Source organism: Arvicola amphibius, chromosome 15 (assembly GCF_903992535.2).
Source record: "Arvicola amphibius chromosome 15, mArvAmp1.2, whole genome shotgun sequence".
Lineage (NCBI taxonomy): Eukaryota > Metazoa > Chordata > Mammalia > Rodentia > Cricetidae > Arvicola > Arvicola amphibius.
The window spans coordinates 36,852,893-37,429,608 of NC_052061.1; the positions used below are offsets into that span (position 1 = coordinate 36,852,893).

Consider the following 576,716-nt stretch of genomic DNA (forward strand, 5'->3'; position numbering starts at 1 on the left):
TCTGTCCTGGAACTATAAAACTAGCTCTGTATACCAGGCTGGCCTCGAACTCACAGAGGTCCATCTGCTTCTGCCTCCCAAGTGCTGGGATTAAAGGCATGTGCCACCACCTCCCGGCTATCTTTTATTTTTAAACTAGCACATAAAATATTTGGTTTCATTCTGTGTGTGTGTGTGTGTGTGTGTGTGTGTGTGTGTGTGAGTGTCTAGGCATGTATGTGCACTGTGCACATATTTGGAGATCAGAGAACACCCTAGAGTATTAGTCATTGCCTTCTACCCTGTTTCTGACAGGGTCTTTCTTCTCTTGTTCTCCATGTAAGGTCGGAGAGAAGAAATGACAGACAAGGAAGTGAATGGCTTAGCAGTCGTACAGGCTTTATTCAGGAAAAAACTGTTTAAGGGGCGTTTCTAGTCTAAGAACCAGGGGGCCTGGCATCCACTACAGGCAGGGTAGTTATAGAGCAGAAAAGGCAAAGGTTGGGAAGGGGACCAAAATGTCTCCCTTTTATGTCCTGTGGTCATTGCTAGGGGGGTAGCTGGCAAAGTAGGGTGTGTGGTGAGATAAAGAATGTCAGGTGCCTGCTAACCATGTCTCATGGCCAGCTGTTCCTGGGGGGTCAATAGGGCACAGTGGGCAAGAATGTAGAACATGAAGTTATTTTAGTTACAGGAATTGTCATTGTTTGACCAAAATGGAGGAACTTTACAAAATGATGTCATTGTGGCTAACACATCTCTGCGCAGGAGATTAGCTGTCTCATGATTTCTGGGTATCCTTCTGTCTCCGCCACCCGTCTCGCCTAGGGATGCTGAGATTACAGATGCGTGCTCTAGGAACCAGTTTTCAGGCTCTCAGTAGTGTTGTAATACCTCCCCTGAGACTGCATGTCATAGAGTATGGAAGCAGAAAACAGGCATGCCACCTAAACCGGGGCCCAAACTACATCACCAGTAGTGGTTAGGTTAATACCAAACCCTTCCAGAATGGGGCAGTGAAAAGGCGGTTGTGCCTTAGTGGTACTTTTTTCCCATAATTCTTGTGCTGATTTAGGGCCCAGGCATGATAAGCTCAATAGAGGCCTGAGTTTCAGAGTACCTGGTTCCAGAAAAGACCACAAACTGAAACTACCCTGGAAGGGGCCATCCAAAGGGAGAGTACCTCACGTTCCAAAGGGAATTCCTAACGTTTCAACCGTTATAGATAGGATCATCTGATGTCCCTTAGCACAGCCCCTTTTACTAGGGCACCCCTAGACAAATGTCAGCCAATCAGGGGTCCTGAACCTTAGAAATCCCTCACCCCAACCTCTGCTATTATAAAAACCCAACCCCAACTGAGCTCGGGGCTCTCTGATCTTGCCAATGCGTTGGCCACGCAGAGAGTCTAAGCTCAAACGAATGAAAGCTCTTTGCTTTTACATGCGGAACTCAGTCTCCATGGTGGTCCTTTGGGGGGGTCCCTGCGATCTGGGCATAACACTATGTGTAAGCATGGACAAAGCTACTAGCGTTCTTCAGAACCATCAAGGTCATTGCATTTTGGTCTTTCAGGGCTGCCACACAATATGTACAATACCATGTAGTGGGTGGCTCATAAACACTTATTTCTTTGTGGTTCTTGGGGTGGGAAGTGCATAGTCAAGGCCCGGCAGACTCAGCATCTGATGCTTGCCTCTTTCCTGGATCTTTGGCTTTTCTTGCCATGACCTCATTTGACTGGCGGGGTAAAGGGGTTTTCTGCGGTCTCTTTAAGAAGGGTGCCGATCCTATTCATGAAGGCTATCCTTGTTACATCATCTACTCTCGGAAGCTCTACATCCATATACTACTGGGATTAGACTCCAACATACAGATTTTGAGGGGAGCAGAAGAAATCAATCTATAGCAGTAATAAGAGGGGGAAACTGAGAAAGTGTCTAAGATCATTGGAAACTAGGCAGATGTTAGGAGCAGTGAGACCCCAGATCCCAAATTTCTTGTAATCCCCAGATCTGAGTGCCTACAGCTGCTCTGAGCACGAGACCTTCAGGAGTTCCTGATGGCAGGAGAGTGGTTTCTGGTGGGTTTGGCTGGGGCGTGGCTATCTCTATACACAATAAAGGGAGCATTCTTGGGGAATTCAAGGATGACCCCTGTCTCTGTGTATTTCAACATCCAGCCCCTTTCCCAAAGCTCACGAACTGGGTTCAAGCGCACCAAGCGCAGACACGGGGGCGTGGTGCGCGGCAATTGGAGGTCTCCACGGAGATATAGGCAATTGGAGGTTCCAGCCGAGATATCGGGAAAGGGAACGCTGATAGACTGCCCTTGGAAGCCCCTCCAAGAGAGGTAAGGAGACGGCGTCGTTCCTGGCCGACGGAGACATATTGAGGAGTAAAATGGGAGGTATCTTTTCTTGGTTCAGAAAAGAGTTGGACGATAGGGAAGAGTTTGATTTAGAACTAGTGGAGGATAGTGAGGAGGATTCGTCAGAAGAAGAAGAGGAGATTATACGTAAGGAATTAATAAATCTCTTTAAAAAGCTGAGAAAACGTAGAGAAAAAAAAAGACTCGCAAACTCCCTCTGCCCCACCAGCTTATAATAATGAAGGTTGGTGGTCTTATTTGAGTAGGGGCTCTGGCACTGAACAAAACAAGGGAGTTTGTTTCCGTCCTGTACACATGGTTGCACCGGTGATGGAGGTGCCAGACACCAGCAACCCAGGGCAAATAATTCGCCAACATTTTCAAATAAAATTTAAAGAAATGAAACAACTAAAGGAAGCTGTAGCTGTATATGGGGCTCAAGCACCCTTCACGTTGGCCATGGTAGCATCTTTCTCTGCTATGAATTTAACACCATGTGATTGGCAGCAATTATGGCGTGCTGTCTTATGTGGGGGAGATTATCTCCTATGGCAAGGGGAATATCAAGAAAATTGTAAGCAAACGGCCCAGTTAAATGCTCTAGCGGGTCAAGCTCAACGTAATCTAGATATGTTAACTGGAGCTGGGGCTTATGCCAATTTGCAGCAACAAATTCTTTATGATCCAGGAGTATTCGCCCAAATAGCTGCAGCTGCCACTAAAGCTTGGAAGGCCCTACCTAACAAAGCAGTTGGAGATCAATTATCAAAAGTTTTACAAGGACCATCTGAACCATTCCAAGATTATGTAGATAGTTACAAGTAGCAGGTAGATTGTTTGGAGATGAGACAACACCCATGCCTATGATAAAACAACCTGTATTTGAAAATTCCAATAGATATTGTAAGGAAGCATTACGCCCTCACAAAACAAAGAGTTTAAATGAATATATCAGGATAATCAGATATAGATGGGAATTTCATTCAATGCTTGGTTATAGCAGCGGCTATTCAACCTCGGAGAAACAGAGGACTGGGAGAGAGGGCCGGAGGCTGTAATTGTTTTAATTGCGGAACTTCTGGTCATTTTCTAAAGGAATGCCCAGAGCTGATAATGAAGGGAAGGAGGAAACCTGGTTTGTGCCCTAAATGCAGAAAGGGAGCACATTGGGCTAAAGATTGTTTCTCTAAAGCAGATATAGATGGGAAACCTCTGCCACATACCATTAATCAACAGCAAGGAAACTGGCAGAGGGTCCTGCTCCAGGGCCCAAAAAACCTCAGTGTATGGAGCAATGACCGCGGGACTGCAGGGACGGTACTCCAGCAGAGGCCATGTCCAATTCCTTCCACAGAGAAATCCTTTCGCATTGCAGACCTTGTCAGAGCCACACCAGGGAGCTCAGGGATTGAATCTCTGTGTCTCTGCCAGAGCAGTCTTAACTCCACAAATGGGAGTGCAAGCACTCCCTACAGGAGTATATGGGCCCTTACCACCGGGTACCATGGACTTATATTAGGCAGAAGCAGGATCAGCTGGGCTGCTAGGGAAGCCAAAAAGGTGCACGAGTGAGGTGTCTTCCATGCACTCAGCTTACAAGAATGAATGTGCCACGGGGGTAAGGCAGCTGGGGTATGTTATTTAGGGGACTGCTGAAGGAGCAGTGGTTTCTGACTGCTCCTGGGGTCATGGCAAAGCCACTCCTTAAAGTCCCGAGTCTGATATGGTCACACACCTCTGTTCACTTGAGGGGAAGAGGGTGTGTGGGAAATAGTATGAGGAACCAACAGTCTCTGGGATACTTGAATCTACCTGTCTTACAGGCTTAAGTTGCTCTTGTGATCCCTAAAAAACAGTATTCTCCTGAGGAGATGCTGTCACTCTCTCCTGAGAACAGGTTCAATCAAAGTGACCAAAAGGCTGTGTGGTCAGGAGGGTCTTCTGTTTTATAAAAAATTTAGGGGGGAGATGTTGGGAGCAGTGAGACCCCAGATCCCGAATTTCTTGTAATCCCCTGATCTGAGTGCTTACAGCTCAGCACGAGACCTTCAGGAGTTCCTGATGGCAGGAGAGTGGTTTCTGGTGGGTTTTTGGCTGGGGCGTGGCTATCTCTATATAATTTGCCCCTGAACACAATAAAGGGGGCATGCTTGGGAAATTCAAGGATGACCCCGTCTCTGTCTCTCTGTCTGTGTATTTTAACCTCCAGCCCCTTTCCCGAAGCTCGAGAACTGGGTTCAAGTGCACCAAGCGCAGACATGGGGGCACAGTGCGCGGCAGGCAGACAAGGCCACTATATGTGATGGCACAGAAAAAAAAAAGTTGAAGGGAAATGGGAGCAGGAAGAAGTCTCTATTAATGGCAGACTACTATTATTCTGTTGACGCCTTGATTCCCATGAACTTATACTGGTTTTGTAAGATTCTCGAGGGGATGGGAGAAAGGAATGAGAAAGCTCTGCTCTTTGTAACTTTCTGCTAATCTAAATTACAAAGTTAAAAAGTTGTTTCCTCAGTAAATGCTTGTCATGCAAGCATGATGAGAACCTGAGTTCAATTTCTAGCACCCGTGTGAAAGAGCCAGGCACTGGGGAAGCAGAGACAGGCAGAATCCTGACACTCCCTGGCCAGCCAGCCTAGCCTAATTGGCAAACCCCAGGCCTCAGCCAAAACCCCTGTCTCAAAAACCAAGGTGGATATCTCCTGAGGAATGAAGCTCAAGGCATCCTCTGGCCTATACATGAGCGTGTGTATATGTGCAAGTGTGCACGGGCATGCACGCATGTACAACAAGAAATACAGAAAGCATTTTATTTGTATTCATGAGAAAATAATGGCACAGATATTAACAGATAAGTACATATACAGAAGTGGCTAGAATTATAAAAATCTGAAATTGTAAGATATTTAGATACAATTAATACCCACAAACCCAAAACTATGGTAGGTATAGTGTTGCTCAAACTCAGCAAAGCATTTGATGCAGTGCCTCTTGACATCTGTGCACAATTAATTCAAATTATCCTGGTTATAAGCAGAGGCACATGGACTCAAAACTGGCTAAAGAACCATAAAAAATATTGATAAACGATAAATGGCAATGTATCAAGTAGGGGAATGTATCTAGGTGCTGCCAGGACCAGTGTTACGTCCTGTCTTATATGGCTGCTGCATTAATGATGGAGAAAACGGAGTAAAAAGCGTGTTAATGAAACTCACAGGTGCTATTAAATTAGGAGGTGATGCAAGTAGCAAGGGGCATTAAAGCAATGAAGAGGTAGCAGGAGCGCGGAGGAAGATGGATGGAAATAGCCGGGTGAGGGTCCTCTGAAAGCTGCTGCACTGGGAGGAAAACAATAAAAGAAAATGGGAATGCAAAGGGAATGGGAGCTGAAAGTCATCACATGGTCAGAAAGACCTAAGGGTGCAAATGAATAACAAAGTAGAGAGGAATTTATGAGATGGTGATTCGGGGGACTATGGCTACATCCTCTGCCTGTCACAGAAAGAATATTCTGTTCCTCAAACCTCTGGCAAAAAGGACATCTGGAAGACAGAGCTCCTTTTATGTCAGCCTGGCACCTAAGCACTGTCGACAAAATAGGAGGAGTAATAAAAGTGATTAAGCCCCAGAACACTGCCGACAAGTATATTCATCTTCAGCAAATTATACTGAGCGGTTTTACACGTCTTTCCATTCATAACTGCTGGTGTAGGTGACCCTTCCTTCCTCAGACACAAACTCTTTTAGAGCCCTGGAGCACCTTGCCAACCGCGTTTACCCTCCCCATTGTTTCTCAACTCTGATTATAAACTGATTCTTAATGTTCTTTTATTTTTATTTACATGACTTACAAGCTTGCTTAATTTCTAAAGCTGTCATGGCTTCACTCGTATCTATATGCCAGTGCTGCAGACATGGGCTCTCACCAGCAGCTATGTAACAAAGAGCGTAAACAAGAATAACGTTGGAGAAGTATGATGGAATTGAGGCTTAAATGAATGACAACTGAAAGAAATTAACTACAGGTAGGAATTTATAACACCATATTCCGGTGGCCATAGCCTAAATCACTATCCCAAGTATAGGTGACCAGGATACTGATTAAATGTTAAATAATAGATTTTCTTAAATGTTGCCTCAACATGAAAAAGGCCTATATGAATCTTTTATGGTTTAAGAATGTTTCTTTTCTAATTTTTTCACAAGAAAACAAAAAACTAAATCTGAGGCAAATTTACTGATGATTAAGCTCAGTAAGTTTTAACTAGAAGACATAGGAACATTGTTAAAGTGGCAGGAGCACTGGTGATGCCTTGGCCTCAGTCGTGTGTGCACAAGGTGATGGGGCACACCGACGAAGGGGAACCTCCACATGGTTGGGAAAAGGATGCTGAAAATGCATTCATCTTTTATTTAAGAAGTGAGATCTCTGTATTAGATGGAGGATTTGATCACGTCATTTCTTTCTTGTGTGGGGAGGAGAAGGACATGTGTGTGCCCATGTTTATGCAGGTACACATCTATGGGCAGTCCGGAGGTCAGTGTTGATAACGTCCTCTATTGCTCTCTATCGTATGTTTTGACATAGCGTCTCTCTGAGTCTCTCTGAACCAAGAGCTCACTGATAAACTGGGCGAGCTGGCCAGCAAGCTCTGGAGACCCGCCTATCTCTTCACCATTCCAAGCTTCCCCGGTGCTGGGTTTACAGCTGTCACAGCATCCAGCATTTACTTGGATGCATGGGATTAAACACTAGGTCCTCATGATTGCACAGCAAATGCTATTATCTACTGAGCTGTCTATTCAGCCCTGACCAGGTCTTTTCTGAGGTCCTTTGAATGCTTTGAGGATATTTGCTGTTAATCATTTGGTTATCGCACGCCTCTACAACCCATAGATAATTTGATTGCATCAGAATTGCAAAAGAAAATTGATCAGCAACCATCCATTTTTTTAAATAGATATGTCTGTCTTCTATAAAATGTAACAAATTTTATATAATATGCAACAAGTCAACAAAACTGTCACTTCATGCTCTATTTCCCTGGATTGTGTGCTTGGTTTTCAAATCATTTATTCCTAGAGAGCCTGGTATCCACTTCTCTAGAATGCTGAACTGTTCGCATAAGAAGGGTAGAAAGACTAAAGAGTGATACATGTTGGTCATTAATTCTTTGCAGAACTTTGTGATGGGCAGTAAAAGGGGCGTGATGTTCCTCTGTCTGCAATAGCTCAGAATGTTCATATTCTTAGACATCTTTATAGCAACCCCAAGAGGCTGCCTTCTTTATATTCCTGAGGTAACCCTGTCATAATTTGATCTTCACCCATATTTCAGAATCGTAACTGCCATTTATACAGCTACTTCAGTAATAGATAGCAAACTATTCCTGTCCACTGACTAAAATTCATGGGAAAATCCAGTTTAGAACTGACATTAAACACTGAATTTTGATCACCTAGAACTTAATTTGTTTGGAAAGCCGTCTCTTCCTTAGCCATCATTGTAGATATCATGAATTGCCATTTCGTGGTTTTTATTCAAGTTTTGAACATCTGTACCTATTTGTTAGGATCCAGTACTTTTTATTTGACCTTGAGCCCTTTGAAGCCTAACATTCTTTTTTTTTTTTTTAAGACAATTTCTCACGTAAGCCAGAATGTCCTTGAACTCACTGTCTGCTGAAGCTAACCTTGAACTTCTGATCTTCCTGCTTCGAGCTACAGTGTTCTGGGCTTACAAATGTGCACCACTGTGAATGGTTCATGTGGACCTCAGGATCAAAGTCAAGGCTTCAAGTATGCTACATAAACGTTCTACCATCCGAGACACCTCCATCTCTGAAGCTTAGCGTTTAAAATTTCCACACGTTATATCCAAAACGTTGAATAATTCTGATCATTTGTAGCACAGGAAGGCTCCTGATTTGAGGTGTACAATCGTCTTTCACTTTGATTCCTAGATACTCTTTATGAAAATGGGACCCATGAACTCTGACCTTTACTGCCTGCCTGCATTGCCTCCAAATGGTTTTAATTTTTGTAAGAGATCTTAAAGCAATAAACAACCTGAGCAACAAAATACTTGTCACCAGACAACACAAGCTTGAGGGGCTGGTGATGTTCCTTAGTGGTAGAACGCTTGCCTAGTGTACACGAGGCCTAGGTTTGATCCCCAGCACTGGAAAACAAAAGCAATACTGATAATATATTAATGAAATCACATTACTTTTGACTTCATAATATCACTATTTTGTTAAGTCATTTCCTCCTGCAAAATTGTTGACGTAGACCTTAATCTTTATATTGTGGTAAGTGAGGTGAAAACTGAATCTTGGAGTTTAAATACTGTGGAGACTCGGCTGTGATTTCCCTGCCAGGTGCGGTGCTTTAGGCCGGTCGCTCTCACTGGTTAAGCTGAAGTCCTCTACAACAGTTTCCAGGTTTTCCCTGTGTGTTTCATTCATCTGACACGTGGCTCTCGAGGTCCCTTTTCATCATCCTCTTTGGTTTCCCCCCCGCTGTCATCACTTGTGATGTGTTGCTTTTTGCAAAGGTGTGAACTGAAAATCCTTTTATATAATTCGTGAGCATCACGTGAGTTTGTGATTAAATGTGGTGTGTGTGTATTTCCGACATATCTGCTACCATAGGGAAGAGCTCTGGATTCTGTATGATGTGCCTGAGGAAGAGGAACATTTTCTTTAGCTACTATCATGATGAAAATGGCCAGCAAAATCATTAAACTTTGATCCTGACCATAGTAAACACACACACATGTGCACACATACACACCCATATACCACCTCTCTCTTTCTGTTTCTCGCATGCTTGCACACACAGACACCCATACACCACCACCTCTCTCTTATTTGCTTGCTCTTCTCACACCTCTGTCTCTCTCTGTCTCTGTCTCTCTCTCTCACACACACACAATGAGATTTAGAAGTTAAAATCTAAGAAATGGTTAGTATGATTTAGTTCAAGAAGTTTTTCAATATACTTGGACTTTTTAGATTTTAGTTTTGATTTTTGATATTGACTTTGGTATAATATATTTCATTCTGAGTATAACAAATGATCTTATCTAAGAATTATTATTATTATTTGTGATAAAAATAAAACACACACACACAAATACTACCATACTTGTCATACTTGGGACTCAACAAACATGGTATTTAATTTTCACAAGTAACAGTAAAATTGGTTGGAGAGAGTAAATGTCTGCTCTGCTCAAAATTCCAAGAGGTTTGAGACTTAGAGTGGGTTATAGTTCACTGGCAGGGGGCTCACTTAGCACTTGTGATAGCTGTGGCTCAATCTGCAGTGCCCTTCCCCAAAGTTAGAGATTTCTAAGATCTATAAATATGAACCTGATGTTCCTGGTATGTGTGAATTGCTTCTCTATCAGCTTTCCTTATCACTGCTTTGGGGCAGTAATGAATTACACGGTTTATCAGGAACCGTTGGCCATTACCTGAATTTATACAATTCTCACATGTGAATTATCCATGGATTCTGAAAAGTATTATTAAGGACTGCTTGGCAGATAACTGAGGATATTTTCTTGCTATTCCTGTGAAAATTAAGGTTAGAATTATTGATTGCCTCCTTTGTCTGCTTATTTCAGGAATTTATCATTTTAAAGATATTACTGTTTCATTTTAATAAATGGGTAATTTATTCTGATTCTGGCTGCTCTATTGCTGCCTCCCTTTTCAGCTACTCAATTATGCTGTCTCTTCAGAGTTTCTTTTTTTTTTTTTTTTTTTTTTTTTTTTTTTTTATGAGTATAGAATTTATTCAATATGTTATGGAAAGGAAGGAAAAGGGGGAGAGGGAGAAGAAGAGAGAGATGGGAAGAGAGAGAGACCAGAAGTTACCTTTTCAGGAAAGAGAGGAAAAGAAAGAGATCTTCAGAGTTTCTTAAGTTTTTCCCAAGCTCAGCTTATTGGCCATTTTCATACTTTGAATTAAACTAGCCAAATATTAAAGTAATTATAGAATTATCCTAACTGTGGCATTAGATTTTCATGCTTTATTGTTGTCATTCACATACCCTAATTGTGGAAAGGGAATTATATTCTCTTGTTTTGCAATTTGCTTCCTATACTGTGTCGAAGAAAGCACGTATGCTAAAAATGTAAAACCACCTAGATATTTGGACAGCCTCGTCTAGAGATAACTCTTTCATGGTAATGTACATTCACTGGATTCTTACCCCTTTGGTTTTGTTTTTGGCTTCTTTTTTAATTTTTGTTATTTTCTTTAAATGAGGTCTCACTCTGTAGTTCCATGCTGGCCTGGATCTCACTGCGTAGCCTAGTCTAGCTTCATGACAATCCTCCTGCCTCAGTATCCAAAGTGCTGGCATTGTGGGATGAGCCACCAAGCCAGGTGTTTGTTCACTTCCTACATTTGATGTTGACATTGCAGAGGTATGCATAGTAGAGCCTATCACTTCTTACTGTGATGTTGACATTGTAGAGGTTTGCAGAGTAGAGTCTGTGATGTTGACAGTTGCAGAGGTACGCAGAGCAGAGTCTGCAGTATCTTTTAAATTAGTCTTCATAGGTTGTTTTCCAAAGTGCCTCCAAGTCCTGCAGATGTCTCCCAGTGCCAATCTTAGATGTTTCCTTTGTGCCTCCTGCTCATCTCCCCCAAGGCTGCTCTATCCTCCTCATCAGCTGCTCTATCCATCATCCATAGAATCTGAGTAAGACATTTCAAAGGGTCAAGTCTTTCCTTTGTTCATGTTACTGTTCTATTGCTGCGAAGAGACACCACAACCAAGTCAATTCTTCTATTGGACTTTGGGAGCTCAGCCCAGTGCTCCACTGTGGATCTCTGCCTCTGCTTCCATCAATTGCTGGATGAAGGTTCTATGATGATGTTTAAATAGTCATCAATCTGACTACAGGGCAAGGCCAGTTCAGGCACCCTCTCTCCTATTGCTTATGGTTTTTGCTGAAGTCATCCTTGTGGATTCCTGGGAATTTCTCTAGTGCCAGGTTTCTTGCTAGTCCCATAATGGCTCCCTTAATCAAGATATCTCTTTACTTGCTCTCTATCTCTGTCCTTCCCCCATCTCTACCACCTCATTCTTTCAAGTTCTCCTCCCTCCTGCCCTTCTCTCCTCCTCCTCCCCTTCCAACCTCCCTTCTTCCCCCACCTCCATGCTCCCAATTTTCTCAGGAGATCTTGTCTATTTCCCCTTCCCAGGGGGAATCTATATATGTTTTCTTAGGGTTCTTATCAGTGAGTACATACCATGTTTATCTTTTTGGGTCTGGGTTACCTCACTCAGGATTTTTTTCTAGTTCCATTCATGTGCATGCAAATTTAAAGATGTCATTGTTTTTTACTGCTGAGTAGTACTCCACTGTGTAAATGTGCCACATTTTCCTTATCCATTCTTCAGTTGAGGGTCATGTAGGTTGTTTCTAGGTTCTGTCTATTACAAATAATGCCACTATGATCATAGTTGAACAAATGTCCTTGTAGTATGTTGAGCATCCTTTGGATATATGCCTAATAGTAGTATTCCTGGGTCTTGAGGTAGGTTGATTCCCAATTTTCTGAGTAACCACCATACTGATTTCCAAAGTGAATGAACAAATTTGCATTCCCACCAGCAGTGGAAGAGTGTTCCCCTTATTCTGCATCCTCTCCAGCATAAGCTATCATTGGTGTTTTTGATCTTAGCCATTCAGACTGGTATAAGATGGAATCTCAGAGTTGTTTTGATTTGCATTACCCTGATGGCTAAGGATGTTGAATATTTCCTTAAGTATCTTTCAGCCATTTGAGATTCCTTTGTTGATAATTCTGTTTAGATCTGTACCCCATTTTTAAATTAGATTATTTGGTAGTTTGATGTCTTGTTAATTGAGTTCTTTTTATATTTTGGAGATCAATCCTCTGTCTGATGGGTTGGTGAAGATCTTTTCCCATTCAATAGGCTGCCTTTTTGTCTTATTGACTGTGTCCTTTCCTTCTCAGTTTCAGGAGGTCCCATTTATTAAGTGTTGCTCTCAGCATTTGTAGTACTGGTATTATATTTAGGACGTGGTTTCATGTGCCCATTCATGCATTGAAGGCTATGTCCCACTTTCTCTTCTATCAGGTTCAGTGTGGTCGGATTTATATTGAGGTCATTAAACCATTTGGACTTGAGTTTTGTACATGGGAATAAATATGGATCTATTTGCATTTTTCTACAGTGTGACATCCAGTTATGCCAGCACCAATTGTTGAAGATTCTTTCTTTTTTCCATTGTATAATTTTAGCTTCTTTGTCAAAAATCAGGTGTTCACAGGTATATGGATTAATATCCAGGTCTTCGACTTAATTCCTTTGGTCAACCTGTCTATTTTTATGCCAATATCAAGCTGTTTTTATTACTGTAGCTCTATGATAAAGCTTGATATCAGGGATGGGGATGTCTCTGGAAGTTCCTTTATTGTACAGGATTGTTTTGGCTACCTGGGTTTTTTGTTTTTCCATATGAAGTTGAGTATAGTTCTTTTGAGGTCTGTGAAGAATTGTGTTGGAATTTTGAGGATTGCATTGAATCTGTAGATTACTTTTGTTAGGATTGCCATTTTTGTTATGTTGATGTTACCTGTTCAAGAGCATGGGAGATCTTTCCATTTTTTTTTTTTGATATCCTCTTCAATTTCTTTCTTCAAAGACTTAAAATTCTTGTTAAACAGGTCTTTCACTTCTTTGGTTAGTGTTACCCCAAGCTATTTTATGTTATTTGTGGCTATTGTGAATGGTGATGTTTCTCTGATTTCTTTCTCAGCTTCTTTATTATTTGTATATAGGAGGGCTACTGACTTTTTTTTAGTTGATCTTGTATTCTGCCACATTACTGAAGATAATAGGTAATAGGAGTTCTCTGGTAGGGTTTTTGGGGTCACTTATATATACTTTCATATCATCTGCAAATAGTGAAAGTTTGACTTCCTTTCCAATTTGTATCCCCTTGGTCTCCTTTTGTTGTCTTATTGCTCCAGCTAGAACTTTATGTTTAATAAATATGGAGAGAGCGGACAACCTTGTCTTGTTCCTAATTTTAGTGGAATCACTTTAGGATTCTCTCCATTTAATTTGATGTTGGCTGTCAGCTTGCTGTATATTTTTTTATTATGTTTAGATATGTTCCTTGTATCCATGATCTCTCCAAAAACTTTATCACAAAGGGGTTTAGGATTTTGTTGAATGCTTTTTCAGCATTTAATGAGATGATCATATGCTTTTTTCTTTTAGTTTATTTATATGGTGGATTACATTGATATTTTCATATGTTGAACCATCCCTGCAAACTCTGTTGGGAGAAGGGACGTCGTCCTCCAAGATTGCTTCCAGCTGACATGGGGACGGTGTTCTTCTTAGGGGAGTCCTGTGAAAGCAAATCTTCATACTGTATGTTATGCTCTTTGAATTGTTTAAATGCTGAGGAAGGAGCAACAGCTGCTAAAAGATATTTGTTTATAAATGCTGCTGAACTAATCCAAGATAGATATTTTGAAAATACCTTGACTTCAAAATTTGGATCTAAGGTTATGATGCTTTGGAAAAGTCCTCCTTTTGTTTTCACAAACAAAAATCACAGGATGAGACCTTGTGGATTGCTTCTATCCCAATATGGCATGATAGACCACACCCTCCTGAAAGGTTGCTGTGAACACCCTCTAAAAATTACTTCGCTCAACTGCTGACTGAGATGACCCTGGCACACAGGTTATACCATGAAAGACCTAATTAAGGGCGCCCCTATACAGCAGGAAGAAGTTTGGAGAGAAATAACTACATCCATATTCCCAGGTATTGTTTATAAATGTTCTTTTACATTTAAAGGGGGATATGATATAGATATGAATAATTTACATTGATATAAATTTTGCTTCATTGATATAAATTTAAGGTCAATTTTGTTATATGTATTTCTAATCTTGATTAAGGTACTGTGATTTTTAAATGTGATTCATTTAAAAATGTATAATTAGGAAATATAGGTTGTTAATGGATAATCATCAATAATAGTCAAGCTTGTAGTCATGTTAGATTTTCTAGATGTGCATAGATATATTTCAGATAGGCATTCTTCATATCTTTCAAAGACTACAGAATATGGCATTTAATGTTTTAATAACTTAGGGCTTTTCATGACAATGAGACATGTCTGCTCCTGACAGCACTAATCTACTTCAAGAAGAAGATGAGCATCAAAGAGGCTCCTTATGGAGTTTGATAACCATTTGGGCAAGAAACTGCATTTGCCTGAACTGTTGCATAAACTGAAGAACCCACAGAGAGAGGACTGCTAAACTTGTCTAAAGGTAAGATGGTCTTTTGGGGTTCCTGACTCATGAAAGAGTCTGCAAGACATTCTGCAGGACACAGCAGAAAGTGACTGAACTGTCTTTGAAATTTCCTGCTTCATGGAAATGTCTGCTGGATACTATTGGGCCTGTAGGCTGAAGATGGATGCCCCAACGGTACAAAAGAACTTTGGGTGACTGTACAGGCAGTGAGATGTCTCTGTCATTTCTAGAGTTTGGAAGTTGCTTATTTCTTGTTTGCTTAGGTAATCTTATATCCTTCTGGAGTCTTTGATGGAGTTGAAGAATGGTTAGTTATAGTTATAGTTTTCCTTAGTTATGATAAAAGATAAAATAGATATAAATATTGTAACTGTAATTCTTGCTTGATAACTGTTTTGTTATATGTAATTTTACTATGTTAAAGTGAAAGCCTTTTTGTTTAAATAGAAAAAGGGGAAATGATGGAGGAGGGTCATCTGTCTATGTGTTACTTTCATTGGTTAATAAACTGCCTTGGCCCTTTAATAGGACAGAAAATTAGGTAGGCAGAGTGGACAGAACAGAATTGTGGGAGAAAGAAAGAGTCAGGCAGACGCCTCAGGCAGTCGCCATGACTCTCTTCTCCAAGACAGACTCAGGTTAAGATCTCTGCTGGTAAGCGACCACCTCGTGGTGCTACACAGATTACTAAATATGGGTTAAAGCAAGATGTGAGAATTAGCCAATAAGAGGCTGAAACTAATGGGCCAAGCAGTGTTTAAATGAATACAATTTGTGTGTTATTTCGGGTGTAAAGCTAGCCGTGCGGGATCCAGGTGTCGAGACGCAGCCTGCCGCTCACTATTACACATTTCTTATGGGTTAAGATGACCAGGTCTTCCTGTTGTATGATCACTGGGTTCTGATGTTACCATGTTGCTTTTTAGGTTGTTGAATAAATTCTTGCATTGGTGTCTACCCACCTCTTTCTCCAATTGGTGCTGGCAGTGTCTTTGCCTCTTGGTCCAATCTTTGTAGTTGTTGTCTGTGTCTTAGGGAACTGCTCTTGGTTTGCTCTGTGAAGTTGCCGTCTCTGTCTCAGGGAGCCACTGAGGTCTCTCTTGGTCTGCTCTCTTGTTCTGCTGTGTAATGACAGTCTGTGCTTTAGAGTTCCTCAGGTCGCAGGGAATGGGTGGGTTTGGGGGTGGAGTGTGACATGTAGTTTATAGGGTCTGATCGATGGGGGAGGTGTTGGAATAGCCTACCCGCAGGAAGCTTGTCTGCTGACTAGCTAGTGAAGCTAGTGGGGGCACCCCGGGGTTTTGCCCTCCTACCAAGGGTTTAGAGAGTGGGATGTCCATCTGGGTGGCTGATCACTCACCTCTTGGTCCACTCTGTCCTAACATTTACTTTTTAGAATATAATTTCTGTGTCCAGTTGTTAATGAAGACTGTGCTTACAATACAAATTTGACTCACTTGTGCCTTTAAAATAGACTTTCCTTTTTCTGTATAGGTTAAAAATATGAGATGAAAGACAACTTTCATAATTGGAAATGTTGCTAATTTGGGAATGGCAGATATTGAAATATTTTTATGTGCTCCTGCTGTAGCTGCTTGGATGATTTTATAAAAAACTAAAGAGGTATTCAGTTCTTTACCTAATCCGGTACTTAAAGCTAGCTATTAGTGCCTTTTATTGTAGCCCCTGCTCTTAAAACAGTTGCTTTGGTTACATAAGCGCACCTCTCCTCTCCTACTGCTGAAGAGGAGGAAGAAGTGGAGGAGTGGTAGTCATGGCCATCGGTTCAGATCTGAAAGGTACACATAATTCAAAATGCTTCATTACCTTTCTGAAACATGTTCACGATCTCATTTGATGTGGTTTTATTGAAGCAAAACTGCTTAGGTTTGCATCTTGTTTATTGTTTAAGGCTCATACACAGGCTTGCTATCCCATTATCTGTATTTTGTCCTTGAACCAGAGTGATTCTACTCCAGAATCACCTAGTGATATGCCTGGCTTCTTACTTTACTCGAGCATCCTCTTGTCCTGCAATTAACTCTGGATGGGCTGTGTCATTTAGCAATTCTTGTTTGTCCCGACTCCAAAGATTCACTTTAAGGTCTATTCTGAGAAAAGCCTTTGCTTCTATATTCTAATCATGTGCTGACTGAGGCTTTACTTTGTTCCAGAGCACAGGATTCTTAAGTAAAATTTGGAGATGGTGTGAAAAGGGAAATTCTATAATTCTGTCTGCTATAATACCCCTCTCAGGACAGGGAGGAGGCAAAGAAGGGGGTGAAAAGACATAGAAACAGCTTTTAGAAAAGTAAACACCAAAAGTGAGTAAAAAAAAAAAAAAAGCCCAGAAAACAAAACAAAAAAGGCAAAACCCCAGAAATCAAGAACATTAATCTCTACCATAGTTCTAGTGATAGATTAGAAGAATAAAACCAGAAATACTTTAGAGTAGGATTAATTCACTTGAAAAATACCTAGTGCTTGTAGAAAGTGGAAAAGGAAATGAAGAAAAAAAGGCTTAGAGAAAAACTGTAAATTATCTTTTAGCATTTAAAATTATTTCTGCAGGTCTTATCATGGGGCTGGGCAGGAGCGGAACAAATAGTAAGAATGCCTGTATCTCACTGTCCACTGTCACCTAAGGAGAGGCAAGGAAAGAGCCCTGTCTGTCCGTTCAGCACCGTGGCGGCCTCAGCCGTGGCATCCAGGTGTAGGCGTTGTGCGGCCCGCTGTAGCGCTCAAACTCCTGAACATTTACATAAAGTCCTGATTTCAGGTCTTTCCACACTGCCGTTTTGAAAATTATGCAAGACTCTCCTCTCTGATTTCTGAAGGAAAGAGTCATCTGATCCATTTTAGCTTAGGTGACTTCTCAAAAGTGTCGGTGACTTATGTTCTCCCACCAGAGTTAATTCTGAATTTATGGTAAGATGGGAAAGGCAGCAGCTACTCTCCTGTGTCTTTGCACTCCTCGCCTTCAAAAGGATCTATGTCTTGGATGAGGATTTAAACTACCCTTCATTTCTTCTTAGGTTTTTATTTGGCTTAATGTTTGCTCCTTTGTTTTCCTGGATAGAATACAAATTGATGAGATGACAGAATCCAAAAGTGTGTGTGTGTGTGTCTGTCTGAGAGAGAGAGAGACAGAGAGACAGAGAGACAGAGACGGAGATAGAGACAGAGACAGACAATCAACCTTATTGAATCAGATGTGTCACACTTCCACACTTGAATAAAAATCTCATGCTAAGGATTGGGCCTGGAGCTCAGTGGAACAATACTTGCTTACCATGCATACAGCCCTGCATTTGATCCCAGAGCCACGCAACACACACACACACACACACACACACACACACACACACACGGTGGGGGGGGGGAGAAACAAACTAAACTCTACTAAAATAATGAAGGTAGTGAATGTTTTAGAATAGCTTTTTAAATGAGGGTAGAAATATCTTTGTGCCACTTTTTAATTCCGTTTCAGTAATCTTGCCTACACACTTTGAAAAATAACATATGGAGTAACATTTTTTTTTTTTGCTAAGTGAATCACTTTCTTGTATTTGAAAAAAGAGATCAGAAAAAAACCCACTCATCACATGGACAAAGCGCCAGTAACATTGTCATTCTTTCAAAAATGATCTTTTCCAAAAGATTCACTTACTGTACAATCTATTTACAAAAACTGAAGTACAAATGTAACAGAGAACAGAGGAAACATGTCAGGCATATGCACAGCCAGTGTGGATAAAACTTATCCAGAGTCTCCTTCTGCTTATAGCACTGGGTAGTCAAAATCATTTATGACCTCAGGAAGTTTTAGAAAGTTCACTCCTATATGACTAAAACTATGACTATCTTAATGAAAAAAATATTCTTTTTTTTGCTCACTGAAAATCTCCAAGTTGCTGAAGGCTAAATAAACCATATCACACCAACTCACACAATTCAAGGGAGCTTGAGTAGGAAAATCACGGCCGCTCATGTTCCATTTCCAGTAGCATTCACATTAAGGGGGAAATCTACATGCCCAACTCTCTTCAGTAGCCAGTTAACTGCCAGATCTTCCAAAACCAGGGACAAGCATTCTTAAATACCTTCCTCAGGTTGGCCCAAACAGGTCCCAAGATATGGCTGAAACACCCTCACAGAGGTTGTGAATCTCTGGAAGGCAGTGAAGGATACCACAGCGCATTTCTGGATCTGTCCTTCCAACTGTAGGCATAGCTTTCATCTCTGATCCCTTGGATAGCTGCTTTTAGAGTATCAGTTCTTCCCTTAGGTCCTTGACTTTCCTTTGAGGGAATGTGACATCAAAACCTTGACATTTCTGGACTAGCAAATGGAGAGTATGCCCACCATCTATTTTCTTTGTCAAAAAAATCATCTTGAAATGCAAACTTTTGCTTGTGTGCATTAGATGTTAAAGACACTGGATCTCACTGCAAACTCTGTCTTTTTTGAATGGGTCTACCACCTGGCGCTTCCAGTAAGTCAAAGTTTGACCTTATTCATGTCCTTTAGAGCATCCAACATGTTTGGATCATCATTAGCCCTCCGGCTTTTTGAACGATGGCCGCCATTCATCTTGCTAACACCCAAGGGCTGCCTTTTCATTTTACTTGCCCCATTATTCATGTTGTGTGCAGATTTAGGTTGCACGGGAAAAAAAAAAAACATAGAGGCTGGAGAGAAGACTGAGGAAGAAGAGGAGGAAGTACCACACCTGGAAAGTGATCCGGTTCTGCACTCAGCCCAGAAGTTGCTGATATTAACATTTCTTCCACGCTGGGGTCCTTCCTGCAATGTGAGCTAAAAAACAAGTTAGTTCGTCTTCGAGGACAGCTGCCTTTCTCACTGTTGAGATCTTACTTGCAGATCAGTTTCTCATTGGCGTGCTCTGTCTTAGAGCAGGTGATGTATTTCAAGTCAGCTTTGAAGGATGGGAAAGATCACTTTCCCTTCCTCCTCCTTTTTCCATATATTATGTGGGAATCTGAGATAACTGGCTTCTTCATCATGGATGGCAAAAGATGAAATCGTAGGTTCGTAGTCATCAGAATACTCAGAGTTCAAGTGTGGAATCAACTCACAATTAGGTATTCGACAAGGTTCTATAAAAGCGTTTTCCCAATATGAATGGTACTCCTAGTATCATTCATTGTCTTGCAAATCAGCAAATCCTGGTCTATGGGAACACCAAAATGTGCCCGCATTGTTTTTTAATATATCCCGTATGAGAGACATTGGTGAATTAAGTTCAAGGCCAGGCTGGCTGTGGGGCTGGCCAGCCAGCTCAGTGCTGGGATGTGTGGAGCATTTTGCATGTGTCTTGGGGAACAAGGTCCAGGTCCTTATGTGTACATAACAAGCACTTAGCAGAGTATGCTATCTCTCGAGCCACCCCCAAGCTACAGTGCTTAATTCTACCTCCCATCACTTCGTTTCCATTGTATTTTGGTTAGGCCATTACTAGTCGCTAGCTCTAGCAGATTTAGGATCTGAGGTGGGAATGTGAGACTCGCAGAAGGGTGATATATTAATTGTATTTATTGGTTGTTGATCGAGTCTTATGGAAAAACAAATGTTTAAATGGACGTATATTTCTGACATATATTTGAGGCCATTGAATGTATCACTTCCTATATGTGTAACAATATATGTGAAATATCTTTGAAAATACCATAATGAAGAAAATACTTATTGTATTATGAATTTGGTGAAATTACAGTTTATATAAAACTGGCTGCTTAGAACACTGACTGTGTTTCTGGGGTTTTGTGTGCTTGTTTGTTTGTGGCTAGGATTCCATTCTGTGTTAGGCTGGCCTCAAGCCCACAGTCCTCCCACTGCAGCCTCCTGAGTGCTAGGATTGCAGGCACACAACCAAATCATGGCTATTCAGACAGCCATTGCAGAGCGTGACTTTAATGTCTGAGAACTAAACGTACTGAATCTTAGCAAATCCCAAGTCAGAATGCCATGCGTTAGTTACACCCAGTGTCCTCATCAAAATAAACCACACAACACCGGTGCTGATCCTGTTAGATTAAGACAAATTAAAAATCTAATACACAGTTTTGCTGTTGGGTCCTTGGGGTCAGAGGTCAGTATAGTATATTGCAATAAGGCTATAGGTTACTTATGCCACAATATTTTATTATAACAAACCAAATGGGGATGAAACACCCAACAGTAGCCCATAAATCTATTAGCAGTGAACTGTCAATGTCCCCGATACTGGGGTAATTTGTTAATTCGGAGCCTAGTCTCTTTTTTCACTAGACCTTGTAAACTCCTTTCTGAAACATCAATAAACCATCTGCTTTGACTTGTTAATCAAATGACTTTATTCAGTCCGAAGCAATTTTTTCCTAATAAAAACAGAGTATTTATCTCCATGGCTATAAAAGAGGACTGTTCTCAACTGTTCACTTATAGTTAAGAAGCACATTTAGTTTGGATTGATTTCCAATGCCTCGGTCATATCTTGTCACTTTCCATTTCTTAGATACAGCATCTCAGTTTAGCTGTTTAGGAAGGGGAAAACAGCCGAATTCTGGATGTGGTATGGAGAAAGAACACAAAATCTAAAGTTCGGAGAGGAAAGTAACTCACCAAAAATAACTACAGATACACATTTCCTATTGCAATGTCCCCATTTGGAAATTTTCGGGTCACTCCAGAGTGCTCATGCTAGCCGCTGTTTCTCCCTCAGCCCTGGCTCCAGGTGTTTGTCTCTTCAGTGTCTGGCTGCGCTCTGAGCCACATGGTAGATAATGTTTATCTCCGATAGTAACTTCTTATCCGCTCTCCGGCTTCAGCCTCTGAGCTGGGATCATTGCTTGCGAAACTCTAGACCACAGAGGAAAACTGACCCCTTTTCTCCAACCTACCAGGCTGAGTTAAAATGGGTATTTTTGAGGCATCTGTGGGGATACTGTCCCTGCTCCATGAATGAGCATCTCGAATCGTCACACTCTGTGCACCCTCCATCCTTGGAGCTAACTGCCAGCTGGCAAATGGAGCACAGCCTCTGACCTTTGGTCTTGAATCAGCTCCTCTTGGACTGTTAGAAAAATGATGTCTGGGGAGAGGTCCAGGCATGTAAGTTATTACTGCATTCTGCCTTCTTAAAAAACAAAGAGGAAAGGCATGGGTATCCTTAATGAGCAGAGGACACAGATGTAGCACAGCCCATAGTGCATTATGGGAATTGTCGCTCAGCAGCGCAGCTTCCTTTCCCACTGCAAATATTTGAACAAAGGAAGAAGTAGGCAGCTAGCGGAAAATGTACTGTAAGTGCCCCAAGTGTTTCACGTGGTTGTTTGGACTCTTTTTATTCATATATCACTCAGTGAGCTTCTACTTGGATTTTTTTTTTTTTTTTTTTTTTTGGTGTTTGAGATGGCATCACAGAGAGAAGCCCAGATGGTTCTGTTCCTCTCATGCTCCTTTCTCCTCTCACACTTATAGAAAAAAGAAAAACTTTCTAAGCCCTTAAGTCAAATCTTAAATTGTTCTCTAGTATTTTTTAAAGGAGAAATGCCTGAGATTTGTGGTTAGAGCCATGGATTTCTAAGTTTCCCCCAAAGTTTTACTTTCATTAATTTTAACATTATTTTACATGAAGCCTTGGGGCTTCACACAGTGGCCTTGTGACCCTAGCACTTGAGAGATGGAAGTAGGAGATCATCCTTGGCTATATGTTTGATATCAGCCTGGGTTACATGAAGTTTTCTCTCTCTCTCTCTCTCTCTCTCTCTCTCTCTCTCTCTCTCTCTCTCTCTCTCTCTCTCTCTCTCTCTCTCTCTCTCTCTAATATATATCAAATACATAAACATTAACTGCCCATATGGCATGAAGTTTTACCAAATGACTTTTTCACTTAGTTAATAGTAATGGTATTATTTCCTGAGCCCTATCCTTTACCTCTGCATTATGTCTTCTTGTGTGTCTCAAAGCATGATGAGAAGACAGGGATTGACAGTCCCAGTCCCAGTTACTAGTCTCCACACTTTGGGTTATCTTCATCAAGAAAAGCAGAGCTTATTCCTGGAAATAGTGGTTAAGGTAGAAACAAAGAAATGGCACCTTTAGGAGAGGGAATAACAGGCAGAGTCCCTTACTTGATATTAGTAAGAGAGAGGTGGGCAGGAGCTGTGTGGGTATTGGCAAGTACCAATGTGTGAACGCAATCATAGTTTTACATAGCACTAACTCAGTAGTGTAGGTGCCCAGGAATGAAGAGTTCATCTCCAAACCCGAGAGAGAAAGCAGAGTATGATCCAGCTATGGCTGTCACTCAGAGCCGAATAGCCAGTTCATGCTACAGTACAATATTGTTTTGACCTGAGTAATAGGATTGACAATCAGTGTGGTCCCCAGATCCCTGCTTCATAGGGCTTCTTTTAAGTTCTCTGATTAGCCTGCTTGGTTTGTTTTTCCCAGGTAATGTGAGTTTGGGTTTTACTTCTTTGTTTTTGTTTGATTTGCTTTTTTTTTTTTTAAAAAAAAATGTTTCATGGAAACTTTTAGAAAGCAGGCTATAGAGCAGAGAGAGAGAGAGAGAGAGAGAGAGAGAGAGAGAGAGAGAGAGAGAGAGAGAGAGAGAGAGAGAGAACACCACCTTGAAGAGACAGACTGAGCATATGACTGAAAATCTCCAGAGGACAGGTAAATGAAGCGAGAACCACCTTCCTACCAGAGCTTAAGGTTCTAGATGGGAGAACAGAGTTCTGGGCTTGCTGTGGTTAGAGTAGGTTACAGGGTTAAGGACAATGTAAACATTTATGGAAATGGGTAAGCAATAGGAAGAGACAAGTGATGTCAGCAAAAGCTGATTAAAGTGTTTCTACCTGCGAGACAATGACCACAGGAAAGAATACAATTGGAGATGTGTGTGTGTGTGTGTGTGTGTAAGAGTGTGTGTGCACACATGTAGAGATATAAGGGTGTGTGTGCATATATGTAGGTGTATAAGGGTGTATGTGTGCATGTAGATGTATAAGTGTATGCACACATGTACATGCATGTAGGCATGTGTGTGCACATGCTTTCCAGCATGACTACAAAATATGGTGTTGCATATTGGAGATCACATTCAAGGAAATTAGTAATTTTTCATGTGCTGCTTGCATGTGCAAGGCCCTGGGGTTTGACTTGTAGCATCATTTTATATACACAAACAAACTTAGTAAAATTAAGGGATTAAAAGTAACTAAAGCCTAATTTGAACTTAACAAAAGCTACTATATATGTCTTGGCTAAAGTAAACCTAAGGAAGAACTGACTGCAAACCTTTAACTGCCAAGAAGAAATAGAAAGCAAGTTATATAAGATAATATATTTATTCACATTTTTTCCTAAACTTGAAATTTTCATTTCAATGGGAAATTTTAATTTTAATAGGAAATGTAGCTGAGTCATGATCAAGTTTAAATATATTCTGTAGTATTCATCTTTATCATTTATCTTGATCTTAAAATCTTTGATCTGATAAATTGTGAAATAAGAATCCCAAGTTAGTAGAGAAATGATACAATGGTGTCTGTTGTTGAAGTTTCTCATTAAGATCTGTTATCTTATTAATGAGAGAAAATTTTCTTTTGTCTCTTTCTATTGGAATTTTTTTTACATTTATAGATATAAGTCTCTTGTTTCAGGCTAATGGTTTATGTTTAAGTAAAAGTGTAGAATATGATGATTTGGTTATGAAGATGTGCAGTATGAGCTAGGTGATGATGGCACATGTTTTCAATCCTAGTACCCTGGAAGGCAGAGACAGGCAGATCTCTGTGAGTTCGAGGCCAGCCTGGTCTACAAAATGTGGTCCAGGTCAGGCTCCCAAGCTACAGAGAAACTCTGTCTCAAGAAAACAAAACGAAAATGAAAAGAGCAGCAGCAACAACAATAAAAAACAACCTTCCCCCCCCCCCCAAAAAAAGAGAAGACTGTTGTATAAATGCAGAATCCTATTCTACTTGGTCTTTCCTGGACTTAATTACATTTTAAAGATGCAGATTAAACAGGAGCTTTTCTTTAAAGGGCAGATATTTCCATTAATTCATATATAAAATGGTAGTTTATTTACAACTAGTCAAGTGTTATTATAAATTAAAATACCTTTTCCATACACAAGACAATAACTATGAAAATGTTCTACCTGCCAAAGCAACCCCCTCTGTCAGAAAACTGGGACTTTGGTGTGAAATGCAACCCTGAGTCAGCTGTATTGGAGATATAATTCAAGAATTTACATTTTATTTAGTATTTGTTGTTATCGCTGATGTGAGTTCATACACTCTAGCCTGGACTTAACTCTTGATATGCCTGCCTTCGCCTCATATGTACTGGTACTACAAGCAAGTCTCACCATGCCCAGCTAGAAATTTGCATTTTAAACCAACATCTTAGATGATTTTGCTGTAAATGGTCTCCTGACTTTTTTGGTGAAATTTTAAAAAAATAATAGTTAACTATTAATTTTTTTAAGTATTATCTATGGCTTGGGGGATGGCTCAGATGGTAAGTACTGGCCTCATAAGCACAAGGTTCACACTCCAATCCTCAGAACCCAGGTAAAATTGCCAGGCATAGTGGTGTGTCTGCCTTCCCAGTACTAGGGAGGCAGAGACAGGAGGATTCCAGGGCTGCACTGGCTTGCCAGCTTAGCTTAATTAGTGAGGTCCAGACCAATAAGAGACTGCCATCTCAAAGGAAATGGATGGTACCTGAGGATGACACAAAAGGCTATCTCTTGCCTTCTGCACACATGTACTCTGACATACCTTTACACCTGCACCCACATATATGTACCTACCCTTCCATAATGCATGCCCACATGCACAAGCACACATACAAACACAGGATTTTATCATCTTTTTTGAATAACTTGCAGAGTTTGACTCTTACATTAAGTGATTGGGATTATCCCGCCTACTGAAAACAATTGGGTAAAGTGTATAAAATACAAGAATCTGAGGCTTAGTCATATTAAAATACTAGAAAATTGTGAAGTCAACTTGGGAAGCATCTGAGAGAGATGAACCTGGCATTTAGAGGCCCATCTACTTGTAGAAGTGTCTATCAGTTCCTACAGGATCTCCGTTTAAAGACTGCTCAGAGGCTTTGAAGTTTCAAAAAAATTAGAAAAATCATGATACATAGCGGTGATGTTGGCATGCAAAGCCACTAAGAAGAATAGGATATTTGACGATGTCTACAAGACAGGGTGAACTTGAAACAGACCAGTCAAGGACAGATAACTAGCTTCAGTTGATCCTGGTGTGCTTTAGCTGTTGGGGAGGTGTTTGTGCTCTTGGCCACTCCAGAGATTGTTGTTTTTTTATCTAAATTTATATCTTACAATTTTAACCAATAAAGACTCTGGAGTCTGAGCCTGGGGTGAAAACCTGCTAGTTCAGAGAGGCTGAGGAACAACTGGCTGAACTTGTTCCTTTGCTGGCATCTCAAAAGGAAAGCATCCTTCCGCTGCGGGAAACCAAAAAGTCCATCTCTACTACTTCCTGTCCATTCCTATCCATCTTCTGGACTCTCTCTGACTCTCTATAATACTTCCTGTCCACCCCTTGTCCATCTTCCGGACTCACTCTGACTCTCTATAACTACTTCCTGTCAACTGGTTGCTGGCTCTGCCTCCTGACCCCAGGTTGTTTTTATTCAGTTAACAGTCTCGGGATTCACAGTGTGACTGAATATCCTGCAACAAGAGACAAACTTGAATAGGTCTAATGGGCAGGTAAATTGTTCTCACCCATCAGTTGCCTCATTAGAATTCTTTAAATAAACACTGGTCCTCAGTTAAAGCTAAAAGTGGATTCAAGAACATATGTTAGACAGAACCAAGAGAGCCAACACCCAATAGAAACAGACTCCCATGGACAATTCAGATGATGGAATTGTTGGCCACGGCTTTGTGTGGGAAGTGGCTAGGCTGAGTGTGGGACACCTTGATACATTTGGATTTCAAACTCTTGGTTTGAAGAGTTTTCACTCTTCATCTGTGGTGTGCAAGTATTTTCCCCACTTTGTTGGTTCCTTTTTTAACTTTTACTGATAATGTTCTCAGATGCCCAAAAAAAGCTTATAGTTTTCATGAAAATTTTAAGAAAAAGAGGTTATGAATTGGAAAGAGAATAAGAGAGGGTATGTTGGGGATTTAGAGAGAGGAAAATGATGGTGCGTGGTTGATCGGCAGTTATGATTCACCAGACAAGCTTTAATATATATAAGTCAGTTTTAATAAAGGAAAGGAAAGGGAACTTACAAATCCAAGGTTCCAGCGAGGAGGGCAGGAAAACAAAGAGCAGGCAGGCCACAGGCCCGCAAGATTTTATAAGTCAATATTAGCCTAAGGGGGACACGCCTAAGAGGGACACGCCTAAGAGGGACACGCCTTTAGACCAAGGGGGACACGCCTTTAGACCAAGGGGGACACGCCTTACAAAACAAGGTTTTGGGCTAGGCTTCCCCTTCATCTCCCCCTTTTGTCTAAATAAGACAGAACCAAACCAAATACAACTATATTCAATAGGAACAAATAATAAATATAAAATTACAAACAATATTAAGAAGAAACATATAACAAAAGTTTTACTAAGCATTCTATTTCAAGGAGTCTAAATAATGTAGAGGGTAACTACAATTATCTAATCTTCAACCCCATCAAAGATCTGAGAAGGGAAGTAATATTACTTAAGCAACCAGGAAGTACAAACAAGAAACTTCCAAAATGTGCAACAAATGACAGAGACAACTAACTACCTGGGCAGTCACCCAAAGTTTCGTTTTGCAATGTTGAGGCAACCAACTTTGGCTAAGGCCTAACACAACTGACATAACATTTTTCAAAGGCAAGGAACTTTTTGTAGAACTGTCCAACCCTGTCTTGGCAAGATAAGACAATCCTGTTTTTATCCATTTACGGATACTCTGAAACTCTGTCAGTGGTCGAGGTATGGGCTTTTTCTTTGCCTAAAGGCCACTTCTGCCAAGAAGACAAGCTCCCAGTGGAGTGTCTTTGGTGCTCAACATTCTCTCGGGAGTAGAGTGGTGTTGCCAGGAGTGATTGTGTCTCATAAGTACCAAACTCTAGGTTAGATTAAAGGCCATGTTCTACAGCTCTTCAAAGAGGTCGAAGATTATACTATCTATACTAAATATAATTTCTATGTATCTAAAAAACCTGAAAAACAACTGTGCAATAAATGAGGACAATATCCCCAAACGTAAACAATGTCATTATACAAATAATATCAGAGGTAGAAATGTACATTGCAATATGATAAATATCTCGATATAACAATTGTTTTAAACAGAGGTAGAAGCATACTCTCATACAATAGAGGTAGAAGCATACTCACATACAATGTTCAATATACAAGAATAAACACCAATGCAATTTTCTAATAACAATAATTCACAAATACTAATCATCCCATCAAACCAGGTAATCCCCCCCCCTTTTTTTTTCATAAACACCCCTGAGTCCATATAACACCTCCCCCATCCCCTCAACCCTATACCATCTACTAAATGATGTCCCTGAACCAGAGGGCAAACTCTGTTGGGAGAGGGGGCGTCGTCCTCTAAGATTGCTTCTAGCTGACATGGGGGCGACGTTCTTCTCAGGGGGTTCCATGAAAGCAAATGATGGTAAAATTCCCAGAATAACATTTTGTCGAGGAAATTGTAACTAGCCTCTGAGTGTTTTGAGGAGGTCCGGCCAGAGTGTTGTCAAAATTGTACACCATTTGAAACTGTCTTGTGTAGTTGGTACAAAAAAAAAAAAAAACCAAAAAAAAAAGGTCTAATTTTAGCGCTATTAAAAACATGACGTCATAGTAACCAGGTGAAATTGATGTTGTGGGGCCCCATCTTCATCCTGGAAACTTCAAAGATTACTGAAGGAAAATTTGTTGTTTGTTACAGGAAAGGTAAACATTATCTACAAAGACATATACAGACAAATATATTCGATGGAAGGTATAATAAAGACAGACAGATATGAGGAAAGGCAAAGAAAGTTTATCAAGTATCATCATCATCATCATCATCATCATCATCATTATTATTATTATTATTATTATTATTATTACTATTATTATTCTGTCCCATTTCATGGCTCCTGACCTGAGACAGAAACTCTGAGATATCTCTTATAAACAGGCTTGGAATTGAAGAAGGACTGAGCCATAGTCCAACTCCAAAACCAGCTCTATATACATATAAATAAAGGCACAGTATATATGTAAAAAAATGTTTTATACTTACTAAACATATTCGGGTTCTGTGTTGATCCATATTAGGTTGTAACTAGTGTCCATGCATCAGTATTTAAATATCCAGGGTCCCTTAAGTTCTTTGAAGATGAGTGGTTTCCTGTGGAGATAAGAAAAGAACCCTGCCCCCAACCTATATGCTTTTCTTACCATCAGTATGATCATCATCCTTGTGAATGAATTATTTTTCTTTTCCAAGGGGCTTCTTCTCTTCAAAACGAACCTTTATTAATTTTGACGGTATCCACAATTTTTCCTCTCCTGTGGAGACAAGAGCAAAACCCCTTCCCCAACGCAGCACATCTCCTGGCTTCCATTGCGAGGTCAGCACATCCTTGAAATAAACTGGTTGATTTAATTCAGCAGACTTTTCCATTATCCAGTGTCTTTCTGCAGCCGTTGTCCCCTTCTCATTAGCGTTGAGAAAATTCAAGGTTAATAAAGCACTATGTAACCTATTTCTAGGGGTATTTTCCACCCCTTTCTGTTTGTTTAACATATCCTTTATAGTTCTATTTGATCTATGACTGCTTGACCTGTAGGATTGTATGGTATACCTGTAACATGCTTAATATTGTAATAAGCAAAAAACTGTTTCATTTTCCTAGAGACATAAGCTGGACCATTATCTGTCTTTATTTGTGTAGGTATACCCATGATGGCCATAACTTCTAATAAATGAGTGATTACTGAATCAGCTTTTTCTGAGCTTAAAGCAGTTGCCCATTGAAAACCTGAATAAGTGTCAATGGTGTGGTGTACATATTTTAATTTGCCAAATTCTGCAAAGTGAAACACATCCATCTGCCAGATTTCATTCCTTTGAGTGCCCTTTGGATTAGCCCCTGCAGGCAGTGGTGTTTGGTTATAAAAAGAGCAAGTAGGGCATTTCTTTACAATTTCCTTAGCTTGTTGCCATGTAATAGAAAATTCTTTCTTCAAGCCTTTGCTATTGACATGATGTTTTTTATGAAATTCAGAGGCCTGTAGCACACTACCAATCAACAATTGATCAATTTCTGCATTACCTTTTGCTAGAGGACCTGGCAGACCCGTATGGGATCTGATGTGTGTTATATACATAGGGCAAAGCCTGTTCCTGATCATGTCTTGTACCTGGATAAACAATGAGGTTAGTTCTGTATCATCAGGTATAAATTCAGCAGTTTCAATATGTAAGATTACTCTTTCTGCATATTGTGAATCAGTAACTATATTAAGCGGTTCTTTAAAATCCCTTACCACCATAAGAATGGCATATAATTCTGCCTTCTGGACAGAATCATAAGGGCTTTGTTCCACCTTACTCAAATCTTCTGATTTGTAACCTGCTTTCCCTGATTTATTAGCATCAGTATAAAATGTACGTGCTCCAGTTATTGGAGCATCACGGATGATTCGGGGGAGAATCCAAGAAGTTCTCTTTATAAAGTTAAGCCTCTTGCTTTTCGGATAGTTGTTATTGATTTCTCCCAAAAAATTAGCGCAAGCTCTTTGCCATGGTTCGTTATCTTCCCACAATTTTTTTAGTTCATCAGCAGTGAAAGGAACTATAATTTCTGCTGGGTCTATGCCTGCTAGTTGACGAAGTATCAATTTGCCTTTTATAATTAATTCAGAGACTTTTTCCACATAAGTTTTTATTTTCTTACTTGGTTTATGTGGTAAAAAGATCCATTCTAAGATAATATCATCTCTCTGCATTAAAATTCCTGTAGGAGAAATTTTGGAAGGCAATATGACGAGAATACAACTGAGCTCTGGATTCACCCTGTCCACATGTGTCTCTTGTAATTTCTCTTCAATCATTCTCAGCTCCTTTTCTGCTTCAGCTGTTAATTCTCTGGGACTGTTTAAGTCTTTTTCACCATCCAAGGTTTTATTTAAATGAATTATCATATCAGGTGTTATGCCAACAGCTGGTCGTAAGCTGGAAATGTCTCCTAACAACCTTTGAAAGTCATTGAGAGTCCGTAACCGATCTCTCCTAATTTGTGCTTTTTGTGTCTTAATTTTTTGTAAACCTATTTTATAACCTAGATAATTAACAGAATCTCCTCTCTGAATTTTTTCAGGAGCAATCTGCAATCCCCATTTAGGTAAAAGTATTTTTACTTCTTCAAACAGTCTTTCTAAAGTAGCCATGTTTGAATCAGATAACAGAATATCATCCATGTAATGATAAATTATCGACTTGGGAAATTGCTTGCGTATTATTTGCAATGGTTGATTTACAAAATATTGGCACAGGGTAGGAGAGTTCAACATGCCCTGTGGGAGGACGGTCCACTGGTATCTCCTTGTAGGTTGAGAGTTATTATAAGTAGGCACTGTGAAGGCAAACTTTTCTCTGTCTTTTTCTTGTAAAGGTATAGTGAAGAAACAATCCTTTAAATCAATTACTATGAGAGGCCATCCTTTTGGTAATAAAGATGGCAGAGGAATTCCAGATTGCAGAGAGCCCATAGGTTGAATAACCTTATTGATAGCCCTGAGATCTGTCACCATTCTCCACTTACCAGATTTTTTCTTAACAACAAATACAGGAGAATTCCAAGGGCTGGTAGATTCTTCTATATGTCGAGCATCTAATTGCTCTTGTACCAGCTGTTCTAAAGCCTGCAACTTTTCCTCAGCTAAAGGCCATTGCTTTGACCATATTGGTTTCTCAGTCAACCATTTTAGAGGCAGTGCTGTTCGTATCTCTGAAGGGCCATCAATTGCTTTGCATTCTTGTACAGCCCGAACAGCCGGTTTCCGCCTTCTGTAATATCTTTTAATATTTCCCTCGGTGATATAGGCTCTAGAAGCAGCAGGAATGTTAATTTGGGTATTCCATTGCTGCAACAGGTCACGGCCCCATAAATTCACTGCAATATTGGCTACATATGGCCTTAATTTTCCTATTTGTCCTTCTGGCCCTATGCATTCAACCCATCTCGTGCTCTGCTTTACTTGAGATAGGGTTCCAATTCCCAGGAACTGAACATTTACATCCTGAAGAGGCCAATACGGATGCCAAGATTCTGGAGTAATGATACTTACATCCGCACCTGTGTCCAGTAGGCCAGTAATAAAAATGCCATTTACACACACTCTTAACTTTGGTCTTTGTTCATTTATAAAAGTCTGCCAAAATACACGTAACTCATCTTTCAGGCCATTTTTGCTTTTAACAGCAGGCATGGGGCTTTCTAATTTTCTTGACGAGGCATGTTCTCGGCAGTAACTGGAAATGACTGGACCACATTCGCCATGGGGGCCTGCGAGAGGCCCCCCATTGAGTTTCCCAGTGGCAACAGGTTGCCTTGTCTATCTCTTGTTGACCTGCACTCATTTGTCCAGTGTCTGCCTTTTCCACATCTCCTACATATACCTGAAGGCTGAGTCCTCCTACGTCTGTTATTTCTAGAAGAGGCATTATTATTATTATTATTATTATTATTATTATTATTGTTATTATTATTATTGTTATTATTATTATTATTTCTGAAAATCCGTTGTCTGCAATTCCTTTTAATATGTCCCATCTTGCCACAGTTAAAACATTTGGTAACTTGATGCCTCCTTTTTGCATTAGAAATTGCTTCTTCGACCCATGCTTCAGTGCCATAGTCAAATGATTCAACATTCATTGTATGTAAGACCCATTCGTCCAAGGGCGCTGATCTCATCTTTAAAGGCCCCAGGATCCTTTTACACTCCACATTGGCATTCTCATAAGCCAAAGATTCAATTATTATACGTCTTGCTTCTGGGTCAGATATCCCTATCTGTACAGCTTTAGTTAGCCTTTGTAAAAAATCACTAAAGGGTTCTCTCTGACCCTGTTTAACTCTGATATATGATTCCAGTCTCTGTCCTGGGTCTTGAACCCTGTCCCAAGCCTTTAAGGCTGCTGAAGTACATATGGATAAGGTGTGTTCATCATAATTCGCTTGTTCCAGAGGATCGGAGAAAAGTCCTTCACCTAGAATTTGATCTAGGGAGATCTCAATTCCCTTTGCTCTTTCCTGCTGTTCTAAAAGTTTAGCCTCTTGTCTGAACATGCATTTCCAATTTAATTGTGACCCACTCTCTAGAACAGCTGATACTAATTGTACCCAATCATGGGGCGTTGCCTTATTGCTTATAGACCAAGTTTTGAGCATCTCTCTAACAAAGGACGAATGTAGCCCAAAGTTCATAATGGCTTGTTTAATTTCTTTGAGATCATTCATACGGACGGGTTCCCATGTATATTCCTTGATGACTTTAGGGTTTTTGGAACCAGTCACCTTTTCTGACGTTACTATTGGAAAGGCAGGTAGAACTTTATGGAAATTATCCCGGAGAGTTTTACTCATTGACGGAGTTAAATTTCGCCTTTGTACCGTTTGCTCCTGTTCTATAATTTCCTCAATCTTTTCTAATCTGCTTACTATTGCCTTCTGTAAGGCCTGGATCTCCTGTCCAGAATTATGCTCCAAGGCCTTCATGGAGGATTCCAAAACATGAAGTTTGTCCAGTAGAGTTAGTGTCTCATCCTTGGATAGAATTTTCATGGCATGAATTGTGCCTTCTTGTATTGACAATCTGTCAGCCAATCTGTCATATCCTTTAGACAAAGTCCGATTTTCACATTCAGCAGTTTTAATTCTCTCTGATAATGTTTCAGACAGGGACTGAAGTTTACGATCCAAATCAGCTGTTCTCTCCTCCGCAGCAATGAGTCTCTCCTTAATATCAGACTGTAGTTTTTCTAAATTTTGCTCATTTGACCGAGTCATATCAGACAAAGCCCTATTCCCTTCCTTGAGACCTTCAAACTCTTTCTTGGTGTCAGTCTGAATTGTTTTTGCAAATACCTCGACCGACTTAAAGTTGTCACTCAAAACAGTTGTGCCCTTTCTTAAGCATTCAACCTCTGTCCTAAGAATCCTGGTTTCATTCTGTAAGGACTTTATCATTTTTCTATTTTCAAACCATGTAAGGGAGAAACCAAATACGAGAAAAATTGCAAGCCCTATAAACATCCAAGTTATGGGAATATCATATGTGTCCTGTAATATTTCTACCATAGTATAATTAAATAGATTGCAGAAGCTTTCAACGGTGATATGGTCAGACATTTTTTTTTTTTAATCAAAAGAAATTTTACCTGAAATGACCGTTCCCTGCCAGTAGGTCGCTAGGGCAATAACCGCTCCGCCAAACCGAGTCTGCAGTACCAGCGGAGCTCGAATGTTGGGACTCCGGCAGTAACCACTAGTCTCCGGCAGGTCAGGGCCCAGGCCGAACTCAGCCGGGACTGGTGCTGCCTGAGGGGTTAGCGAGCTCGGACTGAGTCACCCGCGCGCACACACACACACACACACACACACACACACACGTCCTTTGCTCCGTACAAGCGGGGCTGGGACAGGCTAGTCTGGGAAACTGCTCTGAAGCAATCAAGAGCCCAAGGCCGAATCCCTGCCATGCAGTGTGGGAACTGGAGCTAAAGGCTCCGAAATGCCCGAGTTGGACGCCAAATGATGGTGCGTGGTTGATCGGCAGTTATGATTCACCAGACAAGCTTTAATATATATAAGTCAGTTTTAATAAAGGAAAGGAAAGGGAACTTACAAATCCAAGGTTCCAGCGAGGAGGGCAGGAAAACAAAGAGCAGGCAGGCCACAGGCCCGCAAGATTTTATAAGTCAATATTAGCCTAAGGGGGACACGCCTAAGAGGGACACGCCTAAGAGGGACACGCCTTTAGACCAAGGGGGACACGCCTTTAGACCAAGGGGGACACGCCTTACAAAACAAGGTTTTGGGCTAGGCTTCCCCTTCAGGAAAAGAGTAGGGGAAATCGTGTAATTATAAGTATGTTAGGTTTAATGGTTGTATGACACAAGAGGCATTGGGTTTACCTCAGCACCACAAAATGTACAAAGAAATAATAATAATAACTGGTGCCTTTTGAACTAATTTTTATGTGGAGCATGAGAAAATGGTCCAGTTTAACTCTTGTACATGTGGATATCTGGTTTTTCCAGCACCAGTCATTGATGAGATTGTCATTTTTCACTGCATGTGTAGTTCTGGACTCTTTCTCCTGTTCCATTGATCGATATGTCTGTTTTTATGGCAAGACTGTGCTGATCTGGTTACTGTGGCTTTGCTCTTCTACTCAAGACTGCTTTGGATATTGAGGGATTTTGTGGTTTCATATGAGTTTTAGGAATCTCTTTATTCTTCTGTGAAATGTAACATTGGAATTTTGATGAAGATAATGTTGAATCCATAACTTCAGATAACATAAACATATTATCAGAATTAATTCTTCAAATCCAATGACACAGGGTATATTTCCATTTACTTATGCTGTTCTATTTCCTTTCATTGTTGCTTTGGGTGTATAGATGTTTCTCCTCCTTGGTAAAGTTTATTCGTAATTTTTTTTGTTGGTTGTGTAAATGGTAGCAATTTCCTAATTTCTTTTTCTGATAGTTCCTATTGTTATTATAAAGAGCTACTACTGAATGTTTGCCTTGGTTTTTAACCCTATTTTTTTTTACTGAATTAATGTGTCAGTTCTAATAATTTTCAGCTAGAGTTTTATATATCTACAACCAGGCATCTGTGAACAATTTTACTTCATCCCTTCCTTTTAGATAACTTCTGTTTTCGTCTTTCCTGTGTAATTTATGTTTGGCTTGAATTTCCTGGGCTCTGTTGACTGAAAGAGGGGAGAGTGGCCATCTTTATCTTATTCCTGGTCTTTGTGGGAATGCTTTCAACTTTTCAGTATTGTCATGGCTAATCTTGTGTTAACTTGACCATACCTGGAATCAAGGGGAACCTAAGCAGCTGAGCACACCTGTGAAGGATTTTCTTGATTGGATCATTTGAGGTGGGAAGGCCCGCTCTAAATCTGGGCCATACTTTCTGATGAGAGCCTCCACAAAAGGGCACTTTGTGTTTGCCTGCTACCCTCACTCTTGCTGGCAGGTTCATCTTTCCTGCGGCTGAGGTATTCCTTCACTGGTTTTAGAACCTACTTCTTTGGAATTCCAGTGCAGACTGAAGGCCAGCTAAAACATCCAGCTTCGTGAACTAAATAGTTACCAGATTCTTTGCCTTTTTGGCTGGAAGTCAGCCATCGTTGGACTAGTGGACCATAGCCTGTAAACTACTCTAATAAATCCCCTCTTAATATGTATATATTCATTATGTCAGTACTGTGCCTCTAGAGAACACTGACTAACACAAATATTGAGTATGATGCTAATTATGGGTATTTCATTTGTTTTTCTGTATCTGAAGATAATTAATTTTATTCTTAGTATGTTGAATGTTTTTATCACTAAAGGATGATTTTTGTTGATGCTTTTTCTGTGTTAGTCCAGAGGATCATACTGGGTTTTTTCCCCATACATCTGTTAATATGGTATATCATATTGATTGATTTTTGTTGAGCAATCCTTACAGTCCATAAATAAATCTCTCTTGATCATGACAAATGATGCTTTTAATGTACTATTGGATTTGGTTTGCTAGCATTTTGTTGTTGAAGAATTTTGCATGTGTGTTTGCCTGTAATCTTCTTTTATTGTAGTGACATTGTCCTTTAGTATTGAGGTGATTCTAGCTTTATAAAATGAGTAAGAGCTTTACCCCTCCTCTTTAGTTTTCTAGAAGAGTTTGAGAAAGAGTGGTGTGATTTGAATAATAGATGTCCCCCATAGTCTAAGGCATTTGGATACATGGTCCTCACTTGCTGGCACTGTTTGGATTTGTTTAGGCATGACCTTGGAATAAGTATGTCACTGGAGGCAGGCTTTGAGAGTTTAAGGACCATTTAAGAGTTTAGAGCCATTTCTAGTTCACTCCCTATCTCCTTTGTGCTTTCAGTGTAAGATGTGAGTCTCAGCTTGTTACTCCTGCTACCATGCCTGCTGCTCCCCTTCCATGATGGGCTCAGCCCTCTGGAGTCACAAACCTAAATAAACTCTTTCTTCTGTAGGTTACCATGGTCATAGTGTCTTATGACAGCAGCAGAAAAGTTACCAATACAATTGGTATTCTTTAATTGTCCCATAGAAGCCCACTGTGAAGCCATGCTGCTCTAGACTTTTATTTGATGGAAGTTCAATTGATTTTATCTCCCTACTCATTACTGGTACATTCTAGCTCTTCTTTATTCAGTTTTAGTAACATGTTTGTTTCTAGGAATCTATTAATTTCAATGTTGTATTTCCATTTTTATTTATCCACAAATTTTTCAGTTTTCCATTTAATTTACTCTTTAATATGTTGATTGTTCAAGGGCATATTATTTGATTCCCATGTGTGATTGTTAGTGTTGTCAATGTGAAAAATCTGTAATCACTTGAGAGACCAATTTCTTGACATTTTTGTCATGGAATATCTTAATTATCTTACTTAACATGGAAAGACCCATCTTAATTGCTAGTGGGACAATTTCCTTGACAAAAGATCTTGGACTATAGAAATCAAGCTGAACACGTGTGTATTTACTGTTCTCCTGACTGTGTGTATGATTCAGCCATCTGCTTAAAGCTCCTGCTTGTTTGAGATCTCCACCATGGTTCTAACTTGAACTTTGAGCTGAAATTAGCCCTTCTGCTCTAATGTTGCTTTCCTGGGGAGTCTTATCATAGCCACAGGGGAAGGAACAAAAACACCATATATTATTGAACTTTCTAAAATTATTTTGTTACTAATTGGAAGAGATATTTGGTCTGACTTTAATCTTGATTTGTTATGGTATTTTTGTGGCCTAACATGCTTTGTCACAGAGCGTTTTCAATGTGTGCTTGAAAAAATATATAAATGCTATTATAAGGGAGGTCAACCAGGAAACTGGATCCCTTTAGTCCAAGGTTGACATTGCTAATAAAAGAATTTTGATACATATTCAGTAGGCCCACAAGCAGAGGATTTGTTTAGGAGATGAAGTATTTGGGAAAGGTTAAGCACTGGTGAGCAGTTCAAGGGGCCTAGTGAGTGAAGACTCCACATGGATATTTGGGGTGTTGCTTCTAATAATAGTGAGAGGGGCATGTTTAACAGGGAATCATGTGACTTGTTCCACCATTTGTGATAAATAAGTTATACAGTGAATTGTATAACCATAACATGTCTTGGGTGCATGCACAGTGTTGACCTGAAGCTGCAGGACACACGTAGTGGCCATTTTCTCTTGACTTTGTCCTACGTGGTGAAATGGCACTATCAAATGTCATATACTCGTCATCTAGTGAGAGTCGGAGGGACCTGCACGTGTTTAGACATTTTGGGACTGACAATAATGTTAAAGATCCAAGCTAGCATCTGAGAGAGCCAAGTTCCTTTCATTTCTCATTGTGTGTAAAATTAGGCAGGGTGGGGTGGAGTGAGGCAGGACTGGGCATAACTTTTAGTCCTGGTAGATGGGATGTGACTTTATGTCTGTTAGGTTGATTTGATGCAACATATAAAGTCATATGTTCCCCTGTGCATTTTCTGTCTAGATCATTTGCTCCTTGTTGAAACCATAGTATTGAAATCCCCACTGGTATTGATTTGTACTTTTTCAGATTCATTTGTTGTGTATGTAATTGGTGATCCAGTGTTGGGTGAGTCTGTGTTTAAAATTGGTAGATTCTTGTAATGGGTTGATTCCTTTATCAAAAGACCAGTCTTTGTCCCAATTTTGGTCTGATACAGATACAGCAACTCATGCTCTCTTCTAGTTGCTGTGTCTGTGAAATAGTTTTCTGCCATTCCATCCGTTGAAAACCTGTTTGTGGCATTACATCTAAAGTGAACCTTGACGGCATATAATTGGATCATGTTTTTTAAGCCATTCTGCGAATCTCTATCTTTTGATTGAAATTTTATTCTATTTACACTTAAAGTCATTACTGATGAGGAATGTCTTCCTTCAGTCTGCATTTTTCAGTATATAACTCATAGTTTCTGTTTCCACATTAGCGTCGTATTTTCTATTGAGTTAATTTTTATAGAGCAATGTTTTAATTTCTTTTCATGTTTCCTGTGTATATTCTGCAGCCATTCTTTGTAGTTACAGGAATGCACCACCGCCTTCAACTTTAACATTCTAATTTAAATTCCTAACCAACTTGACTTAACGCCGGCTAAAAGCAGTGCCATATACTTCTGAGATGTTGCTTAACATGACTTCCAGTTCAAGCAAAGTAGGCCAGACTCAGAAAGACAAATGCGAATGTTTCTCTGGTGTGCAGAACTTAGGTTTAAAGTGTGTATGCTGCAGTCACAAAACTAGAAAGGGGATCTGGAAAGAGATCTTAAGGGAGGAGGAATAAAGATGTCATTGAATAAGTGTGGTAAGAAAGGAGAAATGGGCCTTCCCTGGTGAGGAAGAGGGGGCCAGGAGGTGTCAGGAAGATAGATCCATGTATAAGCGGGACAAATGAACACCAAATAAAATGAGAGAGAGGAATGAAACCAAAACCCATTATTTTGTATGTTAACCTTAAAAATGATTTTTAAATTTACAAAATTGTATCTGCACATACTAGAGACTCAGAAACACAGGGAAATAACTGGGATTTTTTTAATGTGTTAGTGTCTTGAGTCATATAGCAAAAGAAAAGTAAAAGGCTGCCCAGATGGCTCAGCTGTGCAAACTTGATGATCTGAGTCCCATCACTAGAACCCCAGAGAACTTCCAAAAGTTATCCCTCTGCCTTTCGCACACAGGCATGGGAAGTGTGTGCATACTCACATGCATTAACGTGTGCATACACATGACAACAATAAAAATAAGATAAATTAATACAACAAAAATGGAGCCTCAGCATAACCCAGGTTGGCCTTGAGCTCACCACGTAGCTGTAAATGACCTTGAATTCTTGGTCCGCCCACCTCCATTCCCTAAGTGCTAGGATTACAACCGTGTCTGGCTTGTTATTTATAACATCTATTTAAGGGCAAGTCTAATGACAACAGATTCCCTCAGCTTTTCTTTATCAAAAAAAAAAAAACCTTAATTTCTCCTTTTCTTTCTGCTTTTCCTTGAGACAGGTCTAATGCAACTGAAAATGACCTTGAGTTCTTGAATTTCTGGTCTTCCTGCTTGTGTCTCTGAAGTGCTGAGGTCACGGCGGGCGTGCAGCTAGTTGGCTAGTCTCCAACTGCACTATGTCCTCGGCCCCTCCCTCTCCCCAACTTTTCAAAGACAATTTTGCTAAATAAAGGATTCTGGATTAATTGCTTATTTCTCTTTCAGTTCTCTATTTCTGACTGGCAAGGTTTTTGTTGATTTGATGATAGTCTTTTGAAGAACCCTCTCGGTGGCACTTTCTAGGTAGTGTTACTGCTTCCTATGAGAGCCTTCCTGCATTGTCTTCTGACAGTGCCGTAGTGTTCCTTGGAGTCAGTTGAATTTGGTAGAGTTTTGTTTTTGTGCTTTTCATGAAATCTGGAGATTCAACCATCACCTTTGAACACTATCCTCCTCGCTCCTTCTTTGGAGTTGCTTTCCTCCTGAGGATCGTAGAATATAGATTTTATCTGCCTGAATCCTTGAGATTATTTCCATTTTTATTTTTTTCTTTCTGTTTTTCAGACGAGATAACTCCACTCGTGTTGACATTAGCTAATTGTACTGCCCACTCAAATCTATTTCTGACTGTTTTGGGGGAAATTTTTCATTTCAGGTCTTCTACTTTTCAGGTCACAAATATCTGTTGCTTCCTTTGTCTATCAGTTCCTTATTTTGTTATAATAACGTTCTGACTTCCTCTAGATACTCTTTTGAGACCTTTAGGATCTGCTAATTTAATCTTTGAATGGACCTTTCTTTACTTTTTTTTTATATCTTGTGACTTATTTATGTGAGTTCTTTTACAAAACTGAATTTGACTCTGAAAACCATTTCCTTTTTTTTGCTTTAAAAATGTTGCAGGCTATCTTTTTACTGGAGGACAGCTAGAAATATAAAGTCAAGATTTTAGGTCTTCTCTGATCCTGACCTGACTTAAAATGGGACACACACGCAGCGGCTGTTGAACATTTGCTGCGGTTCCAATGAGAAACGTCCCCCACACTCTGAGGCATTCCAATACTTGCTTCCCAGTTGGAGCTGCCTTTCCGGAAGGTTTAGGTGATGCAACCTTACCAGAGGAAGTACATCACTGGGAACAGACTTTGAGATTAAAAGCGTCATGCCACTTCCAGTTCACTTGCTTTCTCTGCTCTGTGCTTGTGTTTGAAGATGTGAGCTCTCATCTTCCTGCTCCTGCTCTCATGCCCACTGCTTGCCGCCACGCCCCCTGCCATGATGGACTCTTCTCCCTCAGGAGCCATAAGCCAAAATAAACTTCTTCCCTAAGACGCCTTGGTTATGGTGTTTATCACAGCAAGAGAAAAGTGACTTAAAACAGCATCCTACTTCTTAAACATCTCTTTTCAAGAAAGGAACAAAGACGAGTTTGCAAGGAAAAAGCGTGTTGACTGTTGTAGTCTGAAATGTAAACCAAGGTCCTTCTGCATGCTCTGCAAACATTGTGCCACTGAGATACGTCCCTGATCTTTTTGTTTTGCTCAGGCTGTCTTATAGCCCATTTAGCCCAGACTAGACTAGAATTTGTGATGATTCTGCCTCACCCACTCATGTGTGGGAATTACCTGCATGTACTGCTATGGTTGGCCTTTGGTTAGCTATTTAAATTCCTCAGAAGTTCCTTTGGTTGTTGCAAAGAGTTCCAGCAATGGCTGCCTGACTCTGTGTCTTTCCCTTTACTCTCAGGAGCTACAGTTAGTGCTTAGAGCAGAGATACCCTGTGTGGTCCCTGTATTTATTGGACAGGGCCTTCTCCCAGCTTGCCTCCCATACTGGTGTCAGGTTCTTCCCGGAACATGTGTATAACTACCAGACAAGAGACTGGTTCTTTCCGGAACATGTGTGTAACTACCAGACAAGAGACGGGTTGTGCTGGGGGACTAGAGAAAGAGTAGCTAACATTTGACCAAAACCAGACTGAACTCAATCACTGTCTAGCTCTTTCACTGAAAGCTGAAGCCCTTTAAATTCAAAACACTTAGCTTAGGCAGGGCCTGGTGGGACAGTTGCTGTCCAGATGGTGAGCTGGATTCCTAGTGTTTCCTTCTGCACTGTTTTCCTGGAATCGTCCACCTTGGAAACAATTCATGTATTATTTTTACTACTCATTATTTTGTTGTTGTTTTGTTTTGTTTTTAAAGAAAAGTCCACTCTGTTGCCCAGGCTAGCCTGGAAGTTAGCACAGAGGCTATGCTGTCCTGCATGTGAGCGTCAGAAGACAGCTTGCAAGAGTCAGTTCTCTCCTTCCACCGTGCGAGCACTGGGGGTCAGAGCAGGTCATCAGGCTTGGCAGGAAGAACCTCTACCAACTGAGTTATCTCAATGGCCGGACTCTAACTTATTTTAGTGAATTGAGTGAAAACTTCAGAATCGGTGGCAGCTACGTATTATTAAATATTGGCATTTTAAGTAAATACAGAAAGTTTGTAAAAAGTTAGCCACTGTTTGAGGCAGTTCAGGCTATGGTAACAGTATCACATGCTGGGTAGATTATAAAAAACCAGAAATTTGTTTCTCGCCATACTGTCAGTGAAGGGTCTCTTCCAGATTGTAGAATACTGTCTTCTTGTAATCCCACAGAGCAGAAGGAGCTAGCGAGCTCCTGGGATCTCATTATTAAAACACCAGTTCCATTATGAAGGCACCATTCTCATGACTTTACTGCCAAAGCCTCACCTAATATAGTCACACCATAGATCAAAAACTCAACATGAAGAAGTTTGAGGGAGCATGGGGGACAGATACAAAGTCCATAACAATTATATTCTATCTATGAAGATAGCGTCCGTATATTTTAAATAAACAAACCCATGCAGAGTATTTTCTCCTAGCACTACAGATTAAAAGTAAACTTTAAAATAGCCCACATTTTGAGGGAAAAAAACCAAGACAATAGAAAATAAAATACCATGTATTGAAACATGGGAGGTTCAGCTCACACATGCAAAAAAAATCTCAGTTGTAAATTTGTGTGTTAGAAATAAAGAAAAGGTGAGCGCAGAGTTACCTGAGTAACTTCTATCCATCTGAAGGTAGGAAAAAGAAACAAAAACTTATATCAAAAGATAGCACAAGAGGAAGGAAATAGTGAAGAAGAAAAACTATAAGCAGTGCAGGGTGTGTCAGCAGGCTGAAAGTTGGGTCCTTAACATGTCTGTATTTGTTCACGGAAGATGCGAAAGGGTGGCATCCCCAGTCGGAGATGCTGCAAGGGGGTGCTGGCTGTGCATTGTGCTTCCTGCCGAAATATTCACGCTCTGACCCCTGTAAGGTGTGGGTCCCACCTTGACTGGAGGTCACAGAATTTTGCCTGTTCTTGCTCCTTCAAGGCTATTGACAAGAGGTCTGACTTAAGGTATGGCTACTAACAAGATACCTTGGCCTAGGGTGTGGTTACTTGGTGTTTGGGGTATTAAGATGACCCACAGAGGGGGATCCATTCCACCTTGACCACAGATCAGAGAGTTCAGGCCTATTCCTGCTCCTTCAAGGAAATGACAGGAGATTTGACCCAGGGAGTGGCTGCCTACAGGATACTCAGTCTAAGGTGTGCTTGCTGCTGCATGTCTTGCCTAAACAACAGAATACTTAACTCAGGGTATAGTTGCCTGATGCTTTGGGTATTGAAGAGGTAATTGCCCTGTTTGTTCTTTGTATCTTGTTAAAGCAGTCTTTTGGGTTAGGGTGTATAAGCACTTGGAAAACAAACTTGGGTGAATTCAGTATTCACTGAATTGCCCTCCAGGTTCTATTCTATGTCTCTGTATCTCTGTTCCTTCTGCCTGAAATTTCTAATGCACAGGGCCCTGCCCTGGAACATGTGAACCCCACTGAGGCTGGACCCCGACAGTAAGGTTCACCAAATCAGTCCTGCATTCTTATGATTTTAACAATGACAGCTGGGGTGTAGCTTGATGGTGTAGCACCTGCCTAGCATGCACAAGGCCCTGGATTTGATCCCCAGTACCGATAAAATAAAATGTCCATGTTGAGGTTATTGTGAAGACTAGCCCAGAGCCACTCACTAATTATAGAAAATCACATTATTTTGATGTTGTCAGTCTTTTTGCTTATAAAAACATACATCACAATTTAAACAGATATAAAGAGATGGGTACAGAGGTAGAGATCTAGATAGAGTCTTATTGAACATGAGGTTTTATCTTTTGAATTTACCAAAATATTGTGAATATTTTTCTGTACCATTAAATATAAACTTCTGCAACTATGTTTGTGATAGCTGTGTAGTATTCCATTATGTGGACATATTAAAATTTATGTAACTAATATACCATTGATAGACCCTTAAATTTTAAGTAGTATAATCAATGATAATCTTTATAAAATTATTTTCATATATCTGTAAACCCTAACAACCATTTATTTAAAAAATGTTATGATACCAGTGTAATAAAATACACGAAACATGGTAACTGTATGCATGCCCAAGAATCAATCAAGTTAGTAAGGCTGAAAGAGTTGTATTAATACAGGTTCTGCTAACTACATTATCGCTAACACAGTGCCTGATGTACTGAACAAACAGAAAATATTTGGTAAGTGGGTCTACTCTTCAGAACTATCTGTTACCAGGGTACATAGACTAATCAGGTTTAAAAGAAAAGAGATGTAATCCTGGGAGAGCAAATCCAGCATCAGAAACCACAGTGAGAGGCTGGGGATGTGGCTCAGTTGGTGGTGTGCTTGGCTAGTATGTGTGATCTGCGGCAGTAAAAATGCCTATAACATCAGCATTCAGGAAGGAGGCACAAGGAGAATCAGAAGTTCAAGGTCATCCTTGACCGCTCATAGGAAGTTGATGCCAGCCTAGGATCTTGCGCGCTCTCTCTGAAACTAAGTATGTCACACTTCCGTGGTTGTGGGATGTCTCTGCACTCACTGTGACATCTAGGAGCTGGATGAACAGGGAAGCAGCAGCGCATCCTTGGGCTCACCATTCGCTACTTTCTCTCTTCACATTCACCCTTAATTCAGTCACACACGTTTGTCAAACGCCCAGTTTATTCCGCTCATTCTGCCCCCTTTTGAGGATATAACAGTTATCAAAACCAGACGTGGTTCCTGCCCTCAAGGAGCTCTCCGTGGATTGGAAGGGGCTGACTTCCATCCGAAAAGGGCATAAATAAATGTAAATCTGCCACTGAACTAAACGGTATGTGAGAAAGGAATGTGAGTTTGTACGGGGTTTGACCTAAGCAGAGCAGGCTTTCCTACTGAAGTGAATGGTGCTTGAAGTGCAAAGCAGGGAAGGAGGAGGCATTCCCTGAGAGGGAATGGTAGTGCCACATCCTGGACAAGAGAGCCCCGGGGGCTGAAGGTGGAGCTCACTGCTAGAGTGTGTGCAAGACCCTGAGGAGAGGGAGAAGAGCGTGGTGGCTCGGCTAAGTGCAGTTACAGGGGTGGGGCACTGTATAAGCTGGGGCTAGACAAAGAAGGGGCCAAGCCCTGCGCGATGCTCACAGCGGGGATGGCAAGGACTGAGCGACGTAGCCAGGCAAAGAGCAGAAGTGGGTGCAAGCAGGAAAGGTCTTCCTAGGCTTGCAGCGCTGCCCAGCAGTGCTTGCCATAGTGGTGGGAAGCTTTTCTGCATGCCTCCTGCGATGCTGACTGCTCTCTTGAAACCAAGCGCGCTCACCGCGGCTAGTGCGCCCAAGGCCTGTGTGTCCAGTGCCAGTGCTGCGTGTCCATTGCCCGTGCTGGCCTCTCCGCCAGTGGCCAGTACAGTGGCTACACTCAGGTACCGCTGAAGTAGAGCCAGTAAGAATCGAATCTTAATTTTTATTTAAACCCCGTGGGCTTATTAAGTGTGTGTGTGTGTGTGTGTGTGTGTGTCACCCGCCTGAGTGTATGCATGTGACCATCTAGGTGCAGGTGCCTGTGCAGGCCAGGAGAGGGTGGCTGTGACCCACATGCTGTGGGGTCTGGGAGCAGAACTCCATTCCTCTTCAAGAGCGACCAGTGTTCTTCACCTCTAGCCATAGCCCCTGCCCTAGTTTTCATAAATTTAAAGATAAATGAAAACAGCACAGGAGGCTGGGGGGGGGGGGGGTCACCCTATTAGACAGAGCACTGGCTTGGCTCTGAAGTCAATTTTCATTACTGAAGTCCCTACCCAAGATGATATTTTGTTTTACTTTTAAGGAAATAAAATAGTGTCCTTCTCCGTAGGCTACAGATGAGGAAGAAGGTGTCTAAGAAAGAACCTATAAAAACACCCCCTTCTTCACGTGTTGGTAACGGAAGTGAGCTTCAAAAGATCAGCGGTCTCTGAGAGAATCTACCAGACTTACTCTTTCCCACCTAATTATTCTCCTCCTCCGATAAGTTTTACCATGCGTTAAATTAGGTAACTATTTGACGACTTAGTATTTTCTTGGCAAGCCACAATTACACATAAAGTATTTTATTCTTTGGGGACTGTGTCCTATTCACACAGAACCTATAGCTCATAGAATCATATTAATAATAGGCCCTAAATGAATATTTGATAACTAAACAAATAGTGACATGAATGGCCATACTGTAGTCTCTTCTCTACAGATTTATCTGTATCAACTGTCACCTCTGGTGACCAGGGTTGGGGCTGCCCTTTAACCACATATTCATCCCGTGTCCATTAAGCAATCTTTGGAAAGAACTTTTTCCATATTCCCCCACCCCCCAAAAAGATATGTAATATTCTAATTGATATTAAACCACCTTAAAGGGAGAATCCAAAGTGCTGGCAAAAAAGGTACCTTGGTGGCGATAAGGTTCCATTGTCCTTTATGACCTCTGACCAAGGTTTGTCCCTTCTTCAGATTTGAGATGCGCTGAGAAAAGAACAGTTACCTTGTAGCATTTCCCTGAGCTGGCTGTACTACACGCGGTTATCATGAGGTGACATCGGCAGGCGTGTTGGGTTTACCCCCATGGGGTCCTTTCTCTCCAAGAATGTCAGGTCTGCTGCCACAGCCTAGAAGGGAAAGAACTTCTGTTACCTGGGGACAGACAGACTTCCTCAGCGTGTTAGGTGAGTCAGCGAAGGAAGAACCAGGGTGCCTAAGGACAAGTCTGGGAATGGAAACTTGCCATGAGGTATTTCCTTACAGGGATGCATAGTCACAACGGAGATGGAAGTGGGTGACCGGAGACCCCGGACTTCAGCCACAGTCTGCCCCTCACCCTGCGGTCCGCTCCAACAAAGCATTTAGGAGCTTTGTGCTTCAATCTAACTATGAGGAGATTCTCCCCTAGAAATCCCCACAATCCCTTCTTGGGTGACTTTAGAAGCGGTAAATGATTCACCTTTGTGAAGTTTTTTCAAATTCTTCTACAAAACAAATTCTGCACAGAGGTTGTTAACGCTGGTGCTGATTGCTGGTGTTGGAAGAGTACAGGTCATACGCGGGGTTAGAGGTACGGTGCCTAAAGCAGGCTGACTCCACATTATGTTACCGTGTGGAGTCTTACTAACACTTCTTTCCTTCAGTCTAGAAGGTGCTATTGATGCATTTTTTTCTAGAAAGCCAGGACCATAGTGAATCATGGGTAGATTTGTTCTTTGAGTGTATTTGGCAAGTAGTTTGGAATATTAGAATTTCATAATTTTTCCTTTTTGCTTCATCATTCTCAATGAAGAAACAAAATAGAATGAAGAGAAGCTAGAGATTTCTCTGGAAACATACCATAGTCCTCTGGGGAATAGTATCAGGTGGCGCTCTACCAGTCACCCTGGCCCAGGGAGTAAAACATGGCTTCTTTGAATCCTAACGCAACTCTTCATTTCTCTTCCCATAGCTGCTCCCAGCATTTCTTATCTCTTGCCCTACTAGATCTCTCTCTCTCTCTCTCTCTCTCTCTCTCTCTCTCTCTCTCTCTCTCTCTCTCTCTCACACACACACACACACACACACACACACACACACCTACCCCTGTCCAGTGCACCCAGTAGGGGGGAGGGGGCAAAGGAGACAAAGTCATTTATATAATGTGTCTCCCCGCTGAGCCCCTAATGGCCGAAGCTTTTGTTCTGCATTCGGTGGCTGCCCGTGATGGGCAGGAAGCTGCCATCTCCCTTTGTTCCATGGGCTTATTCAGCAATTTAGATCCATCATAAAAATCAAATATGCATGTTGCAATCGCCTTGCCTACAACAGCTCCAATTTTCACTGTTCTTTAATTTGAACTCCACAGGGGAAGAAAGAGAAGGAAGGGAAAGAGGGAGAATGGGGGTAAGAAAAAAAAAACTGCTTTGTATTTTTGCTTAGTGGACTGTGAAAATAGTCAGTAATGGAAAAATATATATATATTTTAAATCTCATAGCTGCATTCGGTTCAAAATGAGACATACCACCAAAGTAGGCCAGTAGAATCCCCCCATAAAAAAAAAAAAATACTCTCAAGCCTTTCTGGTTAGTGCAGGGTCTAGACTTGAATGTGAATTAACGAGTAAAGAAAAAAATATATATATGTGAGCAGTACAAAGGAGCAGGAGGAGGACTCTTTGGGCTTAAGGAGTCACCCTGTTGAGAGAGGGACCTCTGCACCATTTCTAATTATAGCCCAAAAGAATGTTTCATGTTCAGAGACTGTCATGAGTTTCTTGTGTTTAAAAAAAAAAAATTAGGAAAAGGTTCAGAGAGGGAGTGAGCCAGTACATTTAAGGACGTGTTTTCTCTCCAAATAAAAATGAATACATTGACAGTGATGTTTTTGTCCATTTATTGATTTGCACACTATATTTAAAATTTTCCCAGAACTTCAAAGGTTGTGTTCCCCAGAGTTCAAATAAATTTACATCAGCAGCTTTGGTATTGATTATTCAGAAAATACAGAAACCCTTTACCTACTCCATTATTAGACTTGAGCAGTGACTTTACAGAAGGGGTTTTGCCCTAATAAAAACAATATGGCCAATATTTTTTGATTTATTAAAAAATAAAAGATCTGAAGAACCACCTCTTTATGCCTGCTTTCACTTAATAATATAGTGGGTCCTCCCCTCACCCCCACTCTTTCTTTTTCTTTGAGAGACAAGGTCTTACTGTGCAGCCCAGAAGTCCTCCTCCTCTTGCGTCTGCTTCCCAAGTGCTAGCATTACAGGTAGAAGTCATGTTTTGAAGGCTCAGGCCAGCCTTGAACTCAGCCAGTTTAAAGGTTCTTTGCCTGTTCTTGCACCCTGAGATCGTACAGGGTAAATCCAGGGAGACTTGCGGTCGTCATCAAAAGACACACTGAGTGCAGAGTGGCCAACATAAGGCTCGGTGAGCACAGTGTAGGTGGGAAAAAAGCAACAGAAAGAAACAGAAGCATCCCTCAGGATCACTGTTGCTGGCAAAGGATTTGATCCGAGTGAAGCTTCCTCCTGAAGATGGACCAGTGAGTCTTGGGTCAAAACCAATTTCACAAGTTTGATCCAGCTGTGACAGAAACCCACCTGGTTGTGCTCAACTAATTAGAGATGGGCGAAGAGGGGTTACCTTCTCCAGCATGACTGTTCTTTCTTTTAAACTCCCCAGTTTCAGAGAGAGAACCTCTGGCATTTGCAAGTGTTCGCTTTAGTACAGTTCGCCGATGCATGTAATCCTTGCTAACCGAATCCCATTTTCTCAGAGTTTGATTTCTCAGCCTTCTTGTATCCTGGTACAGTTTAGATTTACTTTGGACTGCAAGTGAAACAGAGGTATACCCAAGACATTCTAGGATCAGAAATAAATTTAATATTTGGATTGTTTTCAGTTGCCGCCATTAGAAATACCTATACTTACCAAAAAAAATAAGTGTAATTAAAAAATGGATTCCATATGATTTAAGCTGACATATGACTTGTGAAATTTGTCTTTGTCTTGAATATAGCTGTCCTGGAAAGAGTGGTAGAATTAAGATGGATAAAAGAACCTGCAAATTTATAGTATTGGATAAAGTCTGTAATCGTGGACTATAACTCAGAAGCTATGATCCTGGGCTGCCTCAGCTTTCTCCCTCCGTCCCATCTTCTAACACTACTCCACATCTCTGAGGATAGTCGACAGATTTCAGACCTTGTAACTTCTCATTAAAGTCAGGGCCATGTGCTGGCCTTTCATGTTTTCAACTTCCCTCGTGCGAGGAAAGATACTAGACAGATGTATTAAATGATAAGCATCTCATCTTGGAGGATGAAACCTTTTCTCTTTGAGTTTAAGCTAACTTAACATACATGTGTATATATCTAATTGAATGTTCCTCCCTCTGCTATTCTAGTCTTGTCGTCCCAAGAAATGAGTTGTAGAAGACCTGGAGGAAAATTATTTCCGGCTGTCCTGTTTACATTTAAGGCCATTCCAGTCACTGCTCTTGTTCTTAGGTGTGCTCTGTTTTGGCTCATAGCTGAAATCTTTTCAAGTGCTCCCTTTCTCCCTCAGTGTTAAGTGCATGCTGAACTAGTAAATCTCAATTGCCAAAGCCATCTCCCCTACATACAATCACACAGTGAGAACACACGTGTACTCTGTAGCACTGGGGATGCAGCTCAGAGCCCTGGGTTGGAGTCTTGGCACCATATAAACCAGGTGTGGTTGGTATATACCTAATCTAAGCACTTGGAAAGTAGAGGAAGAAAGACCAGAAGTTCTAGATTAGACTATCTCCATTCCAGTTCTGGGTTCATCCACGGCCAACTCTGTTTGGCCAAGTTAAGCCTTTGTACTTTGATTTACAAAAGTAATCCTGTGACGGTAGCAGCGCCCGCTACACGGCCCAGAGTGCATTAAGGAGAGTAGTCAGTAGTCACAGTAGTGTGTTGTCAGAGGTAGGTTTTCTAGGTTAGTGGGCTGAGAAGTGGAGAGAGATATCCAAATGGAATTCTGGTTGCTTGTCTCTCTTTTTGTTGTTGTTGCTGCACTGGTGTGTGTCACCACACCTAGCAACCAAAGTGTTCATCAGGTTTTCCCCGATAGTCAACCCCCACAGACGGTGATGGGCAGGCAGGTTGCTTTCAGGGGACAGCAGATAGTGGGAGTGGGCTTTCTTGCAGCACCGCATTCGTTAGAGCAGCAAGCCTTTGAGCCCGAAGTGGATCTGCATGGCATGTCAGACTCTCGCAGGCATGTTTAGTAAGGGCTCAGTAAACATTACCAGAATGGTGCCAGCGTATGTTCGGCTGCAAGACCTGTCTCTGTTTGCAGTGCCTCAAATGACTGCACCATCACCCGTTTAGAGCAAAAGAGTCAGTGTAGTGTTAGGCTAAGGGTGTGGCTCTGGACCTGCTTCCTGGGTTCTAGTCTTAATTTCTCTAATAGCAGACCAACAGCCCCTGAGGCCACAGTCTCTCTGAGCCTCTGTTTCTCCTTCTGTGGACAGAAATAGTGATAGCATCCATGCTCCCGGGATTGTTAGGAGCATCAAGTATGTTAATACACACTTTCAAACCGAGCTTGCCATGTAGTAAGCACTCATAGGTCTTCAAAAAAGCATCTGGGAATCACACAGTTGTGGGTTTGAGTCCCAGTTCTGTCCCTAGCTAGTTATGCTAACAAGGTACACGTTACTTAGCCCGTTACCCCAGTGTCCTCATCTGCTCAATACAAATACCGATATCTGCTCTATAGAAAGACAGAGTACATGAAAATATAATGAAGCAGTGTTGGTAGCTTTTTCTGAGATAGAGGACTATTCCAGTCTTTGTTCAGAGGATTCTGTGAGCTATGAAATATGTACCTAGAATGGTACCCAGCGTGACGTACTCATTCGAGTACTGACCAGTAGGACGGGGGTCATGGTGTGAAGCTTTCCACAGTGCCTCTCCTCCTACAAGCACACACATCTTACTTTAGAACCGATTATGAATCTGTTTCTTTTATCGTTCTTCTTTAACCATTATTTCTTCTTCTCCCTGATCTGCTGTGCTTTATTTTTCTCATTTTTTTTCTTCTTCCCTGTTTCAGTCAGTATTCTATTGGTGTGAAAAGACACCATGACCAAAGCAACTTATAAAGGAAAGCATTTTATTGGGGGCTGGCTTACAGTTTCAGAGGATGAGTCCATGACCATCACGGTGGGGAGCAAAGCAGCTGGCCAGAGGCCCAAGCCACTTGGCCAATATGGAGCCTCAGAGACCTGAATGACCCCAGGCCCAAGTGATCCACTGCCCAGAAGCATCAGAGGCCCAAGCAACCAGCCACCTGGAAGCATCAGAGACCCAATTGACCCATGGCTCTAGTGACCTGCCACTTAGGAGCATCAAAGGTCCAAGTGAACTGCCATCCAGAACCATCAGAGGCCCGAGAGATTACCAGAAATGACGAACGACCAGTTGGAACGACAAAACAGCAGTGGCTTCCAGAAGCTATCTTAAGAAGTTCCTCTGGGAAAGAGCACCTGTGTCCCAGCCAGCATACACTGCCATTCTTGATATGAGATACCCTGCTGGTACAGTGACCACCAGAACCTCAGCCTCACCTATTATACCTAAAGGAGTGATTACCCGAATCATGGCCCTGCCTCTTCCCGGAGAAGCAACCACCAGAGCTGTGGCTCCACCTGTACCTCCAGGAGCCACCATCTGAGCCTTGGGCCTGCTTGCATCTGGAGGAGCAACCAGCAGAGGCTCTGCTCTGCCTGCACCTTAAGGAGCGTTCAATGGAGCCACAGCCCCAACTACACCAATTAGAGGAAGAAGAACTCCCTGAAGCACAGGCTACAGCCATACCTATTAGAGGAAGAGATGGGTAGACAACAAGGCAAGAATGCGTTCAACAACATAAAGAGCAATACAGCACCCCCCAGAAACCAGTTGTTCCATAACAGTAAGACCTGAACATCCCAACAAAGATGAACGTCCTTGAGAACAACTTATGAAGATGATTGAGACCCTTAAAAAGAAAATGAAAAATTCGCTTAAAGAAATGGAAGAAAAGACAAACAAAAATTGGAAAAAAAAAATCCCCGCAACTTCCTTAAAGAAAACTGAGGAAAAGAAATTAAACAGGTGAAGGAGATGATTCAAGAGTTGAAAACTGAAATAGAGGCAATAAAAAGAAAAACACAAACCAAGGGGATTCTAAAAATGGAAAATTTGGGTAAATGGACAAGAACTACAAATACAAGCATAAACAAAAGAATACAAGAGATGGGAGAGAGAATCTCAGGAGCTGAAGATACGATAGAGGAGACAGACTCGTTGGTCAAAGAAAATGTTAAATCTAATAAACTCTTAACACAAAATATCCAGGAAATCTGGGACAACATGAAACAAACCTAAGAATAATAGGGAAAGATGAAGAAGTCCAACTCAAAGGCACAGAAAATATATTCAACAAAATCATAGAAGAAAACTTTCCCAACCTAAAGAAGGACATGCCTATAAAAACTACAAAGGTTCATGCCTATGAACCTTACAAAACACAGATAGAACCCTTGCCACATAATATCAAAACTCTAAGCATACAGAATAAAGAATAGTAAGAGCTGCATAGGATAAAGGCCAAGGAACATATCTAAACGTAATATACAATGCAATATACAGCAAGCCAACATCCATCATCAAACTAAATGGAGAGAAACTCATAGCAATTCCACTAAAATCAGGAACAAGACAAGGGTGTCTGTCCACTCTCCATATCTATTCAATAAAGTACTCAAAGTTCTAGCTAGGGCACTAAGACAATGAAAGGAGAACAAGGGGGAACAAACTGGAAAGGAAGAAGTCAGACTCTCACTGTTTGACAATGATACGATAGTATACATAAGTGACCCCAAAAATTCTACCAGGGAACTCCTACAACTGATAAACATCTTCAGTAATGTGGCAGAATATAACATTAACTCACAAAAAATCAGGAGCCCTCCTGTATACAAATGATAAACGGGCAGAAAAATCAGAGAGACATCATCCTTCACAATAGCCACAAACATAAAATTCTTGGGGTAATGCTAACCAAACAAGTTAAAGACCTGTATGACAAGAGCTTTAAGTCTTTGAAGAGAAAAATTTAAGAGGACATCAGAAAATGGAACGATCCCTCATTCTCATGGATAGGTAGGATTAACATAGTAAAAATGGCAGTCTTACCAAAAGCAATCTACAGACTCAATGCAATCCCCATCAAAATCCCAACACAATTCTTCACATACCTGAAAAGAACAATACTAAATTTCATAAGGAAGAAGAAAAAACCCAGGAGAGCCAAAACAGTCACGTACAAGAAAGGAACTTCTAGAAGCATCACCATCCCTTACTTCAAGCTCCATTATAGAGCTACAGTAATAAAAACAGCTTGGTATTGGCATAAAATAGAGATTGACCAGTAGAAAAAATAGAAGACCTGATATTAACCCACAAACCTACAAACACCTGATTTTTTACAAAGATGCTAAAAATATACATAAAAGTAAGAGATGCCCAATCATACTACAAAAGTATTTGTTCAACTATGTTTATAGCAGCACCGTTTGTAATAGCCAGAACCTGGAAATAAAACATTTTCAAATATACCCCTGAATAGAAAAACATTGAAGTTTCATTTTCGATGTAAGAAAAAACTATCACCTCTGCTCATTCTTTGAACTAGTATGACATCTTCCAGCCAGGAACCTCAAATTCCCTCAGATTTCACACACACTTACTGCATATGAAACATAGAAAACTTAAAACTACACATGATTTTATTCACCCAGTGGCCTACATAGCACCTTCTAGTATTTTAAGCGTTATGCAGAGGGAGGAAGCTGTCTGGTCAGTAATCATTTGATTTCTGTTATGTCCTGTGGCCAACGAATATGGGGTCCTTAGCAAGAAAGGCTTGCTAGCACATTTTGGTGGACAACCAAAGGCAATGGAGATAGCCTAAATTGTTCTGGGGGGATCTCAGGGATGAATAATAATCTCTTAGTATTAATATTTGCCGAGTGCCTGTGTGTGCAGCTCTAACATAACAGTTCTGTCCAGCAGTAGTAGACTGATTGCTTTCTTTACAGTTGCCTCCCACCCTTGCTTTCGCTGGTGAGAAAAGAGACAGTGGGATAATAAATTGTTCCGCTTTACAAGAGTTATCGTTTTAGAATGTATACGCAGAGTAATATAGTACAAGATGCAGTGTTGTAATAAAAATAGTGCAGTGGAATAGAAAAGGTCCTCACCGAGCTTCACGGAAGAGAGAGAGAGAAAGGCAATGGCAGGCAGACAACACTGTAAACAAAGAGCAGAGAGGACCTGGTTCTGTAAGGGAGTGGTGAGCAGTGGAGGAGGTGTTGGGAAAAGAGATGGGGAGAATGAATTCCCGGGTGCTGACCTCAGAGTGGAAACTGCACATTGTCAAGGGATTGACTGATCCCTTGACACTCTGCATCTTGGTCCTCTTCTGAGGAATAAAGATGATGTTGCACCTCCCACATACTCCATACTACTATGAGAGGGGAAAATATACGCATTGCAGAGAGAGTGGAGGGATATGAATGAACAGTCGTGGAGACTCTTTTCTGTAATTTCATGTTATACTGGAAGTCACTAAAGGTTTATAAACCAGAGAAAGGAAAGATAGGTGCTATGCTTTAATTATGGTAGCACTGTGTACAACTGGTTAGAGATATTTCAAAGAGAGACCCTGTGAAGGGGAAGTGACAGCTTAGACTGGGCCATTATTTATGAGAATAAAATCGAAAGACAGAGGCAAGAGATGTAGAGTCCCTAACACACACACACACACACACACACACACACTCATCTTTTTTAAGTTTTGGGGTTGCAGGTATCTTTAAAAGAAATAAAAATATTTGGAAATAAGTGTAATGACCAGTGTGTGTGTGTGTGTGTGTGTGTGTGTGTGTGTGTGTGTGTGTGTTGGGGGGGTTCATACAAACCAAACCAAACAAAAATGGTAACCACAAAAAAACAAGAAAAATGGATTTTTAAAGTAATGAAACAAATTTTATTCTATCTATAGCTTATTAAACTGATAGTAAAGGCAATCAAAAAGACATTGCTAAAAATGTGAAACGTATAGTCATGAATAAATAAATGTATAATTCCCCCAGGTTATTACTGTGTGGTTAGATGCTATCATATGTAGGTCATCACTAGTAATGTTGCATAAGTATTGCACTACCCCTTTAATGAAAAAATTAATGAAGTAAAAAAGTAAATCATTAGTATACAATCAGAGTTCCTGGAATGTATACTTCTAAAGCGGAGATCAAGTGTATTTGAAGATTAAGGACCAGAACTTATTCATTCCATTTCTTAGATGCTGCCACATCTCGTTGGTTTTCTTTGTGTCTGTTACTGTTTGTATATGGACATCTACAAATATTTGTTTTCCTACATTTTACAACTCTGCTTCTTGAAGAAGATAAGGGAAGACAGCAAAGCCTGGGGTTAACATTAGGCACTGTTGAAACAGAGAAGAGGCTGGCTGCAGGCTTTGCACAGCGTTTCCAGGTTAAATGCTTGCACTACACTTTCTATAGTTGGTCACCACCTCCTGATACCATGATGGAGTTTACTAAGAACCTCTGTATCATACTGAGTACCTGTGTGCAGTAAACTATCATTATATATTATATATAATTAATACTATATATTATTATCTAACATTATAGAGTATGTTGTACACACACCACAGTGTGTGTGTGTGTATGTGTGTGTGTAGGTAGGTGTGTAGGTCAGATGACAACCTTGTGGAGTTGGCTCACTCCTGGTTTTATACGGGTTCTAGGAATTGAACTCAGGTTGTCGGGCTTACACAGCAAGCTCTACCCACTGAGCCTTCTCACTGGCCCCTGATCAACTTTCCTTTACCACCTCCACCTGATCTGGTATAGTGATGCCAAGAGCCTCACCTAAAAACATTTCCCATGACTCACTGAACACTGTGTTTTGCTTAAAAACAACCCTTTCTAGGCAAGGGAACCACATTTTAAGTTGTAAGGTGAAATTGGTGGGAATGTTTCCAAAATATGTTTATGGGAACAAAGCTGTTTTAGTAATTGCTGAATAGGAAGACCTATTGTGAAGAGGGAACTGACTTTTTTGTGTCAAGTAGGCACAAGGAGTGTAGCTATCTGTTCTTACTTCTCAGAGGAAGCAGAGAAGCAGCAAATGAGTAACGTCAGGAAAACAGAACTCATTGCTGGAAAAAAGAGCAGAAATCCGGATGGCGGTCAGTGAGTTTAGTCTCTTGCCCTTTCTTTGCTGGAAAGAAAAGCCGGTAAGGAAAGCCTTCAAGCACTGCATCAGCCAACAGGAGGTCAGGACTGCCATCAGAGAGTAGAGAACTGTGACGTCTCTCAAGTTTGACATGGATTTTTCTTAATGACGTTTGTTAGTCAAGGTCCATTCTGCAAAGGACAATGACAACAAAAATCATTTGGCAGCGGGGCCAGCAGTAATGTAGTGCTTTTGAAATGTTTTCAGGTCTTTGAGCAAAGTTAACAGCTTGTCATCTGTGTCCACTACACTGAGAAGTGTTGATCCTGGTCAAGCTACGCAGTAGGGATTGAGGAGGACGCATTCGGGGGGGCCAGTTCTTAGGTGTGGCGGCTGTCTTTCTTTTCTGAGCTGCTTCCCGCCCCCCTTTTGTGTTGTTTCTCAAGATCTCTTGTTCCTCTTGCATCTGACCTTAGCAGCAGTCTCAGGCCGGGTTGTGCTGCCGTGACAATGCCAGGCTAGTCAACTTCTAAGAAGTGGAAGTGTATTTGGCTCCCTTTCCTGGAAGTTGGAACGTCTGAGGTTGAGGGGCTATGTCTGAGGACAGACTTCATACTGCACTGTCCTCTGGTACAGGAACAAGTTCCAGTAATGGAGGAGGATGTGTCCAGAGATGAAGAAATAGGTAAAGAGATGGGAGAAAGTCAAATTCATCTCTCTCTCTCTCTCTTTCTCTCTCTCAAACCCAATTTAATCCATTCACCTACACGTTAACTTGACCAAGGTCCCCCTCTCCATACTGTTGCTTTGGGGTTTGTGTTTGTGACAGTAGAACTCTGGGGACACCAAACCACAGCACAGACTCAGAAGTTTGTGATCCCCCTCTCACTAACATTTAGGCTGTTGCAGAATTTTTGCTGTTTGGCTCATATTATTGATCATTACTGATATGTAGATTTTAAAGGCTGTCTCCCTCGTTAGTTTGGAGGTGTATTCAAAGAAGTGATTGTGTCCTAGACTTTTTTTTTTTTTGGTACTTTACTGTTGTCTCTCCTGATCCCAACAACACACATGCTTTTTAAAAACTAAGCATCCTGCTTCCTCGGGGACAAGGGAGTTCCAGCATCCTAGGAGTGCGAAATCAAAGATGACTGTGTAATTTATGAAATTACAGACACTGCACAGGGCAAAGATCACTGTAAGAAGTTTATCTATAATCAGACTAATTTGAATGCTTCAGTTCATCCTTTAATTCACCCCAAATTTCCATGTGAACTTAAAATGTCTGAGCATCCAAGGCAAACGTTGGGAACAGCCCAGTCACCCTAAAAATAAACGTCCGTAAAGAAAAAACCCAGGCCTTCTGTCTGTCCTGTCACATGCACTCTGTCCTTTAGATGGCACCACCAGGTGCAATTAGTGCCGGGCATTCTGTTTTCTTTTCTTTTTTGTTTTTCTGTTGATAGTTTTAGCCGTGTGGTTAGAGAAAGAGGGAGGGCTCAAGGAAATGTAGAGGACGCTGATTTTTATTTATCCACCTCACATCATTAGTTAATGACAGATGATAAAAACAGCTAATGCATAAAAGGAAGATTGCTGTATAGCCTCAGAAGAAAATACTTGTTAAAACTCAAGTGGGGGGCCTTTCAGCGGATAGCAACTAATGAGCTCTGTAGTAAGAACTAAGGAATGTCACAGAATTCCCGTATAAGCAGGCCATCCAACAGAAGACGTCTGTTCTTGGCAACTGCGTCTTCCCTCCTCCGTATGACTTTCAAAGGGAAGGAAGAAAAGAAGACAGCACTGAGCAAAAGAAGCGTGTGTACCTGGATGTGCATTATTAGAAGAGGTGCTTGATTGCTCAGTAATTGCAGAACTAGACTCTCGGGGAGGCCTTTGTCATCCCTTCTTGGCTGACACCAAACGATAGTGTGCCTTTGTGATAAGAAACAGGACCTGTATCTCCATGGTAACTAACTGAGCTTTAACTATTATACCTCATTACAACTGGGAGTAGATAGTAATATATACATCCATATATATGGTAATATTTGTGTGTGTATTTATTATACCCTCTATCTATAGAGTGAAAAACAGAATAGAATAGAAGCGATTGCGTTTGAAGGGTTAAGGTTGATAGACCTTTTCCCCCATCAGTATGGGTAAGTATTTCATTTCTCAATTCCTCCGATAGTTTTGTTCTGAACCCACCCAGCTGTGGCCTGAAAGATTAATGATGGGCAGCAAAAGACCCCGAGAAGAGGCAATGGATGAAGAGAAACCAGCACCAAAGAGGAGAGAACAGTCTGGCCTTTGGGACAAATAAATAAGGATTTACTAAGTCTGTTAGACTCATCTCCATCGCTGGGAAACCTGGAACCCATTAGAATGGAAGCCTGGAGATTTTTATACATAAAGATCCTAACAATTCCCAACTTGCACAGTCTGGTGACAAGAAAGAAAGAAAAAGAGGAAGAAAAAACCCAGTGACTTCCTTGCTAATTTCCTCCTCTGTTGGTATTGATTTTACTTTAACACGTCTAGAGTCACTGCGTCTCCTCACATAAGACCATTCCGCCTACGTGTAGACCTCCGTAAGGCTAAACACATTCCCTGAAAACGCAGCTCGCCTGTGTTGTTTTAACGAAAGAGGCCGAATTAAAGAAGTCATCAGTGAGTAAACTATTAACGGGGGAAATGAAAACTTTTCATTCTGGACACGGAATGTAAACATTTGCTGGAGGAGCAAAGGCCCTGGAGCTTTTGTAAGTGTTAGATTAGCTCTGCTGTGTTAGTCCATCTGCTCCTGGCTAAGTGATTTGAAACTGTGCAGCAAGGACCCTTGGCAGCCCAGCAGGAGCTTCTTCCAATCGTTCCCTCCCTCCCTGTGTCTTTTTCTCGGCCATCTAATGCGTACGAAATACGCATGTATTCCAGTCAACACCAGAAGGCACACATACATATCTTTAAGCAAAAACGCTCACTCCAGTGGCCTCCGCAACACAGTGTTCTTCCTTGTACATCCTGCTCACTGACTTCTTGCTTTCCTGCCTGGTGTGTGAAAACCCTCGATTAGAATTTTGCAAGGTTAAGTGCGTTGCACAGAAGGTAACAAAAGGGAGGGGGCACAAACAGGCAAATACCCACAAAGGAAAAAGAAAACCTATGTCTACACAAAAACGTGCACACAGATGTTCAAAGCAGCATTACTCGGAATAGACCAAAAGTAGAAACAACCTAGGTGTCTAGCAGCTGGCGAGTGGGTAAATGTGGTGTGGTATAGCCTTTCAGTGGGACACTATCTAGACAGAAAAGGAATGCAGTGCCAACCCACATTACCCACGGGATTTAACTTTGAAAACCATCATAAAAGACAACTTATCCGCCGGGCGGTGGTGGCGCACGCCTTTAATCCCAGCACTCGGGAGGCAGAGGCAGGTGGATCTCTGTGAGTTCGAGACCAGCCTGGTCTGCAAGAGCTAGCTCCAGGACAGGCTCTAAAGCTACAGAGAAACCCTGTCTCGAAAAACCAAAAAAAAAAAAAAAAAAAAAAAAAAGACGACTTATCCAATGGTTATATTTATCAGAAACTTCAAGAATTGGCAGATCCATAGAGGCAAAATAGAGAAATGGTTAAACGGGAAGTTGGTGGAGAGGTGGGGGAGCTGGAGTGGGCTGCTGAAGAGAATACTGTCTCATTTGGGAATTATCAAATGGTTGAAATTGTGGGCGTAATGGTTGTGAGACTGTATATACAAAATATTAAGTTAATTGGACATTTGACTCTAAGTGGAAATTTTAGGTATATAAAAATGCATGGCGTGAAATTTTCTCTCAAGCAATGGAAGTAGGTAGGGAAGGGGGGGGATAGTGATCCATGGGACAGCCATATGCTCTGATGGCCTCGAATTGTCTTGTTTTGTGCCAGGTGGACCTACGAATTACTGATAACCAGGTTTTGATGTTTAGAATGCCCTGTTTAAATGATAGGCCATGTGCTCACTAGATTTATCACCAAAATAGTACAGCCTTGTGTGGTATATTATCAAATAAAAGTGTTGTTTGGAGTTGTGACCAAGCTGTCTTTGGGGAACGGTGAAAAGGCTATTTTAGGAGATTTTTTTTTTTTCGTTGCATAAGGCTAGAAATGAATTCTGACCGTGAGGGAGATGAAGAGTACATTTTCATTCTCCAGTTCGTGAGGACTAACAAGAAGCACGGTCCGTTTAGAAATCCATTCTCCAGAGAGACTGAAGGCCGAGGTGAGCGGTTGCTGCTGCCGCCTTTCTCAGAACTTCAGATACACTGCCTCCACTCAGACGCCTCTGGCCAGTGACAATCTTATCACTGGGAACTCTTATAGCTCCTTCAGGAGAGAAAAGAAGAGCCCTAAAGGAGACCGGGCAGAGTCAGAAAAACAGGAATGCAAGAAAGTTGGGCCCTGTGAAAGTTTTAATTAAGAGAGGAACAAAGGAAACTGGATCATATTTTTTTTTAATAAATGTGAGCAGTAGGCCATGTAACAAATATGCACTGCACCTTGATCACAGGTGACTTGTTATGTGCAGGAGAGACACACAGTACACAGATCATTACATATTTGACGTGATTTGTGACTTATCTGGATACGGTATTCGCTTGGTTGTTGGCTCACGTGGAAAAACTTTCCACCATTCCGGAGTCTGAAATGAAATGTGTGCTGAAGAAGACTGCGCATTCCCACATGTATAGAACCGTCCTGCCATGTCTTAAGGAGGAGGGAAAAGCCATTACCAACCTGTAGTCTCGTTTGGCCAGATTGCTTTAATTCAGTATTTTTTGCTGCTTTAATCAATCAAGAGAAAGCTCTCCTGCAGACTCGGAGCTCAGAAATGCACTACTTACTCTGTACCCTGTCCATGCCCAGGCCTCTTGATCTCTGGGGAAAAGGTTGACATCTGGGGAGATTTCTTTGTTTCTCTTTGTTCCAGCAAACTGTTTGAAACATTTAGGCTTTCTCTTTTTTAAATTGAAACTTGAGTCTCCCCGCCCTTCCTAGGTACTAAAAAGTTTCAATGTTTTTGAAAGAGACTCGTAATTAGCAAAGGGGCTCCAGGATGGTGATTAGTGTATCATTAGGTAACAAAAACTGACCTGTGCTTTCTAATCTTCTGCTTTTAAATGGAGCATCCTATGAATGTCTTATAGTCTCCTATAGAATATTGTAAGGACTGTTAGTGCATCAGTGTGGGCAGTATTAAGAGTCTAAATAGATGTCCAGCTTTCATGGTTCAGCATGCTTGGACTCCCATGGACTGACAGTATAAGCACCAACTTAGCATCATCCCAAAGAAGATTTGGAAAGGCGTTCAGATGTTTTAACTACAGCGATCGCCCTATTTTCTCTCCTGATACAGGTTTACTAAGTCTTGGTGAGCAACAGGAATGAAAAGCATTTCTGTCGGGAAAACCTTTGGTAAACCCCAGGTGACCATTTCAGTGGAGATTCTTTAGTAATAAAATAGCAGCAGGTTTAGTTAGATTTACAAACAGGAGGTTCAGCTGGGCTCAAAGATGACAGATAGATGACATCAGAAACAAAATAAATACCAAGCAAGAACTGCCAGAAACCTGATTGTAATCAGGAAATGTGAGCCCCTTTGAATACTGAGGATTTCAACCAAGAGAAATTTTAGCAAAACAAAAGAGCTTTAAAGAGTCGTTAGTATGTATTTTCCTTTTTCTATTTTCACGTGCATGTGTGTATGTGTGCTTCTTTGTGTGGGGGCACACACATGTGCACAGGCATGTGGAAGCCCAGGGTTGATCTCTTTTCCCCTTTATTCACTGGGGCCGAATCTCTCAGTCAAACCCATTGCTCGCTGAAGTGCCCGGTCTTGCTAGGCAGCTTGCTCTGAGGAGTCCCCATTCTTGCCTTCTGGGGCTGGAATTGCAGACTGCCACCAGGGCCACCTGGTATGGATATGGTTTCTGGAGATCTGAACTCTGACCTCAGGCTTGAGAGGCAGGCCCTTTAACCACTGAGACATCCAGCTCTCAGGTGGTTTTGAATTGCATTCTGATGGAATTGAAGTCAGAAAAATAACAATCTAAGAAGTCGATGTTAGCCCTGATCCTGCATTAGTACTTGGGTCTTAGACTTCTTTACATTTCAGTCAATTCCCCAAATCAACCAAGAGCGAGTCTATGACAAGATCTTCTACTTCAAAAACAGCAAGCACACTGCACATATTGAAAGGCACGTAGTCAATCTACAGCATTAAAACACCTCAGTGGCATCATGTTAAAATTTATAACCTCTTGAAAATTTATTTCAGCAAGAGATATGAGTTAGAGATCCACTCTCCCTCTAGATGCTCACTCAATTTTCCAAAAATATTACCTACAAATGTTTAAAATGCCACCTTTAGGGGACTAGGCCGACAGTTCATCTGGTAAAGTGAGGCTATGAACTCAAGTCCCAGCATACACACACACAAAAGTTAGTCAAAATGGCACACAGTAGTCCTAGCCCTGGGAAGGCAGAGGCAGATAGAGCCCTGGAGTTCTCAAGTCAGCCGGACAACAGGCCTCCAGTCCCAGGGAGAAATCCTGTATCAGAAAAAAATAAGGCTCTAGACAAACGACAGGTTTATCACTTGCCTCCATATGTACAAGGTCATACATACAAGGTCTCTCTCTCTCTCTCTCTCTCTTTCTGTCTCTCTCTGTCTCTCTCTCTCTCTCCCTCTGTCTCTCTCTCTCTCCCTCTCCCTCTCTCTCTCTCTCTCCCTCTCCCTCTCCCTCTGTCTCTTTCTGTCACACACACACACACACACACATACACACACATCACACAAAAATTCGAGGCTGGGATTGTAGTTCATATGCTAAAGTAGTGTACAAGGCTCAGTCTCTAGCACCTCCTCCACGTGTGTGTGCATGTATGTGTACATGTGTGTATGCATGCACATTTTTAGTGGCTTTGCAGTCACAATGACTTTTTATAATAATAAAATATTCTAACCATTCAGTAAACTACCAAGACCCTAAGAGTGATAATCTCATTAAAAAAAAAATCTCTGGACAGATAGAAAACAAAACCAGGAGCCCAGCTGAAGTCAGTGATCTGTTCTATAGATCTGAAATGAGGACAGTCTCTGTGCAGGCTTAGATCCTGCTGGATAAAGAATAAAATGTTCCATCTGAATGGTGGGCATAAATCTCCAGTACCACACAAGGCTCAGAACCTAGGGATGGGGACTTCATTTATCAAAGAATGCCGGGGATAAAGTTTCTATTATTGCACTGGACTGTGACTTTCAGATAACTTCAGGGGATGTTGAAGGAAGATAAGTGTTTAGAAGCAGAAGAGAACAGAGCTGCCAGTGAGCTTTGTGACGGCATCAGGGTTATCTCCAAAATCAGCTTAGCACAGAAGTCCAAACACAACACCGTTACACCTCATTCTGCACTAGGGGCTCAGGATTAGGGCAAAGGCAGACTAAACCACCTGGACAGACACCTATCTTAGATCCTGGCTGATGGAAGACAAAAATAATCATGCAAAGTACTACAAAGCAGACCGGAATTCTATGGCTACATGCCAGGAATTATTGAGTTCCTATATCATGGTATGGTGCTGGCTGGTGTCCTAGGGAAAGGAAAGGGAAAACTGACCAAAAAAATGGATCTGGGGATATATCTCCATTGGTAGAACGTTTGCTCATAACATACATGTAACCCCAGGACCACATGAACTGGCCATGGTGGCACATGCCTATAATCCCAGCACACTGGAAGTAGAAGCCGAAGATCAGAAGTTCAGCCATTTTTGGCTATGTAAGAAGTTTAAAATCAACCTAGGGTATGTGATATTCTGTCTCAAAAATAAGTCAGTTGGATCATTTTGAATTGTTTGAGGTGAAACAGGTCCAATGCAATTAACTTCCTTTGGAGGCTGTTTGGGGATCTGTTGCTGGCATAGTGAACTGTAGAGACAACAGGACATGAATCAACTCTGGTTACTCAACGTCCGTGCTACTGAGATGGGGTAGCAGCTCTCTCTGCCTCTGGTCAGTTCATTCACGGCTATGGTGGTGGGGTGACCGGTGGTGAAAACTGGCTAACATTGACTCCCAAAACCATTTGATTACTTGATTGCTTAATGCCCTTTCCACGACACCATCCTGGTGACATCTGTGACACAGAGATCACCACGCTTCCTGCTCATAGTGTGTTTGTGCCTCTGACCCGCAACTCCTTGTTTTCAGATCTCTCAGTCTTCTCACTGTCAGTGTGGCAGGTGGCTTGTCACTGCCCACAAACCCATGCTTAATCACAAGCTACTTCTCCTTCCACCCCATGTGGAGGACCGCTGCCTGAAACTGCGTCTCATAGGAAGGGTTTTCCTGTCCTAAGACGATCTCTGAACAAGGCTGCAATGCTGCTACCATCCTTCCTCGGCCCACGTTTAAGCCGTTGCTTCAGCACCCAGACGTTATCCACATCTCCCTCATGGCTGTCCACAGGGTGTTGGCTTCACCAGTGTGTTGTCCCTAGTCCTGGGGCACTGCAGTGCTCGTGTGTGCTCTAGATCTTCCTTATTCTGTATGTGGTGTCTCAGATTGGGAGCTAACTACATTTGTGATCGAATGTACGGATTTAGTTCTGGACATAGGTGTTCACTGGGCAAATAGTCCGTCTCCACCAGGTCTCCCGGAGCCTTGTCAGCAACTGTTGTGAAAAGCCATGTAATCTTATGCTCAGATGTTCTGGCCTTGCTCCAGAACCCCAGGTTTCACACTGTGCTCCTTCCTGTAGCGTGTGGCAAACACACCGCACATGTTATCACAGCTGATCCCACAACACCATAGGATCTGCTAGAAGATTATGAGTCACATGGCCAGGCCTCTCGCACAGCTGCCTTGCTAGACACACAGCCTTCTAGACAGGGCTCTTTTCTATCCCTGGCCCCACTCCAAGCCGGCACTGTCCTCCACTCCCTGCTGCATGGACCAGATCAATATTAGTTGTGAAATGTGTACCCTCTGGAACGTCTAGAGGCCTCCTCACCATGTGACCTCCACAGATAATGAAAGGGTTGCCTTTTCCTTTCTGACTTGCCACCTCATTTTTCTTTCTCTTCCCCGATTTCGTCAGCTACTCCCGCCATAACACTGCTCAACAGTGATGAAATGTGAACTCTAAGAAACGTCCTGGCTTGATGGGTTCTCAGAAGGACGGGCAGCTCTTGGATGCTAAGAAATGTTTTCCGTGGCAGTTTGCACTTGGATGTGCTGTTTCTTCGTGTGTGTGTGTGTATGTGTGTGTGTGTGTGATGGTGTGTGTCCTTGGTTAGTGTAGGTGAACATATATAATGCATGTGGGCATATATAATGCATGTAGAGGTCACACGTAGACTTCAGTGTCTTTCCTTAATTGGTCTCCACCTTTATATTTTGAGACAGGGTTTCTCACTCAATCTGAACCTCATTGACTCAACTGGCTAGCCAGCCAGTGAACTTCAAGAATCTACCTAGTTTTAGCCCTGCCCCCTCCCCCCATAACTGGTGCTGGTGTTTACAGGCATATAGTACCATACCCAGCTTGACAGTTTTTAGATTTTCCTTAAAAAAATACACACACACACACAATACACAATACACACACATACATTCTGTGCGCTTGAGAGATGGTTTTTGATTAAGAGGTCTGTGTCCTGGCAGAGAACCCAAGCTCAATCCTCTAGTTCCAGGAGATCCAACACCTCTTTCTGACAATGAGTGTACCAGATATGCACATGGTGTGCCTGTACACATGCAAACATAACACTTATACACATAAAATTAAATAAACCTAAAAGCTTTTAAAGGACATATTCCAAGAGTGCTCTCAAATATAGAGAACTGGGTAGAGTAATCCCTTAACATTATTTGTTTCCTATTAGTTTTATTATTTCTCCCATTCTAGTCTTTTTATTTATTAATTTATGCTTCCTACCTCTTTTAGACTTCTCAGCTAAACATTCTCAAATATGTATGTGTATATATATATACATATATGTATATATATATATATACATACTAAGCCATGTAATTTTTCAAATTGGAAAATTAAACTTTAATTTCCACACAAGTAATTTCTAAATTAATAAGATAGTTACACATTATCCTCTGGTCACTGTGGTTATCCCACAGGCCACGATGAATACATTTCTTTTTTTTAATAGTAGTGGTTTTTAGAATTATATGACATGCGTTTAGCATACACTTTTAATCTCAGCACTTGGGAGGCAGAGGCAGACAGATCTCTGTGAGTTCAAGGCCAGCCTGATCTACATGAGTTCCAGGATAGTCAGAGGTGCATAGTGAGATCCTGTCTCAAAACAAAAAACCAAAAAGTACAAAAAAAGAAAGAAAAAAGAAAGAAAAAAATAAACCATTGCCATGATACTTCCCCTATATGAGCAGAAGATTTTATCTTTATCAATTCTTTTTTAAATTTATTAATTTTTTTCCTAACCTAATCATGTAGAATTAGCTTTTATGACTGGTTGAAGACATATTATGAAAGACGATATATTGTGTACATATATAACAAATATGTACATGTTACAGGCATTCTGAAAATAAATACAAAGGGATAAAATATTCATTGTATTAGTTCTATTGCTATATAATAAATTAATCTAATTCAGTAATATAAAATAACAATTATTCACTATTTCATAGGATGCTTTGTTTTTTTTTTGTTTTGTTTTTTTTTAAGAGTCCATCCTTAAGTTGGTTACATTCCTGGGCGAGAATCTCCCACCAGGCTGTAATTAAGTCTTTGTCATCTAAAGGCTCAGCACCGCTAGAGAAATGCCTCTATGCTTGCTCAGTGGCTGCTGGCCAGCCTTAAATTCTTACTGTCCTCTCTAGAGAGCAGCTTCCAGTCTGACAAGATGGTGTCACCCAGAGTGAGTGGGGGCAAAAAGCAAGAGAGTAGAAAGATGGAATCCACCATCTTTTTGTAACTTGGGAACTGGCATCTCATCTTCCTTTATAAAAAATCACCAGCAGGGGCTGGGGAGATGGCTCAGTCTGATAAAGTGCTTGCCATGAGTCTAAGATTTCCATTGCTGCCATGAAACACCATGACCAAAGCAAGTTGGGAAGGAAAGATTTTATTTGGCTTACACTTCCACATTGCTGTTTATCTTCAAAGGAAGTCAGGACAGGAATCCACACACGGGGCAGGAACCTGGAGGCAGGAGCTGGTGCAGAGACTGTGGAGGGGCGCTGCTTGCTGGCTTGCTCCCCATGGTTTACTCAGCCTGCTTTCTTACAGAACCCAGGACCACCAGCCAGGGGTGGCACCACCCCCCATGGACTGGGCCCTCCCCCATTAATCACTAATTAAGAAAATGCCCTACAGCTGGATCTTATGGAGACCATTTCTCAATTGAGGTTGCTTCCTTTCAGACGACTCTAGCTTGCGGCAAACAGACACAAGACTAGCAGGACCCTATGCAAGCATGAAGACCTAATGTTGGTTCCTAGCACCACATGAAAGTCAGATATGGTAGTCCGTGTTTGTACCCCAGCTCTAGGGAGGTGGGGAGCAGAGGTTCCCCAGGGCTTGCTGACTAGCAGTCTATCCAAATCAGCAAGGCCCAGATCTCAGCAAGAGATCGCAAAAACAACAAGGTTGGCTTCTGAGGAGCAACAGCCAACGTTTACCTCTGCTCCCGTGCATGCACACATTCTGCAGCATGCAGATAGAGAAAGATTGCAAGACGGTGCTACCATGGGAATAAGGGGTTATTAGAGACCATTCTAGAGGCTGCCAAGCACAGTCTTTCTTCTGTGTCTCCCCCACCCCATGATCCATGTCCTTCATTTATGCAAAATATACTTAGCACCCGACTCGTGTCCATGTGAATATTAAAGCCTTCACAATGCCTGGTGCTTTGGTTCTATTTCTTCTCAATCTATGAAGTCTTCCCTGCCCACCATACCCCCTCTGTAGTAGAGAGTTGGAGACAGGGAAAGTAGGGGGTTCTCTGTAGTTGTGAACTTCGGATGCTCTGATGTTACAAGGTCTTTGCTTAGCTCTCAGGACCCAGGGGCATCTGTGGGTTTTGACTTTGCAGTCTGGGCTTCTGCATTGAGTCGCATTTTCTATGCAGAAAGGGAGTGTGTGTTACAGTGACCTTGTTCGAGCCTGCTTTTCCTGTCAGTAGAACTTGGGGATCCCACGGCTTGTTTTAAATTTCCACTGTACTTTTCATCCTGTCCTGTTCTGTGCAAGCTGGCAGAATCCTTACGGAGACATCACGGGCTCCTTGTAAGTCTCATTAGTGTTGACTCAGTTCCACAAAAGGCAGGACAGAAGTCTTCGAGGCAAGCCTTTCCCCCTTAGATTCGTGTTTAGAAGTCTAAGGGACGGAGCTTTTAAGCTTCCCGGAGACCCTGTTTGATGGAGAAGAACTGGGAAGCTCAGTTTCCCTCTGTGTGGCTGAGCAGACTGCTGAATGCCACCACCGTCCATCTTTCTTAATCTCTAAAACCTTCTGATCGCCACGCCCTTGGCACAGCCTTTAAGCCATGGCTCTCCTGGCCGTCCCCGCAATGCAAAATTTTCTTCGATGTCATCTCTCAGTATCTTACCTTTGAAATATGAAGACATTAAAAGCTTTTAAATTTTATGTAAGTCTGTGTGGTGGCCTACATGTATGTGCATCACATGTATATACCTGGTGCCTGTGGAGGCCAGGAGAGGGTGCCAGATCCTCTGTAACTGGAGTTGGAGGCAGATGTGAGTCACCATGTAGGTTCTGGGAACTGAACCAGGTCTTCTGCAAGAACAGCAAGCGCTCTTGACCCCTGAGCCATTTCTCTAGTTCTGAGGTTGAGAACTTTTAAAACTATCAAGTCTTGAACCATTAATTTAAAAAAAAAGTAAGTATATTCATTCATTGGTGTTGAGTTCATTCGTATTGGGCAGCCGTCACCACTTTTTACCTCCACAAACGACTCGTTTTACAAAAGTGAACCTCTCTGCCCATTAAACAGGAGCTCCACATTTCCTCGACAGTCACCATTCTAATTTCTGCCCACATGAATTTGACTAGGGAGTCACAGAAATGGGATAATACAACGTTTGTCTTCTGGTGACCAGTTCATCATGCTGTAGCATGTGCCAGAATTTTTTAAAAGGGAATCACATTTCATGGCCTTTCTCTCTCTCTCTCTCTCTCTCTCTCTCTCTCTCTCTCTCTCTCTCTCTCTCTCTCTCTCTCTCTCTCTCTCTCACACACACACACACACACACACAGAGAGAGAGAGAGAGAGAGAGAGCGCTACATTTTGCTAGTTTGTTTATCTGCTGATAAAACTTAAGTTGCTTCTACCTTCGGACAGAGTGTGAATAACTCAGTTATAAACATGAGTGTAAAACTCTTTCTTCAGTGTTCTTCTGTCAGTTACATGATATACTTTCCCAGAAATTGAATCTCTGAATCATATTATAATTCTGTTTCTAATTTTTGGAGGAGCCACCTTACTGTTTACCACATCAGAAGTACCATTTTGGACATCCACCAGAAATACATAGTTTCTGATTTCTCTGTCCTCATTAACATTGGCTACTTTTTGATTTTCTTTTGAACAGAAGCTCTCCTGCTGGGGATGAGCAGGTACCTTGGCTTAGTATCTGTTCATAACCCCTTGATAACCACTAAGTTGGGCATCTTCACATTCACATCATTGGCTATTTGTAAATATTCTTTGGAGAAATACTTATTCAAGAATTTTGCTTTATTTAAAAAAATTGCTGTTGTTGAGTTTTAGAGGTTCTTTGTATAACATAGATGCCAAAACCTGGATATATAATTTGAAAGTATTTCCTACCTGACTAGAAGTTGTTCTACTGGTAATATCCTTTGATAGAGTTAAGTTTTAAATTTTCCTAACATCTGACTTATTTAGTGTTATATCTAAAAAGTCATTGGCAAGTCCAATGTCATAGCACTTTTATAACATAAGCCTTCAGATGGTGTTTGAATTCTGTCATGTGTTTCGGTCTTTCATCCGTATTCAGTTTCCATCTTGTATACGCTAAGATAATGGTGTATCCTTAATATTTTCCATTTGAATATCTAGTTTTCTCATCACCTTTTACTGAAAAGTTTGTCCTTTTCCCATTGAGTGGAATTTTTCTCCCTCGAGGAAAAGAGAACAGAACACTTGATACTGAATTTGTGAACACAGTGTGAAATGACAGAATGCCGTGAATTGAGCGCCCGAAACAGCAGAGATTCACTCTTGAAGTCCTAAGTCAGAGTGCCATGGTGGTGGGAGCTTGGCATGTGCATATCTGTCTTGGGAAATCCTCGCAGGGTGAAGAGTTCTCTGGTTTCTGCCTCTTCTTATAAGGGAACGAGTTCTGTTGGATTAAGGCCCCATACTCATTGAACATGAATCACCTCCTTAGAGGTCTTATCACTAATAGTTACAAAGGAGCAATAGTTACAATAGGACTTCCACAAGTGAATTCAGGGAGTAGGGCATAACTCAGGTCTTGGCGACTGTACATAAGACTTTGTTTCTATGGGTGTGTTCAAGATGGGTCCGAGTAAAAGGGACAGATGAGAGGGGTGTTGGGAAGAAAGAAAAAAAGAAAAAGAAAAAAAGACTTTATTTATTGACTTTCTATTCTTTTCCATTTTGCTTGTCTGTATGCCTACATCACACTTTGTATATTATATGTACATACATGTGTATATGCATGCATGCATGCATGTGTGTGTATGTATGTGAATCTAGAGTCAGAAGTCAACATTAGATACAATCCTAAATTGATCTCTACCTTACTGTCTGAGGCAGGGTTTCTCATTGAGCCTGGAGTCCATCAGTTCTGATAGACTGTCTAGCCCCAATGCTGAGAAAATAGTCACATGATGCCACACCCTGCTCTCTTGATTTGAACCCAGATCCTCATGCGTGGGTGACAATCTGAGACATCTCCCAGCCTCTCACACTATTTTAATTACTGTAATGAAAAATATTTGGGTCTTTAAACTGTTCTTTTTTTCAAAAATATCTTTTTGGCTATTTGGTGTTCCTTAGGATTAGGTAATTATTTTAGGATTGGCTATTTTCTATATATGCAAAAATATTCTAGAGATTGTGGTAATAATTCTGTATTATTACCACAATAATACAAGTGATATAATACAATGATATAAGTGAATCTGTATATCACTTTGGGTAATAGTAACATTCTTAACAATATTAAGCATGTCAACAATGAACACAGGCTATCTTTTTGTTTATTTATGTCTTTTTAAAATTTATTAATTTTTTATTCATATAATCTGTTTTCTTGGCTAGTTAATATTTTTCTGATACTTTTGTAAATAGAATTTTCTTTATTAGATTGTTCATTGCTGGTATATAAAACCAATTTTGGGGGGAGTGTTAATTCTTCTGTTCTGCAATTGTAGAGAATTTTCTATAGCTAACAAGATATTTTGGTAGAACAGGATATTTTAGAGTTCTGTCCATATAAAATAATGTCTTCTACAAGTTGATAATTTTACTTCTCCAATGTGAGTGGCCTTTACTTCATTCTCTTGTATAATTTTACTCTAGCTTGATCTTCCAGAAGTATTTTTGAATGTCTGGACAAAACCAGACATTCTTTTGGCCTCTTTCCAAATCTTAGAGAAAAAGTTCTTATTCTTTTGCAGTTTGATGGTGATGATTTCAGTCCGAGGTCAGGTGCTTTGGGTTTGAGATGTAGTTTAGGAGGCCCTTTTGTATGTGTATTGTTTTTATTGGTTGAATAAAGAAACTGCCTAGGCCTGTTGATAGGGCAGACTTAGATAGGTGGAGTAGACAGAACAGGATGCGGGGAAGAAGGGCAGTGTGGCAGACACCATGCTTCTCCTGCCCAAGATGGATGCTGGTTAGACTCATGCTGGTAAGCCACGGTCAAGTGGCGATACACATTAATGGAGATGGGTTAATCAAGATGTGAGAGTTAGCCAATAAGAGGCTAGAGCTAATGGGCCAGGCAGTAATTTAATTAATACAATTTCTGTGTGGTTATTTCGGGGGTTAAGCTAGCCGGGCGGTGAGACACAGCCCGCTCCTCCTTACTACAGATTGGCAACTCAGCGTGGTCGAGTAAACTCCACATAAACCTGTTTGTGTGTTTTTTAAATCTCTTCTGATATTTCCTTTTAATCTGTTCTTATTCTATTCTGTTGGTAAAATCAGTTTGTTGATTTCAGACTTTCATTCTTTAAGACACTTTTGTTGGGTGTGTATGATGTGTGTTTGACTTTAGGCACATGCATGTGGAGGTCAGAGGACAACTTTGGGGAGTGGGTTCTATCCCTCCACCAAGGGCTGCCGGGATTGAGCTGGGTTGTTATGCTTACATGATGAGCACTTTCACCCATTGGGTCGTCTTTTTTAATGACCACGTACACTGTGTGGCTATTCCAGTATTTTCTAACCTCCTTTGTAATTTTTCTGTGGCACACAGGTCATTAAAGAGTGTAGTGTTTATATGTATGAACTTTTCAGTTTACTTTTGGCTATTGACTTCTAATGTCATCTACTTGTGGTCAGAGTATTTTACATGAAATCACTTTTTTAAGTTCATTAAGATTGAATTGGTGTCCTACCATATGACTGATCTTAAAGAATGTCTCACGTGCACATAAGAACCATGTATATCCTGCTTTTGACTACTCTATATATGTCCCATATTTTTAGTCTTGTGTGCTCTCTCTCTTTAAAAATCTGCTATTGAGACTGGCCTATTAAGGTCTCCTGTAATTTAGAACTTACTTAGAGCCACCTAGATCTTCAGTTCTGTCAAGTTTGCTTCCTATATTTTGACAACAAAATATAAGCATATAAATAATTATAGTTTTTGTCTCTTGCTACATTGAACCTGTCTGCTTTGTCTTATCTAACCGTTGAAATTTAAAGTCCATTTTGTTATTTTGGTATAGCTCCCCTATTTTTTTTGTTGGCTACTGTTTATATAGAATAAATCATTTTCTGCTGCTTTTTGTAGGAGAAGTGCTAGAGATTGGGATCATGGCATATTCAGCCCTGAAAGGTGCTTGCTACCAATGAACTATATCACCCAAAATAGAATGGATTTTTTTCATCCTTTCAGAGCTTATTTGTGTCTCTGGATAGAAAGCAAGTGTCTTGGCACAGTCTAGAATCCCTGGGAAGAGTCTTCCTGGAAAGAACTGTCTAAATTAGATTTACCCGGGGGCAAACCCACAAGGAATTTCCTTGCATGAATGGAATGGGAAGCTCCACCCTTAATGTAGGTGTCACTGTTGCCTGAGTTGGGTCTTGAACTGAATGAGAAGGGGAGGGTCAGCTAGCATGCCAACATGACTTCATTGTTCTTTGCTCTTGACCATGGTAGGAGGTGACTTGCTACTTCACGTTCCCGCTGCCTTGCCTTCCCCACAGTGAGGGACTGGGAGCCAACTCAACCTTTGCCCCACAGCGAGGGACTGCGAGGCAACTCAACCTTTTCTCTGATGAGTTCCTTTTGGTTGGGCTACTTTCATCACAGCAACAGGAAAAGAAGCTAACACATTGGGGATTGTTTTAATAGTAGAACATTTTAATTGCTTTTCATTTCTTTTTATTCTGTAACTATTTTCTTACGATTAACATTTAATATCTCCAAGTAATAAGACTCGAATTTGAATTTATATTAAAAATAAAAGCAAAAAAGACATTGTGACAGTACAGTTTGTACCTTATTTTGTTACTGACATCACAATAGTGTGTATTGTGGATCCAAAGGCATAGACTGAAAATTGTTTTTTGAGTTAATATCTTATACATACAGAAAATAAAAGTGGAGCTACAGAGAAAACTATAGTAATACTAGATTTCGAGCTAATAACTTAAAAATTATTAGTCTGTTATGCAGAAAATAGAATTTCAAACCAAAGTTAAACTAATTTTTGTAATTGCTCATGTGTGCATTTGTTGAGCTATTTCTTTTCTTTTTATACTGTTAAGTTTCTCACGTGTCCTTCATTCCAACCTAACGGGATTATGTGCTATTATCAGTGTTATTCTTGAGGCAAGTGTAGTTGGTTATTTTCTTTTTTACTCTTTATTCTTTGATCTTTACTCTTTGGGGGGGCCCAACATCCAGCTCCCAAATAAACACATGGAGTCTTATTCTTTCTTATAAGTGCCTAGCCTTAGCTTGGCTTGATTCTAGCCAGCTTTTCTTAAATTATCTTATCTACCTTTTGCCTCTGGGCTTTTATCTTTATTTTTTTATATTTATTTCTTTATTTATTTTGTACACAATATTCTGTCTGTGTGTATGCCTCCAGGCCAGAAGAGAGCACCAGACCCTATTACAGATGGTTGTGAGAATTACAGATGGTTGCTGGGAATTGAACTCAGGACCTTTGGAAGACCAGGCAATGCTCTTAACCTCTGAGCCATCTCTCCAGTCCCCTTACTTTATTTTTTTATACTTTTCATTACTTCTTACTCTGTGGCTTGCTGCATAGCTAGGTGGCAGGCCCCTGGTGTCCTCTCTTCTTTTCTTTTTCCTTGATCCTCTCTTTCCCCCTAGATTTCTCCTCCTATTTATTCTCTCTGCCTGGCAGCCCCACCTATCCTTTCTTCTGCCTTGCTATTGGACATTCAGTTCTTTATTAGACCAATTGGGTGTTTTTGGCAGGCAAAGTAATACAGCTTCACAGACTTAAAACAAATGCAACACAAAAGAGTGCAACACCTCTCTAATTCATTAAACAAATATTCCACAGCATAAATAAATGTATCACATCTTTAACTAATATTCCACAACAGACAAGCGCTTACTGTGTTGCCCTGGCTGGCCTTGAATTTCACACTGTTGATCAGCAGTTCTCAACCTGTGGGTTATATAACCTCTTTAGGGTTGAATGACCCCTTCACAGGGGTCATCTAAGACCATCCGAAAACATAGATACTTACATTATGATTCATAACAGTAGCAAAATTACAGTTATTAAGTAACAACAAAAAAACAATTTTATGACTGCGGGTCACCATGACATGAGGAACTGTATTAAAGGGTCACAACATTAGGAGGGTTTAGAACCACTGCTGTAGACCAATCTAATCTGGAACTCCCAGAGATGAGTTTGCCTCTGCCTCCCAAGGGCCTGGATTAAAAACCTGGCCATGAGAGTCAGCCACTGAAGGACATTTTTGAAGGACAGGTCTATGTACTAACAGATTCACTCAACCCTAATTTATCTGCAAATGTTTTCCTTTCTCATACTTGAAGGATGGTTCAGCTGTGTAGATTTTGTTGTAAATTTTAGTGCTTTGAGTTGATCAGCCCACTTGCATGCTGGCCTCCAAAACTGCTGATGAGAAACTCCTGGAATCGTTATGGTAGAACACTAGCACGAATAAGTGGCTCCGATGATAGTGTGCTCTGCACGGGCTTCTTTGAGCATCCTGGTAGAGTTTGTTGAGCTCACTGGACGACTTTACCATGTTTCCCATGGAATTCCGGTAGTTTTCAGCTGCTATTTATTCAAATGTTCCCTGCCCCCTTTAGTTTCTCTTCTCCTTTTGGGATGGCTATAATGCAAGTGTCCTGATGTGCAAGTTTATCTGCTGTGTCCCTTAGGCTCTGTTCACTTCTTTTCCATCCTTTCTGTTTCTCAGACTCAATAATTTCATCTACCTTTCCTTCAAATTGTGTTTCTCCCTTCTGTCTTTTCAAATCATCCTTTAATTAACCCAGTGAATTTATAATTTTTTGTTCTATATTTTAGCCAGATTTCTATTTCTATTTATTTATTCATTTATTTTTGTTTTTTTGAGAAAGGGTTTCTCTGTGTAGCTTTGGAACCTGTTCTGGGACTCACTCTGTAGACCAGGCTGGGCCTTGAACTCAGAGATTCACCTGTCTCTGCCTCCCAAGTGCTGGGGTTAAAGGTGTGTGCCACCACTGACAGACTTCCTGAATTTTTTCTTCATATCTCTATTTAGTTGCTTTTGAGCATCCACAAGGCTATTGTTTTAAAACTCTTTAGTCGTTCCAGCATCTGGTCCTTCTTAAGGACGGTGTCTGTTGATTTAAGTTTTCTTTGAATGCTATATACTTTCCCATTCCTTCCTTGTGTATTTATGTGCATGTGTGTCTATAAAACTGCATGCGTTTGAAGCTTACAGTTGTGGAAGTGAACAACTCTATAGACTAAGAACAAGGTGAGCAGTGGCTTCGGCCCTTTAGGATACCACCCAGTTCATTCTGCAAACTCCTCTCTCCATGTCGCTAGAAGGCTTAGTGTTGTCAGGCTCTCTACCACTATGGAACAAGGGTCCCTTTCTGCCACTCTCCAGCAGCAGGTGCCCCATATTGACAGCCTCATCCAAGTTGAAATTACTACTTAGAGTCTGTTTTTGTAACCTGTTATTCAAACTCCGTCAGCCTGTGGCTACTGCCCAAGACAGGCTCCTTTTTCCAGTTATTCAATCTTTCTTACTTCTCTACTGCTCCATGACAGATTGTTCCAAAGCTTAGTGATGTCATACAAGCAAACAGCCAAACCAAAACAACTCATCTGTTGTCTCACATGCCTGTGTAACAAGGCCGTTCTGGGCTGGAGCCACGGGTTTGGTCTTCCAAAGCTGTCAAAGTGTTAGATGGGGCTAAGCCTTGAGTTACCTTCGGTCACAACTAGGAGATAACCCGTTTCAAGCTTCCCTGAATGCCTAGCTATGGGCAGGCTCCAGCTCCTCAACTGCCGCTGGCTGAAGATCCCAGCTTTATTCTCACAGCCTCTGTACTGACCGCTTACAGTGGGGTACTTGAGAGTCTTTCGAATGACCAGGGATAGGGCAAGAGTAAGGGAATGAGAAGGATAGAAACCAGAAGCTTCTCACAGCTTCATCTGGAAACGATTCTTTCATCCTGGTTATATATTCTTTTATTAGAAGAGAGCCGCTGGGTCCCTCCCACACCTCGGGAGAAGGGATTGCACCGAAATGTCAACGCTAGTGTCCCGCTCAGGGTTCCTATGGCTGGGATGAAACACCATGAGCAACATGACCAAAGCAAGCTGGAGAGAGAAGGATTGGTCTGGCTCACCCTTCCACAGCACTGTTCATCATCGAGGGAAGTCGGGACGGGAACTCAAACCGCAGGAACCTGGAGACAGGAGCTGATGCAGAAGCCACGGAGGGGAGCTGCTTTTACTGGCTCACTTCCCATGGCTTGCTCAGCCAGCTTTCTCACAGAACCCAGGACCATCAGCCCAGGATGGCACCACCCACAATGGGCCGGGCCCTCCCCTCACCAGTCACTACTTAAGAAAGTGCCCTACAGCTGGATCTTATGGAAGGATTGGTTTTCTTCAGTTGAGGCTCCTTCCTCTTCAACTCTAGCTTGTGTCAGGCTGACATAAAATTAGCCAGCACAGCCAGGAAATGAGTTTGGGGGGGAGGGCTGTTTTAGAGACTGCACACCATGGTGAAGTATATCTTTTTTTTTTTTTTTTTACTTTATGAACAACTTTTTTAAAAAAACAAAATCTTGAACTAAGCATTTGTTGCTCTAAGTACCAATTTCCTGTAGCCCCCTCACCAGTATCCAGTGATTATTTTAAATTTTTAAGCAAGTTTGAGCTTAATTCCTACTTTTGGGAGTCATTAGTAATTTTTTAAGGATGCTTTTGAATTATTGACCTTCTGATCTTTGGGCTTTTTCTTTCATACATAGGGAAATTAGCCTATTACAATCCCCATAGTTGTGTGAGACAAAATACTAAGTAAGTTTTTGTGGCAGAGAAAGCCAATAACAATCATATATATAGATAATACTTTTCTCATTTTCTAATTAATATTTTGATTTTGTTCATGATGTTTGTGCCAGCAGGCTTTCCCCCCTTAATGTCCATGCAGTCAGACTGATTAAGTATCTCTTTTATGGGGGAATCATACCATTAAAACCCAAATCCATGTATTTCCTGCTAATATATCTTTGGTATACTATTATTGATTTTTATGGGATGGATGTAAATCTCCTTCCTAGCATATGGCACATCCTTATCACCTCATGTCTACCTAGCTCATTCGTCTTCTCTGAAAACTCTGCTTTCAGAGTCTAGTGAAGTCTCACCATTCTTCAGTGTGCACGTTGATACACACCTGCCTTTCTGTCCATTCCCTTCCTCTGGTCCCGTGGGAAGATAGCAAGGGCTATTCTGGAAGTGCTTTTCTGGGCCCAGAGCTCTGTATAGCATCTGCATGCTTAGTTATTGAATGAGAACTCATCAGAGAACACTGGTTCAGAAACAAAAAGAATACACAAGCTTCACACTGTTGGCAATGTGAGTCTTTTCATCCGTGCCTATCTAGATGATAACAACTGCATGAGTTTGATTTTCTGACTATATCTCAGTGTCCAAATCCCCATAGTTGTGTTTCTGTGGCCTAGAAAGCCATCAGATAAAGAATTCATGGCCCAGGCTCCCTGGCAGCTAAGTAGGCTCACATAATAGGTTCTGGGTTATGAAAAGCTATAAGTACATCTTGGCAACTTTAAAACAGGAACATTTCCTCCTTCACTTTCAACTTCCTGTGAAAATGTGGCCATAGGAGCTGAAGAGCCAGTCCTCAACAAAAGGAAGCCCAGGAGGAAGGGAAACAAGGAACTCGAAATGCCAGGGCCATCTTTGCAATTCCTTGCGACTGTCTGAACTACCACCTTGACAAACATCAACTTCTGACTTGTTTAAACCACTGTTACTTTGACATTTGTTTACAGAAATCAAATATATACCCTAACTAGTGGAATGCCCATGCATGCCACATCCTACCTTTTGGGTCATTCCCCACCACTCCTTGAATGTAGAGACATGCAGTCATTCTTTCAGACATCATGGAAGAAAATGTTGAAGGACACTATTGAGCCACGCAAGGTGACACACAGAAGAGGCAGTCTTGGCTCTAGATTATGGCAGCACTATAACGAGGACCAAAGCCTCTAGTTGTTAACAAGGAAGTCAAAATACCAGTGCGGAAAAGGGAGTGGGCAAAAGATAGAGCCCTGATGAGATGGACCCTGGGCTCCTATTTCGGACACCTGGTTTGCATTAATCTCTCATCTCTACAGACTCTTATAGTGCCCCCTGCCTTCTCTCCAGTCTTGTCCTGAGCTGCCAGTATCTGTAATCTTTATAACATTATATCAGAAAGAATAAAACAATAAAAGTTGAGGATGGAGCCCAAGTCCATAGGATATTCATCTATGTAGTAGCAGAAGGCTTCAAATAGGTAACAGGCAAATAGAACTACTGCCAAAACCCCGTTCTGTTTCCTTCTTTGAACCCTTGCCTTGCCTTTACCCTTTCCCCAGATATGCATATATAGGTCATGTTAAGAAAACTCCTTCCAGTTGGCCTATTTCCAAGACAAGGGTACAGCTGGGCCGAAGGGCCACATATTGAAGTTATTAATATGCCCATGCCCTTCCCCCCCACTGAGTTCACTGATCAAAGGCCCTGCCAGAGCAGCAATGGATAGCCTCGCATAATGGGAACTGAAATTCTACTTAAGAAACCAGCTTTGCCAAAACACACTACCTTTTTAAGTGGGGCATTCCATGCACATATTAACCTGATTACAGAAAGGAAGGGGGATCTTTTTCCCTCTGTACCCTGCTAATAATTTTCTGTCAAGTCTGATTTGGCTTTAGCTGCACTCCAAGTTCTTGTGATGTGCCCTGTTCACCAGTAAACTGAAAACAGAAGGTGCTCTACAAACTCTGAGACAGGATACTTCACCCATGAATCCAGACGCTGCAGAATGTGGTTCCCTGCCAGCAAGGAAGGCCGGTGACGTTTCCCCATCTCTGATGGCCAGCAGCCTGCCTCTGATTCACACAGTCGGCGGATGAAGCGCATGGGGAAAATGGTGGAAATAATTAAAGGCTCTTGGAGTTAACAGAAGCACTGATTCATTACACAGAGCCCCTGCCTCAAGAGGGAGTAAACCATTGTGCTTGTTAGAGAGAGGAACAGACGGTAACAAAGCACTTAGAGTCCCAATCAGTTCCAGCCCCAGGTTAGTTAGGTAAAAAAAAGAAAGAAAAAAAAGAGAAAGAAAGAAAGAAAGAAAGAAAGAAAAGATTGAAAGAAGCACTGTCGTTTTGCTCTGCCTGATAAACGAGAAATGCTTTAGGGTTTATTTCATCATATTCTAGAATAACCTGGGTCCGGTACAGCTGACAAAATGTCCCCAGACAGAGCATCAAAAGATCTAGATGTTGTGAGCTTTCCCAAATCCAGGGCCGGTCTGTGAAGATTCTGAATATGACAGCCGGCTAGCGAACAGGCATCCGTGCTAGATGTTGCCTTCGGGAGCTTCAGACGTGAACTGTAAACTCCTTTTCAAACTTTACTCCTTCAAACTTTCAGATTTCCTAAGACCACAAGCACAGAGAGATCTAGACCCACCCACACATGAAAGTTGGCATGTATGTGTGGGTATGTGTGCATGTGCACGTTTTGTGCCCGGGTGCACAGGTATGTGTGCATGCAGGCCAGACAACAGCCTCTGACAGTGTTCCTCGGGTGTTGTCAACCTTACCCCTTGCCACTGGTCTGATTACAGAGCAGGCTACCTGGGCAGCGAGTTTCAGGAGTGCTTGGACCTCTTCCTCCCCAGACCTGGGCTTACAAATGCATACCACGTGCCAGGCATTTTTTTTTTAAATATGGACTCTGGGGATTGAATTTAGATCCCATGCTTGCAAGGCAAGACAAGCACTTTACTGAGTTATCACTCCAGTCCCTGAAAACCAGATTGTCATAAGTATCTCCTCTGCTTACTTTGTTAGCCCTCGTGGCTGCACAGACGGGGAGGTGCTGAGAAGTTTTCTAAAAAAAAAAAAAAAAAAAAAAAAAAAAGTCCAGGAATACAGACAGAAAATAACTCAAGGGCATCCATGGTCGAGGCTAGTCCTTTTCTGCTTGTATCTGGCATCTTTTTAAAATACTTTGCTAGTAATAACCAAGGAAAACATCGTCCGCGAGCTCTTATAGCAGGGTCAACGTGCAGGAAGAGCGCAAGATTTTCATCTGAAGACAGGGAGATCTTATGAGGAAAGGTCTCGTGTAACACAATATCCCACATCTCTTCATATACCCAAGGACCTTTGCAAAAGCAACATCATTCCCCCTGCTGTGCATGCGAGGACCAGAGTAATGCAGAAGGACGTCCTGGATCTCCCAGACATCCTGACATTTGATATTCCTTTTGCCATCCAGAGTCCTGAAGAACTTACAGACAGCCTTACAGACGCCGCATCTCCTTTTAGAGCCAGGCTTAACACTATGTTCTAAACACTAAAGGGAGAAAAGCCACTGAGGAAAATCACAACTACATCAGCCAAGAATGCACAGTGGTTCATCCCTTGTTGCATTCAGTAAAAAAAGAATATGGTTTTAAAATATTGAGTCCCCCACTCTCTTTGATTGGACTCTGGGAGCTCAACCTAGTGCTAGCTGTGGATCTCTGCATCGGCTTCCATCAGTTGCTGGATGAAGGTTCTATGATGACAATTAAGGTAGTCATCAATCTGACTACAGTTTAGGTACCCTCTTCACTATAGCTTAGGGTCTTAGTGGGGGTCATCCTTGTGAATTCCTGGGAATTTCCCTAGTGCCAGGTTTCTCAATAGCCCCATAATGGCTCCCTCTATAAAGATATCTCTCTCCTTGCTCTTCCTCTCTGTCCTTCCCTCATCCTGGCCATCCCAAGAGGCAAAGGGGTCAAGACCATGATGGGGATACCCACAGAGACAGCTGATCTGAGCCAGTGGGAGCTCACTGACTTCAAACTGACAGTGGCCCAAACTAGGCCCTCTGAACGTGGGTGCCAGTTGTATGGCTAGGGCAGTCTGTGGGGCCACTGGTAGTGGGACCAGGATTTATCCCTAGTTCCTGAACTGGCTTTTTGGAACCCATTCTTTTTGGAGGTATATCTCAGCCTAGATATAGGGGGGAGGACCTCGGTCCTGCCTCAAGTGATGTGACAGATTTTGTTAACTCCCCATGGGAAGCCTTACCTTCTCTGAGGAGTGGATGGGAGTTGAGGTGGGTGGAAGGAGAAGGGAGTGGGAAGAGGGAAGGGAGAGGGAAATGGGGTTGGTATGTAAAATGAGAAAAGATTGTTTTAAGAAATAAAAAAAGAAAGAAAGAAAAGTACTGAGTCCCAACCTAAGATAAACCCACTGGCATGCTTTGATCTGGAAGGCTTACCTACATATATGTAGTGACTTTAGTTAGGTGACAAGCTTTAGGAAATAATTTATAAATTCTTGCTAGTAAATCACATTTTCTATGATGTCTAACATGTTTAAATGTTGCCAGTCTTTGTATCTATTGGACTTTTAAATTGAGATAAAAATCTAACATCATTCTTTAAAAAATAAAAACCAAGCAAGGCTCCAGGAACTCTCTCCTTTCCTTCAGATACATTCTTTCACTTAGCATGCCATGCTGCGGTGTATTTTACCCAAGGAGCAGTTCAGCGCAGTTCAGCCAGGTAAACGTCTAAAATAGGCGCTCAAGCTGCAAGGTGAGCCTACTTGAACTTTGACCAGGAAAAGTCCAGAAGAGGAAAAATTATCTAGTTTTTCTCAGTGTAAGGAAGATCATTTGTAATCAGTCACTGGTAGTGGGGTCTTGCGACACACGCATGAGGGAGAAAGGGAGACAGAAGGGAAGCCAGCAGGCTAAAGGGGGCATATGTACAGTCACCCTAGCCAAGGGTGAAGTAAGCAGGACAAACGCTGTACACTGCAGGGCTTCAGCAGAGGGGGCTGGCAGACTCACATGAGTCTGTTGTAGCTGCCGCCTTGGATCCTCCAGCATCAAAAACATTAAAACTTTACCAAAGACCTAACTAAACAGGAACCCTTTCTTCCCATAAATAGCCATCCAAAAGGATGCCGTGAGTGCTTAAAGACCCCTAGAGCAATTATCTTACAGTATCAACAAGAAAAACTTTTTAAAAGAAAAATCTTAAGGCTCCATAAGCTGTCCCAGTGAGTCAGCCACCTTGTGGTCTCACCACGGTGCTCAAGCGAATTTGCCACAGAGTTAGTTTTATGCGAATGAGCAGAAGTGAATCCCCAGGTCTGTGGGAGACAAGTGTCTATCTCTAGGAATCCCAGACTCGGTCAGTGATGTGCTCCGAAGTCTTTCACATCCTGGCTATTTCTAGAACCAAAGTGACTTTTTACCACTGGCACCTTCAAGTTCACCGAGGAGACACTGTAGCAAACAGTCAAAACCTAAGAAGTGACCTGCTGCAAAACTTAACCTAAGGAATTCCCTGTGGCTTCAGGAGGCCACATTGTATCTACAGCTCTCCTTCCCTGAGGTACAGCAGTTTTCTTGGCCTAACGCAATATTAGACTCATTTAATATATAGTATATATTTTAAACAAGTTTTAAACAAAATTTAAGCCTATCTATCTATCTATCTATCTATCTATATCTATCTATCTATCTATATCTATCTATCTACCTATCTATCATCTATCTAAGCTGAAACAGCAAAATGAGCACAATGAAAATTGAGTCTTTCTGCCATTCCTGACGCTCAGTATCTCCAAAGCATCCACTGTGACCTGCACGTCTACCAGAGACTGGCAAAGGGTGGATTCCCTGGAGCTGAAATCGCAGGTAGTTCTGAGCTAGGAACTGATCTTGGGTCTTCTGAGGGAACAAGTGCTCTTAACCGTGGAGCCATCTTTCCAGCCCCAGAGAAAGGGTTTAAACTTAAACACAGTGTTTAACCGAATGATACAAAGCATATCCATATCATTACCAAGCTGTCTTGGTGGCCGTGGATTCCTGGCTCCTCTCTGGCTGTGCAGTACTGTCCTAGCGTGCAGTGTGCTTGGAATCTACATTTACCCGCTTACTGATGCGATTACTGAGCTGTTGGTTGGTTGTCCTTTTAAACTTGTCTTTCCTGAAGTAGTTGCTCAGGATGTTTAGCCCACTTCAATGCTTGTCCTCTACATGTATCTGTATGTGAGGGGACGAATACATCCCAGATCTCCATACATGTTCAGCACACAGCCCACCACTAAAAATCCACCTCCAGATTCTTTAATGACTCTTAGGGTTTTCTTGTTGTTGCTTGTCCTTGATACTAGTGCTACGACTAGTTATACATAGAGCAGGCACTTTCCTATTAATTGCATTTCATATCTAATGAATTTGTTCTTTGACCATTTCATCCATTTATAAAGTATATTCTGATTACTTTCACTCCCCTACCCCCTCTAGGCATGCCCCTATCCCTCAATGTCATAGTGGATTTTGTTTGAAATCTACTGGGTTTTAACCAGGGTCACCATCATGACTATGAGTTTGGAAATACCCATAGAGCTTGAATTCTCCTTAGTGGGTACACATCTAAAGACTATCACATCCCTCAGAATCCATTAACGGCCAATACTTCAGCAGGAAGGGGTAGCACCCAGTGAGTTCCTCCCCATCCATGATTGATTGCTCTCATGCAGGCAGCCATAGTCACTGTGAAGTCAAGATGACATTGGTTGTGCCATATCCATAGCATATTGTATCCTTTCTCCTTATCTTTGGCTCTTAACATTTATTTTGCCCCCTCTTCTGTGACAGTCCCCAAGCCTAAGAAGGAGTGGTGTGAATGTCCTGTTTAAGGCTGAGCACCCAGTCATCACTTATTCTCAGTACCTTGAAAAGCTATGGATCTCTGCATTCAGCACTGTTCAATGCAGAGGAAACATCTCTGATAAAGGCTGAAAGTAGCATCACAAGTATAAATAAAAATGTTTAGAAGTCAGCTTGATACTGTGACAGTTTAGCAAAACAAGAGTAATAAGTTCACCCTAGGGACTAAGGCCCTCTTAGCCGTGAGTTGGGGACTAGGTTTACAGTACCAGGCATGAAGCAGACTATAAATCCAACCAGTGGGAAGTTGGTTATTCCCATAATAGTTATGCCACTATTGCACCAGTGAGAACACCTTGCCTGGCAGGTTGGTGTTGTAGTTCACAGCCTTCACAGATGGGGAAGAATTGTTGATCACTGCTATGAGAGAATGTTCTTGTACATGGTAAAGAGTTGTCACTCGTCTTGGTTTAATAAAACGCCAGTAGCCAGGCAGGAAGTATAGGCAGGGCAACAAGACTAAGAGAATTCTGGGAAGAGGAAAGGCAGAGAGTGAGTCACCAGTCAGATACAGAGGAAGCAAGATGAGAATACTGCACTGAGAAAAGAAACTAAGCCAGGTGGCTAAACATAGACAAGAATCAGGGGTTAATTTAAGTTGTAAGAGCCAGTTAATAATAAGCCTGAGCTAATAGGCCAAACAGTTTATAATTAATATAAGCCTCTGTGTGTTTATTTGGGACTGAACAGCTGTGGGACCGGGGTGGGACAGAAACTTACCATTCTTACCCCAACACCTCCTCATTTATTCTTGCTTAAACATTGCATCCTCTAAATGCACCCCCCCCCCATTTTCTCTCACCTAGGTTCTGCTATCTTCCTCCCTTAAGACATCCCACCAAAAAGTCCTTTACTTCAAAACAGCCTGGATACTGAAACTGACAAAGGAAAGGCTCAGAGTACACTTGAACTAATAGGCACAGTCATGACTACGGAGTAGGTGCTTTGGTAGTAAAGGAAATTTGACCCAAATGGAATCTTATAAAGCTAAAAAAAACTTTTGCTGAGCAAAGGCAAGTATCATTCAAATGAAGAGGAAGCCCACAAAACAGGGGAAAAAATATCTTTACCATCTGTACTTCTGACAGAGGATTAATATTCAAAGACACAAAGAACACACACACACACACACACACACACACCAAGTAAACATCAAATAAACACACATCCCAATTTATAAATATGGGCCAGTGATCAGAACTGAGAATTCTCAAAAGAAACACAAATGGCTAATAAACACTTTAGATAGCATTCACATCTTTAAGCCATAAAAGAAACATGGACTAAAACTACTTTAAGATTCCTTACATTTCACCCCAGTCAGAATGGCTGCTGTCAAGAAATCAAATGGTAACAGGGCTGGTAAGATGTGGAGAAAGAACCTCTGTTCATCCTTAGCGTGTAACTGCTGTAGCCATTCTGGAAATCACCGTAGAGGCTCCTCAAAAAGCTGGAAACAGAACTAGCGCCTGACCCAGCTATACCACCCTGGACATAGACTCAAAGGTCTCTAACTCCTACCACAGAGAGACTTGCTCAGCTGTGCTCATTGCTGCTCTATACACAGTAGCCAAGAAGTAAGATCAGGCTAGCTGTCCATCAGCTGATGAAAGGAGAACAGAAATGTGGCATATATACACTGAGGTTTTGTTCAGTAAAGAAAAGTAAAATTTGAACGTAAATCCATGAACTAGAAAATGTTACAATAAACAAAGTAACCTAGGTTCAAGAGACACAAACACAGCATGCTCTCTCTTATATGGGCCCTAGCTCCAGACATTTAGATTTGTGTGTTAATCTGCAGAACCTGTTCTGTCTTTGCATATATGGACGTTATTAGTATGGTCCACATGGCTAGCTATTTCCTTTCTCATGAAAGATCTTTGAAAACTATCTTACTTCAGAGTCATGAAAAGGGTTTTCTACATCTTCTAAATACTACTATTTTGCTAGAAGGTGTCTTAGGTTTAGGAACCACCTGTAACCAATGGTACATAAGAGTTCTGTTTTACATCTTTTCAAACACATGGGTACTCAAAATTTTCAGTACGTTTTAATGAAATGGCCATTCCCCCCCTGCTGCTTTGAACTGTAACCTCTGTCATAAATTAAATGTCCATTTATATGTGGACCCAACTGGGGCTGTCTAAGGCGTCTCTTTGTTTTCCTGTCTATGCACGGGCTTACTCATGTGCTTTTATCAGACCCCCACGCCACATTGTGCAGAAAATCTGACTCTGCCTCATTTCTTCTTTGAGAAAACTATGGTTCTTCTTAATCTTTTTGTTTTAGAACATCCTTTGGAATTAGTTTTTTGAGCTTTTAGTTGGTATGATATTGAAAATCACATATCATATTGGAGAGAGTTGAGGATTTTGAAAACGAGCAGAGAGGACTGCTAGAATATTCTGGTAATAAGCCAGTACTATGTCAGCCTGTGCAGATACAGGGATCAGGTACACATATATAATACCACACATGGAGTTGATTTTTGCCAGGGATGCTAAGGTAATGCTTTGAAGGACTGATTGTCTTTTCCACAAATGAACCAGGTCATGTGTGTTTTGTCCATTTCGTTAAGACAGGGTCTCTCACTGGGCTAGAGCTTGCAAATTAGGCTAGGAGGTAGCTGGCCAGAGAGCTCTGAGGATCAGCCTGTTCCCAGTGGCTCAGTGTTGAGATTATAAGGGTAAGCCACCCAGCTTGGCTTTTTCCCCACAGGGGCTCTGAAGATCAGACTATGATTGCCTGGGAGGAAGGGCAAGCACTTTAACAGCTGAGCCGTCCCCACGACCTGTTTATCTCCTCTCACAGGCTTTTATGGGAGCTAGCTCTTTCTCCTGTGATCTCCCAAAAGGGAAAAGCTCCAAGTCCAATCCTTTGAAAGGCTTGTTTCTTTTTAAAAATACAGCTAATTTCAACTCTTAGCAGACTTAAGGAACATTATTATTTTGTAGATTTTTCTAGTGCTGCTCTCTTACATTTCTTTAAGTTTTCTTCTTCTTTTTTTGGCTTATTTTGAACTATTAGGCTCTATAAACCATGCATTCACCTTATGGCTCTTCACTCATCTGTAGTAGTAGTATATCTATTCATGTGCACGCACATGACACGTGCACAGATGGAGGCCAGAGGACAGGTTTTAGAAGATGGTTCTCTACTGCCACAGGGTATTTCAGGGATTGAGCTCAGGCAGTCCAGTTTGGCAACAAGCACTTTTAGACACGGAGCCAACTCATCAGCCTGAAATTTTAATTTCAACCTATATTTTTCAGTGGAATTTGACCACACTTCTTTCTTGTGAATACTTTTCTTATAAAAATAGCATCCTTAAACTTTTAGGAAAAATGGCTGAGTTGAGCCATTTTCTAAGTTTCATGGCTCTAGAGATCCCACTGGCTTCATGTTGCTTGCATAATACTAAAAAATATAGTCTTCTCCACTGAGATTTCTTGGTTTGTTCTCTCCTAACACATCTTTCTGTCTTCTTCCTTATTATTCCTGTCTTGATCAATTGTGGATTATTGTGCCTGAAATTTCTTCCTATGAAGATTTATCCTAGAAAGGCAGCTTCAGTTCCAGTGTTTCCCTTTACAGCGTTTTCTCCAGAAAGAACCGTCACCTGTCTCTGCTGCTGGAGCCTGTGAGACTAAGCCCGTGTTTAGCCATCTTACGAGAGCAGCCTCAGCTCGCACCAGTACCAGTGGGCTATTTGACAGGACTCGTGTTTTCAGATTCATCCCAAAGTAGATAGGAACTAAGTTTTACTAAAATAAAGACAAGCAAAAACTATAATTTAGGTTTAGCGAACAATGGCTGTTTCTAGGCTTGCTTTGTATGCCCCTTTATTATCTGGTGCAGAGATTCGCCTCCAATAGTCCCACTTTAAAATCAATGGATTTACATTGAGCTTAGTTTGAAAAATCATCTTTGTGAAGAAAGACATTGAAATGAAATCACTTTGATGAGAAAGCTAGAATGGTGTTATGAAGAGAGAAAACTCTCGTAGTTGAGGGAGATGAACTCAAACCGTTCCACAGCCTTCCACGGGCCGGCCCAAACTTGTAAACCTAAGAAATCTAAGAAATGGCCTCCCCATTCTATGTGGCATTGTGGCAAGGCAGAAAGGAGACTGCAATAATTGATTCATTTACCTACTCTTTTCCACTTCTGATCTCTGTAAGCACAGAGATGAGTTAGTTGCAGTCTCGCACAGGCAATTAGAGCACACCACACCCAGAGAAGAGCTGGGTCAGGCCCCTGTGCTAATTAGAACCTTCGCAAGCAGTGGCAGCATTTCGAAAGGTCCATAGGACTCTTGACATATGTGTCAACAATACGTTTGACTTCTGCCTCCCGCTGAGATAGAATAATCAAGATCTTCTGAGAAAACTAAAGTTGCACAGGAAAATATATGAAAAACTGGTGTTCAAGAGCCCTGAGTATCACATGAGAAAGGACACGGCCCCTGAAAGGCAGAAGCAGTGAGCTCTTTGATGACCACCCTCTACTGCATTGGGAGTTTTCATGCCATAAGAGACCTAAGTAAAGCTCAGTAGACAGACCTCTCCGTTAAGGAGATGAAGATGTCTTGGAGACCTAAGTAGCTGAAAGTCTCAGGATAGAAACAAATATCAGAGAAAAACTACTGGAGGCCCAGAAAGAAATTAGTGTGTTGAGGTAAACTCCTTGGTCCCCGATAGTCTAGCTTCCCCCATCTGTTTAGCTAGGTGTTTTCTTCATTTTATTCTTCGTTGTGTGCTTTCTTTGGGGGACTAAGAAGTTGAAAGTCTGGGGATAAAAGGCTATGGTAGCTGACGGTTTCAGGAATTGTTCTCAAAAGAAGTATTCTTCAGCCGTGGGGAACAGACTTCTGGTCATACTCTGCAGGACTTAAGCTCCAGGCATTCACGTCACATAGTGCATCCCAGAAGAAGCTGAAGTTCACAAGACGATGGAATACCCAGTTTCCAAAAAGGAAGTTACACAGTGTCTGGCATCTACCAAAGACTAGTGAGCATGCAAAGAGTCAGGAAGACAGAGCTTGTAATTAATAACAGTAATCAAACCAGAATTTACACAAATAAGTTAGCAGAGGGTAACAGTAAAGCAACTGCATTTTGTTTTTGTAAACGTCTTTCTGAGCTAGAGTTTCACACAGGAGTCCAGTCTATCCTCAAACTTACATTGATCTTCCTGCCTCAGCAAAATCACATGCAAAAACACTCATGCCTGGTGAAAACACACATTAATATTGGTTTTGGTATGCTCACACTCAAAGGTCAAATGAAGTATAAACGGAGCTACCAGAAATGAAGAGTTTAGTGTCTAAGATGAAAAAAAAAAATGCTGGTTAGAATTAATTCCCGATTAGAAAAAAGACATAGCATAATAAACTCTTCAAAAATACTGCACCCGGCAAAGAATAGACAAACAAAAGCACAAAACCAGCTAAACAGATGGGAAGACCCAGACTAGCAGTAAGCTATGAGTTAACCTCAGTGCACTGATTCTGAAATAACTGGCAGTCCCTGGGATGGGGTGAGGGAGAGAAAAACCACTGATAAAATTTTGCCAATTTTGATTTAAAAAAAAAAAAACAAATTCTACAGATCTAAGAGGTCAAGAAACCATGACTCAAATCGTATGAGGGTACATCATAATGAAGCGAAGACATGATGAAACTAGCAAGAAGTGGGGCAATTCTACACAAGCAAAAACCATATAGCAAACATGGGTGACATCAAGTCGGCCATTGGAAGGCCATGTAAGAGTAGAAGTCTTAAATGTCTGAAAGAAAACAAAACTAGGCTGAAGACAAATTATGCTCCCTAGCTACGCACTTTCAAGCTTTAGAGCTCGAAACAAGACACAGCACGAAGGGTCCTACCTCCTGACTACACGTGAGGCTTGTTATCAGAGAAGATGAAAACCACCCAGCAGCCATTCGGCGAACCCTTTATTAGCCATCTGATACCAGTACCAGCAATTTTACTGCCAAGTTCATCATTGTCTCTATTAGACACAATTATCTATAGTCATCGATACGACACTTGCTCCGAAAGCCTGCATCAATGAGATGCAAAGGCTAGCCTAGAAACTCTACTCAAATCTTTCTTCCATGCCCTCTTTCCAATGCATCTTCCATGTTTATGTTGAGGCTTGCTAGAATCATAGCACTTTCTCCCTATGTCTAGGGGAAATGAGATCTTGAATACCCCTTTCTGTACCCCCTTTCAACTTTGTTTCACCGGTAACCTACTTATTCTCGAAGCCTCATTTCAGGTTCTAGAGCTCTGGACTTGGACATCAGACCCACTTCTAAATAGGCAAAAGGCAAGTGATGTACTCATTTTCCTCTATTCTTTAATCCTTTACTAGGCTGTTCAACCCTTCAAGGCATCACGAAGCAAATATACCCCTAATCCGGGACACCAAAGCCATCCTTTCTTCATGACCAAATTCATCACGGGAGATTGGTGAGTAAAACAGTGATACCTAAAACCTGATGTTGAACCCATGAACAGAAACCCGCTAGACACTCTAGACACCATCTAATATAGGTACAGGCAGGCAAGAAGTCAGAACTGCACATCTGAGTGGGCTTGATGGGACCTACTATTCACTTGCCATTCATGGACCCTCTGGGAAGAAAACCAAGAAAACCGCAGTCCCACATGGACCACAGAAAGACATGGAGGGTTGATAGTATCAATAGTTGAAGCAAATTCATGTTGAGCATCTAGAATGTACCAGGCAGTATTGTCATAACAGCTCTGTGAATTGGGTACTTTTATCCCTATTTCACAGTAGGGATAAGCAACTCAATTAAGGTCAATTTGGTGGAGCCAGATTTTGACCCAAGGGACCTGACCTGAACTCACTCCCCTCCCTTATCTAGTGTTTCGGGAATTATGCAATAGCAAAAAGGCACACCAACGGTTAAGCACACAGCTAGTTGTCCCTCACTCCCTTACCTTGCCTGGATTCTTGGGATAAATGCCACCCACTTACAGGTCATTTGAAGGATAAGCAAAGTATGTAATCTGAGGATGGTTATATAGTTTGGTACAGAGTACTTGCCCGTTAATGTTTGGGACCTTGAGTTTAATCCTAGATACATGAAAACAAAAGTTGTCATTTTGCAGAGTATTTTTCAATGCCGTACAAATAATAAGGCAAGGGTGGGGGGTGAAGGATAAAAAGGAGTGGTTGACCGAGACGAGAGGCAGGAGTCTGGGAAGAACAAGTGTTCTAAAGCAAGAGAGCTGGAGAATGGCCTCCAAGGCAGGGCTCACTTGCTGCTTTTCTTAGTTCCTTCTCAGGCCGAAGGATCTTGACCCAAGAGTAACATGATTCATCTGGAAGCTTTCACTCTCAGATTGATCTATATAGGGGTCAAGAGTTGGGTTAAATAGCCAGAGTCAGGGAGGGCTAACTCCTCATTTACTTTTGTTGTCTGTAATTAGAAACAGAGGAAACCAACCCAACTGGCTAAAACATTTTCAAAATATGCTGCTTTAATCCCAGCATTTGGGAGGCAGAGGCAAGCAGATCTGTAAGTTCAAGGCTAGCCTGGTTTATATAGTGAGATCCAGGACAGTCAGGGCTATATAGTAAGATCCCCCCCATCTCAGAAATCCAACCAAACATGATGCTTGCTAAAGAAAATATTTACATACACACTATATCTATCTTATCTGTGTATATATATATGTACATATGTATTATGTGAGAAAGAAAAGACCCACCCTTAGCATGAAGTAGAGAGCAATGGACTTGGCCTCTGCCTTGACAGCCTGGAGACCGCTAGCTTCTGTGCAAGCTTAGTCTGGTCTATCCAGCACCAATGTGGAGGCCGAGCGAGGACATCTGTCTTGCTAGAAATTAAGGCTGCAGAGCAGCGGGCACAAACCTCTCATCCCTCAGTTTGATTCTTGTAACTTATATTCTAAACTTGCTCAAAGTGAGAAAGTCATTAGTCTACAGGGGGGCTAGGTTACCAGACTTTCTTTAAAGCAAATTACAAACAGCTATCCAATGCACATTGCTCATGTTCTGTGGGTGGAGAGGCTATTAGTCCCAAAGAAATTAATATCCACTTGAGAGTGATCCTGAAGCCTTACTGTCTTTGGGGGTAGGGGAGCTTTCCAAAAAGAGGGAGGGAGGGAGGGAAGGAGGGAGGGAGGGAGGGAGAGAGAGAGAGAGAGAGAGAGAGAGAGAGAGAGAGAGAGAGAGAGAGAGAGAGAGAGAGAGAGAGAGAACGAGAACATGCATGTGCTTCTGGTCTCTAATTCAATTATTCTCCAGGTAAAATTTTACCTGTGAAAGAATTTGTAGGTTATGCAAAATAGATTCCATTGAAAACAATGTGATCTCCCAGCTGTAGTACGGAAGGCAGAGATGGCTTTGGCCACTCTGATCGTACTGCATGGTTTCACGTATTGTGGAGAGATGAGGGACACAGCTGTGCAGCTGTATGCTTTGTCAGCAACGTCAGAAAGAAACGTCTCATGCTTGGGGAAGTAGTTGGACTTCACTAGGGACAGTGAGTGGCTGTACTTGTTTGGCACAGAACGTCGAGCACTGGCTGTAGAGGCAGCTTTCTTCTGAGTCTAAGTGATGCTTGTGACACCTGCAGATTGAGATGTTAAGTTAATGGGATCACTGCTGTCTCCTTGAAGGCTGCTGCACCAGCCCAAGGGTTGGGGAAGACTTGCTTGGCAGTAGATGTCTGGGCCAACAGAAGGGGGTTCCTTAGCTTAACACCTTAGAAGACAAGGTTCCTGTTGGCCGGTGGCTGATACTGCACCCCTTGCAAGGACATAAATAGCTGGCGGTGGTACCCAAGCCCAGCTGCCAGAGTTCTCTAAATTATTTAGTAGCTGTGCCTGATAAATTAGAGATGAATGAAAGGTCTTTGGGCCCAGTCATAGATGTGCTCCTCATTAATGAATTTTAAGCGTTATACTGCAGAATGAAGGCTTCCATCAGGATCCTCTGCCATGTCTTAGTCGCTCGCATGGAGGAATCATGGAGGCTATGGGGCTTGTCTACGGCTGCCTCGGATCCTCTTAGCAGAGGCTGAGCAAGCCCTTTCATAGGACACGGAAACTGCTCACCACCTCCATCCTTCTGCCATGACCACTAGATCCAATTCCCACTTCAGACAAGTTAAACCTACCTCTCTCCTGACCATTAGCAAATGTCATTGCTTGAGGTTGTACTAGGTACCTCAAATTTTCATAGTAAAGTTTGCATTAAAAAAATTGGCTAACTACTGGGGCTCTCTGGATCAGGGACTCTCCAAGGCTTACTCTGGCCCAGACACACACCAGTACAAAGACACCGAAGAGTAACTGTGGTTTGTGTACCTTCTCATGCACCTTGGGATAAGCACACTTGGCACACACAGCCTTAAGACATTGACAAAATTTACACTTCCCCATCTGCGGGCATCTTTTCCGTGTATGCTCCCGTCCATGCACACAAATCTGGTAACAGACAAGAACTTTTGCTCATATTTTTTAATGTATCACAATGAGCAGGAAACATACTTGATGAAATATTTTCAAAGGAGTATATTCAATTACCATCTACAATCAACTTAACTATGACAACAAAGTTTTTGTGACAAATTTCTTTTTCAGTTTGAGAGTTCCTTGTGGTTCTGTTAGTCTCCATGTATTTTGGTACAGTTCGAGATCAGCGTTGTTACAGTAACAAAAAAGCTAACAAGACTACATTATAGAAAAACACCAAGAACATCATTTTTGGTTTCACTTGCTCTATTTTTTTTTTTTTTTTTTTTTTTTTTGTTTGTTTTTTTTTTTGGTTTTTTTGTTGTTGGTTTTTTTTTTTTTGTACATTGCAAAGGCTGTTCATATACCTCTTTACCTCAGGGTCACGTTCATTTATGCTTTCTTTCCTACCCAAACTTGCCCCCTCCCCCCCTGAAGAAAGTAAACAAACAAAACAAACTAGTCAAAGCTTTGTTTCACAGTGGGCAGTATCTCAGCGCCAACAAACCACCAACTCAATTTTATGCTTCTATTTAGAATGTTTTAATTTATTATTTAAAAAAAATATATGTCCATGAACATCAAGTGCACTGGCTTGGGTCACTGCCTCTCTCCTGCAACTTCCTGCCATGCCTGCTAACTCAGGTTTTATCATGTGCCGCCTCTTTAAGTTTATTTTCAATTGTGTAAAACTTTGGCCACATTCATCTTTTTAAATAGCTTTTAACTAAAAAAAGCAAACTAAGAAAAACCCAACTTCCTAGATGCAGTGTGTGTGTGTGTGTGTGTGTGTGTGTGTGTGTGTGTTTCCTTTCTTGAACTGATGGGAGGGATAGAGAAAGGATGGATAAAACATCTTCCGATTCTGACAGGTATCCGGGTGCCTCATGCCAAAGAGTGTCTAGCACCAAGTCACACCATGAAGGAACTGGGTGGTGGGGGTGGGAAGATATTCACGCCAACAGCTAAAACAAACCAAAACCCCCAAACCGAAGTGCCAATAGAAGTTAGGAACTAATTTTAAAAGTGAGTTGAGACAGTCTCCTCAGCTGTCTGCTCCAGCAGCAGACAGGAGCAGACTCCCCGAGGGAGAGCATCTAAACGGCTGAGCACTGTAGAAAATGCATGCTTTGTCATGCTACAGATCACAGCCCCTGTGGCTGCCAGGCCACAACTCCGTGACCCCAGCTCTTGTTTGCCTGCTGATTTTCACCATCACTGACTGCTTTGCTATTTCTGGGTTAGCGCTGAGGATTTCTTCTTTGATGAACATACATGTGGGTGGCGCAGCCATAGAGGAAAGCGGTCAGTATGCAAGCCACTCCAGGTTGAAACCCTCACAGATCTCCTTTGACGGGCACTGGTGGGCAGTAGCCATTCTACCCAACCACCTAATTGTTGCCAAACACTCCCACGGGTCACGGCATGGCACAGTGAAACACTGAGAGTCACTCTGCCTCACAGAGGGAGGATGGTAGGAGCTCAAAATAGAACAAACAAAACCACTGGGGAAGGGCTGGCAGAGTTACAAAAAAAAAAAAAAAAAAAAAAAAAAAAAAAAAAAAAAAACAACAACAACAAAAAACCTTGAGGTTGGGGGTGGGGAGGATAGAAATTGCACTATTACCAAGCAATATCGTTTTAAAAAAGTTTTCGAGAAGACCTAGCAGAATGGCAGGTAAAGCTAGTGTTAAATTGTTAATCCGTATCACACAGAGAACCAAAAACAAACATTTTTTTCTATAGATACAGACACAGTAACATACAACAGTTAAATGGCAAAAAATATATATATATATATATTTCATAGAGTTACAAACAAGATAAAATAATGGAAAACAAAAAAACTGTACAACTTTAAAATTTAAAAGTGTTCATCTCAAAACACAGGGAGAAATACAAGAATTCCTGTTTAAAGGAAATAGCTATTTAAAACAGTAAGTGTTTTGCGTATTTGTTTTTGACACCTTATGCTACGAACTGGATACTGATAGTTACGATGGTTTTCTTTTAGTATTTCTACTTTTAAAAAATTAAAAAGGAATTTGCACTGTGCATCAGCCTAGTTAGAAATATGTACAACAGTTCAGGATCTACTCTTTCTTTAACTAAAAACAAATTCATAAAAATAGTCCCGGCTAAGAAAGAAAGAAAAGAAAGAAAAAAGAAAAGATTTCAGATCTTGGAATGCTCCAGTCTTTTGCAAAGTCAATGAGTGGCTTCAGCACTGGGGAAGAAGCCCAGAAGGTGGCCAACGGAACCTGGATTCACAGTCTTCAAAGTTCCCTTTGAAACATGAGGAAGAGAATGAGGGAGGAGTTCGCACTTTGGGGGTGAGGGAGATTATGTCTGTTGGTGTTTGGCTATGAAACTGAAACAGCAAAGCATCTATTTGTCTTCAAAACTTATGTTTTAGCAGCACAAAGTTCTCCTTTCAAAGTTCAGACCGGTTTAAGATGAAAATGGGTGTGTGTTGCGTTGTGTTGTGTTACAGGGATATGGATAGTAACAGAAACACAAGTGCCTGGTGCACATGGTTCCTTTTGCTCACTGTGCACTGCTATCTGTTCTTTGTTGGCTGCACTCCGGATCACTCGCCGCTCAGACTGCCTAATACAAGGACAAAACTTTGAAGTAAAAAAAAAAAAAAAATGTGTCTTTTGGTATCTGGAATTGTCATTAAGAGCTGCCTCTCTGCTTGCAGAAGAAGCGCACAATGACCTGGGAACTCTTTTGTGTTACTCTTTTCTTTTATTATGCTAAGTTTTGTTTGTTTAAATCAGAAACAAATTCTCAAGTAACAAGAACCCTTTCCCCTTTTCTGCATCAGCAGTAAAAGGGTGTGTCTTTGGATTGTTTTTTTTTTAAAGCATGAAATTTCTTTTTCTGAGAGAGGAAAGAAAAGACACAAACACAAAAACCAAAACCAAATCTCTAGCCAAAAACTTCTTAGAAAGAAAAGCACACAGCCCCAATTACACAAACTGAAACGAATGTTTTAGTTCAAGAAAAGAATATTTGAAGTGTCCACAGATCAAGGAGAGGGAAAGAGAGAGAGGGAGAGAGAGAGAGAGAAAAAGAGGGGGGGGGGAAGGAGGGGGGCACAAAGAAAAAGCAAAGAAAGGATAAATAAAAAGATAAATGCTCAGGGCTACCAGACACAGGTAACTAGAATTAACTGCCTTTCCAAAGTCTCAGGTCCCCAAACCAAAAATAATCTGAGGACCCTGGTGACCCCTGGAATCCTCCGAAATGCTTTCTCTAGGTTTATAAAATAATTCTGCAGCCACCCTCCAAGAAACGAAGGCAGCCACTTTAAGAGGGAGATGAGAGGATGGGGGTTGAGCGGAAGGGGGAGAAGCTTAGGTGAAGCAACAGATTGCAATCTATCCACTAGGGATGAACAAGACATCAAATGAGGAGCTGTCTCTGGACCACACGAAAGCTAACCGCACGAAGGGTTTAAGTCTACCATACTGCTTCAGCTCATTTCCAATGCAGCAATCTACTCAACACCAAAAATGCTCATACCTACCATAAATACAGAAAGTCAGTTTTTAAAACTCATCCTTTTTAAGCTACAAGTCCTCAACACTCTTTGTGTGTGGGGTTTTTTTTTTTTTTCTGAAGGTGGGAGTGCTTAGCTTTTCCCCTTGAAATTGGCTTCAGCAGAAAAGCTATTCTTTAAAATCCCCAGAAAGCTAAAGCAGTTCACATTGTTTTTCTTGAATACTTTCTGCCCATTTTTAAATTAACAAAACAAAAAAAAATCTCTTCTGGAACAAAAGAAAAACATAAAACAATGATTCTGAAAACAGAACAAAGTGTGAGCGATTGACCTGAGAATAAAAAGACATTACATTTCTTTTTCTTTTTTTTTCTTTTAGCAAGCCATTGGTATCTGAGTGCTAAGCTAGCAAGACATTTAAAACTGTAACAAGGCGGAGTGCTTTCCCATACAGCGCGTGCCGGCCTCCTCTGTGCTATCAAGGTGGGGCAGTTCTCAAAAGGGGCAAATATACAAGGGGTTTAAGCTCCAACGACAATAGGCAGGCCCTGCGGACTTCTGTTTCCCAGACCAATAGTACCTTTAAAAGGACACAATGTAACAGGGTTAAGATTTGTGTTTTCTTTTTTTTAATATTAAAAGAAAAAAAAAGACAAGGATGTAAAATCACCGGCATAGATAGGTATATGGGAAAACAACCCACGCTTTTTCTTTTTTTTTTCCTTTTTTTTTGTTTTTTGATTTTTTGTTTTTTTGGTTAGAAGCTTTGGAATTGCAGTTAGTCTATTTTTGAAATTGGTTTGTTATTAATTTTTTTATTTAAATTCATTTGTAATTGTTCATCTTCAAAGCTTACAATCTGAAGGTGTCCGTTCCTACACTGGTCAGACCACTGTCCTTGGGGCAGCTGGGGTCTTTGGGACCCTCCACCGGGCTCGCCGGTCCGTCGGACTTTTGGCTGAGATCCGTGTCAGACTCCTCCGAATAGTCGTCTGTTGGCATCGAGGGCTGAACCCCTGAGGTGCTGCATGAACTTGAGGTAACCGTTGAAGATGAGGAGAGAGGAGGAAAAGAAGGGGGCTTTGCGGCCGAAGCCCGGGAGCCCACTGGCGGCCAAGACTTCCTGGAGGCGTGGGGGGAAGCGGACAAGGACGGGGCGGCCGACGGGGGAGGGGGGCTGTCGTTTGAGTGAGCGGCAGACTGCGAGGTAGATGCGGTGCTAGGATCGGGGAAGCAGGCAGAGTGAGGTAATAAACTAGGGTGCTCTTTGGCGTTTCTTGCTGCTCTCGTGATTGTTCTGTGTTTGTGCAAGGCCGACTCGAGATGCTGACTCAGCGCTTCCTCCCCGCAGAGCGCGCTCTCGCACGCCAGGCAGTGGTATGAGCCGCCGCCGCCGCCACCGCCACCGCCACCACTGCCGGTGGGGACATGAAGCACCATCTCTTGCAGGTTCACCACAGACTGGCCGAAGAAGCAGAGGGACTTCAGGTGGCTCCTAGCCGCCTCCTCGTCGCCGAAGCCCGCCTGGCACTTGCGGCAGACCAACTTGTACTGCACCTTTGGAACAATGAAGGGGTCACAGAGGGAGTCCGCACTTTTGCTTTCTGCTTCTGGCTCTTCGGGGGGTTTCGGTAGGAGGGGGGACACCTCATGGGAGACGTTTTTCTGCTCTTCTGGTTTGGGGGATTCTTTGGCAGGGTCTTTGTCTGGGGAAGCAGCCCCCTGGGGGACTGGGGTTTGGCTTGCTTTGGGCTGCTGCTGCTGCTGCACTTTTTGTTGTTGTTGTTGTTGTTGCTGCTGCTGCTGCTGCTGTAGTTGCCGCTGCTGCTGCTGTTGCTGCTGCTGAATTGCCTCCTGCAGACTCTGCTGGTATTGCTGGTACTGCTGCAGTAGTGAGCCTGGAGACAACCCCATCAGGGCCTGCGACAGGGCAGGGCTGTAGGGGAACAGGCCTTCCATGCCATACATAGGTTGCAGGTATCCGCTCTGCAGGGCTCCAGGGATCTGGGGGGCATAATAAGGAGAAAAGCCTGGTACGAAGTAAGGAAGGAACTGGCTTGTGAGCAATGCTGTGGGGTCTGAAGTCAAGGCCGCCTGCAGGGCCTGCAGCTGAGCAGGGTCCACCGCATACTCCATGGCGGGCAGTGGGGCTGAGATGGTAGCTGTAGCCGCTGTAGGAGCCTCTCCTTTCTCCTTCTTGGGGACAGGTAGGGGTTCCCCCTTCCCTTTGTGTGCCTTTTCCTTCTCCTTTCCTTTCTCACCATCTTTGTCCTTGCGTTGCTGTTGCAGGGGAAGCTGCGGCGTGGGTATCGGCTGGGCTGCTGGCGGTGGAGGAGGTTGCTGCACCTGTGGCTGCGGCTGCTGGGGTTGTGGGGGTTGCTGAGGGGCCATTGCCATGGTGGCTTGTGCTGGGGTCGGGGAGCTCAGCGAAGCTGAGGACGGTTTATTTGGTAATCCAGATGTGGGGAGACCAGGGGAAGGAACTGTTGTGCTGGGCAGACCCATCAAGTTCGGTTTAGGAGATGTTAAAGCTAAAAGGAATGGAGACAGAAAGAAAAGTCACGGATCAGTCACTTTGAGTGGTTAGTCACACATTCAGGGTGCTGTACTTGTGCCTCTGGCACGGTCACCGGTGTTCAAACCTGAAGGGTCCTCTCAAAGCCAGTGCTGTCAACAGGTGTACCCTGCCATGCTCAGGGTTAGGTGACCAAGCATATTAATCAAAACACAGACCTGGGTCAGCTTCTGGACTTTTCCACTCCCAATATCAACACTTAGTAGCTCACCTTTTCCTTGCCATGTACTTCCAGATACCATTCGATTTGTCTAGGACAAATTAGCCTGGAGGCCTCCAAACTAGCTTCTAGCAACTGGGGACTCATGTAAACCGAAAGCCATCACCAAAGTGCCACAGAGAGAAAGCCAAAGCAGGACTCCTAACAGGGCCCCAAGGCCACAAGAACAAGCACCACAGTTTCTGCAATGTCCTCATCATCCTGCACGGTGGCAGTTGAGTGGACGCCTTAGGAGGGCGGAGAAGAGATGAATGAGAAACAACTCTCTCAGGAAAAATTGGTCCAGTGCCTTGGTTCAGTATGTCTGTGCAGCAAGACATACCACTTGCTCTTGCCTCTGTGTAAACAGTACATAACAGGGCCAGCAGGGTTGCAGACACTCGGAGTGATATTCCCAGTTCCCAAGGGATACGAGCCCATCCTACCGGTGCTCAGTTTTTGCTTACTCGTGATCATGGAAGTGTTAACACTGGGACCATCCAAAGTACGGTCCTTTCTATCTTTGATCTTGCTCAATCCCAATCTATCACTATGTACAGAAACATTACCCACGCCAGGGCCTAAGAGAGCATGTGCCGGAAAGAGGCAGAGTTCATTGGACAATGCATAATGCTGAGAAAAGGCGCAGACAACAGACCTCAGAACACCTCCACATTTACCACAGCTGAAAAACTAGACGGTGTATCAAGGAACACATCCACTCCTCAGTATCGGAGCAGGACTGCCTTCTCCCAGAAAGCTGAGGCAGGGGTTGCAAAACACAACACTGTCTTCATTGGGGGGGGGGGGGGGGGGAGGGGAGAACTCTGAAGCCAGACATGGATGAAGACTGTGTTCATTTCCAACTGAACGATACAATGTATCAACCTCCATATTACAGAAGAACAAGGTTGTTTCTTGTTGCTAATCCCAAGAGAGCCCAAGCTTCCCTCAGTATAACCACTGAAGGCAACTCCGACTTCCTCAATGTACACTAGGGACGGAGGCTGGGTGAGAAGATGCAACTGGCAACTGAGAAAAGTTCAAGGCTTGTTGGCTGAGCTGGTACAAGTGAGGCAGAGTGGGGGTTATAAGCTCCGAGCTTACGGCATGGCTTTCTGTGTGCCGGTAGGCAGTGGGGCCTGCTCCAGGTTTGAGGTCTGGGACCAGAGCCAATAGGAATGTCTGTGGATTGGCCCACAGCCATGGCTTCCCGCTTTCAAGAGAAAGAAAGGTTCAGGTCAGAAGGCCTTACCCATGTTCCACTGATGGACTACCAAGAGCTCCGCACTTTAAGGAGCACTCCCTGAAGCCCTGCTATTTATCTGGCTCTGCACTGGCTGGACTCACACTCGACTGCCGTTAGCGCTGGTTTTCTGATCTGTAAGATCAGAACTGGGCCAGGTACTTCATCCCCCTGAAACTCAGTCACTGTGGAGTCGGACTGACCTTGTGTGGATGGCAGCTGACACACATCAGATGTGTGACCTTTGGTTCCCTAGGAGATTCCTTAGAACCTCAGCCTTCTATAGTAGAAGATGGCGGGGGCTGCATGAATGGCCACACGGAAAGACCTTAGCATCAGGCCTGGCATGCGGTGACTGCTGGGTGAAACCCAAGCTCCTTCCCTTCCCTGCCAGGTCCAGTGTTTTGTGAGCTGTACTAACTGAGGTGCTGGTAGCTGGGGGACATCTGGCTGCCCTGAGGAGGAGGACAGCTTTGTTTCTCCAGTTCACTCTGAGTGGTCAGAACCTAGGCAGCACATACACCTGCTGACTGACTGCCTCGTACTGGGTGCTGTGGAAGAGCACCTAGCACTGGGAGCCCAGAGGCCTGGGTGGGTGGGAGTTCTGGCTCCCCCCTCCACTCCCTTCCCCCGCCCCGTGGCTTGCTGAATGGTCTTGACCTCCCTGGGCCTCAGATTTCCCATCTGTAAGACAAGGGGCACACATCAGACATTCTAAGACTACCTTAAAACTTCTGTTATCATCTGTGCGTGTCGGGAGGTGTTCCTGTGCTATGGTGGGTACGTGGAGGCCAAGGGTCATCTTTTGGGAATGAATTCCCACCTTCTGCTGTCTTGTGTCTGCCCAGCTATTTCCAGGTTAGCTAGCCCATATGCTTCTAGGTGAATCTCCTGTTTCCACTTCTCATCTGGACTGTTGGGATTCCAGATGTGTGCCAATGCATCAGACTGTGTGTGTGTTCGTGCGCACATGCGCGCGCACACACACACATATTCTAGGGATCAAAATCATGCCATCAGGTTTGCACGGCAAGTGCTTTTACCCAATCTTGCTGGTCCCAATTCTCTTATTTTCATGCCATTATATCATCATATTCTGGGTCTTCCTGCCAGTGCCCTAGGCTGCAAGGATCACCCAAATGTCTGACCACTGGCCGCAATTTGCTTCCTGGTTTATGTCTTGCTGGCTTCAACATCAGTCTGTGCGATATATTTATGCAAAAGCCTTTGTCTTAATGTTTTCTTTTCTTGTTCCCTTTGGTAAGAAGCCGAGAGCAGGAATGCAGTAGCTTATACTCTGTGAAGCACCGCCGGCATTATTAGGTTAACTGATCTAGGACTGCTCAAGGGAAGCCAACTGAAGCCTCAAGCTTCAGGAAGACAAGGCGGCCTTGTGGGGGTCTAGTGTGTGGGCTGGTTAGCATAGACCTTTGTAGAGGGGACTCGCTAGCGTGTGCCTAATCCTCACAGGATGCTGGAGGAGACGGTCCAGTTTCAGAGGGCTACGAAGATGGGTGAAGACAGATGAGGAGGAACAAGAAAGGAACGTCCGTCGAAAGAACTGCAAAAGTCCCCATCCTTAAAAGTCCATATAAGCAGCAAATGTGTGTGCTGCCAGATGAGCAAGTGTGAGGGAACGGGAGAATGCAAGGGCGGCTGAGGAGCCCTGGAGCACACAGTAGTCACCTGAGAACCGGTGGAGGAAGCACCCAGCACGAAGAGCGGCTTCCTGCTCTCGAAAGGTGTGTGGGGACAAGGGGTTGATTTCAGGTCTCTTCAGGCAGCTGCTACTGGGGCCAGTGCAGTCTCAGGCAATTCCCTGGTCTTCTATTTATAACAATTACCTACATGGGATCATATGACCGCAAGGTTGGAAATTCCCTGGAAATTAGTATGCCCGATGTTTCTTAGCCACGGACACCCTGAGAGTGATGTCAGAGGACATCCTCCCAAGGGGGCACTCCCATTAAAGCACAGGAGACTCCAAGGAATCCAAGTACCCACTGGCGCGGGGGGGGGGGGGGGGGGGGGAGAAATACATGGCTGGATGAGAACTGCAAAATAGGACCTGCCACTGTGTTGCCTTTAGGGGACTAGAGAGGCAAGCCTCCTATTTGACCACCACCCTGAGCGTTGGTAACCTCATTATGAAACTGAGCGTCTGCCTACCGAACTCTGAAAACCATCACACGCAGGACCCACCTGTGTTGGACGGAGTAAAGCCTGGCAAAGAGGGGCTGTTGAGGCCGGGGAGCAACACAGGAGGAATGCCCTGGAGCGCTGGATACGTGGTAGGAAGGTTAAGAGCCTGGAGAGGGGCGTTGTCAAACATCCCTTGCTGCTGAGCTGCCAGTCCAAGGACTTCATTAGCCTTTTTAATCCGGTCCAGCTCTTGCTGAGCCATCAACTGACGTACGGTGGCTGGGTCAAAATATTCTTTCTCCTTGTCCAGCTGGCTTCCGATGGTGTCCTTAACTTTGGAGATATGCTGTTGGGAAAAGATATGGTCGCGTACAGACAGCCTCGCGCTGTACTTGATGCCACACAAAGTGCACTCTGTTTTGGGTCCCTCGTAACTCGTTTGGTTGATACCAAAATGCTTGGCCATGCTTAACTTGGACTTCTTCTCTTTCGCCCGGGCATTCTGGAACCAGACCTGAACAACTCTCTTTGGCAGTCCAATGTCATTGCCGAGGACCTCACACTCCAGCATGGTGGGTGTCCTGTAGTCATTGAAGCATGACTTGAGGACCTTCAGCTGCAGATTGGTCATCTGCGTGCGAAAACGTTTCTGCCCGGGTCGATCCCCGCCGTCGCCAGATTTACCTGCAGACCCGCTTGCCCCGGGGCTTGGGGAGCAGGGGTCTGCGAGGCTCGAGGTTTCGCTGTAGTCCACGGTACCTTCATTGTCATACTCCTTGCTATAAAAGCTCGGGGCCGGGCTGACCAGGCCAGATGACAGTCGGTCTTCGTACTCGGACATCGCCACCATGGCCGCTTTGGTCAAGCCCTCGTTGGGTGCAGAAGATTTGGCTTCGGTCGCTATTCCCGACGCGCTGTCGTTATCGGCGTTGCCCTCGTCCCCCGTCGTCGTATCTGTGATTGCGGTGTTGACAGAGGAGCAGTCGTCGTTGTCCAGCTTCGTCTGGTCAAAGTTCAGATTGACCGAGGCCATAGAGGGGCTTTCAAAGTCTTCGATCCCTTCCACCTTGATGGAGGCGGGGCTGAGAAGAGTCCTCGGGGACAGCTCCATGGTTTTGCTCACAGGCGAGAGGGGCACACCCTGACCATCGCTACTGCTCGGGGGGAGGTGGGAAAAGCCAGTTCCGTCAAAAATATCTCCCTTCATCTGGAGTCCCCCGTCACAGTCTAACAGCATGGCGGACAGGGTCAGGTTGTAGCCGGCTCTCTTGGCTTCGTGCCAGTGCCGGGACCGGATGTGAGCCTCGAGGGCAGTCTTGGCCTTGAAGAGTGCTCTGCAAAAGGGGCATCTCCTGTGGGCCTGGGCTGGGCCCACAGCCCGGAACTGACCTTTCCTTTCCCGAGCTCGGGTGTTCTGAAACCACACTTGCACCACGCGCTTCTTCAAGCCCACCTCGTGCGCGATGTGATCCAGCATCTTCCGAGTTGGGTTGGAGTCCAGCAGGTACTTCTGGTAGAGAATCTCCAGCTGTTCTGGTGTAATGGTTGTCCTCAGACGCTTGTCCCGCTGAGGCTCTTCTCCGCCCGTCCCGCTGTCGTTCTCACCGGGGCTCGCGCTGGCCTTCTCCTCCAGCTTCCTCTTCAGAGTGTTCATCGTGGAGGTCGGCGTGGAAGGGGAAGTGGCTGAGCTGGCGGGGATCTGAGGTATGGCCCCTGAGAGCAGCTGGCTGGCCAGGAGCGGGTTACTGGGATCAAATAGCATGAAAGGCATATCCAACGACCTGTCCAGAAACTGCGGGTGGATGAACTGGTTCTGTGCGCTCAGAAAGTGAAGCTGCTGGTGCTCTTGCCAGTGCTCGAAGGATGGGAATGCCAGCTTGCACTGGTCACACTGGTAGGGGATGAGCTGAGGAGGTAGGTTTGCCAGCTGCTGAGGAGTTGATGTGTGGAGGGGCTTGAGGGACAGATGGGAGAGCTGAGAGGGGCTGGGGCTTGACTGGGGGAGGGGGCACTGCGGAGGGGGTGCTTGTGGAGGCGGCTGCGGTAAGGAGGGGGCAGCCAGCTGAGGGAGCTTGGGCTGAGATGCATTAGTCTTTTGCTCCGGCTGCTCTTGCTGCGGCACCTCTGGCTTTGGCTGTCCTTGCTTCTCTTGGGTTTGGTTTGGCTGTGCGCTGGGAGGGTCAGCCTGCTTTGGCTTCTCGTCGCTCGCCTCTGCTTTCGTACTGAAGGTGGTCAGTTCATCCGTCTCCGTGGTGAGCTGCAAGAACGCTGAGGGAGCTGTGCCGGCTGAGGGTGCTGGGGTGCTGTACGCCTGGGATGGCATAGGGGTGCTGCAAGAGGAGCTGGTAGGGGTGAGCATCTCCATGGCATCCATGGAGTCCTCGTTTTGGCTGTCATCCTGCCCCTCTTCATCCTCATCCTTGTAACACAGCTTCTTTTGGTGCTTGATGAGATCGAAGATACGCTGAAACACGAGGCTACACTTTTTGCACTGGTAATTCAGGTTGCTCGTTCGAATGTATCTATCGTTCGTCAGCTCACGCCGCTCTCCATCCTTGCCCTCTCCCTGGTTCTCGTAATTTTTCCTGGCTTTCTGCCGGGCGTTCTGAAACCACACCACTATGACACGGGTTGGGAGGTTCAGCAAATTCGAAAGCTGCTCAAACTCATCGTCCTTCGGGTAAGCGTTGGCATCGAAGAAGTCCTGAAGGACTCTGAGCTGGTAGTCGGTAAACCTTGTTCTCGACGACCGCTTGCTTCCCCAGTACTCCTGCTTCTGGGGTTCTGGCGACGGGGGCCGGGAGTCGATCTTGAGCTCCTCCAGACTGGTGATGGGTGGGTTGCTGAAGTTATACGGGGAGTCCTTGTTGCGCTGCCGCTCCTTAAACAGAGTGTTTCTGAACCAGTGCTTGATCACTTTCTGGGGCAAGCCAGACTTGTCCGCCATCTCTTTTATCTGCTCCTCACTGGGGGAGTTGTTAATATCGAAATACTGCCGCAGCACTCGGAGCTGGTCATCCGTGATCCTGGTACGAGGCCTCTTGCTCTGCTGCGGGAGCAGGGTTGGATTGAGCTGATGCTGGTACAGCTGCGCCAGATCGGCCGGCAAAGGCTCCACGGGGCCAAGCTGAGGGGGCAGCTGAGCTGGCAGAGTCTGCAGCGGCACCGTCTGCATCATCAGCGGGGAGAAGATGGGCAGCTCCATCGGCATGGAGAGCTGGGTGAGAGGCACGGAGGGCTGGGCCGGGGCGATGGTAGGTGAAGTGATGGGTGGCACGGATGCCGGGATGGCTGGCGTAGAAGCTGGCTGGGGGGGCGCCACAGGAAGTGGGGGCGGAGGAGGGGGCGGGGGCGGGGGCGGCGGCTCTGGGGTCTGCGGCCTCAGCGGGTACAGTTTATCATAGTGCTCTCTGTATTGCTTGGCAAACCTCTCCAGCTGTTTGAAGGGAAAATAGTTCTGGTGCACGTGTTCCTGATGGCTCTTTAGAATCAAGATGTTGGAAAAGAGCTTGCCACAGGAGTCACACTCAAGCTTCTCCGGGTTCTCGCAGTGCTCCGTCTTTCCGTTCTTCTTCTGTACCTTCTGCTTGTTCTCATTGTACTGAATGACCAGCTCAAAGCCAAAGTTCTCCAGCAAGGCCTTGGTAGCATTCCCTCTGGCATCCGAAGCGATGCGCGGAGGGAGCATAGACGCATCAGAACCACCCCCTGGTGCCAACTCTTTCTTCTCTTTGGCCTTCAAGGCATCTGGCAGTGATTCCTTTGGTCCTGTGTTACCCTCTACCCCCTCCAGCCCCTCCCTCTCTCGCTGGCTTTCTTTTTCCTTTTCTTTGACAGCCAGTTTGGTTTTCTTTTCGGGGTGCTGGCTTGGCTGAAGGAGGGCCGAGTGACTCTGGGAAAGAGAGACTTGATTCTGCTGTTGCTGCTGCTGCTGCTGCTGCTGCAGAATCTGTTGGTGGCTCTGCTGCGGGATCTGGACCTGAGCCTTCAGATCTTCCAACAGGCCTGGGCCTGACCCTGTCAGCGTCAGAGCCCCGCTGGTCACAGGCAGGCTCACGTCCGGATTGAGCTGGAACTCTGCGCTTGGGATATAGAAAGGGAAGAGCAGATGCTGCTGCTGCTGCAGCTGGAGCAACGTCTCTGTGGTCATGGGAAAGTGAGGAAGCAGAGTGGGGTTAAAAAGCTGAGACTGAATCAGGGCAGCCTGCTGCTGCAACTCCTGCTGCAAGTGTGCCTGCACTTGAGCTTGGGCCTGGGCCAGTGTCTGTGCTTGCTGCTGCTGCTGCTGCTGCTGCTGTTGCTGCTGCTGCCGAGAAGCAATCATATCCGCTAACTTCTTCCGGTTGGCCTCCTTGGGCTCTGCAGGAGAAGTGATGTTGGCACTGATGGGATTCCCCAGAGGCGGCAGCCCCACACTCTCAGTGGGCACCTGGCTCAGCAGGTTGGAGCCTGGAGTCATGCCAGCACTGCTTGGATTGGCAGTGTTAAAGGTGTTAGCACCGCTGGTGCTCACGGGACTTGGCGTGGAGGAGCTGAGGGACATGCCGCCACTGTTCCCAGTCCCGTTGCTGCTGCTGCTGCCGCTGCCGCCACTTGCGGCTTCCAGCTTGGCTGCTCGGGCCTTGGTTTGGTGCAGCACAGACCTCATGTGGATCTCCAGCGTGGAACTCTGGCTATACGCCACATTGCAGGTGTTACACTTAAATGGTTTGTTGTCCGGGCTGCTGGTGGGCTCGGGCTGGCCAGTTGCCGATTCTTGAAGGGCCCTCTTTAACTTATGCAGGTGGGAGACGGAATTGTAGTGCACCAGCAGGATGTTCTTCTGAGTGAAAGACTCCTTACAGACAGTACACTTGTAAGGGCGGGAAGGGTCCAGGAACTTCTCCATGGTAAAGTTGGGGCCTTTTCGGAAAGGCAAAGCTCTCTTTGGCTCTGAACCTGAGTCTTCCTGGACTGACCCGGAATCGCTGCCTGTCGGACTCTGCTTATCCTCCAGGTCACTCTCTTCCTCCTTGTCTTCTTCAACAATAATGGTGTGGTCTTCGGCCAGGGTGGGGTCTCCCATTGCCAAGAGGTCCCCGTTGGCTAGGAGCCCGCCATACAGCTGCTGGATGTCAGCCTCGCTCAGCTCCAGGTGACTTGTCTCGAGGTGTTTCTTCAGGGCCTGGAAGGTCCGGAAACTGCGCTGGCAAAGGCAGCACATGGTGGCAGCCCGGATCACGTGGTACTGAGAGTGCAGCTGCAGCTTCTCGATGGTCTTGAAAGCCAGGCTGCACTGGTTGCAGCGGTACTTGTACACGTGGCGATCCGACACAGGCAGCTGCGGCCTCTTGGCGTGCACCTCATTGAAGTGGGTCTGCAGGGCGGCCGAGGTCTTGAAGACCTGGTTGCACCCCTTCTTCCAGCAGAGGAAGCCCGTGTCTTCTCTCGCAGCACCGGGGTCGGCAGAGGAGGGTTTCAGATCTCCGCTGTGTTCTGTGCTTGCAGATGGCAGGATGTTCTTTCCCAGATCCTCTGAGGTTTCTGGAAAAAAAAAGACACGTCAAGCCCAAGGAGAAAGAAGGCTTTGTTCCCGGGGTGGCACTCAGGGCCACTCATCCTTTATGAATACAGGAAACACCTGACCGGGTGCCAGCATCTCTCCACAGGGCCAAATTCTAGAATGCACACATAAACAAGGCGCGCGCGAACAGAGGTGAATAGGAGGATATAAATAGGTTCAGTTCATACCATGTCTGAGTCATATCACGGACATTATCTAATATAGTATTTAATTGACTCAGAAGCCTCAGTTTCCCAAAAGGCAGTTTGAAGGTTACTGTGATCTTAACGGTACCTTTTATGGTCACTGTTTTTTGTTATAAAAATTTAGCACATCAGATCTGCTGTCACCTACATTAGTCCCAAGTCGTGAGGAAGCTAACACATTTTGGGGTCTCTTAAGGGCATTTAGTTTCATGTTTAACATGACATTTTTTTTTTTTGGCATCGTGGTTTCTTGAACCCCAGTCCTTGCTAATGCTAGCAGGCAAGTATTAGTGTGGCTTTAGAATGTCAGCTCTATTCGCTAAGCAGTAAGGATTCCCAATGACTAAATGCATTAATTTCCCCCCCTTAAACAGTGAGATCATCCTATCCACAAGTGCTCCGGCTATTCCCAGGTCGCCTGTCCATGTCTAATATGGACACATCACAAGGACGAAGGCCAGGCATCTGCAATGTCAGCCTTAGATGTCCTTGAGAGTGCGTTCAAGACTTAGGAGAGCTTCGCTGAGACCTGAGGACCACTCTGTGGGCATGACAACTGCAGGAAACACATCCGTGGCCACGGTCCTTCCAAATGCTACGTTTACAAAAAGGCAGTTCCAGAAGACTCCCAAGAATGCTATGCAAAGGCAGCAAGAAAGACAACAAAAGAACCTTAAGATCTTTGAACGGCAGGTCTCTAGAGACTTGGTCCTTAACTGAGCACTTCGGGGGGGACATACGTTCCATATCAGTATCCCACGAGATCTCAGGCAGTCCTTTATCGTTAAACCATGTGAACAAACTGTCTACAGGACGCATGCTAAGACCTAAAGCGTACAGGTTTTGGTGATGGAGCCCCTCAGTCCCGCTCACCCAGAATCTATTCTAAAGAATCCCTAGTCCCTTGCCCCATAAAAATTTTGGCCCAAGAATTCATCTTGCTTCAGTCTGCAGGAGTAAAGATGAATGACGCTAACCAGGTGGCTTTCCCGCCTCTTCCAAACTGGAATTCCCGTCTCGGTCTGGAACAGCTGCAGGGAGGAACATGCTGCTGGGCATCACCATCTCAGGAGTGGTCACCTGAGGAGGGAGAAGCAGAGAATCAAGAGGAGTCAGGTCCCAGAGGGAGCGGACACAAAATACGAAAGGTTTAAAAATTATTTAATAAGCAAAATTAGCCTTCACCAGTGTTAAGCTGGAGGTGTCACTTTTCATAGCTCAGTGAAGATTCATGTTTATTAGACAGAGCTCCCATCAGTCAAAAGTGTTTCTACGGTTACATTCTGGACATAATTAGCAGTGCACACTTGAAGAATAATCTTATTATTAATATTTTTCTTTTATGCAGAATTTTGACTTTGATCACTGACAATGTTTTGTCATGGGCTGTGAAACTTCTTGTGCAACCAATTAGGTAGATAAGTTGAAAGGCCCACCTTAAGCTGCTCAAAACATAATAAGGGCCCTAATTAAATCATACCTAGTAAAGTACATGGTAATCTTGAAGCAGGGAGCATTGTAGCACTGTTTTCAAATGTATTCAGGCAAGGAGAGGAGGGGAGGCAGAGTGAAGGCAAGGGTAAGGAGAAGGGAGAACAAAGAGAGGAAGCTAGGACATGCAGACACACTGGCAGATCTTCCAGGAAACACCAGAACTCTTTACAAGCCGAGAGCATGCACAAACAAGCATTCTCTGTAACTCACTGAAGTCAGAATTTCATCCAGAGCCTTTGTGCCTAAGGTCCACAGCATCAGAGGAAACCTCTCTGTACCCAGGATCCCAGGCATCCAGCTAATTCTGCACAGCGCTCTACAACAGGGCACCCTCCCTGACCTTGAGACTGGGCTGTTAGCCCCTAATGGAGCATTTCCATAATTAGCCCTGATCTAAGTAGCTACATTTTAGGTCAGATCCTCAGACTTTTTTTCTCTGCCTCCCTGCTGTGTGGCCAGAAGCCAGGCCCAACAACTTATCACAGGCCTTCAGTACCCAGGGAAAGGAATAAGGGCTCTCCATCTAAAAAGCAACAACCTCGCTAAGTTGCATGCACAACCCACCAGAGGCCACATCCTCAAAAAAGAATCAAATGATTCTCCCTTTCCCAGTAACGACCCACGCCCGTAGCTCAGTCTGAGGTGGGACCTGTAGATCACCTACCTCATCGGGGAGGGGGCGTGCGAAGTGAGCACATGGATGGTGTGTTGGAGGACCAGAAGGGGGAGTAGATATGATCATATCTCATTGTATACACGTGTGACATTCTCAAGAAAATCCAGCAGCAATAACAATTCCAAATGAATTAGAAACGGTCTTTTAACTTGACAAGTGGTAGAGAAGTACATGGTAACAGGCCCCACCTGGAGACCCTGCTGTACCAATCAGACAAAGCTTTGCTGCAAGAATAATTTCACTTAGAGTTTTGATTAAAATATTTAAAAGATATTTTAATGACTGTAAGATCCTAGCCTTTCTCAAATAGCAGCTGGCATGTTCTCTAGTGTCAACAAGGCTCAACAAGTAGAGGAGACCCAAACAACTGTGCCCATTAACCAAAGAGATGTCACACTGAGGTGTGTGACAGCTTTCTTCAGCCCCTTAAGCAACAGGTGAACCAGAGAAGGAAGGGTCCCGAGAAGCCCGGTGCTAGGAAGAGCAGGTGAATGGCAGGTAAATGGGAGGGACACCCCCAGACAGCTACGCTGCACACGCAGCCTGCGGCACCTGCTTAGGGCGAGCTGCTGCAGCGTGGTCCAGGGTGGAGTGGAGACTGCCAAACTCGTTCCATCTATTTTCTTTTTAATAGAAAGCATTTCTGACCAGTGTGGTCGGGGAGTCCAGCGGGAATCCAAGGAGTGAAAGGTCACCGATTAATTTATAGTCTTCAGCCAAGGGAGAGCACGAGGTTGGGGGTAAGAGGGGGAGAAAGGGAGGGGGGGGAAGAGCCCCCACCACCACCTTTTTTCTCAGTTGTAGCTGCAGGATCAGTCCTTTTTGGGGATCTTTAGGAATTATGAAAAATGGATCATGAGAAATAAAAAAAGCCCTACAGAGTAAAAAAGAATAAAATTATCTAACACCTCAGCTGCACATCATTATAGAGAACCGTGGGCTTTTTATAGGCATTACAGTAAGGCAGACAACCCCTCTCGCAGACTCAGTACGATGGATCAGTAATTGTTTTCATACACTTTAATTAGAAAAACTCAGATGGCTATGAATAATAATGGAAAAGAGAGACTTTTGCACTTGAAAGGTTGAAGTCAATCAAGTGTGAATGACGGCAAAAAAAAAAGGGGGGGGGAAAGACACCAATTCATCAGGCCTCTGTTGTCTTGCTGCGACTTTAATCATAATTCCTGATTGGGATTCAAGAAGGCAGTAAGCAGCGGTTCTTTGTCTGCCTTCACCTTCCATCAATTAACTCTCCCCGAAATATAATCATCAACCTCACGTGCTCCTCCGCATCTTAATCTGGCCTCCAAAAACCTGGAACTCCTGCCCCATGTGTGTTTAAGGAGTGACTTTTATCTACACGCCTTGTCTCGTCTGCAGTATGCCTGACCTGTCCTGGGGAGGCGGCATATAAAAATTTAATAGGCAAGGAATCCCCAGGAGGCAGAGAGGAAGATCCCTGAAGGGAACTAAGGGTCTGTGTGTGCCTCTGAACCAAGGTTGATGAGGAAGCTGCCTCGCTGTGTAGATTACCTGTGGACCCCCATCAGTTCCCAAACGTTCGTATTTCCAGGCCTGTGTCTCTTCCTCCTCCTCTCAGTTTCCAAGGCTTTGCATCCCTCAGTGGTCATCTTGGCCACCAATGTTTTCCAATCATATTTGGCTCCTGGGCCGCATGGAAGGTTCAGAAGGTCACAGCCACAGTCTCTGTGGGCCTAGTTACCTCTGTCCCTCAACCATGCAGAGTGAAGACCTGGGCTTTCTCTCCCAGCAGGTGCATCAAAGCATTGGGTGGACAGCGGGTCAAACCTGGCCATGGCCCCATCGCAGCCATTCTACACATGGCCAGATCTCTGGGACCCTCCAATAACTGCACCCCACCACCGAGTTTTCTGCGGGCCACACATAAATACATCTCGTCTTGCTCTCTGCCACCCCTTCTCCTCAAGTGCCTGCCCTTCGGACCCATCCACACCTCCAAATACGGCCAGTACAACAATCAGCTCTGACACCTAGGCACATAGGACTGATTTTTTATTTTCTGATGACCGTTTTGCGGTGGTTTGAATGAGAAAAATCTCCTGTAGGCAGACATATATGAACACTTGGTCTCTAGTCACTGGTGCTGTTTGGAGGCTGAGAAGGTGCAGCCTTGCTGGGAGAAGTGCATCACTAGGGGTGGGCTTAGAGGATTTATTGCTTTACCCCACTTCCTGTTCTCTCTCCCTTATTCCCTCCCCCACCTCATGTTTGTGGTTGAGATGTGACCCCCTCAGCTTCCCGTGCCTGCTGTCAAGCCTCCCTGCCATGATGGAGCCATAGTTGGAACAAACTCTCCCTCCCATGAGCTGCTCTTGGTCGTGGTATTGTAGCACAGCACCAGGAACTATGATAGCCACCTATGTAGAAATACCAGACACTTTAAGTCACATCTCTTGGCCAGGAATATTTAAATAGACTCAATATTCTGGTTAGGAAAAAATCAGCTGAGGCATTACTCCCCAAAAGATTGGTTTGGGTCATGACCCTCTGATTTCTTCCCATCTCTTCTGGGCCAAATTAAGTATATTCCAGAATATGCTGAGGTGACGGGAATGCCAGGAGAAACCATTGGCTGAGAAGTAGGTCCTGAAAATCTGGATTAAATTTTAAAGCAGAGGCTTTAAAATCTTCCTATTGAGTAAACAGGCATTATGGTTGGAAAGAGAAACAGGGCGTCCAACTCCAGGGCTAAAATTCAATTCTCCCTCACAAGTAACAACAGAACCCAAAGGGTGTCACATCAAGCCAAGAGGCAATTCCAAGGCAGTCTCTAGCCTTGTGGAGAAAGAAGGGCCTTGGATGACTCTGGTTAGTCATTTGCCTTCCAGTTACCAGCCACCGGGCAGAATCTCTGCTTATGCCGGTGAGATGCAATATCAAGACAGGGTTCTTGCTCCTAAGGAGCACACCACCCAGAGTCACCTGGGAGACCTCAATCTCTCAGGCCGTCCAGTGAAAATTGCAGCCTCCAGGAAAAACATTTGTGAACACAGAATACCTCACACAATTTCAAGGAATCAAAGGTTGCCTAATGGGAAAATCTATGGACTCAGGTGAATCTCCCTTGGCCAACTAGAAACGGTGACATGGGTTCATGACTATACCTAGGTCTAACCTCTTCCTGGTTCAGTGATTTTGGATTGTAAATAAATCCCTTTCAAGATTCTGTGTGGTGAGTGGACCCCAAAGAACCAAGGATGCATCCTGTATACCCAGGGTCTTAGTAGTTCTGGTCCCCACCATGGTTTGAAGAGATTGCTGCTGTTTGTCATTTCTTTGGGAAAACTTCAGACAGATTCACCAGCCTGGAGGTCATGGGTGTTGAAGGTCTACATATTAAGAAATCCATCAATCTGTTAAGGCTTGATGTGAGATTCCCCTCTGTATGCTGTGAATACCACTGGTTAATAAAGAAGCTGTCTTGGCCCTTGACAGCGCAGAATAGTGGTAGGCAGGGAAAACTAAACTGAATCCTGGGAGAAAGGAGGCGGAGTCAGAGAGAAGCCATGTAGCTCCACCAGAGACAGATACCCAAACTTTACCTGGTCAGCCACAGCCTCGTGGTGATACACAGATGAATAGAATTGGGTTAAATTAATAAGTAAGAGCTAGCCAATAAGAAGCTAGAGCTAACAGGCCAAGCAGTGTTTTAAATAATATAGCTTCTGTGTGATTATTTTGGGTCTGAGCAGCCAGGCGGCCGGGAACCAAACAAGCGGCCTCTTTACAAAAAAAGACTACCTCAAGATAAGGCAGCCTAGGTTAGATCGATACAATCAACACCTTCCATACGCTGAACACAGCGCTATCGTCTCAGAAAGCCTGAGGAACCTGGCTTCAGTCCTCACTGAGAGAACATCCTCTGAAAGGCTAGCTACCCGAGTGAAAGGTAGATTTGCCAAGACCTACATTTCCAGGGAAGTCTCAAGGCCATCATCACTCTTCGGTGGAAATCAACACAACCGAGGGCAGAAGACCGGAAGCCTTAGGATCAATCTCCTGAGGCTTGGACTGAGTCACCCCCTCTACATCCTGGTCAATGAAGTACAGACTCTGTCTCAGAACTCTGGGCATGAGCGTAAACCTTCACTGCTTTCAGCGCTGAATGAAGTGGCTGCCTGGTGAGAGGAGGCAGGTACCGGGCTCTCTTCTGCCCTGCGAAGACCCCACCCGGCCTACCAGCCATTTGAAGCCAGCAACCCTGGGCCCCACTCACAGCAGAGCCTGAGAGCACCCCGTTCCTTATTTCCTTCTCACTGCAGGTGAGACCCAGCAGCACAGTCTCTACGGGACCTTGTCTCTGTCTATGGGTTGTCTTAAAAATAATAATAGCCTACTTTTAAATTTTATTGTTTTAAGATACAGAATGTCATACATAGTCCAAGGCAAGCCTCCAGCTCATAATCCTCCTGCCTGAGTGCTGGCATGGTAATGATGTGTACCACCTGGCCTACTTTCAAAACAGTTTGATGTACACAACTGTACAAATGTATGAGGCTCAATATGAAGTTTCAAAACACATATACTCTGTACTGATCAAATGAGGGTCTTGGCATATTCATCTCCTCAAATATTTATCATTTCTTCAGGAAGCATTGGAAGGCTTCTATTTGAAATATCTACTGCTGTGGACGGTTGCTGGCCTACTGTGCCAGAGGACACTGGGGTGCACTCTTCTGCCCACCTGTACCTGAATTCACTGGCGAGCCCCTCTACCTCCTCCTCCCCACCTGTTTCCCTTCCAAAATGGCTCCTACATGGCTGTTTAGTTATAATGCCTAACCCCGCCCCCACACACACACCAACAAAACTGTAGGCTACACTAACATTTATACAGACCAGAACCCGAGTTTAAAAACTGAGAATGAGAAAGACTGCTAAGATTGGGGGAAGAGAGACAAGAAACACAAACAGTTATAGACGAGAGAGCTGGGGAAGAAAGAATTGGAGAGCATAGCTTCATTAGACCCCGAGAGGCAGGCAGTGGCAATATACCAAGGTCACTTCTAATTTAGACCATCTAATTGGCAAACAGGCTCCAAATGGCTATCATCTCACAGGGCTTGGAATTAATGAAGCCCGATTATTTTCATTACCTTCCTCTGAGATGGAGACAAAGTGAAAGAGCTGATGCGCTGGTGGGTGTGAGAGCCCCGGGGCCAGGGGGAGCAGAAGAGCCCCCTTGTGGGGGAGGGGGAAGCCTGCCCCTGAGAGCCCCACATGCATGGAGTGGAGAGAGTCAGAGATGCCCGTTTAAAGATCACAGGAGAGAAAACTATTGTCCCCAGAAGAGAGGCTGAGAGAAGAACCCAGGCGAGGCAGGGCCAGAAACACAGGAGGGGCATCTGCGCGTGTATAACACACGGAATAATGGTGGACCAGGAAAGAGGAGGGAGAGGGAGGGCTACAGGAAAAGGAGTTCCCGCTCAGCCCCACAGCAGCTGTGAGGTCCCATTTTGTTAAGTGATTAAAGAACAAAGAAAACGTCCCCATATTAATGATCTAGGATCCCGGTGCTATGCCGTGTCACTTGGAAGACACTGATCAATTAGAATGATTTAAGAGTATTGAGATGCACGGTGGGTGGTCGTTCCCATTCTTTCCCACTCTTATTTAGGACCAAGAAACATGTGTCCCTAGGTGCTCATCCTCCCCCACCCCCCAGAGAAGGAAAATACAGGGAAAGGATAGAAATGCCGCAGTTTCCCTGGGTCTGGGAATAAGACCTGGTTCCTTGAAATCAACATGGGGGTGGGGATTGCCCAGCCAAATGCAGAGGGGCCCTTGTCTCATCGCCCTGCAGCTGGAGGGATCCCCTCCTCTCCTCAGTAAGAAGATCTTGTTTGGGCCGTTTCCACCAGGCCACGCAGAAGTGAGGGCTGTGGGTGCGGCTTCCCCAGTGGAAGGCCGGGGCTGCAAACCTTGCCAGCGGAGAGCATTTTTCAAGGCCCCCTCATCAGTAAAAAGAAGGGGACCCATGGAAGACATAGATATGAGATGCAGAGCATAAGCAAGCAGCTGTTACCATAGCAACAGACATATTAGACACTGCAGGTTCCTGAAAGCTGTCTGATAAGGTATTATTAAATGAAGCCTCCTCAAAACACTCTCCATTTACAACAGAAGGGAAAGACACTGCGCACACAGTCACCTGTTTCCATGTATCAGGGTGGAATTTACTTTCAAATGGGCCGAAACCCAACACAAGCCACTTCCTTGGACTTTAGACTGAGGCGCTGAATAAAAATTCTTCGGAATGCCTAGCTTTAGATACCCTGGTTGTGTCCTGCATCCACCGGGAGATCATGTATCTGGGAGCCTTTGCCAGCTTTTCCTATTCTGCAACCAAAGCTGCCTGCCTGAGCTACTCTGCTCACTGCCATTTGCCTTGCCATCCAGGATCCGAGAGACATGGCTCGACTTCCTCCTCTTGGAGGCTGAGTGAGCAGACACGCTGGCTACCCCTTCATGGGGAAACCCAGGAGGCTTTGGTGTAGAGGCACCCTCATCACATTGCTTTCTGAGTGCCTGCTCCACTTGGCTACGCACAAACAGATAAACTGTCAGGAAGCCTAACCAATACTTTCCCAGGGCCAATTTTCTAATAAAATTACTGTAAAATACCCTTCAGGGACAGGATTTGCAGCCACAGGTTCATTAGCATCACTTAGTTGTGGAATGACGGCAAATTCTGTTTTAACACCAAACTTTTCAGAAGAACAGCTCTGGCACTGGGCCAAGACTAGTAGCCTAGTCATGAACGAGGATTCTGGGATCCTAGAGAGGCTGCAGAATCCCCCAGCCCTCGTGGTTCATCTGATCCGGATGGAGAAGGAAACACATCACTTGTGAAACTATCCTCACGATCGGAAGAACCGGTCCCTGGGACAGCTTCCCAGGAAGACAGCGGCGCATTAAAGCACCCCCACACGTGCTTTGAAGTGGAGGGAGGCACTTAGACACTCGCATCTCTCATGCGTCCTACGACTTTCAACTTCCCTTCACAATCTATTACCCACCGATACCAGCAAACTCATTTCCTGGAACCAGCACGTTTCCCATAATTTGCACACTTCTCAGAAACGACTAGAAAACATCTCTATTGTCTTTGGAAAGATGAGGCACATGGGGTTTCTGTGCAAAGCATAGGGTTTGAGGCAGTGGTTTCTCCTACACAATCTCACCAACGGGGGGTTCGAGAACAAACCAGTCGACTACACCCGGGGTATTGCACGTTCCCTGGCACTGTCATGCATGCTTTTGTATCCGCTCACTGCGACCAGGAGGGCCCGTAACAGGGCTTATTGAGTTTTAGTGTGCACAGAGCAGGCTGGGATGGCTGTGGGCTTGTTTTCATTGCTCTTTAAAAGGCTGGAAATCACTTCTCGACAAAAGTGCTCTTTAGTGGGTAACGTTTAGAACTACCTGAGAGATTGGGACCCAAGCAACACAGCAGTAATAACTGCCCTTGAAGATTCTACCGGCAAAGATTCATAGCGATCATGAAAATTACCACTTAAAATTTGCCTTTCTGGTTCTGTTATGAAACAGGACCACCTAAGCTGGCCGGTGGTGGTGCACACCTTTAATCCCAGCACTCCAAAGGCAGAGGCAGAAGGATCTCTGTGAGCTCGAGGCCAGCCTGGTCTACAAAGTGAGTTCTAGGACACCCAGGTCTACACTGAGAAACCATGCCTTGAAAATAAAACACAAACATGACCAACACTGGATATCTGGAATACAACTTACATAGTAGAGGGAAGAAGAACTATATTTTACTATCTAATGTATACGAGGCACCGAGATTACTTCAGGTCCACAGTTGCTATACTAGATTCATATTAAACAACAAAAACAACCATCCAAGCAGAAGAAAAATGTAGCTAAGTAAAGAATGATTATTTCCCATGCCTCTTCTTATTCCTTCAGTTTCCAGGGTTCTAGGCACGCAGAACATGAGATGAGGCCAAGGAAAAAACCCTTCTTATTGCCACAGCTGGTGGGAACTGCCTGGGAAACCTGCCATGCAGAAACCCTCCTCTACCCAGGAGGAAGACCCAATCCACTTACAGAGAATCTTTTCCCGGAATTTGAGCCTATCTGAAAATGCCCATGCAAAGTGAACTCATGCTTGGAAGCTCAGCCTATGCCATTTTAGAGTTTTCCATTGGCTGTTTCACATTCTCTTGGTATGTCAATCATCATGACTAAACATCGTTACACAACATGACTCATTAATTTTACATAACCAGATGGAATTGGAAATGCCCTCAAAGTGATGGGCCTGCAACCTGCCCGTTCAACGTGGGACTCAGAATGGACTGCTTCTCTGGGAATTTCCACATGAACCATCAATTGTGTCGGCTTGTTCTCCCACTGCTGGACCAATGCTCGTTTAGCGGTGAGGATAAGCTCTGCTGTTTCTCCCACAGTGACCAGGAAGGACTTTCCTAGCTGTCCTAGCGTAGCTGAAAGTATGACATTGCTACCAGGTACAGTGCTTTGAAGTTTTCACACTATGGTTAGAACCTTTTGGCCATGTCTATGAGGGCCATTAAGAGTTAGCCTTTCAATGCATGTGGGCACAATGGTACCATGTCCAGATGTAAAGCCTGCATTCATGAGCCAGCATGTCATGTCATACCCAAATGGCTGACTTTCCTCCTCTGAGAACAACTTGAGAAGGTCTCACACTCCAGCGTTATACCCAGGAGTGAAAAACGTGGGTTTGAATCGAAGCTGACAAGTGACACACTGGGTTGAGGGACGTTGTTAAGACTCAGTTTCCCCATCTGTTCATGGGGATGTGTCAAAATTGTTCAAACAGAGTTGGCTATGAGGGTGAAAAAGGTCATAATGAATGGGGGAGCGAGACAGATCCCAGACCGTGCGATAAAGACCTGGAGATTGAACAACGGCTTCTTGAATCGGGGCCACAACCCTGCCACAGATACCAAGTGCAAGATGGGAACAGCACAATCTTGGTCACAGAACTGGAACAATTCCCTCACCCTGGCTTTCTTGGCCAACAGGCAGACCTTGCTCACGTGACTGCCTGACTTTTGACCTCTGAAGGAAGGAGAGGCACAGGCCGCCTTACCGTCATAATGAGCTTCTCCACGCAGTCGGGGGCCACACTGTGGAGGTGGGTGAGGTGTAGCTGGAGGTGGATCTTGTTGTTGAGCATGTCTTGGCACAGGGGACAGCGGAGCATGGGCTGCACCGAGTGCTGCGTCATGGCGTGCACCCGCAGCCGGTTCACGTCAGCGTTGCTGTACTTGCAGTAGGGACATTGGTACATCTGTGGGGACACACCCGCCACTCAGACCGAATCCTCTGTTCCCTCCCAGAACGGTGTCTGGCCCTTCCCCGAGCACCCTGAAATTCATTCCCACCAACATCTAAAATAACCACACCCAAACAGCACTCACGCCCACCAACATCTACGACACCCCCCCCCCCACGGCACCCCAAACCCTCCCCCACGACGGCAGACCCCTCTGGCCTCACCTGCTCTGGTTTGACCTCTTCTGATGTTTTTGGCCTCTTCGAAGAGGGCGGAGTCTCGGAGCTCCCTGGGAAGGAGATGCGCTTGGAGGTTGCAGGAGACTCTGTCAACTCCTTCTCTGCCTGACTGGACGGCGCTAAAAGAAAAAGTAGAAGATGCAATACCGTGGCCAGAGCAGGTCGCCTGGAGGGGACTTTGTGCTGCACTCTGGGATAGCACAGGAAGAATGGCTTACCATGCACACTGGGGAAGCCCTGTGTGCTTCTCCCCGTCCCACCCACAACCTGCCCCGTGAATTCCTGTTACTCCCTTAACAACTGAACGTTGGACAGAGAAGGAAAGAATTTCAGTAAAGGGTCCTGGTGTCAGGCTGGTCTAAATTCAGTCTCTTCCAATGTCCCACCATCTAAACACAGCTTGCTGCTTTATATGAGGTTGGGGGAGAAAGGGACAAGTGGCAAAGTCTCACCAATTGCTTCACCAGCCTGAGTACCAGACATACCGCAGAACTGAACAGCTATGTGCTCCCAACTATATGGTCGCACTTCTGGGGATCACAACATTGCCACAGGCTTAATGGACAGCTCCATATTAACATGTTAAAACTTCAATCCAGGTTCAGCGGTTTGCTTGGGGGGGGGGGGTAACTGAGGACTGCAGTGAGCGAGGGCGTGGCCCTGAGGTGTGACTGAAGCAGTTCTGCAGATGCTCAGGGTCTTCAGAGTGGCTGGAAAGAGGCCAGTGCCCTTCCCACTCACAAACCATTACAAGCAGTATTGCCCTTGCCTGCGCTGCTAAAAGCCAAAACAAGGCCCCCAGACAATACATGCAGAGGGGCATATGAGGTTTGAATATCACATAGTAGGGACAGAAGGGCTGGCAGAAGGATTTGCAGGAAGCACAGAGAGGGACCTAGGAGATCTTGTTGAAGACATAATTGGGCTCAAGGTTGAATGGGGAGAAGAAGGGCTCCTCTAGAGGAAACAGAGATTCCTATGTGGCTGGGTTTGCTCATCCCAATCCTCCTTGCCAACGAAGGATGTGAAATTCTACTTTTTCCGGAATGTTGCTTAAAGCAGTATGGGGGGAACCCCCCAAAAAACAAACCGAACCCCAAACAAAACAGAAAATAGGAATCCATATTTACCAGTGGTGGGGTGGTGAATTAATACATTCAGTATGGAAATGAGGTTCCCCAAATAATTAAAAGTAGAACTACTGTATGCCCCAGCTAGTTGTTCCTGGGCACATACCTGGAGAACTTCATACTTGACCACTGGGATGTGTGCACCCTGGTGTCTATGGCTGGCTGTCCACTACAGCAAGGGAATGGAACCAACCTAGCTGTCCATCAGCAGGTAGATGGATAATGGAAATATGGTGCATATATAAAATGGGATGCGGTTCGTCTCCAAAGAATAATGAACTCACAAAATTCACAAGAAAATAGATGGATTTAGACTGTATAATATTAAGCAAAGTCGTCCAGTCTCAAAACCAAAGCTGTACAGTCTCTCTCACATGCAGATCCGAGCCTACAATATGTATGCGAATCTATGTTAACAGATGTGCGTGCAGGTACAGAGTGAGGCGGGAAGGAGAACGGGAAAGGTAGACACTAGATAATGAATGGCAGGATGTAGATGAAGGACACATTCATCGCCGTGGAGGGCATAAAGCTACCCGTCTTTCTATTTCTAACTCTGATGCGGATTTCTCAGTCTTCTGTGGAGGTGAAGAGCATAAAATGCAATGCAATTGACAGCAAGAGCAGGAAGTGAAGCCCCCCCCCACACACACACACACACAGCGCTTCAGAACGGCTGCTCCAACGGCGACGTTGACAGCCGCGAAAGGACTGGGTCCTGGCAAGAGCTTGTGCGGGCGGCTGCCTTGTGGCTGCTTTCCATCTGCAAGCTCTCTGAAATAATTTTATATAAAAAAACTGAAAATGTGTATCACTGCTACTACAAACGATATGGCTCAGCATTAAGTCACTGTTTTAGAAAGCCCAAGGTGTACTCCATGGTAAAACAGATTTCTGTCTCTCTCTTGTCTGTTGTCTGACAGGTATCTTCCCTTTATATTCGACCTTGAAACCGCTTCTGCTGTGGACCTGAAGGTACTGTCATTACAGAGCTGTGCTTTCTTAAAATTTTGTATTGTATTGAATTTTCTTTACCTATTTTGTGTGGGGGGGGGGTGGGGGGAGGTGGGGCGCACACGTTCGCATCATGTGCACGCGTGTACGTGAAGACCAGAGGGCAGTTTGCTGGTTCTCATCTTCCAACATGGGGGACCTGGATTTTGAACTCGGGTTGCGAGGCTTGGTGGCAAGTGCCTTTGCCCACTGAACTGCATACTTTAATAATAAATTATTCTAAAAAATAAATTTTATTCATTGAAATCATAAGGCCATAAAATTTTTTTTGAATTGCCAAATACAAGAAATATTCCAGGAAGTTGAGGCTCTTCCCAGAATGTATATTTTGTGACCTTTAACCCTGGTATCTTGGTAACCTGGTCTCCTGAAGTTTGCAGGGCATCTATTATTTAAAAAGTACAAGGGCAGGCATATTACACACAGACCCCCCTCCTCCTCCCAGCACAGATTCATAACAGTATTTTAATCTGTCTCGGATCGACTTCAAACCCATTCTGCTCTTAATGGGAGTTATTCGTTTTCAGTTGAAAGGTGATACATGACGGCTGGATATTTGATGTGATGGACTGGCTGCTGATTAACTGGGTGCTGTAACGTAGTTCCCCCATGGCCCATTTCCCATCTCCCGGCCCCCAGCAGGCCCTGGCGTGTGATAGCCCCAGCACGAACACTTCCCCAGCTGCAAGAGTTCCTTCGGCCACGGGCAGGTTCCGCATTCCCCCCACACTAATCCTTCAAGTACACGCTACCGACGGTGAGCGGAAGCCACCAATGATATGTTCCTTACAGGCTTACTGTCCATCCACTGCAGTGTGGCTGACCCCCGGCCCCCACTGTTCAAGAAAACCAACAGCAGCCAGTAGCTTCTCAGTTGGGGATGGGAGCTCATGAGCTTCTTCCCATTCCCCACTAGAAGGCTGACTGGCTGGATCTTGAGCAGGCGTTGTGGCGGCAACCACACCTGCTGCGTGTTCATGGCTGCGGTGGATCCACCATGTCCAGAAGATACTGTTTTGTTTCGGCCTCGTGCCCGGAAGTACAGACGGCAGAGACTGGAGTCAATGGGAATGGGGACGACGATGACAATGAGGTGAAATAACAAACATAGGACATGAAGCTGGGAGGCGTGGGAGACGGAGTGGGGTCCTAGAGGAGCTAAGGGAAGGAGCTGAGGGTGAATATTATCCAATACATTGTATGGAATTCTAATGAATGAGCGATTCTAAGAATTCCTAAAAAATACGTTTAAGGCTTAGTTGTTCCAAGTCATCCTCTTTGCACCCTTAGTTCCATCCCTAAGTGGTAAGGCATTAGAACCTACGCTAGCAGACGAGAGTCTCCTTCCGGCAGAGGCAACCAAGACAGGTGCTACTCCTGGTGCCCATCCCTGCCCAGTCGTGTGTTTGTTATGGGACAATGGCACGACCGACCGCCACCCCGCTACGAGAAGAGGCGATTGTCTGGCTGCTCAACAGTGTGAATGAATGGGCAATGAGAATGAGACCACCCAGCCCATCTCAGTCTCTCGGAGCTGAAAAGCAAACACCAGGGCAGCCTCAGCTTCCTTGAAGGACTAGAGTCCATCCTCTTCCTTCCACCGGGACACAGGAAGTGTGGTGGTGGGGGGGATCTTTGCTGCCCTTCCCTCCCCACAAACCCCCAACTGCTCTGGGATCCTAAAGCTTCTTCTGCCACCTGTTACAAAGGGTCTGAAAAATCAAATTAAATCAGCACATGGGCTCCCTCAGTCCTCTTTCTTCCCAGAAACACAATAGTCTGGCTATGTATGAAATATTATACCCACAGGTACACAAACTTCCAGCTTATCTTCTTTCTACCCAGGACAACTTAACATTATTACTAAATAAAATCTGCCCAGAAGTGGACATTAGACCCCCCCACAGCTTACCAAGTCCTTAATTTAAAAGAAAAGGAGGGAGAGAAGGAGAGAGAAAGAGAGAGAGAGAGAGAGAGAGAGAGAGAGAGAGAGAGAGAGAGAGAGAGAGAGAGAGAGAGAGAGAGAGAGAGAGAGAGAGAGAGAGAAAGGGAGAGAGGGAGAGAGGGGACAAGCATGCATTCAGTCTCCTGCATGTACCTGGAAGCTGTGGGGAGACCGCTCCTCAGAGTCAGGCCAAGTAGATCTGACACTAGCCCTCCCTCACTTGACCTCAGACATAAAATCCAATCCCTAGCAAGTCTGGGTTAGAACTCTTTGTATAATTTCTGCATGTAGCCAACAGTTCTCCATCAACATGAGGAGAGGAGGAGGTGTGACCACCAGGAGAGAAAGGAGAGAAAGGGCTATGGTTCTCTGCTCTGAAGACTTCTCTAAATTCTAAAACTCTAGAAAAGGATGTTACAATATAGAAAACACCATTTAAAAAAAACGGCTGGTCACTCTTAGTCTTCTCTGATGTCACGGCAGCGAGCAGGAAACAGATGGACCTCAGAAACATGGCTTCCACTATCAGTGCGTGGGATCTTCGCAGCTAACGGACAGCAACAACAGGAACTACCTGACGCTGTCTTTATAAGAATGACTTAACGAAGGGGAAACAATCAAGCCAGGCATGGAGGCATAGCAGCTACTTGAAGGGCGGAAGAAGTAGGACTTTGTAGGTTTCAGCGTGAGCAACTTAGCGAGACTCTGTCAAAAATAATGCCCAGGGAATGCGGCTCGGGGTGGAGGGCTTGCCTAGCATGCGCCAGACACTCAATTCCTAACATCTGGGCTGGGGATGAGGAAACAAACGGGCAAAAACTGGGTATTATACGACAGGGCACGATCTAGGAAAGTGACTATAGTGCCATTCCTGTGTGTGCTACAGAAATAAAATGATTGAATGAAAAAAAATCATAAGTACAAGTCAGAGAAGATGAAATGTACATTATATTGTGTTATAGGTAAACCATAAGAATTGGAGGGAAAAAATAGAAAGTGATTATCTCTTTTAGGTAACAGCATTAGGTTAATTTCCTAAGTTTACTGTGTAGCTACATTATTTTAAATATTATAATTAAATGACTTAGCACTTAAATTCAGCTGTCCATGAAAAAAAACAGGCATTTGGATCCATGCTGTGTAAAACAGCAGGGGGTAATTTTTAAACTTTGCTGTTTAAGGCAGGTTTGCTTGTTTTTTCCCTTTTGGCAGTTAGGACATATGAAAATACTTTAAATCTCCATGAATCCTCACAGGAAAGATGCTGGGCTCCCAGCAATGCAAAGGGACCAGAATGTGGTACGAGTCAAAGAACGGCAAGCATGGTGCATGGCACACTACCTTAGGCAAGGCAGATGAGATTCTGGGACAGAGGAAAGCTGGGCAGAACCACTGCTAACCCTAACAGGTCACGCGTACAGACTCAGGAGCTGGGAGTTAGGGTCGCCCTGTCCAGTTTACCCAGCAAACACCAGAATGTCGCTGTCACAGCTTCAAAGTGTTTCTAGAGTTCAGCTTCCTGTCACAGCCTCCTAAATCGTGGTGGGCGGGCCACAAACCCTGACAAGGACAAATACCGAAAGGTGGTGGCCTGATTCCTGCTTCTCTGTCAGAGGCCACGAGATGCCTCTACACTCAAGGGGGAAACAGGGCGATTGGGCATGACAAATGGGAAACTATTTGTGAACGGAGACGGCCACCTAGAATCCACCTCTATAGATACTTTGACCTTATCACATTTGTCTGGCAAGTATTTATTTAACTTCTAAAATTAATTATCAGTATGTTTTATTAGTCATTAATAATTAGTAGTAAGTTATTCCTCTTCCATTCATCAGAAGGAAGAAGAAGAGGAAAGCTCATTTGAATCCATGAAAGTTTGCTTGTAGTTTTCCTTTTCTTTTCTCTCTCTCTCTCTCTCTCTCTCTCTCTCTCTCTCTCTCTCTCTCTCTCTCTCTCTCTCTCTCTCTCTCTCTCTCTCTCTCTCCTTTTTGGAGACAGGGTCTCTCTATGTAGTCCTGGCTGTCTTGGAGGTCTCTACGTAGACCAGGCTGGCCTTGAAGTCACAGAGATCAGCCTGCCTCTGCTCCCCAAAGTGCTGGGATTAAAGGTGTGAGCCACCATGCTCAGCGCTTGCTAGTAGTTTTTGACGAACGGTTTTCTGATGTTTGAACCCATCTGTTGTTAGGAACGGCATCTATTTAAGGGCAGGCTTCTGATGTGTGGAGCGCATGGGAACAAGGCATCTAGGTGTCAAGTCTCTGTAACTCTGGAGGAAAGAGTCTTCCTAGAACAAATGCTTCCCCAACCTCAAAGTCTCCTCTCACAAATTCTGAACCTGGGTCACTGAAATTCAAAAGACAACAAGAGTTGTAGGTATGGCCCCCGTGGACTGTGGACTCCACGCGGTACGTGTTTCTTTCTCATCTAGGGCCATGGGCCGTGTGACGCTGAAACCAGGAAAGGCAAGGGCTTTGTGAGAAACATGGAGGAGGAGGAATGAAACGAACCATAAGGTCCCAGTTTCTGGTTTCCTGCAGGATAACCGTTTTAAATCTGAGAAGACTGAGGTCCTGGCTTCGGTATTCCCATGCAAAATTCATCCTCCCACCAGTTTAACTGGCACAGGGACTGCTGGCATGGTAGACATCACACTGTGACAGGCCAGCTTCCCAGCTGTCCACATGACTTGGAAGTTCCTTCTCCACTGCCCATCTTGGTCACCTGAAGGTGCTAGTTACCAGTGTGCCGAGTTTCTTCGCTTCGTGGGGCCCTGGGGTGAGGCCCACTGAGCGCTTGGGATACCACCGGACAGTTTTGAGTCCAGAAGCCGTCACCACCCCCAACTTCGCAGCATCCGACTCACGGCTGAAGCAAAGCTGACAGCCCCTCCATCTAAACTTCCATCTCCCAAACCAGCAGCGTAATGGAGGAGCCAATTAAATGATTATTAATTCATGTTACTTTCCGTAAGCCAGAGGTTCTCACCGCCTTGCATTCCGTAAACCAGCTTGCCACCTGCCCCAGAAATTTACAGCAATCTTTTATCTACCTCCATTGACTAGTGGGAACTTTTCTTTCCTCTCACACAACTTCTTATTAAAGTGTTAGAGTTGGGACGGCTACCCCGGCACACTACACACGGATGCTTCACTAGATCTGAACGTGGCCACGCAGCTCAAGGCTCTCGTTAAAGGAAAGGCAAGGTGCGTTCTCCCCCTCAGCCCTTCTCCCTCGGCTTCTCACAGACCTCCAAATCCCTCTCAGCAGCACAAGTGCTGTGCCTCCAGAAGGACTTTGTGATCTTCATGCTGTCAATGTGAGGGGAGCTGATCTTGGCGCTTGCTGCCGTTCCTTGTTCCTCAGGGGACAAGCCGGGCTTCCTGATTCTGTGCTGCAGAGCTACTGCACTCGCTAAGTGGCCAGAGATCTGGCTAAACTCTCTTCCTCTGCTAATACAGAGAGCAACATTCCTCTGAAGAGTCTGCCTTGCTGCCAGCTGTCTTGAGGCGTGCACGGTCTCCTTCTGCCTCCAGCCAGACACTTCAAGATGCTTTGGAGAGGGTTGGGAGAGAGTTCTAGTGAACAGAGGCAGGCCTCTAAAGACACAGCAGGGGAGGGGCGACGCGCTCCTGCTAAGAACTGGAGCTTCTCCTCCATGCCTGACAACAGCCTACTGGGGCGTCTCCTTGGGAATGGCACCCCAAGTTGTGTTCCTCTAGAGAAAGCAGGTCTCTAGGAAGCAGGTTCAAGGGTCATCGGCCCCAGAGTGAAAGACAGTGCCCGCACTGGTTCAGCATGCCATACACGTTTCATCAATGAAGACTCTGTGTTTCTAGAAAGACCTTTTCAAAGAAATCTTTGAGTTCAGTATGGATGGGTACAACTGTAACTTAAGGAGATTAACTTCTCTCTGTCAACTCAGTACAAACAAGACAGGGCAGCGCCTGAAAACCATCTCAGACACCATTGCTTCCTCTTTCCCTCTGAAACAAGCGCTGGTCCACAAGAAGCTTCAAGGACAGAGCAGGCATAGGCTGTGTGCACAATGCCACTTATGAGCTGTGCTCGTTGGAGATTCCCCAGGCTTGAATCTATTGTCACTGGGACAGCAACCCTTCCGTCCCCAGCCTCTAATGCTGTATTGCTGGTGTTAGCTGCCCAGACTCAGCACCTGCACCTACCTCTTCTAGGGACACCCCCATCTTTAGTCAAGTTCAGTTCTCTCTGGTCTAGAAGGAACTCAGGACTTGGTGAATAAATAAACGACTCTAGTTTTTGTCTCTGGGATTGCAGTACTCAGCTCCGGGAACTCCAGAGAGGGTCCCAAATTCCTTGCAAGGCTCAATGAATACTGACTCCAGGCCCTACCTGCTACCTGCAGAGGCTCTGATTCTGTAGGGCTCTCTGAGCCAGAGAATGCCTTTCCAGAAAGTTCCCTCGTGAGGCAGGTGTTCCAGGGACCACACTTGGAAAACAGCTACCCGGATCAGCGCTTGTCACTGGCAGGAGTCATAACGAATTCTGCTCTAACTTGGATTAAGTTCAAGAGTCTGACAAGCATGGCACACCTGCCAGTCCCCTTTCCAAGACTCTGGTGACTTGAGACTTTGGGCTTAGTTTGGGGAGAAGAGGCAGGCCTGGTCTCAGTGCCAAGTGTCTCTGGCCGAAGGTGAAGGGTCACATGCAGTTGCCCCTCATGGACGCCTACTCACTCCAAAAGCAAATACATTCACATTTTCAAAGTCAGAAATCTAGAGAGCATCACCTCCATGCATTTGTTCTGTTTGCTCTGTGACCCAGAATGTCCGGGTGCCTTGTTTTGAGCAATCTCTTCCCATAGGTCCTGGAAAACCAGGCAAAAGCCTGTATGTAGGTTCTTCTCAGTTTGCCCAAAGGGGCAGGGCCAGCCTTCCTGCCTATGCATCGGCAAGCCGTCCTGGCCAAAGTCCCCCTGAACTTCAACCCCGGGAGGATGTACAGATCCACATTAACTTCTGTTTGCACAAGTTTGTCTCCGGGAGTGGAGGTCTGGCAATATCCTGAGCTGTGGGGTCTCTGTCTTCCCAGTGAGCGGTCTTTCTGGAACACACCGGAAGCCTTGTGGTGGAACGGCACGCCCGTGTTAACTGGTGGATGCCACGGCAGCTGCTGCTTTGCATCTTTGGGGAGGAAACAGTACTATATTCTACATCAGAGGCATCAATCTGCTGCCCTAATTCCTTGTTGAAATATGCATAAGGCTGCTTAACTACGCTGATTTGAGCTCCCAAAAGGACACCTTGTACTTCCGCTTACGAGACACCTTGCTCCCTCTGTGTCAGGCTTGTGAATGAAGCACCAGTCAAAACAGTCACCACCTCATTTAGACCAGCCCGGCTGTCTTGACTACTGAAAAACTTCTAGGCACTGGTTACCACCATGAGCCCAGCTCATGCCAGGCATCGGGGACCTGAGAAGTGTTCCTGATTCCTAACCTGGAAGCAGCCAGCCAACTCTGCCTGCCTCTGGCCTCATGTCAGTTTCTACAAAGCATCCTGTCAGCCCCTGGCTTTAGGCAAGCTGCTTGCTGCTGTGGCCACAGGCAAAGGATACAGTCGGGTCTGTGTGCACCGTGTTCCCCTTAGGCTTCATGACACAACTATATAATGACCACGGAGCAACCAGAGGTGGAATCACGCAGGGGATACATCAGTGGGACATGCTAGTCACTTCAGCACTAGGTAGACTGAGGCAGGGGAATCTCAAAGGTCATAGTTATTCTGGGCTTCATAATACACTGATTTAAAAACCTACAACAAAACAGCAAAAACTCAGTGGAGACACAATTCATGGGACCAGGCCAAAGGTAATTAGTTAATGTAAGTCCTTCAGTCTTCATAGGCTCAAGCATCCTGTAGGTTCCAAGCGTAGATCCCAAAGATGCAAATATAATCACACTCTCCCAGTGGCTTTCCTAGTTCAAACCTAACGTCCTTGGGTTTTGACTAAGTTCATTCACGAAAGAAAACAGAGCAGCTTGGGAATGTGCCCATGACGACAGGACCACCAAGCAAAGCCTCCCCTGACAAAGCAGCTTTCTCCTCGACCCTACTGTATAGCCTTGTCAGCAAACGGAAATCACTGTCCCCTTTTCTAGCATTTGGGGGAGACTGGGGAGACCCCTGTCAGTCATCTTTGTCAGCACGGAAAGCGGGGTGTGTACGGCTGCCTGAGTTTTCACACAGTCTCCGTGTCTGGCTTGCTCATGGCACTCCCAAAGCTACGGGATGTGCGCACAGGAGAGGTGGTTCCCAGGTCCCTTTGGGGAGGGTTTGAACCTGCTCCTTTTCCACGTGCTTGTTTTTTTCCTGGGTCAAGTTCCCTTGATAGGAAGTTACCAGTCCTCATGGCCAGGGAATAAGGCACGGTGGTCCCCACAGCTACTTACACCCGGATCAGATCCCGGCTGGGAGACTATGAGCACTTTATCGAGGGCACTGAACCTGAAGTCACCTCCTCGCACAGGGCTTCGAGGAACCGACCGAAGGGGAGGTCGACCACAGGGCCTAGGGCGCTGGAAAGCCTCAGACACTTGTTGCACGGGCTTCATTTTTAGAAGTGTCTGGGAGTAGGAGCCCATGCGGGACAGTGAAACCATATGAAAGACAGTCCCTGGCTTTAGGACAAGTGAAAGCATCCTAACTTTATTTTTTATGAACAGCAATTGAAATACTTCTGCTACCCCAAGAGCTGGATGCCCTAAGCAGAAAACAGAGTCATTTATATTTCAAAGTCCTCATGCCACGCTATTTAATAAGCAGACATTGGGGCCATTTCTGAGCAGTGCTAAGCAGCACACACCAAACTCAATAGAAGCCATGTAAGTTGCCACCCATCACATACACAGCTGACAATTACATGGTATCTTAAAAAGCACCGGATTTGTAAGGTCTTCTCCGTTTTTCATATAATAGAAGAAAGTAGCTGTGTTTTACAGCCTTCAGTTTGTAAGGTAGGGAATGGATGTCTGACCTAGAAGGTTAAAGGACCCACTGGTGCGTCATGGAGAAAGCTAATCAGAGCTCTGACACCCAGGAGGTCCTAATCTACAGCACACAGCTCTCTAGCTGCAAAAAATCAAGCTAACAGGGGACCCAAGAAGAATGGCTGTGCCTAAGAAAAGTGATGTCCCATGAGGCACTGGGGTATGTTTTAAAAAAAAAAAAAAACCTGCCATGGCTCTCACAGAAGCCCTTCATGGAATCTGAAGCTCAAACAAGGCAGGGAAGATCGACAGGGCCCCAGAGTGAGAACCACAAGCTCGTCATTTCCTTGTGTGTGTGCACGTGGGCGGAGGCCAGAAGATAACTGGAGCTGCCATTTCTCAGGTGCCGTCTTTTTGTGGCCCGCAAGGCACCAAATGGCTTAGGGAGCTGGCCAGTAAGTCCCAGGGATCCACCTGCCTCCAGCTCCCTGGAGCTGAATTATAGCTACATGCCCCACACCCAGCTATTTTAAAACATGGGCTCTGAGGTTCCAACTCCGGGTCCCTTGTACTCACAAAGCCAAGCCCCTGCTGACCAGCTATAAAGTGTTTTCCATAGCAATGAGCAACGGTTTACACCTTCATCTATGTGCCATGCCCATAATCTATACCTTAAGAGTGATTCTCATTAAAATTTGCATGATTATCTGATTACACATAACATTTCTATTACAAAGTCGCTTACATTTTTTTGCATGTCTACACACACACACACACACACACACACACACACACACACACACACACACACCTGATAGGTCCTATCACTGACGACTTAACAATATAACTCTCAGAGCCAAGCTTTGAATTACTGGAACACAGGCAAGTCTAGCTATATACCACACCCTATATCTATTTTTGCATACCACCATAAAAATAGTTGCTGGGTTGTTGTCAGTCGTGAGACAGGATTCTGCCTGCAGTGACTGCAAGCAGCCAAGTTCTGCTAAAAGCAGTCCGAAAATGGGAAAGAGGGTGTGGGTACAGGGGGACCCTGGAAAGGCTCACAGCTACACAATTTCTAGCCGTGTGAAAACGGAAACCTGTGTCACCTGCAAGGACACGAACCAGGCCACGCCAACGAGGCTCCCGGCATCCCCTCACTCCTAGACTGCAGAGGCAAACCGACCTCGGGGTGAGGTAGAGAAGGAAGCAAGAGCCAGAGTGATACGGAACCAGGCTACTTCTGTAGATGGGGTGTATGGTGCTGGGGAATGAGAAGGTTTCCAGCCACACAGGGCTGGCTGGCCATTTGCTCGCGCGGCACTTCCACTGTTACCCACACCACGCTAGGCTGTGATGGCAGTGTTCACAGTAACGTGAGACTAGGGGAGGGTCTGTAGTCTCTGACATCCCACCGAGAGGCGTGGGCTTGCTGCTGTCTGACCCCACGGAGAAAGCCGGTTCGAACCCTTTACCCAGGCCCGTGCCATGTTACAGACTCACACATTAGCAAGACCTTTGGGAAACGTAACCAGTGCTCCGACTTTAGTAACTAATATTCTTGGAGGTTATACTACCCCTCAACAATGCTTCTTCTGGTTAAACATCTATGGTCTCAGAATTTTAAGTTCTGGAATTTGGTTCAACTCAGTATTTTATGGGTCGGGCAACTGAAGGTCAAAGACCTAAGGTCACGCATGGAAATGAACCTATGGCTGCTGACTCCTGCTAGCCCAGACCTTTCCTCAACCCGTGTTTCCTCTTAGCATACACCTTGCTTTACCTCCGTGTAGCTGACTGAATTTAAAAAGGAGGAGCAGGAGGAAGGGAGGGAGGAAAGGTGGCGGTGGGGTAGACGGGGAGAAGGCAGCAGCCCCTTCTAGGCTGTGACGGATTCCGTTTTGGGCACTGAGTCCCCTATACCATGGCATCTCTATACAGTGCTGTAAACAACAGAGAACAGGGAGGGCTGATAATAGATTTCCACCACGATGAGCCTGCCCTGCTTTTTTTTTTTTTTTCAGACTGAGTAATTAGAAGGGCAGTGGCTCTGTAGGAATTATTCATACGCGGCAAGAGCCGTGCACTATACATTTATGTTAAACATGTCAAACCCGATTGAAATCATGCCTGCCAGCGCCATCGCCCACAAACACGCTCTCCCCTCACGGCCGCCCATTAATACCTCCTCTAATAGCCATCTCCCATAGATTCGAATCATGGATGCTCCGCTGCACTAATTGCTCCGAGTTAGGTGAGCATTGTGGATAAAAAAAAAAAAAAATAAGAGTAAAGTCCCTTTGGGCCCTTTCTCCAGAAAAGAGAAAGCACTCCACTGCAGTGCTAAGAGAAAATTTAACAAAAATATACACAGGAGCACCAGTTAAGAGACTTGTTAGAGCGGCACCATGCCTCTGTTTTAGGCTGAGCTGGTGCTCTGCCCCCCCCCCCCGCCCCGCCCCCCGGCCATCCTGTCTCAAGTCCCCTTAGCCAGAGTCTGGAGCTCTGTGGCTAGAGACCGTGGTGGCTGTTAGCCCTCCACTAACCATCTCACTGTGGTTCTTTGCCAACAGCTCAATCTTGTCCCCTAATTATTGGTGATAAAGCACCACATTAATTGTATAATTAATTTATAGCAATTAATGATTGACTTGGCTAATCACAGCGTTAATCACTGTTTAGTGGGGGGACACTGGGGGCTCTTCAATATCAAACGCTCACACTCAAATCCACTCCAGCAGACGACAACGAGAGGTCATGTTCAAGTTTCAGAGGAGAAAACCACAGAGTTGGACAGTGGAAATGGCGGTCCATTAGCGGACGCTGGGCTTCAAAGAGCCTTCCCATGCTGCCCTGCCCCACCCCCACCAGCCTGTGCACTGACTAAACATGACCCTGCTTTCAACGGCACACACACACACACACACACACACACACACACACACACACCACTGCTCAGCCCTGTGGAGTCCATGGGTGGCTGGGGCTGGTGGTACTTGACCATGATTCACAGACAGGACCCCAGGCCTCCGTAACTAAGTCCCACGACCAACCGTTAGTAGCTAATTGGCCTTCCTAACTTCACACCCAGGGCCCGCCCAATCCACGTCCACAACCTGCTTTCGCTGAAGTTCGTTTTATCGAATGTGTGTGCACTGAGCACACAAACACGGCAAGGTGAACATGTGCAGGTCAGAGTTCGTTTTCTCCTTCCGTTGGGGGAGGGGGGGGGTCCAGGGATGGAACTCAGGTCAGCAGGCTGGCCGGGCAAGTGTTTTACGGGCTGAGTCATTTTGCTGGCCCACTACACGGCACACTCCCAGCAGACAATCCAGGTCATTCTGAACATGCTGGTCCGAGCTGGGTTGCTATTTTCACTGTACAACTTTGGGAGCTACTCCTTATGCTTGGGTCAATGAGGTAAACCACATCAAGTGCTTAACTAAGAAGCCCATTCCTGGCTGGGTGGTGGTGGTGCACAGCATTAATCCCAGCACTTGGGAAGTAGAGGATCAGGCGGATCTCAGTGAGTTCGAGACCAGCCTGGTCTATAGAGTGAGTTCCAGGAGATCCAGGACCCACACAGAGAAACCCATTCCTGTCCTAGGCTTAGGAAAGCAGGATACGGTTCTCAATCTGCCTGTGTACTTCTGTACCCTGCCTGAGCTTATTCAGCCTAAGCGTCTGAGCCTGCAGAATGACAGAAGTAGAAGAGTAGCTATGTACTCGCTTTGAGAGTGAGCGTGAGAATCGGGCATGCTTCTGTTGGGAAAGCGGTCTTGGCACATAGGGAAACCGATGGCAACTGGGATGGAGCATCAACAGCTGTGACTGGCGCTGACCACAGAAGCCCTGTCTACCTAGCTGGGAAGAAAGAAGTGCCTGGGCACCAGTCTGTGCCAGGAAGGTCAGATGGCAAGCCTCCAGATTTAGCCAATTTCAGAGTCAGCCCACGATGAATTCTTTCAGGGCTAATCTTGTTCCTTCTGAGCCACATGTGGCTACTTTATATTCATTAAAATGAAACAAAACTTAAAATTTTACTGCCTCTGAGTACAAGCTCAATACAGACATTGAACATTCTGGTCATCATACAAGTTCCTGTAATGTTATTTTGACAACAGGCATCCTGATAGCCCAAGGACAGTGTCATGCACCCTGATAACAAAAGCCTCCCCTAAACTTGTGGTCCTTGGAACTCTGCCCAGTGCCTCACAGGAGCTCAGGGACGAAACTACTGGCCCCTGTCTGACCGATCACATGTGGATTTCGTCTCAGGGCCATCCACAAAGGAAATCGCCAGTCCTGATCCCATAAAAAGTTAACAGAAGACAACAAAAACATCTTCAAGATTATCCATTCCTACACAAAACCCCAAACTACAAAATCAATAGACAGGGAAAATGCCACTATCCAGACCCCTCTGGAACATTGATCTGCATCAGCAGCGGTCACTGGTCATCACAGCAAACTGGAAAATCATTGTCTACTTGTTTGCGGGGAGGAAGCAGCCCCCAGCAAGCTTAATCAGATTGCAACAGCTCAATTTAGGAAACCAATCAAAGACATGCAGACTTTTTTTTTTTTTAATTACAATTTTTTTTTTCTTCAAAATACTAAGCATCCAAAATGACGGTTTCAGCTGCTGGCACCTGTATCTATTCCAAGATCATATTAGCTTCCAAGTGCTTCAAGAAAGCCTGCCATTACAAACTCAGAAGCCACGGACAGAACTGTGCTTCGGGTCAGAGGAGGGTCATTTGAAGGTGTCAGCAAGGAAGCCCACCTTCTTCCTTTACTTCTGTGCATCTGGCAAGGTGTACCCTGAGTCACTGTTCCTCCGTGTCTTCTGGAGGCAAAGAGCGAGAGGTGGGCCCGTTGCCTGGATGAATACAGACAGGAGAGCCTTGCTGGGGACATGAATTCTATGATTCTCGTTTTACACCTTTTAGTGGCCTCCTGGTTGCTGAGCATGTCCAATGGAGGCGCTAAGATGGAATATGGTATTCACTCTGAAATCATATACACTGGACCAGTTTAACTGAACGGACCTCAACAAAGCCTGCCCTACACAGGTCGCATGGATGTGAAAAAGCACACCCGAAGCCGGCAGTGCAGGGTGTTGCACGCAGTAGGAGCTTTGTAAGCAACCATTCTTTTATAATGTGTTCAGCACTCACATGGGATGCAAGAAACACACAGCAAATATCAGTGACCAGACCTGGCTAAACTTCTATATGCTGCTTCTGCTAACTTTTCAAAAACTCTTAGAAGCCACCACCGTGGGTCATTGGTTTCATATTCAAACGGAGAGAGCCAAGAGAGATGGCTACTGCTTTGCCTCAGGTTTGACTGACTGGTAAACAAACTCCGGACACAAAGCTGACCATGTTCCTGGCTTCCTTCTGAGCTTCCTGGATTGGGACAACATGACACCGGGCACTACTCTTAACCTCTCTCATTCAAATAGGAAGGCACCAAGAGGTTAAGAGACTCAGCACTGTCACCCTGCAAATGACAGGGTTGTGACCAGAAACCAAGCACCCAGATCATGCAAACACCCAGGTGACCTCGAAGGTCACTGGAGCCTTTAGAGTGTGTCGGCAAAATGTCCTCCTCTTGGGGCACACGATGCTTGGTGACTGTCTACACTGCCTATTTATATTTCTCACCTCAACAGTTTAGGAAAAACCAGGGGCTTAACACAGGTAGAAACACCTCTCCCTGCATCCAAGGGGACCTTGCTCACTGATGACCGCCCCTTCCTCCTTGGCTCTCCCTCAAACCTTCCCAGGGAATCTGACCCTGACCCTCAGTGATATGGCAAGATCAAGCTCGAAACTCCACAGAGCCTACTTCAAAAAGAGGACTCAGCCGCGCGAACGGTGAAATCCACCTGGCGCCCCCCTCTGCTCAGCCTGTGCCCTGTCCTCTGCTCCCTCAGGTGGCGTCCCCCTCCCGACGCCTGTCCCTGCTGTCTGGAAGCCTCCCAAACTTTACTTTCCTAGGCCACACAGCCCTGACTTCCGCAGGCAGGCTCGTCACAGAGGCAGGACTTCTCGGCCGTCAGTCATTTTCATTGCTCTCCTCTGGCCTCTCTCCAAGAGTCTGTATCTTGTTTAAATAATGAAGGCCAACCCCCAACCCTCAATATGATTTAAGAACAGTCTTGCCTAGAAAAGTAACAAAGGCCTAACCAATACAGACTCGAGAAGGTAAATATTTTCTTTTAAAAAAAAAAATCAAAGAATTCTAATACTGAGCATGGTGGTGAGAATTAGGTTGGACCAAACAGAATAATTTCTGTTGCTTGTCACAGCATTTCCTGTTAGCACTGTGACGGTGTCTGCGAGACTTATCTGCCCAGTAAATCCTCTCAGAAATGACTCAGCGCCTCCTCCGAACCCCTGAGCTTTTCTTCTGTCTCAACTCTTCTCTCCTCAGGATAGAGAGATCCTGTCATCTTGAGAAATGGCCGTTCTCCTCTCTTGGCACTGGCTTTTCCAGAAATAGCACTTCCTGCCCTGGCTTCTTCAATTTGTTCTGCTTTTGCTAAAATGTTCCCCCACTAGACTACATCGCTGTCCCTCTGTAGAGGGGAATTCTGGGAAGAGTGTGCAGGCCCTTCTCAGGTCTCCAGGTGCAGAACGGTGCCCACCCTTGCTGCCTCTGGTAAGCTTGAGGCTGAGAATCAGGGGTGACCTCAACCAAGGTGTCTTTGATAGGCCTTCAACAGAAGGATGAGGACAAGAAGCACAAGGTGACAATGCTGAGAAGCTGCCCAAGAAACGGCAGATGCACGGTGCTCAATAAGAAGGGTGATTAGAAAAGAATACGGAAAAGAGAAAGAAAAACAGGGAATGAGGATGTTTGCCTTAACCCTGGCAAAGGCAGGAGGATCTCTGCGAGTTCACGGCTAGCCTGGTCTTTATAGTGAGATCCTGACTCAAAGAAGAAAGAACAAAGGGGGGACCTAACAAAACTCCCTCTCTGGCATGCTCGGAGCGCATACTTTAGAAGATGAGCTGAGGGTTGGGCCTGTTTCCCCAAAGCAGCTTCGTTTCTCCCAAGGAGAAGGCCAGGGGCCAAGGACGGCCATGCATACTACCTGCCCGCTTGTTCTGGCCCTCCTCGCCGCCGCTCCCCTGGTCTTTGGCCAGCTCCTCTGGGTCAGCGGGTGCTTCACTGGGTCCTTCGGCATCTTCAACGGCTTCTTCTGAAATACAGAAAAGCAGAGATGTCAAGAGTAAAAGCTGAGAAGGTGATGAAGGACTCACTCCTAGCCCCACAAAGCACAGATGTCGGTGACTCTGCCCTTCCTGTCTCCCCTGTGGCCTAGTGGGGCTGAGGGTGTGTCCAGGGACAGAGCAGCAGTGAGGCCTGACTGGTACTAGATGTGTGTCAGTAACTTCCAGATAGGCTCTGGGGCCGCGCCTGAGCTCTCTCCAAGCGAAGCAGTCACTTACTGAACTCTGGCTGGAGACTAGATCAGACCCGGTGGTTGAGTTCTCCCTGGCCTGGCAGTGTCTATACATGTGCCAGACGGTGCCAGACAGTGCCAGGAGCTCCTGCAGTCACGTTCTGAAGAGTCACAGAACATCAGTGATATGTTTTACTGGTATAGGAAATTCTAGATGCCTGATGGGGGAGACAGAGGGGAAAGAACTCACAGTGGAATGGTCACTGCCCAAGGTCGGCTGACAATGGAGGCGAACGCTTCTGCCCAAGGCGAGAAGGGAAGATGCTGTAGTGACAGGATTTGGTCCCCGGTCTCCTGACCGCTAGATCACCAACCAAAGCAGGCACTTAATGGGACTGGGGTGAGAGGAAGACTCGGGGTTGGAGGATGGCTCAGTACTCTGTAAACCTGGTGGATTGAGTGTGAGCCCCAGATTCTCCATAAAGATGGGGGGAGGAGAGAACCAACCCCATAGAACTGATCCCCAACCTCCATACAGGTATTTTGGCACAGGTGCCCACACAGGTATATTACACACACACACACACACACACACACACACACACTCACTCACTCATTTTTTTTTAAAGACTAAAGTAAACAGTCAAGGTGAAAATCTCTTGAAGTAATGGAGAAACTGCCATGCACCTCTATGGGTTCAGAAGCATGAGAACACACACTCCTACCCCATCACAAGAAGCTCGGACCAGACTCAGCCAGAGCCAAGACCAGGATACAATCAAGGACCCGGGACTGGGGTTCTAGTCAGTGCCATCATCAGACTCTCCAACCACAGTCTGCTTTGTGGGTTGCTTTGTTTTGGAGACAAGGTCTCACACTGTGGCCCAGGCTGGCCTCAGATCCACCTTTAAATAATTCAGGTGTTATACCTCCCGAGTCCCCCCCCCCCCTCAGAACTAGCCTCTAAGTTCTATCCCACAGGAGGAGGGAACAGTCCCCGCAACTCGTCTTTATGGGTTTCCAAAATACTCAAGGCCAGGAGTACTCCAGAACTGTGTATTCCTAAGTCTTCTAGAAAGGTGACAGCATATCCTTGGCTAGAAAAACAAACTCTGAAGAAGAATGGCCTTCCTTCCTTACCAACAGCAGAGAGCCCCAGAGACAACGCCCTGTGAACTGCTTATCCAACATGGCCTCGGGGCTCTCTCTATTTTTCCTGTGGTCTCTGTTGGCTCATTGCACAGAAAAGTTAACGGAGTCTCCTGACCTTACCTTTAGTTCAAATAGACAAAAATCAGGCATTCACGGCTTGACATTTAATAGATACACCACTCAACATCAATACCATACAGTCTTGTAGAGAAAACAACAACAACAACAACAACAACAACAACAACGCTTAAATATGAGAGGGCAAAACAAATAAGTTGTACCAAAAGATACACATGCCATCTTGTGTCCAGGTAAAATGTTCTCTGCACACTGATGCTTTTGATAAGACGGTTATAAAAATTCATCTTTAATGGCAATATCAGCAATAAGTTAACCAGTACTAAATTGGGCATATGCACACTAGTTAGGCATCTTAAATTTGCTCCGTGGCACAAATCATTTGCAGGACTGAAAAAGTTAACTACATGGGATTGGGCAGACAGAGCTGGCCCAATGGGCATGTCGTCTCTCTGGCACACACATCCATGATCACCTCAGATGGAAACAGGCCGGCTCTCACAGTGGACAGCTCCCCATTCAGTGAGAAACCATGTACCTTTACTTCAGGAGGTTATTATTATTATTATTATTATTATTATTATTACTGATTTGTAGAAGATGTAAATCCACTTGAGTTTCTAGGCTTCGTTTTATCATCTGTACTTATACACTAAGAGAATGCTGTCTGTGTGCTCTAGGGAGAATGATTAAGGAACTTAGGAACAAGCCAGATCCTCTTACAGGGGACTACCGTACTCACCCCCAGTTTAAAAAGTAACAACAACAAAATAAGAAAGGTCTCCTTTAGTCACAGGAGTCTCTGCAGTTCCACATGTGACCTACAGGTGTCGCCCTCCGCATGGCAAGGCCCAGGAGGGCAGCTGGCTGGGAGGCAGACAAGTCTGGGCTGCCGAACCTGAGCATGTGGAAGTAATACACGTCTCTAAGCGAATGGCCTAGTCCTGGGGAAATAGACTAGAACATTCATAAGCAGTTACGCCATCTGTCTTCATACCATCGTCATCAACAGAGAGAGGGTAAAGGCTCTTTAACATGGATGAAAGCCCAGGCTGACACTGACCGGAAACCTGTGAGAACTGAATACCAATAAAGGTAGAGAAATGATTAAAAAACAGGGATACGAACTGCAAATCTGTCTGGACAGCCCAGGCTCCTGATGCTTTGCAGACAGGGTGTGTCTTTACTGGTCCCAGGAGTGTTATTTTATGCAAGTTTTTCTCATCAAAGGCCTGGCTTGGGCACCCACAGGGAAGGGCTGGTCGGTCTCCTGGCCCCTGGACATGGGTGTTTGGCAAGGGTGTAGGAGCCTCTGGGTCTGGACCAGAGCCTGCCCGCTGAGCTGGGGACGCCTGTTAGTTCCTCGTGTCCTGACAGGGTGTGGAACGGAGGGGCAGTTTTCCTACAGATCATCCCAACCCTGTGCGGTGGCAACTGGCCGGGGGCATCGCAGAGGCCGTGTTTCTGGTTTTCCTTCTGTAGTACCAGCCACAGAGAGATGGCGGGAACAACTGAAGGCGTGGGCTGGCGATAGGTTTTATCTGGAAAATTCTGTCCATTGCTCTGAGGAATACGTTGCTCTCCTCCAACCAACACTCACAACAGCCACCACGAAGCTCAAGCAGACACAACACAACTGGCTTTCCCTGGGAGCATTAAGGAAATGATCTGTCACATCCTAACTGCGGCACAGCAGAAATGCTTTCTCGAGGGTGTGTGGCAAGACCCCGGCAAGGAGGTCACTCCCCACCCCAGCCCCAGTTCTCAGAAGGAGGCAGCGGGTCCAAGGCATCCAAACCACTCTTGGTTTGAAAAGATACCAGAGGTGGGGCCGCTACAACTCAGCAGGAGCCCAGCTTCACCATCGTGACCACCTGGGCTCTCAAGTTGGAGTACTCCCGCCTGTCTACCTCCATTGTCAACGTGAAACCGAGAAGGGGAAACTTTGATCATACAGTCTTCTGCCTCCACCTCCCAAGGGCTGCGATCGTGAACAAGATGGAGCCAAGGGCTTCAAGCCTGCTAGGCAGACACTTGACCAGCGGGAGCTCCACTGTGGCCCAAAAGTGAAGGAAATCTGGAAAACTAACGCGGCCTTCCAGTGCTACCCTCTGACTCGCTTTCACTGACACATAAAAACATGGCCTACGGCCTCGGAGCAAACTAGAAACCTATTTGCTTTGTTCGTTTTTTTGTTTTCTAGACAAGGTTTCTCTGTGTAGCTCTCACGGTGCTGGATCTAGCTCTGTAGGCCAGGCTGGCCTCGAACTCAGAGAGATCCACCTGCCTCTGCCTCCCGTGCTGAGATTAAGGGTGTGCGCCACCATTACCCAGGAGAAGCCTATGACTTGATTGCCTCTTTCTGACAAATCCCAGGCCCTCCTTCTCAGGGTGGAGCCGGGCCAGCCAGCTCCAATCACTAGCAGCAAAGCCCTCCTGGCACAAGAATCCCAGCCAACAGACCGACCCTGAAAGAGGCATGGACCTAGAAAAATCTCCCACAGATGCTCTCTCTAGCCCCTGACCATCGGCCTCCTGACCAGGGCGACCCGAGATTCTCCTCCTGTGACCTCTCCAGAAGGAGGCACCTGTGTCAGCTGCCAAACCTAGGGATCTGGAGGAGTTTGGGGAGCAACCTGGAAGAAGGCGCGTGCAAGGAGTGTGAGCTAGAAGCCAAACCCAGAAGACAGCGTCATTATGAGGTCAGCATCCACCATGGCACACGCTTCCCAGACAGTTCACCCACGAGAGCATCTGGGTTAAAAAAAAAAAAATACCATTTCCCCCCCAAAGAATGGGTCTAGTGCCGTGTCCACTGGGGGTATTTTACACATCGCTTACAGGCTTGAAGGAAAGGGGAGCCAATCAATGATTATAACTAATCCCTCTGTTCCTACCTCTTAACAGGATAATGTAGATTAATTCAAACCTGACAAAGCCCCCACAGTGCCTTGATATGATAGAAATTTGGAAATTCTCCTAAGAATCAGGGTGTCTGTACCCAAGGCTCTCACACGAACATGTTACTTAAATAACACACCAATCTGTGATCCCCGAAGAATGAAATTGTTCATTCCCTTTTATGGGGCGGGGGGGGGATGCTTGGGGGGCGGAGGGGGATAAAGGGAGTTTGCCTGTCGGCAGGCTCAAGAGCTGAGAAACATTAGCTGTCATGAGCCACAATCAAATCAGGTTTGAAATATTTAGCAGTGGCTCGGAAAATGCGCTGGTGCGGCGCTGACAGGCGAGGTGTGCAGACGCCCGCTCTCCATTATAATGGAAATACCAGGCCCGTTCTGAATATGTATAACCCAGAAAAATGTATTGATTTTTCATTCGGCATTAAAAAAAATGAAATAGCCTGCAGCTGTCAAAAGCCTTTTGTTAAAAGCCCGTCCTTCCTGGAATGAGGTTTACCAGAAACAAGTTTTAATTGTATATGGGACCTCTTTGAAAAACAAAATAACCAATCTGCTTACTTTGAAGACAGGGTTAAGGCTTTTGCCTTGCTGCCTTTCTCCCGTCTGCAACCTAAATTAACCGAAGGAACGGCCACCTAGGCAGGTGGAAAGCACCACGCACTCTGACCAGTGACCCGCGCGCAGAGGGTGGCAGTTACGGGGACGGTTGGTTGGTGGTAGGTAGCAGGAGGGACTTGAACTATGCTTTGTCCTCTTGTCCCTCTTCCTTGGGTAGGAGCTCTGGGCTCACGCGCTATCTGCCCAGCCAATCGCTTCCGCTCTTTCAGCTTTGGTTGGCACAAGGGTGAGGCGAGAAACAGCCTGGTGTATCCCTCCAGTCCTCTCGGCCTCTTCTTACCAATGGGAAACCTCTACTGGGTACAGATATTATGCAAAGTGTGCATGCTTTATTTCGCGAAAGAGGCCAAAACCCGCAGCATATAAGGTAACTGCTAAGGCCTGGGCCATTTCCTTCAAATAAAATCAACCCCTACTTTACCCCACCCCCACCCCCCCGACCCCGTGTTAAGATTCTGACACACAACAGAAACCTGTAACGGGTTGTAATGCTCAATGCTGACGGGAAGATGGTTCTGTTGTCAGTTTGTTGATTCTCATCCTTGTCTTCTCCCTCCAATCTAATGCTGATGATGCAGTAAGCGACAACCATGAGGGTGGAGCAGAAAACTACATCCTTCTCCCTCCTGGACATCCTGGCACCTTCCCTGAAAGGTGACCCAAGGCATTACCAGTAGGTGACTCTCCGAGCCTCTGGGCTGTGTCTGTACTGCGGTTACACTCTAGTCCTGAAGAAGCTGTAGCGGCATTCCCAAACACCGCCTCTTACCCGGTTACTCACAGACTTCCTCCCGTCCCTGACAATCGGTCTGGAAGCTGCCTGAGGGGCAACTCGGAGCACTGACGTATTCTGGGTAACAACTCCTCGGCTCCAGGAACATTCCCTGAAAACAGGGTAACAGGGTGCCTGCCCACCACAGACACAAATCCTTGTCTTCACATCTCACCGGCACACGGAGAAGAGGGCATCCACACATCTCCCTGGCAGTAGTTACCCGAGGGTTCTAATTTTTAAACAGCTGAACAACTTTGTCCCTTTCAGTTTATAGTTCCTATAAATTCATCAAGGAAAATAGCAACGAGAAGTGTGTGTGTGTGGGGGGGGGGGCATCTACCATAGTCCAGGCAGGAAAACTTAACAGCAGAGCTAAAAAGAGGCAGAAGGGGCTCCCTCCCCAGGCCACCAGGTAAGCTCTGTAGGTTTGCCAAGGGCGGCCCTCTGGCAGCCAGGCCAGTGTTCCTATGCGTCGTTTTCTCACCTTGGTGGGTGAAAAAAGCAAAGAAGAAAGACACTAGTCAAAGTCGTGACATGCTGTTTATATAAAACCACCTTCTCGGAGACGACGTTTATAAACACATTCCAGCCCACCAGAAGCCGGGAGGACGTGGACAGGAAAGGACCCGGGAGGACGTGGAGGGGATCAGCCCTGTGCCGCTCTCCAGTGAGAGGCTTCTCCTCTGGGTCTTTAAAGTGACTGTTTGACTTAGGAATTCTCTGCTCTGTGCTCTGCTCATTCAGCCAAGACACCTGGGGGCTGCACCTGGAGATTCTGGAGGCCTCTCCAAAGGTCTAGGTTTGGGGCTACCACCCTCCCAGAGGCCTCTGGGAAAAGCTCCGTGGAAGGTGGACGATGGAGGAATCCAGCCTCCTCGCCACCGCCCTGAGCTCCTTTCTCACCCCCACCCTACCCACCTGCCTTCTGGCATTGGGCTGGAAGAATCACCACTCAGAAGGCAAATCTGGGTGTTATTAAACATGACTAATTGGGGGCGAGAGACCATTATGCTTTTGTATATCTGAAGATCCTGCCACTGTTTACAGAAGCAAGAAAAATGGGGGCTGTGCAGCATGCAGCAGCCTGGGAAGGCTCCTTGCCTTGCTTCTGCACTGACTTCACTTCAGACTGGTGCAGGCACGGGGCAGAGTCCTTGTGGGTCCAGAGCCGGTGGCCTTGCAGAGAAAATTCCCCTCTCTGAGCCGTCCCTCCTGTGGGAGCAGCACTGAACAGGAGTTAAGAATGCTGCCATTGTGTGGCCAGGACGGGCCCTGCCATTTTTCCTCTCCCAGGCAAGGCCACTTGGTCATTTGAACAGTTTGTCAAAACCACACTAGAATTAAGGGGGTGGGTGGGGGTCAAGAGAGGAGAAAAAGGGAGGAAATGCCGAGAGCCTGCACTGCACCGGGTCCCATTTATCTGTGGCTTCAGTGAAAGCACCTGGGCAGCCCCCTGCAGAATCCCAGAAAGGATAAAAGGGAACAGCGACAAAGCACAGGAACGAATGGGCCTTGGACTCGCCTCGTGGCGATTCAGAGAGAGAGCAAAGAAAATAAGGGAGAGATGTGTGTGTGTGAGCGCCAGTCTGTAAAACACAAACCCGGCTCTGAAACGGACTCAGCACGCACGGTAAACAAGAGGCCCAGCTCTGGCCCAGAACTCCCGAGGAAAATGAGTTCAGCAGAGACGCGTTCCCTGGGTTTCCACGGAGCTCTGGCTGCGGCTGTTGCTTTCACACATGGGGTGTAGAAAAGGCAAATTCCCTGAGAATGTTTGTGGCGGAGCGTGATGTGATTGTGCTGTCATTTATGGGAAATAATCGCAGACCCATCTCTCCCTTTCCCCCCCATTTTCCAGTCCAAATAACCATGAAAAATTACACTTCAATGTCAGTGCCGTGACAAAGGAGGCGCGTTCTCTGGGAGCTTAGTGGATTTGCGGGGGTTTTGTTTTTGTTTTTCTTTCTTTGTGGGGGGGGGAGCTCGACCGACCCACCTACCTACCTACCTACCTACCTACCTACCTACAATCGTACTTCGTTTAAAACGTGACCTAACCAATGCATTTCGACACGTATCTTTCTCTTGCTCTCCTTTCTTTTAAATGCCATTTTGCAGTTTAACCTCACACCAAACTGGAATATTCTGGAAAGTAGAGGCATGCAAAACAGAAGGTGTTGCCCCTCTCCAGGCATTTGAAAACAAAGTCCCTGGGAGAAAACACTGATTCCAACTCAGCATGCTGCTTGGGAAGAGAGGACAGAGGCAGGGGTTGCAAGTCTGCAGGACAGAGCATTTGAGAAGGAAAGGTCCCTGGAGCTGAGGGAGAGATGAAGGTCTAGATGGGAGAGGGGATGAAAAGGACTTTGCACACTCATTCATCAGACTTGAACACATTAACTAAAGTATGGGGGGCAGGGTCAGAATTATGGGTGCAGATGGGGAGCCTCTTGGATGGGTACTAGTTCCTTCCTGCCTGCCCCCACTGCAAAAAGGGACATTTTTCAATCAACAGAAAAGATCTGCCTGAAAGCTTTTTAACATTCCAGGTGTGAGGCCCGAGCAGTCCCCACAGCATCTGTCTTTCAATAACACCCTGCTTCAAATAAACACTGCCAAGCCTCCATGGTTGAAGGGGGGAAGACAAGATAGATAAACACACATGAGTGATAGAGTAAATTAAGGTGTGTGCACACACACACACACACACACACACACACACACACACACACACACACACCTCTAACATTTTCCATTACAGAAGACTGGTATGGCCTTCAGAGTTAAAACTGACTTACTGGAGAGAGATCTTTTGCTTAATGCAGAGAGGCGCGGGGGTTGGGGGGTAGGGAAGGCTGTAAGCATACTCAGGCATCTACGAGCAAATGAAGGGGTATGGGAAATGAACAGGATGTACCAGAAATGATATTACAGGCAGGTGATTAGAACCTAATGGGCATACGCAAAAACCTTGAGGGATGGCTCTCATGACGGGAACAGCAGCAGTGATGGATGCAACACATACAGGAAGCAGAGCATGGGAAGGGAAGGAGGTGTAGCTGCCCTGTAGACTCAGGGTGTTTACAAGACCAGGGAAGGCATGATTTGACGATGCCAAAGGGAATTATGGACTTCTAAAAAGGCATTTTTTTTTTTAAAAAAAAAGCCAATTAAGGGAGAAAGTAACAGGTGAATATTTTGTTTCTGACCACTGAAACAAATAGTACAAAATGGAGAAAAACAGAACCCTGATTGCAGAGGTCTGAGTCACGGGGCATAGGGACGACAGACCTGGATTTGATTCCCAGCTTGGCTGTCATCTTATTCTTAAGTCCACCGTGCCTGAGGAGTATAGCCATTCAGAAAGCAGCTTTCCGCCCATGAAGTGCAGGACTCAGACAGAAACATTTGTTGACTTCTACCAGCGGATGGCAGAGCAGCGAGGGACTGGCTGTCAATGGGCTGCTTCTGCCCTGATCATAAGCCACTTATATGCACAGCTGGTAAAACAAACTGATTCATAAAAACAAAGCACAAACAAAGGCTTACACTTGCCAAACCAAATCTGACCGAACAGAAATCGGACCAACTCAGAAAACACCGGCTAAACTTACTGCCCGTACTTGGGCAGACCCGAGTGTATGCGAAGGAGGTTGATGCCAGACACACACAGAGACAGACCCTGGCGGTAACCCACAACGGAACCTTCATCTTCAAGCACCTGGAGAACCTTCAAATAACCATAACACACTGCCTGGCTGCAAGCAAAAAGGCCAATCCTGGGAGGAGATCTTATGGTCATGACATAAGATGACACACCGCCGTGTAAATAGTCAAAACCTAGGGCATTCTCCCAAACCATCAAGAGTCTAGTCTGACACAGGCAGGCGGTGGGAGCAGCAGGTTTCGGTTGACCGTTCCTAAGAAAACTGAAGGGGAAGCACAGGAAACTGAGGTGCGGGGGTGGGTGGGGGGAACCAAGTGTTTTCTGCTCAAGAGTGCTCCTGTGCTAATGGTGGGGACAAGCAGATGGGACGGCTAACACATGGCACCTTCTGCAGTTCTTCTGTGTCAATGGGAGAAGGAAAATTCTTGGCTCCTCTATGGAGGAATTCCGAAAGGCATGCCAATAGTTCCACCCAAAGCCTGTCATTGTTTTGCTTTGTTAATTTGGATCCTACGCAACAAAACAGTAATTTTCTGGGGTTTAACAAAATGCTAACCCATATTCCTTTCTCAGAGAATGCTACCCACAGCAGCTCCTCCTCTTGTCTCCCTGAGGTACTGTGTTTTAAACCAAGCCCTAAGATTCTAGTTCATCTACTTAGCTTTTCCTCTTATAAATGGTTTATGAGATCTGACGGCAGGGTAGGCATTGTTGAGAAGCAACAGATTCCATTCCCTGCCCCCAGTCCACACGGCACTCCGTCACAAAGCACAGTTATAAAAGCAATCACCAATCATAGCAAACACTACGATAAATGGTAGCCCAAATCGAGGCTTACACCCATATGCTACAATGTTGGGGGCACTGGAAAACTGAACACTGGACACCGAAGACAGAACAGCCATGAAATGCAGATGATTTGGGTGGAAAAGTATAGTTTTATGACAAAGAACTGGTACTTAACACAGGCATAACTGATCTATGGAGTTGTAGCACAAATTTTCATTTAATTTGGGGTGTAGAGATCCTTCTCTGCAAGCAATGAAATGGGTAAACATCCTAGAACTCTACCGGCAGGGAAATCCTTCATGCAGAATCTGCCCCCACTTTTTTCCAAGTGAAAGACAGAGCTTTAGCACAAAGAGAGTAAGGGACCACTGAAGGTTTTGTTTCGCTGTCTGGCATGGACTTGTAGGAAATGAGGAAATAAAAATAGCCAAATGTTCAATGTGATGTCAATGACGACAGCACCCCGTGTGGTGGACAAATGCAGCGAGGCCCCGCCCCTTACCAAGCACCACCTCTCAGTAGAAGGGGACAAATGCAGCGAGGCCCCGCCCCTTACCAAGCACCACCTCTCAGTAGAAGGGGGACAAATGCAGCGAGGCCCCGCCCCTTACCAAGCACCACCTCTCAGTAGAAGGGGGACAAATGCAGCGAGGCCCCGCCCCTTACCAAGCACCACCTCTCAGTAGAAGGGGACAAATGCAGCGAGGCCCCGCCCCTTACCAAGCACCACCTCTCTAATGGAAAGAGGGGGGAATCTGGATAATAATCAGCGAGGAGGAAATAGAGCAGAGTATGTTTAAATTAAGAATATGGGGCCGGAGAGACGGCTTGGGGGTCGAGACTAGTTGCTGCTCTTACAGAGGACTGGGGTTTGGTTCCCAGCACCCACATGGTGGCTCACAACTGCCTGTAACTCCAGTTCCTGGCACCCAATGCCTCCTGGCCTCCGTGGGCATTCTATGCACAAGGTACACATATACACATGCAGACAAACAATCATACATGTAAAGTAAAAACAAATCTTTCTTTCTTCAGTTACACATATGCTATGAGAGTGAAAACACCCTCTTCTCTCCAAAAGGTCCTAATCTATGAACTGACTCAGCTACGAAGTTCACCAAAGAGCGTTGGCGAAAGCCGGAAACAGCAAATATCCTGAGAGAGGGGATAAGAAACTGGGCCTCAGAAAAAAAGGCTTGGGAAGGGTGCGGACAACCGAGAAGATGAAGAATGTTGCTCAGATACAGAGCTAAGTGAAATTTAGGTAGCCATATTTAACGTTGGGTGTAATCAGAGGTTTCTTTCACATTTTAGGAAATTCAAAAAGGATAAACAGGGTAGTCCAAACAAAGAGATAACACGTGTTGTTCAAGCGTTAAGACTCTATGAGGAGAAAGAGCTGTTTGTAGAAACCTGGTCACCCAAGGGCTCTGCATTTGGTCAAAGGCGTTTGTTTGGAGGAGATGACCCAGAGAGCCTTGGTTTTTATAGACTTAAGAGATGGATGGGCCAATGAGGGGAGCTCACAGGAGGATGAGGGAAAGGTGCTCAAGTCAAGCAAGGGTCATGTGACCACGGAAGGGGGGCTGGCCATCTGGCTCCCTCCCCAAAGGCTCAAGTTGGTGTTGCAGCTGTTCTAGGCAACAGCCAGCTCTTCCCAATATTTTGACAGAAAAGGCAAGCAAGAAGAAGAACCAAACTTACCAGAAACAGAACCAAAAGCCTGCACTGGCCCCTGACATCCCACATAACCGTGTTTCTAGCAAATGGTATGCTGTTCACTCCCTGCCCAGTGGTAAAATGACACCCCAGATATAACCACCAGGTTTAAAGCCAGGACAAAGGGTAGTGCTTGTCCTTTCTCTTCCTGCCCGCCTTTTTTTCATGTCTCCTTCTTTCTCTTTTCTGGAAGGGTGGAGCCCAGGAACATTCTAGATCCGGGTTAAGTCCCAGGCATTGGTGACAGGGCTGCTGTCACAAGGCCCGAGTTCCAGCCACAGAGAGCGAGCAAAAGCCACGTAATTGCTTTTCCCCTTCCACTAATAAGCTTTCAGCAGGGGAAGAATTCAGCTTCCTGTAGTCAACAGACCCTTTTTTCCCTGCCTCTCCTCACTCCAAATAATCTAAAGTGACTGCAATTTCAGCCCTGCCTCTCCAGCATTCAGCTCCACCGGCTGGGGTCAGAGGGTGTCAAGTGAGGGCTCTCCTTTCCTCTCCTCCTCTGCCTGCACGCCAGCCACGCTTCTCTGTAACTGAGGCAACCTTCCTCCCTGGCCCAGCCATTATGTGGGCAGCACGCCGGCTATGCGTTCCCGGAGATGTCTCTTACGGCGCAGGCTGCACTGAAGGGAGATCGCTTAGCAGTAAACTAAGCAACTGATTGGTGACGACCAACCACAGATCCCAGCCGGTGGGTGACCTAGGCTGCGGGTTTTAGAAAACGCACGACAGCAAGATGGTCGTGTGTGTTCAGGTGGGTGGCTGCTCGTGGGACTTTTGGTTTAGGTCTTTGAAGATGAGTTCTGCTTCTAAATTCTGTCTGATTTTGTGGGACAGGGTGGTAGTGGTGTTGGTGTTGGTGTGTGTGTGTGTGTGTGTGTGTGTGTGTGTGTATGTGTGTGTATATGTGTGTGTGTACACATCTTCATGTGTACGTATGGAGGCCAAAGTCGTCTGCTATCTTCCTCCATCGCTTTTCCACCATATTTTTCCAGGCACAGCCTCTCGCTGAAGTTAGCGCTCAGGCTAGACTGACTGACTAGCCAGCTCCAGAGATCCTCCTGCCTCTGCATCCCCAGCACCAGGAATAGAGTTCCACGCCTCAGCACCTTGCTTTCACACAGTTTTTCACGTGGGTGCTGGAGACTGGAACTCGGGCTTGCACGGCAAAGCAGTTTCCCCCCCCCCCCCCCCCCCCCCAGCCATCACTCAGCCCTGTTTCTCAATTCCCTTTCTTGGGATCACCTTAAGTATTCCTGCGGTCACTGTTTCCAAGCTAAGCTCCCCACTGAATCAGCTGCAAGTGGATGAACGCCCTGTGCGATCCTTGTATGATCCTTGCCCATTCCTTGCCTCATTTCAAAACACAACTTCCATTAAGCAGGGAAGCGGTGGTGCTTCCCTTTCTGCAGCACAGAGCTGAAGGTGAGCACACAGAGAGGGAGCGAAAGACAGAGAACACATGTGTGGAGAACCAAGAGGGAGGCCATGGCAGATGCTGGCCCTGCAAGGGCATGGGAGGAAGGCAGTGTGCAAACACCTAAGGCTTCCTTGGGGAAACCTGAAGCGGGAGACACAGGCAGGACCGCGGACCTCTGCACGCTTCTTCTGGCCGCTGTACCCAGTGTCTGTGTAGGCTGGGAAGGGGAGGAGAAAAGAGGATCCATCTTTGTACCCACAAAACACCTGCATCCCTACCCATGCGCACACTCCTGCAGTGCGCCCTCCCTCCCAGCTGCAGACAGGCCTGTGATGGGAATGCATTTCCCTCAATTACGAGCTCTTGTCCCTGGTCTCAGTTCATCGGCATGGTGCAGCCAAGTCAATGAAAGGCTCCACAATGAAGTAATCACATGCGTGCAGATGTCCGCTGGGCTGGCAGGGCTGCAGCCACGCCCAGCCAAGCCACACCACCTGGGCTCACCACCTTGCCCCTTGCAGGTCACACACACACACACACACACACACACACACACACACACACACACACACACACACGCCACTACCCATCCATGGAGCCTCGGGCTCCTGTGGCCATTTTCTCTGACCTGATCACAAATGCTTTAATTGCCAAGTGAGAGCACGGACAACTGGCCAAGCGCGGGCGATGGGATGACTGTGGTGCTCTCGCTCCTTTACCCCGGCCATGGAGTGCCAAAATCTCGGCGGAGACCTCCAATTGCTGTGCACCGCGCCCCTGTGTCTGCGTTCGGTGCGCTGGCACCCAGTTCGCGAGATTCGGGCAAGGGGGCTGGAGGTTAAAATATACAGACACACACAGACAGAAAGACAGCGACACAGGTCATCCTTGAATTCCCCAAGAATGCCCCCTTTATTGTGTTCAGAGGCAGATTATATAGAGATAGCCACACCCTAGCCAAACCCACCAGAAACCACTCTCCTGCCATCAGGAACTCCTGAAGGTCTCATGCTCAGAGCAGCTGTAGGCACTCAGATCAGGGGATTACAAGAAATTCGGGATCTGGGGTCTCACTGCTCCCAACAATGGAGACCTGTGCCAGCCAGAATCTCTGTGAGTTTGAGGCCAGCCTGGTCTACAGAGAGAGTTCCAGAACAGGTTCCAAAGCTGCCGGGAAACCTTGTCTCAAAAAACAAACAACAACAACAGCAACAAAACCAAACAGACAAAGAACAGTTCCATGCCCAGCGAGGTGACGTACACTTTACTAAGTACCTGCCCAGTGGAAGCGTCACAACACCCACTGGGCTGAAGTCACGCAGTCAGCAGTCCCATTCCACGGATGAGGAAACTGAGGCTGAGAGAGGCTGAATGACAGGTGAAGGTCATAGGCTGAGGGGAGGGCGGGAGAATAAGGTGGCAGGCCTGTGGAGGGACGGTGTGAGCCACAGAGGCAGGCCCGTAATGCCAAAAGCACGGAGATCCTAGAAGGGCTAGCCAGACACAGGGGCAGTGACTGAAGACCAGGGGCACAGAGGTCCTGGAGGCCAGGTCCTACGAGGTTTTGTGGGCCCCTGCCTGGCCAGAGCCTCTAAACACACCAGGCACTTCCGAGAGGCTTGGCACGGCATGCTCCTCCTCCCAGTACCTCTTTCTTTGAGCACATAGGTCGTATGGACCTAACTACCACAGCATCGCCAGATCGCCTTAGTTGCTGTTCTCTCTCCTGAAGAGCAGAGAACTGCTTGTGTGGTGGGTGGTGGGGAGGGGGGACATTCTGCATGTTTCACATGGTGGTCCCGAGGCAGGTTCCCACAGAAAGGCTACTGTCTGCCTACAAACACATGTGTGTATGACAAAGCTGGCTCCGAGGTGAAGAAAGGCACGGGGAGGGGAGACTACCACATACCCTTTGCCAGACGCTGTGCGGGAGCACCAGACAGCAGCTTGACACCCAGAGAGCCAGAAGTGGTAACGTGAACACCAGGCTCCAAAGCAAGCACCAGAGTAGCCCAGAGGTAACACCAGGAACGGAAGGGCTCAGGATGACAGCAGGGGAGCCAGGACGGTGATGGCACAAAGACAAGCCAGCTACGGTGACGGATTCTTTGTGTATCCCTTTTCTAAAGCCATACAGCCTGTGACTTAATACAAGCTTCCATTGACTCTTATCCCTTAGTGAACTCTGGGACATACAACCTAAGTTTGTTGTTGGGGTGAGGGAGCTGTGTTTCTTTAGATTGTTGTGACTATATGTCTGCTCGGGGCACCGCACAGAAGTGGTACCTCCCCTGGTGACCCACAAAACCTCTCTGTGGCTAGTTCCACAGGCCTCCCTCCTTCCATGTCTTAGGGCTGTGGCTGAACTACCAGGCTTAGTAGAAGGCTCCTCCACCCTCCCTACCTTCAAGCTGTGTGGCCCTGATCAGGGCTAGCCAACTCACTGTTTCTCCAGCCAAAACAGGAGCAGAACTGAATCAGAGCCAAGTAAAAGTGACCACCTTTGGGAGCCCCTTCCAGGCCTGCCAGGGGGCCGCAGTAAGGGCACAAAGACAAGGATGAAAGCCAGAGCAGGACGGGGGTGGGGGGCGGATAGTAAGTGATAGGGCAACGGGGGGAGCAGCCAGAGAGGGGAAGCAAAAGGAACAGGCAGCAAAATGGGGCCAAATCCAACCCAGCACAAGGGAAGGGCTAACGTGGGTTTCCTCCTTGAGCAAAAGCCAGAGTCAGGCTCCACCCCTCCATCTCATTTCATCAGAACTGTGTTTGGGGAAGGGGCCAGGACAATTATTGGAGCCTTAACTTGGCTTCTTCCTTTTACAGTACATTTCCCAGAATAAACTACCCCAAGACTGCATCCATCTCCAAAAAAGGCAACTGCTAAAATCCCTGATGTCCAAGCCCTTGTGCCACACGGGCACAGTCACCCTCCCCTTTGGGCTTTGGGGCTGGGGAGCAGAGGAGGCCAAGGGGCGACTTCTTAAGTCTGGCCCTAATTGCTCTTGCTGATGCTATGCGGTGTGGGGGCTGATCCCCACACTGAGCAGTTAGGAACTTCCCAAATCATTAACCTTTCTCAGAGTGCATTGTACTGGGAGGTGCTCCCTCCGCAGCCGATTCAGGAGCTCTATTGATCCACTGCACACTCGGTGCCTTCAAAGTTGTTTATGATCAATATGCAAATTGCTCATGGCATTGATCTAGTATTAATTTTCAATTAGGGAATCCACGAGGGGTCTCTGAGGGTCAATACCTAACAATGCAAAGAAAACTCTGCTGCAGAGAATCGGTCCTGATGCTGCTAGAAGCTTCCCTGAGCCACCTCTTCCTAGTGCCAGGCCCCTCTGAGCCGTCGCTGTTACTTGGCTCATTCGGTTCCCTCCTAAGTCAGACCCCTTCACTCTGCCATCTCTCAGGCTGGATCCGTTGCTGCTGCCCTGTGCCACTACTACCCCCAGCCAGAGACAAAGGAAGCCTTCCTGGCCTGCCAGCGCACTCCCCTGACATCAGCCCTCCTGAGTTGATGCCCCCAACATGCCTCCTCTGATCCCCAGCTCCCCGTGCCACACCCTGCCCAGACCACTCTCTCCCCCAGCTCCCCAACCACACATACCTTCTTCCTCCCTCTCTCCCTCTCCCTTGTTTCTGCTTAGTCACGGAACGTCACCTTGGCATGCTGCCACGGCTGGAGCTGGCGAACTGCACAGTCCCCAGAAATGTCAGGCAGTCAGGCAGAGCCGCCAGGCTGCCAGGTTATGCTTGGCAGACACCCCACTGATGTCATCTCAGAAAGCCAAGGGAAGGGAAAGGGCCCAGCTTCAAATCGACTGTTTCTCCTTTCTTCTAGCAAAAAAAAATTGTTCTTCCTAATGAAACATTGGGGCTTGGGGGAGGTTAATTACTTTACCAACCTTGCTCATGGTTCCCAGAAGAGGCCATGGCCTGCCCTCCAGAAGCGCAGGGTAATGCCTATGAGCTTCAGATCGGGGTGTCCCCAGGGAAAGCATGCCCAGCTGGGATCAGAGCGACCTGGGGACTCAGCCATTCCATTACACCCCTAACAGCCCCTTGGAGACTCTTGTGGGAAGGCTGCTCAGCCCAAGGGCTAGAAGTGGAACTCAGACCCAGTCCCCTCGCCACAGGTGTGGGCGCTGCTGCGCTCCAGTGCTCAGCCAGCTGCCAGCGCCGTCACCTCTGCTGGGGCTCAGAATACCATGCATACGATCTCCATCTAGAACACGCTCCAGAGTGCCAGGATCTCTTCCATGAAGCTCCTGAGCACCCAAAACAAACCATGCCACACAGGCGGTCATCTGCCCACTTTCCATGATGCCATTCATTGGGCTAATCTGCATGTGTGAGCTAGCCAGGCTAATTGGTTTATGGATAACATTAATTACCATGTTGCTCATTAATGGATGAAATCTTTATTGGTGCCATTGATCAGCAGACTTGTTTAGCTGGCCTCCTAACCAATGGTGGATGTAACAAGCTCTATTATTGGCATATCAATTAATGCGATCAATTCCTGGCCAGCGGCTGCCATTCGGTTTCCTACTTGTCCAGGGATAGGAGACAGAACCATGTCCAACATGCCTGTACTTGAGGTTCCCAGCTGTCTACCAAAACCCAGATGGTCTGGGTGCTATTCAGGGTTATTTGTTAGGAATAACAAAAAACAAATGTTTTTTTTTTTGTTGTTTTGTTTTTCCTGCTCTTGCATTTGAAAACCATCTTCCTACATTCTAGGGATGACAGATGTGTCTTGTCCTGTCAGAGGACATAAGCCAGGAGAAAAGTGCAAAGGGACAGCGACAGCAAGCAGAAGGTCTAGAAAAGTCAGATGTGTCTCGATAAGAGGCCAACAGAATGGTTGGTCCCCAAGCTGGAACCTGGCAACCATGGGAGCAGCATGAAAGTACTTGGCCACTCTAGGGTTCTGGCCTCTGCAGGCCAGTCATCCCTGCTGGCCCCACACACTAATCTCTGGTGACAACAGATGTGGATGAAAATATTATCGCACACACCCCTTACAAACTGAGCTCTGGTACAGAGGACTTACCACGCTAGAAGCAGCCACTGCCCATGGGTGTCACATGACCAGTAAATCCATGTGCATAGGCAGAGCTCTGCTGTTTCAAAACACATACACTAAACCAGATCAGCCACACGGGTACCACCACACAGCCACAACCCGGGGAATGGCTCAGGCCACAGTGTGGGTTTAGGTACGCAGCTTTAGAAAAGGATCGGGGAACTATAGACTGGGGTGTGAGGGGTTTAGATCTGGACCTGACTGACTTCCGGTAACTCAGAATGCCAGGGAATTACCATGACAACAGAGGGGGTACCCAAGCCTTCAGCCTTAAGAGAAACCATGGAGACTGCCTAGCTCTTCAAAGAACTAACTGGAACTCACTCCCAAAATGGGTGCTTGAAATATTAGCCCAGGCCTGTTTCTAAAATTTAAGCATGCTTTAGAAAACAATCTAAATTAAAAAAGGAAGAGATGACTACTTCACTCCATGGTGCTAATGCTGTTTGTAAACTTTGCGAGCACGAGCATTAGGCTGAGGGAAGAGTTTGTACAAGCGACAAAAGCCAGTGACAAGATGTCATGGAGGAAGAGAGCGGCCTTTTCCTGAGCAGTGACAGAACACAGGAGCCCACCGAGGCCATGACGAGGGACATCATTTTTAGCGTTTGAAAGCACAGCTCAGGGCTCCTTGGATAAACAGTGGAAATGTTTCCTCTCGTTTAAAAATAGAAAGTGACATATCCCTCCCTCCCCTCCCCCCCACCGCAAGTGGACCATCAGCACTTCCAGAGTCTCACGACAGAGGAGAGTCCAGCCCTGAGCCAGGGCAATGCCCCAGGCAAGAGCCACCCTCCCAGACACCAGAGAAAAGCAAGCAGGAGACCACACGGGGAGGCAAAGACCAAGTGTGCCTCTCTATACAAGAGAAGGCTGCATTCCACACAGAGGTCCAGGGGTGACTGGGAGCCACCCAGACAGAGGTCCTTCATCAACCACTTACACTATGGATTTTTTTTTCCCCAGAAAAAAAATGGTCATGAGTCCTTCTAATGGCAAAAATACCAATGATCCCAATGTACTTCAAAGAATAAATGATGTCGGAACTGCTCTCGGGAACCCCAAAATACTCCAGAATTCTTCAATTTTTTTACTGATGTCATCTTAGATGCTGAAACAAAGCCTGCATGAGTGTGCCAAACATTACCTTGCTGGAGGTCATTTAACTAGCCAAAGCTAGTTCTGTTAGGAGCTTTGCTTAAAACACTCGACCCTTGGGCCTAACTGAAAACTCTCTGGAGACTGCTAATCAGGTTACTTAAAACCACTACTGTTTGGAAGTGCTTCTGTGTGAATGAGATTCATATAGTAACAGGATGAAACAAGGGTGCACAAGAAAAACAGATGTGTTCTCGATGCGATTTAGCTACTTCTGTAGCCTTTGTCTAGACCACTGTGGAGTGCCTTCGTCTAGACCACTGTGGAGTTCCTCTACGTTCAGACCACTGTGGAGTGCCTCTATGTTCAGACTACTGTGGAGTTCCTCTACATTCAGACCACTGTGGAGTGCCTCTACGTTCATACCACTGTGGAGTGCCTTCGTTCAGACCACTGTGGAGTGCCTTCGTTCAGACCACTGTGGAGTGCCTTCGTTTAGACCACTGTGGAGTGCCTCTACGTTCATACCACTGTGGAGTGCCTTCGTTCAGACCACTGTGGAGTTCCTCTACGTTCAGACCACTGTGGAGTTCCTCTATGTTCAGACCACTGTGGAGTGCCTTCATTCAGACCACTGTGGAGTGCCTTCGTTCAGACCACTGTGGAGTGCCTTTGTTTAGACCACTGTGGAGTGCCTCTACGTTCAGACCACTGTGGAGTTCCTCTACATCGCTCTCACTCTCTGACATCAGGAGCAGATGTGACAAATATGAATTCTTAAGGTTACAGAGATCTTCAAAAGCACTGTTTACATACTGGCCTTTTAAAAATGATTAAAAATTACCTTATGCATATAGGTGTCCTGACTAAATGCATGTCTGTGAACCATGTACACATGCCTGGTTTACAGACGGTCATAAGCTTCTATGTGGGTGCTAGGAATACAACCCCAGGTCCTCTGCAAGAGCAGCAAGGGTCCTCTAATTTCTTAGTCATCTCTCCAATTCCCATTTTTGTTTGTAATTAACACTATCCTCTGGGGCTCAGAATTAAGAATGGTTTCCGCTCTTCCAGTTCCCCCCCCCCAACTCCCCACAGTCCATACACCACTACCACACCTGCTACACGCACCAGGCTGGCACGCTGAAGCGGACTCCCAAGGGTCACCCTGAAGAGGCACGCACACCGTGAAAAGTGTCTGCTGGGAATTTAAAATCCTCCCAGATTCAATGTGGTAGTTTTGCTTCATCTTGTTATATTCTAAGAAATGAGTGAATGAATGAAAACTTAGCCACTAGTGTGAAAGTTAACAACTGAACTGTTGCTTTTACCTGCTGGGAGAGGGAAAAGCATAATCAGGAGTAGCTGAGCAACGCACACAGCTATTCATTCATTCATTCATTCATTCATTCATTCAGTGTGCTTTTATTTGCTTACAGTTTGTTCTCCCCCCCGCCCGGGGGGGAGGGAGAAAGATGTTGTTTTATTTTATTTTGTTTTCTAGGCTTTTGGGGTTTTAATTTGTTTTTGTTTTTTTGAGAAAGAACTTAAAGTTGAGTAGGTGGGGGGAGACAAACTGGAAGGACTTGGGGGAGGGGAAGAATATGATCAAAATACATTTAAAAATTGTTTTCAATAATAAGAATATAATTTAAAAGAAAAGATAATTTAAAAGAAATAAAATTCTCCCAGAGACCACTGCAGAAATCCACAACTTTTGGGGCTGGAGAGATGGCTCGGCAGTTAAAAGTCCTCGTCGCTCTTGAAGAGGATCTGGGTTTGGTTCTCAGCACCCATATGGCCATAAACCACCCATAGCTCCAGTTCCAGGGAATCTGACATCCTCTTCTGACCTGTGTAGATAACGGGCTTGCAGATACACGTATACAGGCAAACCACACATACACGTAAAATAGTTTTTTTTAAAAAAAAGTGTGTGTGGCGGGGGAGATCCACAACTGGCCAAAACGCAGAGAGTTGACTGTGAGGTGCTCAACCTCAACTGACACAACTGACACATTCCCAAACCTCACACCCACGGCTCAGGGAACACGGGGGAAGAGGAGGCAAGGGGGTTGCAGGACCCAGAAGAACAGAATGCCTGCTGCTGGCGAGGTGGACCTAGGAAGCAGCACCCACAAAATTTCAGTAATCGCTGCAATGGGGGATGCTTGGAGTAGCTGCTTTCCCGGCAGTGGTAACCTAACCAGAAAGGTTCCGTGGTCAGTTTCTCAAAAATATCTAAGAAAACAAAGCAGGGACTGTGTGCCTGCCTGTCAGTTCACTCCTGGTCATAGCCAATGTGTCTCGGCTCATGCCTACTAGATTCTGGCTCTTGTGGACTCAACTGGGCAAGAATGATAAACTCCCATCCTCACAGAACCTACCCTCCTGCAGATGCACTGTGGGCGACATCACGTGGCTGCGTAAAATTCAACCACTCTGCTGGGAGGTGTGAGGGCAAGAAAAAACTTAAAAAACAAAAACAAAAACAAAACCCTACAAAACAACAACAATCTTTCTGTGGCTCTCAGCTCACTACTGGCCTTGGGGCTGCTGCTTCTGCTAGGGTTCTGAGTGAGCTCCATTTTGACACTACCAATCAACAGAAGAAATCACTACAGAATCAAGATCCGACTATTCCAAAAGGCCACTTCATTCCTGAGACCGATCCCTGCTTTCCTAAATCTACACCTGGCTGGTTTTGTATCAAGGGCCTTCCATACCAAACACAATAATAAATCAAATCTTATCAGAATTGAGCCATAAATCTGTGAAGCCTCCAATAATTTCCAGCTGAGGGAATAACACCACAGAAGTACTTTTTAAACTAATTACTCAGATTCCGAAGTGCTGCCCTAATGAGCCCCCTCTCTGCCCAGAACTTACTAAGAAGGAAAACTACCTTCTGCTGCAGTAATTACTGCTTTTCCCCTTCAAACTTCTAACTGGAGATCGATGCTGCATTTTAAGACCCATTGATTTACAATTAGCCTGGCTTTCCTGCTAAAGTGTTTTTTAAGCAGAGTTTACTTTTATTTTATTTTGAAATCTCAGAGATCTGGTCCTCGGATTTTTTACAACCTCGTGAGAGGGGACTGAAGGCCTTCAAGAGGAAGATCCACATCTGAAGAGGGGGAAGCGTGAGGGACGCAAAGCACTCTGGGAGGATGAGGAGAGGGAGAAGAAGGAAATGGGCTGGTCTGGAGGAAAACTTCAGAGGCTGGAAACAGAACAAAAACTCAGGCTGGAGGGCAGGGGATAAAATCCAAAGCGAAGAGGTAGAAGGTGGTGCTGTGGACCAGGCTGGGTGCCCAGGCTTCGGGAAGCTTAGGTGCTGCGCCAGCCTGCCTGGCTAAAGCCACTTTACACTGCTTCTGCCGCCTCTTAGCACTCTTGGGTAGAGCGAGGGGGGAAAACACAAAGAAATAAAGAAAAAGCTTTGTGTATCTTTGCAAAACAAAGCGCCAGTTAAAAATAGTGTGTGCAGCAGGGACAGTGTGCTAACATGAGGGGCCTGGCAGCTCCCACATTTGCACAATCTGTCCCACGAGGAGAGCAGAAGTAAGCGAAGCAATTAAGAATTTCATGCTGATTGCTTCAAGCATGTTTTTCTATGCCATAAAGATAATAGCATAAAGGATATGGTCTTGCTGCGTCTCCCTGTCTCTGTTTGACAACTTCTGCCTTCTGTCTTCGGGATTCCTTCTTGGCTGCCATGTTTGAGGACTCAGGGTGTTGGCTAGCTGGACTGGCACTTCCTGATGGGAAACAATCACTTTCGTACCCAAAGAGGCAGCTCTGGTACCCCAGGCTTACCCTGCCAATGATTGACAACAAACCCTGAAGAGGAGGCTGCTGCCAAGTTGTCATTGTCCACAGAAGGAAGGAAAGCGTAGGGTCTTTGGAGATGGCTTGTAGGCCCTCCAACCCGACCCGGACCTCTATGGGTCTGTGCGCCATTCCTACCCCAAATTCTCATTGCAGCTGGTTCTCTAAAGGGACTCGCCAGAGAGGGCCTTGGAGTGATCCAGGCGAAGGATAAAATAAAAGGAGGTGAGGGAGAAAAACTATTAACTTTTGCCTTTTTAAAAAAGTATTTTATAGCTAGATTGTATAGGCCAATCTCAAAGACTAATACAAAAAAAAAGTGCAATTAAATCCTTGAAAAACTGACAGATCAGCAAAACAAAACCACCCGGAGGAGAAGCCGATTGAGCCTCATTAAGAAAGAGTTCAGCCTGTTTTTAAAACCCTTTCTTAACACTTAGCTGGGTACCTCCCAGCAGTGAGAGCTCCCAGTGCGGCTGGCATAATTAGTGTCAGAATGGAAAGAAGAAAAAAAAAAATCAGCCTAGGAAATAGAAATTAAAACACAAATTTAGGAGGGAGGGGGAAGTTCAAATGGAAAAACCATTCCAAATTCAAGCAACACATACCCACTGGTCTCTATGAGGGCAATGGGGAGACTGCAAAATTCTCTCCGGTCTGCCCAGATAAATGGGTTCCAATTATACAGAGAAAGGGCTGGGCCACAGGGAGAGATTTATGCTGCAATTCTCCATCTTCAACCTCTCCCCTTCCCCCAAAATATATTCTGTGCTGTGGTCAGCTCCAGGAGGCTGGGTTAATGGCAGATGGATGGCACGGGCCTCCGCATCAATTATAACCATCACATCTGACAATGGAGAAAATGAGATCGGGTGACAGATTTCCACACCTTCAGCCTTCAGGATCCCCCAACGCTGGAGTGCATGCATGCGTGCGAAATGGTGTGTGTGCGTGAGAGCTCCGGTAAACGCATTACGTGTGCGGCCGCCGGCCTGTAATAAGGAGGCATGGAGCTGAGATCCATTAGAGAAGAGCAGGCCACTGAGGAAGAAATACTCTGGAGATGGGGAAGACGGCGGGGAGATGAAGCCATTTTATTAAATCAGGCAAATTCTAATTTATTCTGCAGAGAGAGGGGGGGGAAAGAAAATGGACTTATTCTTGGTCTATCCTCCCGAGCTGGCTCTTATCACCCCAGCAGCAGGAGGAAGGAATGGCGGCCTCCAAGGCTCATCTGGAAACCGAGGGAGGGTTTCCCTCGGAAAAAGCAAGAGTTAAGATCTATTTCAATTCTTGCAAGAGGAATATGGAAAATAGTGCTCGAGCCAGAGAAGTTGGGGGGAGGGGTCCCCTAGCTTTCTGATTACTCTGTCAGGTAAAGAAAGGCTTGAAGATTTTGTTCATTGCACCGGGAAACTAGGCGGGCAACCGCAGCCCAGAGAACGCAGACCTTGAGTTAGGGAAATGATGGAGAATCTCCCCGGTGGTCACAAAGGTCACTTGCCACCTTCCCCACAGTAGGAACCTAACTCCTCATCTGCTGTTGCTGAGGCAGCCCGATGTAGCCCAGGCTAGCCCAGAACCCAGTATGCAGATGAGGCTACATACGGACTCCAGATTCTACTGTTTCTACCTCCCAGCTGCTGGGGTTACAGGTGTGTGCCACTCTGTGTGGCTTAAAACATTGCTTTTTCATGGTGAAAGTGCAAAACCAAAAAAGGGGGAAAGAAAGCCCAAGGAAAAGAAACGCACATCGGAAACTCTAAGCACGGGTCTCCAGCTATTAACAAAAGGCGCCGTGTTTGGACTGCAGCTGGAAAAGCAAGGTTTCAATCAAACAATTACATAAAGTGACTTTGGCCCCCGTATGGGCCAGTGCTTCACCAGTGCTAGGAAAGAAACAGACGACACAGTATGTGGGTAGTTCACACCAGACACTGTGCACATCTCTGGTGCCTCTGCTGTGTTCCTGAACAAAAGGGCAAGCTGGCCAGCCTGGTACAATACCAGTACTGCAGTCAGCCCATAGCAAATCAGCAACACTGTGCTACTCGTAACTGAACAGGAGAGATTATTCAAAGGGTCCTGTGAAATATAGGAGGCTTTAGGGGGTCTGGGCGTGGTGGTGAGCATCTCCATTAATGCCCAGGCCAAATGCAGCCAGCTTATACCAGAGCATCTTTTAACAAGGAGGGAATCACAGAGTGTACATCCCTACAGACTTCTAAATCTCCTGCAAGGGCAGGGTGGGGGTGGTGCAGGTCCCACCCTGATGCTTTTATGCCACTTGGAATGGGAGCTGCTTAGGCATCAAGGAGGTGCTTGGGTTCAAATTCCTAGGAAGGCACAAATATCTATGCTTTCCAAGAACAGGGGAGGCTCCACTGTGGCTCCTGCCACCAACGCTCACAATGCTCAAGGACCTGGGAGTCCATGTGCAACTGGTTCCTACTCCCGGCTACACTGCAGGGACAGGGAGGTGGTCACTTTCTGTTGGGCTGTAATAAATAAACAGTTGGGGCCATCTTCATCCCTTGTGATGTATTCATTGCTGGGTGAGTGAGGCTTGGCTCACGGAAACAGACAAGCAGACTGCCTAGCTTTCATTCCCTATGGCTTATCAAAAATAATCTAGTCACCTGTTTTTCCCACTGGGCCTGCCAGAAGGGAGAACTCCACACTGACACCTGCAGGCTAAGATGCAGACTACACCTCCTCAGGCACAGATGGTACTCCCCTCAACCCACACTTTTACCCAGCCTGCTGGAAACACCTCTGTCAAAAGCTGAAGAAGGAAGATGTCCTGCCAATATTGACTAAATGACCTTATATGCATGCCCAGCACTGGGCTATATCCTTAGGCATTTCTGACAAGGCCACAGGAAGAAAACCTTAAATACAGCTCATAAGCTGCCAAGATGTTCTTGCCCCACCTGAAACACAAGGCTAACCCAACAACATTTCAGGCCTTTAGAGACCACCAACCTCATTTTGATTTTTTGATAACAGAAACTTCCTCAGGTTTACCTGGATAATAGAATTCTTTTTTTTTTATTGGTGGGGGAGGGGAGTTAACAGTAAACTTTAGAAGTTACCAAAAGCAGAGCTACCTTCTGCCCCCGACCCCCAGGCTACTGCCTGCCTCTGCTTTGCAACACTCGCCCTGCTAATTCTGTCAGTGCTGAAGAGCAGAGTGGCCGGCCACACCAAAATGCTCCTAAAGGGTTTACAACACCTGATTCTGTGAATCAGGCCACACAGAGCACAGGGACACTGCCCCTCAGACTGAAAGCCAGGCAGCCAATCAGCATTAATCTTAGCATGGAGAGGACATCCAGAGTTCTTCTCTGGGGAGTGGTGCCCAAGAAGGGTGGGTGGGGGTGGGGGTGGCTCCTCACTTAGAGCTCCCCATCCCTAAACTTTACTACAGTGCTTCTCGTCAATACCCTGCACCAGCCAGGATCCACGGACATGGAAGAAACTATTTTAGATCAAGTCCAGAACCCAAATTCAAATCAACGAGGCTGACTTTATGACTTATTCTTTTTTTTTTTCCCTCCGCGGACAGAAGGTTAATAATAAGAGCAACTCCTCGGCAAACCTTTAAGGGTAGCCGAAGCGATACTGATGTGAATCAATGCTCCCTTTGTGAATGCATTACTTGGCAGAAACTGGCTTTCTGAAACCCCCTTACACACGGCCGGCAAAACAAAAAGAAGGGGGAAGTGTCCTTCAAACAAAGGGAAGAGGTGAAAATAAAAGAGAGCCGGCGGCGCTTCAGTCTTTTTCATAGAGGCAAATGGATCTGGGGCTTTTATACATTAATCAATCAATATCGCTGACTGTACATCAGCAGGGTAGCCAAGTTATGAATGACCTTTCTGGCCAAGAGGACACTTTTAAGGCTCATAAGGCTGCCCGTGGCTTAGCGACTTCCCGAATTTGTGCCTGCATGACCGACCGCCCCGTGGAGGCGAGCAGCCGTTAGCACTGAGCTAAATATGGCAAGGTTAGTCGCGTCCAATTTGCGCAGAGCGAAGGAGAGGCTGGGACCTGGCCACCCAGTTTATGCATGAGTGGCTGCAACCTGGGTGACATAGAGAGATCACGCCTGGCCTCCCTCTGGGAAGAAGAGCCTGCCAGGCTTCCTGGGTAGTTGCAGGCCAATCTAAACAGGGCGGCTCGGCTGGGAAGCTATGCCTAGCTCACCTCCCATCAGCCCCTGAGTCCTCCATGCTGGTGGACAGCTGCACTGGCCACTGTGGGCATTCCCAGGCCTTCTCCCTAGATCCTAGGATACCCCCAAGGGCCCTCCCCATGCTCCCTGGGTTCCTCCCAAAAGGGAGCTTAAGTTTCACCCTCCTGAGTCATTTTCTCGTCTCCAGGGAGAGGACTTTGCCTTGCTTATGCTCTCCAGAAACACCCAACCTGGAGAAACAAACTTGGGCCAACTCTCTTTTCCCCTTACTAACTCAGCCATTCTGTTCAGGCCCGGAAGGCAGAAAAACTCTCTAGATTCCACTCTTGGTGGGTGGAAATGGAGCAAGGGGCGGTCCCGGGTTTGGATTTCTATGACAACCATTATGGTCTCAGTGAGGCCAAACGGGACAGGACAAAGTCCCAGCCACGCCCCATCTCCACCTCCACTCTCTTCTCTCCTTAGCTGTGGCAACAATGTCTGTAAACGCCTGGTGGGCTACTTACGAGGCCCCTCTTTCTCCTGTCACCCGGAGTGAGAAACAAAAACTCTGGAGAATTTTAAATATTGCTTTGACTTCCTACAAAATCGCCACAGAAGCAGCCCCAGGAAATGGGGTGCTGTCCTCCACCAAACACAGGGAACACTCAAGGGTAAGAATGACTGAGACCACTCCTCCGACTACATGCTTTCCCAGTCAGGTGGGAGTGGAACAAGACACGGCTTCTAGGAGACAAAACTGTTAGCTGCAGCGGTTTCTGGGCCTAGATGTAAGAAAAGGTTCTGGGTGCCTAGTCACATTCCTCAGGGCAGGAGACAATGGACGAAGCCTCCTCCAATGGTGCTCCTGCCAGGCACTGGGCCCTGGGCCACAAGAGAGACCCAGAGTTGCAGTACTGAACCAGAAGGCAAACTCTCATGGGCGTCTCTGAAGAGCTGGAACATCTTCACGGGCCTTCGGTGTGAAGGGTGTTTGTCATTCCTCACATGACCGTTAAGAACGCAGCAGAACATGCTCCCAACAAAAGCACTTTGCTCTCTTTTCTAGCCTGGGTTTTCCCATCCGGTGTCCCACACTTAAGTAATACCAATCTTGTTATCTTTTTTGTTTTGTTTTGTTTTGTTTTGTTTTGTTTTGCAGTCAGAGTCCCACCTAGAAAACATATTTTCTATTTTGAACTGAAGGAACAAGATCCGTGCTAGCTGCTCACCCTGGGATGGTGACACACAACCCCTTCCTGGTCTGTCAGGTATGGAACTGAACATCTTTCTTTTCTCTGGAGAGCTGACAATCTGCAGACTATTAAGTGTGTCTAACCCCCCACCACCAACCTAATAACCTTTCATTATTAAAAAAAAATAATTTCTCTTTTGCTTTCTTAATAACTGTGCATGTGTGTATGTATGTTCTAAAACACAGTGTTGGTTTGTAAACTAGGCTTGAACTTGGGGCAATTCTACCTCAGCCTCCAAGTCACAAACATTTGGGTCACCTTTGCAGCTGTTACACTGTGAGACCCCCTCATTGCGTGTGGCCGCTCAGAGCAGGCCTGAGCTTAATTCAGTCTTCCTTCCTTAACCTCTCAGACACCCGGTAGTTTCCTTGAAATCGTTCAAAAATTCACTGCTATTCAAGAACTACAAACTGAACTGACCAGGGTTGGCGGGGGGGGGGGGGGCACAATGACAACCCTGCAGCCTCTGGGGTTCTCCCAGGTTATAAACGCCACTGGCTACCACCCTTGCATGCTGTCCTCTCTAGATGGCCAATAGCCACTAGTTAACTGATGTTTTTTTTTTTCTTATCCTTCTCCCATTCAGATGACTGGCCAACTCACCACCCAGCTGGCAGACTCCTGAGACCCTATGTGCAGGTCCACACTAACTCTGAAAGGCTCCATACCCACACTTTTCCTTACAGGGACAGGGATGTCTTGAAGCACGCTGTGACACAGCATTGTTCTCTTCTCTCCCTTCCCATCGTATGTGCCCATGGGTGTGTTCGTTGGGGGCAGGGAGAGGTGTATGTGGGGGGGGGGGGGCAGAAGACAGCCTTGACAGTCAGTCGCTATTTTCTACCTTCTTGCTGTTCATCGCTGCCCACAGCAGGCTAGCCAGCGGGTTTCCAAGGACTCTCCAGCATCCGCCTCTCTCCCAACTGCAGAAGCCCTGGGTTTGCGGGTGTTCACTTCCTCATCAGACCTTATTGGAGTCAGAGACCCGAACTCAGGTCCACTTGCACGAGGACTTTCCCCACTGAGCCATCACCCCGGCCCTCCTCCTGTGCTTCCTAAGCTCTGGGTAAAGGATCACACATGCAAAGATAAAGGAATGTTCATTTTTCCCTTTGAGCATTGGGTGGCGACTCATACTGTCACAAAGGAAAAGTAACTAAACCCAGGCAAAAGCAAAACTCAGGCAGCAGGCCCCTAACCTCACAGGCCCATACTTTGAGAGAAGCCCTACAGTGGAGCTTGTTAGCCCCCAAAAACTATAGAGAGGAGCCAGACATGGTGGTACCTGCCTTCAATCCTAGCATAAAGGAGGCAGAGGTAAGAGGACCAGAAGACTTAGTAATTCAAGGGAAGTTTCAGCTACAGACCAAGTTCAAGGCCAGCCTGGTTACATGGTAGTCTGTCTCAAGTAAACCAAAGTTCTGCAAAAAGAAGGGTACTCATATTCACATTACGGTTTACAAAGCCGGCCAAGCCTCACAACCTTGGCAACTCCATGCTAACACCTGTCAAGTAAGGTCCAGATGCTTCCCCAGGAAGCCCTATCTACAGAGAGAAAATAGAGGGAAATTCAAGTGGTAACGATAGACTCACCGTGAGAGGTGCAACTAAGTACAAGAGGAAAATGCACAGAGCTTTAAGGCTCCCCACAGAAGAGCCGCAGGCCCTCTTTCCTGCGGGATGCTCTGTGTCTTCTGCTTCCTGAGACTGTGAACTCCGTGAGGAGAAGAGCTGGGGACAAAACGAGTGACTGTGACCCAAAGGCGAGCCGGGCCACACCAGGCCTTCACACTCCCAACTCAGGACTTGGTTCTGAAGATGGAAACGATGGCTTGTGCAGCCTGTGGCGCCCTCCCAGGCATGTGCCAGCTGCGTGGCCCATCCTTCTGCCCTAGGGCTTCCGCACCAGCTGGAACCCGAGCCTGCGGTGTTCCAAACCAGGTCTCAGCCTAAACGTCACCACCTGAGAGGCGAGGGAAACAACAGGCGCCTGCACCCAGGGTAACCAATGAGCAAGACGATCCTTGAGAGGATGAGCCGGATACCAAATGAAGAGCGACAGAATTCAAACACCACCCACTGGCCAAGTCCAAAAGAGACGGGAGGCGTGAGCAAAGGTCTCCAATGGCCTTGACCATCGGGGAGGTGGCTGGACATCCCTGGGGAGAGAGGGCACATGTGCAGCAGCCCGGGAGGAAAAGTCCAACTGGCCATAATTCAGGTCAAGTCGAGATATAATCATCAGGCCATAGGACACACAGGGGACGGAACAACGTGTTAGACAACACCCACAGGAGCGCTCATCAAAAGTCAGGCTGGAAGAAATCCTGAAAGCGTCGATCTAACTTCAGGGGTGTGGAAGGGGGGGTAGAAGAGGGGGCCTACAGATGAGAGGAGGTTATAGTGACGTGAAGCTATGAGGACTACACGCGCAGTTGGCTGCGCTAACCTGTGCATGTTTGGCGTGGGTGGGGGCCCTCGCCATCCACCTTGTTTGAGACAGGGTCTCTTGCTGTTCCTGGGTCCAACGTCAGGCTGGCCGGCACACAAGCTTGGGGCATTGTACTGTGTCTGCCCCCCATCTCACCACGGGAACACTGGATGACAAACGCATGCTACCACATCTGGCTTTACAGGGTTCTGGGGGTTCAAACTTGGACCTTCATGCTTATACTCCAAGCATTTCACCCACGGAGCCGTTTTCCCTGCTCTGCACCTGGATTTAAACAAATCAGCTCTTGAGGGTTGGGGGCTGGCGGTCCACGGATTAAGGAATTTATTTGATGATTTTTATAATCTTACTATTTCTAAGAGTTTGACAATGATATTATAGTTACGTTAAAAACATACACCAACTGAAATACTTTTAAATAAAGTCAACTTTTGTTCTTGCAAAATAATTGAGCAATGGGAATGTGTGGAACACATGCCTGAAACATGACTGGCCCTGAGCTGATGCCTGTAAGGGAGGGAAGGAGTGGGGGTTACAAGGCCTGCTGTAGGACTTGTGCTGCTGTTGCTGCTGCTGCTGCAGCGGCGGCAGCGGCGGTGGTGGTGGTGGAGGTGCTGGTGCTGGTACTGCTGCTGCTGGTGGTGGTGGAGGTGGTGCTGGTGTTGTGTGGCTGTTTCTGAGTCAGTCTCACTACATAGGCCCAGGCTGGCTGACCTCGGCCTCTGCCTACGGAATGCTGGGAGTTCAGGTCTGCACCACCACACCCGGCTGCCATACCTCGCTTTCCACTTCCCTGCGTACTTGGCATTGTCTAACAGGAGAAGCCTCTGGACAAAAACCAAAGCTACTTCCTATCGAGCGCCCATCTTATACATAGTGTTAATGCCTCGCCTAACACGTGTTTTTCTTTTCCTTTTTGTCATTTGATTTTAACTCTTTGCCTCACAGTTATACTTTTTGTTTTTCTACCCACAAGCTTTTCCGGAAGGAAAACTCCGTGAGAGACGGGGCCAGGCCACCCACATTTACCACCGCGGCCCTCGGGCTTTGATACTGCCTGGCACATGAGGAAGCTTCCTTAAATACACATTAGGAAGCTGAGAGGTACATGCACAAACAAGACCACATTAGTCATTTAGCAGCCGCTTGAGGCACTGCCCTGGCTTGCATTTGCATCTCGTTTTGAGGGACTGCTCATCCCGCATCTTAGGAAGGCGCAAGGGCTCCCATGCCACTAGCCGGGGTCAAGTGCTACATCCTCACAACAGACCGTCACATTATCAGGAGATACACCAATGGGCTGGAGGGGTGGCACCGAAGGTAAAGGCACGTGCTGAGTTCAATCCCCAGAGCCCGCATGGTGGAGACAGAGTTAACGTCCACAAGTTAACTTCCTCTGGCCCTCACTTGTCCAGACACAGCATATTAAATAAATACTTTTTAAAAAATATTAAGACATAGATAAAGCGTGGGACCTTTTCTAGAAATTTCTGAATGAAGCTTAGAGACAGCCTGCCACAGGCTGCGCACATTTCGTGGTCCTCACTCTGTTTGTGGCTGCAAGCATCGCTCGGCCACGTGGGTGATTCCGGAACCAACAGCTCAGTCCCAACAGTTCTCAGATCTGACCCAAGAATAAAAGCCATGTGGGGCATGGTGGTAGATGACTGTAATCACAGTACTTGGGAGGCTGAGGCAGGAGGATTCAGAGTTTAAGACTAGTCTAGGTTAAACAGAAATAATACCCTATCTCAAAAATTAAAAAGATAACTAGAAAGCTAAAACCCATCAATCGTTCACACGACAGGCTGTCTGGAAACAACCAGATGTCACAGCTTTGAAGATGGGGCCTAGGGCAGTGACATGGAATGGGGTACAATTTACAAGTCGTGAGAATGTCAGCCGGGAAATGACAGGCACTCCCAGAGTCCTGCAGGATGCAGAGAGATAAGGGCTGGTATCACAGAGCCTAGGCAGACCACAGGCAATGTGAGCATGCGTTAATCCATGAGTTTCTGTCCATGTGTTTCTAGGGACTGAACCCAAGGTATCACACACGCTATACAAGCTCTCAATCACCAAATCCTCCAGCCCTTTCTAAACACTCTTAAAAAGTTAACTTTGGCATTCTGACCCTCAGGCTATAGAACCAGGTGAAACTGCTTTAATGCATGTTAAATAGAAGATGACACATTCACCAAGAGCCTGACAGAAAACGTTCACATTCATGAACTTGTGACTTAGGGAATGCTACCAACAGGCATCTGTGGGTGGTTGCCATGTGCCCAGGCGGAGCTGGAATCACCCTGCTGAGAATCAGGTAAACCACAAGGGAAGGAGGTCAGTGGGAGGTTCTCAGAGCCAAGATACCCGAGTCCTCATCATGGGAATGTGGTCCTGTGGACTGGACAGGAAAGGTCCTGAAGATCCAGTGTTCAAACTTGGTCTCTCAGCGGTGGTCAGTGGGTCTGATCATGATGATTCTATGCTCAACAAGGGACTGGATCTATTGATAAATTCATAGGTGAATGGGCTATTGGGAGGCAGAGCCTGGTGGGAGTAAAGTATATTCTTGTGAGGGGGTTATCTTGTGCCCAGGTGCCTGTGCGCTTCTCCCTACCCTGCTTTCCCTACCACTAACTGAAGAGTCTCCACCACACTCCTCTCTAGCGCTATGGCCCCCACAATATCCTGCTTTACCGCATGCCCAAAGGGAAAGGAGTCAGCAAACTGTGACCTAAAACCTCAAAACCATGAGCCGAAATAACCTATCTTAGAAAACTTTCTCCTAACCTACCCCTAGGTGTGCCCCCTCTAGTACAAACAAGTCCGGCTTCCCCCCGTTTGACTGTGAGAGCAGCTGTCAGGCGTTCTCCTGTGCTAGGCTCTCAGGCACACGGCCTGACTGCTCTCAGGTAGCATCCGTGCTCCGCTTGCTCACAGGGAGTCTCCAGGAAGAAACACCTCAAAACTGCACACAGGGCCATCCAAAGGCAGCAGCTGAGAGATGGAGCTAGCACAGCAAACAGGAAGCGGAAAAACCCTGCTTCTGAGATGAAGAGGACCGCTTCTCACCACTGGGGCCAAGGAGACAGGTGACCGGGATGGGGGCAGGGTCAGGGTACCTTCCAAACCGTAAGAGATCAGAGCACAGACGCTATCTGGGGGTGGCTCTTCCCAGTTCCACTGACCAAGGCTTGTACCCTCTTGCCCTCCCTCGCTAGGGCTCTGTGCCCTGTGGGCAAAGGACATGGCTGTGTCATGCACATGTCTCTGAAACATGTAATCTGGAAGAAGGTTTCACTCGCTTCACAGAAAGAGAAAAATGCCTGGCTGGGGAACAGAAAGAAAACAACATGGCCGTCAAGGGAGGGAGGGAAGGAGACAGAGACAGAGACAGGGAGAGATGGAGAGAGGGGAAAGAAGGGAGGGGGAGGGGAGAGGGGGAGGGGAGAGGGAGGGGGGAGAGAGGGGAGGAGGAATAGAAAGGGGGGAGAGAGATCCCACCAGGCTCCGTCTGAACAAATGGCCCAAAAGGAAAAGTGAGAGAGTAACTTTCCCCTTGACAGACAAAGACGATGGAGAGTGGGAACAGGGAATTATGGGTCAGAAAGCACACACCATGGCTTCATGCTGCGTGCGTAGTTCTTCAGCCCAAACTCTCTTGTCCACCCGTCACAGGAGCATTAATGAGGCAGACCTCGAATGTACACGTGGGCCCACTTTTACAGACGAAATGACTGAGGCTCTGGACGGGAGCACTGGGATCATGGAAGGGGCGGGCAGGATTCCGTGTGTCTGTGCATGCTCTGCTCTAAGGTAAGGGGTCATTTCTTTCATTAGATCGTCTGAAAGGCTCCAGAAGCCTCAGGCTATGTCATGAGACTGAGGCTGCCGGGCTCAGAGAGGCACGAATCACAGCTCCTGTGTGACTGACTCCATGGCTGGGTCTGACCTGAAAGCCCACAGTGTTCACTGCTTGCCAGAGTGGTGAAGGACCGCAAAAGCCTTTCCTCAGAGATGAGGGGACACGGATAAACATGAGATGGGTGCCGGGTCACGGGAAATGTCAGAGGGCACTTACAGGGCCCTTTTGCTCCCTCCTAGAGGGCTTTCAAAGCAATCTCATGCCTTTGAACATACTCTATGCTCAGCAGCAGGACTGACCCCACAATCCCAGGTCTCTCATCCACACAGGCATAAACTCAGCCTGCAGCTCCAGCTAGCCAACTCCAGGATAAATAGTAAGAACTCAGTGCTAAGACTCATTGAATCAGTGTTCCAAAAAGGGAAAGAGTTAGTTGTAGGAAGTATGAATAGCTAATTCTTGGGGGACGGAGTGCTCATTCTTATGGCTAATCTCTCCTAGTATGTATGTATGTATGAGTTTGGAGTTTTGGAGGTAAAATACTAAGAGTGCACTACACTTTATTTTGGATTGTTGGCTACTATAGCAACTCAAACCACATCTCATTGACATCAATATCCCCTCGCGGGCAGAGCAAAACTAACCAGGAAACCTCATCTTCAAGTCTTGCTAACGGAGTCTCAGACTCTGTGGTTGGAGTTCTTAGCTTTGGGCCCAGAGCATCGAAACCCTTGCCAACCATGAGCCGCCCCGTCCGGACAGGCTCAGCTTTGATTGTGCTCCACCAAGGGCCAACCGCGGCAGCACAGCACATGGCGGGATTACTGAGAGCAGTTACACGGAATTTAGGAAAACTATCACTTTTCAATCAAGCTAGGAGAGTCTAGAACAGTATCACCCAGCTAAGAGAGCACTGGGGGTGCACGAGCTCTCAGCATGTGCCAGCGGCTGCAGGCAAGGACCAAGTGGGTTCTCCTTCTACCCAGAGAATGGAAAGACAGACACAGCATACTTCAGGAGAAGAAACACCCCCTCAGGGGTTGCAATGGGTGACACTGGAGACACTGTAATCCGATGAGCTGGTGCCCTTTGGAGACAACCAGGAGCTACACGTCTTCCTTCGACTGCTGACCCTGGCTTTAAACAAGCAATGCAACACCCCTACTTCATTTGGTTTGTCTGTTTTTGCTCATTTCTTGTCAGTGCTCGTATAGTGGACCCAGGGGCAGTCCAGTCTTAGCATAAAGAAAAGAAAGCCTGTAGTGTGTGTGCACATGTGCACGCGCGTGTACATGTGTGAGAGAGAGCGATATATCGATCAAGCCCTTTCTGAAGGTGGCAGCCTCAGATTATACACTTCATATACTACGATAAACCTGTTTAGTTGGTTTGTTTGGCTGATTATTATTGATCAATGAAAAAGAGTATTTGGGAAGGAAGGGGGAAAAAATCACACAAAGAGCAATGGAGAGCCACACACATGTGCAGGATGGGGCTTGCTCAGCGCCCACACCAAGATGATGCCCACAGAAGCAGGGATTCTGGCTGAGGAACTGCTGAGTGGCAGAGCCTGCACTCCCCTGCCCCACAGAGGGTTATACTTTTAGGGATGAACAGTAAGCAGATATTAAATAATCAGCCAAACAAGGCTGTCAACCCCTTTTGGAATGAGATAAACAAACAGTACATAATTATAATCACGCGTGCGACAGCGCACTACAGATTAAGTGCTATATTCATTTGGAAAAGTGAGGAACGTGGGAAGAGAGCGTGCTTTCAGTAACAGTCTTTGTCCCTGCCCTGTACCACACAGGTTCCCTGTGTGTTCTGTCCCCACTTTCAGCATCAGCACCTCCCTAAGCCCCAGAGCTCAGACCTTCCCAGACATCCTCATCTGCTCTGTTCCCAGTTCTTCCCCGAGACCCGGCCTAAACCCCACCCAGTCCATTCTGCTGCTCCAAAAGCTTCCTTCGCAGGCAGCACAGGCAAGTTGTACCTTCAAGTCCTCCCATCTTCTTTTGCGGAGCCAGGAGCATCTCCCTAAAGGGCAGATCGTGAGATTTTTGTATGACTGTCATATGACTCCTGACTCCCTCAAAAGGTGAGCCCACGGTCTCCTACAAGAGGACATGGTCCTTTATGGGTGTCCCTTGGCACTCTGTCCCCTCCATCTGCTCGCCTATGGAGTATGAGCAGCTTGTAGAATAACCCAATCCAACGAATCCTTTGGGAATCGGTTCCCACAGGATAGCGAGTGTCTTCAGGCTTACACCATGTTGCTCTGCCTTCACCTCTGGCCCCTCTACCTTGACCACTTCACCAGGCTCAGGAGCAGTAGACCACTGGCCATGTAAGGAGTTGAAGGCTCTGCCCTGTTTACTGCAGACTGAGTAACCACCTCCAGAGAGCAAGAGGTGACAACGACCGATCCAGGAGGAAAGTCAGAGGGTGGTGTTTAAAATCAACAACAAACAAACAAAAATATGGAAAAGAAGAACAGACGTGAGACCTCACGACCAGAGTCATCCCAGGACAAAGCTCTGGCTCCCATCTGTTCATCAGAGAAAATGCTGGAACTTTGGCTTAATGGAGAAAACGAGAGTTCATCATATTCACTGAAAAACCTAGGAGATTTAGGGGGTGGGGGTGGGGAGACTAGAAATGGTCAACAGCAAGCGTGGCTCCAGAACCCCAACTTTCCAACACAGCTGCCAACTTGTCCTGTTCCCCCTGGGGGCCAGCCCAGCACTCTGCAGCGTCCTGCCAGAGCCACTGGTTTACTGAAAAGAGGGCACCCCAAGGAAACCAGTGTTCTTCATTTCCTTAAATGGATCCGAGGTTACTTTACCACAGGGTCAACATTCACATCCCTAAGATCCTGCTACTCAACTGTGAGAGAGGTAGAGAGGTATGTGCACGTGTGTGTGTGTGTGTGTGTGTGCGTGTGTGTGCATGCGTGATCTCTCATGCACTGTCTATAAAAACCAGCACTCGATGTTGGGTGACTTCCATTGCATTCCACCTATATTTTTTTTTCATTTTTATGTTTAATTGGATACTGGAGTCATCGGATCCCCTGGACCTGGAATTGTGAGGCCCCCGATGTAAGGGCTGGGAATCAGATGCAGGTCCTTGGAGGAGTGATACACACTATGAACTGCCGAGCCTTCTCTCCAGCCCAACTTAGCCTCATCAACATTTTCTTTTAGTCTTGCTCTGTGTGTGTGTGTGTGTGTGTGTGTGTGTGTGTGTGTGTGTGTGTGTGAGTGTGTGTCACACGTACCAGCAAAGCCCAGAGGAGGGTGTTGGATCCGTGGAGCTAGAGTCACAGGTGGCTGTGAGCTGACTGATGCGGGTGAGGGCAACTGAACTCAGGTCCTCTGGAAGAGCAGTCAGCCCTCAGGCTCACCTCAAGACAGGGTTTCTCTGTGTAGCCTGGCTGTCCTGGAACTGTCTCTGTAGACCACCCTGGCCTCGAATTCAGAGTGCTGGTATTAAAGGCATGGGCCACCATTACCACCGCTGCCGCCACCATGGGCTACAGCAATTCCTTTTAACTGCTGAGTCCTCTCTCCAGTCCGTCACCTTTTTTTTTTCCTTGTTGAGACAGTGTCTCTCAACGGCTGTGGAACTTGCCATCCCCGCTAGACTGGCTGACCAGCACACTCTCCACTGTCCCCCTGGCCCTGGAATTAGAGACTCATGCCACCATACCCAGAGCGTATGTGGGTGCAGGGGGTCCAAACTCCAGATTTCGAGCTTTTGTACAAAGCACACTACATCTGAGCTATCTCCCCAGCCTTTCTTCTTACACTATACTGCTTTCTTCAGCCGTTCCCAAGTTCACCATTCCTCACCTGCACTATCCGGGATCCACGTCCCTTTAGAACGTTATTCCCTTTCCTAGGCTTCTAGGGAAAGTAAGAAGTGGAGCACCAGCTAAAAGAAAATTTAGTGACCCGCCCTTCATTTGTCAAGTATCTATCTATTTTTATTAACTTCTATTTTCTCCAAATAGCCCCATTTAAAACCCTGATTCCTTACTAAACAGTCTCAAAGTATCTCTCCACTAGGGTCCCAGGAAAAGCAAAGTAAGAACATCAACGGAGTGACCTGGAAGGAACCGGGAAAGCCAGATGACACAGGCTGTCAATAAAGACACAGTCGGTAGGTACCATGAGCCTCCAGACAGCACGTCCTGGGAAGACAGCTCCATCACCGTTTCCAAACCAGAAGGAAACATCGGATAAACATGACTTGAAAGAAAGGCATCCAGAGAGCTGATTGTATGCTTCAAACATGTCGAGACCCTACAGGATCAGGGAAGGGCCGAGGAACCACTCCGGGTAGAGGGCCTTAAAAGAGGCACAAGAGATAAATACAACCTGTGGTCTGAGATCTGTCGATGACTAACGATTCTGTATCAATGCTTTCTGACGTGTGTAATTAATCTCTAGATGGATGCTTTTAGGAAATATACACGGGAGAGGTGTACCACGCCTAAAATTTACTCTGAAATAGTTTTTTTTCCTTTTTAAATAAGACAACCAGAAAAAGGAAATTAAGGCATATATCTGCATGCATACATGCATGCATCTGTACACACGAATATCCTCTACATGTATGCAGGGCATCAGAGATAAAAGGGAGAAAGCGCAAGACAATGGGAGCAAGGGGAAGGCCCACAAATGGCTGTGGACCTTCCATATGAGTTCTGTACACTACATCACTATTCTGCGAATGAAATCCCATCAGTGTTACCATTATTCAAAGAAGTCACAAATGGAAAACAAGACTCCTGGCATGTCTAGATCAATTATAGATTAGTTTCTAGCTGTAAGAATCTGCATTATACGCATTATGCAATTTAGATTTCATACGAATCTCATGTACTGTTGTTTCCACGTTACTAATGAAGACAGAGTCAGCACCTGCAGCAGCCGCCGGACCAGCCCAGAAATCTGAACTTGGTATCTACAGCTTGGTCCTCCTCCTTTCAGTCAGGATTGACATACATGAAAAAACTCCTTCTGGGTTCTGGATGTATTCAGGAGATCAAGGGAAGTCAAGTGTTTTAAGAACTTATTTTGAATAAATTTGTGATTATCGGTGTTAGTAGTCTCTTTCAAATGGGGAAAGGGAAAATGGAGGGAACTTAGTTCAAAGGATCAAAAAACAAGGGGACAATTTTGGGTCTTTTTGTCCCAGACCCTTTCTTTAGCTAAAATGCCCTGCTCACTGGCATCTGATCAAGCTCCCGGGGTCTCATAACACCCAGGTCCTCTTCTGCCTGCCTCTACTCATCAATCCAGACACAAGCTGACCTTCTAAAAGATTCCTCACCACTAAAAGCAAAATTTTCTCACATCCATGAAGAACGAGGAGAGGCACTTGTCCTGTTCCACATGTGTGTATAAGTGTGTGTGTTGTGTGTGTGTGTGTACACGTGCGTGCATGCCTGTGTGCGTGTCCACATCCCAGAAGGGAAGCCTAGACGGGTCCATTTCTTCTATTCGTTTATCCTGCCCTCATAGCAACTGGTATTCAACCAACATGGGCTTAATAAACAGTCGCAAAGCTCAACATGTCCAGATACCAGAATGTGGGGGAACTGCCACTCAGTCACCTCAATGACACCCGGAGCAGGGGTTCTGCTGGTGTACCTGTGACATCCCCAGCACACAGTCTGCGTTGGTACGACTGCTCCCTTCAGAGGGAATCCATGTACATTAACTCATCTCATCTTATTAGTGTGATGGGATTTGCTCTCGATGAATCCGCCGCTCTCTATCTACTCACTGCTATTCCATTATCACTACATGTTTATGGATTTTCCCCTTTATTACTCATTTTATTTTTTCCATCAAGTATATTTCATATATGAGGTAGTAATTATCAGATTTTCTACTTCTTACACTTGAAAGTTTTTTTCCCCTGATCATAAAATGAGTAAGTGCCTATTGTCGAATGATCTCGAAAATATGTGTGTGTGTGTGTGGGGGGTGGTGTTGAAGGAAGTAAAATCCAACCACGATCAGTTATAATATTGCAGTATATTTATATACATTTTAAAGGAAATGAAGACAATTGCATATGATTCCATGTCTTCCTCTGTCTATGGAGCTGTCATCCATGACCTTAAATATTCACCTACAACACGGCTTCTAATGGCTACCTATATTCCCCATCACATAATCAGAACTCAGTTTACTTAATCCTCTCCTTATCGCCCAAAAGACGCATGGCTGAGACTATAATTGCCTTCCTAATAACTGCTGTTTGCCATCTGAACACTTGCCTTAATCAGGGCGCACTTCCTGCAGTTAAGAATTGTATCTAGATGGGCAGCCCCATGATCAGCATATCACCAAGTCTCAGCCAATAAGATAAGAGGGGGGAAGGGCAGGGCTCCTCTGGTAGTGTCTGAAGAGGCAGGCTCGGGTGGAGCATGGTGGTCCTCTCCCAGCCCTCCTTCCCTGGAACTCAAAGGCGCAGTGAGCTTGAGATCAGGGCGGCAGCAACAGGCCTGGCAGGAAGGGCTCCATAAAAAGTCTGCGAGAAACCTGGTGCCTGGTGACTCAGTGGAGTCTCCCCTTCTGTGCCCAGTGGCCTTCCTCCCAAAGCTGCTTAAGGAGACATTAAACCCCTGCCTTACACCAACCACACAGGGTGTCTCTGTAGTGCACAGCTAAATGCTGGAAACAATAGAGATGAGGGTCCTGCTCACTCTACACAACATCAAAACTAAGGCCCCGAGATCTAGAGCCACAGCCCAGAATTCCCACGGATGGATGTTCAGTCTGATTCTGCAGAGTCGGAGTCCTCAACAAGAGAGCTGTGGGGCCTCTCTTCCTCAGTGAGGACTAACGGACCCATGGTTCATGGGCTCCCATCAAGAATCCCACAGAGAACGAGCCGGGCCCATTTGTTCATTTGTGGTGCTCTTCCAACTCCAGGGCAAAGAAAACTGCCCATGGCTGGCCCAGTTCAATGTCATAAACACCCACACTGGTGGGGCTGCTGGGCTCAGGCACACCCCTCGGAGCACAGCGAGCCAGGTGCTGCACGGCCGGCCAGGTGCAGTACAGCTGATCAGGAGAACCCTCAAGGCCCCAGCCCCTTGCTCAGCAGAGAGGACTGGTTCAGTTTTGAGTCCTGCAAGGAGGCACTGGATTCAATGCTAGTGGCACAGCCCAAATGCCCAGGGGGGTCCTCAGACCCCACGAGAACATTAACAATAAATGCTATGTCCACAGGCTTGCCAGGGCCCGGGTTACTCATTCTCACAGATACTAAGAGGAACCCTTGATATGTCTTGCAGGACTTGAATGGGAGCTGCCATTAGAAAAGCCGCCACCCTTCTGATGAGCTGGTGGCTACCCGTAATAGCAGCATACACGGTCCTATGTGGTCCCCATGCAAACAGGAATGAGAGTTAGCTGCACTGTCAGCTCAGGTCAGTCTAAACCAGAAGACAGTGTGACAATCCACTGCTTTCAATGCTATCTAAGATGCCCGAGTTTCCTGCAGTGGCAGGAACAGACCGTTCAAGACAGTTCTACCGTTCCCAGGTGAGGAAATGCCCTGTGTGTGTGTGTGTGTGTGTGTGTGTGTGTGTGTGTGTGTGTGGAGGGGTGCATAGCCATGGTGCAGAAGGGCCACTGCTTAGAACCAGCGTAGCCAGTTAATCTGCATTTAGTGATTGCTGACACTTGAATTAACTTTGAAAATCAGCTTGTTTTTCTGTTGCATGGGAAAACAAGCCAGTTTTCCTATCCAAAAACTGACTCTTTATCCCAGCTTTGCTGTCTAAAGCCTCTCCCCCAAAGGATCGGGATTTAAATATTTTACCAGAACACAGAGGTGGGAGAAGCCAATTGGGAGCCAATTTCCTTGTTCTTGGTAAATTTCAACTTCTTCAGCAACAAGTGTTTTGAGGGGCTGGGCTGGCTTAAAAATCAAGACAGAATACACCGTCACCTGAAATTTCCTGCTTCCATTTAGCAGAAGTTCTAATCCTCCCAGGATCGCTGCCTGCTGGAAGGAGGCTGGAAACCCACAGAGACACCAGACAGAAGCTGGGGTTATTATGGCCTGCCCTGCTCAGCCTACTGTCCCCAGTTATGAAGCCACTTCCTCTCTTCGGGGCACCACCCAAAGGAGTTTTTTATTAGCCAAATACTTGGGGGATTCTGTATATTTATATTACCTCCTTTTGTTCTACCAGGGCATGATGGAGGAGGGGCAGAAGTTATGATGAACTTTAATAAAAACAAAATTAAAATGATTAAACCTTTCATATCCTTTAGAGATAATCTCTCTTCTGCTAGCTGGTCAAACCACAGCTTGCTGCTGCTGTTTTTCAATTTTTTTCCCCTCCCTCTAAAGAAACAAACAGAAAAGGCTGCCTGGGGCTAGATTTTTGAAATAAATTAAATTTGTCCTCATACAAGGCAGACAGGTGTGGTTGAAGCATTCTTTCCGGATACCCAGGACGGACGCCAGCATCCTTCTCTCCCAGGGTCTTCTAAAAGGAACCTTATAGAAGTGACTAGATTCCCCACTCCAACAAAACCCAAAAAGCCAGATTTCCCCCAAACCCCCAGTCTACATTCTTGATTAAGGAAGAGGCCAGAGAAAACAGCAGGGTACAGCACAAACTTCCCTGGTCTTATGTGTTCTGGGGGAGCCCTCACCAGGATTGAAATGGCTGCAGAGTAAGACCAGTCCTGCCTGCTGCAGGCGGCCTTGGCATGGAAGTCAGAGGTAGGTTTATCAGGTGTCCAGATGTGAAAATGACCTCTGGTCACACAGCCCCGGGGATGCTAAAAGGGTAAGGTGTTAAAGCGCTGGGACTTCTTCAGGGTTGCATTAGCATGAAAGGAGATCCTGGCCTGGAAACAACACAGGAAGCTTCAGATCCCAAGAAGTAAGACAGGGCTGCCCATCAGAGGGCAGCTGGCGGAGGAGGTCTCAGCATATGGTAGCCAAGTGCTGTCCAGATTAGTCAGGACCTGTATTTTCACAGTGGCAGATGACCAAACTTCAAGGCCAAAGACAGAAGTCTTCCCCAGCTTTGTGCTAAGGCAACAGAGGCCCTTCCTGGGCCCGTTATCTAGACAGCTTCCCAGTCTCCATCCCACTGGTCACCTAACCGCGTATTTGTTGAGGTCTGCCTCTTTCCCAGTGAGGAAGGACCGACCCAAGCTGCTTCTCTGCTTCCTGGCGGACACTCCAGACTCCAAAGGGTATGGCCATCTAGAAGACAGTGCCAGCATTCGCAGGATGGGCTTGGCTCACATCTTCCCCAACCATGCGTTTCTATGAGAGGAATAAAAAGATGTAGAGACTATGCCCTGCCTCAGCATCACAGAGAAGCTGGAGAAAAGAGTGGGCGAGTGGGCAAAGAGGCTAGATGCCAGGCAGTCATACATGGAGAGGACGGAGGGGCTGGCACTGGCTCGCTATGTAGCACAGGCGGGTGACAACTGTCCACAACAGTTTGTGATATATTTTCACAATGAATTAGGGGAGTTTAAAAGTTCCCAGCACAGAGAAATTACTCATGCTTGAAGTATACAGAAATGCTTACAGGCCACATTCCATCCTTACGTGCTGCACTCGGGGACCAGGTTGGCATGCCATGCTCCATAAACGTGAACAATTACATCTCAATTAGAAACACAATTCTGTGTTTCTTTTCTTCTTTTTAAATCTCCCTTCTTGTATCTAATGTGTGCTTTTCATCTGATTATCTCTTAAGTTCATTTCTGGCCTCCTAGAATGCTCCCTCTCTTTTTAAAAAAAAAAAAAATCTCAGCCCCAGATTTTAATTTTGTTCCTTCTGAGGAACATGACGCAATAAGGTAAAATCCAGAGAAATGGCTTTCTGGGTGGATGGTACTTGATGCCAAACCTGACAACCTGAATTTGATCCCTAAAACCTACACGACAGAAAGAGAAAACCAACTCTCATGGGCTGTCCTATAATCTCCACATACCTCACCAATCAGGCATTCAATAACTTATTTATTTAATTAAAAAAAAAAAAACAAACAGGAAAACTTACATTCCCTGAACACTCTGAGCCACTAAAATTCTTTGGATGGGAGCCTAGCCTGTTTAAAACATGGAGAATTCCATGCCATTAACAGGAGCAGAATGTGGCACGCTGGCGAGGACTGGTGGAGACACTGACCATAACTGGAGCAAGAAAGCCAGGGCTGCCAAACTCTAGCATGAATCCAGGATGTGCTGTTCAGTCTTCCAAAGCATGCCCGGGCAGTAAAGGGTTAAGGCAGTTAAGGCCAGGTCCACAACCCCAGGACCCCAGAGCCTCCAGGACTGGCAGAGAGCCCTCAGCCAGTGCCAAATGCAATGACGCTAAAACTGTCATCTCATAGGGATCAGAATACCCCCAGGGGTAGCCGTGGGGGACCAGGAAACAGGTCTGAGAGGGCACCGTCAGGACAGGTGGAAGCAGATTCATGGTAAGACAGGCTTGGAGAACTGAGACCTGACCTGCTGCTTAGAGCTTTCAGTTTGATTTCATCTCCTCTAAATCAGTCTTCTCTGCTGCTCTGATGCCAACAGTGGAAAGCTGGGGCAAGGGTTGACAGGCCTCCCAGTGCTGTGGGGGGCCCTCCCTTGGCTCCTCTAGCCACCTTTCCACTCCACTCTGCTGCCACACCCACAGTGGCAACACAAAAGCATAAGAAAGTGGCAGCGGATACAGAGTCCCATAGTGCAGACTGAACTGTGTTCGTCCCATATGCCTAAGCTCAGGTCCTAAAAGGAGTCTTCCCCAAGGGATAGAGTTACATAGTCTTCAGGATGGGCTAAACCTGGTCTGCCTGACGTCCTTATGAGAAGAGGGTTAGAGGACTGGGGAGACGGTTCATGGGGGAAGAGCCAGCAGAGGACCTCAGTTCAGTTCCCACTGCCTGTACCAGGCAGCTCACAACAGCTTATCTCTAGCTCTAGGGAATCTGGTGTCTTTTTCAGGTGTCTATAGGCAGCAGGCATCCATGAGGTATACATATACATGCGGGGGCACTCACACATATACATAAAATAAACACAAATAAACCTTCAAAAAAAAGAGGGAACAAACTCTGGTACACATGAGAGATGCCCCCACGAGGAGAAAAAGGTAAGGGAGAATGAGAGACAGCCGCTACCATGTGCAAGCCAAGGAAACGACCCTGGGAGGGACCAAACTGTATGACAATTTTGGACAAAACTTGGGAGTACAACATCAGACATGCCTTTCTCAGAAAAACTGCATGCTGCCCAGCTTTTAATATTCTAATTAGAACCAAGGTCAACAGTCTTTTTTTAAAAAAGCAATAAATAGCTCTTTTTTTATTAGAATATACACAAAAGGTCTCAAGATAGCCATGAGATAGAAAACTATAAAAAGCCCTCAAACATCCAAAAAAAAAAAAAAAACCTTATAGAGTCACTTTCAAAATCTTTCCAAACTGTGTGCGAATGGGAAAAGATGTAAGGAGGAAAACCCAAAATTAAATCTCTGCCCCAGAGATGTGGTTCCCCCCATTCTGAGAAAAAAAAGCAGAGTCGGGGAGGCAAGAAAGACAGAATTCATTCAGCCTGGTGCACAGCCTGGTGCTCAGCCTGGTGCACAGCAGGTGGCCAGTGGGTACCATCAACTCAAGACACCAGCCAAACGAAAGATGGAGAACGCACATTTGAGGGCACACATCATCTGGCTCTGCTGGGAGCCCGAGAGTTCCCAAGGAGGAATCCAGTGTCACCGGCACAGCACTCTGGCTTCTGTCCTGAGCCTGTGCCGAAACAGCAGGGATCCCATACCCCACCGTGGAACACTGGCACGCGGCCGCGGTAAAAGATACATTTAGATTTTGTTATTTACAACTGAGTGAATCAAGGATCCAAAGAGGCTCTCTTCGGACCGGGATGCCAGCAGACAGGGAAGTAGAGGCAGCACTTACACTGATTTCAAGATCACAAAACTTTCCAGTGCCCATCAATGTGTGATGGGGGAAGGAGAGATCATTTGGATTTGGACTCTAATTCTTATGATCGGGTCATGGTTTGAAGGGTTCCTTAACATCTGCACGTGAAGAAAAGGCCTCTGCGCTATTTCCCTAAGCAGAGAGAGACCTGCACTCCCTTTCTCCACTGGCCCCGCCAATCCTGGGGACGAGGTTCGGATGGGATGTAATTAGCCCCAGAAATGGACACTCTGAACCTCTCCAAGGATGCAAACTTCTGTTTCTCTTCCATTGAAATCCAAGGACAGGACCCCCAGCTCTCAATCTAGTGAAGTAAAACAAACAAACAAACAAACAAACAAAACAAAAAACTCAAAAAACAAAACCAAAAAAATCTCTCCATCTTCACCTCAGGGACAAGTTTCAAATTTTCAAGTTCCCTAGATAGCCCTTCTCCAAAGCCATGAGAGAGATCTCAAGATGAAGTTTCATTAAAGTAATGCTTGGCACAAAACAACATCCGATGGTTCTGTTACGGGTGCCTATGTCTAAGCTACGAACATTCACCTGGGTCTCCAGAGTATTGGGGTACTTAACATTAGTCTTCAACAAAGACACAGTGCTGTGCCTCTCAGAGTGGGCCCACAGGCGGCCATCAGGACACGCAAGAGTAAGCCCTTCAAGAGGATGCCATGGACGGTGTGATGGAGAGCCAGCTAGGGACAGGCTAAGCTGTGATCCAGTGTGAAATGACGAGCTAACACAGAAGCCCGATGAACCCATGAAATATAAAGTGAGGAGGGAACATACTCGATAGTTAGGAAAGGATGAATGAGTGAGAACTTTTGCAACCGAGACTCCCGAAGCCGAGACAAGTTCTGCAGAGAGAGGGGCCCTGGTGTCGGAGCACAGACAGGGCACGGGTCAGGTGAAGCAGGAAGCTGTGGACTCTGGACCCACCACCCAGGTGACCTTCCTGCTGATGTCATGCTCTCTCCAGAGGGACCCTTCCAGGCCAGGAATCGGTGACAGCACTCAGGCAGCCCTCTGCCCATGTCCACCTTCCAACAGATCAGGGCATTAGCATATTTTGCAGAGAGCCTGCAGAAAAGTTTAATTGCCCTAATTACCTAGTTCAAGAAGGTTCCCAGGTAACGGCTCTCAGAGTTCTGGCCTGGTCTTGACGTAATTTCCCTGACTCCAGCTTCATTACATCCCCACCTTACAGACAAGAGCCTCTCCAAGGTGCCTTTCCAGCAGACACTGGTACCCAGGGCCACCACTACACAAGGCTCTTGTGTAAAGAGTCCATGCTTCAGCTGTCACGGAGCTGGGATTGTGCGTGAGCGTGCACGTGCCTGCATGTGTGTGGGGGCGACGGTGGGGGCTGGGGACTCCAGCATATACTCAGAGGAAGGACTGACACAAGGAATATGTAATCAGAAGCCATCACAATTACAAATGTAAATGAGCAGGCAATTGGCACTGACCTTTGTAGATTGTTAGAGGACTAATTAAGGCAAATCAAGAACTCGGTTCCAACAGAAAAACAAGGCCACATACACCCTGAGAACTGCTCTTGGCCCCAAGAGGTGGATGCAGAATACACCAGAGTCAGATGGGAACCAAACCACAGAATGCTTTGTGCCCGCGACAGAAAACTAAGTCCAGGAACAAAAAGCCAGTGGAGATGCTCTTGCCATGCTGTGAAGTGATTTGGCTGGGAATCTCAATGGACATCATCAGCTTGAGCGCCTGCCATGGGCATAATGCTGTTTGGTGCCACATAAACAGATCCTTCCCAGGAAACTGTCAGTGACACCAAGTAATAAACTCTACTTAAACATGGGGCATTTGGAAAGGCACAAGAAAAAGGTTTCTTTGAAAACAGTGAGCTATATTTATATTTGATCCTGCGAGCCCAGATCTGCTCTGCAGACTCTGTTGCTGTTGATGTGCAGTGCTGACGGTCCCTTTGCAAATGCCTTTCTAAACACACCTCAAAATTTACAATCTTTGTTCAGAAACTGCATTCAAAATAGAAGAAGTCCTGTGGGTGCCATTCCTCCAGATATTAGGACCTGCAGCCACCCAAATCTGTTTGCCCCTTTACCTTTGACATCTTGACTTGGGCATGCTTCAGCCCTAAGCTTTCCCAAGCCCTGTCAACAAAGACCCAGCAAAAAGGAAACGAGAAAGCTGGGGCTTCATAAAACCAGAGCTTCAGATATGAAGAGCTGGCTGCAATACCTTTTAGCACTGTGAGAAAAATTATACTGAAATTGCATGCAATTTAGTTATTTTTGCAAAAGCAAAAAAGACGCACTTCATGTTTAGAGGGCGGCCTCCCGCTGATTTTGAAAACAGAGCCAAATGAGAACGCTGGACTCAGTGTCTTGTTCTCTGAAGTCACCACAGAGTCCAAACACACTCACTAGGACTTGGCTTAACGACAAGAGCCACTAAGAAGCCAAAGAGAGCGTCAGTAAAGACTGCCACAAAAACACCGCATCACCGAACAAGTTGCATTCACCTCCCCGACCCCGAAAGTCACTACCCTGAAAGACTTCAGCTGTGCTCCCCAACTCAACAAAAAGCACATAAGTCACCCTTTGATAATCTGATTAAATTATAAGTGCATAAAGCTTGGAGATCTCTGCCTATATGAAAGAAAAAGTAGCCAAGGCAAGAGCGATGAGGGAGGAGCCAGTAAGAGGAGGAGGGAGGGCAAAAAAAAAAAAGAAAGAAAGAAAGAAAGAAAGAAAGAAAGAAAGAAAGAAAGAAAGAAAAGGCAACAGCAGAAACATAAAGGGCTTCATAGTCTCAGGAGTTAGGTCACTGATAAAATAAAATCAACCACAGCTTTACCTAGGAGCCAGAGGTACCTTTTTAATAAGCAAAGCAGGGATGGGATCCTTCGAGTGACACACCCACACGAGCTTGTCTAGGGCTTTTGGTCAGCCAAGGCAAGGCAGATAGCAGATAGAACAACAGCTCCTGCCTCCAGACAGGAGGGAAAGGACAAAACCAAAGCCCAGCCAAGCCAAGAGGCCGACTACTTGGCCTTTGAGAGAAAACAAAACAAAAACCCAACACTGGTTACTCCAGGTAGAAATTAAGAACTAAAATTTCTAAGGGAACAGGACATGGCTGTGCCTAATAGGGGTTGCAGTGCCGGAGATCAAATTCAGGACCTTGTGCATATAACAATGTGTTATATCTCAACATGTATGCATGGGTGACACGGGGGAGCACGTGCTCTGCAATCTGGAGAGGGAGAGGGAGGGAGGGAGGGAGGGAGGGAGGGAGGGAGGGAGGGAGGGAGGGAGGGAGCGTTTTCATTTCGGAGTGAGATTAGAAAGAAGAATCTGGCACACACAGGACTTGGAGCCAGGTGGGCTACACACCTGTAGCCCCACGACTCAGAAGTGAATGGGAGGAAGGCTAAGTGTCCATGACTAGCCGTGGCAACCTAGCAAGGCTAAGGCCAACCTGGGCTATGGTAGACTCTGTCTCTGCAAGATGGTGTGACACCTTTAATCCCAGTATTCAAGAGGCAGAGGCAGTAAGACTGATGTAAGTTCAAGGTCAGCCTTGTCTAGGCCAGTCAGGGTTTCATAGGGAGAGACCAGATCAGAAAACTGACTACAAACCCGACAGGACTGGGCCTGCTTGTGGACCTAAGGTTAAGGCACCAAAGAGAAGCAGAACCGCCTGAGAAGCGGTGGCCCATCAACCTGTGCCCTGTGCAGGACCTGCATGATGTAACTCTGGCTCTGAGACCTCTTGTGGGCCATGCAGCCATCACGACAGTGTCAAACTCAGCTATGACCAGAAGGTTTACAAAGGATGAAGAAAAATCTTCATACTTTCCTGCATGTCTATTCCTTCTTGAACCAACAGGTTCTGACCAGCTGCCGGGTGAGCCAGACAGGAAGACTTGGAAGGCGTATCATCTCTGGGGAGGAGAAGTCAGTCATGCATTCATTCCTGCAGACGCTGTTGGCGAGGGGAGACTCCCAACCACTGTGGAAGGGGCCTGAGATGATAGCATGAGGGCCTGACAAAGGGATACCAGCGTCACAACCTCCAGGCAGCTAGACCAGCTAATGACCACCTGGCTCGCGGTTGGGGTAGGCAGGGACCTGAAAGGGGCTCACGGGCTTCCTAATGCTTCATGCGGCATGTGAAAGACACTTCTCGCTGGAGGGTCATGTCCTGGTCTTTCTCTTAATGAGCACAGGACAGGAGGTGCTGACAAAGTCCGTGTTTACAGAGCCGAAGCTGACAATCTGAAATATCTCAGTTCCATCGGGCTTCGGACGTTCCTTTTCTTGAAGACGTCCTTTCAAGTTTTTAAGAGCGAGTCCCTGGGAGAGAGGGAGGCTATGTTTCAAGATGTGTTCTCTCTCCTACCAGGACATCTAAAACAGAACCGTGTTCCTGTCAATGTCAGTGCATTACCTAATAATTTGTCCCTTTGTCGTCAGCGGAGGATGAACTTCACGGGAGCACGTGTGTGGGAGGAAGTGGGCGGGGTGTGTGCGTGTGCATGTGTGCGTGTGTATGCTGGAGCAGCAGCATGACTAGAGGCCAAAGACAGCACCAAAGGATTTTGAAATTCAGAAAGGAAGTCTAGCGCCCTGACACAAGCTGCTCACATACTTGGGGTGGGGGAGGCTAGCACACAATAAATAAATGAAAGGAAGTGCCAAAGGTGGTGTGGAAGAAAGTCATTCCAGCGTGGCCGGCCAGCAGAAAGGAAGAGTACTGCACTAGCAAGCAGGGGGCAGACTGCTCCATTCCACAGACCTGAGTAAGATGGCAGCTGGATGCGATTTACTTCCGGGCACCTCGCTAATAAAAAGGGAATTCTGAGTGGAAAGAGAGAGAACTCCAGGGTGAAAGAGACCTTGAAGCGAAGGTTGGTACACGGAAGGAAATCCTGTGACATCATGGGGAGGGAGCCGGAGAAGGACCGCACAGAGGCTAGGATAAAATGGTGGGACCGGGGATTCTACAGCCAGGAGACACATGATCTCAAGCCTTCAGGACAAGGGAGTGTCCACAGGTGCCCGTTTTCGCTGTTGCTCCCCAGAGTACACACCAGATCGGGAGCCTTGCAGATCAAACAGTTAAAACTTCAATCAGGAGGGCAGCTACCTGGAAACACCTGGGAAGAGACGAGCCTTCCCAGGCCTGCAAGGGACAGACATTACCCTGGCCCCTGCTAATAGCACATCCCTGAACTGCCCACCATGGCAGGGGATGCTTTTCAAAGAGACGGGAAACGTCATCTATCCCAGCGGGAGAAAACCCCTAAACGGAGGTCTGTGAGTGGGTCCTGTCATCCGGGAATGGCAGTTCTGTTTTCAAAGAGAAGACAGCCAAGGAGCCATCGGACAATCCCAATAGAGCTGAGGAGCCTGGGGCTTTGGGGGAGCTTAGTGGGATGGCTCCAAGAGGAAATGAAGCTGACGGGAGAAAACGGAGCACGGAGCACTTGGAGATTAGGAAATGTCTGCTCTGGCAGCACTAGGTAAGCCATGAATTAATCATGACTACCTAGAAAAGCAGGGAAAACAAAAAGTTGTACAAGAAGGTAAATGAAATTATAAAACTCTACAAGGCTCAGCTGTGATTAATATTTATAGAGTTATAATAATGAAAATACTGAATATTAATATCACCCCCAATTACTATTTCATCCTAATAGAAGGGTGAGGGAGGAGAGGAGGGGGTCTGTAGGGGGAATTAGAGCACAATGAGAAGGCTACAGGAGCTGGGGTGAGGGGTGGCGTCCGTTGGTCTATGTGTACAAAGTGCCATCCACCTGTGGCGGTGTAAGCACACATGGGGGAATGAAAGGTATGCTATGTATCTGTGGTATATGGGGTGGGGAGGTACATATAAGGGAGAGTCTGTTGTTGTTTCCGGGGCATGTGGATGGGGGCATGTGCGAATACAGCATGTGTGTTATGACTGTGTTTGAGTGCACGTGTTGTATGTTAGCAGCATGTGCGTGAGTGCGTATGGGCAAAAGTAGGTCCGGTATCTACCTGTTGAGGGCTGAGGGGCGCTTGTCTGCATGAGATCTGGGTAAGCTTGTGTGCGGATGCACGGGTGAGCAGACAGGAAAGGGGCGGGAGCTACAGAGCAGCGCGCTGGGGAGTCTTGCAGCTCAGAATGCCGGAGAGTGTTCAAAATTCAAAATTCATCAAGAAATAGTAGGAGCATGCTGAGAAAGAGAGATACGTAAAAAAGATCAACGTCTAAACGTTGAACCACTCTCCCAGTCTGGTGAATGGGGTGGGGGAGAGGTGTGGCATTTTTTTCCCCCTAAGGTTTATGTAACTTTCCACTTCTGAAAACTATTCAAATGCCTACTTGATTTACAGCATCAAAATCAACTCTCCACAAAGCTGAATGGCTGAGAAGCTGCTGCAGGATGAGGGATTAGCGACCTAAAAGCTCACATGTGGTCACTTCTTCATAGGAAATGGAGAACAAAACAACAACAAAACCAAAACCAAACAAGTGAGTTCTACGAAACACTGAGTCCAAGAGGTGGTACCACTGAGACATCCAAGAAACTGCTGGAATATATGTGGCCAGACCAGCGGGCTGAGTGAGAACCATGGGCATGCATTGACAAGGGTCAAGAGAAGCATCTTCCTCCTCTCGCCTAGAGAGAAACAACCTGGAAGTCAAAGAAAGGGAGCTTCCCGAGGGAGTGGGCAACACTTCAAACTCCACAGAAAAGAACAGGACCCCAGAAGGCCCTGGGCTCCCCACACAGGCTGGTTTAGTAACAAGAGTGAACAGGTGATAACATGTTGGCAACACACTAGAGATAAGCTACAAAGATTTTTTTCTTTCAAAAATCATTAGAATTTCATTAGAGAGTAAGACTGAGAAAGGCTTCATTTGACCAGTTTCTTCCTTTGCTTTTGAGACAGGGTCTCACCGTGTAGCCAAGGATAGCCTAGAACTTGTGAAGTTGCTGCCTCAGCCTCCCATGTGCCGGGGTTACAAGCCTATACCACCAGGCTTGTCTTGTTTGACTGCTTGGAAAGACGCATGTGACTATCTCTTGTACTACCACGTTAAGAGACGGGAGAGGTCCTGTTAGGAATGAGAGTTCTACGGGGGAAAGAGAGACAGTCTCTCCAGAGATGAGATGGCGGGAAGCCGAGAAACACAGCCAACCGCACAGGGCCACAATCTACAAGTAGCAGGAAGCCCAGAGGCCTGGACCAGCAGGAGAATATGAGTCACGTTCAAATACAACCGTAATGGGTGCTAGTTTTAATGTTCTCTGCAGCTCAGTTCTGAAGCCCTGACTTAGGGACCACAACACTAGTCCTAGCACTTGGCAAGGCCATTGTGCAGCAGTAACAGAATCTGGAGGACACGTGAGAGGAACTCGGGGGTTGGTGTGGAAGACTTGCCATGGGCCTGCTGCTGGACAAGACGTCTACGACTTCCCTGTGGTTGTGAACACAGGCCTAGCCAGAGGCAGTCCTTGAGGAAAAGGCACCAACCCATCCTCCTCCCACCCAGAAACACAGCGGTAGGCTGAGGCGCCGACGCCAGACACAAGGAGCAGCCACGCTGGGGAGGCTCTCGCAGAAGCCCACCAAGCCCTCCCTCCCCCATACACTGCCATGTCTCACCTGGGTCGGTGGAAGGGCACCTGCGGATGGTGAAGATCTGGCCCAGGTCTTCGTCCTCCTCCGGAAGGCCCTTCTGCAGCCGCTGCAGCTTGCGCAGACTCTCGCTGCGCTGGTGCTTCATGGAGCGCACGTGCTGGATGAGGTTGAGCTTGGCCTTGGTGGAGTAGTTGCACAGGACGCAGTGGTAATAGCAGCTCTCCCCCTCCACGCCGCTCTCGTGCTGCTGCAGGTGCTGCGGGGACAGAGGAGAGCAACGCTCAAGGCACATGGAGGCACAAGTCGCTCCTGTACTGGCCACAGTGAGAGGTGTGTCAGCTAGGGACCACGGTAGGGCGCGATGGCCGTGCACTGGCTGTCTTCATTTCCCCCAGCATCCTGGAAGCTCTGGAAGAGCTCCGAGGGTTAAATGACATGCTGAGGTATGTACGCCTGTCTCTCCCACGTGGCCGGCCCCTCCCGGACAACTTTCCACAATGAGCCCTGTTAATGGTGCTCATCCACTTTTCTCAGCTCCACGCAATTATAGAAGGTTCGCCCTTTCACACTGCAGCATGCACTGCCTCATTTAGAGCAGAGGTGGGCAAACTGGGGCCTGAAAGCAAGTCTGACCCACTGTCTGTTCTCATCAATAAAGTTTTATTAGCGCACAGCTAGGGCCACTGACAGACTACAATCTCTAGACCTTTCTGAAGCCTCAGAGTTGAACAACAGTGACACAGACGAATGACCTGCAAAGACTAAAATATTATGATCTGGACCTTTACAGACAAAGCCTCCTCCTCCCCGCCCCGCCCCGCCCAACCTCCTTGCTTTAGGGGCAGCTCGTGGTCAATCTGACAGCAAAGTCCCCTCCATCACTCACACAGAAACAAAGTACAGGTCTGGGCAGTTCCCTAATAAAAACAATCGTGGGATTTTTGTTGTTGTTGGTTTTTGTTTTTTTTGGGTTTTTTTGTATTTAAAATGACGGAGCTGAGGATGTAGCCCAGTTGGTAGGTGGGTGTTTGCCCAGCATGTATGAAGCTGTGAGATCAGAATTTAAGAATGCACAACTATAATTCCAGCGCGAGAGGTAGGGATAGGAGGGTCAGAAGTTCAAGGTCAACCTTGGCTACACAGTGGGTGTGGGGTTAAAGTAGGCTACATAAGGTTATCTGAAAAAAAAATTTTAATTAAAATTTTTCTAGCTGGGCATGGTGGTACCTACCTATAATCCTAGCGCCTGGTGGTTGAAAACAGGAAGATCATTAGTTCAAGGCCAGCCTAGTCTAAATAGTAAGCACAGGCCTCAAAACTAAAACAAAACCAGAGGAGCGGTATGGCAAGGTCATCCAGTTCATCGCTGGTCAGTTTCACTGGTCCCAATGATGCTTTGTTTGGCAGACACCACATCAATTCCAGAACATGGAAGCCCAAGAGCCAACAGGAAGCAGAACACAGGCAGCTTAAAGTGTGGGCACAAGAATAGCAGGTGCCACAGAAACAGTCCAGAGTGAGACTTAACGGTCACCCAAGAGCAAAAGTCACCAAGTTCTTGGACCCCTTGTGAGAAAGGGGTGGCTATTAACAGGGACTTGATTTGCTCTTTGCATTAAAAAAGACATCTCTCATAGTCCAAAGGACTATTCTGACAGTCCCCCATTCACTGTACATGAAGCAGGGCAAGCAGTCCAGAGAGCTCAAGTGGCTGACCCAAGTAACTCAGCTACAGGCAAAGAAACAGCTAGAGCCCATCTTGTCCCCTCTACACCGTACAGCCAGCATCACCGGGGATGAAGGAGTACAGGTGACTTAAAGGTGACTTAAAGGCCTCACGTGCTCATGTGATTGGGGGCACTTCCTCTTGCTCCACCTTCCCACATTCAACTCTGGTCACCAGAGCCTGGCCGAAGGAGCTTGAACAAGCATACAGCAAAATGTCTTGGGATGGCTCTGTGGCAAAAGTCTCCCTCCTGACTCCAGAGGGCTTGTGCAATGCCCATGCCTTGACAGCAGTTTCTGATCTTGTAGGGACGGGAAGGGACGCCTTCCCGTCCGGGTAGTAAGGCAAGGCACAGCAAAGCCAGAGCCCTCAGAACACCATGTGCTTCCAGAGACTGCAAATGACAGAGTGGCCCTACAGGCACAAGCACATCCTATCTGGTGACACCATTCTGATGCTCACGTGCTCACACGCTCGCATCTTACGTCCACCAAGAGGATGAGGGAAATCCAAAAGGTTTGCACATAACCAGATGGAGAAACAGGAATATGCCAACGAGGTACTATGGCAAATTCACTAGAGAAGCTGGTGGCCCTCCACCACGAGAACTAACTGAGGTTCTGCAAAGAACCTGTGCCAACCTGCAAAAGAAAACGCAGAGGGCTTCACAGGCACCAAGTTGAGAACAGGTCCACGGTTCTGTCCCATTTTCAAAAAATGGAAAAGTCAACTCTTTCCAATGCAGCACTTGGAACAAAATGAAGCCCCTGCAAGTAACAGCTGCCGGGAGCAACTCCACAGCCAGGAGCCAGAAGAACCTGCATGAGAAGCGTAGAAGCACAACTGACAATAACAATCTTCTGCAGACAAATTGTTGCATGGGTTTTTTTCCCCCACTGTTTATCTTCGGGGTATACAACAAGACAATGTTTAGTGGGGGTCCACACCCCAAGGAGGAAGATCTGGAGAGGTTATTCTCCCCAGCTTCTTCTCTGGGCCTTGCAGAAGCTAAATCTCCCAGGGGATGGATCTTCCCGGGAATGAGGGTGTGGCTTGGGAGTGGGAGCAAGGAACACAGAAACTGCTCTCCTGGGTCAGAGACTAACAAAATAACACTTGTTAAAGAGACCATTAAAACGGAGGGACTAAAAGCTAGGAGAGAAAACAGCCAGGGCCCAGAGTGTCCCATTCCATAAGAGGTCTTGATGGCATCACCAACCAGCAAGATCTGTAAAAGTCCCAACTCCTAAACCCGCATGGTTTCCCCATGGAAGAGGACTTCCTTCCAGGAATGCATTGAGTTTGAAGCAAAGCACCTAAACACAGAGGAGAGGGAGCTATTCCAGATGGCTGGGGCTTCTAGTCTCTGAGCCAGAAGAGAAGACTAAGACCTAGAAAGAGTTGGACAGGAACTGAGATGTCAAACTGTCTTTTGTTCTCAAATCTGGGGGCTCTTGGATGGCCAGGCCACATAAATTCTGAACTGAGATAAACATCACGCTGAGAGTTCTTGCTTTTAAAAAGGGAAGGGGAGTAAGAATAAATCTCAAAACCATTCTGCTCCCAAGATTGCCATGGTAAGTTGCAACCTGCAGAACTGCCACCAATTCTTTTGTCTGCCATTGGAGAGCCAGTCTGGAAAGGAAATGGCCACCCATCACAAATCATAGAGGAAAGAATAAAAGGAAACAAGAAGACCTGAGCCACAGTCCCCTCTACTAATAATAGTACAGGGCGCAAGCAAGTGAGCATGAGGGTGGGCGTGTGTGTGTGCGCGCGCGCGCGCGCGCGCGCACACACACACACACACACACACACACACACACACACACACACACACACACACACACTCATTCACATTCTCTCTCTCTCTGAATTTCCAAATGTCCACTTTCCCATTTCCAACACGGGGTTCCTGGTGCTTACCTGCATGTGACAACCCTGTTCTTATTCCTTGTTACTGGAGTCAACAAGGATCCAAGGCCTGCAGCAGACTCTTGCTTTCTGCCTGAGCTCTGGACACCTCCAGTAACTCCCCAGCCTTGAGTGTGTCAACCCCCTTGGCCCAGCTGTCCAGATTCTGCCTTTCTCACAGGGGGCACTGCCTCTCGCCAGAGTCCCACCCTGGGAACCTGCCTGATGCAAGACGGCAGGAGCGGGTGGGGCGGGCAGAGACAGAAGCAGACTCCATGGGGCAAGTCAGGCCGCCAAGGACATGCCTTCCCAGCAGAAGAGCAGAGATGTTTTCATTTGGAGAAGGAGGGAGAATAATTTGTTCCTGACCCAGCTAATTAGAATACCCTCAATTGGGATCACAATGTATTTAATTAAATTCACTGTAATATACGAGGAATCCACCAAGGCACAAATCCCACTGGTGCACTCAGTAACAGAGCTACCTCTTTCAGCCTCCTTGCTCTCCCAGCCAGGCAGGAAATTTCTCTCCCACGCCAATCCTGAATTCCCCGACGGACGTTTCGTCTCTATCATGGAGTTCTCCCAATGGGGAGGAGGAACCCAAGTTCTGTTTTTACTTCTTTCCATTCCCCTGCCTCCGTGTGCATCATTCCTCTGTGTCCTCCTCTGTCAGGACACAAGTATGGTTGGCAGAAAACGAAGCCTCAGCTTCGGCTGTGGCGAGTGCGGTGCCTGGCCCCCTGGGACTCACAGAAAGACGGCTGTGGAGCCCAGTTGTTGGGGTTTGAGTCTAAGTATCTGCAACATATGAGCCTAACACACGCAGAAACACAGTGCACAACACCGGGGCCTTCACAACTGAGAATTCAGGCAAAGACAGCAATGATGCAGAGGCTATGCCAGGTGCCAAGGGATGACAGGATCCCGTCAATTCTAATGTCACTATACGACTATGCCACCTGGACTCTGAAATCTAGCACATCCCAGAGGAACAGCATAGACAGCAAAGGACTACTAAAGAAGAGTGACCAACGAGACAATAAAAAAATAACAACAACAACAACAACAACAATATCAATAACAATTATAATAATGGCACCCAGCCAAATAGCAAACAGTGGAACCCAAGTCTATCCAAACTTTCTGGGCCTAGTCGTCCTCTGTCTGCAGCTTTGGATGCCAGTCCTTTTGCCCTCCAAGTTTCTGTTTGTTAGGAAATTGTCTACAGGAGCTATGAATGTAGCTCAGCAGGAGAATACTTTCCTAACAGGAGACCAAACCCTGTCCTATCAACGGGTGAATGGGTGGGTGGGTAGACGGATGGATGTTAACCCAAAGGAATAAATGATGGATGGTTAGGTGGGAGGACGGATGGCAAACTGTATGGGTGAATGCTGCAAAAGACTAGCAGAGAGGCTTACAACAAAAGAATTCTACGAGGGAAGAGGTTACCCAGCTTGACCCATACTCAGAAGCAGAAAAGGTCTATCTCTCTATCCGTGAGGTCTCTAAATGACCACAGAGCAGCAATGGAAGACCAGCTAGCCATCATGACGAGCCACCGGGAATGGGAGTAACACATGCCAGGCAGTTGGCATCCTATGCTGAGCATAAAGCGGGTGGCTCACTCACTGGTCAGAGTGGCATTCCTGTGTCTCCACCAGATCATGGTTTCTGGCGCTCGCGCTCTCTCTCTCTCTCTCTCTCTCTCTCTCTCTCTCTCTCTCTCTCTCTCTCTCTCCCTCTCCCTCCCTCCCTCCCTCTCTCCCTCCCTCTCTCTCTCTGCTCTAAAATGCTCATCCCAGCTGTGTGGAACATGGTATGCCTCATTTGGGTACACCTGAGATCCCACACCTCTTTCCATGGCTTCCCTTTCTGACTTGGGTCAAGGAGGAGAGTCCTCCCCACAGTGAGATGCTTTTGACAATGAGCATGGCAATGGAATGTGAGTGCAGAACTCAAGCTAGTATTTTAAGAACGAAGGGAGAACTAGAGACCAGGCTGCGCGGCTGTGGGAGTCTATCCATTAATATGTTGTGTGAGTTCACCCCGGCCAAATATGGAAAGCCAAAGAGGGCTCGTTAGGAAATAATTCATCATGGGAAAAAAAAATGTGCTCCTGTTACTTCTTTCCCAGGAAAATTAACCAACTTCTGTCAGAGAACATTGATTTCTATAAATCTGGAGAGGCCCCAGCTACCACCTCCTCCTCAGCAAAAGGAAACTTCTAACATCTGGTTCTTCATGCATGGGATGTGAAATATTGATCAGGTTCGGTCACGGCTGCCACTTTAAAGAAAAAATGGTCAGGACACATTCACGTGCCTGTGCATGTGCGGGCATGCAGGCGCGCACAGACACACACTCAGAGTACACACGATTCACAATAGGCAGGGCGTTGGGGAGTAGCACCTGTTCTTATCAACACACCCACACAGACCCACCCTCTTGCCACACTTCAGAGTACATGGTGTGTAACTGTGTTTTGAGAGTAAGAGGGAAAATGGCAAAGCTCTCTAGTGAGGGAGACGGCTTCTACACATCCATCCCAGTGAACCACCTAAGTGAGGGACTACCACACATCTCTTGCTCAGTGAAGAACAATCCCCACGGGGGGCGTCCTGGCTGACTCCAGTCACCTGCTGGTCCTGGAGGGCACCTTTAGTAAAGATGTGTGTGTGTTGGACTTCTCTCCATCCACGAAGCTGGAAGAGAGGGCTCTGACGGAACAGCCCCCTGGGGTTACATACCAAGGGCTTCAGGTTCTTGGGTGCCGGGGTACAGTAGTGAAACCTCACCAGCAAATCAGATGGGAAGGGGCTGGGAAGATGAGGAGGATCCTGAGGTAGCCTGCAAACTCCCCAACATGGAGAAAGGAAGCCAAGATGGGTGCACTGATGCCCTGTGAGGCTCAGAGCACCCGACTCCTGTCCAGCACTGAGAGGGTCACGTGACCGGACTCCCATCAGCAGGCACAAGACAGGATTCCAAGTGCCTGCCGTGGGCAACTCGGGGCTGATCCGAAAGACCTTTCTACAAGAGGCTCCCCAAAGCCCAGGCATTCACCTTGAGCTCCTATAAAAAGAATCCCTTTGAGATGCAATGCATCCAGGGGCGAGGGCAGTTAATTTTTTTTAATCAGTGAGGTTGAGTTGGTTTTAGACTGAATGTCACATTTTCGGCATGATGCGTGAAAGGTCAACCTAAATATATACATATTTTCTGTTTAATCTTGGCTTTTCATCCACTAGTGCCCTCGTCCTTGGCACATGCTAATTTAGCCCTATTTCGCTGTAGGAGCCCTGCAGACACCGTAAGATATGATTTATAAGAAAAGAAAAAAAAAACAAAAGGAAGTAAAAATGGTTCCGAGATCAATCGTTTGGGTGGCTCTGCCCTATTTTCTGGTTTCTAGGCCAGGCTCCTCACGTCCCGGAACAAGTCACTGGGACGCTCCCTCTCTGCCTCTGAACTCCAGGACCTGGGCTGAGGTTCCCAACTCTGTCTCCTACGTGAGCACTACTTGGTCCCTAAATCTCAGTATTGGCAGCCTTGTGCCAGACGCCAAAGCCTAAGGGGAAAAGAACTACCGAGATCTGAAGCCCTCTGTGGACCGGCCTGTGCTTGGACTCTTTCTGGGGAAAGACTACAAACGTGGATGTCTGGGCGAGGCCGGTGCCTTAGCACCCTGTGAGGAAAATCTCACCACCCTTCCGAAAACGCCCATGGCCCCAGGCCCGGGAACTCAAAATCTTCACCAGGACAGCATCCTGAGAGCTATGCCCTTCTCCATTCGCTGAGGTGGTTGCCTGCCTTGGTATTACTCTCCAGCCCTCACAGATGGAAGTTGTCACACAAAAAAAAAAAAAAAAGGATTACGATACGTTCTGCTCCTCGTCAATCCACTGCCAACAATGCTGGCCCAGGACGCACCACAGCTGACCACCGGCCCAGCGCGAGACCCTCGCTGTGAGTCTGCTGGCTACACTAAGGGTCAAGTCACACCTACTACCAGCCCTCCGTCTCCTCGGTAACATAACTCCTTTATCCCACAGCTGGGAGGACTTGATAGTGTGATGTACATAAAAATGTATACCTGATACACGGTCAGCTTTCCTAATAATTAAGGCTACTATCACTGGTGATGTTTTTCAAATTAGTTGATCTCTGGGGTTAAGAATGGAAACAGCTCATTTAACATTTCCCTCAGTACAACCAACCCCACACCTTCCCAGATCCTAAAGGGGAGGCCAGTGTCAACAGTACAGAAACTGTAATAGACAGAATTTATGCTGGGAGATCCCGAACATGTGTGCATCTCCCTTCCTCCTCACAAAAAGATGCTCCGTGTCTACTGGAAAAGTAATTTACCTAGATGCCCTGCAACTCGGGTAGGCAGTCCACGCCCTTGCCACAAAACGATGTGTTTACCCACCCTTTGGTCTACTGGGACGCTGACAGAATGAAAATCAGGGGCCACGTTCTTAATCAAGTCTGTCAACGCCCCAGGTGAGGACAGGGAGAGAGTGATAGATAATGTGGCTGGGAGACACTTCCCTCGTCCCCAAGTACACTCTGACGAGTTTGCTTATCTGCATCTCCAACTCCTTGAAAATCCACATGGCAGGGAGGTGGGGGGCTGTTTGGTGGCCCAAACAGGTGTCACCACTTCGTCTGTAAAATGGAGATATTCACACTTGCCATGCCTCCGCAGAAGCCATTGACTGAACCATGTTGAGAAACCATGAGTGGAACCCTTTGGAAACGGGGAAGGGCTGTCTATCTGGCACTGCCATGATCATCAGACTGTGAACCCAGGTCCTGCCTCATCACCTCTGGCAGGTGGGCGCCACACTACAGGCCCAGATGTCTGTGATGCAGTGGGTGTTGTCGCTCAGTGGCTCTCCAGCTTGGCCGCCATTAGGAGCACCTGCAGGGCAGGCGCGGCTGTCATTCCTTACAGGTCCCTCACAGCGCCTCCTAATTCAGCAGGAATTTATAATCTTCCTGTGTGTGTGTGTGTGTGTGTGTGTGTGTGTGTGTTTGTGTGTGTGTGTGTGTGTGCGTGCGTGCGTGCGTGCTGGGGCTGAGGCTATGGCTTGGACAGCAATCACAGAGAAAAGAAACCCAGGCTAGAAAACATAGAGACATCCCACAGGAGGCAGGAAAACTTCCAAGGCTTCCCCTCTGCACTTGCCGTTTTCCTAGAGAGCATTCTGGATTCATACAAGGCATATCCAAGAAATCACCCAAGACCCGCACACAACATTTCGCCTCTTTGACGGAAAACTTCACTGGGAAGTAGCTGCCCACTACTGGTCTGCTTCGGATACTTCCTGAAAGTCACAATGGGCTCTGCTCATCTTCCTCTTGCTTTCCGCACCTGTCGTCGGAACGTCCTAGGCTGTGGAAGGGAACGTGGCTGGTGATGGCTAAGTGAAAGGGGTTGCTTTTCTTTCCTCCTCTGCTCTGCATCCTGCTAGGTCCCCCTGCCCAGATGCTCTCTGGAACTGGGTCCACAGTAACTCTCAACCAAATAGGGAAACCAGGAAAACGGTCTAGAAGATTCCTCCCATACTCTCGAACTTTCCAGTTGCTGTTGCAGAGAGCATGAATTTGGTACTCCAAACTCAGGGTGACTTTCTGAGCACCCAGGTACGTGCTGCTAGGTACATGGATACAGAACCCCAGACTTCTGCGTGAGAGGTGTGTGATTTTTTTTTTTTTTTATTTAATTTCTCTCTTGAAAGGGAAAAATGGGAACGGGACAGAAAGAAACTAACAGATTTGGTAGGGATCCTCCTGTCTGCTGTTAACAGCCCACCTTTTCTCCTCAAAGACTACAGGTTTTGCCGAAGACTGAAGGGAACGGGAAGGGGGACAAGGGAGCAACAAGGTAAAGAAAACTTGTTTGGCGGAAATAGAGACGAGTGGCCGCCAAGAGACCAAGACACGGCCATCTGCAGGCTAGATGCCCACGCGAGAGGGACCGTTTCATGAACCATGACATGGCTGGTTTCTCTGTCCTGCTTTCTGCTCCCCACCCCCATAAATAACCCAGACAAACACCATGTTCGCCGAGCACCCCCCCACCTTAAGTCTCATTAAAAGCCGATACCGCTGGCCTCAAGATGGAGAGCTCAGCATGGATTTTACTGAACGTTAAATCAACCAGCGAGCGCAGCCAGCAAACTCTGTGGCACTTTAACTTTAAATAATGCAATAATTATTGAATTTCCTTTTTATAACTGAAGTGCTGGAATGTAAACAATGGGGCTGTAATTGCAGGAAGGGGGGATCAATAGAGGCAATCGTTTTCAGCCATGTTAATTGTAAATACAATTGCTCCAAGATGTCAGCCTTGTTCTTGTTGCTTCCAGAATCATCCTAACGGATGACAGAGTCCAACTTTCCCATTACAGCTGTTCGTTCCTTTAAGAGGTTCTCAATCAGGTCTGATCAATCTGTCAAGATAATGCATGGAGTAAGTAAGACTCTTCCAAACACAGGCTCCCAATCAATAGCCGGGACCAGCTTAATGAGGTGGGGCTAAGGCCCAGAGGGAGGTAACGGCCCCCAGCTTGTGCCTAGGTTTGGCAGCCCAGCTTCCTAGCATGGTCCTGATAAACAGATCAGCCCTTAATGAGGACATTAGTTATGCATGCTTCAGCAAGCAGCAAGGCACCCGTCCCTTGGGACAGACGGACAGAAAGCAAAATAGATTAACAGAAAACAATATGGTGCCAAATTAGGTCTAACTGAAGACTTTTCCCTCCTTCTCCCGCTTCCCTTAATTGTCCAGCAGAGTGGAGGGCATTGATTAATCACTTCACTGGGCATGGGCTCAAAGGCAGGACTATCTCCTGGGCAAGGGGAATCTCTGGGAGTCTTCCCTTGACTGTGCTGTCCCTCGTTTCCTCAGCAGCGTTTACAGGTCACAAGGGACCTCTCACGGAAGAACCTCGGTACCATCCAGTAGGAACACAAGGTAAGACTGAACCCTGCAGTGTGACCGCCACACAGACAAGCAACCACCACCCCTTGAGATCCAGCTTGGGTGTTTATAAGGGTTGTTTGCTCCTCAGGGATGAAGAGGCGAGAAGCTGGGAGTGTTGAAAGCCATGGCTTGGGGCCTGGCATCACACAAAGCGCATGGACACTGGAGGAGCCTGAACTTTGACAACGATGAGGAGGAGGGTGACTCAGGGTCTGAAGCGGCCCCTGCCCCTCTTTAGTCCTCCTCTATTCTTGAGGAAACATTAAAGGGAGGTCCCACCACGAACCCAGCAATTTCTTTGCCCAGGAATGCTTAGCTTTTGGCAAACATTATCCAAGAGCGGCCATGGACTGCCAGCATCAACACTTCTAGGAAACCTTGGACTTGGAGAGTCTTAGGCTCTGTCCAAGTCAACAGAAATTCTAAAGGTGGACCTGGAAGCATGGGTTTCAGCCAAGCCTTCCAGGTGACTCTTACACACGTTTGTCTGGTGCCCACTGTCTTAGAGGGTGGGTCAGGGAAGGCGGGCTTCTAATACAGAAGACCTTCTGTGCGTTTGTGTGGTGGCCAACTGATTGCCCATTAGAAACAGTTCAGTGCCCAAGATCCATCTGAAAGGGTATATGTGCACTGAGATTTGGCTCAGGGTAAAAACTATGCGTGCTAGCCCACAGCCTGCTACAAAACGCAAAGTCCCCGGGGGGGGGGGGGAACAAAACCAAAAATATATACATATATCAAAGTTTCATTCATTAAATGAAGATCACGAAATTGGTCATACTACTGAATTCCAAGTGTTAACAGGCTCATCTTCTGATTGAAAACAACACACAGGGTCTTTTGAAGGGAGTCTGGGGATACACAGATGTAAGGAAGTATTCCTCCGGAATGGCCAGACCTGTGCCCTTTACAGAGGTCCAAAAGCAGCTTTTACATTCTACTTATGGACACTGGGCAAGCGATGTGGCCTGTTCCTCAGTCCTCCTCTCCGCTCCCCCTCCTCCCCCAAACAGTTGGGTCCAGGTCCTATCTTTCTGTTCTCTCCTATCAGCACAGCTCCAGATTCATGGTGGGTCCTTAAACCCTGGCTCTGCCGCACCATCTGACTCTAGGTCTTTGGCGTACCTGTCAAGACCTATCTAATGGAGTCTGAAAGCCCTGCTCCCTTTGGCTCAGGTTTCAGCCTTCCACATCCTACAAAAGCAGACCTATGGTAGCTCCCCCTGCACGCACCAATCTGACCTATCTGGTTTGGGTGCCTTTTCCTGGCTGGATGCCCTCCCAGGTACTTCCTTCACATGCTAAAATGCCACAGGGATCAAAAGGCAGGTAACAACACCGTCATCCTCTGGAGTTCCTTCCCCATGGCAGCTGAGCAATTTCTGTCTCTTTCCCTCTGGGTGCCGGGGCTAAAGGCAATCCCTGTCAGTACCCACCACACATCATCTCCTTTGAACCGCACCGCCCCCTCCTCCTCTACACCCTCCTCACTGAGCTGAAGGTTGGGGATGGGAGGAAATAAATGTTTGCTAATATTTACTACTTGTTTAAATACTATTTTAAGACAGGAGATAATGACTTTCAATGTCTGTACCTAGTGACCCAATTTTCTTAGTATACAAATCACAAGAGAGTGTCCCCCTCCCCCTTCTTAGTATACAGATCACAGAATGTCCCAGCTAGAGGACATCTGAGCGGTCACAGATGTCCCACCCTTCCATGTCTTCTTCATATACCTAGCTATATTTGTGCTTTGGGCTGCCCTGTTTTCTGAGGCAGAGGCTGGTTTCCATGCTCCCTTGTTAATGGGAGAGCAGGTGCAAGGCCTGGATACTAAACATGGAAAAGAGCATAGAAGAAGGTAGGAGAGAGATAACAGCTTCCCGTACATGCCTTCTCATGCTGGGGAGCCGCTCAAGCTGTGGGAGCCCTGAGCAGCTGTGGGCACCTCTACAGCAAAGAATCCTTCCATCCATCCATCAGCAGCAAACCTGATGGCCAAAGGAGCACCGTGATGCTGCTCAGAGGACACAGGGGACACAGTGCACAAGGTGAGCACCTCAGCCCCCCAGTTCTCACGGGAAGAGTCCTTCTTCACAGAGGTACCATTTCCAAACAACATAATTTTGCCATCCTCATATCTGACTGTGGCTGGGGCCTGGTCTGACCCTCCCCACTGAGTCTCTCAACCCCCCTGAAATAGCTTGGTGCCTTGCCTTCCTCGATTTCCAAATTCCAGGGCCTGTGAGGGGGCGGGGGGATACTCCCCACAGGGGCTCAAAAGTCCACAACTGCTGTGTGTATATTTCCCATCTCAAGCTATATCTCCACCCTTCTGCCTGGCTGGCCAGCCCAAACTGTCCCCTTCTGGGAGATGCCCACACAACTTGGACCTAAGCCCCTGACACAGGATTCTGTTCAAGTCATCAGTGGAATGAGGCCAAAGACAAAGTTGTCAGCAAAACAATCTTAAACATATTTCTAATGTATTTATTTCTGTGTATGTGAATATATGCCCACGGAGGCTGGAAAAGGGTAGAGTGGAGCTGGGGTCATGGGTGCTTGTGAGCCACCTGATGTGGGTGCTTGGGACTGAACCTGTGTCCTCCGAGAGAGCAGCAAGAGCTGCTTAACCACTGAGCCATTTCTCCAGCCCCAGGAAACTTACTTCTAAGTGTGATACACAGGAAGGCTTTGCAGCAACTAGTCCAGCCCTAATCCAAACATCCTCTCCTCAGAGACATGCCCTCAGTGTTCTAACAGGCAAAGAAATACGGAGAGGCCAGGAAAGGCCATGGGAACCTGCTGGGGGCAGGGGCAGCTCATCTACTCCACTTTGGGCATAGTCCACAAACCCTGCTGAAATGTAACACAAGCAGTGCCCTTCACTGAAGTGCAAACTCACGGGAGCAAGATAGTAGTAAAGTCTGTGGGGGAGAAAAGGAAGGGAAGGAAAATGGGGCCCGGAAACAGACACCCAAGACCCCATCAGCGGCAAAGCACAGGAAAGCTACAGCACATTGGCCATGTCTGACATCCTATGTGAAAGGTGCATGGGGACATTTGGACTAAGCCTGGCTCTGCTTCTTTCCGGGACCACGTCAGTAAGATGTTGCCAATCTAAAACTGCCATCTTTCTAAACTCTCTCAGGTTAGTGGCATTTTAAAGATTTAAGTCTTAAAACCTTCCAACCTGCCGGGCGGTGGTGGCGCACGCCTTTAATCCCAGCACTCGGGAGGCAGAGGCAGGCGGATCTCTGTGAGTTCGAGGCCAGCCTGGTCTACAAGAGCTAGTTCCAGGACAGGCTCTAAAAAAACTGCAGAGAAACCCTGTCTCGAAAAACCAGAAAAAGAAAAAAGAAAAAAAAAAACAAAACCTTCCAACCGTAGAGCCAAGGGCCTTTGCAGTTACAATAACCGAAGGCCAGGAGACCCAACATCCAGTCTCAGCTTTTGGCCACTGTGATATTTTGTTTGTTTGGGGACAGCATCTTACTCAGTATCCCAGGCTGGCCTCAGAACTCGCGACAATCCTCCTCTCTCAGCTTTCCAAGTACTGGTCACTGTTTTTTTAAGAGGTCATTCTTCCAGCTTTAACTCACTCATCCCCCTCTTATCTCTTTCTTCTATTACCTCACACTTTTGACCACTCGAGAGAGAAAAGTTATTTTCATTTTTTTTTTTTTCTGTATATGGTGTGTGCTAGCCTGCGTAGTTCCTCCAGTGTGTGTTTCTACTTCCGGCACATTCTAACACAACTGTCCCTTGTGTGCGTCTCCTTTCTATCTACAGGGAGCCCTTCCCTTCTGGATTCTAAGCCTTGCAGGCTCCACCTACTTCCTCTCCCTGTCATTCAGGATCTATGGAAGGCCTCTGAAGGCAGGAGCTATGCATCCTTCTACTCTGAACTCAGCATCCAGAACCCAGATCATCCAGCAGCGAGAACATGGGGGAGAGAAGACCAAGTGGTGTCTTCCACTGTCAGCAGAGGAACAGCAGCACCACATGCCAGGAGGCGGGAGGAAGGAAGTCAGGGTGGAGGTACTTCACGAGCAAACTGAAATCCGTGGTCAGGTGGTGACGGGTGTGGGTGTGAACAGGAAGCTGGAGGCTCGGAAAGCCTACGCCCACCATCTGATTTCACGGGGAGCCAGGGTCCACATGGCGACGAATTAATTGCTCTATCACCCATTCACTTACCTCGGCGATGAAATCATTGGGTTGTCAGGGAAGAACCTGTTAGGCGGACCAGTTTGCCTCTGGGTGTGAGCCCTGCAGGTGCCAGCTGCATTCCCCGGGGCCAATGTGACTCATGAGATGACATGAGTGGCCAGTGGGCTTTGCTATCCAATGACCTTCAGTGAGTCACTGTCCCATCTGGTTTCAGCAGTGAAGCCAGACGGCAGTACTCAGAGCCCACCTCCCGGTGTTACCACGACGATGGACCTCGTCTAGTGATGACCAGGGAACACTTTGTCTTCGGACAGAGCTGTATCACTTACCATTTAGAATAATAGCCGCGGTTTCAGGTTGAGAAAGCATTCCGATTTTAGCGAAACCAAAGGCCGCACGCACCCACTAATGAGCAGAGTGCCCCCCCCCCGGCAAGGCTGGAAACTCCTCGGTCTCGGGAATAAAGCGACCGACCAGCGGTGCATCAGCATGAGGCTGAGGCAGCCAGGGTCACTGCATTCAACAGCTCATAAGCCAAGTCTTCAGATTACGGGAATGAGCCAGAGCCAGCCACGCTGACAACAGATGCACTCTAAGGACGCTGTGAGTGGAATAATGTCTAACTCCACAGTTTCCCCAGAATGCCGTTAAAACAAGCCTCTAAACCAGTGGGCCCCGCCCTTCCTAATGCTGGGACCCTTTAATACAGTTCCTGGTGCTGTGGTGGCCCCAACCATAAAATCATTTCGTTGCTAATCCCAGCACTCGGGAGGCAGAGGCAGGCGGATCTCTGTGAGTTCGAGACCAGCCTGGTCTACAAGAGCTAGTTCCAGGACAGGCTCCAAAGCCACAGAGAAACCCTGTCTCGAAAACCAAAAAAAAAAAAAAAAATCATTTCGTTGCTACTTCATAACTGTAATTTTGCTACTGTTATGAACCATAATGTAAATATCTGATATGCAGGATATCTGATGCACGACCCCTGTGAAAGGGTCATCTGACCCCACCCCACCCCAAGGGTCGAGACCCACAGGTTGAGAACCAGTGCTCTAAGATCTAAGAAGGCTCATTTCTATCTTCCGGACCAGATCTCAGGAGACTTTGTGAACACCTAGAGGACAAACACCTTGGAAGCTGAGGCTATCACAGCTCTGTCACAGTCACCCAGTTTCTGGCACTGTAAAAAGCAGTGGTGAGCTGTAATAAGAAGATGAAGGGAGGTGGTGTACCAATAAAACTTTATGTATAAAAGACAACTGGCTAGCTGGCTTTCCCTCCTCTCTTGGTAATATATTGATCCTGATCTGAAACTGAAAATTTGGCCCAGTCACATGAAAAACCACAAGCCTGGTCTCAAAGAAGATGGAATGCCCCCGATCTACAAGCCTTTGTTTGCTACACTTACGTGCACACACGCAATCACGCACGAACATACATACAGGCTGGAAAACTTTCTATAAAAATAAGCTGTTTGAAACTGAAGGTCAACACCTAGCCAAGGGTCATTTAACTCTGAATGGCAAAATGAATTAAGAATAATTAAACACCATCCCTTGTTTCTGCTGTAAGGACTTCTGTGTAAATGTGGGCCATGTGATCCTCGAGTTTTGCATATTCTTCTAAAATCAAGAGTAAGCAACACCTTGTGAAAAAAAAAAAAAAGGTGAAGACCGGATGTTTACTCTGAGCTGAGCAACAGCTGAAAACGGACTCCACATTTACCAAACCTATGAGCTAATAACAGTAGGATGGAGACGCCGCTGATGTTCCCCAGGAGCTGAGAGCAGCTCGGGTTTTACATGGCTGAGGGAACACAGGTGGACGGTGACACCCGGATGACTGTCATGCCTGTCTCTCTCGCTACACCCCATGAGGGTACTTCCTAAGCATCCACTGAAAGCAGAAAGCTGAGGATCTTGAAAGTCAGGAAGGAGCGGTCTCAAAGTCTGGGACTTGGAAAAGAAATGGCATAAACATCTCAATAACACCACCACACTTGTCTCCAGCCCTATATGGATTTCAAAGGGTTTGTCTGTTATTCCATAATGTGGCTGATTCTTGGGGAGCAGGGAGAAGCCCGATGATGTCCCTGAGTTAAAACAGCGAGAGCAAACTGGCAGTAGATGGGAACCCAAGTGTCAGCGATGTGACTCTGCATGTTAAGGAATTTTAATTACTCGTGTATGCTTTAAAACTTGTCAGCTTCCTATGCAATCAATTTGTCTGCTTCAAAAAAGGACACATGAACAGAAAAGAGGGAAAGAAGGCAGGAATGAAGGAAAGGGGGCAGCAGGAAGCCTCCACGTCCCCTCAGTTACCCATTTCAAACCCTGGGGCCCCTGTAGACACTGAGTATGTACGTAGCCCTGCATTGCATCATATGTGAGGCTGACAAATGGGGCCATGGAACTCAAGCCTGTGGTTCTGGTCCTAGTTCAGCGCCTGTCACATGACAGTGTGTTACGCTGGGTGTGGTCCAGCACAGGATCACCCTGAACACCACCGTTTCCGCTTCACCTGCGCACTGCCAAACAGAAGGCTTGAAAACCTAAAGCCTCAACTAGGCTCTAGTGGCAAGGGAGTTACCGGCCAATGTGGCTTCCTAGGGGAAGCCAACTTAATTCTGCCTCAAGAGTTAGTATTTGTTAATTGGTAGAAAAATGGTAAAATTAATGAGGACATTAACATAGCTATTTAAAAATAGCTTCATGGTCCCTCCCCCCCCATTGTACCGCATGGAACTCTCAGGAAGTAATTGAGGGAAAAGGGCACTGTCAATTCTCAATTATCTGCATGAATGAAGTGCTCAGTGACACGGATAATCCAAGTCATTTACATTTGGATTTAGAAAGTAACATCTTTTTCCTTCGGAAAACTTACCTTCCTAATTACGGTCCTTTGGATACCATGTTGCAATCGGTTTACCCTCTCCACCTGAGGAGAAAGTCCCTGGAGAGGGTAGGCAAACGGCCTCAGACCCACACAGACAGAGCCCAAGCAGATGAGGGACCAACAGCCTCGGTGGCAAAGAGTCACCGCCTAACCACGTGTGACTTGTTTAAACTTCCAGCATGCCAAATAATACCATTTAAAGTTTCGGTCCTCGGTTACGGTGGTCAAGGGCTCCAAGTGGCTAGGGGCTCCCACATTGGATGCAGCGGGCTTCCATGGCCCCAGGAGTTCCAGCAAGCAGCGCTCAGGTCTAGATCAACATTAATCTCTGGTTACCTAGATTGAGCTGAAAGCTGGGAGTGGGGCGGGGCAAAGCCAAAGACGCTGTGCCACCACAACGACAGAAACAAAAGGGAATTGTGACACTGGACGTTCTCAGCCAGTTTAATTTCGAGTCTGGTAATGGAGGCACTGTCTGGGGAATAACACGAAAAATAAGCATTCCGCTCTAAGGGAAATGGGCTTTTTAATTAACAAAGCAAAAAAAAAAAAAAAAAAAAAAAAAAGTGGGAAAGTACGAGGTGGGAAAGCCTGACTTTAAGCAAAAACAGTGGCCCTCGGAGCTTGCCCCTCGTGTGGCCACGGCACTGGACACTGGCTGTAGGACAGACAAGGGGGGAGCTCCACCCTGCCAAGGCTTCACTCCGGTAGCTGCCCGCTCAGGTGCCACTGGGAGCAGTGTCAGACCCAGTGTCACTTAACATCCTCATTAATTATCTTGAAAGGAGAGGGTTAGTAAACAGCAAGTTAATTAAATTCTCAGATGATGCTAATTTGGGAGGCTTTCAAAAGACTGGCAAGGGCAGAGGCAATATAAAAGGGACCTGGATGGGTTAGGAATATGAGTGGAAAATAAAATTAAGTACAGCTAAACAAATGCCACTTTAAAGAAATCTTATGGAAGAGCCAAGCAGGTCTACAATGACACTTTGGCGGGGGTGGAGGTGGGAATGGAGGGGTGGGGTTAGGGAGGGCTGCACAATCACTGGAACGTCTAAGGCCAGCAATCAGAATTGGAGGAAAAGTGCCTTTAAAAACATTTAATAAAAACATTAATGTGCCTGCCCTTGGAAGGAAGTCCAGGGGGGCCACCAACACTTAACAGCTCACTGTCCCTGGGAGGTAGTCACGGTGGCATCCACTTTAAGTTCCGGCTTTAAACCCATTTTAAGCATTTTGAGAACCAGGAACCAGTATGTACCGTGAGGTTCCGTTTCTTTGCTTTTAACTTTTTAGTTTGTAATCAGTTTGTATTCAGGGCAGAAGAGTCATGGGGTAGTTCCAGGTCTCCAAACACCCTTTCACACAGCTTCCTCTGGTGGCAACACCACCCATTCGAACACCTAGGCCATCTGTCAGGATGAGGGAAACCGGTACCTGACGCTACTGACTGCTCAGGCTCTCCACTCTCACCGGCAATCTGGGATCTGAATCAGGATTCTACATGGCACTGGGCTGTTGATGACAGTTCCTCTGTGCCTGTGAATTCCATGCCCTGGATACTTCAGAAGAGCGCTGGTCACATGCCCTGCCTGTGGCCTCTCAGTTGCTTACTCTTCCTAGTCAACTTGCTTGGGTTAAGACACACCGAGAAGGCTAATAAAGCATCTGTGTGTGTCTCAGAAGGCCATTAGATCCCGAGGGCTGACTTAACCGGTGGATTCATCCTCCGGCAGACATACGATAGGATAGGATAGCACTTCCAGGAAGCGGTGCTGTGTAGGAGAACAGGGGCCTTTACAGGAAGCAGGTTCCTGTGAGCACGTGATCCGGGCTATATGTTACTCTGGATTCTTTCCCCTTATGACTCTTTCCTCTGCTTCCTTTCTCCCCAGGAAGATGCTCTCCCTCCACATCTGCCACGATGTTCCACCTCACACCAGAACCAGAAACATGGAGCCGAGTGACCTCATCCGACCCCTCAGGAACCACAGGACAAACTAAGCAGTTCCTCTCTCAGTGTGCTTGCAAGATGACCTCCATCACCTGGTGGAGATGACATCAGCCCAGCTTCTCTAAACCCGGGCCAGTCATTCCTCTGAAGGCCTTTCCCACATATTTCATTAGGAAACAAATCACTAAGTTCTTCCCAGGCTTCTGGGGGGTGAGAGGAATGAAACTCCACACTGATGGCATTAAAGTAGAAAACAAAACCATCTTGTAACAGAAGCAAGCTGCTCTCTGCACTGCCGTCTCAATTAGCAAAGTCTACCTAGAAGACTGGAGTTTGCTGCCTCCGTTATGAACACGTGGGTTGTCGAGTTCTTGCACCAGCGAGGGTCCTGTGAGCACACAAACACTACCTCGCTGGACCTACAGCAGCCTACTGGATGTGATGCTCCAGCATAAGGATGATGTGCCCCAGACTACAAGCTGGGAAGACGCGGCAGAAAGCGTGAATCGTTGGTTCCTGTTGGCGCTGGTGTGAAGGGACAGAGGCAGGCTTGAACTCAGGTTGTTTTGCTCTCCTGCAGGGGTTCTCAACCTTCCTAACGCTGTGACCCTTTAACACAGTTCCTCATGCTGTGCTGACCCCCGGCCATATATTTTGTTGCCGCTATAACTTTGCTACCGTTGTGAATCGTTAAGTATCTGATATGCAGGATATCTGATGCGAAAGGGTCATTCTATCCCCCAAGGAGGTCCTGGCCGTTGAGAAACACTGCTCTAGAGATGGTGCTTGCTGCCCCAAGAGTTGTCTGCTACCCTGCACCTCCATATTCAACTCCAAAATTTCAAGGAGACTCACACCAGTAATGGCCAGCATGCGGGAGGCTGAGGCAGGAGAACTGCAAAGCCAAGGCCATTCTGGGCTGCATAGGGAGCACCAGTCTAGCCTGGGCTCACAAAGCAGACACACTCTGGTGAGCTGCAACAGAGGGCAGCCCTCTGGTAGTTAAGAGAGCTGAGCCGAGAACTTTCCAGCCACAGGTGTGAGAGACGCTCAAAGGTCACAGCGCTCACTGCTGCTGCCTCTGACTGTGTGTCACGGGGACAAGCCTCACCAATCATATTGACATGGACCAGTCCGAGCGGCCACTGGAGCGGTTACAGCAGGAAGGCACACAGGTCTGCAAAAGTGACCAACAGCCAGCAAGAGGGCAGAACCTGGCAGGGACTCTGAGATCTATAACCTACAAACACTGATACGCTAGCTTGTTTAATTCCAATGGTTCAGAGTTTGGTCATCCAAAAATAAACGGCTTCCAGAAAACGAGAAGGGAAACAGATGTGAGGGTGAGAACGGCCATGTTCACCTACACAGTCCATGCTACTCCATGCCAGTACTGACCCTCCCCGCCATTCTTTGCCATGGAGAAGAGGTGACCAAGAGGAGGGCACTCGTCCGGAACCAGATCACATGCACTCCTCGAACCCCATGTTGACACGGTTCTGGACCTGAGCAGAGGAGCCCTCCTGTGAACACACAGTACCACTAAGCACAAGAAATAGGGGCGGCTCTCAGCTGTCAACGCAGTAGGTGTAACCATTCCAAATCAGCAGCTGTTGGAGTCTAGCCCAACACTATCCAGTAAGCTAGAAAGTAACAGGGAAACCTCTTCTTAAGACAGAACCTCAGGGCCAAGACAGAACCTCAGGGGCTGGAGAGATGGCTCAGAGGTTAAGAGCATTGCCTGCTCTTCTAAAGGTCCTGAGTTCAATTCCCAGCAACCACATGGTGGCTCACAACCATCTGTAATAGGGTCTGGTGCCCTCCTCTGGCCCGCAGGCTTACACACAGACAGAATATTGTATACATAACAAATAAATATTTAGCCGGGCGGCGGTGGCGCACGCCTTTAATCCCAGCACTCGGGAGGCAGAGGCAGGCGGATCTCTGTGAGTTCGAGGCCAGCCTGGTCTACAAGAGCTAGTTCCAGGACAGGCTCTAAAAGGCTGCAGAGAAACCCTGTCTCGAAAAACAAACAAACAAAAAAAAGACAGAACCTCAGATGGAAATTTAAAGGACACATAGGCTCAGATATACTCTAAAATCAAAAGCTTTGAGAACACTGACGTAACAACACAACTGGAAAATTCCACATGAGGGATCACGGTCACTCCACGGGTGCACTACCGATACCATGTGACGTTACCGAGACACGTGTGAGACAAATCAATTTCATGCTTAGACCTGGGCCTGATCGCAAGCTATTTCGATATGTATATGCAAACATTCCGAGAAGAATTCCAAAACTGCCAACATGTCTGGGTCCCAAGCATTCTGGATACAGGATACTTCTCGAGGCGCCAATTTTCTAAGCTGTCGAGAAGGGCTGCAACAGCAGTGAGTTTGCAGGGCACATGGTGTACCAACCACAGTTCTAACGATTCGGTACCCTGGAGCTGACAGTTAGCAATCACCAAGGACCAATGACGTGTTCTCCTCGCTTCCCCCAGCCAGCACGTTCAATGTTTGACCAAATCCTGAGAAAGAAGAGCAGCAGTGAGAAGCAGCAAGGTTTCTGAGTTTTCAAGGCCACTGGAACCCATACACTGTGGCCAGGACAACGAGGCAAAAACCCAATCCCCAAGCAGATGTTGGCAAGTTCTTGGAACAGGTAGCCAGGAATGATGAGAAGAGAGCTGTGCTCACCGAGCGGCGGGGGGGCTGGCCGCCTTTGCCCTGACTCTCCATCTCCCCATTGCCACCCAAATGCTGCGACAACTGTGGTGGTGACCGCTCGGCTATGAGGTCAAGGGGCTACCAAACACGAGTGGCGTTTGCTTCTGTCTCTCAGGACGTCCTTGCGAGCAATCTGGAAACAGGAGGGGCTGATGGGGGTGCCTGAAAGTATCTCTGCACTCAAGAGTGCTGGCCCAAAGCACGCTGCTCACGAATCAAAGTGAACCTGCGGGGAAACCACTGCAGGAAAGCCCAGCTGTCTAGTTAAACCTCCTTTGTCCAACATCTCTAATAGATTGGAACAGACACAGAAGGCATTGCCCATTAACTCAACAGTCTATAAAAGTCATGGTGATAAATTATAAGAAAAAATAAACAGGTGATAAGGAAAAGGAAGCTTTTTGTTTGTTTGTTTTGTATTTTTAAGACAGGGTCTTATTCCAGATCTCAGACTGGCACTACACAGTGAGCAGATCCCAGGCTGGCCCCCAACTTACAGCAATCTTCCCGACTCAGTCTCTCAAGTTCCAAGATTACAGAAACAAGCTAACAGACCTAAGTTAAAATTTAGTAAGTAGGTATGTCAGCATTGCTGGGCACCATGGAATGGAAGGTGGACTGTTTGGCACAGGAAGCTGACGTTGATGACTAAACATGGAAAATAAATAGAGAGAGATCATTGCCTCACAACACACAGATAAACAAACGTCACCCAGATGGGTTCATGTGTGAAAGCACAGAGCCAGGAATAGAATGAAGAGGAACTACCCGACACATGACCTTGGCATGGGAGAGGCATTTCCATATTTCACCAAGGGGAAGAAAAGAGAAAAAAGCAAAGATTTCACCATTATAATAATGTGAGACGTGGGTCTCAAAATGGACAGTCACCAGTAAGAAGTCATGATGAGCGGGGCCAAAAATACAGAGGAAGTCCTCCCCGATTAGTGAGTCCTCCTCAACCAGAGCGAGTCCTCTTTAGCGTCTTTGTTAATGTTTCCTACAATAGTTTAAAAGTTGCAAACCACTGGACGTCAAATGAAGGGGCAGCTAAATAAACCATAGAACCTTTGTATAGCAGCAGAGTTCACAGCTATTCAAAGTCCTGCTGTGGGGCCAGCAACAGAGGCTGAAGGACCTGAGTTCAATCCTCAGGACCCACGGGATGAAAGGATAACTCCTGCAAGTTGTTCTCCGACATCCACACTCATGAACACACAAATAAGCAGATGCAATGAATCAAAAGATATTACTGTTGTAGGAAAATATTTAGTGGCATCAAAGCAAGGTCACGCACCAGGCATGATGGCACACGCTTCTAACTCCAAGGGCTGGAAGGAGGAGGACCAACAGTTTAAGGTCAGTCTGGGTAACAGGAGAACCCGTGTCCACCCCGTCCCTCCCCACTAAAGAAAAGGTCATACTCTGTAAAACTTCACAAATGCTAGTTACTAATTATATGCGTGATCATTTTAACTCTATAAAATAACAGTATCATATCTGTACAGGAAAGGCTAAATTTGCATGTACCAACGTATTTCAAATTAAAATCACCTCTGGGCAATGAGGTTAGGAATAGCTTCCTTTTGGTGTGTTCTCTGCACTTCAGACCTTCTAAACGAAGCATTTTCAAGCTAGACATAAATAAAAAATAGGAATCCATGTGTACATATATAAAGCTGTTAAATTTATGATATTTCTGCTAGAATATCGAGGGGGCAGGGGACTCAATGAAACAATGCAGTCAACAGGACAAAGGGAAGCAAGGAATTCCCTCCTTGAGTCTTGATCATTTCAAGGCGCTGGGAGTTCTGTAGCGACTGAGGGTTTGTTTACAGCCACAGAATGAAGGAGGGAAAAGGTGAAGCTATAGATGTCTGTATTACGGACACTGATGCCGGGAGGCTTTACTGAGGCTCCTCGTGAGGAGCATCATCATTCACAACATGGGATGAGGATATAGGCCGTGAAAAATGCAGGAGATGGAAAGAAGCTGAATGAAGGACACACCCGAGGCACGGATAAATGACAAAAAGGAGGGGCGGTGGGTGACCGCCACCGTAATGGCACCTTCAGACTACAGTGCACCGTTGCTGCTAAAGTTACGCCAGAGAAAAATATTAAAAGCTATTTTAAAAAAAAAAATCACTGCTTTCAAAGTTTTATCTAAGTTGGTGACAAAATACACTCAACATCACAGTCTATAAAATAATCATACGACGAGAAAGATTTTGTGAACGAGGAGCAAGACAGAGCTGTGTCTACCCATGGTGGTAGTGGAACACAGTCTCTCTCATACAGGAAAGGCTTTCCTACAATTAACAGTGCCTGGAGTCAACTGCTCAGATGTGAGACTGTGCCCAGGAACCTTATGGCTGCTGCTCAGAGATATTTCAGTGGGATATTCTTTCATGGGGTTCAAAAGTTCCTAAATCACTCAAGGGGTAGATGTTGGGAAAGTCTATTGAAACATGTTCTTTCTCTCCACCCATGTGCACAGAAGAAGCTCTCAGACAAGAACTTCAGCCCATCCTTTAAAACTGTTCCCCAGTTGATTCTGATGCCATAAGTAATCTATCTGCTTTTTAAAAAATTGTGTGTGTGTGTGTGTGTGTGTGTGTGTGCGCGTGCGCGCGCGTGCGTGCGGTCAGAAGACACAGCTGGTGCCGTTCTTTAAAACAGCACCAACTTTGTCAGAGATGCAGTTTCTCACTGGCTAGAGTACCTACCAGTGAGCACGAGGGACCCTCCTGTCTCTCTGTGCTGAGATTACAGCTTGCACTACCACAACCAGCATTTTTATGTGAGTTCTCAGGGTTGAACTCAGGTCCTCATGCTTGGAAGGCAAACACTTTACCCACTGAGCCATCTCCACAGTGCGGGCTTTTTATTCCTTAAAGGCAATATAAAAGAAACGAAAAAAATAAAAAAAAACGACCACCAAATTCTATACCACTGAGATGAACAGTTCCCACTGATGTCTGTCTTGGTATGTCCAACATATAAGATGCCACGGTTTTACATAAACGCAAAAACCAATACAGGCACTATTTTCCTACTACAGGGGGGCTGTTTTTCTCACTACGAAATACATATGTATCATTACTTTCCACGGTGAACTGTATTGTTCTAACCAATCCAACCAAAGAGTTTGCTAACTTTAAAAAAAATAACCGAGTACCTGAAATAAACAGTGTTCTGATACAAGGTCTACTTCTCACCGACCGTCCCCACTCCTGCTCCACCTGCATAACTCTGAAAGAGCTGAAGGTGACGCCGCAACATCAGCAACACTGCTTCCAGAAACTGGAGCTTCTGGAAACTGGGCAGAGTCCGCATGGCAAATAAGGCAGCCAGGATTACTTCCTTTGGCCCAACCTCAGGGCCAAAAAACACAACACATTTTTTCCTCTTCCTTCCTTCAGCGGATATAAAGGGTTGCTCAGAAGCAGCAATGACATGAAGCTACAGGAAGAGGGGCATGGGTACCGCAGAGGGGCAGAGATCCCCAGAAGGGATCTGGTCTGCTCGAGTGTGGTGTGAGCAGGGTGAGTGGTGTGAGCAGGGTGATGGGACAAACTTAGGGACTACCGTTTGCGTGTGGACGTCAGACCATCCTCAATCCCAACTGAGGGAATCTCAATACTAACAGGAGAGACATGGAGAGACAGCTACCAGACACGGCCGCTGAACGTGTAGAAAGGAGTCCTGGGGTCTGGAAAGAAGAACTCTTGACAGAGAGCAAAGGGGTTAGCACATGGGGCCAGCTTTCGGCAGGATACATGCAGGCTCGGGCTCTGGGATGCTGGCTGGGGCCTTGTCCTGAGCAAGGAGGAGCCGGGCCTCTGCTGGTTTCTTAGCAACCATGGCAGGCGGCAAGCAGTATCCCAGGCAAGGCTATCCAGGGAAAAATTAAAATGGCCACACGCACAGATGCAGAAGGAAAGCAGGCCCGCCTCCCAGCTGGGCACGGTGGGAGGCATTGCAGGGACCCCTACCAGCTGGTCCCTAAACCAAGCTCCACGGCAAAGAACCTGGGATGGGGGAGGTGGAGGAAGCTATGGAGACAGCTTCCTTGTACTGAAGCATCAGGACATGGCCACTCAGGACATGGCCACTCAGGACACGGCCACTCAGGTCACATCTCGGGGCCAGAAGTACCCTCCCCAACTGACTTCCTGAAGGCTTTGGTCACAAGCAGGGACACCCAAACACCATGTTTGGACTGCTCTGTGAACCCAATTTCTCCCCGCTAAAGTAATTTCTCTGGGACCATTCTTGCTTGGGCCTGACCATCCCCTAATACCCATGGGGACAGTGAGTCCCAATGCCTACACAAGTGACACTTCTCTGGCCACGGTCACTTGTGTGTGCCTTCTCTACCAGCCTCAGCCCTTCTTATCCTGTCCCACCTGTTGTGCCAGTAAGCACCAGGTGGGAGGTGTGGCAGCTGGCACCAGCTCCTGGAGCAAAGGGCTACCATCCAAGATGGCCTCAAAGGCACCATATTAAACACGGAGACAAGATAACACTAGGGCCCGATACGCCTGCATATGGCCACGTGTGTCCCCAGCCCTGTGGAACGCACCACGTGACTCCAAGCACTCTAATACCCTGTGTCTTTTGCTTCGCTTTGTTTTGTTTGAACACAACGGTCATGATCAGGCATCACCGGGTACTTCTCTCAGATTGTTACATGCTGCATTGCTTCTAGAATCCCTTCCTAAGCATCAGGATGTCCAATCCTAGACCCCAGGCAAGGCAAACCGCTCTGTTCTGCAGATGATATTATGAGCCACGCATGACGAAGTGGGACTGGCACCTGTCAGAGCTGGGGACGGAAGCGGAAGCCCCGCCTACCCTCGCCCTGCTTCCCTGCTCTGTCCACACTAAGTTCTTAGATGAATCATTCAGTTGATGCATAGTAAAGCTGTTACAGGCCAACAAGACGGTTCATGTAGGAAAGGCACTTGTTGTCAAGTCTAAAGACTTGGGTTTGATCCCCAGGATCCACATGGTAGAAGGACAGAACCAACTCCTGAGACCCCCTGAAAGCTGTCCTCTGACTCCTATATGCCACAGCACATATATGTAGACAGTCAGAAAGACACAAACGCCCGAGCGCATGTGCACACGTGTACACACACACAACATAAATGTAGTCATTTTAAAGCTGTTACAAAGACTAGTAAAGTTAGTATATAAGGCATAAAACACCTAAAAATTACAAATACGTTTACATGCACATGTATACTTGTAACTACACATACACTACATACATGCATAACCTGTCTCTTAGGTTGTCTATAATAAGCAGAGAAGAAACAAGTATGAACACCATCTACTCTTGATGCCTCACTTTCTGACACCAAAATGTTGGCTACTGGTATCCTAGTGCCCCAGGTTCTACGGTCTTGACTTTTCCCCCCTGGACTCCCTGCCAATGCACATAACATACAGGAAGCACACCCCCAGGAATGAAGACTGACTCTTCGCAGCCCATGCGGCACTTCCCAGATCTCTGCCGTGACCTCATCAATCTCAAGTCTCTCTCCTTGGTAGCAGATGAAGTGGGAGCTAATGAAAAAGCTAAGGAAATCAGTACCACTAAGGAAACGCCAATACTCATTCTCCATCAACATCAGCAGTGGACCGTTTTTATCCTACTTTGAATCGCGTCGTCCCGGCGCTTACACCATGTGGCTCCCGGGCAGGACCACATCTCTGTCTCTACATTCCGTACAATGCCTGGTTAGCAAGGCTATTACTCATTAAGTGTCAAAATAGTAATTATCACAGATGGTGAATGTGCAAGCGGGTTAGTGGCTGGCTGGACCGAACGAGCCCACACTTGCCTGGGGCCCAGAAGTTTAAACAGGCAGAATGCTATACAACGCACTGTTCTTGCTTCCTCTTTACTTATTCATTGGTTGCCGTCAAGGAGAGGCGCAGGTTTTCTGCTCCAGAGCTGATTTAATGGGCTTGGGCTAACTCTTTGAAGCCACACAAAACAATGCCCTTCATAGTTTCGAACTCATGTTAGAATGAGCTGAGATTTGACTGTGCCAACCCAATGCTCTCTTTCAACAGCCCACGCGGCACTTCCCAGATCTCTGCAGTGCTTTAATAGCTTCCTAGAAAGGCTTCAGGAAAACAGATTTGGCTTTCCTACAAGAGAAAGACAGTTAAAGAGGGGGAGCAAACCACATCAGAGCCCGAGGGGTCTCCAGTCAAGGCTGGTGTTATTTTGACTTTACTAAGTTTTTAACCTAAGCCATTTCAAGGCAGCAGGAAGGGAGTCCCCTCTGCTTTAAAGAGGCCCTGGATGTGTTTTCAGGCAGAACAGAGTTGGGTGGGGCCATGCCAGCTGATGGACTAGAGCTACCCTGGTGGGTGCTAAATACAACACAAGCCTTAGAAAACCAACAGGCTGTTGAATGCCAAGCCTGCACGATTAATTTGCATGTGACATTAATTTTGTTGTCACTATGTTAATGTGTGATTAATTCTGTCATGGGTTAGAGCAAGGAGAATTAGTTAATTGTCAGGCCCCCCCATACCCCCCACTAACTCTCTTGCACACCCTCCACCTCCCTCTAACTTGCTCCCATTTCTCCCTTATTAAACAACACCCTGAGTTTTCTTCCTTGGGGCATTTACTTCCTTGGGGATTTTAATTCCATCTCATCCTACCCCTCCTATCGATGCATTTTCAGTCCTGAGAGGTGGGAACGCCAACCTTTGGGTCTTACCCAAGTGCCCCCTCTGGTGATTCTGAACTCTGCCCAGGCAGTCACAGGGGTACTTGGGAAGGCCTCACAACAGGGACACATAGGTCTCATTCGTATCCATGGTCAGGTGCCAGGGTTTGTGACACCTGTACACACACCGTACAACCTGTGCTTTGTACGCGATGCAAATAACCCGTAGGGTGAGTGGCGGGAATGTGGAGTTAATACAAAGCCATTGCTGTATGACAGGAAGAGATGATGGGCCTGCCCACTCTTCCTTGCTGCCCAGAGCCTGGCCAGATTCCCTTTAACTACGACCCTTCTAGTGCTATCAGGTACACCTTGATGTTCCGCTTGGCTGCAGCTGGGGCAAGGGCCACATGTTCATTGTCACCTTCTTCTTCCTCCTTCATACTCAGAGTGATGTCTCAGCTCAGAGTAGCCTCAAACTCACTCTATAGTTAAGAAAGCCATAGAATGTCTGATTCCCCTCCCCTTATTACAGGTACATGCCACCACACCTGCCTTACGGGGTGCTGGCTATCAAACCCAGGGCTTGGGATTCACTGAGCAAGCACCCTACCAAATGAGCTACAAGCCCAGCCCTATAAGCACACATTCACCCTGTCAATTAGCCTACCACCTGGCTAGCTAACTCTACTTGAAACAGATGCAGAGACGGAAAAAGAAGCAGACACTCAAGCGGAAAAAATGCCTAGAGCTCCTAAATCTATGAAAGGCAAAGAAATTAGAGTTCCCAGGTGCCAGAAAAACTCAAAGAGTCCGGGGTCATCCAGGTCAGACTTAACAGCTCCCAAAGGGAAGCAGCAAAGCCAATAGGTGCTATCTAGTCAGAGCCAGGTCACTCACCGGGGATGGCAAGATGGTTCAGCAGTTAAAGGCACTTACAGTTCTACCAGTACCCGAGTTCTGTTCCCTGTACCCAAGTCAGGAGGCTCACACTGCCTCTAATTCCAGCACCAAGGCATTCAACACCCTCCTCTGGCCTCCTTGGGTGTTCTCTCACCCCACAGACCCAGATTTTTTTTTTAAAATGAGGACAGAGTGGCCCCTTGTGATGACTTTACTAAGTTGCAGCTCACATGTGTCTCTACTGAGCTCACTGTTGTGCCCATTACCCAATTCCAGTGAATTCTGAAGGAAGGCAGGCAGAAGTAATCCAGAGTGGGAGAGAATGAACACACGTTACTAACACCATCAAAATCATCAGAATAGTCTCTTCTACAAAACTGGAGAACCAAGAGCCATATTCAGCTGAGGTGGCTCACCAACAGCCTAGGAGGGCAAGGATGGCATCTAGGCGAGAGCACCGTGACCGTGCCACAATCATTGGAAGGCATGAATAAAATAACCACACTTGGCTTGCTGCCAGCAAGTTACCCCACACATCTAGTTCCCTCACGGGGCTCAAACCCAGGATCTCGCACATGCTAGACAGGAGTTCTAATGCTGAGGCACATCCCAGCTTACACATGCAAGTTTATTTTAAAATATATGTGTGTTTGTGTGTGTGTGTGTGTGTGTGTGTTTGCCCGCATGTGTGTATGCTCACCACATGTACAGAGAGTACTGTCAGGTGCCAGAAGAGGGCACTGGAGCCCCTGAAACTAACGCTACAGGTGGTTGTGAGCCACCGTATGGGTGCTGGAAGCCAAATCTGGATTCTTTGCAAGAGCAGTCAGTGTTCTTAACCATACAGCATGACTCTTGCCCCAGGGTATCTCCACAGAAGGCCTTGCTTTAAGAATCGAAGCGTTTCCAAGCACTAGCACCTGTTCCCCACAGTGAGGAGAAAGCAGATGAATGAGCCTTACTTTCAAGTTGCAAAGAATACTTCATATTTTTTTTAAGGCAGAGAGCCCTCTTATAGCTTGGGTGCCAGTGTTTGAATTTGTAATCTATCAACTATATTTTAATTAGCAAGGACCAGTGTTCTTGTGGGCTATAATGATTCAAACTCTAATGTCTTGGCATTTTATTTCAAATTATATCCTTACAGCTAAACTCTAAGTAGATACTGGAGAGAGCCGGAATATAATTTCCATGACCATTCTCGGAGGAATGTATATGTTTTCCACACCTGTCTGTCTGTCCCACACTCGCTACATCCCATCTTCCCCAAGTAATAAAGACGGAGAAATCATCGAAGAGACAAGAGAAGGAAGACTCAGCCTGAACTCTAATTTTCAAACCCTTTCTCGTATGAGAACACTTTTAAAATAAGTAGAAAGACAGAAGCCACTGCAGAACCATTTCCCAACCTCCTGGGGAAGTTACCAGCCTCTGTCTCGGATGAATGGGAAATGTGTCATTGAACATGGATTCCTTCTTCCTCCTCAGCTTCTGTGTGGCTCTAACTGCTCTTAATACAGGCATTATCCACACATGAAACTGGAATTACGCAGCATGTGGGAAACAGGTCCTGACCACCCAGGGCCACTAACATTTTTGTAAATCAGCCAAATTCCATCCCAGACAGCAGGCTCAACAGTTGCCATGTTCAGACCAGGGAAGATTACATGTTCCCAGGCCCTCTGTGCAAAATAGTGAAAACACCAGCTTCCAGATTTAGGGCTCATTCTTGGAATCTGTCCCAACCACTCTTATCTGGGCATGATCTATCAACCCTCACAAGGTCTCAGTTTCCCATTTTTGAACAATGATATCTATATGTGGGGGGAAAGTCAAGAAACCAATACCTCCAGGGCCCTAAGACTTAAAGGGAAACCTCAGATACAAGGACCTGTAGGCCGAAAGCAGGTAAAGTCCTGGGACGGGGGCTTCTTGGCTGCTCTCAGGAGAAAAATCACCACTAAAGTCTATTCTAAGGGACTGGGGAGGGCAGGCAAAGTGCCCGCCACACCAGCAAGAGGAACCAAGTTAGGATTCCCAGCATCCATGTACACAAGTCAGGTCCTGGAGCAAGAACCTGTAACCTCAGTGCTGGGAAGGTGGGCACAAGAGGCTGCTGGGACTTGCTGGCTGCTGAATTGTTGGAGGCCAGTGAGAGACCCTATCTCAAAAAGCAAAGCAGAGAACACTTTGAGGATGAATAACTGAGGAAGACATGCAGTGTTCAACTGCGAGCGAGCGCACACACACACACACACACACACACACACACGTGTGCATACACACACATATGCACACACACGTGCGCACACACATTAACACACCAAAATATATCTACTCTCTATACAAATTTATCCTTGTGTTCCCTCCCCCCATGGAATTTCACTTCAGAATCTGAACATTTAACATGCCCAGCTTCCTTCTCCCTCACACATAATGAGCCCCTCCACAAATCATTTGTTCAAAACAGGGTCTCGCTCTGCAGTGCAGGCTGGCGTTCCCCTCACAGCCATCCTCCTGTTTCAGCCTCCCAAGTCCTGGGATCATGGGTGCGAGGTGCCGTGTCCACCATAGAGTTTACTAGCCTACTCCTTCCTTTCACCTCAGCTTCTCCGTCTACACTTATCTTCAGCTGGAGAATCCTCCATCCATTCTCCCCTTGGCTCAACTAAGTTTTTTTTCTAGAAAAAGCCCTGCTGCCCTGGGTGAGGTTCCCTTGACCTGCCGGCTTACCCTGAAATCTAGAGTAAGTTGGTTTTTCTTCAGGGACAAAGACAGAGAAAGTGGCCATCATGTTACAGAACACAGCTACCCAGTCACACGGGAAATGTTCGCCTACCCACACACCCAATAAAAACACTCCCATGGCAGAGCATCCCGGGAGGGGCTGGGAGGTAGGAATTGGCAGTAGGGCTCACAGCGGGTGCCTCCACGCACAGCACAGTCCAGCATCCCTCCAGAGCCACCCTGGGCGCCCGAGAACAGCTTTCCATGCCAGGCACACTCCCAGCATTGTGCTCTCTCTTCCAGCGCTCTCTTCCCCACCAAAAACCCTGAGGCCTCCGGAGTGTACACTAACCACAAGCCTTTGAGTGGCTCATGTATTTACAAACTGAGGCATGTCGAAATCAAAGGGGATACCACATGACATAATTCGCATTAAAATGTCAACAGGCTGACAATTTATAGACTCGATCTACGGAAGGTGGGGAGGACTAAGCCTTGGTAATTGTTTAATTCCTGCTGGAACCCACGGCTGCTGTGCCTTCGGGAAGCCAGGATGCACTGGGGGCCTCCAGCCTGTGCATTGCCCCTTGGGGCTGGCGCCATGCCAAGACCAGGCAACAGGGTTAACCATTTAGGGGCTACATGCAGCCAGGGGAGAAAGGCTAAAGGAAAGATGGGAGGAGTGGATAGCATGGGAATGTGTCCTCCCACAATGTGGGTGCCAGTGAGACCGTGGCTGAGAGGGGTCCCACAGAGGGACAGACCCCTCGTTGTTGCCCCCGGCCCCTTTATCTTCTATGTATTCAGAAGCTACAGATTTGAATGACAGAAAAGAGCAACCCAATCTCAGTTTCCTGACACCCAGATCTGAGACGGGACAGGACATCAGTGTTTGCACCCGGGTGGTGAAGGGGCCCAAAATGAACAACAGGGTCACTGTCCAAACTAGACACCTGTTCAGACAAGGCTACCCCTTGGAGTCTATCACATCAGCAGTACTGCCTTTGCCCAAGAAACAGAAGATACCAATTCTAACTGCCTGCCTGGGCTGTTTGAGGTTTGGGGGGTTTTGTTTCTTTTGTTTACTGAGACAGTCTAACTACTATGTAACCTAAACTGGCCTTGAACTCACAATCCTCCTGCCTCTACCTCCTCCTGAGTGCTAGGATTATAGGCATGTAGAACCATGCTGGCACCAGACTCTACTCCATACACAAGGTGTGATTCTTCTTCAACTCCTGAAACTGGTTTTGAGTTACTTCAAACTAACTAACCATTAGCCCAGGAGGCATCCCTTAAAGAGTGTGGGGCTGGTGATAGCAAAAGAATTTGAAATGGCCTGGGGAGGGGTTGGGTCAATTTGCCTGATTACCCCCTAAAGCTCTAGTCTGGTTATCTTTCATCACCCCAGAAGAAAAGCCTCACCTAGAAAAACAAACAAAACCCCAAAGTAGATGATTCAGGGAGGCTCACATAGTCAGGATCACCTGCACCAGCCGCACAAACCCTGTTTGGAAAAGGTCCTTGCTCTGTGGGACTTGTTCCCTGAGGATGCCCAGGGCCAAATGGGCTGCAGCAGGGCCCTCAGCACAGGCTGTTTGTATGTAAACAGTGCCACTTACTTCATTCTCTCTTCTACCTCATTAACTGAAACACATTAAAACAAGCGTGCACTGGGAACGGAAAATGAGCCTGCTAAGCCAAGCTGATAGATTCCTCATCAGCTGTGGGAAATGAGACCCGGGGAACAGGGCCTGCAGCAAAGGTGCTCACAGAGAACGGAGCTCTCAGCACCCCAGGAGGAAGGGCGCCCACAAAGAGGGAGTCAGGGGAAGATAGGAAGGAATGAAGGCAGGAGGGAGGAAGTGGGGGTTGGGGTGGGCAGTAAATGGGAAAGGGAGGTACGCTGGCAGGTTTTTCAAGTTGACACAAGCTGAAGTCACTGGGGAGGCAGGAACCTCAATTAAGAAAATGCCCCCACCAGACTGTCCAAAAGGCAAGTCTGGGGGCATTTTCTCGACTGATGATTGATATGAGAGGACCCAGCTCACTGTGGGCAGTGCCACCCACCTCTGGGCAGGTGGTCCTGGGTGCGACAAGAAGGCGGGCTGAGCGAACCCTGTAGAGACAGCCAGTAAGCAGCACCCCTCCACGGCCTCTGCATCAGCTCCTGCCTCCAGGTTCCTGCCCTGCTTCAGTTCCTGCTCTCATGGACTGTGCTATTTAAACCCTTTCCTCCCCAGGCTGCTTTTGGTCATGGTGCTTTATTACAGCAAGAGAAACCAAACCACAACAGAGGAAAGGGAGGTGGAAGTGGAAGGGGGGTAAGGAAGGATGGGAATGAAGGGAGGGACAGGAAAAGAAGGGAAGAGAGGAAGGGGAGGAGAGAGGGAATGAATGAAGGCAGCAGAGAAAGAAAGAAGGGGGGTGGAGGGATGGAATGAAAACGAGGGGAGAGGGAGGGAGGGGAAAACATAACCTCACACACTTAATAAGCAGGACTTCCCACTCATTTTATTTTTAATCTCCCCAAGAGAGAAGATTAGCTAGCAACCGATGAAAACACTACTGTGAGATTCTTCCCCGTGGAAAACATTTTTTTTGTCAAACTATTCAGAAATGGAAGGAAAGAAGAAAAAAAACATAAAGAGGCTTATTAAAAAAACAACAAAACCAGAGTTGAAAGAGGCTAGCAGCAGGCTGGGTGGGCTCCAGTCCTCCAAGAGGGTTTGCTGTGCAGCGCAGCCTGAGGTCTAAAGGTCCAGCGTGGTGGGATGCTCAAAAAGTGGAGGGGCTATGGGTCCAGCTCCACTTGCTCGCTCGCTCGGGAGTGCTGGCCCAGCACAGGCAAGGCCCTAGGGGTTCCACCTCTAGTGCCCGCTGAAGGACTGAGAGAGGGCAACGCTAGCTCAAAGCTCAGCTGCCGTGGAGCAAAGCCCGCCTGCCCTTGGTCAAGCTACTGCCCACAGTGGGTAACAGGTGGGCGCTGACACATTTAAGGAAACCAAACACTGACAGGACCGACCTTCTGGGCAAGAAGACGGAGCTAAGGCTTCTGCATTCCCAAAGTAAGGATGATTCTCGCGGTACTGGGAACAAATGACAGAGCCATTGCTGACACGTGAACAAGGAATGCAAAAGACTTGCACACCGTCCTTAAAAACATGTAAAACTGCGTAATACCTGGGCCAACCCCACATCCTGGACATTACAATCCCGTGTGTGGTAGGTGATCACTGCATGGGAAATGAGTGTTGCTATGCAAAGCTTTCTTTTGCATTTCTTTATTTGCAACCCTGGCTAGCTGCTGTCCCTCATTTGCATCCTGTTTTGTCGGTGTTCCCAACCCTGGAGCCTTGGGCATCACAGAGCCCTTGAGACCCAGGAAAGCCATGGCAAAGACTTGCCTGGTTTGACCTATCAGCTCCACTGAGAAGAGCTGCTCAGCTTTTTTGCTTTGTCGTTAAGTCTACTTTCCTGGAATCTGCTCACACTGCTCTAATTGCCGGGCAGGCAGTGAACCTGGGGAGACTTTCCTGTTGTGTGTCCCGGGCACATGGGTGTGGGTGTTAAAAGTCACCGTTAGGTTAGCACTTGGGGAATCAAGACAGGAGGCTTCTCCTACCACTTGTTGACTTAGATCTGTAACCGGAACCCCAGGGCTAGCTGTGTATTTCATTAGACAGACTGCGAGGAAATCTGCCTTTAAAAAAGCAGGGGATAAATGAGGAGACAGTTACAGCTAGGACAAGGAGATTAACTTCCAGCGTTCAAATGGGGATGAGGAGGGATGCATCCTTAAAAAAAAAAAAAAAAAAAAAAAGTTCCAGTGGAAAAAAACTTCTGGAATATCTAAAATTAATAGCTCACCAAAGGTTGCCATGGAAACAGTTTTGCATACTTGACTGCAGGTGCTGGATGTAAGGCAGGGAGAGTGGGGACTTGAAGGCCACAAGCAGGGACACAAATGTAAACATTAAAGGGAGACTCCTAAGGCAATGCTAAGTCAGCCATGTCACAGACACTGTGGCTTTCGATGTAAATGAACTCACTTATGCAAGGCGGGGACGGGCGGCTTTGAGGCGCCAGCCAACCCGGGGCTTGTGTCTGGGGGGCTGCCCCCACTCCAGGACGGTCTGTGGTATTTCCAAGGTTACAAGATGCTCTCGGAAGCAGACACAAAACATGAAAGGACGCCGGTGTCAGACATATTCCAGTTTAATTAGAGTTCAGCTTTCTTTGTGTTCATCTTTGCCCTCTCTGTTACACACGTCTGGGCTGGGGCTTTGCTAGAGTTGTGCTGCTGCTGTTTGCTTGCTTTGTCTTTTCTTTTCTTCTTCTTCTTCTTCTTCTTTTTTTAAAGAACGTATTAGCCTCTGTCCCAAACCGTAATAGAATAAGAAGGAAAAAGAATGTTGTTCTCGGAGAATGCATTGCATGCTCCACAGCAATTCCAAGCCCCAAGCCGCACACTTGCAGCTAATTCTGATTATATAAGAGAAATGTGGCTACCTTGATGCTGGACACTGACTAAAACCAAATAAAGATGGATGGATGGATGGATGGACAGACGGACGGACGGACTGCGGGCGGACGGGCAAGCAGGCAGATAGATAGATAGATAGGTAGGTAGGTAGGTGGCAGCGCCTCAGGTTATGCAGGCCACTATTATGAGACTAGCAATAAAAGGGACCCTGTAGCTCACTTTTCCCAAGTGATATACAGCAGGTGCTCCACAGAGAAGGCTGGAGTACTAGCCAAAGTGAAGCTGGCCCTGGACGGGGTCCCTAAGTACTTCACTAGGTCCCTACATTCTTAGAAGAGGCAGACATAGCCACTTTTCAAAAACTTCAACAACCATATACTTTCAGTGCTGGAAGGGACCTCAGTGATGTGTCCAAGCTTCTCATTCTTCACACAGACCAACCAAGGCCCAGTAACACACCCAATCTCACTAAACACTAGTAATGGTGACACGTCTCTAAAAAATTTTTTCTTCCCTCCGCGACTCACATGCACACACACACACACACACACACACACACACACACAAACATTGGGCACTCTGTCCTCCAAGTCAACAGTGTGTCAAGTCCAGAGCCAATGAGAGCTAAATTATAAAATGTCAGTTACCAGTAAAGCCCTAGCTGAAGACAACACCTGCACAACTCACTGAACATGGAGAAGTCCAGCTGGTGCCTACTACACCCAGAGCCTCCCCCACGGACTAGTGTTCACAGTACTAGAAGAGACTCTGCACACTACCACAGGAGAAAGGCAAATACCAACCCAACCACAAACTCTCAGATCTACAATGATGACCAGCCTGAAAGAGTTAGGGCCACTCCATGACACTGAAGTCAACCCCGACACCGCCTGAGTGGTCAAGAACCTGAGAACTGGTAGGCCAGGGACCTCAGAGAAAACCGACTTTGTTACAGGAACATAGCCATGAAATAAACTCCTAAGAACATCCTGTTATACTCAGACCAATGCCTTGCTCAGCCATCATCAGAGAAGTTTCCTCCTGCAGCAGATGGGCTACATACATAGAGTAAGAGAACTTACAACACTCAGCCCTAAATGGGGTGTCTCCGTCAAATCCCTCCCTCTCCAGCGCTCAGGGAACCCTGCAGAAGAGAAGGCAGAAAGACTGTGAGAGCCAGGGAGGCTGGAGGACAGCAAGGGAACAAGGTCTTCTAGATACACAGGACTGACAAAGGCTCACAAGGGCCACAGCAGCAAGCACAGGTCTAAGCCAGAGGGGGGGCCCAGCACTGAGAGGAAGTGGACAGAATCCTCCATCCCTAACCCAGAGCTGTCTCCAATTGACAACCATTTGTCAATTATCTCCAACAGAGTCTCACTGGGTACACAAACCACTCTTAAGAGCAAGATCCATTCCCACCAGTAGATGGCCAATAGAAAATGAACTCAACAGTACCATCTACGGTGGTTCTCTGTCTTATAATGTTATGTCAGGGCTTTTTTAGAACAACAACAATAAAAAATAATAACCTTACAGATCCTTGTGTATATAATATGGTTTTCAGTTTTGCATCTCCATGGATTCCTGTGTGTACAAACGTGTATGCCTCTGTGTCTATGTGTTTCTCATGCTTTTCCTTTGGCTCTGTCTTCTGCTTCTTTTGCTTTATTCTGATTTGTTTGGTTTTGATTTGCCTTATTTTATTAATATTCTTTAGATGCCTGTTTGTTTTCTAAGAAGAGACAGAAAGGGCATGGATTTGGATGCAAGAGGAGGTAGGGAGGATCTTATAGGAGCTGGAGGAAGGGAAACTATAAACAGAATATAGTTTATGAAAACAAATAAATTTTCAATAAGAGAAAAAAATTACAAATATAAATGTGAGGCACTTGAAAGATTTAAATTTATTTTATTAAAATTTAAAAATTTAAATGAATATATAAAATTATTTAGTTATATATCTACACAAGACACAGGAAAGATTGAAGGCAGAAGAGTGGTGTTATCATAAAATCATGGATTGAGGCTGGGAAGATGGCTCAGTGAGTAAGAGTGCTTCCTCCCTATACAAGCAAGAGGAAAAGTTCACATCCCATCACCCACAGTACAGCGGGCATGCCTGTACCCCAGCACTGGGGCACAGAGACAGGAGGCTCCTAGGAGCTTGCTGGCTAGTCTGCTTAGCAGAGGTGTCGGGCTTCTAGTTCAGTGAGAGACCCTGTCCCAGGCAATAAGATGGGAAGTTAACAGAGGAAGGCACTTGACATCCTTCTCTGACCTCTGCATACACAATCACACGGGCATGTGCACCTACACACTCATGTCTCTCCTCTCTCTCTCTCTCTCTCCAAGTCTCTTCTCTCTCATCCTCTCACTCCTCTCTCATCTCTCCTCTCTCTCTCTCTCTCTCCCTCTCTCTCTCTCCCCCCTCCCCACTGTTTTGTGCTACACATGGACAGTGGATTCTACTGTAGGCACATTAAATGTATTATCTCATTCCACTTGCTCAACCACCCTGTTAGGCAGGGAGTTCTATAAGCCCATTTCACAGAGGGGTAACACAGGAGTTTACAGAGGTCCCAGATAGAGAAGTACCCTCCTCCTAAAAACTAGGAGAGCTACCTGGGTTTACTCAGAGGAATTAGGGCACCCGTAGTGAAGCTTTCCATTCTGCACCCAACCCCTTGCAGGCCTAACACCTACTGAGCATCCTCGGAATGGCAAAGACACTTTTGTTGCCAGTTATTTAGCAAGAAGAATCAAAACGGAGACAGAACTCTGTACAAAGTATCAACAGGCTCCTCCTTCCCATGGGAACAACACTGGATGCAAAGGAGAAGTCTCGGGTGGCAACTGGCATCTGGTGGGCATCCCAATGCTCCCTGAGTAGCCAAGAACCTGCTAGCCTCCCCCTCTGCTTCTCCCACAGCAGTCTGAGAGCCCTTGGCAAGTTTCTGCCTCCAGGGAGACCAGGCCCTTACTTTAAGGACAGGAATAACTCATCTGAACTCTGTCAGCAAAGGCACAGCATGGTCCACACTATTCTGTCCATGCAATGGGCGGGGGGGGGGGGGGGGGGGGCAAAGGGCAGGGGGGAACGCCTTGCAGTACATACAGGTTTTCCACATGGTGGGATCTGCAGTAGGAAGAATACCCTGTGCTGGTGTTTCTCCTCCACCTTGCATTAGACAAACTTTCAACTGTAGAGGTAGGGTTGAAAATAATCCCAGGTTAGACATCTTCTATGTCCACCACCACCCAGATGCTAAGACTAACACTGTAGGCCCCTGACTCTGCTGACACACTCCTGGGTACTCTGTAGACATCAGCACACTGTGTGTCCTCTTGCAGACACTTCACCGTGGGTAGGTAGCACCTGCTGTACTTACTAGTTGTTGAGTTTGACAGATCACCTGAGTAGCCGTCCTTACCAGCAAGACACTAAAAATGGAACTCCCCTGCACCAACGTTCGCCTCACGGCTCGTTTTCCTTCAGAAGCTCCAGAACCACACATATGAAGGGAAACCTTAGGTATTCCAATCAGTTCACGAGCCAGTCTCAGGTTCAGAACCCAGAAAGGTGGCCGTCTCTGCTCCCTGCCCACCTCACCTATTATGTGATGTGACCACCCTTTCAAATCTTGGGGCAACTACAGCTCTCCTGTCTGTCTTTGGATCTCACCAACCGGGAGTCTGTTTCCCCGCGGGTGTGTACAGTTCTGAGTGGATCCCTCTGGGGTTTTCCAGAATGGGATCATGACCCATTAGGATGAGGGTTCTCAATTAAGAGTCCCATAGAAAATGAAACCAGAACCTCTGAGGGTTGGGAAGGATTATGCAGATCTGGACGTTTTTGCAAAGCTCCCTGTATGAAAAGGGCATCTGTGAACCATGGAATCAACTTGTAAAACACAAGAGAACAAGAGAGAATATATCCAACTGTGGCACACAAAGAATGAAAATATATACAATGTTTGTTCTAAACATGTACACTATATATATATACATATAGAGACACACAAACATATGTGTATATGTATGTATGTATGTATATACATACACACAGAAGTTTCACCATTTTGTCCGGGTTGTCTGCATGACCCTTACAGACTCTTCAGCTGGTCAGAGGTGTCAAAGAGGTTGGGGTTCTGTCAATCGGAAAGACGACTCCCACAAAACTTCAAGACAAGCCACCCCACCTGAATTCAGAGGCATGCCAATACCTGCTCGTCTTCCCCGCTCGGCCAAAGGGAGCTCTGCAGAAGAAATGAGGGTTTTGACTACACATACAGGAAACAGAATGCTCTCAGGGCCTGGGAACTGCCACCGGGAGGAGAATGGATACTGGAGTCAAAGCCCCTTGGAGAACAGAGACTTCAGGACCAGGTTAGAAAGCCTTGAGCCCCAGTCTATACACCGTCCTACAGGGCTGACAGACATAAGTAAGGGAAGCTGATCCAGGTAGGAATTCCCCTTTCCTATTTGTCTCCCTGCGTGAGAAGCACAGTCAGGGAAAGCCTGGGGTTTGATCCCCTCAGGCTGCCACAGCTGGGTTCAGAAGCAGCTGGAGGAACAGGGCAGATCCCGTGATATCAGGACATCTCCATCACAAGCCTTTAGTCCTTGGGCTCAACGCTCCTCTGAGGTACAAGAAGGCGGTGGCTCCATGGTATGATGCATGTCACCCACAGCAGGCCGCAGAGTCAGCTCAGAAGCGTTTGCAAAGACCCAACAGCTCCCAAAGAGGAGTTTATCACCAGAGAGAGCAAGGAGGGGGCAGACAGCCAGGGGTGGGCATTCCCTTTAGAAATTCCAGTGTGCAGGCCATATCGGCAAAGAAAACACTGCTACACTTATTGACCTAAGAGACAGAGCATGCTTCGGAGGCTGTCCTGAGCCTGGGAACCTGCCCTGCTCATTAACAATTACAGATCAAATATCAGCAATAGGTAAATAGTCCTAACCTTCTACGGACCAGAAAAGGACCCTAGAGGAGGCTCCCTCATCACTTCTGATGAGGCTGAACTCAAAACTGCTCTGCCTTCCTGCTTAACAAATCATACGCCACAGACACAGGGGTCCTCCTCGTGCAATAATCCAGGCTCCCATGCGAACCCGGGTGCCTTTCTGCATCTTAAAAACAACTGTGGGCGGCGACTCCGGGACCTGGGGTAAGCAAGGGCAGTGCACACAGCTGGCACGGGTACCGCAGACCCAAGGCATCCTGACCCCACCACAGCAAATGAAATGGAATCACATCAATAAAAGAAAATAAAGGGGAAGGGCATTAAAAAGGGGAAACTAAGGAAAAGGAATGGGGATATTTTTCCACCTTTGTGATAGGAAAAGGCATTTTATTTATTTAACACCAAAAATATATAACCATCTGATATGAGTTTGCTATGAAGGGGGAAAACTGGAAACTATCATGAGAAGCATTTGTGTTTTTGAGAAACAATAGGAAAAGGAAAGAAGGGGGGATTGACAAGACAAGGAAGCGACTTATCTGTTCTCAGCCTCCTGTAGGGCCTGCTGGCAGGTCAACACCCAAAGGCAGATAATGCCAAACTAAACAAGATGGTCACTTGAAATGTGAGTTGCAGGTAGGCAAGTAGGTGTGTGTGTGTGTGTGTGTGTGTGTGTGTGTGTGTGTATGTTTTGCCCACACACGTCTTCACCACCTATGTGCCTGGGGCCCATGAAGGCTGTAAGTGGCTGCTGGATGCCCTAGAAGCAGCGTTACAGGAGGTGATGAGCCAGGCATGGTATGTATATTTCATGTGGTCCATCTGAAACCTGCAAGTCTCTGAGCATGTCACCATGTCACTGGCTGTGCCTGACAGCCATACCTAGAGCCCTCTGTAGCAGAAATCCTACTCGAAGGTCATCACCTCCTGTCACCATTTGTCTCTGTAGCCCAGGCTGGCCTCTAACACCCTATGTAGCCGAGGATGACCTTGAACTACCGATCTTCCTGCCTACACCTCCTGAGTGCTAGGCTTCCAGGCACAGACCACAATACTGGCTTAGGTGCTGGAGACTGAACCCAGAATCTCTAACACTTTGGGCCAGCGCTCTACCCACAGAGCCACGTTCTCGGCCATCACCCTCATTCTTGTTTAAACTCTTCAAACTCCCATCTAATATCACAGTTGCTTCTCAAAAATGCAGGGGTGGAAGGACTGGAAATCTAATTTTATTAAAGTATAAAATTACTTAGTACTACCAACATGGTTTTCATAAGAACAGCCTTTCCCAGCCCACACGTATGTAGTATTTATAGTTCTCAGTTCTGTTTAAAACAGAACCAAGAATATGGTTCGGGCATATTATGTAATTATTTAAAAACTCCTGCCTTTTCCTGACAGTGTTGCTGACAATGCCTTAATTGTTCCCTTACAATTTCCCTTTCAAAACAAAAAACCAGAAACACCTGTTGGATCTGTATGTATTCAAATGTGCCCTTTGAGTCCAAGGCCCCAGCGACACGAAAAGATTCAAAATGGAGTTCACACTTTTGCCCCATTCTGGGCACCTGCAATGTGGGCTGTCTGGTCTCCCTGAGTTATCCGCATAACTACGGCACACAGGACTGTTTTAGAAGTCAAAGAAAGGTAATAGCTGTACAAACATTCTCTTAAAGGTTGGAGCCCACCCCTGAGAGGGCAGAGGTGCTGGCAGGAAGAGCTCTAGAAGGGAGCAGGCAGGGCAGGCGGAGACCTAAGAAGATCCACGGCTTTTCTGGCACTCTGACAAAATGATGGTTCCTTTTCTCCTCGGCTCAAGTCAGGGACTGTGGTGCACTAACGGAAGCATACAGGAGACTTGTAGCCTGCACTGGAAAACAGTTTACCCAGAAATGGCATCCATACCACCCGGGCATCAACTTCACAGAGAAGCAATGATCCTCCTGACTGGGTGGCACTGAACACCTGCGATCCAGGCAGAAGTAGGACGACCTGTCCTAGCTGGCCTGGACTGTTTAGAGAGACCCTATTCTATAAACAAACATGCGTACGTACGTACACACACACACACACAGTGCAAAGGGGGCTTCTATAGCATCCAGGGACTGTTCTCAGAACATTTATTCTTAAAGATAAATGATGAGAGATATACGCAGGCTCCATTAAAGTACTATGAAACTGCTCCCCACTGAGCCCCAGAATATCTCAGATAATAGCTCAAGATGGAAAGTTTGATAAAAACAACAAACCCAACACATTTCTCCTTGAGTGTGCCAGAGAGACCAGGAAAAGGAGTGGGGGCAATGTTGTGTGCACAGGACTTTGGACGCCTTCTTGCCTCCCTAGACACATTCTAAGCCTTCTAGGACTGTGTGGTTCTTGCAATGCGCACTGCAAGGTTTGGAGAATGAGGAACGTGAAATGCACCTTTTTACCTCACTCATAAGAGGGAAGTCACTTAAAAAAAAATAAACTGTTGGGGGCCTGCAGAGGTGGCTCACTCGGTAAAGCTTGTACAAGCAGGACAGCCTGGGTTTGAATTCCCTAGCACCCACTTGAAAGTTAGCCATGGTCTGTAATTCCAGTCCTGGGAGTTGGGGGTCTAGCTGAACTGTGCTCCAGCTTCAGTAAGAGACCTTGTCTCAAAAGCTAAAGAAAAGATTAAAGACAGTATCCAGTGCCAACCTCTGATGCGCTCTCTCCTCTCCTCTCCTCTCCTCCTCTCTCTCCCTCTCTCTCTCTCTCTCTCTCTCTCTCCTCTCTCTCTCTCTCTCTCCTCTTCTCCTCTCTCTCTCTCTCTCTCTCTCTCTCTCCACCTCCCATAGGAGAAACCATCCTATTTGAAGTAACCATTCTATTTGAAATTTGAAAGAAAACAGAAACTATCTGAAAGAAAATATAAACCAAACACACCCCTCAGACTTAACAGGTGTAAATGGGAACAAAGGATTTAAGAAGCACCAGGACCTGTGGCCAATGTCCTGAGCTTGTGCATTAGCTCCACCAGCACTCACTTGTGACCCACAGCCTCTCTGCACCTCATCTAAATGGTGTTTGGATGAGCAGTCCAGATGTGAACACATCTGTTCAAACGCATACATATGTCTGTCTATGAAAGTATATGAAAATCTACAAGAGCAGAGGGGCAGAGGTGGAAAAATTATGACTTAAAAATGGCTGGAAAAGTACATAAGTAGGTTTTTCTTTGCTGTGGTTTAGCGTGTCTAGCATGCACACACTCGCCACAGCGCACATGTGGAAGTCAGAGAACTGACTTCATGAGTTTATGCTCTCCTCCCACTCCGAGCATCACGGAGATCAAACTTGGGTTGCAAAACTCGGCAGCAAGCACCCTACTGACCCAGCCACCTCACCAGCCCCCAGGGGATCCTAAGTCATCCCGACACTTTTAAAAACACCTCTGTCATGCGCACAAGAGAGAGAGGAGCTAGACAAAAGCTGGCAGCGATGGCACAGACCTGTAATTCTATCACTGCAGAAATGGATGCAAGAAAACCACTAATTCAAGGCCATCTCGGGCTTCAGAGCCCACAAAAGGGAAACATAAATACGTAACTGTGAGAGATCACTAAACTGACAGTAATTTTCTCTTTTCTTCCTGTCTTTAAAAACGGTATTTTCACAATGGCTACACCTATTCATATTACATTTACAGGAAAAAAAAAGTAATCCACATTATTACTGGCTTGAAAATGCAATACTAACCGTGTAAGAAAATAATGCGGAGTGCAACAGAATATAGTAACATTCCATCAGAGTTTGCACTGTTCATTTCTACCCACAAGAAAAAAGATTGGGGTGGGAGGGGAGGGAGACCATATGAGCGCTCACCAGAGGGGATGGGGATGGCAGGGGAGCGTGGGCACAAACATGGAGAAGGAAAGGGAAGTGCTTTGGCTAATGGCTATAGTACCGGTTTTCTCCACAAATGGCATATTAAGCACGGGATTTAAAAAGAGAGAGACACACATCTAACGCAATTGGAGCTCCATTATGTGAAGTCTGAAGCGTAGAACCAAAAGACAACACTGACCTGAACTTCCTGACCTGAGGGTTTGCACAAGGCCTTAACCAGGAGGACCTGAGCAAATTGTGTGTGCAAGGCCATCCAGTGAACACATCAGGACCTTTTAGGGAATACAGACGAAGGACCCCGAGATGCTTCTGAAAGGCAAAGGGCCTTCAAAGGGGTAAGGACCGTCCATACTATACGACACTGTTGACACATGGTCACATGTTCCCACAGCAGTGATGACTTAACCTAGTCCTGTCTGAACCCGGCCCCCAAGGAGGGTTGACCATTTGTCTCCCTAGAGTTCCCTGAGCCTGACAAGTGGCTGGAAGCACTACCATAGCCAGCCTGGGATCCTTCCAGCATGAACTCAGAGGCTGTCTCTCAGCCGGGGCAGCAGCCTGTGTCCTGTCAGCTCTGCTGTCCACTGAGGGAAAGGAACTTCCGAGACCCAGCTGCCCCAGAGGAGAAGGCCAGAAAGGGCAAGTGTGGCCAAATTCACCAAAGCATCTGGCCTTTCTCACCTCCCGAACCTCTCAGGAAAGCGTTTGATTTCCCTCACTTCCCGGCTGAAGCTGCCCTGGTAGGCAGAGGCACCAGCAGACACTTACAAGTCTACCTAATAGGAAAACGTGCTTAGAAGAGACCGGTTCCAAAATCAAATCATGCCCGATGCTAGCTGGGGTAGAGGGACACTGCCCCCCCCCCAGAACTTGTGCTCCCTTGCTGTCAGAGCAAAAGGAAGGCTATCAATCAGCCCCCATGGGTGCTAAGGATGCAGCTGTCTTCTGAAGATCCCTCCCTGCCCAGCTGCCACAGGACATACACACTACACACAGTGTGGCCATCAAGGAGACCAAGATGTGGATTTCATATGAATTCCTGAGCATTTTTACATCTTCCGATTTGTCCATCCACCACGCAATGGTTTTATGACCCTGCTCCGGAAATGAGATCCAAGGAGCAACTTACTCATAAAGGAAAGAGGAGGAGGAGGAATGTGAAGCAATGTTCTCCTGTCCTTCGGTCTCTCCTTCTGTACTGTGCTCCTATCAAAAGAGGCAGGAGCACCGTCCACCACATGTACAACTTAGCTGTGTATGCCTGCTTGTTACAAACCAGCGCCTCTCCTTCCCTCTGGTGGCTTAGGTGCGGACTTCTCATCTCTCCTGCCCCAGGTGGCTCACACTCAACCCTGACACTGAGCTAGGTAGGCAACGGTCCTTGCTGTAATTTAAGATTACCATAAAACCTGGGGTCTTGGCCCAATTAAAGGTACTTCAGCTGGGAACTTGTGAGTAACGGGTGGGATCTGAATCATCTATTAGAGCTGCTGCATTTTCTCTGCAAAGTAGGCTCTAAGAGTGGGCAGGTGTGCTTGGATTCCACTCAGCTTCCTGTACCCCTCCTTCTTCCCTGGGCAGAAAAGACCACATATTTCCCAGAGCTCATCACTGGCACTCTATGATCATGAAGGCAAGATGAACCCAGGAGAACCGAGGCTAGCCCATGGACTCAGAATCTACACTGTCCCGGGAACAAAGTGCAGGGAACACGTCCTGTTAGCATGAGCTGCTCTCTGCATCAAGACAAGCAAGAGCATCTGTGAGCGGGAGGGATGGGAAGGTGGGGGAGGTATTTACACAGAAAAGCACGAAAAGGTGTAACTGAGGCTTTTGAGCTTGACCCTGCTGAGAGAGGAAGGGTTCTGTTCCTCACTGCACTTCCACGATGGCTTAGGAAACTGACCCATCACAGAAGGCAGGGGCCAGGTCATCAGGGCACCACTACAGTCACGGAGAACACTGTTCTGGCCAGCTAGAGGCATGACCAGAGGCAGCCACTGGTTCAAACAAACGCCAAGGATTCCACTGTGGGCACTTTGCAGGAGTACAGAGGTAAGAAAAGAGAGCCTCCCATCTGATACCTTGTGTTCTCCAGAACCCCTGCCCACAATACACAAAACTCATTTTAGAATTCGTCACTGGAGCTGAGATGTCTCAGTGGGTAGAGGTCCCTGCCACCAAGCGCTGGGACCCACATGGTGGAAGAAAAGAATGAATTCTTTCAAATTGTGTGTGTGTGTCTTAAAAATTGCATAGCATCCAGAATAGATGATTGGGGAGGGAGGAGGGGTCAGACTGGCTTCACCTCTGTGCCTGAATTTTAGGTCATTCCAAGTTTTGGAAAGTCCAGTCTTAATACAGCGTAGCTATAGGCTATCTGTCCACTATCTGAAACCTGGGGACCCAGATGGTTTGTACTTGGGGAAATTGTCATCCTGATTCTGGAATATCTGCCCATACCTTAAGACTCATCTCTAGATTGGGACTGGGATCTAAGCACAAAACTCAGCCCCTTATACACACAGCTGGAGGTAACTTGATGCCATATTTACAGTGCCCAGATGTTTTGACTATCGTCCATCCTGGGATCATCAAGTCAGTGATCAACTTTCTGACTGGGGAAACGTCGATTAGGTGGCTCCACCTATACCAATCGCCACGACGTCAAGGAAGTGACAACGCTGGGAAGAGATCACAAGCCTAGCACTGTTTGCATCTCCTGACCCTGTGAGTCCGCCTCCTCCAACACAAAGGAAAGAGCGGGAGAATAAAAGACATGGCTCAGAGGAGGAGTGTGGACAAGTTCCACTGAGAAGCCACATCACAGTCATTCAGTGGGTACCCTGGAGAACCACTAACTTCAGTGGCTAGGAGTGCAGCTGAATGTGTGGAGCATTTGCCTAGCATTAAGTCCTATGTTCAATCCCCAGAACCTCCATAAAACTGGGTGCACAGATGCACACCTGTCATGGCAGCACCTGGGAGGTGGAGACAGGAGGATCAGAAGTTTAAGGTCATCCTCCAATACAGGGTGACTTTTGGGCCATGCTGAGATCCATGACATCCTGTCTCCAAAGGCAAAAACCAAAGCACAAAGCAGAACAGAAAAAAAAAAAAAAAACAAAACAAAAAAACAAAAAAAAAAACAAAAAAAAAAAAACTTCAAGTTTTCACTGGTTAGTCACGAACAATTTACCAGGAAGTGGGACAGAGTGAGAAGGGTGGCAGGCAGGATGGGGTGAGCCGGGCAGGCTGAGTGCCCCCCTCGGTCAGCCGCTTCTGGAGCGGTTTCTCTAGCAGACAGTAAAGAACTCGATTACATCCAGTTAACTGTGCTCTAAACTGATTATGCATGTGCCGGGCTAATGGATTACATTAGCAAGAGGAAAAATAACATGCAATCAATCTCCATTACGATGGGCCACACCAGGGCCCAACCACCTCCGAACCCCACCCGAGTCCAGGCACTGAAGAAACCCAGGGAGAGGGAGCCCCCTCTGTGGCAAGAAGTTTATCTTAGTCACGTGGAGGGAACAAAGGGGCTTGGAGCAAGCTCATCATCCAAAGGTTGAGGGGGGGGGGGGAGGAGACGGATCTCCCTGCCCCTCAAAAGAGCATCAGCAAGCAGAGGGACATTCATTATCCAAGGACTAATAGGACCAGACTAAAGACCTTTGCCTCCTGACACAGGGCCAGCTACACAGAAATACTAGGGCTGGTCGCTCCAGGGACACACTGGTCAAACCGCTGCTGCTCTCAGGACTTAAGAGTTCTTCTACTCGTGGCAGAAGCTTTGAACAAGAGTATGTATGGTCTCTCTGTCTTGAGCAAACCAACCAACCAACCAACCAACCAACCAACAAAATAAGTAAGATAAATAAGGCCCAGTTATGTAAGTGACCAGAACGAGTAATACAGGAAATGTCCCCTTCACACCCACCCCCAGAAACGCCTCATCCAGATGGCCAGGGTGTGAGTCGTGGACATGATTTGGGGGCTGGGGGAAACTCTCAGCAGATCCTCTGTTTTGGGGGGCCTTCAGAAGCAAACCCGAGTGCTTGGCTTTAGTCAAGACCTGGAAGATGCGGCATGCAGACTTAGTGGCCACTGTGTGCACGTTATAACCTAGAGGGCAATCTATCTCAAGAGGTGGAAGAGGTCAGCCTCACTCCATGCTTTTGTGACCCTCATCGGAGTGGCCTACAACCTCCCGTGGCCGACCTGACTGCTGGGTCCTTGAGAAACGCTCGTTTCCTCTCGTTTTCCCACCTGGTTGTCTTGACCACGTCAGCACTGTCCCCAACTCAACCTGCCCGCAAAAAACTTTCTTTCCGGCTGGAGAGATGGCTCAGAGGTTAAGAGCACTGACTGTTCTTCCAGAGGTCCTGAGTTCAATTCCCAGCAACCACATGGTGGCTCACAACCATCTGTACTGAGATCTGGTGCCCTCTTCTCGCATGCAAGCATACATGGAAGGAATGTTGTATATATAATAAATAAATAAATTTAAAAAAAAAAAAAAAACTTTCTTTCCAGGGTGGCACAAAATCAAGCCAGCACATGGGGAATTTGTTTGCACAGGACAGAGGATTATGACTTACTTGGTACCTAAACCAATCCTAGCCCACTACAGCTGGTGTCTGCAGTCCCTTCTAGGACATTCTATCCCTACTAACTTGCTCTAAGATTGTTCCTTACCCATGGTACTCCCTGAGAATGAGAGCAACAGCAAAATGAATCGCAACCGTCAACTGAGCAGAAACCAGTGTGGGCTAAGGATCCTGAGCCTTCCTCAGGCGGGGTCTCCATCTATAATCATGAGGGGGACACAGGAGGCTTCACCCACTCCAGAGTCAGCGGAAACAGAACGCTTGCTAGCCCAGGAGTGGGGAACGGTGCGGAAAGAGAAAGGAGAGACTGGGGGTGAAAGCGAGGAGGATGGAGAGGAGCGAGGGAGCGGAGGGCGTGTGGAATGAGGCTGGGGAGATTTATGGCGATTTGTACCTGATTGTTCATACTAAAGCCATTACGGGATGATTAGAGGAAAAGGTGAGGCCTTAAGTCCAGCGAAAATCAATAGGGACGTCTGGAGCAATCCTGCCGTGCAAGTAAAAAGGGCTGTTTACAGTGTCTGCGGCCCTCCTCCTTGATGGCCTGGCCTAGGCTGTTCAGCCAGAGACTGAGACCGACTGGGGTTGCAGGAGGAAACAGAAGGGAACGGGAGAGAAAAGAGAAACCAAAGGGGCTAAAAGGAGAGGAAGCAGAGAACAGGGGTGTAAAATACAGGAACATGGGGGGAAAACCAACCAGGGGCCCTGCCGCTTGACCTAGTTTCCTTCACTGCATTTACCACCTTCCACCCTGTCACTTACCCATTATGAGTGTAACTCACCTTGTCCCAAAGGTGAGGACAGGGGTGTGGGTGTGAGCATATGCGTGCACGTATATCTGTATTAATGTGTGCCTAGTTATATGTGCACACATATGCACATGTATATGTGAATGTGTGTGTTCATATGTATGTACATGTGTACGTGTGTTTGTGTTGATCTATTATATGCACTGATACAGACATACTTCCAGAACAGCGGCTGGTATACAGAACGTGTCTGGTGTGTAGCCGCCAGCAGGATGGGTAAACAGAAGGAACGCATGAATGAAGCACTCTGGGAGTATCCAGGAGGGAATAAATAAAAGACGGACTAAAGGACAGAAGGACGAGTGGGCCATAGCGGATGATGGTGACTCAACAGACAACAGCAGAGACCAGCAACCAAGAAAGGAACAACATAGTATTGGTCTGTTGAATTAACCTGCCCCTGCAATGAGACACCCCGAACCTTCAGCCAACAGATGAAGCCATCGACACATCTCAGCTTCTTTGGGCACTGGATACAACACCTTTAAAAGAGTTTAGTTTGCTGGGTGGCGACTAGCACCTAACAGGATTATAAAACAGATTACTAGCCTCCCTTCTCGATCTTCCCCGATCCACTATGCAGAGAGCCCATTCCTGGGTCTCAAGGAGCCGACCTCACCTTGTACAACTTCAGGCTGGCCTCGTGCCTGGAGTTGACCGTGTGCAGCCGAAGCTTCTCCAGGCTATTGGTGTAGTAGTCGCATGCGTTGCACTTCAGGTGCACCGGGTTACCGATGGCCACACACTTGAGCCTCCACTCGTTGGCCTTGCCGCCCTCCTTGATGTGGGCCACCAGCTGGTACTTCTGCACATGCTTGTCCGTCTTGCAGTGCAGCTGGAAGTTGGCCTTGAGCTGCGTGTTATAGCGGCAGAGCTTGCACTGGTATGAGTCCCCCATCACGGCCTTCCACTCGTCCTCCGAGAGGCTACGCTCCACGTTCATGTGCAGTCCCAGCATGTCCAGGTTATCCGTCGTGAACTTGTTGCAGACTGCACACTGGAAGAGCTTCAGGGACGGGTCGTTGGTCTGGATGAAGCTCTCACCCAGGTTCATCAGCTCCTCCGACACCAGCTGCCCGCCCCCGAGCCGCATGTCTAGGGGTATCTCACCGCCCACTGTAGGGAAGGACAGAGGGAGAGGGTCAGAAGCCAGGCTCACAGCCACGGTACAGAGCACAAACACTGCAAGAAGCTACCGGCTGGAAAACAACATCCCCTTGCTGTGTTGGGATACTCTGTGGTATGTGGAAGGCTCTAGGCTTTCCACCTTCTCAAAAAGAACATCTAGACAAATTTGAGGAGCTCCTCCTGACTGATTTCAATTTCCCTTCTCTCTCATGTTCTAGGTTAAAGTGGTAAGTCTGTATGACCCTCCAAATGCAACAGAATCTGAAACTCCAGGCTCCAGCCTACTTCCAGGAAGGTACAGTGCAATCTATAACACCAAGCCTTTAGGAAGATTCTAAATGGTGACCAGAGTTCATCTATAGCATTGCTGATGAGCAAAACTTCCCACTACCTTAGGAAGGGGAAGCTTGTGCTGTACAGACAAGAAACTAAATTTTTCTTTCTTTTTCTTTGTTTTTCAAGACAGGGTTTCTCTGTGTAGCTTTGATGCCTGTCCTGGAACTTGCTCCGGAGCCCAGGCTGGCCCCGAACTCAGAGAGATCCGCCTGCCTCTGCCTCCTGAGTGCTGGGATTAAAGGCGTGCGCCACCACCGCCCGGCTAAAATGGAACTTTTTATTGCCATTAATATTAGTGGAGATGGCCACACTGATGCACAACCAACCATACATCACAGAGTTCAGAAGCGAGCCCTCCACTCCTCCCAGCACCCTCTCGTCAGCATCCTACCTGTCCATCAAAGCTGCCTGCCCCTAGGATGATCTTCCTTTCCCAGGCCAGAGCTAGCCACATACAGGACCCCATCACAGCTGCATCCCTACCAGGGTGGGGGCAGCAGACTAGAGCAGAGGTCCAGCCTCACGCTGAATAACCCACCCCACTGCACACATGAACAAATGTTTATTGTATCAGATGAGGGTCAAAAGCACCAAATAATACAAGCTCAGGAAGTAAATCCTGGCAGGCAGCTATAAACCAGGGTGGGGTGTGCCAGCTCACACTCTGTAAGAAAGGTCTCTGTACCCCCACAACCCATTTTCAGCCCATCACTGCCCTGCATAAACCAGGGGAAGGCTCACTTTCACTGGCGGGAGATTAACTCCCCAGCTCTTACTTACACCATGAGAAAGCCCTGGAAACTGCTGGCTTCCCCGCTCCCCTTCATCCCTTAGACGTGCACAGTAACTCAGGAGCTGACTGGCAGCTTCTGGTTCCTACCTCTCCTCTGAACACGTGCACACTTGAACTGCGAGCTCTGCCCCCACCCTCCGACTGATACTTAAACTTGACCTTTTTTGCGAGTGGTTTGACTGAGGTTATTTTTTAAATGACTGATTAGCGTTCAAGTCATCAAAGGCAATAAAATGATGATGGCGACGGTGGTGGTGAAGGTGATGAAGATGATGATGATGATAACAACGAGAGAGATTTTGTTTCCACTATGAAAGCTCAGGTCGGCCTCCAGTAAGCCAGACCAGTTACATTCGAAGTCTGCAGACAATGTAAGAAGCCACAGAGACCTTCCACGCGTGCATTCCAGAAGGCTCAGGAAGCTTTCTGTGTGTGGTCTTTCTTATCATCCCCTCCCCCACCCATTCCCCGGTGAGAGGAACCCTAACTATGACATTCATTTTAGAGCAAGAGAAAAAATAAGGGAAAAATAAAGAAGAGAAAGAGAAAAAAAAAGTTCTATCCTTAATGAGGATGAAGACAGGCAACATCCACAAAACATACTCAGTGTTCACTCAAAGCAAAAACTGCCCAGAGGGTGAGACAGGAGCAAACGCGTATTTGTTTCTGATGTCAACCACCTGAAGCATCACCTCTTCCCCACCCTTCAAAAGCAAGCTCGGCACATCAATACCGCCTCTCTACCGAGAAAATCCACTGTCACTTGCTGCGGGTCTGGATGAACGTTAGAAGCCCTCAGAAGAAGCAGAGAGAGTAAGCTACTGCTCCTATCTCCAGTTCACAGGCCCAGCAGAGGAGCAGCGGGGAACCGGGATGAGGAAGAGCTTGCCAGGACTCCCGCCAAGACTCCACCTTGGAGAAAAGCCAAGGCATTAGAATCCTTCCAGTCCACACAGCCAATTCAACTCCAGTGAATTAGATGACCCTCAATTGATCCACAGGCATCTGGGAGCTGCCTAAGTAAGGCTGCAGCAGGCCGTTTCTTTTGAGCCCTCTATGGGCCTTGGGAAGGACCATGCCGCCTATGACAGAGATCCAACTAGCTCGGGCTTCACACCGTGGCACATGAGCCCACTCAGAAGCTCAGCCTCAGGAGGCACGAATCAGATAACACAAAAGCAAAGGAAGAAAGCAGGGGGCTCCTAAAGGACAGGCGAGTGCTCTATGGCCGCCAGGCTACTTGGTGGGAAAAAAGAAAATGCCTTGCAAGGGACCCATTTCTTGACGCTATGTTAGACTTGGGAGTCTAAAGGGATGCTTGGGAGGATGTTCACATGGCTGCAAGTCTTAATATCCTGTCTATAAATGGAGGCAGGTCCACTTCAGCCAGACCAGACCAAGGAGTGTAGCCCTCTCCTCCTCGTGACCACCAGAATGACGGCATCTCCAGATGAGTACCTAAAGAGAAGGTCCTGTCAAAGAAGGCACGAATGGTACCCTGGTCCAAAAGAAGACAGTTCATAAAAGCCCCTTTCTGCCTCACTGCAGAACCCAATCGTGTCCGATACGCTGTAGCCACCTCACCAGTAGCCTAACCGCTGCAGGCACCGCAACGTGCAGCTTCTCCGCTTGCCTGTGTCCTCTCCTGCTCAGCCACACAACCTCCTCCGCAAATCATGTGGGAACATCCTACTGTCTGCACACCTGGTCAACTGTGCAACATGCAACAACTGTGACTCTCGTAGCCCCAACAGACATTGTGGCCTCCAAAAGGACGGGACGTCTCCGGAGACCTACCTCATGCAACTGCAGCGCCGGTAACTCAAGAGCCCTTGACCACTGGACAGGGCAAGACCCAGGGCAGCTCTACTCCAAGCCTTGGGTGTGTTTGGACACAAGGACCTGTCCCTCTGTGCCTGATTACACTAAGAACTATGATGCCCTGGAACTCAAAGACACTAAGTAGAAAAAAGCCCACAGTATATGTTTCCAATGCTCAATGCAAATTTTCAAGGTAGCTAACAAGACCTTGATTTGTCAATGTGAAGTCACCCCATCTCTGTGCTTCTGCGACATAGAGAGAATCCCCAGTTTATTCTGAAGATCTGACTACCAGAATTTTATTGTCCCTAAGGTAAGAAACTACTTCCTATTGGTGAGACAGATAGAGAAAGAGATAGGGAGGAGAAACAGACTTCAGAACACTAGCGACCAACACCCACCCTTCCTGGGGCGCATGGTTCACTCCGGGAGGGAAAAGGAAGACAATGGATTCTTGCGCCTTCATGGGCTAACCAGACCAGTCAGCAAAACGTCTTCAGATCATTTGGTCATAAGAGATCAACAGGCTAATGTTTCAAGATAGAAAACAAGGTTCAAATATCATGAATTCACAGTGAAAACAGAGAGCAGGTAGAACAAGCTGAATGCTTGGAAACACAGCTCATTAGTAAGTTAGTCCTGAAGCCCCACACAAAGTGAAGACCCGCACACTGGTGAGATCTGGCCTCCTGGCACTTACCTAACCCATGCCCAAATAAAGGCATGTGCTCACTCGTTGTTAAGAAAACTACTTATTCCCAGGCTGATCATAGAATTCTACTTAACTAGGGTCTCTCCACACATCCCCAAAGGGCTAGACAGTAGAGTCAGGGAATAAAGACCAGGTTAGGCTCCACCAATGGAACACCAAGTGGGGCCAAAGGGAACCCGATCATCATACTAGCCTTCATAAAGTCAATCTGTACACTTTCCTGCTCAAAAAACTGATCATGACCCATAGCTCTCAGCATCAAAATCTCTCATTTCTGGTTCTGTTTTAGATGTGTCAAGCTGAGCAGTAAGACCTGTCACCATGGCTTGAAAAAAACGTCCCCCACCAAGGGCTACGTGTTAAAGACTCGGTCCCCAGCCTGTGGCTCAACGGGAAGGTAGTGAACCACCTTCAAGAGGTGGGACCCAGCTGGAACTCTGCCAGTCAGTCATGTGGACCCCCGCCCCCAACCCCTTCCTCTGCTTTTCAGCCCCTTGCTTTCTCTACCATGATGCAATGCTTCACCACAGGCCCCAGAGCAATAGTGCCACTGACCACCGACGGAAACCTCCCAGACTGGGAGACAAGCTGGTTTTCTTTCTACATCTCAAGCACCTGCCGCATTAACAGAGTGCTGACTACTACTAACACTGACAACACAGCTGGGGTCTGGGTGCAGGCTCACTCAGCATCTCTAAGACACCAGTTTCTCCTGGCAGCAAAGGCCCCCCTGGCCAGTGTCTAACTGCTATCAGAACGTCAGCTTTCTCCGAAGGAGAATTTTACAATTTCTTCAGTTCTTCACCTATCACACCCCTCATGACCATGTCCCCAGGGCAATTTAATTACTACTTCATTCCGAACTCCACTAATCAACAACTCATCCAAACTAAGGAAGGATAAGAGTGTGCCTCTTTCATCAAGATCCACAGAGCTACAGAGAGAACTCCAGAAATCTCCCTGTGGCTCCCGGTTCGGCACAGAGCCAGCCTTTGGGTTTTCAATGAGATCTGTTACAGCTTCCAATAGCTCCTATTGGAATGATGACTCTCCCTGTTTAAATTATTGAGATGACGGTCCCAGATACGGTTTCTTGTAAGTTTTAATAAATATTTAATGGAACCCAAAAGTTTTGAGTGATTATGGCAGTTTTTTCAAATTGAGAAAGAGAAGGGAGGAAGAATGGGAACAGTAAAGGAAAGCTGACCAAAAGCCAAAACCTAGAGGCAACACTTGAGTTTTTAATCCTGGCCCTATATAGTCAGAGTACAATCACAGCTCTGTCGAATGCTTACGCACACAGCGAGTGCAAGGATTCTTGAAGGAAAACACTGGATTGTGAGACATTCCCATTTAAAAAAATTCAAGGTGATAAAAATCAAAATCAATTCACACACCTCGACCTCTTCCACGTGCTTCCCGCCCCAACGGAACAAACCTCCTACGTGGTGAAAGCACACAAGCCCGAGTTGGGGGTCAGCCTCACCTAGAGCAGGCGTCATGGCGGCCATGGGCCCTGTAGGATCCAGCTGGAATCCGCTCATCATGAACTGGGTGTCTGAGGTGGTACTGTCCATCTTCAGGTTGGGCAGGTTCATGTTCTGGGCCAGGTAGTACTGGTAGAGCTCAGCCTCGGCCGGGGAGGGCAGGCTGCCGAGGCCCAGGTGGCGATTGTGCTGGATCTGGGTCATGTTCTGCTGCAGCAGCATCATATTATGCATGTGCTTCTCACTGGTCATGTGGATGCGGAGGTTCCTGGCCACGTTGGTCTCATAATCACACACCTCGCACCGCCATGTGGGTTTGGTTTTTGGTTTGGTGGGGGAGGGGGCGCCACAGGAGCTGCCGATATTGGCGGCGGCGGCCGCCGCAGCTGCTGCGGCGGCGGCCGCCCCAGCACTGTGGCTGAAGACTTGCTCGCCCCCTCCGTTCTGCAGGTTCTGCATGTTGTTGAGATGTTTGTCGGACTGCATATGAATACTGAGGTTGCCTTTGGTAGTTGTGGAGTAGTTACACACCTCACAGCGGAAAGGCTTGTAACCACACGTGTAGCTCTCGCCTCGTGCCAACCGCGGGTGGGGCTGCCCGCTTTTGCAGTAGACACAGGAGCCCCCAGGCTCCGGGTGCTTCTCCTTCATGTGTGCCTCCAGCGTTTGCTGGTACTTATAGTGCCAGTTGCACTTGGGACACTTGAGTGTCTTACACGAGTTACGAGAATGCATCATGGTCATGTGGCCACCCAGGGAGCGGGAAGAGCCCAGGACCGTGTCACATTTGGGACACTCCACACCGCTACCCGAGGGGCACTCCCCAACCCCAAGCTCGCAGAGGGAGCCAGCGTGCTGGTGATGAGGGACAAAGCCCCCATCGTCGCCCTCTGTGCTTTCATTTGGTTCTGGTGCTGTGGCATTGTCTTTATTGGCACTTTCGTCAGCAAAGTCCAGCCTCCTGCCCTCTGCCACATTGGCCCTGACGCCCTCACTGTTAAAGCTTAAACGGTTCCTCCTGTTCGCACCATCGAAGACAACAAAGGAAGAAGCAGAATTAGAAGTAGTAGAAGCTGTGCCCCTCGACAGGCTCTGGAGCACATTAGGCATTAAGGGGGAGTTAGAAATGCTTTGGTTTGAGAGAGCAAGGTCCTTTTTGCTGCTACCACCTGCTGTAGCTCCAGACTCCTCGGGGGCCCTGTCCTCCAGCTCTTCCTCCAACTCAGTGGGAAAGAGTCCTTTGCAGCCCTCCTCTTCCTCCTCCTCTTCCTCCTCCTCCTCCTCTTCCTCCTCCGCCTCTTCTTCCTCCTCTTCCTCTTCTTCCGCCTCCTCCTCCTCGGCTGGCTCTGCTTTCTCGGAGAAGCAATCCGGATCCCCCACTTCTTGCTTATCTCCTTCAGCTGCCCCAGAGTCCTTGCCCTCCGAGGATTTGGTAGGACTGGCAGCCAGAGGCCCCAGGGGGACTGAGGTAATGGGGGTCTTCAGGACCGAGCTGGTGAGCCCGCCAAGGTTCAAGAGGGTGCTGGGGGTCAAGAGACCAGCCTGGGGCTGCTCAGGGCCAGCAGCAGCGACGGCTGGGAGGGTCTCCTCCCCTTCCATGCGAATGCCACTAAATTTACCATAAAAACTGTGTCCGGGGCCTATGAGGTTAGCTGTGGAAACTAAAGGGTGTTGAAGGTTTTTGTTTTTTGGTTCCAGAAAACTTACAAGGGGTTCCTTGTCTTTGCCAATCCCTTGGATGATAGCGGAGATGTTCTTATTGCTAAGAATTTTCCGCTCCTCTTCACTCAGGGTCATTCGATGGTCGTGCACCGCATGGGTCACAAATGAACGGACATACCCAAAGGAGAGTTTGCACAAGAAGCACATCAGAATGGGCTTCCTCTTGCCGTAGAGCACAAAGCCATCGAACTTGGACAGGTCCACATTGTTGGGAACATCTTTGGATACGCAGGAGCTTTTGGCAGAACCGTCGCTGTTCAGGTAATCCTTGTTGCTTTTGTGTCGCACGTCAAAAACGCGGAAGCTGTGCAGGACAGGGCTGAGCCCCGCCAGGGCTGAGGTATTCGGGAAGGCCTGGTCTGAGCCCTCAAACCATTTCCCGAAGGATGAGGCTATGTGGAAAGTGTTGATGATCTGCGGGTACACGGGTGCAGCACACGAAGGGTCCCCTTGTTTGCCCCCCGCCCCGGGGAGAGAGTTCAGGAAGAGCGAGGGGACAGGCCCACTGCCGCTGCCGCTGCCACATGCGGCCCCGCTTTGGGCCAGCTGGCTCAGGCTCTCGACAATGTACGCGGAGCCATCTGGCTGGTAGACGATCTCCCCGGCCAGGTTCTCCACGTCACTCTCCTCCTCGCTGGTATCGCCGGCGCTCTCCTCTCGCAGGGGCGGTGGGGGGCGCGTGCCAGGGCAGTGGTGCTCCATGTAGGTCTGGAGGCTGGCAAAGGAGGCTGAGCACTCGTTGCAGCTGACCTCCTTGCTGGCGGGCTCGGCTGGCGGCCCGGCCGAGGTGCTGCTGTCCGCCAGGCGCTCATTGAAGGGGGCCCTTAGGCTGTCCAAGGGCCCATGGCTCTCGCCTGTGGGCTGCTCCATGCTACTGGGTTTGTCCGGGAGGTGGGTGCTGTTGAGTTCAGTCCATTGCCGGTGCTGAGGGATCCCGCACCCATTGTCCTTCCCCGAGACGACGGGCGAGTCACAGCCTTCCATGGTAAGGCCTGCGTGGAGCTTTCATTGCACCCAGTACGGATCGGACCTGAAGGGTGGAGGCAAGGGGGGAGGAGGGAGAGAGGGGAAAGAGAGAGAGAAAGGAAAGAGGTTAGGAGGGCCAAGGCTAAGGTCCCGCACGGAGTGCTCTAAGCAGCTTCTGTCCATACCCACAACACAAAGCTTGCAGGGCAGAGGGCAGGCTGGGGGACATGGCCCTGCACAGTGCAGTACAGAGAGGGCAAACAGCACCATGGACAACACAGCCAGGTCCATGTAATGAATGGGAAGTGGGGAAAGCGGTCAGGAACACACCTCACACCTCTCTGACTTCACACAGTCCGTCACTCTCGCCCTAGAGACAGACTTTTTCCTTCTATGCCATCCGGACTTTGAGTCAGGCTGGGCAGGAAGCCATAGTGGAAGAGGTCCGTTATCTTTCCAGGACCCAGAGAGGTCACTGAAAGGGCTCTCCTGCATACAGAGAGCTTACATGAAGTCATCCCAAGTGCACGACACTTGGTGGGGGGGGGGGGCGCAATCAGGGAGGATGAGAGGAGGGAGCTGAGGCAGCTTCAGAATGAGAGTGGTAAACTGAGAAGGGTCCAGTGACGTAGAGAAATCAGGTGCTTTTCAGTGCCCGTGTGTCAAGTTTGGTAAGTTCGAACAAAGGTCTACAAGGTTCAGAGGGCGAAGGTGAAGCCTTAGTTAGGTTCATCCTGCAAAAGGCCCAAGGGGGCCAGCGACCACATCCCTCCCTTTCAGGTCTCTGAAGCAACAGAAGTCTCATTTCCTGAGCAGTAAACCTTACAGGGTAAATCCCACCAGAGACCAACGCTGCTCTCATTATCAAAGACACCCCCAAATTCCCATCTCCTCCACCCAAACCAGGAAAGCTTCCTTGTCTGGGATTCAGCAGAGCTCACAATGAAACTAAGAAGGACCGAGAATAAGAACCGGCCGGACTTTCAATCTGCTGGTGCCCTCGTGGGGGGGGGGGGGGGGGGGAGCAGCCTCGCCCCATCTGCAGGAAGCCCATCCACCAGGCACACGGTGGATTTTCCCTAGCAAAGGTCTTAGCACAAGCAGAGACGGCAGCTGGGCTTAGCAAGCCCTACTTCCACACCTGCCTCTTAGTTATTAGTTGCTACCCAAGCAGCTGTCCTTCAGCCCTGGGGCTTTTCCGTTTCCGACTCCAGAGAGCTACTGAGCTGAACCTGCCCTCCTCTGAGAGCTCTGGTCCCTGGGGAAGGTAGAAACGGATCACAGGCTGCCTGGCTCCTCCGACATCACCGCAGGGGTGGTGATCACCTTGCTTGCTGCCCTCCTACAGGTGGCTCAGCACTTCTTCAGAGTTTGGTCTTTTACCCACAGACCCCAAGCCATCGGTCCTCTGCTCAACCACAGCAGACAAAGCTTTTGGCCGGGTTTCATCCCCCTCCAACTCCTGCCAACCCTGTCTTACTCCTTTCCTATTTCTCCAGGTTTGACTGCAGAGTGAGCCAACAGCTCCCCCTCGGGAAAAGACGGAGAAGGCAGGCTGGCAGAAGCCTTGGAAGAAATCACTTTTTCGAAGAATATGCCACGACTGGTTTGAAGCTCACATGCATATATGGCTGTCAACTGATAACCGCAGTCTCGGAGACAACAAAGCTCTGTATGCCTTAGGAAGGACGGGTTCGTTTGAAACAGATCACTGTGCTAAATCAACCCCAGTGGCAAATGAACCGGGACTTCCCATAAGGCTTAGCTGGGATACAGGTGAGAATCTGGGGAGGCTCTTCTTAAGGATGTTCCTGATTGGATGGATGACACCTGATTGGCAGTTCAAACCCAAAAGGTTGGCAGGTCTGAAGGGGCGGGAGGGTTAACAGCCCGATTGTAAAATCAATGTCATAAATGCTTGGTAAGTTACAGGAACATGCGGGAAGGGGAGGCCGCGATTGATAAAGGAGAACAGCTTTGATGCTGCACCAGGGACTTGTTTATCGACAGCAAAGCCAATCTCCTCTCCAGCCTGGGCTGGGCCAGAGAAACCTGCTAGCATTTACCAATTAATTGGTGGGCTTTGCTTGCTCGGCTCTCTTCTTCCTCCTCTACTAACTGGCCAGCTAAGGGTCGGGACTTTAAAGACAAAATAAAACAAAAAACAAAACCTTAATTTGTTTTCTAGTCCCAAGCAGGCAATGACCCTTGTGGCCACTTCTGAAAGGCAGATAAGATAGGTGCCCTGGGCCAGTGGGGTGAGCTGGAGGATTCATTCACAGGAAGCTGACAGTCCATAAAGACACAGGTGGGGAAGAGAACCCGAATTCTAGACCTGGGCTGCCTGCTCTGAAGCTTCTTTTCCATGCACACTGACCAAGCAGAACGTTGGACAGCCCCGTGAAAAACAAGAGGCATGGTTCATGGGCTAATCACACTGTCCTGAGAAATTCAGGCTCCTGGTTCACACCCCACCCCAAACAGAATGTGTAAATGTCCACATCACCCCGGGGAACTTGAATTAAAGTTTGGGACACTGCTTCACAGCATCCTCACCAGACAACCAGCTTGCCTGTGCTTGGTTCCCATATTGCCAGGTAATCAGAGAAGGACGGCCACATACATCCTCTGCCGCCATCCCTGGCAGATAAGGGATGGATGGGGTGGGGGTGGGGGAGATGCATTGACATGAAGCGGTCTCTTCATCCTGCCCAGGCTGGCAGCTCCTGGGCCTCGGGGCATCCACTACTCTCCCACCCAGTGTGCTTGCTCTGTTTATCAGCCAGTCAATAAGAAAAAGGTAGTTCTTACTTAAGGAGGCAGAAGTCAACTCGGCAGGTCGATCAGCGCTCTGTCTGTAAACATGGTTTCCCGTAAAATCAATGTTCTTCAGTTACAGAGGGCGGCCTGGGAACCGAGTGGGTCCCCACACATTCACGGGAAGCCCTGCCAGTCAAAATTCACAAGCCTCTCCTCAGCCCTCTATCCCAGTCCTCAGGCTGTGAACCCATCCCACATGCAGTCCAGTCTGGCTCACCAGAACTCTGAACTCTTCCTGCAGGCCAATTCATCTTTCCCGGCCACTGCCTCAGGTTCCCTTTAAATCACCTCAATATTGTATTCAACACTATTTGTTTGAGAATTCAGTAAGGTTTTATAAAGCATGTCTTCCCAATGACAAAGTTCGAGGGGAGGAGACACAGGACTGATCGGCAGACATTTGACAATACAGTCTTGCCCACTCTCTCATTCTACTCAGCATTTATGTCTGCCATTTGCAAAGTACCCCATGCAAAAGAGCCCCAACACCTTAGGAATAAATAACCCCAACAAAAGGGGGAGCTGTACTCACCCCCACATTGTGCTTCCCTGTTTTAAAGCCCACTACAGTTTTGCAAACACCAACCTCTTGGAAAGATTGCTTTTCAAGGATAAAATGCTACCAGGTACAATGTGACACGCCACTCATCCAGTTATCCAATTATCTTCCTCTTTAAACTAAAAAGGGTGTGTAAGAAAAGTTCTGTCTTATTCCATGAAGGAGACAGGGCCGGATAAAATGCTACAGTTTTCTAGTAGGCTGGGTAAGGGTGTGCGGTTCTAAGGAAGGGGAGGGGGCTCCTGCTGTTGCTTCAGCTCCCAGAGAATTAAACATGAACAGTCACACTGTGTAATTTTAAATTGTTAATTAGCACAGGGTTAATTAGGCGGTCCTTTCACAAGGGGCTGTTTGGCAGAAAACCAAGAAGGGAAACAAAGGGGGAGAGAAAGAAAAACAAAGCCAATAGAGACAGCAAGAGAAACTGTTGCCTCTGTGAATAACGTGGGGCATCACCAGAGACGTCAGCCAGCTCAAGGATGCCTGGTCCTCCAGGGACTCTTCCCCCTGCCCCGGGGAGAAACGTAAGGACCGCCTTTCTCCCGGGAACCAGGCAGTGCACCGCACACACTGCCAACATGTTTTGAGTCAGCAATTTCTCCATTCTAGGAATGTATTTCAAGGAAACAACCCGGGAGATGTGTGGACATACGAAACTGTCCATAATAAGATTTGTAACAGGAAAAAAGAGAGAGATGGAAATAATCGGGCAAAAACAGAGACTAAATAAATTACAGTTCATGGAATTCAACATGTTATAAGGCTGATAACTCTAAAGAAACCATTTTACAAGCAATGGAAGCTGATCAGCTGCAAACCGAGTGAAAGACAAGTTGGTATGGATACAGCCACTGTCATATTTCTATCAAAATTTTTATGACGGTAAATTTGAGGAGGTGAGGTTATGGGTGACTTCATTTCCTCCCTGGTGCCTGTATTTCCCCGAGCTTTTTAAAGCCCTCATAATGGAAACCATCACTTACTGAGTTAGGCACTGAAGCAATACCTATGGGCAGAATCGTAACCACTTGGAGGGGTGCTATTCTTGGAGGCCCCATTTCCGAGATGTAAAACTGAGGCAGCGCATGCTCGGGTAGTCTGAACGACAGAGCCAGATGGCGGCTGGAGGATCTGGGTTCTTAGACACTCTATCAGTGTCTTCCTTGTGGTGTCTGAGAAGCATCCTGAGAGCCAATATTTGCATCAGACCTTCATGTGCACAGAGACTATTCCAAGATCAGGGGCTGCTCACACCTCTCAATCCAGACAGGAGAGCTCAAAGCAGCCCTCTTCGTTTGGACGCCATCAGATAACTACAGGAGGACACGGTGAGCAGGGACACAACTCAGTCATGGAAGGCAGGGCCAATATCCTTATTTCTTTTTACCTCCTTTTCTTTTCTTTTCTTTCCTTTTTTTTTTTTTTTTTTAAAGAAAGCAAGGGCATAACGGGACTGGAGTGATGGCTCTGTGGCTAAGAGAGCTTACTGTTCTTGTACAGGACCCATGTTGGGTTCACAGTACCCACATCAGGCAGCTCACAATTGCCTGTAAGTTCAGCTTCGAGGAATCCAGAACCTCTGGGTACCTGGAGCACCTGCACTTACGTACACATAAAATAAAATAAAATAAAATAAAATAAAATAAAATAAAATAAAATAAAATAGAGGTGTGCAGGGGCCAGAGAGATGGCTCAGTGGGTAAAGGCACTTGTTCTTCACTCCGCAGGACCAAAGGCAGAGGACACCACCAACCCCAAGAAGTTAGCCTTTGACCTCTACATGTATACTGTACCATACCAATCACCAGTCACACACATGCCTGTACACACATATGCACACACACGCGTCATATATGTGCGATTGAGTAAATTAGAAACTTGGAAAAGAAGGCATAACCTTCTTTGAAATGAGGCCCAAACTAACAAAACACGGTGAGTTAGAAGGTAACTCTACACACATGGTTAAAGGCAGCAATCAGGTCACCCCAATACTCTGACTGGCTTTCTGTTGACTTGTCTGTCTCAGCTGTGAACGCCAAGAGATCATGCTCCACACGACTCACCTCTGTACCTACCTCACAACCAAGATGAGACAGATGATTCATAAAATTATAGAAGAAAAACCTAAGGTAGTACGAGAAATTTTAACACTTCAAGAAAAAGAGGGCTAACCCATGAACACATCTCCCCTCACCACCCTTTCCAGTTTAAGAGATGCCCAGGCAACAGATCTGGGGGGCTCTGGAGAAGTGGACAGTTCTAGACTGTTCCAGGCAACAGATCTGGGGGGCTCTGGAGAAGTGGTCAGTTCTAGACTGTTCCAGGCAACAGATCTGGGGGCTCTGGAGAAGCGGTCAGTTCTAGACTGTTCCGGGCAACAGATCTGGGGGGCTCTGGAGAAGTGGTGAGTTCCTAGCCTGAGACACAAAGATGCACAATGAACACAGAGCGTCTGTCTTTCACTGAAGAGCACTTGAGCTGATGTCTCAGATGGACACGGGAGTGAGCCAAAGGGGCTCATGCCGACCATACCTGGGACAGCCAGAACAGGAAAATTAAATAAGAACAAAGGACTGATACTTGATACATAAAATAAGAATTCACAACTCCGTGCTTTTATGAAGAAAAACCCAAACAAGCGTGGAAGCAAAGTTCTTCCTTAGGGTAGAAACTTAAGAATACAAACACGCACGCACGCGCACACACACACATGCATACCTATTAAGTTCAGAAATCATCCTCTCGTAACCACCACCCTAATAAGAATCCATCCAGGAGAGAATCAGCAGATGTGTGCACTAACTGGAGGAGGGGAGTTCTGTCAATCTGTGCTTCCCGTACACACGCTTCTTACCACAGAAAGAAAACAGTTACCTTAGAGAGGCCAGGCAGATATCAGCTTTATCAAGTAACCAGTGACCAGCAGTAGGACAGACAGACATCCGTGTGAATTCTGGTAGGATACACTAGAGGAACTCTACATCCCCCTCCCAGCCAAAAACATCAAGCCTGAATCTAAACACCAACAAGAAACATCGGATGAACCCCGACTGAGCAAAGTCTACAAGTCTTCTCCACTCTTCAGAAACATCAATGTGGCAGAGGAGAACCCAGCATAACACTGTTTCAGATTAAGGGTGGGTAGGGAGATGTGACAAATGTATCATCTCTGTGGTTTTCTTTCCCTAGGAAGGACATAAGAGAGACAATTGGTGGAATCTGAACGTGGTCTGTGGGTGGGCTAGGAGGAGCCTGTGCTGGGTATGTTACACAGGACGAAGTCTGTTAGAAGAAACGCTTGGACACATGAGAGGTAAGGAGGCATGGTGCCTCGATCCCCAAACAGCTTAAGGAGCTAGGATGGCAGGACACACACCTTTACTCCCAGCACAGAGAAGACAGGGACAGGAGAGAGCTCGGCAAGGTAAGCTTGGGGCCACTGTGGGTGGGCTACATAGTAATTGATCTTACTAATTTTTTTAAAAAATTCTTAATGAGAAACATGTGGTACATATATGCACATGTATGCACACACATATGTGGGCAAAATGATTACAGATGAAGATGGGGGAAAGCTTTTTTTAATGATTGATTTATTTTTATTTTATGCACACTGGTGTTTTGACTGCATGTTTGTCTGTGTGAGGGTGTTGGTTCTGGAACCGGAGTTTCAGACAGTTGTAAGTTGCCATGCGGGTGCTGGGAACTGAATCCAGGGCCTCCAGAAGAGCAGCCAGCGCTATAACCTGTGAGCCGTCTCTCCAGCCCAAGTAAGAAAATTTTTTGTTCTTTTTTTTTTTTGGTTTTTTGTTTTTATTTATTTTACTTCTTGTACACCTGCAATCATGCCAAAAGAAAACAGAACAGTCCAGAACAAAACACTCCAAAAATATACATGCACCATCAACAACCCACATGGATGTGGAGGTTCTTATATTTATGGGAAATTCCTTCTTGGCACAGCCTTGTGAAAGGGCAGAGGTTACAAAGGGGGGGGGCAAGGAAGCATGGGAAGAACAAACTAAAACACCAGTCTTCCTTTCTGCAGCTAAAGCCTCTGGATAGAATCCTCTAGTTGGAGAAGGCAAATCAATATGGCATTTTAACTTGGGTAGAATTTCACATAATGTAACACTCAGAAAACCACGACAGATCACAATTTTTGGCTACATTTCCTACCTTAGTGAAAAGCAATTTAAAAAAAAAAAAGATTAAGATGAGCCCCATGAAGGAATTCTAGTAGCCCACAGTATAAGCTGTGTCAAGTCAACTGAAACAAGAGTAAAATAAACACACACACACACACACACACACACACACACACAATGAATAAACACTCATTAATGAGAGACAGAGAGACACCAAAGAAAGAAGGTTCTGGGATGGCACTTGCTTCTCTTACAGAGAACTTAAGTTTAGCTTCCAGGCCCCACACTGAGCAGCTCACAGCCGCCTTAAAGTTTTGCTCCAAGGTGACATGATACCTCCAGTCTCCACAGGCACCTGTACTCATGGCACATACTCATGCACAGACACAAACACACAATTGAAAATAAAAATAAACCGTGCAGTGGTGGCACACACCTTTAATCCCAGCACATGGGAGGCAGAGGCAGGAGGATCTCCGTGAGTTCGAGGCAGGCCTGGTCTACAAGGGCTAGTTCCAGAACAGGCTCAAAAACTACAGCAAAACCCTCCCTCAAAAAAAAAAAAAATAAATAAATCTAAAATAAAACACGAGAAACCTCATCCAAGGGGCAAAGAGATGATGCCCAGATCTGTTTAGCTTAGAACCTGGTAAAGAACCACACAGTTCCAGTCTGTGCTTTATATGGTACCAGTACCAGCATCTGTCTACTGATGCATACAAGTCAGTAAATGTGACTTACTAACAGGTGAGATTCCGTGGGCTCAGCAGTACTTTCCCAACAGCCTCAGGAAGGAGTCTGTCACTGTGGCCAGGTGACACATACTTGCACAGAACCTTCATGAGGCAGATGCCTACTGTCCAGAAGGCCCTGGGCTTCACGTCTGCTAATAAACACACCCACGCTATCTGCAGCATGAACATAAATCAACTGGGAAGTGAAAAGTGCTGGCTCAGTCCATTCTGCAGGAAACACACAGCCACCAAGATATTCTGGTTACTGTGGGTATGGGGCGGGCATGGGAGGGTGGCAGTCATGAGATCTGAGACAGACAGAGCGAGGTCTCAGAAACCAGCCTTACTGATACTGCAGAGAACTTCATCCGTAGAAAAGGAGATGGGAAGGGGCTTCTATGAAAAAACAACAACAACAAAGTTTACTCTATCTGTAACTATTTATTTAAAAAAAGACAAGCCAGCTATTATTCTATTCTACAGTATTTTAAATACGGATTTGGTATTGAGTCACCAATTCAATATTCGTCTCTAATCATGTGAGAAAGTCCTTAACCATCCGGATGCATCTTGTGGAAACCTTTCCATCGTATCCTCTGGCCACCACTGGCCTGCGCATGCTCCTGACCTGGATTTAATCACCAATCAGCAGTGAGCGTGCACACACACACACACACACACACACACACACACTCCATCTCCAAGATCTGAAGCCATCCTCCTCTTCACCAACCAGAGGAGCTTCATTTCCGGGCTCCGTCAGCCACCCTCCCGCCAGCAGGTGCACAAACCATCTCCACCCATCCCTGGGAATCTCGGCCGTTAAGTCCCTGCCTCCCTCCCCCCCCCCCCCCCCCCCCCCCCCCCCGGCAAACCGAAATCAATGCTTAAATGCTTCCTTTGATAGCATCCAAAACTTTCCTAGCTCTTCCAGGTCCTCCTCAAAAGCCTCATTTCTGGCTTCTTCCCTCTTTTACTGGGGCCGCAGAGAGCAAGCCAGGAGACAATGTGTAAACAGGCCATCTGGTCCATTATCGTTTCAATCTGGCCTCTCATGATGTTAAATTTATTTTAAATAACTTTTCCTGATTAAAGTCGTGTGAGCTCATTATAAAAAAAAAAAAATAAGCAAAGAAGTAGATATCCACAAAGAGACTCCCAAGCTAGAGTAAAAATCTCTTGTAATTCCACCAGCCAGAGGACTGGAACACGGGCAGTTTCTCAGGCTTCCCCGCTTTGTAGCTATAGTTACGGGTTTTCTTTATCAACCTCAGATGTCCTGCTCCTTATAAGGGGAAGGATTCTTCTTAACTTAATTTAGCGTGCAGTTTTCCCATGACATCAATGTGCCTCATAAGTGAGCAGCAACAGCTCCAGAGATGCTGCACCTACACATGCAACATAATTTTACCAAATGTTATTACTAGACATGTAAATAATTCCCAATATTTCATGGTTAAGTCTGCAATAAGTGCCCATGAATCTTTGTATGCACAAGGAAAAACAAAACAATAAATATGAGTGGCTGCTGTGCTAGTGGAGTCCACGCAGCAGGACGAGGTGAGGTTCCAAGCAACTCTGTTGAATACATCACTAGATTCTTCCAAGAACCCATTTTACAGATGAGGACAGAAGGGCTAGCGAGGCCGAATACAAACCATAGGCCAGTGTACGTCAGCCTCTGGGGCCATAGGCGCCTCTCTGAGACCTCACTATTACCATTCCGTAGAGCTCTATTTCCTTAGCATGCATTTCTAAGAAGAACGGCTGGTTCAAAAGAGAGGAATATTCAAGACTCGGGCATGTGCCAATCTACCTTCCAAGGAAGTTCTTCCAGGTCCCGCCAGCAATGGCCCATGGGGCATGAATTTTTCTTGAGAGAGAAAGAAAGATGCTGGTATGGCAGGTGAGGAGCAGCATTTTGGCCTTCCTCCTCATCTCAAGAGTGACTACGTCGGCTGTTTGGGGAGCACAAGCTAGTCCTATGAAGGGGATGTTTGAGGAGCACAAGCTAGTTATATGATGGGGATGTCTGGGGAGCACAAGCTAGTCCTACGACGGGGGCTGTTGGGCTTTGCCCTGGTCATTAATCCAAGGGCTTCATGGGACTTTACTGGCGATCTTTCCTACTGGGCTGCGCCAGAGTCCATGTCCCACCAACTCACAGGGCAGCTCAGGCAACGCTCCTGTCCCTCTGGATCACAACACTTTCCCACAGTGGATGCTGCCCACTGCTTCAGTTCCTCAAAAGCTGTCTGTCTGGTCTCTATGAGTTCTTCTTTCAGTGATTACAGAGGGTTGCTGCATCAGACCATTGTGGAGCAGAACCCAAGGTGGGACTCAATGAAACTGCCAAGATGCCAGGCCCCACACCCAAACTGAGGGGGAATCAGGTGCCTTGCTGGAGAAGGCCAAGGAGATGTCTGTCTCTAGGATTCCAAGGTCACCCATGCCAGCCCCACCCCGGCTCTTACTCTTTTACACCCACCTCTGACATCTCCCCTGCACTGAGAACTGCTCCTTAAATCATCCCACGTCCCTTCTCTGACCAACTTTCCTGGCTCCACACCCTTTCTAATCTCCACAACACCGGCCCTCTTCCCACCCCTGCGCTCTCTGGGATACACTTTCCAATAAAATTCACTAAGATTGCAACCCGCAGAAACCCCTCCTTGAGGCTCTCCTCCTATGGCATTTAAGCATCAGGGTACGTTTTCCCCTTGGCTCTTATCTCTGTACATCAACTACCTTAACTACTTCTGTGGTTTCAATTACTGAAATTATGAGTTGACTCCCAAAACAAAACTTTCCATTCCGGACTTATTGCTTGGACATGCATCTACTACTCTCGGCAGACCACAAGATGTCTCTAAGTGCCTTAGCTTTCTATCGCTCACGACTTGGCCTGGCATCGCATGTCCAAGGGGAGTTGCCCCTTGCCCTCTGCCCCAATCTCTCTACAAGGAACTTCTGGTACCATCTTTGATTGTAGAGACCAGGAAAACCAGTTTATTTTCCCTCCCCAAGAACCAACCGCCAAACTATTCGATCTTAAACTCTCCACACTGGCTTTCCTACATAGTCTCGAGTCCATCCTCTCATTATGGCGAAAGCCACTTCGGTTCCAAGATCCCCCAACAGGACATCTCAAACTGAGAAAAATACCAAATTTCATTTAATGAGTTTCCCATCGTAATGCGACACCATCCAAGGTGGTGATAACTCTTGCAGTTAGAGGTGTAAGAGCACAGCTGTGGGAGCTGCTTTTCCCTTTTTCCTGAAGTTCCTGAGAGGAGTTTGCTTTCACCATAGCCCCGGGCAGCCTGAGCACATAGATTTTCTTTCCTTCCCCTAAGAACTTGGGCCTTTTCAATTAAGGGAAGCACTTTGGGGCTTCTCTGGCATACCTGAGTTGCCAGCATTACTATTCTTATACTGAATGGCCATTGTTAAATGAAATAAGGGTTGCTTGAACAAGGGCACCTCAGCATCATGATAATCGAGGGGCTGAGAAAACTGGCAAGTGATGGATAAGTGGGGAGCACAGAGCACAGACCCGCTAGCAAGTGATGGACAAGTGGGAAGCACAGAGCACAGACCCGCTAGACTCACAACGAGTGGGCCAAGATGGCAGGAGCGTTTACCACGCTGGCTAGAGCACCACACAAAATAAAACTTACAAACATAAAACATATATAAACCGCTTATTTCTGTAATTTTCTATTTAATGCTTCCATGTTACTAACCCTGACCTCAGGGGGCTGAAATCACAAAAAGTAACCGTAGCTAAGGAGGGAATGATTAAATATCCTGCCGGTCTCAACTCCCCACACTTAGGCCTTCTCATCTGCAGCTCCACGCTTTCCCCAAATCTATGCAGACCGAAACAACCTTTAAGAGACACACCCTCAAGTCTTCCTTGGGTGACAGAACCCCGTGCCGGCTCACAGAAAGCCCTCCCTCCCCGCTTGGGATTCCTCACTGCACTCACCTCTGATGCCTCGTCTTGGCTGTCCTTAGTTCCACAGCTGCACTGTAAGCTGCAAAGATCAGCTGTATCATTGCTCATCTCCTACACACCAAGCGTGTAGTCCACAACGAATAAATAGTATACTTTATCGAGAGCAGTGGTTCTCAGCCTGTGGGTCGTGACCCCCCCCCCCACGATCAGATATCCTACATATCAGGTATTCACATTATAATTCATAACAGTAGCAAAATTAGAGTTATGAAGTAGCAATGAAATAATTTTCATGCTGGGGGTCACCACAACATGAGGAACTGTATTAAAAGATCACAGAATTAAGGTTAAGAATCGCTGTTCTAGAGTGATCTTAAGTAACATAGTGGGAATATGTGAATGCCATATATATAATTATATATATATAAAACTATATATATATAAAATTATATATACATATATTCACAGAAGATCCAACAATACATAATAATTCATGAAAGACTTCTCTGATTATCTCAGTATTTTGTAGATCTTTGGTACTACATTATTCCTCATTCTAAAGCTGCTCAAGGCCTGATGTGAACAGAAATCTATGAAGCCAAGAAAATCCCTAAGTACAATGGTTGAGGGGGGAAAGGCCTATCACGTCCAGTAGGTATGAGAGTGAACTGTGGTTTCTGTCTGGTAGAACGGGTTATCAAAGCCAAGTTCACTAGCAAACCACAACGAGGAGTTCACAAGAGTCCCCGAACGACTGGGTATTTTTCTCTGAACGGCAGAAGTACCTGCCGAAGTTCAAGGCTGTGCGAACGCCACAGAACCGAACTTGGGCAGAGCCTGTTTCCATCCGCAGCCTGGGGATGCAGTGAGAGGCCAGCCCTTCAGTTGTCTTGGATGCACGTCTGACGTATGAAGTGCAGATAACACACGACCGGAGGCTGGTCCTGTGGCAGCTCTGTCCAGCACCTAAGAACCCCATCCAACTCTCCTGGCGGGGAAGTACGTCCCCACCAATAGCTCAGCCAACCAGTTGTCACAGGTAACGGGAAAGCCAGAGAAGAGCAACAGGCGAGATGGGCCTGGGGAAAGGAAAGTCTCCCCCGCCCCAGCAGCCACCTCCAAATGACTCTGAAAATAGAAGCCCATTTCCCCTCTCGCTGAGGGGCAGGCCACACAGAGTGCTCACCATCAGTAGCTTAGGCGTGAGGCTCAGAAATTGGCACCATGACAACACAAACAAGAGCTACCCTTTGAAGACTCATTAGCAGGGCAACACGCATGAAGGCGCATGGAAACGCACGCACACAGCCTCTCACCACACGGCCACACAGCTCTTCAAATGGTTCCACTGGACAGCTTCACAGACCCTTGGATAAAAACTCCCTTACCCTCTTGTTCAAACACCACAATGGCGACACAGATCACACCATGGAATTCTCTACTAAATGACCCATTTTACCCAATGGATGATTAGAGACACCTCAAATCCATACTGGGCTAGAGAGTTATTTCTAGTTTCAATTTTCTTCCTTACCACCTAGTCGAGGAGCTGCAAGTAACCACTGCCAGGCCCTGAGGACTGTGGGCCAGGTGCATGTAGGCCCGGGCTGCTTTTCCTCAGTGTGAATGGGAGATTTCCAGATTCTAAAGAGGAACCCCCAGCAGTAAGGAACAGGGTATATGGCTGATAGGCTGTGGCCTGCAATCCGGACTGTTGTTCTCTGCCTCTTCCCCATCCCAGAGGTCAATTCCCAAACCCATTGCTTACAGAGGTCCTTTCGGCTAAGGAGAACTATGTAGATCTCTTTCCCGTAGGCTGCTTCAAAGAGGCAACTGGGTAACAACAGAGGAAAATCTCTCCTTACCCCATTGGGAACCCCACACAGAAGTGAGCAGCTCCTAGTAACATTAGCACCTTAAGAAAGCCAGCAGAGGGGCTGGAGAGATGGCTCAGCGGTTAAGAGCACTGACTGCTCTTCCAGAGGACCTGGGTTCAATTCCCAGCACCCACATGGCAGCTCACAACTGTCTGAAAATGCAGTTCCATGAGATCTGACACCTTCACACCAATGAACATAAAGTTAAATAAATCATTAAAAAATTAAAAAAAAAAAAAGAAAGCCAGCGGAGACGGCCTAGGGGGGTCTTTCCCCTCCTTCTGCTCCCAGCACTACCTCAGAGCCAACAAGCTGCAATGAAGAAGAGCCAAGGCCATGTTAAATAGTACTTGGATTAATTACGTTTGAAAGTCTCTTATCTGAGCACGGAAAGAAGGAACAATTGAGTTTGGGAATGTGTGTGGTCACATATTTTCCCTTAATGGCTTCCTGAACACCCTGGTTAGGTCTGGTCCCATGGGGGAAATTGCCAGTTCAAGTCATCAAGTGTGATCAATGTAGCTCACGATGCCATGCTAAGTGTCTAGGATGGCGGAGGAGAAACCCTTCTGCAAACACACACACATGACAACCATGTGCTGGGTGATAGAGACACCAGGTATTTTCAAAGGACACCAGTCCTTTCAACCGGGGGAGCAATAACACTACACCAGAATGTGCTACTACCGGCTGCTCTACTCGTGGATGGAGCTAGGAGGTAAGATTTCAGAAACCCTATAGTTCCAAGAGAGATTTCCACACTGAACCATCATAAGGCTGGATGAAATTAAACCTGGCTGTTTAATAGGTCTCATTTCTTGAGCTTCAAGCACACAGAGAATACCAGGGTCCTGGCCCTATAGGCCTTTGGTTTGCCGCTACCCATCATAGCTCTGATCCAAAGCAACCCTGGCCACCCTAACGCTCTTCATCCATTCATGTAAGAAATATTTACTGAGTGCCTACAACATACGCAGCACCCTTCCTATTGATGCCGGCTCCTGCCGGCTGGCTCTCACTAGAGTGTGAACATGTGCTGGCAGGAGTGGGTGTGGTCATCGCCCAGCTGCAGCTGCTGGGATTCGCTGTAGCACACTTACCACTCATCCCTCCAGAGCCTTCTGCCCCTGATGTCAGAACTGCCCCACATACGAACCCAGATGGGCTTAACCGTGACCTGATGTCTACTGGGCCTGAAAACCCGAGTTATTTAATATGGTACAGCAGATCGGGCAGCTGCCCTCGGCTCTGAGACACTGGAAATTCCAAGGCTTGCGACTCAAGCTCGTCTTCCCCAGTCAGACCTTAAGAAGTTCTGACCCTCGATCTGCATGTGGGCCACCCAAGAAAGGAACCATAAAAATGTTTGAGACCATTCACAGATGGATCCCCTGCACCCAGAGAGGAGAACGTGCTATCCTACATACACCTACAAGGAACTGCCAGAACTGCCACACACAAGCATTTCTTCCAGCCATGTTGACAGAAGGACAGGGTTGCATTTCTGCTGGATCCCCAAGGTGACCCAACAGGTTTTCTACATCCTCATTTGCCCTTTGTATTCCCATCCTGGTTCCTCTGGCCTTGGCTCCTCCTCAGGCTGGGCCTTGTGACTTTACAGCCTCCACAGACATAAGCGGCGGAATAATCTAGATGTAATGGACAACCTCTCCGAGTCTGATCACCTAGGGTGACGGTACACAAAGTCACTGGCCCAGCTTTCATGTAACCAAGTGACCGTTCACAGCCCCTCATGCTTGTAACACACATGCACTGGGAGTTACAGGGATAACGGAGAGAGAACAGGCATGAGCCACAGAGGATGCTCTACCAGCCATGGTTTCAAATTGTCCCACCCTGGTCCACTGGGTTCCCTATCACAATCTGGGAGGCCGAGGTCCCCCACACTGGTGAGCAGGAGAAGCTATGGGGTTCTGGGGTCCTGGGACTGACTTGGTATCTGTTTGCAGGAGACTTGGGATGAGAGAAAGGCTCATCACAGGGGAACTTTACAGACCCCAGAGACAGAGCAGCCGAAGCTCTGACACCAAACTATCCACGTGCTGGGGGATATGGAGGAAAGAAAAACACCAGGAATTTTCCTCCCCCGCCCCTCCCCCCGGGACCCTTTCCTAGCCTTCCACTTCCCATCTCCTCTGCCTCTGGGATGGTAAGTGTTACTCAGCTGCAAGGCCTCTTGCTAATTGTGGGTTTTTATTTTTATTTCCTATTACCCTCTTGCACGCCTGATGAGATTATTTTACCGGAACTGACACAGCTGGAAGCGGCAGGCATACGTGGAGCCTCTGAGGAGGTGATGCAATTTCATTTTCATTGATCAGAAATCAGCAGGGCAGTAAGTGATGGGAAATTCCATTAGAAGAAAACTCACAAGCCATGAGCCTTGAGTTTCTAGCCACACCCAGGACACCACCCCACCCCCCGTGCCCCACCCCCACCCGCACCCCCCTCCTGTCTTGCCTACCACTGGGCCAAGTCTACCCAGAGTCGAAGATCAGAAACACTCTCCTCAGACTGATCCTGAACGGACAAATGACAACTGATGCCAGTTGGAGTAGAGGGGGTGGGGCCACAACAACAGGACTTCCTGAATTCACAGGCACCTACAACTCAGGGTTACACAGAGTACTCCAGTGACTCAGAATGGGATCCTTCACGCCAATCCCACAGCATCACGAACCTCAAGATTTAGGGATCCCTTCCCAGGTGTCAACAGACGAGAAAAGGAAGCCATAACAAGAGGAGTTGTGATACAGCCTCCACCACTCAGAGATGATCCTCTGGGCACCTACCATTTATTGAGTGCCTACTGAGTGCCAGGCACCATTCTAGATCCTCACGCGCACGAGCTGCAGGTCCTCCCCCAGCCCTCCGGGGGTTGATGTTGTCTCTGCCTCCAGTTAAAGGAGGCAGCGGAGGTCCAGGAAGGGATGGAAGAAGGTCAGCTGATGCCAGGGCCTTCCAGAGCACCAAGCCTGCTCTCCCAAGCAGCAACCAAGGGCTGAGTGTGCACAAGAGCTCACACTGCAGACCCGGAGGATGGGGCACATCTGATGGACGGCCCTCTTTTTGTCCAGAGGTGAAAGGTAATAGATTCTGATTCATCCACCTCCACCTCCTCAACACCGGCACTCCTGTGTCCCCGACCGGAACCACGGGCGACCTTCTCTACGGAATGTATGGAATGGCTACTGTTTTAGCAGTTAAAATCCCCTCCAACTGTTTGTCCAGCAAATATTATTTCACTCACCACAGGCCAAGAGACAAGACAGTGAGAGCTATCAGAAAAGCCAAGTTCCACAAAAGACTCGCCCCCTCCCCAGGTGACTCCTCCGCAGACCCATCAGGGGCCACTGTGTCTCATAAAAGACGAACCAGAAAAGAGCTGGGCCACAGTGACAAAGGGAATACTGCATCAAAACCCCTATCAAATGGAAAATTTTAGGTGGCTAACTGAAGGTGATATGATGAGCTGACTCCAGTCCGCAGCTTAAGATTTTGTTGGTTTTCCTTGCTTCACTGGGTATCAAACCCAGGGCCCTGCATTTACTAGACAAGCACGCTAAGATTGAGTATATATCCTCAGCCCATGGATGGCCCAAGAGAGCTGAGAAGCAATTAGTTATAGACCGGACCTCATTGAGCTTACAGAATATTCAGTACACAGATATTAAATGGTATTTCTTACAAGAATAAACAACAGGTCAGCATAACATAAATCAAAGCCAAAGCAAAAGAAGAAAAAAACAAAAGTAAGTAGAGAAATTTGGGTAAAACTGAAGGCTGAAATGCATTCATTAGTGAGCACGCATCAAGTCGCGAATTTGGCTGCCTAGCGTATCTGTAAGTCAACGCAGAAAGCATGTGCATGCGGGACGTGAACCACTCTCTGCATCTATGAGAGAAGGGACAAGGTCTGGATGAGTGAGCTCTCAGTCGCCAAAAGTAGAATGAACGTGTGAGCGAGCAAGCAGTGTCAGAAATGCTTCTCGGATCTCTTTAGGGAGGTAATAACGAGAGTGCTCGAGTGTGAGGCTATCCACTCTCACAACGGCCTCTGACAGACAAGAATAATGACCCCAAAGGGTGTTGGTGGTTTGCCAGAGGTCAGACAGCTGGTCAATGGCAGAAAGAAGAGGATGAGGGCCTGGGTTACTTATACCAGGCTAACAGTGCTCGCTTGCGTGTTCTCTCTCTCTCTCTCTCTCTCTCTCTCTCTCTCTCTCTCTCTCTCTCTCTCACACACACACACACACACACACACACACACACACACACACACACACACGTGCCTACTCCCATTCACTACTCTTCAAAATCCACAGCTGGAGGGGTAGGAGGGTATTTAAATGGAGGATGGGCAGAAAGGGTAGAGAAAATTGTTCCAGAGCAGGAGAGACCTAAGAAAGAACTAAAGGCAGACTCCATGTGACTAGCAACGCTAGCCAACCAGCTCCTTATAAAAAGCCATGTTGAAGATGATTAGACAAGTCTATGTTACAATTTGGTATTAGATGAGGTTAAGGGAGCTGGGCCGTATCTAAGGGGCAAGTATTCACCTAGCTTGTTTGAGGCCCTATGTTCAATCCTCAGAACTGAGGGGGAGAGGTGGTAAGAGTTAAGAATGTCTCAGGGTAGGGGTGTAAAAGCCTAGAAGGCAAAAAGGCCTCAGATTCAGTCCCTAGTAAAGAGAGGCAGGCAGGAAGGTAGGTCAACTGTGTTCATGATTAATAACATTTATATTAAAAATGATAATGTACTATGACACTATTGGATTGGCTTCAAAATATTCCAAGGGGGGAAAAAAGAAGAGTAGATGAACCCAGAGAAAAGTTCATTGCTGAGTCCAGGTAACAGAGTTGCAGAAAGGTTGACTCTTTTATTCTATATGTATACAATATATTTTCCCTTAGATACACTATATCCTATCAGACACATTCCTGAAATAGCAACACCACCAGATCCAAGCTAAGGTCTTGAGTTGGCAAGTTCAAGACAAGCCAAAGTCTTTTCCAAAGCAATAAAGTTTCTCCTTCCTTCAAAACCTTTATCTAAGAAACTCCCTCCAGCCCCAGCTACCTCTAATGCTCATTAAATGGCCCAATGGTAAGTGTGCTTTTTTTTTTTTTACTTACACACACACACACACACACACACACACACACACACACACACACACACTAGCAGTAACTTCAGTGTAGTCCCCATCATGTCACGGGACTCCAGGAAATATCTTTGCAGTGGGCTTTGACAGCACAGCCACGAGCAGCACCAGCCTCCCCAAGAACAAAGAATGCCTCTCTGTCCTGTTCACAACTTACAAAAGCATGAGTGCATCCGAGACTCAAAACATATTGCACAGGTTACAGAAGGCACAGCTGTAAATGCAGAGTGACCTAACCAAAAATCCAAAACCCGAAACTCCTTGACATGGAAAATTCTACACCATGACTCAAAATTAATTAAGCTAAATAAAATTACCTTTAAGATATATAAGGGGTACACAGAAAACAAAATTTTTTGATTTTTTTTTTTGTTTGGGTCCCATCTCCAAGTCATGATGTTTATATAAATGTCTCAAAATCCAAAACAATTCCAGTCTCTGGCATTTTGGATAGAGGATACTTAATCCCTAACACCAAACACGAATACAAGTGAACTCTGACAGGAAGACACTATGTTGTAGATTTATACATAGATGAGGATGCTATGGGCCCTGAAAGACAGACTGAGAATGTAGCTCAGGGGCCCTGACTGGATTTGATCCCCAGCTCCACATAAGCCAGGTATGATGGTACCTGCCTACAATCTCAGGACTGAGAAGTAGAGGCAAAAGGATCAGATGTTCCAGGCCATTCTCAGTGATACAGTGAGTTCGAGGCCAGCCAGAAACACATGAGATTCTATTCCAAAAAAGAAAAGGAAAGCAGACACGGTGGTGCATGCCTTTAATCCCAGCACTTGGGAGACAGGCAGATGGATCTTTGAGTTTGAGGTCAGCCTGGTCTACAAAGTGAATTATAGGACAGCCAGAGCTAAACAGAGAAACCCTGTTTCAAAAAACAAACAAAAAGAAAAAGAAAAAAAAAGAAAGAGAAGAGAGAAGAGAAGAGAAAAGAAAAAGGATCAGAACTAGAGAGATGGCTCAGTGGTTAAAAGCACTTGCTGGCTTTGCAGAGAACCTGGTTCAGTTCCAGCACACACATGGCAGCCCACAACTGTCCGTAACTCCAGTTCCAGAGAACCTGATGCCCTCTTGGAGAGAATCTTGGAGGCCCAAGTCATGCAGACTATATAAACACACATATGTGACTGAAAAATTCTCATGCATTTCCATAGTGCTGCACAACTTGAATCCCAGTACTGCAGAGGTAGAGGTAAGTGAATCTCTTTGAGTTCAAGGCCAGTCAGAGCTACTTAATGAGACCCTGTCTCCAAAGAAAGGCAGGAACAGAACCTGAAGGTCAGTTCAGAAAAACACCAGTGCCTCTCCTTCCTAGGCACCCTCAACAGGCAGCTCCAAAGCCAGGAGCAATCAGGCCACTCTGCTTGCTCAGTCTGCAGAGTAAAGTAATAGGCTACCTGCACCTCAAAGCTCCTCGTGAACAAGACGGAACCTACAGGATCTGCTTCGGATGAAGGGCTAAGGTGAGAGCCAAAGGTACCTATAAAGGGTCATGGTGTAACTAACTGTACCGCAATCCAAAGTACAGCGTATCTACATGAACCCAAACAAAACTTGGCTCGTTCCCTTCAGGAATATGACCCATTTTGAGTGCATGTGTGGCGTCGCCAACTGACTTGTCTGCTGTTGGGGTGGAGCCTAGTGAGCCCTGGATCCCACCAACAGGTAACCCAATAACCAACGATCACTATTTGAGCCTGTGTGATATTTGCAGGAAGAGCACTGATCTTCAAAATAAAACTTGCTCATTTGTTGCACCAAGGCATTCTGGGCAGAAGAATGAATGGCAAAAGTAAGTGGGTCCAAAATAGTGACCGAGACCCCGAGACATTTGCACTTAGAGGAGGATAACTCCCCAAGGGGGGGACCCAAAGAGAAGGCCTGCTTATGCCATGGCTCAGGCAAAAGTCTCCATCCCCTTGCTGGGCGGTGGTGGCGCACGCCTTTAATCCCAGCACTCGGGAGGCAGAGGCAGGCGGATCTCTGTGAGTTCGAGGCCAGCCTGGTCTACAAGAGCTAGTTCCAGGACAGGCTCTAAAAGGCTGCAGAGAAACCCTGTCTCAAAAAACCAAAAAAAAAAAAAAAAGTCTCCATCCCCAAACAGAAGGTCTCCTGGATACCTTTCTCTCACCTGCATGGACCTGTCTTCCACAATGCTGCAGTACAGACCTGGTCCCAGCAAGCCAATGCCCTGATGTCACAGCGGATTCCTATCGCTATGAACCCGCCCATGTCAGTCAAAGCCTACAGTTTTCTGTCTCGCTGTCCAGAGGGAGGCTTGACTTCCTGCCCGGCTGGCGCATGAGCCTTCCAATGGCAACACCTTGACTCAGACTTACTTGTGCTTCTCCAAGCTCAATCCTTAACCCTCGCCTTAATCACACACCAGCTGGCTCCCTCTCTGGGCTCCTTCCTGGGAAGCAATGAGGAAAAGAAAGCCACAGACAGCAGCAGTAAAAATTAACAGGTCACTCACTTCACCTTTCCCTTAATCCAATCCTGCCTTGCATACTCTGGATCCTCCATGCAGCTTGAGCACCCAAAACTTTAAAAATTCACTCCCGAGATACGGTAGATCAGTGTTATTCAAGTTAAACAGCACCTATGTTATGGGGTACGCAATATTGAGGACCTCAGTCACAGCCTCAAGTGGGCCAAAGGGGTTAAGGCTTGCTATAGTACGCAAGCTCATCCCCAGAATTCAAAGGAACGGTCTTTTAATATTTATACACACTATTTTAGCATATATATGTGTGTATGTATGTATGTGTGTGTATCAGTAAATGTATATATGCTAATATCTACATTATTATCTATGAACATAAATATACATGCTATATATCCATATAAACATACTATGGGTGGTTTTCTCAGGGGACCTTCTGCTGTTACAGTAGAGCCAAGTGCCAGTTCTATACAGATAGTGGTATGTACACACACATACACACACAAACACACACAGCATTAACAGCACGACCCCACTAGCAAGATATTGCTCCAAATAACTCTCATTTAATATTATTGAGCCCCTACATGACAAGCCCTGCCCCTGGCTTTGTAGAGGGAGTGAACTCTAGCTGCTCTGCTAGAGAAAACTGCCCTGGTCGCCTTCATTCCAGCTGGGGGAAGAGAGACTGTAAACATTAACCAGACCAGAGACAGGACAGCCAGTGAAGGTGATACAATCTCCTGTGGCACCAAAGTCCTCCTCCAGCATTCTGCCATCTGATGATGGACTGTTTCACCTCAGATGCTCACTGGTCCAGGGAAACCTGAGTGCTACAAGCAATGTTCTCAGCTAAGTGGTTTTCTCTCGAAAAGTAAAAGGCGGATCAGAAACTGAGCGCTCGAGGAGAGGTGGCGATGCCTGTTGCACACTGCCTCAGGCCTCGACTGAATTCCACACACGCCGTAATCTGTCCCCCAGGAAAGGTGAAAGCAGTGCTGGAATGAACAGTAGGGACGACCAGAATTTCCTCTCTCAACATTCAAATTCCTGACTCACAAATTAGAACCCCGAAGCTGTAACTTACAAACTATCTCTGGGGCACACACGCACACACAGACACACACACACACACGCACACACAGACACACACACACAGACATACACACATTGCCCTTTACAAAGTTGTACTAGCTTCCAGATCTGCTGTTTAAGGCTCTTCCTTCTCCCTGGGACTTTGAGATAAAAGCTGTATTTGCCTCACTGGCCAGCTGTCAAATTCCAGCACTTGCCTGGGCTACAACCAGAGCAGTCTTTCCAACAGGAGAAGGCACTGGCAGTGCCAGCAGAGCAAGGGTTAATGGAAGCTGACCGCAGCACAGTTGTTAAGGTAATCAATACCACTGAGATACTAAAGCAGCATAAGCCACAATATTGATTGCCAAGAAGATGATAAAACTGTTTATTATGATAATTGCAGGGTCCCTGCAAGATGCTCCTAGCGCTTCCTAAAGCTGTTTACAAAACTAATAAAGATTTGCCATTTCAAGGTCTTTCATTTGAGCCAATCCCTCAAATTCCTGCTCCCTGCCCAAATTCAGGTCTCACTCCTGAGGCAGTAGGTCCTAGGGGAAGGACCCTACTCAGAAGCTTAAGGAACTAACCTAACCCCTGGCCCTACAGAAGAGAAGTGCAGCCGGCAGACACCAGGGTGTGCACAATTCCTCCTCAGAGCCCACCATGTGATAACTGCTGGGCTTGACGGGAAGAGGCTTGTCTAGGCTCCTCGGCCTGACATCCATTTGTTCGAACACATTGAAGAAACCACATCACACTGGTTGGTAATTAAAACTTCTCTGGAGAACCTGGTGGCTGTGGAAGTCACTGACTACCGTCCAGCAGAGACTCTAGGATGCATCGCTAAGAACACACGCTGGCAGTGGCCTGGGCTGCTGAGCAAGGCCCAGATCTGGAGTTCTACCACACCCAGGGCATCAACAGAGTGGGAACAGACTCCTTCCTAGCCACGGACACACCCCTCTGCTTTGAGATAAAGAGCAGGTCCCACACTGTCATGATGAACTGCAATGTGAACATGCTTCTTAATAGCAGGTGTCACGGGTGTTTTACAGAACCATGAATGATGAAGTATGATAACCTCAGCCCCACAAACCTAGGCAAAAACAAAGTGTCTTCAAAGCACAAAAGAACAGAAAAGGGAGTTCGCATGTTTTGGAAAAGCCCAGTGGCATTTGGAAGGCAGGCCGGTCTGCTCTCACTCAGCACTCAATAGCTCTTGGCTTGGTCTCCAGCAGTCAAAGGCTTAGCCCACAAGACAATCTGCTTGGGTGTGGCCTGCAACACCACTTTTACAATTGAGGAAAATGACTCTTGGCCTAAGCAGGAGGATAGGGAGGCAGCATCTTCTCTGTTTCCTCTCCCCGGTTAAAGTATAGAAAGAGCCGTATTAAGACTCCTGACTAGGCTCCAACCGCCTCTGCTCAGGCAGAGCAGCTGCTGCCTCCTAGCTGCTCCCCGCAGCCCCGGAAGGCCACAGCCCACAAACTGAGCCTGTGCATACACATGCACCGTTTAATTTTGGAGACAAGCAGAGACACGCACTCCTTTGTAGACACTTGGCTCTGCCTCACCTACTCCCAATCATACAGAAATCAGAAACACGGAGCCAGTTTTATGCAGAGTGTAATCTCTTTGCCAAAGACCTGGTCATGAACTCACAGGTACCACAGCATGGCTGGAAGGGATGCACCAGGATCATCCTAACCCAGATACCTGCTCTTACAGGAACCGTTTGGCACCCAGGAATGGCTGTGGGAAATGGGAGGCTTCTCTCGACTACATTTCACACACAGCACACTACCAGGGAAAGGGCAAAGGGCAGCTCCCAGCTACCAAACTCCAAGCAGGATTCTCACTCATTCACATATATCCACGAGATTCATACTGTCAAATGCCTCCCTAGATTTGATAGCAAAATGAGATTAATATTAAGAGTAACTAATTTTATTGTTACGTTTTAACCTCATTTACATGTATTAGTTGGACTCTTGACAGTAACTTTAACAACAAATATATATATGTGTGTGTTGTGTATGCACACACACACACACACACACATACACACACACACATACACACACACACACATATATATATCCACCCTAAGAATCATATGGTCCACACTTGGAAACCCGCCCACAATGGCCATCCTAGCCTGCCTAAGTGCTAAGAACCATTTAGGAGCATTGTAAACCATTAGGGCCATTAGCTCTAATCTGACCTCAACAAAATAAATCAACCTGCTAGGAACAAATTTAGAAGCTTTCCGAAGTCAAGTTCTGAAACCCCGAACGGCTTACAAGCGCATTGCAGGGCAGGGACAAAGAGATCTGGAGCTCCCTCTGCCCTCACCTTCCCCTTAGTCAACACAAGTGGGCACACGCTCTGGAAGACAAAGTGCCCTGGTAGAAGCCACTGGCCACAGACAGCTACAGAATTCACGCTGCTCCTTTCTGCACTGACCCCACACATATCTGTCACCCCCACCCCCTGATACCTCTGAATGCCTACTTTCCAAACAAATGAATACCGGGATCTATTTTTCAAGATATCCTGTTGGCTTCCAATGGTGCTAACTCATTCTCAGCAATGGGTCAATGCTCATTCAGTCAGCCTTTGTGTCCCTGCATGCACAGGCAGTAGGTAAATTAAGCTAGTACATGAATCAACACAATAAATAATTTTCCAACATAGCATAACCATCAGCATACTCTATAAATTTACGGTGTAAAATCATTGTCGCTCTTCATTTCTAGTCTCTGCTGATAATCCCTTACTACATTTTTTTTTTTTAATGCCAAGGGGACTTCCTGGATAAAGACACAGGAAGTGAAAGCGAACCACGGTGCCATCAATTTCCATGGGCAGATGGGAGAGGAAAGGGAAGGCCGACCACACTGGACAAGCAGGCAGTTGACATGTGCTAAGTCCACAACCCTACGTGTGCGTAAATGATAAAAACACACTGCGCAATTACTTCAGGACAGAAGAACTAAGTAGCCAGAGCGGAGGGAAAACAAGTTAGTAACCAGAGAACCAGGGCGTAGCACACCGAGTTCTATAACCCGAGTCTGGAATTGCTAAAAGCTGAGTAATCCTTGCCAGCTCCGCCCAACATGAATTTCCAGGTATCAAATTATATGTTAATTACACCAATGTGAAGTTATATGAGGGGAAGAGGTATTAGTCAGCACCCAAGGGCGGAAGTTCAGGAAAACTTGAGTTTTGTGAGGCACAGGCCTGGGGCGTTCCTGGCTCCAGACAAGGAACTCAGAACGGCAGACCCCAAGCTACCTTCCCCACCTCTTGGGGCTCGACAGCCGGGCCTCTGTGCCTCTCTAGCTGAGCTTCCCCAACCTAGGATCCAGGTCCTCTTCCTGTCTGTGCATTTGGCACACAGGGCAAACAACGCTACTCCCCAAGCCTGCTCAGGCTCAGCCAGTCCCAAGCGAGGAAAGGAACAACTTCCCCTGAAGTGATCAAGGGGACTGGTTACCCCTCCCAGGTCTGGCAATGCCTAAGGTTCGGGATCGCACCATGTACTACTGTGTCCTGCCTTCAAAAGCCAGAGAAACCGAACCCATTGGACCTATGTCAAGAAACAACATCAAGAGAGTTCAGAAAATGCAAGAACATTTGTAGTAGAACTCTGTGCCTCCCAGGCGCTGCTCTTGCCCTGATGTGAATGGGAAAAGTCCAGGCCTATCCCAGCCAGAGTGGAGACACAGAATACAGGGCCTTGATACAGTTATGCAGGGGTCTCAGAAGCAAGTCACCAGGAGAAACTATACCCTTTTTGCCTCTGGCCTTTCTCTTTTTTAAACCTTTTTCTGCCCTAGTAATGCACTCAGTAAGCAGATATAAGGACACTCAACACCTTGATGTGGAACAATACCAAAGAAATCCTGCATGAGGCAAAGCTTGCATAGTATTAGTTTAGTATATACTTTGTAGTATTGGTACAGCATCTAGTGTAACGCAGAGTGTATTACAGAATGGCCTATAGTGTGATGCAGTATTAGTATAAGATAGCAATAGGAAGGCATAGTAGGTGGTATTGCTCTAGTACACACACCGTAGCGGTATGAGTGTTAAAGTCCCATCTGCACTTGGCTGACATCCTAGCAGACAGATCAACTGAAAGCTACAAGTGGCTGGGGGATGCAACTCAGTGAGAGACTGCTTGCCAAGCGTCATGCGTGAACCCCTGGCTTCCATCCCTTGCACAGTAAGTAAGTAAACAATAAGTAGATAAATAAATAAATGCTATGAATTCCTAGCCTGCTTCTGGCCTCAAGTTCATCAGATATGAGTGGGGGCTCCTAGCGGCCTCACCTGGCTGCGAGGCTGGTGGTATTTAGCACAGTAGATGGTTAGTGGCTGTTCGCTGTTAATATTCACGCATACCAATGCACAGAGAAAGAAGTGGCCTTGTTTCATCCCGTGGATAACCCGACGAAGACCCTATCCTCAGTTTCAAGGCTCAGAGAAATGGAGTCCTGCTTATAGTCACACATTTCAAGTGACAGAAGTACATGGTTTGAAAACAAATATATATGATATCCCCCCCCCCCCAAGGGACACACCTTTGGATACTCCTTGGATATCTGAAACTCTAGGTAGGACTAAATTCTAAATATGCTATTCCTTTTCACAGATGCATCCCTATAACAACGCTCAGTTCAGGCACAGCGGGCTAACAACAATAATGAACAGCCAAGGAAAAAACTGAATACTATGCTACAATTACTTAAAACTTATGAATTCTCCCTTTCTGGAATTTTCCATTTAGTATTTTTCAGACCATGAGTGAGATGGGGTAACAAAAATTGTGGCAGGCGAAGTGTCCGATAAGGGTGTTCTCAGATTTCGGTCCAGTGTCTCTTTCATACCTCGTCTCTAGATTATCAATCCACACACCCACGGCCAGGGTTGAGCACGTTCTTAGTGACATTCGGGTGACTGTAACGTGCCCTGTGTTTGTCTGAACAATGTGACTAGCACCCATTGTACTTCCTTAGATATTACTGCTTGGAGCAAGGGAAAAAACAGAATGTACAGTTTCACCAAGAGAGCCCACTCAAACGAAAATGTAAGACAAACGGCAAAGAACAGACAGACTACAAGATACAGCAAAAATATAGCTCCAAGTTGTCTCATTCTCTCAGGCTGGGCAGAACTGCCTTTCCTAACGGTCAGTCTCAGCCACCAATGTCTTGGTTTCCGTTCTCTATCTCTCTGGCTCTGCTCTGAGCATCATCTCTAATGCAAAGCCTTCTCTCTCTGCTTCCTTCAGGCTTCTTGAGAAGGGGTCGTGTGAAGGGTTATCAGCCTCCGTGACCTCGTCAGGCATCAATAGCCTTCTGCCTTTCCCATCCCCCCCAAACACTCGCAGCAGAGCCAGCCCTCAGCTCTCCCCATTAATGCTTTTCTCTGTGTCCGGCTATCACAGGAGGGCTGTTGAGTGAGAGGACCTCTGGTTGACCTCCGCTGACAGGCTCAGAGCCCCCTCTGTCCACTGATCTAATGTAAGGCAGAGTAATTAGCCACCACGTAGTAATTGCAGCTTCTAACAGTAGTGGACCAAGGATGCAAAAATCCCCTGGAGGAGCCCTCTCAGAGACCCCAACCCACACAGATGCATCTATCTGCCCCCAGCAAAGATGAAGGGATCAGCAACATTGCTGAAGGAGGCCAGCACTTTTCAGGGATTAATTAAAGTGGGACTCGGGTAAGGACTTAGGGAGCTACAAAAGAAAATTGGTAAACAAAGGCAAGTGGCCAAGAAAGACGTCTACGGCTGGCCTGGAGAAGCCTCCTCAGGAAGCACAAGCCCTCAAGCTAGACAGACATGCACAGTGAAGGTTCATCTCAGCCTCAGAAGGAATGTGGGAATTAGCTTAGGGAAGGAAGCATATCAGGAGATGCGAGAGGCAGGACGCCCAGCATAGTACTGCCTGGCCCACCTTAACCCTCCACCCATGTCTAGCGTCTATCACCGTTTCTACACAACCATGCAGCGCTGTTCACCTTAGAAGATGCTTCAGAATCAGCCTTCAAGGACCTGAGTACTGTTCATGCCTTGGGTATTCTGCCAGACTCCAACAGGCCACCTGCTCTACCCTTACGTAACATGGTTCAGGGTCACACATGAAGTCCCCTCTGAGAATCAAAGGGGCAAACCTCCACACACACGAGCAAGCCCTTGGGATTCAAACTCAAACATTGTCTCAGTCTAGGACAGTGAACATCAGCCCCCTGCCCGCCAGCACCAGGGCCAGCCTTGTGAAGAACACGCCTCCACTCCAACAGCCTCTCCCTGCTTTTTGCTTTACATTTCCTGGACCTTCTGGGACCCAGGAGAACTCCTGGAAGTCTTTCCCTGGAAGAGGCAACAGGCTCAGAAATCACAGCAGCTTCCTGTGCAGACAAGATTTCTCATCTCAGCACTCCAAAGACGTCAAACTTCCTTTCCCCGCCATAGGACTGTCCGGTTTCCAAGTGCATTCAGGACACCTCTAAATTGAATCCACTTACAAAATCCAGGGTGGCAGCAGTGGATTGCACGAATTCACCCTCCATTTGCTTCTCCAAACAATTAATATACTAATAACTCTGGCCCCCGCGACGGAGTCCTCAGACGCCCCTCGATTAACCTCTCCCTGCTATGAGCGGTGGGTCCCCACCAGCATTCTTCTGCTCCCTATCACTTAATCAGTTTTTAATCCACAACAAGGACTTTGCGCCACACTGTGGTTTTGTTCTCTCTTAATCTTTTATGAGGGACCTTATGAAAAGCTTTTAGAAAATACAAGGGAATTTTGTCTACCAGGCCATCTTTATTATTTTAGAATTCTTTATGAAGAAATTACAGAGCTTAATGTTGTAAATGAATATTTAAAACTCGGCATTCACTTAGACATGCAGGTCTGAGTCGGGTTATATTTAAGTCGCTGTATTATCTCCATCTTTAGAAATTTTCTTGTCTGTCTACAAGGAAAGAGAGACTCTCCCCACCACCACCACCACTGGACCTTAAAGTATGGCAATTCCTATGAGTGCCCAGAACCTGCTAGGTCAGTTTAAAAACAAAACAAAACAAACTTAGCACATACTGAACACCAGTGGCACATACCCATTCCGGTGACTTTGAAACAGTAACAAATAGGTCAAAAGTCACTGGGTTCAGGAAGGCTTGGATGCAGCAGCCTGTCTGACTTCACCCTTTTCTAGCTTTTGCCAGCACGGTGATAAGTAAACATCTGGCCAGCGCATCTGCAGGGGGCCGTTCATAGCTTGACACTGGCACAGTCTCTGTCCCTCTTAAACACATGTTTGTCATGGCTACTGTTTCTACTCAGCATTTTGCAACCAGCTCAGCTCTGCACTCTGGGGCAAGTTTCCCCTGATGGGACAATTAAAGAAGCACAGGGGGCCAGGGTGTTTCTTGATCATCTAAAAATTACTTTCTTAGACTGTCTAAAGGTAAAACATTTAGTTAAGTATACATCTTTTTAGGACCTGGGCTCGAGAGCCGTTTCGGAACTCATCTGAAAGCTTTCCTATCGAGTAAACCAGAGGGTTAAATCACTCAAGACTCACCCTAGCACGGCGTTCTCATCACCAGCGGGGCTGCCGGGCCTTCTTGATCCGTGTCTCTGCTTCTACAACTATACTTAGCTTTGCTTCAATCACTGAAACTGTAACTAGGGTCCTGAAGTATAAGGCCAGATGAGATACGCCTGCCACTTGTCCAGAACATGAATGACAGTGAAATTAACGAGTTCCGGGAAATCGTCTATGGAATCAGAGAGATCGCTAGTTGTTTATACTTGGGTTAGACCCTCGGTGTCAATCCATAAGACACCTGGGGGAAGGAGAGAACCAGCTCTCCTAAGCTTTCCTCTGACCTCCATACATTTGGCATGCCACACGTACGCACGCACATATTAAATAAACTAGATGGCGAGACAGACAGACAGACAGACAGACGGACGGATGAAGCATAAGCTATTTTTCAAAGCGTCGTCTAAAGGAACTGCCCAGATCTGTTTTCACCGTGCTCCCCTCCGCTCCTGACGCCCTAGAGGTCAGAACGGGAACTGCAAGTCCAGGCAACCCATTATGGCAATGAAGCAGTTCAGCCTGCACTTAATGAGCTCTTGTAAGGAAGCAGGAAGTCTATAAAGTAATTTAAATAACTTCCAGTCCTGAAATAAAGGAAATTAAACTGCTGGCACAAACCTGTCTGATGGACAACTTCTTTGTCCCTCGGATCACATCCACAGTCACAGCTGTCATAGGCCCTCGTCCCAAGGCCAGCCCCCAAATTCCTCTCCTATGAAACACACAATGGCTGTCAGTCCTCGGAGCTCTCCCAGCCTCTGCTGAGACCCTGAGCCAGAGATGTGGCGTGGCAGGCAGCAAGCACACAGGAATCAGCCCGTGAACCCCACACGGGAGGTCTGGTACTCCCCACTGTAGGACCTCCGGCAAATCCCAATGATGCAAGGGACCGCTGCACATCAGCAGGACCCAGACAAGGCCTGGATCGGGCCGAAGGACCTCTAAAATTGTAAGAGGGTCAGAGGAGAACAGAGCAAACCGAAAAGCAAATAAATACTGGTATCGTTTGAACCACCCAGGGCCCGCAGGCCCAGGAATTTCTCAACCTTCTGCTCAAGAATCCCCATCCTACTGTGGCTTTCCTCCTTACCAAGAATGTTTATTCTCAGTTTCTTCTGAGCCCTTAAATGCAGGTAGTTATTTGCCTGGATAGTGGTTAGTCCTACTGGACATTGTTTTTCTACAGGCAGAGACAGTGGCCTTTTTTATCTTCCAGAAACCAGTGTGACCAGAGCACCAAGCAGATCCTAGATAAAGGGCTGGACTCCACCACCCTGTGGCGACCCAGACATTCGCCAAATACCAATATGCTACCAACAAGCCTTCGACTGTCCACAAAACAAATCTCTTAACGCGGCTGGAACCCGTAACCCACTGTGAATCTACAGGGAGGGGGCCGGACTGGGGGCTCAGGACCTCTCTCCGCACAAACAGCCCCAATTTCCCACCTGCACCCCTTGAAAGGCACACACTGCTATGGCCATGGCAGTTCCACTGGGTGAATCTGAGCCGCCAGATGCTAGGGGCTGTATCTGGCCGCAGAGTTACGTTTGCTTTACTGATAACAATCAACCAGGTATGAACTAGTCTGACCAGTACTGTGGACACAGGAGCGCTACAAAGACAACTTAAAAGAAGCTTAAGATCCCTTTGTTCCTCTGGTCCTACAGCTATTGTTACAGCCAGTCTGTGAAGCCTTAACTCCTCGGCAGGAAAGGCCAAGAACGAGGCAGGACTTTCTTCAGGGACAAAACAGTTGCCACGGTCTGTGCAGAGAGGCAAGATGCTGCTACTCTTGAAAGAGAACCATGGTTCTTGCTCAAAGAGAGACCCAACCAAGCCCCTTTGAGAAAGGAAATCACCAACAGAAACCAGGCTTTGCTTTCTAGAAAGGCGCTGGCTGGCACGGTGGGTCTTGTCTCGCTGTTTTCTTCCTCCTGCTGCTGGTAGCTGAAGCCAGGACCCTGCAGGACACTCCGGACCTTCACAGACAGGCTCCCCGTGAAGTCACTCTATATCGCCCCAGCAATTTCGGCAGGCATACAACCCGTGTTCCACACCAGGGCAGTTGTATTTTGATGTTTGTGTTGCTTGCTAATAGAGGTGGTATTTGGGGTGGGGGTGGGGGTGATATGTTTTGCTTTTGCGTTTGTTTTGGTTTGGTTTTTGGTGTTTGATGCTGGGGATTAGAGGCAGGGCCTCATGTATGCTAAGCACCGTATCATGGTATTCTTAATACCACTGAAGAATTCAAGGTGCTGTCTCGTTTGGGGCCTGTGTAACCTGCATGATTGCATTCAAAGGGTCCAGGGGCATGTTTGAGCAATCGCTGTCTTCCCTTGAAGGTCTTGCAGGTTGAGCAACAGTTGTCCTTTACCCTGGAGGGCTGCTGAAACTCTTGAGCAATATCGTTCCCCTCCAGGACTTTCCACAGTCCAACCCCACACAGTCCCTGCCCACCAAATGACACACATCTCCCAAGAATGGAGGAAGCTAGCCTCCTGGTCACAGTGTGGCCGGAGCTGGAAAGGATGCAACCTGAGGAAAGTCTGTCTACAGTACCTTAATCTAAGAAGCAAATACGGGCTGTTCACCATGAAATCATTGACAGGACTCCCCACTACAGAGAAACCTGTCTTCCCACCAAGCGCACTGACGGAGTAACCATTCTCAACTTGTACTTCACGACCCCCTTGGAGGTCAAAGGACACTTTCATAGGGGTTGCCTAAGCCTGTCAGAAAACACAGGTATTTACAATACAAGCCATAACACAGCAAAATTGTAGTTATGAGTATTAACAAAAATCATTTAATGGTGTGGGGGGGGTCACCATGACATGAGGAACTACACTAAAGGGTCGCAACATAAGGAAAGTTGAGAACCACTGATATAAATCCTTCACCTAAAATAGAAGCCCCAGTGGCAGGCATGATGATTGATGCCTGCAATTCCAATACCCATGGAGGCAGAGGCAGGAGGATTGCCATGAGTTCACATGCCAGCCTGGGCTACCTATCCAGATCCTGTCTCAAAAATAAATATGGGAGCTATCTATATGACTGTAAATTTCCCAATAGCCATATTCTTTTAAAGGAGGAAGAGGGGCAGGTAAGGTGAATGCCAATACCCCGTTACCTAGCATCTGATCTCAAATATATTCAGGCCAGGCTTTTTAAGGTGTACCCTTCTTTGGGAGTAAAATATGAAAAAAGTGTTTTATGCTCCCAGAACAACCTTCTTCATGCTCAGGGGCCACATCTGGCCAGTCTCTGCGACACCATGGGACTGAAGGCTCGACCCCTCTGCAGATGAGAGATCAGAGACCGCAACTCCATCTGGTCTCTCTGTAACAGTCCACACTAACCCACTGACGTCGCAGGACCCCACTACCAGAGATTCTTCGCCGCAGCATTCGTAGCTGTGTTTGTATGACAGGCCAAGTTTAGCTTGCTGGTACTTAAGTGACCAGATTTTTAAGGAATCCTGACTAACTTACTGATTACATCTGGGAGCAGATGGTCCAGCAGTTCTTCTCCGGAGGCCCTAGCCAGGGTTTCATGGTTTAAAACCCCATAACCCTGTATGTCCTGAAGCAGATGGAACTAACCCTAGGCTGGCCACACATCCTAATCCATGGTCACACCAAATCGCTTTTGTCCCAGTCACGCAACTTTGACACCACAGCACATACAAAATGATGAGGCCTACTCAAATGACTCACCGAGAGGGTTCCCAAGTGATCTTTAGGTACAGAGGGGCACAGGAGAACTCCACAGGCTTTGTAAACTCAGTCCAGGGCTGGGTAAGACTGGCTCAGGCGTGACTACTCCATCTACTCCTGAACAGAATGGACTCCGTGCTACTGAGAACCACACAGAGCAGACATGGACCAGACTTCAAGTGCCAAGCTGGAGGGGTCCCTCATGAGCCTTCAGGCACACCGTGCCTGCAACTTTGGAGAGGGCCTGTTTTCTTTACACCACCACCAAGTCAGGCATCTCTTTTCTGAATCTGGACTGACCTCAGCCACCAGAGCTCATGATTTGATCTAGAAAGCATCCCTGGCAAGCTGAAGCCTCCTCGGTCCAAACTGGGCTCTAAGTACAGGGCAATCGGGGAGAAACGGAAATGCAGAACACCGTTCACTCTGGCTCCCCGTCCTGGCTGTAGGCAAGAAAAGGTGTGCACAGAGCTCTGGAGCGGGCCAAGGCTGGGCTTTCTTCCCAGAACCCCACGGGGGACAGAGCTGGCTCCCAACCTACAGATTCAAAGGGCTGCTTTGGAACAGGTGGAGGGACTCGGCCAGCTAAGAATCCTGAACGGGAACAAAGAGAGCCGGACCACTGTGTGTCCACCCTCTTCTCAACACTCAATGGCCTCCTCAACTCTCCCATCCACAAGGGTCCCTAAACCTGTCCCCAGGGCACCAAAGTGAGGGACAAAGAGCATGTGGAGATGGGAGGGAGGAGGCGGCTCTTGCTGGCGAGCGATGGGTGTGAGTACTGAGTATTAATTAAAAGCCATCTGGGAACAATGGGCTTTTCATACTTGGAGCCTGCTCTGCACAAAGCTCAGCTTGTTCTAAGGGAGGACTCTCCTTTGCTTTCTTTTTTTTTTTCCTTACTCATTTCCTAGGGTTGTGGCAATGTCTGGCACCCAGCTCAACCCACTGGAGTATCCTTTAACCAGAAGACGTGCCAGACCAGCCTCCTCCTCGACGGCCCTAATGGCCACATGCAGACACCAGAAGGGACAACTGCAGGAAGCTCGTTCACCCCAGCCCATGGCTTCCAAGGCTCCTGGGTGTTTCCCTATGCAGCTGCCTCCTCCACAGAACCGCACTGGGCATCTGCAGAGGCCCAACACCCATGTCCTTCTCAAATTACACCGCATTTACCACACCCAGCAGACACAGGGCGTGGAATCCTGGGCCTAACTGTCCAACCAACAGACACTTTAAGGCAGGCAAGGAGTGAAAGGAGTGCAGACAGATGTCAGACACTGAGCTGAGCCCTCTTCTACATTCTGATCTATTCTCAGAGTCTCTACTAAATAGTAGACTCCTCCAAAGGAGGCCATTTTTTTTCAAATTCAGGGTGGGAATGGGAGGAAGAATCAACAATGACCATCTAAGATGCTCCTGACAATTTAACAAACCACTTAACTCCTCACTTAACTCCCAGGCAAATACCACTGCTGCAGGAAACCAACCCAACATCCTGCCTCCTGGCATTCACATCCCCTGGGTATGAGCAAGCCATAGGTATGGTAACCACCTTCTCCAAACCAAAACAGTGCCAATAGACTAGGGCAGATGCGACAGGCTGTCACTTCTGAAATCAGATTCCAGAAGCCAAGGGCCAGGTCATAAGCCACTCCAGACAAGGCAGTGTGTCTTCCATGAACCAGAGGCCTTTGCCTGAAAGCCCGAGAAACTGTGGCCCACCAACACCTTGAGTGAGCTCAGAAGTGGCTCCTTCCCCGGTCAAGCCTCCAGATGGGACCACAGCCCTGAACAACCCTCAGGGAAAGTCTAATCTGAAGTATCCAGCAAGTCCTAAACCGATTCTTGAGCCACAGGTTGTTCAGAAAAGTGGTGACTGTCTAAAGCAGAGAATGAGACTGACTGGCAGTGCCAATAAATAACTTCACTGAATACTGAATATTGAATGGATAACCTTCATTTTTACAGGCACATGGTCTTCATCTGTGGCCCACATCACTGCAATCCTCCTGTTTCAGCCATCCACCTGCTGGGATTAGAAGTGGCGCCCAGACCATGACCCTGTTTAACAAAGCAAAGGTAAACTCTGTGATGACAAGTGGCAGCAGGGGACGGTCACACAAGCCATACCCGATGGTTTTACTCCAAGCAGTGGCTAGATTACAAAACCTGCCAGGCCTCCCATCCTCACAGGTGACACCCGAGTACCTCAAACTCACGCCTGCGAATGAAAAAAAAAAAAAAAAAAAAAAAAAAAACGCCAGACTGCTTCAAAATGTGAAAGCTGGGAAAAGAAGAGACAGGCTAGAGTCACGTCCATTCACTAGTCAAGAAACTGACACCCAAAGTCAGACAGAATTTGGCCCCCTGATGTCCCGAGGCCACTCAGAAACCTAGGAGGCTCCAGACAAAACAGGCCAACCACAACCATGAAAATGCCACTCGCAACCTTCCTCCACCCTCTGGTGCACCCAATACCTGATCCTCCACTGTTCACACACAGACAGGCCACTGTAAGAGTGGGGAAGGTCCCATAGGCACAAAGGCACAGCCCCCCACCCCAACTGCCTGCTCATCTTTACCTTAAAATCCAGGAGAACAATGCCACCACTTCTATTTAGAGAACTAACCTCAGCAGAGATCTCTAGGAGGGCTCTCCAACCCTGTGTATCACTAAGACTTCCGTTACTTTTACTAACACATACATACCATAGATGCTTACTGTAAATAACATAAATAATTAACGTTAAGTAGCCTATGGGCGTTCTGTGCAGTGTTCTTGCTGTTCAGGTTTTTGCTAATTCACAAAACTGAGCCAGCTCCAGCAGACACAACCAACAGACCGGTGCTACTTAAATGATTCTACATTCGCACACACTTGCAAGCATTTTAATTTCTAAGCTATATAAGCAACAGAAGTTGGGCAAGGTGGCTCATGCCTGTCACTCAGGGAGGGCGGCCGAATACAGCCAGCCTGACACTTGAGTTCTAGGTCCTCCTGGGCTGTGGACTGAGAGGTCATCTCTCAAGCCACCAAAAGTAGGACAGGCAAGATGGCTCCTAGGCTAAAAACACTTGCTGCAAAGGCCTGAGAGCCGGAATTGGATCCCTGGGACGCACAGGTGGAAAGATAGTTAAGACTCCACAGCACTGCCCTCTGACCTCCTCGTATGTGCAATGGCACGTCCGCACTTGCGCAAGCACACACTATTAAAATAAAATGAAAAGCAATAGGTATTAACTTGTTTGGAGTTCCAATAAGAACATTAAAAGTACCTAATGGGGAGCTGGAGAGACAGCTCAGTGGTTACAGAACGGGCTGCTCTTCCAGAGGATTGGGGTTCGATTCTCAGCACCCACACAGCAGTTTACAGCCACCTGCAACTACGGTCCCAGGGAATCTGATGCCTTCTTTTAGACTCTGAGGGCACACATGTGGTCCACAGACAGACATGTAGGCAAAACACCCATACAAAAAAAACGTAGCTGACATTCCAGTACCTGGAAACCACCGCTCACTAATTATTTTTATATACATTGTCATCTTTAGCTTCTCCTTTATATGTAGTTTTAATTAGACTGAAGTTCTATAGCACACTCAGCCTCCTGCTTAACTGATGTCAACACAAAAACACACATGAATGGATGTCCTGATGTCACCCTTATGAAGCTGACACTCTACCAGGAAAATGATTTAGAAAAATAAATTTTAGCACCTTTAATCCCAGCACTTGGGAGGTGGAGACAGGTGGATCTCTGAAATAGAAGCCAGCCTGGTCTACAAAGTGAGTTCCAGGGCAGCCAGAGCAATACAGTGGAACCCGGTCTCAAAAGACGGGAGTGAGGGTGGTTGCGGGGCGGGGGAGGTAATTGTAAAATACATAGTAAGGTATAGCATGGTAGAGCACACATTTAATCCCAGTACCCAGGAAACAGTATCTAGGCTGTGAGTTAGAGGCCAGCCTGGTCTACATGAGTTCCAGAGCAGCCATGGTTACACAGTAAGACCCTGTCTCAAAAAAATCACACACACACACACACACACACACTCCCTTTCACTTGAGCCATCTCAGGTATTTAGAGCACTTCCTATACTGATGACAGCTTGTCAATTACATGAGCCATCAACATCTTTGCCCAGTTTGGTAGATACCCTTAAATTCTGCTTTTAATGCCCACCATGTAGACTTTTGGATGAGGGAGGTGGGGTAGTGTGCACACAGGCACGCAAACATGCTGAAGGATGGCTCTGGGTGCCATCCTGAAGACCACCACACACCTCCTTTGAGACAGTCTCTCATTGGACCTGGGGCTCATCTATTCTGCTAGACTGGGAGACCAGTGAGCACTGGGGATCCTCCTGTCTCCATCGACCCAGTACTGCCAGTATGAGCATATACCACCTATGTATGCCTACCTCACACAGGTTCTGGGGAACCAAGGCAAATGCTTGCAAGATCCCCTCCTAGATCCTGCTTCATTTTACCACACAGCCCAGGCTAGGCTCAAACGACCTACATATCACAATCTGGCCTTAAACTCACAATCCTCAGCCTCCTGGTATTTTTTTTTTTTTTTTGAGGTCTAGCAAATCAATTATCACCTGTTCAAATTCTAGAACTGCTAGGCCTGAGAATCCCGCTCTTGTGCATAGTCAGATCAACATGGACTTACACTTTCTGCTCTTTCATGATTAACCCCACCAACTCAAACGGAGCAGGCGATGTGTGTGAGGAGGAATAGCGCAGCCAGAGAATCACAGAACACGCTACACTGCAATCGGCCAGAGGCTGATGCACACAGCAAGCGAGAGGCCGTGCTTGAAACATCCACTAGATCAGCATGCAAGTCTACTAGACTGGGCGAGCTTCTAGCTCTCTGAACTTCAGTCTCCTAATCTCTAAAGAGAGAAGCACCTCCTTCTTAGGAGGAACGAATGAGCTAAATCCATGGAAAACGTTAATACAGCACTCGGTACTTAAACGTACTGAAGAGCATAGGCTAACAATCTAATTCCTTCCGCTTACTCAAAATGCCACCTTTGTCAGGTACAGTTCCATTGGATTCCACTCCATTGTGTGGTCTCAGCATTTTCTAACCAGTTTTCCTAGCTGACAGGAAGCTTATTTATTGTTTTTTAATTTCACTTTGTAACTCAACTCCTTAATCGAATTTCAACATATCTGAGTGTCCTAGGAAGACAATAACATCTACAAATGATTTCCATTGCTTCTTTTTTAACCGTTATTCGACTCTGGCTTGCTGGCCAATTCAATAAAGCAGGAAAAAGAAATGAGCTGTCTTTGTTTCCTTCCCCCATTGCAACACGCTGCCACTACCGCTTCACTAGTAAGTCTGAAGTTGCTGAGTGGATGCAATCCCTCTGCAGCAAACCAGAGATAAGAACAAAAATCACAAACGTCTTTTTAATGTTTCTCTTTGCTCCTCTTCTACAGTCACGGCAAGGGAAGACAGTCGAACACGAATCTTGCTTTCCTGGGATGAACCCGCTGGTAACGACTCTTCCTAAAGACTGCAAAAATCTCTGGGTGACTGTTATCTGACTGTTATCTGCAACTACACTCACTCATGCCTTTCCCTGGAGTCAGGATCTGAGTATCAGTTTCCTGCCTTATTCGCTCCAGGCCTCTACTACACCCTGCATTCTTGTCAACTCTGGGCATCCTTTGTGACCAGGACGCTGGTTCCCAGAGCTGTGATAAGTTTGTAAAGTTAACTGCGGTGCTGCTGCGTCTGCTTTCCTGACTCTGGGAAAACGTACTGAGTAGGCAATTATTTTGTCTCCTAAAGTTTAAAGGACTTAACTCACCCAGTACTGTAGTTCAGACCCTTTTTAGGAAGGCGTTTGGTTGTTTTGTTATTCTCATTCATTCTCTCTCTCTCTCTCTCTCTCTCTCTCTCTCTCTCTCTCTCTCTCTCCCTCTCTCCCTCTCTCTCTCCCTCTCTCTCTCTCTCCCTCTTTCTCTCTCTCCTCCCTCTCTCCCTGATTTAAATTATTAGATGTCTGAGTCATTTCACTAAAATAGCTTCCTCACTGGGATTTCCACATTTGTATTTTAAATTACTGCATCTTATCTTACAAAACAATTATTTCATTTTAAATGCAACTTAAAATGTCACTCTTTTTCCATGATTCCAACTTGTTTTTAGTTTTGCATATTTGGGTTTTCTCTTTTCTTATTTAGACACCATAATGATTTAGCCTATTTCTTTTCTTTTTCTCCCAAACAAGTAGCTCTTAGATTTACCAGTTCAAATGCTTCTATTTTTTCCCAAATCACTAATTTCATTTGTTTCTTATAATTCTTTCTCAGCCTAACTTTTTTACTTATTCTTCTCAACTCTAAATTGAACACTAAGTCCATTTATTCTAATTTTTCCTGTTTAACAATGAAAGGGCTGAAAGCGGCAAGTGTGCCCTGCCCCTAAAGACAAGCTTGGCAATGGCCCTCCATCTTGGATCTGTGAACTTTGGTGTCTTCCTCACAGCGAAAGTTTTTCCTTTCCGTACTTCCACCCAAGTGTGATCTTGCTAATTCCATTTTTTTTTTTTTTTTAAGAAAGGGTCTCATATAGGCCAGGGTGACCTTGAAAGCTTTTTGTAGCTGAGGATGACCTTGAACCCCTGATTCTCTGGCCACAATTCAAGTGCTGAGACCACAGGTGTGTGTGTGCCACCATTCCCAGTTTACGTAATGCTAGGGATTAAACTCAGGGCTCCATGCATGCTAAGCAAGCACCTTTACCCAGCCAGCTCACCCCAGCCCTTTTCAGTTAATTAATTTGTGATCTGTCTCCCAGTAGATGAAATAAAACCACAGATATCCTAAATATATTATTCAGGCAGTGCCCATACTTTCTGGGATGAAGCTAGAGATCAGTTTCACTGAGCAAGGCTTGGCCCTACGATATTACAAGCCATGGCTTAAGGGAGAGAGGGAAAAAAATAGTTAAAAAATAAATGACCTCTGATTCTGTAATTTCTCTAATTTCCAACTCTGGAAGAATTAAGATCTTGGGGTTAATGGGACGGGGAACAAACCTTATGCGTTCACTGGGTGTCAGCCAGGCTGCCATTTTGAAAACTCCCAATTCACAAAGTGAAGCGGAGAGAACAAACAGTCCCCACCCTTACTCCCTTCGCCTTGCCACCGCCCCTAATGCTGCTGTGCATCTCTGGGGAGGCACATGTCCCATGACTGCTTCACGTGAACAGCAATCCCAAATTAATTGAATTAACCTGTGATAAAAAGTATTCTGCCTCGTCAACTCCTTTCCTTCCCACGGACTTCGTCATTTCAAGTCGAGGAAGAGAACAAAGAAAAATGAACTCCATAAATCAGCTTTTCAATTTATGTTGAAGAAATCTGTTTCCTACTTTCTAATTTCTGCAACTGGGAAATTCTGTATCTTATGTTACCCTATAATGAAGGATGCCAGTAAACAGAAATCCACACGCCTGCACACGACAGATTATTACATTGTACGGAACTGCAAACGCTACCAAGTTGTGTGCTCTTGGGAGCATTGTTAGTGAGATGTGGTTATTCAATGCCTCATCCATTAAAAAAAAATTCATTCCATGTGGATGAAAAATGAGCACACTAGCTTGAATATGGGAAAAATAGAAAATGTAATCATATATTACTTAAAATCTATAACGTTTTATGCAAAGATAAGGAAGCAGTAGCCAAGCTTGGGAATTTAGAACTTCTCAAAGCACAAGGGCAGGCCACCAGTCTCCATCCACCTCACACGGGCTGCAGACAAGCAGCCAAAGTCAAGGCCTTTCTTTGGCACTTTTTTTTTCCAAGAGGAGACCTGTGTGTGTGCAGAGGGAGATGGCGAGGGCCCTGTACCAGGGCGGGCATGTGGAGCTCAGAGAACAAGTCTGCGGGGCGACACCCTTCTTCCATCTTTACTTGGCTTCTGGGAATGGAATTCGGATCACCAGACTTGTGCAGCAGCAAAAGCCTTTTACGCCTCCCCCCAGCCATCTCATCTCAACATTCCCTTTGGCAGGTTTTTTTTTTTTTTTTTTTTTTGACTATATAAAAAAGCCTCAAACCCACCCGATGCCTGTGGGCTTCCCTGCACAGCAGACATTCCATGGCACCGTGACCACTGCTGAGGAAACGGGCAGCTCCCAACACAGCAAAGCACTCTGACAGTTCAAAGACTCTCCCACTGAGGCCAGGCCACAGGGCGGACGCACGCAGACCATAGCAAAGAAGCCAACGATAGGGAAGGAAACCCTACACACACACACACACACACACACACACACACACACACACACACACACACACACCTGAACCCCTCCACCCACAAACCCAGTGCCTCATTCTCAGTCCTAGGAGCCCCAGAGGGTTCTGCGCCCCCTGTGGCTAAAACAAAAGACAGACCACAGGAAAACCAACTGCCCTTTTGGCTGGTCCCTAGCAAAGGGGAAGTGTGGCGGTACTGGGGGGGGGGGGGAAGCAGCTGCACTAACCCTGTTTTGTCCTGTAGTAATTAATAGTATAGCCCACATTTCAGATGCATTAAAGCAAAAACACCTCAGAAAACGCTGCATTATCGGAGCACCGGGCGGGCACACAGCCCCAGGGCAGAACCTCCCCTGCTGACCTGCAGGACCAGGTGACCTCATCTTAGCCTCCTCCTCTCTCGAGAGCTGACTCTAGACACCTCATAAAAGAACGGAGCTGGCAGTGGGAAATCTCCAACCTGCCCGATATGCTGGGTCTGTCTTTAGAAGCTACACCCTCAGCGTAGCAGTACCCAGACAGTCTGACCCACTGGATCAGCTCACCCGAGAAGCCACTGAAATCAGGCCCTACTCTGACTAGCACTACATGTGTTAATATTGTAAATCTATGGGTAGATTTTTTTTTTAAGATTTAAGATAAATCTTTTCCAAAAGGCAATGCTGTGACTGGGGGAGGGGGTGGTGCATGCAGGATTAAGATGTTCTTCCTAAATGCAATTTGGTGGGAACACCCCGTTTTTGGTGCTAAATGAGGTCTTCATAGACATTCTGGGGCTGCCAGATAAGTTCCTATCTAGGCCTAGAAACTGACAAGACTACTTCCTAGGCCCAAAGAGGAAGCGCCTTCCACAGCTACCAAAACAGTATCTTTACAGGAAGGACACTATTAGCTCACCAAACAAAAAGATACATTCACGCTAAATGTTGCAGTCAAATGTCAGAAACACAGAAAAGCACAGGCAGCTGAACCGGGCTGTCTCTGCCATGTTTGGAGGACAGTCTTCCCGACATCCCCAGCCCTGCTTGACAGGGGACTTTGTCTCAGTTCTCCAACACCAAAGTGTGACTGGGTACATCCAACAGCGACAGAACCCCTCACCGCATTCATCTCCAGAATGTGTCTGCCTTGCATCTCAGCTCAACCTCTGTCTCAAGCCTACTACCAGTGGCTGCACCCTATGGCTACAGCTAAACTTCTCCCCCTAAGTTCTTCTTGGAACGTGGCTGAAACCACTACTTTTTTTAAGATTTTTGTTTTTGTTTTGTTTTGAGAGAGAGAGAGAGAGAGAGAGAGAGAGAGAGAGAGAGACAGACAGACTGTTTCATCTGTTTGTCTATGTGTACTATGTGAGAGCCTTTTGTGTACCGAGTTCAGAAAAGAGCATCAGAAGTGGAGTTCCGGATGGACACGAGCAACTGTGTAGGTGCTGGGAATCCAAGTTCTGGAAGAGGGCCCATTGTTCCAGCTCCACCGGAAGCCACATCTTAATTTTGGTAACTGAGTCTAAAAAGAAAATATGTTAGGAATAAATTTTATGTCCAGGTTTTTGTTGTTTTTGTTTGTTTGTTTTTTCAAGATAGGGTTTCTCTGTAGCTTTGGAGCCTGTCCTGGAACTAGCTCTAGTAGACCAGGCTGGCCTGGAACTCACAAAGATTCACCTGCCGCTGCCTCCTGAGTGCTGAGATTAAAGGCATATACTACCACCGCCCGGCTATGTCCAGGTTTAAAAGGATGTTCTAATCTAGGAACTTATTACTCAAAGTTCTGCTTTTGAGAGTCTTACCCAGAAGGTGGGTGTTTAGGTCAGCAAGAGTATTCCTGATGCCATGTGTAAGGCCTTGGGTTCAATTCCCAGCACCCAGTGGTGGAGGGAGTGCTTACCTAGAAGTTAATACACTGCTCCATGATATTATTAGTAACTCTAATCCAAAGAAATATCAATTCCGCTAAGTTCATAAGGATACCATTAGAGTCTGGCCTGGAAATGAGCTGCCATCTGCACGATCCTGTCTAACAGAAAATGCATCCACAGATGTCTTTATCAGGACTCCTGGCTCCCCTAGAAACTGCCAAAAAGTCACAGCAAAGCAATGAGAGAGACCTGTCATCTGGTCTCCATTTTTTGACAATATGCCACAGACCAGCCATTCACAGATCCCAGATGGTCTCCAGTACAAGAAAGGTAGAGAGAAAGCCACCACCACACGTACCTGCCTGTCTGCACGCCCATCTCACCTGATCCTTTGTTCCTCCTGAGCCGCTCGGACTCACCCCCGACAGAGACTCATGTGAAGACCCTTGATATATAAACACTTTCTTCCCTTTCTCTCTCAGCGTCTACCCTTAGGCTCTCACCGCACTACAGCCAGACAATGTCATACCTTTTGGGAAGGGCAAGGTACTACTCACACCCAAGCCTCCTTCCCTATTTCTAAGACCCATTCTTTAGTATAACAGGTAGAGAGACACTGAGATCTCAGCGTGGCACTGGCCTTGGCTTTCCCTTGCCCAAAACCCAACTCCAGATCCAGAGCTTTCCCCTCCCTTGGCTACAGCAGCTCCTCCACAGGACCCCTACTGTGGACTGAGAACCAGCCTTCCAACATGCCCGCATCGGAACTATCTGGAATCTCTGAATGTACTACCATACAAGGCAGAAGAGACTTTGAAGATGGGATAGAGTTAAGGATCTTGAGATAGGACACATTATCTTGGATTATCAAGATGGGCCTGCTGTAATCACAGGCATCCTAAAATCGGGGACAAAGGAGAAGGCGGAGTCCCCAGGAGACATGAAGGCAGAATGAAGCAGAGAGAGATCACCAGCCAAGGGACCTAGGTTACACCAGAACTCAGAAAGGTAAGAACATGCTTCACACAACACCAGAAAGGTCCAGCCTAGTCAATATCTCAACTCCAACCTATTGAAACCAACTTTATGGATTTCTAGAGATCAGCAGTAACACAATGTGTGTAGTTTTAGGATACCAAATTTGTAGTAATTCATTATACCATCAATTAAAAAAAATCTAACACAATCCTTCTTGATATAAAGAACCTGCGACAAGGACCAATGATGTCCCTGGCAACCTCAGGAGACCACACCTCCTGTCTCTGGTGTCTAAAAATCAAGTGAGTCTTCTCTTTCCCCATCACCAAAACCTATACTCACAGGCCTTGAAACCCTAAGTAAAGTTCAAGGACATGAGACAGGGAAAAACTCCCACAACAGCCTGCTGCATTTGAGATTTACAAATATCCCAAGCAAGCCAAAGAAACAATTACCAAACGCCTTCACTTAATCCAATAGACGACCCTGAGCTGAAAAAAAAAATGTATCAGGATAATTTCTCTTTCCAAGCAGGCAGATGCTAGGCCAACCATCCTTGCCCAACAAATGCATCCCACAGGTGGGCTGGCCTATAGCCTGGCCATGATGCCAGGCAGCCTGTCTGAAGAACTGGAAAGCCAGGCCCGTGCCCACTGGGCTCCTGGAGACAAAGAGAGGAGGCGGCTCAGGTAGGTAGTGGCATCCTGCCCGCCTCAGTGGTAGCCTGGGGCCATTGGATCTCACCAATTCTCCAGCACCTGAGAGGTGTGAGCCAGGCAGCCAACCACATCAGAAGCTGGCTGCCCGCCGGCCCCAATTGCCCAACACCTCCAGAGGAACCAGCTTTCCAGGACTGGATCTTACACACCACACAGGTACACGCCACTGAGGGTCAAATGGAGGTACAACACTGTGCAGAACAGCCCACCAAATGCCAGACAGCCAGAAAATATACTGTTGTACAGCCACTGCCTAAAGGCTCCCACGCTTAGACTAGCCTCACACTCCACAGAGAATCCTTTCCAGGACCTTCTTCCTAACCTATTCAGCTCTTTCCATCACAGGCCAGACCACCCACCCACTCGGAACACTCCAAACCCATGCTCCTAATTCTCCCAGTTGACATTTTCCCAGGCTCCGTGTTAACAATGGACAAAAACCATTACATTAACAAATAACATGATCTATCACCATATGGCCTTCAGGGTTGGGATCAGTGTGATTACTCAATAGGATTTAAGCATTCAAGCTCAATGACCTGTAGTCGGCACTACCTTAGGCAAGGTGATGTAGTTTTCAAAATTTAACCACTTTCCACAAAAGGTTCTTGCTTAGCCTCCTGTTTGTGAGAGAATGACTGCACAGCCTGGAAAGAGAAGGCACGTTTAGCAATTGGGCTGCTCGTTGGCCCAGGTACAAAGACTATGCTACCTTCACCAGTTTCCTTTTACCCCTTCTTTCTTCCGATAGCTCCCCATAAACCAGCCCCGGCCCCCCTCACCTTCCCTAGATGCCACAAGACTAACTCATGGCCTTCTTTTAAAGTCCTTACACCTAGGCCAACTCCCCCAAAGAACAACTACTGACAGCCAATCTTTAACTTCTGTAGGAGCTAAAACCATCCTCTCACACCTCTCACACCGTGTTAACAATGTACCCGGTACTCCCCACCCACGTTCAGGTGTGTGTCCAGTGTTGGCTGACCACTCTTCATGCTTAAATCCAGCTCCGCTAAGACATACGGACACTAGCAGCCAGGAAAGTGGTTAGTAAGGTGTCCCAAGCCAGATTTGGGTTTTCTTGGACACTTGGGCCAACAGGCGCACGGGAGTGGAGCGGGGAAGTGTCTTGTTTTTGTTGATGCTCAGGGAAACAGGTGTTGGAAGATGCCCTGGAGAATATCCTCTCCTGGCCAAAGGAGAAAAAAAAATGCTTAAAGGACTATCTGAAAATTCTCCAAGTTCATTCCTGTCCCCCATCCCAGCGGTGGCCCCAGCGAAGCCATTGAGGCCTTGCCAACATGGTTCTCTACTATACTTTCCTGGGTTTTTCCCATCCATACCTCGGCTGGCTATGTGCTAAATGACACCTTCTCTTATCCCCTAACATGCCTTCATGGGTCCAAGTCCGACCTACACCGACTGCTCCAACTCCGGCCAGCTAGTCACTATCCTGACAACACTCTCTTCCAAACCTAATAAAAAAGGACAACAGAGTGCCACACTCTGCCTTTGGGACATAGGGGAGATGAGCAGAAAAATCAAAGGCTAAAAGAGTGGTTTGCCTTTAGAGCCGTGCCTACTGCCAGCCCTTTAAAGCCATGCCATGGTTTGCCTACTGCCAGCCCTTATCCTCCAGCGCCATCTCCTCTCTCCTCGGAGTTGACCATTTGAGATTTATTTTGACCTTTTTTGGCTATTTTTCTGTTTCTCCATACAGATTCTCACCTCGTGCAGGCTGGTCTAAAACTCTTTATTAGCCGAGGATGATCTTGAATTTTTGACCCTTTTGCCTCTTCCTCCTAAATGCTGGGGCTAAAGGAGGGCTCCACCACACCCTGCTTATTTAAGTGATGGGACTGGACCCCAGAGCTTCAGGCATGCTAGGTAATCACTCCAGCAACTGAGCTACAATGACCCAATGCTAGACATTAAACGGTACAACTTCCTTCAGCTGACCTTTGGGAAGAATTCAGCACTCAATACCCCCCCCCATGCTGGATCCAGAGTCTCTTACTTAGGAAACTCAGCTCTCTCCTCTAAAGCCCAAAGCTGGCCTCCATCGCTTCTAATTATTGGGATGGGCTGGTGAACAATGTCCTTAGTGTTCACCTGCTATGGCTGCATCCTATAGTTCTCGTTCAAAGGCTAGCTTCCTTCCTGTCAGGGCCAAAAAGAACCTGCTCTCTAGCTTTGATTGTACCCTAGTAATGGTGCAAAACTGGTCAGATCCACTGAGATCTTGATCTAGCTCTGGGAACACGTGCCTCATAGGTCTCAAGAGCTGTGTTATCAGGCTTACTGAGTTTCCGTCCATAGGTCTTTCCAGGGGTCCTTGGAGTGGTCATTGGATACAGGAATAAATAAGACTCGGCTCTTCCTGCCTCAAGTCAGAATTTGGGTGAAAGCCACTGGGACTCTACAAAACTATCCCTAGAGGGAGTATAGAGTTCATCTGGTAGAACGCTTGTCTAGCAGGCATGAAGCTCTGAGTCCTTCCCCGGGTCTGAATAACTTCTACGTGCTAGTGAGCACCTGCAAGCGCAGAGGCAGAGGCAGGAGGACTGGAGTTCAAGGCCAGCCTGGGGTAAATAAAACACTCTCGAGAAGAGATGGGTGAGGAGGGGTGAGGAAGAAGCAGGGTATGGGGGAGAAGATGGGGCTAGAGAGACCACTCGGCAGTTCAGAGACGACTGGGCATTTCAGAGCTCTTACTGTCCTTGAAGACTCAGTACCCAGCGCCCATGTGGTGTTTCGGAGCCACCTATAACTCCAATCCCCAGAGAACTGTCATTGTCTTCTGACCTCAGAGAGCACCAAGTCCCTACAAGTGTGCACTTGGATACATGCATGCAAAACATTCACTTAAAAAATCTTTTGTTCAAAAGAGACAGAAAAGAGAAAGTACTATCGTGGTAAGGCAAGAACAGGTCAATGGCACACACCATCAATGCCAGGACTCAGGAGGCAGAGGCAGGTGGATCTCTGTATGGGGTCACCCTGGCCTACACAGCAAGTTCTAAGACAGTAGGGGCTACTGAGTGAGACCCAATCTCAAAAGCCAAAAGGAAACAGTGGCCTCGTGCTGCTGAAGCTGCTAACAGTCAGTAACATGTGCCTTGCCCCCACGTTACATACTCAGAAAAAATTGGTCCTGGGGCCATTAAGCCCCAGAGGGGCCTATAAGCCTTCCAAATGGCATCATCATGTCTGCATGTCTATACATATGTGCATATGTATCAGTGCCTCTGTGACTAAAGTTTACAGACTATCACACACACGCACACACATATGCACACACCCTGCTGTGAACACACACACTCTTCCCACCACCGTAAGATGACAGGCACTGGAGATGGTTCTTGGACTCCCCTACCCTGCCACCTCTAGAGAACAACACTGTCCAGACTGCTGGAGGCCCCAGCTCCACACCAACTGCATGTGCACCCTCAAATGAGCCTTCCTCTTCTAAAGGGCATGAACGCGATGACTCCCGAAGACAGTGAGTCATGCCTGCACACAGGAAGCAACTTTTTCATCCAAATCTTGAACAGTTCCTAGAGAGATTTCTCCGTTCTCTCTCCCTAGTCCTTCTAATAAAGCACCCAGGCTTACGATCCCCATCCCCATTTTCTATGGCTTTGACAAGGGAGCTTCCTCACTTACCCACAATGGGGATAGTTTATTTGTTTAGTTCACTGGTTAGAAAAATAAGGGAGTTGTCGACATTCCTAACATTAAAACTTTTAAAAAAAATGTATATCCAACTCCACCTAGTACTGAGTCCTTTAACCTCTCAAAGGGAATAAAGAGGCATTCCATGAGAGCTATCATCATTCCTTATCATTGCTGAAAGACAAACTCCACTCAACCGGTTGAATTCTTACATGAATCCTTCACATTCTTAGAGGAAGAGGGAACAGAATGTGGGAAGGCCACTGTCACTAGAAGTACAGGTACGAAGTGTTCCCTAGGACAGTATGCTAGACTGAAATGCCTTGTTTCATCCGTGTAACGAGCCACATACAGAAATGTTTTCGTGGAAGAGCACTTCCCTGAGCAACCATAACCAAATTTCAAACGACATCAAACGGAATTGCCCAAGGACACCATGAACAGGCCAATGTGGCTTTCGTTCTATCCAAGAATAAAGAGATAATCCTGAGTCCTTACAAGAAATTTCAAAAGAGAAGAATTCTACCTTGAATTGGAAGGAAAGCTGTCCCCCTACGGAGCAGAGAATTTTAAGAGTCAAGAATCAAGAATGGCTCAGCCCAACTTCTGAAATACCCAGAAATATGAAATGCAGGACCCACGGGGCAAATCACTGTGCCACCTGGCTGTCCCTTCAGAACCACAGTATTGATATGGGCAGAGCTTGTCGACCTTAACTCAGCAATTAAATGACCAGAACTGCACTCAAGTTAGGACTGACAAGGTCAGCCCTCCAATGAGAAGTCTTCTCCAACAATTCCTCAACGTCCTACATCTTCCTCGCAATTCCCATTCAAGGCTCTGCTCGTTCAAGGCTAATGTCAGGGAGCTCCAGGTATGGCTGTTGGCCCTTCTCTGTCTATTTAACTTGTAACTAAGATGGAATGTAACAGGGCAGAATGTCTCCATGCAATGCACCTCCATCCCACCTAAGTCCCTTCATACATCGGAGCCCACTCAGTCCACTTAGATGTGAACTAAAGGTAGGCGATCCCCTGACACACTTAGCTCCTTGAGCATCTTGCAGCACCAGGTTTCCCAGTCCTGCACACCCCACGGAACAACTGCAAGAATTAACAAAAAGGGAACGGGCTCGAGAGCTTTGAAAAATGAGGCCTCTTTGATTACTTTCCCGTTTTCCTCAGTCACACCGGCACCTCTCCCCGCTGCTCATAACTAAACCGTTAAATATTTGAGTAGCTAACTCAGGTCTAGGCAGCCATGCTGAGGAACATGTAGCTGCTCAGTAAAGGAAAACAGAGCTGGGGCTTGGTACAGTGAGGAAAGGAATAGGGGCCTGAGGGTCAAGAGCCAGGGCCAGCCCAGGGACCTATTCCTTCCAGGCACTCAAGCCAAATGTCAGCCTTGATTTTTCTTACTTTCATCCCACACCTTTTTCAAAAGATGTCCGGAAGGTGAAAACTTGTGGCAGGTTGAACAGATTCCCAAATTTGTCTGCCTCAGTCTCGGAATGTGGTTATATTGGGAGCTAGTTTTTGAGGGTATTAATTAACCATGCTCATACAGGATTAGAGGGAGCCTTAAATCAATGACTGGTACCCTGTGAGGGAAGACGCAAGTCACAGGTGGTGGCTGGCACACACCTGTAATCCCAGCTATTCAGGAGGCTGAGGTACGGGACTCTCAAGTTCAAAACCAACTTATAGGGGCTGAAGAGATGGCTCTGCCAGGTTTGGTTCCCTGCACCTACACGAAGGTTCACAGCCATCTGTACCTCCAGTCCAAGAGGATCTGAAGCTCTCTTTTGGCCTCTGTGGGCATCAAGTGCACAAGCAGTGCACACACGTGTATTTGGGCAAACATCCATACACATAAAACTAAAATCCTTTAAAAAACAACAAAAAAGCATCATGAACTCCACAGTTAAATCCTGTCTTAAAGGAGGAGGAGAAAGAAGAGAAGGGAGGAAGCAGATCAACCCTCAAAGAACCCTTGGCTTTTGTTTTGTTTTTTGTTTTTCAAGACAGGGTTTCTCTGCGTAGCTTTGGGGCCTGTCTTGGAACTCAGAGATCCACCTGCCTCTGCCTCCCTCGGCTGGGATTAAAGGCGTGGGCCACCATCCCTGGCTACTGCGCTCTTTCCTTTGCAGCTCCTCTGCAAAACAGTCATCCCCCTCACCAGGCATGCTCCCCCCCACCTCACCCCACCCCACCCCACCCCACCAGGCAGTTCTGCCTCAGGCCTCTCCAGAAGGAACCTCCCAGCAGTCTAGAATGCTCTATTTCACTTCCACCGTCCAGTCTCTCAAATGCCACTCTTCCCAGAAAATCAGTAAACCCTGAACCTATCCTGCCTGTCTGCCAGCATCCTTCTCTATCCTCCAGACAGGCAGACATTGTGAACTATGGCTTGTGTGCAGAATCTATCTGGCCTGTACATGTGTTTTGTTCAGCATGTTCCAAGTTTTTTTTAAAAAAAAATATAATCTACTTATTTTATTTCATGAGCATTGGTGACTGCATGTATGTATGTCTATGTGAGGGTGTCAGGGCCCCTGGAACTGAAGTTCCAGACAGTTGTGAGCTGCCATGTGGGTGCTGGGAACTGAACCTGGGTCTTTGGGAAGAGCAGTCAGTGCTCTTAACCACTGAGCCCTCTCTCCAGCTCCCTCATGTATCAAGTTTTTAAGATTATCTTTCTTAATGTCAAAATCTAGATTGAATCCTATTTTTGAGCAAAACAAAACAGATTTGTCCATTTTTTTTTTTTTTAATGTTCAGGGCGGTGAAGTGTTGAGGCCTTCAAGAACAAGGATGGGGGTGGTAAAAGGCTGGGCCCAGACACTCGGTGAAGGGAAGGTAATATAAGCATGCCTCCTCAAATTTTGCTAACACAGAAGGCTGTTAGCTGCAGTGGCAAAGGAGCGACTAAAAGAGGGCCTTTTAGGCACAACAAATGAGGGGCAGCCCATATTCGATTCTGGACCGTGGGTGAGGCTGTGTCTGTGTGGTCTGAGAACTATAAACTGGTCCCAGACAGCATCAATGCCACCACATCTTCACCTTTTCAGAAACCAGCCTGGACACAGCGGCCTTCCCAGCCATCCACGCCACCCATACCACCAGCCTAGAACGACTGCAGTCATTACCAACCTCCCCCCGGATCTGAGGCAGCCTCCCTGCTCTGTGCACAGGAATCCCTGCTGCCCCTAACAGACAGTTCTAACAGGATCCTGAACTTCCTCGCAGTGGCCTGGAGGGCAGCGGCTGGACAGATCCCAGAAACAGGAGTCAGGGCTGGAGAGGCACTCAGACTTTTAGAGCCCAGGCTGATCTTGCAGAGGGTCTAGGATTCAGTTCCCCGCAGCCACATAGAGGCTCACAACCACCCTCACCTCGAGTTCCAGTGGCTCTGACACCCTAGTCTTGCTGCTCAGTCACCAAGCACTCATGTAGTACACAGACATACATGCTGGCAAAACACACCTACACATCAAATACATACATATATAAATCTTTGAAAAAGAAAAGAAAGGAGAAAGGAAGTAATGAGAACCAGGAGGACCCTTGAGGCATCCTTTAAGTTGGCCCCTCTGTTTTACAGAAAAATTGGATCTTAAAGGATTAATGTGAGCACTGGGAAACCTGCTGAAGTCAGAAGTCAGATAGCAACTTACCAGGCAGACTTTATGTCATCCTGCTACCACACATGTCAATCCTTGAGTCACATGAGTAATCAAGAGGCAGGCTATTATGACACCACATACCACAATGCTGGGCTTTTCTGGTCCCATCTACAAGACACCATGGCAAAGAGCAAAAATGCACTGGGTCACACGTCCATGGTCAAACAACATCCCCGGGTGCTCTCATTTCCCCCAAGAAGGATGTCCCATGAGCAAAGTGTATACAGTGCCATAATTAGGTGACACACAGCCCTGGTGCACCTGGCCCTAGGATGACACGAAATAAACAGGTCTGGTCTATACTCTGGGTCACGGAGAAAACGGAAGACCTACGCTGCTTCCTAAGCTCACTTTCACATGGCTTTGCCTGCCTTGCTAGAAGGAAAATAAGTGCAGGTTTTTTGGAAGAGGAAGTGATGCAGGTGAATGCAGCTGGCGAAGGGCGGGGCCCATGAAGAACAGAGGACACCAATCTCTCAAGTGGAGTGAAGCTTCCAGATGGGAGCGCAGTCTACTGAATGAATGGGGGTTTCTCTAGAGTCCCCTTCACAGGCCGAGTCTTCCTTACTCCTACCAACCATGGTGGTTGGGTTAGAGACCGTCCAGTTCCGACGGCTGAGGCCTACCTCTTCCTTCGCCCTTCTCTGACCACTGCACACCCAGGCACAAACATACACTGGAAGAGCTGGAGAAGAGTCCAAAGCATAAAGAACACAAAGCCAAGACCAATACTAGAGGAGCCTGTGACAGCTTCCAACTGGTCACCCCAAGCCATGGTGCTTTAGCCAATTTCTCTCCCAGAAATGGGGTCTGCTGACTTCTGAGCTGATGATTCCAAGGATCCAGGGTCTGAAAGCACCTAAACCTTTGGTCATGTGAAGACCACTATTCCTCAAACAGCCACTTTGCAGAGCTGTCCAATGAGTGGTTGCAGGAGGACCAGAGAGGGCAACTCTGCCCGATCCCCACTTGCTAGGGTCACACATGCCCCGTGCCTTGAACCCAGGTCCTATGGGAGGCTCGCTGCACGTGCGCGCACGCACACATACACACACACACCCCACCCTCGTGGCCTTGACCGTTCTCTTAGCTGTCCACCCACCTCTCAGAGAGGCAACCCGCCTCAGCTTCTCCCACATACGACTTCCTCACGCATCCATTTTAAGGAACCAACTGTTTTATGGAAAGGAGAAAGTTCCCACATGCAGAAAACACACTCCCCAGGGAGGATCCAACAGAGGGTCACTCAGCACTTGTTGGAAGAACACAAGCACAAGAAAGATTAGAAGAGGATGTCATCTGTGAACATGAAACAGGAGCGTCTTCCCCATGGCCACACCATGCTGAATTCTCCCCGGCAAGCAGCAGCCACCGCCCTAGGACAGGAGGACACAGAACACACACACACACACACACACACACACACACAGAGAGAGAGAGAGAGAGAGAGAGAGAGAGAGAGAGAGAGGAATTGCACATACACATGCACACACGGGTGGACCCCATGGTAGGAGAGGGGCTCGGGGAAGAGAGGGAACACCATGGTGGTTTGCAGGAGCTCCACCTCTGGGAATGGATTTGATGTCAAGTGTCAGCAAGTAAATTGCTATTGGCTTCTCAATAAGCAGCAGTAGTGAGTTAAGTGTTTCCCTGTATTGTGCAGGCTCTCACGGACTCAATACGGCAGTATTGACAGCACAATCACACAGTAATCCAGCCTCCTCTAATACCTACACTTCCTCAATGAAAATACACTTCCCACTTGGACATCCTCCCATTAGCTTTGGGCTGGAAATCTCTGGCCTCGCCCTTCCCCCAACTGCCCCCAGCCTGTGAAACTGGCAGCTGGCCCCCAAATGCCCCAGCCAAAGGGAGCATCCCAGCCAACGGATTATCAGGGTCCAACCAAAAGGATAAACAGTCGGAGACCCACAGGAAAAGGCTTGTTCTCCCATCCATAAATCACCAGTGGGAAGGAAAGAAAAGTGATTCAACTCCTTAAGGATAAAAATCTCAGCAGTCACAGAGGAAAATTGATGTCCCCCTGCAAAGCAAGGGATGTCCGCTCTGGGGAGATGCATGCCTCCAAGTTTTCAGGCAGACAGAGGAACTCAAACTTTACCCAACCCAGGTCAGTCAGTTCTGAGACCTCTGTAAGATGCATGCTCTTGTACGGGGACGCGTCATTTCCAAAAGGACCGTCCTCATGTCCTTGTGTGTCCTCACACTCAGTGGGCAAAGCAAAGCGGGCATGCTAATTCAGCATGAGGGACTTGGCAAACGTAAGCTGTTTTTCAAAGCGATTTTTCATGACTTTCAAAACCCCCTCAGATAGGCAGGAGGCAAAATTTTATTAAGGCGATCAAGGAAACTGAAGGTAAATGAAAAATTAAGGCTGGGTGTGATGCAGAGGCCAGAAATCCCAACATTCAGGAGGCTGAAGCAGGAAGGTCAACCATTTGAAATCAGCCTGGAATGCGTAGAGACTACTCCAAATAAACACATACAAACAAACAAACATACATACATACATACAAACAAACAATACATTAGGGAGTCAGAGGCAGGTGCATCTCTGTGAGTTCTGTGAGTTCGAGGCTAGCCCAGTCTAGTCTACATAGGAAGATTCTACTTCAAACAAATACATACGAATACACACACACACACACACACACACACACACACACACACAGGGGGGGGGTAAGAGGCAGGGAGGTGGATCTCTGTGCATCTTGTGAGTCTGAGGCCAGTGTGCAAGTTCCAGGCTAGCCAGAACTACTATAGAGAGACTCGGCCTCAAATAAATACACAAATAAAGACATAAATAAACACATTAATGAACAAATGGATAAACAAGAAATGATTTGCTCAAGGTCACAAAGCAAACCGGCAGTAGATCTGATATTAGAGTCAGACTATGGGTCAGCAGGTTATTTCCGTAAAGAGCCCGGTACCTATTTTAGGCCTTGTGGGCCGCATACTCTCTTGAGTCTTAGCTTTGCCACGCTGCACATGAAAGCAGCCCTAAACACAGAAATGGCCAAGCACAGGCAAGAAATACTGAGAGGTACAAACAGGCTCGCTACAGATTTTCATGTGTCATGAGACAGTACTCTTTTTTATGAACACACGCACATCATCATCGTCATCTAAAAATGTAAAAAAAAAAAAAAAAGAAAGAAAGAAAGAAAAAACCATTCTTAGTCCAAAGGCAATTAAAAAAACAGGAACTGGGGAGTGGATCTGTCCTAACAGCAATAGTTTGTCAACTCTAGGCCACTGAGAGACTTTGAAATACTGAAACTACCAGCCTGTAACAGTAAACAATGATCATTCTCAGGCTTACACAATTGTAACTTTCTGTTCCAGTCAAAACCAGTCAAAACTACTTGATTGCAGGAAAATGGGGGGGGGGGCGCTCAATGTTAACCTGTATCAAATTTTTTATCTAAACTTTTGGGGCGGGGAGGGGGAATTAAAGCCATTTGATTTTCAAACATAATAATGCAGCCCCCCTCCACATCCCTAACAGCCATACAGCTGCATACCCCGTTAACAGGCAAGCACAGCGCTAAGTAGAAAACTCTTTTTATGGGAATTTCTACACGAATTTCAAAGTAAAGAAATTTTCCATAAACACTCCATGCATGCCCCAGCCAGTGGCAGCTGGTTTAATATGTTAACTGCAGAAGGTATTTGCATAACCAGCAAGTGAAGACCCCTTAGACACAGTATTAGTGGGAAGGAAACGATACCTTCCCCACCCCCTAAACAGGGAACTTAAGTCTGTGTTCAGCAAACAGAAGTCTGGCTAGGAAGGGGTTAATGCCCTTCCAGGCTGGGATCTGATAAATGGCTGTGCGGAAAGCAGGTCCCCTCACTTTGAGATATGATGTCACTAACCTTTATTGATCCACTATCAGGGAACTTTGCTTATCTCTCTCCTGTGATATAGTGGCCCTCCTGCGCTCAACTAGTGTTTAATACACTGCTGGTGCCTCGCCCTCCACATCGCTCAACACTGTGGAGCATGGCTGCCGTGGGGGCAATATTTTATTGCCAGGGATTGCCAGCACTGAGGCTTCCCAGAGACTGGAGAGGGAAACACCTCTTACCACTTCCTTCTGCAAAGGTAGGTTGACAGTGAGCCTGACAAGAAGGGACAAGAAGGGACAAGGACCCTGAGACCCCCTAAGAGTTGCAAGTCCCCAGCCTCCCCCACTGCCTTATTTTTTATTCCCTCCTAGCATGAAATGGAAAGTGTCCGGCAACCACATTCATGTTGGCATTCATAAGCACCTCCCAGTCAGAACTGCTTTTCAGAGCAAAGAGCTCCCTGGCTTTGCCTGTCAGTGGGTTCAAGACCTCAGGCCCGGGCAGAGTGGAGAACACTGCCCACCCATCAAAGTGCAGGACGGTCAGTCACTCAAGAAGCAACTGGGAAGAAGGCAGAGAACATGCTTAGAGGTGGCCAGGCAGGCCCCGATTCCTTAAGACAACTGGGTTCAATAACCCGGGGCTGTACGGCTGCTGCATACCAGGTTAAGTGTCCCCACCGGCTCCCAACCCACAGGCAAACAGTGCACCAGGCACAACCTATGCCACACCCAAGGTGAGGAGCACCAAGTGCCAACAAACACAAGACCCACTTCCAGCCTCGAAAGATGGCTACCTTCATTTTTACCAACCTCAACTGGCCTCTCAGGCTGAGTGATGATCCCAGCTATTGCCCCTCATAACACACACCAGAAGCCAGAGGAGAAGGCTTTGCCTGTCCCATCCCATCCCTGGGAATAAGGGCAGTAGGCCTCCCAGAGAAAGCTAGCACACCCTTCCACGGCCCCTGGGGCACTCAGAATTTGCCTAATTGAACATTAACAAGTTGCTACAATAAAGTTCCTCTGTTGTGAGCTGGAAACTTTTTGAGCAACAACAACAGAAGTCTTGTTACAAACTGCTCTCCAAGCCAGTCTTCAGCTCCAACAGGTGTGAACAAGATTTAAACCCCTCCTCCAATACAATGCAGACCAAACAAAGGGGAAAGTCAATCCTAACCTCCTGGGGTTTCTCCTTGTCCAACATCTTCTTCACTCACTGAGCCTGAGGGAGCCAAAGGAAAGGTAGTGAGGCTCTTCAGGCCCTGCACTGGTGAGAACTCTCCAAAGCAAGGAGCTTGCTTACTTCCTGGCCTCAGCATGGTGCCATCTTGGATGCCTCAGCTTCCCACTGTGTTCCCCTGTCTCCACTGTGCAGCAAGGCACTAGGTAGGAAGGGGAGGCCCCTCCTCACCTTCTGCAGGCTCTTCTGCTACCTTAGGGCTCCCTAATTACGCCAGCTGAGGAACCTCAAGAGCAAGCTTTCCTACCTGACCTGTAGTCATCTGCAAAGTCTTGCTCTTTTTTTTTTTTTTTTTTCTTTTTTCTTTTTTTGGTTTTTCGAGACAGGGTTTCTCTGCAGCTTTTTTTAGAGCCTGTCCTGGAACTAGCTCTTGTAGACCAGGCTGGCCTCGAACTCACAGAGATCCGCCTGCCTCTGCCTCCCGAGTGCTGGGATTAAAGGCGTGCGCCACCACCGCCCGGCATTTTTTTTTTTTTTTTTTTTTTTTTGGTTTTTCGAGACAGGGTTTCTCTGTGGCTTTGGAGCCTGTCCTGGAACTAGCTCTTGTAGACCAGGCTGGTCTCGCAAAGTCTTGCTCTTGAGGGCTAGGTAGGGGAGGAAAGAAAGCCAAGAAAGAAAGGGAAAGACTAGAATCTTCCTCTTGGAAAACAAGTCAGAGTCCAAGCTGGTCTTCATTCTAAAGGTTCACAGATACCTCCTGACTCTTCTTTCCTCAGGATACCTAAGGAAAGACAGGCCTCCAAAGATTCAATTGTCCATAAAAAAAATATGTTTGACACCAGAAGAGAAACACAGGCCTATGTGTTGGGCGAGAGAAGGAACTATCTATCCCATTGTTTTTTTCCCCTCTCTTTTTTCTTTTTGCTCTGGCGTACTAAAGAGAACACGGTATTTATCTGGAGATTTCTTCCCAAAGCCAACCACATAAAAAGGACTTGAAAAGAGCTTATCGGACGAACGATTTGCTCACACAGCCATTGCCGGAAGTGGGAATCCCAGCAGGGAAGTGTATGAGCCCCACTGCCCCTGAGTGGACAATCTCAGGCAGCTCTTGTTTCTTCACTTTAGACAAGGGAGAGAGAGGGAGGCCAGACAGGACCACAGCAAAATGGGCACCAAGAAAAAAAATCTTTCCTTCATTCTTCCGCTCTAACGATGCGAAGGCACAGCACCAATGCAACCACTGGGGTGGGGGGAAGGGGGGAGGTTCAGTGCCCACACAAGCTCACATCTAGTCCACCCTCACTCTTCCTGTCTGTCCTGCCCTCTTCCATGTACTCTTGGGCTTGTCAGGGATTTTTTAATGACAAACACTAACCATCTGGCTTTTAATACAAACTTTTTTGCTCTCCCAGTGTCAAGAATAAAATTGAGGCCAGGTGGTAGTAGCATATGCTTTTAATCCCAGCACTCAGGAGGCAGAGGCAGGCGGATCTCTGTGAGTTCGATGCCAGCCTGGTCTTCAAGAGCTAGTTCCAGGACAGGCCTCAAAGCTACAGAGAAACCTGCTTGAAAAACCAAAAACCAAAAATAAATAAATAAAAATAAAAAAATAAAAATAAATAAAAAACCACTAGAATACAATTTTTATTCAATTTTTTAATTGGAAGGCAGCCACAAAATATACACAGGGTATCCCTTAATACTAGTCCCCCTCAACTTTCCCTATCTCCAAACCAAGAGCTCATGGGAGGAGTAAGTAAGAACAGCCAGAGTTGGACCATAATATGTAAATGCCCACCATGAAGGAATCTGATTTCCAACAGTTTTGACCAACAAACCTTACAGCATGAAAACAGATCCCACAGGGGTATAAACATTCCCTTTCCTCTATGCCCCCCACTCCTGCAGAGAGGCAGAGCAAGCGCCTCCCAGGACCCCACAGAAATGGAACAGCCCCCTTAAAACACCACCATAAACGTTCAAAGGCCCAAGTACTCCTTCCACGTAGCTGGGAGGATGTAATTGGTGAGGCAGGAGATTAGAAATATTGGCAGCCTCTAAGTAAGACTTTAATTTACTGGCAGATCAATAGAGCCGGGGTTATATTGGCAAAGTGTCTACAGCTCTATTGACTCACGCGATGCCTCTTATCAATTTATCAGAAATCTGGAAGTCAGAAGATATTGTTTGAAAGGAAAAGAGAAAGGGGGTGGGAAAAAAGAAGAGGAAGCAGGAAGAGGTGCAGAGCAGTTGGAAACCAGGCTCCAATGCAAAAGTGCCTAAGAATTTTACTCCTGCCCAAAGATTCAAATGCATGACTTCAGAGTTAACTAGCCAGCCTTCCTTGAAGGATCCCCGAGCTTGTTCACAGGATTCCATTTCCCATAAACCTCTGGAGACCTGGGGGGGGGGGAGTCCTTGTGTGTTTCTTTTCTAGTTGGTTTAGCAGCAGACTGTTTCCTCTAGGTTCAGTACCTCTTGCCTAAGGAGCAGGCAGTCACGGGGAATGCCCCTCCTGCTCAACCTGGGGTTTGTTTTATTTTGTTTGTCTTGCTTTCAACTGCCTCTCCAGCTCTACCTCAGCCAGAAATCCTCTTAACAACTTCTTCTCTAGTCTATATTTTCCACACACACACACACAAAAAAAAAAAAAAAAAAAAAAAACTAAACGTAGAGGAGGTATTTATCCTACTCTCTCACACCGCCAAAGGGTTGCAAAGGCTCTGCGACACTAACAAGGACATGTGGTCTCAAGAGGCATGACGAAACAGACTCGGGTCCCACAAATCCTCACGCAGGGCATGGAAAAGTTATCACAAACAGTTAATCGTCACTGGAAAAGGTTTCGAAATATCCCAGGTCACTAAGAAAAAAAATGTCAAGGGAAGAAATGTAAACATTAACACTTCAAACCCAAATGTCCACACCAGAGAAACCTAAAGGTTCCCAAGTTATTTCTGCCCAGTAACTCTAGGGGGCAGGTCAGGAAGAAACGGAATCTGGAGCATTCCAACAATCAGGAGGCCAAAGGGGAAGGCGATTTTCCTTGGTTTGAAGGAACCACAACTGGCTTGTGATGGTCCATTTTGGTCCCTGCCTCATACAACAAATTTCTGCTTAATTGCTGTTTTGCATCTCGTTGAGACATCGAGTAAACAGTACTTAAGTGTTTCCAGACAAAAACAATAACTCACTAATGACTAAGGCACTGCTAATTAAAATGCCCCTGTGATGGCGTGACTGGACTCAGAGCCACCGCAAGGAACAGAACTGCACAGGCCTCGAACACGTGAAACAGAACCTGAACATATAGGGAAGGGAATGACCTGCTCCTTCCTCTGTGGGTCAGAATGGCCCTGTAGGGTGACTGTTAAGGAAGGGAACCCCTTCCAGGAACTGTGGCTAGGGTATAGGGTTCAGCAGGACGCAGGGGGTGCAGGCTTCAGAAGGATGCAAGCGTGCTAACAGAAGGCACATTCCAGAAGCTTCTGGGCCAGTGGATGGTCTGACAGGGTCCTCAAGATTTTATGCATTTTCTAAAATCTTCTAAAGAAGAGGCAAATGTGTTAAACAAGCCAAACAGATGCCCTTTCTGGAAAGTCTGGCAGACACCATAATCTACTCTGAAGGCTCCAAAGTTCAAATCCCTTTCCGACAGACTGGGAAAGGAGGAAACGGTGCCTGCTACCATTTGGCTAGCACTAAAGGGTCTCCTTAACCCAGTTTCCAGCTTTCCCAGGGAGCCTGACAAAGTCCTAAACTCTAGCAAACTCCTCTTCCTCCAAACAAGAAATCAAAACAGGCAAAGTCCCCAGCGGTGAGTAGGACCTCAGCAAAGCAAAGAGAAAGGCTGACCAGAAACTCCACACTAGCGAATGACTTTCCCTTCCTCCTCCAAAAGCAGGTCAAAGACCCACTAGTTAGCACCAGGAAGGGAGTGAAGGGAAGTCATTGAAACCACAGGGGCCTAATACCCATTTGTATTCACACTCAGACCCTTTAGGGATGTAAAATCGGAGAGGCTGAACTGTTTACATTCACCTAATGGCCAAGTAAACAAATCTGAGCAGTGCAGGCCCCCTCTATGCAGAGTAGCCAGTCAATTTTTCAGACCCCCCAATGTCGCATGGCTCTCTTCCTACCCCGTTCCAACTTCTCACTGGGCCCATCTTAATTCTGTCCAACAGGGTCACAGATACTTCCTAAAAAAGCCCAGATGCCCCTTCCTCAACTGTGCAGTCCACGTCACCAGAGGATATGCGGAGCAAATCCTCCTACCATGAATGTCATCACCTCCACGGAGAGGGGCCTTTGGTCCACCTCCCAGGGTCTCCACAAGGCCCATAATGGCCCTGCAAAACCTTGATAAGGACTTTAGGGTCTGACCTAGGAAGAAATTTGCCCTCCTTTCAGTGGCCCCTAAGAGCTGGTCCTCAAAGGCACAGCTGTTCAAGAACTCCATCTCAGAGACACCCTCCTTCCCAAAAGACCCTCCCCACTGCACGATCAGGCCTTGGCCAAGGGAACCAAAGCTATCTGATGTCCTAACACAAAGCCAAGTTATATCCTAGAAAACATGAACAGTTTCAACTTGACTGGGGGGAAAGGGGTGAGGGGTCACGACACTCTTTTTACATGCAGATTTGAACTTTTCACCCGGGGTCAGACAGCTGCGGGGCTGCCCCTAGCAGAGGCCAGCGCCAGGCCCCTACTACCTCACACCTCTGGGTTTGTTTTGTTTTCTGCCTGCCCAGGAGGCCAGTCTGTTAAAGGAATTAGATACCTCCCTGCTTCAAAACCCCAGTCCACACCCACTTCTTGGTTTACCAAGGGCACAGATTCCTCTAGCCTCCAAGAGGGGGCCCTTGGATGGGCTAGGAGGTGAAACTGGCTGAGGGACCTGAGACTGGTAATACCAAGTACAATTGTTCTTATCGCCGGCACTGGCTAAGGGATGGGGCGGGGGTGTCAACAGTGTGAACACAGAAGCACCAAACTCCACTCGGCAGGAAGCATGCTCCTCAGACACACGTTCCTCACAGCAGCTCTTTCGGACAGACAGGTCTCACTACTTTACCTTAAAAAGAGCTGTAACGTGGGGCTCAGTGTTTAAGAGCGCTTGCTGCTCTTGTGGAGGACCTGGGTTCAATTCCTAGTACCAACAGGGCAGCTCACAGCGGTCTGTTAACATCAGCTCCAGGGAACTGGCTACACCCTTTTCTAGCTTCTGCAAGCAGCAGGCGTACAAACAGTGCAGACAAACAGACAGGCAGGCAAAACACCCAGACACATAAAATTAAAATGTATTAAAAGGAGAGAGAAGTCAGCAATGGGATGGTACTTGCAGCTAATCCCAGCACTCAGGAGGTGGAGCCAGATGGTTCTCTGGGGGAGTTCAGGGCCAGCCTTGTCTATAGTGAGTTCCAGAGTTCCAGACCAAGGCTGTATAGTGAGATCCTGTCTTTAAAAAGATTCTACTATTCAAAGGGCTTAAATTTGTTGGCATGCCTGAGGGCTCAGACTAAACCCCCAGTACACACATACACACAGACACACATACACACTGAGCTCCCTACCCAAACATGCACCACTTGCTCTTTAAAATAAGGGTCTCACTCTGTAGCCCCATCGCCAGGAACTCACTTGTGTAGCTACACAAATTGACGTTGAGTTTATGGTGATCCCCTTGGCTCAACCTTCCCAGTTGTAGGATCCAGGAGTAAGACACCTTGTTGGATTCTGCGGTGTCTCCTTTCTCCAGAATGCATGCAGAGAGCTGTCCTGGAAGACATCGTGCTGCTCTACCTTGGGATAGAATGGTGAAGCTCTGTGAACACCCCCAAATCCCACATCACAGGGTTACCTTTGAAACTAACCCAAGTGTCATATTTGACCCTCCTGGGGATCCCCAAGGGAGCTGAGGAACTGATTGCAGACTTCAGGAAGGGTCCAAGGGTAACTCAGCTCCACCTACTAAAACCTCAGGAGGCATGACTTTTACTGCAAAGATCTGCCTGTCCAGAGCAGGCAGTCACTGGGGGTATAGAATTTGGCTGATGAGAACTGAGAGTTGCCCTAAACAAAAAATACAGGGTTTTGAGGCTTCATTCATAATTTTTAAATGCTGATTCCATTCTTAAATGGCCACATTTTTAATAAGCCGTATTAAATAAAAGATCATAATAAGGCTAATTTTTGTTGTACTTTTGAACATGGTCAGCAGAAAACTTTATCAAACTTCATTTAAAACTTTATAAAATTGTGTGTTTCTATTGGACAACCTTGTTCTAGAACCTCTGCCTGCCTGCCTTTCCCCTTCAAACGGGAGCGGCAGGGAGTATTCTCCTTGTTTGTCTGAAGCATCACCGACTCCCAAGCATCCAATTTTAACGGGCCTAGGTCACGTCAATATCCCAAAACACCCTCACCAAATTAAAAAAAAAAAAAAAGTGGGGTCAAACCAGCTCAGGAAGGTGGCATGTCCCATGTCCTTTCTCCAAGATGTTATCCATTGGTTTTAAGCCCCTATGTCCAAGTTCTAAAACATACTGGAAAGTTGTGATGTGGGCTTAAAGAGACGATTACCCACAATAAAGCCAGTCTTGGACTCTAACCTGATTTCTTACTATCAAGAGCAGAATGTTCTGCCTGAACTGCCCTCCTCCTAAAATGCCCTGTAGGACACAGAAAACTGAGAAATGTGAGCTCTGTCTCTGTCTCTCTGTCTCTGTCTCTGTCTCTGTCTCTGTCTCTCTCTCTCTCTCTCTCTCTCTCTCACACACACACACACACACACACACACACACACTCCCTCCCTCCCAGGGACGGCACAGAAGAGGCCCCTTTCTTATTAGGCCGAGCTATTATGTCACAAGGGATCACAAGGCCAGTCTCATTTCTTTATGTAAATGAACGTTTTAGTCACCTCCTCCAACAAGAAAAGCAGTACGTTAGGCCCGTCCTGTAGCACACACAATTACAGCCATTTGCAATCCGGCGGCAGGATTAACACAGGAATGTGCTCTGCAACTTTGGGGGGGGGCTAGGAAGATGGGTTTCTCCCCGGTTGGTCCACCCAAAGCCCTGAGACTCTTCCACGTCCAGGAGAGTCAGAAATTCCAAGTTGCTACAGCTCAGGACTCTAAAGGGGTGGGGGGTGGGGGGGGAGAACAGGGGCCAGCAGTGGGCGGGAGGGCGGAGGGAAAGCTTGCAGTAGGGGCTCTGGCCCTCCTGGCGCTTTGATCCCCCTCCGTCCCAGAGCCGGTCGCTAGGAGAAACCAACTTCTCTCCTTGGGTTAATCAAAACCAAATTACTCAGGAATGTGGCAGGACAGGTCTGAGCTTCCAGGTCCCTTTGTCTTTGAGGATTTAAAAATGAAAAAAAAAAATTAAAGAATTGTGAAGCAGATGGCGGCGGTTTACCCAATAGGTAGAGTGAAGGGGTCTGAGGAAGGAATCTGCTCCATCTTCTGTCCTCAGAAAGACAGCCACAAACTTCCTGCTGAAGTCTGTTCTTTCTATAATGACATTATTTCTGTAGATTAATTCCAAAGGTCAGAGAAAATTTCCATTTATTCTTTAGGCCTCAACTAAAAGACCTAACATTATAAGTTCTCAAACACAAATAAAAACTACAAGGAGGCCGGAGAGAGGGCTCAGGACTTAAGAGTGCACAGTGCTCTGGCAGGGGACCCAAGTTCAGTCCCGAGCACCCACACGTGGGTGGCTCATACTGCTCCAGCTCCAGGGAGATCCCACACACATTCTCTGGCCTCTGAGGACACCTGAACTCTCACACACGTGGAAAGAGTGAGACTTGCACAGAATTTAAAATAAATCTTAAAAAAAAAAAAAAAAAAAACAAGAGTTAAGTGACACATATCACACAGCCTGATTGTTAAAGGCAAAGCGGGTGAGGCATGGTAATGTACAGCTTTAATCTCAGGACTCTGCAAGCTCCAGGGTAAGCAAAACCTCATCTACAGGGCTTCAAGACCAGTCAGGTCTATCTACCTGGTGAGTTCCAGGCCAGCAGGAGTTACCCTGCCTCAAAACCAAACAACAACAAAATAATAATAACAACAACAACAAAGACAAATATCCACATAAACTGAATTAAACTCTACTTTTCCCAAAAAACAAAGTCTAGGGGTAGTTCTCAGCATAGGGTTCCTCCTGGAGATGCTGGGGTCGGGTAGAAGGGAAGTCTTGGCTAGTCAATGCTAAATCTCCCCTAGCTGTATCAGAAAAATAATTTTCTTCCTAGAATGATCTCCCTGCGTATCATCAGACTCTCTGGCTCAAATGTTGTTCAAAAAGCTTAGGAGTCCATGACCCAGAATTTAGCAGTTTACTGGGAAAGCAGGCTGGGTGTGCTGGCTAGGCCTGCAGCAGTGATGTAGAGAGACAAAGATGGTAAGAGCCTAGGCTGGAGCTGTATGGAAGGCCTCACACCCCCTCCCGCAGGCTCACAACTTCGGTAGGACCTGACACTCCTTAAGATGAGGGACCTGCACTCCAGATCCCTGGATACCCTAAAATGCAGTACCCTAGTTCAGAGCATCATCAGGAACCCCCATCAGCAGAAGTATGAATGCCTCCAGCAACAAAACCTGATCAAAACCCCCATCTGTACCCCCTCCCCCAAAAAAGATAAACAGCATTACCAGTTAAGCTACAGAGCCTGAACTCAAAAGATAAAGGGTAGCCAGCACACAGCCAGAACCACCAGCTGGCCATAAATCGTGCCTGGCCCCAGGCATACAGTTATCTGGAAGGTTGCACTAAAGTAACTTTTAGAATACTCTTCACCTTATCTGGAGGCCCAGTCAAAGGCACATACATCACCTGCTTAGATCTCAGCCATTAGCATTGCATTTAGACTTTCCAAAACAAGACCATCCCAGTAGGCTCTTTCCCAATTTCCAGGCACAGCTGTGGACTTTCGCCCCCTTGACTAACAAAAATTAGCCCAAACCATTAGTCTGTGTGGTGTCTGAAGATCCCTTAGTGTGTTTTCCCTCCTTCAGGGCCTGGCCACGGTGCTCCCCGGGAGTAGCATGCTTTAGGGCAGCCAAGGCCCCACCACTCGGAGAAGGTGGAGGGAGGTAAAGACAGAAGGGAGGAGGAAGAGAGGGGAGAGGGAGGGAGGAGGGGAGGAGGAGACTCTGAGTCCTTAACTGTAGAAAATGACTTGCGGATCCTGGAAGGACTGGAGTCAACAAAAATGTCCTACAAGCTACGGGCCAAGGCTGGAAATGCAGCCAGTCCCAGGAAGTGTGGAGAGGAGGATGTCCTGCTGACATCACAGGTTGCAGCAAACATGTATTTTAACTTAGTCCCACCTGTTGATGCTTCCGTCCAGAGATTGATGTTGTCTACATCCACTGAGCAGCCTGCCACAGACCAGAATGTTACCTCCTCAAACTCTAGCTCACTACCATGCCCTAAAAGGAAAAGCTACTGAGCTTTGGATGCTAAAACGACTACCATGAAATTAAGCCCACAGAACCATCTGATTATCAGATGGGTCAAAACACAAGCTCTGGGGCCTGCTCAGCTGGCATGCTACTATTCAGACATGCAGCAGCGGTGCAGTATTTGGCGGGAGAGGCCAAAGACTGCTACTTCTTCATCCTGGAGAAACAAAAACTATCTTGTAGTCCTCAACTAGGGGAAGGTTTACCTCCCCAGGCCATTCCTAGAGACAAATCCGACGGTCATGTCAGCAGGAGAGAGAGCTACTGACATCAAGTGGCCACAAAGAAGCCACTTGAGTTAAGGATGCTACACACGCTTAGGTATTTATATGTAAATAGAGCCAAGACAAAAAATGTTCACCGTAAGTGCCCCCGACCAGGAATTACCCACCCACAAATATCAATAGGAAAGTGGCCTGAGGTACACTCCTATTTCCCAGGGATCCTTTTGGAACAGACTCTCACCAGGACTCTGAATTAGTAAGTTGTCATTGTTTAAATATGGCGAAGTGGAAATAATCATAAAAGCTCTAATAGTCACTAAAGACTGAGTAGCAAAGACTGACAGGACCAAGCACGTGTATTTCAAGGCAGCTGGTAAAACGGCCAAGAGCTCAGCACTGTGGGAGTGGGACCCTTCTTCAGGCCACAGGCTGCCTCCCACAGCAGGCTGGGATGAGGCCACCACTAGAACGCCCGGTTTGCCACACTGGACCACGTGGTTTCCATGCCAGACCGCCCGGCAGTGAAGAGGCTGTGATCAGGTCAGCTGGTTCCGGCAGAGGACGAACTAGAAGGCGAAGATAGGAAGAGCTCAAGACTGAAAGAGATCAGGCCAGTCAGGCTGGGAGGCCTAGCCAGAGAGGGGCTAGGGGGGAGGGCACATGATAATTAACTCAGCAAGTTGATAGTATTTGCATATAAATGTCTCTACAAATCACTACAAACAAGCCAGGACAAGTCAGGCCTATTAGCATATATAAGCCAGCACAGGAAGGCCTCTCTAGGTGGGTCATGGAGTGGGCTGCTCACTTAGGGGGCCTCCTGCCAGGCTTGTTGTGGGGGGGTGGGGTGGAAGGCACGTGGGGAAGATGGGAGGGGGAGGGTACTGGTTCTAAGGCAGAGACCTTAGGGCTTCAGGTCACTTTCAGGATGTCAAAAAGAGGAGGTTTATTCACAGCCAATAAGCAGAGAGTGAAAGAAATTGGGGACCTTCGTCACCCTCTAGCAGGGGCTGGTGAAGGGGAAAGTGGCTGGGGCCATCCGCAGGGATGAAATAGATGAATGGGAACTAACATCTGGACGGGGTTGCCTCCATTTGCTAAGTATCTGAAATGCCTGTCTTAGATGGTACGGAATTCGCGGTGCAGGTGTGAGCTCACACCCTCTGACACATAAAATAAGGGAGGCGCAAAGAAGTTCAGGGGTCGGTTCAGAAATCACACCGGAAAAGGCCCCAGCGCTGGGCCTAGCTAGCATCAGTGGGCTCCACAGTGGAGTCAGGAAGACCAGCGGTGGCATGAAGTAAATGGGCTTCCAGAAATCCAGGTCCCTCTGACCCATGGAACTCAGCTGAATAACCGGGCCCATATGTGAGGGGCTCTGATCACAGATGTCTCCGTTTTCCTGAGTCATTATTTCATAAATAATAAATAAAATGAAAGAGGACATGACTCCTTCCTGATCTTGGTTGTGAATCTGACTACTATACCTGGAGCTCTGGTCACTCCGATAAGGGGTTTTCTTGATTATTCGAAGCAGGAAGACCCACCCTACACTTGAGTGGTACCTTCTGGAAGAAAGCAGCTTGTTTTCTGTCTGCTTGCACTCAACTCTCATGGGCCAAATTATGGATCCCATAGATCTGGACTCCACCAGTATATTAAGAAACTTCTTTGGGGTTTCAACACAGACCAAAGCCATGCACCTCTCCAGGAATCTTCCAGACCTCGGGCGCCATATTAGAAGTGCTGAGACATCCAGCCTGTGGACTGAACAATTGAACAACCAGGTTCTTGGCCTCCCCAGCAGGAGACAGCCATTGTTGAACTATCCAGTCCACATCCAATAAGCCAGTCTAATAAATCTCCTTTCAATGCAGATACTCATTCTATCCACTCTGTTCCTTTGGAGAACCTGACCCATACAGATCTTTCTTTAAAGACCTACAAGTTCTCTGTATCTCCCAAAGATATTTGTAGGTTTAATAACTCTCGAAGGAAAGCCAGTTTCTACTTTCTCGCTGAAAAAGGCAACAGGGTAGGGAGGTGGGGTCATCCTGTTTATTTACCTCATTTTAATTCTGGAGTCAAGGTCTAACTACTAGTCTTGAACTCCTGATCCTCCTACCTCAGCCCTCCCAAAACGCTGGGATTATAGGCATGTGGCACATCCAGCTTATCTACAACCATTTATACCCTCAGAGTGGGCAGAACACTATCTTACAAAAAGAGTAAGCAAGCCGGGTTCCGATCACACACCTCGAGTCCCCCAGCAATCACTGTGATCAGTTTAAAGTGGCAGCACACAGAAGCCTGGCAAAGTCAGTGCTCTGGGAGTGACGCCCACCCCCACCACACAAGGCTCTCTTCCTTTGTGTCCAGAAGCTGACACTATCACGAGGATGCAAATATTCCACGGAGATGGTAGGGCTGATACAAGGAAAGCCAAATCCACTTCCCCAAAGCAGCCAAATGTGCATTAAGAACCAAGGCCCTGAGCCAAAGAGCATTTTAGGAAGCAGGTCTCAAAACAGCACAAGCGGCTCCTTACACTGTCTCTTGAGCAGTTAAGAAAAACTGTTTAAAAACAAGAACTAAAAAAAAAAAAAAAAGTTGCTGAGGGGCATTTTTAAAAAATTAAAAAATGAAAGTCCAGGTGTCCTTTCACCTATTTCCTCTGGACAAGGCACGGCAGGAGTCATCTAAAGTAGGCCACTTAGACAGAGACTAGAAGTATGGGGAACAAGTGAGCTCGTGTCCACATGGACAGTATGAACTCCTGAAAGGGCTTTTTTTTTTTTTTTTTTTAGACACCAAAAGAGAGACTTGCATCTGAATGGGCACTTATAGGACTCAGGAAGGGGTCTGGGGCTGAAACCAGCTATCAAATTAACACCTGGATCTTCTCTGTGCTGGGCTGATCTGACTTCAGCCCCCCTGACCAGGAGGGTCCAGTGGGAATCAGGCAGTCCCCTTTGAACTGGAATTTCAACAGTGAAACGCACAGCAAGCCGGTGACTGAAGTGTAGGCAGACACCAGTTTATCCAAAAATATAGTTTGGTCAATGCTCTCAGAAGAATGAGTCTCCAATCCCGCTGGCTGGAGTCAGGAGCAAACAAGAAATCAGCCAAGTTACCCCTACTGCTCACTAACAGTAAGGCTCCTCAGATAATAAGAATCACTGACAAGGCCCACTCCCAATCTGTCCTAACCGACCAAGATCATCCTCAAGGTCAACCCACACATTCAATCCCCTCCCAATTCACACCAGCCCCTGATTGCAGAAGCACCCAGACAGAGGTCTGTGGCTCAAGTCACTGGCAGGACAATGCGTAACATCAGTTGCAGATGGAAAAACCCACCTCCTAGCTGGGAGAGGTGGTACAGGCCTCTAACCTCAGCACCTGGTTTGTGAGGCAGAGGCAGGAGGATCTTTGAGACCAGCCTGGTTCAGGACAGCCAGGGCTGTTACAGAAAGAAACTCTGTCATGGAAGAAAACACACACACACACACACACACACACACACACACACACACACAAATAACAACAACAAAAACCCACCTCCTTTGCACTTGGTTCAACTGAGCCAATTTTCTCACTTTCACTTAAAGATTTCCTAGCAATAATTTCACATACCCCAGAAATCCCTAACTCTTGCCCCAAAAGACCCATTTAAGATCAGATTCAAGAAATTCACTTCAGAGGGCAGATGGCTTTTTAAGACCCTGATGAGATTCCCTTTCTCCCAGAAAAGGAGACATAGTCCTTTCCATCTCCAAGTGGAGTGGCCTTGCAACAGCCTCAGTACCAAACCAGTGGGAATCAGAAGGGGTGGGCGGTAGGAAGGTAGTCAACTGTCTGGCATGTCTCAAGCCTCCTTTCTCTGGATGCCTCAGACCTGACCTGAGGGGGGGGGGGTGCAGTTATAAAAACCACAGCAGCTCTTCTCGGGAGGCAGGGAAGGTAGGATTCCTCTGGAGAAGCATGTAAAACACACACATACACACGCACACATACACACACACACCACATTAATCCTCTTGTTGACAGGCCTATATGGTAGGAAGGGAGAATGGCTCACCCAAAAGGCAGATAAAGCTTCAGGTATTTCACTAAGGGTCCTGCGTTGGGTTAAAACAACACAATACAATTCTTGATGTGCGACGGAGCCAATCTGCCAGTTCATGCACTCTGTCTGCTCCCGTTTTGGCATGCATCTTTATCCTTGCAAAAGCAAGAAGCTCGAGGAATCAGGAGTGAAAGAAAGGCAGAAAACACCCAAAGGAGGAAATTTATAAAAACAAGGACTTTAACAAATCGGCAACCAGGGTAACTTTAGAGGGCACAGAACTTTTTAGAAACACTCCTGTCACCGCTACCTTGGTGGCTTATCCTCAGTCCTCACTACCCTGCTCCTTGACCCGAAGGATGAAAAACAGGATAGGAAGAAGGGGGGAACCTCTACGTCACTGCCTCTGAAGCCTTAACACAACGTTGCTGTCTGTCAACTGACTTGCCTTCCCAGAGTCCCTGGTTCCTGTGTCTGTTAACCGTCATTTGCCACATACAAAAAAATAAAAATAAAAACCAAAACAGTCCTCTAACATCTGATTGTCAATTCCTGAGAACCGTCTGGCAATCAACTTTTAAGTCATACAGAAAATAAATCTGACAGTTGTTGATTTGATAGTTTTGCTCCTTAATCTGGATTTGAAAGCAGCGCCAAGGACCCAAGATTTCTGCCTGCGCCTCTCCCTCCGGGCAGTTTGAGGAAATCTTAGCTTCCGTGTGTCTGTTTCTCAGTTTCAGTGGCTTCATAATGCAGGCCACTGTGCTCAGGACAGAACCAGTACCTTTAGGACCTCACTGCGCCTCGCTCTTGCAGAGGAATTCCCTGGCTTGGATTCCATTAAATCGGGCTGCTCAGTTTCCTGACCACAGTCCTTTAACTCTGGGAGAAAGGACTGGGGAGTCACAGCTATGCTGTGATTTCTAACAATAACCATTACAACCAAATTCTCAGACCAGAGCATGTGGACAACACGACGAAGTTTGAGATAATGGAATCTGCCTTCCTGTTGTGTTTGGATGGTACCGCCCCCATACTGGTTAATTACAACAGCCTTGGGAACCCGAGTAGGCCAACAGGCCCAAACAGTACAGAAATAGGCCAGCCTAACAGCAAGCAACCATTTTAATCACAAATGAAAGCATAAACCACAGCACATACTGTACTGCTTGAGGTTGCTACAGCAAGCATCAGGTGCATTACTCTTGCAGGGCTGGCCAGCCGGGAGGCGGGGCTTAGACAAGCTTCCTGAGACCAGACTCCCTATGGCCTCCTCGCAGGAAAGACTCATGGCCTTAGGTTGGGAAGCAAGCTAGGAACTCTGCCAGGCACCAGGGCAGACAGCAAGCAGGAACAGCAATTCCACACATTTTGAGAAAACACTGCTTAGTCACTTAAATATTTACTTTTAAAGACAAAACTTTTGCAACTCCCCAGGAAAACTAAGTTTCCCAGGAAAGAGTCTGCTTTGGGCTCAAGCTTTCCCAAGTCCTCACACTATCACCCCCAAAGCCTCAAGAGACACTAAAAGAAACAGTTCCCACATACACGTACACGTGTACGTACACACACACACCAGGAATAAGGACCCAGTCCCTGGGCACCACAAGTAACCAAATCTTTACCTTTAGTTCCTTTAAGAACCAGTCAAACCTCCATCAGCAGGGTCAGACTGCTCATTTCCATCACTCTGCATTCACAGACTTACTCTAGTGAACCCACCCTCTTTGGGTTGCCCAAAGTGGGCCAAGCCAGTCCTGGGAAATAGTGAGAGCCACCACTTTAAGACCTAATGGTGAAGGCTGAAATCTCACTTATTTTAGCTCCTTGACACTAGGAAGTCCAACTGGCACTAAGTTTACATGGCAGTTAAATCCAGTCCCAAAACAGCAAGAAAGCACTTTGCTATCCAGCCAGGATGAGCCAAACAGGAGGCCGCCTGGCAGCGCCGTCTGACTTGGGCCCTGCCTTTCCATCCTTCCTCAGCATTCCCTCGTGCTAAGAAACCAAAATTAATGTTTCAGGTGGTTGGCGGGTGCAGCTCATTGTTTTTGCTGTTTTCAGACTCCTTGTCAATCAAAACAGTTTTCAGATGCGGAGAACAGGATTCCATCCCAGAGAAAGTATCCTACTGGGTGGGGGTGCGGAGGGAGACAACTGACCCATGCCATAGAGACAGAAGGCCTGCAAGGCACTTGATTCCTGGCCATTCCAAAAGGACCTGCTTTCAACGTGTACAAGTGCTTGCTTCTGCCACCGACCCCGTGTTGTTAAATAACACTCGTGTAATTAAATAAAAGGCCGAGTGTGACCCCCAGCCCATTCTGAGAGCCACTTTACATGTCTTCTGAAAGCCATACTGGAAATCAAATGCAGACAATCTCTTTTGTCCTGTGACTTAGGAAAGAAAGCGGGGGGGGGGGGGGGTAGCTGTGTGCTCTTGGCCTTCATGGCTGCACACTCTCTGTAAGGGGGGCCTTCCAAAACCCCTCAAAACTAGATGAACGTAATTACAGGTGTGCAAACACCCAGGCATTCGCCTCTCTCCAAAGACCTCATTCTTGAAATCCTTAAATAATGAAGATTCTTGGTCTCCAGACCCCTCATAGCCCACCTCTGTTCCCCGTTCCCTATGTCTGCAATTTAGAATCTCAGGCTGCCGGTGGACGCTGTGATAACAAGAAACAGGCTCCCAGTTCCCTGCAGCAGCCTGTTACCTCGGAGGGTCTCTGCTTTCCTACGTAATGCGGTCTGGGCCACTGCACTCCAGTCCAGCCCAATGGAACTCGTGATTTTTAGGGTTTCCCTTGAAATCTATCCAGAAACCACAGTCATTAAAAGAACATGAAGGTTTGACACCTCCTGAATTTAGGAATGAGGGGACTCCAGGGGCCAACTCTACAAACTTGCACCTGCTGCTTGATGGCAAAGAAACAGTTACCCCCAGCTAGGGTGAGCTTCAAATTAGACTCTATTTATTTAGTGACTCGTCTCCGAGGATCTCAAGGCATTAAATGAAGTGAGATGAAGATGACGTGTAACTTTCTCACTATCTCTCTTCGGAGGCTTAAGTCTGTTTGCCTTGTTGTGCCTTGGTGCGTTCCGCCAAGCAGGCCCTACTTGGCCACAGCCTGAAGAAGAGGCCTTCCCTGGGTTCCAGATGGGAAGTCTATACTCTCTGTGGTTATATGGCAATGGCTTCAAGCGAGTTGTCAAAGGCTGCTAAATGACATAAATGCAAAAGGTGGAGGTGCCCCCCTGGATTCACCTGGTTATGGGTTGCCTTTAAAGCAGTTAGCGGTAGCGTACCCCTGTATCAGGTTGTTCAAACTTCCTTTGAGTGTGCCACGTATGGGCCATGGGCTTTCCCCTGAAGGCAGGAGTCCCACCATCATTACATAGATATGTACCAGACAGAAAGGGGCTGTTTTCCAGGGGGGGGGGGGCATGTTACTCTCTAAACCTACAAAATGATTTTTGGGTAGGCATTTTTTTTTCTTGTTGCTAGCCTAACTTGGACATCTTTCCTCTTTAACTGGGTAAAAATCTTACCTCTTCCTTCGTTACCCACCCCCCGAAGAAATGCTGCACAGGCTCTGGCAGAAGAACAAACTGAAATTAGAGGGCGGCCAAGATGATCTCCATAGGTCCCCTCCAGCTCTATACTGATTCTCTCTTTAATTACTCCCCAAACAGGCGCATTCTTCACATTGCTGCAAACTGACCAGTGATTTCTAACTCTCTCCCTCTCTCTGGCTGAAGGGGTGTGTTTTAGACGAAAGGACCCAAAGTTCTCAGTAGCACCAGTACCCCAAGTATTAGGAAGGCATGAACAAACCCAAAAGCAGAAGGAGGAGGAAGAGGTCAGAGAGGAAAGCGAGAGAGGATAAAAGAAGGAACGTACTCCCATGCCCACCGGGCTCTAGTCACTCTCCCCAGGTAGGTTCCCACTGGAGTCTAGGAGTTCAAGTGCATCCAGCCTGCCCTTCCCCCACATGCCCCAAGAGAATGGGAAGTTCAGCCAAGACTCGCAGCACCTGCCTCCAGCGCTAGGCCGGCTGCGAGCCGCGCGGCGGGGGAGGGAGGCTGCACTCACCTGGCACACAAAGCCTCCGTACACCTCGGGAGGAAGGAGGCACTCGGAGGTCCGGGGGCCACCACTCCGGCCTGCGCGACAACAACGGGAGATTCCAGCGGCAGCGGAGCCCCGAACTTACCCACCCCAGGCGGCATTCTCCCCACCTCCCGCTGCCCCCCGGGCTCGGCGGTGGCGCAGGCTAGGAGCGAGGGGCCTGGCGGCAGGGGCGGGGCGCGCATGGTGGCGGCCCGGGCTGGCGATCTTCGGGCTGCCCGGGGAGGGAGGTCCCCCAGGCGCGGCGGGGATTCACCCACGGGGCGCGGCGCTGCGTCCCGGTCCCCGTCCCGGCCTGCCCGCCTCTCTCCTCCTCCTCCTGCGCCGCCCGCCCGCCCGCCCGGAATCGCTTTATGTAAATGAAGCTCAACTCGCAGTTTGCAGCGCGCACCGCCCGAGGAAGGGGGGCGGGCGGGGCGGGGGGCCTTCGGGGATCCACATTACACAGCAACAAAGCGGAAGGTTAATTTGAAACTCACAGCCCCGCAGCCTCTCGGCTCCCCGGGCAAAGCCTGACATCTACAGTCGCGCTGGGCGCAGGCCGGACTGCTCACAGTGGCCGCGCCCGCGCGGACCTGGGGACCTAACACACGGAGCAGGGCCGGGTCTACTGGGCCTTGGCTCTCAACACCGGCCGTGGAGGCAGGCTGGGCCGCACTCGCCTGGGGACAGGAGTCTTGGCTGCCCTGGCCTACACCAACCCGGGAACCGGCCCGGCAGGAACAAAGCCGCGTCCCCGCGAGGCACTGACCGCACCGTTCATCAAAAGTCAAAGGCCGGCCTGGAAGGAACCGATGCGCCTCAACCACCAAAAAAAAAAAAAAAAAAAAAAAAAAAAAAAAAAAAAGAAGAAGAAGAAGAAGAGAAGCAGTTGGGGCCTCCGAACCCTGATCCATCAGTCTCTGGGCCCTGTCCACGTCAGAGCCAGGCCACTCTAACAGGGGACGTTAGCCAATGTGGACAGGAATTTATTTGAAACACACACCCATCCTATTAACTGCTTCACAGAGAACTTCTGTTTTTCAGCTGCAGAAACTTGCGAAAACATCCCCCACTCTCCATTGAGAGTTTAGGGACAGTTTTTGAGGAGAGGGGAGAAAAGGAGAAGAGAAGAAGAAATGACTAGAAAAAAGACAAGCAGTTTGTAGCGACCCGATTTAAGGAAGGAGACCTCCCTTAAAAAGCCTCATGGCTTTTCAGAGAGGGCAAGAAAGGTGCCCGTCTCAGGGAGGTCCTACCACCAGGATCAAACCGAACAGGGCCACCTCAGCTGGTCAAAGCAACTGCTGGGAACTTCGAGGTTCCCCTAGATTCACCTTTTACATTCTATTATGTAAAGGCGGGCCCCTTGAAATCTCACCGGAAGTCTCCAGTCCTCTCAGGCAGCATTTCCACCCTCCTCCTAAATCTAGTCTTCATTCTCAACACAGAAAGACACCTGCTTTTTCTCTTTCTGAAAACCAGCCACCCAGGCTGCCCCTGCAGCCGCGAGTCTTTTCCTACTGCACAATAATGAACCATGCAAGTGTTAGAAATATAATAAGCTCACCAGGCGAAGAGCAGAATGTATGGAATCGTATTTGCATTAAGCACGCGTTAACAGGGAGGAAAGGGGGATGCTTGGTTGGTGAAAACTACCGTGTCTCTGGGTAGAAAGCATTTTTTTGTACAATAGAATTCAGGTTCAAATCAATGTAATACCTAACCTGTTGGGTGCAGACTAACGCCTCCCCCCCCCCCCCCCCCGTCTATATTTTAGTACAAAAAAGAGATTGCAATTTCCCCCCCTAAGCCAGGGCCTTGGAAGAAAGGAACTGCCTCTAGGGAATCAAGTCGATTAGGGACAAAGAAGGGCAGAGGCCAAATTTAGTCAAACTTTGAGTGGGGGGTAGAGGGGGCGCCTGCAGAGAACAGAAAGGAGGGTGGAGGATGGATGGTTCTGTGAACCAGAGTATGGCCACTGTGGGGCTGTTCCAGACTGCCTGACCTCGGGCTCGAGAACAGGTGGTGTTTTCAAAACACACGGTTATTTATATTAGCCACATGAGTCAGGAACACCTTAAAGAAAACCAATTAATAATTTAATTGAAAAAGTGAGTATGAATAATACATGAAGATGATGATGCTAGCAGCAAGGCAAGCAAGGTGGCCCCTCCACTCAGAGATGCCCCCTGGAAATCTCTTTGGGAAAACAAGAGGCTCCAGACCCTTACTCCTCACCTGGAAGCAACCCCATGGGCCTAGCTGATGAAGTAAAGACAACAGGAAAATGTTTCTACTCCTGGAAAATGGAATTCTGCAGCTTTCTCTTGAGTTTTATTCATGGGACCACCTCAGAATCTAATCTGGTGAGTATGGAGGGGGGAGGCGTAGGATACACATAAATGAAACTAGAGAAACCACAAGACAAGATCTAAAGCCATCTGAGCCGCTGAAGAGGGGCTGGCAGAGGGGCTCTGCCCTGATTCTACCAGTGTCCCAGGCCCTGGTGACAGGCCTTCTACACCTAAGGGGCCCGACAAGCAACAAGGAGAGTGGCCCCCTGGTCCTTTTCCTTTATCTTAATCCTGCAGTAGCTACATGCATGTGAGGCCTACTCAAGCCTGTCTTTGTTCCAGACAAACACTTCACAGGTAAAGCCATGGGCAGGTGGCCTTCAGCCTGTAGACCATGGTGAATATGATGGGCTGCAGAAAAGCTGGGGTGCTACCTCGGGGACAACTCATTGTCATCCAGAACCAAAATACGACCTCTTCAGAGGGAATTTGCAAACTACACTCTGGCATATGGACCCATCGGTTTCTCAGAAATCCATGTTGCAAATTCTGTACCCAAGCTCAGGACAGGGCAGCTGCCTGATGTTAAAGCCATGCCTACCCAGCACTGACAGCCTGATGCTCTCGGGCTGCATCCTGAACGCAATCACAAATGGAGCCACCCTCAGAAAAGGCTGTCCTTCACCAGTCCTCACAGTTAGTTCTCTGTCCCCAGGCCTGTCCCATCTAGAGAGCCCAATTGGCAGCAGTCAAAGGATAAATATTTCAAAATAAACCAGGGAACTGCTAACCTTTCATTTCTCCTCCCCTTACCCAATCCTGCCCACTACTGCTTAGCTGGCTGATAAATTGCAATTCTCCAACCCAGCCAAACCTGCTCCCTGCCACCCCCAGACTCACACGCTAATGCTCTGTCCTTTCACTTCGGCCAAGCTGAATATGATCCCTGGCTGAAGATTCAGGAGAGGTCAGCATTCCAGCCCCTCCTTCAGAGCACAGCTGGGTTTACGTAGATATGTGCAATTCTTCCGGATCATTCTATGTCTAATAAATGATATACCCACATTGATTTTAAAACTTGTGCTTAAATGATCTTGAGGCTTTAACCTGGGATGGAGGACAGAGACACATACACACATGTCCCCCAGTTACATACAAATGCATTTGGAACTGAATTTTGCTCCATGGTCTGAGCTCACCCCACCAATAAGAGGAGGCAGTTTTATTTAGGAGCCAGGTACCTGCTGGGGGCCCAAGGCCTCCTGGGGATGATACAGAATACAGACCAACCTCCAGACAGCACAGCTCAGAAAGGGTGGCCCGCCAGGAGGGCCTACTCAGACGTTTTGTTTCATATTTCTCTGACAGGAACCTCAAGGCCTTCAAGTATCACTGCAGTGCTAATTCCATAGATTACTTTTTACCCCACCATAGATGTAATGTTACCTAGTTTATTTACCTACACTTCTCAACCCATTTGTATCTTTCTCCCGTATCATCTAAGCGAGAAAGATACAAATGAGTCATCTGCCTTTAAATCTGTGATTCAAAAGAGTTTCCCCAAAATAATTTTAAGTGGCAAAGCCCAAGTCTCAAGGAAGTAAAATTACAGAAGTTGCCTTAAAACCATCCTAAATGTTAGGCAAATAGGTCACCACGGTCTCTTTTTCTTTCTTTCTTTTTTGGAAACAAAAATATTTTTTTTTTTTTTTTCTGAAAGGGCAAAGAGAATTTGCCATGCAAGACTTTTATACCCAGGGGAATTTTTACATTTGCTTTTCTAAACCTTGAAAATGAGAATTTTAATGACGAGGCAGACAGACGCTTAAAGGCAACATCACAGTCCAGGGCCTACATGCTAAGGAGAGAGGGGCGCTTTGTTTGGGCCAAGGGGGGAAAAAAGAGGTGGACTTCCCATTCTGTCCCTGAGCCATCCCCCAGCCGTCTGATGCATCCCTTCACAGAGGCCAGCAAGCCACGGAATTCTTGGAGGGGACTGAGGTCGGGGTAGAAGAAAGGAAACAGGAAACAGGAGAGGAAAAGAAAAGGGACAGGGGATATTGTCTGTTTATATAAATCCTACCAAAAAAAAAAAAAAAAAAAAAACCCTCAGCCCAGTAGCAATTTCACCATGCACACCAAGCAGTTTCCACTCGAGTTTAAACACTGCGTTCTGTGAGACTTTCAACCGTCCATCTCAGATGGTGTTTCTTTTTAATGAGTAATTTCACGTAATTTCTATTCTCTCCTAGTCAATGGTCACTTTTAAGTAGTGGACAGGATACCAGAAGATAAACAAAAGATGACCCTTTCACGCTTTACCCCGAGGAATGCTAGAATCCCATTTTTTTTTCCATCTTTTCAGTGCACTTCATTTTGTTGGAAATCTGTGCTAATCTGACTTCACAGTCGTCCCCCCCCACCCTAACCCCCAGCTGAAATTTCACATATTCTCCAAGCCAGCCAGTGTTTTAGAATGTGGGTTTCTATTGAGGCTGCTCCAATCGCCAGTGAGGCCTACGGTGAAATGTGCTTCATGCTGTTCCGTTTGTCTCTCTGCGGACAAATAGAAACTGTGAAATTTAAAGAATGGATAAAAAAAAATCTAAAACAAAGAGGTTAAAAAAATAGGACAAATGTTTTTGCTTTTGTGTCTCCCTGCAGCAATTGTTTGGGGAAGCCTGCATTGACAATAACCATGAGCAGGCCATCTAAAGACGATGCGCTCACAAGGGGACTCCTTGCCTGCTCCCTTTGGTCTGGGAGAAAAAGTACCTTAGCTCCGTTCTCCAGGAACAAAAGGCCGGGGCCATGGAAGGGGGGGAAAGGTTACTGGGCTTTCACAGGGAGCCAAGTGTCAAAGCTGGTTCATTTTTCACCCTTCTTAGTTAGGAAGCAGCTCAGGGAACTTCCTGGTGATGACTCCTTTCCCTTCTCTATTATTGCTAAACCTAAGAGGATAAAACAATAACATATATATACATATATATGTATATATGAGTGTATGTGTGTGCATACATACATACTTTAAAAAAAAAAAAAAAACTAAAACCCACCATCCCAGTAAAGGAAGGGCTCTGGGGCCTACATGAGCCTACTTCTCATCTTCCCTCTCCCCATCCTTTCTTTTCTTTTTGGAAGGGGGATCCAGTTGTAGACCGGATGAAAAGAGAGACAGTGACATGTTTAGTAACATCAGACTGGCCTTTATCATTTCAAAAAGATAGGGGCATTATGAGGTGAGGGCAGCAAGGAACAGGGGTAGGAGGTGCTGGGGGCCAGGCCTGAAAACAATTTCTTTTCTCACAGCATGATGTCAGATAATAATGCCAATTTCACATTCACAACTGAATCTAAATCTCAAAATCATCACTCAACGTTGCCAGTGGTTTTTTGTTTGTTTACTTGGGGGTTTAGGTTTTTTTTGTGTGTGTGTGTGTGTAAGTGTGTGTGTATGTTGTTTTATTTTGTTCTTTTTTTAGGGGCTGTCCTAGAGAACTGAACAGTAAGGATGTATTAACCCAGACAAGGTGTGGCAGGGGCCAGGGGAGGTGGTGCCACCAGGAAAGGAAGCTGGGATGAATCACTGCAGGCCGTGGAAATACTGGGGCAAATGGATGGAGGAGTGTTTAACCAGATTAACACGCTGGAAGTGTCTTCCCAGGCGGGCAAAAAACCTAGGCCAAAGCAAAGACATTCGACCCCCAAGCCAGACCTGACTGCTCAGAGAACACCACCCTCCCCCCTTCCCAAAGCAGGCCCAGGGCTCGGACCAAACAGCAAGGTCAGAGGGAGGGATGAGAAGGCCTTGTAAAGACGCACAATAAACACTCAAATATGAACGGAAATGACATCAGCCAAGTGAAGGACCTGTTTACTGCAGATCAAAACAAAACAAACTTCCAAACCTTTTGTGTACACAAGAGAACTCTATAAAAAGCCTTGCTAAATGTCACTAGGGTCTACACATCGGCATCCCAATAAGAAAACACATGACTGTTCCGGGGTGGGAAGGGGGAGGGAAAAGAAGAGGGAGGGAGGGTAGAGCAACCTCAGCTATGGCCAAGCCAGTTGCTAGTTACCCCCTCTGCCGAGCCTTAATATTTATTGGTGTTTATAATCTGAAAGCCGTGCTCTATGTTTCACTTAATACAAGGCCAGACAGCGTTGTCTAATGAGGCAGCATTACAATCAGCTTGTAATGCTGGATTTTTAATGCTGCCAAGGATTCTGTTACATAATATGAAAAACAGAAGCTGAGAGTGGGGTCACAGTGACAGGGACCTCCCTAGTGCCACTCGCCTGGCTCCCCTCGTCTCCGCCCACTACCACTTTCTGATTTGAAATCAACTCTCCATCCCCACACAGGAGGTCGATATGGAAACCAAGAGATTTTCTTGGAAAATTCACACTTTTCATTTTTTTTGTAGTCTCATATTCCAAGTTCTATGTCAAGAGTCTGAATTCTAGTTTATCTGGGGTAAGAGGTCTAAAATGAAAATTATTTCTTCTTGAAGGTGGGGGCAGGAGCTGAAGAGACAAAGAAGAGAGGGAAGAGGATGGCTTATGTTTAAGCAAATCAAGGCATTTAAAAAAATAAAAATAAAATCACAGAAGGAGAAAGAACTGGGGGGGGGGAGCTGGCCGCCCATATTCATAGCTGCTGTTCTCGGCTTACACTGGTGTAATTTAAAAGCATACATACAGCCGCGTTGCTTCTCCCTGTAATACCCCAAGACTGTAAATCTATAACCACTGCAATGATTTAGAGATTAAAAACATGATAACATATTGTGTAACTGCAGACCACAGAACCCTTGCCAACTCTCCTCCAAGATAAAGGGGGGGGAAATACAGAAAATGCGTTGCTTGCAGGGATCTTCCTAAACTCAGAAGATTTCAATGGAAGGACCCATACAGTAGACAACCTCAAAAGGGTGAGGGATTCTGTATGAAGCCAGAAAAGAGAGGGTAAAAGGGGAGCGGGAGGAGGGCTAGCTTTATGTGGGATTCTTTCCCTTGTACTAACAAATTACAACCTAAACATGCCTTTTCCTTTCTCTCCTCCTCCCGTTTTAATGGTTTGCTGTAACTGGAATGACTGGTCTTCTGCACTGTCTTGCATATTCAAAGGTGCTTTTGTAACAGCATCTGGAGACCCCACCTTATTTGCCTGCACTCAATGGGTTGGGTTTTTCTCCCTCCCCCTCCTCCCTGGGTTTTGTTTTGGATTCCGTATTGTAGGTTTTCTGGTGTCACTGGGAGCCCATCTATGCAGTAGAAGGCCCTGATGCCTTTAAGCTACTGAGCTAACACCTGAGAGGGAAGCACAATTTGTAACGTGGCAGGAGGAGCCTAAGACACACGACACACACACACACACACACACACACACACACACACACACAAGCACGCATGCACACACTAAAATCAAAGCAGCTGTAGGGGTTTTGGCCTCTGAGCAGCTGACCTGACCCCATTCTGTATATTCTTTTATTTCCCCATTGCAGGATTCCTGCACCTTGGGTCAGATTAGCACTCAATGTGACCCTGAGGAGGAAGGCAGTCACCAAGCCCTGAAAAACTGTTCCGTATTTAATGGGGGGGGTACAAATACGTTCAGAAACACCCCCCCCACACACACACACACACTATCTGTCGGGACAACCAGGCCATCAGACCAGCACCTGCCCAGCTTTCTCGGTCCATACCACTAAGACCCTAAACTCTCCCTGTGTCCCACTACATCTTCCTGCCTACAGCTCATACATACACCATACATACACATACACAAACACTCCTTTGGAGACTTTATGTTTAAAAAGCCCACAGATCTGAATCGCCTCCTCTCTGGACCAGAGCAGGGCAGTTTATTCAGAGAAATCAATAGGAAAGAGCATTTGCAAATATTTATATAAGCCCAGTGTGTTTCAGCATTAAGTAATTAAAAACTAAAACCCAGGGAGGGGGGAAGGGAGGAGACACACAGACAAGAGGAAGGCTGCTGGCCTCCACTGCTTTCCTGCCCACACCTCATCTCCCCAAACCACAATCCTTTCAAAAATGACTTCATGTACACTTTTTGCGAAATTCTGTTCCGAACCATTTTCAAGACTATTTCAAAATAATCTCCAAATATGGATTCACCTACCACCATTCAGGCTGACTGTAAGATAGCTGTCTTCTGTTCTCCTCCCCCCCCCCCCCCCGGCTCATACACACACACATACACACACACACCACACACGCGTGAGCGTGCCACTCTGGCTTTTGATATTGCTTCAATCTCCAATGTTTTACTCTTTTATATTCCTACCTCTACTTGTACTAGTTTAAAAAATCGAAGAGAACATCACAAGAAGAGGAAGGCTGAAGCAGTGATTCGATAACCCAATACCCACCCGGGAAGTCCTGGGCTGGTGCCTACTTCCCTCCAACTCAGGACGATACACTTTGGGGATTCAGCATTTGAAATCCTCACATGTAAACAAATACACATACACACACACACACACACACACACACACACACACATTCAGTAAAATAAAGGGGTTATAACATGAGCCACTATGGAGTGAATTTCCCTAATATTGTTCCGGAAACCTGAGTGGTAAATTCTGGTTATTCTGCCCTAAATCTGTTGGAAGAAACCACCCAAGACACTGGAGCACCCACACTGCAGGTATTGTAAAAATTTACAGTAAATGTAGGTACAACATTGCAGCACATTGCTCTATTGATTATTCACATTGATCAGTCTCTACCATTTCCCAAGCTTCTTTCCCAGGACCTCCGAAAAAGTTGGCCAGGAACTAGCCATACACCCAAAACAGATAGAATATATATATATATACATATATATATATACATATATATATGTATATATATATATATTAGAAAAACATAATAAATCCTCAATGACCCCAAAGGGCTTAAGCCTTTCTTAAATCTCCAAAGTGAATTTATGTTCTGTAATTTGCATTAGAGCCACAATCTGACATATTCTTCAAAGGTATTTAACTAGCCCCCCCTTTCAAAAGTCACCATCAGAAGGCCAGAAAATGGCAATCAGTTTCCTCCTTCCATATAGTCCTTAGAACAATTTAGTAATTGAAACCAATAAAAATTGGCGTATTTCCCCTACTACAAAGTAATGAGGGGGAAAAGTTAAGAATGGGTGATTTTTGAAGCACTCATAACCACAGTCGAATTTGCCACAGTTGAAGGAATTGCACATTTCACAAAAGTCAGGTTCTGAGCAACAGATTGACTCACAAAGTATATATAAAAAAAAAAAAAAAACAAAAACCAACAACAGTATTTTAATAGCCCCAAACACAATTCAAGTGCACGGCATAAAACGCTCTTAGACCTACCCTCCAACTGACATGCAAAAGATTCTATACATTAAAATGTATATCGTAAAATTAGGAACGTGCTTTTTTTGCATCTAGTGGAGTGGGGCAAAGGGTGAGGGGTGAGCGTAGGGAACCGAACGTAAACATTCCCAGTTTTGCATGAGAGAGAGAGAGAGAGAGAGAGAGAGAGAGAGAGAGAGAGAGAGAGAGAGAGAGAGAAGGAGAGAGAGAGAGAGAGAGAGGGAGGAGGAGGAGAGGAAGAAAAAAAAGTCCTCTGATCCGATGTTTGCCTCCCAACTCAGCTGGCCGAGGAGGCCGGCAAGGCTGGCTCCGGCCCTGGTCGGCAGCGCGGCCCCGACCCCCGGGAGCCCCTAGTGTCCAGAGCGCAGCCCCTTTGCGCGTTCCTGGCGCTGCTCACCCGGCCGGGCAGAGAGCGCCCAGGTAGAGCTCGGCGCGGCCGCCTCGCCCCCTCCCGAACCCCGGACTACCACCGAGCTCCGCGGCCCCCGGAGCGGCCCCGCGAGAAAGGCAGGCGCCCGGCCGGCGGGGCAGCTCCGGGCCCGGCGCGCGCTCCGCCCAGGGCCCCGGCACCGATCGGGGTGGGGCGCAATAGGAGGGGGGGCACGCTGCACCGGGACCCCCACCCCCGCCATTCACCGCCTTTGTCTGGCCGCGGGGACCCGGGGCCGCGCGCCTCCTCCACCCGGGCCCCGCACCCCGGCCGGCCCTGCCCTGCCCGGCGGCGCCTCCAAAGTCCCCGCGCGGGCCTCGCCCCGGGCGCCTCCACCCTCCCGGGGGTCGCCGGCGGCTGCGCGGGGGCCGCGGAGGAGGGGGCGGCCCGGGTTTGGCGGCGGCGGGAGGAGGAGGAGGAAGAAAAGAGAAAGAGAAAGTTTGGCGCAGGGGGCAGGCGAGCGGGACGCGGCGAGCGAGCAGGGAACGGGCGCGGGGAGCGCGGGCGGCGGCGACCGGGCGCGGGAGCCGGGAGGGGGCAGGACGAGCCCCATGCAAAGCAGCCCGGGCGCCCCGAGGAGCCCCGCGTCCGGGCGGCGGCGGGAGGAGGAGGAGCAGGCGGCGGCGGGAAGAGGAGGAAAAAAAAAAGAGGGAAAAGTTGCCACTTACGCGGTTGCTCCTCCGGCGGCGGCGGCTGCAGCGGTGCTGCTGGCGGCGGCGGCGGCGGCGGGAGCTGGCGGCGCTTTTAATCCCGAAAAGAGGCGCTCGGGCCGCGGAGCCCATCAAGGCAGCAGCGGCGGCTGGCGGGGGGCGGCGGCGGAGGACGCGCTGCTGGCGGCGGCGGCGGCGGAGCTGGAGCGCGCTCGGCGGAGCCCGGGGCGGGAGGCGGCCGCAGCCGGGGAGCCGGAGCCGCCGCCGCCGCTGCCGCCGAGCAGCATGGTTGGCGGGGAGTTTACAGCCCCCGGAGCGGGCAGGGGCCACGGAGGAGAAGCGGCAGCGGCGGCGGCAGCGGCTCTAGGCTGTAATTGGGATGCAAAGCAGGCGGCGGCGGCGGCGGCTGCGGCCGGGAGGAGGAGGAGGCGGCGGCGGCGGCGGCTGCAGCGGTCGGAGGGGACGCGCTGGAAGTGGGAGCTGATGAGTGAAAAGAAAAAAAAGTCTTTGGATCTTTATTCTGCTAATTAGTTTCCTGCAAAAAATGGCTGTGATTAATTCAGTGCGCATGTGCTTCATTACCCAGGCACGACGGGAAGGGCTAATTAGCCACCTTCTGGATCAATAAGATTCAGCAAAAAAGAAAAGGGGGAGGTGGAGGGAGGCAGAGGGGAGGAAGGGAGGAAAAAAAACCAGGGGAAAGTGATGAGCAGGGCAAGGAGAGCAGGAAGAGAGGATAGGAGAAAAGCCTAGGCAGAGGAGAGAGGCACCAAAAGTTTATGCATGTATTAAAAACACATACACACACACCGGCACACACCACACACACACACACACACACACACACACACACTACCGTGAAGTGAAATGCGAAGCAACAATAGAGACCTGGCTAAGATTTTTTTTAAAGATTTTTTTCTTTCTTTTAATTTCTTTTTCTCCTTTTTTTCTTTTCTTTTTCTAGAAAATGCAACAATGCTTAAATTTAGTAGGAGAAGAGCATCTTCGGGGGGGGGGGGCAATAGTGACATGGGACAGCATAAATCAGAGGTTTAAGAGAAAGACCAGGGGCTTGGAATGGAGGCCGCTTTAAATTGCAAATCAGAAATTAAAAAAAAAAAAAAACGGAGAAAAATTAACACTCCTTAAATCAGAGGATGAAGGAAGAAGACACGGGAAAAACTTTAACACGTACCCTAGGTTAGACAAAAATCTGTACGTTCAATTTATATCCTGCCATAGATGCAGTCAGCATCGTCTGCTTCCTCAGGACAGAGGATGGGGGTGGGTAGGATTAGAAGAAATGAAAGGAGAAAAGTGAGTCAGAACTGGAAGGGGGGAGTTTAAGGAAAGGAAAAGTTGCCTTCGAAAAGAAGTCCAACTTTCCACCTTTCTGGGCTTATGGAGAAAAAGTAAAATCAATTTTCGCGTGTAAAGCCTGGGAAGCAGATGTTTTTAAAACACAGGAAGCTATTTTGCCATCAAAAGCAGGGATGTAATAAAGGCAGCGAAAAATAATTTCAGACGAAATTCATAAAAAGAAAGAAAGCCTATATGTTTAAGTAGTGAGGAAAGGTCTAGAGTGTAGAGGGGAAATTACACACCCTATCCCTAATGGGGAAAAAAATCTTACAGCCACCTCCAAGAGTTTGGAGCAGTCTTGAAGCCAAAGGGCTTGAAATGAGAGGATGGATTTCAGATAAAGACTAGGCACAGTGCATCCCACTAGAGCCCAAAGGAGATCCCTGGAATCAAAGACAGCAGCCAGGGACCCTGCTACTCTACAGATTCCCAGTACATCAAAGCCATCACTTAGGCTGGGGTATGGTACCTCCAAAAAGCCAGCAAATAAATGCAGGAAGAACAGAGTCTCTTCTCTCCCTCCCTCCCTCCCTCCCTCCCTCCCTCCCTCCCTCCCTCCCTCTCTCTCTCTCTCTCTCTCTGTCTCTCTCTCAGTTTCAGTGCACCACTGCTACTGACTACTGCATATATTTTTTTTAATGACAAGCATGTATTTATGTAAGTTCCACATGAGAACTAGTGCCATTGAAATTACACTGTCTGTGATGAAATAAAACGCAATCTACACTTTAACTGACTTGCAAACAAGCCAGGTAGGGAGAGAGCTCGCTAAAACTTATTTTTCTTGGGGGTAATTTTTTTTTTGCCCCAGCCTACCAAGATTATTCATCTAAGAAGGAATTTGGGAATTAATCGGGAAATCTGTTTGATTAGAAAGTAATTCTTCATTTGGAGAGATTTTTCCAATGCTCTTAAGACCATGCAGCCAGCGTCTTAGCCAAGACGAGAGGGAGAAAACCGGTTTAGGATTTTGCAGTTACCTCATCTAATCTTCCCGAATTCACTCTGGGAATAATGCTGTTTTATTTAGGCGGGGCACGGGGGGGAGAGAAAAAGAAAATACATTTAGAACAATCAGGGGTTTCCTCTCTCTGAGCCAAATCTGGGTTGCCATTCAAAGTTTTCCTGGCTGCCTTTCCATGCGGGACAGCTGATCAATAAAGCCAAGTCCAGCCTGGCTTGCTACAGGTTTCACCAGTCAGTGCTTGCAAAACCTTTGTCATTTTCTAAAAATAAAAAAGCTAAAAGTTATTGTAGAAGAAGGGGCTTTTTTTTTGTCCCCTGCACAATGTGTCTTTTGTGAGGTTAATACCATTCTGGGCTCTCGATAGCCCTGGACAATGGGGACTCTCCAGGAGCGTGTGAAGACCCTGGCTTTTTTCTTTCTGGCCTCTCCCCCTTTTTTTTAGGGGAAGGATGAAACATTCCTACAGTCCAAATACAACCTCTGCTTTGATTAAATAAATATTTATCTTTATTGTAGCCATTGTATATTTTTACCTTCAGTTTGTCTGGTTTCTGATTATTATTTTAAATTTTTCATTGGCAACAGTTAATCTTTTTTTTCCTTTCAGTTCAAAATACAGGTCAGTGTAAAATGTAGCTGACTGAAGGAAGACTGGTAATTTCTGAATTTTTCCATAATACATCAGGTAAGGAAAACTGATCAGCCCTTGAGGAATATGTTTGCTTCCTATTTCTCTGTCTTCATGAATCTTCATACATCTGTTAGTTTGTTTTTTGGAGATGCAGCAGAATTAAATTTCTCCTTGTAGATGTTGAAAAACCACTTAAATGCCATATGTTTATTTTCTTTGAAAATGTAAATAGAAGAAGTGAACTTGTAGCCTGTTGTTTCTTATATTTAAAAAAAAATGTGGGAAGAAAGTCCCTATTTGAGGAAAAATTCTGGATATTAATCTATTTCATGTTGCAGTTATAGGGAAATGTCAGCTTAATCTTGTAAGTACTTATGCTAATTTTACTGGGAGAATTCGTTACTAAAGAAAAGTAACAACCTTGTGTGGTTCAATAATGCTTTAGATGATAATCCAGCATCTATATGGATTGTTTTACATACAAAATGGGGAGAGGGAGCAGAAAATCCAGAATCTAAATCCTTTATTTACTGGCAAGAAGGCAGAGAATTTTAGACCAACCTGGTTTTTTCAAGGCATTTTACAGTGGGGTGGGAAGGTGGAATGTAGTCTAAACACTGCACTGCTAGCTACGGTTTTTTCTGCCTCTCTCTCTCTCTCAAATGAATGGCTATAACAAAGGTATATGCATAAAAGGGTACATAAATATACATTTGAATGACTTCAGATGCCTTTTCATCTGTGTGTGTGCACACAAATATACAAGGTGTGCACAAATGCAGGTGTTGTGCAGAGCTATTCAAGGGCTTTCCCTTGCTGGGAGATTTATGTTTCCAGGTCTGTTTGAAGCCATTTCTTTGCAAATATAACATAGCAATGTTGCTTTAATGAAGAGGATGTAGATGCTGACTTTGAGTCTGAATCTGTTCCCCTACAGTTTCAGAGTAGGAGGTTGTAGTAGCTATTATTTGGTCCAAGGGCTAAATAGGCAATGGGCCAATGTCAGGAGGAAAGAGAGTGCCGGGGGTGGGGTGGGGGCTTGCTAGAATATTTCTTTTTAAAAAGAACCTTGCTTTGGGTCCCAAGAATCCCCCCTCCCGCCCAAATCAGGGTGACTGGAGACACAGAAACAAAAAAGGAGAGGGTATTGAAACCCAGTGTGGAGTCAGGGGAGGTTGAAAGGATGCATCTCTGAACATCTCCAGCTCAAGATGTAAGGGAAGGGTTGAAGAGTGAAGAATGTTTGGTATCTTTTTAAATGTGTATTGTTATCCTACGTCTCTTGTATGTACATGTTGCCGTCTTTACATTTGCCACGACAACATATGGATTCCATAAATACAGACATGCCGAAGTGCATCTGTCTGAGCAGTTAACACGATCCAAACATCCCTCTTCATTCCGCTAACTCCGATCTTCCTTAGGCTCCCTGGCAGAGCTTGTGCCCAAGATCCCAGCGTCCCTTACCCTCACCCTTTTGTGGGACTTCTTCATGTGGTCTCTGCACCGGATTCAAGGTGTAAAGCTGTGGAGGCAGATCGCTAGCAAAGCAGCAGCCAAGAGTCGCGGCCACCCGTCTCGGGCCTCTGAGCTAGCGGGGAGGAAAGAGTTAAGTTGCCAGAGCCCAGGGAAGGGGCTGTGCTCATCCCTGAGCGAGGTGCAGCCACCGGCAGCTGTGATTTAGGGGTCAAGTCCGAGATCACCTTTCTCCTGCCTCTGGAAATGGCAGAAGATGGGGAGAGGGGGCTGGAAACACAGGAGAGAACAGCATGCACGTGCTGTGGCGGTCCATCCATTCCCTCCCCTGGTCCCAGTCCACCCCTTAACCCCCAGTCAAACCGGACAGATCTCTTTGACTCCTAGGGTTGCCAGGTGTAGTTCTGACTACCCCTAGTCACTCCTTCAATAGCCCTGCCCCTACAGTGAACCCCGTGTTCTGGAGTCTTAAACACCAGATCTGAAAGTTTGTCCTCAGTGTGCCAGGGAATACGAAGCCAACAGTAGGTCAAAACTTCCTTCTCCTTTGCAGAAGGCTGGGATGCTCCTAGCAGGAAGAAGTTTGAATGTGGCCCTCCCTGCCTCGGACTCAAGTCACGAACTTCGACAGTCCTGGGTGGGTGTACACAGCGGGGTTTGTCACACGCAGTTTTCTTGCTTTGTGTCTACATTTTTAGTCAAATGTTTTCCTTCCATCTCACACAGCCCCCAGAACCCTTTTCATCAAAAATAGTTTTCACACCTGAAAAATGACCAAAAGCCCAATTCACATTTGTTCCTAAGGTATTTCACTAGAAAAGAACAAATTGGCAAAGTCTTCAGTCCTGGCATAACGGTAGCACTGAGCTGTGGAGTCTTAGCACCCAGGTCCTGGGAGTAATGGGGTGTGCAGCAAGTGTGCACATGGGGGGCTTTAGCTAAAAATGTGCTTCCCAAAGCGTGCCCCCCCCCCAAAGGAGGCTGGGCATTTGGGAGTACAAGAGAAGGATAGTTTGTTTGTTTGCTTGCTTGCTTGCTTACAAAGTTACAAGAAGAAAGACAGCTGTGGGTAAGAAAAGCCCTGGCTCAGACTCACAGAAAGACCCGGGGCCCTGGAAAAGAGGAGATAGGTGGGAGATAGAGGCGATAAGGAGATGAATGGAAGTCCAGGGTGGGGTACTCATCCATGCCAAGCCCTCCTCTGGGTCTGCCTCGGAGGTGAAGGCAAATCACCCTGATCCAACCTGTGCTTCCAGGGCCAAGGGCAGACCAGCTGGTCCAAAGGCAGCTGAGGCAGCTTTTCTAACCTGCCCACCCCTAATCCCGCCAGAACCTCCGAACCTCAGAAATCAAGCCAAATTGGGCGCTGGAATCTAAAAAGGCTTCATCCCTGAGGCAAGGAGGAGGGGATCAGCCCTGGGTTTGTTGTTGTTGTTGTTGTTGTTGTTGTTTTGGTTTAATATATTTCATTCATTCTTTTCTTTCTTCCTATTTCTCACAAGTAAAACCTTTAAAGAATTAGCTCCAAACTTAGAGCGTCGGATCCTTGAAAGGGTTCCTAGGGATAAATCCTGCGTTCATTTGCAGTACCTAGGGTTTGTGAAAATGCAGGGCATTTGGTCAGCTTGCAGGGGTAGAGTTGGATTCCCTAGTTTCTGCCATTCCTTTGCAATGGAAATCCAAAGTCCAATCTTGGTGGCAGGGGGTGGGGGGCAGGTGGAACGGATTGCGTGGCTCTCCTGGGTTCTGCACCACCACCACACACTGGCTTCCCTTTTGGTGCCCTGGTACCAGAAGTCTGCACCACATCTAAACCCGGAGGCAGGTGAGGAGACAAAACTAACTCATCACAACTCAACAAAGTGAACAACTGCAGGGCAGAGACCCTTGATCGGGCAACACTCGCTTTAGGGATTCCCAAGAGCATATAACTTGGGGGGGGGGGGGATGATGGACGCTTCTTGCTTGCCTGCCACAGGCAGAAGAAAAGGAAGTCCTGAAAAGAGCCGGAGGGGGGAGGGGGGTCTGAAGAGCAGAGCTGTGAGTGTGCTCTACCAGGGCTGGCCTGGGGAGAGGATGCCCATGGTGGCACGTGCATTGTTGACAGGCAGGCATGCGCTAATGGAGGGATGCGTGGCTGAGCATTCCCCCCCCCCCCCACCATGCTTGCATTTCTTGCAGGCATGGCTTGTTTAACGGCGAGGGAATTGACTGCCTCAAACACATCCCTTTTTTCTTTTGCTGAGAAACGTAAAAAGGAACCTATATCGTATACATGTTCAGGAAAAAAAATGTGCATTTTTTTCCTTGAGAAATACCTAGTGCCATAATGTTTCTGATTTAAGGGGCGAGGGAAATCTTTGAAGTGAGGGAAATCAGTGGGGGACGAACTAGATTTTCCTGCTTTTTTTTTTTTTTTTTTTTTTTTTTTTTTTTTTTTTTTTTTTTTTTTGTGCTTCTCCTCAAAGCCATAATGGGATTTAAAATGAGAGATTCCCAGTCTGCGTTCTCCCTCCCATCCCATTTCGCTGTTTTCGCCCCCAGAAAACCTCTGAGTAACCGGCTGCACGGCTTAGGGCATGGTTTAAAGAGAAACAAGGTTTAGGGAACACATCAACTTTTTTTTAAAATGAAGTTGAAAAAAATTCTAAGAACAATTCAAGCAACAAAGGATATTGAACAGATGTCTTTTTCCAAAGGAAAAAAATTCAATTCGTTTATTTCCAGTTCTTAAGAATAGAGAAAAAGGTGAATCTGATCTTGGAGTGTGCGTAAGGCACGAAATCTGGGACCCGCGTTTGGATGGGGATAATGGGTAGCGGCAAGGCGCGTTGCGAGTTCCCTCGAGAGGTTCAAGACGCAACAGGCTGGAGGCACCTGGCGGATGGCTCCAGCTAGCCACATTTTCCTCGGGGAATTGGGGGGGGGGCTTCAGGCCAGGCATAGGGCAGGGCACTGGCCCCCTATGTGTTTCAGGCGCGCCCTTGCAACCACAGCAGGCTGTCAATTCCATTCCAGAGCTCAGTGGGTAGCTAGAACATTCGACGCCAGTTTCCCGTGGCCCCGGATAGGACGCACCCTTTTTATATCTGCGTCTCCATCCCCTACCGGGGGACTGGACATTGTAAGGACCAGTCACCACCCCAGATCTTTCCACCCTGGTCCCCAAAACCATAACGGCTAGAATCCCGACATTTCCCCAAGATGCAGATCCTGGTTCTCCGATGCTAATGTCTTGGCACGCCTAGCCCGGTATTTCCGGACCCATTCCTTCTCTCTGGCTTGGGGTACCAGGAAGCTCTGGCCCCCGAAGACACCAATTGGAACGCTTAGGCCAGGGAAGAGCCGCAGCCCTGGAACCCCGGCGCCACTTGCAGGTGCGTGCCTGGCAAGTCCCTGGGGCCCCTTGGCTGGGAGAGGGAATGGGTTAGCCCAGGCGGAGCAGCCCTGTCACCGTTCTCCTGAGGGAACCTAGGAAAACCATTACGCACAGCCCGGGCCCTGTCAACCTAGCTGGAAAGCAGAGGGCTTGGGCGCACCCCCTGGCCTGGATCCGCACCGACCAAGCCCAGCCCTTCCTCCCTATCGCTGCGACTCCCTAGCTGGGGCTGCCTGTCCTGTAGATTTTCGCCTCCTTCGCAACCTGTCGAGCTTCCCAGACTTTGCTGGGCCACCAGACGTCCCACCCCCTCCACGCTGGGAGCAGAGGTGGGACTGCTCAGGAAGAGGTCCCTGAACGCGGCTGCAAGACACTGGGCGGGAGAGTCGTCCCAGGCTGCCCCTCCCAGCCTAGGTGTTGGGGAAAGAAGCTTGTTTCTGTAGCCTTCGGCCTCAGGGCCGAGCGGAGAGTGGAGGACCCACTGGGGCCGACCGCAGAGCCAAGGAGATGGGAGTGGGCGTTTGGTTTAGCAGAAGGCCAACTTCAGGGGTGCCTGTGTCTTGCATGCCTGGTTCTGAGCATCTCCCTCCCTCGCGCATTTTGTCTGGGAGAAAAAAAAGGAAAGCGGGAAGATTTGCGCCGACCCTCCTCCCGAAGTCTGGGAACGCTGCAGCAGGAAGAACTGCTCGTAACGACACTTTAGCCCCCGACACTTGAATGCTAAAGGTTAGACTTACAGTCTTCAGGGAAGGGCTTCCTGCCAACTAAGATAGCGGTGCTCGCTGCTGCCACATGCCGCCGGCCCCCTCGTCCCGGCCCCCTCCAGGTGCGGTCAATGTGATAGGCTCCGGGTGTTTGTTTACTTCAGCGACCAGCCCCGGAGGTGCTGGCTCTTCCCTGCCCCCAGCTCCAGAGAGCGGCTTCCACCACCCCCCACCACCCGGCCTTCGCAGTTTATTTGCTTGTAGCTGTTGTGCCTGCCTCCTTTTGCTCTCGGTATCCCCTGCCCTGTGGGTTCCAACCAGAAGGCCTAGATTCACACCAGGGCTCACCTTTGGAAGAGACCTTGCTCAGCTCTTGTCTTTTTTTTTTTTTTTTTTTGCTCTGGGTAGTTGGTGAACCCTACCTCTTGGCACCGGTGAAAGAAACGTAAACTAAATTAGATTTAGTGCTTAGCCTTACGGGGGTCTAACGGAAGATGGGGCCCGTAAGAGGGCGCCGGGTGGGGCAGTTTTTAGGTGGGAAACTTATTAGTAGTCATGGAGGGTTATCCCAGAGATCAGGGATCTCTTTTTCCCTCCCCACCCAATAATGCTGAAATTCAAAATGACATTATGAGTGGCGATTAATAGGGATGGCAGTTTGTTCTCAGGAGCCAAGCAAGTGTCTATTTCCTTCTCTCCCCAAGTCCTCTACATTTGCTGGATGCCTACTATGTAAGCTGGGCACCTACTATGCGAGGTTCCCTTTCATCTGCTGTACACATAGTTGCATTCCTCTCTCCAAGAGGCCCTGGGAAAAATGCTCTGGATTCCATTTTTATACACGAGCATCATCACACCCAGAGAGGCTCACTCCAAGGCCACACAACTTTATGGTGGCTTGGCTTGAATTGCAGACCAGGTTCTGCCGGGGCTCTGTTCCATCTGCCTCTTGTCAAGGTATAGGAAGAGGTGAGGACTCGGGGCTGACACTCAAGAATAGGAGACAGTCGCTGGGCAGTAAGAAGGATGCTCTCCGCAACAGAGGCAACAAGCAACCTGGGGTGACAACAAGGGTGTAGGCCCCCTGGAGTGATGCCCCAGTGTGCTTCGGACTTGCCAGCCTGAGCTGCTTCTGCCAGGGGCGGGGGAGGGGGGGGCGCGGAAAGGGGAGGGGGAAAGTTCCTACGGGGCCTTCTTGTTTTCCTTTGCAAACTGTCTTAGTCTGTCTGGAGCTGGGACAAGTTCTTACTTCTGTGAGTCATCAGGGCTAACAGGAAGGGATAATCAGATGACCAACCACTCATGAAAAAATATTAGGAAATCCAGTAAGCTGGGAATTAGGATGACAGCAGCACTCACAGGGCAGGCAGGCTTCTTGGGCACTCGAGAGCTTGGGCTTTGTGGCCCCTAGGGTACAGTGTGTGGTAGCCGCCAGCTCTTGCCTCCTAGGTACCATCCCAGGTCTTTACCACCCTCTGGATGGTTCTACAGTGTTTGACCACAGGCTAGTCTCCTTTCACTGGGATTAGCTGGTTGACTCTGACTAGGACTGCACAAGTGTGGGTGTATGCCACTGGGCAGGACTGGCCTGGCCCACATGGAGAGCTGCCGAAAGGCTTGTTAAGGGAGCGCTTCTGACTCGGCAATCCAATTACATAATGCTGCAAAAATAACTCAGGGCTAGGAGTTGTGTCAGACTGACATATGTTGTTACCAGAGGAAGGGATCAAATATCTATCTTTTAACCCCAGGGCTAAAAGTACATGTGCGTACATAATCCACTGCCCCTCACTCATAAGAAGGGCTAATGGGGTGGGGGTAGAAAAGCGGTATCCACAAGCATCTTAGACCTCATTGCCCTGGTGCAGCTAGAGCTCACTTTTGATTCACTTCCTAAGTCTAGAGACACACTGGATGCCCCAGTTCATCTTGAAATCTGGTGCTTCCTGCTTTAAAATCGTCAGAGATAGTGGAGGAGCCGTCTTGGGAGGAGGGAGGGGCATATTCTCTTCCCGTTTCTATCTGGAGAGGCCCTGCTGGTCATCCCCATCTCTAGCACTGACAAGGCCTACAGGTGCATCCCAAGGTACCTTCTCTATCCCACAAGACAGACATAATGGGCTTCCTTCGCACAGGCCTGGGCCAAAGTTCCATAGGGAGAGAAAATGAGGTGTAACTGGATCTGATCCAAAACTATGCAAACTGGGGTGACCTAAAGGAGATAATTTCACCAAGCATGGAGAGACCTTACTTTCAGGAACTTGAACCCTCAGCCACCATGTTGAGTCCTAAAGCTTTCTAGATAGAAAAACTACCTGATCTCTTCCCTTAGCTTGCTCTTCCTTCCTTCCTTCCTTCCTTCCTTCCTTCCTTCCTTCCTTCCTTCCTTCCTTCCTTCCTTCCTTCCTTTGTTATTTGCTTTTTTTGAGACAAGGTCTCTCTACATAGCCCTGGCTGTCCTGGAACTTCATATATAGACCAGGCTGGCCTCGAACTCACAGAGATTCACCTGCCTCTGCCTCCTAGGTGCTGTGATCAAAGACATACACTACCACTCTGGTCAAGTTTTCAGATGTGTCCTTAGAATCTGAACGTGTCCTAAATTCGTTTTTTTTTTTGTTTGTATTTTTTTTTTTTTTTTTTGAGACAGGGTTTCTTTGTAGCTTTGGAACCTGTCCTGGAACCAGCTCTTGTAGACCAGGCTGGCCTCGAACTCACAGAGATCCACCAGCCTCTGCCTCCCGAGTGCTGAGATTAAAGGCGTGCGCCACCACCACCCGGCCTATGGTTTGGTTTTTTGAGACAAGGTTTCTCTGTAGCTTTGGTGCCTGTCCTGGAATTAGCTCTTGTAGACCAGGCTGGCCTCGAACTCACAGAGATCCGCCTGCCCCTGCCTCCCGAGTGCTGGGATTAAAGGTCTAGGCCACTACTGCCCGGCCCTAAATTCTTATCATGCTTTGCTGGGAAATCTTATTTATATGTATTAAAGAGCTGTCCTTGGCAAGCCATGTCTTGTCTTAAGAAAGCCCTTTTAACTAAGCAGCTCAGGTTGGTTTAGAATGCCCAGTCTTCCTGTCTCGGTCTCCTGTGTGCTGGAATTATAGGTGTGTGCCACCAGACCCAACTGGAACTTGCCTTTTTACTCCATCTATTTGCATGGTTTCAATTCCCCCCTGTGACAGTGAAGTCACACACTGAGCTGCATTAGATTCCTGAACATTTTGAGTCCTTGTGTCTGAAATGACTTTCCTTCTGAACCGCCCTCCCAAGCCAGCCTTAATCTAGACCTCTCTGACCTGTGTAAGCAAACCCTGGCACAAGACATGGCAGCAAGCTCAGCTTGCTGTTCATCCCACCTCTATTGTTTGTCTTTTCTTTCTTTTTTCTTCCCCCGAAGCATCGAAATGTCTCTGAACTCCTTGGGCTGGATCACAAAGAAGCCAATCACTTTCAGTGCTTTGGTCATGGTCCTTGGGCTCTGAGAACACAATTCTACTATCTCTGCTCAGAGAGGAGAACCTGCTTGTTGAGGACGGAGCAGAGAGGAAAGGGTGAAGCCGCTGCCTCTGCCTCCCCCAGCAGGCTGCCTTTATGGAGTCTATTTCCAGTCTGTTTACCTGGCAAGGACCACGTGACCACCCCAGAAGGAAATGCTGACATCATTGTCTCTCTCCCTCACACGTGTGCATGTGTGCGGCCTGCCTTTCAGCCAGAGTTCCCGTCTCCATCCTCCCAGCCATAGCCTGATCGCCCTTCCCCCAACGCTCATCTATCTCTCCCACTTATTTCTGCCTTTCTCATGCCACGCTTGCCTTTGTTTTCCCTTTTCCTAGGCTGTCTCAGAGAATATCCTGCACACACACACACACACACACACACACACTTTTTCCTTTTCCTTCTCCATCCAACCTTTCTTCCTCTTTCGATATCACGCAGATCTCTGGCCATTGACTGTTCAGTGTGCTTTAAAAATGCACTTCCGCTTTTTCTGTATCTTTGAAATTTCTAAATTAAAGACGGGGGTGGGGGGTGGAGGCAAACAAACCCCCTTGGATAGCCCAGAAAACCTTTGAGGCCAGAGCAGGGTGTGGAGGTGGAGTGGGGAGAAGCAAAGCCTCTCCGTGCAGCCACTCAATTTCCTGCTCCAGTGGCCTTCAGGATTTAGGGGTTGGGGGTTTGGTCAAACATGCCCTTTTTGTTATTTATGATTGGCCTTTCTCTTCCTGGCTGCAGTCCTAAGTTTTCATCATAGCTGCTGGCCACCGGTGCCCTTCCTTCCCTACGGCCAGGCTGTGCACCCCAGCGGTTCCTGGCCTTGCGTGGAAGCAGCACAGGCAGCTGGACCCCGGATCCTTTTGCCAGTCCTTGATCAGTGGGGGGTGCAAAGAGGCTTCTTGGCAGCCTTCCGGCCAGGAACTCCAGGAGCTGGCAGACCTTGATGGCAAAGAAGAGAGGCCTGTAGTGGTCAGTGCAGGTGCCTCTTAGGAGCTGTGTGGCAGGGCTGTGGGGTCCGGCTGCTCTGCGGAGCCTTCTTGGTGCACATGGGCATGGTGCCAAAGCATGCAGCGTGAAGGAAATGTTTAATAAAGATGTGGGAACCTCGACCTGTTCATTTGTTCTCACAAAAAGGTGGACATAGGGTGTCCCTTGCTGTTTTTGAAAGGAGACAGCAAGGTAACCAGGCCCAGCCAGGGAATAGAGGGGAACTCCCTGGCCAATGGGGCAGAATGCGGACCTTCCCCCTTAGCTCTCTCCCACCCCCTGCCCCAGATGGTCCTCTGGGCTTGTCTACCTTTTACTGTGGGGCAGGGGAGAGAGGTTGAAGGAGGCATGGAAAGGTCACCCAAGAGAGGGACTATTAAGAGATTGTTAGTTAGGTGTGAAGTCATCATCCCTAACACTTGGAAAGGTGAGACTCTCCTGGGAGAACCCTCGTGCACAGATGGGTGCTTTATCCTGGGTTTTATAGAAAACCTCCCATCCCGCATCCTGTAGGACGATCCCAGATGAGACCTGGAATGGTGGAATAGTGGTCCTCCATATCTGGCTGCATCTCTAAGTCCTAGAAGAGATTTGCAGATTTGCAGTCCTATGCCATGTTAAAGGTCCTGGGAGCCAATCAGGAGAGAGTTTAGACACTGGGAGGTCACCTTTGAGAAACCTGTTTCCTTAGGCACAGAGCAGAGAGTGAGGTCTGGTGGAAGAGGGTGAGTTATAGCATAGATATACCTCCTACGGGCGTTACATATGGGTGCAAGGTCTAATCTTAAACTTGTGAATGTTATAGGCCACATACTTGTCTTTGTGCATTGTCTACTAGACAGCTGGGTTGTTGACTGAGTGATTGACTGGAGAGGTTCTGAGCACAAATAAAAAATGGTGTTTGAAGATCTCCCTGTCATCCTCGTTCTTTCAATTTCCTGCTCTGTGGACCCTCCTCAGTCGTGGGGCTGAGACACTTGTGGACCCCGCAAGACCCAACCTACACTCATCTTCTCAAGCGAAGAGTAGGACACAGACATAGCTACCCATGGTGGTGGTGAGGATGAGGAGGGAAAGGATGAAGAGCAGGAGAAGAAAAGTGGGGGGTAGATTTTTTTTTTTTTTTTTTTTACTATGGCACCTCTCACCCTGCTTCTCATATTCAGCTCATGCGGTAGGGGGTGGATTCATTTATATATCCGGACTAGCCCTCCATTTCTCTCCTCTGCACTATGATAACATGGAAATGCAATTGCATTCGTGAGTAGGTTGTCATTCATGCTACAGGCTGCTCCACCTGCTTCCTCAGAGACAGACGCCATATGGAGTATACATTGTACATGTCTCTGCAAATGCCCACACTGCTAATTGGTACTCAGGGATGTGGCCATGGTGAAGGGGAGGATAATGGTAATGATAATGACAATGATAGCAATGATGATGACCATACTGATTGCAAATAATGAGTCCAGTTCTGAGCATAAAGAGATGCTCAGCACAGGCGGAAAGAACGGGTGAAGGAATATAGCTTAGGAATTCCATGGGCTGCTTCACTCAGATCTGCTTCTTTACGATCTCACGAGTGTGATTTACTTTAAAAGATAAATAAAAAATGAGAACACATGCTCTTGGCGGTGAACGGAGGGCTCAGTGGGCAAAGGGCTTGCTGCGCAGGTAGGAGGACATGAGTTAGATCCCCAATACCTACATTAAAAGCCATACACGGTGGATATGCCATCACTGGGGATAGACAAGAGATGGGGTCAGTCAGTCTAGGCACAATGGTGATCTCCAGTGTCAGCGAGAGTACCTGTCTCAATAAATAAGGTGGAACTCTATAGAGGTAGTCCCCTGGCCTCACATGTACATGCGTGGGCAAGCATACCGCACATACCTGAGCACATACATGCATACACCACACACACACACACACACACATACACACATACACACTTAAAGAGCGAGAAACAATTCTCATGTTAAAATAAAAAACAAAAACATAAACATAATCTCAGTTTTTAGGAATGTGGCCTGGATGGGAAGAGCTTGATAGTGACCAAGCCAACTGGTAATTCCTTTTCTTCCCAAGTAAAAAGTTATAACTATGATCTGTTTCCCTACCTCATGACCTCCTTTCTCTTCCCCTCTCTTTCTTCTCGCCTCTATTTTTTTCTCTCTCTCTCTCAAGGTAAGTGGCCAGGATAGAGAGGCAAGCTTGGCAACTCAGGCCAAGTGCAGGTTCCAGTTAAAAGCCCTTAAAAAGGTCTGCAAGCCAGAGATGGGTGTGTCATCAGAGATACACAAAGTGCAATCAAATACGTCACCTGCAAAACATGTAGGAAAGTAGGAGATTGCAACAAGAACTACCCAAAGAATATCTTGAATCCATCCTTCCTTCCTTCCTTCCTTCCTTCCTTCCTTCCTTCCTTCCTTCCTTCCTTCCTTGTGTTTGTGAGGGGGGGGGGGCAGTTTGTACACAGATCCTAGCTCTATCTCAGATCATCAGGATTGGTAACAAGTGTCTTTACCCACTGAGCCCTCTCTAAGTCCTCCTTACCTTTACTTTTTAAAAGCAATATAAAAATGAAAAATAAAATGAAACAATACTGTGAGTGAAAATCATCCAAACTTGGCATTTAGTCCCAATGCTCAGCTGAGACATGGGTGCCCACCAGCGCTCAGTGCCTTAATCTTTGTCATGTTTTCTCCTTGTAAAATGGAGATAACCATGCACCATACCCCACTGGGTTGTTTTAGGATTAAATGAGAAGATAAATATAAAGTGTCTTGCACGATGGCAGGCACATGGCAGATGTTTGATAGTGATTAATAATACCCTGGTCATCCTAACCTGTTGACACCACAGGGTTGGAACGTGAAGGTCAAATGATGGTGATGGGGCTGATTACACAGAGGGACCAAAGCAAATGTAAGATGCTTTGTGAGGAGGTATTACTTGGCTCTGGGCTAAATCTGATACTTTTTGGGAAAGATATATTATCAAGGACAAACCTTCTCACTTGGTAGGGCTCATTGTTGCTGTAGAGTTTCTGAAACATGAGGAACACAACTAGTATCTGTCTAGCAGACATCCCTCAAGAAAGACAGTGAAAAGATTAAATAGCTTAAAACGATGTGATCGTACTTGAAATATTTGGATTTGCAAAACGAAAGGACATGAAAATCCAAGGGATAAACATAAAAATTGTATTGCTATTGTTGCTAGCCACAGACACCTTCCTGACACAGAACATTTTATTTTATCTTTTTTTTTGTTTTTGTTTTTGTTTTTTTTTTTGTTTTTCGAGACAGGGTTTCTCTGCATCTTTTTTAGAGCCTGTCCTGGAACTAGCTCTTGTAGACCAGGCTGGCCTCGAACTCACAGAGATCCGCCTGCCTCTGCCTCCCGAGTGCTGGGATTAAAGGCGTGCGCCACCACCGCCCGGCTTTTTTTTTTTTTTTAATTTTAAGTTTAATAAAGGCTTTCATGTAGCCCAGACTGGACTTGAATTTGTTACACAGCCAATAATGGCCTTGAACTCTGGATCTCCTGTCTGCCTCTGAAATACTGAGATTACAGATATGCAGATGTGCACCATGCACCTGGTTTATTCCTGGGGATGGTACCCAGGGCTTCCTGCATGCTAGGCAAGAGGTCTATTCATTACGCCAAATCCCCCCTCTTCCATCCTCAGCCAGGATAGAATTTCTAGCAATGCCTTTCCTTTTTAAAATAACACAGGATGACAGATTTAAAAAAAAAAAAAACACACACACACACACAGCTTGCTTGTGTTCTTTGCTCTTTTTCTTTTTCTGTTTTTGGGTGATAGAAAAACCTGGGAACCAATCCTTTGGGAAGTTCTAGTGGGGCATTTTCAACAGGATGCAGAAACATGAATGACTGTCCATATTCACCTGATTTCATATTGAAAACATACACCCATAACCATTATTTCTGAGCCTATCTGAATAATAATGATCAAACCTACAAATGACAAACATGTCAGATCATTTGTCAGGATTCAGAGGCTTCTTTGACGGGAACAACCAATATGTCTTTCTCTTGAAACACAAGATCAGTGTCTTCTCTCGGCTGCTAGGACTCTCAACAAAAGAAAAAACAATAGTGTGATATTGAGTCTGGATCTCTGCATGGGAGTGCAAATCCCCTGGACATCTAATGCCCATCTCCAAGTTTTCAGAATTCATTGAAAGGATGTTGGATGGATGAAACAGGCTATAGCACCTTGCTAAATAAACTACAGAATACATTTATCATCCCCCCTCAATCTACTAAAATCTTGTTACTCTTTCATGGAAGGAAATGAATCAGTTTGACAGGACTTGCTCTGTCTGTCAAGCAATCTAAGTTCCCAACACTGTATTCACTGCAGATTATTCTAGAAATGATGATTTAGCGATATCTTTTTTTCCCCACGTAGCATTGCAGGCTTAGAACACTACAAACCTCCCTTTTTCTTTTAAAAATAGAAGCACAAATCCTGCTCTCTTTGTCCTTCCAATTTTTTAAAAAAATGAAGTGCTTTTCCTGTGACTCCAACAGATCCTCTCATAATCAATGTTGCCCTGAAAAAAAAAAAAAACTACTTTAAAACAAACAGGGGCTGGAGAAATGGCTCAGTGGTTAAGAGCACTGACTGCTCTTCCAGAGAATCTGGGTTCAATTTCTAGCAACCACATGGCAGCTAGCAACTGTCTGCAACTCCAAGATCTAACATACATGCAGGCAAAACACCAATGCATATAAAATAAAAACAAATAAATTTAAAAAATAAAATAAATCTTAAAAATGTTGCTCATTAATTATACTTAAAAACAAACAAACAAATAAACAAACAATCCAAAAAAAGTGTTTTTAGTGTTGAGTTGATCCTGCAAGAACTCTAAGGAAGCAAATGGCCGAGGCACATGACCTCCACCTTGACAAGCCCATTTCCAGATATTGTCCATCTCTGAAGAGCTTTCGGAAATAAGTGGGTTCAAGGCCAGAGACAGGTGTGGTGAATTTTCAGACTGTGGCATTTTTGTAAATGTCATGGTCAAAACCATGATTTTCCAGGAACATTGCAAACCTACTAGGAAGCAAATGAGAAAAAGATATGAACGACCTCAATGCTTCCAGCTCTTGCCATAAAAACCCCAGGGGTTATGAACTTCCTGAAATCTCTGGGCTTAATAAAAATTCAACATTTCCAGGATACATACCACATGGACACAGTTTCAAAATCATAAAAGTCAAAACTCTGTGAAGATTGCAATGGGAGCCCAAAGCTGGTACCATCAAAATTAATTTTCTAGTGTCTTGGGTTTTTCTGGCTATCATTAGGGTTTGGGGACTTTGACTTTAAAGAAGCCAGACACTTATTTAAGGGTTCTGGACTAAGCTAAGCATGTTAGTATATGCCTGTTATCTCCTTTCTGCTTCAGAGACTCAAATAGGATGAGTAAGAGTTTGAGGCCAGCCTGGGCTACATACTAAGTTTCAAACTAGGCTGGCCTATGTGGTGAACCCCTGTATTTAAAAATAAAAGGGTGGGGAAAAGGGAACACTTCTGCATTGCTGGTGGGAATGCAAGCTGGTACAACCCCTTTGGATGTCAGTGTGGCAATTTCTCAGAAAATTAGGAAATAACCTTCCTCAAGACCCAGTAATAGCACTTTTGGGTATATATCCAAAGGATGCTCTATTGTGCCACAAGGACATGTGCTCAACTATGTTCATAGCAGCTTTGTTTGTCATAGCCAGAAACTGGAAACAACCTAAATGCCCCTCGACCAAAGAATGGATAAGGAAAATGTGGTACATTTACACAATGGAGTACTACACAGCAGAAAAAAAATAACATCATCTTGAAATTTGAAGGAAAATGGATGGAGCTAGAACACATTATTTTGAGTGAGGTAACCCAGACACAGAAAGACAATTATCGTATGTACTCACTCATAGGTGGTTTTTAAACATAAAGCAAAGAAAGTCAGCCTACAAACCACAATCCCAGAGAATTTAGACAACACTAAGAGAGACTTACATAGATCTAATCTACATAGGAAGTAGAAATTAGAAAAAGAGAAGATCTCCTGAGTAAACTGGGAGCATGGGGACCTTGGGGGAGGATTAAAGAGGGAAGGGGAGAGGCAGGGAGGGGAGTGGAGAAAAATGTAGAATTCCATAAATATCAAGAAAAAAAAAAGAAAAAAATGAGACCCAACCCATCAATGCACAAAAAACCCAAAACAAACAAAACAAAACAAAAAAGAAAAACAACAACAACAAAAAAAAAAAACAGAAGAAAAGGGAGAAAAAATAATAAAGAGGCGGGAGATATTGGTCTATATAGTGTGTGCTTGGTAGCATGATTTGAAATCCCAGCACGGGGGTTCAGGTAGGTGGCTCCCTGGGGATGCTAGCTAGCCTTGTGTAGCAAGCTCTAGGGCAGTGAGAGACTGTCACACCCCTCTTTGAACTTCTGTTGCCCCTGCTTGCACCTCTCTCATGCTGGGATTTCCGGGGTGTTACCGGACTCGGTTTACACAATACCAGGTAAACATCCTACCAACTGAGCTACACGCCCGACCTCCTCCTGTCTGTCTGCTCTCTATTTCTGCTTTGGAGTGTGTCTTAGTTAGAGTTACTATGGTTGTGATGAAACCCACGACCAAAAGGAACTTGGGGAGGAAAGGGTTTGTTTCCCTCACAGTTCATCACTAAAAGCAGTCGGGACAGGGACGCCAACAGGGCAGGAACCTGGAGCCAGGAGATGATGCATGGGTTGTGGAGGAGCGATACTTACTGGCTTGCTTCTCATCGTTTACTCAGCCTGATTTCTTATAGAACCCAGGACCACTAGCCCCAGGCAGTACCACCCACAATAGTCTGGGCACTCCTAAGTTCATCAGTAATTAAGAAAATGCTCCACAGGCTTGCCTACAGCCCGATCTCTACAAGTATTTTCTCCTCTCGGATGACCATAGCTTGTGTGGAGGGGACATAAAGCTAAGCCAGCACAGAACATGTGCTCTGTTCTTTCTTACTGAACGAAAGATCCAGGGTGCTGTTCAGTGGTAGAGCACCTGCCTTGCTTGCACTAAGCCCCGAGTTTGACCCTCAACAGCATAAACGACACTTGCCTTGATTCTACCACCTACTCAGTGTGCTATCCCTTCGCTCATTACCCAAACTCTGAAAGACATTTTTAAATTATTGTTTAATTTTTGGTGCTGTCAGACTCTTATGCATGTTGAGTTATATGTTCTCCAGCTCACCCACATCTCCAGTCTGATGACTCATTTGAACATGTTCTCCAGCCATCTTGAACCCCTCTGGCGTGGGTGACGGCTCTGGCCATCAAGAATGATGGTGGCTATTTTGAGCCTAAATGGATTCTCTCGGTCATCTTGTGAGGCCACCCAGAACAAGTTTAATTTCCTGACTCAGATGACTTTTCTCCTATCTTGTCTTCCTTTCTCTGATATTTCTGAGTAATTGTCACTTCCTTCAACTGGTGGTCACATGACTGGGTTCTGGGGTCCTTTGCCTTCTTCCTCTTTGACTCCCAGAGAGTTGCTGTTCAAGAGAAAGTCTAAGTCCTGAGCAGAGTGTGATGGTGCATGCCTTTAATCCCAGCACTCAGGAGGCAGAGACAGGCAGATGCCTGAGTTCGAGGCCAGCCTGGTCTACAGAGTGAGTTCCAGGACAGCCACAGCAACACAGAGAAAAACTGTCTCAACAAACAAACAAGCAAAGAATGAGTATGAATCTTGAGGTTCTTCATGACTACCTTGGGAGAGTAGGATTCTCACATCTTCTGCTGCTTTGTTATATCCTGCTCAATGCAGCTGTGCCCCCCACCCTGCATTTACTAACCTAACCCTGTCTGGGAGCTGCTTGTGAGGTGTAAGGCAGGGAGTTTCTCCCACACAGTGGCCTAAGCTTCAGTCTGACCTATTTGAAGAAAGAACTCTCACCAGGAAATGACACTGAAGACACTTTGAACTTGGGCTTGCCAGCCTCCAGAACTGAGCAAGAAATAATCTGTTGGTCAAGCCACACACCGCCTGTGATGTTTGTGGCAGCAGGTGCCGAGATGCTTAAATACGCCCAGAATCTTCAGCCTTACTTCATACAAACTCGTTGAGTCTGAAACTCTGGACTCAACATCTTAAGAAAACATGACAGTGGATTCTTTATTTTCCATTTATCTATTTATTTAGCAACAGGGCCTCACTGTGTAGCTGTAGCTGTCCTGGAGCTCACCATGTAGAATAGGCTAGCCTCTTACAGACTCTTGAGTGCTGGGATTTAAGGTGTGCGCCACCATGCCTGCCTGCCTGCCTGCCTTCCTTCCTTCCTTCCTTCCTTCCTTCCTTCCTTCCTTCCTTCCTTCCTTCCCTCCTTTTTTTTTCTTTTTGAGACAGGGTTTCCTCTGTAGTTTTTGGAGCCTGTCCTGGAACTAGCTCTTGTAGTCCAGGCTGGCCTCAAACTTAAAGAGATCCACCTGCCTCTGCCTCCCAAGTGCTGGGATTAAAGGTGTGCACCACCGCCTGGCTGGAAATAAGTTTTTAATTAAATAAATAGTAATGGTTTTGTTGTGCCAGAGATCCCACCCAGAGCCTTATACTGACAGGCAAGCGCTCTACCGCTGAGCTACACTCCTAGCGCTGGAACTATAGGAGAGTGAGAACGTCCACGAACGAACCAGCCAGTAAGAGGTCATGCTGCATTTCACACGGTAGGATGTGGTGTGCTTCCCTGGTCTGCCAATCAACATCATTCAAGGTCTTAGTTCCATAACATGGTTTCATGACTGCTATACGTGGTTTAAGACAAAGCAAAAACAAAAAAAAAGCAAAGCAACGACAATAAAAAAACAAAAAAACCCAAAACAACAAAAAGCAAAAAAACAAAACAAAACAAACAAAAAAAACAACCTTAATGTCACAATACTGGAAGTCTCTTCTATGATGATACTAACTGTACTTAACGGTGACACGCAGCTCACTTTTTCTTCTCTCCTCCCTTCTGATAACAGACATGCTGACATCTACTAAATTAGCAGATTCTCTGTCTTCTACATGTCCTTGATCTACTGGCTTGAACTAACGTCAAAAAAAAAAATCCATTGGCACGTGAACTCCAGAATGCGGGGCCAGGCAATGAGCTGTGACCCTGAGCCCCTGTGGGCACAGAGGTGGCAGGAGTGCTGTCTTGGCATTATCTGTGTCCTTAGCCACCTGTTGACTCTCTAGACCAGCTCTCAAGGTTCCCAGGTATCCTTAAATAAGTCACTGTAAACTGACTTCCTTCAAATGGACGAAAGAAGCATCAAATGAACGATTATATTTATTTTATTCCTCTTAATTTGCCTTTTTCTCAGGCCAGATGTGAACAGATTCTGCAGTGACTCCCAGAACCCTGTGCTTCTTAGGCCTAGGAGGTGGTGTGCCTGGACAGATAACTGTTTCTCCCAGACTTCCCTTAGTCACTGCTTCTGTACATGAACTCATTAAAATAAAGGCAACCCTTGCTGGGCGGTGGTGGCACACACCTTTAATCCATGTACTTATGAGGCAAAGGCAGGCAGATCTCTGTGAGTTCAAGGCCAGCCTGGTCTAAAAGGACTAGTTCCAGGATAGGCTCTAAAGCTACAGAGAAAACCTGTCTCAAAAAACCAAAAAAAAAAAAAAAAAAAAAAAAAAAAAGGAAAAAAGAAAAAAAAGAACCCCCAAACAACCAAAGCTAAAACAAAAAACAAAGACCAAATACTAAAGTTGCCAATAGTCATTATCTCAATTAAGATTTCCAGCTATAAATTTCCCAAAATGCTGCTCTTGAGAGCTCCAAATTTGGAAGTGTGTGTCATTCTCGTCCCAGTCTAAAAATTCTGGATGTCGAGCAGCACAAAACTGCCCACTGTGCGTTTGTAAGGTAACTCCCCGGAGGGACTCTGCTTCTCAGTAGTTCTGTCATGAAGCACCAGTTGGAAGGTTGACAGCCTAAGCCAGTGACTGATTTGGTTGTCAGTGTGGAAAGGCAGGAAGGAGAAAGGTCTGGAACATATGTCAGAGCTGTAATCTGCACTCAGGGTGCCTGGAAAGGTGCCCGGTGAACTCCATTCAGAAGACAGACTGCTTCTGAGGAAGGACTCCAGGAAGATCTTGTAAGACCCGTGCTCCGGGTCACAAAATGGGCTCTCAATGACAGAAGCTGAAGCTATAACTCGATCCTGTGAGAACCCAGGGATGGGAGGTGGCTGGGAACCAAATGTGCCAAAGGAAAGAGGACTGCTTTTCCCGTGGACCCCTGGGAGGTCTTTATCTTATAGGCGACAAACACTTTACTGGAAGCCCCTGGACCGTACACACACAGTTCCCTTCCAACGGTTACCATTTTGATGTGGTCAGGATTTTAAGCAACACAAGTTTTAAATGTTATGTGGAAGTGGGTAGATTTAACGAAGCCTCCAGACACCCCCTGAGATAGGAGGATAACTCTAATTAAAAATGGAGGGTGACAGACAAGATTGTCATAGGACTCTATGAAGAAGCGGCATTCCTCCGTCCTCTTTCATGGAGATGACTCTGTTCGCGCCACTTTGAGCTCTTTTCAGTAGTAAAGAAAGGGATCTCCAAATTCTAGCACAGTCTGAGTTTTCATACGGTTCAAGGTCAGGAGCTATTTGTGTGTGGCGGGGGTGATAAGTTCACGCACGTGTGTGGAGACTAGGATAGGAAGTTGAGTGTCCTGCTCGATCACTTCCTGTTTCATTGTCTTGGGACAAGGTCTCAAACAGAACCTAGAGCCCGGTGATCCTCTTGTCCCTACTCCCCAGAGCGCTGGGGTCACAGGTATGCATATAGCCATGCCCCACTTTTTACACAGGTGCCCGGGATTTGAACCCAGGTCTTCATGCTTGCGCAGTGAATGCTCTTACCCTCTGCTTCATCTTCGTAGCCTAAGGAAATATTTTTAAATTATAAGGGATTAGCAACCTTTTAAAATCAAGTCAGACAGATGCAATGCAATGCCCATCAAAACCCCAGCAAAATTCTTCAAAGACCTCAAAGAACTGTCCTCAACTTCATATGGAAAAGCAAAAAACCCAGGGTAGCCAAAACAATCCTGTACAATAAAAGAACTTCTGGAAGTATCACAATCCCTGACTTCAAATTCTACTACAGAGTCATAGTACTGAAAACAGTTTGGTATTGACATAAAAACAGACAGGAGGACCAATGAAACCGAATAGAAGACCTGGATATCAATCCACACATCTTCAAACACCTGATTTTTTACAAGGAAGCAAAAAAAAATCAAATGGAAAAAAAGAAAGCATATTTAACAGTGGTGCTGGCATAACTGGATATAAACATGTTGAAGAATGAAAATAGACCCATATCTATCACCATGCTCAAAACTCAAGTCCAAATGGATCAAAGATCTCAACATAAAGCCAGCCATACTGAACCTCATAGAAGAGAAAGTGGGAAGTACACTTGAACGCATTGGCACAGGGAACCACTTCCTAAATATAACCACAGTAGCACAGACACTGAGAGAAACAATTAATAAGTGGGACCTCCTGAAACTGAGAAGCTTCTGTAAAGCAAAGGACATGGTCAACAAGACAAAACAACAGCCTACAGAATGGGAAAAGATCTTCACTAACCCCACATCAGACAGAGGTCTGATCTCCAAAATATACAAAGAACTCAAGAAATTGGCCATAAAAAGAACAAATAATCCAATAAAAATGGAGTAAAGAACTAAACAGAGAACTCTCAACAGAGGAATTTAAAATGGCTGAAAGACACTTGAGGAAATGTTCAACATCCTTAGTCATCAGAGAAATGCAAATCAAAACAACTCTGAGATTACATCTTACACCTGAAAGAATGGCCAAGATCAAAAACATTGATGACAACTTATGCTGGAGAGGTTGTGGGGAAAAGGGAACACTTCTGCATTGCTGGTGGGAATGCAAGCTGGTACAACCCCTTTGGATGTCAGTGTGGTGATTTCTCAGAAAATTAGGAAACAACTTTCCAGTAATGCTACTTTTGGGGATATATCCAAAGGATGCTCAATCGTGCCACAAGGACATGTGCTCAACTATGTTCATAGCAGCTTTGTTTGTCATAGCCAGAACCTGGAAACAACCTAAATGCCCCTTGACCAAAGAATGGATAAGGAAAATGTGGTACATTTACACAATGGAGTACTACACAGCAGAAAAAGTAACAACATCTTGAATTTTGCAAGAAAATGGATGGAGCTAGAACACATTATTTTGAATGAGGTAATCCAGACACAGAAAGACAATTATCACATGTACTCACTCATAGGTGGTTTTTAAACATAAGGCAAAGGAAGCCAGCCTACAAACCACAATCCCAGAGAACCTAGACAATAATGAAGACACTAAGAGAGACTTACATAGATCTAATCTACATAGGAAGTAGAAAGTAGAAAAAGAGAAGATCTCCTGAGTAAATTGGGAGCATGAGGACCTTGGGGGAGGGTTGAAGGGGGGAGGGGAGCAGAGAAAAATGTAGAGCTCAATAAATATCAATAAAAGAAATAAAAAAATTAAGTCAGATTTTTACTTCATTTCATAACCTGTATTCCCATCTTCACCGTTATAGCCTGGAATAGAAGAAAGATTAACTATATGTCAAATCAAGGTATGGAGGAGAACAATTGAAGAGTTACTCAGACAAAATGAGGGTTAGGGAGCCAAACTCAAACAAAGCTTTGGGACCAGGTAGGCATGGCAGGTTAAAATATTATTGGGCATGGACTCATATAACCAATGAGGTTCAAACCATTATCAGGTGGGTCTCGGAAGTTCAAGGCAATCAAATGCATAGACTCAGAAGTTCAGGGAGGTTGAGACAGAGCAGAATTATTAATAGAAGTTCCTTGTAGCAAATGAAGGCTAGCCTTCTTCCTTCTATAGTAATATACAGGCACACAGTCACTGGAGAGCCTTGACCCAACTGAGCTACTGAAAGGGAGGCTCCGGTCCTCTGAATCCATGATCAGGGCACAGGATTAGAAATCAGCCAGTAAGAGCCAGAGCAGAAAGACATCATTCATTAAAAGGTCTGAAGGTTGGACAGGGCCTCTGTATTTGGACATAACATAGCCCTGGGCACAGATTTTTAACAGGCTGAACAGACAAACATTAGGTGTCAAAGTCAGGAATTGTGTCACGCCTTAGACGATGGACTTCACCTCCTAATCCTTGCAGAACTTTTTGTCTGTTTTTGCTTGTTTGTTTGTTTTTTGAGACAAGGTCTCATGTATTCTGGGCTGGCCTCAAACTTGCTATATAGCTGAGAACAATTTTGTTTGTTTGTTTTGAGAAAGGGTCTTTCTACAGAGCCCTGACTGTCCTGGAACTCATTCTTGCAATCAAGCTGGCCTCACAGAGATGTTCCTGCCTCTGCCTTCTGAGTACAGGGATTAAAGGCGTGTACCACCGTGCCTAGCTTCAAGGACAACTTTAAATCCCTGACCTTCCTACCTCCATCTCCTGAGTGATAGAATTCTAGGCATACACTACCACACCTAGCTTATGTGGTGCCAGGGTTCAAACCCAGGGCTTTGTGTATGCTAGGTAAGTACTCTACTCTACATCCCAAGCCCCCCACACTTATATTTTGCCAAGGAAAAATCAAATAAAGCCATCCATTGAAAACCACATCAGGGACCACCTTCTAGTCAAATTGTGGGTGCGGGAGCTGCACTAAGCCCCGATCATCCAGCGCCTCACATGAATCAGCTGGCATTTGACAACAGAAGTCCCATATCCAAGATTCATCTCTAGATAGGGTGAGCATACCAGTGGGGCTCGCATTTTCGGAGCCTAAAGCACCATGTCACCCTGGGAGATGGACATGCAGCCATACTGAGTGTTTTCTTAATGACTGCAAGATGTGGAGAGCCTCATCAGTGTCCAAGTCAAGAGAAGTGTCTCCAGGATACTCAGGTAGCTGTACTCGCTTTGAGCCTGGTGATCCCAACCTCCTCTCCATCCTTCGTTCCTTCCCGCAGCTGACATGCAATGCACAAAGAGGTGCTGTACCCTTTCTGCCAGGAATCCTTCAGGGCCCTGGACCGTCTCCAAAACCCACCTTCTCAGACTGCTTCCTTTCTTCCTCCTCTGCCCCCTCCAAGTGCATTGTGATAATGCTAAGTGACATTTGCATCTGGTCAAGGGAGCTGGCTCAGTGAGTAAGTGCACTTTTCGTGCAAGCGTGAAGAACTGAGTTGGGATCCCCCACAACCCATGCAAAAAGCTGAATGTGGCCATGTATGCCTGTACTCACAGGGGTGGACAGGCAGGGATCGTAGGGTTGATGGGGTTCACCTAATGATGGAGACACCTAATGCCCTCCTCTGCCCTCTTATGCGTCTATCCCTTCATGGGTACACACATACACATACAGTAAACAATTAAAATGAAATAATAGTATTTATGGCTCTTTGCCTATTTGATCATTTTTCTTATGAAGCAGAAAGTACTATGGACTCAGGTGCATGTATATGTGTTCATGCATGTGTTTATACATATGCACATATGAACACACATACACGTACTGTGCTGTGTGTCTGGCACAGTGCTATCATGAAGCACTGCCTTCAATAAGTGTGTATCGGAGAAATGAATTCAGGGAAGAAGGGAGGAAGGTTACAAAGAAACAGTGAAGACCACCCACCAGGCAGACAGCAGTGCCAAGCCCTTTAAAAAGGACTCTGGGAGTAGGGTTTTGTTGGCACATGCCTGCCATCCCAAGACTCATGGGGGAGGATCACAAGTTGGAGGCAGCCAGGACCATTAAAATTCTGCTTCAAGAAAAAGACAAAGATCCTGGCCATTCAGTCCTTGAGGACAGCCCACCTCACGGAGAGCTACAAAGAAGCTGGCGAAGAAGGTCCTCAGTGGCCCGAGGCTGACTCCTGATGCTCTTATTGGCAGAACCCCAGGGAATCCCTCTTTCTTGGATCAGTTAGTGACATACCTTCCTGGAAGGCCAGCACACAGTGCCACATGGGCCACAATTTTGCAGGGCCAGCCAGCTATTCCAGAGGGCTCTCGGCATTCTAGACACTGGGCCCTGCCGAGCACCATCATCTTACTAGTCGCCCCAATTGGAGGCCTGAAACATGAGCCTACAGGTTTTGAAAATTAGTATCCGGAATAGTGAGCCTCGGTTTGGTAGCTTGCTTCCATCTGTTTGATGATCCTCATGGCTCTCAGGAGTTTGCAGACCTGGGTTCTCATTCCGAAATGATGGTGAGTAGCTTTGGATAGGGTGGTTTCATTTTAAAAATATTGTCCAGTGACCACAGAGATGACCATGGCTGAAAACGCTATGCATGTCTACGAGGACTTCTCAAGATGCTAGAACGGCATTGTTCTTTTCTCTTTCTACTGCACGGGTCTCTTCTGCTTTCTACTCTCTATAGCAAGCCAATAAATCCAGTCTTTCGAGACATCCAGTAGGATGCTCAGAACATATCCTTACCCTTACTCTCTCACAGAACTGATCCTGTCCATATGAAAGCTATTTAAGCCAAGCGCGTTGAAGTGTGCTGGTGAACATGCGCATACAGTGTATTTTAATCAGATTCAAAGGACTATATGATGAAGGTATCTTTTTAAAATTAATTTATTTTTATTTCATGTGCATGTGTGTATTGCTGGCACATGTGTCTAAATGAAGATATCAGATCCCCTGAAACTGGAGTCACAGGCAGTAATGAGCTGTCATGTGGGTGATGGAAATTGAACCCGGATCCTCTGGAAGAGCAGCCAGTGCTTTAACTGCTGAGCCATCTCTCTAGCCCCTAGGTGATATTTTTTTTTAATTTTTTAAAAAGTATCTTTTTTATACATTTCATGTGATCCAGACTTGTCTTAAGCTCACTGTTCAGCTAAAGACGACTTTGATCATCTGATTCCTGCTTCCACTTCCTGGGTACAAGGATTACAGGCATGGTTTACCATGTCTTGTTTAGGTAGTGGTGGGGATTGAACCCAGCCTTTCTGGCATGCTAGGTAGGCACTATACCAGCTGAGCTATATCCTCATGCCAAGGAAGTATCATACAGATAGGTAAGTCTGAATTATGGATATTAATGTCCAGATGAGAAGGGTAAGTCACTTAGCAATGTGTCAGAGAACACAGGCTAAGTGAAGGATGCAACCTAGCTTAAAACCCAACAATGAGCCAGGCGGTGTCACACGCCTTTAATCCTAGCACTCAGGAAGCAGAGGCAGGCAGATCTCTGTGAGTTCAAGGCCAGCCTGGTCTACAGAGTGAGTTCCAGGACCTCCAGGGCTGTTATACTGAGAAACCCTGTCTTGAAAAACAACATCAAAAACAAAACAAAACAAAACAAAACCAAGTAAGAAAAACCAAACAATTTTTAGACCCATCTTTCTGATAGTCTGTATTGAAAAAGCATCACACACAAACACACACACACACACACACACACACACACACACACGATGAAGTCTTGTATCACATAGCCCCAACTGTCTAAAGAAACCATCAGTCTTATTAAAACAATTGCCCATTTAAATTTAGAGCAGGCTAGTCTGGCCCAGAATCGTCCCAGAATCTGCCCCTCCCTGCCCGCCCCCGAAACCAGAGTATTGTTTCCATCCAGTCTTGCACTGAAAGGAAGCTTCTCAGCTGGCAATGACCTCGTGAGACAACTTTGGGGAGCGCAAAGAGCCCAGAAGAGAAAGGCCCTGTTCTCACAGCAAACAGGAAAAGGAAAGAGAAAAAAGCAAGCTGTCTCCCGACAAGGTTTTGCTGGGCTGACTGTGAACTGTTCCGGTACATTCCATCAAATGGATGCCTTCATAGAGTCAAGCCAAGCGCGAACACTGTGTCTGGGTCTCCCGCTCCAGGGACACACATGTGGGCCAATAGCGCGCACACACTCCTGCACTCGCGCACCCTGGGAGAGCACTTATATGGGCTTCATAAGGCTAAGTAATAAACACTTTGTCTTCACCCTGCTATTTATGGGTTGCTTGGGGCATCCTGTTCTCTCCACTGCCTTTACCTGAACAGACGGCTCCTGCAGACTGGGAGTTTAATGGGGACAACAGTAAATCTGTGAGGCTTTGTGTATCCTCTCGCTCTTGCTTCCCTGACCACCCTGCTCTTTGCAGGGAAAGGCTGAACCACAGCCATCCACTTAGTCTCAGGCTACCTTCCTGCAGGTTAAAGCCCTTCTCCTTTGTCCTTGGGCCCTTGTCTTCTTCCTTCCTTTGAGACATCTCTCTAGGACATCTCTCTAAGATATCCCTTACTATTTTACCACTTCCAGGCATCTCCTTTCAGGAGGCAGCGGTGGAACAAAAAACTCCGACAGCAAGACCAGTGCAGCTCACAGCCAGCCGCTCCTACCCCAGAGGCTCTCGGGATGACGGCACACATGCACATAGAGTCAAGGAGATGATCTGGCCTACCTGGCACTCACTTCCAAGTTCCCTTAGCGGCCTTGTGCTTCGCCTTGCCCATTGTGACTGGTTTACCAGGAGGGACAGATGTGCACTTGGAAACCAGAAGTCTGCAGAAGTGTGTCCAGGCCTGCAGATGTCAGAAAGTTGCAGAAGATGCTGGAAGCGCCCAGTGCATGCAGAGCTGCAGCTGATCTCCGTGGTCGGTTTGGGGGTCCTTTGCACTCAGCTTCTTCAGGGGATTTTCAGGGTTCTTGGGGTTGACAGGTCCCGGGTGGGCAGAGCGAGTCACAGCTGTGCCCTGTCAACCTGCAGGCCACCGCACCAGCCTGGAGGCCTGTCATTTCTCTCATGGCTCAGCCTCATCTTCTTCTCGGGCCAAGTAGTTGGTAGTCTCTTGAAAACAGACAAGACAAAAAGGATGTGTGAACTCAGCCTCTCCCCATCAAACGCTGTTCGCCATTGCAGTTCCGATTAAATACCGGACATTATCTCACTGTAAGGCCCTCCTGGCTGCGCTCCCAGGAAAATTCTAACTAATCATAAAAATAGAAAGAAAAACGCAACCTACATTCCATTCCTCGTCTTAAATGAGTGATGTGTTCACTTTTATTTATTTTTCTGGAAGCAAGGCGGGAAAAGAAAATGAATTTCAGGGCTTAGACAAACAAGCTACTAACAGTACTAAGTATAGCCGGGCAGTGGTGCAGACGGTGTTGCTCTAGCAGATGGAGCTGGCACTGCATGGGAGCATCCTGGCTGCAGACTTGGAGGGTAGAACCGGAGCACCTGGCAGAATAATGCCAAATTAGGGTGGAGGACAGAGCGAGGTGTGGGGTTCTGTGTAGACATGTGTGAGGGCACACATACACAGGTACACATTACACACGCTAGGCACTCAGTAGCTTCCTTGTGACCCTTACAGGTGCCTGTCAACTCCTCCTACAACATCTAACCTTTCTCTTGAACCATTCTTTCTGGCTACATGGGATGATTTCTGCATCACCTCCTTTAAAGACAAAACATGGGGTTTGGGATGTACCTCGTTTGTTAAGAGTCCTTTCCTAGCAGAAGCAAAGCCCCAGGTTCAATCCCAAGCATGGCATAAACAGGTGTGGTGCCTGTGATTCCAGCACCAGGGAGGCAGAGACAGGAGGATCAGAAGTTCCAGGTCCTCTTTGGTTTACATAGTGATAGCAAGGTTGGCGCTAGCTTGGGATACATAAGCCTCCGTCTCAAAATAGGAAGACAGAACAGATAGAAGCCTGCTCTAGGAACTCAAATCCCAACTCCAGGCCAGGTACGAACATTCTAAACTCATTCTTCCTTGGAGCCATGAGACTGAAACTAATGCAAAATTGCATAATTAGTTAGCTTGGTGGTTGCTCACTCTGCCACCTCATTTGTACCATTGTGACCGTTCAGTAAATACCTGCCTGAGAGGAGGGTTGGTGATCACCCCACCTGCACGTGACTTTGGCAGGACCCAGGCTTCGTGGTAACCAAGACCTGTGGAATGAGAGACCACAGCTGGAGCCACAGGGCTGAGCACCAAGCTCCTCCCCAACCATGTTTTCTCTTTCCCTCTAAGAAGTGTTTGCAAGAGACCCGACAGGAAGGTTCAAAATTCCAAAAGGCAGCCTTCTGAGATGCCTCTTTTAGTGTTCAGGGATGAAGAGAAAGTAAACGACACGCCCACACGCCGCCTCCCTCTCTCCGAGCCATTAGCATCACCCCCATCCCCCATCATAGCTCCAGCCCTGGAAATGGGCACTGCTACTTGATAGCCAAGTTCTAGCTGGGCTAATTAAGCATACTGAGCTAATAACCTTCCATTTTGGGACCAGTATTATTCATAATTTAATGTATTGTTGCTGAAACATCAGCCTTTTGACAACTGGCATGGTGCCCGCAGCAGCCCAAGTGCTGACCATCTTTCAGTAAAATGAGTATTATTGTTAAAACAGGTATAAATCATTCATGGCTACAGCTTCTGTGTCAGACCCTACGTGAAAATAAGCAGTAAGCCGGGTAATTTATTTACCTTTTGGTGATTATTTTTTATGATTTTATGATCATATTCAACGATTCATAAATATTGGCCAGGTGCCATTTTGTAATCATTTTACACTTTAACTATTAGTGAGGCGGTTCTGCTTTTCATCTTTAGAACTTTCAGGATGGATATTCAGCAACTTAATCCAGACACCAAGGCAATTTTATTGGACTGAAGGGGGGTGGGGAATAGCTAAGTGTCCAGGCCCCTTCATTTGAACAAACCACTTTCAACAGAGGCATTCGGAGTGTCCAACTTGTTATATAACACTGCACTTGGGGCGACAAAGTTTCTTTGAAGTTTAACACACGGAGGGGGCCTTGAAATTGGAATAAGAGCCCAGGCAAACAGTTAACAAGCTTCTGGTTGGGAAGACGGCAAGCAGCAGCGGAGTGGAAGGAGGCCTGGAAGTATTGGCCTTCAGCCAAGAAGGTTGGCTTGACTCTAGCCCTACTCCCAGCACCTGGTTGGGGAATGTGATTACAGTCCCCTGCGGATCTGGAAACTTCTTTATTGCCCTCCTGCCTGCTTCTGCTGCCTCTGTCAGCTTTGGGCTCCCCAAAACGGTTCCAGAAAACTAGACTCCCCCCCCTCCCATGACAGTAAGCAGGAGCTTACTGCCAATGGGTTGGGTCTCAGAAGACTCGCGTCCTTCCACAAGCTCGTCCACTGTCCACTTTCCTAAAACAGCGAAAACAGAGCTTCTAGGAAGTAAGTAGCAGAAGCCAAAGGTAGCCTGGTGGGAGGAGTCAGGCTGGAAGAGGCAGAAAAGGTGACACAGTGTTAAATCTCTTCCTCTAGGCTGAGGCGCTATCTGCAAGTGAACTTGCTTCTAGGAGCTCATGTCCTGTCAGGAGTGTTGGCCCAGAGGGGCCTCAGCCAAACAAGGCTGGAACCTTTACACCCGAACACAGGTGGTGAGATCTTGAAACACAGCCACCAGTATGTTAGAAGGAAACTTCCACTTCCACAGAGGAGCCCGAGCAGGAAGAGAATGGGTTATAGTGCTTTCTGGAATGCTTGGGAAAGAGAAGCCCATTGACAGATGGACTCTAGCTACTTTGTTGGTTTTTTTGTTTTCTTCTAACTTCTGTTTATCCCCCCCCCCCCCCACACACACACTCCTTAGTGCTTTCACAAACCTTTTCAACTATATTCTGGCTTTCAGCTGTGTCTAGACAGCTTTTGGGAACTAGCTCTCTCCTTTGACTTTGTGGGAGGTGGGGTCTCTCTTGGTTCTTCTACACCACAGGCTAGCTGGCCTGTCTCTGCCCACCGCAACTTGTCACAGGAGTGCCGGGACTATAGGTGTGCAACCACTGCATCTGGGCTCTTCACCTGGGCTCCAGGGATCAAACTCAGGTCATCAGGCTTGTTCTAGAACTTTTACCTGCAGAGTCATCTCCTTGGCCTCTCATTTTAATGACTGTGAAGTATGTACCTCAAGGTCATTAATCACCTTCACGATGTTAGGCAACTATCACTATATTCTATTAATCACATTCACGATGTTAGGCAACTATCACTGTGTTCTATTAATTTCTAAATTTTTTTTTCAGCACCGTAAACAGAAACTCTGTCTTCATTAAGCAATAAGTCCCTCCTCCCTCCATGTCCATCTCAGCCCCTGGCCCTGGAAACCTCTAATCCACATTCTCTTGCTACAGATTTTTTTTTTCCTTCTCAACAGCTCATAGAAATGATACTGTACAATATGTTTTTCTATTGTGCCTGGCGTATTTCACTGATTGTAATGTTTTCAAGGGTTTATCCTTGTTAGAGCATGTAAGTGAACCTAATTCTTTTTTATGCCAGCTATTATTCCATTGTATGTACACACTTTTTTCATTCACTCATTAATTGACAGGCGCTTGGGCTGTTTCTACCTTTGGGCTAACGCAATGATGCTGTTATGAACATAAATGTGTAAGTATCTCAGTCGCTATTTATATATGCATATGTCTGTGGTATGCATGTGTGTATATGAGAGTTCATGTGTGCTGGTGCTTGAATGGGGAGTCAATGCACACATGTGTGGAGGCCTGTAGTTGATGCTGGATGTATGTCTGTTTGTTGTTGGTTTTTTTTTTTTTTTTTTTTTTTTTGCTTGTTTTGTTTTTGTTTCTCCAGATAGGGTTTTTCTGTGGAGCTTTGGAACTGTCCTGGAACTGGCTCTGAAGACCAAGTTGGCCGCAAATTCACAGAGATCCGCCTGCCTCTGCCTCCCAAGTGCTGGGGTTAAAGGTGAGCACCACTACTGCCCGGCCTTGGATGCCTTTCTTGATGGCTCTTCACCTGACATATGGTGTCGGGGTCTCCTGCTGAGCCTGGAGCTCTGAGGGCCTCCAGCTCCTGTATACAGAGATTACAGTCAGGCTGCTGTAACCTCCTGACTTTTGCATGGGTTCTTAGTATCTGAACTCCAGTTCTACTGAACCATCTCCTCAGCCATATATATGGAGACAGACAGACAGACAGACAGACAGATAGATAGATGGATAAACATGGCCTCACTATATAGTCCTGGTTAGCCTAGAACTTTTTGGCAGACCAGGGTGACTTCAAACTCATGGAGATACTCCAGCCTCTGCCTCCTGAATACTAGAATGGAAGGCATGCACTAGAAAGCCTAGTCTCTTAATACATTTGACCATAACTTTTTATTTTCATTAAAAGGTCACTCACTGTATATTATGTACTCTGAGTCCCCTTGATCTCAGATGCTTTGTCAGCTTGCTTGGCAGATCTGGCCTGGACATAAGTTACAAGGTCATGCTTGCCTGGGATTCCTCTCCAGCTGTCCTGTTGTACAGTGGCTTCAGGGGACCCCTCTACAGCACTGCTAAGGCCAGTGCTGGTTGTGAATTCTGCATTAGGCACCTGCTCTTTCAACACCAGGCTTGATAAAATGGGCTGCTTCGCAGGTAAGCCAGAGAGCAAATTAAGAGACAGCATAACCTGGGGTGAGTGAAATTCCCTTTCAAATCATGTCAGCCAGCGCAGATGTTGTCATGAAATTTGATGTTATGGATTTATTTCCTAATACGAAGTCTGAAAGGGAAAACAGTGTAAGAGATGAAATATGAATTGGACATGTCTATAGAGTGTGAATTGGATTCAAGACAAAATATTGTGAGTGGTTAATAGGGTCAGTCTAAGTATACTTGTTGAAATAATCTCTTGGATATGCAAATGTTCCGAGAACTACACTGTCAAATATCTATTGTGCCCTCTTATCTGTGTGTTCACAGAACTCCTACATGTAATAACAAATGAAAACTGTGAATCTCAAAAATAATGTCACCCTAAAATAATACTTTTCTTTGAATAGTAATTTTTGTTGTCAGAGTCTTATTTTATTTTATGCTTGACACACACTAGCCTGCCGGGTTCTTAACACAGCCGTCTTTGAAATGAGTTGAACTTGGACGTGCAGCAGTGTAGGAAGGGAATAAGGGGCAAGTTACATGTTCAACTTATCTTGGACTGTACAGCCTGCCACTAACCTCTGGCAGGTATTTTCCCGGAGGAACTTCTCCTGACCACGGCCCCCTCTTGGCCGAATTCCCTTTCCCAGGAACAGTGCCTAGGTGACTTGAGATGCATGATACATTCACCATGTCACCACAGTTATCAGCCCATTACACATGAGGATGGGCCGAGGAGAGCTCAGTTGAAGGATGCCCGCACAGAAGCCAAAGGATTCACTGTTGACAATTTCTAGGGTGCCACTATCCAACTGACCGCTAAGGCCATGTAGCCAGATGGATTGGGCTTTTGTCTATCGTTTTTCCTCATTTCTGAGAACTGGGAAGAGAATGGGTGGATGAAGTAGAGACAGGGGGACAGCAGATAGAAGACCCCCACATAGTATCACGTTTTAGAACAATCTACCCAAGGTAGCTACTGAAAAAGTATTCCAGACGAATGAGTCAGTATCAGAGTTGACATGAATTGACCAATGGGTGTGACATCCCCCCACACACTTTGGTCTAGATTAACTGTGTAGGAGACTTGCAGTATTTGGCTTGCAGAAATAGCAGGAAGTGGCAGAGTGCAAAATAATCCTATTAGCCCACATAAATAAGGATATCTCTCACTTTCCCCAATTACAGATTGGAACTCAATGCCCAGAATCCAAAAGAACAAAGGATTCTGAACGTAAAACATCTGGAAACAGCTGGTCCTTGGCACTTGCCTATTGCTCTGTATCCATTCTCTGAAAGCATTATGTCATTTTTTTGGTACTTGTAATGGTTCTCATTTCCATGTTCATTTCCCGCCCACCACAGCCATCTATGCTGAATCCTATCAACATCGTGCACTACTCCCCCCACCCCAGCCAATGTGGCATACCATTCAGCGCTTCCTTTCCTCTCCTTCTTCTACCCATGCGTACATTTCAAGCAAGTCTCTCGTCAGACATTCTCATGGTATTATCTAAATATACCATAAGTGAATGGGATCATTCAAAAATCTACTATATCAGAACTTCTCAGATGGCTTTGGACTCGTAGAATCTCCTCCCGCGCCAAACTGACAGCATTGCCCTCTATCATGAGCAATGATGGTCTTGCTAATAAGACATTATATGACTCTGATAAGCAGCATTCTACGAGGCTTTTTCTTTCCTGTGGGTACATGGAGCAAAGAACGGGTAACATGGCAAAGTAGGAATTCTCTCCACCGTGTGCTGACAGGAGGAAGAAAGAATCCAGGAAAAGTAGATTCACGCTTTGGAAGTCTAGAGTATAGGCACAGTAGGTGGGCACTCTAGAATATTCTAACTAAGCTTTATTACCTTTTCTAGGATTTTTTTAAAAAGTCACCAGAACTGTGTATATTGGAAAGTAATACATTTGCTAAGAGCCTGAAGGCTCTCATTTCTCCCCTTTCTTTTTGTGCATATGTATGTGTGCATATTTACATGCATGTGTATGCAATGTGTGTGAATGTGAGTGCATATTCATGTGTGTGCATGAGAATATGTGAGTGTATGGGTGCCTATTTGTGTGTGTGCACACGTGTATGTGTGTGAACATGTGTACATACATGCATGAATATCTCATATATAGAGGGCAAAGATGGCTTGGAATGTTGGTCCTCAAACCACCTTTTGTTTGAGACAGTGTCTCTCATTGGCCTGGAACTTCAACAAGTAGACCATGCTAGATGGCCGGACAGCTCTAGAGATCTATCTGTCTCTGCTTCTTATCTCATCACCCCTAAGATGACAATGACAAGCACATGCTACCACATCGGGCTTTTCTTTGAGTTTTGGGAAGTGAACTCAGGCTGTCAGACTCCTGCAGGTACATTATCTGCTGAGCCATTGAGCCAGCCTGCTCTATTTTTCTTATGTGATGTTTAGGTCACAGTTACAGAGTAGTGCTTTTTTTGTTTTTATTTTGTTTTTGCTTCTGTTTTTGTTTTTTCGGAGACAGGGTTTCTCTGTGTAGACCAGGCTGGCCTTCAACTCAGTGATTCACCTGCCTCTGCCTCCCTGCTGGGATTAAAGGTGTGTACCACCACCATAGGGCTTGGAGAGGAATTCTAACAGGGTCTCTTTAGTGGGGGCACTGTTAGTGACATGCTAACCAAACACTTTGTTCTGGAGGGCTCCCACACCGTAACATTGGTGGTCATTGCCCACTAAATGCCAGAGGCCCCTAGAACCCCTGAACCAATTTTGACAACAGTATAACATCTTTAGACATTGCCCAGTAGCCTCTGGGGGCTAGAAATCTTCCCTAGCTGCATGAAAAAAAAAATCTATGTCTGTGTCATGTAGATGATCAGCATTTCTTCCAATTTCAATTCCAGAATTTCTTTATTTTAGTGAGTGACTTGGCTTCGTGGTACCCTCTGGATTTTAATCATCCAGTCTCAAGTTGTCCTCATCCCCCCCATCCTGCACGGTGTACCTTCCATCTTTACTTCCGAATCTCTAGATTAAGGACTTGAGTCGCCTCAGGCTTTTTCTAGCTCCTTCCTGACACGTCCTTTCTGTCTAGTCTTCGGGTCATACCTTTGCACCACTACCTGTTTCTTCTCTGGGACTGGAACTAGAAGGAGCTTCTTTGCTTCACGTCACGTTTGCTTTCCATTAGCAGGCCTGGCCCAACACTGGTGCTTTAAGAAAATGTCCGCTGACTTGAACAGGTGGCTTTCTTGACTCCGGGCCTAATTGCAGACAAGTAGTGATGTTTGTATAAATTTTTCCACCTTTGAAACGCTTTTTTTACATCTCCAGGCTCAGTTATGAATTCTCTCTTTGGCATTTATGCCTTTTAATTTCTCTCATTTGCCAAGGTTGAAATCCACAAAGCAAAACAATGAGAAAACACCCTGGGCTAGCCTGAGGTAACAGCCCTAGCCTTATTAGTTATTGGGAAGTGTGTAACCTCTCTAAGCCTTACTTCCATCTTCTGTAAGGGGAGCATGTAAATCCGCTCCCTCAGAGACTGCTGTCAAGGTCAAGGGAAAAATAACCCAGAAGTACTTAAATGCCTATGAAGTACTTGAGGTAGTTCATAGCACATGGTAAACGATCCAGAAATAGTAGCCCTTTTTCCTGGTGTTCCTCCATCCATATCTTTGTAGAGGTCCTCACTGGATCCCTGTTCTATTGGATGGAGGGTCCTAGTCCTAAATCAAGGATACCCTAGATCCCTGCTGTGTCTCCCATCACTATCCAGAGCTGGGCATTCCAAACCAGACTTGCCTTACTACTTCTCCCCATCAGCAAGACCTGTGACCTCAGCCTCCAGGACCGTCCGAACCCTCACTACCCTGAAGTCTCTCCTTCCCTTGGCAGCCCACACTACGATACTTGTTGAGAATTAAATGCCTCCTCATTCCTGTTTCCACAGCTCTTTGAGCCTTCCTCTGTTACGTACTGTTCATATTGTATTACAGTCTGCTTGTTTTGTATCTGAGCTCCTCTGTGAGTCTGTGAGCTCTCAGGGTGGAGATTGCGTCTCAGGCCTTTTTCTGTTCCACTCACAAGGTCTACAAAATTCCTAGGGCTCAATGGTTGTTTTCAGTTTTTGTTTTTTTTTTTAATTTAAAGTTGTGGTACCTTCTATGTGTGCCCCCTCTACAAAGCCTTTTACACAAATGGTCTTTTTGGAGCCTCAGCTAGGGTTATTCTGAAAGAAACTGAGAGCAATATGTAGAAGGCAAGGCCAGGAGTTTAATGATTTAATCCAAATCTCAAGTTAGCAGAAAGTCCTGACTTCTCAATCTCCTTGTCTCATGACTCATTGTTTCTCAGGGACTATGGGTGTTGGAAGCCATAGAAGAAGAAACGGCATCCCCACTGAGACAAAGTAAATTTTTATGTCAGGTTGTTAAGTGAACCTGTCTCCACCTGGAGTGTTAAGAAGGAAGGGCACTGGAAGGGCTGCCATGATCACTGGGAAGTGTGGTATGTTTAGTCTCCACACTTGGAATTAGATGCCACTCATGGTTTAAAATATGGCCATTTGACCTAATCAGTCAGGAAAAGAGTATGTTGTCTTTCTTTTAGCTATCTATAGGAATATTTGCTAATGAAGGCAGGCTAGCTCATGGCTCAAAGGCTCAGTAATGTAATAGCATGGAGACAGGAGCTAGAGAGATGGCTCAGTAGTTAGGAGTACTTCTTGTGGGTGCTGAGAACTGAACCCAGATCCTTTGCAAGAACAAAGAACTGGAGTTACGACAGTCTGTAACTCCAATTCCAGGCGATTGATGCCTATTTCTGACCTATGCAGGCATTGCATATATATGTAGACAGGAAAAACACTATCTAAATCTATGTATCTATGTATCTATGTATATCTATGTATCTATCTATGTATATCTATGTATCTATGTATCTATGTATCCATGTAACTATGTATATCTATGTATCTATGTATATCTATGTATCTATCTATGTATCTATCTATGTATATCTATGTATATCTATGTATCTATGTATCTATGTATCTATGTATATCTATGTATATCTATGTATCTATGTATCTATGTATATATGTATGTGTGTGTATGTATCTATCTATCTATCTATCTATCTATCTATCTATCTATCTATCTATCTATCTATCTATCATCTATCATTTATCTGTCTGTATGTCTATTTTTCTATTATCTATCTATCTATCATCTATCTATCTATCTATCTATCTATCTATCTATCTATCTATCTATCATCTGTCTGTCTGTCTGTCTGTCTATCATCTGTCATTTATCTGTCTGTATGTCTATCTTTCTATTATCTATCTATCTATCATCTATCTATCTATCTATCTATCTATCTATCTATCTATCATCTATCTTTATCCCCTTGCCCTTCTGCTTACTGATTTACCATCCCCCACCCCTGTGCTTTTCTCCTTTTTTGGAATACCAGACTGAGCCACAGTTTTCCCATCACAGACAATCCCTTTTCACAGTGCTCTGAAGCCTTCCCAGAATCTTTGTCCCGATGGCATGTTAAGACCTTCTCCATGCTTAGCTCTCCAAACCTCAGCAACCGCCTGACTCTCTTGACGGTGTTCCTGTGATTTCTGCCTCTTTTCAGTCATAGTTAGCCCAAGCTCAGTAGGGGCAAGGATCTTGTCTGGTTCTGTTTTTCCACCTTGGTGCCAAGGGTTACAGCACTGCTTAAATTGTGAAATGAAGACCTGTAGAATTGAACATTCCTTTTCTAAAAAACAACATCAAAAAAACAAATCTAATGACATTCAAAGTCTTCACCAACTCTCAGAAGACTTCAGATGTGCACCGGCTCTTGGAAGGCCTCAAGTTTTGGTCTCCAGGACTTTTGCTCCAGAAGGATATGATACCAGGGTTAAGCAAGTTGGAAACGTACAAATTCTCCTCCTCTTTGGGCAAATGATCTTCAAAGGACTTAAAAGGTTGCGGCGTGAGACGGCTGCCATGTCCCCATCCAATGTCACTCTCTTTATTGTACTCTTGGGTCTGGCTAAATCAGTTGACCCAGCTGAAATGACATTTGCAGTTAGTTTTCGCGAAATGCGAAATCTTGCACAACAGTAAGAGTGGCTGTTGCAATTCTGCACAGCTTGGAAACCGTGGGGCCACTTGGCCTGTGCAAGAGCAACAGTGTCTTCTAGTGCTTGTCACTTGACATGGGGGTCCTTCCTTGGAATCAGCAATCAAAACCCTAATCAACTGACAATACTGCCGGTATGCTTCTGTACATTCACTGGGTCTGGTCCAAGGCTATTGTCAGTTGACAATTAAAATAGCAATGTCACTCACTACAAGGGTGATGAGAAGTGGCCCCTGTGACACTCTTATCTTCTCAGTCATTACTAAGTTTTGTTAATGGTGGACCTAACTTTCCAACTAGCTGTTGGCAGGTAAGTGAGTCGCTGATAATAGCAAAAAAAAAAAAAAAAAAAAAAAAGACTCATTGCTTTTATACATTTGCACCCAACTTGACTGACAAGGGGAAAGGAGCTCCAGAGGTGACCCACAGAAGTAGACATTGAAATGTAGCCATAACCCCAGACAGCAGGTGCGGTCACAGATACACGTCAGAAGCACACCTTCCTAATTCATCCTGAAATGTTGCTGGTCCGCATCTCTGCACAGAGGTGCGCGCCTGTCAAATCTGTTTGCATTTACCTCCCGTAGTATTGATGTCTTTATTTCCGTTCGGAGAACATCTTGAAGGCAGGATCATGCACTATGTGCTTATTTGTTTATTTGAGACAAGGTCTCATTAGACAGATGAAAATAGCTAAAATTTAACAGTGTAACCCAGGCTGGCCTGGAACTAATTACGTAGCCCAGGCTGGTTTTGAATTTGCTATTCTCCTGTCTCAGCCTCTTGTTACTGGGATAATAGGTATGTACCACCTCGCCTGGCTTGGACTATGCTACTTTATCTTTGAACCTCGTGTACCTGGTACAAGGTGCACTTAAGCATGAGGATCATGAAGGGGAAGGAGGGGGATGAGGAGATGTATATTACTGAAGAAACAGAGGTTTGGACACACATACACACAACCCTCCTCCCTCTAGCCTCTCTTCTCAAACTACCCATGAGCACATCCTTTAGAGCCTCCCTGCTCTTCTGGTCACAGCAGTTCCTGCAGAATGTGGCCACGTTACTGCAATGACTGCCGTCTTTTGCTGCGGTTAGAAGGGGGTTAAAGCTGAGGTTTCTAATTGCTCCCAGGAGGTCTTGCTACCTGTTGATTAGGTCCTTTTGGGATCAGCATCAAACCCGACAACAATAATAAACACTCCCTTCATTGGAATTTAGTAATGACCCTGCCTGCCCTGCAGGCATGGCGGCCACGGGGAGGGGGACTGGCTGGCTATTACGCTGACTAGAACTGCAGGCCATGGAAAGGGATGGTTCGCAGGGCTGGTATTGGCTCAGAGGAGCAGCTAACTAGCTGGCAAGCGCTGGTCTGGAGATATTTTTGGCTGCCCAGATGCTTTCCTGTGCCTACAGCATGCGGCACCTTAGGGAGGACCCTCCACAGCCAACTGGGTGACTCAAGCCACGGAGCTGTGTGGTCTTTCCACAGGCATCTAGAAATTTCAGAGAATGGCCTAGTAACTGCTTTATGTGTGTTTTTCCAGAAGGTTCCTTCTTTATATACAAATGTGCGCGGATGAATGTGTGAAGGGACACATGAGTGTACATGTGGATGTGTGTGTGTGTGTGTGTGTGTGTGTGGTGTGTGGTTTCAGTGTTTCTAGTGAAAAGTACAATGTACAATCAGGCTTTTGATACACCTCAACTTACAATAGGGCCACATGCTAATAGATCCATTGTTAGCTGAAAATACTGTCGGTCGAGAATGGATGGAATCTACAAACAGCATCCGTTCGTGTTTCCTCCCCGCCTGGCTTCCTTTTTTCCCTCCTCTCATTCTAAACCTGAATCTGGACTCACGCTCATGAGCCTCTTGCCTCAGCTTCCTGGGGGCTAGAATCACATACGTGCACTTCTATACCCGGCTTCTTTGCCTACCTAAACATGTTCAGAACTTCTAGCACAATGCCTACTTGATAGTACAGTGTTGCCTCTCTCAGGCAAAGTACTGGATGGAAGTGAGCAGGAAGGCTGGATTGGCCATATGGGTACATGCTTATACCACCAGTGAGTGAAAAGAAGGAAAAAAAAAAAGCCTCACGTTCAATCATACTGAAGTCTGGGAACATGGGCAAACATTTTGTTAGGCAAACTGCTCTTTTTCGTTCCCTGCCAATCTCTCTTAGGCATCTTTCCATGCCATTATGTGTTTGCCTCAATCTGTTGGGGAGATTTAGAGTAATCCAGAATAAGAACAAAGCAAAATACAACGAACCATTGTCTTCTTGTTGAACGTCTTGAACACTGCCAATTTCTTGCTACTGCAAATAAAAGCTGCAGAGAATATCTTTGTGTTTTTTTCCCCTTCCATGTGCTTGTACAAGTAGTGCTGTAGTTAAGTTACATTTTGAAAGGCTATGATTTTTACAGCCTGGAGTAGCACCTGAATATTCCCTCTCCTTGGTCCATGGATAGTATAAATTTTTTAAAAAGTACGTGTGTGAGCCTGCATGAGTTCATATGTGCATCATATGTGTGCGGGTCCCATTGGAGCCAAGAGAGGGCATTGGGTTTCTTGGAATTGGGGTTACAGGCAGTTGTAAGCCACGATGAGGGTGCTGGAAACCAAACTCGGGTCCGCTGCAAGAGCAGTAAGTGCTCTTTACCACTGAGCCATCTCTCAAGTTCCCCAGTATAGGTTTTTTAGCTAGTTAATTAACTGCGATGCTGGTGATAAAACCCAAGGCCTTGTGCATGGTAGGCAAGCAATCTGCCACTGTGATGCACCTTTAACTGAGTATACCTCTCAGTTGGAATAATTTAATTGTAATAAAAGATATCTCAATAATATTTAAAATTCAATTTTCTTCTTTTGGCATCACATTTATTATGTGATTTAAAAATAATATGCAAAGGTTGAGAGAAAATATGAGAGTAATCCAGACTTTTTGTACACCCTTCAAATAAATTTATCAGTTGTATTTTGTGCTACTTGTTTATTATTTTTTTCCTTTCTTCATGTTTCCATCTATGCTGTCCAACATGGCAGCCACTAGCTGGGCTACACTGAAGTAGAAAAAAATGAATTTAATCCTGTGGTCACCTCTGTCATGATGTAGCCAAAATGATTGGGAGTCATACATGGTAACTAGCTCCTAGATCATCAGGGAGGACACAGAGTGTTCACAGGAAAGAAAGAGCTACCAACCAGCTCCGAGTTAGAGGAATGCATAGTCTTTGAACCTTTTAAGATTTAGGTGGAGAAAGTATGTGTATTTCACCCTACACACTTTAATATGTACTTCCCAAGAACAAGAACATTATACCACTCTAAGTCAGGATGGGTAATGCCAGTATATTAGCTAGTACGCTCACCACATTTGGATCTCATCAAGCACCCTAAAGTGGAGGCTGGGGCTGTAGCTCCATTAGCAGAGAGCTTGCCTAGCAAACACAAACCCCTGGGTTCCATCCCCAGGTCTCACATGATGAAAGAGAGGGCTGAGTTGACAAGCTGTCCTCCGACCTCCACGTGTGTGTATGGGATGAGTGAATTAAAATCATTCTTTCATTAAAAACTTTTTAAAAAATCTTTATAGCTCATTTTTCCTGTCCTGGTTAAGTTAGGATTGTATCTTTCATTGTCTTTGCTGCTGTACCTTAAGAATTAGGAATTTGAGATGTATATCTAGTCTATGAAGCCCTCCAGGGCGAATCGTTTGTCTTGTGTATTTAATATTTAGAACCAGGCTTAGAAGGAAATCCATGCCTGGAAAAGTGACGGACTGAACGAATGGATGAATGGACGGATGAATGAGTGAATTTCTGCCACCCCCTTTACTCCTCTTTAATTATTACCTTTCCTCTTCTTCCTCCAAAGGCAAAACAGAAAGAAGCCACATACAATTATTTTGGAAACATGTTGTCGAAAGCTACTCAGGAAAAGGTATTATTAATAGGATTGTAGACTGGCGCCACAGCCTTTGGAAGACTTTTTGGCAATGTTGATTATTTAGAAAAGGCAGTCTTCCTTGTCCCAGCAATTCTACCTCTTCGGACTTCCCCTGGAGAAGCGTGCACACACGACAGGGCAGGTGGAAGGATGCTGGCTGCAGCGTGCAGCGGGGGTAGGGACACATGTGAAGGGGAATGGTTAGAGACACATATGGAACACCCACACGCTCAGCCTTTACCGTCTGCCATAGGTTTTCAGGACCAGGGACTGAACCCGGCCTTGAGCATGCTAGGCAAGACCTCTCTAACTGAGCTATACTTCTACCCCTCTTTTACTTCTTATTTCAAGACAGGGTCTCATCTCATTAAGTTTTCCAGGCTGGGCATGAACTTACTCCGTAAGCCGGAGGTTCCTTCGATCCTCCTGCCTCAGCTTTCCTGGCATCTGGGATGACAGGTCTGTGTCATTATCCCCCCTCTAGTCATTAGCTTAGGAAGAAAGTACCCGCCACACGATACGGAATACTAGAGGTTTAAGTCATAAAGGGAGGGTTACAGAATAGCCCAAGGCATCTGGAAAAGACAGGATGGAGCTGTGGATCCTGGCAAAGAGGAACCCTTCCGAGCACTGTGAGCCACGAAGGAAGCCGGCGACAGGACAACACGAAACAGCAGGGAGCGCGATGCTCAGAATCACAGACTTAATCTACAATCATATGCACGCGAATTAAGATGCGAAGGACGTGTACCAAACTGTTGTCACCTTGGGGGACAGGCCAGCGGTTCTGCACATGTTCAGGGGCACTTCCATTTTAGCCCATTTTGTTCCCTCCGCCCGTGAGCCCATTTTGTTCCCTCCGCCCGTGAGAATGCTCTATGCATGGGCAGTGGAATTAAAAATAAATAAATAAGCACAGTAATGGGAGGGCTAGCAAGCGTGCCAGCTACAAGAAAGCAGGCACTATTTAAACATTAAAGAACTAAAGGCAGTGGCTGCAGCACTCTCAGAATGAAAATTGACCTGGAGGCTCTTACCATCCGCGACGCCAACCTATATATAATCCAATACACAAAATACTGTGTTCTCATAGGCGTCACTTGCCAAGCTTGTTTATTTATCTTCCTAAGACTTCACAAATTGCACGGGGGGCAGAAAAAGGAAACTAATATTTGCCGTAAGTCTAATCTATCCGAAGCATTTGTTGTGTTTGCTATGTCATTCAGTGATAGAATCTCCAAGAAGCACTACTGTTTGAGTCTATTGGTATTGCTGGACCAATGTATCAGAGGCTGGGGAACTTACATAGAATAAAAGGCTTAGTTTGGAATCTTGAAGGTTTAAGAGCAAGGTGCTGGCATTTGCTCGGCTCTGGTAAAGGTCTCCTCGAGGGTGGCATTATTATGGCAGGGACATTTATGAAAGAAGTGTTGGGATGAGGAGGAAGGTTTGTTTTATAAGAACCAGTTCTCAAAAGAACCAGTCTAGTATTAATCCCTTCCAAGGATGGTGTTCTCGTGGTCTAAACACCTCCCACTAGGCCCCGCCTCTTTTAGATCCCATCACCTCAACACAGCCACAGTGGCTATCAGTCCTTTAACGGGTGTAACTCCAGGCGGGACAGCTACAATGGGTACCAATCCTTTAGCGCATGGAACTTCAGGTGGGACATACTATGGCTTCCCTAAGAAATGTGCCCCACAGGCTCAAGTGTTGAATACTTGGAAGCTAGGAGGTCGTGGAAACTTAAGCAACATGTCCCAGCTGAAGGAAGCACACTGGGGATGTGCTCTGAGTGTCATACCTGGTCCTTGTCCCTCCTGCTCACATTCTTACTGCCGTGGCCCTCAGCCTCATCCGAGGCTCAAAGTAATAGATCTAGCTGACTATAGACTGCAACCGTTGAGACACTGAGCTATAAACACCCTACCTTCTACCCAACCTTGACTAGGCAAGGTAGCCCACATCTGCAGTCCCAAGGACTTGGGAGGCAGAGACAGGGTGGCCAAGGCCATCCTCCACTACAGAAGAAGTTTGAAGCCAGCCTGGGCTATAGGAGACCCCATCTTGACAAACGAAACAAATCTAAAATGAAAACTTCCCCCTTCCTTAGCTCTGGGGTCATAGAGACAAGCTCAAGGCATACCTGAATTATAGCACTTACCAGCCTCCATTCTGAGGGTAGGAAAACTGAGGCCTAGGAGATTTTTAAAAAGTCAATTTTATTTATTTATTGTGTGAGTGTGTGTGTGTGCGCACATGCCTGCGTGCACACGTGTGCAGAGGTACCCACAGGAGGGTGTGTCAGATTCCCCTGGAGGTGGAGTCACAGGTGGTTGAGAGCTACCCAGGGTGGGTGGTGGGAACTGAACTCAGGTCCTCTGGAAGAGCAGCAAGTGCTCTTAATTGCCCAGCTACCTCTCCAGCCCTGCTCATTAGTTTTAGGGGTACCTTGTTTAGAATCCAGGGAAAATGATTTGGAAAGATGTCTCTGGACAAAGGCGCTGATGCCCTTTGCCTGATGCCCTCGGTTCCCTTCCCAGAACCCACACAGTGACAGACTGAACTCTCACAGATTGTCCTCTGGTTTCAAATACATGACAGGAGAATGCACTCTCTATATGCACACACACACACCACACACACACACACACACACACACACACACACACATACACACACTGAAGAATAAAATGAATTCCCTGGAGAATGTTCCGAGCCTGCTTGACAGACTTCCTCAGTATTGCAGCCTTTCCCTGCTGTTATCTGCAGCAGCCATCTCAAGGAAGACCAGAGGGAGGCAAGCAAGGAAGTCAGTGGGAGGGGAGGGGAGGGGTGAGGCGGGGTGGGAGCAAGGAGACAAAAGTAGGCACAGAGAAGTCAATCAAATAAGGAGAAAGGAAACTGGGCAGCAGGGAAAGAAGGGGCCCGGGCAGGAGGGGACTGTGGGTCCCTGGTGTCATTAACTAAAAAGGTGACAATCAGCTACAGCAGGTGGATTAGTGATTGTTACTGGTTTTTGTTTTTGTTTGTTTGGTTTGGTTTTTTGAGACAGGTTTTTTCTGTGTCACAATCCTGGCTGTCCTGGAGCTTGCTTTATAGACCAGGTTGGCTTCAAACTCATAGAGATTTGCCTGCCTCTGCCTCCCAAGTGCTGGGATTAAAGGCATGTGCCACCACCACCCGGCTGTGATTGTTGTTGTTGTTGTTATTATTATTATTAGTTTGTGACACTGGAAGCTGGGGCTTCATGCATACTTAGCACTCTACCACTGAGCAGTTTCCTGCCTTGAATTTTCTTTTCTTTTTCCTTTTCTTTTCTTTCTTCCTTCTTCTTTTTTTTTTTTTTTTTTTGAGACAGGGTCTGTGTAGATCAGATTGACCTTGCACTCATAGAGACTACCTGCCCCTGTCTCCTGAGTACTGGGTTAAAAATGTGCCCTACCACACTTGACTCAGAATGTATTTATTAATTTTTATTTTTAATTTTTATCTTTTTTTTTTCAAGACAGAGTTTCTCTGTGTGTAGTCCTGGCTGTCCTGGAACTTGCTCCATAGATTAGGCTGGTTTCGAGCTCATGAGATCCATCTGCCTCTGCCTTCTGAGTATTGGGTTGTACCAGGACTACCTATCAGAATGTATTTTTTAAAGGCAGGTTTCATGCCCCAGGTTCAAAGTCACTATGGAGCTGAGGGTAACCTTGGACTTCTGATCCTACCGCTTGCACCTTCTGAGTGCATGGCTTATACATGTGTGCCACCAAGCTTGGCTTCTGAATCAAAAAAGGAAAAAGAAACAACAACATGGGTTTTTTTTTTTTTTTCTCCTACGGGCGGAAGGGAATGGGGAAGTTGGAAAAGAGTGCAGAGGAAGTGTGAGCTCAACCACCACCATCTTTGCTCTACTCTGGCAATGCTGGTGATGGATCCCCAGCTGCTGCCGCAAGGGCCCGACTGAGCAGGTGGTTTGCTGTAAGTCTTGAGCTAGGAACACCCTGGAGTCATGCTATGAACATTAGAACCCAAACCCAAGTTTGTCCATCCTTTTGAAATCATGGCATGATATCATCCACAAAGTACATGGTCCAGAACTAAGTTATTTTTAAAAAAATTAACTGAGTTATTTTTAAAAAATGGTCAAAGCCTCATTTTTCGTATTGCGAGTCACCTTTGCGGATCTGCAATGGGCCTCATGCATGGCTTTCATGGGGTGCAGAAGCTGCAACCTTGACTATCACTGTCTCACAGGTCTTCAAAGTCTGCCCTTTGCCCTGCACACAGGTTCCAAATGATCGAGAAACCTGTACAACGGTAGCAATGCAGGTGAGGCAGGGGAGCAAGGGCGATGGAAGGGAAGAGAAAGGAAAGAAGGAGCGAGAAGAAGGAAGGAATAAAGAAAGAAGAGTGACAGGAGGAAGAAAGCAAGAGGGACAGGAGCGGTCCCAGTAAAACGGGAGGGGAAGGGAGGCCAGAAGGCAGCGAGGCTGGCAGGGAGATGGGAAGGGAAGAAGAAAGGCGTTTTTTCATTCTGAGGGAGGAACTGGATGAGCTCTTTCACCATATCCTGAAGGTTAGTTAATTGGGCTGGGAAATTAAGAATGAGGTCTAATTGAGGGTTAGCAAAAAGCCTGAGGAAGTGCAAAAGCTTCTGCTAGCTTCCATCTCGCTTACCTCCCAGAAATTAAAAATCCCAACCCGTAAGATATATGAGCCACGTCTCTCCACACCCATGTCCGTGTAAGAGCCTGGGGAATGAGGTGTCTTCAAAAGCGTTGCTTTAATGTGAGCAGTTCTAATTAAGTAAGAGCATCGTAGGCTATAATCACATCCACCCACTCTGTGAACCACTGCGAAGAGGCACTGCCGCAAATGCACAGGAAGGAATGTTCCAGAAGAGATAACAGGAGGAAAAAACAAACATGGAAAGCACAGTTCCCACTGCTGCAAATGAAACTTGTGTCCCTTTTGATATTTCAAACGTAGCAGGCTTAAATCAAGTGGTTTTCTCTGTGATCGAGTTGCTTTTGAAGATACTTCTAGGGGAATAGATTCTGTATACAGGTTACTTTTTGTGCGTTTTGGGAGAGGGAGAGCATAGGATAGCTCTGAACCTACTACGTAGTCAAGGAAGGACCTTAAACTCCTGATTCCTGCCTCCTCCTCCAAAAGGGCTAGGTTATAGGTGGCTCCACGACACATGGTACCCCATTTATTTATTTAAAAGTATTTTTAAATTTATTTATTTTCTGTGTGTTCATGTATACATGGGGGTGAGTGTGGGTGGTCAAGCCATAGCATGCAAGTAAGGGCCAAAGTACAGCATGCAGGAGTTTGCAGGAGTTTGTTCTTCTACTTCAGGGTTCCAGAGTTTGAACTTAGGTTTTTAGGTTTGGTGGTAAGCACCTTTTCCCACTGAGCCCTGTCTTCTCTTTTTTTCGTGTGACTCATTTCCTGAGTACGTTTGGTAACGGTTTCACCCTGCCATTGATGAAAAGTTCAACTTTTATTAACTGGAAGTTGAATTTTTAATATTCTTCATTAATCACCCCTTAAGTTATAAAAAAAAAATGGGTAGTCTCCTTTGGGGGCTTTTCTGTAAGGAGCCAGCTCCACCTCCCACAGTAGATAACTGGCCTATTTTGGTCATGGACAGCTCATAGACCAAAGGTGACCACTGTCTCCACTCTGACATCCTGGCACCTACTGTGATTGTCCCAGAAGAGTCCAGAGGCACAGAGGATCTGCGTTCAGTGTCTCTCTCCAGGCCATCTCTGTTGAGTATCAATTTAGAAGCCAACAGAACCATCAGCACCAATTGCTGTAGAAACTTGACCCTGACAAGGGCTACCCATCATCTTCATTAGCAGAAGACCTTGCTGAATCTGTGCCTCGAAGGAGCTGATTAGATCTGACTCACTGTTCCAAGGTCTACTCTTCCTCAAGGTTACATGGTGGTAAAGCTCTTATCCATGCTTGATCTCTGTGTTCTTTAACCTTCTATAGCTTAGACTGAATACTTGAGAGACAACTTCCGGGAAGAGTTATTTTGGTTTGTGGTTTCAGAGGATTCAGTCCAGTTACTTGGCCCCTGTGCTCATGGGGGGAAGTGGTGAAGACAGAGGTTTCTGTCCTGCCAGGTCCTGCAGCCATCCAGTACCATATAAACACATAGAAGCTTATATTAATTATTAGCGGTTTGGCCTATTGCTCAGGCTCATTACTAACTAGCTCCTACAACTTAAATTCACCCATAATTCTTGTCCATGTTTTGCCATGTAGCGTGGTACCTTTTCTCAGTGAGGCATTCTCATCTTGTTTGCTTGTGACTGCATCTCTGCCCTTCCTCTTCCCAGAATTCTCTTAGTCTGGCCACCTCACCTATACTTCCTGCTTGGTTACTGGCCAATCAGAGTTTTATTAAATCAATACAAGTGTCAAATCTTTACAGTGTACAAGAGCATTATCCCACAGCAGAGTAGGTTACAGCGGAAGCCCTTACTCTGAGGTAGACAGGAAGCAGAGAGAGAGAGAGGAGCAGACCTGGGGGGTCTTTATATGTAACCTCCAAGGACACACCAGTGATTTATGTTCTCCAACTCTTTGCCTTCCAAACTCTTCATAAGTTCCCCAAATGGTAACACCACTTGTGTCCCAAGTATTCAAAACACAAGCCTGTGGGGGAGTTTTTTATATTCAAGCCATAAAAAGCTTCATTCAGTGCTCCACACTTCCTACCTTCTCTTAGCATCTAGTATGATGATACAAACATTTTGGGGTACCTGTTCTGGGGAAGGTCCAGTGCTGGATACTTTGCATCTTCTACTTACAATTTTAGAAAGCACTGTCCCAACATTATAGAAGAAGAAACAAGGTTTGAGCATGTTCAGGTCCGTGTTAACGTCATCTGGATAGGGTCTAGAATTACCCATGAGACAAGTCTCTAGGCACACCAGTGAGGCAATGTCATGATTACGGTAATAAAGGTCGGAAGATGGCTGGCCTCCAGGGCCAGGGTGCAGTTTCCTTTGTGAGTGGCGATATTCACTGGGACAGTGTCCTGATTGGTATAGGAGACCTGAGAGTGAGCAGCAGCATGGATTTCCTGTTCTCCCCGACTGTAGACTCCAAGTGAGCATCTGCCTCAAGCTCCTGACTCTCCAGCATGATGCTATCTAACCTTTAACTGTGAGTCACTACAAAACCTTTCTCCCTTAAGCTGCCTCTGCCTCGTGTACTTTATCATAATGACGGGAAGAATAAAGGCGGAGGGCTAATTTCCCGTCACGTGTGATGGAGCCAGAAATGAAACCCAGGGTCATCTCCCTCTTAAAGGTTTGTCCCCACCCCATACCTTCCTCATAGCTTCAGCCCTGATACCTTTAGGGTCTTGGGAACTGCTTGTACCTTGTGAAATCCAGACACTGCAGAGAAAAGGGGTTCCTTGAGAATTCCCATGAGCTCATTAGCAGGGATTGTCTGGAAGTTATTCTCTTCAAGGCATCCTCCTGAGAAGGAAGATGGCTTGCAGAAAGGAGGCTAATCCTCAGAATGAGGAAGGAAGTGTCAACCAGGAAGTATTGTGAGGAACAGCAAGCAGAGGAGGCCAGCCATGGCCAGTGAAGGTGTTTGACTCAGGCAGAAAGGATCTGTCATTAGTTACAAAGAGAGGAAAAGTGTGGGGTTTTGTTTTGTTTTTGTTTTTGTCCTTTTTTTTGTATTTAGGAAAGCAGCCTGGGTACCTGTCTCATCTTAATTTGGAGGAAAGCACTCAGAACGTTGGAATGAGATGGCCATTGCTGATAGGTTTCAATAAAGTACTTTGATGGGCTGAGCATGGCCTGTTTGCCCAGCAGAAAGGGAGGGGGCCAGGGTTTTGCCAAGAGAGAGCCTTTCGGCCAGTGTCTACCACACAGGATGGCTGACAGTTCTGACTCAGGGGTCATTCAGGGCCTGAAAGCTGCATTTTCTATCTTAAATACAGGTTAATATCCAGAAATTGCTAATTGCTCTCCTTCCCTCCCTCCCTCAATCCCTTCCCCCCTCTGTCTCTTCATCTCATCTCACTGTGTATTTCAAGACGGCCTTGAACAAACCATCCCGTGTCTCCCTTGTATGGGAATTACATGGCAACAGTGCTCTTCGTGAGATCAGAATGCAGCAAAAGATTGACCTGCCTTCTCCTCGGTCGTCCGTCTGCTCTGTAAATACTCGCTGGCAGAGAAAGAAAAAAATCCATCCATACATTTCACAAAGTTCTGACTAGAAGTAGTATAAAGGTGAATGACAAAAACCTTTCTATTAAAAAAAAATAAAAAGCAAAACTCTCTTCCCAAGACCATTGTTTCCATTTCCTTTGAAGCAGATGCTAAAATGCAGGGAGGGACCTAAGCTCAGAGCTCTTCACACCCTGGGTGGGGCCCATTAGAGGGCTGCAGCTCAATCTGCTGGGCCCTGACCAGTGACCAGCTTCGCCTTTGCTTTCTCTCCTTATTTTAAAAATGGAGCTGTGGGCATACGGATAAGTATTTAGAAAGCAGCTAGGGATTACACTGGTTTAGCAAAGGAATGTGTATGCAACAGCAATTAAAGAAAAAGCAGCCATGAGTTTGGTGAGGGGGTGCACATAAAAGGGACTGGAGAGAAGAAAAAGAAGGGTGAATGCTGTGATTCCATTATATCTCAAAATTATGAAAAAATAAATTAGATAACTACTTAAAAACCAAATGAACAAAGCAGCATGGGCCACAGACACTAACGATAAATACTGTAGCACGAAACTTGTGGTTTGGTTATAGTATACACAATGCATGCATAACTGTACATTGGATCATGAAGTAAAATTCATTTCACATTATTAGTTGAGTCGTTAAAGCCTGAAAACTAATAGGCTTGGAAGATGGACAAAGTATAGTTTTTCCTAGAAAACAGACATTCCTAGCTTTAAAGTGTGTGACCAAACAAAATCTCTGGTTTTGATTACGGCTCGGTAGCGTTGTCTAGGAGCAAAAAGATAAACAACAAAAACAACAAAACCAACCCGAAATCCTATTAAGTTTTTGAGAGATGAGCATTGCCAGAGAAACGTCAAGAAAGGCCCTGAAGATTCTGAAGTTATTGACCTCTCGGGGCCACCGTTAGGACCTGTCTGGTTCCTCTTTCTCGACTAGGTGTGTGTAATTCATAGGTTAAAATCCTCACCACCAGGCTGATGGTGGTACTGGGAAGTGGGGCTTTGGGGTAATCAGGTGAGGAAGGACCTTCTTGATTGGAATATAAACCCTCATATCAGGGGCCTGAGAGATTTTCACAACCTCCACCACCAAGAAGGTAGTTTGTCCCTACTACTAAGTAGGGACAGAGCAAAATGATGACCATTTATGAATCAGGAAGCAGGCTCTTGGCAGGCACAGAATTTCTTATCATTTTGGTCTTGCGCTTTCCAGCTTCTGGGACCATGAAATAAGCTTTTAGTTCTCACAACACCCAGTCTCTCATAAACCACCTGATGTTCTTAAACGGATGGAGGCACCCTCAAAAGTGCATCAGAGCGTAAGGAGCAGCTCCAGGGGCATTATTCCCTGGCGCTACACCGCTCTCAGTTACGTTCACGGAGGACAAATCAACGGAGATGGTATTTCCTGGTCTTTATTGTGTGCCAAGAATTCTATCTACTGCGAGGAGTTTCAATGACTCCTGTTGTCTAGGATGTGGTACATGCTATTTCCTACCCCCCCCCCCATAGTTTATCATTGTTGTTACTATCTGCTGTCTGTTTTTCTTTCTTATCCTCGCTATAACAGTGCTAGACAACCTAATTTAACTGCAGGTTGCCGGACCATAAGGAATTATGTCTGAACTTCAAGAAGAGGGCTCACAGAGGCTGCAGCATCCCGAAGCTTCTTGGTTCTTTTCGTTTGAGCGACATGAATTTTTTATGTGGTCACAGGCATTTGTGAAAGTTTCTATTGCAGGTAAGTATGAATGAATGCCGAGGTACCAAAGGGGTGGGCTGCAGGTGATGTGTTGATTGCTGCCCAGCACACAGGTCCCCTAACCCTATCTTTAGCAGATCCAGCTTTTTCGAGGGATGACAACCCTGTTCGGCCCATGCACTTTGTGGTTCACCCCAACTGTGAGCCCCAAATGATTTGAGCTGGGCAACATATTTCGTGTCCCCAATTACACTCATTTCCTCAGGGATGGCTGTTGTGTCTTGGGATGGTCGTGTTGTCTAATTTTCAGAAATCTAACCTAGAGGGACAGTACAGAGGCAGTCCTAAACATTTAACATAAACCTAGAAGCACAGGACTCAGACATCAGCTTGAGATGCTCAGTGATTCCCAGGATATCAAGGCTTAGGCTGAGACACATGACAGATGATGGGGTTGGTGGGAGGGAGGGATGGAGGCAGAAAGATGGGCACTCATTATACTTGAGCACTTGCCGTGAGTAACAACTTGGACTGTTTTGCCCGTTTTTTTCCTTATATTTTTATTTTATGTTCATTGGTGTTTTACCTGCATGTATGTCTGTGTAAGGGTGTCAGAAGCCCTGGAACTAGAGTTACAGACAGTTGTAACCTGTCATGTGGATGCTGGGAATTGAACCCTGGTCTTCTGGAAGAGCAGCTGGTGCTTTTAACCACTGGGCCATCTCTCCAGTCTGTTTTATTTATTTATTTATTTTTTTTTTTTTGGTTTTTCGAGACAGGGTTTCCATGTAGTTTCTAGAGCCTGTCCTGGAACTAGCTCTTGTAGACCAGGCTGGCCTCGAACTCAGAGATCCGCCTGCCTCTGCCTCCCGAGTGCTGGGATTAAAGGCGTGCGCCACCGCCGCCCGGCTTCCAGTCTGTTTTAATGCTGAGATGTTCCCTGTGAGCTAGTCAACATCCTTCTGAACCTTGTGGAGTTTGTTTCTGATAGTGATATGCTGAAAACTCATATTCATCTGCTTTATACTCTGTTTTGCTTAAAGTAAGCTTCCTTATCTCAGATGTTGACTTACAGAACCTTCATCCTAGACTATCAAGAGGGTGGATGTGCTGCTATGGGTTTCAGTAGCTGTAGTAGGGACTAGTCTAGAAAATTCTTTTTTGTGTCTAATTACCCCATATTGAGTATATACTTACAAAATATGTGGCTTTTAGTTCTTTTGGAGACTCAAAGACTTTTGTGGTCATTTTTTTGTTTGTCCTGCCTGATATAGTTTGGATGTAAAATATCCCTTATAGGTTTATGTCTTTGATCACTTGGTGCCTAGCTTATAGCTGTTTTGGGAGATTGTGGAGCCATCTGGAACCTGAAGCCTGGCTGGGGAATATGAGTCAATGGAGGGTGGGTTTTGAGAGTCATAGTCCACTCCTACTCCTGGTCCCAAACAGTATCTGCTTCCCAGTCAACGTACACGTGAGCAGGCAGTCACAAGTCTCTCACTGCCACGAATTCTCCCATGCCTTCCTGCCGTGGTGGACTTCATCCACGCGCCAGAACAGACCCTTCCATCCCCACATTGTTCCTTGTCGGGCATTTGGTCACAACAATGAGAAAGTTATTAATATGCCATCCCTGGTTTTTAGGCCATCATTAGTCTTCTCAACTGTGTCGTAAAAATATTAAACTGCTTAGAATTCCAAACCCCATGCTGATGATGACAGGAAATAGTAGGGCAGGGACCTCAAAGCAATAGTTCCCAGAATGTCCTGGAGGCCAGAAGAGAGTTCTGTTCTTGCTTGTTATCTCCTAGGCAGTACCCTTGCCAAGAGGCTACACACGAGGACATGACTGGGCATCTTGTGGTTGGGCCAACTGGACTGACCAGCTTTTCCCCTCTCTGCGCTTCACCCCAGCTTCTGCCATAAATTCTTTAAAAAGCTGCAGAGCCTCAATGATGCCCTATTTCCTGGGACCCTTACTGCTACACAGAAACTCTGTCAGCCACCCCCCACCCCAACTCTGTATTCCTCTCTTGCTCCCGCCTATGGATTTATAATAACCTTCTTTCTAAAAGTTACCCTCTGTGTTGAGTGAACTAGATTATTTGAATCCATAAGACAAGAATCAGAAAGCCACCAGTTCAAGATGGCTTTGTGGTCATTGAGTTTCCAGGACCCCCGTACCTCGTTCTCAAGACACGCTAGTGTTTCTGAATCAACATGATGCTATGGGCTACCGATTCTTGTCTTCTTTTCTAATCTCCTTCCTTGGGCTTGTATCTGCTAATTCTTTTGGACTCCTGATCTTCAGTTGGGTACCCAGTGGCCACACGCAGTTGCTGAGGCACTTGACCGGCGAGTCACACTGGTAAGGAACTGAATCTTTCTACTTTATTTCATTTCAATTACAAATTTTAAACCAAACCAACATAAAATATGTTTCTGTTAAACACAACTTAATTGCCTCAATAGGGACTACATTTTACTTTAACTGTGGAAAACCTGGCGTTAAAATGGAGATGGGCTATGAGTATAAAATAAAAGCCAGATTTCAAAGATGGTACAATAAAAGGAATGTAAGTAATCTCATTAATAATTTTATATTAATTGCACAGTGAAACGGCAATCTCTTGGACATGTTGAATTGAATGAAATGAACTATAGGATGGTTTTCACCTGTTTGATTTGTATTTCTCTAATATGCGGAGAAAGCTGACGTTAGGTTCATTCTCTATTTCTACTGAGCAGCACTGGTCTAGCCCACATGAGGTGACTGTGCCATGAAAGATCTCAGTCTCCTAGGCTGGGCACCAGCTGGCTTCTCGAGGCACCCACTTGCACAACGAACTGACATTCATTAATTGAAATTCTTTTCAAGTGTCTGTCTCTCCCACAAGGTTATAAGGGACCTGGAGCATAGGGAATATTCCATAAACGTGACGTGAGTTCATGCACTGAACTAGCCATGTCAAGTTCACAAGTGTCTTTAAATGTGATTTCGTACACATTGTCTTTAAGATAAATTTCCTGTCACCCATTTTTAAATGTTCTGGCTAGGTCTCCGAGCCACCGTGCGCAGTGTGCAACCTGCGGGGTTGAAACAGACAGCTCTACAGCAAATGGGTTTTTCTAACTCCTGCCCCTTGGAGGGCCGCCAGAGCCATGAGGAGCAGGGGTGAGCAAAGGGTGAGCTCCAGGGGTGGAGCAAGGAGGGAGGGGGTGAGGAGAGCAGGAAGGGGGACTTCTTTTCTCCTCAAGCAATGTGAGCTGAGTATGGGCTGCCAAGCCAGCAGTGCAGTGGAAGGGCGGGAGGGAGAGACAGGCTGGCTGTGGTGTGCCACTGGGTGGAGTTATAATTTATAACAAGGGAGAGGCAGCTCAAGAAAAGAAAGATCCTTTTAAAAATTCTGCTGAAGCCTAATTAAAAAAAATTCCACTTCCTTCATGCTACATTTTAAGAATCATTTTCAGTCAGATGTTCACCGAACTACCAAAAAGACACTCCCTACCCCACCCCCCTCAAAAAAAAAAAAAGTTTGCCTAGATTGCTTCTCTAAGCTATGAGGATAGAGAATGTGAAGTCGTGATGCCATAGATCCTCCCAGAAAAGTGTGAGTTATGTAGTAGAATTAAAAAACAAACAAACAAACAAAAGCCAGTCTTCCGCAGTTCCTTCTGTCAAGAGGTGGGCCAGTTTTGGCAGTTCTTGATTCTGGATTCCATCCCTGGGACGTCGGAGAAACCTCATACAAGCTAAGGCTAGGAAAGCGCTGGAGCACGGGGGCTAGTTCTCTTCCACAGACTCTGGCGTCTAGCCGCCACGAAGAAGTCTAAGCTAGCTTGCTAGATACCAGAGACACGTGGCCGGGTCACCGGCGTCAGGCCCTATCAGCTGCTAGACGCCTGAGCTGCCGCAGTAGGTTCCTGCCGAAGCACATTGGCGGAGCCCAGCCCCAATCACCAGACCACAGAATGGTAGGCTAATAAGTGATCGTTGTTTTAAGGCCCGAAACCTAGGCATGGTTCTAATTTTGATTGTAGTACTATGTTCTATGGAATGTTTATTTTCTCCCCAAATTCATCCATCTGCAGTCTGGGGCCTTGGGGAGGTAGGGAGATCACGAGGGCTCAGCACTCCTGCGTGGGAGGCACGGGAGGAGTGCTCTTACGAAAAAGACCGGGCCAGCTTGTTCATTGCGGCCTCCATGGGAGGGGGCAGAAGACGGCTTTAAGTCTGAGGGATGGCCCTCAGCAGACACCAGACGCGTTCGTTCTTTGGTCTTGAAATTCCTGATTCTAGAATTTTGAGAAATAAATTCCTTGTTTGTTAGTAACCTTGTCTATGTTTGATTGTTATTGGCGGGCTTGGGATTGAATCCAGGGTCACATGTGCAGTTCATGCTAATTTTGTCACTTTTGCTTGGCAAGTGCAGTTTATGGTATTTTTGTTATCGTTGATTGGAATGGATTGGGATTTCAGTGCAAAAGTGGCAGCGGCCTTGGAACTGATGAGGCAGGTGTGTCCTGGGTGGCTGAAGAAAGAGAAAAAGAGCAGGTGGCTTAGGACCTAAGTGACAAGTCGGTGAAGGTATCGGCTCCGACATTCGGCCACATTTACTGTGTACATTGGTGTGGGGGAGGAGGTGTGCGTTTTCCAGTTACAAAACAGATACTGTGGAATTGCGTCCCCTACACAGACCTCAGTGGTTGCACAATGGTGGCCCATTTCACCGTATTTTCTCCTGCAGAACTCACTTAGGAGCCTGCAGTACATAGGCGTGGATTCAAAGACCCCCCCACCCCATACCAATATCGAAGATCAGGGATTTAGGGTTCTGGAGGTTCGTCCTGGGGTATTTGGAAGTAGGCTTTGTCCAGCGGGGATGCTACCTCTCCAGCGGCCCTGTGTTTTCTGCAGGATGCATCTCATTAAAAAGAGAGCCATGGCTGGCTGGCACATTTTCCTAAGCGGCGTTTTCAATGTCTCAAGTCCTGCTATCTTTTTACAAGTGGTACCAACAAAATACAAGGGTGAACTCGAAGTAGGAGCGCAAGAAAGGTGTCATAGGATTGCAAGCACCAAGAGGAGTCTATCTTGACGTTCGGGTTTCAGAGCCTTCTCGAAATCCACCCAACGTGAATTAGCCCTGAAGTAAAAGTAGGTGTTTATCTCAAGTCATTGCCTCAAACAGCCAACTACCTGTTGGAAGAAAGGTCTGATCGATGCCAACCGGAGCAGCCGTGCGTGAGCTGTTACACAGCAGTTAGTATTGATCAGAGCCAAAGGCTGCCCATAGGAATGTGGAGCAAACTGACAGGCGAAGGCGAAGAAGGAAACAGCCTCTGCCGGTGGCAGCTGTGCAGAGCGGAGCCGATAAAAAGTCAATTCCACTTAGTGGAATCACTGCTAACTAAATATTTGGGGGGCCGGAGCCTTCCTGGGGAGCTCGGCTTCCAAACTGAGACATCAAGCAAGCTCAGGGAGTGGACAGGTGAGGTCTCGGCTCTCAAGAAAAGAGAGCCCTAGACGGAGACCGAGAGGCTCTGGCCTCAGCTGCTGGTCCAGGGCACCGTGAGAGGATGACTTGCTTCACAGGAAGTTGAGCAAGGGTGGCTGGTGCTGTAGTTTGGATCTTGAATGGAGACCATTCACTGTGTTGGAAGTTTGGTTCCCAGCTTATGGTTGCTATGGGGAAGTGGTAGAACTCGTAATGCGCGGGTTCTGGTGGAAAGGGGTCACTAGGGGTGTGCCCTTCAAGAGAATGGCAATCTCCATTAAATCCTACCCGTCAGGGTTCAGGGAACACTGTGGAAGAGGAGGCAGAAAGAGTGTAAGAGCCAGAGGGGAGGGAGGACAGCAAGGAAACAAGACTTTCTAAACCCAACAAGACTGATACAGATAGGAACTCACAGATGCTAACGCAGCATCCTCTGGGCCTGCATGGGTCGGTACCAGATGGGGTCCTAGAGCTGAAAGGAGAAGCGGATACACGACCCCTATATAACCCAGAAGCCATCTCCAGTTGATAACCACCTGCAAATGAAAAACTAGTTTCTGCAAGAGAGCCTCACCAGGGAAACAAACTAGTCTTTTTATTTTATTTTTTTTATTTATTTATTTTATGTGCATTGGTGTGAAGGTGTCAGATCCCCCCTGGATCTGGAACTGGATTTACAGATGGTTGTGAGCTGTCATATGGGTGCTGTGAGTTGGACCCAGGTCGTTTGGAAGAGCAGCCAGAGCTCTTGACGGCTGAGCCATCTCTCCAGCCCCGACAAACTACTCTTTTGTTTGTTTGTTTGTTTTGTTTTGTTTGTTTTTCGAGACCAGGGTTTCTCTGTAGCTTTGGAGCCTGTCCTGGAACTAGTTCTTGTCAACCAGGCTGGCCTTAAACTCACAGAGATCTTGCTTGCCTCTGCCTCCCGAGTGCTGGGATTAAAGGTGTGGGCCACCACCGCCTGTTCCAACTCTTAAGGGTAGGCTGCATGCCCAGCACTGGATGAACTCAATGTCATCTTTGGAGATTCCTCATCTCATAGTGTCTTGTTGTGGCTTTTTTGTTTATTTTTTTTATTTTTTATTCTCTCTCTCTCTCTCTCTCTCTCTCTCTCTCTCTCTCTCTCTCTCTCTCTCTCTCCCTGTAGGTCCTTGTATATTATATATATTACGGCTTCTGTTTTTTGTTTTTATGGAATTCCCGAGTGTGCAAATGAGTGGGTCTCTATCTGTTTCTTGTGCCTTTTCTTGGACTCTTCTCCTTCTGTTTGTTTGTCCTATTCTGATGTGTCTATCTAATTATAGTATTAGCCCTTAGAAGTCTGTTTGTTTTCTAGTGAGAGCAGAAAGAGCATGGGTCCAGATGGGAGGGGAGGTAGGGAGGAACTGGGAGGCGGAGAGGGAGGGGAAACCATAATCAGGATATACTGTATGAAAAATAAATTTGTTTCCAATAAAAGAAAATGTTTTTTTTTTAAAAAGAGAATATTAGAAATGCTTGCTTTCCCTCTTGCCCCCCTTGCTCCCACCCCACTGCCGTGAAGGGAGTTACCCCCACCACCACCAGGAGGTGAGTTCTCCGTCCCCCTGCTATCATGAGGTGAGCTGCTTTCTCCCTCCTGCGTTCCTGATCTACTCTGCTACCTGCACAAATGCAGTTAGGTCACCAACTGTGATCTGAGTACTTCAAACTTATGAAGGAGGAGGAGGAAGAGGAGGTGGAAGAAAAGGAAGAGGAGGAGGAAGAGGAAGAGGAGGAGGAAGAAGAGGAGGAGGAAGAAGAGGAAGAGGAGGAGGAAGAGGAGGAAGAAGAGGAAGAGGAGGAGGAAGAAGAGGAGGAGGAAGAGGAGGAAGAAGAGGAAGAGGAGGAGGAAGAGGAGGAAGAAGAGGAAGAGGAGGAGGAAGAAGAGGAAGAGGAGGAGGAAGAAGAGGAGGAGGAAGAGGAGGAAGAAGAGGAAGAGGAGGAGGAAGAGGAGGAAGAAGAGGAAGAGGAGGAGGAAGAGGAGGAAGAGGAGGAGGAAGAAGAGGAGGAGGAGGAGAAAGAGGAGGAGGAAGAAAAGGGAGAAAGAGAAGAGGGAGGATGGGGAGTAGGAGGGAGAGGAGGAGAAGGAAGAGGAGGAGAGGGAGGAGGAGCAGTGGCAACAGCAAACTGAGAAACTCAAACCAAAATCTCCCTCCCTTTTTAAAGTGGCTTTCTCTCAGGTATTCGTTACAGTCACTCCCAGCTGACTCCTCCAGTGGGTCCTGTAACAGAGGGAAGCTGACCAGTGCCCCAAGGGTCATTAGAGGGGGACTTTGCAAGGCCTGATATTGACTGGCACCTTATCTTCCTGAAGTTCTGTATGTTTGGCAGAACTGATCGTCCTTTTTCTTGGATTAGCTGGGACTATGAGCCATGTGGTGGGCAATGAAACTTGAGAATCGATGACATGTGTCTCTTCTGGGCAGAAGCAGGGACCTGTGACGGGCTTAGCACTAGGATCCAGTTCCTCATGTCGAGGAGAATGAGGGAAATCAACTTGGATTAAAATACAAAGGGAGGAAACAAAAATACAAAGGTAGATGCCCAGAACGGCACTGGGTTTTATTGTGTTACACTTCTACATTTCAGGGCTTGCTTGTTACTCAGCATAACTGAATCTCTGCTGATTGAGTTTTGAAAATCTTGGTCTACCAGTTGCTTGTAGTTTATGGTTTGGACCATTGCTGAACCCACCCAGGTCATGCATGGGTAATTTATATAATGGACATAAAATCAGCAACAGCAATAAAATTAGAAAAATATCAATTTTCAATAAAAGAAAAATGTTTTAAAAAAGAAAATATTAGAAATGCTTGCTTCCTCTCCCCCCCCCCCCCCCCCCCCGTCATGAGGTAAGCTGGGATGAGGAACACCTACTAGTTGTGAGCATGGCAAAATCTCTGCCCATATGAATGGTGTAATCCTCTAAGAGTCCCTGTGAAGAATCTATTGTGCTCACTGTATAAGTGCAGCCTTTGAAGCTCAGAGAGGTTGAGAGAATTCCCATGGTCACACAGCTTATAAAGGACACACAGGGATTAAAACTCAGATAGACCAGGCCCAGAGCAGGTTTTCTCGACCACTGTGTTACACTGGCTTCCAGCTCAGACCCTTCACAAACAACAGACCTCTAAGTATAGGCTTGAGAACAAATGTTCTGTCTGAACCACATCCACACGCTCTCTGTGGGAAGCAAAGAAAAACACAGCTAGGATTCATTTTGAACTCTTCCCGTGTCATAGCCCTTCTTCCTACATAAACCTCTACAGGGAGTGAGCCTGTCTGGAACATTCTTCTGCATTTGGTCCTCCATTCTAGACTGTTTCTCTAGCTCCACGGTGACTGCCTATTCATTTGTGATACAAACGAGGGAATTTCTTATCCAGAGAGAGAGAGATGGTTAGCGAATATCTGAGGGGCCCCAGAGACGCCAAGTGGGCTAACATCGCCCACCTCACTGTCTTCCGTTTTAACAGTAACATTGGAAAAACAAACAAACAAACAAACAAAATGTTTCTCCTGCTGGATTTGGGAGCACAGGTTACTTACTACCCCCAGCTACCCAGGAGGCAGAAGATGGCAAATTCAAGCTCAGCCTAGGCATCTTGGTGAGAGTCTACCTCAGAATAGAAAGTCGGAGGAGGACTAGGGCCCAGAGGAAGTCACTGTGCCCAGGCACAGTGAGCACAGTGATGTGCTGTTCTCGCAGCACTACCAAGAATGGTAGTACACACGTACAGAATAAAGCCTGAGTATAGAAATAGGCAGTGTGCATAAATATGTGTCTGTATACACATGTGCACACACACACATATCATTATTTTTCAATCAATGGAATAAATACATTTCTTCAGCATGTAAAATTGATGAGCAGAAACCATGGGTAGCATCCTTAGTAAAACAATTATGAGCCAGGTGGCAGTGGCGCAGGCCTTTAATCCCAGCACTCCGGAGGCAGAGACAGATAAATCTCTTTGAGGTCAGCCTGGTCTACAGAGCAAGTTCCAGGGCAGCCAGGGCTACACAGATAAACTCTGTTTTTAAAAAGAAAAATAAATAACGAGGTGTTACCAAAGAGTAAGGGCATTGTTGTGATAAACCTGACCATGTGGTTCTGAGGCCTTGGGAACTAGTTCGTGGGGAGAAGGTGGGAGAATCTGAAGCTACAGATTTGCCATGACCCCAACTGCTTTCACAGCCAGCTCGTCTGTAACGTTAAATCTGCCCATGTACCCTTCCCCACCGAACCGGGCCCTTTCCATCTCCCTCTGTTCCAAGACGTCTTGTTCTCTCCTACTGTTGGCCCGTATAGAAGTGCATCCAAAGCATGACAGTCCGAATGCCACCTCGGCTTGACATTTCCTCCGCCAAGCCTGTTGCTTTTGAATCCAGCCTCACCCAAATTCTCAGGACGTAGGTAGAAGGCAGGTGGCGTCTTGCCAGAATGTATCGTGAATTATCTCTAGTTCCGTTCCCCACAGACTCCTCATCTCCCCTGAAACATTGGGAGCCAGGTCTCTGTGCTCCTCATTTCTCTCAGCAGTTTGGTCTTCCAACTCCCGCCAGCATTGCAAGACCCCTTGCACTCTGCACACAGCATTGGAGGAATTTCCTAGCCTGTAGCTTCAGATTCTCCCACCTTCTCCCCACGAACTAGTTCCCAAGGCCTCAGAACCACATGGTCAGGTTTATCACAACAATGCCCTTACTCTTTGGTAACGCCTCGTTATTTATTTTTCTTTTTAAAAACAGAGTTTATTTGTGTAGCCCTGGCTGCCCTGGAACTTGCTCTGTAGACCAGGCTGACCTCAAAGAGATTTATCTGTCTCTGCCTCCGGAGTGCTGGGATTAAAGGCCTGCGCCACTGTCACCTGGCTCATAATTGTTTTACTAAGGATGCTACCCATGGTTTCTGCTCATCAATTTTACATGCTGAAGAAATGTATTTATTCCATTGATTGAAAAATAATGATATGTGTGCGTGTGCACATGTGTATACAGACACATATTTATGCACACTGCCTATTTCTATACTCAGGCTTTATTCTGTACGTGTGTACCGAGAGAATCATGCTCAGATTATTTTGAGTTTCTGAATTTAATATTTGACAGTGTCGAACAACTTCATTCCTTTAGATAGTTGGTTTAATATGCTATGTATGGTTTTAATTACTATCCTCTTCTTGTATAAGAGAATCCAGGAAAAGGAGAAGGCATCCAATTTACAAGCGTTGACAGTGATTCTGAGGATGAGGGCCAGCATCCCAGCACATGGATATTGTGGCTCTCCCATTCTAGTTTCTTAGACTTGGACACGTAGCACTTAAATCATGTTAAATACCACTGGCTTCTCTTATCCCAGCTCAGCCTGTAAACATTTATCTCCAGGCTTTCCCAGAAATGTGTCTTATGGAAGGGATTAGCCGTCGTCGTCAGTGCATTTAAAGAGCCAAAGGTGAGTTCCAAGCTAACCATCATAATTAAAGCAGAAAATTCCAGCTGGGTGGTGGTGGTGCAGGCTTTTAATCCCAGCACTTGGGAGGCAGAGGCAGGCGGTTCTCTGTGAGTTTGAAGCCAGCCTGGTCTACAAGAACAAGTTCCAGGACAGGCTCCTAAGCTACAGAGAAAGTCTTTTCGTTTGGGAACAAAGCCAAACTCCTGTGCTCTGTCATCTCCAGCACTTAGCGCTGAGTCACCAAGTAAGCTTCCAACTTCACAGCGATGGGATCTTGATGCTGAAGTGAAAGCCACTGGCTGGTTTTCATTGCGTTTTGTCTTGTTTCATTTTAAAGACAGGGTCCCCCTTTATAATTCTGGTAGGTCTTGAACTTTCTATTTTCCTGCTTCAACCTCCCCAGGGCTGGCACTGTAGGCATGTGTCGACAGTATCTAGACTACAGTATTGTTATGTAAAGTAAATTTTAAAAATAAGGAATGAGTATCCATGTTCTGGGTGAAGACACAGCGGTTCGCCTCCAGTCCAGGCTCTACATCGTGTTGTCTCTAATACTTTTCCATCTCTGCCTCTCTACTCTAAAAGTGGAACAATGGCAGTCCCTGCTTCCTAGGGCTGCCCAGAGACTTCAGTGAAAGAACACCTTGAACGGAAGGAGGATGAAGTCACGCACCAGGTACACAGTAGACACAGACATAGGGCTTGGGGATTTAGCTCAAGTGGGAGATGGCTTGCCCAGCAAGCACAAGAGGCTGGGCTTGGTCCTCACTTGGGGGTGACGGGAGAGTAGACTCAGATGTATGGTTAATGCCCGAACATAAACAATTTGGAAACACTGTTCCGAGAGTCTAACACATGCCAAGTACAGTCCATGTACTTTATGTGACTCATGCCGTCTTCCACACAGTCCTAAGGAACAGCCTAAACCCACTCTTTAGAAGAGAAGACTCAAAAGCAAAATGTAAATTGCTCAAGGTCACATGACTAAGTCCCACGGGCCAACCAGGTTTTGAGAGCACATCTGCCTGATTCTTCCTTTCTTTCTAGGCTATCGAAGACAGGGCAGCTTTGAGAGCAGAGCATGGAGACTTCGGGCACCAGAACTTCAGTTAGAGTGTGGGCTGGCACAATGGGAGGGCCCAGGCTGGGAGGGACGCCTGCAGGGGAGGGGAGGGCTGGCCGAGGGGGAGGAGGGAAGGCATCAAAGACACTCTGCCCATACTGTGATCTTGCCTAGGGCCAGCACAAGATCGGATTTCCTTTGTGGTCTGCTAGTTGCCTGGGGCAGGGAGTTGCTAGAAGCCACAGGCTGCAACCCCGAAACCTGGTATTCCAGTTCTGCTGTGAATTCTAAGGCCTTGGCATTACTTCTCGGGCAAGTTCCCACTTCTGTAAAGTGGGGATTGTACATCCTGGCTCAAAGGGGTCAGTCTGGAGCTGCTTAAGGGCTTGATGATTAGAACGCATAGCACAGGGCTTTGAGATACTGTGCTTGGCCTGATGAGAAATCTGAATTACGAGGAAGGTTGCACAGGACCCTGTAGAGCTCCCATTTAGAGATAACCCGGGACACGCCCGCCCTTCCCTGGGAAAGAGGCTATGGTGCGAGGTATCCTGGTATTGTCTGTGACCAATTCAAGGAGCAGGTAAGGGGCCCAGGGGCCTCATGGGTGGACAGTATTATTACTATCTAGTTGCATGATAGCAGGGTTGACAAAGACAGCATAATAAGCCCTCTGGTCTCTGTACCTTCACCCCTAGCAATTTGGGGCAAGTTTGGGGCTGATGACATCTTCTCTGGTGGGCTGGTATCTGTCTTGTTTTACGGTCTATTCTGCTTTGGGGGATCACCTGTTACACAGGGACACTAAGTAATTGATAGCATCTCAGTCATTTCTTATAGATCCAATATCCTGTGTCTAGGTGGTATTTCAGGCTAAGTTTTAGTGCAATGGTCAACGCCCGAATCACATAACGTACTGTGATTCTTCAAGAGTTTTATTCATTATGTCACAGTTGCTGCCTTGGTTCAGGATCAACCTTTTAAAAGTTTTATCATTGTAGAATGTGGTCAGCCAGCAGGAGCGGGAAGACCACAGCCCCACATTGGCTGCGCTTCCACTCCTTCTCTGACAGCAACTTGTGCTTCTGGTTTGTTCAGCCTGAATGTCAGAGAGACCAGGTCTTATGACAGGTTGGAGTGGAACACACTTTTGACCCACAGAGGGGGCTTCTCTGAGTGGCAAGCAGGCCACATTGGTGCTCTGTCTATATGGGAAGGCCAGGGGATCCGAGCAGTTTGTTGATGTTGTGGTCTAAGGCAAGGTCTGGGCATCCTTTGAAGATTCTAATGTGGAGTCAAGTGTCTTGGGATGTATTGTCTCTACTCCACATTTGTATGTTGACATCTTAATCCCCAGAATCCCTAGACTGCATGCGGATACATGCCTCAAGAGTTAATTCAGGTAAACTGAGGTCACCTGGGTGGGTCCTAGTCCTTGTAAGAGGAGGAAATTTTCCCACATTAGATCCTGTGAAGTCAACGGAGGAAGTCAGCCATCTATAAACAAGGGCCTTAGAAGAAGCCCAGCCTCACCAACAACAGGACCTTGGACATGTAACCTCAGAACTGTAAGGAAGTAAATGCCGTCGTGAAACCCTCCCAGTCTCTTATATGTGACTCTGGCAGCCTGAGCAAATGACCACACTAATGATGGGAATCACTGGCCTTATAGGGACAACAGCTTTTGGTATAAGAAAGCGGTGCCGGAGCCGGGCGGTGGTGGCGCACGCCTTTAATCCCAGTACTCGGGAGGCAGAGGCAGGCGGATCTCTGAGTTCGAGGCCAGCCTGGTCTACAAGAGCTAGTTCCAGGATAGGCTCTAGAAACTACAGGGAAACCCTGTCTCAAAAAAAAGAAAAAAAAAAGAAAAAAAGCAAGCGGTGGCGGGGGTGGGGAGGGGGCAGCAGTTAATTTCCCTCAGCCTGTTTTCTCAGTCTTCTTGATCCTCCTGGAACCCTCACAAATGCCTATTAGTTGGTAGGGGTTTAGCCTTATAGGAAGCACCTGCCTTTTAATGTGGGCTTCTACTCTCTCTCTCTCTCTCTCTCTTTTTTTTTTTTTGCACTACAGATAGAACCCAGGGCCTTGCATACATGATATCTCCAGACCTTAATGTAGAATTTAAAGAATGTAATATTATTGTGTGTATGTACCACAGAAGAGGTGGAGAAGTAAAACAGGATCTTTCTAAGCTGTCTAGGCTGGCCTTGCATTTGCCATTCTCCTGCCTCAACTGTCCTAGAACTGGGTTGCAGGTGACTACCACCAAATATGTCCTTAATGTGGGGATTTGTTTTTGTTTCGTTTTGCTTTTTGAGACAGGGTTTCTCTGTGTAACCGCTCTGGCTGTCCTTGAACTCACTTTGTAGACCTGGCTGGCCTTTTACTCACAAGAGCTTCTCCTGCCTCTGTCTCCCAAGTGCTGTGATTAAAGGTGTACACCCAGTTAATGTGGGATTCTTAAGGGCAAACTTCTCTAGGTAACAGCAGAGTTATTTGATCTCACTAAGTTGGTGGCTGAGCTCCATTTGGACCAGTTACTCTCCAGTTATTATTACCACAGTAATGATGAGTAGCAGGTAACTACTGTCCCCAGAGTCCGTCTGTCTGTCTCCCTCTGACAGTGTTGTCGCTGACTGCTATTTCTCCACTTTCATTCGTGGGACCCTTCTGGCACTGCCATTTGTATGTGTTTATGTAAGGGAACAAAGGGATTGACCACCATATCTAAGTTCTTACAGACATAAATGGTAAACACAGGATTTGAACCTATGAAGTCTGGTTCTAGACACCACGCTTTTAACTGCCGAACACTCACGCCATCCCAGCGGAAGGTATCGAGTTCAAAGGAGAGCCAGAGAGCCAGTTTTGCTTCTCAAGCTTTCCAAGAGGGAGAGAATGGGGATCCTCTCTGTAAAGTTACCCTTCCAGAGCCCTCTAGGTACTGCTCTCGGTGGGAAACCAAACTGTTCACCAATAGTCGGCCCCTGATATGCGTACGTCTCTTATATACACTTGGTGCCTTGTGCACCTTAAATCACTTGTAGATTATTTATACCTAATGCAATACGAATGTCTCTAAGTAGTTGGCTGTCAGGGTATATTGTTCAAGGAACAATGCCAAGAAAAATGTCTGCACATATCGAGTATAGAAACAATTTTGTTTTTTTTTCCCCCTGAATATTTCGAGCTGGGCTTAATTAAACCTGTGAATGTGGAACCCTGGGATATACAGGCCTGGCTGTGTCACCTCTCTACACGAGGGGATTATACTTCAGCCTCATCAACATCAGATGTGGCACGTGACTTGCTTTCCTTTCCAATACAATGGGGGACGAAGTGATAACATGAGCAAGTCCTTTAAAAAGCCACCAAGTGCTACTCTCTTCTAGCAGGAGTTCAGCCGGGGCTAGAACTAGTTCAGCCTCAGCTCGGGTTGTAGTATAAAGATAAAAAACGGAATAGCGAGGCAAGCAACCTGGCCATGAACACTGTATCTTTGTGGACAGCCACTGAGAGGTAAGGGCTGTTTGTTATTGCATCGCCACACAGTAAAAACTGACTGATACATTCTCCAAATATCAATATAGTTAATGTGAAATGCCAGGCATAATGTAGAGATAACATCTTAGAGTAATCAATAAATGCTAATACAGCTTATCGAAGTAACCTGCCAAAACATTTCTGCCTACCTTCTCTGAATATTTTCTACGTATCTGTCAGATCCTAACTCCCAAGGCTCAGAGTCCATAACCATCCATCTGGATCAGTATACCAGCCTTCATAGAATCTTTACCCAGCTATTCAGATGGATACGCTGAAGCTGACTCGAAGTTACTTTATATTCTAGACATGGAAAGAACGGGAGAGAAGAAGGCTAGGTCTTCCTTTACCGACTGGAAGTCAGTATCCAGTTCCTGCCTTTATTTGCTACTTTTAGTCCCAGTTTCTCACTCTGTCTCACAGACTGTGAACGTCCAGCCTGTCACTCAGTGTGGAATGTAGGCGTTTACTCGGTCCATTCCCAATAAAACACTGGTCTAAGCACAGACATTTGTACCGTATTCATTGCCAGCACTCCACACACGAGGAAGTGCGCACAGAGAAAATATCAGTATTTCTATATTTTCTTCAGTAAAACCCCCCGGAATTCTGGGTTAGAAATCAGCTGAAGTTGAGCAACTGTTGCTGATTGGGCCGAGAAATTCCCCACAGCCTCTAGTTCTCTTGATCGTCTAGATTCTTTGTTTATCCTGTGTACCCAATTACTTTGTCAGCTTGGGGATCCATTATCTCTTCCCTTCCCCTTCCACCTCCTTCCCTTCTTCCATTCTCTGTCTGTCTGTCTGTCTGATTCTTTCTTTTCCCTTCTCCCCCTCCTTCTCTCCATCCCTCTCTTTCTCCTTTTTATTTATTTGTTTTTCTAAGACAGCCTCTCTCACTGCTCTGGAACTTACCAAGTAGGCTAGGCTGACTGACCAGTGAACTGCTGGAAGCAACCTGCCATCACCTCCTAAGTTCTCACCTCCACCATGCCTAGCTTTTCTTTTTTTTTTTTAAAGAGATTTATTTGTTTATTATTATGTATATAGTATTCTGCCTGCATGTATGCCTGATCTCATTACAGATGGTTGTGAGCCACCATGTGGGCGCTGGGAATTGAACTCAGGACCTCTGGAAGAGCAGTCAATGTTCTTAACCGCTGAGCCATCTCTCCAGCCCCCTAGCTTTTCTTATATGGGTTCTGGGATTTAACTCAGGTGGCTTGCAAGGCAAACATTTATCAGCTGAGCAATCTCCCTAACCATGTACTCTTCTTTTTCCATTTCTCTTGGTGAGATAAGATTTTGTATGTAGCATAAGCTGGCCTTGAACTTACCAGGTAGTCCACCAAGTTAGGCTTGAGCTAAGAACCCTTGGCCTTAGCCTCTTGAATGCTGGCTTTTGGAAGCACATATCACCATGCCCAGCTTGCCTTCTCCTTTCTCCGGCATCCAATTTGTTGCTATACTCACCTTTTGTTGACTAAAACTTCCTACCAGGGCTCAGGGATTTTAAAGGTCTAGGAAAGGTCTGCACAGGTCACTGTGCAGAGTGGGGACACGCAGCTGGATGCTCCTGCTCCTGACTCGCTAAGGAACCCATGCTGGAGTTCCCATGCCAGCATTCGGTTTGCTGGCCTCTCCTCTGCTTGCCTTCTAAGGAGATTAAGAACGAACATTTTATTCTGTTTCCGTTTCAGTTTATTTGAAGGTTTTATGATGTCTTGGTTGAATGGCTCTTGGGACTTCCAAATAAACACGGTGCTTTTAAAAACGGAACGTTGTTTTTATTTATTCCTTTTAGGTGCCCAGTGACCTCCGGGTATATTAGGCAGCTTTAAATTATAATTAAAATAATAACTGTGGTCCTAAAATAATAATAGATGTTGAATTACAGAAACGCCAAATTAGGATGTCCCGAAAATCTGTCTGAAGGAAGCCAGAGGAAGCCTAAAGTTTAAAAAGTGATCTTTGTGCCAGTGGAAAAGGATGAAGCTCTATAACCATAGCCTTATTTTTCTTTTCTTTTCTTTTCTCTTTTGCTTTGTTTTGTCTTCCGTTTCATTCAGTCTCTGTTTATTGGTCTTGGGGCTCATCAGTTGACTTTAACATGGCTTTATAGGCAGAAGAAAATAATGAAATCTGTTTGTCACCTGTGTATATCCCTATATTTTAATAACTTCTTGACAATTTCCCATATTCATGGTCACAAGCAGTGGGAGCAGACTATGCTTCCTCCCTGATACCAATCCTCAAAGTGCTTTCGGGTCCAAGACATAGATCTGCATCCCTCCATCTGTCATCCTAGTTCATCCCTCTCTTCCAACTGCTCTTAAATTAAATGACTACATGTAATGATGAGAGATTTTCTCATGAAAGCTTAGGAGAATTCATCCAAAGGCAAATTAAAACATTGCAAAGTAATCACCCACCTCAACTCCCTCCTCTGCTCGCCCCTGGGTGCCTGTTAGTGCCGAAGGGAGTTCATCAATGTTTGTGGAAGAAAGCAACCAGGAAGAAAATCCACAGAAGAGGGGATGGGAGCCACCTGATGCCAGCCAGAGCAGGGGCTCTTTCTCAGTCACTTTCCACTCCCCATAGATAAATGGAGAAGGCTCCTGCAATTGTCAGAAGCCACTGGGGTTTATGGGACTCCAGCTTTGTTGTCCACTCCTCTGTTATTTCTTCTGTGTACCACTGTTTGAAAGAGACAGTGCTTTCAACAATTCTGTCTTATAGGAATCAGTTGACAGAGGTTTCTGTCCCACCTGGTCCCGCAGCTGTTTAGTCCCAAAGAAACACACAGAGGCCTACATTAATTATAAACTCATTGGCCTGTTAGCTTAGGCTTCTAATTAACTAATTCTCACGTTTTAAATTAGTCCATAATTCTTGTCTGTGTTAGCCACGTGGCTTGGTACCTTTTATCAGTGAGGCATTCTCATCTGGCTTCCTCTTGGTCTGGGTGGCTACTGCAGACTGAGTCTTTCCTCTTCTCAGAATTCTCCTATTCTGGTCACCCCACCTATACTTCCTGCCTGGCTACTGACCAATCAGCATTTTGTTAAATCATTACAAGTGACAAATCTTTACAGGATACAAGAGCATTGTCCCACAGCAGGAGTCTATCCTAATGAGACAACTGAGAAGAGTCACCAAACACAAAGATGTTCACTGGGACATTATTTATAATACTGACCCCAGAGAGGGAATGAACAAAATGAGGTTACATCCAATACCAGATTGTAAGATGGCCACTGGAAGGGAATAATATGTATGTTCATAACTAACTGATACTGCATGTTGTTGTGGGTCACATGTAAAACAGACCTTGGCCATAAAATAGGATACTTACATACATATGTTTGCCTAAAAGACATTTGATAAGATAAAGTACATGTTAAGGTGTCTACTGGGTGTGGTAGTTTATGACTTTAATCCCAGAACGCTGGAGACAGAGTCAGGCAGATCTCTGAGTTCAAGGCCAGCTTGGTCTCCATAGTTAGCTCTAGGCCAGTCAGGGTTATATAGTGAGACCCTGTTTCCAAAAGTGTGTGTGTGTGTGTGTGTGTGAGGGGGCATTTACTTCTAGGTACTGATATTTGGGCTGGTTTCAGTTTTCTTTGTTTTTAATAAATGCTCATAATTTCTAAGGTATATATAATATTTTTATGACTAGGAAAAACTTTTAAAGCTAGGTCTGTAGTTGAGAGAAGAAAGCCTTTGGTAATAGTATAGGAGTCTCTGTGCTTTCCTATAGTTTCCAAACCCCCAAATGTCTCAGAGCACTGGATCCTGGCAAGAGGCTTGGTTGGGTCATGAGGACAAAATGTCTCCTTGGTGATGTCCCAACATGGTTTCTAGGCTATGGCGCTCTAATCTGATAGCAATTTCCACTGGAACACCAGAAGGGATTCCTTGGCTTGATGCTCTCAGTTCACCCTCTTGTCATGTCTGTAATGCAGAGGAGGGCAGGCATACAAATCAGCTTTCTAATCTCTGGTGACCTGGGACATCAGAGGCTATGGGGTTTGACAGAGACCAGGGTGCCACTGACGCCAAGTGTCTGCCACCTCTGCTCACTGCTCCACCCATTCATCAGAAGTGAGATGGGCAGGGGTAAAATAATCTTTTATGGCCCCCTCCCCAAATGGACGTGAAACCTTTGGTATCTTTGTGTCTTGGGATGTTCAAGAGTTGGATTCTGTTCCGGGCACGGTGAAAGGGTTCAATAAGAGGGATATTTTAAAGACTTCTTGGCTGTCAGTGGTTACTGCTGGGATGGTGCCCAGGAGAAGTCTGGAGACCCCAACAACCGTGTTAGTGTTACTTCTAGCTACTGCAAAGCAAGGGCTAGCCTGTCTGAGTTTTCGTCTCTCTAAGGTAGGATGCTCAGTGAGAGAATCCTCAGTCTTCTCTAGCTAAAGGCATTATTTGGGGAACCAAGTGATGGGATAGATAGGGAAGTCCTCTCTTTCTTGTCTTCTCCCCACTTTCTCAAGAAGACTTGGTTGGTCTACCCGTAGCACGTTCTTGTAATATTCTGTCATTTATATTCCACGTCTTGATGTGTCTACTGTGAAGGACAAAGTCAAGAACAATTCTAGAGCCAGGTTTGGTGGTGCACATTCATAATCTCAACACTTGGGAAATGGAAGCAGGTGGTGTTTAAGTTGAAGGCCAGCCTGGGCTCTATAGCAAGACCATGGCTTAAAAAAACATTCTGATTCAATGGAGTGCCATGTATAGGACCGAACAAAGCAGTTTTCAATAGCATACACTTTGTGTCAATGAGACAGCTCAGTAGGTAAAGGTGTTTACTGCCAAGCCTGATGATCCAAGGTCAATCCTCAGAACCCACACGGTGGAAGGAAGAAAGGACTCTTGTCAGTCGTTTTCTGAACCCATTCATGCGTTGTACATGTGCTCCCCCTTCATACACACACACACACACACACATGCAGACGCACACGCACATGCACACACGCATGCATGCATGCACACACGCACGCACGCATACATGCACGCACGCATGCATGCACATACACATTTGCGGACTGGGTGACTGGTTCAAAAGCTTAAAATGTTTCAGCAATTGTAAACCATGCCACTGTGAATCTACACATAAAGTGACCCTGTGTCAGGACTCTTTACACTTAAGAAGCCATTTTTTTAAAAACAGCGCACACTTTCTAAGATCCTTAAGAGTGTGTAGAAAAAGCAATGTCATTGCTGACATCAGAGCCATCGTCCATGCCAAAGCCTGCTCTTGTCCCTTCATGTAAGACTTCTCTTTCTGTGCCCCTGCCTCCCCCAGAGTTGGGTTCTGTTCTTATGCAACTGTGCTCGGGAGGAAGTCAGCTCAAGCACAGGGAATGGGTCCTGATCTCCTTCTCTCTCACACCCTTGGCTGTTTTAGCTGTCTCTCTGGAATAGTTTGGAACCAAAAACCAAGGCTGCTCAGCGCCCACTTATTTTGTTTAAGCTGGAGGATTGTTTTCAGCTCGCCTCTTGAAGATGCTCTTTGTACCAGCTGGTGCTCAGCATGCCAGCTTGAACAGGGCCACAGTGAAGGCATCCATGGGCTGTGTGTTGTTACCATGCCTTTCTGACAACATCAATGCATCTTTGGAGCACAAGTACCAGTGTGTGTGTAGTCCTTTGCTTTGTTTCTTAAATGTTCCCGTTCTTTAAAAACTTCCCTTTCAGCTTCCTCTTAACTAGCTGAGTGACAGGAACTCAATGCTGACCACTTCATTAGCCAACGACCTTGTCCCTCTGGCCTTCTGCCTACTTGTTCTCCTGGGCAAGTTGCTTTACGTCACAAGTCCCCAGTTGCAGGCATGTTGTTGTTGTTGTTTAATATACAGCTACAGAAATCAAGTCTGCTGGTTCATATTAGGGCCTATTTATGCACTGCACACCAATGGAGATGAACTGGTTCTTTTGAAATAAAACCATAGGAGCTCCGAGCGGGGTTGTCCCATGCTCTGTCGGGAAAGCTGTTGCAATCTGTGTCTTCCCTCACTGTCGGGGCCTCCTATTCTCCCTATCCAGAGCAAATCTTTATATACAGCCATTGTGTAAAGTAGCGAGGTTAAGTGGTATAGTACACCTCTGAATCCAGACACGGGCACGATGGCCAGATTTGTCAGAAGTCAGTGCAGCCAGAGCCCGTGGTGACTTGGTTCACTCTTCCTGCTAGGATGCTGATAAGATGGCAAAGTTCACCACTCCTGTGGCAGGGACAGATAAAGCATCTCATATACTTTACCCTGTTAGATAGTCACACTATCCCTCTAGGGTAGACGCCAATGTTACCCCCCAGTTGACAAACAGAGACATGGAGGTTCAGAAAGGTCCAGTGACTGCCTCTAGTTCCCAGAGCAATAATTATGCAGGGGTTGCAATTTGCCTGCTGGTTTCTGATCCTTACACCGCTACGGTTCTGCAGTGGTACTCCTTGGTCTCTTTTGAGGGGTGGCCTTTTGCGTGCTGTTTAAGGAGAACCATATTGTAGTTTGTCTCCCCAAATATCTCTAGCAACACAATAGGAATTTTGTTTAAAAATAAAGTCTGGGGATACATTTGCCCCTCCACACACACACATACCTGCTTCCCCCATCTTCTCCAGGACAAACTTTTAAGTTCATTCCCATATCCCCTGGGAGTCTGGTTGGACAGATCCCCGATGGAGATTAGAAATAGCTCTCATGGGCTATTTTTAAGGAAAATGTGATGTCAGAAAATGAGGCAGGAATGGGCACCCAGAGGGAAGAGCCTGCATGCCAGGAAGGGATGTGATGCGGTGAGGAGAGAAACAGAGGGAAGATGGGAAATTTGGGCATGATGGCCCACACCTGAGATTCCAACATTTGGGAGATGAGGGGGATCATCACAGGTGTGAAGCGAACCCGGGTGACTGAGTCCCAGGGCAGCCAGGTCTCCCTAGAGAGAGCCTGTCTACATAAATATGTAAGTAAATAAACGCAAACTAAAAGATGTGATAACGTGGGCAAAGATGGATGAGAGTAGGCAGGGCCACTTTAGAACCTGGACAGCGTATTCCCGCCCCATTCATTGTGGTCGGCTCAAAGAGAACTCGGCTATAGAAGGCAAATACCATCAGCCTCCAGCAAAGCCACTTTTCTCTCTGAAGAAACACGGACCAACAAATAGGCAGGAATGCCCGCTGGCCTCTTCCTGAGAATGTCAGACACAATGTGGAGGTGTCTGGTGACACTGTAATTTCCTTTGACCGGTACGGTTTTGTTCGGTGCGCTTGTCTGGAGGGTTAGTCTTTTGGACTGTGTTAACTCACTTGGCATAACATTTTCTTTCATGGAGACGCACGAGAGGTGGGGCTCAGCTCTCTCATTCAGCAAGGCTGGACACCATCCAATAGCATGGTGCTACACCTCCGCAGGTCAGGAATTGTATCTTCCGGGCTAAGGAAGAGAAGACGACAGCTTTGTTGGGGAGACTTTTAGCGAACCTTTGAAGGCTGAGTGGTTAATGAGGGAGATAACCTCCCCATTTCTTCCTTTGTTTTTCTTGGATAAGGGTTGCACCTACTGCCAGGTTTTCCTGAAGTCGGCCAGTGTCACAAGCAGACATAGTTACCCATACTTGCTCATGTTCGTAATGCTGAAGTAAAGCATATTGTCTGTCTGGAAAGGAGGTTTCCAAGATGTCAACACAGGGCTGGAGACATGCTCAGTGGTTGAGAGCATTTGTTGCTCTTGCAGAGGTCTTGGGTTCGGTACCCAGAACCAACATGGTGGCTTACAATATCCATAACTCTAGTTCCAAGGGATCTGACTCTTCTGAACATCAGAACACAAGACACACACATGATGCACATACATGCAATCAAAACATTCATACACAGAAAATAAAAACAAATCAACTTGAAGTATTCTTTTTTAAGTTAAAAAACTGCAACTCAGGGGGGCGAGGATGTGGTGTATCTGGTAGAGCGCTTGCATAGCATACACAAAGCCCTGTCCCTGCAGAAACTCGACATGGTTGTATCTGTTTAATCCCTGCATTTGAGAGGTAGAGGGAGGATGATCGAAAGTTCAAAGCTCCCCTTGGTTCTACACAGCAAGCTTGAAGCTAGCTTGGGTGACATGAGACATTGTCTTATAAAAAGGTAAAAAGGAAGATCATTCAAGCTGGGCCTGGTGGTACACATTTGGATCTTGGCACTTGGAGGCTGAAGCAGGAAAACTGTGTCCAGTATGAGACTAACCTGGGCTACAGTACAAAACAAACAAACAATCAAACAAACAAACCAACAAAAAATGCGACTCACGACAGCCAGTCTCCAGATGGTGATGGATCTTAACTAGAAACCATCAACCAATCTAAGGGGAACTAAAAGGAATTCCGGCGGAGGAGTCAAAGGAATACAGAAAGCTGCAAATGAGCCCCACACTGATTGGAAGCAACTGTACGGCCTGCCTGCCTCTTTCTTTCTCCAACCCAGACATTTCTGCCTTCCCATCCCAGGGAAGAGATTCGAATGGTGTTAACTCTGAACGCTTGCCTGACTCTCTACTCCCCTTTCCCTGGGTAGCTGTGGTGAGCTGGCTGCCGAGATGTAGCCCTGAACCTATCCATCAAGTCTACGGAAGAGAGAGTTAGAAAGGCAAACATTATCTGGAATCAATATCTTTACAAATCCAAAGGAAACCCCAGCTCCCGAAGGGTTAAGCCAGGGAAGGAAAAGCCATCAGGCTGTTTAGTGAGTTAATGTTTTTATTGACGGGGAGGCCTTTAAGGCCCTAACAGGAAAAGTGGGGAAAATGGCAGATTGTTTGACTGGGGAGAAAGCCGGGGAAAGGACTTTATTCTGCCTGGTCTTTCCTAGTCTCTGTACTCAACCCCCTGAAATCCATCTGATGCAGGGGGCGTCTTATAACCTGAAAAATATCCAGCCCTTTGTCCTACCCCTGTCAACATGGAATCCACATCTTCCACTAGGAACTTTGTCTAATGCACATCTCCCGCTAATGTCCGTTCTGCCGGGCACATCTTAATTTAACAATTGTTATAAAGCACATCCGAAGCTAACGTTCCTGGGACAATCTATATTTCAATCTAACTACCCTGGCAGAACACTTCAATCTAATTCCCTTACTGTAAGTACATAGCAATCTCACACCCTCATATAATGTACATCTAAGTCCATTATTTTGTATTTTGTAAGCCATATTTTGATATGTCTTTTCCATTAAGTCACAGGACTGTCTGGAGACAGTGGCCATCCGTGTGCTGAAAGCTTCCATAGCTCTTACGTTGTCCTTCGGTGACAGGCTGCTGATGGATATGCTTGTGAACTTTCACCTTTGGCATCTTGGGTTCAACTCTGGCTTGTTTCTGTACTTGGAGTCTTAAGCATCCTGTTGGGAGCAAAGGTGACCGGAGACCCCTGACAAGCCCTCTCTTATGCTAACCAGCAGGGCAGGTCACCTCAAAAGATCAGAGTGTACTTCCGAGAGGGCCATGAGAGGTCAATGTCAGGGTCAGGGGTCAGGGTGTAGCTGTTGGCTAATAGACTGCAAGCTAACCTGTCGTCAAATTGCTGGTCTCCAAGACAATGGCCGCCTCCTGCTGATGATTTTACCCTGGGGGAAGGAGTGACTGGCTTTATTGGAAACCTGCCAGTCTCAGAGGTAATGGAAGCGGCTGATCACAGCTGAAGACTGTTTGATTGTTGATGGAGAGGCAGTTCTGTGGTTGGTCCCCAACTGAAAGGTCTACACAGTTGCTTATTGATGTCTGAGTTTTCCACATATGATGGATTTCTCTCCCATCGCCCATGCAGCTGGGACACCACTCTGCTGTGGCGGTAGACCACTGTGACGGTTGGTCATAGATTTTTCAGGAACTGAGAACCACTAGAGGCGATATTGTCACTGAGACTTGGCATGGTTTAGGATGACGTCAACCCTCTGACGTCAGTTCAATGGGGCTAAAAAGAAATCAACCCATAATGAACTGAAATTGGGTATAAAATAGACTTAAAGACCAAGGCATTTGGGTAAACACAAAAAACAAAACAAAAATAACAGTATTCCATCAATATCCTGACCTCAAACTTTCAATCCATCTCATGCAGGATGAAGAGATGGATTTATCTTTCTTCTCTTCTTCTTCTTCTTCTTCTTCTTCTTCTTCTTCTTCTTCTTCTTCTTCTTCTTCTTCTTCTTCTTCTTCTTCTTCTTCTTCTTCTTCTTCTCTTCTTCTTCTTCTTCTTCTTCTTCTTCTTCTTCTTCTTCTTCTTCTTCTTCTTCTTCTTCTTCTTCTTCTCCTCCTCCTCCTCCTCTTCCTCCTCCTCCTCCCCCCCTCCTCCTCCTCCTCCCCCTCCTCCTCCTCCTTCTCCTCCTCCTCCTCCTCCTCCCCCTCCTCCTCCTCTTCCTCCTTCTCCTCTTCCTCCTCCTCCTCCTCCTCCCCCTCCTCCTCCTCCTCCTCCCCCTCCTTCTCCTCTTCCTCCTCCTCCTCCTCCCCTCCTCCTCCCCCTCCTCCTCTCCCCCTCCTCCTCCTGTTCCTCTTCCTCCTCCTCCTCTCCCCCTCCTCCTCCTGTTCCTCTTCCTCCTCCTCCTCCTCCTCCTTCTACTCCTTCTTTTTCCTATTTTATTCTTTTACCTTTATCTACTGGTTTGGGGAATCTAACCAGGCTGGTGATTTGGTTAGATAGTTCAAGGAGAGGAAGTTACTAAAGACTTAAATTCCCCCAGTTTCCTGGCATATAGTACATTTAAGAAAGGCGAAAATGGGAGAGGGCAAGCAAAGTACGGATGTAAAAAGTGACGTTCATAAAAGTCATGCAAATGGCGGAGGATTGCCAGCAAACACAGCCTGCTAAGCAGACAGTGAAGGACCAGAAGGCACAGATGGGAGAGTAGTTGCTCTGCCTTTGTCTTATGTCTCAGGAAGTGGCACTAGCTCTTATTCTATAACTTAATAAGGAAGCATACAGGGGAGCCACCCTAGATTATGAAGAACGACCTTCTAGGATATCACATGATGGGTCAGGAAGCATGGCTGCGGTCATGGCAGTATGGTGAGATTTTGGTTTGTCTGTGGATACCATTTTTGCTTCTTTAATCCTAGGTGTTCTTTGACAGTGTATCACACTGACCGCTGAACACAGTCCAACAAAGACTGATTCAGATAGAGGCCGGTTGACAACCTGGCTTAAAGTTCATCTTAAAACCACATATCCACACATTTGGTTGTTTCCTTCCATTCCTCCTCTCCCTCCTTCCTCCCTGGGGATAGAACTCAGCGCCTGATAGGCAAAGCACTTTACCACTGAATTACTTCTCCAGTCCTTGTTTCCTTTCTCCCTTAAGCTGGGACATGAGTTTTTATTCTGACGATGGGAATTAATAAATACTGGGTTTTGGTTTATAAATCTTCTCTTTGGAGCAAGCCTGTTACTATGATTTAGAAATATAGCTACAAAAAAAAGAAATATAAGTACATCCAACTTGACCAAGAGATGACTTTAGTCTTGACATCAGTAAACTATACCCTAAAGGATAAATCTGATCCACTTCTTAATTTCGTAAATAAGATTTTATTGAAACATTGCCATGTTCATTCATTTCCATACTAACTTTGCACCCAATACATAAAAATAATGGAGTTGCTGCAACAAAGATGGTATAGTCCCTAAGGCCTAATCGCTTTATTAGAAACCTTTTCAGTTTTGTTTTTCTTCAAGACTGTGTAACAGCTACAGCTAGCCCTGGCTGGCCTCGAACTCACAGAGATCCATCTGTCTCTGCCTCCCAAGTGCTGGGATTAAAGGCGTGCGCCACCACTGCCCCGCTTACTAAAAATACCTTTATAGAAAGTGTTTTTCAGGCTTGGATCTATACTGGGGGATATTCTTTTGTTTTTTTATTTAAAATGTTGATGGAGGAGAGTCATCTGTCTATGTGTTACTTTCATTGGTTAATAAAGAAACTGCCTTGGCCCTTTAATAGGACAGAAAATTAGGTAGGCAGAGTAGACAGAACAGATTCTGGGAGAAAGAAGGCAGACGCTTCAGGCAGTCGCCATAGGCAGTTGCCATGCTTCTCCTCTCCAAGAGAGATGCAGGTTAAGAACTCTCCTGGTAAGCGACCACCTTGTGGTGCTACACAGATTACTAAATATGGGTTAAAGCAAGATGTTTGAATTAGCCAATAAGAGGCTGAAACTAATGGGCCAAGTAGTGTTTAAAAGAAAACAGTTTCCGTGTAATTATTTTGGGTAAAGCTAGCTGGGTGGCAGGACACAGCCCACCGTTCCATCTACAAAATGTAATAATTTAAAAATTATATTCATTCATATCTGAGGAGGGAGGGGAGTACCACAGCTTGAGGTGTGAGGACCACAGCCCACATGTGGAGGACTGAGGACAACTTGAGGGAGTCTGTTTGATCCCACCACCATATGGGACCTGGAGATGGAACTCAGGCTGTGAGGCTTGGTGGCAAACACCTTTCCCCACTGAGCCATCTCACGGGTACTTGTTTACAATCTTCTGAGGATTGTTAATATGCAAAACAGGGACAAGTATCAAACATTTCCCTGTTTGGCACAAGCTTTTTATTATTGGTAAAAATGTCTCCGGTTCCATGTAGCAGTCTGAGTGTTCTGCGCTGGTTGGCTCAGCGCTGGAGGCTTCTTGTGCTCCTAAATGCTCGGTGGTCTACTAAGAGATGATGTGAGTCTGTTTGTTCCAGGAAACCTGGACTTTTTGATACTCTGATTAGGGAAGGAGGGAATTTCTAGAAGGAGACGGGAGAGGGCAGTAGGGGAAGGGAACAACTGAGGACAAAGTTTAATGATACTTACGAAGAGGCTATGATGGAACTGAGTATTTGGCATGTTAACTCAGTACTGAAAAAGGTGGGTATAGTGGAGTTAGAGAGATGGTCCAGCAGTTAAGAGAACTTGTTGCTCTTCTAGAGAACCCGGATTTGGTTTTCAGCACCTGCATGGAAGCTCACAGCTGTCTGAAACTCTAGTTCCAGGCGTCCAATGCCCTCTTCTGGCCTCCTGGGGCACCAGGCACACACTAAGCGCACATACAAACATGTAGGCAAAACACTCATTCATAGAAAATAAAAATAAATACTTCTTGAAAACAATAAGGGTATGTTTTCTCATAATCTAAGGATTAAAGGAGATTTTTGTATGCATGTGTTTGTGTTTTGCATCTATATACATATTGACTTAATATAAGGCTTGCCTCGCAGTTATTTTAACGACATTATGTTAATATATTATAATCAGCCCAGATGTTAATACCATCAATTATTATAACATTTGCCAGTTATATTGACAGTACTACTATTATTTCATTTGAATAGGTTAACATAATAATATGACTAGGTATATCAATTATCCTGTAATTATTACTAGTACTTGGGACTAGGTTCATGCTGTGCCTATATTTGCATATTGTCCTAAACATCCCCCAAACAAGGGTTGGGGATGTAGCTTAGCGGAAGAGTGCTTGCTTAACCTTTCCAATACCTTAGGTTTAGTACCAAGTACTGAAAAAAACCCAAAACCAAAATAATTATCTGTAGTAACACAACACTTACTGGCTAATTAATGTAGGTGGTCACACTGGACAAGTGTTGTGTGCTGAAGTAACCCAAGATTGAATGAAGTCCACTCAGTGCCAGCTGCACAACCAGCCTCCTCTTGCTCCACCGTTTTTAGCAGCTCATATAACCGTGTATCCAAGGAATTCATTTGCTTTCTGTTTTGCTTTGTTTTTAGACAGTTTCATGTAGGCCAAGCTACCTCAAACTTGATCCGTAGCTGAGGATGACCTTGAGATTCTGACCCTTTCACATCTTCTTCTCTAGTGCTGGGATTTCAGGTGCATTCCATGCAGTCTGCCTGGTGTTTGTTGCTCTGTCTTCCCTGGAAATTCGGAATGACACCACTGCTCAAAACAACTCCCTACCTCTCCATCTCTGCCTGTTTCACAATTAACTCTTCAGCTGGCAATTTGGTTTCAGTGCCAATGAATTAATTAGATGTTCAGTGCTCTTTGCCAGGATTTTATCCTGTCAGCGATTAGGAAAGAAACAACAATTATTATTTAATATATATTGAAGAGTTCCGTGAGCACAGGCATAACCTGCCTCACTGCTGAAGTGACAGAATACAGTCAAGCACAACTTAGAAAAGCACTTGGACACCCATGGAAGCCCCAGTTCTCAGACATGGTGATATGGCAGACTGCTCTAACCCTGGCCCCTCTTATGTCAAACGGTTCCTAACTACTTTTCCCTCAGTGCATTTTCTATATTGGGATTACTAAATGATCACTTCCAAAGAAGCTGTCCCATAACTCTTTGTCCCAAGCAGAGGAAACCCTTTAAGAAGCCATGTTTTCCAAAACCATGAACAGAATAACAGAATTCACACAACTACAAATGCCCCTGAGTGAAGGATTTAGGCCCTTTTGTCTATACCTTTCCACATTCAAGGATTGGCTCAGGTCACCCAGACCGAGATCTAGAGTCGCTGCCCGGAGAATCCTGTTTCTGAAGACCTCCTGACACTGAAGAACGCCTTCTACATAGGCGGGGCTATTTTGACCCAGTGGTCAACTGTGTAAGCTTTGATTAAATCAGCCCTGGGTTCAAGTCTTGCCCATGTTCCTTACCGGAAACTTGTCTTGTATCAATCTGATCCTTGGTTTCCTTTTCATCAGTGAAAAGCCATGCCTACCTCATACACTATTTTGCATATTAATCTTAAAAAGGCACAGTAAATGGTCACTGTTCTCATTTTCATTCTATTGCTATACTAGAATAGAAATAGAACGCACAGTTCCTGTTTTGGGTGACTTAAACAACATGGTATAATAAGAAATTCATAAGGCAAAGTCAAAAGACGTCAACTCATTTATTCTTGGATAATGTAAGTCAGTCAAAGGTTGAGGGTATAAGGTTGACTCATGGCTCTGAGTGGTTTTGTTGTCCATAAACTGTAAAGAAGTCTGGGCCCATTGGCCTTCCTAACCTCAGCACTTTCTAGTGAAAACCTTTTTTCAACATTCAATATACACCTAATGAACTCAGCTGGATTTCTTTCTAAATTCATGATGATTCTAGCAAAAGTAATCATGGGTACAATTGATATATGCACAGATGTGGACCATGAACACCATTCCAGTTGGGGATGTTTTGAGGTCAACATCAGGAGTGCAAAAACGGAATAGACATTCTTAATGGAATGGGTGAATACTACCTTGTAATAACAATGAATGACAGAACGCTGTGACGCTGATGACCTTTCACAATGCCCAGCTAAGTGAAAGCAGCCAGTCAAAGATGACCATACTAAGTGACTCTATTTATAGGATGTGCTCACCACACGACAGTTTATAGAGGCAGGAAGTAGATCAGTGGCTGCCTAGGTCTGAGGGTTTTGGATGGAAACAAGGATGAGCGCTCCCTTTTGGATGATGATGGTAATGTTTGGATGTTGAGTGTAGTGATGATCGTACAGTCCTGGGCACAGGGTTACACTCATTGAGCAGTGTCCTTTAATGGGATGTTGCTTAGTACAGAAATTATATCTCAGTTGTGATGAATAATTTAAGTGTGTGGGTTGGGGGAGACGACATTCTGAGGTATCCTCGGAATACTGGAAAGATGGTCCCGTGACTAGATGTGTTTGCAGCTCTTGAAGAGGACCAAGTTCGATTCCCAGCAACTGTACTGGGTGTCTCACAACTGCATGTAAGTTCACACACACATAAACACTCACACTTAAATACTCACACACAATTGGAAATATAACTATGCTTCAAGACTGCTCAGCAGTTACTTCATAGGGAACAAAATATGAAACCAGTACTTTTGTTTAACAGTACATATGAAACTGGATGCATATTCTGTATACTCTCCCAAGCATAATCTGTAGACTGATTTTTTTTTTCCTTTTGAGATCGTGTCTCCCTATCAACTCTTCAGGTATATCAGGCTGACCTCAAAGTCGCAGAGATCTGCCTGGCTCTGTCCTTTACGTGCTGGGATATAAGGTATGTGTCACCATGTCTGGTGACTAACAACCATTGTACTAATGTGTACCTTTCATAGCATATATTACAAAAGCCACTCACTTCGGGTGTAATTACATCCATATATTTTAATCACAAGCTACTCTATTTACATTTTTTTGAATCTAGACTTTGATATAGCCTGCTAAAGTGCTCTGTTTCTGAGCTATATCCCAAATGCCTGTATTTAAAACTTTTACAATAAAAACAAGAAATATTTATATATTTTGTTTAGATGTCTACATATCAATATGTATTATTAATGATTTAATTTTATACTTTCCTGTATACAATAGTTCATAAAATTTCTACTGTGAATTGCGTTACCATGGAAAGAGTAAATAGTATATAGATAAATCTGTTACATCAGGGGCTAGAGAGATGACCCAGCAGTTAAAAGGGTACTTTTCTAGAGAACCTGGGTTCACTTCCCAGCACCCACATGGCAGTTCATGATGGTTTATAACTCCAGTTCCAGGCATCCAATGCCTTGTGCTGGCATCTGTGGGTGTTGCACATGCAAGCATACAGGCAGAACACTCCAACACATAAAAACAAATAAACCTTAAAAAATTAGAAAAAAACAGCACTCGGGAGGCAGAGGCAGGCGGATCTCTGTGAGTTCGAGACCAGCCTAGTCTACAAGAGCTAGCTCCAGCACAGGCTCTAAAGCTGCAGAGAAAAACCCTGTCTCGAAAAACCAAAAAAAAAAAAAAAAAAAAAAAAAAAAAGAAAAAACTATACAGTGGCAACAAGAAGTGATTGAAAAGCCCCACTAAGCAGGGCAGGTATTTTAAAGGGGAAATGAAGGGGGTTAACACTAGAAGAATCTTCTTGAATGGAAGTGCCAGATACAAAGATTGTCCAGTGGCCCAAGGAAGAATGTCCAAGCAGAACCAGAGTCAAACTGGAACAATGCTTTGAGGAATTCTGAGCGCCTCGGAATCTGATATCAGGAAATAGAAGCTGCTGCCTGCTCTGAGACAGTGTTTGCAATTGATTAGTGATGTCTGCATGGGCATAAGAATGGAGGGATAATGACAACCAAACCATAGACTCTATCACTGAAGGGCATAGACACAGCCCAGTTTTCTTCTACAGTCTTTGAGAAATCATGTGGTGATTTCTATAAACTGAGCTGACAAAGTAGACTTTGAAATCTCATCCAATTTTTCCAAAGCCCCATGAACATACTCCAGCCCACACAAACGCCACTCCACTTGATAACGCTGGCCTTGCCTGAGGTAACCCAACAACATGGACAATTCCTATTGTGCCAGGTGAGAGAATGAACAAGGCTAACAGGGAAGAAGGGCAGGGTGGAGAGCTGAGAGGCCTCCTCCAGCCCTGAGCTCCTGAAAATACTGTGACAGCTGGATGCAGCCTGCTCTCCTTGAAAGACAGTTCCCCTCAACTCCAACGGAAAGTATTTTTAGTATATCCTGGGTACCAGATACTCCTATGTCCTGAAAGATGATGAATTCATTCAAACAACAAGTCGGGGCCCTGGGTATCACTCAACTCCAGCCAGTCATAACAGCTGCCAAATATAAAATATTACATGGATCCCGTGAGTCTTGGTTTGCATTCCCCTCAACATGCATATTCAAGAATCTCATCCCATCCCTAGCTGTCAGAGATGGTGACAGTTGCACTAGGGGTGTGTGTGTGGGGGGGTGGGGGTCCTCTAGCATTATCGAGAGAGATTATTTTATAACCAAAATTACTTTCCATTGTAAATGTTTAAAGCCATATTAAGTCCAGATTAATGCAAGCAGCAGCTTCAAAGGATATCAACGGGGGGGGGGGGAGGGGAGGGGGAAGGAGAGAATAATAATAATAAATGAAATGGTTCAGGACGGGTCCCATCACAAGGAATATTTTCAGACTAGGAAAGAAAGTTGTTTGGATTAAAAAGATATCTAAAGAAAATATGTTTCCCAGGGATTGCTGGCTCCCTTCACAGACACCCGAACTTTGTATACAGACCAGACCCTGGCACTCTCTTTTCTCCTAGCGCTTTGCTTCTTCTTCGCATGACTGGAATTAATAATGGAGATAAACCCTAAACAAATCGGGATTAGTGCTAACCATGTCTTGAGGTTCAGGATGCAACAGGAAAATGAAAAGGGAGAGAGGGGAAAAAAATAATAATTTAAAAAACAAAAACAAAAACAAAAACAAAACAGAAGGTCGTGAAAAACTAAACCAAAACTTCAAACCCAAACTGCCTGGACTATGGGATGGGGAAAGGCGTCATGGTAAGGGGGGTTGGGGGAGGAGAAGAGAAACAGCAAGGTGGAAGGACCAGCTGAGCAGGGTAATCAAAGTCTTCCCAATCACAGCTGCTTTGGAGAGGAGTTCAAAGGCTCCTTCCCGGCCACTGGCTGGGCGAGGTCACAAGTGAAATACAGTTGCCGGGGAGGGGGAGGGGTGCCTGGGATTTGGGTAGAGAGCCCTGCCATCTCACTTGGTGAGGGCAAGCCTGCTGGACCGTCAGCATGCAGCATCTCAGGAAACTGGTCCAACTTTCTAGTTGGGAGGGAAGAATTCCGCCCCCAACTTGCACGACCTGCAAAGTTCCACGCCAACATGTTTGCTCCCTCCTGGAAAGTTCCTCCCCAGAGCACTGATCCCAGGAGTTAAGAATGATTTTCTTTCTGTGGATAAATAATTGCATGATGGAGCGAATTTTGATGAAGTCGTTTAGATTCTTTGATGTCTTTGAGTTTGAGTCATTGAAAGCGGCCCCAGCCCGTGGAATCAGACCGTCTCTCCCCTTCACAGGAGCTCTTAAGACAGAAGATGATGCAGACTGAGCACACTTCTTTCGGTCACCTTTTCAAACTTAATTTTCAGTAAATAAAGGCTTCTGTGGAAGCCCCTAAATTTAGCCAAAGGAAGTAGCCTTCTCCAGACGCAATCACAGGGCTATAGAGAGCGCAATGCTGCCCATGTGGAGCCAGGGCCTGAGGCAAGCTCTGAAGCATGCTCCACTTCTCCACCAAGTCGGCCTCTGCTGATCCAGACATGGTGTGGCTTTCTCCTTCCCACATGGAACTGTTGAACTGGTAGCCACACGACCCGCCCTGATGCCTGCCTCAGACGGCTTCTCTTTGGTGAGTGCACAGGCTTCTGATTTGGCCTAACCTTCTAGCAACCAGGCTGGTCTGAGGTTTTGAGAGATCATGTCCCCCATCTGTTTCCTGTTCCGCTTTTCAGCAGGTCCTCTTTTTCTCTCCTGCAGCACACAGAGAGGCGTGCTCATCCTGGGGCATCCACTCCCTCTCCCTGTCTGCACAGAAGTTTATTATCTTTGTAGGTTTGTTGTCCCCGCGTCACAGAAATGCACCAGAATGGAAAAAAAAAAAAAAAATGAGAGACTGGGGGGATGGGGGTGGGGGCTGGGTGACTTTTTTGTGTTGCAATGTCTGTGGCCATTGTGGCTTGCTGTAACTGTGCAGTAGATTGGTACCAAAACAACAGCATGCATTTTAAAGGACTCTTGACAGTTACCATGGTAATTTGAGATTTTGATAAATAAAAATATATTCTGGGGAATAAGAATAAGTCAGAGGTTTAACCTTCAGAAAACCTCATTATACTAATGATGGGTGAAAATGAGAGAGAATGCTAAAATCATGGCCATGTGGTAGCATGAACTCCATTCCAACCTAAAAATAAATGTTCTTTTTTTTTTTCCCAGCTGAAACATATAGCCTTACAGTCTCAGGCACTAGCCAAAGCAAAACAATACACCATTAAGGGTAAGTGATCTTTAGGGTTTTAGGCTTCACAGGTCAGAATAAAGGACATTGTCTTACAGATAACAGGCATCTCCCAGACACCAGGGCCTTTGTTGCGAAGAAGAAGCTGAGCCACTGACCCCAGACCTGTTGTTAAGACCTCCAGTTAAACCCACCCATGTAATAATACAAGCGGAAGGTGCTGACACCACAAGACAAAATTATTTGCACATGCATTTCAGAGCACACATGCCATTTTATACAGAGATATACACACAGAAACATGCAGTCAGCCTTCCCTAAATGCCAATCCTCATTTGCCAATTCCGCCAAATACAGATTTAAAATATATGGGAAAGTTTCATCTAAACAGGACAGGCCTGGACTCCCTTTTTGTCAGTGTTCCCCGAACAAGTACAGTATAATGATTTTCACAGAACCTATATGGCATTAGAGACAAGTGATCTAGAAGTGACTTAGACTGTAGGAAGGTGAACGTAGGTTACATGCAAATGCCTTGCTACTTTATATGAAGGGTTTCAGCATTCAGAGTTTGGTATCTGAAGAGGGCTTTAGAATCAGTCCCCTGGGGATGACTGTTGATATACATGTACACACACACACACGCATGTACATACACACACACATGCAAACACACATGGGGGTAGGGTGGGGTGGGTTGAGCGCCTTGATTTAAAAAATCTGAAATGCCCCTAAATCCCAAACTTTTTAAGAGTCAGTTTGACACTCTGTGTAGAAAACTCCTCCCCTGATCTCAGAAGACAGACTGTCACCACAACGCAGATATACTAAAAATGCCGTGTAAGATACCTTCAGGTTATGTGTACGATGTGCAATGTGAACGGTAAATGAATCACATTCCCATGATAACTCATTATGCATATGCAAATATTCCAAAATGGGAGTGGGATCTGGATTATCAAATACTTCTGGCACTACATATTTTGGATAAGGAATATTATGAGTGTGTGTGTGTGTGTGTGTGAGAGAGAGAGAGAGAGAGAGAGAGAGAGACAGAGAGACAGAGACAGACAGAGACAGACAGAGAGACAGAGAGAGAGACAGAGAGAGAGAGAGAGAGAGAGAGAGAGAGAGAGAGAGAGAGAGAGAGAGAGAGAGAGAGAGAGAATGTGTTAAAAACCTTTTCCTGGTAATACAAAAGTCAGGCTCATTAGAAGAACTGGTAGTTAGGTGGTAATTTCTATTTATCTGAATGATTTTTGGTACAGAAGGAAAACTGTATAATTTTAAAAAAAAACCTGTATAATTAAAAAACATGCGGAGTCAGGGATGTAGCTCAGTGGAGAGACAGTTTGCCTTATATGCACGAGAGCCCAAGTTTGAGCCCCAGCACTGCATAAGCCAAGCATGGTGGCACAGCCACCAACCCAGGACTTGAGTTGTAGGAGGAGAATTGGGAGGTCAAGACTAGGGGACAGTAAAAGACAAACTAAGAAACAAAACCAAAAGACAATGATCTGGACGGTAAGGCCCTCTGAAATAGATTTTCAAGAACTGAAATGCAACCAGTTCTGCAATTGGGCCACTCACAAGGAGAAAATGCCATGGGCAAAGTCACACCCCAAGGATGCTGTCCCCTCCAGGACCCTTTCCTCATGTGGCTGCCAGTGCAGATTAGCCCACAGCGGTTTGGGTGGACGGTGACTGGTATGTCCTGGGGTTGGGACAGTTGTCTACACAGCCAAGGACCTCCTCTGTGGAACTGCGTTCTCTGGCCTGCTGAGACAGATATCAGGACTCAATCCAGGTTAGTTCCATTCCTTTTAGGACAGAATCTGTTGTAGGTGACCTAGGTATCTTTGACAAAGAGCCAGCCTGCCCCAGAGATAGCAAGGCTTCAAGGAGAGACTACAGTTGTAAGACTTTTCCTGCTGGCCCTTAAAAAAAAAAGAGCTAATTCGCTAGCCCTTAGCCATACCTCACTGTCTCTCATCTTACATAACTGAAACAGAGAAAGTTCTTGAAGTTTGAACAGTGATAATTAAGTCTGAATTGGATGGGATATTTGTAATTTTGAATGTTTGAATTCTGAGAGGAAAAAGCTATGTCATGTTGTTGGCCAAATGACCCTAGTGATTAAGATTCCTATGGCATTATTTAGTTAGCTGGCTTTTTATAACACTGTGAGGTTTGCTGTGAGCTGTGAAGGAAGTCGCTGGGCTCAGAGGGATGAGGAGAGTCCCAGAGAAGATCAGAAGCAGCAGCGCCTTCACCCGAGCCTCGCCATTCACAGCATTGGCCTCTCTGAACTCTTCAGATCCGGGAGACAAAGTTGAGCAGAGTAGCTGAAATAACCAGCTTTGTGAAGCCAATGGAAACGGTGTCCTGATCCAGGAAAAAAAAAGTGAGACAGGAAAGGGAGGGCCACAGTTTTGAAGGAAACCATGCAGTATTTTGGTAAATCCTTTGTTGATGAAAAAAAAAATGACCAGCACATTAATTATGTCCTGAGAATGGAACATTGCTAGTCTGTATTTCCTAGGCTGGGTCTGTCGTCAAAGCGTTTTCTACCCAGTGGGCTGGAGACTTGAGCTTCTAGGCGTATGTTGTGAACATTCCCATAGTGTTGAAATCTGCCCGAAACAGGAGACAGGTCGACATTTTATGAGACACGACCTAATTGTTTGGGACCCTTACAAGACAGGAAGGGTTCAACCCCTGCCGAGTAATGAAACAAAATATGCCAAGAAAAACATCTTTCCCCCCTCTCTCTACTTCCTCTTGTCTCTTTGTGCCTTAAAAAAGAATTCATCAAGGATGAGTAAATTGGAGGATAAGCTAGAGGATGACTCAGAGGATAGGCTGCTTCCTGTGCAAGTGTGAGGACTTTAGGTCCCCAAAAGTGATGTAAATGGCAGGACAGGTGTGGCAGCCTGTCTGTAACCTCAGTGCTTATAAGACAGAGACTGGGTATCCCCCAGCAAGCTGGCTATCTAGACTCCCTGAATCAGGGAGAGACTCTGCCTACCTAGACTCCCTGAATCAGGGAGAGACTCTGCCTTAAAGAAAAAGGGGAGAGCAATATAGGAGGTCACCTGATAGCAACCTCTGTTGTGCACGTGTGCCCATAACATGTGAACCCTCATAAACTTAATGTATGCACGCCACACACATGTACACATGCAAAATAAATCAATAAGAATGTCATAAGTAATATATATTCATGAAATTATTTCACCAAACTTTGAAACTTCACATTTGGAGAGGTATAGCAACATCTCAACACGGGCTCCCGTCTCCTAGAGGACAGAAACACAAGCAAAATGTGGCAGCTGTGAGTTCTCGATCATCCTCCTGAAGCAGAGTCAAAGAAAACTGCCACGTCTTTGCGGGGGACACACTGTGTTATAGGGACCCCATTGTGGAAAGAGAAATGGTCACACACATTTTCCCCTCTTTGCCTTGGGTACAGTCTTCCGTTGGATTCTGATCCAGCTACGGGGTTTCCTTAGCCTCTGGGATAATAAATAGCAGATGGGCTACCAGCCCCAGCTGGAAGGCCTAGGCAGTATGTATGGCTTATTCTTTTGTTCTGCGTTTGGACTCACCATAGGATGAAGTTGGGTGTTTCCCCGTGGAGAGACTAGAGAACCTTCTGGGATGGCATCACCTCTCTGCCAGCCATGAGGTCCGGGCTGTCCTTGTCCACCCATCTCAGTCAAATTGACTCAACAGGAGAATCATCCAATGATTTATTGTTTTAGGTGACTACACTTTGGGGCAGCTTGTTAGATGGCAAAACGTTGCATTTATTGCCTTCACTCCTTGATTAGGGCCATCTTCCATAGATAGAAAACCCTGTTTGGAAGTCTGATTGTGAGTGTTACAGAATGACAATGTCCCTGTCTGGTTGGGGATCTAACCAGGTAGGTATTCGGGAATAATAATTTTAAATAAAAGGCTCCTCTCAATGAGTGTCTGCCTCTTGCAGTTTTGCAGGAGTGGCATTCCTCCTTTTACTAATCGGGAACAAAGCCCCAAAGGTAGGAATCCAAACAGCAGGGCCAATGTGACTTCCCCATTGTCCTCCCTCCTCTAGCCCACAGCCACTGTTCTCCAGCCCTGAGCCTGGCTGATCCCAGTCTTCTATCTTCATGTCCCTCATGGCTGCTATCATAATCTCACCTCTTAATGGCTCCTTTCAAGTCAGTATCTCTCCTATCACGAATGTAAGAAAGAAAGAACGCCAGGATTGCTTTGGTCTTTTAAGTAAAATAGGAATTTTTTCATGGCATTCTTATTCTTTGGGGGCAAAGGTTGTCATGGGAGGGCGGACTGATCCTAGATCCACCAATTGGTTTCCTTCTCTTTATCTTCCAAAGCATACTACTTCTCCAGGCTCTTGCCTCATTCCCAAGGTTCTCACTTAACCACGCCTTCCTACTAGATTCTTTGGCATCCCTGGCTCCAGCCTGCGGCATCCCTGTTCAGAAGTTCCTAGAGGGCTTCACAAACTACAAAGCTCTAATCTCTTCGCCAGCCTCTGAGGGTCTCACAGGCCAATTTGGTCTGACTCTGCCTTACCAACGGTTGTCGTCTTAATTCCCACGTAAACACAACCCCAGTCAAAGGCTCTGATACAGTCTCGGCCACCTTCTGCTCCAGGCCATTGCATTTTTCTCTTCACAAGAGTTTGGCCAAAAGGATGTCTCTCCAGCAGGCATATTCCGTGGGGCTCTTTGTTTTTCTGAATTTTCCATGGTCTACAGGGTCCCAGTTGTTCACGGTTAATGATAATATTCTGTGTGTATGGTCAGTTGTTAGTCTCATGGTTTTTAAGTCTTCCAGATTGAACCTACTCTGGTGCTTCTTATCAGAGGGACTAAGTTTTCCCAGTACCTAAAGCACCTAGCAGAATGCTGGATGTAAGGGAAGATGTTCTGCAAATGCTGGGCATCATGTTGCTCTCTAGCCTTGAGCACTATGTCTTCAAGTGTGATGTGGGCATTCCAGTACCAGCATGACTTGGGTTGGTCAGTAAACACTGTCTCTCGGGCTATTCTAATATCTAGATTTACTTTTTTTTAAAAGGGTCAAGAATCTACACCGCAGACAAACTTTTTTTTTTTTTTTTCCCGAGACAGGGTTTCCCTGTAGTTTCTAGAGCCTGTCCTGACTACTAGCTCTAGTAGACCAGGCTGGCCTTGAACTCAGAGATCTGCCTGTCTCTGCCTCCCGAGTGCTAGGATTAAAGGCGTGCGCCACCACCGCCCGGCTGCAGACAAACTTTTAAGGTAACTTTTTTTTTAAGAAAAATTATTTATTTATTATGTATACAGTGTTCTGCCTGCATGTATTCCTGCAGGTCAGAAGAAGTTACCAGATCTGATTATAGATGATTGTGAGCCACCATGTGGTTGCTGGGAATTGAACTCAGGACCTCTAGAAGAGCAGCCAGTACTCTTAACCACTGAGCTATCTCTCCAGCCCCTAAATGTAACTCTTAAGGTCATAGAAATTTGGGAATCAGGGCTGGCGACAGGGCTCAGTGGGTAAAGGACTCATCAAACCAAGCATGAAGACCTTGTCTCAGGCCTCAAAGTCCATGTAAAGCCAGATGCCATGACTTCTGTGTGTAATCTCAGCACTCCTGTGGTGAGATAAATGATGGGGATAAGGAGGATCTCCGGAAGCTCATAGCCTCTCCCTACACCCTGATGGACAGCAAGGAATTGTGTCTCAAACAAGGTGGACACTGGGGACAGGCCTCTGGACTCCACAGGGGCACCACAGAAAGATGGTGGAACTTCACCTGGCCAGAAGTAAACTGTTTCCATCCACTTGAAGATCTGAGGAAAAAGAAGGATTTTCAAATGTTCTTCCCCCCCCCCAGCTCCGACCACGTGTCTCTCTGTGTGTGTCTGTATGTGTGTACATGTAGAAGTCCAAAGAAGTATTGGATCCCCTTAAGCTGGAGTTATATACCCAGTGACCTGGGTGCTGTGAACCAAACTCAGTCTTCTGCAAGAGCAGCAAGTGCTCTTAACCACTGTACTATCTCTCTGGCCTCCAAACTCATACATTATAGATAAGGTATCGATGGGGATGGCTGTGTTAATTTGTTTTCTTAAAGACAAAGTTTCAAAGAGTAACAGTTTTATGGCTATAAAATTAACCCCTTTAAAGTATAGAACTCAGAGGGTTTTAATATTTTATAGACTATGCAGCCATCACTGACTCTTAGAGCATTTTCATAATCCCCTAAAAAAAAACCCTACACTTATTAGCAGTCACTCCTTGTTCCTTCTTTTAGCTTCTGGCAACCACGAATCAGCTTTCTGACTCTGTGTTTGTTGAATAGGAAGTCTGTAACAATGGATACATACCAGACTGTCTTTGGTGTGCCTGGCTTCATTCACTTAGCACAGTGTTTTCATTTGCATTGTAATAGATGTCAGCACTTCATCACCCTTTATAGTTGGCTAATGCTCTATTTTACTGCTATGCCATATCTTATCCCTTTGTCATTTGTTGTATGTGTGGTTTGTGTTACTCTGGATATTATGAATAATACCATTTCTCTTGAGTATATTCCTAGGAGTAGAATTTTAGATGAGATGGTAGATCTATGGTTAAGGAACTACCTTTCATCTCTCTCTTTACCTCACTACTCCCTGCTGTCACTGTTAGTTGATGGGGGATTTCCCTCTGTATGTTGTGATTACCATTAATGAATAAAGAAACTGCTTTGGATCTATAGCAGGACAGAACTTAGTTAAGCAGGGAAAACTAAACTGAATGCTCAGAGAAAGAAAGGCGGAGCCAGAGAGATGCCATGTAGCCTCACTGGAGACAGATGCTGGAACTTTAGTTGGTAAACCACAGCCACGTGGCCATACACAGATGAATAGAAATGGGTTAAATTAACATGTAAGAGTTAGCCAATAAGAAGCTAGAGCTAATGGGCCAAGCAGTGATTTAATTAATACAGTTTCTGTGTGATTATTTCAGGGCTAAGCAGTTGGGAAACAACAAGCGGCTCTCTCCTCCTACAGCTAGGAACTATGGAATGTTTACTCTGCTCTGAGCCCTATAGTAAGTTCTTCATATATACAGTCTCCTTTAACCTTCACAAAAATATCCCATTTCAGCTGGGCGGTGGTGGCGCACGCCTTTAATCCCAGCACTCGGGAGGCAGAGGCAGGCGGATCTCTGAGTTCGAGGCCAGCCTGGTCTACAAGAGCTAGTTCCAGGACAGGCTCTAGAAACTACAGGGAAACCCTGTCTCGAAAAAACAAAACAAAACAAAACAAAAAAAAAAAAAACAAAACAAAACAAAATATCCCACTTCACAGAAAGGAATACCGAGGTGAGGATACCACGAATAACTTAGCAGAAGACTCATTAATTGGAACTCAGGTCTAACTCCAGGCCCTGATGCTCCTAACCCCGCCACTGCTCTATTTGAGTTAGAAGTATATGTTCACAAAGAAAACTATTTGTTTTCATATGAATCTAAATGTGAAAAAGACTAAGTGATTTTGAGTTGATGGATAACAATGGACATGCTGACTGTAGAGGACAGTAGTCCCCTGTGAGTTCCCAGTCAGAACTGGGGGCTCCCAAGTCCCTGGCCTTGGATGACACGATTCATGGACAGAGTTCAGATTCCGGAAACACGTGCTCTTCAGGTGTTTTCTGAAGCATCTCCCTCAGGACCCAGTGGTGATTGGCAGAACGGGTGCTTCTGGATGCATGTGTTTGACAGCAGACAGCTGTCTTCCTTTCACCGGGGACAACTGATACCCAAGTTCATCTAGCCACCCCAAATTTTCTCTCTTCCCATGGGGCACTTTATTCCAGCAAGCACGCGTGGAGATAGGTGCTGGCTTTAAAGGAGTGTGGGCTAGGACATCCTAAGTACCTAACGATTGTTCATGTTCTTGGGGTCCTGATAAACTAATTGCTTAGTGAAAAAAATACATAGCAGAAAAAGTGTCTTAATAATAAACCAGGAGATAAATTAGGTGTTGCAAACTATGATTTGAAGGCCCAAACTGGCCTGCCACCTGTTCTGATAAGCAAGGTTTTATTGTGACAGGGCCACACTCACTCACTGACACACTGCTTTTGATGTTTCTGTGCTACCATAGCAGAGCTGAGGGTTTGTGACAGAAATAGTATGACTTGCAAAACCTAAACTGTTTTATCTCTGGGCCTTTAGAGACATGGTACGCTGACTCCTGGAAAAAGACGATTCAACACAGAAACCAAAGGATACAGTAGGGTCAAGTGATGTGGGAGAGTCTTCTGTTTGTGTTGATTTCATTCATTAATAAAGAAACTGCCTTGGCCAGCCCTTAGGTGGGTGTAGTAGACAGAACAGGAAGAAGGAAGTGAGGTAGATGGCTCAGTCAGATGCCACGCCTCTCCTAAGTTAGTCAGACCGCTGTGCCTCTCCTCAGAGAGATGCCAGATGCGATGGAGCCAGCCACCAGGACATACATGCTGAATCTTTCCCGGTAAGACACCACTCGTGGTGTTACACAGATTATTAGATATGGGTTAGTCAAGATGTGAGTAAGAGGCTGAAACTAATGGGTCAGGCAGTGTTTAAAAGAATACAATTTGTGTGTTGTTATTTCGAGTATAAAGCTAACCATGCGGGAGCCTGGTGGGATGAAAAGCAGGCCCATAGCTCCTCACTACAGTCAAGTGGACCAGCCGGTCAGAAGAGCAAATGTTTGTTAGTGTTTGTACTTGTGTATATGGGGGTGGTTCCTTAAGCAAAGAGAGGCCTGCCAGGCAGTGGTGGTGCATGCCTTTAATCCCACCACTTGGGAGGCAGAGGTAAGCAGATCTCTGTGAGTTCGAGGCCAGCCTGGTCTACAAAGTAAGTTCCAGGACAGCCAGGACTTACACAGAGAAACCCTGTCTCAAAAAACAAAAACAAAAAAAGGAAAGAGTGTCATAATTGGTGGTGTGTGTGTGTGTGTGTGTGTGTGTGTGTCTGTGTGTGTCAATACCAGGTTGATATCAGGTGTCTTCCATTGAGATCAAGCTTCTCCTTGAAACTGGAGTTTGACATACTGGCTAGATTGCCACCCCCTAGGATACATCTGTCTCCACCTCCCAGAGCTGGGGGTCTAAGTGTGAATGATTACACCTGGCTTTCCATGGGTGCTAGAGAACCGAACTCATGACGTCATGCTTGACAGTGGGCACGTTACTAACTGGGCCATCTCCCTAGCCTGAGCATCTTGTCTTTGAAGCAACAATTCATCTCAATCCCAAAACAATGAGACTGTTACTCCTTAGAAAATTGGGTGTCTAAAACATGGGTTTTTTTTGTTATAACTAATATTTATTTATTTTATTTATTTAGATCCACCTGCCTCTGCCTCTTGATTGCTGGGATTAAAAGCATGTGCCACCATACTGGCCTTATTTGTTTTGGAGATAGGGTCTTAGTCTTAGGCATTCCATGCTGTCTTTAATTCTCTATGGAATCAAGACTTGGAACCTCTCATCCTCCTGCCTCACCTGCCAAGTAGTAGGACTCAAGGCACACAGAACCACAACTAGTTTTTATGGTGGTAGATGTCAAACTCCCTAGCTCTGTGCATGCCAGGTAAGCACTCCATCTGCTTGAGCTATGTTGCTAGCTCTAACAATATTTACCGAGCCACGGACCAAACACCGCCATTAACCAGTATGTGTCTAATCCCTTCAATGACCCTCAAGAGGTAGGTACCTTTATATCTCTGTTAGACAGACGAGGCCAGTAAGTCGCAAGCAGTTAACATGCTGGAGGAAAAAGATGAAAACTGTCTGAGTTTGGAAGGGAATGCCAGTGGCAGGGCTTCTGAGCTTGCGTTCTTCCTCCCTGTCCGCTGCATACCACCACTTGCTCACAAGCATGGGGTTGCAGCGCTTTGAATCACAGTGGAGAAGTCAAAGAAGAACGGCATGCAGAAACCAGGGAAGAAAGGCTGTGTTTCCATCACACGGCACTGCTACCATTAGATTTAGCAGATGATGAGTCCAAACTCGAAAGATCCCAACAGGCTCTCAGCCCTGCAGGTATCTCAAAGGGAAGCCAGAAAGACAGGAAGCGTGCAAGATGCAAGCTGGAATTAGTCCCAGCGGAGAGGCAAAAACCTGACAAGATCTGAGAAGAAAGGAAAATGGGTCTACGTTATCATTTGGGGACTTAACAGGGGCATGAATGCAGAAAGGTTTCAACATTCCCCCCTCCCCCCAAGAAGCTCTGTATAACCTCGCTGTATAACACTGTGCCTGGTACCTAGCTTGTGGCTAAGAGAGGGAACAATACAGAAGAGTATAATACAGTTCAGCATGCCTGGAACTATGGACCTAATAAATGTGCACCTAACAACAAGCTAATGTAACCTGGTGAGTCTTGAAATCAGGAAGATGAAGAGACAAGAATGTTCTTGGAGGGCTTGGGATGGGCATTTAAACGGTGTGGCGGAGAACCACCCCCCCCCCCCCACACACACACCAAGGAGAGAGTGTTGTGGGTTACGCTGAGCCTAAACAAATTATTCTCATGCCTACACGGCGACGCACTCTGTCTGGGCCTCCTATTGTGTAAAATGAAAGCCAGTATGTTAGCGGAGTGGGAACCAGGTGCTGCCGTGGCGTGGCGGTGGACACGGCTTCCTAGGCCAATGGTAGGAGGCTCCTGGTCTAGTCTCTTGAAGAGGAAAAGGCACAGAGTGTAGTGTCGGCAAGGACAGATGAGAAGGCTATAGTGGAGGTTGGATCTAGACTCTCTCTCTCTGTGTGTGTGTGTGTGTATGTGTGTGTGGTGTTCATATGTGTGTGGGTGCCAGTGTATATGCATGCATATGAGCGTGATTGTGAGAGCTAGTGGCCAGCCTCAGGTGCCATTCCGCAGGGATCATCAGCCTTGGGCTTATTGTCATTGTTTTGTTTTTCCTAGACAGAGTTTCTCACTGGGACCTGGAACTCAACAAGTAGGCAAGTTTGACCCCGGGCCAGGGGTCCCCAGGGAGCCACTTGTCCCTACCTCCTCAGTGCTAGGCCTGACTCTTCCTTTTGCTGGGATGGAACTCAGGCCACCCAGCAAGCCCTTGACTCCTCAGTCCTATTTGGAGGATTTGGAGAACGATGCTGGACTATGTTGACTCTGAGGCTGTCGGTGACGGAGAACCCCTTTGGGTGCATTAAACGAGTTGTGTCAGGACAAAAGCCCACCAAAGCAGGGAGGAGAAGAGCAGCAGGGGCTTGGTCTGGAAAGGGCACCGGACTGAGCCAACTGCAGGAGGTGGGCTAGGGGTGCCACACGGCCTGACTTTCCTTTCAGGGTTAATTTCCAGAATGTTCCTCAGATAGGGTAAAGTCAAGGAGGGTGCTTTCTCTCAGTGAGAGTAGGAAAAGCTATTTTCAGCTGGCTTCGGGGAGGGAGGAACACCAGCATTCCTCTCTCAAACCACAAGAAACCTTCATGAATGTGGCTAGAAATTGCAAGTAAAATTATGGTTACACCGCTTAAGCGAGAGCAGGGGCTTTCAGAGCCACCCTTTCAGAGGGACCTTCAGACGGAGAGGATTTTAGTGGCATCTTGGTGGCCTCAGAACACAGGAAACCACGATGCAGCACGTGTCACTACAATGTCCAGCTCCCCCACCCCTACGGCTCCAGTGTCTAAGTTATTCCTGAATTAGATCAGTTGACTATATTGACTCTAGTCAGGCCCCGTAGTCCCTCGTCTTTAGGAGACCTTCAAACGCTAATCTCCTCTGCTTTGTAAAGATTAAATTACCAGTGCCCTGGACTGTGACGTGGCTAATTCTTGTTCTCTTTGGCAGTCAAAGTCTCTGTAGACCAGGCTGGCCATGAGCTCACAGAGATCCACCTGCCTCAGCCTCCAGGGCTGGGATTAAAGGAGCACAGGGCTCTCAGACCTTGTTGTTGTTGTTAAGGATAAATTAGAGAGAACAAAACAAAGCAACAATAACAAAGACGGGCTTTGTTCACTACTACATTCACGCGGAGACTCACCTGATAAACAACTCTGAGTAATGAGACGGGAAATTGTCTTAAAAATTTTTGCACGTTATTTGGTTACAGTTTCCATATGGCAAAAAGAGAGTCTGGGAAAAAGGAAACCCTTCCATTCTGCGCCCCTCCCCCCAGCCACATATTTAATCCATGCGCTTATGTCAAACTTAATTATAGGACTTTTGGCATAAAATAACAGTCCACATCCTCAGAGAGAAGAACTTAAGAAGTTAATATGCGCGATTGAGTGAAATTGCTTGGCCCAATGTTTATGAGTAACTCAAGACCAGTGAAATGTGCCGATATTTTAACCATTTCAGGACTGAACTTGTGCCAAGAGGCTGTGAAGTCAGGGGAAAAAATAATTTTTCTTGATCTGTTGTGTATCATATTTCTGGCGACAGAGAGGGCTGGTTAAGGCCATTCTATAGGACTTTCACAAATAGGTTTGTGGAGGAAAAAAAAGCAACAAAGTCAGAACAATTACAGAACTTGTCACCATCTCAAGGAGCCACAGGGATCTGACCAAGCTGCAGTGACTTCAAACCACGTCTGTTCTGAGGAAAATTCTTCCAGCGTTCTCTACCACGGGCCATAACTCTTGCTTTGTCACCCCCCACCCCACAACCTTTCCAGGCATTTCTCTTTCCCATTCATCTCCAGTCCAATGGGAATGGGTCTTTAAACTGTGGCGATTCCCTGCTCTAACAAGACACCTCACTTCCCACCACTGTCTTTAATAAAATAAGCGTCTGTTTAAACATCCCCACCCCCTCTAAGCTGTTGTTATGAAGACTTGCTTCTGGGACTTGAGAGATGGATCACTGGTCAAAAGCATGTGAAGACTTGACTTGGGTTCTCAGCACCCATATGAGGTGTCCTATAGCCATCTGTAACAGGGGAGTCCTTTGCCTCTGGCTCTGGGATCACATGTGCTTACGTGCTCACACAACACACACAGACACACCATTAAAAAATTCTTCTTGGCGATATGGTCTCACTATGTGACCTCGGCTGGCCTGGAACTCACTATGTAGAATAGACAGATCTGTCAGTCTCCCTAGACTGGGATTAAAGGTTATGCCACCACACTGGTCTGTGTGGTACTGCAGATTGAAACCAGGGCTTCATGTTGCCAGACAAGCATTCTACCATCTGAGTTTCAGCCAGGTTGGGGGGGGCGTGGAGCTTTATTATTTTTACTTCAGAAAGCTCTGCTCTCCCGTTTGCCCCGTAGGGATTTCACTTCACCCTTTCAGAAACATAACTGCACCCTAATGCCTAACTGAGCCCTAGTCTATCTGTTTTCTTCAGCCTCAACCCCCTAGACTTTGGGGGTGTCTCCAGCGCTGGTGCTGGGAATGGCAGGATGCAGTCACATGCATCTTTCCATCTGCAGGACGTTCAGGAAGCTGTCACAACCTTTCCACCCATCTCCTCACCCCGTTCGCCTTGCTCTTCCTTTTTTAAAAAATGTGGTTTAAAGATTATTAATTTATTTTATGTGTATGGGTGTTTAGCCTGTATGTATGTGTGTACACTGTCCTCACGAATTGCCTGTGGAGGCCAGGTGAAGGCATCAGATCCTCTAGAACTAGAATTACGGAAAGGCATGAGGGTTATATGGGCGCTGGGAATTAAATCCGGGGCCTCTGAGAAAGCAGCCAGTGCTTTTAATCACTGAGCCATCTTTCTAGCCCCTAAAACAATGTTATATATATATATATATATATATATATATATATATATATATATATATGGGATCTTTCCACATAGCCCAGGCTATGATCCTCCTGCCTCTGCCTCCCCAGTGTTGGGATTACAGCTGTGTACCACCACATCTGGACTTCTCCCTCTATGGCTTCCTCCTTAACCCACTTCCAGGGTGTTTGTAAACCTGCGTTTTGCTCACCGGCATCACCTCTTGTTATTTCAAAATGTTCCTGGAAAAGCCCCTTTCTCCCTTCACTGCTGCTCCCAGTTTCATTAGCTTATAGTTTGTAATTATTTTCCGAGCTGTTGCTCGGTTCTGCACATTGGGTCCTAGCCTTAAGAAAGGTGTGATAAAACCATGGCGTTGAAATGGCAGGATGCCCGTGAGTGAACCCTGCACAAAACAGGGTCCAGAGATTTACTTATTTGTTCAATGTTCAATTCTGAGTATTTAGTACAAGGACAGCAAAATTTAAGTTAGGCCCCCTGCTGATGCCATCTCCCAGCCTCTGTGTTTCTCCTTTGTAGCCCTTATGACAACTGCTATGTACGTAATTACTGGGAGGTGACTCCTTTAAGGTCAGTCTCCCCCTTGACGTCACTCCTTGAAATTGTCAGTTCTAGAAAACGGGGACTATGTCTATTTTGTTCAATACTCTATGCACATTCCTAGCAGCGAGCCTGGCCGCGGTCAGCACTCTACAGTGACTGCTAACTGTTAACGTCAGAGTGTTGATGACGAAGGAGAAGTCAGTCTGTTAGTCATTGATCCTTTTCACTTTGGAATCAATTACACAACTTCTTGATGTCGCTTCTTCTCACTAGTTACTTGGATGTCGTTTACCACTGGGGCATGTTTGAGCTCCCTGTGGCCTGCTGGGAAGAAGGGGACAAAAGTCCCTGATTGCTGCCCCAACTCCGGAACGGCGTTACAGATGGGAACGGGAACAGCGAAAGCACAGAACACAGCTAGAAGACGTCAGCTCTCAGATGAGTCTGGCAAGTGGGAAAAGCCGGACATGGGAAGAGAATGACCTTGGTGTCTTCCTGTCCTCACTTCCTGTCTCCCCAGGAAGTGTCAGTCAGAGACTTTCAGGAAAGGGTGTTGTCATGGTAATCTGTGCCGACGCTTCCTCTCCAGGCCTGTACTGGGACAAGTGCCCTTGTGTGGCCCCGCTGGTAGAGGAGGACAGTAGCCAGTTTGAAGTTTTAGACACAACATGGAAAATCCAGAGCCAAAACCATCTGCAACCATGGGCTCCATTACAGCACAGAGCAAGGACTCCAGACCAGAATATAGTGAAGCCTTTTCCCGAGCTAATTAAAATTTAATTTGCTGAAGCCATTTTCTTGATAATTGGGGAACCTTCTTTTGGCTTTATTACTGGGTATCAGAATATACACATATGTCCACATGGGACTTCTAAAGAAAGGCCTCTAGCTACAGGGTCCATATAACTTAGCATCTAAACTGGGACCCTTCAGAGGGTGAAAAGTAGGGTTATGAATAAGTACCCAGAGACAACAGATACAAACCCGGCTGTTGTAGGGTTGGGGACAGACCAGTTGGGCTTCCAGTGCCAAGATGCCTGGACAGTGTCTGGAGCACCCTTACGTCTCAGGGCTTGGTATACAGTCAGTGTATAAAGTGATTGCGTAAACCTGTGCTTCCTTGCTCTTGGGTCTATGTTCTGAAGACAGGCTGGCGGGAAGCATCCCAGGCTGCGGGAGGACTAGGAAGGGGAAGCCGCCCTGACAGGATAGGCAGGTACCTGATGCCTAAGGAGATGTGTGTTCTGTGTTTACTCATTTCTAATGGCTAGCAGTTCACTGCCATCTGTTGACAGGCCCCGAGGGATGTTGTTAAACAGCTCTTGACATTTGCATACGAATTGTCTGCTTGTACATTTTACGAACTCTCATTTATGGGCTTCAATTTCCTCAAATCTACGTTATAGCACCCCACATTTCACAATATATCCACAACGGATGCCACTCCGTAGGGTCTGGTGGGCAGAATAAGCAGACTCCTTCAAAATTCCCTTCAGGGTCAGTCAGAAATTTCTCTTTCAGACTGGGCTGCCCTGGCTCTCCAGGACACACTGGTTCCCACCCCTCCTCCTCTGGCCTGCTGAGTCCTTCAGGAAGAGTGAACTGGTCCATTGACCCCGAAGGAGCCAAAGGGCATGTCTAGTTTTCTCAGAGGTTAGGGACTCTCTGAGTGACACTGGCAGAGAACAAGTTTTAAACATTGGAGTCTTGTGTCCTAGCGTGCAGGGTAAGGCCTGATCAAACAGCCTCACCTCCTTGCTTTTTGCCCAAATCTGTGAGGACCGGTTCCCTGCCCTCCTCCCCGTCCTCCTTGAGTGAGTGCTCGGTCTGTCCTCTTCCCATGTCTTGGAAGAGATCTGTCTCCTTTGACAGACTCAAGATTCCAGGCCGAACTTTCCCATGCCACCGTCCCTCAAAATAGCCCGTGCGAGCTGTATTTATAGCTGTGTGAGACTCTAATGGGCCAATTTGTTTGAATTTCCACTGCTTTTGTGTTGAACTTACCCCTCACCCATGGGTAGTCTCTTCAGGCCTTTATTGATGGGGTGTGTTAGGGTGGCGAGGGCCATGTTCAAGATGGTAGCTGTATAGAGCTTGGGGGCTGCTTTGCATATTTACTGTTCTTTAAAGCTGTATTTTTTTTCAAGTGAGCGAGAGCAAGAGAGTGAGAGAGAGAGATCGAGAGAGAGAGCGAGAGAGAGACAGACAGAGAGAGAGAGAGAGAGAGAGAGAGAGAGAGAGAGAGAGAGAGAGAGAGAGAGAGAGAGAGAGAGAGAGAGAGAGAAAGAGGTTTCTGTAAGTAGCCCGGACAATGAGAACAAGACCGGCTGTATGCCGAGCTCGGGACCCTGGCCAAAACACATATCATTAGCTTGGGCCAGCTATAAGCAAGGAAATGAGAAACATATGTTGGAGGGAAAGGTTAGGAGTGAAGGACTATGGGTCAATGACAGTCGCCCTAAAACTTTTTCCTTGTTCTTCAGCTGTGGCCTGGTGGTGTCAGATGTCATTTGGCCTGCCTTGATTTCTCATGGGGGGGGGGGGTGCCGTGCACTCTTTCCCTTTCTTCTTTTCTTTTCTTCCTCCCCCTTTCCTCTTCCTGCTGCTTCTTCCTGGCACTTTTTTTGGGGAGGGGGGTGGGTAAAAGACAATAGACAGAGAAGGATGCGTGTGATATTTTTCTCAGTTCTGGGAAAGTGACAGTCTCGTTTCCCGTGATATTGTCTCGAGTTCCTCACTTGCTCTGAAATCGTCCTGTCCCTGTCTGCTTAGCATTTAGACTCGATTGGTTCTTTTTTGGGGAAAAGGCGGGGGGAGGCTTTTAGGGTCGTCCTCGATGTTTCTTTCTTAAATATAATTAGATGCGCCTCATTACCTCCACTGAAGGACTTTTGTGCTTTCTGCGCTGTGTCTCCAGAGATCTTCGACGAGCCACAGCTTGTCGTATTCTCTTCGCATTTGATCATATTAGCTGTTATTTTTTTTCCTTCCCCTTGACACATTTGTACTCTCTGTTCGTTCTCTCTCAGATATCTGGAGTTGATTTTGCTGGTTTGAAAGGCCACACCCAGGGAGCGTGTTTGGGGCCTCCTTGGGATGAAGGCACTGTATTCTACAGGCCCTTCCCAGTTTCCCTTAACGTTTTTCCCTCTCTGGACACTTTGTTAACAAGGCTGTGCTCTAGTGTATTCTAGGGTCAGGACCTCTGGTTCTCTATAAAACCCAGACGAACAACTATATCACATGAAACACAGAGACAGTCCCCAGGGAACAGGCTGTGGCTACTGTTCTGAAGCCAACCACTGAGGCCCAGACGGCTCACCAAGCACATCTACTCAGATTTGGCCAAAGCCACAACGTGGCTGCATATGTATCTACTTGTGCCCAGAAAGGTGCTGTCTGGGGAGTGGGGGCACATGGCTGCGGTACATCTGCAAGGAGAGGGAAACCGAAAGGCCCGCCTGTCAGTTCTGCATGTCCCTCATTTCTGTAAGATTTGGGAATGGTGTTGGGTTGAAACCCCTTAAAATAATTGAAACACCCAACCCTTACTTATTTATTTTGCTTCCTTCATTGGGCCTTGTTCTGAAAACAAACTAACGCCCTGAGTTTCCGGAGTACAAAACTTCTCAAGCGGGCGAGGGTCTTCCAGGCTTTCAACGGAGTTGAGGAGTTGAGGATGGCTTCAGGTGAGGGGACCTCGCTCCCCTAGAGGAGCTGGGCTTACATTTTTTGTTATGTTCATGTGTATGAAGGTATTTTTCTTTATTTCAACACAGGGTCTTCCTATGTAGCCCAAGCTGCTCTAGAACTTGCCATGTAACCCATGTTGGTCTCACCTTGTCTTTCTGACCTTCCTGCCTCTGCTTCCTCAGTGCTGGTTGACAACACACTCAACCCTGCATTTCTTTTCCCTAATTGCAGTTTTTTGATGGTAGCTCTCCTCCTTGGTCATAGGGGGAAGATGACTTGGTGAACCCATTGGTTGTTGGATCAGGTAGGGTGTGTGTGTGTGTGTGTGTGTATGTATGTATGTGTGTCCCTGCTTAATGTGGAGGAGGAGTACAGGGAAATCAAAGACAGCCATAGGCAGCAGGTACTTAAGTTAGACTGGATGAGGCAGGACGCTGGTGGCATTTCTAGAAACTCTCTCATTCCAGGGACTCTTTTCCTCAACCCTTCCCCTTCTTGAATGGCAGAAATTACTTGGGATTAGGTTAGAATCTATGTGTTTTCTTTCTGCGCCCTCACTGTTTGGCTGCCTCTTGTCTCTCAACAGTCAAAATAGGCCTACAAACCCTTTGTTCCCTCCATCACCTCTACTGGAAACTTCTCGGCGCAGCCACGAGGCCCTTGCTGGAAACCCACCATGCCTTCCTTCTCAATGCCCCTCCACTTTCTCTGGGGCCCCCATGCACTCCAATCACCAATGGCAGCCATAGGAATCCTTACAAGTGCACATTAGGTTAAGCTTAGCTCCCTGCTGAAAATCGTACTGGTCCCGGTCTGCTTCTGTTTGATCTTGACGCCATGCTAGCTTCATTTCTCTCACTAGCAAAGTGGGAGAATAATGATGCCTTCTACAGGGGTAGGAGGGATGAACACATACATGCACGCATGCGCGCGCGCGCACGCACACGCCATCTGTGCGCCAGCGGTTGCTCCATAAGTACAAGTGCCATTAACATTTGTCAATCTGAATTTGCCAAGGACTTGCCTGATTCAAGGCCTTCATAAAGCCCTCTGTCAAGTCTCTTTTTCTCTTTGTGCAGCTGACTTTTCCTTATCTTCTAAGTTCAAGTTTAAATGTTAACCTTTCCGAAGTCTTCCCTGACTCGTCTATTCACACGTATTTAATCCCCATTCCTAGTCTTTCCTCCCATAGCACCCGATATATTTCTATCCTAGCACTTTTCCTAACTTGTGACTACATGTTGTTTGTTTACCTGGGAGCAGGCCTACGTTTAATATCCGTATCCAGTACAGGAATATTTGCAGAATGAATGCATGAACGAGAGAGCTTTAAACCTTTCATCTTGAAACATCAAAGCTCCCTTCCTTATCTCCCGCATCACATTCTTCTCTCCAAATCCGGTATTTATCCATTTTCCCATCCTTTGCCATTACTGGCCGGCTAACGGCAGCGAGCTGGGAAATGGAAAACTCTAAATCACCCACTCCTGCCCCATCACTCTCTCACTTCTGGGCTCTTCTCTCTTGCTCCTGGGCCAGCTTCTCCTTTGAGAGCCTCACACTTTCCTTTATATGTAAATGATAAATAATAGAATATGTAATATACTGAGCAAGTCCAAGGACTAATAACTCCTCTTCTGCCAAGTTAGAAGAGTTTGGGAATAAATTAACTCATCCTCTACCATTAAGAGATCAATGCCTGGGCAATTAGTCCAGGAAGAGCTAAGCACAGGTATCTCACACACCTCCCTGGAAGACTCAAATGATGGAGGAAGTCAGGGGGAAGAAAAATTCTACTTCCTACACGTGGCCTTCATCGTGCCCATCTTGTGTGCATAGAGCATCCCCCTGAAGCTGCGTGAGCCAGCCCATGGATCCCTCCTTCATGCCTGCTTTCTTCCTTTCTCTCTTTCTCGCTCATAGCCAAGAACACCAAGATGGAAAATGCCTTCAACTGAATTTTTTATTATTTATTGATTTAGCCTGTAGTTCTTTCTTTCTCTCTTCTCAAGCCTCCATGCACTTTGCTAATTACTTCTCTGGAAGCCATCTCACTTCCCTCGCCGCAGCATGGGAAGGAACAGGGTCCTGTGATGGACTGTAGGCTAGACATCAGCTAGGCATGGAGAAATGTCTTCTCACCGAAGGGACGGTCCCGGCCTACCCATTCATCTAATGCACCGTGAAGGTAATGACGCAACAATGAGAAATGGCATTGGTCCTCCCATGTGAGCAATCCTTTCCTCTCACAGACACAGCAGATAGGTAAGTGTCTTTGTCGTTTATTTTGGGCCTTACTAAGACTAATACCGCCAAGTGACTCGGTCTCTCTCATTTGCACATTCAAGGCTCTCAGATCCCATTGTATGATCAGAAGATAAAGCCTCAATATCTCATAGATGAAAATGTTCAATACTTTGAGTTATGAGGAGTGGCCCAAATAGTGATGACTTTCTCTATGAAGCAGACAATCAAGACCTCTTACATTACCCAGAAAAGACGTTTCCACTGGTTTGTAGGTGCTTGCCCAAGTGGGTACTATCTCAATGGGTTTTACGGAAATGAACTTTCTAGAATTTCACGGTGGGGTCTTGAGGGAAGCAAACATGATGCTGGTGTTTCCTTTAGGAGACATTTTCATCAGCAGTGCACTTCAATATAGACCAACCAAGCTTTATGGTGTTAGCCTTGAATCAGATAGGTAGCCAAGCTCCAGTTAACTCAGGAAGTAAAGAGAATGCTGAATGTCTACCAGGCACAGAAAGTGAGAAAGGTGTGAGCCTTGTTTGCAAGGGTTTTGCTCCTTCCACCACTATTCTTCATCTGTATGATGTGTGTGTGTGTGTGTATGGGCACATATGTGTGTAGATGTGCTTTCATATATGAGCCCATGTACGTGAAGGCCTATGGATGATGTCAGCAATTATCCTCCATTGCTCTTCCACCTTTCCTACATCGAGTCAGGATCTTTTGAGCTCGCTGATATGACTACTCTGGCTAGTCAGCTTGCTTAGGGGGATCCCCTATTTCTGCCTTCTCAGGCTGGAATTACAGGTACCACGCCACATCCAACATTCACACGAGTTCTGAGATCCAGACTCAGGTCCTCATGTTTGACTGACAAGGGCTTAACCACTGAGCCACCTCCCCAAGTTGCTTTCAAGGAATCTACAGCTGAATGGAGGTGACATAGACGGCAGCTTCCACGTGAAGCGGTGCTAGCTAGAACGTCATGGAGGTCGTGTTGGCTGGAAGTGGAGGAGGCACAAATGAAGAAGCCCGGCTCTGAATAAGGGATGCCTGGAGCAGCTGTAAGAGAGAGCCTCATCAGCTTACTTCCCCATGTGCACCGGAATACTCTTCCAAATGAATAGAATGTCAAGTGGAATCTGCGGACTGATAGCTTCTGCCAATTGCTTCTGGCATGATACTCTACCATTCCTAGTCTGAATAGAATTTATCTTCTCTTTCCCAGTGCCCTCTTCTCAAACACTCATTGGCCAGTTTCTATTTCAGATCAAGTGTAACAGCCAATTTAAAAAAATGTATTTGCCCATGGTATGATCCCCAAATCCTTCTCTTCTGAAGCACTGGCCTCTTGATATGTTTCCAAACTTGTTATGTTCATCCTCAGACGTAATATTGAAAGTTTAATATACTATCGTCTATGTATGTAGACCACTGAGTTGATTTCCCCTCTGTCTTAGGGTTTCTGTTGCTGCAAAGAGACACCATGACCACAGCAACTGTTACAAGGAAAACATTTAATTGAGGTGGCTGGCTTCCAGTTTCAGAGGTTCCGTTCATTAGCATCATGATGGGGAGCACGGTGACAGGCAGGCAGACACGGAACTGGTGGAGTAGCTGAGAGTCCTACACCTTGTAGGCAACAGGAAGTTGACACTGGGCGGAATCCTGAGCATAAGAAATCTCAAAAAGTCCAACTCCACAATGACACACTTCTTCCAACAAAGCTACGCCCACTCCAGCAAAGCTACACCTTCTAACAGTGCCACTCCCTACGAGATTATGGGGGCCAAGTGCATTCAAACCACCATACTCTATTATTGTCCATTCAGCCACATAATTTCCCCTCTGCCCCCCCCCTTTCTGTAGTTAATTGAGCTTCTGTGATCTCAAGTACTTTTGTAACGACTGCAGGGATACAACCATGAAAAACATCAACAAAAGACAAGTTTTATGAGATAATGCTGTAGCGAACCATACTTGTGAACACAACCTAAAAATTTCCTTAATAGTTTCTAGCCATCTGTCTGGAGCTTGTACACATCTGAACTTGTGACATATTCTCATGAAACTTAAGTTTGGAGACACTTCCCTTATTGCTGCCTTGGTATTTGAGTTCTGAAACCAAAGGTCATTTGCTTTATATTAATTTTATCCATTGGGGGTTCAGTCTATCATTTCAACTCACAGTAGGGTTTTTGGTTTTCTTTTTAAGAACCTGAAAATTCTCCTCCAGAATCTAGCCATTCCTTTCTGTAGCGGGCCAACAACAAGTGATGCTCTTGCTCCGTGGACCACTTTGGGAACTACCAAGCCAATCTTGACACCGCCCAGCTCTATGACTAAGAAGTCTTCATTCCTTTATCTTGACCATCGGATAGATCATGAACATTTATGGTCAGATAAGATATTAAAATCATCAGACTTTGAAAGCCCAAAGGATGGTAGCAGTTTACTAGTAGGGAAAACGCTAAATATGTACAATAATGAAAGTAGAACTAAGCCAGGTATGGTGGTACATCCCTTTAATCCCAGCACTCAGAAGGCAGAAGCAGGCGGATCTCCGTGAGTCTGAGACCAGTCTGATCTACATAGGAAGTTCTGAGCCAGTAAGGACTTCAGAGGGAGACCCTGTCTCAAACAAACAAATACACAAACACAAACAAACAAACAAACAAAAATGTAGACCTGAGTGCCAGGCCTTGTGCAAACCCATGTTTACAGAGCTTCCAACCTGCAAACGTGGCAATTAGCATTTCCAGGTAGTTTGAAGAGGGAGGTCTTTCTGCTCAATTCAGATAAACTAAAACTGTGGGTGGAGTCTTCAAGCTGTCTTTGGGGCTACGGAGGATAGTAGTATCCTTTAAAAACACCACGGCTAAGCCGGGCGGTGGTGGCGCACGCCTTTAATCCCAGCACTCGGGAGGCAGAGGCAGGTGGATCTCTGTGAGTTCGAGGCCAGCCTGGTCTACAAGAGCTAGTTCCAGGACAGGCTCTAAAAAAGCTGCAGAGAAACCCTGTCTCGAAAAACCAAAAAAAAAAAAAAAAAAAAAAAAAAAAAAAAAAAAAAAAAAAAAAAAAAAAAAAAAACCACCACGGCTGTCTATGCTTTAAAATCTTCTGGGTCCCATCAATATAGATTTTCTGTTCCAGCTCTGCAAACTTGAGATGGGATTGCGTTGTGATTGGCTAGAGCATTCTGGGCTTTGGAAGGGGAAACCCACTGACCTCTGACCACAGCCTTGTCATACAAAGCATGTCAGAGGTAGCCCAATTACCTAAGAGGACTGGAAAAAAAAATCAAACAGAGGTGGGACTCGAGAAGGGGGAAAACATGCATGGCAGGCCCAGCATTAGGACTGAAGTTTAAATTACCACTATGTCAATAGAAGGTGATAAATCAAGGGAGATATTTACTGATTAAAATTACAGACTCCTACGGGAAACTGTATAAACAGATTGAAGAACAAAGCCCACAGGGACTGAGGCCAGGAGAATCTGTCCCGACTTTGACCAGTTATTTCTGTTTCCTGCCAACTCTTGGATTCAGGGGTCACCAAGGAGGGACTTGTTCCAGAAAGTTTAGACTTACTACTCTATGAGGATCCAAGTTCTTGAAGCAGTTAAACAACTGGGAAGAGACTCGGGACTCAGCTCCGTTACAAGTGACTTATCTTTTTACCCATCCCCCGTTTTACTCTCAAGTCTGGCCTCGAGTCACCAGAAGGGGTCAGACTACCTGCTCTGCGTATGGTATCCGCCAGCAGAGGTCCTGAGCTTGTAGATTCTGAAGAGTGGTGAAGGAATCGTGAGTGGCTGTGAAGCTCACCCCTATACAAGGCTGGCTACTTCTAACGATTACCAGTCTGGCATGCTCACGTTGGCGCTCCCTAGCTTTGCCCTTCTACCCCTGTTTCTCCAAGTTCACTGCATGGTGACTATCCTTTTGCTTCTTCAGTTTTCCATGTTTATTTGTGCCTGTGTCCACGGGCCACAGCTGGAATGCGAAGTTAGAGGATAGCTTGCAGCAGTCAGGTCTCTCCTTCCATGATGTGCATCTTGAACTCGGTTGCTGGGCTTGGGAGCAAGCACGTTTACCCGCTGCGCCACCCGGCAGGTCTCCTTTTACTTCTTTGTAGCATTCTTGAATAAAAGAAATGGGTCATCATATCAGTGATTTTTCTCATTGCTGGGACCTTCTGTGATCCGATGGAAACCACTCGAGGTGTGGGGGAGGATTTATTTGGGCTCACAGCTCAGAAGGTGCAGCCACTATGGCAGGGGAGGTCTGTTGGTTGAGGCTGCAGGAGCCTGTGACATGGCTTGCTCACATCTCAGAGGGTCAGGAAACAGTGTTCCAGGCAGCAACAGAAAGCAGCTATCTTCAAGATTCATTCCTAGTGACCTCTCTCTGTTAACTAGTTCATGGTCTCAGAGGTTTTACAATTTGCCAAAATAGTGCCATTAGCTGGGGACCAAGAGTTCAAAACCATGAGTGTGTAAGGGACATTTCACATTTTAGTGGGTGTATATAACTAGAGTACAATATATATTTATCTGAATGAGAGTGTCATAATGAAAGCTGTTAATTCATATAATTAATATACACTAACAAGAAAACAGATGAAACACAAATGGCTTTTGAAGCATCTGGGCACAAGGTCCCATTGGGGCTGGGGAAGCAAGGGTATCCCATTTTGCAATGTCCCATGAATTTCCTTTTGCCATTATTGGCCAAGCAAGTAGGACCATCCCCTCAAATTGCTCTGGTTCGTTAAGGGGCAGCACGAGTTTCTGTGTGATGGACAGTGGAAGCCCGCAGGGGCTGTGAAACATCATCTCTGGCTCCATTATCTCAGAATGGTCTTGGGGTCAAGTTCTGCCCTTACAACCCTAGGCGCCTTCCTTTCCTTTCATGCCTTTGCCTGTGGATATGCAACACCCTCCCAGAGAGCACCAGGCAAAAACGCTGCTTGACAAATGGGCTTTATGACAAATAGGGGCAGGGAGGCTCATTTATGGATGTCTGCCATAAGAGATGGATGTTGGGGATGTGGTTCGTGTGAAGCTGCCATGTATGGTGGGGGCATTTTGTAGGCTGTCTAAAACTGCTTAGAGGGTAACTACGGGCTGAAAGCCACCAACATCCAAATGTTACATGTGTGCAGACACAGCCTAGGGCCCACCCAAGGCACATGGGTATATTTTCACATGCAGGCCATGTGGGTTTGCCAAGCTAGAATGAGGACACATCTCCTGGCCCTCTGGAGCCGGATGCCTATTTATCGGCAGCACTGAGATATGATATGATCTGGAAGGGTTTCAAGCAATGGTGGCCTTGTCCTTGGAGCTGGGAAAAAGAAGGGGTACAAGAGGTATCAACGAGAGCATGTAGACCGGGGGTTCTCAGCCTCTGGGGGGTCAAACGACCCTTTCACAGGGCTCACCTATGACCATTGGAAAACACAGGTATTTACATCATAACTTTTAACAGCAGCCCAATTATAGTCATGAAGTAGCAATGAAAAAATTTGGTGGCTGGGGCTCACCACGACATGGGGAACTGTGGTAAATGGTTGTGGCCTTAGGAAGGATGAGAACCACTGGTACTGACGCTCTGACTCTGCCTTTGAAGAGGCAGTGGTGGCTGCTTGGTGCTGGTCTCATCACTCTGGCTTGCTTCCCTATTCTCAGAGATCTTGACGTTGAGTTACTATGAGGTATTGTTCTTTCATGTTTCTGGGTGAGTTCCCTGTCTCAGAGCCTTTTCCATCTCTTTCCATCTGTCTGGAGGTGGTGGAGCTGAGAAGACAGACAGCACATATTTCCAGTTCTGGAAAATTCTGAGCTGTCCTGTCCTTTTACTTTTTTTTTTTTTTTTTGGGAAGTTGTGTTCAGAGCTGCTGAGCTTGGCTCCTCTGTCCCTCAGAACTTCCTCTGACTGGCTTCCAGGGCATGCTCCTCTTCCCCTGGAAGCACACAGCAGTGCCTGGGTGGTATTGGTTAGCTTTCTCCAGCCCAGGAGGCCGAGTTCGCACCTCAGCCTTACGCTGTTGCTCTGCAATACCGTGACCCGGAGCCCTTTAAATAAAAAGCAGTTGCAGAATTGGCAGCAGTTTCGAACTTCTGCCTGCGCACGAGTCCACAGGGAGCTGGGCCTTGGGGATGAGGCCATACGTCTGGAAAGAGGTCTGGTTTGTGTCCTTGGTTTTGACCACGCCAGCCCTCAGGTCTTTGCTTCTTGTCTTCCACAATGGAATGTAGGTTCTTTAAGATGTGGCCAAGTCTTCCTGCAGCCTTGAACTGTGCCTTGCTCCATCTGAGGTTGGAGCGTTTTCCGTGCACTGAGTGATGTTTCTCATAGACTTCGTAAGGCCAGGCATCGAAGCCGAGGTCCAAATGCCCATTTTCAGAGTGACTGAGGCTCAACACCTTGGCAGTGAGAAGCATCAGGTGCGTAGGCACCAACAAGGCCTTCACAGATGAGAGTGTTTGGAAGGCCAAGTGCAGCTTTAACAGAAGCTACCCCTGCCTCCTTGTTGTCGGGTGCAGGCCATAGAAATAGAAACACCAACAACAAAAATGAAGAGCTGAGGACGAGCCAGTAAAATTTCGTTTTGTTTATGGCCTGCTTTCTTCGCAACCAAGAGGTACCCTGCTACTCCTCAAGGTGGGGCTTTAATCAGAGGGTCTTGGTCAGAGGGTAGAGCAGGAGCTAAGCCTTTGGGGGTGAGGTGGAGTGGAGGGGGGTTGGGGCTAAGCCTACAGTAGGGATGGGTTTCCTAACAAAAGTCTTCCCACAGACACTTTCTCTAGCGTTCAAGGGTGGGATTTCTTCTTGTCCTTCTGGAATATCCTAAACTATCTAGTATCTTTAATTAAAATGTGAAATCCACTTGTGAGCATGAGGAAGCAGGAGGATTTAATATCTGTGAAATCATTCTTGGGAGAAAAGGACTTTAAACTTAAATCTAAAAAAAAAAAAAAAGTACCGTATCTCATTCCTTAATCAAATTCAGAGCACTATTTGACAAGTTATGTTGACAAGCAGTGATTGATCATCTCCTACCTGTGGTAGCAGGAAACAGAGGTGGCAAGCTTGGAGAGTTTACACAAAGCATTGTAGGCAAGACTACTAAGGCGCTGGTGCCGGCCCTCACCGTGAATAAGAAGGGACGACTTGAGCCGAGCTGGGCTTCAGAAGGGACATCAATGAGCAATGTTGAGGGCATCAATGATAAGCGATCTCCTCCCCTCTTCCTTTTCCTCTTCCTCCTGCTCTTTCCCCATCCTTCATTAGGACAGCCTCCGAGACTACAGAATGTGGACAACACTATCTGCTTAGAGACTTACGGCAGGATTTTCTGGAATAACATAAATGCTCAGCGGAGTACTAGGGATACAACAGGCGCTCAATAAGTACTTTGTGGGCAAACAAGCAATTCTCTAGGCTCCAGATTAAATTTGCTTTCCTTTTTTAGTTTAGAAAATCACTCAACTATTGGGCATTTTATTCATCAGAGGACTTGCCCTTGTCCTCGCCAAGGAGAAAGCTCTTAACGCAGGCCTCTCTTTGATGTTTCTCGCAGACTGTATTTTAGAACACTGACCATTTCCTCTCCTGATAAGCCGCTGCATTTACAAAAACAAAAAACGTAGGGGCTGGGAAGGTGGCTCAGTAGGTAAGAGTGCATTTTGCACAAGCATCAAGACCTGAGTTCAAATCCCCAACACTAACATACGAAGCTGGACCATATGTGCTGTAACTCAGTTGTTGTGGTCGAGGCAGGGGGATTACCATAACTGCCTGGTTGTCAGCCAAGCTCTAGGCTCAGTGAGAGACCTGGGCTCAAGGGAATAAGGGGTAAAGCAATAGAGCAGGACATGGGGCATCTTCTAGTTTCTGGGTGTGTGAACACACACATGCACACACACGCATGTGCATACACACACACCCACCCCCACACACACACCAGATACTATCCACTATTTCTGCCCACATTTAAAAGTCAGAGAAGCAATGCCCATTATTTTGTTTTCAGGCCTTTACTAAGTAGGCATGAGATGGAAACACAGAGACGGCCACGCCGTTTCTCTCTGCAGCTCTCTGCCCTCCATTCCCAGCCATCTCTCTAATAGATACGGATACACACACTGGAAAGCGGACACTATTTCGGGTCTCAGAAGTTCTGTAAGGGGTGAACGCTCTCTCAGCTCTCAGGCCTGCAAGGCTGACCCCTTCCAGATCTTTTCAGGTTTTGGAAAGATCCGAGAAACATACCAAATCAAATCAGGCCTCAAGCAGCACGTTTGGGAAAGATGTAGAGGGATGGAGAATTGTGTGTGAAAATTACACACTCAGCAGGAAGCATATTTGTCTCAAAACATTAGATTAGAAACTTCTCCGAGTGACAGCATTTCTTCATTTCTTGCCTTCATTTCTAGTTCGTTCTTATCTGACTCCTGTCAGCTCTCAAACTGACATTTTCCTGTTCTGATCTTTCCTCAGATAGTAAAGAGGGATTTTTCCCCCAGTGGCTTGATACAAATAGCTGGTCAGCCTACAGAGAAGCGTCAGGGACAGTTTGGAGTCCTAATCCCTGACCCTCTGCCCTCTCCTAACTAGCTATTGACATTGAACTTAAAAAAGCTTGCCATGCTAGGATGAGATAATATTTTAGAAGGCAGGAGAAAGGGCCGGAGGAGGGGAGCGTGGGGGCTGGAAAGGGCTGAGGTCGGAGCGTGGGGGCTGGGAGGCTTCAAAGCAGCCGGTGATGCTGGTCCAAGTGTCAAATTTCAGGCTGTTAAAAGTTCAGCTCTGCTTATGTGATCTCCCAAAGACAAAAGGTCTCAGCTGGGTGTGGCGGCTTATGCCTGCCATTCCAGCGCTCAGAAAGCTGAGGCAGGAGGATCTTGATTTTGAGGCCAGCCTGGGATGCTTAGTGAGACTCTGTCTCAAAACAATGACAATAACAGCATCAAAACAGATCTCATCTTTTAAGCCAGAAATGGATACGTGGACCTATTTAGAGGACAGCTGTTTGTCCCTTCTGATTGTGAATGTCTAGTTGTGGTGTTTTTATGATGCAGGGTGTCACCTTGTCCATGTTATGTGACAGAGATGTGTGGGTGTGCGCGCACACACACACACACACACACACACACACACACACGCACATGCATGCACGCATGCACACCTACCATACAGTTGGAGGTTTGTGGTTAACTATTCATTCTTCAGGGGCTGTCCATCTTTTTCTTTTCTTTTATTTCTTTCTTTTTTTCTTTAATACAGGGTTCTCACTGGCCTGGAACTCTCCAAGTAGACTACACTGGCTGGCCACTGAGTCTCAGAGACCCATGGATCTCTGCCTGCTCAGCTCTGAGATGACAAGCATGCATCACCATTCACGGCTTAAAACAAAACAAAGCGAACAACAAAACTCATGGGATCTGTGGACCAAACTCAGATCCTCATACTTGTGTTGAAAGGACTTTACTAAATTAGCTATCCAGATTCGGAGTTCTTAAATTGGATTATATAAAGCAACTCTTCCCATCATGTAAAAATGGAAAATGAAAAAAGGTAACTGTCAATCATGGTCCCTCTTTGTCCTGGGTTTCAGTCAGCTCTCACTTCTCTTTAGCCTCGGGTAGACCCTCCTACCTGATACCAGGAATTAACTTGATTCTACTCTAGCTGGCCCCGAAAGGACAGAGGTTCCTAAGGAAAACCTGCATCATGATGCTAGAAAGAGGCCTGTGTTTGATTTCATATCACTTGGTGCTGTGTGTTCTGAAATAAGCCCTGACCTCTCTCATTTCAATGCTGCTTAGAATCCTTGTCTAGTTAGCTGCTAACTGAACTATAAGGAAACACAAGGCGTGGGGGTGGGGGGGGGGGAGAGGGAATACTGACCTAAGATTTCCTTAGCTTCAAAATGAATTCTGAACCACCTGTATTCTCTCTTCCTCCCTTACGGCTATTTACTTACAGAGAGGTCACTGCCTGGATACTTCCGGAAGGCAGTATGCTACAGTGTGTAACAGGAAGGGGTGAAGGTATTCTCAGCTGTCTCTGCCTTCTAGAAAGTTCTGTTTCCTTCTGGTCTAGGCCTTGGGAAGTTCAAACTTTTCTCATCATGCCAAAGGCTAGTGAGTAGCCTGGGGAACTGGAGTCATGTGATCATTGTTCACTGGGGTCAGATACCACACTTTCTGTTTTGCATGTGTTCACTGACACTGAGGACTGCAGGGAGCCAGCCTGCACTAGGTCCTAGAGACGGTCTTCAAGACTTAATAGGCCCTTTCTATCTTTAAATTCTATGGCTCTAAATATGCCGATTATGTATAGAGCAAAAGATTAATTTTTCAGGCAGACAGATTGGCTGGGTTTGAGAGTGTTCAGTGGAGGGGATCAAGGCTTTCTGTAGCCATAGCTCCTTGATCCACACTTGAGAAACTACCTGGTTTCTGGGAGTGACCGTTCCATGTTGCCTTTTACCTCCTATGGCAGAGAGTGGAGGAGCCATAAAAGACTGCCTTGGGCTGTCTTTCAGAGTGCAGCAACCAAGTACTGTGGGCTCTATGTCCTGGGACTCTTGTTGCCTACCTGGTAATGTATAAGGACTAACAAAGGAGGGGCGGAAGGATGGTGAGTGGCTCACACTGTCTTATGTCTACTTTGAAATATGTTCTCCTTGGAAGAGTCCCTTGTTTCCTCAGAGGAGAAGATGAGTGTCAAGGTCATGGCCAGACAAGAATCTAAGGTCAAGGGAATAAGACTCACCCTATGTAATGCTTCCTGGAACTCCAGAGGAAGTAGCTGACATGCTTGTGATGGTGTGATTTCATATTCCACAGCTGGCAAATTCATTTGAGAAATGACTGTTTTGAGGGAAAGCTGGCTGGTTTTCTGTTGGTAATTGTTCCCGTTGGTTTCCCTCATGCCCCACTCCCACCAAGACACGAGGAAACAATTACTGACAATAGAAAGAGACAGCGCTAAGTTTGGAGAGAGGGCAAGGGTCCTGGGGGTTGCCAAGTTTTCTTTACGCTCATACATAGAGTGCTCTTCCCCGACCCTGGGTGTGGGGAATGTGAACAACCTTACTTTTTCCATCTGTAAAACAGGGATCTTAATTACTGTTTGCTTCACAGAAAATGCTAGAATATGAATTAGCTGAGTTTTTTTTTTTTTTTTTTGGTTTTTCGAGACAGGGTTTCTCTGTAGCTTTGGAGCCTGTCCTGGAACTAGCTCTTGTAGACCAGGCTGGTCTCGAACTCACAGAGATCCGCCTGCCTCTGCCTCCCGAGTGCTGGGATTAAAGGCGTGCGCCACCGCCGCCCGGCTAGCTGAGTTTTTTTTATACATGTATATAGCAATCTAGAGATGAACTCTATGTTGTAACTGTGAAGGATCTCTTAGGATAGTAACAAGTACCCAAAAAGGTGACTCGAGCATCTGAAACATCCAGAAAAGATATTGTGAGCCATGATATTCCAAGACCAATACAATGGGTGGTGTATGTGAGTGTGTGTGTGTGTGTGTGTGTGTGAGAGAGAGAGAGAGAGAGAGAGAGAGAGAGAGAGAGAGAGAGAGACAGAGAGAGAGAGAGCACGTGTGTGCATGCATGCCTGTGGTGTGTGGACTGTTCACGTGGGTAGGTGCATGCATGTGGAGGTCAGAGGTCATCACCAGGCATCTTCTCCAGTCACTTTCCGGTTTGTTTTCTGGGACCGAGTCACTCACTGAACCTGGAGCTCATCCATTTGACCAGGCTGGCTACTTAATGAGCTCCCAGGAGCCTTTGTCCACCCTTCCTCCCTGGATCGGGATTACAGATCTACACTGTATCACTTTACTGTATGCAGGGGCTGCTGGATCCAAACTCAGGTCCTGATGCTTGCAAGGCAGGCACTTTACCAATGAGCCAGCTCCCCAGGCCTGACATCATCTTTTCAACCACTTTACCTATATGGAAGGAGTTTGTCCCCCCTTGGGACTCAAATCTCAAGGACACTCATGGCACTATGACTTCAGGTAGAGCAGGTTCTTCATGAAGAGCAGAACAGAGAGCCGAGGAAGACACAGATACAGACAGTACGGAGGAAGGCTCTGTGTTAGTTTGTTTAGTTAACCTGACATAAGCTGGGATCATCTGGAAAGGGGGGAACTCAACTGAGAAAATGTCTCAATCAGATAGGCCTGTGGGCAGTTTACTTGATTAACGGTCGATGTGGGAGAGCCCAATTCACTGTGGGCAGTGACCCCTGTGGGAAAGTGGTCCTGCATTGTATAAAAGTGCAAGCTGAGCAAGCCACGGGGAGCAAGCCAGGAGGCAGCACTCCTCCATGGCCTCTGCTTCAGTTCCTACCTCCAGGTTCTTGTTTGAGTTTCTGCCCTGCCCTGACTACCTTTATGGTGGACTATAAGCTCTAAGATGACGTAAACCCTTTCCTCCCCAAGTTGCGTTTGATCATGGTGTTTTTGACAGCAATAGGAAGTACCCTGGGACAAGGGCCATATGCCTTTGTTGTGCCTCGTCCAATCTGGAAGAATCACTGGCCAGCGGAAGCGGACCAGCTTCTTGGAGCTCTGCTTCTAGCCCGTCATCCTCTAAAAAGAGAGCCACGCTCATGACTGGGAAAGATCTCGCCTTCTTCCCAGCTGGCAGATGCCTCTTCCCCGCCTGCCTGTCATAGTCAGAGGTGTGAGTGAGGCAGGGCCACCTCCTCCCCCACTCTCCTGCTAAAGCAGTTTCATCAGGAGTCCACAAGCTTCCAATGTAACTCCTCTTAAAAATCTGAAAATGAAACAAGACATATTTCTGAGGTTGTCAGCAGGTAGATCCACTGGCTTGTGGTAAGTACTCTCTCTGGGAGGAGTTCTCGGCTCTGATGTCTGTGTTGAATGCTCCGTGGCTCCCCCTTGGCCGCCCCAGTGTTGGTCTGTTCACTGGGCAGGGGCGGTGGTGATGATATTGCTTCTAACAACCTGACTGAAGCATAGCCTCGGGCTGTCTCGCAAAGCCCCCTCCAAACAGCGTCTAATTAATTTTTATCCTGCCATCCCAATGAGTCCCGGGAGTGTACCAGCACCACAACAAAACCCCCTCATCTAGTGGTTTGGAGAAAGCTTTGACGTAACACTTGCAGGCCTTAGATCTCCAAAAGAGAAACCACTGTCGAAAAAAAAAAATTAAGAAAACTGTCTCCTTTTAGTCTTCCCCATCCTACTTGATATTTTTTCCTCTGGCTTCGCTTCTTTTTTTCCTCTCAGTGATCATTAGTCTGATCTTTCTCGGACTCCCTCCCGCCCATGGCTTTCAGAGAGAAGCCTGGAGCTATATATTTTTACTGCGGGACTGTTTGCACACACAGCCACCCCCCCCCCCCCCCCGCCGACCCGTATTCTCTGGAATCTAGGGTCAGGTAACAGCATGGGGTTACCCTGAGGACCCCAGCAGGTTCAAAAGGCAGGAAAGGAAGCAGGCAGCTGGCTGGTCTGGCTTTCATCTGCAGTGTGGCCAGGTAACCCTGGAGGCAAGGGAAAGGTTTAGGAAAGAGACCTCTTACCCACCCATCACATCAAAGGTGCGGTATTCCAGGACCACGTCTCCCTTCCCTGGAACTCTTCCTGGAAAGGGCTCAGCCTCACTGTCCAGCTGTCAGTGACAAGTGGTCCAAGCAAACCCCCTAGAGGGCACCATTCAGGTTGCTTTCTTTCTTATCCTCAATGGAGTTAGAGTTGGGGCATGGGCTTCCTTGCTGGCACTGGCCCACTCCTCTCTCTGCAGCTCCAGGCTTCTCCCTCCCAGAGCTCTTCATCCACCAAGCTGCTTGTCTTTGGACCTTGGAATGAATTAAAATGAGTAAAAGTGACTGTGTAACAAGGTATTCAGAGGGGCTGAAATCTAAACCAGCAGCGGACCTGGACTTCCTGGGATTTCAGGACCAAGAGATTGAGTGATAGCTCTCTTCTCAAGGACCCAGTAGAGGAGACTGACCCACTAGCAGCCTCTTGGGTGTTAATTTCACCATCACTGGGTGCCAAAGACATTCCCTTGGGACCACTCGACTTGGTACCTCTTGAGAAATGGGGTCATTGTTCCTAATGAGCACAAGCGGTCTGGCTCCTTGAAATGAGTTAATCACAGAATTGCAGGCATAGAAAAGATGTCTTTGATGGCTACCTTCTCTGTACCCAGTCCAAAGAGTGCGAGCCAATCCTATTTTTGAAGACACCCAATGGAGCCCCACTCCAGTGACTAATCGCTTGTAATTGTCCTCTTTAATTTTATTCTCTTGCACTGGGCTTTCAATGGCAGATTTCCGTTCACGCCCTTCTCAGAGAAGGTAAAAGGCATTGCTCACCAACCAGGCTATTCATCCTCATCCTCTCTTCCTCCTCTTTTCTCTGTCTATTGGGCCCAGTGACCAAAGGATCCAGACATCTCCGGGTCTAGAGTCTATAATTTACCAACTATTAAGTTTGTGTTTCTCTGCTTCTATGACCTAGAAATCAAAAAACACCCTCTCTGTAAAGGAGCTCAATGAATGTGGAATAGCCTCTCTCTCTCTCTCTCTCTCTCTCTCTCCCTCCCTCCCTCCCTCCCTCCCTCCCTCTTTGGGTCTCATGAGGCCAAGGTTGGCCTTGAACTTACGATTTAGCTGAGGATGACCTTGAACTTCTGGTCCTCCTACCTTCACCTCCTAAGTGATAGGATTATAGGCACACACCACTATGCTCAGGTTATGTGGGGACCTAACCAAGGGGTTTGTACATGCTAGGTGAGTACTCTATCAACTGAGCTCATTCCCAGACTAGTCATCCTTTAGTGCCAGGCGATATATATGTATTCAAAGAGCAGTGGAAATAGGGTACCCTAGCAGCCCAGAGAGACCGGGGTGCTAGACATGGTTGCTGGAAGTCAGTCCTATAACCTTCACTTGGTTCTTCAAGTAAATGAGATTGAGTTCAAGCCTGAGTTCAGTCCCAAGGACCCACTGGGTGGTGGAAGGGGAGAACAGACTCCTGCAAGTTGTTCTCTGATTTCTAGATATATATTATGGCACATGTACCCCCAGATACATACAAATATATGTGTGTGTGTGTGTGTGTGTGTGTGTGCCATGGTACATGACAAATATTCAATATATGTTGAGTATAATTATTATTAAATAATCTTTTCCTGGACCATGCAACAAGAAAGCCTGATTAAGAGACACAGGATTTAGTTTAGTTCTTACTGACCTATGTCAAGATCCCCTTGCCCAGTGAGCCCCTTTGATTTTAGGGACGGTGGTTTGTTGGAAGAAATGGTAAAAGGTTACAGACTTTCTTTAGAAAGGTTAGCACAGACTCCCAAATTGCACATATGTTTCCCACTTATTCATGGACTTGTCATTAAGAAGGAGTCTCTATTTTGTTTTCTTATTTATGAGACCATCAGGAGGACCAGCCAAATATGGTTTTGGAGGCAGTAAAAGATAAGTAATTGATCAGAAAATCGTATTAATAGCTACTACCCACTGGAGGTCCCCGAAGGAAAGACAATGGTGTAACTGAAAATAAGCTAGGCTAAATGTTGACTTTTAACCCTGGGTATGTGATACGTGTATCTGCACACATCATGTGTCATGCTGTGCACGTTCATGTATGCTCCACAACTTCCAGGAGATGGTTCTCTCCTCCCAGTGTGGCTTCTAGGGACTGAACTCAAGCCTTCAGGCTTGATGGTAGGCGCCTTCATTTGCTGAGCCATCTCACCAACCCTGAACTAGACCATTCTATCTTCTGCCTCTAAAACAGTGTGCCCTGATGCATGCCATGTAGTTAATGAAAACCCCTGGGGCTGGAGAGATGGCTCAGAGGTCAAAAGCACAGATTGCTCTTCCAGAGGTCCTGAGTTCAATTCCCAGCAACCACGTGGTGGCTCACGGCCATCTATAACGAGATTTGGTGTCCTCTTCTGATGTGTGGACATACATGCCAGAACACTGTCTATATAATAAATAAATAAATCTTTAAAATAAAGATGGCCAATTTATAAAAAAGAAAAAAAAAACCTATCACGTTTTCACTTACTGATTTGTTTGTGTATGCATCAATTCTTGCATAGAGGACAACTTTTGGGAGTTGGTTCTCTCCTTCCTCTGCATACATGCTGGTGCTTGAACCCCGGGTTGTCGGGGGTGACAGGAAGCACCTTACAGCAGATCCCTCTCACCCATCCCCAGCCCTCACTGCTCCTCCTGGAAGAAATTTCCTTTCATTCTATGGCAACTACCAACTGCCAAGCACCACTTGATGAAGAATTCCCAATTCTGAAAGTCAGAGTCATGAATCCCAGTTAGCAGCGAGCAGACACTTCCTTATTTCCTGCCATGAAGATTTCTCTTAGGTATAGTATCTACAGGTCAGGGCCTGTGAGATCTTAAATAAAAAAATGAATCCAGAGACACTCTTCTGTGTGACTAGCCACCCTATGGCTTCAAATCAGCTTGACAAGAGTTAACTACTGGGCTGGAGGAGTTGGACTCTCAGGCATTTCAGCTTCCTGGTAGACCTCCTTGGCAAATACCACCTTTTGCAAGTTCCTGACTTATTTCTCAACTTCTACACCACTGACTTTGACCATTTCATCTGCTCTATGGAAATCCCTTCCATCACCTTTCTACAAAAGCCTTGCAAAGATGAAGAAGGGTGAGTGTCTCCTGAGTTTTCTATCAGAGACTGATGACTCTCAGGAGGAAACAAACAGCCTGATGAACCCAGCAGACAACCATCAAGTTTTTTTTCCTCCAGAAACTAAGTACCGAGACTATAAATGCTATACAATCTAGTCTAATTTCTCCGTAGGTGCTTGTGTGGACGGAGGCTAAAGAACAATCTCCACTGCCATTCCTCAGAGACCATCTTTCTTGTTCACTGAGACAGAGAGACAGGGTTTCTCTTTGGCCCGTTATGCTAGGCTAGCTTGCCAGAGAGCTCCAGGGATGCGCCTTTCTCTACCTCTTTCCAGTGTTGGGATTCTAAGCATGCATCACCATGCCGATCCTTGTAGATGTGGATTCTGGGCATCGAGCTCAGGTCTTCGTGCTTGTGTAACAAGCACTCTATCAATGGAGCCATGCCCCACCCTGGTTTGGTTCCTTTACACTTGTGCTCAGTTGAAAGGGATAGTGGAGGAAAAAGATGGGGATGAAGACCATGACATCACAGGGAGGAAAGTGATCGGTGACAAAGGAGCATTCTGGGTAAGGCAGTTATACAAATGGCAAGGAGAGAGAAGAAAATGTGCATTTCCTATTTATTCTTTGTACTTACGTGTCTTTAGATCTCTCTTATTGTTTCATATATACTAGGTACTCAATAAATCAATGGAGCATCAACAAGGAGAATGCATATGACACCACAGGCTTTGAAATTAATGTATGACACAGAGATTCCATATCGGCTATGATCTTGGCATCATTCACGATCACTTCTCTCCCCTGGGATTCCTTTACCACCTCCACACCCTTCTGTAGTTTAAATGCCATTTACAGCTCCTCATCAGCTTTAAGCTGCAGAAGCCCTACACCCCAAATGAGGCAACCAGAGCTTCCATTCCAGCTTGCGGTGGTAGAGTGGATGGGTCTGCACCGTGAGTGAGTGGAATCATAGCCACAGTCTTCCAGCATGACACTGGGGATTGTGACCAAGCCTAATGATCGCTTATTAGGAGATGCTAACATTTCTTCTCTGGAGAATAAGTATTGAATTGGGGATGGAAGGTACAGAGTTAAGAAAGAAAGGAAGAAGCACCCATTTTGTAATCAACCCCCCCCCCCCCCCCCCCCCCCCCCCGTAGGAACATCAGCCCGGGAAAGCAAGGGTTATTTCACTTTGAGAGAAGCAGCTTCCAGTAGATCATGGTGGGTCTGGAATGCCAAGGAGCTTTGGAATGAATAGAGTCCATGCTGGACCAGGCATGAGGAAATGACATTCAGCCTAACATGAGGAATGAACACATGTAGGCAGTCCTTAAGGTGTCACTGTCTAGAATGAGTTCTGGAGAGGATGCCATCCCGTTAATTCAGCTTACATTCCTCAGATGGTCACGTCATGAACCTTAAGCAACATTCTTTGAATAAACCGAGAGCCAAGGTCTGGATGGTAGAGGACTTTCTGGAGGTCAATTGAGCTGGGACACTGGTATTAATATGGTGCCCCCTAGTGTTTTGTGATGGTAGTGTGACTTGGAATCACACCGGCACACTGGTCTAAGTAGGGCCTCCTCGCGGTCTTCTGATTGAAGGAGTTAGTGCCCATCATAACTGTTTACATCTTTTAAACCATTGTGTTCAACAAAATTATCTTCAACTTCAATCAGTTTCCTGCCCAGTATTCATTCCCAGCCCATGCTGAGCACAACTGAGTCTTCTCATTGTTTTTTCCCCATAACGTGTGGCCTCCTGTCTAAGTACTTCAAAGATCAAGACATACCAATTCATTATTGTGGCTGCGATGTCATGAACAATGCTTAATGGCATCTGTGGATGCGTCACTGGAGGAGGTGGGTATTGCTCTGTCTAGGGGCCATCAGGCAGAGGACAAGTGAGCCATCTAGGCATGCTGAGTAGCGCAAGCTCCCTGTCTGTCATTTGCTAGATCTTTCATCTCCATACAGGATGAAAGCGACTGGATTACACATGTATGTGGAGGGAGATGAACCAGCTGATTGGAGCCATTCTGTTTACAAAGTTCAAGGAAAAGTATTGCTTTTGGGGGGGGGGTGGGGGAGTGGGGAGTTGAGTCACATATCCTTCCATTTAGTGTAACATGCCTTCATTCCCAGTGTTGCGCAATACAGCAGACATGGACTTGAGTTGGAACCATAATGAAAGCTGGCTCATTAGCTATTGGGAAACATATGTGACACAGCATGAATGGGCAGCCAGTTGGTTTCAATCTCAAGAAGAAGTTGTTGTTCTGCTTATGGATATTGCCCTGTTCTATCAGGTATAAAAGACTCTTATTGTCTCTGTGCACATGTGCTTGGGAGCCGAGAGAGGGGATGGAGATAAGCCAGGCTATTATATTGGTGCCTCAAGTCTCAAGTCATAATATCACAAAGACTACAAACCATTTAATTGCACAAACAAGTGATTATTTTCTTCATTCCACGATAGTATCTTTTTTCTAAAGTTTCAATCTCAGTAGATAGAGAGATATCTACTGACCCCAAATGGAACTTGAGAACATGTTCCCAGCTTCATTCCTCTATTAAGAAATAAAGACCAGAAGCTACAGCTGGATATGACATAGGTATATAGCAAATGCTCATAAATATATGTCTATGTAGATCATTATGTTTGAAGACTGTATATATAAAGATATGCAGAATGCAGGAGCAGTCCTATCATTTTTTGTGTGAGCTCTGAGCTGACCCCTTATAGCTTTCTTTATTTGGTTGAGACCTACAGGTTCAGTTGATAGCTCGCCTTTCCTAGAAGAGCTTCCTTTATGTTCCAGGTGGCCACGAGAGGAGTAGAAGTCATCTACTAAGAAGGAGGGGTTGGTTGTGCTTTTAAGTAATAACTACAAAGAAGCAAAATCACCAGATAAAGTTTCATCTTGGAGATGTTAGGCTTTGTGAACTCTTCACTCAAAATGAAGCCCTTTATTTGGATAGCGGCCTTGGTGAGGGAGTTTCAGTCAGTAGGCTCCACATATCTGGAGTCAAGAATGAGTCCTCGGGACTCAACCAAGATCCTGGCTCAGTCATACCATGAGGGACCATTGTTGATGTATGAGCAGAAAGGATGGAGATGCTTCATGTAGGCAATCTAGATGGAGAAAATGGGGTGTGGTTGAGAGTAGCACTCCCCCCCCCCCCCGGGGGCATTTTATAGTCTTGAAGTATACCAATGATACTGCTTTATCGGAATAAAATACATGATTATTGAGGCTCAAACCGAGTACTAAAAAGTGCACAGCCCAACTGCTCTCGCAGCACACAGATAACTCTACTGCCACGTATGCCCAATGCTTCCTATTTCCTAGGAAGCCGGCTTTATAGAAACACGCTGGAACATCTTCTTTTACCTTTTGACAAAATGAAACTGCATCCTTGGGAGTTTCCCACCCATTGCTCTCTTGGCTACTTCACTCCAGTACTATTTCATTACTTATTGATTTTCCAACGCCTCTCTGCATGGCTGTAATTTACACAGGTCCTACAGCCCTTAGCAATTCTTAACACCTCCAGCTTAGATCGCGAGCCCACTAGAGAGAGAACGCCAGCTACTCTCCCTTCTCAAATGATGAAAAATTGGTGAATCTCATCACTCCAACAAGTACCTCGGGAGGCCATGGTGGATGGGGAGCATCACGATAGTGCAGACGCTAAGCCAGGGAGATGAATGGGCCTAACTCTAGGACAGTGTTGCCACGCTCTTGATGTTATAGGATGCAGGACAACTTTCATTTTGGCTGTAGAGTCAAGGGTGTTTCATAGGGGACCAGTCTAAGGACGGAAGAAGGAATGGACAGGGAGGGGAAGCCCATGAGATCAACTTAATGCCAATTAAAGATGGATTTATTATGATCTAGAGAAAATTAATTACCATTCTTTGTCAATTTATGAACTGTGTGTTTGCTTTTGTTGTAATCAAGGTTTCACATGGAAATAAAGGAATGAGCATGTTACTGTGATAGAGAAAATAGAATAATAGAACGCATCTTCTGGAAGTTCTTACTTAGGTAAAAATATGCCAATGTTTGAAGGAATTGAAAAGTAACTATTTTCAAACAAGGGCATCATTTAGATCCATCATAAAAGCAATCAACTTAAGTTGGTAGATTTCTAAAGTCTCATACCTAGTTTTTGTCCTTTTCCTTTGGAAAGCTTTACTTTAACAGGGTCAGTGAGATGGTTCAGCAGATAAAGGTACTCCCTGACGAACCTGACGACCTGCACTCAATCCCTGGGCCTTACACGGTGTGAGAAGCGGTCCAGCGGCTCAAAGTTGTCCTCTGATTCCCACACAGGTACTGTGGCATGTGTGTTGTCCCCAGTGAATAAATAGATGTAATTAAAAAATTTAAAAAGTTTATGATTTAAAAGTATATTGTGGAGAAAGAGGCTCTCTTTGTAACTAAGGCTGGACTCGAACTTATGATCCTCCTGCTTCAGCCTTCTAAGCATTTAGATTGCAAATATGTATCATTAAGCCCACCTTGTACTCATATTCATTCATGTATTCATACATGGCCGGGGATAGGAGCTTTATTGTGCTACCACACAGCAGGAGGTTATCGATAGCCATGCATCCTGTATGTTACAGAGAGCTTGGTGAGAGGATTCTGAATGCTTTTCCCATAAAGAAGCTACAACAATTTGAGAGACAGCTACGTTTAGCTTGATGACACAATGTATTGAAACTTTACAAGGCTCTCTATTAATATGTACGATTTTATGTATGTAAGTTTACAATTAATTTCAAAATGAAAAAAGTGTTCCCCAATTCTGCTGTATATTTCTATGGAATGCTCTTTATGTATAAAAATCATTGCATGAATCCTCATTTAATATAGAGCCATGGTGAGGATGGGGTTTGATAAAGCTGAAATAACAACTTGATTATGAAATAACCAGAGAAAAATGGCAAGATGTGTTTTCCTCCAAAGATAGGGTTGAATCCTTTGCTTCTTCCACAAAACAGTTTTAAATGAAGGACTGAAGGAGTGCTATTACAGTGGCCTCTGGGGAATATGGAGTCTGAAAAAAATAAAGCTATTCAATGTTGGGTTGTTTATAAAGGATCGTGTAGCTAACCAAACTCTTTGACCTGAAAACCATTCAAGGTAGTTCAAAAACAATGAACGTTCACAGAATGGCTGAGGGTGTCTTCAGGTGAAAAGATGTTTTTTGTTTCATTTGCTGAAATCAGCGCAAATGACTCAATCAAAGGAGCCATTCAGCAACTAAAGATTAAAATTAATAAGCAGTTTTGATGACAACTTATTTTCTGTTATCTGTTCCATTTACGGCTATTACTTGTAATATGTTCCTAACTGACTTCTACCACCTGATTTTCTTTTCTTTTTTATAAAAAAATTTGAGTGTTCAGTATATGGACTTTCTCTCTCTCCCTCCCTCCCTACTTACCTCCCTTTCCCTCTCTTTCTTTGTGTGTGTGTGTGCATGCACACGCACGCAAGCACACACACACACATGTGAACACAGTGATTGACATTAGCTACCTCCCTGTGTTGCTCTCCACCATTAATTTTGAGGCAGGAGCTCTCCCTAAGCTCGGTGCTCAGTGATTTGGCTGTGCTGACTGACCAATAGCTCCAGGCCCCTCCCACACCTTCTACCCCTCCCACCCCTCCCACCTCTCCCACTCAGCACTGGGATTACAGAGCACACCACTGTGCCCAGCTTTTAAGTAATGGGTGCTGAGGTTCCAGACTTACGTTTTCCTGTTGATGCTACAGGAACTTCCCTCACTGAGTTGGCTCCCTAGCACCCCACTCCTTGACTTTTCACACCAGAGTATTTATGGGGAAATGAGAATGGTCAGGGCTTGCTGCTTGAGTAGCCTCTTCTTGATTTGGGGGCACATCCTCCAAGCGTCTTAGCTGTGGAGGCACCTCTCACATCACTTGTTTGCCAGGGGACAGACCATGCCCAGGGTGCTAGGTTGACTCAAGCCGGATCAGAGGAGTATAACCCCAATCTTTTTTACCATGATGATCCCAAACTAAGAGAATGAAGAGCCTCACGCCACGGATCTCACAGGGACTTTTGGCAATGGAGGAGCTTTCTCGTTTGGGGAGGGTGTGTTAATTTAATATGATCTTAAATTTGACAGGAGGCCATTTCATGCAAATCACCACCTAGAGTGAGGCAAATATATGAGAAAAACATACAAAGTGGATGTGGGGAGTCAGGTAATACTGTTAGAGCCGTTGACTACCTGCTGCAGGTATTTTAGCCTATGACTGAATACAATCTCAATTTTACTCAAACTAATACGATTTCTCTTCTAGTTAGTCTCAATCAATGGGCACTGAGAAATGAGGAGAACTGTGTTCAGGAGCAATCTGCATGCTTCAAATTAATTTCCGGAACATTTAGACAGGTTCATGGAATTAAGAGGAAATTAATGATTTTGTTATGGAGGAGAAAACGCAGCTAAAACATCTTAGACTTGACCTTGCAAATTCCATGGTATGGGAACAAATTCTACAAAAGCAAGGAAGAGATACTTTAAAAAAATCCTCAACATCTGCTGCAAGACCTTTCTCCAATGATGGTGGAGTGAGGTGCTGATCTATGGGTATAGCAATATGTCTTTAGGAGTTGCTTTATTGCTATGCTCATTTAGTGGAATAATTGTAGTAGGTTTTCTTCTAGACCCATGTCCTATCTAGTCTCAGGTTTTTGGCCTTATTAACAGTGTCAAGTATGGGTTCCATCTCATAGAGTGATCCCTAAATCCAGTTTTTAAAAAAGAGGTTGGTTACTCCCATAACATTTGTGCCACTATTGTGCCAGTATATCTTGCAAGCAGGTCTCTATTGTAGATCTCAAATGTATAACTGGGCGAGATTGATGATAACCTTTCTCCTTTGGTAATGTGCACAGCATCTTCTAGCACTGTGAATGCTAGTCATAGCTAGCTTCCGTTTGAATACAGTCCAATTTTTCTATGTTCTGTGATTTAAGTATCTGATATCTTCAGCAATAAGGTCTTGTTGTACAAGGTTGTGAAAGGTAATCAATAGCATTGACAATAGCCTATTTGTTTGCTTGGGGGAGAACCTATGGTAATTAACATAGAGACTCAAAAGTAGCTAAAGAGCAGACAGTGAGAGACTTTGGAGCACTCAGCTTTTCTTTTCTTTCTTTATGACAGGGTTTCCCTGTGTAAGTCTGGCTGTCTTGAATCTTGCTTCGTAGACGAGTCTGACCTCGACCTCACAGAGATCCACCTGCTTCTGTCTCCCGAGTGCTGGGATTAAAGGCATGCGCCACCACTGCCCAGTTTGGATCACTCAGTTTTGAATGGGATGTCTTTATCATATCCCTCCTGTCAAGGCTCAGGGATCTTTCTCTGTGGAAGAGTGGGTGTTAAGATAGCTGTCGGAGGATGATTTCAAGGAAAAAACATTTTCCAGATACATCAGGGCTGATGCACACACGAACTCACAAAAACTGGAGCAGCCCATACAAGACCGGTACAAGGCCAAGCCAGGCAGAATCCCAGCATAGAAAGGGGAGGGGGACACAAAGTCCCACCCCTACCACCCCTAGCTAAGAAGTTATTTGAAAATTAATAGCTTCTGGGAGAGGGAAAATCAGTTTTCTTCAGTGGAAGTGGTTATATCACCCACATTCTGTGGTAGGCCTTATGTTCGGGAGTAGTTGATCAATACAAATTGGTGTGTACGTGTGTGTGTGTGCCTGCCTTATTTTGGTTTGTTTTAGTTTTCCAAGAGAGAAAGAAAGAATAAGAAATTAAATGGGTAGGGAGGTAGGGGATGAGTAAAGTAAAAAAAAAAAATGACCACTATATAGTACGAGATTCTTGAAAAATAAACAGAAAATCTCCCATCTTTTCAGGTAATATTGAAAGATACAAAAATCTGCTTAAGGACAGGCATCTACAAGACCAGAGAGCTGGGTGGCCAGTATGAACTTATTTGATTAAACTTACAAGAATGGACTATGGTCATCTATTATTAATGACTACCATATATTAAAAAATGAATGGCATTTACGGCATGCTAATATTTCTAAGGAGCTTAATACAATCTGAAAATGATGACTGTCCTTTCTGAAGACTGACAAAATTCCCAGAAAACACCAAGAACATAAATCAACAGGAAGATCTTTATTTTCTATGACTCACAGAAGCACCCTCTACCAAAAAAAAAGCATTTAAGTGCAAAGATCTAAGCTGATTTTAATCACTCTACACCTCCTGAAGCCAACCAACATTTCTCCCCTCAGAAGTTGAGTAAGAAGAATATGTACCTTGTTAAGATTCATCGATGCATTCCAAACATGGGCTGGACCCCGGAGTTCTAAGCCTTTAGAATCTTCTAGAATAAGCACTAAAAAGAAGGCATTCCTTTTAGAAGCAACTATCTCTTAGGTGTTTATTTCTCAACCATCTTTTCCTGATGCTAGCTGCTGGTCAAATCATGAAGCCAAAAGCCGCATGGCAGAGAGATCTGACACAGGAGAGCTTGGACATGGCCCGGTGCAAAAGGCTCCAAGACTTTTTCTTCCTGAGACAGCCCAGCCATATGGCCAGTTTGGCCCAGAGTCAAAATCAAAGTTGTAAAACCATCACTGTGATGGGGGAGATGTGTGGGCAGCTGGAGTTAGAATGACGGCATTGTCACTCTGAGAACTGGGCCAGCCAGATGGCACGGAGGGACCCAGACAGGAATTCCACAGCAGGAAGATGGACTTTGCCCCCCTCTACCTTTGCAGATCTCACTGTCTCCCCTCTGCCCGCGTCACATTAGGCAGTTGGTCCACTTTCGTGCTGTGCGCTTTGTACCTCTCTAGGTCTTTGATGATGCTGTTTCTTCCGTCTGGAACGACCACCTGTGTTAGCCTCATCAAAGTCATGTGCACCCCAGCCACCCCTCCTGTGCTTTCATGGCCAGCCCTCCAGCACGCTCTGAAGTATCTGGGGTGCCACCAAGCTCAAGCTACCCACTTAAATTTTGCCACCATGACATACATAGCTCTCAATCTTTCCTGTTTTCCCCATCATCTCCTTCTGCAAGCTTTCCCTGGCCTCTGCTTCCACTGTTAGAAGATCCTCTTGGAGTCCTTGGCGCCCAACACACTGTCCAGCCCCACAGATCTCTACAGATTGCCCACACATGTGCCTGGGTCACCTGCCCTTGCATACCGAGACCGAGCAAAAGCTAGCTTTGCAATCTTACTGCATAGTACCTGGGGCTCACCGGGCAGGTGCAGATACAGACTGCTATGGGGAAGAGCAACCCTGTGTTCATGTTGAATCCTCTAGGATGTTCCATGACCCATTCAGTCAGTCCTTTTGAATTCTGCATATATGCATGATCTAAATAAAATCTCACTGCTAGATTTGCACAATAGCATAGCCTCCCTCTCTCTTGCAGCAGGAGGTAAGCTCCATGAGGTCAAGATTCAAGTTTTATGTTTTTAAATCTTCAAGCTTTAAACCTGTCTCGTGTACATGGTCGACTGGTTTCTGTGTCATAAACACTGATGGAATTTATATGGCGCTATGAAACCAGAAAAAATGGGAAAGCCAGTTGTCTTAGGGTTTCTATGGTTGTGAGGAGACACCATGACCAGGGCAACTCTTACAAAGACACCATTTAATCGTGGTGGCTTGTTCAGAGTTCAGAAGTTTAGTCCATTACTATCATGGTGAGACGTGGCTGCCTGCAGGCAAATACACAAACATGGTGCTGGAGAGGGAGATGCTACATGTTGATACGGACTCAGCAAGAAGTGGACTGACACTCGCCTCGAGCAACGCTTGAACAAAAAAAGAGACCGCAAAGCCCGTCCTCACAGTGACGTACTTTCTCCAACAAGGCCATACCTCCTTCAACAAGGCCCGCACCTCCTAATAGTGCCACTTCCTTTCAGGGCCATTTTCTTTCAAACCACCACAGCAGTTAAATCATCTCGAACGTACAGGAGACCTTTGTTAGTTTTGGCTATTAAAACCCAACTGATCTGGGCTGGCAAGATGGCCCAGTGGGTAGAGGCACCTGCTGCCAGGTTTGATAATCTGAGTTCACTCCCTGAGCCCCGTATGATAGAAGGTGAGAAGCAACTTCCTCTGACCTTCACGGGCATATGGTAGAGTACGAGCAGAAATCCCATAATAAACAAATATAACACAAAATTTAAAATGAGTCCTGGAGACTAACTGTTGGGGTGCCGTGGTGATTTGAATGAAAATGACTCCATCAGCTCATAGGAAGTGGCGCTATTGGGAGGTGTGGCCTGAATGGGGGAGGTGTGGCATTGTTGGCTGAAGTGCGTCGCAGGGGGCAGGTTTTGAGGTCTCAGGAGCTTACCAGGCCCACTGCGTCTTAGTCTCCTGCTGCCTGTGGATCCAGAAGCAGTACTCTCTGCTACCTCTCCAGCACCATGTTGGCCTGCAAGCCGCCATGCTTCCTGCAATGACAATAATGGACTAAACCTCAGAACTATAAGCCAGCTCCGATAAAAGGCTTCCCTTTATGAGTTGCCGTGGTCATGGTGTCTCTTCACAGCAACAGAACCCTAATTAAGTCAGGGGCAATGACCACAGGGGAAGCTCATAACAGTAATACTGTTGACACGCACGGAACACCTACTACAGTAGGAGGCAGGCTGATCTAAAAAGGTCACTTATGTATATCAAAATGCCATTTCCTAATGTGCGGGAAGCCTGAGGTGGCTTCTCTGGTGGGGACAATCAGGCACCTATAACTCAGGAGAGAAAGCTGCACCTGGCGCTTCTGGCTTCTGCACGGAAGCAGAGTTGTTACGAAGTTGTTCTGACCATTGGCAGAGAACTTTTTCAACTCTGCCCACACTGGAGAATTTGTTGTAAAAAAATAATAATAAAATAAGGTTTAAAATTCCATTAATCTGTGATTTTGTAACAGAAAGCTTCCTGTCTGGACTGGAAGATGTTTTTTAGTAAGAACGTCAGGTGTTTTAGACGGGGAAGATGGGCGGCTGGGCTAGTTTTCTCTATAGTCTAGTAGCCTGCTAACAGCAGCAATCCTTCACCTTGCAGGCTACAGCACAGGCTACTCTTAGGAAAAGGTAAACAGCCTAGGCTGTGAAGCAATTAAATGAGGAACTATTACTCTTTTGTTCTCCACAATAACCCTGGGAGTTTAGGCACCTTCTCTCTCACTCTCTCTCTCTCTCTCTCTCTCTCCCTCTCCCTCTCCTTCTCTCTCTCTCCCCACATACACATACATATCCACACATTTGTGTTTATATAGAAGTCAAATGTCAATTCCAGGTGGCTTCCCTTATTCCCCCTATTCCTCTTCAGGGTCTCTAACTATCATGGAGTTCACTGATTCTGCTAGGACAATGGGCTGGTAAGGGTCAAATTTATTTAGACCACAAGGGTCCATGCCTCTCAGTCCCCGGCAGTGCCGGAATTACAGGTGTGTGCCATCATGCCTGGCCTTTCACACGGGTGCTGGGGGTTCAAACGCAGGTCCTCAGGCTTGTGTAGCAGGGATTCTACCAACTGAATCACTTGTCCAGCCCCATGCTTTCTTCATTTAAAGGCCTTGAGAGGCTGGTATGGTGCCACGTGCTTGTAATTCCAGCACCCTAGGGGCTGAGGCAGGATCAGCATGAGCTCAAGGCCAGCCTGAGAAACACAATAAAAAAAGAATGAAAGAGGAAAGATGTTGACCGTATTGGCCAAAATGCAGGCAACTAAAGTAACTTAGCAAAGCCAAAGGGTTAATAAGCAGCTGCGTCAAGACTGGAATCCAGGTTTCTGTGAGTTAGGGTTAACCATTAACTCCAAGGGTGACAATGTTACTATACTTAATTGTTTTATGACCTCAGTGGAGTGATTTCCTCCCTGAACTGCTGTTTATCAGGGAGGAAGAAATAAAGACGTGTAATAACGTATTTGTGCCTGGCATAGATTCCAGTCCTTATATGCAAGGTGACTTTGATCTATGGTCTACTAGAACATATTCTTGACTTGAGGGATGAACCCCTGATGCACACGTATAATGTAATTTAAGAAGCCTTGGGAGAAGGGTATAGCTGACCCTACTTTGTGATCTCACAGGGCTGTTACCAGGAATAACTAATAAAAAAAGCTCAGGACGTGTCCAAGTGCCACAGTGACAGATGCCACTATACATAAATTAGTCTTGCAGAAAGCTCCTTGCCTGGGGTCATCATAAATTTCTGAGGGTGTAAAGCAGGGCTGATTGTATTTACTTTGCTCCCTGTCAGGTAGTGGAGGGTGATAGTCTAGTAAAACCATTTAGTTGGCTGGCAAATTATCTGCAAGATTGATTAGAAACAGGAAGTGAGTGATCGGCACATTGTCAATGTCCAGAGAACAATACTCAATAACTAGATGCAGAGATTAAATTAATTCAATATAGGGCCGCTGTGCTGAGAGGATGTTTCATTGAACTCTTGGGATGTTATTTGGACTGAAATTACCCTCTCTCTCTCTCTCTCTCTCTGTGTGTGTGTGTGTGTTTATAAGTGTGTGAGTGTGTATGTGTGAGAGTGTGTATGTGTGTGTATGTGAATGAGAGTGTGAGAATGTGTGTGTTTTTGAGAGTGTGTATATGACAGTGTGTGTGTGGGAGAGGAAGTGTGTGTGTGAGAAAGAGAGAGAGAGAAAGTGAAGGAGAGAAGGAGAGAGGGAGAAAGGGAGAGAGAGAGAGGGAGAGAAAGAGAGAGGGAGACACGGGTGATCACATTGGCTCTGAATTCAAGATTTGAAAAGCAGTAAAGATAATACCCAAGGGAGGGCAGCCCCGCCTGTGCATCATCCGAGAAGAGATCATTTCGTAGAGATTAGAAAGAAAACATCAGCCATGGAATAAATGAGTCCGAGTGTCCCAAGGATTGGAGGTTGTCTGCCATTGTTCCTCCTTCCCATAAATGATGTGTTCCTTGGTCCATCACTCTAACGTGATTATGTATGCAAATGACGCCGACAGTTCTGCAATTTACAATTCGGCTGAAGTTCTTAAAGATCTGGCAAATGGACTCGGCCCAATGGCAACGTAAGGCTTCAAAAATGAACTTTCATCACAGAGCAAGGAAATAGCGGGCATTGGGCCACGCGTATGTAAATCCTTCAGCGCTGTGTGTATCTCAGAACAGATGTACGACCGAGGCGCACTCAACATTTTTAAAACGAGCACCAACTCTTCACTCTTGTTGGAAAATGGATTACTCAAATATTGTTCTGGTTGAATCAAATATTGAATTAATAGGGAATTATCATATACACCACACATGGATCACCAATTTTAAAAGAATTAGACCTCTGCAAAATACATTTAATTTAATATTTCTTTGATGAGTCAGAGGGCACTTCAAGATCTTGCTCTGCCCCCGGGTCATCATTATGAACCACTATTGACATTGGAGAGCTTGGGAGATGGTTAATGAAGCGATCTGGTCAGCAGAACACAGGAAAACAGGGAGTCTGCTGTCTTTTAGACGTTTCTGTCAGGGTGTTTCCCTTTCAATTTTGATCTCTTTCTTTCCCCAGGGAAGCCCACGGTTCACTCTTCCTTTCACTTCTAGGCCAGAGCATGGTTACATCATCTGTGACACCTTGAGAGTTTTCTTATTGACAACCGTAGGCCTCTCCTTTGTCATTAGCATTGCTTTCTCTTAATATACCAGAGTTCTTCTTTCTGCCCTCCTTTCTCCAGACCATGTTTGCTATCTCCATGTGGCTAGTTAACCCTCTGTGTTCACATCTGTTGCCGCAGGAAAGCACACACACACACGAACACACACACCACATTGTGTCTGTATAATGACCATGTACAGATTCTGTTCTTATTATTGTTTCTTAAAGCACACAGTACACCAGCTTCTCACTTAGCCTTTGATTGCATGAAGTACTGTGAGTAACCTAGAGATGATGTAAAGATTGCACCAGGATGTGGGTATGTTCTATGCAAATGTGATACCACTTTGCGGAAGAGACTTGAGCATCTTGGGTTTTGGTGTTCCTAAAATGATCCCCATGGATACTAAGGACAGACACCTAGAGCCTACTGGACTACTTAGGAAGTACAACGACAATCAAATACAACCTTTTTGTTTATAACTGTAAAAAAATGACTAAGATACAGTTTTTTTTTGTTGTTGTTGCAAAGTTTAGCACCCCAATTATTTGAAGGTTTCTGTACAAAGAAACTCAGACACAAGGGGAAAGTCAGAAAGACTCACAGGCTTAAGGCTTCCTTAACTAAGAAAATAAATCAAATTTTAACTTTATTCTTCTGTTGCTGTTTTTTAAAAGTTCCTTCATGTTCCTTTTAAATTACAGGGCACAAATTTAGACTGCGAAGGGTATTTATTAGCATAGGCCATAATGAGAATTCTTCTGTGGTTTCAACATTTTGTATTTCTGGCCAGAAATTTCTCAGAGCGTCTTGCTAATTCATTTGTCAGCAATAAGTTATAAGGAAGCCAAAGGCCTTAGTTCAGTCTCGTGAGCCAGTTGGCTAACTTGTTTCATAGCTACAGACTAGGGATTGAGGTCTGAGGCCAATGTGAGTGAGCCATCTTGAAGTCAGCCATCTTTAAAACAAAAATGACTCACCAGAGGGGCAAAACTAGAGAGTAGCAAGAAATAATTGGGAAAACAATGTCTACATCAGGAAGATAAGTCATGCAAATTGACACAGGGAAACATTTTGTCTGTTAAGTTCATCTGGAAACCTAGAAAAGAGGTAAGGATGGGAAACCCTAATCTCAACATGAAAATATGAAATAGTCCCAACAAGGCAGGTGGGAATGCAAATTGGGATATTGTGGAAACCAATTTAGAAATAAAAGATATAAATGTATGTCTACTCCCTTTGTCTTAGTAATTCAAGCTGGAAGAACAAACCCTACAGAACAATGGAACTTTCCAGAACATTCTCTCCGCTATTTCCTGGTTTTATCATCATCGCCATTATATATGCCTGCGAGCAGCCTGTGAAGGCTAACTGGGCGATTCTACTTTTGAGGAATAAAGTGAAAAGCCTCCCGATGAGAAAAGAGATGTGTTTGCCCAAAGATGTTTCTAACGATTTACCGACCATGCCAAACAGTCTGTGTTGATGGAGAACTTTACATTGTGATCACCAGGGCTTTGTTTTAGCTGGGCGACATCAACAGTGATTGTAACCTACATCTAAGGGCTTAAGAAAACGAACATGCTGGTTTTATAATCTAAATACATATTTTCATGAGTTTAACAATGTTATTTAAATAAAGTGAAAAACATTTACAAGACAGTGCCTAGTGACAAAAGTAAGTTTTAAGATTAAAAAGTAAAGGTCTTAGCCAGGTAAATGCACCCAGAAAGCTGAGTTAAAGGGATAAATTCTGAAGAATCATATACAATGTGGATGGAGCATTTAAGAGCCTTTCTTGCTCTCCTCGGGGGCCCAGGTTTGATACCGAGCACCCACAGAGCAGCTCACAATGGACTATAACTTCACTCCCAAGGTATTTGGTCTCAGAGGACACCAGACACTTCAGTGGCACACAAAACACCCGTACCCTGTGCCCCCACATATACATTTAAAATACACATGTAAAACCTTGTACAAGACGCAGACCTGAATAGACTCACTAGGTGTTTTAAAAGTGGGACACACGATGCGGGAAGGAAAAGCAGTCAGAAGTCGGTGATAGGGAAGAAGTCAGAGGGGAGAAAGTGGGGGATTTGAGACAAACACATTATAGGCATGTGTTAAATTCTCAAACAACAGAAAAGAAACAATTAGCTGGATTTTATCTAGAATTACGGCAGATTTCTAACAATTTTTGAAAGGGCCCTAAACACATTTTCACTATTTTGTACTATGTATTTACTTGAAGTGGTGTTCTCAGCACTGACAAGCATAAAATCAAGTATCAATCAATTCTGAAGATGTTGAAGATTCTCTATGTCCCATAGCATCAAATATTTAGCCACAATATAATTCTCTATGTGAATATAAGTATACCTATCTCATTAGCATGCAAATATGCTTTGCCTTCAATAAGGGAAAATTATATAGATATACAAGTTTCGTTTCAAAATAAATTTTATTATTTATTCTCAGTGGAAAAAATAAGTGACTGTATCCATATGGTCAGATTACCAGTGCTTTTCTGTACTTTTTAAAAATGATGTATTATTTTTATAAGCAGAAATAGTGAACAAACATTTAAGAAGCAAACGTTATTTTACAAAAAGAATCTGGGTTAGAAACATGGTGAAATTCTTTTACCCAGACACCTGTGAAATTCCCAAACAGTAGCCCATACTGTCTTTCTATCGGGTTCGACCAATGAAATGACCAGTTCTGTTGTGAGTGAGTGACGGCCAAACAATAGCGATTTCATTCTTGTTAAAGAACTGCCACCCTGTCTATTTTTATTTTCTATCTCTAATTGCTAGTATTGCTCAGAAAGAGCCTGAAAGTGGAATACGTCTCAAATCACTTCCCTATTTATAAAATTATTTGATTTCTCAAATCAGTCCCTATTTATACTCTAGAGAGTCATGAAGGTGGCAAGGAACTGTTGCTGTTGGGATTGTATAGACTGATATATTAGTAATGAGACAGGAACATGCATGCATGCTCCTTTAAAAACAACCAGTTGCTTAGAACTAGTTGTTAAGATCCTATTGCTGGGGATATCCCATGCATTCTGGTTGCAGGAACCAACCAAGGGGGAAATGGCCTGGGAGCCTCTTCTCTGCTAGCTAGTCCTCACAGTGTGACCGGGGAAGAATTGTCATCAGCAGTCTTCCTCAGCTGTTGACCAAGTGTAAAAGAAGACAGAGTGGCCAAACAAGATGAGCCCACTGGTGCAATAGTGGCAAGCCTGTTATAGGAGTAACCAACTACTTTAAAATATCCAATTGGATGCCTGCTTCCCAGAGGGAATTCACATCTGGTACTGTAGATGTGATCAAATGTCTGTGGTGAGGAGGCCAGCAGATAAGCTACTACTGTTTTGTTAAATGGACATGAGAGCCTGTCAAATCACCGTCTAGGCCACTACATTCACGTCGGCTTCAGTAGGAGCACTTTCTTTTCCTAGCAGTTATCAGTAACTACAGAGACTCTTAATTGGCCAATACTCGGAGACTAGGTGACTGTTGAATGTTCAGCCACAAAGGGACATCTGTATTACCTCTTCACGGATCAGGGACCATCGTAAATGAAGGAACAGAAAGAATTCAAGAGCCGGAAGAAGGGAGGGAACATGGTATGGAATACTGACTTCAAGATATGATACGGTTATTGTATTCTTGAACTCATGTCAACTGTGATCAGCTACACAGGAACGCACCAAGATTGGGCCTTGTCAATACCCTATTATGGAAGGGAGAGAGGCTCATGGGGACCCACATCTCCTGAAGATTTATATACTGATAACAGTTTATGGGGGAGGAGAGATATTTTCTTTTTTTCCAAATTATGTTTATTTATATAAGTTTCCATATCTAAGGTAATGAAATTTGCAAATAAGTAATTGTCTACCAATTACAATCGATATTAATGATGGGTTCTGGGAAGCTACATACACAGCTACTGAACTATAACCAGAATCTTGCTAACTTTGCTGTGTTACATGGTATTGTTTTAATTTTTTTGTTTTTATTGAGCTATATAATTTTCTCCACTCCCCTCCCTTTCTCTCCCCTTCTTTTCTACATTCTCCCATGGTCCCCATGCTCCCAATTCACTCAGAAGATCTTGTCTTTTTCTATTTCCTATGTAGCTTAGATTCATGTATGTCTCTCTTAGGGTCCTCATTGTTGTCTATGTTCTCTGGGATTGTGAATTGTAGGCTGGTTTTTCTTGGCTTTATGTCTAAAAGCCACTTATTTGTGAGTATATATGATATTTGTCTTTCTGAGTCTGGGTTACCTCACTCAATATAATGTTTTCTAGCTCCACCCATTTGCCCACAAATTTCAAGATGTTATTTTTTTCTGCTGTGTAGTACTCCATTGTGTATATGTACCACATTTTCCTTATCCATTCTTTGTTCGAGAGGCATTTAGGCTGTTTTCAGGTTCTGGCTATGACAAACAATGCTGCTATGAACATAGTTGAACACATGTCCTTATGGCACGATTGAGCATCCTTTGGATATATACCCAAAAGTGGTATTGCTGGGTCTTGAGGAAGGTTGTTTCCTATTTTTCTGAGAAATTGCCACACTGATATCTAAAGGGCCTGTACCAGCTTGCATTCCCACCAGCAATGCAGGAGTGTTCCATTTACCCCACTTCCTCTCCAGCATAAGTTGTCATCAGTGTTTTTGATCTTGGTCATTCTTTCAGGTGTAAGATGGAATCTCAGAGTTGTTTTGATTTGCATTTCTCTGATGACTAAGGATGTTGAACATTTCCTTAAGTGTCTTTCAGCCATTTTAGATTCCTCTGTTGAGAGTTCTCTGTTTAGGTCTGTACTCTAGTTTTTTATTGGATTATTTGTTTTTGTTTTTTTTCTCATTTTTTTTAATTAAAAATTTCCATCTCTTTCCCTCCTCCTCCCCCTTCCCTCCCCTCCCTTCCACCCATACCCCTATTCCCTCCCTCTCCAGGCCAAAGAGCCATCAGGGTTCCCTTCACTATGTTAAGTCCAAGGTCCTCCCAACTCCCCCTAAGTCCAGGTGAGCAACCAAACTGACAAGGCTCACAGTGAGCCCGTCCATGCTGTAGAGTTTAAGCCCATTGAAGTTCTCCTTGGTTTCTCAGTCCTCCTCCACCGTCAGCCACATTCAGAGAGTCCAGTTTGGTCACCTGTTCCCTCAGTCCAACTGGACTTGGTGATCTCCCGTTAGTTCTGTCCCACCATCTCAATGGGTGAACACACCCCCTCATGGTTCTGACTTCTTTGCTTATGATCTCTCTCCTTTTGCTCCTCATCAGGACCTTGGGGGCTCAGTCCGGTGCTCCAATGTGGGGCTCTGTCATTTTCTCCATCCATCGCTAGGTGAAGGTTCTATGGTGATATGCAAGACATTCATGAATATGGCAAAAGGATCTGAACATTTCTGGCTCCCTCTCTTCAGCTGCCCAAGGAACTAGCTGAAGGCATCTTCCTGGACACCTGGGTATTTGTTCTTTTGATGACCAATTTCTTGAGTTCTTTATATAGTTTGGAGTTCAGCCCTCTGTCTGATGTGGGGTTGGTGAAGATCTTTTCCCATTATGTAGGCTGCTATTTTGTCTTGTTGACCATGTCCTTTGCTTTACAGAAGCTTCTCAGTTTCAGGAGGTCCCACTTATTAATTGTTTCTCTCAGTGTCTGTGCTAGTGGGGTTATATTTAGGAAGTGGTCTCCTGTGCCAATGTATTCAAGTGTACTTCCCACTTTCTCTTCTATGAGGTTCAGTGTAGTTGGCTTTATGTTGAGGTCTTTGATCCATTTGGATTTGAGTTTTGTGTGTGGTGATAGATATGGATCTATTTTCATTCTTCTACATGTTGATATCCAGTTATGCCAGCACCATTTGTTAAATATGCTTTGTTTTTTTTCTATTTTATATTTTTTGCTTCTTTGCTGAAAATCAGGTGTTCATAGGTATGTGGATTGATACCTGGGTCTTCAATTTGGTTCCATTAGTCCTCCTGTCTGTTTTCATGTTGAGTTCACTGTCTTGGGCCTGCTATGGCGGAGGTAGCTGTCTCAGGCCTGTTCCCATAGATGTCCCTGACTTGGGCCGGCTCCTGTGGAGGGCCCTGTCTTGGGCCGGTCCCACAGAGGTCTCTGGCTCAGGCCTGCTCCCTCAGTGGTGTCTTACTTGTACCTGCTCCTGTAGAGGTTGTTGCCTTGGGCCTGCTCTAGCGAAGGTCACTGGCTCAAGCCTGCTCCTATTAAGGCCTCTGCCTCAGACCTGCTCCAGCTGAGGTAGCTGGCTCAGGTCTGCTCCAATGGAAGTAGCTGGCCCAGGTCTGTTCCCACAGATATCCAGGAGAGATATTTTCTTCATTGGTATAGGCACATCATTCTATTAAAAAACTTCCACACATGCTCATGTAAAAGACCCTAAACAAAGTTCATTGGTCCATAGGAAAAAAAAAAGACATAAATACAAGAGGGATGAGTTGGGGAAGAGGAAGGAGATTAATGTCGGGTGTGGGGTGGGGTGGGTGAAAGAGGGGGAATGGGGATAAATATGATTGAGATATGTTATGAACCCTTATGAAAAAGTTATAATTGTCAGAGGCCATGGAAATATACAGTATATGAGAATTGATAATTCAGATGTCAGTGAGTAGATATCCAGAAGAGTGGCTCTGATGGAGGTTAACCCTGTCTAGACAAAGCCTGCAGGACCCTCAACCCTGGAAACTATTGCTCACTTTTGCTAAAGCAGCTTGGTGTATCCCCAATATCTGCATTGTAGTGTGTAATCTCATGATATGTGTGTGTGTGTGTGTGTGTGTAATCTCATGATTACATCCCAGTCTTATAGGCACATATATCTGTGGGTGGTCAGGAAGATAACTTTTCATTTAGCTACATAATTTTGATATACATAATATGCATTAGAACATGCTCCATAACTGGACTGTAGATACTTCAAAGCCTACTTTTTTCCTTTTGATAAGACTACGCACACAATTAGTCCATTTTTACCTTAGAGCCAATTCAAACTAGACTAAAGGCTTTTTGTAAATAGATCATAAGTTTCAAACTTTACAGCTATATACAAGGTCAGAATCACAGATGTCCAACCAAGGTTACTGCACAGAGCACCCTAAGAAAAGCATGCCAATTCTTCGCTTGTCAAGTCTGCCCACATTAGACCTATGTCTCAAAGTTTCTCACTGGGCACTGTTGCCCCTCTCCCACTCCTGATCTGGTCACAGTCTTACTCCTGTAACCTTGGAACCCTGTGTTGCCTTGGCAACGGCTCAGCTCCCTATCGCTTACCCTAGGGATGTGCTTTTGACCAATGAGAGGTAATGCTTGTGATTTTTTTTTATTGCTTCAAGGCTCCTGTAAAGAGAAGATTTTCTAGGCTGGAGGAGAAGAAGCCATGAGGAATTAGGAATAGGACAGGAGAATTAGAACAGAAGCAAAAGAATAAAAAGACTTGTTTGGAACAGCACAATGTGAGAGAATTCATTTGCCCTCAGATACAAAAAGTGCCTTTTGCTTGTTGTAGCAGTCAATCTGAACCCTGAAGAGAGTTTTGGGGCTGGATCCCTAAGGCTCTCATTACAGAACGAAACCCATAATTATATATAATTAATGTATGCCAATAAAATATAAAAATAAAAATAATCACATTAATATAAGTAACAAATTTCAATGAAAATAATATTCACCAACACAAAATAATTTAGCAGGATGAGTGAGCATTGCCTTAGTTCATCTGTACTGTGGATTTGTACTACAGACTGGGTGAGTTAAAGGCAAGAGGAAGTTCACACTGTTCTGAAGACTGAGATTCTGAGATCAAGACGGCAGAGAGCCTAGTCTCTGTCTCTAATGGGATGCCTTTGCTAATACTGCATCTTCTCCAGGGGAGGGAGAAACACAGAAGAGAGCTGAAAACCCATTCCCCTGAACCTACTTCCATTTTGGTGGGACTTGTGACTGAACAGGGCCTCACAAGTGCCAGGGAAGCACGCTCCTGTGGAGTGGTGTCTGCTGCTTAGACAATCCTTTTCTGTGTCTTCATGATAAACATTCCCATTGGGCTTCACTTTGCAGCATGGTTGACTGGGAACATATTCCAACATGAGTTTTGCTGGGCACAAGTTGAAACACTGTTGTAGAAACCTTTAAACATCAAACTTAACAGAGGAGAGTTGCTTATTCAGTCTGCCTCTTTACCATACACAGACATGTGTATATATATATATATATACATAAATATATATACATATATATGTGTGTGTGTGTGCATACATATGTGTATAATGTGTGTGTGTGTATGTGTATGTAAAGTATCACATAACCTTCAGAAAACTACTTTTGAGAGAGAATTTAAAGTAACATGGGACACAAATCTCTTTATATGAATATGCAAATTTCTTGGACCCAGAAGCCACAGGAAAACCCGGGGTCCTCCGAGTACAGTTTAAAGAAATAGGGGAGTCGGGCAGTGGTGGCACACGCCTTTAATCCCAGCACTCGGGAGGCAAAGGTAGGCGGATCTCTGTGAGTTCGAGACCAGCCTGGTCTACAAGAGCTAGCTCCAGGACAGGCTCTAAAGCTGCAGAGAAACCCTGTCTTGAAAAACCAAAAAAAAAAAAAAAAAAAAAAAAAAAAAAAGAAAAAGAAATAAGGGAAGGCTTCTCAGGGTCATGGCTTCCACCTGGAATCATGCATGCTCTCCTCTCTGCAAGAAATAAGGACACACCCATGTGTAAATAGCTTTGGGTGTTCACGAATACCAGAGTCTACGGACATCTCAGATTGAGAATGTTCCACCTGGCTGCAGGCATGGAGAAGTGCATAGGTGGAGGCTGTGGCCAGTTAAGGTATTCAGTAGATGCTGCATGGAAAGAAACACACATTCCAGCAAAATTAGATAAGTATCTAAAATCACCAAAAGATGGGATACGATTAAATGGAAATAGCTGTTGGTCTGGTTGGTTGTTCTCTACACAGACAGAGAAAGGGCAGGGGGATAAATGCAGCCTTCATTTCCCCTTCTTCCCTACAACTGTATTTAGTCCAATGAAGCCACCTGGCTACCCTTCAAAGACATGCTGGAAAAAAGAAGATATAAATACATATTTGGGGGTTAAAAAAATCCATTACATTTTTTGATTGCATTGAGTTGCTTATCAAGGGTGTGTGAATGAGGCCAGGAAAAGATACTTTTCAAAGAAATCAATAAGTTGAAAGTGCTGTTTTAGGGTTGCTGTAGTTGTTGGTTGTGTTTCAGAGTTATTCCTATTGACCTGAATTCACAAACAAGGTATTGATTTATAAAGTACCTTCAGTAAATAAACGTGCATTCTCTCTGCTAACCCTAAGAACCTGCAGCATACAGAGCAAGGCAAGTTCAGCTCAGAAGAGCCACATCCACAACTCCACAGTTAATCCCCTTTCAGAGCCACCAGGGACACTCTTATGTGGGGGGACAACTGAGGCAGCACAAGAACCCGACGGATGAAGGGAAAAGCATCATTTTGGTGTCCACTAAAAGATCTTACAAAACATCACCCCAGTCTCCTAAGCACTTGGAAGTCACAGATAACAAGGGAGGATGACTCACAGGATACTGTTCTTCCTTTCTTTTCTTCTTCTCCTCCTTCTCCTCCCCCCTCCTTCCCCTCCTTCCCCTCCCCCTCCTCCTCCTCTTCCTCTTCCTCCTCCTCCTACCCCCTCCTCCTCCTTCTATTTTGAGACAGGCTCTTACCTGGTTAGCCTGGAATTCACTCTTTGGACCAGACTGGCTTCAAACTGACAGAGATCCTCCTGCCTCTGCTTCCCCAGTGCTGGAATTAAAGGCGTGTGCCACAACCATCTGACTTAAGGACAAATTAAAACCCCATAGTTTATTCTTTTATTTTTTTTGAAAAATTCTTTTCATGTGTGTGTGTGTGTGTGTGTGTGTGTGTGTGTGTGTGTGTGTAGGTCAGAGGACAACCTTGGGATTTAGAACTTGCTTCCCTTCTGGTTCCCATCATGTATTCCTGATTGCTCTCCACTTGCTGCATATACCAGATTAGCTGGCCCATGAGCTTCAGGCTCTTCTCATGTCTCTACCTCCCTTAGCCCAGCAGCTGTGAGTTGTGATTACAGACACCTGTATTGCCATTCCTATCAGCTCTTACATAATTCCTGGGGATTCAACATACTCAGGACATCAGGCCTGGCTGGCCAGCACTTACCCACTGAAGTACTGTATCAGCTCTCGACTTTCCACTTTATAGGGTAGGAAGTCGCCTTGAAAGCAATCTTGGGCAAACTACGAGTGATCAGGGTTTCTGAATATTAGGATTCCTTCTGCATTTTTATTGAGGTCAACTCCCAGTGACACCACAGAATGGCTAAGTGTTTAAGTACCCCAGTTATCATCCACGCAAAGTCCACATACATGAAACACAGGACAGCACTGTGATGAGAGAAATCAAGCAGGAGCAATGAAAACAAAACAGGGCACTTAATCCAGTGTTTATCTCACGCACTCTAAAAACACGCTTTCACACGGGAGCCATGATTTCCAGGTTCCTGCATTATTCTGACATAGGAGTTACACGTGTGCCCTTGGCAACCAGACTGGGCAACTTTGGATCTCTGTGATGTCATCTTCCTGCTGGGAGATCTTGGGTGAGTGGCTTTGCTTCTGTATCCCTCAGTTTCCATATGTCTTCTCTCTCTCTCTCTCTCTCTCTCTCTCTCTCTCTCTCTCTCTCTCTCTCTCTCTCTCTCTCTCTCCTCTCTCTCCTCTCTCTCTCTCTCTGTGTGTGCAGGAGCATGAATGTACAAAGGCCAGAGGAGGACATTTGTGACCTGCTCCATCACTCTCTACATTATTCCTTTGAGACAGGGTCTCTCCCCAAACCTGGAGCGAGAAAACCAGAGCCCCTGGAAATCCTCTTGTGTTTACTACCCACAGCAGTGCTGTGATTACAGGCACACACATGGCTGCACCTAGCTTTATATGTGAGAGCCGCACTCAGAACTCTGGTCTTCGTGTTCACACAGCAGGTTTTCCTACCCACTGAACTACCCCTGCAGACATCTTCTCTTCATTTCTTAAAAAAAAAAAAAATACTTTTGATATGTTTGAGTGTTTTCTTGTATGTTTGCACACCATGGGCATGCCTGTTGCCCTCACCTCAGAGGTCAGAAGAAGGCACTGGATCCCTTGGAAATAGAGTTGGAGACAGCTGTGAGCCACCAGACAGGTGCTGGGAACCAGAGTCTTACCCTCTGCAACAGCAGCGAGCGCTCTGCGTCTTCTCTCTAGCCCACCTGCCCCACATCTTGACTGGAGGGAAAGAGAAAAACCTGTTCACAGAGAATGTGTTGTGTAGATACACTAGTCTGTGTAAACACTGAGGGCAATGCCAGGTCTCCAGGAAGGAATAACAATGCAAATTATTACCATCACAGTACTTTCTAACTATTTGAGACGATTTCATATCTGAAAGACCGAATAGACACTGGAGTCTCGTAGCTCTGACTGTCTGTGTGGGACAGTGTGTGAGGAGGACTCTTTCCCCTTCGTATGGGACTGTGGGATTAGAGGTAAGCTGAGAGCACCCAGCATTGGGTCACTCCCGGGTGGTGGACAGAGGCAATCGTTCTCACTGTGCCCACCGACCCGGGGAATGCTGGGTAGCATGATCTCGAGCATCGCGCTCATCCGTAGTTCCCTTTAAGAGACTCCGCCTCCCCCATACGTTTTGCTCCCTCTCTTTTCCTCAGTTCAAAGCACCACTTATTTGGCAAACAATCACACCTAACCAGATTCTGGGTTTGACCTAGATGCACAAGGAGGAGAAAGAGATCAGTTTTCAGTAGTTTTCTGAGGTAACTTCAATAGCACACTGCAATATAATATGATAATTACCACTTTTTAAGAGACAGAAAAACAAGTTAATAATCCTTCCCTACATATCATGTGACTCTTTTGTTTTCTCATTCTTAGCCAGTCTCATCAGTCTGGGGATGCTCAAGGAGTGATTGCAGAGAGGGAGATTCCTGTATATCCCTGGAACTTGAAGGTGTGTTTAAAACACAGAGGGGGGCATTTTTGTGAGCACCCATTTCTCTTCTCTTATTTCAGTGGCTGCCTCCCTTCGTCTTGAAGTTTTGAAGTTTACAGACTCCCCTTTATGGGCCTGGCTCCCATTTTCCCTCTAGCTCAGCCCAGATACATGTATCAAATTCTGGCTACGAATCATCTGTCTTCTCGGCTTTCAGGAGACGGCTCTTCTGGTACTTCCACGGGCTCCTTCGTCTTTTGTTCTTTGGTCCAATCTGTAAGCCATCTGCACCCTTGATTATTAAGAACATATTTACTGAGATTTCACAACTGTTTAATAGATATGTATCTTATTACATGTTTGATACACCCCATTAAACAGACGATTCAATTGGTATTTATTTAATATTCAGTAAACACTGAGACCCCTTGGCCTAGATGCGGGGAGGGAGGGGCAGGACCCCAGCTCCCCATCAGTATCCTCTTTGTCCTCAGTTACTGCTCCAGTGAAGTCTGGTGTTTTGTATTTAACCCTTCAACACTCCAGTTTAGAGGGCTTGGGCAGAGGATCAAAGCTGGGGCGGAAGCCGCAACTAGCTCACGGCTGGAGCTACCAGTCTGGATGCAATCCACCCTCATCTCCTGCCACCTCAGCAGTAGGGCTAAGTGGAAGGCCTGAGGCCTGGCTTCCCAGACCCTACCAGTGGGACAGGGGTTTGTCCTTGTGGCTTATGATGAGGCTACGAACACAACTCAGGGCAAAGGAGGAGGGCTCTGGGAATCTGCCAGCCATTCTCTCGGACTAGACAGGACGCCTGAGAGTCCCTTTAATGAACAGAGATGTAAAGGAAGACACTGAGAGTCTATCACTTACAGTCTTGAGCTTGAATGTGTTCAGTCACATACAGGTGTGTCCAGACTGTAGTCCCTGGGCTGCCTGTGGCAGTATGGCAGAAGACAGCCATGAACAAATGAATGAGGACCAGCATAAATCAATCTCTCTCTCTCTCTCTCTCTCTCTCTCTCTCTCTCTCTCTCTCTCTCTCTCTCTCTCTCTGCCTATGATATTTACCTCCAGTTACTCCTGGACTTCCCTAAGGATCCTGTGATTCTCTGAAGCAAATGAGGACACCTAGGCAATACTGAGAGGAAGGGCCAAGAAAGGAAAAAAAAAAAAAAAAAAAAACCACACTTGAGGGCCTTTCTCCACACGGACAATCACCTTTCCCCGGCCCAGCAGCTTCGCTGTCCCCTTAAAACAGGTTCAGAGAAGCACAACTCCAGTCAGATGTTATGTTCCCAAGATCCAGGGAGGAGAGATTGAAGGATCCTGTCCCAACTCATCTTTGAGAAAAGAGTTTTCCTTTAACAGGGCCTCAGGCTCGACTGAACAACCCATTGCCAATCATGGGCTCCGAAATGCTTTCGGTGGAGGGGGCGGGAGGCAATTTAGTTCTCCATTCTTTGCCGTAAATAACGGATTAAGAAGCTTAGCTGACGCGATAAATTAAGAACGTGAAACTAATTATCCAAGTCCCCATAAAAGCAGAACAATCAATTCATAACCCAAGTATGAGATGTGGCAGTATGAGCCCAATACGTATGTCAGTTCAAGAGACAGAGGGGACCCAGTCATCTTCCGGGAATCCATCTTCCAGCCCAGAACCACAGGCCCACTTCCTCGTGGCGGAGCAGAACCACTGGTAGCCCTGTGTTCTCTCTACCCATTTTTCATGACAACAGTCTCATCCTTTCTCCACCCCTTCCACGCCGACCCATTACTCAAAAGGGAGGCTGCACCCACCCAGCGAGCACAGCTGCACTTTGGCCAATTCAAACCAGATGGGCCTGCAAGACAGCCGCTGCCAAAACTATAACTCAAGGAGGAATTCCTAACTGTTTCAACCAGCCATTTAATAACGCTCCAGCTAGAGTTCTCTCCCTGTTCTAAACAGATGAGCAAGGCCAGCTCGGTTGGATCCCTTGGTTTCAGAAGGGTTCTGTGTGTTCCTCAATGGATTGTTTCCTTCTGTTTTACATGGGACTGTACTCAACATATCATGAGATGCCTGCGGTTTCTCCACCCCCAGCTTGTTCCTCTGCCTGACACGGGAGGATGGATCGCTGTTCACAGTTCCTTGTGCCTTCCGCCTCTGAGGATCATACGTCAACAGCCTTTGTCTTGTGATTTTTATGGATCTTCCTACTCAAGATACAGGGAGTACTCCCTCATTTGTTGGTGTGTGGCTTAACTGTGTGTCTTCATTTGTCTCTTGGTGTGTATGCTCATGCATGTGTGTGCATGTGCACACATGTTTCTGGGTGTGTGTAGTGTGTGATGTATGACTGTTCTTGTATGTGCTTGTGCCTCTGTGTGCATGTGTCTATATGTGCATGCATGTGTGCTTGTATGTGTGTGTGTGCACACGCGCGCGCACGCACATGCACGCGCGGCTTGCTGGTTCTAGATTAAGCCTTAGGAGACATTGCCTCCTTTGTCCATGCTCTTATTGATCTGTTATAGATAAATATACCTTGGATAGTGACCGGTTTGAGAAGCCTGAGTAATAAAGTTGGCTTGAACTCATCTTGCAATCTAGAGTCCAGCCCAGCTGATCTTACTCAACAGAACCAAAGAACACCTATAGCTTGTCAAGAGGAAATGAAGTTCCTGTTGTTTTTAAGACAGTTGAGGACAATTTGTTACACAGCTTCATTGTGGCAGCTGCTGACTGATACACCTGTTCCTTAGATTATCTTTCTTAAACTGTCACATAATTACACCAGTCCTTTATTTTATGCTTTGTGTTGCTCCCACAGAAAACGCAATCTCTACTGTGTCTTTCAAGGCTCCCATTAATATGGGTGTATCTTACTGAGGGTCATCATCTACACACAACCTTCTCTATCTGAATCTACTCCCCTCTTCTTGGATTCTAGAGCACTAATTATAGTGGATACAGTTAGTATTCTGTCCATCCCCAGACAAGAAACCCTACTGATGAGTGTCTCCCCAGTCATCGCTGGAGTCTGGGCACTGGTCTGTGGTAAAACAGTCTGAATTCACTTAGGAATGATTATTGCTGCCCAGTTTTAATAGGAAGCAAAGATAGACCATGTGACCACCACAGGTTCAGATATTATGTGAGTATTCTCTCTCTCCCTCCCCTCAGGCTGACCTCAAACTCACAGAGATCTCCCTGCCTCTGCCTTCCAAGTGCTGTACTTCACCGGCCTTGTGGTGTTCAAGTGAGTCACTCACCTTCCCTTTCTCTTCCATACCCAAGCCTTGACTCACACATGTGATTCTCGGTTTCGGCAGGAGACGCAGAGGTGCCAGTATCAACGAAGGTAGGAAAGCTAAGTGGGAGAGCAAGGCCAAGGCCCACTTGAGGTCCCCTTGGGATTTTACCCTGATCCTTCCTCTAATGTTGACCTACAGCCATTGCCCAAAGAGAGAAAGCTTTTGCGGGCTGGACTTGGATAGCCCTTCCCCCGCCACCCCCCAGTTGATCTGGGCAAAGTTTGGCCCAGTCTGATTTTGCTGTTTTTCCTGGGCTGTGACTGTTGCTGGGAGCTAAGCGGGGCTGGAGGCCTCGGATGGATCGATGGCATCGATCCTCAGGGCTCCGTGTCATTTCCAGGGGATTTGCTAAAGGAGCGCCTTAGGTCCCGTTTTCATTTTCACTGGCTCATTACCAGCTGCGGCGGCCTCCGTGCGTCTCAGCCACACCTGGAGGAGGGGAGCGTGCCGGTCGGATTGGAGTACAAACATCTTTCTTCAAAATTAAACACAGGACAGTGTGCGACTCACCAAAACCTGAGCCCGGGGAGGAAGTCAGGTCACACTGGCCCACGGGGGCTTGGTATTTTTTGTTTTGTTTTGTTTTGTTTTAAAAAGGGCAGCCTGGCCCTACACTAAGCAATTGATCCCCCCGGCTTAACTTTTAAATTAAGACCATTGTAAATTTGGGAACTCGAGAAGACACAGAGAGGACACCCATAATTCTTTGCAAATGTCAAGTGCCTCTTGAGGTTGGTTACTTTTCAAAGGTAGCTAGGTTACAATGTACCCTGGTAATGAAAAAACCCGTCAGGCCCACTCCACGGGTTTCAGTCAATATACATAATATTATTGGGCTTTGCAAGGATTAAAGGTTGTTTCTCTCACAGCCTCACAACGCCCCCCCCCCATCCCACTCCCACTGAAGGCAAAAAGAAGCCTTCTTGATAACACAGGAATCCAGAACATTTTGGGCCCCAAATCTCATACTGGCCTCGGCTGGTGGCTTTGCCACTAATGCAAACTTATAGTTGGGACTTAAGAAAGCCTGTTAATGACTCTTATCGTCCACACATCATTTCTAGGAGACAAAAGTGACGGCCACCTCAGTTGTAAGTTGAGAATGGAAGCTGTGACACCACCCCATCCCTTATCTGGTGTCCTGTAGGCTCTGTGCATCCTGAAGACCCAGGTCCCCAGGATGTCGCATACGACACAGCAAGGCGTTGGTCTTCTAAGAGACAACACGGCATGTTGCTGCAGCCTGTCCCAATCATTGTCTAAACAGGATGGTAACTCCTGACAAACTTCAGCTTGGGTACTCCACCTTGGATCTCCCTGTAGAGATGTGGGGGCTCATTTATGCACTGGAGATTCAGAGATGAGGAACAGAAGAAAATAAAGAATAATATTGGGCTGACTGTGGCGATAAACCAACTCATTCTTTTTTTTTTTAAAAATTTAGATAAATCTTACACGTAATTATTTGCTTATTTGTATGTGAGCGTACTTGCCATGACTTGCATAGGAAGGCCAGAGGACAAGTTGTGGGAGCTGATGGTCTGTTTTGACTTTGTGGGTCCCAGGAATCGAACTCAGGTATTCAGGCTTGCAGGCAAGTGCCTATGTCTGTGGAGCCATCTCAGTACCCCTACTTACTAACTCTTTTAAGCATCTCTGTGATTTCCGGAGCTGACATCTATCATCCATTTACTGCTTTACAGCGGCACTGAGTACATTTAAAATACCGCACCACCTTTGCCGTCTAACTCCAGAGTTCCTCATCCCTCCAAACGGAAGATCCACTCTGTGAGGAGACGCCACTCCATCCCTCCTCCCCACACTCCTGCCCCTGCGTCCTGTACCCACAGTTCTGTTCTCTGCACCTATGGATGTGTTCATCTCTACATTTCCCACAAATAGAAGCACACAATATAAAGCCTTGCAACTTTTTCTCATTTAACATATTGTCTTCAAGATTCCTTCACAGTGTGGCATGTTCCAGATCCTTGTTTCTTTTTATGGTTGACTAATACTCTTTTGTATATGGATATACCAGAACTCGTTCATGTATTATCTGTTGATAGGCATTTACGTCCACATATAGGGCTTCTACGTCCCTTCGTAGTAACCAGCGGTCATAGAAACCGCATAAGGTCTGGTGTTGTGAGCTGTTTTGACAAGGGGCTGCTTGATCAGTGTGGCTTGACCTTTTCACAGCCCAGCCTCTATGGGCTTCTGTTGGACAGACCAGAAGCAAAGACCAGCGCCGATGATGAGAGAGTGGAGCGCGTGGCACAGAGATGAGTCTGTGCTGTGCAGACAGAGGGAGGCGAGCCCTGGTGTGCGGCCGCCTGAGCTGGCAGGGCAGCACTGAGGAGCTCCCAGAACATAGCACACACTCTGCTGTCTAAGGGGCATTGCAGCTCCCCATGGCTACTAGACAGAGAGTTGCTGGTAAGGGATCATGGGACCAGAGTGTAGAAGGAGCAGCGGGGGCTGCGTCCCGCCACCTGGCTAGCTTTACACCCTAAATAATTACACGGAAACTGTATTCATTTAAACACTGCCTGGCCCATTAGTTTCAGCCTCTTATTGGCTAATTCTCATATCTTGCTTTAACCCATATTTAGTAATCTGTGTAGCACCAAGAGGGGGTCGCTTACCAGGAGAGATCTTAACCTGCGTCTGTCTTGGAGAGGAGAAGCATGGCGACTGACTATGGCGACCGACTATGGCGACTGCCTGAAGCATCTGCCTTCTCTCTCCCAGCATCCTGTTCTGTCTACTCTGCCCACCTATGTTCTGACCTATTGGGCCAAGCAGTTTCTTATTAATTAACCAATGAAAGTCCTCCATCACAAGAGGAGCTCTTACGATGCCATGAGCAGACGATGCCACGGTAGCGGACTGTAGAATGGTCTTGTTCGAAATTCTAATGTGCTAAAAACTGAGGGATTCTCTGGAGACAGTGAAAAGATTTCCTCAGGAAACTATGTTTTGGGGGAAAACTAGGTAAAGTGTGAACAGATTGAGAAATAAAAGAAGTGTGTTTCCATGAATTTAAGAGAAATGCTAGGTTAATGAACATTGAATAGGCCTGGGTTCTTGGGGCCTTTATCATCACACTACATAAATTAAGCTCCAAAAGGCCAGACATAATATGCAATATTTTCTAAAATTCTTTGGATTGTTGAGTCATTTAGTGATGCTACGTGCACTGTGCAGCTTCTGTGCTAACCAAAAACATCTAGTTAAGGGGGCAAGTGAGAGTTGAAATGTATATTCCCCATAGTCTATCACACCAAGGTTCTGTATTTACTGAAAGGCCTGCCTATCTGTCCCCTCCTTCCCTCTCTCCCTTCCCTCTCTCCCCTCCCCTTCCCTTCCCTTTCCTCCCCTCCCCTCCCTCCCCTCCCCTCCCCTCCCTTCCCTTCCTCCTTCGTCACTTCTCTGTTGCTGTGATAGAACCCAATAACTACGCAATTTATAGAAGAAAGAGTTAATTTGGACTTCTAGCTCCAGAGAGTTAAGAGTCCACCGTGAAGGGGAAACGGCAGGCATGGGGGCCTGTATAGACGAGGGAGGAGCAAGCTGAGTGCTCACATTTTGAATCATAATGAAGAAGCGGAGAAAGGGAACCGAAAGTGGCTCAAGTCATCAATGAAGTCTCCCAGCCTATGTCTGATGACAAACTTCAAGTTTACATCTCCCAGATCTCCCCAAACAGTGTCACTGCCTGGGGACTGAGTGTTCAAACACACTAGCCTAGGCCGAACCATTTCACTCAAATCACTACATTTCCTTTCTTCCTTCCTGGGTTTGAAACCTTTCGAGAAAAATCTGTATTTTCTAATTTTCACAAAAATGGTCAGCAGGATAGTAGAGTCCCTGGGCCTGTTTTGGTGGAGTTTGGGGATGGATGTGTTTGCGTAAGTGAAGGAGGGTGTCCCTAGGGACACCCATGATCCAGGGAACTAGTGGACAGGTTCTTTGTGGGACACCCTCTAGGTCTGTGGAGGATCTCTATGGCAAGGGCAAATGAACCATGGTGCTATAGAGCCATCAAATGTGAGCACCTGCGGTGGAATTCTCTCTGACTTCCGGAGAACACTGAGCTTGACAGGGTGCTTCCCTCCTTGGTCTGGACTAGAATTGGGGACTCAAGATGAAGACCTGGAAACCAGGGAGGGCAGAAGAGACTGATGGGTTGGAAAGGATGAGGTGCAGACTTTGAAAGCCCCAAACCCAGAGATGGAGCCATGATCTGCAGAATGGGGTTCAGGAGGTCCCCAGGGAGAACTTGAGCTGGACATCAAACAGAGGCATCTATTAACTCTTGCCTCCACGCTTACCCTGATCTGAGGTCACCAGTGTTCAAAATAAAACAATATGAAAACATTCAGGGCCTAAGAGATTCCTTCTGAATCAACGCAGGATGATTAAATTATTTTGCTATTGTCTATGTTTCTTGTATTTATAATGGGGTTCTCTGAATGCTGCTACTGCACGTGGGATAATTCTAAGAAGAAATCACGCATGACATTCAAATCTGTGGCTATGATCATAATGGGAAGCAGGACTTATACTGAACAAACATACTTGTAGAATTATGAAGTAGGTGGCATTATAGCCAAGTGGCTCAGGGATAAAAGTAGTTCTATACATCAGGCTCCTGGGTCAAACTTTCTTTTATATATTTATCTATTCATAGTTTTTTTACTATCTATAAAAGATATATATACACATATATATGTGTGTATATATATATATATATATATATATAGCCATTGTAGAAAATTTGGAAAATTCAAAAAAGTGTAAAATAGAGAATAAAAAATGATAATACTTCAATTCATAGTAATAATTTTGGCATATTATTTTTATTCATTTTCTATAGAAGTATATACTTTATAGATATTTACATTGATTTTAGTTTTTTGATTCCTCAAGACAGGGTTTCTCTGTAGCTTTGGAGCCTGTCCTGGAACTCATTCTGTAGACCAGGCTGGCCTCGAACTCACAGAGACCCACTTGTCTCTGTCTCCCAAGTGCTGAGATTATAGGCATGCACGACCACTGTCTGGCTGCATAGATTTATTTTAAATGGTATATATCTTTATAGATTCTAAAATAAAACCAATAATCCTTATCTATCCCATTTTAAAATTTACTTACTATTTTAAAAAGCACATATAACACATTATTATACTTTCTATGCTTTATCATGTCACAACATGGCTGTCCCGGCACACTGTGGATATACTCTGTTGTATCGAATGCATTTTCTATCAACAGAAGTTTTATTTTTCTGTTACTCATAACTTAGTGATTAGCTTTATTTTTAACACATTTCTGGAAATTTTTAGAAGACTCATGTCTTTTTCTTATAATTCTACAGACTCTTTGTCAAAGACTTTGTGGCTTGATTTGTGTGGGCCCTTCTGGGCCCTATTTGTTCAATTGGTGTGTTTATCTCCCGACCAATAGCACATAGTCTCACAAACTACGGTAGCATTACAGAAAGAGTCTGCCAGAGCAGGGTGTCATCTTGTGACTTTGAGTCAGGACCCCTCACTGAATTGAAGGCTCATTGTTCTGGCTGGGGTTGTTGACCAGAGAGTTCTATCCACTTGTCTCCAGTCTCCAGGGCTAGGGTAACGGGCGCACTGCTGTGTCTGGACTTCTGCTTGGGTCCTGGGGACTTGAACTCAGGTCCTCATTCTTGCAGAGCCATCTCCTCAAGTCCTAAGACGGTCTTTGTAAACAACGGTGGGACAACTGACTGAACTTTGAAGGTAGGAAGGAACCCAGAGCCAGACTTTATATCCTTCAGCTGATAGTAAATACAGGCTTACATGGTTGTCTGAGCACAGAGACTGTAATGCCAAGAGTGAACCCTGATGCCCACAGTGAACTTTAGCTGACTCTGAGATGTGACACAGACTCCTCGGTTGTAAGAAATGTACCGGTCTGGTGTGGGATGGTGACAGAGGGTGTCTCTACATGCATGGGGGCATGGGCCACATGGGAAATCTCAGTCACGTGCTCGCTCAGCTTTGCCGGGAACACAGACAGCTCTGAAAAATAAAGGCTGGTTAAAAAGCGGACATAGCTAAAATTATTGGAAAGTTTTCTTTTTCAATCTAGCCATACAGTGAGGTCCACTTCTCTTTGTCTTGGGTGCACTAACATCCTGGACTTCTAAGAGCTGAGCTATGGAGAGCAGGTTCGGCTCACCAGGTCAAGTCACCCCAGGCACAGCTCTCCGAATGCTGCTTTAAAGTGTGTGCACCACCTTTTAGGGGTAGCCTATGAAAGAAGAAAAGATTTGCAGAAACATGACTCAAAAGCATCTCCTTTACTGGAAGAAATGGAGGCCTGGCCATTTCAAACAAACGAACAAAGACAAGAAGCTCCCAACAGTAAGAAAGGCTTTTTGCTTCCCGTGAACATAGGCTACCTTCTTGGACCTTCTGCTCCAAAAGGCCCTAGAGGGATAAGCTTTAGAATACTCTGCTTTTTATTTTTTCTGTTGTACAGACAGAGTTTCTGTCTCAGGCTGGCCTCGAATTCCCAACGTAGGCAAGAATGACCCTGCACTTCAGAGTGTTAGGAATGCAAGCGTGTCTCATGGCACCCAGTTTATGTGGTTCTGGGGCTGAATCCAAAGCCTCTTACACTCTAGGTAAGAAGTAAGCTACCAACAGAGCTGCATCCCCAACCCAGAAACTTAAAATACATGTACATATGGCATGAGCAAAGTATGTATGTGTGAACACATCCATGCATGACATGACACGTAGAGATCAGAAGTCCACGTTGGGAGTCTTTTTTTTTTCTATTTATCTCCACCTTATTTTTGAGATAAGCTCCTCCCTCTCACTGAGCCCAAAGCTCACCTTTCTCAGCAAGATTGGCTAGCCAGCAAACTCTGGGTCCTCCTGTCTCCTCCTGGCTCCTCCTCACACTAAGCACTGGCGTTACAGATGCAGGTCCCCACACCTGGCTGTTATGTGGGTGCTGGGGATACGAACCCAGGTCCTCGGGCTTGTGCAGCGTGCGCTCCACTCCACCAGCACCCAGTGTGTTCTCCTTTAGAGACCGCTGCTGCCGCTTCAGCTCTTTTCTTCAAGTCGTTCGGTGGCCAATCACCGTCATGATTTCGTTCTGGTCCGGAAAACCCTCTATTGTGACCCCACCATGTTCTCTTTAATGGACTTAACAATTTTATTTAAACAGATCTAACCTCGGCTTTCAAGGCAGTATCCATAAAACTAGGAGATCACGACCTAATTACATGCAGTTGTAAACATATGTTAAAATGACGAAGAGTGTTTGCGTTTTGCCGAACGTTGCACCTCACCGTGGGAAAGTGTCCCACACTGGAGAAAGGAAGTATTCAGGGGAAAAGAAGCGCCCGGCATGACTTTTCAGAACAGTCTCAGAGGTGATGGTGAAACAGGTTTAAGATGCCAGGTGAATGCCTGGAGGGTCAGATCCACAGCTAGGCGTCAGTTAGGAGCTTTTGGAATACTGAGTCCTAGAGGCCAGGACTCATTAACAATGAATGAGATCTGCCTAGTGTGTTCTAAGCCCAGGGTGAATACGGGGGCACTGGGTTCTCGCTCGCTCTGACCCAACGTTGCAAACTTGCATCTGGTTCCCCACATATCACCAACCAAACCATCTCTTCTTGTTTCTCTCCCATTCCCTTCCTTTCTCTTCCCTTTTTCCCTCTCTCTTCCTTTCTTCTTCCTCCTTGCTTCTTTCATTTCTTTCTTTCTTTTTTTCTGGCCCTGGGATACCAGGTCTTCATGTCTGCCAGGCAAGAGCTCCACCCCTGAGTGACTCGCTCTGTCTCCCTCGCTCCCTCTCTGAACTGTCACCCTCTTTCCCCTGGGGAGCACCACAGAGGGTTGCCTACTGCAACTCCGTGTGGGCCCAGCTCATCATCTCTGCTTTGGAGCATCTTAGCACTGTGGCCGCCCAAGCTCAGACACACCTTGTTAAAGAATCAGCTATTTGCTTCCAACCCCTTCTGGAAGTTCATGTTAATCAATGAACAATTCATGCTAATCAAATTGAATACAAGGCAGGGATGAATGAGCACAAGAAGATGTGCTCCTGTGACAGCCACGCCGACCTGGATGGTAAGGCCTTAGGCTCTCTTTTTTACTTCAAAGGAGCTGAATGCCGACAGAAATGAGCAACATGGCAGTGGTCCAGGCTACAGGATGCTGAGAACCGTTGAGATAAAAGGATGCTGCAATGCAAGTTGAAGCATTCGAAGAACAGTTTTTTTTCTAAAAACAAAAAACGATCTACTTTGATCAAATTTTGTAACTCAAAAACTGGTCAACTACCGATTGATGAATGAAATGTGTCTTATGGGCCCATGCGACAGCTGTACCCACTGCAGGCCCTGATAAAGCTTTAGGTGTGTCAGCCTTGGTCTGTCTCAGCAGGGGACTGCTTCCCAGAGACAGAGCCTATAGATGAGCCACCTTTGCTGATGGTACACAACCCAGGGTCTTGTGGCTCCTGATGACATCTGTGCATTACATTAAATTTCTTCAGGTTGGCTGTCCTTCCCACCTTGATCTTGAGCCCCCCCACCACCATGGTCAGCTAACTTGGTGTGTCTGCCATGAAGAAATGCCTGTTAATAGCTCTCATTCTGCTGGGATTGGCTGGCAAGGGTGAAGCAAAGGAGGGGACTCCTGACAGCCTGAGCATGACTGAGCTATGGCTTGGCCAATTAAGGACTTCATACTAGAATATTCCACATGTACTATAGGATAGTGAAGAGATTCATCACCTATATTTAAAGTTGAATTTACTGATATTTTATGGTATTAGATATTATTTCTATTAACATTTTATGCTGAAATTACAGAATGATTCGTGAGTACTGAATTTTTGATTGCTTTTACAGTTGCTGGGACACTATTAAACTTGATTTACGTTAATAGTGCTGTAAGAAGATATTAACAATGGAACTTCCAAAAGCACTTAGCATCTCATAATTGGAGTTAAATGACAAAAAAAAATGAAGAGATAATAAAGTGAAGAGAGGAAAGGAGAGAGAAAGTTTTGACAATATTCTTTTCAACCTGTGGTTCTTAATAAGGTTTTTCGCAGGATTGTTTTAAGTTCGGAAGGGATCAAACCCCCAATCAGGAGAGGTGATGCTGATTTATTAAAGGAATTTTATAATATGGAATTAAGACCTCGCTCCAGGTAGAGAGCACGGAATTTAGCACTTCTCTGAGAGAAAATGTTCTGATTTCCAGGAGAGAGGAAAGTCCAATTACCGCCTCCTTATTCCCTTCGTTATGTCAAGACGATCGTCTAATTTTTTTTAAAGTGAAAATTGATTCAGCTGTAGCTGTAGAGCACAAATAAGGAGGAATTTGTAGCCAAGATGTCAAAGCTTAAGCAATAACAACAATCACTGCAGTGAATTTTAGCGCGCCCTCACTCTCCGTAGGTGCTATTGGAGGCATCGCCCACCCAGGATCTCATTTCACCTCCACAACATTCCTGGGCTTAGCCTGCTGCAGGGCTGTGCTTTTCGCAACTGTGATAAATAACCAGAGAAAGAGCTTAAGGGAAGAAAGGTTTATCTGGATTCATCATTTCAGTCTCTGATTGGCTGGCTCCACTGCTTTGAGCCCGAGGCAAGGCAGCTCTTGCCGGCCAGGAAGCAGACGGAGGTACGGGAAGGGGATAGAGGTGAGATCCTCTCCACAGTGATGCCTCCAGTGGCCTCTTTCCTCCAGATGGGTCCCATTTCCTCTCATCTCTCCTTATGCCAATGTATGATGGATCTATGAAGGGGTCAATACATTGATCAGGCAAGAGCCAAGAGTTATTAACTCCATCATCTGAGGACCAGTGCATCAATAGATAAGTGTTTGGGAATTATTTCATAGCCAAACCACAACAGTTACTGTTATTACTTCCAGTTACAGCTAAAGAAAGGGAAAGACTGAGTGACTTTGAGTTTTGAAATAAGATTTGACTCTTGCCTAGACTGGCCTTGAACTCATGGTACTCCTCCTACCTCAGCCTCCCAAGTGCCGGGATTACAGAAGTGGGCCACCATATCCAATAATTCAGTGACAACAGTAGGTAGTGGCGCCAAGCTTTGAACATAGGCAGTCTGGCTCCCAATAGGTCTTTACCTTCTACATTCTTCCGGGAGTAACAAGTTAAAAGTCACACAGGGGACCTACCCTCTATGTGACTCTCTTGGGCCCAGAGCTCTCTGTCTATCAGGGGATATAGGAGATATTCCTCCCTCAGAGAGACACAGCATTTAAAAACTGTGTTAGTATACGAATGAACTTGAGTATAAGCGGTGCTATTCCTACGTTAACACACTATTCTTGACCCTCAAGTTCATTTTTTTTGCCTGATTTTAAAAGAAATCAAGAGGCCAGAGAGGTGGCTCATCAGTTGAGAGCTTGCTGCTCTTGCTCAGACCTGAGTTCGCTTCTCCACCTCCACACTGGGCAGCTCACAGCCATCTGTAACTCCAGCTCCTGTGGTCTCTATAGGGGTCTGCATTCATATGCACAACCCACCTCCATCCCATATACACATAATTAAAAATAAAAATAAAATTTCTTTAAAAGATAGGAAATCAAAGATATAGAGCTGACTGTAATGACTAGAGAGATCCAGCTGCTGCTTAGCATGGCAAGTAAAACCGGGACTGAACACACACCAGCTCACTCCAGATTACAATAGAATCTGGGGAACCATGGTGATGAGGAAACGGGAACTACATAAGAATAAAGAACCAGGTGATTTCTGTCTCCCTGGCTCTTCCGGGGGCGGAGTGACTATCATGGCTTGGCTCTTTTCCTGTCCCTTTGGTTTCTCAGTGCTCTGTCTTAGTTTTCATGGTCTTCATCTCAACATATATCCATCTTTCAGAACCTAAGAGATCAATTCCAGGACCTTCTGGGATATCCTAGTCTAAGGATGTCGTAGAGTCATAAGAAACAGTGAAGTTATTTACATGTACTCTGTGTATAGTCTCCTACGTTCTAATCTTTCTAGGTGACTTGTAACACCCAATGCAACGATATTCTCCTGTGTATTTTTAACAATCTCTAGATGGCTTACAATGCTGGTTACAGTGTCAACGCTATTCAGATAAGGGCACATTGCTTAGGGAATGACAACGGAGTCTGCATCTACTCAGCAGGGCCAGTTTAGAAAATGATTTTGTACAGCACTTGGCTGAATCCATGGATGTGAAGCCCTTCAATGCAGAAGGCCGACCATACTTCCTTTTTTAACTTTCTTTTTATTTATTCTTTGCACCTTTTATACCGTGCTTCCCAGTCCCACCATCTGCTCCCATCAAACAAAATAAAATTGAAGAGAAAAAGGTAAAAAAAAAAAGGAAGAAAGGGAAAATCTCTTAATGGAAGCTGCAGTGTGACACAGTGAGTCCCACAGGAAACCCCTGGATCCATGCATTTTTACATGCAGGCGTTTATTGAAAAGAATCATTATCTGTTTTGAGACCCCTGGTCTCTACTGCACCATTGATATTGGGCCCTCACTGGAATTCTCCCTGGGTATCCTGTTGCTGCCCTGTGTTGAGGCGATCTTGCAGCCCTGGGTCATTCCCCTACCCCTGCTCCATGCTCCAGCGGACCACAGATGGGCTGGATGTTGGGGTGGGCCAACACATCGTCCTGGGCAATGCTGGTGAGCTCACTCTGGGGTGAAGACAGGGGAGAGCCGGTGACTACCCAGGCCCAGAGCCATATTTTGTTTTAATCAAACAAAAAACAGAATTTTTTTTTAAAATAATGCAATAAAAACAAGGAAAAGAAAAGAAAAAAAAAACCAGAAACAAAAATCTAAGTGAATTCTTACTTGGGAACATAGTCTATACACTACCATAATATTATTATTGACAGTGAATATTGGCAGAGTTGAAATCTGCCTCTTAGTTAGGATTCTGACTTGGGCTACTACTTGGGAAACAATGTCCTGCAAACTCTAAGAAGTCACAGCCACACTGTTCGGCCTTCACCAATCAGAGCAATAACGTGAGGTTTCTGTCTTAAGTGGAAGGGACTCTTACTCATTCTCCTTCCCATAAACCTATTTTCTTTGGACCTAAAACTAGGGTTCTGACTAAGTACTCATCTAAATTTCAGCCTAGACTTAAATACATTTTGAATACAAGTAATGAGAAAAAAATCCATTTTTTTTGTCCTTAGTTTGCTCCAGGAACACACATGAACAGACACATACATTATATACATTTATGCATGAACATATGCACACACACACACACACACACACACACACAAACACACATGGTCTTGGCTTCTCTCTAGATAAGGAAGAAATCTAAATGCATACAACTTCACTATCATGTTAGGGTTAATATATATTTTGCTTTATGATAAAAGTAATCTCAAGTTATTTCTGGTTGAATTGGATCATTTGCATGAAGGGTGCACAGTGGTAACTATAACCAAGGGAATGGGATTTATGTTGTAAACGTTGTCTAAAATCCACTTCTCCTAAAGGCATGGTGGAAAGGGGAGCAGAAATGCCTATTTTGTGAAGCAAGGAAATTACTCCAGGAATCTAGGATGAAATATTTTCCTTGTAATTTTAACTCACTTAAAACCATGTGATTTTACTGATTTATCTTTAGTTCTTTCTTTTAAACTCAAGAATGGACAGCAGAGCATAGAGCATGTATAGACTTCATTTGGAAAATGGCCGTGTTTTACCTTAAAAGTGATTGGGGATGTGAATCTGGGATCCTGTTAAGACCACAGCTAACAAAAGGCGCAGAATAAAAAGGGATTGGTCACCAATACGCCAACGATAGATGATTGAATGGATAGACACATGAATAGATTAATGAATAGATAGAAAAACAGATAGATGGATAATGCAGATGAATGGATTAAGAGAGACACAAATGGATAGACAAGTAGATGACAGATAATAGAAAGAAATTCATAGATCAATACATGGTTAGAAAATGGATAGCGAGTATGCCCATAGATGAATAGAGGACTGGGAAGCAGGATAAATAGTTGATATCTAAATGAATATAGCTGGATGAATGGACAGAAAGACGCTAGAGGTTGATGGATGCAAGGGTGAATGTGGAATGAAATTGTAGATAGATGCAAAGTTACCACAATATCATGACTGTAACCGACTGCGGCGGCATACCAATGAAGGCAAAGACATCGCTCTTAGTGAAGGGTTTTAAACTGCTTTAGCTGTTTGGGTGGTGTATAGAGCCGAGTAGGAAATGAGTTAGGAAGAGCTCTGAACTTTCACAATAACGGACCCCTTGATACGAACAAACAAACAAACGGATGGGTGCACCATTATAGAGCACTTCGGGATCCCCCACAGTGCACTACCCAGGCCTGCTTGGCCTCCTCAACATCTGCGTGAGCAATGACCCAGTGCAGAGATGGAGGACCATGGTTACTTCCCTGGCAGACAAAAGACATTCCTGTTGGCCCTTCTTTAATTCGAATATTCTTATGGTACTGGTAGACCTACTTAGGAGGGTCTGGGGTTGTAATTAATCCACGTCACAGGAAGATGTAGTATCGTTGGGATTTATGAGTGGGTTTGAGCTGCCATGATGTGTAGGGGAACCTCAGCCTGTGTGATATAAATGCCTCTGCTAATTGGATTGCCAGAGCTAATCAGAAGCCAGAAAGGGAATTAAAAGAAGCTGTGTTTGCTACTCGTGCAGCTGAGGTGCTGCTGGTGGCTGATAAAGTGGACAGCTCCTTTCAGAACAAGGGGTGCTGGAATTGAACCCTCATCTAGGGGTCTTTTACTCCTGACAGCTAGGCTATCTTAAGTGACACATCCCCTTTGTCACCAGCCCAGGTGGAGACAGGGCCATGGGAGAAAGGGCAGACTGATCACAAAGATTTTTTTTTTCTTTTTTCATTATCAAACTCCAAATTCAGAGAAGAGAGGGAAGGAAGGAGCAGAGACCACTGTGGGAAGGTGGTCACCAGCTACTTGCTGAGAGTCGGCAAAATGAACAGAGCCACACACAGTTAAGGAGGGCTTTCCTATTCCAATTAACCTAATGTAGATTATCCTCTGTAGACATGCTCAGAGCCTTATCTCCTTGGATGGTTTCTCTAAATTGAAGTTCTACTTCCAGGAACACGAGAGTGCCCAACACCGCTTTGGGATGTGGCTTTGGGAGTGGGAGCGCACGTCTCCATGGCCAAGAGGTACATACAGGACAGAGTCACCTTGGCTTGCTAGTGAGCCTTCATGCGCAGGTGCCAACATCGCTGAAGATGAGAGGAGGGGGAGGACACACATTTTACCGGACAGGTGAAATTTGTAGAGCAGAAGGGCTTGGTTCTGTAAGGAAGGTCAGGAAACAAGACCGGGTTTGAAGCCTCTCGCTTTGGGGAAAACCATCAGAGCTGAGAGGGAACTCATGGTCTATCCTTGGTCTTTCCATGTTTTGCATGGGAGTTAAGATAAAGCACACATATGTTCATGTATGTTTACTGTACTACCCCCTCCCCCAGTGGTTCCTTCCAGCAGAAGGAATACAAGGTGTCTAAGGAGAGACTGGACGCTACCTCTGCCTTATTTGCCTAAACCTTCACCATTCTCTGCAGAGGAAAACAGGTCTTTAACATTTGGTTTTTACCAAGCTGAGTTTCCTGAGGTTCTCATTAAATCCTACACTGCCTCCCCCCTTTCTTACCCCCCCTCCCCGTGTTATTATCTCTCCTTTGCCTGCATTTCTTCTGGAGCCCTCGCTATGTGCCCCAAAGCCCTGGCCGAGAGGCAAATCCTTAGCCTCGATGAGTAGGCAGCAAGCCCCTCTTGCACACAACAAAGAGTCTATTTTTTCCCTGGCTCTATCTTTTGGGCGACACGATAAAAAATAACCCTGTATTTATGCAAATTGCAAAGTAGCGTGTGATAATGAAAACAAAACAGGACTGGCCCGCAGCCAAGACATGGCGTTGACGGGGGCTCCCGACCATGTGGCTCCTGATTCTTCAGGGAAAGCAGCTGTAGAGAAATGAGACTACACAGCACCGTCCTCTCACGCGCACACCCTCATCGGCACACATTCCGGTACCCGTCACCTCGGAGCTGGCCAAACTTGGGGATCCAAAAGCGGTCCTGCTTCCTAGCGCCGTTGAGCTCTGCAGCGTCGTCCCCCACGAACCTCCCTGCCCCCTGCTCCTGATTCCCTTTCAGGAATTTACAAACATTTTTCCCTAGATCAATATCCGTATTGATTATTCATTGTGAGCGAGTCGTGTGTCTTTGGTGATCCAGCTTGCAGAGGGTAGCCGCTAAAGGCTGCTGCAGGGGGAGGAATAACAGAAGGTGAGAGGGACTCAGCTCTGGCTGTGGTTTGCGGCTGTCACATCTCAGAAAGGAAGAAGAGGAGGACCGCTCCGGGATGAAAGGATGGAGAAGGGTGGAAGAGAAAGAGGGAGCAACCGCAAGAGAGAATGGTATGAAGACTGGCCATCTGGTCCTAGGGATCTCAATGGTTTGGAGGAAAGCCTCATCATCTTGGGTGTGTTGCTAGGTGCAAAATGCTGGGGGGTTCTTCTGCGCTGGGAGCGAAAAGTGACTCACGGTTTTGGTGTCTTCCTACGTAAGAGCTTTTGGTGGGGGGGATTCCTTGGCTTGCTGACAGACAAGGAAGGATGCAGCCAGCAGTGAGGTTAAAAAAAAAAAAAAAAAAAAGCCCAGGATTCCTTTCCAACCGCCTCGCCGAGGATGTGCGCACCCGTTCGGTTTGATTTGAACAGCTTGCTGCTCTAAATGGCATGCGGAAGGAGGATAATTAAAAAGGCCAGCATCACTTACTAAGTGAGTAAACACAAAGCCGTTCCAAACGTGCTCTCCAGCTAATGAGAAGCTGTGATTTCTTATACTTGAAGGCAAAACAAGACAGGGATGGGGGCTCAGCCGAGGGGACGTCTGCATGTGGATGTTGGTGGGGGTGGGTGGTGGTCCTTGGTGATGGAGATAAATCGACTAATTGTTGGCGATGTTTAAAAAAGGGATTACTGGAAAAGACGGTGAGATGACAGGAAGACATCTTGGATCAGAGCCAAAAAAAATAATAATCAAGGCAAATCAACTCTGCAGTTCGGAGAAAACACCCATGGCTTGGGAAGCTCCGATGGGAACATGGGAACCGCTGGAGTTCCTCAGCTGAGTCTGGGAATATTGTTGTGGGCACGAGAAGACAAGATCAGAAAAGAGTCATGGCATGCCAGCTTACACAGCTATGCCACATGCTGAGAAAACAAAAACAAAACAAAACAAAACAAAAAAATCCCAAACCAAATCCACACCAGATCCAAACAGTGAAAGCCAACATATCCTTTCCTTTGCATTGGTGCCGTTCTGCTGGCTCAAAATCACTCCATCTATTTACAGGGACTCCAAAGCGTGCCTTCTGCTAGTAGCTGCTCCTCCTCCCGTTCGTCTCCAGGAGCTGCCTCCACCATCACAAAAGGATACTGGGAAGAGGAGTTTGGGGAGATTCAGTTTTCCATTGGCGGCAGGGCTTCCGGCAAACGTGCCAGGTGATCGTCTTTGCCATTTGGACCGACATATGGCAGCTGGTTTGGGGAGTCTTCTGTTGTCACCCAGCTGTGGCTTGGTGAGTCCCAAACCAACCGTGAACTCTTTTTGTACACTGTTCCAAACACACATGGACAGAGTGGGGACCCCCAAGGAATAAAAACAGTTGCATTTTCTTTTCTCTGGGTGTTCAGTTAATTGAGCTATACAGTTCTCTTTTCCACAGTGGAAATGGGACTTTCAAAACATCCTGGATATGATAGTTAAGATAATTTCCTACAAATGTTTTTTTTTTTTTTTAAACTTTTACCTTGCTTCTTAATTTGGGCTCCTTAATATATCTCAAGTTTCCCTGAGCAGTAGAAAGAACATCCTGCAGATTTATTAGAGCTCCAAAGAGTAGGGACTAAATCCAGCTATGGATGGTTAGGGTACCTCTCTGCATGCCGTCAGTGTTCATAGAGACCGGTCTGTGTCTGTGCTGTTTGTGGGTACATGTGTAAGCGTCATGTGCAGTCCGTGCGTACATGCATGTGGTTCGGTGTCTGTGTGTCTCTGGAAGAGGGAGGGAAAGTGTGAGGTTGGGGCAGACTGGATGCTTGGGTATTTATGTAATTCATGCAGAGCATGTTCTATGCTGCTGGGCAGACAGCCGCCTATCCCTGGACTCTGTGGCTAGGGAGGGCCTGCACAGACCTGATCTGAATGCTAAATGAAAGAGACAAAATTAGCATACTAACCAAGGCCGTCAACCTCTCCTCACAATCAGCAAATGCCCAGCCCCTTTCTCTAGAGCCAGCACAGTCATGCCAGCCGGCCACTTAACTGTGTTCTCTGCCGGATTCTTTTGTTTGTTTGTTTGTTTGCTTGTTGTTGTCTTGTTTTTATTTTTGTATTTAATGAAAGACTGGAAATTCATTAACGAGGAGGGAAAGAGGGGCTTCAAGGGGTTGTAATGGAAACAAATGATCCTCTTTAAACCTCAGAACAGCCAAATCCAGGGGTGGGGTGGGGCTTGCTTTTTCCTCAGTGGCTGGAGAATAGGAAATTCCACAGACAACGGACCAATTGACGAAAGCCAAAGAATGCGCTGCTAGGGAATAGTTTTGCTATGTGGCACAGACCAGCCATGATCAACATGTCTGTGTTAATAAACCTCAATGAGATTTACCACTAAATGACAAGTGTGGTCTACCAGATGTCTTTCTAGTCAGGGTCAGGCACAGGTTATCAAGGTTTCTTGACCTTAAAAGGTCAGAAGAACATCTTGGAACCTTTTGAGCAATTGCTCCTGACCCCCCCCCCCCCCCCCCCCTTTCTTTTTTTTTTTTTTTTTTTTTTTTTTTTTTTTTTTTTTTTTTTTTTTTTTTTTTTTTTTTTTTTGCAGAGTCTCATTTTGTAGCCCAGGCTGGCCTGGAAGTCATGGTGATCTTTCTCTCTCAGAGTCTAAGTATCAGGAGTTCAGGCATGAACATCCACAGTAGGCTTGCCTCTACTCCCTCCCCCTCCTCCTCCTTTTCCTTGAGTCAGGGTCTCACATAGCCTAGGCTAAGTCTCAAATTTGCTATGGAGTTAAGGATGCCCTTGAACTTCCTATCTTCCTGTCTCTACCACCCAAGTGCTGGGATTGCAGGTGTGCCCCAACCTGACTAGCTTTATGAAGCCCTGGGAATACAACCCAGGGCTTTGAGTATGTTAGGCAACCTTTCCTGCTGAGTCATGTCCCCATTTCTTGCTTTTACTTTTGAAATAAGAAAAATCATTTTTTTTTTTTACTGTGCATTGGCCCTTTTGTAAGACAGTAGTTGCTTTTATTTTGATCTCTGCAATACTGAAGTAAACAGAATGCTGGTTAAGAGCTGGCTAGGTCGTCCAAAGTACTGGGTTGGTGAAATGCTTCTTTTTCTTTTCTCATTTCTTTAGTGTTCCAACAGGTACTAGATTTCTTTCTATCTCTTCTCCCCCCCGCTTTTTCTGATACCTTGGGCCTTGGATGCACTAGATAAGAACTCTATTATTGCTTTACACCCCTAAACCCTCTTTTCGACATTTCTTTTAAACTTGAGGCAAAGTCTTAACAAGTTACTCAGGACCCCTTGAATTCACCCTGTAGCACAGGAGGGCTTTGAACTTGGGATCCCTTGCAGGTCTATGCCAACAAACTTGGCACCTTCTTTATTTTATCTTATTTTTTATTTTGATCACTTTATCCTTAGAGACAAATTTCTGTTGCATTGTTCTTTGCTGGTTCGCTTTTAAAGTGTGGTCACATATTCTGAAATGCTCAAGAATTAGTGGCCCAGTTTCAAGAGACAATACACAGGAGTAGGGCTGGCTGGGGTGATCTAGAGAGCAGAGAAAGCCCTTACCCCTATCTGACATTTGGGAAAATAAAAGCCCTTCCCCTTATTGCCTGATTTTCCAGTGTTATAACAGGTGCTAGAATTGGTGCTTTTAAATAGAAAAATACGTTAATTTTAACTTAAAAATACCCTATTGAGGATTGACTCAAGGGCCTCATATATGACAGGCAAGCTATTACTACTGAGACATATTCACAGCCCCGAATATGCCAGTTTAAAAAGCTAGGTGCTGGAGGGATGGCTCTGTGGTTGAGAACACTTGCTTTTTTCGCAGAAGATCCTGATTTGGTTCCCAGCACCTACACAGTGGCCCCAAATCATCTGCAACTCCAGTTCCAGGGAACCTAAGGCCCTCTCTGGCTTCTGGGGCCACCAGGCATACACATGGCACACATTCATATATTCAGACAACACATGTACAAAAAAACAACAGAAACCTTTAAAATAAACTAAAAATGAACCAACCAACAAATAAAACCCCAAACGCTACCTGTGGCTTAAATAACTCATACTTGCAATATTTTTAATGTTATATATTCTACTTTGAACTTCTACTTTGAAGTTATTTCATTTGTTTTTGTTTTGTTGTTTGGAGACAGGGTTTCCCTAGGTAGATCCTATTGGCCTGGAGCTCACTCTGCAGTGCTGGCTGGCCTTGAATTCACAGAGATCAGCCGGCCTCTGCTTTCCAAGTGTTGAGATGAGAGGCCCACCCAGGTTGCAGCCGTTGTCTTAGTCTAAAACACCTAGCAAGGGTCATCTTATGTTTTAGTAATTGAAAATACATTAAGCCCAACATGGCAAACATCATGGAAATCCTTGCTCTATTGGCTTAGGAGGAAAAGGCTAAGTAGAAAAAACAATAGAGAGGAGGGAAAGGAACATACACCTCAAAGCAGCCCTGCTCTGATTTCAGTTTATCGGAGGCAGCAACCTTCACAAAGGTTTCTTTCCCGACTTCATAACTTGGAAGATTAAATATATAGAAATGAAGACCCCCCCCCCCCCCCAGCAGTATTTTATCATCTAGCCCAGGCTGACCTTCAGTTTGATATCGTCTTACCTCAATCCCCCAAGCGTCGGAGTTCTAGGCATAAACCATCATATTTAGCTTCTCTAGTACTTTTAAAAGTCATTTATGATTAGGATTACCTTAAACTTTCTTCTCTTTTTAATTTGATTATTTTTGTGTGTGGTATATATGTGTGTATGCATGCGGGCACACAGCTACAGGTGTGTGCATGGGTGTGCGTGTTCGTGCATGTGGAGGCCAAAGGTTAATGTTGGGTGATGTCGGCCTACCCTTTCACCTTAGTTTTGAGTTAGAGTCTCTTGCTGAACCTGGAGCTCACTGATTGGCTAGACTGACTGACTAGCAGGCCCTGGGAATTCACCTGTCTCTCTCTACCTTCCCAATCACCAGGGTTACAGACTTGTGCCCTGTATTGGTTTTTCTATGTGAATACTGGCAATCTGAACTCAAGTCCTCATGCTTGGATGGCAAGTACGTTAATGAGTCATCTCTTTAACCTCAACATTTCCTTCCTTCCATTCTTTTTTTAAGTGTCTAATGTGTTTATAGTTTATCCCTCTTGAGTAGTTACGGGGGGGGGGGGGTAGAAACTAAGAAGATGAAACTTTCCAGAAGAGAGAGGGCCTGCCTGTGGTCTGTAAGGAAGCTTCCCTGGTGCTTTTCCCACAGGAAAGGCTCTTCGGCAAATGACAAAGGGCAGCGAGAAGGCCCCTGTTCTCACATGGTGACACCTCACGATCATACGAGGCTTTTCCAATCTTCAAAGTTCTCTTCACATGTATCTCTTGCTTTCCCCCTGCAGCCAGCGACACGCGCGGCTTGCTATCTCATGACTTACTGTGCATATGGCACGCTCTAAGACAGAACTTGCCTGAGGGGGCACTAGCAAGAAAGCAAGCCATGGTGGTGCATCGGGGTCTGACTCTGACGTGATCTAGTCCTCTGTAAAAGGTTTTGTTAAAGACACCCTCTTTTGAACTGCTGACCAAAAGCTCATCTGCCTTCCTCATTCTGAGGCTCGCATTGTGTGGGCTGTGTTGTTTATCACGTTCCCTGTGTGCTGTTAGCCATAAGCGATCATGGCTACACTACAGTGGCTACAGCAAGCCGCCCACCAACCTTCCAATCTCTAGTATTTGTACTCATGCCCTTACTTCCTTTGAAAGCCAAGTGTAACCATCAGCTGATCTACATTTGCTTTTGAGGGGGAAACCAAGTGCTGGGGAATGAACCCAGGGCCTTGTATATGTCAGGCAGACAGACATTCAGTCCTGAGCTATGGCCTGCAGCCCTCTTTCTATATTTTCTTATTTATTTAAATATATTCCATGTGTGTACACATGTGTGTTAAGGTGCACGTGAGAGTGTCAAAAGAGAGCCCATCAGAGTTGGTTCTCTCTTCTGTTACGTGGGTTCCAGGGAGTGGACCCACGTGGCCAGGTTTGCAGGCGAGCATCATGACCCACGGGGCTATCCTGCCGGCCCCTTTCCACTTTATTTTGAGACAAGGTCTTGTTAAGTCATCCAGGCTGGCCTTGAACTCATTCTGAGCCCAGGCGGGTCTGTTTCAGCCTCTGCTGTAGTTGGGCTACAGACTCCTGCCTGTCACTGACCTCTTCACTTCTGTGTACTTCCTCATGAACATGCCTCCTGGGCCCTCGTGGTCAATTACACCTCGCTTCCCTTGTCACTGTCACGGGATTCTGTCTACCTTTCCTGCCTCCACCACACCCCCCTCTTCTGCTATATCTGTCATTATTCTATCCCTTGATTCACTTCTCGGCACCTCATCCCTTTTTTTTCTCTCTTAGCTCTGCCTGCCCCGGAACAGGCCCGCATCCTTCTGTTCTCAGGTGTATACAGCTCACCCTGCACAATGTACGGCGACCCCAGGCAGCTGACTACCGCTTTCCTCTCCGGGTGGCCTTTGCCTGTATTCTCACTTCTCTTTTCTTGGTCTATTTCCTCAGTGGTTTCCCCCAAGAGCTAGACTGCTCTCTTCATCCTCAGATGTACCCGGCCCATGATGCATTCTCTGTACCTCTTTAATTGAGCCACCACAGGGAGTGCAGAGGGGATGGTTTTCATGGCCTCTGCGGCATCCTTCAGAGGGTTGCTTCTTCCTACTTGGCTTTCAAGGTTACTCACGATCCAGGCATCACGTCCCCCTTGCCTTCTCTCTTATACATCTCCCATGTACTCCATGACCCTTAACTCTGTCATGTTTCTTCTTCTTTACACTAGGATGGTAACCTCTACCACTCCACGAGGGAATGGTCACACCCTACTTACTTCATTTGTCGGATTCCTCCACCTTCAAGTCTCCGGTCCATCAAGAAGCTCATGCTCCACCTCCAAACCTCCACCTGGGTTCTGTGCGACCCCAGGCCCCCTCTGTACCACCCTTGCCTGTAGCGTTTGTCCCGTGATTACGACGACCAAGTTTTCCTGTTAGACTGTGAGCTGCATAGAGGTGGAGTCTTCACATTCACCCGTATGCCCAGTACCTGGGCACAAACTAGGAGCTTCATAAAACAATGTTATTATTTCTATTTTTAACTCCTGTTTCTTCAGCTGGAGGATTACAAGGTCTCCAATGGAATCAGGCTGAGGGAAAGGCGGCCATCATTTCCTGTAGACAGAGAGGGATTTCCTAAGGTGCCGTTCTCACCTACATCAGGTTTTTTTTTTTGACTCTACAGGTGTTAGTTGATGCAGTAGGAACTTTGGAGTTAATTAAAAGCCCCACTTACAGGCGCACTTTCTTTGCAGAGTTTCCTGGGAGGAAGCATGGAAATTAACAGTTCAAGGTGACCATTAGAAAACAGCCTGGCTTCTCTTGAGCCAGGCCTCAGGGAGCTGGTTCACCCTGCTATTCATGTTTCCACGTCCCCTTTACCATTTTAAGTCTGATTGTATCAACAAGGGTACAAACGCCTGAGGTCAGGGATTGCTTCTTTGCCTGTCTCCCAGAGCAGACACAAGGGGAAGGGGTGGGGGGGGGTATTAGAAGGGTGAGGAGGAGGTTGCTCTGGATGATCTCTTCTTCCCTGAAGCAGAAAATGGTCCCAGGGATGGATGGAGGGTTCACAAGGTCACAGCCCTAGGTGAGGAGCTCTGGGCTGCCTAAGGCTGCTAACCAAGGAAGAGTCAGTGTTCTCCACGACTCCAGGGACAAGCCCTCCCCCACTGGTTGCTCATGCCTCAGGGGCCAGCACTACTTCCGTGTGCACAGGGCAACATTAACTGGATCCATCAGGAGATCCACACACATTCACATATTAGAAAAGGGTTTGAATTTGAGAAGAGGATGGGAGGCCACGAGGGGAGTTGTGGGGGCAGAAAGGAGTGGGTATAATCACGACGCATTATATCATCTATAGAATTTCAAAAATATTAAATAACTAGAATAGAAGATGACACGGCATCATTGGTACCTCACCTCCTTGACATTATTAGGACTCCCTAAATACATTGATTCTTATTATTTGCTGTTGTTTTGATCTCTGAAGTCACTGCTGATACCGAATTTGTGGGTAAAAAAATTGCTCTTGGTTACTCTTAGGCAAAGACTCTTAGGATCACTGCATTTTCATCAAGTATGTGTGTCTACGGACATCTTATTAAATATGACAGTTACTTCATGAACAGTGAACTCAGCCACCAGCACTGTGGCTCAGGCCAGAGTGAGGAGTTTTATTTTCTTGGGCATGCTAGCTAGTATTTGTGTGTCATGTTCGGGGTGGGGGGATGGTGGGGGAGCACCTTAACAGTGACGTCACCTAAGCAGTGATGTCACCAACCCAAAATACACAGTGTGAGAAATGGAGCCCCAGGGCAAGAGCCTGGTTTACAGAAGGAGAAATGAATCAGATGGAGCCACCTTGCTTGGCTGGGGACTTGCCACTTCTCTCCTCCACGTCTGTGAATAACCATGCAAATGCCATACGTTTGGAGTCACAGCAGAATTTTAGCAGATGTGCAAATTCACCAACACAGGATCTACAATAAACGAGGATGACTGCACAACCCAAAAATACCCAACAAAAATGAGAGCTTTTTCTTTTCTATTTTTTCAAATAGACTATGATGACCTGGCTCATAGAACAGCCCTGACGTTGACATTTATTATGTAATCTGTACAAATCTTGTGTTATGTTTTTGATGTATAGTGTATACATGTATGTATATGTGGATGTGCAGGTGTGTGTACCAGTCTGGTGCATATGTGTAGGGCCCAGAGGAGGACATTGGTTGTCCTCTGCTTCTCTCTGCCTGAGTGCCTTGAGACAGGGTCTCTCACTGAATGGGGTGTTTGGTGTTTCCTGGGGAGACTGGTGGCTAGCGAGCCCCACGTGTCCTTCCGTCTCTGTGCCACTCTAGTAGTGGGGCTACAGGCTCACGCAACCACCCCTGGCTTTTTACATGGATACTGGGGATCTGAACTTGGGTCCTCGTGCTTGTATATAGCAAGGTCTCTCACGTACTGAGTCACCTCTTCAGGCCCAAACGGGCTTTATTAGAAGCTTTACTACTCATTAAATTAAAAGTTGTCTGGATTTGTGAATGGATATTGGTTTTGGTCTCCCCCCCCCCCTTTTCAGAGGTACAAAACTGGTTTGCTGGGATGAGATACACAGCTTGGGTGCTGATCATACTCCATTGGCTGCTGAAAGAAGCTACCTACTGCTGTCTCTCAGCTTCAAGGATTCAAAGACGACCTCAGGAAAATGTCTGGGCCTTGAAATGTAAGAGTGTAAATGTTTGTCTTGCAAGGTATTCTTTTGAGGTAAAGCACAGGCTCCTTGAGCCACATTTTTCCTTACATCGCATGTAGCAAGCAGCTGCTCAGAAATCCATTAATGCTGTTTCCCTCCACTCCGCTCTCTTCCTCCTTTCTCTTCCCGTCTCCTTTCCTATTCCGGAGTTCAACAGATGGCATCCAACGCTCCCCTCCAGCCTGCTCGCCCTTCCCTTTTTCCTCTGGTTTTCCTTTCCCATCGCTCTTCCTTTGCCTTCTGTTTTTCATCACAGGGTCTGTCTAGGTAGTCAGTCCCCTTCAAACTCGGTATCCCTGCTTCTGTCTCCAGAGTGCTGGGATTACAGGAAGCACTGCCGCGTCCAGATCTGAGAGTCTCTGTGGAAAGGGAGTACTTCTTTCTGTCATTTTCTGCAGCAATTCGCCAGACAGCTCCTTTGGAAAAGGGAGATGCCCCTGGAGATATAAGCCCTGGATCTTGGGAAGGATTATGCAGTAACACACCAGCTGGATGAGGCTGGTTAATGTCCAACAAGCAGGTCTTACGCGGTGGAGTAAAGGCTTAAAGAGGGCAGTTTCACGGTGCCCGAGGCTTGGCCGTTAGTTCGGAGCTGTGGGCTGTAGAGTGAGATGGGACAGTTCTGGAGAAGCTGCTGGAAGAAGTGGGTGGTACCACGCGATGATAGATCATTCTGGCAAAAAGGTCTGCCTAGGAGGGCAGCGGTATTAACAAAAGGGTGACAGCGTAACGAGTTACAGTGGCAAAGCAGAGGCCAGAGTCTGAGGCATTCGCAGTTGAGAGAGGAATCTACCACCCTGAGGGCCAACAAAGGAAGCCGAGTGCTGGAGGTGGCTGCAGAACCATCAAGGCCGAGACAGTGCCATGGTTCAGACTGGTTGACCTCACTCTGGTCAGCAGAGCTGGGTTCAAGGATAAACTATCAGGATTTGGGAGTGGTTAGACAGGACCTGGGGGACTGCTGAGCCTTCACCTTCTTCTTTACATAAGAGGTAAACTTTTTCAGAAATAGCTCATGTTGAGCCAACGGCAGTCTTTCAGAGAAAACAGGCAGATCCTCCCCTGCCTCCATTGCCGGGTTCTACTCTGTCTCCCTCACCCATTGTCCTCATCCCACCCATGGCCGGCTGAAACTGTGACCCACAGAAGCTGGAGGAAGGAGCAGCTCCCTCAGAACATCTGCTGTCTTTAAGCTCCCAGGCTAACAGACTCAGGTGAACTGTGGCTCGCTAAGCTGTTATATTTGCATTTTATATTGAGCCTGCCTGGAGTCCTCTCTTTGGTAGGTGGAATTAATATTCCCGTCTGAAGGCAGATGCTAAAGTATGAAGAGCTTCCATGAGGTTTTTGCTTCAGTGATTTATACTGAATATATAGAAAAGCACCCCAAAGGAGCATCCAACACTTTGGGCTTTTGTCTGTCCAGCCTGTTTAGTGGTCTAATTTGGATTTACAGAATAACCTCATTCATCCCAGAACCCAGCAATGAATTATGGAATCAATAATAGCAATAGCAATAAAATGCTCTAAGAAATCAGAAAAATAGCCAATGAAGTCATAGCATGGAACTCCAGAGGCTGCAGAGTCTAAGTGTGCATTCTTAGTTGGATTAAAGTTTGTGTGTGTGTGTGCACGTGCATGCAGATACATATTCACATTCATGTACCCGCATGTAGAGGCCAGAAGATGAAATACCTTCATGCAAATATGTAAATATCCTTAATGTCTCTTCATCTTATTCTTTGAGACAGGATCTCTTGCTAAATCTGGAGTTTGCTGATCTGAGTAGCCTGGCTGGCCAGCAAGTGCCAGGATCTGCCCGTCTCTGCTTTCCCAGTGCTGGACTACAGATGATGTTTACAAGGATGTTGGGGATTTGAACTCAGGCCCTCAAGTTTGTACAGCAGGCATTGTATTCACCAAGCCATCTCCCCAGACTCCGAGTCTGAAGCGTGCTGATGACTGGGGACCCTGGAAGATTAACTGCACAGTGGAAAGCTACTCTTCATGGAAAGCAAGGCTGGGAAATGAGATGCGGGCTCTTCCATCTTGATTGGCATGGGACACTCACAGAGGCTTCCTTAGCTATTCTTTTCCCTATGCGAAATGGGTAGATGCAACCAACAGAGGGGAAATCTGCCAGTCTGGCTCTGGAAACTCATACTTATTTCTTTAAAGAGTCCACAAGAGAGACAATCTGACATCACAGGTGGAAGGCAAGTGCTGAAGGCACGCACAGAATTCTGAGAAGTATTGTGTGCCGTACCAAGAGAGTGTGAGCACTCCCTAGAAGCGTCCTCATGAATTCCCAGCAGCTGTGGAAAGGATCTGCTAGGAGTTCCTGGGAGTCCTTTTGGTATTCAGCATCTGGAGACTGCTGTGGTCTGGCTTCCTTCTTATGACCAGGTGCTTGGAGGAACAAATCTTGGCTAACGAAGGGCTCCTCAGCCCTTTACTATCTCTGTCCCCAGACATGACCTCCTCATATGAATTTGGAGCTGGGAACACAGGGATCAAGACAAGAAGCTGGCCAGGGATAGGCTATGAATCTGGGATCCAGGTTGGCACCTACTGAGGCCTAAGGCACTGGGTGGTCCAGGATTTGGGCACAGTTTCACCATACCTCATTAAGATGCGGGCTTTCTCCCAGCTGAAAGGTGTCTCAACGAATGTCTATTTCCTGTTAATGCCACCTCATTTATTGCAAAGGCAAGAAGACAGTAACTACATGTTTTCCTTCTTAATACTTGGGTCACAATGAAAGTCTATTCATTTAGATATGACATTCTTGAAATAAGCAATAAACTGAGGTTTGCTTATCATTCTTAAATCTTGCAACTGACTTCAGTTCCTAGACAATTCAATTCTATACAATGGTGATGAGGAGGATACATACTGTGTTGAACTATGGTGATATTTCTTATATGCTATTCTGAGCCGGAAAAAAAAATTCCACACAAACTAGCAATTCTAAAATGCCTTAGTTGCTCTAAACTGGTTGAAAAACAGGTGTTTTAAAAATCCATAAGATAGTATGTATAATATATATTATTATATGAACTTATTACACTATGTGTATAAAAATTATATAACATATGTATGTTGTCTAGAGGGGAGATGGATTTCTTTCTATTCATGTCAGATGTACATATTTTTTTAAGCTTCATAGGCACAAAACATCAGTATGTGTGTGTATGTACAAGTGTCTATGTGTTTCTCTGCATATATGTATGGGTATATGCATGCATTTTTGTGTATGCCTGCATGCATATTATATAGATAGTGTGTCTCTCTTTGTGTGCCTGCATGTGTGCACATATGTACTGTGCATACCTATGAGCATGCCCGTGGAGGGTATGCATAGTGCACTGTGGGACAAGGAAGGTTCTATAGGAGGTAACTCTGCTATATAACCCACCCATACTGGAGTATACTATGTGACTGAGCCCACAAATTAGATTGGTCAAAAATGGTACACTCCATCTTTATGTTGAATGAAGTTTTTTTCTTTTAAAATTGAAAACCATTTTTTTTATTCCAAAAGATTGAGAAGGATGGTACTTTAAAAATAATTCTAGTCATTTGAATTTAAGGCCCTGGAAAAAGAGCTCCATCTATGATCCAAATCTCTTCTCTGGCCCAGAGCCCAAAGCATTTTCATTAGCCGGAGAATGGATACCATTTCATTCATTTCGAGCTTTGCCGCTCTGTAGTGTTTGTTCAGAGACAAGCTAACAAGTGTCAATGGCTGTGCTGCCCTTAATAATATGTCTCCTTCCCTTGGATGATCTATTTCAGTTGCATTATTGCCATTTAAAGGTGGCCTCGGGGTTGTACTCGCACTTTCGGGGACTGCAGAAGGAACGTTGGGTTCTCCTACAGGATTTGGCCTCTTCCGTTAGGGAGTTGTATGAAGGAAAAGACCCAACTGTTTTTGAAGATATTCACACACACACAAAAGGCCATATAAAGCAATTCTCTGACCCTCTATGCTGGGCTTTTGGTGCTACTCACGGTGATCTTGCTCAACTATGCTAATATTTCCTTGGGTTTTAAAATTAATTGTTGAAAATCCCACTGCAGTCTTTCCAATAAGTAAAACTGACATATAAGTTAAAAAAACAAAGAAGAGTGATATCATTTATTAGGACAATTGGAGGAAGGGGCATGCTGCTGAGAAACCTGGTATCCAGCACTCACATTCAAACTACAGCTAGAGACTGCTTCTGCAAGAATGTGGCAGATATTACACTGTAATGTAATAGTTGTGAGCATGACTGGAAACGTTACACTGTCCTGGATGTGACTCAGAGTTCAGTGTTGACATCGTCTAAAGCAGAAGGTGCTTCACGTTGTGTGTGTGTGTGTGTGCGCGCGCGCGCGCGCGTGCGCGCGTGCGCGCACGCATGCATGCATGGTTGTGTGTATGTGTGTACCACATGAGTGTGGATGCCTGGAGAGGCCCAAAGAGGGTATTGGATCCCTTAGACCTGGAGTCAGAGGTAGTTAGGAGCCACGTGATAGGAGTGCTGGGAGCTGAACTCAGGTCCTCTAAAAGATCAGTAAGCATCCTCAGCTGCTGAACTGTCTCTCTTCCTTTCCACCTTACCTTTGGAGACAGGCCTCTTCATGGACTTGGAACTCACCGATTGGTCTAGACTGGCTGGCTAGCACACCTTATTGGATCCTCCTCTCCCCATCCTACTCCCAGTGCTGGGATTACAGATGCACAGCACCAGACCAGGATTTTGATGTGGGACCAGGGATCCAGCTGAAGTGTTCAGGCTGATGTGGCCGAGCACTTTGCCAACTAATCCATCTCCCTATATCTATATGGTACGTTTTGATCAACTTTGAAACCATTTTTATTTTCCTTTAATAAAGATAAGTGCGCTTTCAACACAGACAGTTACAGTCAGTTACCATTTCAGGTACCAATCATCCTTTCATTTTTAATGATGCATGAAGCACAAACACAGAAGCTCACCAGCAGAACTAGATGTCAGGTATGCAACACCAAGCAAGAGGCTTGTACACAGTAGGTGCTCAGCGAGCAGCGTGTTGACAGAAGCATATCTACTACCCAGTGGGAAATGTCTTAAATAAAAGAACCACTGCCCACAAAAACAATGAGTGGTGGAGCCCATTCCCAACAGGTGGGTCTACAATATAACTCCTCCCCCAAGGCCCAGGTATCAGCACAGAAGACAAGGTGAAAAGATTGTGTCTCCTGGGAATGTCGGAAGCCACGCCCATACAATTTTACCAATATGACTGGCAAAACAGATGCCGAACAAGGACAATCAATAGCCATGCTAATGTGGAGTGGGGGAGGGTAAGCCTCGGAGGCCTCGGCCCTACACAAAGAACTACAGGCAACTAGGGAATGCTGAGATTGGAAGAAATAGTCTTCCTCAGGGAAGAGCGCACTGATTGGTTATCCAGTACCAAGTGGTTAGCCCCGAAAACACATATACTAGAAACGTTATATAGACTGAGCAGGTTGTACTTAAATATTTAGGAATATACGTATGTATGTATGTACACAATGCACACAAATATGCATGTAACAACAATGAATGAAAAAGAGACTATGAGTTTGAAAGAGAACTAAGTGGGGATAGATAAGAAAATCTGGAGGCAGGAAAGGAAGGGAGAAATTTTGTGATTATATTATAATGTCAAGAATTAAATAATTTAAAATATTATTACATACAGTGATTCATCTTAACTGTCCAGGTATTTTGGTGTGAGTACATATTCTTTATTGTAAAATTTATATACCACAAAATTATTCATTGTAATGGTTTTAAGTACCCCAAGTCTTAGAGGAAGTGCTTACGATATTAATTCATTTGTTATGTAGACTTCCCAAGTTAGTGTCCCTGCCAGTCAGTGAGTAACTATGATACATAGTAATGTCATATATCATGTATGGCCAAACAACGATGACATCTAAACTGAGCTCTTAGACATCGCCTCTCTAATCCCAGGTATTAAAGATCTGGAGTATGGCTGATTGCACTGTTAGGAAATGGTGTAGACTTCAGGGATGTGTCCTCGTGAGAAGTAGTAGGTGGGAGGGGAAGCCCTTGAAGGGTACACTGGGACCCTGAGGTCCCCACCCCATTTCCTAACTGCTGTGAGTTGAACAGCTTTCTCCCCACCATGCTCTCTTATGGTAATGTTCTGCCTTGCAACTTGTCCAAAGTCAGGGGAGCGTGCAACTATGGATGGAAACCCCCAAAACCATGAGCCAAAATAAATGTTTCTCCTTCTAAGCTGACTGTCCAGGGTGTTCTGCGTTAGAGTGAGAGAAAGCCCATGAACACAGATTCCAGGTGTGGCTCTCAGTCTCTAGTGGGCATTACTTCATTTAGCCGCCTTGATGGCAGGAATACAACTATTAGCCTATTTTGTAGTAGAGCAAACTGAGGCTGAGGAAAGCAAGTGACAGGGGCAAGGGCACACATAGCCTTTGAAACGAGCAGGTAAATCTAGAGTCTTGTTCTTAGTCACCACACTACGGTTTCTGTTTCAGAGAAGCAAGAACCTGATAGGCTATTTCATTGCTTCATCCCTGGGAAGATAGTTCACCCCAGTCCAAACAGATAGGGATGGGCTGGTAATAAGAGTGAAGCGGCCCCAATTCCATCTTTATTTCTTTATGAACCAGGGATGGTGGGGAGGGAACTGGGAGAGTGAGCCACTCCGTACTAACAGAGAAGGAAGGAAGCACTGAGAAAAAAACTGTTTAGCCGAACAGAGCTGATCCTTTTCAGCTGCTGGGCAGGAAGAGGTGCGATACTGTGAAGACGCTTCCAAAGTTTTTAGCGTGAAACAGACATTCCGAGAAACTCAGCATAATAAAATTGCCACAGAGAACATGAAGTACCGGGAGGAGAAGAGACATAGGGCAGAAAGTCCAACCAAGAGCCCTCCTGAGGGACCACAGGGCAGAGGGTGAGGCTAGAACTGGGGAAGTGACCCTGGGTAGAGTGACTAGAAGGGTTGCTGGAGGGGAAGAGTGGTCAGGACAAGGGATACAAAAGTTAAGTTGAAGCTGGGAGTGCTGGTCTATGCTTGTAATCTTAGTACTTAGGAGTCAGAGGCGAGCTGGAGGCCCAGTCTGGACTATAATGAGCTCCAGGCCAGAATGGGCTCATAGTGAGGCCAGGGCCTCATTTGATTTGACTGCCAGAGTCCAACCTACACGACTGACAGAATGAGTTAGTTCCGCATGAAAAGGAGGACAGGAAGGCTTCCAGGACAAGAGATTTTGTGTAATCAGGTTCTCATGTCTCTGGCCACCTCATAGTTACTGATCACCTGAAAGCACTAAAGTAACAGTTTAATTCCAAGGAGCCAGTTCTATAAGCTAAAGGTGTGGAGAATGGCCAAATAAAGCTTTAGGCAGAGACACAGGTGGATAATGGGAGATGGGCACTTAGGAAAAAGCAATCCATCCATCCATCCATCCATCCATCCATCCATCCATCCATCCATGCACCCTTCCATCTGTGAATCCATGCATACAGCCATGCATCTATGCATTCACCCATAACATCCATTGATCTATACCTCCACCCATTCTTCCTCAGTTTTTCTTAGGTGTCAGGAGCACCACACTGACTATTTTCTACTGAAATAAATACTGTTATCAACATGGTAGCAGCAGCTATCACACACACACACACACACACACACACACACACACACATCTTGTTTGGGCTCAGATGCACTCAGCAACGGGGGGCACATTGTTGTTTGGGGTGGGGGGAAAGGTAGACAGAGCTGTCCTGGGATCATTTCCACATTGGCAGCATTTCAACAGATAGCAAGCTTCTGCTCAATGGCCGGGATCAGACCTTTTTATGAGTCACTGTAAAGAGCTAAGTGCATTGACATATACTTCATAAATGCTAAATAATAACAAGTCAGTGAACCTAGAAGTATTGGATTCAGTATTCGAGACATTAAATCCAAGTTATGCTGTTCTAGAAGCCAGGCAAACAAATAAATCAACCCCAAATCAAATAAAGGCACATCCATCCCAGCCAGCAGTGGGTGTCGTCTGGAATGTTCTTTATGGGTGAGTGGCTCTCTCATGAATGGGCACTTGTTAGTATTTTACCTGACAGATCACCCACAACGCCTTGCCTGTGATTTGGGAGAAGAGTTTTATATTCAACCCACAGCAGACAACGGTGACACTATATTCTTAAGGCTCCATTTCCCTTTATTTGATGCCAGAAAATCATATCTGCTGAAGCCCTGGAGAAGAGCAACTGTCACCCCACTGAGCAATTAGACTGATCCTGGTGGGGAGTCTCTGTAGGCAGCACTGGGAGACAGTGTTTGTATTTCAAAGCTAGGATTTAGTTTTCCTCAAAGATGTGAGTCTCTTTAGGGGTCCTTGTGATTCCTCAAGGCACACAATGTGGAATGCTTGCAATGCCACATAATCCTGTGTTGGCAGAAGAAATGGACTGTGGGTATGGCCTGAGTGGTTTTCCGGTTCTCCGTCTAGAGCTCTAAATGTGGCCGGTTGCAGTCTGGTGTGGAGATCTGTCAACACCACCTTTCTTTTCCTCTAGGAACACATCTTGGTTCTACAAATACACACTTACCTGAACACATACCCTCTTAGGTATATTACAGTGATAGCCCCTTTGGGAGTTAAAGCCCAACTCGGTGTGGCCAAAGACTGACCTCAAAGCAGATCATAAGTCAGAAGATGGTAATAGTGACATCTCAGAGAGCAGCACACACGGACACGCTCACACTTGGCATACCAGATAGGAGGAGATACCATTCTCCAACAGCCATTTCTAAAAGAAATGTAACCTCATTCATTAGCAGGCAGAAGGAAGAATGTCAGGGAGGCACTCTAGACACTTAGAGAAAGTGTTGAGTGGAGGGCACCACCCAAAGGGATGGTACAGAGCTCAGGATCAAAGGGTAAAGCCACCATCAGATATTGAACTTGCTAATTCTACTTCTACAAATGCAAAGGTGAACCAGGCTCGTCACGCCTGCACGGTGCACACGCAGCTCCCTGTGTCTCATCTGTTTGAGTGCAAACAGAACGATGTGTTAGAGGTTCCCTTACACAACAGCATGTCTCAGCTGCCTGGCAGTGCCAGAAAGGCAAACTCCCTTTTAGCCTTAGAGATCCCAGCTTGGGAGATGTGGGAAGAGGGCTGGGGAATGACTTCTAGAGGGAGCCCTCCAGGGATGGAAGCGGAGGGGCTGTCCACCACACTTTTGAAATCGCTGCTTTGTTTGTCAGTTCTCGCAAGGGTGAAACACATTCAAGTTCAAGGAAACATATTCAAAACAATTCCCTTAATTTTTTTGTTTCGCAGGCCAAAGAACTGAGAGATCAAGTAATTATCACTAGGTCACCCAATTGATGATAAACAGAAAGTTAGGATTTCAAGCAACGACTAATCTTAGTGTCCTTTGCACTCCCTATACTATTCCATTTGGTGAATTTTTTTGTCCTTCACATTGGTATGTCCATTCACACATGTAGAAACTAGAATGCATTTGTATAAGTTATAACATGATTATAATATCTAAAATGGAATTATAGCCATGCAATCACCTTTATAGTCCTTGAAACAGCCAGTGAGAACTTCCACGTTGACAACATGAATATTAGGAAAAATTGGTTTTCGAGAGCAACTGCACTTACCTTCTTCAGATCTGCCCCAAAGATGAGAGCAGGGACTTAGTGTGGTCCTCTGCACATGCACAATGACCGAGTCAGCAAACCAGCACCTACAATAAAGTGAAGATAAAGAGTTTCAATAAAATAACTTCATTAAAAGCAACAACAGCAACACGTGCTGGCCTCATACTGTGCTGCAAGCAATCCACTTTAAAGAGTCAGAATTGCACTCATTATCTCTAAATCTTTAAATCAAAAATTCACTTCACGTCATGTGGCCATTGTCCATTTAATCAGTTCTGGGTCTCTACAGATTCCAGATGCTTCTTTAATTTTTTTTAAAAATTCACATTTAATTGTGTGTGTGTGTGTGTGTGTACAATGGTGCATGTGTGGAGGTCAGAGAACAATCTTTTAGGAGTTGGTTTCTTCCTTTCGTAGTGAGCCCCCAAGGGACTAAACTCAGCCATTAGATTGGCACCAAGTACCTTGACCTGTTAAGCCCTCTCTCCAGCCCCAAGATATTTCTTGACAATGACTATGTAAAGATTAATCCATGGCTATGATTCTGCATTGTGAGAAGGGCATCTTTGATATAAGGCTCTGAGAACTTTTGACACACTTGTTCCTTGATTATTCTCTTTAGATAACACACAGAGGAAAAAAAGAGCCACCACATCAAATAAACGAGGAGTCAGAGAAAGCACGAGGGAACTGGTTTAATAATTTACAGGGCTGAATTGATGGACTGGTTACTGGAAGGACTCATTCATTTATTTTTATTTTTATTTATTTTTAATTTGTCAAGACAATGATTTATTTTTTCATTTGTGTTGTCCTGGCTGTCCTGGAACTCACTCTGTAGACAAGGCTGACCTTGAGATCCACCTGCTTCTGCCTCTCCTTTCTTTGAGACGCATAGTCAAATCTTTCTGTGTGCCAGGCTGTTGTTCTGTTCTATAGGATGTTAAGTTTCCCAACACGAAGCAGATTGGTAGGAAAGACGGTAAGTGTCCCTCTCCAGTCATTTTGTAACAGGGCCAAGATCTAATACCTTACATGCTGTGAAGTCTCATGCGGAGTCAGGAAGCTGCAGTCAGTTTTGGGTGACCTAGAACTATAGGTGGGGTCTCATTATGAAGCGCTCAGGGGACAAATGGTTATGGGGGCCATTTGTACAATACAGGCTCTTTAACAGTAACCCTGGCCTCTCCTTCTCAACGCCAGGACTCTCTGTAGTCAATAGTGGCGGTTCAACCTGTCTCCAGATATGGCCAAGTGCTCTCTGGGTGGAAAACACTGGATTATGGGGATGAGAATGATTTTCAGGATATTTTTGAGATACCATGCATGAGTTTTCCACATACTATTATGCTTAGAGTTGACCTTTGTATTAAATATTACTTCTTTCCCACACATGGAACACCCAGGTCCAGAGACAGGAAGAACATTATGTAAGATGGCATGGTTATCGACAGTTAGAGGAGGTTAAAGGTCATTGTTTTCCACTTTTTGCTTTTGCTATGAAACTTTGTATATGGTTATTAATTTTAAAATTTTATGACACCAGTGTTTTGCCTGCCTGCATGTATGTTTGTGCACTACTTGTGTGAAATGCCTGTAGAGGCTCAAGAGGGCATTGGATGCCTTGGGACTAGAATTCCAGATGTTTGTGAGCCCCTTATGAGTGCTGGGAACCAAGCAGGGCTCCTCTGGAAGAGCAGCTAGTACTCTCAGCTGCAGCGCTGTCTCTCTAGCCTTCTCTCTGTGAAGTATTTGAAACACACAGAGTAAAAAAGCATAATGAATAAAATGTGCAAGTTCTTAGCCGTCTAGTAGAATGAATGGTTATCTATCTATCTATCTATCTATCTATCTATCTATCTATCATCTATCTATCTATCTATCTATCTATCTATCTATCTGATATCCATATCTGTTTGGAGAGAGTGAGATGTTGTTACAGGTCAATCTCTTTTGATCCTGTTTGCCAGACTTTCTTGTCTAAGTGAGCATTCTAAGGAGCTGATGCCATATCCTGTTGGGGAGAGAGTTTATGCTTTCCTTACATGTTTGTAACTACACTCGGAAGTATTTGATACTCTATAACCGTGTACCTGAGTACATACTCTTTTGCAAATTGCTTTCTAAATTCAACATTAAGTTTTTTTTTTAATGTGTTTGTTTCTGTTTTTGAGACAGGTTCTCACCTACGTAGCTCAGGCTGGCCTTGAACTCACAATTCTCTTGTTTCAGCCCCCTGGAAGCTGAAATTACAGATGTGAACCCTTTGGTGGACATGTGAGCTATCTTGCATTCTTCATTACCATAAGGTGCACCGCTGGAAAGATGGCTGTGTGAGCATGAACATGTGGGAACATTTAGGGAATACAGGTGGCTGTGGGTGAGATTCCTGGGTGACAGGATGAGCACATCTTTAAAGTTATTAGATATTGGCAAATTGCTCTCCAAGATAATGGTGCTAAATTACACTCCTTCCAATACGCGGCAAGAATGTCTCTTGTTATCCTTGCCAACCATCCGTATTTTCAAACTTCATAATCTTTTCCAGTCTGGTTGGGTTGAAATAGCATATAATTATGGCTTCAAACATTCATGTCCTTAACCACTCTTCTCACTGTCTTCTCCTGGAAGCCTCGTTTACACAAACATGGGGAACATGCCGTAGCCTGTTTTCCGAAGTCATCATAAATGTGTGAGTGCATTGTGTATATTGAAACACCATCGTTTTTGCACATCGCTGGTGTTGGGAAGAAAACATGTACTCACTCTGGAGGAAGCAAGATGACAACATAGATCAAATTTCAGATTTATACATATTTGCTTTGAACTTATAAATAATTTCAGAAATTACAAAAAACGTTATCAAAATAGTGTGAAGAATTCCTGCACACCCAGACTGTCTAAATCTCAACGTTTTATCACATCTGCATTAGAGAGGAAAAACTCTGCCCTGCTTTTTTTTAATCCACCTTTCTGTGTATCTCTGTTTACATACGTAGAGGCACACGTTGTTTTTTCATTGATTTTTATCTCTGAAAAATTTTGGAAACAAAGACACTGCTAGATAACAATAGAAATGTTGTAGAACAAGGAAATCGACATCAACGTACCACTGGAACCTGGCTCATCTTCCCTTCATCCACCACCATCTCTTCCCAGTGTTTTCACGGAGTGAGAGTCATTTGCCTTTTCCAGATCTAAGAGTTCACTGCATTTAATGTCTTGTATTCAGTCTCCCCCTCAAAAGACTTTATTGGTGAATATGCACATATGTTTGCTGGTGCCACAAAAGCCAGGAGTCCGACCCCCTGAAGGTGGGGTTGTAAGAGGTTGAGCTGCATGAGATGAGTGCTGGGAATGCAGGTTTTTAAAGAAAGCAGCAGCTTTGCTTAACCACTGAGCCATCTCTCCAGGCCTCAGTCTCATTTAGCATGGTCGAATCCTTAGGTCCTCTGGAACTTCATACTTTGGAAGACTATTGCTTGATCTGGTACTTTGTGAAGTCTCCCTCAGGAGAGTCTCCCACAGTAGAGTTTCCCTCAGTAGAGTCTCCCTCAGGAGAGTCTCCCTCACGAGAGTCTCCCTCAGGATAGTCTCCCTCAGTAGAGTCTCCCTCAGCAGAGTCTCCCTCAGGAGAGTCTCCCTCAGGAGAGTCTCTCACAGTAGAGTCTCCCTCAGCAGAGTCTCCCTCAGCAGAGTCTCCCTCAGTAGAGTCTCTCACAGTAGAGACTCCCTCAGTAGAGTCTCCCTCAGGAGAGTCTCCCTCAGGAGAGTCTCTCACAGTAGAGACTCCCTCAGTAGAGTCTCCCTCAGGAGAGTCTCCCTCAGGAGAGTCTTCCTCAGTAGTCTCCCTCAGTTTTGGCTTGTTGAGGTCCTCATGATTAGATTCAAGTTTCTAAGTAAGCTTGTTTTGAAAGAACGTATCAGAGATGTGATATGTTACTGTATACACGTAGATACACTATGTGCCCTGTGGCTCTAGAAGCTATTTTTAAAAACCATTTCATTATAGCCGTGTCTTCTTGGCTTTGATTTTCACTTTGTAATTAGCAAGTATCTTTCAGAGAGATATTGTGAGACTAGAATATCCTATTTATATCAGCAAGGACTCATGGATTTAATTATTGGGTTGTATCCACCACTACGTACTTTGATGTTCGATTTCCCCAAGCTTCCCCAGGCTTGGAGCTGGTCTTTTGGCAAATTTCCATTTTGACTGACTACCTTTCTGCCACAGTAAGACATCCCACATCCATGATGTGCCTCCCTGTTCTGTTCTGGGACTGCCTATTCATTCTCCAAGAGTTCTTGACCCATTTGAGTGGAAAATGGCCCTTAGGATCCAAGATCTGAGTGCTGGGTATGTTTCCTATCATTGCTATTAAACCTAGCAATGTGGTTTCGACATCAGTTTCCCACTCAACAGGTACATCCTCCACTCTTGACTAATATATGAAGTTATTAACAATAGTATTATTTAGACTAACAAAGGATCGGGCCAGCCTGCTGATATGTTAGTAGGGGTCTGGCTGGATAAATTATTTAAATCCATATGCTGGAATACTTATTACCCACAAAAGATTAAAGAATCATATCAAAATATGGTATTAATAAAAAAACAAAATTCACAACTCTGAGCTGGAGAGGTGGGCAAAGTGGGCACAAGACTGAGGACTTGAGTCATCTTCAGCACTGATGAAAAAACTGGCCATGCTGATGTGCATTTGTCGCCCTGAGACTGGGGTTGGGGACAGGTGAAGCCCAGGGGCTTGCTGGCCAGTCTGCCTTGCCAAAATGGTCAGCTCCAGTATCAACCCTAGAGCAACATGCCCAGATTATTTGCTCTGAAAGGTTCAAACAATCCTTTTCATTATTTTATTATGTATATGGGTGTTTGGCTCCATGTATGTCTATGTACCATGTGTGTGCCTAGTACCTAAGGATGTCAGCAAAGGGCATTAGAGCCCCTGGAACTGGAATTTCAGAGGGTGGGCAACTGCCTTGTGGGTGCTGAGAAGCAAACCTGGGGCATCTGGAAGAATAGCCATTTTTCTTAACCACTAAGCCGTTTTTCCAGTCTAACTGTGATAGATTTATATCCTACAGATTCCCGTAGTTCCATTTCTCAAGCAGTTTGGTTTATTTCTCTCATTGGAACGATGCAACATGAGACCCAAGACTTTGCCAATAAGGGATCTCATAGGCTTTGTTTTCACTCTCTTAGAAGGCTGCTGCCCTGTGAAAAAGCCTGGGGTAACCTGTAGGAGGATGCAAGACTGTATACAGAGTTGATCTGAGAAGCTCTGGTGGGGGCTCCCATATACTAACCAACTGGCCAGGGGCCAGACATAGTTGCAAGATCCCCTCGATCCTTCTGCCCCAAGTGAGCCACCAGCAGACCACAGAGAAAAACTGAGTTTTCTCATAGCAGAAGAGATGAGGTCTGTGTCCTCTAATTTCATGTTTTGAAATTATAAAATACTTACATCATCCCCCTTCTCTTTCCTCCCTTAAAACCCTCCCTTATATCTTTCTTCTCTCTTTTTCAAAGTCATGGCATCTTTTTCAATTATTGTCATTACACACACACACACACACACACACACACACACATGCATTCATAAGTACAACCTGCTCAGTCTGTATAATGTCACTTCTACGTATATTTTCAGGGCTGACCATTTGGGATTGGATACCCAGCTGGTATGCTCTTCCCTAGGGAGGACGATTTCTCCCACTCTCAGCATCCTGTAGTTGCCTGTAGTTCTTTGTGCATGCTTGAGGCCTTGTGTGCTTTCCCCTAAGCCTTTCGTTTTTCACTAAAGGAGTATTTTTAAAACAACAAAGACGGGCATTTTATTTCTCCAATCTTGGGAGTCCCCTCTCCATCTTCGTTGATATGTCTGTTTCAATTAAGCATGAGAACAGATGACCCATTTCATGTTTGGAGGATTCCAGAAATGTCTTTTTCTAGTTATTTCTATCTTGATGTGTTTGTCGTGAAGGTTGGGGAGCCATGAAGGAGCACAAAGAAGGAAGCAGACCGATTTTGCATCCCACACTAAATGAGCAACAACCCTCTTTCAGTTCCTAGACTGTTGCTTTTAAGGAAATTTGGTGGTCTGAGCCGGAAGCACAGTGATGGCGGGGGTTGGGATTGATTTTGTTTTCCAGTGGCAAAGCCATTGGTAAGTTGGCAATGTTCCTATAAACAAGCTTCACTCATGCTTCTGTAAGGAAGCCTAGGGAAACCCACTGGAACACACGCGTACACGCACGCACACAAATGTGCACACACAGGAACGTAGAAAAGTGGAAGGAGGGCTGGCTGGGAAGAGGCAGGGATCAGGGGGAGTAGGACAAGAGCGTGCAATAGGGGACGGATATGATCAAACTATATCCATGAATGACAATGCCATGATGAAGCCCATCGTGCATAATTACTACACGCTCCTAAAAGATATTTTAAAAAAGAGGTCTGGTGGACGGACGGAGTTCTCCTTGGGTTGCAGCTGGCTCTTCCTTGCAGAGGAGTGAATTCTCAGCCCTGTAGCATTTAGGGGAGAAAGTGTAGGCGGTGCATAGTTCCCTGACATTGTGTAAGTAAAGCCGCAAAGCCGCACAGAATGGCAGGCACCACACATACCGACCAGGAGGAGGAAGAGCATGCTCTTGCTCCGTTACTCAGCTAGAACTGCTTAGGACCAGGCCCACGGGAGACTGACATTTAGACAAAGTCGCTCTCAGCCACCAGCGCCGCACCCGTGCAGGGCAGGGCTCTGAATAGCTTTGGCATCTGTTTTGTCCTGCCGCATGCCCACATACTGGGACTTCTTGTTTACACCCAATAGCAATTAGCACCGTGGTAAAGGCCTTGTGCTCGGTGCTAATTCACAGGAATAAGCGTGTCTGACTCTGCTGAGAATTACAGCTAGCCATGGAGGAGGGCTCCGGGCACACCTGCCCTTTCATTAAGCCTTTGTTTTAAAATGAGGGGTTGGCGAAACCCCAAAGGTTGCATTCTCTCCTCGCTGAAGGATAACTATGGAGGCCCAGGGGAGGCTGCGGCTGCGGCCTGATTTTTGAACCCGAACATAAGTTTTCTGCCACGGAAGGACAGTGAGCAGCTGGGAGCCAAAGCAGCTATTCACAGCCAGCCAACACTAGCAGGGTGGGCCCAGGGAACACCCGTGGGCATGCAGATGCCTGGCTAACGGCAGTGCCCACCACTGGAGACTGTTCTGAAACCACTATGCACACAGGTGGGAAACAAAGACAGGGCTAACCTCAGTTTGGGGTTGAAAGTTCTTTGTTTATTTTTGTTAAGCCTCCCCATCGGACCTGACACCTGCTTTTTACACTACAAAAAAACCACCCTGTCTGGATTAGAATAATTTATTGGTTGGTCTTTAGCTTCGCTTTAAAGTAAGGATCATTAAGATATTAATTATATGCAAGAAAATTCTCACGTGTTCAAGAGCATGGTGTAGTGAGTTTTGACAAACATAGCCAGGCAGCTGCCACCAAATCAAGCAGTAGAAGGGTGCTACTATTGGTGTCTTTTTGCAGGGCTGGGTGGGCGGCTCAGTGGGTAAAAGAAAAGGCTTATTCAGCTGATGCTTCCAACTTAAATGCTGCCTCAAGGGAGATCAAGGCGGGAATTCAATGCAGGAAATGGAAGCAGGAACTGAAGCAGAGACCACAGAGCACAAAGATGCTTGCTGGCTCACTCCCTCTGGCTTGACTCAGCTGCCTAGGACTGGTATCGCCACACTGGGCTAGACCCTCCTACATCAATTAGCAATTAAGAAAATGCCTCACAGACACAGCAGTCTGATGTAGACAGTTTCTTAGTCGAGGTTCCCCCTTCCCAGGTGGCTGACTCTTCATGGTGTCAAGTTGGCAGCTGAAGCTAACTGTGATGCGGACTCAGATAAATAGGGGAGAATGATTGACAAAGATTTCCAGTGTCAACATTTGGTTTTCATGGGCATGTTTGGCATGCACACATGCATGCTCCTTTGCCTTTTCCCTGCTCTCAGACCAAGCACTCATAAATCTGATCGTGTCCCGATAGTTCTGCTTTTTCTAGACTATGCTATCCATGGAATTCTTTTGTAAGCATCTTCATTTTTGTGAGGACTTCTTTTGCTTTCATAGATTTATCTTTGATGTAATGGGTACCAGCAGTTAGTTCTGTTTTCATTGCTAAACAGTATTTCTGGGTGGGGTGTGTCAGTTTATCCCAAGCGGGTGGACATCTGGGTTGTTTTCAGCATTTAATGCCATGGGGTAACACTGCTGTTAGCATTCATGTATAGATAGATCTCTCTTGAGCCTCTATTTTTAGTTCTCAGGTAGATTGGAATAACTTGATCCTTGATCCTATATGTTTAACTCTGTGAGAGACTGATTAAGTATTTTCCAAAATGATCATTTTTTTAATGACTATCTACAGTGAAAGCAGTTGCTTCATTTTCTTGTTAACACTTGCTATTATAAGTTTTGTTATTCTTAGTATATAAAGCTATCTTAAAATTTTAGGCAGCACTTTCCTAATGATGGAAGATTCATTTTTTATACTATCCCTATTTAAAAAAAAACACTCCTGAATCCACTCTGTTATGGAATGATCTTTTCTGTACACTGTGAAGATGTGTCCTTGTCAAGGTGCCTTCTGATTAGTTTAATAAAAGGGTGACTGGCCAAAATCTAGGCAGGAAGAGGTTAGGTGGGAGAACCAAACTAAGAGGACACTGGGAAGAAGAAGAGCGGAGTCACTATGAGTCACCAGCCAGACACAGAAGAAGCAGGACATATAGAAGATGAGATAACAAGCCATGAGCCACATGGAAGCATGTAAATTAATAAACAAGGGTTAATTTAAGCTGTAAGAGCTAGTTAGTAGTAAGCCTAAGCTACTGGCTGAGCATTTATAATTAATAATCAGTCTCCGTGTGATTATTTGGGAACTAGCTGGCAAGACAGAAACATTTGCCTATATCACTCTATTCAAATCTTGTTGAAAATGGTTCTCATGCAATTTATTTCTGCAGAGACTTATCGGGTCACTCCATAGTATCCCAAAACATGAAGCTTAGGGAAGTCAAAACAGCAACAGAGATGCCCCCGGCCACAGCCAATGCCTTTCTCCTGCATGGCTCAACTTCAGGCTATAATTGAATCTTCTTAGCCCCCATGGCTTCCAGTTCCAAGTTCAACACAGGCAAGTGCTCAGACACATTCTTGTATTCTACAGTAATTTTATATAAAAGACAAATAAGTATTTTGTGTTAAATATTGGATGGTTGACTGAGAAAAGTTATGGACATCATGGAAGTCTGCTCGGGCTTGGCAGGGAACATAGAAACCTGAGAGGGCTGGTAGATTGCTTAGAGATTTTTTTTTTAACAGGGATGGTGTGATAGCTTAATTCTAGAACATTCTTGTTCTAGATCAGTGTGTTGATGTGTACTTTTGGAATTGATGGGATCATAAGGGCTCTGACTTCCATGATGGTGTTATGACCTGATAGCATCATGTGAGATGGAGACTCCAGATGTGGGATGTGCCTAGAGGAGGTGGGTCAGTGGAATGTGGCATTGAGGGATGCCTCTTCTTTTTGGTCCCTCTCATGTCTCCGCTTCCTGTCAGTCATGAGGTGAGCAGTTTCACCTCAACCCATGCTTCCTGCTGTGTGATCTCGTTCACCATGGCCCATGAACAATGGAGCCAAGTGACTTCGAACTAAGACCTCTAGTACTGTGACCCAGAATAAATCTGCTTTAACTTGCATATGGCATGTATTTTGTCACAGTGAGGCAAAGTAACTATGAATTGGTCATAAATGCCCTGTCATAGAGAGATTATTGTCCCTTCCAGGCTGTTCATTAAAACCAGATGAAGACTTTACACAATGCGGGTGTCCATGACCAGAAGAAAATTTACCGCAAAAGCAATGATACTTAGGCTTCTGGGTCTTACTTGAATGGGTTTCAGAGACTCTTGGAGTCTCTAATTGCAAACTGGATTTCTCCTCTTCCCGTATAGAACACTATAGTGGTTAAATAAGAATGATCCCCATAGGTTCATATAGTTAAATGCTTAGGAACTATTTGAAAAGGTAAGAGTTCTTAGAAGAAGGAACCTGGATATTGGTCATTTGTGTGGTATCTTTATTCATTTAAAGAAATTCTGAGGGCTGGGAATATAGATTAATTGATAGATTGTACCAAGTCTCGGGTCTGATCCCCAATACTGTGAATAATGGATGTGGTATCATATGCCTGTAATCCCAGCACTCACAAGGTAGAGGCTGGAGAATAAAAAGTTTAGAACCAGTTTCAGGTATACAGTTAGCTCAGCTGATGGTCAGCTTGGGCTATACGAGGTCCAGTTTTAGACAAACCAGCAAGTGAACAAACAAACTATCAGCAGCAGAATTTTCTTCTTTCGGTATTGTTGGTGATTTTATTTTGCTCTGTTTTTCATTAAGTAAATCTCCCCAATCTTGTATCTGCTCCTGCTGGCCTTCCCTGCACTGACTATCATGAGCCCAGGGTTGAGCTACACGGTGACAGAGGCATTCCTGAAGATCTAGAAGACCCAGTGAGGACGTTAAGCCCTGGGTCTAGGGGCCGTGAGTTCTTATCCTCTAAAATGCCATAGAATGGACCCTCTCATCCCCTCTCATACAGGCTTCTTACTTTTAGGAGCTCAATTGCAATGCATCCTGGATGCTATGCTCCTATGCCACCCCTCTCACAGTGGCATCTCTGGGCCTGCTATCTAGTGCCCAGCTTGCCGATCCCTGCAGGGGCAGCATAGCCAGCCAGAAAGAACTTCAAGCAGATGATTGAGCTCACCCGAGAGCCTAGCTTGTAGGTGAGAGTTCTGAATCAGAATCCTGCCTGTGCTGCTGGCCAGCTTTGGGAATTTTACATGTTACTAACACCCAGGCTTCAGTTTCCTCATCATTAAAATGGGCAAGACAGTAGGAGCATAGCTTTCAAATGGAGACAGATTTAGGATGGTTGTGACTCCCCTCTGTAGGCCAGAAGCATAGCGAATGCTCAATGAAGGAGCACTGTTGACTAGACCTGCATCCCCTGCAGTCCCCTCCTGTATACTGTACTTTCTCTCTTTAGCATGGTGACAGTCCTGTTCTCCCTACAGTGGCCACATGGCCCTGAAGCACTTTCTCTTCACCTGTGTCTCTTCTCACTCAGATGAGAAGTGATAGAAACAAGAACCAGGAATGGATGTGAAATCGAATTTGAGGAAAGGAACAGGAAGTGGTCAGGGCACAAGGTCTTAGACTTCCTGCTACTCTCTACAGGGAGTCTCACAAAAAGAATATCTTCCAAAAATTTGCTAATAGTTGACATTGACCAAATGTCCACAGATAAACAATTCCTGCCTCAGAGAAGCTAAGGAGCCAGTCAAAGCCACACAGCTTACAGGATAACACTCATCCTTGATAAAGCTTCTATCATTCTGAGGCAAAATGAGAAGCAAGCAGAAAGAAATCACTGTATTTACCTAAAAGACTACTTTTACTCTGATATTACAACCTCCTATGTTTTGAAAAAGTGTCAAATACCTTTCATTGTTGGCATGGTATTATAACTAAATTGTAATAAATATTTTATTATTTCAACACATCTTCTTAGTCCATAGCTTAGGCTAGCCTCTTAGTGCATAGTTCAGGCTAGTATCTTAGTGTATAGGTCAGGCTAGCCTCAAGTTCAGTGAGAGACCCTGTCTCAAAAAAAGTGGAGTGTAATAGAGGAAGATAGCTGTCAATGACCTCTAGCCTTTGTATGTGAAAGCTTGGATAAGCATCTACATATGCATGAACACATGTATACGCATAAATGTACATACATGTACACACAGGTACACACACCTACACACACACACACACACACACACTACAGCTTGTGTCTGGGTAATCTTACTATCAATCCCAGCAGTCTAGAAAATATAAAAAAAAAACCCACACTTAGTAGGAATGTTAATATTAAACAATATATTATTAGAATATCCAGTCAATAGCAACACTTAATATTGGTGACTCTTGCTTTGCACGGAGGGCATCTAAATTCTTGCTCTATAGCAGTCTGTCAGTCCCTGGACAGGCTAAACTGGCGAGGGCATTTGAACCCTCAGCTGGTAATATTTTGGGGTTCCCATGCTAAAAGGAGAAATTGCAGAGAGCAGTATGAATTCTAGCCCCCAAAGTCCCATAGATCTAAGGACTCAGGCCCATTTGAAGAATATTTATTAAAACATGAAGGGTATGAATGGTCCATAAACCCACTATCTAAATCGTCCCTGCTGGATAGGAAATGAAAAGTATTTTACCATGTGGTTAGAAAGCTCAACTTCAAAACAAGATGCCATAAGATGGAAGTAAATTCTCACTGCTCTCGGTGGGCTATTTGTAGGCGTGTGTCTGAAGTATTGGTGAGACATATTTGTATACTCCTGTATGTGGAATGTTGGATTAAAGAAAAAAAATATTTGTAATTATGGATTGGGGTTGTAGGTTAAGTGTAGAATAGGTGTCATAGTGTGCATGAGGACCTGGGTTTGAGTCCAAGCATTTTAGACCAAGAGAACACATGTACTAAAATGCCAAAAACTATCACCAGGGTCTTTAAAGCCTCCACAAAAGAGTTCAGCTGGCGGCACAGTCCCTAGTCAGGAATTCACATTCTCAAACCTCTCCATTTTGCCAATTCAGTGTGGATGGCTAACACACCCTTTCATGTTTTCCTTTCTGAGTTATTCAAGCTTGCTTGGTTCATGCACAGCCCAAACTGCTCATCTTTTCTGTTGCTCATACTCCTTTTGGAAAAGGCGCCTACTTCAGGAGCCGAAGTCGACCTGTGTTCTCACTTGTCTGTTTCCCCTAGCGCTCTTCGAAAGCCTTTCATCTGCGTGAAGTTTACGTTTGTTTTATCCCGCAGGCATCTCCTGTATTCATTAGGAAGCCCATCTATCCATTACCGACTTCTCACACTGTAGGTATCTCGTGTTCAGGTCTCATTGTTATTTCATGTTCAGTTCCATTCATGGATCCTTTCTTGATTCCACCCATCTATATTTTTTAGCAGCACCAAATTGTTTTAATTATTGTTGCTTCCTAATATGTTTTGATAATCTAAAAGGGATAGCTTACTCCATTGCTCTCCCCTACCCATCCCTGAGATTTCCTGGCCATTATATATTTATATCACAATAATCACCAGTACCCTTTTCCTAATTTATCTCCCCCAAGAAACTGATTCTAAAGGAATTCCACAGACATGATGTTTGCTCTCTATTTTTTGAGAGTGATCTTTTATGGGTTTAAATGATTTCCTTATATCTGAGATGCTATGCATTTTCGTAAAGAATGAGATTTTATTTTAGTTGATTGATTTTTCTCTATTTCACATGGAGTCCTCATATCATCTGCTAATACAACAGCTGTGACCCTTCTCAGGTATTTGATACTGCCGAGATTCCAGTCTTCCAGGTAACGTGAATTCTGCATTTCATATAGCACTGAGTTCAACTTGCTACCTTTGCTTGGTCACAGCTCTTTATGTGGCTTCATGTATGACGCTGATTTCTGACTTTCTTGTGGGTCTTACTGGATATGGGGATCCCAGCATCACGACATGAGCTGGGTATTTCTCTTTCACTTGTCTCTGACAGAGACCATTTGGTGAGCACCTTACACACTCTAACTTGCTCCTGTCAGATTCATTCTGATCAGTCACGTCTTCACGGTGCATCCCTGCTCCGATGCTCTGAGGGCGGACGGCATCTACTGTTTCCATTTGTGTCAGATTTCTATGTGTAGTGTAAAATCGTGGTCTGAAGGCGGTTGAGGAATCAAAGGTTTTGGTCTCTCTGTCACTTCAAGCTCTGATGACTGTCTTACCCAGCACTTGAACTGTAGGACAGAATCAAGGCATAATAACAGCAGCCAGAGACTCTCTCCCCAGCACAATGCTCGGAGACACCAAGGGCCAGCCACCAGAGCGGAATGTCCTCTTCAGCATCTGTCTCTCTCTCTCTCTAACTTCCCCATAGCCAACACCCCTGCATCTCTAGGCAGGACCTTCATTTTCATTCCTGCCATCTTACTCTGTCCTGAACTCGTGGTTCAAGTGCGGAGTCTAGCAACTGCCCATCAGGCAAGGCTTGTCTTTAGCGTTCCACAGGAGCTCAGCGCTAGGTGGCCACTGCCAACTTCCAGGTGGCCAGTCCATGAGGCCCATGGCTTTTGTCTCTGTCATTCCTCTGTGTTTCTGTTCCATGGGGACTTTCTAGTCTATCTCCTTATTAAACACTTCCTCTTGATATTTTATAGTGAAGCAGTAGTGGGCGAGTCAACGTGGGAATTCATCACGTACCTTGCCCCCCTCAGATTTAAGGGTCCCAACACAAGTTTTAGTATACCTATTCATATAGTAAACTTGTTTCTGAGATTCTGAAGCATGAAGTAACCTTGTCACATTCCTGCGGCGCTGGTTCACTTTTCAAAAATAAAAACTACTTTCAAACTCTCAAAATGAAATCACTTAAGGCCAATGTCAAGTTTTCCCTGAATGTAGATCATCTTGGTTGACGGGAGGGAAGTATCTTTTGTGGATGTCACAAACACTTCATCAGATGGAAGATAAATCCAGGATATCTCTGAAACCAGGAAGCCCTTAGTAGTCTAGTTGGTCATGTCCAGGGTATTTCCTTTGTAATGGCCACTGTGCGGGCCAGCCTAGCTTCAAACCTGCAATCTTCCTCCCCATCTCCCCCTCTGTGTTGAGGCTACAGGTAAACACTACGAGACTCAGATGGCTACCATTTCCTGACTTACCTTTAAAGGTTTAGGATGCATTTCTATTGATGCTAGCAGACAGCTAACATACAAAGCATCGAGTGTCTTGGAGGACAGATTCCATAGCAACTGAGAGATAGGTTAAACCACATAACCTATTTTCTCTTTGTATCCTGAATGGCTTTCACATGATATATGGATAAATTCTTTAATTTGAGTGCTTGCTTATGCATGATACTTTCTGATTCTGCTCAAAAGGGCTTGCTGGGGGCTTGACAAATGCTAAGTTGATTTACAAGACGCAGTATTGGCACAATTGCAGCGTTTTAATCAAGACAAATCTCAAGGCCGACAAACAGCAATGTTGACGTTCCTGTTTTCTGCCTAATGGAAATATTTAATTTCCAGAATGAACCAGCAGTCACCCCAGCTTTGCTTAATTCCCGCCTTACCGCCTCCCCATAACAAACCATTCTCAAGGTCAGCACAGTGGCTTCCAGAGCAAGGCCAGACACTGCGGCTTTTAGCTTGCGGTGCTATCCGATTTGTTTTTCTTACTGGGCACAGCGACTCTTTATTAAAACCCAGAAGCATCAAAGTGCTTTCTTCCATCACTTACAGAGAAGAATAACTCCCCAAATTGTAGAAAGAATTAAAATTTTATGACATTGTAGCGAAAGCGTTTCTGTCCGTAGGTCACCAGCAGGCCTAATAAAAGCTGAGAGAGCAGTGCCTGGTAATTTCCTGATTCACTCTTCTTTGAATTCATCTGCCTTGCTGATGGTGGAGAAAGAGATGCACCTTTTAATATTTGCGTCCCAAAGAAGACATTTCTGGAGACCCCATTCTTTTCTATTAAGTTGGGAGACAATCAGTGTTCTCGCTCCGTTTCTGTTGTGGGGATGAAGCATGCTGGGAAAAAGGAGCTTAGGGCAGAGGGGCTTATTCAGATGCCAACATCAGCTCCCAGTCCAACACAGCAGAGAAAGAGGTGGCAGGAGCTTGAAGCAGCTAGTCACACCACATCTGCCGGGAGGGAGGGAGGGAGGGGGGGAGGGGGGGGGGGGGGGGGGGGGGGGGGGGGGGGGGGGAGGGAGAGAGAGAGAGAGAGAGAGAGAGAGAGAGAGAGAGAGAGAGAGAGAGAGGAGTGCTGGTAGGCCTGCTTGCTTGGTTTCTGTCTCCTCTTTCGTCACAGGTCAGGGCCCTCTTGATAGCCAACAGGACCGCCTACAGTGGCCTGGGCCTTCCCACTTTAATTTATACTTAAGACAATCCCTCACAGATATGCCCCCAGGCTGGCCCCGTCTAGAGAGTTGTTCAGTTAAGACTCTCCTCCTCTCGCTCTGTCTCGTAAGCAGGTGATTCTAGGTTCTGCTAGGTTGACAGTGAAAACGGCATCGTAATCATCATAGAGCGCAGCTCCCTTTGTCATGCCCAGCCCCTCCTGTCTGTGCATCTCAACAAGAATCTTTAAATTAAGTTGCTGGCTATGTTATCTCCCAGTTTCCTCCTCCCACTTGTAGACTTACTTCCCTTTTTATGAATTTTAAGCTTAAAAAGACTCCAAAGATCTTCCCTCCTGCCTTCTTTCTTTCCAAATATTTTATTTCACTTCCTCCCTCTCTTCCTTCCTTTATTTTCATTTTTTAAAACTTTAATGGAACTTTAGTAAAAACCAAACACCAGATTTTTGTTATCAGACACTTAAAAGATTTTTTTGTGTGGGTGAATGTGTATGTATGGTGTGTGTGTGTGCGTGCGTGCGTGCATGTGCCATAAATTAGCACCCTAGGTATGTTTTTCTATTAGGATATCAGGAATCAGTAGTATACAATGGATTTTCATGGATGGGGTGTAAAGTGATATTCTCTTTTGTAACTATAATGAAAAAAGGAAGTTTTTCACATGGAGAAAATAATTTTAATTCAGTAACTTCTAAATTTTTTAAAAAAATGTTTTCAGATGAGGAACCCAGAAGGCCCCTCTGCTAGCTGTCTATGGGGTCAGGGCCCCGTCACTCCTTCCTTGGTATCGTTCTCTGTTAACTTGACATACGCTAGAGAAACCTGCGAACAATGTCAATAAAAGGTGTCTAGACCAGGATGGCCTGTGAGCGTGTCTGTGGGGATTGTCTTGGTTATGGTAACTGTGGTGGGAAGACTCGGCCTACAAGTGGATGGCCCATTCCCTGGGGCTGGGTCTGGCTGTGTAAGAGTGGACAGAGCAGGCTGAGCAGTAAGCACCCACGCCTGCATTCCTCTCTGCCCACGACTGTGGTGGCGACTAGCTGCTTCAGGTTTCGCTCTTGTCTTTCCCCATGCAAGGGAGCATGGTTTGGAACTGGAAGCTTAATAGACCCTCTTTCCCCTAAATTTTCTTCTGTCAGAATATTTTGCCATAGCAAAAGAAACAAAGCCAGAACAATTTTAGTAAAGGCCACCAGATCTTTGTGTGCAGGTAGGTCTTGGATTGTCTCAGCAAGGGCATGATTCCTTTTACCTAAACTCGAGACACCGGCGGCCGTCTCTCTAGTGGAACAGGCTCTAGCCAGGAAGACCCATAACTACAGTTTGAAGGAGTATGTATAAAATCCTAGGCTTGTTCTTCTAAGAACAGACTCCAGAGGCCGAGCCAAAGAGGCAACGACAAGCTCCACAGCTAAGTCACTATAGCAAGGTGAGTGCCCGGCTGTACCTGTAATCTGCTAACAGCAACTGTGGGTGTTAGGAAGGATGACAAGAAAGGTACAGCCCAATGACAAGAACAGGAGACCATAGGTAAGCCCATGCATAGATGGTCAACCACATCTCACCAAGGCACCAATGATATACACCCGAGAGAAGGGGAGCATCCATAGTAAATGCTACTGGGAAATCAGGTATCCATATATGAAAGAATGAGACTAGATTCTTCTCTGGTATCATACAGAAACTGGCTCCCAAACAGATGAAAGATTTAAATGTAAACCACTCCTCAAAGAAAACAAACACCGGATGAAGTTAGCAAAGATTGTTAAAATGTGCTCCTCTCACCAAAAAAAAAGCACAGGCAATTCCCCTGTGATACAGAGGTGGAGACACACGAACCTCAAAAGTCAACCTGTGGGGCCGGGCGGTGGTGGCGCACGCCTTTAATCCCAGCACTCGGGAGGCAGAGGCAGGCGGATCTCTGAGTTCGAGGCCAGCCTGGTCTACAAGAGCTAGTTCCAGGTCAGGCTCTAGAAACTACAGGGAAACCCTGTCTCGAAAAACCAAAAAAAAAAAAAAAAAAAAAAAAAAAAAAAAAAAAAAAAAAAAAAAAAAAAGTCAACCTGTGGGATGAGAGGCAATGTGTACAACCCACATAGCTGATGGGGTTGACATCGACAACATAAAGCGCTCATGCAACTCAATAGCAATCCCCCACAATACTTCTCTATACAAGATATGGCAACTGCCAAGGAATATATCTGAATGTTTTCAGCTAGTAGTGCAATGCAAGCCTAAATCACAGCCATTATCACCTCCCACCTGTTAGGTCATAATGGAAAGCGAAAAATATTTGCTGGTAAGAACATGGAGAAAGAAGAACTCGTGTATATCGTTGACGCGTGTATTATTTTCTGTGGCTATGATAAGATGCCATGATCAAGGCAGCTTATTTGGGCATGAGGTTCCAGAGGGATAAGAGTGCATTATGGGAGGAAGCAGAGCATCAAGTGGCTGGCATAGCACCAGGAACAGGAACTTGAGCGCTCACATCTTCAAAAGTAAGCGTGAAGCAGAGGATGAACAGGAAGCAGGGTGAGACCGTCTTTGGAGGCCACCCTCAGTGGCATAGTTCCCCCAGCTAGGCTCCACCATCTAAACCTCTCCAGAGACAACTGTGTTCAAATGCCTGAGATTACGGGGGATATTTCTCATTCACATCACCACAACGGGTATGATTGGAGCATCCTTAAAAAGTTAAAGAGCTACTGATGTTTTTTTCTCTTTCTATTTCTGGGTATTTATACAATGGGTTGAAATCAGCATACTGAAGAGACATTTGTATGTAAACATGTACGTATGTATATATGTAGAGACATGTTCAGTGTATCATCATTCTAAAATGTCCGTATATGGACAGTGCCTGGCTCAAAAAATTGGGAATCAATTTATCTCAAGATCCAGCAATACCACTCTTGGGCATATACTCAAAGGATGCACACACATACCATAAGGCCATTTGCAGCATTATTCATAATAGCCAGAACCTGGAAACAACTTAGATGTCGCTCACATGAAGAAATATGTGGTGCATTTACTCAATGGAGTACTACTCAGTGGTAAAAAAAGATGACATCTTGAAATTTGCAGGCAAAAATGAATGGAACTGGAAAATAAAATAATTAAAAAAAACCCATCCTGAGTGAGGTAACCCAGACCCAGAAAGGCAAACACGGTATGTCCTCACTCATAAGTGGATACCAGACATAAAGAAAAGGGCAACCAGGCTACAGTCCACAGCCTCTGGGAAGCTAGGATGGATGAATAGGTAAGGAAATTATGGGTGATTCACACACAGTATGTTATTCAGCCCCCCAAAGAAGAAAATTTTGTTACTAATGACAACATGGGCAGACAGGAATGTTATCATTTTAAATTAAATAAGGTAGGCAAAGACAAATCTTGCATGATTTTTACCTCTACCTGGGTCCTAAAATAGTCAAACATAGAGTATAGAATAGTGATCGTCAGGGTCTGGGAGAGAAAAATGGGGAGGTGATGTTTAGGGGTTTGGATTCAGCATGGTGCTTTCGTTTAACAAACTGCATCCGGTTCATGTATGGGTATGATGAACGTTTCAGAAATGCTCTAAAGGGTCTTTGCAATGGTTGCATAGTATTCTGTACCTCAAATTCATGGAAAGACTCCCTCACTGTGAGTTTACCCTCTCTCTCTCTCTGGTAATAGGAGCAGCAGTTAAAATGAACACCTCTATCTACACAGCGGCAGACTTTCTTTCTCTTCTTCCAGCAGTAGGGTCTTCTTCCTAAGTAGATTTGACCCCTTCTAGGCATCTGTCTCGCTTTTGTGTTCAAAGTTTGGTTGTGACAAGATAAATTCTAGTTCATTCTGCTAGTCTGGGCAGAACAGGAAATGGCAGATGTACCCATCTTGGATTAAGATTAGGCCAGGAAGGTGGCTCAGTCAGTGAAGTGCTTGCCACACAAGCGTGGGGAATCTGAGTTGAAATCCCAAGAACCCATGTAAAGGTTTAGCAGGGCACATCTGTGAGATGGGAGGGGGAGCAAGGTGAATGAACCCCTCAAAGCCTGGGGATGGGAATGAGATGTCCTACAACACACAGCAGTGAGGAGACCCTGTCTCCAGCCAGATGGCAGGCAAGGACCAGCAGTTAAGGTTGTTTTCTGAGTTCTATGCGCGTGTTATGGCATACACATATGTGCACACACATCACACACAGATTAGGATGCTAAGATTTGGTGACTCAGTACCCTTAAGTAGATGGAACCCATAGAGCTACATGAGGAGATTACACAATCTACAGCAAGAGGCCAGGAACCCCACTCTGCCCAGCACAGCTCCTACCTCGCCCCCACAAAAGAAAAAAAATGCAGAGATATTTCCGGCCACAAATGCCCCCAACACACCGTGATAGCACCAGGTCCTGTGGGGGTCTCAGAATGGGGTGTCTAGTAGAGCTCTCTTCCCTGGTAGTGGCTCTGCTTTACACAGTAACGTAGAGACCTTTGCATGAGGACCATAAAATGCATATTTTTTGACATATGATCCTTGGGCAGGTCAAGTCCATTGGGGAAATATATATGGAGATGGGTGGAGTTTTTACATCTTATTCATATTTATACGTTCTATGTAAGCCCCCTGTTATTTTCCCAAGAATCTAGGATATAGCAGACTCCAGGGAAATAAGTATTATAAAGTTGGCAGGTAGAAGGGGTTTTTGGCTGTTGTTTTTCAAACATATTACACATATTTTTACATTATTAAAAACACGCGCACATGCACGGCACCGTTTCCCCAGAAGCCTCTTCGGCTGACTCGTGTCAAACCGAGTGATTTATAAGATTGTTTGCATATATTATATTTTAAAACACATATTGCTTTTGTAAAACGTGTATTTATTATACATTTTGGAATTCATAATATGTGCTGGAAAAGCTTCCTTTGTCTCACTGGGTCTGAAACAGTCTGTCAGGAAAACACATTTCTGGAAGGGACAAAGAGCTTTAGATGGAGCCAATTCTTCCCTTTGCAGCTCCTAGCTCTCTCTCTCTCTCTCTCTCCTCTCTCTCTCTCCCTCTCTCTCTCTCTCTCCCTTTCTCTCTCTCTCTCTCACACACACACACTCTGTCTGTCTGTCTGTCTCTGTCTCAATCACATGATCCCTTTCTTTCCCCCCCCCGCTGCTGTGCATCACATCTCTCCCCCCCCCCCCGCACATAAATAATAAAAACAGTCTCAGAAGAATGTTCTGTTGGGAAAGAATGTAATTTTTAAAGTCATACAAAAACCATCAAAATAATCTTATAAAGAGTAACAATTCCAAACTCTTTTGATCGGGCTACACCAAATTAGGACATGCCACAGAGTGTGTTTTTCAAATGACCCCAAATACGAGTCCATGTTTCTAGTCAGTGCATAGGAGGGGTGACCCGAAGCCCCCACTACACACCTTGGTAAAGTCATGTAGAGTTCGGTGTGAACACGCCAGACTCCATGCAACTCCCCCCAAACAAACACCCACATTCACCATGATTCCAGTTCTTGCTGTTCCTCCTTTCTGCTCCCTCTCACAGGACCCAGGATGTTCCACTGAGTGTCTGAGCCATCAAAAGTGACCTGCCCATGCCCTCAGTAAGACACTGACCTGCTCATTTGCCCCAAGGTGCTCACCCTCAGCAGGGAACTGAGGAGGACACCAAGGCTCTGGTTTTTTATCAGGATGGCTGCAGGCATCTCTTGCTTGCCACCCCACAGAGGGAGAAAAGGAAGAGCAGCCATGATGGCTGAGGCAGGGAGGCACGAAGGACACACGACAGGGATCTTGGGGTGCATTTGGAGTCTTTCCTCCAATGAGGCCTGGGGTCTGAGGGTTCCTGATCCCAGACAGAAGCCAGACTCAGCATCTCTCCCATCTGCTTCTCCCTCCTGTCTGATTAGCATACGGGAGAAGTGAGCTCAGATACACGTGGACAAGCCTGGGAGGATGAATCCCCATACATCCCTGTCAGCCCTGAGAGTTGATGGTGCTTTTCTTCATCTACAGAAAACAGGAACCAGCTCAAAAACACAGAAAGGCCCTGTGCAGGGCTCCGAAGCTTGGTCTTGTGTGAGCTGCTGGCCAGGCATGCCCACTTAGCTACTCCCGCCTGCTGCCCCTCGTGGAGATATCGTTCTTCAGCACGCATGTTATCAAACCCTCATACTTAGTTACCCACTAACACGGTTTTCCACACACATCTTGTATCACCTCATCGAGGGCTTTCTCGAACAGCTGCTGCCTCCACCGGCCACAAAAAAGCAGCCCGAGAGCCAAGATTATGTCTTCAGAACATTGCGTGCACATGCAGGGCGTTTATCTTCAGTAAATAGCCACCCATTTTCACATGGATTATTTGGAATTTCTGATGAAACTGCAGAAATGTCCATGCAGTGTGTGAGCCACCAATCAGCGTGTAGCTCCATGACCCTGGGCTCCTTCTGCCTGACTGCTATTATCATGGGGGGCGGGGAGATCCTCCTTCTCTCTTGTTATACCTTGTTTTCTTAATAAACACACACACACACACACACATGATCTAAGACGCTGTTTATAGTGACTCTGTGTTATATAAAACAGATATGTTAAAGTCCCCATGTCCCCCAAATCAACCTGACTCCTTTTAGAATGAGCACACAGAGAATGAGAGCAAGGTGGGGATTGAATAGGGGCACCTCTATGCCATTTTAGGGAAGGAGTCCATCCCTGGCCTGGTCCCTTTCGAAGCATATTTAAGGATCCATGTGGCTTTAACGGTTAGGCCGATGTCTGGCTAAATAGCCCTCTGAGGAAGCTCTAATCAAGTGTATAGGTGAATTGAGGCTTGCCTAACCCTAGCATATGTGTGTCCTCTTCCAGATACTCAGAGCCAAGGCGAGGAAGGGCCCACATGGTCTCCCCATCAGCAAACACTCCACCATTTTAGGAGAAATGCAAGAGGGTGACTCCAAATGGCATCTCCGGGGGGAACACAACTGCTAGTTTTCAAAGCACTGGAAAACCGGCCCAGCTTCACGTCCAGTGTGGCACCAGTTAGCTACTTCCCTCTAACAAGGGGCAGGTGTGAGGAGACAGCACTTCTCAGTGACTCCTGGGCATTTGCTCTCTAGTCCACAGTGAGGCTTCAGGCCGGCAGGCCAGGTCCTGTCCCTGCAGGGACTGCCTTTTTGTAGGAGTCACATTCATCCTTTCAAATGTCCTCTCAGTGGGGCTGAGTCCTACTGGCTGAAAGGGGTTAAGGGGACAACCAGTCACTCCCTTGTCCCCCTGAGGAATCGTCAGAGGAGCAAGAGTCTTTGCCAGATGAATCTAGATGCGGAAGCAAACCGCGAGTAAAGGGTGGGGGGGGGCAGATAGGGAAGGACTTAGTCAAGCCTCACCAGGCTCCTTGTGCCACGTATTATACAGCACCACTTGGAATATTCATTACTGTGGTCCAGAAGCAATTTAGAAAGATGAGTTTTGAGCCCTGTTGAAGGATCATAATTAGAGAACCGTATCATAGGTCCACTGAAGTCTAAGTACACCCTGCATATACCCACACAGAGAGTCCTTCCCATCTGTGGGTTCAGTATTTGCAGATTCCATTAACCATGGATTAAACATATGTGAAAAACTCAAAAACTCAATACAATGGCAATATGATTTAAAAAATTGGAGCAGGGGAGATGGCATAGTGGGTAAGAGTGATTGCTATACAAGCATGAGGATCTGAGTTCAAATCCCCAACAGTTCTGGAGAAAGCCAGGCTTGGTTGTTTGTGCCTGTATCTCAAGTGCTGGGGAGCGAAGCCAGTTGCATCCTGGGAGTTTGCAGTCTGACTAACCTAGCTGGACTGGTTAGTGTCTGGGTTACTAGGAGACCCTGACTTAAAAGGAAAGAGACCAAGAGCAGCTGAGGAAGAGTCCCCATGTCTTCTGGGGCCTCTGCATGTTTGTGAATTTCAGCCCACCCACCCACAAACCTACTTCTCCCAACAGCAGCAATAACAGCAAGGCCTAGGAATCGCTTCCACTGCTTTTCCATAGCATTGTAGATTAGAAACAATGTCGAGATGTTCAAAATCTAAAGGAAGGACATATACAAGTTACTTTCAAATGTGACACCATATTACAGAAAGGAATGGAGTGTCCACAGATTTTAGTGTCCATAGACGGTTCAGGAATAAGTTTCCTACAGCCACTCTTGGATGGCTGTATATTACTGCATACATGGAGAATAAGTTGATTTTCTGCAAATCACAAGAGTTCAGTAAGTTTTTCCTATGTGGTTACTTTATGTCAAACACTCTATTGGGTACAGGGACCTCCAAGGTGGACTCCAAACAGCCTCTGAGTTTGTCCTCACGGGGATGAAGTTTAAGAAACTCTAACCAAACAATGGGGTATAAAATGACAGTGTGGCCAGAGAAAGGGCTCAGCACTTCAGGGGACCCATGTTGAGCAGCTCACAACCAGCTATACTTCTAGCTCCAGGGGATCCTATGCCCTCTGCAGACAACTCTCAGGTGCACATACTCACAGGTACATACACGTAATTGGAAATAAAGTAAATCTTTAAAATAGAGTGTTTTTGTTTGTCTTCTGTTTCGTTTAAAACGGGAATTTGAGTTAATCTGAGTATTAGGAAGGCTTTTTGCTAACGAAAGTGATGGAACTGAGAGAGGAAAGATGTGGACACGAGGCTGGCAGAAAAGAGATTCAGGCAGAGAGAGCTTGTGAAAAGGCCCTGCGAGGTGCAGGAGCTGGATGTGGAAAGAGAACAAGGACATCATGGGACTGTCCATCATCCGCAAAAGTGCCACCCCTGACACCTAACTTGTAGGTTTAGGAAAGAAGCACACACAGGGTGTGTGGAGAGGAACTCCAGGTGAGGCTGGGTCCGGAGGAGGGGCTAACAGCCAGAGCAGAGCCTCCTGTCAATCCTACCAAGTTACCCAGCATTACAAGGGGCTTGTTTTTTTTTTTTCCACCAGTGACATGCTCTGTTGTTCTAGAACCCAACTTTTTAAATTGTGGGTTGAGACACCCAAAATGGGGGAGGGGAGGTCACAAACTGAATGCATTGGTCATGAAAAATTTGGCAACAGTAAAAGATTTCTGAACATGACGTTGGTGTGGGAGGTCCTTCTGTCTATGTGTCGCTTTTATTGGTTGATGAATAAAGAACTGCTTTGAGCCTATGGCAGGGAAGAACTGTATGTTAGACTGTATGTTGGGAGGAAGAAGGGCGGAGACAGGGAGACGCGATGGAGCCGCCTGCCGGAGATAGACGTGCTGAAACTTTGCTGGTAGGCCACGACCTCGTGGCGATATACAGACTAATAGAAATGAGTTAAATTAATAGGTAAGAGTTAGGCAATAAGAAGTTAGAGCTAATGGGCCAAACAGTGATTTAATTAATATGGTTTCTGTGTGGTTATTTTGGTTCTGGGTTGCCGGGAACTAACTAGCGGCCTTCCCCTACAATGAAGCTATGAAAAAGAAATTCCAAAGAGAACAGCTATGGACCCAGGCTGTCTCAGGCAGTGCTCGGCAGCGCTGTAGTGTGTGACTCCGCTGCAACCTTACTTTTGAACACACAGTGTGGACTTGGAGCTGGACACGCCACCACACCATGCAATGCCAAGGAACACCACCTTGCTTAGACTCAAGGCTATTCTATGTTGTGAGTGACAGTGTTTTTACTGCACAGACAGCTTTCTGCTCCTACAAAAATATGATGCTTTAATCATGGAAAACAAAGATGTTTAATCGACCCTGTTCCTCCCACTGTTCAGCAGGTGAGTATTATATTAGCATATCTTGGCATCGTTTCGGGTTCGCGTGTTTGAATTTGGGAACTGCTGTTTGAGATGTTGACTCGAGCCTCATTAAAACAACAAATGAATAAAAAATCTTAAAACGACAACAGAAAACATTCAATGAGTTTTGGTGTGGGCTTAGAGCAAAATTCCCGAGAGTTTCTGAATGATGTTAAATACACTTTTACCATTTTGTACTATGTTTTTATGTAAAGTGATGTTCTCAGTTTTGGCAACTATAAGATTAAAATATTAATAACACCAAAAAATATTGAAGCTGCTCCAATTTCTGTAGTATAAAATATCCATACAAGATTTAATTCGTTATGTAAAAATAAATGAACATACTTGGTGTAGAGGTTCTGTTCGTGTGTTGCTTTCATTGGTTAATGAATAAAGAAGCTGCCTTGGCCTTTTGACAGGGCAGAACTTAGGTAGGTGTGGAAAAGAGAACTGAATGCTGGGAGGAAGAAGGCAGAGTCAGAGAGCTGCCATGGAGCCTCCAGAGACAGATGTGCCGAATCTTTACTGGTAGGCCACTGCCACGTGGTGATGTACAGATGAATAGAAATAGGTTAAATCAAGATGTGAGAGTTAGCCAATAAGAGGCTAGAACTAATGGTCCAAGCAGTGATTTGATTAATACAATTTCTGTGTGGTTATTTCGGGTGTAAGCTAGCCAGGCGGCCGGGACAAACAAGGGGCCCTCTCCTTACAACACATATTCACCTCCATATACAAATTTGCTTTGGTTATCAATACATGGTAAAATTAGCTTTGGAACAAAGCTTATTTAAAAATACATCCCTTTGTGACTTATTATAAGTAAACATAGTTAAAATTTGATTTGTCCACATATTTTTATGTACTTGCATACCCAGCGACATGTAAAAATTTCTTGGATAGTAAGGGGTTAGCAATGGTTGATGCTTGGGTCAGTAGCCCGCCCCCTTTCTCGGTGCTCTTTGAGTTTCAGGGTGTACTGAAGAGGGAACAGCCACAGAGGGTCTTCACAGAGCCACCAACCACTCTGCCTTGGCATCAACTTTGCAACTAGCCCTGGAGCAATGCTGTGGGCTTGGGAGCAGAATGAAGAAATGTTGGTCAGCTGAATAAGTACTTTCTGCAAGCAAACCCAGGAGGACTGTGGGTGAATGAAATGGGAGATCCGAATGCAGAGGGCAAGACAAAGCATGGCATTTGGAAACCGTATGCAGAGACCCTTTACGCAGGGCTGGAGACTTCACAGCAACCTCGAAGAGCCTGAAGCATACAAAGCCACAGTTATCCACCTGCCCTCATCAGCTACAACACATCCAGGTCAACCAAACTCCACGGCGCAGAATGCAGTTGATTCTCTTGAGGCCCTAGCTTGTCTCTAGGGAGCTGTTGGTCCTCTCTTCTCACTCTGCTGGTACCCACAGTACCCACGCCAAGTTCATGCATGTCTACCCAAGCTGCCCCCTTCTCATCCTCATCTCCACTGACACCACGGGGTGTCTATCCCACAGCTTGCTCAGGACTCCTGTTGATGGGCAGACAAGAGACCTCAGGCTGGCGCACGAGACACACCTCAAAAGGAGACCAGGCTCCCCAATGTGGCAGAGAAGAGTTTGGGAAACTGCCAGTGAAATAAAGCTTCTGGAGTTTTCTGGGGAGTTGCCTTTTCTCCTGTGTGAAGGTTTATTGGCTCCTTGCTGGTTATGAGATTATAGCCCAGGCCTCCAGAGATACGTGCAAGGGATCATGTAAATCCTGCATTCTGGCAGAAAGAGAAAAACACTAATTTCTACATTAGTGGCATCTCCACATGGAGTTGCTCAGGACAGCATCTGCTCACCAATGATTAGGAAGCCTGGATCGTGGCCAGCATCTGCTCATCTCACCTCTCTCTGACATACAGTCCTCAGCAGAGCTGAGTACCTGTCAGCAGGTGGAAGGGCCCAGAGGATCAGGTAGGTGCGTTCACCTGCTTGTGTTCCAGAAACAGAGCTTGAGACAAGCCATCCCAGTTATGTCAACAAAGACAGCGGAGAGTTAGTGTGAAGGCGCTGGATGTTTGTGTTTATCGTCTTTGTTGTTTTGTTGTTTTATTTTAAACAGGTCCACTGTGCTCTGTGGCCCAGGCTCCCTCAGAACTCACTCGATCCCCTGAGATAGCCTGTAACTCAGGACAGGCCTCCGGTCTCTGCCATCCAAGAGCAGCCATTTATGGTGCCTGGCTAGGTGAGAGATCAGTCCTTGCCAGGTTCACTGGGGCTGGCCCTGAATCCAAATGTTCTGGAAACTCTTTTGGGGAGTTGTTCACTTGTCAAACTTCTTGATGTTTGCTTTGTTTGAGAGTGTGTCAGCTACACATGTACAAAGGTCTTTATGGGGTGTGTTGAGACACGCCCACAACTGACGTCGCGATCGATACTGAAGCCCTGGTGCAAGGGAAGTCCTGAGATGTCGCTGCAGACTCGTGTTTAAGTTGCTCGCATTAATTACCTTACTGCATATAACCGTGTGGAAAGAAAACCCTAAACAGGATAAACACTGCTCACAGCCATTTATAAAGCTAGAAGACTGATTCTTTGTGTGTGTGTGTGTGTGTGTGTGTGTGTTATACATATATACAGGTTTATGTGCGTGCATACCTATGTGTACATGTATATGAGTAGAAGCCAAAGTTTGAGGCTGGGGGCCTTCCTCTATTACTGACTGCCTTACGTTTTACAATAAGGTTTTTCACTCAAACTGGAGTTCACGGATTGGCTGTCTCTGTGAATTCACCTGTCTTTGCTTCTCTAGCTCTGGAGTTATATATACCACAGCACCCAGCTGTTTTTTTTTTTTTTTTTTTTTTTTAACATAGATGCTGGGCATCTGGACTCAGGTCCTCAGGTTTGTACAGCAAGAACTTTACCCATTGAGCCTTCTCCCCAGCCAATACTTTATTATTAAAATATAATAGAATCAGAGGAAGGCATGGTAACAAATGACCTCAGCTGCAATTAGGACACACGGCCAAATACAGGAAAAGGTGGTGGCCTCTGGAACAGACATTCCTTGAGGAAGGTGACAAAGATGTTTCAGATGTTTTAGATTCTGAATGATCTCCAAAAGAGTTCCGGCCCCCTACTCCTGGGTGATGGGCCACAGCAACGTCCATGGTTTAATTTCTAGCCCAGACGTAAAACCCTTTGATGTTTGTGAACACAGATAGGCAAGGCTTCATTTGAACAGAATGCTCTAAAAGGACACACAGCCTTAGAGGTGGGAACAGGAGTCACAGGTGGGTGTCATACAATGAACACTCAAGTATTGATATTCTGGAGGGAGAGGAGCGGTGTAAAGAAGGACCATCTTCTACGGCCACAGGTTCCTTTCGACTCATATGCTAAACTATCTCTCTGAAAACCTAGAAGGAGTGCTCGCATCTTCCCTTGGCGTCAGCGCTTTTTCATGTGCTTCCCTGTGTATGAGGGGGCACACAGAAGAGAACAGGCGACATCAGTGGGTGAGTATGCAGTGTCCCCATGGATCCTCAGATGGAGGTACTGCTGTGGAAGGTTTTAGAAACTTTGAGAGACAGGACCCAGCTAGAGGAGGCCGGTCCTAGGCATCCCCAGCCATGCCCTATCTCCTCTTATGCTTGCTCTGCCATGATGGAAGGAGATCTTCCTGCCATGCCTTCCCTGCCAGGATGGACTGAAGACTCTGCCAACTGAAACAAGCCTTTCCACCTCTGTGACACGGACATTAAATATTACTAACACCACGCCCCCAAGAGTTCCAAAAGACGGCCTGAGGTCACGGGTGGGACTGAGACCCAGAGTCCTCATCCTGTTCCTTACAAGACCTTTATCACATGATAGTATTCTCTGGGCTAGAAGATATCTGGGGTATTTCACTAGGAATTATGAATTTTAAAAGAGGCAGAATATCAGCTAGGAGTTCTGAATGAAGCCAAGTCAGCACAACTGGGATTCAGAAATGCTGTCCACCACTGACACACGTGGCCTCTAGACAGGAGAGTGGAAGGTGGCAGATACCATTGCACGGCAGGAATGTTTGAGAGAGATGACTTGGGCAGTTCCAGGAGCCAGAATATGAATGATACGCCACATCAGTGGTTCTCAACCTGTGGGTCACCCTCCCCTTTGCAGGGAAGGGTCAAATGACCCTTTAACAGGGGCTGCCGAGAACCACCAAAAAACAACAGCCATTTACATTACGGTTCACAACAGTAGCAAACTACAGTTATGAAAATAATCGCATGATTGGGGGTCATCACAACATGAGGGATTGTATTAAGGGGTCTTAGCATTAAGAAGGTTAAGAACCGCTGCTCTAGACCTCACCGGACTTGGAAACTGCCCCAGAGCCATGACTTAACCATTTAAGAACAACAGCAAGGCGCAGAGGGCTGGCCTGCAGAGGCTCCGCTGGAGTTTCTTATGGAGAAGATTATGAATGTAGGCGAAAGGAATGGAAGCCCATAAATAGGACTTTTAAGATTCCAGCACCTGTAATGTCCCTATAGTTTAATTAACTTGATCCTGGCCTACTCTTTTTTTTTTTTCCTGTTGCTGCATAAAGGTAACACTGGATTACCCCCAGGACTGAGAGGGAAGGAAAATGAATTAAAGGGATATTGACTTTTAAAGTTTAACTTTTTTGTATGGGAAGAGATACTCGAGTCAGCCTGATCATGTCCATTGGGGACACCAATGGTATTTCCTGAATACCAGGAAAACATGTCTGTCAGGAACAGGATTCTTTAGATGTGGCCACAGGGAGGGAAGCAACTCACTGAGAACACTTCAGAGAAATCAGCTACAAGCTGGAGTTGGAGCCGCATTGGAGTTTTCTTGGCAAAGCCGACACGTAGCTGTAGATTCAGTAAGCTTGGGCCAATAGACTTCTAGGATTTGTGGCCATTGGCAAGACCAGCCATTGTATATGTATGCAATTTGTTTCTCTCTGGGCGGATTCGACTCTCTCAGACAACTCTTGGATGGTTGTCTGACTTTCTAAGTAGATGTGCCTATAAGAATAAGGCTCAGAATTAAAACCATAAAATCTTGTGCCATGTTTATTTTTCTCATGGCTGTGATAGAATACCTGACCAAAACGACCTTAAGATGAAAGGCTTTGATCAAAATACATTGAAATTCTCAAAGAATTAATAAAAAATATGACATTAAAATCAAATTGTCCATTTTTAAAAATAGGTTAATCAGTCAGCTTGTTGAGACTGTCTTCTTGGGTCTGAGAATGAAGTTATAATTAGGGTTCGATCTGAGGACACTTATGGAACATCTCTACCCTCTCTGCCCCATGCTGAAATTCTCAGAACAATCTACCATTTTCTTAGGGTAGCCTTCACTCCATTTCTAGAAAGAGGTAATAACACTGAAGATCTCAGTCAACCCACCTGCTTGACTTGATGGAAGAATGAGGAATCTTTGAAGGGGCTGGTGTGGGTGGCAGGGAGCCATTGAGAAAGTGGACCTGGGTTAGACAGAACTGAATGAGAAGGCGGTGGCAATTCTCATTGTAAGGTCTGGGAGGGCAAGAGGCCGTGAGGTATGAGGATGTAAAGGCAAGATAGGAGGAAGGAGAGGTCTCATTTGAACTGCACCCATAGGGGACATTCATGGCAGAAAGTCATTTTCTCTGCCGGTGTCCTGGAACAGTTGCTTATAACTCCTTAACTATTTCCAACTATAGTAGCTGCAGAAATAGCACCCGGGCCACCCTTGCATGGGGTTGTATGGTTTAGTCAGTTTTTGCATCATTCTCAGAGAGGTTCAGAGTTCCAAGCATTTTGTTACAGTCCCTGCTCTCTCTCTCTCTCTCTCTCTCTCTCTCTCTCCTCTCTCTCTCTCTCTCCTCTCTCTCTCTCTCTCTCTCTCTCTGTGTCTGTCTGTGTGTGTGTGTGTGTGTGCGCGCGCGCGCGCGCATACACATGTATGGTGTATGTGCACATACATGGGTGTGCATGCTGTTCAAATCATTGTACCCTGACCTTTGCATGTTCTGTTTTGGAATAACTTAAGCAATTGGTTCCTATCACCAGCTAAATATTTATGAAATTTCATTTTAAGAGGCACAGTGGAAAAGCAGGAAAACGTCCAAAGGCTTTCATGAAAACCATCACTACGAGCTCAGACCTAGGAAGACAAAGTTTGAGTGCAACACTATGACTCGGTGATGAAGACTGGAGATGAAGCTGGGGAAGGACAGATGAGGGGACATTAATGGTCCCTCCACGTCTGTGTTGGGGAGGAACACGAAGCAGCCTTGTGCCCGGACCTCACTCTGAAAAATACAACCAAGGGCAGACAGTCTCTTCCTACTGTGAGGCTCATACATTTCAGCATGGTTAGAATGACTCTCTTTTAATGTAGTCAAGATTGACTCATACATTAAGAAGCCCCCAAATTTACCAACTGGTAATTCTGTTCATTGTTTCCTTCTTGCTTTCCACTCCTTTATTTACTAGTTCCTTATCCAGAGAGAGGCAGAAACAGAATTTGGGTCCTTCGGTGGTTATCAGCTAACCCAAGATAGTTTCATACAGACAGCCCCCACCCCCACGACTTAAAGATGACTTAGCACCAGTGTGGAAACATTGAGTACAGCAGTCCCAGAGTTAAAGTGATGTAGAGTTTGGTGCTGGTGAGTGAACCCTAGGCCTCAGACACACAAGGGAACCACTCTATCATGGAATCACACTCCGGCTCAAATCACACGGAATATTTAACACCTCACTATAAATGTGGGCCTTGGATGAGATGATTCTACTCAACCAAAGTACCCAGGGTTTGAGGAAGCTAGGCTAGGAGTATTGAGTATGGACTCCTTGGGCTGCAGGGACATGGCACTGGTATTGAATCTTGGGTAAGGATAGAGTCTTTGTTTCAAACTGCACAGGAGAAAATCCTGATAATGACTATGATTAATGATAACAAGCATCTACTGAGCATCTCTCATGATCATGGACAGTTTACTATCCAGAGGGCTTTATATGCATTATCTCATTTCCTTTAAAAAATAGACACATGAAACAAGAATAATTATGATTTTTTTTTCATAAGGCAATGGGGGTTAAGAAAGGTTCAATAATTGCCTTGGGTCTCTGAGCCAGCAAGTGGTGAACTTCAGGAGGCAGACCTAGGTCTCCGAGCTCACATGTTTGATGAGGAGCCCTCTCATGGTCCTGGTGATAGAGGTGCCAATTCTAGGGTAGATTTCCTTGTGTGTCTGAAGGCTCTGTAATTCCCTAGAGGCCGGTGACCTCTTTCTCTCACACAAATGAAATAGTTATATTGAAAGTATGTATACCATCTCTGATAAACCCTATTTCCAGGCTTAACTATAATGTATCTTTTTTGTTGTTTGTAGTACTGGAGATGGAACCTAGGGTTTCACAGACGCTGGGTATGCATTCTACCCCCCCCCCCCCAGACAATACATACCACCCTATCTTATGTCTTCAGTGAGCAGGATCAGGTAACTGTAAGATAAACTATCAAAAATGGAATGAAGGCAAATCCTTCCATCTGCAACTCGTTTGCTTAAGCATCTAAGAGACACACAGGGCAGGGGCAGCACTCCTATCTTAGGGGATTTTTCACTTTCAGAGCGGACGGAGATAATAGCGGAAGAACATGTCTGGGCCTTGGAGTTGGGAACACCAGATTCAGATCGTATTTTTCTATTACGTGGCCTTGTGCAGGCTGAAGAATCACTCCGAACTTTTCTTTCCTTTGGCAGGAACTTTTCTTATGGGCAGTCGGAATGAATGGCACAAAGCCTGGCGCGCAATGAGAGCATGACTGTGTTTTGTCTATGCTGTTTTCTACACTATCAATCAACAGTATTAAGCAGGGAACAAATAGGTAGAAAGCTTGCAGGACATAGCTTAAGCTTCTGGGCTTTACTATGTGTTGAAGGGACCAACTTGCATACCATTGTTTGCCAAGACCAGCAAACAAGGCTGGTACGGGCACTTCCAATGGTGTGAGTTGTTCTTTTTTAGTTTTGTTACTGGTGATGTTGCCTCTGATAGGATGGGGGCAGGCACAGGAGCTACAGGACATGGAAGGCCAACTGGCTTTCGTAAGAACCTGTTCCTTAGATGCCACTATGAACAAAACGCTTTCATCTCTTTGTAACGATGGCAGAAATAAGGCAAGGCTTCACCTTTTCTCAGCTTTGCATGTGGCTGGGAACTTTTTAATAAGTGTCCATCTCAGACAATGCTAATATTTGTGTACATGGGAGGGGACCACAAAGAGAAAAAAAGTTCTAGAAAAGAGTCTTTGTATAAAATATCGGAAAGTCTCAGGAGCCCAACTTCCTTTCTAAATATTTATGACGAATAGCATCACCACCATCATTATTATTTTATAGACCAGGATTCCCTACCTAGACCCGAGGATCATATAGAACACCCGGACTCAAATACTAGTCCGTAGGCATGACTGATAACAATTTTTCATCAAGAAATGAAAAATAAAATCTACCACATGGTCCATCTCTACCATTCCTGGGTAGGTATATCCAAAGGAAGAGCAGTCCACATAGCAGAGAGACACAGCGCTACTGACCTGTCCTCTCCTGGTCTTTTCTTTCTCTCCTTCCTCACCCACTCCTCTCCTTACTTCATCTTTTCCTCTTTCCAATGCCAGGACTTTAACCTGGGGCCTCACACAGGCTAGACAAGCACTCTACCACTGAGCTATGTTCCCAGCCCTGTCCTTCGTCATATGCATCCCGAAGATCACTTAAAAAAAAATCAAGACTCCTCTTCAAAACATACTCCAGGAGGCAGCTGTGGAGACAGTTGGATGTGTTTATTGCTGCACCGTCCGAAGATAAAGAGCCGTCCATGATGAATGGATAAAGTAAGTGTGTTGTATATACACACAATGGCGTCGTATTTGATCATAGAGCAGAACGGCACTATATCACCCGCAGGAAAAGAGGGGAAACTGGAGAGTATCACCTAAAGTGAAGGAAGCCAGACTCACACAAGGGCTGCATGCTCTCCCTCATACGCTGAGCCTCAATTAAAGGAAAAATATTTACAACAAGCAAATACTGAGGGGACGATTTAAGGGCAGGAATGGGTCTGAAGAGAAGGAAGAGAGCAAAAGGAGAGCGGGCGGTGGCGAAAGCGGGACAGACAATGTGTGTAGAATCAGATGAAAATACGTAAGACGTGGAACTAGAAGAGAACTATTGGAAGGGCGAGGGGATCAGCTGGAGCAGGAAGGGGACAAGAAGGGTAAGGGTGGGTGTCGACGACAAAAAGCGAAATTATATCCACGCCTGAAAATTAATAATAAAACCATGCATTTGCATATTAACATCATAGAAAAGATGATTATAGCAATATGCTAATTCATTATTCCAACCAGGAAACAAGATGTCGCCGCATCAGAATTTTGCTCTTCAGTCCCTAGAAGAGGAAAAGTGACTTCTAGGGACATTTTAACTGGAGTCCATGAGAATCGCCTCACAATAGAATCTTAATCCCTGGCCACCTCCCGGCCAGGCAGTCCTACCTCCAACATCAAAGCTGCTGCATGGAAATTTAATTTGAATTTCAAAATCCCTGACAGGGACCAACACCGGGGAAGCAGGGGTTAACTGTGGAGATAATGAGGCCACCGCTGCTCCCGTGGATTCTGTGGAGAGTATTGTATCACCTCATGAATGCGGCACAATAAACCTTGGCGAGGAGCAGGCCGGAGTCTTAGGAACAGCAGCAGTAATGAAGAGAGGCAAGAGCCCATGCATCAGATGAGGAACAAAACCAGGCAGTTCTCCAGCTCAGAAGCAGCAAGTTAAGGCGGGGCCCCAAAGAGCTGCCCATGGGGCCCTCTAAAGACATGGTGGCTCATATTGCGTCTTGTACATTATGGGGCCTGTCCTATCTTCAGGATCAGGAAGAAGAAAAAGAAGAGGGACAAGAGGCCTTCTATGCTTGAGACAACTCTTCACCGGACTGTGACAGTCACCAACACCAATGTGGGCAACCTAGAAATACTCACCACCCAGTCACCTTCGTGTCTATGTCTCCAGGCTTTTAAACTGTTTCTTAAAAATATTGTTTTGGGCTGCTGGAGGGATGGTTCCGTGGTCAACAGAATATCCTGATCTTGCTGGGGACCCAAGTTAAATCCACAGCCCCTAAGGCAGGGAGCACACAATCACCTCCAACTTCAGCTCCAGGGAACCTAACATCTGCTTCTGGACTCTGCTGGCAACTGAACTCCTGTGCAGACACACACACACACACACACACACACACGCACACACACGCACGCACACACGCACGCGCACATGCACGTGCACATGCACACGCACACATACGCACACTTGCACACAACAGCAAACATCTTTAAAAATTTAAAAATGCATTTTTTTGTTGCAGTGCCAAGGACTGAACCCAGAACCTCAAACACACCAGACGAGTGTTCTACCACTGAGTTACAGTTCCAGTTGACTGGCGCACACCAGAAGTTCCTTTCATTCTGACTGATTTGTACGACCATGATATGTGCTGTCTCTTTTCAGTAGAGTTTGATGTGATTCTTCTGTTATTGTTCTTTTCCAAAGAGGTTCCCAAGGGTCACCTGGGAAGACAGAGGATTCCTTAAAAATGCTACCCTGTAGAAAATAAAGATTCTAAGAGGTCATGAGAGAGAAGAAGTTTGGGGTGTTCCAAAGCAGGCAAGCCTCTCAGCAGCCTCTCTATGGAAGAATGAGGGTGCTCCTGAAGCTGGGGTCTGTCTGCAGGTGGCTGCAGCTCTCAGGCACACGGAGAATGGCGTGAGGGTGGGCGGAGTCTCACAGCAAATAATTTCCTTTGAGCATGCTGAATAATAGCCCAGGCTTTGCCAGGGCAGGAAAGTGGGCAAGCAGGATGAGTCGCGATGTCAGGGCATCTGACAAAATGGCACTGTGTTACCCGGGGCTTCAGCGCCAGAACCCAGGAAGTAGATTTCTGATAGAAAAAGGATGTGCCCTTAGCAGTAGTTAGCACATTGAAGGGATCATCTGTATTTCCCCACGTCTCAAATACAGTTGCATATAATTGTAAGACTTTAAATATAGTTTCCAGGGTCCACCTCTAAAAAGGCTGGCTTAGGATGATTTGAGTGGTGTGGCTTTTGTCTTTCCTATTAATTAAAAAAAACTTGGTGATGATTAATATGTTAATGAGTGAAGAAAAGAGAACTTTACGTAAAATAGGAAGTAAATTAGACAGAAAATCTTGGAAATCATATTTTCTCATAGACCAAGGCAGGGTTACTTAATCTCAGCCTGAATGACATTTCAGATCTGATTGCTTGTAGGCAGAGGTGCTGTTCTGTGTGTCATGGCATGCATGACTGTATCCCTGGGTCTACCCACTAGATGCCAGGAGCATCTCCACAGCCACGACAAATGTGTGCGTGTCGGAGGATCCTGGGGTGCCAATTTGCTCTGAGCTGAGAGCCACAAGCTTAGAGGCCGTAGAGAATCTGGGGTCCAGAGGGACAAACAGAAGCCTGCTGCCGAGTCTCCAATGACTGACAGCAAGGAACTAGTCTTCCACCTACAATGATGGTCTTCCCTGGAGGGAAACTTGGCCCTCGCTGTCTGCTGCTGTTGCAGCTGTGGGCACTGTTTGAGGACAGGTGTTGACTCCAAAGAGAACCTCACAATCTGCATCAAACTCATCAATCTGACTGGGCAGTTAGTTCCCTGCGGAGACCAACGTGGGACACCACCGTGGGTGCTGTACACACATGTGGCTCATCAACAAGAGCACCAGCCTCAAGCTTGGACACCCTCCCCGAAGCCCAGTCATACTGGCTAGAAAATGTTCCTGTTTTAAACAAAGGGACAGAGGCCAAAAGAGAAAAAAGGTGACAATCCTCAAGATTTCCATTAGAGCCCTTAAAAAGATTTCTTCTTTTCTTTGTTTTCTTCTTTCCCTCCCATCCCTCTCCTTTCTCCCCCTCTGTCATTCCTCTTTATCTTTTGCCTCCTCTCTCTTCCTCTCTTCTCTCTCAACTTCTCTCTCCCCTTTCTCTCATTTTGAAATCTATTCGATTGGCTGGCCAAGCAACCTTACAGAAACTTCTCTTGAGAGCGGCCTATTGAGCCAAGCTCTCAAATTGCCCCCAGAGCCCACTGGATATTCCTTCAGATGTCTAACAAGCGTTGAACACAACTGAGGTTTAGAGAGACACAGAAATCAATACTGCGGCTTCCACCAGTCACGCTGAGGGATTAGCTGTCCCAAGGAAAAGCACAGACAGTTGAATAAGAGAATCATGACTCCGAATACCCTAACAGGTTTATGAACTGCGCAGCAGCCTCTGGCCCTGATAACCTCCAGGTGGCCTGCAGAGAAAGGAGGCTGTGAAAACATTCACTTAGCTCTCTCCCTCTTTGTATTAATGAGGTCAAGCAGTAGACCTCAGGGGGTCAACAGTGGTACTCGGAGGAACGACAGTAGAGGCCAGTAGGCAAGGATGACCATCTGAGCCATGGCAGAGACTTCGAGCATCTCGCTGGGCTCAGTAGCCACATCCCTTAGGGCATTACTATCAGGGAGAATACAGATCTTGAAAGGAAATAGAAAAGCAACAGAAGACGGAGCAATGATGGGCACCTGGAATCTTAGTATGTGGGAGGCTGGGGCCGGAGGATCACGGGTCAGAGGCCCGTCTGGGATACAGGAGAAGATCCTATCTTTATTTATTTTTCTTTTTTTTTTTTGGTATTTTGAGACAGGGTTTCTCTGTGTAACAGTTCTGGCTGTCCTAGAACTTGCTTAATAGACCAGGCTGGCCTCGAACCTCCCAAGTGCTAAGATTAAAGGCATGCACCACCACTGCCTGGCTAAGAAGATCTCATCTTAAGACAAAATAAAATGTCTTAAAAATGGCTAAGGAGATGGCTCAGTCTGTAGAGTGTCTGTTGCATAAGTGTGAAGGCCTGCATTCAGATTCCCAGAATCTACGGGAGAAGTCAGTAGTGTCTGTCTCTCCCCCTCCTCCCGCCCCGTGTTCTTGTGTGTGCATGCACGTGTGCATGTGTACAGATGCTTCAGTACTGGGTGGGTGGCTGAGACAGGCAGATCCCTGAAGTTTATTGACCAGCCAGTCTAGAAGAACCAGTGAAGTCCTGGTTAAGTGAGAGACCCTACCTCAAACACAAGGGGGAGGGTGATCAAGGAAGGTATCTGACTTGGCCTGTGACTTCCACTGGCATGTGTATACACACGCACCCACACATAGATGTGTGTACACACACAAAGCTAAGAAAGAAGCAAAACGACGGCATCTTGGGCTGTCTGCTGTGGGCTGATGGAATTACACAATGGCAGGTGTTCCTGGCTTCCTAACATATGGGAGAGATCACAACAGTCTATCAGCAAGCCAAGGGAAGCCTCTCACGGGAGGAATTCCAAGGAACAGAAAGCAGGGGAGTCTTGATTCCAATGACTTTGCCATCCTGATAAGAACGTGACTAGAGGGGGCTCTTCCCAATAAGCCTCCGTCTCTCATATTTACACACCCTTCAGTTTGCACCTACAGGCTAAATTTCTGAACCCAGAAAGACCCCCCCCAAAAGCCTCACATCTAAAGAACACATGTTTGGGAGGGGCCTTGAAAAGTGAGTGGAACCAAAAATCTTCATGATGTTGGTTTGGTTAACAAGGAGGAGTGGCTGTGTAACTGAACGTGTGGGCTCGAGCGGAGAGAAATTAAAGCTTTTCTTTGTAAGATTCAAACAAACAAACAAACAAAAAACCTACCTTTCTCTAAATATATAGAGCATTTAAGTTCTGGCTGAATAATTCAGACAAAGATGATCACCTCGAATATTTAGATGGCCGTCTCATCCTCCCTAATTTCCGTCTCGCTGACTTGGACACGGAAATCGACAGCAGGGGCGTTGCCCCACCAAACCAAAGAGGTTACTAGTCTAGAAGGTGAGTCTGTAACACTGTCAGTGAAAACCACCCAGGAAAAGCAACTCACGTAGCAGACGCGGGCCTGCCTCCACGTGCTGGGCTGCCTCAGGGTGCTTGCCCTGATCTTGGCCCAGCACGGATGTCATGGACTCCAGAAGTGAGGAGCTCAGTACTTTTGTCCACCAGACCCGGCAACTTTGAGCTCAAAGAAGGGCCTTATCTTAGGGCTGTGCTCAGTCAGTGGTCCTCAACCTTTCTACTGCTGCGACCCTTTAATACAGTTCCTCATGTCATGGTGATCCCCAACCATAAAATTACTTTTGTTGCGACTTCATCAGTAATTTCGTGACTGTTATGAATTATAATGTAACGATCTGATATGCAGAATACCAGATATATGACCCCGAGGGGGTCATGGCCCACAGGTTGAGAACCACTGGCCTAGCTGGTTGCTGTGAATTAGAAATCTTTCCACCCAGGACTGGTAAGCCTAATGGGATGACATCATGTGAATAGGGCTGGTGAAAAGCCCATGAGACAACACCTACCAAATTGGCAGGGGGCATGAGGAGCAGCCCCTTTTTTCCTTTGCTCCAGGACAGCGGTGAACCTAGCCCAGCTGACCTTGGTTTTGTATATTTTCCAAGCGGGATGACTACATGAGCCCCTGAAGGGCTGATGTATTTCCACATGCCCGTGTGCACCTGGCTTTGCCTGTGCACACACTCACGGTTTATCGGCCATGTCTGGGCTGGTGGGTTCAGCTTTCCTTTGTGTGAACATTCATCTGCCTGGGCCCATCCCCCCAGCCTCTCCCCCACGCATTAACCTCAAATCTGAGCGCATGCTCCAGGGTCTTGCCTGTGTTGGCTGCTCCTGCGTTTGCAGCATCCCTGCCCCCTTCCTTCAGCCCTCTTATCTAAAGCAGCGTGTCACTGCAATTTTATGGTCAACATTACAGACTCAAGCCCTCCTTTGAACCAATCACACTGCACTGAATATGTTAAGGGAATCCAGGCTTTCTGAAAGGAGCCTGCTTCCTAAGCCGTACTGCCTGACCTCTCTGGAGCAGCCGCCGTAAATCTGCCTCACCTGATGGGAGATGGGCTTTTTAGGATCTCTCGGGGTGCTTCGAGGCAGCACTTCTATGAACTCCTTGCCACAATAAATAATGCTACCTGCAATATGTCTTTGAGAGTGTGTCAGTGGTGGCTGTCCTGCCATGAATTTTTATCATTGTGCCGCCTGGAAGATAGATTCCAGATTCAGCATTTGCTCGCACTTAGTGCGAGATCTCTTTACCCTCTTGCCCCAGCAGAGTGACGGGGACCACAAATAAAATAAAATAAAATAAAAATAAAAATGGGGGGAAAAGCAGCCTAGGAAAAGTGGCCCAAGAAGAGGGAAAGCTTACCCCACAGCGGTGACTCACTGACAGCAGGGGACAGACTAGAAGGAAGAGGCTACATGAGGGGTAGTTCTGGATTCCTCAGGAAGGAAGCAATGGACCTGGGGCAACTAGGGACGGGATTTTCTACCTGCTAAAGTGCCTGGGTAAAAGCAAAGCCCACGCGTGGGTCAACCCTCTCCCATAAAGCACAGTGGCACACATCTGCTTCCATGGGTCACATAGGTGGTCACTGCATTGGGCAGATTCCGGATGGTCCATGGAGAGAGGACAATAGATTTGGAACATCCTAGTGCACCGTTATGTTCTAGAAACTAAAGACAAGGAAGTCACAGCTAGAGTTTAGAAAGAGCAACCAGCCTCCTGCCCCTCCCCGCACCCCCGTGCCTGCCTTGCACACTTCTACACAGAACTGGAATTGAGAGTCGGTGCCGCCATATGAGTTTGCCTCGTTCCCATCTCTGCAACTTGAGAGCCCCGGCAATGTAGAAGCCAGCATTCACCACTGCGATGCCCAAGGATTTCCGCTTCTTTGAAATGCCCTGAATCCCAGGAAGTTTCTGCATTAATAACTTGCCAGCCTATATCTATTACGGCGGGAGAGAGCTCAGGAAAGGAAGAAAGTGGAGATGGTTTTGATATGTTAACATCGCCCAATGGTAGGTGCTTTAGTTTCCCATGCTGCATCTTTTTTTTTTTTTTTTTTTTTTTTTTTACGGAGGATAAGATCCAACAATGCCCAGGCCTGGCTTCTGTGTGCTGAGATCCACTCAATCCCTGCCTGATAAGAGAGCCCAGAACTTCAGCAAATTCCTGACCCTGAGTT

At 46.1% G+C, this 576,716-nt stretch overlaps 1 protein-coding gene and 1 non-coding gene across 3 annotated transcripts; one reads left to right on the forward strand and one right to left on the reverse strand.

Annotated features, from left to right (window-relative positions):
• Positions 1 to 95,487: 95,487 nt before the first annotated feature.
• On the reverse strand, positions 95,488 to 332,665 carry Zfhx3 (zinc finger homeobox 3). 2 transcript variants are annotated; one of them, XM_038312669.2, is made up of 10 exons: positions 332,436 to 332,665; positions 253,436 to 256,188; positions 247,779 to 248,275; positions 195,707 to 195,938; positions 140,825 to 140,932; positions 122,643 to 122,776; positions 122,233 to 122,433; positions 111,895 to 111,997; positions 105,230 to 110,692; positions 95,488 to 101,538 (listed from the first exon to the last, which is right to left on the reverse strand). In XM_038312669.2, the coding sequence occupies exons 2-10, from the start codon at positions 256,140 to 256,142 to the stop codon at positions 99,860 to 99,862; spliced, it is 11,124 nt and encodes a 3,707-aa protein (XP_038168597.1). In that variant the 5' UTR covers positions 256,143 to 256,188; positions 332,436 to 332,665; the 3' UTR covers positions 95,488 to 99,859. The 2 variants fall into 2 exon arrangements, with proteins under 2 accessions (XP_038168597.1, XP_038168598.1); XM_038312670.2 differs by lacking the exon at positions 253,436 to 256,188.
• A 195,115-nt stretch (positions 332,666 to 527,780) lies between these two features.
• On the forward strand, positions 527,781 to 527,849 carry LOC119802376. Its single transcript, XR_005283391.1, has one exon. It is a non-coding gene; the product is annotated as a small nucleolar RNA U54 (small nucleolar RNA).
• Positions 527,850 to 576,716: the final 48,867 nt, after the last annotated feature.

Excerpts from the sequence above, each read along its gene's own strand:
- Zfhx3 (XM_038312669.2), bottom strand. The coding sequence starts at position 256,142 with ATGGAAGGCTGTGACTCGCCCGTCGTCTCGGGGAAGGACAATGGGTGC. Across the intron at positions 122,434-122,642 it reads AAGAGGTCAAACCAGAGCAG|ATGTACCAATGTCCCTACTG; the intron begins GTGAGGCCAGAG and ends GTGTCCCCACAG. Across the intron at positions 101,539-105,229 it reads CTTTACTCCGTCCAACACAG|CTTTAACATCTCCTAAACCG; the intron begins GTGGGTCCTGCG and ends CATTCCTTTTAG.